This window comes from Molossus molossus, unplaced genomic scaffold, assembly GCF_014108415.1.
Source record: "Molossus molossus isolate mMolMol1 unplaced genomic scaffold, mMolMol1.p scaffold_m16_p_9, whole genome shotgun sequence".
In the NCBI taxonomy this organism is placed as follows: Eukaryota; Metazoa; Chordata; class Mammalia; order Chiroptera; family Molossidae; genus Molossus; species Molossus molossus.
Window position 1 is genome coordinate 88,558,811 of NW_023425403.1, and position 576,716 is coordinate 89,135,526.

At 42.6% G+C, this 576,716-nt stretch overlaps 1 protein-coding gene and 1 pseudogene across 1 annotated transcript; both read right to left on the reverse strand.

The window, feature by feature from the left end:
- Positions 1–9,369: 9,369 nt before the first annotated feature.
- On the reverse strand, positions 9,370–327,658 carry ENOX1 (ecto-NOX disulfide-thiol exchanger 1). The gene is made up of 16 exons (XM_036250067.1): positions 327,538–327,658; positions 297,993–298,143; positions 254,362–254,505; positions 253,392–253,529; positions 189,307–189,480; positions 187,867–188,073; positions 184,140–184,373; positions 173,792–174,004; positions 155,866–155,972; positions 151,876–151,993; positions 124,840–125,024; positions 87,275–87,382; positions 83,615–83,671; positions 57,916–58,018; positions 20,193–20,278; positions 9,370–9,517 (listed from the first exon to the last, which is right to left on the reverse strand). The coding sequence occupies exons 2-16, from the start codon at positions 298,078–298,080 to the stop codon at positions 9,386–9,388; spliced, it is 2,094 nt and encodes a 697-aa protein (XP_036105960.1). The 5' UTR covers positions 298,081–298,143; positions 327,538–327,658; the 3' UTR covers positions 9,370–9,385.
- A 73,985-nt stretch (positions 327,659–401,643) lies between these two features.
- Positions 401,644–402,184, reverse strand: LOC118622645 (annotated as a pseudogene).
- Positions 402,185–576,716: the final 174,532 nt, after the last annotated feature.

A 576,716-nucleotide genomic window follows, 5' to 3' on the forward strand; every position in this document is an offset into this window, starting at 1 on the left:
TTAGTGTAGAACCTTATCAATATGCAGATAGTAAGAGCCACTGAAACATTCAGCAGTCTGCTTAGAAATGTAAGCAGTACTTCTCAAATCTCAAAATTCGTTAGGCATATTTTCTGTCTTCTGAATTACTACATGTAGTAGCTTTACCTTTTTTTCTTTTTCTTTTTTTTTTCTTTTCTTTTGCTGCTAGATAACCCATCCTCTATAGCAGTTTTCCATACTCTGCCCACTGCTTGATCTCAAAGCCAATGCCACTTTTTTTTTAGTTTTTGCTTATACAGCACCCTAATTCTAAATCACTATTTCTGTGTCAGTTATCTGTTGCCACAATAATGCTGCATAACAAATCACTGCAAAATTTAGTGGCTGTAAAACAACTATTTATTTAGCTCTTAAGTCTGCCAATCAACAATTAGGGCTGAATTGTACTTCTTTCTCTGACATATTGTTTTGAGAAATCAACTGGCTGTCAGCTAATCTAGAATGACCTTGGCTGAGGACACTTGCCTCAACTACATATATTGTTTATCCTCTCATGGGCTAATCCAGTAGGTGTTCATAACCATGTCAGAGTGCACAAACCCAGCCACGCAAGGGGGCAAGCAGTAACTTACAGTTGCTTGTCAAGCTGCTGCTAACTTCTCATGGGCCAAAACAGAGCACATGACCAAGTCCAGAGTTGAAGTAGGACGAGATTACAAAATGACAGAGAGAGAGAGTTTTCGATATAGATCAGCCATTGAAATGGACTATTTACAACCCCTGTATATCATAGGAACGGTTTTTGTGGAAATATAAAATTTACTGAACTAGAACTTTGTTCCGGTGCCTAACTGGACCCCAGCTCACTGATTTACTCATGATTTAGCTATCTTAGTTTCTTTGCCTTTTTGGCTGCTTTGTAAATTTGTTTTTAATTGTCAGATCCACCTCTATTTCTTGCCAGTTTTATCTTTTCAAAGTAAGTTCCATATGTTTACTACCTACAGGGATGAGTGGCACCTTCTCTTATTTGTCCCGAGTTAATCATCCTGCTGGGAGCAGGAATAGCTGATAGAAACAGAGGGAGGGAAGGGAAGAACTTGAGGGAGCAAAATTGCTGAAAGCAGAGGTATTTGAGGGTCAATGAAGTTATGAATGTGTGTAAATGTGGCCATATGTGTGCACATGTGTTATATGTGCAGGTGTGTACATTACTTTTTATTAGTGTGTATGTATGAATATGTACATATGTGTGTACATGTACATTAATGTGTGTATATATGCATGGTGGTGGGCATTCCTGTTTATTGAAAAATACCACTACATTTGACCTGATAAATCAATGAAACAGGTAAGTATTGATAGGGCAAAGCCATAGGGAAAAAGAAGGAAGTACGAAATAGTCAACTTTGGGGGGCTTCTGTACCCCATTCTACACTTCAAGGTTTGAGAAATTCCAAACAGCATTAGTGAGCATTTACTCAACCCTTCTCCCCATATAATCTTCTTAAACTTGGATGATGAGGAAATATGGGCTAAAATATCCAAGTTACCTTTCCATGAAAGTAATATGAAACAGAAGCACAAGATGGATTTTATCCCTTCGATTCTCCCACCAAAATACCCCATCCTTATTGGAGACAGAGGATCAAGGAGGAGATATCTAGTTCTTTCTCTGTCTCAGAGGGGGTGCTGTTCTATTTCCTCTGAAATACTTAATATTTGAGAAAACGCACCAAATGTGTCTTTACCAAGACTCTCTTCCAAGAGGCCTGGTTTGAGTTAGGAACTTTACTGGTTATTCTTTGATTTAATGAGTCCCTCAAAGCTCCCAGCGAAACCACAGGAATCTGGAGTTCGTTGGAAGTCCTAGTTCTAGTCCCACACAGTCCACCAGGCTCTTGGGACAGCTGGGAGGTTTCCTGTTATGTTTTGTTATTCCAGGGAGGAATCAGGAAGCTGATTCCACTTGTATGTTTGTGGTGACCTCGAAAGGGAAATGCTTTCCGATCGGCCAAGGACTGTGAAGCCGTAAGGCTGAAAGTTTTGCAGGAAGAGTTCTATAACTTCAGACAACTTAGTAAGACCCAGTTAGTGGAAAAAATCATAGCAAGACTCTATGAGATAGTTGCTGCTATTATCTCCATTTCAGAGATTCAGTATCAAATAGATTAAATCATGTGCCTATGATGACTTACTTGGGATGATTCTACAGTAACGCTCTCGAACACCTCACTATCCTGCCTCTACTACCAGGTCATCTGCCCCCTTCCAGGACCAAAAGACCACAAGCTGCATCTACCAGCCCCTCAAAGAAAGCAGCAATACAAAATCTTGACTCTAGGTTGGCATAGTCTAGATTTTGCAGTTTTCTGCTTTCTGTAGTTTGATTGTAGACCAGACTCAGCACCATAAAGACTTTCTTTGGCATGCATGGAACGGAAGTTACCTTTATATGATCAAGGAACAGATGAGGTGCAAAACCCTACTCAGTTGTTGCTCAGCCTTAGCAAGGGATTATTATCCTCAGTAAAAGTGCAGAGCATTTCCTACTCGAAACTTGATTCATTGTGATTGTAAGTCATAAAATGATTCATGATATGTTGATTTCGTGTAATAATCAACATCTGTTTAATAATAAACAATGACCCATAATGGTTTTTATGCATTATCTTCACCTGAAGACAGTTTGACTTCCCAGCTGATTCTTTACATTCTCTCTCAAAAAATACTAGAGAAACAAACCCTTACTTATATGTAAACATATTCAAAGGCAAAAGATTTATTTATTGACGAGAGCCTCAAATTGACCAATTTTTAGCTTTCTCTCCTGAAAAGAAGAATGCTTTCTGAGAGGAGATTGCTACCAGATGCAGGGGATTACATAGCACTTGCTCAGAGATGAAAAGCAGATGAAATGAAATATTCTGGCTTCTGATTCAGTCGTTTTCTTATCTACACATAGTTCTTCTTAAGTGAACTTGACAGTGCTGTGGGCTGATATTAAGATACACTACTTTGGTAAACAAGAGAAAAGGTTTTATTCCCTATAATAGCAAATAAGCATTACAATAGAAATTTCCTTGTGCGGGGGAAGATATTACAATTTTCAACACAATAAATATATTTTTCTAGACAAAAAATGCATTTCATTACATGCAATGCACTTTCGATTGTACATTAACCACTTTTTTGCCATGTATGGAAAAATACCATTTTCTACTGCAAAATGTCTGCAATTTATTTTTATGAGCCCGTTTTTCTCATGAAGTAAGAGCATTGCATTCCATAGCTCTGTACCAATAATGTACATCATATATTAAGTGAAATGTGCAGTACAAATGTCCCAGCCCTATTGTCTGGGTATCTGCACAGTTCTGAGCGCATGAAAACAGAGTTAAAATTTTGGACCAGAATAGCCAATTTTATTAACATGACCAGTCTATAATTACTAGATTTACTGGAGTCCTTTACTTTGATACTCTCAGCAACTATAATGTATGTGTATGCTCTCCAAACACTATTGCATACTCCAGCTACAACTATAATTTTTCTTGACAATGTCTCTACTGGGTTAAAAAAAAAACAAAAAAAACGCAGTTAACACTTTATTTAATCTTCGCATACTCTATACTTAGTTGACCATCACTCAAAATGGCAGTTGCCCAGGGCCCTCGAGTTTCTTCACAGTTGAGTGTTTGACCCTGATTGCTGTTATTGGAAATATACCAAGAGTGGAAAGGAGCTACAACAAAGAACCCCAGCTCTCCACTGTCTCGTGCTGCGGGTTTCTGCCCATCCGCTTTAAAAGAGTTGCAAAAGTATTTGCAGCTTGAGAATGCCAAGTATTTTGCTTATGTCAGTCTTACACTTAAAATGTTTAATGGACTATCTGTGCAGAAGATGCTTGCCTCATATTTATTTTATTCTTATTTTTAGAAACAAACACTGATGCTTGATCCCTAAGAGATAGGCTGACAGGGAAAGGACTTGCTCGTTTTGCTTGGTTGGGATGATGTATCTAAAGCACTATTTTTTTTTTTTTACTGCTTTTGAGGAAACCATTGCCTTCACTCCACCTGGCTCTGTTATGCCCTGCGTATGGATGCCATCTTATTAGTCAGCACAGCGGCCTTATCACTTCCCGAGCCTGGGACTAGAGCCTCTGTGCCTAGGTCACATGCCTTATACCCCAGCTCACATGCATAAGGCCAGTGGATGTTGGGGCTGGGACTGGACCCCGGCACAAACTGAACCCTTTCTTACACAGTATAAGTAATTCCCAAATGTTTCTGATCCACGAATTTAACACACACACACACACACCAAATCACTTCAAAGAAAAGAGGAAAAGAGAGAATTTGGAAATGGTAGAACAAGACAGACTTTTTAGTGATCTAATATAGAAGCACATTCACTGGAACTTGTTTAACTCTGAAGTGTTCATGTTTGGTGTGCTACACAAAAAAGCATTTCTTAATACAAAATAGTTTATTCAGATACTGATGACAGTGATTGAATATATGTGTGAACCTTTTACCATTTTAATATAAAGTGAGCCAAGCTATAGGATTGTAGGAATCTAACATCTTTCTATTTTCTCAGCTTATAAGAAGAAACTATGAGTATTATGGTAACACAGTTCTTATGTTTTGAAAATAAAATATCCTTTATTGAGTCCAACAAGTAAACACAGTAGCCATTTTTAGAAAAGGGATAAAAAAAAAAAACCCTCAAAGTAAAACATCCCCAACCAACTCTAAGAAAAACATTGCATATCACATTTATCACAAGATATTTGTTTAAACAATTTCATTTTCTACAAATTACTACCAACTTTTTCTAATTTTGTCATTTCAGTTTTATCATCCTTAATAAAAATGAAAGGTTTATCCAAATAGAAACAAACTTTTCTACACTTTCGAATGTTGTTTTTGATGTTGAATTTATAAAAGCATTTAACAATTTTCAAGCACACACCACCTTGCTACAACAGGTAAATGATGCCTAAGCAACAAGAAGAGTTCTCCTACAATGGAATGTTGCTCAGTCTTGACATGGGCTACAGCATGGATGAATCCTGAAGACATTAAGCTAAATGAAACGAGCCAGACACAGAAGGACAAATACTGTGAGTTCACTTACATGATATGCTTAGACTAGGTAAATTTAAAGAGACACAAAGTATAATAGGGTTTACCAGGGACTGGACAGAGGAGGGATAGGGTACATTTTTTTGTTGGGGATGATGATGATACGAAAGTTTTAGATATAGAGGTGATTGGTTACATAACATAAAAGCAGTTGATATCACTGAATGGCACAATTGTGAATGGTTAAAATGAAAAATATTATGTACATTTTACTACAATCAAATAGATAAGAATTCTGCTGAGATTTTACAACTGGGGGTAGGTGGTAGGGCAGAAAACTTTAGCCTCTATTACTGGACCTAATACCTGAATATGTTCCATTTCAACAAGTTCAGAAGGTTCGTGTGTGGGCTTTTCTTTCATTCATTTGGTTGATTCAGTCAATAAATATTTACTTAAAAGTCATGGTATATCATGTCAGACTCAGAAGGAGTAGATGGATGGGTAAGGGGGAGTGTTCAGCCTTCAGACTAGGAGAGAACAACATTCACACATGATTAAAATACAGTATAAGGGCTGCAGTAGAAATGTCATTGATAATAGTGGACACACAATGGGGAGGAGGTTCCTGAGGGGATCAGGGCTCATAGAAGAGTCGATAATCAATCTGGGTTTGAAGTTTGAGAAAGAATTGGATTACTCATTGTATTTCAATGATATGCAGAACAGTATCACATTTCTACTATGGAATCTTAGATGTAAAATATTTATGACCTTTTCAAATATTTTTATTTTTTTCCCCCCTTATGTATAAGCAAACTCATCCCTTGAGTCAGAAAAACATCTTGGTTAATTCTCTGTCCTACTTTTTAAAATATTTATAAGCAAAACCACTTTCAGAAATAATTCAGTTAGTGAAACATGCTCAGATCCCTTAGAGTATGTAATTTAATAGGGAGATGAGGCAGGACAGCTGGCCAGCATGCCCTGCAGAAACAGCGTGGGATGGCTGTGCACAGGCAGAAAGACTTCTGGGAGGTGGAGGAAACTTCATGGGTGGGGCTGGTCGGGAGTGCTCTTTGCATTTCCCTCTTCGGGCTGTGTAGAACTGTGCTAACTAGACGTAAGTTCGTTTCATCTGGATAGAGATATATGCGCAAAAGCAGAAAGGCAGAGAGTATCAGTCCTTCTCAGGCAAGCAGTGAAAAGGCCCGCTGGGGCCAGACCACAAGGGCCTCCAAGCCTTTCACGTTCTGCCTATGCCCGGAATCCGAGAACGATGATCTGTGACTGTGTAGACTAGGAGAGAAAGACGGAGCGTCTCCACATCTCTGCCCACTTACAAGGGATGGTGGAGAAGAGAGGAGAATAGAAGCGGCGATCCAAAGGCACCAGTGGGCATTGGGCTCATGGAGGGGTGGGCATACACTGAACCAGAAGCATGACATAGTGAACAAGAGCACATATTGTGGAGTCAGTCAACCCTGGGTTCAAATTCTGCATTCAAAACTAACTATGCAGACTTGGCCAACTTACTTAGAGCTTCTGAGCTTCCTTTCCCTTGTGTGACAAATGAGGACAGTAGTAGTATCTTTATATAGGGTTATTCTGAGGACTGGAGAGGACGGGGTGACAGACTTATGTAGATTCCAGATGGCCCTCTGAGATACTGTTAGCTCCTCCCCCAGGTGTTTCCAATGTCCCAGCTGAACCCAAAGGTTGGTGGAAGAATTTAGAAGGTTTTTTTTTTTTTTTTTTTTTTGCAAAAATAAGTCATTTACATACTTGAAGTTAAAATATTTAATTATTTCTAGATAATTAATATAATTAGTTTCAAGTATAAATAAAAATAAAAATATCATAGCCGAAACAGTTTTCTACTGCAGACACCTACCTCTGGGAATTCCTCAAACATTTTGAAAGCTGTGTTAACCATTTCATCCCTCTTAGTTGCCATGCAGGGCTGTGTAGACACATATTTAGAAAATAGTGTCTTGTCAGATCTAATATAAGGTCCCTCCAATTCCTTCTCCTAATCAGAGCTCTGAGTTAGGGTTTTACCCTGTGCAGTCAATCCTTCTGCTAAAGGGACCACCAGCCGTACTTGAAAGTATGGAATGCGAATTTGAAAACATCTCTCATGCTTTGATTAGAAATAGTGTAGAGCAGCGGTTCTCAATCTTTGGGGGTTTCACAGGGGTTGCCTAAGACATTAACAGTAGCAAAATTACAGTTAAAGTAGCAACAAAAATAATGTTATGGCTGGAGGTCACCACAACATGAGGAACTGTATTAAAGGGTCGCGGCATTAGGAAGGTTGAGAACCACTAGTCTAGATGGTGGTACCTTGTGGTCCTACTAGACTTGAAGTCTTTGTAACTAGCCTTTTCTTCTAATTACATTTCAGGGGACCCTCTTAGGTTTTCTACTTTGTAATAATATCTGTATAGGAGGTCATCTCCTTTCTGACTATTGTATCCTTAATTTGTGTCTCCTGATGTAGAGCAGAATGTGTTAGCGTGATGGTGGTAGTGGGCATCGGCAGATCGTGATCAAAAGGCCTCTGGTGTTTCAACATTTGACAGGATATTGTCACTTAGTTTGAATCTGATAGCACCCTTATCACATCGTTCCGGTCACCTGGCTCACATCACATAGGAGCTTTGAGGAAAATGTCTTTTTCTCATTGAGTTCTAGCTCATTAAGGAGAGCGTCTTTCCTTATTCACCTCCATATACACAGCATTAGCACTGACCCTGAACATAACTATGCGCAGGTATTTATGGGGGGTACCAATAAGTACCTTAATTTGTCAGGGCTCAATAAAAAGATCCTGGGGACAATAATGTCCAATAGGAAATTATAAATATCTTTTTACAATTTCAGAGATCCTGTTCAGCTATCTTCCTAAAAAATGTTTTATTTAAAATTAATATCTTGAATACTTGTCTTTTTGGTGATTTTTATGTAAGAAAACATGAAGGAGATACAATTTAAAGCTCTATTTACTTGTAATTACAAGAAAGACGGGAAGACCAAATTCTGTTTATATTTTTGATCCAAGTATGAATGCTTTAATTCCTTTTCTTATTTGTATGTTTTCCAGCAAACATCAAATAAATCAATCCAGGAATTAATACAATTAACTAATTGATTAGTACCTGCCCATAATATACCAAACAAAGGTAAATTTTATGTTGACTGTATATGGGTGTTATTTCTTGGTATTTTCAAACAATATCTACTCTAATGTATGATTTCCTTTTTTTAGTACTTCCTACTTCACAATTTTTATATATTCCAGTTTTAAATACTGTTTTGTCTCTTAATGTCACTCATGCATTAAATCCTTTTAAATGATAGGATATGAAGTGGGACTGAATACTGTGAACATTTCTCACAGAAGAATTAAAATGTAACAAAGAATAACTTTCAAAACCAATATGGTGGAAGTCATATTTATTGAAAAAAATTAATATCTTTGCTATAAAATTTGTAACAGGAATATTTACTGAATGTTTATTTTGATGCATAAACCTGAATATTACATACCAAGTACAAGACAGTAGCACTAGTTGTTTCGTTACTTACATTTTATGAAAATTGTTATGCAGTCCATGTTAAAAGAACGTATAATGGAGAATTGTTACATTAGAAAAATAATATTCTTGATAAAGCATTCCCAAGGAGTCCAATCACATTTTCTGCCTCTGCAATAAGGCAAAAGTCCCTGGAATAGCATATAACTTAATTTACAAAATACAATAACTGTTCAGACACATTTTCAAGTTTTCTTTTGGTATGATTTTTCCTCACTGTAAGTTACCTTTCCTCTCTCTCTCTTTCTTTCTTTCTTTCTTTCTTTCTTTCTTTCTTTCTTTCTTTCTTTCTTTCTTTTCTTTTCTTTTCTTTTCTTTTCTTTCTTTCTTCTCTCTCTTTTTTTGCTAAAACAGACTTTTAGGAGAATTTCAGCTATATATTACATATACAACTCTGTAGCCTAGCAACAACCATCGCTACACCATCATTAACTTTAAATATTTTGCTGGGTGAGCTATTCTCAATCATGGCAGGTTTGAAGAGGTCGCCATCATCATGACCGTGGAGTGAGGGTGTGGTTTTCGGAGGACACGATCTGGCACAGCGTGAAGCTCGTTCGCGTAGGGAACACACAACCACATGGCCACTCACAGGAGACGCCACGAGGCCACAGGTCAGGCCCGTGTCGCCAGGCCGCTCGACACCCCACCCCTCTGCTCTCGCTCCAGGGTTCGGGCAGTCTCACGTCCAGAGAGCCTTGTGTTTCACAGTTAGGTAGTTTTAATCCCTTCAAAGGCACACAACTTCCACCTTTTCTCCAGCGTCGCCCCCACGCCCGTGAACTCCTGCTTGAACATGCGAGGCAGCCTCATCAGGAGCATCTCGATCTCGCTGGCAGATATCTGTCGGGAAGGAGGAAAGGCAGCGTTAGGAGAGGGCCGTGTGCAGGTGGCCAGGGCCAGGCCGGCCTTCTGGGGACGAGCAGCAGGGGTCTCTGTGCGGTGGGCAGGTGCCGTCCGGGGAGGGAGCTCCAGGAAAGCGCCCGCCCGCCTAGGTTCTGCCTGGATCGCAGGCGGCTGCTGGCGTGGGCACGGGCCGCGGGGCAGAGTTCCAGGCTGCCGCCTGCGATGGCTACCCTGCGCCAGGCCCGCACAGCCCCCCTCCATGTGAAAGGGACGGGATGGGGTGCAGAGAGCTCAGGGAGCAGCACCAACCCCCCGCAGAGCGACTGGTGCCCTCAGCCCGCCCCCCACAGGGCAGCGCCCCTGACCTCAGCGAGGGCCACTCTGACCTGTTTCTCAGCCTTGCTCGGTCACCGGCACCAGAAGACAACCAAGGGTTAGAAATAGAACTGTAACCCCAAACCTACGGTGATAAAAGTTGTGTATCTACTCATAAAATCCAGGTAGGTTTTTTTCAATTCAATTTTTTTCTTCTCCCAATTTTTTTTTTTTTTTTTTTTTTTTACAGATTGAGTGGGAGGGAGAGAGAGGAAGGGAGAGAGAGAGAGAAACATCGACGTGAAGGGACACATCGAGTGGCTGCCACCCGCACGACCAACCAGGGCCGGGGACAAACTGCAACCGAAGTACGTGCCCTTAGTGGGAACCGAACCCGGGTCTCTCCGGACCGCAGGCCGACGCTCTAACCGCTGAGCCAAACTGGCCAGGGCTCTTCTCCCAATTTTTTAAATTTCATAATTTTGATACCAGTAATTCATCTTGTCTTAAATGGAGAGCACGTGAACCCCAATCCTGCTGTAACACAGCTGTTGGCTCCTGTTTTCCTGTGTCCCTTCCTGCTTCGGGCATGTGCATGGGGATCTCACCTGGCAAGGCCAGCCCCTGGGGTCGGGGTGTGATATTTCTGTGTGAATCTGTATCTGCTATGGCTCGGAACTAAGTGGCCCCTACCAAGACATTCAGTCCTTCTAGGCCTCAGCAAGTGGGAGTCACAACATTTCGGAAGGATGTGCAATGACCACTGGTTTAGCACAGATTGGGGCACACAGACATGTTCAGTGAATCAGCCCTATTATTATCTGCTATGGTAGAATTACCATACAGCTGCCATTTTAGAGTCTACACTTTCCATTTAACAATATTAAGACTAATTTTAAAGGGAGACCAAATGGACCAGGAAGTCAAATCAACCGCTCACGTAATATTCCCATGAAAAAGATTTCACGTAATGTATTCAATGTTCCTGGGCCTATAATATAAACCTTGAAGTACAGGCAGTCTGGAAAGTTGAAACCAATTGTATTCTAAAATTTTTGTGTGCGTTATTTTGAATTCTGAATGCATTTTCCCATAACATCATGTTAAATGGATTATTAGATTCTCAGATCGGCCCACAAAAGGCTACTAAGCTGATGATTAAAAGGCTTGCGGGGGATTTGAAAGCCTAACTCAATGACACTATGCAAAGCGCCCTCACCAGTGTCCTTCATTCCCACAGTCCTCCTGCGAGACCAGTCTCCATCCTGCAGCTGGGACATGGGAGTCAACCGTGGGCCTGTTTTATGACGGACAGACTTGGGGACTCACCTACTGTGTGTAGGTTGGGACCAGAGCACTGGTGTACTTTAAGTCTCTGCAGGATTGTCACAGCTGCAGGTGAAGAATCGGGGGTGTAGCTGTTCTTTAAAACATTGAGCACCTGGGGTAATTGTTAAAAAAACAAGTTCTCCGGCCCCTTCTCTGGAGATTCTGATTTAGCTGATCTTGGAGAGTAGCCCAGATAATCTATTTTTAACAATCACCCCAGGTCATGCTTATGTTCAGGCATGTTTGGGGTAAGAATGGGGACTTAAATCAGACAGGCCTCGATTTTAGTCTGGGCTAATCCTCAAGCAAACAGTGGCTCTGGGCCCGTCATTGAATATCAGTAATTTTCGGTTTCTTCATGTGCATAACAGAAATAACAGTATCGCTCCCAGTGTTATTGAGAGAATTATATGTAAAAGGTAGCACAGGGCCTAGCACAAGTACAAATATCTCTGTATACCATATAGATATCAATGCTGATAGATGTAACACTCTTGTATCAGACCTTCTGTGGCAGGTGGGTCAAGGACTGTGCCCACAGGCCAAAGGAAGGACGTCCGTGTCGTCAGACCCATGCTCAGTGGGTCCAGAAGGCAGCTTTCCTTCAGCTCTACGAGGCCCAGTTGTCCTCCAAACAAGCTCCCTTCCTTCTGTAGGAGGGCAGCCCCGGACTGGCAGTCCCTCCTCAGACCAGGCAGACACTCTCGGGCCATCATGAGCTTGCTACCGGCATCACTATCACTCCCTTAGAAAAGCTGGAAAGAAGCCTGTGCTGCTCATTAGGAAGGAAGAAAAAGCTGATCTTGAGGATAAAGTGACGATCCGATCCGAAGATGACATCCACGTGGGAGGCCAGCTGGGCTCGCGGGTCAGGCAGCGCGGCCCTGCAGCTGGTGTAGAAGTGTCAGCGCTGTCACCCAGGACCCTTCCCTTGCCAGACTCTTCTGATGATACTTTCTTTAATCTTACCACACTCTCGCAAGAGAGGGAATCATTTGCAAAGTAGGAAACTGAGATCCAGAGATTAGGTACCGAGTACAGGGTAACTCAGTACGTGTGGACTGGGGCGCAGATCTAGATGCCCTGGCCTGGTTCTTATCCGCTGATGCCAGTCATCACAGGGAGTGGGGGCTTGGAGGGAGAACCAGAAGTAATCCTCGTGGTCACTGCCTCTCTGCTCCTGGATATGGACCACTGGGGAAGGGTCCGTGTGCGGGAAGACAGGATCTCCGTGATGAATGCTTCAGAGTGATTTCAACATCAACAGCAAGAAATGGAAAATGCCCAACTCAACCAGCTTGTACAAATTCATATGCTAGTAAACCCCACAGGAATCACCAAAACAGCAAGCAGATCATGGGACATCTTGTTTTCCATGGTTTCGTGACCTGAGCCTAACTAACTTCAACCTCAAGGGCAGCAGAAGAGAGGTAGCTGCCACCCCCCGAGCCCTCCCTGTGACAAGGCACAGAGCAAGTCCTTCATGTGCACTGTCTCATCAGAACGCTCGTCAGACAAGCGAACCCTCACTTGCTGGAAGAAAGAAATGTAGAGGTAAAAGGTTTGGATCCCACTCACGGCACAACCATTAGCCAGCTTCACCACCTTGTCTAAATCACTTTATCTCTTTGGGTGTTTTCTCGTTTGCAAGACAAGGGAATGGGAAGGAAGTTCACTGAGAGCTCTGAGGACTTGGATGTGAGTGCTGGCCCCACCCTGTGGTAAGCTCCCATCTTTGGACAAGCCATCCAGATTCATCTGCCCCCCCAGGGTTGGGGCAAACATTTTAAACTGAGAGGATGTAATAGGCCTTTTGAGTACTTTAAAGCACAAAACAAATGGCAGCCAGCACTTAGCATTTATTGTGTGCCAGATACTGTTCCGAATGCTGTCTATATATTGTCATTTAGTAGAGAGGGTAAAACTCAGGCACAGAGATGTTGAGTAAGTTGTCCAAGGATACACAGCTAAGACGTAGCAGAACTGGGATTTGAAATGCTTGTGAATACTTAGTTTGAGAAGGTATTTTGACACAGTCAGAAATTAATATAAAGGAAATTCGTTTCCTGAAAAATAGTGAATTCTAAGGTGCTGTTCGTAGTGCAAGGTAATAGCCTGATTCAGCCATAAAGATGTAAATAATGTGGACAGGGACGTGTCACAGTTACAGAACAGGCCACCTCGAATGAAAGCCTAGCTAATATGTGATTTAATAAGGCTTTCAGCTAAATTCGAGAGTAATGCCAGAGGAAAGATCAAGGAGAAACTGCTTTCATAATCGGTTAATGGTTTTTAAACCTCTTCCATATCCTGACGCAATAACCTTTGTGACATATTCCATTTTGGATTTTCAAGACAAATTCAAAAGAAAATCCAATTTGTCCTTTTTTACGTTATGGCCAAATAGTTTTTACTTTATAAATATCTTCACTTATTTTATTTCCATTTTCTTCTCTTCCTTGTAAATAATGTATAATTTTGCCTCCACAGTACCCTTTATCATCCTACCGGTAGTTTCATGGTGTTGAGAACAGAGAGTCATGGTGTGGTCACATAACACAAGGCACCCCGACCTCCCTGGCCACGCCCAGTGTGAATGTACCCAGTTCCTCCCCAGTCATGCAGGATTCCCTTCCCTGGATCCCCTTGGAGATCCGGGGTTCTCTCTGTGCTCCGTTTGTCTCGATGGGACCGGGGTCCGGGCTGCTCGCCCAGCTGGTGAGCGGAGGACTGGGTGCAGGGCCCAGCCTGGCTCTTACACGCTGTGCACCCTCTCGCAAGGATGCCACAAGGAGCACCACATACCGTGTGGCAATATGTTTTGTTTGTTTGTTTGTTTGTTTTTTTTATCCTCACCCGAGGACATTTTTCCATTTTTTGTTCAGATAGAGCGGGAGGGAGAGAGAGGAAGAGAGAGAGAGAGAAACATCGATGTGAAGAGACACATCGAGTGGCTGCCACCCGCACAACCGACCAGGGCCGGGGACAAACTGCAACCGAAGTACGTGCCCTTAGCGGGAACCGAACCCAGGTCTCTCTGGACCACAGGCCGACGCTCTAACCGCTGAGCCAAACCAGCCAGGGCCCGTGTGGCAATATGTACGCATGAGCCACGGGTGCCTGACTATGAGACCGCCTCTCCCCACACGTATGTGTTTGGTGTGGGAGACTGTCCTACAGTGTTTGTCACCCTCTCACCCAGCTGGCTTGTGCTCCAAGAGACTGGTGGTCTGTATGTTGTCAGCCTTTGATGTGGTCAGTGGGTCCCCCCATCCCTATTTTGTTTAAAAATTTCCAAGTCTAACGCTTTTCATTTTAGAAAAGATGATTTGCTCTCATTTTAAAAAAAGATAAGAAGGAATAGAGGCCCCATGTGTCAAAGGGGTTCGCATGGTTGGTGATGCCACAGAAGTAATTTGTAAGATCTGCTTGAATTATTTTCTGATTTGTGGACTCTAGCCTAAGCCCACTGCCTCCCTGGCAGGCTTCCCAGCACACATGTAAATCGACACAAGCAGACATGAGCCCATTTTATTATAAGGATGTGTGGCTCCATGTCCCATGTCAGCCGAGGACGGAGGTTCCGTCTGAGGCACCGGTGACACCGGCATAGGCTCTGTCAGGGCTGGTAGTCAGAGGAGCTGGTTGCAAAACCAGGCTTCCTTCCGCAGGACAGACTGACTGTTAGCCTTGACTGCAGTGTCCCTGTCCCTGGGCAAGCATGGCTCAGCACACGGACACCCCGCTGCAGTCGGCTGCACAGAGAAACGCAGGGAGGGGCCGACAGGGAGGGAGTGTGTGGGAACACGGAAAGAGTGAGGAATGAGGAACAGAGAACAGAGAAGGACAGGACAGGGAGGAGGAAAGGAAAAGGAAAGGAAGATGATAAATAGAAGGAGAAAAGACCTGGGTGGAAAGTGAGAGAAGGAAGAAAGGAAGGGGAGAAGAGGAGACAGGGAAGAAAGGTGGCCAGGAGAGAGCAGGTACCCCAGGGGAAGCCGCAAGAACAAGCATGGATGCAAAGGTATCTCCATAGCAGTCTTAGCCGGGGCACCCTTCTCTCACTCCCCTTTCACTGAACACTCCCCAACGTCGCGCGTCACTGGCTCATGTCTGATTCTCAAGATGGCTTATAGGTGTTATACCATTTCCTCAAAGACCCCAAGCTCTCTGAGAGCAGGGTTCTCTGACCATTCTGCTCTTCTTGGTCCCTAGGACGGTGCTGAGGATGTGCAAAGCAGTGATCAACCTGAGCATTCACTGGGTCCCTGGCAACCTTGTCAATGTATCTTGCTGTAGGTGAGCAACTATCTTTTCATACTTTATGCAGCCAAATAAAAGTATTGTTACCTCCAATACTTCATATGTCATATGCTTTCCAGAGGTGCTGTGATATCTGAAAAAACATTTATTATAGCCTGTCTAAGCAACAGAAAACTCATTCAGTCATTAAATACTGTGACAGGTGGTTATTTAGGAGAACACCAGAATGTACATAATATTAAAGATTATTCAGGTGGGCAATCTTGCAAACACTACTAGGATCATTTTGTCTACCCTTACTGTCTAGCTATCGTCTGGGAAAGAATGCTCTTCAACGAAGGCCCATCTGAATCTCCTTGGAACCGACAAGGTATTTTAATGCTGTGTCTCCAGAGGTGTGCTTTCAGTACAGAAATGCAAACAGTCTGACCCTGCGGCGGGCAATGCGCACGTGCCCATGAGCACCGAGCCATCGCCACACAGTGGTACCAGGCCCAAATGCTGGGCCTGTCTAAATCCTCCAGCATCTGCAGCTACAGTGTATCAAGTCTGGTTTGCAGAATGAAAGCTTCCCCTCCGTGGGCCTTGGGAAGAGGCTGCGGGTATGGGTATGTAGCGAGAGCAGCCAGACACACTGGAGGACTGGGTCTTAGTCTCCGAAAGAACACACACATCGGGGGAAGGGCACGGGGATCTGTCCTACTGACACCAAGATAGGAATATTCACCTGCTAATGCTTGACTTTGTGGTCCTCAGGATTGGGGAATGGGCTTGAAGGGTTCTGGGAGAGTCTATGTATTGATCGACAACCATTTTCAAGATGGAGTTTACCCGCCTGTACCCAGGGCATGATTTTTTCTCAGCACAGCTTCAGGGAGCCATGACCCCCACCGCCCTTGCCCTGTCTTCCTATGAATGAATCTTTTCGACGTGGTCATATATTTTTGATAGGAGAGAGCTGAGTGAATGAGAGGGAGTGGCTTAGAAGAGGCTGAGAAGAGAAAGATACGCAATTATCATGATCAGGAACAGGAATAACATTTAACTAGAAAATGGTCTATTATTGGGCTGTACCGTTCTAGGGGGCCCTGTGTAGTGTACATGCCCAGGAGAATTTAAGTGGATTCCTGCCTGTCCTTCCATTTCTGGTCATTCGTATCCCCACATGTGGCCTCTGGGGACAGCCGAGTGAGAACAGCTTCGCTGCAGGCCGGACTGAGGCGGAATCTAAATGTCCTTTTACAGCATTTGTGGTGATGGTGATGTTGCCTGATGTTAGAAAATTGTGTTGTTCTAAGTGGAATTTTAAAAAAAGGTGTCCTGTTGGAATCAGCACTCCACTGACCCCTGGAAGGAAACCACTGCCTAAATGCAACACTGACCAAACCTTTCGGGGAGGGACCCTGAGACATGCCGTTGGTGCCGATGAACCGGGAGCAGGCGCACCGGCCGCTGCACTGAGCCGGGGCACCCACCGGGAGCAGGCGCACGGGCCCTGCACTGAGCCAGGGCACCCACCGGGAGCAGGCGCACGGGCCCTGCACTGAGCCAGGGCACCCACCGGGAGCAGGCGCACGGGCCCTGCACTGAGCCAGGGCACCCACTGGGAGCAGGGGCACCAGCCGCTGCACTGAGCCTGGGCACCCACCGGGATCAGGCGCACTGGCCGCTGCACTGAGCCTGGGCACCCACCGGGATCAGGCGCACTGGCCGCTGCACTGAGCCTGGGCACCCACCGGGATCAGGCGCACTGGCCGCTGCACTGAGCCAGGGCACCCACCGGGATCAGGCGCACTGGCCGCTGCACTGAGCCTGGGCACCCACCGGGAGCAGGCGCACTGGCCGCTGCACTGAGCCTGGGCACCCACCGGGAGCAGGCGCACTGGCCGCTGCACTGAGCCAGGGCACCCACTGGGAGCAGGCGCACGGGCCCTGCACTGAGCCTGGGCACCCACCGGGATCAGGCGCACGGGCCCTGCACTGAGCCAGGGCACCCACCGGGAGCATGTGCACCGGCCGCTGCACTGAGCCTGGGCACCCACCAGGATCAGGCGCACTGGCCACTGCACTGAGCCTGGGCACCCACCGGGAGCAGGGGCACCAGCCGCTGCACTGAGCCGGGGCACCCACTGCTGGCTGCAGCCGGGATGAGGCGCCCCCTCGCAGCCGATGCAGGGACAAGGTCCTGGTGGCGACTCAGAGGCGCCTTTCATTGCTTTGTTCTCTGCGTAAAGCCCCGAGGATATGGGATTACAGTATTCAGCAATAATTTGCTCTCTGGATTAAGAAGTCAATATCTTCTCAGCTTCACTGGGATAGAAAGAATATTTCGTCCAATCCCTAGCACCCAGGAGTTTTGAAGTCAGAGCCCTTTTTCGATATATTCTTTACCTCGGGCATGAGGGAAAATCTGACAGTCCTCCCGAGCATTTCATTCAGGAGGTGGAGTGCTGTCGGGGCAGAGCCTGTGCATTTCCTCTCTGAGGAAAATATCTGCTTCGTCATCCTCGATAATAAAAGTGGCAGTCTGAGATGAAGTGGAACCCCCTTGGCCGAATCCCTTCTGGAAAGGCCCGCTGTCTAGTGCCCAGAGACCAGGTCCATGAATTCTCAGAGATGTCAGAGGGACACGCACCAGCCTCACCTGAGCGAACAGCTGATGGACACTCTGCACCGAGGGCACGAACAGAACAAGAGCTTCCGCTCCACCAAAATACGTCATCACTTATCACCCCCAGGTGATTTTCCATGCGCTCGCACACGCTCGTGCGACAACTCACACGCACACACGGTTCATAGACGCACAGACCGCCAACCCGCCCTGCGGGGCAGGGGAGACAGCCCTGGAAGTCTCAGATCAACAAGTGGATTCTTTGGCCGTTTCAGCTCATACTGAAACACAGGTTCTCCACACAGGTTCCCAGTTAGGATTTCCACCTGGGGTGGGGGGTGGAGAAACGTCCACAATTCAAGGGAAGATAATGGCAACAATAGGAAGGGAGTCCTGAGGGCTTCTGCCAGGTCAGACAGCTTCCTGCAGGCAGCTCTGGCTCCTCCAGGCGAAGGAGAGCAGACACTAAGGTACTGGTGAGGGAAGGCAACCAACAAGCCAAAAGGAGCCCGGCAAAGCTTTCTTTCAACAAAATGGCATCTATAGCTCTGCCTTCTCATTTCGTGTGAGTTAAAACGAGCATTTTCTATCACCTCCCTATCCACGGAGGGGAGCCCGCAGCGAAGACAATATTGAGACTCTGAACTTCAAGGACCTACAGTCCCCTCATTGCCCTCTCTCTGGTGGGGTCTGGCCTATCACCAGCTGTGAAAGAATCAAAGGGCAAGAATCTCTGTGGCTGAAAAAACTTTTGCTTCCAGATGACTGACTTCTCTCACAGGGGAAGTATAAGCCCTGTTAGAAAGGTCAAGCAGTTGTGGGACGGTGAATTGGTAAAATGACTTGAATCAAAATAAGAACACAGTGTGGTAATTTAATTGATTCTGACCACTGAAAATTTAGAATGACTTCTGTGCGTGTATTTCAGGGTCATGCCCTGCCCGCTGTGCTCTGGCCCTGCAGATCCCATGCACTTTGCTGGGCTCCATGGGAGGAGCTGCTTACGTCCACTTTCCTCCCAGCAGGACAATTTATCAAGGTCCTCAGGGGCAGGCCTGGCTTCTCAGTTCCATTCCATGTCCATGGCCCCCCAGGGCTCCTGCAGGCAGGACCGGTTAGGACATCACTGTCCACTGGAGATCCATACAGAACTTGGGCCCTTCTGCCCCTCGCTTGGCGCCCACAGGCGCTGCAGTGGGCCAGGGGTATGGCTTAATTTGCAAATGGGAAAACAGCCACGGAGAAATGAGGACTGAGATCCTGACTCTGGGAGTGGCCCTTGAGGGGCAAAGCTGACTTAATAGTCTTTTTGTTTTTTTAATAATTTTTTTTTCTCATAGAGTGAAAGGAAGGGGGGTAGAGAGAGAGAGAGAGAGAGAGACCATCGTGAGAGGGACACATCAACTATTTGCCTCCCGCATGACCTCGAGCAGGGCCGGGGACGAACTGCAACCAAGATACATGCCCTTGACTGGAATCGAACCTGCGACTCATCGGTCTGCAGATCAACGACGCTCTAACTGCTGAGCCAAACCAGCAGGGCTTTTTAAATAATTTCTTCAATATGCTTTTTAGAGAGAGAGAGGAAGGAAGAGAGAGAGGGAAACATCAACATGAGAGAGAAACATCGATCAGCTGCCTCCTGCAGCCCACACCCCGGGCATGTGCCTTGACTGGGAATCGAACCGGGACGATTCAATCCACTGAGCCACACCGGCTGGGCTGAAGAGTCATTTTACTCATTTTGAGAATAATGCTGAAAACAACTATTAATAGTTTTTCCCTCTGTTGTGTGGAGTCCTTAACATAGAATTCTGTGAGAATATGGTCTAAGGATAATGCCCCATTAGCTACCCTGACCTGCTTTTTCCCCTTGTTTTGGGGACTTTCAGACAAACCTGTACTTTTAAATCCCACATATGCTTTTTCAAGTAATTTGGCATCTGCTGAAAAAGTCATGGTCATTCCAGATAACTGCTCTTCTCTCTATAAAAGCAAAATTGAAAGGAAGACAACTCTCTGCCCCAAACCAAGTCCTTGCAAAGGAGAAGAGTGATTCACCTCACATACCAGCGTGTCCTACTGCGGCCACAGCCCCGCAACCAGTAATCAACACGTTAGATTTCAGCAATGCAAGTCCCCTCGAGAAGTTACCTTGGAGTCCAGCTGCTGCATGTATGACCAGAGGTACTCTATGTTGGCTCCGAAAGGGTGGACATGAAGAAACGTTGATATGATGCCTGGATTAAAAAGACAAACACTGGACGTTACTGAGAGGCAAAGAAGGGTCTCCTCGGGCAAAGGCATCTCATCATGTCGCCTAAGTCCAGGGATACTTTTGTCAGGCTAAGGCGCACACGGTCGTGCCGTTTCTAGCAGGACCCAACAAGCACTCAGTGACAGCCCATTCCGAGGACATAACAGAAACATGACAGACAGAACTCGAGGTCACAGAACGGTGGCAGTTAGAAAAGCTAGCGTCTGAGATAATATATAGGCAAATAAAGGTTGCTAAACAAAGGCTCCTGGAAGCATTTCAACTGCCAACTTTATGCTTGATTTACCAATATAAAATTATAGCTATTGGAAGGATAAAATTATCTCCGGTCTTTCTCTCAGTGGACTTTGCCACGTGGAAATGGCTCACGTAGCTGTGTCAGAAACCACACGGCCTCAAAGTTCCCCGATAAGTAGAGCTGCTAGTTACAAAAAGTATTTAATCCATGTTTCCCCTAAGTGCCACTGAAGGAAGCATAAATCCTTTCGGAAACCCTTGCTGTTCCCCCCGGCTGCTGCTGCTGTTTGAAGGGAGCCAGTGTGCTTTCTCCTCTCAGCTGTAATTTGCAAGATCATTTACAAGATTCAGGAATAGATGGTTTGGCTGGAGTGTGATTATAAATCAGAAGCTTTACAAAAAAATAACTACACACATGCATACATGCATGCATACATAGTCATGCTTTTCTGTCGTGAAAAGTCAGCTGTCAACACTGTACTGGCAGGTGAAACGCTTCATGTTGGCGTGAGGGCTGAAGTGAAAGTGTTACCTTTCCACCCTCCCTGCTTCTGTGTCCAGAATCAAAGGAGTGGCTATGATGATGCTGACTCACAGACTGCAGGCTTCTATTTTCTAGGGAACTCTGTTCAGACTGCCATTTGTTGGGTTCTCTGTTCATCAGGCTTTGAGATTACTTAAATCTGGGAATAAGCCCTCACACTGTTTAGGGCTCTGACGCTGGAAAGCCAAAGTGAAGGGGAGCCCCCCCTTGTCTGAAGTGCAGTCAGGGACAGCACTAGACAAAAGCTCCTTCTCCTATTAGGTCACCCCATGAATAGCAGGTGACCTTGGATTGATCTGGAACAGGCTCTCGAGGTCCCCTGATCTCCTGTGTGATGCTTGGGGTGCTCTGGGATGCCTGCCAGTTTTTAAAGAAGTTACCAGTTGATTCTTAGGCTGAGGCCGGGAACCAGAGTGTCTAGATAAGCACTCTCAAACTCCTGTCCTCAGAACACTCTCTTAGGTGCGTTTTATTGGTTTGCCAAGAAATGAAGAAGATAGAAATAATTCATTACATTTCTCCATAAAGCTCAAACCTCACTTTCAGAAATTGATCTGTTTTTCTTCAGATATAAAGCACTACCATTTTAGTCTGAGATTATGTTCGTCCTTTTTTGCTAAAATGTCTTTTTATTAAATAATGGTGATAAAAGGAACTAATGGTAATTTTAATATCTTTGTGTGACAAATAACCCTCTTTTTTTTTTTTTTTTAGAGAGAGAGTGGAAGGGAGAGAGGGGTATGGGGAGAGAGAGAAACATTATATGAGAGAGACACATCAATGGGTTGCCTTCCCCATGACCCTAACTGGGGCTGGGGATCAAACCTGCAACCCACGGTCATGCCCGTCACTGGGATCAAACCCGTGACCCTTCAGTTTGCAGGCCGACTCTCTAACCACTGAACCACATTGGCCAGGGTGCAAATAGCCATTTTTAATGTACTTAGGTGGTATTGTTTGGTTCCCCTCCTACCACTTTATTTATTAATTTATATTTTAATTTTCTAGACTTGGAAACTACTTCTCTGTGTCTGAAATTCTCACATCTTGTGAAGTGGCACTGTACATAATTCTGTTACTAGTAAGAATTATGGAAGCTCTTGAATGATTTACCAAAAGAAAAAATGGAACACAAGTATTTTTTAAAATAACACTTTTGTTTGCATTCTTAAGGAGGGGGGCAGAATTCTTCCGGACAGTGAATGGCGTTTTTCCTGCTGTCCCAGGCTGAGGACAAGCGGTACTATGTCCACCACTTTCTTTCTTCTTTTTTTTTTTATCCTCACCCGAGGACATTTTTCCATTTTTTATTCAGATAGAGCGGGAGGGAGAGAGAGGAAGAGAGAGAGAGAGAAACGTCGATGTGAAGGGACACATCGAGTGGCTGCCACCCACATGACCCAACCAGGGCCTGGGACAAACTGCAACCGAGGTGCCTGCCCTTAGCGGGAACCGAACCCGGGTCTCTCTGGACCGCAGGCTGATGCTCTAACTGCTGAGCCAAACCGGCCAGGGCCATGTCCACCACTATCCACTAAGAGTCTCCAACAAATGGTAGGCAGACCCCACTCCATAAGGAGGAGAACAGAGGTGGTCAACTCTGGCTTTGTGACTAAGCCAAGTGTTTCTAGTGAGCAGCTTTTTTCACACACTAGGAGGGAAGAGGGTGCTCCAGGAGAGTGGCTCATAGAGTCTGGAGGGGCGCTGGGGGAGGGCTGGGGTGAGGAGGGCGGGGGAGGGGGGAGGGCGCTGCGGGGGGGTGGGGGGAGGAAGGCACGGGGGTGGGGGAGCAGCATTCCTTTCCTAGGTTGGCCATCTGCTTAGGCAGCAGACTGACAGATCTGGCTTTGCACTGACTAAGCACAGGGGAGATGGTGGGGCTGAAATGGGGTACGATATGGCACTACAGCATTTGGGGTGAGAAGGATGTATGTTTCCCATGGGGCAAAAGGCATTTCAGAAGGTACAGGAGCTTGCTCAGTCTTATTAGTTAAGTATCCCAAGGACCCCAGCAAATAGAGAAAAACATTTTTCATATTAGTATCCCTACTGGACAGGGACTTGCCAACATCTCCCAGAGGACCCACAGTCTTCCCTATAAATGCCCAAAGGAGGGCGAGATGACCTTTAGTGTCTTTAGCAGAATGATCAGAATGAGTCAGGAGAGGATGGGCTGGGGGATACGGGAGAGGATGGGGTGGGGGATACCGGAGAGAGGGTGATAACACTTAGCCTAGCAGATTAAATGCTAAAAGAGGAAATTTCAGGGTACCGGAAATGGGAGGACTTGGAGAGGCTGCTTCTGCTGCCCCTGTGACGTCGGTGCCCCTCTGGGCACACGTACTATACTTGCTCCCTCACTGGTCACATCCTGAGCCCCAGTCTTGGCCTGTACCCCCAAGGAGCCCTGCCCTTAGTATCTGCATGCCCTGGTTCAGTATTGTGAATACAGTATCGGTATGCATTTACAATAAATGTATGTTAAATGAATTTATCCTCTAGCGCTAAGAATAGCCAGTATGCTCGTTTAAAATTTCTGCTGTTCTATTATTGATAAATTGGGATAAATAAGAACCTTAAAAATTGTCTAACAAATGATGTAATAACCTTTCAGAAATCAGGTAACTTGGAGGCACTGTCCACTCCTGATTCCTTTAACGCACCCTGTTATGGATTCAGAAAGACAGAAAATAACTTGGGTGTTTTGGGCATGGACACTTTTCTAAAATTTATTTTTTTAATTGAGGTAGCATTGGTTCATACTACTATATAAGTTTCAGGTGTACAACATTATCATTTGATATCTGAATACACTACAGTGTACTTACCACAAAAGTCTAGTTTCCATTTGCTACCATAGATTTGACCCCCTTTTCCCATTTTTCCCTGCTCCTACCCCCTTGCCTTCTGGTAACCACCAGTCTGTTTTCTGTATCCACGTGTTTGGTTTGGTTTTGTTTGTTCACTTCTTTCTTTTTGATTTATATTCCACATATGAGTGAAATCATAAGGTTTTTGTCTTTTTCCATCTGACACCCTCAAGCTCCATCCATGCTGCCACAAATGGCAGTATTTCATCTTTTTTATGGCTGAGCAGTAGTCTATTTTTTATATCTATCTGTCATCTACCTACCTAATACCTACCACATCTTTATCAATTCATCCATCAATGGACACATGGGTTATTTCCATATTTGGGCTATTGTAATAATGAACAAAGGGTGTGTATATCTTTTAGTTTAATGTTTTCACGTTTTTTGGCTGAATAACCAGAAGAGGAATTTCTGGGTCATATGGTAATTCTATTCTTCATTTTGGAGGCACCGCCATACTGTTTACCATGCGGCTGTGCTAATTCACAAGCCCAGCAACAGGGTACGAGGGTTCCCTTTTCTCCACGTATTCAGCACGTGTTATTTGTTTATTAATGAAAGTCATTCAAACAAGTGTGAGGTGATATCTCTTTGTAGTTTTGAACTGTATTTCCCTAATAATTAGTGGTAAAGAGCACATTTTCATGTGCCTGTTGGCCATCTCTCTGTCTTCCTCGGGAAAATATTTAGATCCTCTGGTCATTTTTAAGTCAAGTTGTTTGTTTTTTGTTGTTGAGTTGTATGAGTTCTTTACATATTTTGGATATTAACCCCTTATTAGAAATATCATTTGCAAATATCTGTTCTCATTTGATTGGTTGCAATTTTATTTGTTTGTTTCAATGGTTTGTTTCAATGGTTTGTTTCCTTTGTTGTGAAGAAGCTTTTTAGTTTGATATAATCTTACTTGTTTTATCTTTGACTTTGTTTCCCTGGGCATGGAAACTTTTTATTGAAACTATGTTGTTCATAAAACTAAGGGGAAAATGCTTATATAATTTCTATGGATCTTTCTAAAATCAGATTAGAAATCCTGATGCAGACATGAGTATTTTCCCTTAGGAGGGTATGCAGACCCACCTCAGTTGTAGCTGATATTACTAAGCCATTAGCCTTTTCTTTATTCAGGTTTAGCGACTTCCTCTACACACATGCGGAGCTGAGGTAGGCAGCTATCAAAAGGTTTCCCAAGCGGTTCCTCTGAATGGCAGCTAAGTGCTTCAGTATTGCTCGAGATAGCACAGAGTGGGAGGCATTGGTCATCATCCTCCCAGTACCGTGCCCTTCTTCCTCCCTAGCCTTCCCCTGCCCTGCCAGGAGCATCCCGGGAGCATCAGTTATGCTATTGGAGAAAATGAAGTTTCCAGGCCCTGGTTTTGAATCAGCGTCATTTCGGGGGAGCTTCCTAAATAACGAACTAAAGCTTCTCTGCAGGTCCTTTAAAGGAACTGGGATATTTTTTGAAAGAAAAATAAAAAAGATAGCTATAATTCAAAATCTAATAAAAAATATTACAAACTAGGAACTGGAGACTATTTTATTGTCCTCTGGGAGGGACCCAAAGGCGTGGTAAAAGGAACACTCGGAACTGAGGGTGGAGAATTTAGCATTACTGAATTGGCGGATCTCCAGAGGAATGGATTTAGCAGTTGGTCTTGGCCATTTTCATGGAGACCCAGAGGTCTCCATAATTAAGCATGGGTTTCCCATCAGTTGAACATTTGAGAAAACAAGAAAGGAGTAGAGGGGCTGTCCATATGCTTCAGCTTTCTGTACACCCTGGGACTTTAAAAACTACTTGAGAAAGCTACACAAACCAGTTCTGTGCAACCTGTGGCGAATCCCTCCTTAAGAAGGCCCATTTAAACAGGCACATAAAGGTATTTGCACTTTTCCCATCAAAATCATCTAGTGTATTCTCATTTTTAGACCTAAGACCAAAGGAGCAGCATTCAAATTAGCCACATAGTGCTAGATTTTTACTGCCTCGTCCATTCTTTTTTTGTTGTTGATATAAACATGTTTTCTTTTAATAAAGATTTGGACGTCATATGTTTAATGGGAAACAATTAAAATGTTATGTAAACAGTCCAAAGAATACATTTTTACTATTGTTTTAGATCATATAATTTTTCTTCAAGGTCTGTACACATTCTTGTCCCTGTGTGACTCTGGTCCACTCAGAGCTGCCGTCCATCCACCCATGCCCAGGGGAGTGCCCATGAACGAGGTTTTGTGTGTAGGTTCTTTAAGAATGAGGTGCCTGGGGGTCTAGCAGACTTCAATCTCACCATGGCTGATGGATCCCTGCGGATTTTCACAGCCAGATGTTATGCAGGCTTCTCCTCCCGGGAGCCCAGCAGTGGGGTGAGAAGGGGATGAAGGTGAAGAAGATGAAGAAGATGATGTGGGGAGGAAGGAGAGAAAGATGGAGAAGTGACTAATGGAACACTGATGGATTCCAACCCGCCTTTTACATTTTCTCCAGTCCCTGGGAGCAAATCGTAGTCCTCTTCCCTCTTGTGCTCAATCACCTTGTTTTTTTAGGTGTCTTTTCTCTCCTTTACACCATGGGTCTCACTTTATTTGGGGGATGGGGGTGGCGGTTCCTTGAGCAGAGTACAGCGGGAAAAGAATCTCTGTCCCTTTCTGTTCCAAACTAATTTTTATCCCTTCTGTCTCAACAAAAACTATGGAATTAATACCATCATGTTCTGTGAGGAAACAGAAAATCTTCTGCTTCCTAACCTCCGCTGAAAGCTGTTTTCTTCCTTCCTTAGTATACTGGGCTCGCATATTACACTGTGTCTCTATGAATATGGACAGTTAGCATTTACCAACATGTACCTGTCTGCTTTCTCTTCTTTAAAAAAAAATTTAATTGGGGTTATAGAAGGTCAGCAAAGGGTGGGTTGAGATGTTTGGGAGGATTAAGTGGGCATTTTGACAACATGCCTTCTCCTTTGGCATACTTAATTGTGATGTGTAACGGACATCCTTGCAGTGTAAGATGACACTTGGAAAATAAAATTCTCTCCTAATGCTGACTGGGGCTCTGCCACTCGATGGGAGAATGAGCAGCACCTGCAGGGTCTCGTTTGGCACTGACGTTCTCTACCGTTCCTGTTTATTTTTAAATTTACCTTTTATTTCACTGGAAAGAAAAGATGATGCTTACTTTAAAGGCTAAAAACATACAAGTTGCTTTGTTACAATAAAGCTAAATGTGTACAAAAAAAATGTTCTTAAGTCCAGTCATCTTTTTCTAATTTACTATTTTTCTTTATTTCTTGATCCAAACTATATTCCAGAGACTATTTTAACTCAATATATTTAATTGTTCCTTTTATCCTCGGACAAACTTGTACCTAACAGGTTTGTATAAAGCTGTTCAATACTGCCCACTTGCTTTTTAAAAATGTTTTTATTGATTAATTTTAGAGAGAAAAGAAGGGAGACAGAGATAGGCCACACCAGCGGGGCCTGCCCACTCGCTTCTTGATTGTAACTTTTAATTTGGCATTTCACTTTCAATCTTTGCGCGCGATCTTGTGTCTCCTTAGTACATACCTGTATTAAGGCCACTGTATATCAATCCTGTGCTTCTTGCAATGGCCTGTGGGTTTGCCATTTATGGCCTTTACGTTGAGGTATGATCAGTCTATTCCCACTTTGCTGAGCGTTATCATAAATGGGTGCTGTATTTTATCAAATGCCTTTGCTGCATCTGTTGATATGATCATGTGGTTTTTATCCTTTAATTTGTTTATGTGATATATCACAGTATTGATTTTTGGATACCGTACCAACCTTGCATCCTTGGGATAAAGCCCACTTGAGCATGGTGTATGATTTTTTAAATGTATTGCTGGATCTGGTTTACTCATGTTTTGTTGAGGATTTTAGCATCTATGTTCTTCAGGGATATTGGCCTATACTTTTCTTTCTCTGTAGTGTCTTTATCTGGTTTTAGAATTAGGATAATACTTGCCTTGCAAAATGTGCTTGGGAGTCTTCCTTCTTCTTGATTCTGTGGAATATTTTGAGAAGGATGGGTCTCATTTCTTCTTTGAATGTTCGGTAAAATTCACCTGTGAAGCCATTTGACTCAGGACCTTTGTTTGTTTTGTTTTGTTTTTATTACTGCTTCATTTTCACTGGTTGTAATCTGTCTATTCAAATTCTCTGATTCTTCCTGATTCAGTTTTGGAAGATTGTATGTTTTTAAGAATTGATCCATTTCTTCCCAATTTTCCAATTAGTTGGCCCACAGCTGTTCATAATATCTTCTTACAATCCTTGTAGTTCTTTGATGTCAGTTGTTAATTTTCTTCTTTCATTTCTGATTTTATTTATTTGGGTTCTCTCTTTGTTTTTTTTTATGAGTCTGGATAAATGATGGTCTATCTTGTTTACCTTTCCAAAGGATCAGCTCTTGGTTTCACTGATCTTTTGTATTTTTTGTAGATTCTATTTTATTTATTTCTGCTCTGATCTTTATTATTTTCTTCCTTCTATTCACTTTGGGCTTTGTTGTTCTTTTTCAAGTTCCTTTAAGTCTAAAGTTAGATTGTTTATTTGTGATTTTTCTTGTTTCATAAAGGTAAGCCTGCAATGTTATGAATTTTCCTTATAGAACTGCTTTTACTGTGTCCCCTACATTTTGGGTTGTTGTGTTCTCGTTTTCATTTGTGTTAAGGTATCTTTTGGTTTCTTCCTTAATCTCACTGTTAACTCATTCATTGTTTAGTAACATGTTATTTAGCCTCTATGACTTTGTGTGTTTTTCAGTTTTTTTATTGTGATTCATTTCTAATTTCATAGCATTATGGTCAGAGAAGATGCTTGATATGATTTCAATCTTCTTAAAATTACTGAGAATTGCTTGGTGTCTTCACGTGTGGTCCATCTCAGAAAATGTTCCATGTGCACTTGAGAAGAATGTATATTCTGTGGCTTAGGGGCAAATGCTTTGAATATATCATTTAAATTCATCTGATATAATGTGTAATTTAGGGACAACATTTCCTTGTTGATTTTGTGTGGTAGAGCTATCCATTGACGTCAATGGGGTGTTAAAAGCCCCTACTATGACTATATTACTGTCAACCTCACCCTTTATATCCATCAAGATTTGCTTTACATATTTAGGTGCTCCTATATTGGGTACATACATGTTTACAAGAGCTATAGCCTCTTGTTGGATCGCGCCCTCTATTTATCATTAGCTAGTGTCTTTTTTTTTTTTTTTTTTTGTCTCTTACTATAGCCTTTGTTTTAAAGTCTATTTTGTCAGACAAAAGTATTGCTACCCCACTTTTTTTTTTCACTTTTATTTGCATAAAATATCTTTCCATCTCTTTATTTTTAGTCTCTGTGTATTTTTTAAATTTTTTTTCCTTTTTCAGTTTAGAGAGAGAGGGTCGACGCTCAACCACTGAGCCACACCTGCCGGACAGTCTCTGTATGTCTTTTTTTCTGAGGTGGGTCTCTTGTAGACAGCATATATATGGGTCTTGTTTTCCTATTCATTCAGCTACCCTATGTCTTTTGATGTGTGTATTTAAGCCATTTGTATTTAACGTGGTTACTGATAGGTATGCATTTATTGCCATTTTATTCTTTTAACTATGTTTCTCCTTCTCCTTCTTCCAGCAGCCCTTTAAATTCTCTTTTAATACTGTGTCTGGGAAACCCTTTATTTATTCTTCAATTTTAAATGATAGTCTTGTCACATAAAGTAGTCTTGGTTGTAGGTCCTTGCTTTATATCACTTTGAATATTTCATGCCAATCCTTTTGGGCCTGAAATGTTTCTTTTGAGAAATCATTTGACAGTCTTATGGAAGCTCCCTTGAAGATAACTAACTGTCTTTCTCTTGCTGCTTTAAGATCGTCAATTTGTTAATTAACCTTTGCCATTTTAATTATGATGTGTCAAGGTGTGGGCCTCTTTAAAAAAATTTTTTTTCTTTATTGATTTTAGAGAGAGAGGAAGGAAGAGGGAGAGAGATGGAAACATCAATGAGATAGAACATCAATCAGCTGCCTCCTGCATGCCCCCCACTGGGGATCAGGCCCACAACCTGGGCATGTGCCCTGACTGGGAATTGAACCAGTGATCTCTTGGTGCATGGGTCAGCGCTCAACCACTGAGCCACACCGGCCAGGCAGTGTGAGTTTCTTTGGGCTCATCTTGTTTGGGACTCTCTGTGCTTCCTGGACTTGCATGTCTTTTTCTTCCACCAGGTTAGGGAAGTTTTCTATCATTATTTCTTCAAATATGTTCTTGATCCTTTGATCTCTCTCTTTTCCTTCTGGTACCCCTAGATGTGCATCTTGTTATGCTTCATATTTTCCCAAAAGTCCTTTAAACTATACTCATTTCTTTTCATTATTTCTGTTGCTCTGCTTGGGTGTTTCTGCTACGTTGTCTTCCAAATCGCTGATTTGATTTGCTGCTTCATCCAAATACTGTTTATTCTTTCTAGTGTATTCTTTGTTGCAGACATTGTATTGTTCATTTCTGACTGGTCCTTTACTTATGGTTTCTGTGTCATTTTTCATGCTGTTGAGGATCCTTATTACCATTACTATGAACAATATATATCTGGTAAATTGCTTACCTTTGTTTCATGTACCTTTTTTTCTGGATACGTCTCCTGTTCTTTCATTTGGAGCCTGTTTTTTTGTTTCCCCATTTTGGTTGGTTTGGTGTTTGTTTCTACATATTAGAAAGATCTGCTATGACTCCTAGCCATCGTGGGGTGGCTTTATGCAGCAGGTGTCCTACGGGATCCAGTGGTTCAGTCTCATTGATCACTTGAGCTGGATGTTCCAGGAATGTCCCTTATGTGGGTTATTTGGGCCCTCTTGTTGAAATTGAGTTTTGAATGCTATTGGCCCATTCATGCTGAAATCTCCCTTTGACTAGTCCACTTGTGAATTTTATCTGATACTGCTCTGATGTTGTGTATTGGTTCTGGGCCTTTTAAGAGGGACTCTGGTGTAGGCCAATGTAAGACACTGCCTATGACTGGCACTGGACAACCTATTTGGAGCTACAAGCGATCCACAGTCTGCTACTGCCTCCGCCGGGCCTGAGTACATGTGGGAAGGACCAAGCTGTGCATAAATGCTGGCTTTTACCAGCCCCAGGCCTGGGGACAGGTCAGAAGCCCCAAGGCACCCAGAGATGTGCCAGTGCCTGCCGCCACCTGCCAGCTGCCTGTTAGGCTCAGTCACTGAAAGAGCTTCTGGCTGTACTCAAGTTGATGAGGTAGGTTCACAGTGAGTTACCAGGTTGGGGAGAGTAGTGTTCACCAGACTGACACAGGTTCAAACTCAGTGCCAGTGCTGGGTCTGAGGCCGTTCAGCAAATGTCCCCAGTCATACCAAGTCTGGCTGCCACCCACTGGGTGCTTGCACACCTTTGTGTTAGTGTGGGGTGTCAGGGAGTCATCAGGGCTAGGCCAGCAGAGTTTATCAGTCTCTAACAGACCGAGCTGTGTGAAGGGAGAGCTCTGCCTTGGTCAGGGGTGCAAGGGAAAAAATGGCTCCTATTCTAGAGCCACACTGCACAGTCTGTCCCAGAGTCGCCAGGTAACGAGGGGGGCTCTGCAGGGAGGGGCTGCCAGGAAGGTCTCCTTTGAGGGGGAGGTGCTGATCAGGCTTCAGGAAAGGTGGGGAGTGTGGTCCCCACTCCAAAGCCACACAACTCAGTCACTGACTCCTCCTGAGTCTACCCAGAACTCTCTGCCCTGGCCTAGACAGCTGACTCCTCGGCAGGGCCTACGCTCCACAGGGCGGGGCTAGAGGGAGTCCAGGGGCAGGGCTGTTGCTTTCCCCCAGGCTGACGCCACGCAGAGGGGACTGCTCCAGGAAAGATGGTGTTTGTGGTGTGGGGGGAAGACAGCATATTGACATGGCCACTGCCCCTTCAGCTATCCCCACAGAGCCAGAAACCCGAGACTCTCCTCTGTAGTCTGCTTTGCCCTCCCTCGGTTGGAGCCCAGGATGAGTGGGTGCAATTGAAGTTTTGTGTGTTAGCTCCTTAAGAGGGTGTCTTTACTGTATTCTTGTCTCTCCCTGGCAGACAGAAACCCCGCTGCTTTTTACAGTCAGATGTTACGTGGGTGCCTCTTCCCGGCTCTTGTGCTCTGGGCTGGGGAGCCTGGCTTGGGTTTAGACCCCAGACGTCTCAGGGGAACCCCCTGAAGCTGAGATATCATCAGTCGCTGCCCGTGGGAGAGGGGCCAGCCCTTTCTGTGTCCACCCTTCCTTCCGGTCTCGCTGTGGCCTCTGCGAATCCTTGGTTACAGGACTTCTCTCCCGCCGGTCTCCAGCTGTCATTCAGGACGACCGTCCGGTAAGTTAGCTGTAATTCAATTAGTTCTGGGAGGAGGTGAGAGCAGCTTCCGCGCGCCGCTGCCGTCTCGCCCCGCCCCATCCCACTTTTTGATGTTCTGCGACTTCATTTGTTCACGCTAGCTCCTTTTGTAGTCCACTCACCTTACTTTGCAAGTTTTTAAATTTTCCTGTAATTCACAGTGATTTTTTCCTAAGTTCTATTAATCTTTCATAGGAAATAACCGCCTTGTGGTTGCTTCATCCACTCTTATTTCAACATTTCCTTAGCACCGTTTGGTGCCAGGACATTAAGGGCACAGCACTATACAAGGCAGAGAAGGTCCTGCTCCCAGGGAGCTGATATTCTAGGTGAGCAGCGCCGATGATAAACATCGAGAGTAAAATAAGCATAAACATGTTCAGATCGGGGTAAGCATAGTGAAGGAAACAAAACGGGCACTAGGATAGAATGAAGCAACCTCAAGCTCTGTGGAATGATACTTTACATTGGAAGGCTGGGGAAGGAACACTTTCCTGAGTGTCAGATGAGAGGAATCAGCCACGCAGAGACTGGGGGAAGATTCCTCCAGGTACAGGCAAAAGAAAATGCAGAGGACCCGAGGCGGAAGGAGCTGGCAGGAACAAACTTGGTCGGAGAGGATCACAGCATTAACTGCGAGGCAAGTGTGGAGAGCCTTGCGTGCCAGAGAAAGGGGCTTGGATTAAATTCTATGTATAACAGGAAGCCAGCAGAAGTGTTCTAAGTAGGGGCTTGATAGGACCCGAATTAGGTTTTACATGTTTCCTTCAGGTGCTGTGTGGGGACAAGATGAAAGGGCCACCGGGTGACCCATGAGAAGTGTTTCCACCAGGCCGAAAAGGCCGTGATCTGGACCAGGTAGTGGTGGACATTGAGGACAGGGCGGACAGCCTGCATGTGAGCGGTACAGGTTCGAGACCATAGTCCTCAGTATTTGGCTTGAGCAACTGGGTGGGCCTGTTTTCTCAGATGGCAATGCCAGGGCAGGGGCATATTAGGGCCGAGAAAAGGGTGGAATCAAGAGCTGTGTTTTACTTCTGCAATGTGGGGGGGCCTATTAGTATCTAAATGGAGACACCAAATGATAGTTGGAGGCGATACAAATGTGTGCGTCAGTGGCAACAAAGAGATTTCAAGCCAGTACTCACTGAGTTTGCCTGGGTAGACAGGAGGCCTCAAGAATAAATCTTGAAGGGGCCCCACATTTAAAATGGAAGCTAAGGAAATCTCATCACAGGAATCTTACAAGGAGTGATCAGCAAGAAAGAGTGTGTCATGAAGCCAAGAGAAGAGAGTATTTCCGTGAGGTGGGAGCAGCCAGCTGTGTGAAGTGTGGCTGCCGGGTGATGGGAGTGGAGACCGGCCATACGGAGCTCTCTGGTCGCAGGGACCAGAACAACTTCAGTGCCAGGACGCGAGCCGGCGCCTGCGCTGCTGAGCAGGGAGCAAAGGAAGCGGAGACTGAGCGGAGGCGATGCTTGGATGCTTGGGGCAGTTTTGCTTAGGATGGGGACCAGGGAACCGGGCTGTGAGTGGAAAAGGGTCACGAGGTCAAGATAAGTTTTCCTCTTGTTTTAAACAAACTCGTTTTGTAATTGAGGTGTAATTAGCATATAACACCACATTAGTTTTACTTGTACAACATAATGATTCGATATTTACATATAGCGCAGAATGATCACCATAGTAAGTCTAGTTGATATCCATCACCACACATAGTTACAAATATTTCTTTCTTGTAATGAGAACTTTTAAGATCTACTGTCTAATCAACTTTCATGTATGCAATAGTATTATTTAACTAGCCAGCATGGTGTATGTTTTTTCATCTTATTTTTTATATTATTTAAATTTTTTAATTTAAATTTCTTAACTATAGTTGCCATACCATATTGTATTAGTTTCAGATGTACAACATAGTGATCAGACATTTATGTAACTTATGAAGTGATTACCTCAACCTTCTCTTTTGTTTCAATGGTAAAGGACAGTAGAGTTCGCGTTTATACATCGACAGTATGATTCTCTCCTACATATGAGAGCACTGCCCAAGGGCCACGCAGCTTCCATTGTATCTCACAGATTACAGAGTACTGAGCTGAGAAAGACCATCCAATCAAACTCCGAACCTTACTCAGCATGGGGAGCGAGAGCCATATGGATAAAGGATTTGCCCCGTGTAACAATGCCCCCCACACACATCCTCAGAGCGGGCCTGCCCGGCTGCCGCTGTTTGAAGCTCAGCGGGTACTGTGGTTTGTCACAGGACTGCTCCACCCTCTCCCATCTTTTTCTCTTGCAGACGTTTAACATTTCATGTCGTTGACCTTATCAGAACAAAATACCAAACTGCACATTCAGCTTAGTCAGCGCAGTGTTCCCTTCGGGTTGAAGGAGAATTGGGATCCTACCAGAATGTACTCCCCTTGCCAGGCTGCTTGGCCTTTCATTCCCACTGTGCCACCTGGCAAGGTCCTGGCTGAGACTAGCCTTCCCTGCGTCACACTGGTGGCAGTCTTCCGGAAGCCTCAGAGAACTGCAGGCCTGTCAGCTCGCTGGGCAGGGGGCAGCCCAGGACGTGCAGGACCCTCGGTTCCGCAGAGGAGCAGCTGTCCCTCTAGAATAACCATTTCTGGCTGGAGAGCAGTGGGGCCTGACCATCAGCCAACCGGAAACAGCCTCGCCTCCTGCTGCAGCCCATACCAGGGCTCCAGGGACAGTGGACTGGAGCGCAGCCAGGAGCAGGCATGTGAAATCGGGGTTTCCATGAAGCCACGCAGGGACAGTGGTCTGTCGGAGCTGCGGAGGGCTAGAGCGAGTATGGGAAGTGGAGAGGGGAAGGCTGATGAAACACTTGTGGTGTGAGTGATGCTCTCAGCACCTTGGGATGCTAGAAGCTTTAAGTCCAAATATCAGTTTGTTCCACTTATTTGGTGAGTACAATACCTGCTCTTGTATGGTTATTTTTTTTTTAAATATGTGTCTGTTTGCCTTATTTTAACTTACCTGCTGAGACTACATTTGGGCCTTTCAGTAAATTGTTGTGTGTATATGAAATAGCCTTGGATGCCCTTATTTATCCAGAGAAACCCCATGTATGTTTTCTTCTGACAACTACAGCCTAAGTAGCCCCTCTCTGTGTTTCTGATTTCAGTGGGAATCTCATTTCATTGCTATTAACTACTTTCTTTCTCCCGAGTCTACGAACTTCCTGAGGGCCCACCATTTTTTGCTGCCACAGTTCTTGTCACTTGGCAGCCGGCAGGTCCTATGCCATGGTCCCAGAAGCACCTGCTTCGGCATCACCTCAGATTTTAGTTTCACTGTAAACAGAATCTGTGTGTGAGGCTAAAGATTCTGCCTTTTAAGCAGGCTGCCCGAGTGAAGGCTGCTCTTACAGTAGCCTCTTATAGTAGGCTCTTGACAGGTGTCTGTCGCTTTATTGATGTGGACATTCGTGTCTTGGAGACAGGTCTAGGTCACCCTTCACGTGTGGTTACAGGAGGAAGACGCCGTCTATGAGGAAGTGGGCCCTCATCGACGCAGAATCTGCCACACCTTGACTTAGACTTCCCAGCCCCAGAACTGTGAGAAATAAACGTGTTGTTTATCAGCAACCCCCCCCCCCAATAAATATTTAACTCAATGACTCATTCTTTATGGTCAGCAGTTTTCAGAAAGGAACATATGCCCTCAATTACTTTTCTCAGGTGCAGCCTAAATACAGTCTCAACTCTTCACTGAAAACACCGAAAAGTCACAACTCAACGTTTGTTAACTGTGTCTGTCTGCATTCCACTCTGCTTCCTGATACCCACGTATTGGGGGAACATTCCAATTCGATGTGAACTGGTCTGCGCAGATGTGCGGGATCTGACTGTGACAGAAACGGAGGTGCTGGTGGGGGGAGGGCCTGACGTAAAGAAGCAGCGGTTACCCATGACGTAAGCCCTGATCTGCAGGAGAGTCAGCGCATGTGCAGAGAAGGGCCCTGATCAGAAGGAAAGTCAGGATGCATCTCAGGGGCCTGGGGAAATGTTGAAGAACAGCTACTTTATAAAAAGAGTCATTGAGAAGGTTTTGACTGTATCTAGATGGGATTTACAATGATGACAAGCATTGACAGGGTACCCAGGGCTGCGGGGATTACAAATCTGTTGTATCAGAACAAATTAAAAAGCAAGAGAAGTTGGAGTGGTACAGACCCAGAGTTACTCTGTTACCATCTCTTCAAAGCTATTTGTCTACCAATAAAACAATTTTGATCCATTTTCCTTCAAAACAATAGCCCATGGTTTCCAGCCAAACAGAGCTCCAAAGCTTTGGTACTACATCAAAAGTACTGACTCGTTCTACCCCACACAAGATCAGTGCATGCCGAAGCCAACATGCAGGCCCCACGTGAAATGATCAAGGAGCTCTAGTACAGACAGGAGGCAGCTCTAGTACAGACAGGAGGCAGCTCTAGTACACACAGGAGGCAGCTCTAGTACAGACGGGAGGGAGCTCTAGTACACACGGGAGGGAGCTCTAGTACAGACGGGAGGCGGCTCTAGTACACACAGGAGGCAGCTCTAGTACACACAGGAGGTAGAGGCAGCTCTAGTACAGACAGGAGGGAGCTCTAGCACAGACAGGAGGCAGCTCTAGTACAGACAGGAGGCAGCTCTAGTACAGACAGGAGGGAGCTCTAGTACAGACAGGAGGCAGCTCTAGTACACACAGGAGGCAGCTCTAGTACACACAGGAGGCAGCTCTAGTACACACAGGAGGCAGCTCTAGTACACACAGGAGGTAGAGGCAGCTCTAGTACAGACAGGAGGGAGCTCTAGCACAGACAGGAGGCAGCTCTAGTACAGACAGGAGGCAGCTCTAGTATAGACGGGAGGCAGCTCTAGTACACACGGGAGGCAGCTCTAGTACAGACGGGAGGCAGCTCTAGTACAGACGGGAGGGAGCTCTAGTACACACGGGAGGGAGCTCTAGTACACACAGGAGGCAGCTCTAGTACAGACAGGAGGCAGCTCCGGCTGCTCTGTGTGTGGCCACTGCAGGGTGGTGAGAGGAAATGCTGCCCAGCAATGCCCACATGCAAATGCAGTTCTTCTTTGGTCCAATTATATGTTAACCTGTCTTCACAAGGACTGATTGAAAAATAATCCAGAAATCACAGTAACAGAGTGCTTTCTAAGGGCCTCTCTTCTTTAGCTGAATTGGAACATAGCACTCTGTCCCCATTAACTGCCAAGCAGAAAATTTGACAGAAAGGTGAAACTCCCAAGGGACTCGGGATCCACATCTATAAAGCTCCAGATAATGTTATCGATGACATCCCACTGATCTGTGATACATTCCTAACTAACATGCCTTAAAGACTAATTTTATAAAGTGGTCATGAGAATATCTGAAAATAATGCATACTTTTGCCCAGATAAATTAGTGTCACAGATCATCACTAATAACTAGAATTGCTTGTTGTTTAGGAAGTTTTAGCCTCAGTAGTCTTCTTTTAATTAATTAATTTATTTTTGTTACAGATGTTTCTCCTTTGCCCCCCACTGATTCTTCCCTCCCCTCCCCGCCCTGTCCCCAGCTTTGTTGTCCATGTCGATTATTCATACATATAAGTACTGTGGTTTATGTCTCCCCCCACCCCCTCTTCTGAGGCTTGTCAGTCTGTACCCTACTTCCACGTCTCTGGGTCTATTTTGTTCATCAGTTTGTTTAGTTCATTATATTCCACAAATAAGTGAGATCATATGATACTCTGTTTGGCTTGTTTCGCTTAGGATAATACTTTCTAGGTCCATCCATGTAGTCTCAAAGGATAAGAGATCTTTCTTTCTTACAGCTGCATAGCACTCCATTGTGCACATGTACCACAGCTTTTTTATCCATTCGTCTACTGATGGACACTTGAGCTGTTTCCAGATCTTAGCGATTGTAAATAGTGCTGCTATGAACATGGGGGTACATATATTCTTTCTGATTGGTGTTTCAGGCTTCTTAGGGTATATTCCTAGAAGTGGGATCACTGGGTCAAATGGCAGTTCAATTTTTAACTTTTTGAACTAACACCATATTGTTTTCCATAGCGGCTGCACCAGTCTGCATTCCCACCAGCAGGGTACTAGAGTCCCCTTTTCTCCACACCCTTGCCAACACTCATTGGATGATTTGTTGATGGCGGCCATTCTGACAGGTGTGAGGTGATACCTCATAGTTGTTTTAATTTGTATCTCTCTGATGATTAGTTTTGTTGAGCATTTCTTCATATGTCCCTTAGCCATTTGTAATAGCCTCAGCTTTTTTTGTTTTTGTTTTGTTTTTCTTAAATCCTCAGCAGAGAATATGTTTCTTTTTATTGATTTTTAGAGAGTGAGGAACGGTGGGTGGGTGAGAGAGAGAGAGAGAGAGAGAGAGGCATCGTTTGGCTAGCTGCCCCAAACAGAGATTAAACCCGCAACCTACGTATGTGCCCTGACTGGGAATTGAACCTGCAACCTTTTGTTTTGTTTTTTTGTTTTTGGTGTACGGATGACACTTCAACCAAATGAGCCACCTGGCCTGGGCTAGCCTCCACTTTATGATCACTGTGGATGGGATCCATTTGAGTAGCTTATTTCTCTCCCCTTCTCTTACAGAGAATCAAGATCTGTGCCACTGCATTTTTATATAACATTTGTGTGTCTCAAGAGGGCACTGAATTATCTGAATATATTCACATATAGCATATGCTATAGGAGCCCAGATGTGATGAAGGTTATTTCCAAGAAGTATTTCCAACAGGGGGCAGCTTTTTGCTGTGCTCCTGGCCTTCCAGATTGACTGAGAGCAGGCCCAGTGTCTTCCATGTGGGTTTAATTATTCTAAGAGAAGATCCAGGGGAATTGCAGAGAGTATTCCTGACCCCTGTACATGGAGCAGGAATGCAGAAGACTCTTTGAAATTCTATTTTCAAGTATTTGTCAAAAAAAAAAGGTGCAGCTCCAGCCCTTGAAACTCCATTCTCTAGCTAGGTCCACAGTAGTTTGGGACCCACATTCTTCATTCTGTCCCTGTCACAGTTCTTATCTAGATTCCAGAACCTACAGGAGAGGTCTTTATTGTCCCCACATTCAGAAATCTACGAAGAACGAATGGCCAAACTCAATTAGCAGCGGGGCCATTTGGAAGATGGTGTCAATAAACTGTGCTCTCCAAGTAGCACATAAAAGGAGAAGCAATCTAAAGTGAGAGGCAGGAAATGAAATAAAGAAAATAGAAACCCACTCCCATGTCCTTTCACCTTAAAGTGTCTGTACCATTCAGACGTAGAGGGAACATGCTCATTACCTGCTTTGTTCAGACCTGAAAGCATCGTGGAGAAGAGACCACAACTTGGTCACACTGAGCAAAAGAGAAACAGTTGTCAGTCGTTGACACATTTTCCAATACAAGAAAAATCCGAGATCCACGAGGGTTCATTCTGGGTTCCTGGAACGGAGGGCACAGCAGCGAGCCTCACAGAACGTGTGCGGGCCCGTTATTACAGCCGTGTACATCACCGGAGAGAGATAAGATCATTGGTTTTCCTTGGAGTATCTCTAAGTTGGTGTCATATTCAATAACTCTGTAGTTGAAAAATCCATACATGATGGATGAAGTCCGGGCTAACTTTTGAATTGATTCCTCCTGTGCCAGCTTCTGCGGGTCCTGGTGTACCCGTCATTTTGAAGGGAGTGCGTGTGGCACTTAGAAAACGCAGCCAGGTGCTCCCCCTGCCGGGTACCGACCCAGAGAACAGGTGTCCCGTGTACCGCAGCCCCGGGCTGCACTCGTGACCGGCCGAGGCGGAGCCCACACCGGGGCCAGTGCCGAGGGCGCCTGGGACCAGTGCCGGGTCTCAGGAGTGAGAACGGCGGCTGCTCCTCTGGATTTGAGGCCCGGGAGAGTCTTAAACATTGGTTTCTAAGACGGGCTTCCAGGCACTTCACCAACACGTCCTCATCCAGAACTGTCCCTTGTGAGAATAAGTAGTATTTCTGGATTTGCTGAGGAGGACTATCAACAGCGGACATTTAGGGCTTTGCCATGCATGGGTCCAAAGAAAAAAACAATTTAGTTGTATGTTGTGGGGCAATGGAATGTTTTTAATTTTAATTTTAATTTTATTTACTTTTTCAAGAGAATCTTTATAAGAGTTTATTTGAGTCAAACTGACGACGTACACTGGGGAGCAAGATCTGAAATGCCCTCCAACCGAAGGTTTTTCGGTGGCGAGCAGCTTCCTTCTCCCTTAATGGTTTACTTTCCTTGTCCCGGATTAATGGATCCACTCTGGGCCGGCCGGAAGCCTGAGTTAGACTGCACTGGATTAGCCTGGCATTGGTAGTCTTGATGTCCCTATATGGTCAGTGGGGGGGTCCAGAACAAATCACCCCAAGACATGCTTCTGTGGTATGCAGATTGTTTTAGGCTAAAGGCAATGTTAGCCGCAGGCTCAGGAGAAACTTCTGCCCCTTAGCTGCCTAGAAGAATTTGAATTCCAGTGTTTGCTCATAAGAGGTTATCAGCCATTATGTTTTCAACCCACCTACATGGCAGGGCAAACTTTTATATACTAAACATCTGCTCATCTTTTCAGCCTGCAACGACCCTTCGAAGCCCCAAGGCACATTACCATGTCCCTAGCGCAAAATGTCTTATATCCCTCAATCCCTTCCACCTCCGAACCTCTGCTGCACGTGGGGTCTCCGATTCTCTCAAGTATGTGAGGTTCCCATACACATGTATGTATTAAATTTGGTTATTTTCTCTTCCATAAGTGGGCTGAGGTGACCTCTGAGAATAGATTTCTATTCACTTGACCCCCCAAAATCCCCACACAATCATGCAAATCAAGAGGTTCAAAACTCTGCATTCACTCTAAGAACACTCGTGGAACTGTGCAGGCCATCACGGGTGTCTGAAGGCTGTCACTTCACAGAAGTCATGTGTGCCGTTCTGTTGTTATAATGGTGGAGCTGGTTGGTGAGGCCAGGCCGAACAGTGGGCTGGACCCAGGGTCGGTGGTCCAAAAAGAGGGCTGAGTTTTTGCTGCACATGCTTCAAGATGCAGAGAGCAATGCTGAACTTCAGGGTTCAGATGTAGAATCTTTGGTCACGGAGCACATCCAGGTAAACAAAGCTCCCAGGATGCGACAGAATTCAGAGTGCTCATGGGCAGAGTGACCCATCCGTGGCTCCCCTGCCACACTGGGATGATCCTCCCGAAAAGCAGCAGATTGTTCCTAAACCAGAAGAGAGGCTTGCACAGAAGGAAAAGATATCCCAGAAGAAACTGAAGAAACAAAACTTACGTCCTGAGTGAGTCAGCATAAAATGAATGGTAGTAAAAGTAAAAGCAAAATATATATATATATATATATATATATATATATATATATATATAGTTATTTTCTCTTGCTAATCTGTCTCGTGTCTATTTGACTATCTATTTGACTATCAGACCAGCCAGAAGATCTAACAGTTGGCGCTGTGCCTGGAGCCTCCCACTTACCCATGAGGCTGCTGCAGCTGAGATCCTGGGGTGTCTGACACAGGCTGCAGATGGTAAGGGTTCAGCATCCCCCCCCCCAGGATCCACTGGAAGCAAGGAGTGGTGAGAATATTTTTCTCTCTTTTAAAGTTGGATGGGCAGAGAGAAACAGTTGTGAAACTCGTTTCTTGGGCCAGTGACTTTTGGTTACTTGGTATGAATACTCATTGGTTTTGTTTTCCTTTGCTTCTGTCTGGTTTCTTTCCGTTCATTTTGTTATACGTCCTGAGCGCTTGGCCTTATGACCCGTGAGAACAGGCACACCTTGCTCTCTCTCCAGCCATGACGAGCTCTCAACAAGTTTCCCGTGTCTAGCCTGTTCCTCCCAGAGATGGTCCATTATCTCCACCAGCTGGATGACACGTGTGCATCTGGAGGGCAGTGGAATGGGCTGCGGGTTCAAGCTTAGGGAACCTAAGACCTATACTGTTTAAGGAGGGTGAAGCGTGTGATTCCCGGTTTGGGAACAGCTGTTTAAAGACAGGTCTCCCCATCTTTCTTAGGCAAACTCTGGGAGTAAACTTTCTTGTGAGGGTTGTATCTTTTTCCACTCTCCTTTGGCGGTGCCTCTTGCATCCATTGTATCGGTTTGAGTTATAGATCTTACCGTCAAGGCTAGAGGATGGATCCTTTTAATTGGAAGAACTAAATTAAAAAGGAAGAAAGAAATTTTTTTTCCTAGCGAGTGCTCATTGTTATAATAGCTAGTCATTAAGATGATCTTAATTAGCTCCAGCCAGGAGTCCAGCTGGTTAGAGCATTGTTCTGATATGCCAAGGTTGCGAGTTTGATCTCCAATCAAGGCACATATAAGAATGAACAAATGAATGCATAAACAAGTGAAAGAACAAATCGATGTTTCTCTCTCTCTCTTTTTAAAAATCAATAAAAAATAAGAGGAAAAATGGCGGCGGAGTGAACGGAGCTACACAGACCATCTCCCAGAACCAAACTGGAATTACAACTATAACACAGACAAATCGACGGGAAAAAACAACAGAAAAGCAGCTTGCGAGGACCATACAACGAGGGACACTGACTCCATCCCTGTAGGCTTGCGAAGGCGCGAGACGGGGGCCGGGGGCCCACTGTGGGCAGCTCGGCAGCGGCCTTAGCTGGGAGCGGCGCCCTCGGGTCACACTCCCAGGCGGCTCCACAGCTCAGAGCCGGGACAGAGGATGAAACAGCCACAGCCACTCACCTTGGGCTCCGGCAGAGGGAGGGCAGACTGGACTGGAACTGTGTGGGGACACTTGGGATTTGTAGGGCACCCAGAGCGTTTGCGGAGTACCAGCCACTCAGGACGGTGGCCACATTGCTCCTTCCCAGGGCTCTGAGGAGAGGCAGCAGCCCCTCCCTTGGAGATCCAACCCCACCCTGTGGGCCATTGAAATGCTAATTGAGGCTCACTAACGACCGGCATCTGCCCCACCCTTGGGAAATTCCCTTGTGCTAAGCACCTGAGGGAGCTTTTCAATCAAATGACAACCCAAAACTCATCAAGTAACCTGGACTGCTAGCCTCCAGGCAAAAAGCTAGAGGATAACAGTACCTTTCCTGGGCAGGCAACTTTAACCAGGAAAGTAAGACTTGACAGTGGTGTTCAACGTGGGTCCTCCCTCGCTCATCTAAACACAGGAGAGGGAGCCACAAACAGCAGAACACCAACACCCACAGGGAAAACTTGACAGGCTCCAAAGCCCACAGTGATAGCCAAAATGGTGAAACACAGAAACAGTAGCCAAATGAAAGAGCAAGAGACCTCCACCGAAGATGAAATCAATGTGGAGCAATTAGGCATGTTAACAGAGCTAGAATTCAGAGCCCTGATCTTGAGGAAGCTGAAGAGCATGAGTAAGGACATAGAGACACTGAAAATAAGCCAATTGGAAATTAAAAACCAACAAGAAGAGATAAAAAATGATATATCAGAAATGAAAAACACATTGGAAGGTTTAAAAAGCAGTGTAGAGGAAGCTGAGGACCGGATCAGTGAATTAGAAGACAGGGTAGAAAAAATCAACCAATCAGAAAAACAAAAGGAAAAAAATATTAAAAAACAGGAAGACAGCTTAAGAGAACTATGGGACAACTGGAAACGTAATAATATTTGCATCATAGGAGTCCCCGAAGAAGAAGAAAATTAGCAAGGGATAGAGAATATATTAAAAAAAATAGTGACAGAAAACTTCCCTAATTTGGTGAAGGAAGAAGGCATTCAAGTTCAAGAAGCACAGAGAGTCCCAAGCAAGAAGAACCCAAACAGGCCCACACCAAGACACATAGTAATTAAAATGCCACAAATTAAAGACAAAGAGAGAATCCTAAAAGCAGCAAGAGATAAGCAACAGGTTACCTACAAAGGGAACCCCATAAGGCTCTCAGCTGACTTCTCACAAGAAACACTACAGTCCAGAAGAGAATGGCATGAAGTAATCAAAGTCATGAAAAACAAGAATCTGAATCCAAGACTACTCTACCCAGCAAGGCTATCATTCAAAATAGAAGATCAAATAAAGAGCTTCCCAGACAGAAAAAGTCTAAGGGAATACATTAGCACCAAACCAGCACTGCAAGAAATGTTAAAAGGACTGCTGTAATTAGCAGTAGAAATGGGAAGAAAAATAGAACCACACTAAACAAAAATGGCAATAAATAAGTACATATCAATAATCACCTTAAACGTAAATGGACTGAATGCGTCCATAAAAAGACACAGAGTAGCTGATTGGATAAGAAAGCATGACTCATCTATATGTTGTTTACAAGAGACCTACCTCTCAACAAAAGACTCACATAGGTTGAAAGTGAAGGGATGGAAAAAAATTTTCCAAGCAAATGGAAAGCAAAAAAAAGCTGGGGTAGCAATTCTCATATCTGATAAAATAGATTTCAAAATGAAGACCATAACTAGAGACAAAGACGGCCACTACATAATATTGAAAGGATCTATCCAACAGGAAGATATAACCTTGATACACATATATGCACCCAATATAGGAGCACCAAAATATATTAAAAATCTTCTGGAGGACTTCCAAGGAGAAATCGACAACAATACAATCATAGCAGGGGACTTCAACACCCCGTTGACAGCACTGGATAGATCCTCTAGGCAAAAAATTAGCAAGGAAACAGAGACTCTAAATGAAGCACTAGACCAAATGGATTTAATAAATATCTACAGAGAATTACACCCCAAAACTACAGAATACACATTCTTCTCAAGTGCACATGTGACATTCTCAAAGATAGACCACATGATAGGACACAAACTAAATCTCTACAAGTTCAAGAAGATTGAAATCATATCAAGCATCTTCTCAGATCATAATGGCATGAAACTAGAAATCAACTGCAACAAGAACATGCAAAGACATTTCAACACATAGAGGCTAAATAGCATGTTATTAAACAATGAATGGGTCACCGAAGAGATCAAGGAAGAAATTAAAAATATTCCTGGAAACCAATACAAATGAACACACAACAACACAAAATCTATGGGATGCAGCGAAAGCAGTTCTGAGAGGGAAGTTCCTAGCACTACAGGTCTACCTCAAAAAACAAGAAAAATTTCTAATTGACTGTCTAACCTCACATCTTAAAGAATTAGAAAGCAAACAAAAAGAAAACCCCAGAGAAAGTAGAAGGAAGGAAATAGTAAAGATCAGAGCAGAAATAAATGACATAGAGACCAAAAAAACAATTCAAAGGATCAATGAAACAAAGAGCTGGTTGTTCGAAAAGATAAACAAGATTGATGGACCCTTAGCTAGACTCGCCAAGAAACAAAGAGAGAGAACCCAAATACACAAAATCAGAAATGAAAGAGGAGAAGTAACAACCAACACCACGGAAATACAAAAGATCATTAACAACTACTATGAACAACTATATGGCAACAAATTCGACAATCTAAGTGAAATGGACAAATTTCTAGAAACACACAGTCTCCCAAAACTATTCCCGGAAGAGATAGAAAACTTGAACAGACCAATAACAACTAAGGAAAGTGAAGAGGTAATCAAGACTCTCCCAGCAAACAAAAGCCCAGGCCCAGATGGCTTCACGGGGGAGTTTTACCGAACATTCAAAAAAGAACTAACACCCATTCTCCTCAAACTATTTCAAAAAATTCAAGAAGAAGGAAGACTTCCAAACACGTTCTATGAGGCCAGCATAATTCTAATTCCAAAACCAGAAAAAGACACTACGAAGGAAGAAAACTACAGGCCAATATCCCTGATGAACATAGATGCCAAAATCCTGAACAAAATATTAGCAAATCTGCCCTGGCTGGTTTGGCTCAGCGGTTAGAGCGTCAGCCTGTGTTCCACAGAGACCTGGGTTCGGTTCCCGCTAAGGGCATGTACCTTGGCTGCAGTTTGTCCCCGGCCCTGGTTGGGTTGTGTGGGTGGCGGCCACTCGATATGTCCCTTTCACATAGATGTTTCTCTCTCTTCCTCTCTCTCCTTCCCACTCTGAGTAAAAAATGGAAAAATGTCCTCGGGTAAGGATAAAAATAATAATAATAACAAAATATTAGCAAATCGGATCCAGAAATATATCAAAAAAATTATTCACCATGACCAAGTGGGATTCATTCCAGGGATGCAAGGCTGGTACAATATTCGCAAATCAATAAACGTGATACACCACATAAAGAAAATGAAGAATAAAAACCCCATGATCATATCAATAGATGCTGAAAAAGCATTCGACAAAATCCAGCATCCATTTCTGATAAAAACGCTCAGCAATGTGGGAATAGAGGGATCATATCTCAACATAATAAAGGCCATATATGAAAGACCTACAGCCAACATCATACTCAATGGACAGAAACTAAAAACATTTCCATTAAGAACAGGAAGAAGACAGGGATGTCCACTTTCACCACTCTTATTTAACATTGTACTGGAAGTCTTAGCCACAGCAATCAGACATGAAGAAAAAATAAAAGGGATCCAAATTGGAAAGGAGGAAGTGAAACTGTCATTATATGCAGATGACATGATATTATACATAGAAAACCCTAAAGACTCCATCAAAAATCTACTAGACTTAATAAATGAATTTGGCAAAGTAGCAGGATACAAAATTAATGTCAAGAAATCGACGGTATTCTTGTACACCAATGATGAACTCACCGAAAGAGAAACTGAAAAAACAATCCCATTTACCATCGGCCAAAAAAATTATGATACCTAGGAATAAACTTAACCAAAGAAGTAAAGGACCTATTTGCACAAAACTACAGGTCATTTAAAAAAGAAATAGAGGAAGATATAAAAAAGTGGAAGCACATATCCTGTTCATGGATTGGAAGAATTAACATCATTAAAATGTCCATACTACCCAAAGCAATCTATAGATTCAATGCAATCCCCATCAAAATACCAACGACATATTTCATAGAACAAGAACAAATACTTCAAATGTTCATATGGAACCAATAAGACCCCGAATAGCCACAGCAATCTTGAAAAAAAAAGAACAAAGTAGGTGGGATCACAATACCAGATATCAGGTTATACTACAAAGCGACTGAAACCAAAACAACCTAGTACTGGCACAAGAACAGGCATATAGACCAGTGGAACAGAACTGAAAACCCAGAAATGGACCCAAGGCAATATGCTCAATTATTATTTGACAAAGGTGGCAAGAGCATACAGTGGAGTAAAGACAACCTCTTTAATAAATGGTGTTGGGAAAATTGGACAGCTACATGCAAAAAAATGAAACTAGACCATCAACTTACACCATACACAAAAATAAACTCAAAATGGATAAAAGACTTAAATGTGACCCGTGAATCCATAAAAATTCTAGAAGAAAATGTAGGCAACAAAATTTCGGGCATCATACGCAATAGAATTTTCACTGATACATCACCTAAGGCAACAGAAATAAAGGAGAAAATGAACACATGCGACTACATTAAACTAAAAAGCTTCTGCACAGCAAAAGAAACAATCATCAAAATGGAAAGGCAACCCAGTGTATGGGAGAACATCATTGCCAATGATGTATCAGATAAGGGGTTAATTTCCAATATATATAGAGTGCTCCTACAACTCAACAAAAGGAAGACAAAGAACCCAATTAAAAAATGGGCAGAGGAGCTGAATAGACACCTCTCCAAACAGGACATACAAATGGCCAAAAGACATATGAAGAAATGCTCAACATCACTATTCATCAGAGAGATGCAAATTAAAACAACAATGAGGTATCACCTCACACCTGTCAGAATGGCCGCCATCAACAAATCATCAAACAACAAGTGTTGGCGAGGGTGTGGAGAAACGGGGACTCTAATACACTGCTGGTGGGAATGCAGACTGGTGCAGCCACTATGGAAAACAATATGGTGCTACCTCAAAAAATTAAAAATTGAACTTCCATTTGACTCAGTGATCCCACTGCTGGGAATATACCCTAAGAAGCCTGAAACACCAATCAGGAAGAATATATGTACCCCCATGTTCATAGCAGCACTATTTACAATAGCTAAGATCTGGAAACAGCCCAAGTGTCCACCAGTAGATGAATGGATAAAAAAGCAGTGGTACATGTGCACAATGGAGTACTATGCAGCCGTAAGAAAGAAAGATCTCTTATCCTTTGAGATGACATGGAGGGACCTGGAAAGTATTATCCTAAGTGAAAGAAGCCAAGCAGAAAAAGACAAATACCACATGATCTCACTTATATACGGAATATAATGAACATAACAGTCTGAGGAATACAGTAGACCCAGAAACATGGAAGTAGGGCACAGACTGACATCCCTCAGAAGAGGGGGTGGGGGTGGGTGGGGGGGTGGGAAGAGATAAACCACAGAACTTATATGCATGTATGCATGACCAATGGGCATGGACAACTAAGTCGGGGACGGGGCAGAGGTGGGGTGGGGTGGTGGGTGCCAATGGGGTAAAAAGGTAAAATATCTGTAACAAAAAAATAAATAAAAATTCTTAAAAAAAAAAAATCAATAAAAAATAAATTAAAAAAAAGATTCTCTTAATTAGATGGAAGAACAGAAATTAGAACAAAAAAATCAAAGTCCACTCAGACCCCATCCTATTTGCCTTCAATACTGTAAAAATTAGGACTATGAAAATGTCATTGTCCTGCACGTAACAAAAAATTAAAGAAAAAGAACAGCGAAATCTTACTAAAGACAACCTAAGCATTTTATGTCCTAAGAACTTGGCTTGGTATCTGTTAGATTGGCAGTGATAACATTGTAACTAACCTAGTTATGATAACAGGAAAGGAGCCCAGGGAAGATAAACGATGCCCAGCAGAGTTGGGTGGACTAGTGAAGCTTCTTGCTGTCAGTCACACCTGGGGCAGAGATGGTTGACCACAATGGGTTTGGCCACTGCAAGAGCGAGAAAATTTGGGAAATTCCCTGAACATGGGAACTCACTCTCTTATCACCCTTGAGTGCTCTCGGTTCCTCTTATGCTCTTGGGATCCTTATTGCTCAGGGCATGCCCCCTGGATTCGCCCCCACACACTGGACTACTGGACTTCTCGTAGCATGATGCTGCATTGGATCTAGTTCCAACCTGGAAAGACAACCCTGGACACTGGCTTTGCTTCTAGCTCTACTGAAACCGTAGCTACACTTTTTCTATAACTAAACCAAGGGAAATGGGACTTTGGAAATCCAGGAATGTAATTCCACAGAAACAAAGCTTTCTACCATATCTCATCCTCCCATGGGGACCTCCAGAAATGCTTATCGCAGTGGTACCCCAAGAACCCCACTCCCACTAACAATGGAGAAAGACCACCCACACTTTTCTCCGATAACAGAAGCTCAAATATATGACCAGACAGAAACATGGGCTAAACTCCAGTTATGGCCTTCAAGGAAATTATAAGCTAAAATTACAATACCTATTATGAGGATTATGCCAATTAGGAAAAAATGAGCTAAATAAAGTGAACCTTGATGAGGTTAAAACAAATGTTTTAGTACAGCACTACCAAAGGCTGATGGGCCAAGCTGACCCTCTGTTGGTCCCCTAAGATTAAAGAGCTCTAAACAAATCTGCTCTGTTTATCTTAGTGTGGAGAAATTTACAAGACTGTAAGGAAGAGAATGCAAGAGAAACCTGATCATCAGTCTCTTCGGGCAATAGTCAGGCTGGTTAAATCAAGTTATAAATTGATACCAGGGCAGGGGTGACTTGGTTTGACCCCTTGCTAGGGACTCAAAGCCTTTTTTACTCAAGAGTAGGTAAAACGAATAGGAGACAGAAAAGAGAAATTTGCAGAAAGCCTTGATAAGGGAATTCCTGAACTGTGGTACCAAAACCCATTGGTGAAGCCCTGATTCAGGCTATAAGTAGATTAAAAGAATATGGAAATGTAAGGATAAGATGATGAAAACTGGCACTGTAACAGAGTGAAATGCATCCTCTCTGGCCTTCAAGCTTGCTAATAGCCCCTGCTATAGACATGCTATTAACTAGAGGAATTCTGCTTGAGGCTTGAGCAGCCCCTTTGTCAGAAGAGGTGGGGAAATAGGCACCAAGTAACGACTCCTGAACCAACTCAGATCAGCAGGTGGCAACGGACTGACCAGGGACAAAGGGATTTAGAAATATGGTGCTTTTCCCTGGATCCCTTTTCAGCCTCTGGCTCTCTACAGTCCCACCCATCTCTTCCTCTCCCACCCTTCCTTCCCCTGGTATATAAGATGCCTGGATTTTTAGCTCGCTTAGGATGAATTTGAGAAGTAGTTCTCCATCTTCTTGAGATGGGCTTTCTCATTCCATAAACCTTTCCTTGCTCCCAAACTCTGATGTATTGAATATTGGCCTTTCTTTTTAAGCATTGGGCACACAAACCTTATACCTATAATAAAGTATTTAAACAGGCTTTATGCTAGAAAAAAAATGTATGTCAACTTTGGTTGATTGCATTTCTTTCACCGGATTGTACTGTGGCAACAGACACTGTGTCTCACTGGGGAGTTGGGACATGATGCTGCCACTTCCTTCTTTGGCTACCAGAGGGAAAGACTCTAGAAGGTAGTAACTTTTGCAGCCTCTTGGGCCCATGGAATTGTTTAATTATGCCAGAAATATTTACTATTTGTCCCAGCTGAAATCTGACAAGATTATTTCAAAGAATTCACTAACTCTTTGATTAAAAATTTGGCCAAATTTGAAACTAATGTCAGGGCCTGACAAGAAATCTACCTAGGGAGAAAGAAACTTTCCAAAAAATGGGTGGATGAATTTGTCAGTCCTTTGCCAACATTTAGGTGGCAACCAATGTCTTCAGGTATGAAAAAAATAACTGTACTTTTTCTTTTCTACAAACGAAGTATGTACAGGGCCAGAGGTGTGCTCCAGATACAACTCAAAGCCCATTAATTCTTTTTACGTCCCCAAACCTCCCCTATGCATCTCAAAAGCCTTATTAATAACAGTGGAACCTCGTTTCTCTAACTTAATTAATTCCTTCTGGAAGGCTGTTCGAGAAGCAATTTGTTTGAAAACCAAATCATTTTTTTTCCCATTAAAAATAATGTAAATTGAATGAACTCATTCCAGACCCCCAAATGATTCCCTATTTTAAGCTTTCTTATATACAGTACATGTCTAAGGTACTGTCTAATCTATAAGCAAATACTTCTTTTCTTGAACTTATTGAACCACCCCCACTAGCCCTGAACAAACCCCTTTCATCCCAGGGGTGTCTTTCAGGAGGTCAGCATGCAGCACCTTCACTTTGTCACTCATCACTGCCTCCGAGAGGCTGTCACCTGCTAGCTGCTCTTTATTTACCCAAATCAGCAACAGTTTTCTACCTCTTCAGTTGCTGTGATCATTGTTTCTTTCATACCCTTAGCAACATTAGCATTCTTGATAGCCTCTTTATGTTTTAAAATTGTATTAATTGCCCATCTCCCCAGCAACAAAAGCAAAAACAAACAAACAAAAAAAAACAAAAACAAAAATTCACAGCACAATTTCCTGAGATGTTAACAAGGCTGGGTTTAGCAGTAAACTGACTCATACTGGCACATTCTCTCCTTTGCTTTTGGCCTGAGAGATGCTTTTTGTCATGCTCCTGTATCAGCATGAAAGACTTGTCAGGTTGAGAACTGAAGCTTTCTTCCACAACTGAGACACTGCTTTCTCTGAACAACTTGGTTGAGAACTGAATTGTTGAGATGGGACAAGTTCAAGAATCGAGGTTCGATGGTATTGGCTTTATGAACCAAAGTCCTTCTAGGAGGTGCTTGCATTCCTTTCTTTGTACCTTTGAGATGTAAACACTTGGTCTCCTCCAAGAACTCTTATTTGAACCATCTTTTAAAATGTACATTTCAGGGAGGTAATTCTTTCCTTTTGCTTTTTTATTGTATCCCTGGTACTTATTCATCTTGTATCTGGAAGTTTGCACCTTATATATCCCCTCCCATCCTTTGCCACAAATTGACCCTTCCTTCCTTCCTTCCTTCCTTCCTTCCTTCCTTCCTTCCTTCCTTCCTTCCTTCCTTCCTTCCTTCCTTCCTCCCCCCCTCCCTCTCTCCCTTCCGCCGTCCCTCCCTCCCTCCCTCCCTTCCTTCCTCTTTCTTCTTTTATCTTTATTGTTGAAAGTATTACAGATGCCACCCCACTCATTTCCCCCACTGACCCCCTCAGGAGGTAATTCTTAATAAAAGAAAGAAAAAAAAAAGCCATAGCCATCTGAGCAAATCAATTTAACTTATTCCAACTGTTTTTTAATTAGTGATTTCTGCTTCATTTTGTAATACATAATAATTATTTTATGATTATTATTATTTATTATTTCTTTTTAGAGAGAACATATGTATTTTCTTTTCCCCTCACCAGTTATTCCTTTATGCTCTTCTCCACCTTTGCCACCTCCACCCCACCCTGCAGTCTGACTTTTGCTTTATAAAACCTGTCTCAAGGCTAAAATATCTGTGTGTCTGTCTGAGTGTTCCTGTATATTATGGTATTTTCTACCTCTGCATGGTATTGTTGATTGATTTTTAAAAGAGCTCTATTATATTGGCTTAAATAAGCCCTTATATGAGAATTCTCAAAAATATAGCAGAAACTAACCTGAGTGCTTTTAAAATTCACATAATCTGGAACAATATTTGATATTAAATTTTGTTTTTTGAGTTTGGTTTGTATAAATATAAATAACTGGACAGGAGCACAGGGAAGGCCAAACAGTGGTGCAACAGATCCTTCACAGTTGTTCACTTCTCAGTTTTCACTAGAAATTAAGCTTTTTTTAGGTTACAAATTCTGATATATGCAATTCAAGGCACTGAAAGTAAAAATAATAGGGAAAAGTACTGTATACAAGAGAAACAGGATATGTTTTGGCTTTTAGAAGACAGTATGAGATATGAAGATGTGTTTTTGTTAAGGGAAGTGAAGTAATTTTGTCCTGATTATTTCTGAATGGGTGTGTGTACTAAAAGGAACACAGAACGTTTTAGTAAGTTTGTGAAAAAGAATCATAAGAGAGGAAATTTTATGTGTGATCAAGCTGAATAAGACAGAAATTTAATCTAGTAAATGAATTTAAATATCAAAAGTTAGTACAGACGAAGTGTCCATCAGATAAGTGGATAAAAAAGCTGTGGTACACATACACAATGGAATACTATGCAGCTGCAAAAAAGAAGGATTGCCCTCTCAGGTAATCCTTGGAGGGACCTGGAGAGCATTATGCTAAGTTAAATAAGCCAAGTAAAGGCAAGTATCACATGATCTCAGTTATATGTGGAATCTAATGAACAAAATAAAATGATGAATAAAACAGAACCAGAGGCATGGAAACATGGAACAGACTGACGAACCTCAGAGAGAAGGGGGATGGAGGAGGGAAGAGATAAACATTGCCCATGAACACAGACAATAGGGTGGTGAAGGCCTGGGGTGAGGTGGAGACCAGGCAGAGGGGGGCAATAGGGAAAATAAAAGGGGGGGTGACTCTGTAATACTCCCAACAATAAAGATTTTTTTTAAAGTAAGGTGAAACAAAATTAGAGTGTGGTTTTCTCTCTGTGATGAAAGGACTGTTGGTCGCTGCTGAGCCTGAGAGGGTTTTGTGTCTAGAGAGCAAAGTTCTGTTTTATCAAAATAGTTTCCATTTTATATTGTCTTAATCATGTTCTTGATTACTTAAGAAACTTGAATCTCCTCAATAGTAAGAACTAAGTTTTGCTAACAATTATGTAAACTTCTGTATTTTCTTCGAAAATGTGCATTGCCACTTTGGTCAGATGGATAATTAAGTATTGCTTCTTAATGACTTAGATCCTATTTAGTCAAATGTCCAAACCTCTTTATATATTTTGACAAACTTCCCAAAATTTTAATTATAAATCTGAGTCTTGACCTGGGAATGACTTTGAGGTATTCCAGAAGGGCCCCTGGAACACCTAAAAATTTTGTTTCCTCTCCTTACGAAAGAGAAATATTAAACAAATTAGGCTTATTTTGGTGTGTTGAAATTACACAGGAAGCACTGTCAAACAGAAAAATAACACTGAGCCTTCTTTTTTTTGAGTGAGAGAGATAGAAACATCAACTGGCTGCCTCCTGCATGCCTCCCACCGGGGATCGAGCCTGAAACCTAGGCATGTGCCCCAACTGGGAATCGAACCAGGACCTCTCAGTCTATGGGATGCTGAGCAGTCCACTGAGCCACACCGGCCAGGCGACACAAGCCGTCTTCATGTTGTATTTGTATATAATTATAAATGTTCCATAAACATATGTAAAATTGCTGGACATCTGAAATGGCCTGAAATAAAATGTCTGTCATCAAAACAGAGGAACACACTAAAACAGCTGAACCTCAGTACCAGCCTGTGGCACATGTGTAGAAAGTCCAATCTAGTTTTTGCAAAAATGACCCCTTATTGCCAGACTTTTTCCATCCGTGGCGACAGTCTGCTCCCGGATCAGAGAAGTTAGGATGGGTAGACAGTGACTGTGAATTAGGAGGATCACTGGGGCTCTGCTCTGGGAAACCCAGCACAGCGATTTGGTTTTTCCCTGCTCCCCGGCATTTTTTTGTATTTAGATTCCTCCATCCACCCTAGTACATTTGCGCTGGACTTCATTCAACTGCCACTTCGTCTGGGTCAACAGCACGTTCTTGTTGTGTGTACGTTTCCGTAGATGACTTTAGCTTTCCTCTGCTACAAGGCGGATGACCTCGCAGTGGCAACGAAACTAGAGGAAGAAATGTTTTCCCACGTGGGGTATACCTTCCAGAATCTCTGAGGATCGAGGCCCCCACTTCACATGAGCCCTGATGGACAACCTTGCAGACTTCTTGGAACTATCACTGGCCACATCACCCTCAATTATCAGACAGCGTTGAACTAAAGGGAAAACCGGATTCCAGCAAACAAGTTTAATTACATAGGACTGAATGAACTGATAAGAAGGGTTACAATTTTGTAACTTTTTATTTGAAATAGTGCTAATTTTGAAAATCTTGTTTTTCTGACACAAGGAATTTTTCTTCTTTACACCTTTGTAAGCAGTACTGAAACATTTCTTTCTTTTTTCTCTCTACTTGATCCCTCCAGACTTTGGAAACTCTCAATAATTGAGTAATTTTATTTTCACAGTAGTATGTTTGCATAAGTTCAATAGGAATCTGTTCTCTTTACAACAGCACACAATTGGAAACTAGACGTGTACAAGGCCTTGACTAGAATGTCATATTTGAGAGAGGAATGCGGCTTAGATACGACCAGAAAGCTTTAAGGAATTAAGACTGACTCTGAACAGCAATAAAGCCCCCTTGGGCAAACAGTCTGGTACCTTGCTCACCCTGGTTCACAGCGGTCTTTCCATATCAGGAGCAAAGGTTTCTTACGGAGAGACACCAAGAAAGACACTCAGGATATTTTGGGGACCTCAGAAGAAAGGAATTAACCCCAAAGCTATAGGCATTGTAGGCGAAGTCTGATGGCAAGTATGCAGCCTGGCTTCTTAACCTCAGGGACTGAAATTCAATCTGAAGATTCCTTGTGAGAAACTCCAGCAAAGCAGATTTCAAAGAGCCTGTGAGGCTGCTTACTATTCTTGCTGGGCTTATATCAGGCCAAGTTTTTAAAACTAGACTTATTTTGCAAATAAATTTGTTTTAATTTGTCTACCTTTGACGAAAATGAGGGTCATTTTAGGAGAAAATGGTTTCAATAGAAACTATAATACGCCGTTGTGGGTATTAGGTTCTAGTGCTGTTCACGGTCTTTTCAGTTTTAAAAAAATTGTTTCTGCCTATAAACTAAACTGGATCCTGGATTTTTCTAGTTCTCTTAAATATCTGGCTGCAGCCCTCCAAATTAACATTTTTATTTTCCCATCCATTGACTTGGACTCACTGGGTCCCAAGGCCACGCACGCCGACGGAGGCCTCAGAGACCACCACAGCAGCCCCTGTGCGACAGTCTCTGTCCCTGCTGCGGAAGGATCGCAGCGACCTTCACTGCAGACCAGGAGACCACCACAGCAGCCCCTCTGCGACAGTCTCTGTCCCTGCTGCAGAAGGATCGCAGCGACGTGCACTGCAGACCAAGAGACCACCACAGCAGCCCCTGTGCGACAGTCTCTGTCCCTGCTGCGGAAGGATCGCAGCGACCTTCACTGCAGACCAGGAGACCACCACAGCAGCCCCTCTGCGACAGTCTCTGTCCCTGCTGCGGAAGGATCGCAGCGACGTGCACTGCAGACCAGGAGACCACCAGACGGTCACTGCCTGCCTTCACTCCAGCTAAGGATGATTCGGGACAGACATCTAGAAATCTTGACAGCCTGCCTTCAGAACTCAGAAACTGAGATTCTAGTCTGCTCTAAACATTAAACTTTGGTTTTCTTTTGTTTCCACAGACACGCCTCTTATCAAATCCGATTGCTTGTACCATAGGCTTAACTTTGGGAGCCCACCTGCGTCACTGCCTCCTGAAATGAGAAGTAACTGTTTACCTCAGCTGAGCTTTCCTCGGGTCTGAGGCTGGTTTAATGACAAATAGAACAATCTAGCAACCCAACTTCTGCCGGGTGAAACTTCAGAGGAGGGAACTGGGGGGGTCCAGGAAGAGTCACCCCAAGATGTGCTTCTGTGGTATCCACATTGTTTTGAGCTAAAGGCAACTTTAGCCACAGGCTCAGGAGACACTCTGCCCCTAACACTTAACTGCCTAGAAGAATCTGAATTAGAGAACTTGCTCTAAGAGATTATCAGTGATAATCCACCTTCATGGCAGGGCAAACTTTTATTAACTGAACATCTGCTCTTCTTATCATCCTGCAATGACCCTTTGAGGCCCCCAAGGTTCATCACCTCACCCCTGGCTCAGGATGCTTCATATCCCTCAACCCCCTTTCCGTCTCTGAACCTCTCCTGCATATGGGTCTCTGACTCTCTCATGTACGTGGGGTTCCCATACATATGTATGTATTAAATTTGGTTATTTTCTCTTGCTAATCTGTCTCATGTCTATTTGATTATTAGACCAGCCAGTAGAACCTTGAGGGTTGAGGAAAGTTTGTTCTTCCCCACATCAGCAGTGCAGGTCTGGCCTCAGGACACGGCCTCTCTTGAGCCTGGGAATCTAGCTTGGTTTGGTACTTTTGGATTGGACCCAATCTGGCCTCTGGTTGGAAGTGATGTGTCCAAATTTTGAAATTCAGATTCGTAATACATGGGATGCAAATTCATCTGTCTTTTTGTACTCAGTTTTATGTTGGACAAACAACTAATATACATGGTTACAGAAGAGTAAAACCCCCTTTGAGTTGTATATTCCCAATTTGAATGTATGTCATATAATCTTGATGAAGTTAATCTCACCTCAAGTTGGAGGTGCATCACTTAAATACTATGTAAGTGAATTACCTAAGAATTGTTTAAGAGAACAGATGAGGAAAATAGAATTTGCTTACCAATTAGTAGAGCTTCTTTCTCTGACTTTAAGCCTTGACTTCTTTTCTCAATGTTGTTTTCTCTGTCTTGGTTGACCAATGCAACTGTCAACACATTGACTTCCTATAAAATTAAAAAACAAAAAATATAGATATTTATGTGGATTCTGTGCATTTCAGTAAAAGCCACCAGGTCCCTTAAACTCTAAAAAACAAGTCATCTCTTACACTTATAACTGAAGATCAAGGTTTATAAGTAATTGCTCTATTTTCCCAACAGTAGAAAATCATTCTAAAATTTCGGCTCCTGGCTACAGCTCCCAGAAAACTAAGTAATTCTCTGTAAAAGTGGCAAATTTGGTGCAAATTATCTTAGGTTTTGGTCCATGTTCTGATTAAGCTGTTAGCAAAAACTATATTTGACTGTAGCTACTTTAACAAGTTTTATTCCAAATATAAAAAAGTCTTCTAAAAAGATACACACCTGATTTATAATTCTATGCTAGTAATCTGTGTGTGTGTGTGTGTGTGTGTGTGTGTTTGTGCACGCACGCGTGCCAGCGCAGGGGAAACAAGGCCTATTGGGAAGGTGAGATAGAGTTGTTAGGAGTGTTTAAGTTGAGTAGGTATGTGTCCTTATACACAACTGCAAACAGCAGATAAAGCCAATGGTGGAAAATTCTTTTCTTTGAAAAATAAAAATTAAGAATTGTACAACAAACCAATAACACATGAAACACTGAGGCTGGGCTATTTTTAGTTCTTTCTATAGTCTTTTGTTTTGTTTTGTTTTTTAATTTAAAACCAGAGAAAGATATTTAACTCATATCCTTCCAGACCTGATATTAGGACTCAAATGGAGAGTGATTTAACAGAAAGTCAAATTTAATGATCAGAAACCTGCATATATGGGGCAGTAGAATCATTAGGGTAGTTGAATCTTGTTGGGGGAAATTGCTTACTGAGAAATAGGTCTCAATAAAGAGTCAGAATATTGAGCAAAGAGTTAAGGATAATGTTTTAATAGACGGTGGGTAATCTGCCAGAGGACAGAGGGCAGGTAGGAAGAGATGAAGGAGAAGTTAGAAAGTCTGGGCAAATGGTGGGCAGGTGTTATGAGGACTGGAACTGGCTATAAGATATTTAGCTAGTTCCTGCAAGTTAACAAAATTGTCCAGGTAACAGAATACAGGAGAGTGTTGAGGTAATGTTCAGCATATAAAGAACACAAGTCTCATCAGAAGGCATTCAAACAAAAAAGAGAAGGAAAAAATAAACCCTCAGTGCATGCCAATAAAAATAGATCTATGAGTTGACTTTAACTTATGGTGGGTCTACTACTCTGTAAATCATAGAAAATGGAAATTGCCAGGAAAGAAGTTTCTCTTGAAAAACTGCAGTTGGTAAAGCAACATTGGATGAGCATTGTGAAGGCATCTCTAACGGTGACGCTTACCTGCTGAAGAGTGAGTGATCAAGTCTGAGTGAGAGCTGAAGATAGGCAAGGAGAAGAACTGGGGATCACAGTGCTGTGAGAACAGAAGGGAGGTTTTGGGTGACTAGGGGGTGTACCAACTGAGACCTAAGGCTGGTGTGTGCCCATGAGGACAGGGGTCAGAAAAGGTTTGGCGACTAGTCAAAGGAAAGTCTAGAGCCAGCTGAACATAAAAGGTCATTAGAGAAGAAAAATGCTTCTATATTTCCAAAAAGGAGTCTTGCAAACCAGCCCCAGCAGAACTGTACTCAAGACCTTTCAAACCGAACAAATTCAAAAGTTTATGTAGATGGAAGTAGAATATTTTCTAAAGAAGATTTAGACGGACGGGAATAGGAATTCTTCTGTGGTAAAATTCTTATGGAGTTTTTGACTAGACTGCATCAATCAGAGCAGGCAAGGCCATGTGGACACTTCATCTCCCTGGGCTAGTGGGATCAACGAGCTTGCTGAGTGTTGTGCCCTAAGGAAAACCAGGTCTCATAGGGACATGGCGCTGTGCTCCCATGCTTGGGAGGCTAAGACTACTGAGCAGAGTACGGGCTCTGTAAAGATCTCCCAACAGAGGTTTGGGAGGAAAGAGTATGGAAAAATATTAACTAGGGTGATTACTGTATCACTTAGGAAAAATACAAATAGTGAACCTTAGGAATGTGTGGAAACAGTATCTCCAAGAAAGGGTGATCTGTTCACAGCCTGGACGATAATTGGGGACAATGAAATTACTGAGAAGAGTTTAGCATACAACATGCCCCACTAATTGCCAAAATTGAGTGGTGTCCTGGGGCCATCGCACAGTTGAGGATGCAGGCGTAGGGAGGGCAATGGACCAGAGAGCTGGCAGTGCCCTGGGAGCTAGCCAGAAAGTGCAAGGGCAGAATGGGTTGAGGCCACTCGGGGGCTGTTAGGCACCTATCCCCACATTCAAATCTGGAGTCGTAAAGAAAGGGGGACTCAGAGCAGGCCCCAACAGAGGCTACTGAATAATGATGTCTACAAGAAGCTGATATGGCCTACCAAGATTGTTGCTTTGACGATGTTTTAGGGTCGGGCAAAAGAGGATGGAAAGGTAAGAGTCTTAGGATTACCTTTCTGTGGAAATAGTTCTTAAGATTGAATATTGTAGCCTGTACTCTGCTGACAACAAGTGGTGAGCTCCCGTGTGGTCATCATCAGTGACTGTGGAGGAGACACACCTCTTTGCGAGACTCCCCTAGTGGTTCAGGGCCTGGGCCTGACAGAGACCCGAGGCTTGACAGAGGTTTCAGCCTTTGGGTGCCACTGTGAGTTGTTTTCGAGGTGGAGAGGGAGGAACTATGCTGGGAGGTGGTACTGTACCTAATGAAGCCGATCAGGCAGGCTCCAAGTAGTTCTTGCATATTGTAAGTTGGCCTGAAGAATCTCCAAAAGGGGAACTCTCATTTCCATTAGAGTCAAAGGTGTCTCCAAGCATATTATCTCGAGACATGGTCTATAACATCATTTAGGGAAGTGGACCAACATGTGACTACTCAGGAGTGACTGCTAAGTGTCCTGGTGCCCAAGCCTGCCTCAGGCACAATATACAAGCTCACACTTGCAGACGAGTATTATGGATGAATATATGGATGAATGCTTATGCTATCGGTTTTGCCAGAGATAAAATTTAAGGTTAAGCCAGTGTGTTTTAAGGGCTGGAAGACACAACCGTGATTTTAGAGCTGTGCTTTTGTATTTTTCCACTATTAAAAAGGGGGAGAGGTGTTTTAATGACTCATTCATTATGGGTTCCTTTAACAAATAAAGTTCATTTGATGGGTCTGTATAGTTGGGTTGAACAAGAAAGTGATAATTATTGATAGGTTGCTAGTTCTGGGTGGTCTACAGAGTACAAAGTAGGCAACGCCTGTCCTTTCTTTTCATGTTTGTACTCAGTGCCTATGACTCTACATGACCATCCAGTATTTGTCAAAAGAGCTCCATCATCATGACTCGTAAGGTGGAGAAAATACATAGAGAAAATGTGGAACTAATAACTCCCCAACCAGACCCCTTTGCATTTAAGCTAAGTCGGTGTTTACTTGCAGCCACCCGAGCAATATTTATTTGTCACATGCCTACTCTATGCCAAGGAATGCTAAAGTTTTAAGGACACTGAGTCCCAAGTGGCAAGAAGCACATGCTTCCTTGGGAGCTAGCAGCAATTCTGAGAAAAGGTCAGTAAGGAAGCCTATAGGAAATGTCACTAGATAGAGCTGGAGCAGGAGGTAGATCATGATTCAAGGTTTGGATTTTATTTGGAAGGCTTAATTAATAAAGAGTGCTCAGCAGAAGAGTTGCATTCATACTTCTGAATTTTAGGTTATGGGCTAGGAGGCAGGAAGGCCAGGTTGGAGCCCACTCCAACAGTCTGTTTCTTACCTTTTCATGATGAGGGTCCAAACCAAGTCAGTGGTGTGCAAAACACAAGAGCTATTTAAGAGGTAGAACTACAAAGTATCTGGTGACCTGGTGAGTGAGGAAAATGTTGAGAATGAGTAGGTGCCTTGGTGAGTAGGAAGCAGAGAAAGAAGCAAATATGAAAATGATGTGTTCAATTTTAGAAATGTTGAACTTAAGGTTTCTATGACATTTTATCAATATATTTGGGAGAACTCTAAGGATATACCCAAAGAAGCCTGAAACACCAATCAGAAAGAATATATGTACCCCTATGTTATAGCAGCACTATTTATAATTCCTAACATCTGGAAACAGTCCAAGTGTCCATCAGTAGATGAGTGGATAAAAAAGCAGTGGTACATGTACACAATGGAGTACTATGCAGCTTTAAGAAAGAAAGATCTCTTATCCTTTGAGATGACATGGAGGGACCTAGACAGTATTATGTTAAGTGAAATAAGCCAATCAGAGAAAGATAAATACCACATGATCTCACTTATTTATGAAATATAATGAACAAAAGAAGCTGATGAACAAAATAGACCCAGAGACATAGAAAGAAGTACAGTTCAGACTGACAAACCTCAGAGGAGGGGAGAAGTGGGAGAGAGGAATGAGATAAACCTAAGAAATGTCAAGAAATCGATGGCATTCTTATACACGAATGATGAAATCACAGAAAGAGAAACAAAAAAGACAATCCCATTTACCATCACAGCAAAAAAATTAAGATACCTAGGAATAAACTTAACCAAAGAAGTAAAGGACCTCTTCACAGAAAACTACAGGTCATTGAAAAAAGAAATAGAGGAAGATAGAAAAAAGTGGAAGCACATACCTTGTTCATGGATTGGAAGAAATAACATCATTAAGATGTCCATACTACCCAAAGCAATCTATAGATTCAATGCAATCCCCATGAAAATACCAACAACATATTTCACAGAACTAGAACAAACACTCCAAAAGTTTATATGAAACCAAAAAAGACCCCGATTAGCCACAGCAATCTTAAAAAAGAAGAACAAAGTAGGAAGGATCACATTACCAGATTTCAGGTTATACTACAAAGCCACTGTAATCAAAACAGCCTGGTACTGGCACAAGAACAGGCAGATAGATCAATGGAACAGAATAGAGAACCCAGAAATGGACCCAAGACACTATGCTCAATTAATATTTGATAAAGGTGGCAAGAGCATACAGTGGAGTCAAGACAGTCTCTTCAATAAATGGTGTTGGGAAAATTGGACAGCTACCTGCAAAAAAAAAAATGAAGCTAGAACACCAACTTACACCATACACAATAATAAACTCAAAATGGATAAAAGACTTAAATGTGACCCATCAATCCATAAAAATTCTAGAAGAAAATGTACGCAACAAAATCTCAGACATCATACGTAGCAGAATTTTCACTGATACATCACCTAAGGCAACAGAAACAAAGGAAAAATGAACACATGGGACTACATCAAACTCAAAAGCTTCTGCAGCCCTGGCTGGTTTGACTCAGCGGTTAGTGCATCGGCCTGTGGTCCAGAGAGACCAGGGTTCGGTTCCTGCTAAGGGCACGCACTTGGTTGCAGTTTGTCCCTGGCCCTGGTTGGGTCATGCGGGTGGCAGCCACTCGATGTGTCCCTTTCACATCAATGTTTCTCTCTCTCTCTCTCTCTCTCTCTCCCTTCCGCTCTATCTGACCAAAAAATGAATAAATGTCCTCGGGTGAGGATTAAAAAAAATAAATAAAAAATAATAATTTAAAAAGCTTCTGCACAGCAGAAAAAAACAACCATCAAAATGGAAAGGGATCCTACTATATGGGAGACCATAACTGCCAATGATGCATCAGATAAGGGGCTAATTTCCAAAATATATAGAGTGCTCATACAACTTAAGAAAAGGAAGACAAAGAACCCAATTAAAAAATGGGCAGAGGAACTAAATAGACACCTCTCCAAAAAGGACATACAAATGGCCAAGAGACATATGAAGAAATGCTCAACATCACTAATCATCAGAGAGATGCAAATTAAAACAACTATGAGGTATCACTCACACCTGTCAGAATGGCCGCCATCAACAAATCATCAAACAACAAGTGTTGGCGAAGGTGTGGAGAAAAGGGGACTCTAGTACACTGCTGGTGGGAATACAGACTGGTGCAGCCACTGTGGAAAACACTATGGTGTTACCTCAAAAAGTTAAAAATTGAACTTCCATTTGACCCAGTGATCCCACTTCTAAGAATATACCCAAAGAAACCTGAAACACCAATCAGAAATAATATATGTACCCTTATATTCATAGCAGCACTATTTACAATAGTTAAGATCTGGAAACAACCCAAGTGTCCATCAGTAGACGAGTGGATTAAAAAGCTGTGGTACATGTACACAATGATACTATGCAGCTGTAAGAAATATCTCTTATTCTTTGAGATGGCATGGAAGGACCTGGAGAATATTATGCTAAGTGAAACAAGCGAAGCAGAGAAAGACAAATATCACATAATCTCACTTATTTGTGGAATGTAATGAACTAAACAAGCTGAACAAAAATAACTCAAAGACAGGGAGGTGGGGTACAGACTGACAAGCCTCAGAGGAGGGGGGTTGTGGGGGAAGAGATAAACCATAGAACTTACATGCATGTATGCATGACCAATGAACACAGACAACAAACCTGGGGATGGGGTGAGGGTGAAGGGGAGGAGGGTGTCAATGGGGGAAAAATGAGAAACATCTGTAACAAAAACAAATTAGTAAATAAAAAATTTTTAAAAAATGATACACCAAAGAACCTATATGCATGTATGTGTAGCAAATGGACAACAGTCCTGTGAGGGGGGCGGGATCGGGAGGAGGGTGTCTAGGGGGAGAAAAGGAGAAACATCTGTAACAAAAATAATTTAATTAAACAAAAAAGATATTGGAGGAAGTAAGATGTGTAGGTTTTTTAACTTAACAAAGCCCTGGCAACTCTTTATGGGTGTTTAGTAGGGTTGTGTTTGCAATAAGCAACCTTGATATCTTCTTTTGGGACAGAAAAGACTTGCTTACTGCTTGTTATAAAAGAGGTGCATTTCCCAAGCTCAGTGTCCCCCTTCTGCAGTGTAACCACCCACAAGGGCAGACTTCCATCTGGGCCCCTCTTGGGCATGAGCAGGCTGTGAGACCCATAAGGATAAACCCAGTGCAGCTGGGACAGCTGTCTGGCAGCACATGACGAAACCTCAAATGGACGGTTGCCAAAACCTACTCTGAGAACAACCCCTTGGAGTAGGGACAAATTAACCATAACATTAAACACTAATGTGGCATATTTTCAAGGATATCAGAGGACACGATCAGTTTATGCTTTATTTTTAACTCTGGAAAAGACATGGTCCAAGCCTTAAGTCCTATCTTAAGAGTTTCATATTCTCTACTGAGGATGTTCCAACGTATCTGCTTAGTAATTGGGCAAACCTTTCACTGGGACATTGGATCATGAGAAGGCTTTCCCCCTTCTTAAAAGCCTTGCTGTCCTTAAGACGTCCTCCCACCCAAATCTCTAGACAGTAGAAAGTACCTGAGAATGGGAAAGATGCATTATTCAAAACACAAAATTATGAAGATTCTTTTTTATTTATCACATTAAATTTTTTTTTTTTTTTTTATCCTCACCCGAGGACATTTTTGCATTTTTTGTTCAGACAGAGCGAGAGGGAGAGAGAGGAAGAGAGAGAGAGAAACATCTATGTGAAAGGGACACATCGAGTGGTTGCCACCCGCACGACCAACCAGGGCCGGGGACAAACTGCAACCGAGGTACATGCCCTTAGCGGGAACCGAACCCGGGTCTCTCTGTACCGCAGGCCGACGCTCCAACCGCTGAGCCAAACTGGCCAGGGCTATCACATTAAATTTTTTACCAACAGATCTAACATGTCCTGAAGAATGGTGTGTCTACTATACGTTCTGGAAAAGGTGTTCCAGAGGCCTCACGGCTGCAAACTGGGCGTGGATAAGAGTGACAGGGAGGGGACGTAAGGGAGGTTACTAAGAACAAATTCTCACAGCGTTCGAAGTATACAGAGGGGAAGAACTTGGGGATGGGGATCAAGAGTTTCCTCACAGCGAGGTCAACAGGATAATGAAATTGTTCTAGGGAAGTGGCAAGAACACCAGCATTCACAGAGTACAAAGCACTGCAGACTAGAAAATGCACAATAGGTAACAACTCTGCACTTGGCAGCAGACGGACAAATGATCTAATACATCTTCCCTCTTACCTCGAACTGTAATTTCTGTGACACTTAGAAGAAATCATTCAAGGGCTGGAATTGGTTGCCTCCCACACGACCCTGACCGGGGCTGGGAATCAAACCTGCAAGCCACGCACATGTCCTTACCAGGAAATCGAACCCGCCACCCTTCGGTCTGGGAGTTGACGCTCTAACCACTGAGCAAAACCGTCAAAGGCAAAGCTATCTTTTGAAAGATTTACAGTGACTTCTGCATTTTCTCATCCATCTTACCATGTGATCTTTGACATTGACATCAGCACCTCTTAAACCATCTGTCACTTGCTTCTGTTACATAAGAGGTCCTGGTCTTTTTCCTGAGTTTTTGTTTCGTCTTCACTGGCTTTCTCGTTACCTCTGCTGGCCCGGCCCACGTGGAGGAGGAGGAAACTGCTTCTTATCCTCTAATTCCGGTCACCACTCCGCTCCATTCCCTTTTACCAGAGTTCTTTCATTTTCATGGCTTCAGTATCAGCACACTTCACTCTTCAGTTTCTTATCGTCATCTGACTGCTGGGCTTGTCTGCTTGAACTGACCACGGCCCAGGCCCAGTGCAGAGGAGAGGTGCAGGAGGCAGACTCGAGCCCGGGCCTTCCACTCGGAGCTGGTGGGCCCTGGGCAAGCCCCCTCCTCGCTCGCAGCACTTTTACACCGTGCGAGTGCCCGAGCTTCCGGAGGCACTTATTCCAAACTAATTGCAAGTTTTCCTTCTCTCAGCACATTCCCCATGTCACTTGTGTGGCCGTCGGTCACTCACACAGTTAGCACGGACTTTCACCGAGGTTTGTTTCTTCGGCAGAGCAGCGGTCCCTCAGGGCAGTCACACCAGCTGGCAAGGTGAGGCAGGGGCCACGTGGAGCTGTGTCCTGGTTCTGTCGCCGTTCTCTATGTCCCGGATAACTTCAGGCAGGGCATCTCCTAACTTCCTCTGTGTAAGACACACACAACAACCTTTGCCTGTCGCCCAGGGTTGCCGTGAGGACCAAATGTCAAATGTGAGATGGTGCTTTGGAAAATTTTAGGCATCTGTGAATATATTGTGGCATCGCTGTTACCATCAGTATTCACAGGACTGACTGGACACAGAACAGGGGCATAATACAGGGGCATAATGCCTGCGTACAGAATCCATGTACGAATTCTGTATAACACTTTGCAATCATATAAAAATGAGTATGCAAAAAGATCTAACTGTGGCAGAGTTAGAACAGTGCCTATTTTCTACATTTTCTGAACGGCTGTTGTACTGCTATCCTTACCAGTTAAAAAGAAAGCAGCAGCCGGTGACATACAGATGACATTTTGAAGAGCCGTATGTAAGCACAGAAAGCAGCTGACCCCTGAACAACACACTGAATGATGCCCCCCCCGCACTAAATACAGAGACCACCACAGTGTGACTCCCCGGGACCCTCCAAGGGCTGGCCGTCTCTACAGCTACCAGAGCGGGTGAGGGGACAGCTGTCAGGATCTGCGTGGTAGAGATTCACCATGTTGCCTCCCTCTGCGCCAACTCCACAGCTCAAGGCTCTTCTCATTCCTTCTCGTTCCTTGTTCCGTGGCCTTGCTTTGCCATTTGCTTCTAACCCTACTCTTAGATATGACACCCATGACACCAGGGGCACTGCAGCCGCAGTCACGATGCCACTCTGCTATTTCAATATCTTTTACTCAACTTGTTTTGTCAAAGTACCAAGAGCAATCCACCAAACAATATGCCAGTCTCCCATGACCGTAGGCTAGTCCTCCTGAGAGATCTGGGGTTGGGAGGAAGGAAGGGGCCATGTCGCCCACACGCCAGTGGCTGGCAGGTCGCAGCTGCCCAGTGGCTGATAAATGGAGTGACCCACGAAAAAACATGGCCTGAAATAGTGAAAAAATGATGGGTTAGGACACAACAGACTGGTTTTCATTACCACTGATTTGCTGTAATTCCGTGTCCTTGTTTTTATTTGTGGAAACAGATGACCTACAGCGTCTTTTTGCTCCAAAATTCCATGCCTGCTCGGCGCCCTGTCCAGGGGGTGCAGCTTCCTCTCGGAACAGAGCAGCCACACGACACAGACAATATGTACTTATCCTGGATTTCAGTGGCATTAAAAATTAGAAAGGGAAGAGGAGGCAGAGGGAGAAAAACAAAAATGTAACTGGATGAGAAAAAGATTGATGAGAATGAGTGATGAGTAAGCTTCAAACTTTCATGATTCAAGGGAAAGTGAGATTCTGTCAATGCTCAAGAGCAAAGGGATCTCGGGAATTCTCTGTGGGCTAGAAGTCCCGAGGGCCCACTGATGCCCGATGCTGAAGCTGGGCACAGCCAGTTCAGAGGGTTGTGCATCTCACCCCCTGGAGCCCTTTCCCCGAGCCTTTGATGTTTAGGGCCTGCAGGAGGGAGGCAAGAGGCCCAACAGGCTTCAGCCTCAGAAAGATAGTTTGAAAGCAGACATGCGGGATCCTGCCTTCGGCCAGATTCAGCAACTCATCACAGTACCACCACATTCTACACACTGAGACGTTCCACCTCATCGGGGTTCAACTGCTGGCCACGGAGCGCGTCATGTTCTTAGGCAACTCCAAGAGCTGTGTTTCTAAGATTTCCAATTGCAAAAATTAAAACAGGTGAGAACTAGCTACGGGTCATAAAGAGGAGCCTTTCAAGCAAGGCAGGGGTGGTTGGGGGCTAGAGGCACTGCTCCTGCGGGCCTTCCTCAGGTCAGCCTTGGTTCCACCCATTCCGTAAGCGCTTGCTTTCTGTGTGTCCTAGTATTGTAAGAACTTTACAAATACGAACTCATTCAACCCTCATTACAGCCCTGTGAGGTCAGTACTATTGCTTTCCCATTTTATAGGTGAGGAAATCGAGGCACAGTGAGGCCAATGAATTGCCGAAGGACACAACCCAGTAAGCAGCAGACCCCAGACTTAACCGATGCTTTCTTGCTCCAGATTCTTCACTCCTGTGGTGGTCTCCTCTGCTGATGGCTCTGCTGGCGTCTGTTATAATCCCTGCCGACTGAAAGTGCCTATCGAGCCCGGGAGCAAACCCTGTTCTGTGCTGGCCACTCGGGAGCCAGCAGGGACTCAGGCAGGACAGTGAGCAGTAAGGGGAGAAAGGCGGGAAGCCAGGAGGGGCCTGGCTGAGGAGCAGTAGGGATGGGGGCTGCTGCCTGCTGCCGTGAGGTGGTGACAGGTGAGCCTTGTGAGCACGGTCTCTGCAGCAGGGAGGGGTGGCAAAGGCAGAGCCGGGACACTGGAGAAGACGTAGCACCACGCGGTGCTCCCCTGGCTCGGAAGACGTCGGGCGGCAGGAACGCGAGATGGGTGTGGCCCTCCAAGGCCATGTGTGGGCCAGCGCAGGGCTGGCTGGGCAGGGTCACAGGAGCTCCCGCCACCGCCCAGTGTATGGTAATACGGGTGGACCACTGAGGTGAAGGAACAAGAGAAAGTGTGGGCACAGAAGCCCCTCTAAAGGGGAATGGGCCAACTCTGTGTGTGAAGCAGACAGAGAAAAGGGGAGGGAGTTAAAAAGAATGTGAAGAAGTGAAGTCTGTATGACTAGCGAACTAAGGATACCAGGATCAAAGATCATAAAGAACGAGAAGTGCTGGTCCCATCGTTCAGAAACACTGGGTGCGAGGTCTTGGAAAGGCAGCTGGAAACGAGGGGCAGAGTCAGGAGAACGTCTGGGCTTCTGTCTCTCCCTGTCCTGCATGGTCCAGGGCACTGCTGCTGTCCCTGTCCCATTCAGTGTCCCGGCCGGACTTTATGTGACGGCTCTGTCTGTAATCATTTCTCTACCCAGGAACAATGTCCTCAGGACCTAGCATAGTCCCTTCCACATGCTAAATCTGCAACCGATATTTTTTTAAAGAACTAACTGTAGACCTTTGGTAATATTTGTTGAATTACATGAAATGGCTGTTACTACACAGAGAGGATGAACTTCATAGGTGACACTGACGGGCCTCAGCGATTTGGTCCGTATCCTCGGCCTGCAGTGATTTACTGAAAGTCTACGAGGGATATGTGCAGTGTGCAGTGAAAAAACAATGTGATCACTTTGGGTACTTTACATCCTTTTGACCCTTAAAATGCATTTATGGTTATATCATATTACAGTAAAACAACTTCTTTACTATTTTAGATTAAAAAAGGTAAAAAGTTAATTTTGAATTTGTATCTATTATTAATGCTTTCAATATGTTTTTAATTCAATATCAAGTTTTTTGGAGGCCATAATAAAAGCTTATAAACTTTTCCCTTTCCTCTCTTTTCCAAAATTTAAGACAATTCTCTAGTTAACCTTAATTCTTAGTAATAACCCTTCTTGGTTTTCTCATTACAAATATTATATACATGTTCAATGTAGAAAATTAAAAATAAAAACGAACTGAAATTCTACTGCCCAGATATAAGCACTGTTAACATTTAAATACTTGCCTTTTATACAGTTAACAGTTGTTCATATGAAAAACAATATACTAATACAAGAATAAACTGTTTTGTATACTTACAACTGTAAATCTACTTTTGCCCACCCTGTAATTAATATATAACCCTCCTCCCACACACATATATAGCAATATATATACGCGTGTAAATGTGTCCTGTGTTCACATAGATGTATATGCACATATTATTGTTGTTTTATTCTTATTTGGAAAATAAGATTATTCCCACATATAATTTTTTTTTGGTACGTGCCCCTGGCAGGAACCGAACCCGGGACTCTCTGGTCCGCAGGCCGATGCTTCAACCGCTGAGCCAAACCGGCCAGGGCCCCACATATACTTTTAATCAGAGAACAAACTTGGATTAAAAAGAGTAATTTTAATTTTGTAGTGTTTCCCATTAAGTACTAAGAGCATCCCTCTGGTCTGGATCCTCACTTAATTCTGGTAGCACAGTGCACACCACAGTGAAACTGTGGTCTCAAGCTGGTCACTTTCTTTTGGCATAGTTTTGTGATAGCCACGTTAAATAAAAACGATCTGAAAACAAGACAAACATTTCTTTGTATTCCAGTAACTCCATTCATGATTTAAAGTGTGGGTTGTAGTATTTTATTTTTAGTTGTACTATATGCCACTGTAGATGTTACCAAGTGAAAAAAATCCACTTGAACTCCAAAACATCTGTGTGTTTCTCATCACTGTGTACAAATGTCACCACATTCCATATCTATGCAAGTCCATCCCCTTCACAGCCTGGGAAAGTACTGACATGAAAAATCTCCTCTACCAATAAAAATGGAGCAGCAAACAGAAGGAAATAAAGCGGAATACTTTTAAATGTATTTATGTGCATCTAGAATTAGTCGGCTTGATTTATCTTGTACGATACTGACTCTATTGCTGGTAAAGATTAATTGTATCACGGTGCTCTTGGCATGTTATTTTCCCAGTCCATTTCTCAGCGTGATGTTTCTTATTTTTCTCTGCTGCAAAGCACCCACTATCATAATTTTCACCTGCTGAGTTTACATTACTAATGATAATGTTAAAATTTAGAGTCTTTTTGACCTTTGCAGTGGTAAATCGGGTCATGAGAATAGATGGATACAATCTGATAAATGAGAAAGAGAGGCATTTAGGTATTATTAAAGTAAAATCAAATTTCACAAGGTTTTCTGGGCATACTGTGAGATCTTAGTAAATATCACACACACACACACACGCACGCACGCACGCGCACACACACGCACGCGCACACACACACGCCGCCCTTCCAACACAGAGAAATCCAGTTTCCTCTCCTCACTCTCTCCTTGTGGCTGCCATGCATGCTGAGTGTCCCCGCACTGTGTGGACTGGAGTGTGGACACATGTGCCTGACGGATGTGGAATCTGAGGTACTGTGAAGAGAAAATACTGTGACCAATGATAATGGTGATGATACTAATAGTCAGCCCTTACTAAGGGGTTGGCAGATACCAGGTTCTGGTCCTTTCATCCCTATTTATAAATGAAAGGCACTGAGGCACCAAGAGGCTTCCTAAGCGGACATACCTAAAAAGTCGTTCCGAGACTGGGCCCCGGGGGGTCCCACCTGGAGCTGTTAGTCCACACTGCCTTCTGACTGAGGCACCACCCAGGGAATCGCAACTTTTCTACTGGTTCAAGCCCCGAATCCCGCCCAAGTCTTTCTTACTGAGAGGGCTGAAGCCAATCTTTGTGGCGTTTCCTTTCCAGTCATGTGCTGTCTCCCCAATGGGTCATGTGCCCCTTGAGGACAGTGACTGAGCTGTGATCAGATGTGCTCCCAACACGCTGCGCTGCCCATCACGTGGACTTGGATGGACACAGTGAGGAGTGGCTGGTTGGCAGTCATGCATAGTCTCCGAATTAATATGATTTCTTATGAACCAGAGCCTCAAAATTAGTAATTGCATATTTTTCTCTTTGGGTTGAAGAGCAGCAAAGTTCAACATTTAGATAAGTAAGGTCTCTGGATACCTCGGTTCAGTATAATTTGATTAGAATCTATTCAGCCACCATCACTCTTCATTCATCAAATATTTATTGAGCACCTGCTATTGTACTAGGCTTTGTGCTAGACGACAAAATTCAAAAGTTATAAAGAGTGGTTGCCACTCTCAAAGAACATAAGAGTCTAGAGAATGGATAGGCATGTAAAATATATTAAAATATAGTGTGATAAAAGGTATGGCGAGGGTTGGCCTCGGGTGCTATAGAAGCCCAGACAACACCTACCCTGGACTGGATGGAGTAGGCAGCAGTTACTCAAGGTGTGGTCCAAAGACTGGCAGCGCTGATATCATCTGGAAGCTTACGAGAGATGCACATTCTCAGGCCCTAGCCCAGACCTATTCAACCTTAAACTCCAGGCTGGAGCCCGGCAATCTGAGTTCCTAAGAAGCTCTCAGTTTGATTCTGTTGCTTACTAAAGTTTGAGAAGAATTGTCTTTAAAAATGTAAGACTCACAGGCACACAACAATTAGGCAAGAAAACACACACCAAATTAAAATCTGTAGAACAGGAAAGTTGGATGACGTGATCCCTATCACCTTTGTTCTAACTTTCATACGAACTGAAATGAAATGTGTTCATCTTCAAGATCTCCTGCAAATAATAGACAGAAGGGACTGTGTGCATCTCTTAAGTAACTAGGCCAAACAGACTGGCAGACCTGTCTGAAGCTGCTGGAGACTGTCAACTCAACCATCAATCAATAGATAAGTGTTCTAATGTATCACAAATGTACCCAGGCTCATAGGCTCTTCACTGTGTTAGGTCCTGTAAGGCACACATACACATTACCTCCCATAAGGCACTTAGACTGAGTTGAGGAGATAGGCCTATCTATCATAACTGGGTTGTTCGGGATGTGTGCAATGACGACAAATACTGTGGGAATATGAAAAAGAAAGATAGGAATTGATTTGGGCTGATCTTAGGATAAGGCCCCAAGAAACAGGAATTGAGCTGGGCTTAAAAACAGGTGGAATTTGCATTGCTGGCAAAAAAGGATGACATGACAAATGGGAAGTGGAATTATCAATAAAAAATCTAATTATTTAGAATTTTTAATGAATGGTGCAGTTAGCTGAATTCGACCTGTTGACTGAAGCCATTTATTCCACACAACCAGGCCAACAGTCACTCTGTTCTTACCAAGGGAGCAATTTGAATGTTGTCATGTAAAGTAGCCAGGAACAATATGCAAGCTTACAGCCGGGAACATATTGTGCCTGCATCGTGGCTGTGTGTGTCAGGGTCGTGGGGAGCGGGGATTACACAGTTCAGGGGCTTCACACACATCACACTCGTGGTGGCCCTTTCTCATAGCTTCAAGTCATCATTCTCAAAGTTGGCATGGAAAGAAATTGCCTGTGAAAATTAGATTCTGAAAGACTCATAAACATAAGTGCTCATCAGCACACACTGAACAGTCTGGAAATTGCCCAAAGAAAGCCACTTTGTCATCTCACGGGGACGCTGACGTGACAAACACGACGGCGACGCTGAGCATCCCGGCCTCAAATCTCCATGAGGCCGACTCAGGGTCGCGAGACCTGAGGCATACAGGGTCTTCTTGAAAAAAGCAATCAAATGAACAGAAATCTGAAAAAAAAACAACACCCAACTATTAATCCTTCCGACGCTGGAGAACCTACAAAGTTTCTGCAGCGTGGCCCCCACAGGCCTGGCGAGGGGTCGCCGTGTGGCTTGGGGTGGCTCGGGGTAGCTCGGCGTGGCTCTGCATAGCTCAGCGTGGCTCCGCGTGGCTCTGCGAGGCTGGGCGTGGCTCAGCATAGCTCAGCATAGCACGGCGAGACTCCACGAGGCTCCGCATGGCTCTGCGAGGCTCCGCGTGGCTCCGCATAGCTCGGCGTGGCTCCGTGTGGCTCCGCGTGGCTCCGTGTGGCTCCGCGTGGCTCGGCGTGGCTCCGCGTGGCTCCGTGTGGCTCGGCGTGGCTCCGCGTGGCTCCGTGTGGCTCCGCGTGGCTCGGCGTGGCTCCGTGTGGCTCCGCGTGGCTCGGCGTGGCTCCGTGTGGCTCCGCGTGGCTCCGCGAGGCTCCGCGTGCTCTCAGAGGGCCGCCCTGGCCCTGCCGCGGGGCAGCTGAGAACTGCGGGCCGCTCCTTCAGGAAGGCCCGAGTCTGGCGAGAAGGCACAGCGGAGGCCGTCCCGGAGGGCAGCTCCCTCCGCAGCTCACCTTCTCCGTGTGAGGCACGACCCCGGGAGGAGTCACACCAGGAGTGGTTTGCGAAGCTCTGGACGCTCGTGACAGCCTGGGTTAGATTCACAGGCACCAGGGTGAGGGCTGCAGCCTTCCTGGAGGTTTGATCACGATGCCGGTTCCAGGCGGCCACCAAGGAACAGGGTGTCTGGTGCGGGGTGAGCAGCCGGGCTGTTTCCTGTCTTTGATCCCGGTCTCCCTGAGCATGGGGGGCAGGCCAGGACGCAGGCAGCGAGGCCGCGGGGGAGGCAGGAGCTCAGCTGGGGCGGCGCCCACCGGGTGACCCCGCAGCGGGGACCGGGTCGTGGAATGAGGTGTCTCCAGCAGAGCTGGGAAGACTTTGGAGCGTGGCTGATTAGAGCACACTTCACCTTATTGTGGGTGTTTGGATACATTCATTTTCAAGCCGCACCTGTGTCGTACCGAAAGGGGAAAGCCAGGGCTCTCGTGCCTGCTGGGCTGCTCTGGGGGTCGTGGTGGGCAGCGGAGGGCGAGCGAACAGGAACACTGTCCCTGCTGCCCTCCCTCCTGCCTTCCGCCCCCTTTTCCTTCCTTCCTGCCTTTCCCCCTACTTTCCTTCTGTCGCCTTCCTGCACACTTCCTCAAAGGAGCGCCAAGTCCAGCGAGCCGTGCGGCAGTGACGGACGAGCTCTGGCGAGGAGCAGTGTGGGAGACTGGGGTGTCTGTCCTGGGGGCACTGCGGGGCTGTCCGCGGCAGGACAGCCGCCAGGGCGAGCAGGGTCCTTGAGGAAGGCAGCGGCACAGATGGGGAGCTGACCAGGTGCCAACCTGGCTGCTACCCTTCGTCCCTCGTCTCCTGGCTCACATGCGGTCAGCAGAAACCAGCAGTGTGCAAGTCACTGGAGAACGTTTACTCTTCCCTACAACAGCCACCCAGGATGCCCTGGGCCCTGAGGACACCTACAGAACAAGAGAGGACGGCCACCGGCTGGCGAATCTTTAACCCTGGTGACACATCAGGACCAGCTGAAGTTGCCCCAGTAAAGGAGGCTCCCTGCGCTCCCCCACTGTCTCCTGCGGGCACTAGGAGAAGATTCTGCTTCTGCCTGCCTTTTGGGTTCCTGGCTTCTTTCGTCAGTGCTCCTGAACTTTTTCCTGTTCATTTTGATCAACATACCAGGCAGTGCCAAGCTGCCTCTCAGGGGAGGCAGGCTCCTATGACTGGGCCCCTGAGGTTTACGGCTTTGAAATTGTTCCTCCGCTCAAGCCGTGTCCATGGGTTAATGCGTGCCTCTCTCGTTGATGCCTGTGAGCGGCGTGTGTTTTCTTGGCCATATTAGAAATAAAACCTTAATGTTCAGTTTGGGGCTAGAACTCGTTTTGTTCTTTTAATTGATAATTCTTCTCAATTTCACAAATTCTCTTGGGAGGATAGACGAGCCCCATTTGGGTAGTGGCAGCCTGGGCCCTGAGCCTTGGTCTGGGATCCCCACAGAAGACAGGCTCCCCAATCCCCAGACCAAGATGACCAACCTACAGTTTACAGCACAAAACCCTAAATGACACGTCTCAGCACTGTTCTAAGTTACTTATCAAGTATAAACAATTTGCCTTTATCTTCAGAATTAAAGTATTCTTGGGAGTGTTATTAAAATATTATTTTCCTGTCCTGTGAGGAACTCAGAATCCTCTCTGTGTGCTCACACCCCAGAGGTTACTATTGGCTGTTTATTTCATCCCTTACCATGTAGGGGTTGAACTTGAATCTTTTAAAAGAAGTGGGTCTCCCTCTATCTCGAAATCCCAACCAAGTGAAAAAGCTTCTCCAGTGAAAAGTGCTTAAATGGTGTATGAATTCGCTAAAACACTGTTAAAGAATATCCATTGCGTGCTCTCTGTGACGGCAAAAACAAACAATATTTTAAAGTCCCCTGGAAGGGACTGATCAGATAAACCAGTGCACATCTGTGGCATGAAGTGTTAGGCACTATTAAAAGTCATACTAAGAAAACATTTAATAACACGGGGAAATGCTCATGATTTGTTAGAAAAAAATGTAGGCTGTAAAGCTGCCCATGTGATATGCTGTGGATTTGGTAAAAATGTGTATATTGCACAAAGACAAAGATGGAGAAAATGCAAAGAAGTGCAAACACTAACTTGAGTGGTGGGGTTGCAGATGGTGTTCACTTGTATTTACTTTATATTTTTCTGCATTTTCCAAAGTTTCCACACACAAAAGTGGCACTCTTAAGATAAAAGCATTTGTATGTATATATTGGATCTATAACAGTTACAGTCTTCCGTCCTAAATGGTCACTTTTGTTTCTACAGCAGGCAGGCTTGTCATTAACCTCCCGGCTCGAGCCCCGTGGGTGCCCCGGTGCACCTCACACCAGCTCAGAGAGCCCGCATGTGGTCTCTTTTTCCCACTTTTCTTGACCCTGACCTGGGGGAAGGAGGTATTTTCACTTCTCTAAACCCAACCTGTCAGCTGCATTAAACATGTGCTCATCCTGTGCATGCTGTGAATTCACTAGTGGCCTTGCAGGCCGACTGCAGCCCGAGCTCTGACCCCGCTGATCCCTGTCCTGACAGCACAGACTGCAGCCCGAGCTCCGACCCCCCGATCCCTGTCCTGACAGCACAGACTGCAGCCCGAGCTCCGACCCCCCGATCCCTGTCCTGACAGCACAGACTGCAGCCCGAGCTCCGAACCCCCGATCCCTCTCCTGACAGCACAGACTGCAGCCCGAGCTCTGACCCCCCGATCCCTGTCCTGACAGCACAGACTGCAGCCCGAGCTCCGAACACCCGATTCCTGTCCTGACAGCACAGACTGCAGCCCGAGCTCTGACCCCGCCGATCCCTGTCCTGACAGCACAGACTGCAGCCCAAGCTCTGACCCCGCCGATCCCTGTCCTGACAGCACAGACTACAGCCCGAGCTCCGAACCCCCGATCCCTGTCCTGACAGCACAGACTGCAGCCCGAGCTCCGACCCCACGGATCCCTGGATCCCTGTCCTGACAGCACAGACTGCAGCCCGAGCTCCGACCCCACCGATCCCTGTCCTGACAGCACAGACTGCAGCCCGAGCTCCGACCCCACGGATCCCTGGATCCCTGTCCTGACAGCACAGACTGCAGCCCGAGCTCTGACCCCACCGATCCCTGTCCTGACAGCACAGACTGCAGCCCGAGCTCCGACCCCCCGATCCCTGTCCTGACAGCACAGACTGCAGCCCGAGCTCCGACCCCCCGATCCCTGTCCTGACAGCACAGACTGCAGCCCAAGCTCTGACCCCGCCGATCCCTGTCCTGACAGCACAGACTGCAGCCCGAGCTCCGGCCCCACCGATCCCTGTCCTGACAGCACAGACTGCAGCCCAAGCTCTGACCCCGCCGATCCCTGTCCTGACAGCACAGACTGCAGCCCAAGCTCTGACCCCACCGATCCCTGTCCTGACAGCACAGACTGCAGACCAAGCTCTGACCCCACCGATCCCTGTCCTGACAACACAGACTGCAGCACAAGCTCTAGCAGGGAAGGAAGCACAGCCGGCGGGCGGAAGGCGCGGTGAGGAAGCTTTTCCTGGCTGTTTGGCGGAAACAGGAGCACTAAGGTGACGCCAGCCTTGGCCTGTCTTTGACAGCAGCTCCCTCTCTACCCCTTCCTGGGAGCTCCGGAAAGTGGGTGTACTAGCAGGGCCTCCCCTCGTCATGAATCCTTTTCAAGAGCGCTGGGTGGGAGGTCAGGGGCTTTTTCAGGTGGGACTGTGGACTTCATAGTGGAGAACGTGGTGAACCAGCTGGAAGGACACAGCTGTTGGGCAGCTGTCGAGAGCAGAGGGTGGGCGGAGGTGAGGAGGAAGCATCGGCGGCAAAAAGCAATAATTTACAGGAGCTGTAACTCAAGGAAAAGGCTGAGTTCAAGGTGTGTGCATTTAATATGCGAACTGGGTTGTGTACTGCAGGGTGAAGGAAATATCAGTCCATCGGACATCTAGCTTGTTGATTTCAGACATCGACAGAGCAAGGGCAACTTCCTGAATCCACCCTTCCCTTAAGGAAGACGAAGTGGCTGCTGACTTTCCAGTTGAGCTTTTCAGGGGGTCTAACACTCTATGTACCCCCACAGGGCCCCCTGCTCCCACCAGACCCTCCTCTCCACGGAGCCAATCTTTTCAATAAAGGTCTTGTCTCCAGAGAGTTTTTGGAAACATGCGAATAAGTCACCTCAAGCCCGCAGTTCCCACTGCGATATGACCGAGGATGGGACAGTGGGTCCTGCTGGAACAGAACAGCGGACACGTTCTGGCAGGGACGGGTCAGCCTCCTCTGGGGCAGGGACCACTGCACTCCAGAACCTCGCACGGCACAGGCAGGGGACGGCCACGGCGACAAGACGCACATGTACCGATTCCATCAGCCCGGCAAGCAGTGCTCGGGTTAACCCTGTGAGGTAACGACCTTTAGTTCAGACGTGAAAAAAATGGCGGTTCAGGGGCTCAGGGTCGCCCAGGCAGTAACGGGCAGAGCCGGATGGAAACCAGGCCACTGGGCCCCCCGATCTGTTCTGAACCCTTACACTGTGCTCTCTCCTTCAGCGAATACTTGTCAAAGACAGCTCTGAGGATTACTTCTTACCACAGCCACGTGAAAACTGAAGCCTTTTGTCCTGTGTGTTTTTATTGTGGGTGGAAAGGGTGTTTTGACAGTGGTAGCCTTCAGCATCATGGACTGAACCTCTTTACAGATTGCAAATAATTTCTCTCACCCTAGCGTGTGAGTCTGAACTGTGCAAATCGAGGGCTGGGGTGGTAGCTTTCCTGTAGCAGAAACAAGACAGAAGGAGAGAGAATTCATGGAAATCTTAAACCAAACTGCACTGCACAGTGCAAGCTGACGCTGCCTCTCGATCTGATGCTTCCTACCTGTTCCTACGTCCCCCAGGTCCTCTCCCTCCCCTTCACTTTCTCGCCGAGTATACACACGTGAGGATCACAGGGAGAGGTGCCCTGAAAGGAAGGCCATCACAGAAAGAGGCTAGATGCGGCCAGATTATCTTCTCCTAATTTAAGGTTTTGGTATCGTCATGCATCATCACCGGGGCCCGGCGAGTTACTCAGCACCTCGAGGGACTGGAAGACCACTCAGAGACGGAGACGGTAAGAAAAGTCACGGCGTTGCTCTTTAGGAGGGAAAATCGGATCTGGAATAACCGAACTCTAAAGGAACTGTGATGAGGGCTAGTTCTAAACCTGGGTACGCTTAAAAGGCTGAACTGCCCACGGTCATTAACATGTCCAGTTTCACAGACAGAGAAACCTGTTTAAAATCAGCGAGCACAGTCCTCTTGGTGGGCAAGGCCTTTGAGGCTGGTCTCAGTGTCTGGCCCTCAGAGTTTCAGATTCACTTTCAGAAAACTTTTCTTAGGGGCACGGGCTCCCAGAAGACAAAGGTGAGCCTTGTCAGGGTGCCTCTGTTTGGGGACCTCAAGAACACCAAACAAGGTGCTGGTTGTTGCTCAGTAAAATGTGAAAACAGTAGAAAAGCAACAGTAAGCAATGAAATCTAAGTTAGCTGGCATCCCGTACGCTCCCAACTCCTGAGACTAAGGCCAAGGTTGCTTGTAAATTGCAGGACTCAACGCATCTCTTGGTGGCTCCCTCCAGGATGACGGAAGGGTTCCACGTGAGCACCTGCCACGCTGACGTTCTGAATGCCGCGACTCTGCGTCTGAAGCTTCCCGCCAGACTTCGTGACACCGCGATTAATATCCAGGATGCCCCGGAAACAAATGTGAAAGATGCAGATAGAGATTTATCGGCCTGTTAATTGCAGCATTATTTATAGTAGCTAAAAAATGGGAAGTTAAATGCCTAACACATAGGCGCGTGGTTCTATTGTTTCATATCTACATTATACAGCCATTAAGAATCATGTCTTTGAGGAACATTTGGTGATAAGAAAAATACTTATGATATAATGAGAAATCAAAAAGGTACAGAATTGAAGACGATAAAATTTATTTATTCGTTTATTTATGGGTTTTTCCCTCTGGTCATATATATGCATATGGCAGAACTGAACTAAAATAAAATATTCATAGTGGTTATCTTTAAGTAATGAGAAACTAAGTTATTTTTCTGGATCTCTGTATTCTTTCCTGTAATTTTTTAGTTTCAGACAAAATTTTCCTTTCTACTTTTATAATAGTATAGTTTTAAAAAACCAATTGTCAGCTCTCACAAGAATACCCAGCTATGCCAGGCCCAATCTACTGTATAATTATTATTAATAAATGAGAATATAGTGAATTCCTGTCCTCATGTGTGAATAATTACACACAACAAAAACTTATGTCTCAGTTAATAACCTCTGGGCAGGAGGCTTTAAATCTCATAATTTGCATTAAAATTTATCCTATCAAAGGACTGCCCACTATATGAAATAGTGTTAGCGTTGATGCCGTAAGAGGTCACTGATGCCTGTTGAGTACATACCCTGGGCCAGGTGATTACGTGTGAGCTTGAGAAAGGTCACGCTCGAGAAAGGTCAAATAACTTGCCAGGGTCATATATTCACCGATGAAAACAGATTCCAACCCTCGCCTCTGGTTCGAAAGCCTTTTCTCCCTTGACCACCACAGGGCTGGTGGAAACTTCAGATGACACCAGACTTCATTTCAGACACTTAAGAATATCCTAAAATATTTTGCTAGCATTCCCAATGTGTGGCCAGAGAAGAAGTGATTTTGCTTCTTTACTTTCACATAACCCAAAGGAGGTGTCACGGACCAGGAGGACAAGTGCACAGCTCACCCGCTGGGAGCCCAGAGGAGACAGGCAGTGGCGGTGAAGTGTTGCCAGGTCTCTGCGCCGTGACGGCGGTGGCCGGCGGTGGCCGGCGGTGGCGGCTGACAAGTGCTGCAGGTTCCACAACGGCACCAACATCCTGCCTGCCCGGGCCAGCGGCTGCTCCTCCCTCCTCCCTGACCCGAACCCATCTCTCAACAGCTGGTCCTTTGGGTTGGTTACAAAGCCCACCTCATGGGCTCTGGACAGGTATTTTTTAAATCTAAAGACCTCCCTTTGGAAAGGCCGGAGATCTCGAACACGCTCCCCTTTCACTCTTCCCACGAACTAGTAACAGTGCTCAGCACGGAGCCTCCGGGCTACATGTTGTATTGGGCCGCGTTTGACACGTACCATCTAATTTCATTCAATCAGCAGATGAGTTTGTAACAGTAGCAACACCCTTCTCAGGTAGAGCCTCACAGTTCCCCAGCGCATCCCACCCGTTATTCCCGGCTTCTCACACCAGGCACACCCCCGCTTTCCCTGGCTCCTGGACCCCCGCAGCTTCCTCGGGGCACGGACAGACCCGCTCAGGGGATGTCCCGGAAGCCAGGGGCCTGGAGAGGAGGTCCAGGGTGAGGATGGGGGGAAGGAGACCCTGAAGAGGGAAGACCACCTCTACTCAGGAGCAGCATCCCCTCCGGGAGCCCTAAACGGACGGCTTCCTCCTCTAGCTTTCCATTTCCTCGATTCCATTCGTTTTTGCCATCCGGGAAGCTGTTCTTGATTATCCAGCACAAAGAAACCTCAGCGATAATGCCTTAAGGATTTCCCGCTCTCGGCTCGTTACGACATCATGCTAGTTTTTGACGGAGGCTTCGTCATCCATTTTACAAGTGAGGAAAAGGGGTTAAGTAACTCACCAAGCTGCGAAGTCCAAATTTCAGACTACATCACGTCACAGCGGCCTCCCCTTCCTGCACACTCACTCATCTTGTATGGGGCCCCCGTGTTCCTTACGTCCTCAGCTGTCTGAGGGCAGACGCAAGCCTTACAATCCCGTGTAAACCACCCCTCCCCAGCCCTCAGCAGGGCTCCGTGTACATAGCAGGTTCTCAATGAGCATCACGTGGTACATATCTGTTTGGTAGGAACAGTGATCAGTAAGAGGGAATTTTTGGTACTCTAAATGTCAGGCTCTTTGCTGTATATAATTAAAACAAGAGTAAACATGAAATGTATGATTTCTCCTAGCTCTAGTTAATCAAGCATTTATCACCATGTCTGATTCCGTGTTATGTAAAAAGAACTGCTTAGTAAGCATTTTCTGTGACGAGGGTAATCAGATACACACGGATTATCAGAGATGTTTTTGAAAAGACAAAAACAAGACCATCAAACATATGGAGAGATAATGATCTATGTGGCATAATAGTCCACCTGAGACTAAAGAACTTCCGAGGCAAAGACAGTACTTGACTAATTTGGGGCAAAGCAAGGAACACAAAGAGAGGAAGTCAGGATGCTGACTGGGGCCTGGTACCATTATATCTGTATCAAGAAAACAGACACATCACGCTACAGTTCTGGGTCTGAAACAGAAGAGAGGTACACTTTCCAGGGCTTTTCTGGGAGACGGAGTTTGCTCGGACACCTCTTCAACATAGCAGTCACATCATTACCACCTTCACTGACGGGCAAACGGAATAAATGCACATGCCATGTCCAACTTCTCACCCTGCTGGGTCTCTTTCCATTCGGCCTCCCAACACATCATTAGTTTATAGCACTGGAAATGTGAAGGCTCAAGCAAGTTCATCGAGTGAGAATTTGTATGGTACAGATTAGCTCAAGCACCTGTAAGCTGACATTCTGTAACCTGAGCCAACAATAGCAGAGCCAAGCTACTGCCTCCGACTGTCACAGCAAACACAGCCATCCTGGTAAGAGGCAGGACTTCTCATGTTCTCTGTGTTATAAATAAAGCGCCACCTCCCAGGAGCATTCACCCAACATCGAGCAAGAGCAAACACCAAGTTCACGGCACCTACATTTGCGTCCTCATGGCTGTGGCCGTTGGTCTCGACCAATTCCTTGGTACCTTTGAACTGCAAATTCAAAAAAACAACAACGAATGAATAAACAAGCATATCCATCAAGTGTACATCATCCTATTAACCCTGATTCGTCTGGGGTTGCACTTTATAAAACTTCCGATGAGAAAAACAACAACAACAACAAAAGATGGAGCACATCATTCTCACGAGTCTCACTGAAACCAGTGTGAGACCAATATGTTGTGAAACTTGATGGCTGGCAAAAAAATAAATGGGTCTTGGTCATTATTTCTTAAATAATAAGATTAGAAAGCAATTCCATAGGCACAAAATGTACAAAAAATTTGGTTATTAAGAATAAAAAATGATTTTATTTCCTAGTTGCATTGCTGTAGATTGAACCCCTGCAGTGCTTGTGAGATGCCACCACCCAGCTGATGTCACAGGGACCACTGTTCATGAAGGGAACATCTGGGATGGCGTGAATTTGCCACAGACCACTGTCCGTGTCCCCCCGAACACGTCTGGATGACTGACACTGTTTCTGGGGCCTAAAAGAAGACGATTTGCTTCTTCCCATCAAGGAGAATGGAAAAGACATCTTGGTCCCTGAGGCTTGAGGAGAAAAGCTATGTCTCAAACAAGATCTCTAACAGGGAGCATTTGAAAACGCTCCTCTCTGGGTTCTCGCAGAAGGATCAGCAGTAACCAGCTGTGAGGAGATTTCTGGAAACTCTGAACTGGCATTTCATCCTCGCCTGGCTCAGAGTGGACACGTGCGGGCCGAGAGCAGGGCAGAGGGGAGCGGGCCTTGCAGCCTCAAACTCCCAGCAAGAAAGCCGTATGCTTTTCATGGCAAGATGGGGGCTTTGCCAAGGAAATGGGGACATGAAGACATTGAGTGGGGCAGCTGACGACGGCTCATGCCCACATCACGCCCACTCATGAAAACAATTCTGCCCACTGTTCTTCAGGGCTATGTCGTTGATGTTTCCACACATAGCAGGCGTCCGGGAGCAGGGGCCACGTGGGACGTGTGTGGGAAGAAAAGGCACACAGGGATCCAAGCACGCTCTATGATCGGGAGGACTTAACCCCTCTCAGGTTTCCTGTGTTAAGGCTTTATAGTGCAGGTGCTCCTCACCTTCATCCTCTCCATCAACCCTCCTGCTCCTCCCACCTCAGGTCCTGAAACTCATGCTCCTCCGGGTGAGGGTGGGGTTGGCTCAGAAGGTTGTTATTTTCGGCCAAAGCACAGGACGAGGGCTCACTGTGCACGCGGACTGCCATGAACGTGCCCCTTTGCGTCGATTCCAGCTTCGTCCTCCACCTTCTCCTCTAACTCTGCCCTCGCTCTGTCCGCCTCCCACTTGCTCTCCTCTCTCCCTGCCCCCAAATCACCGCAGCCCTGCTCTCTTCCGCCAGGACGCCCGCGGGTCCCCTTTCCGGACAGCGGAGCCCCTCACTGGCCTGCTGCGCCCCCTGCTGGCCCCACACCGCCTCTTGGAGGGCGGAATATCCTCTCACGGCGCCTGGGTTTGTGAACAAGCTCCAGGCTGGAAGGTGCCCTGTGCAAAGGAGATGAAAGGCAGAAGCGGAGGGACTGGAGGGACCTAGAGAAGCAGCATCTTAGCAAACAGAACCCGGGAACGAGCCTGCCTTCCCGGGATGGGTGGGCTGCTGGGGGTCAGGGTCTGCTCACAACCTAGTCTTTCTTCTCAGGATCCCCATCAGGTGGCAGTCACTGTGAACAGTGAAATTCCAAGTCTTCAGAGAAGGGTAGATCTTTTCATGTGTGTGTGTGTAAAAGCAGGACTCCAGACCCAAATAATCAGAATCTCTATGAGTGAGGCCATTTATTTAAGCCCTATCTATGCAGGCGCTCGAAAAGGTGTTTCCACATGGAGTTAGTTACTTGACACAAGTCAAAGTCTCGTAAGGCGATGCTCACGGAAGTAGACGAGTGTTTGTAAGTGTCTGTCTCTGGGTGGGTGGCTGCCGGGCAAAAGGAACATGTCCAGTGCATGCTCCCATCGGCCCGGGTGACGGCTGCAGGGCAGGGGCTGTCGGGAAGCAGCCTGGGGGTGGCAGACGCGCCCGAATGCATTCTGCGGCTGTGGGCCGGCTTAGGCAAATGTGCTCCGTGCCTTTGCTCACAAAGAGCCACCCATGTAATGGTGCAGCCGACTTAAAGACTCTTTCTTTCCAGGCACGTTTCCCAGGTTTTCAATGACGTTAGTTGTTCTGAATCTTCCTCACATTCCTGTTTAGTTTTGTTAGGCAACGGAGAGTGAAGTGTGATGCTGCCCCAGGACATGTGTGCGCTTTGCTCTTCCAAGGTGCACGCCATGAGAAGAACTTAAGAATACAGCAATGCTTTCTGCAAAACTTTGAACCAACTTTTTCACTGGGATTTGGACTTCAAATCGAAAAGAAAGATTTGAGTCCCTCAGAGAGAGGTCGCACATGCACAGGACTGTGAGCACCAGAGGTCAGGGTGAGTCTGTCTGCTCAGGAGCAAATCTGAACGCAATCGGCTCCACTTCGCTAGGCGTCGTCGTCGTAACAGAGCAGAGGGGAGCGGTGACTCCAGGTGTCTAAGGCAGTGGTCGTGTGAGGGTGGTAAACAAGGTTTCAGCTCAGTCTAACTCACCCAAAACCATACTAATTCAGCCTCAGTCTGAGCTGCTGAATATGCAGTAATTGTATGGAGATAATAATTTGTTTTATAAAGCATCTTCCTCAAAAGCTGTAAAAGTTTATAAAGTGCCCATCACCTTCACTTTTCTCTCACAAATCACTTACACTTTTAGGGAAAAGTAAAATATATATATTTTGTCCCAAATCATTAAAAAACAAACACTTGTAATGTGACTGCATCACAGCTGACTCGGGTCACACTCTCCCAACTTCAAATGTTTAAAAAGGTCACTCTGGCAGTTATCTATATCACACAAATTATGTTTTCATGAACTACTGTAAGTTAAAAATGTAAAACAACTTGAATTCGGTCGGGGCTGGAGTTGCTGCGTGTGCGCTCCCTCCCGGTCCCCACGCATCACGCTGGGGCAGCAAGGACAGGCCCTGGCAGGACAGCTGCCGAGAGCTGTCCCGGCTTCTCCCGCGCAGACCCGGGCTCAGACGCACGGTGCGGCCAAGCCGGCGCCTCACCCCGCTGCACAGCACCCTCAAAGCCACTCATCAATGTCAGGCCCCACTTGAGAATCCGAGAGAGCCAAAGAAGATGATCAGATTTACGAACTTCATGTAGAAGGTTTGCTGCTGGCTGTGGTGGGATCAGAGACCTGACGCACAGGGAAGGATCCGTCCTTCTCCTGCGCGTGTCGGCAGGGGTGCCACGGGTTATGCTAACCACGTTGCCTCACTATTAGACTTCAGAGGACACTAGCCGCTTGCTTGGAAATAGACCTGCACTGCCAAGATTTTAAAACTTGACCAAAATTCATCTGTCTTAGGGAAGAAACTTTCACACATCGCTGGTGGGGTGGGTGGTCTAAAGAGGTACCTCCGTGTGAGAGGAGGTGCTGGGAATGCCATCATAAGTCCCCCAGGGCGAAGCGCTAGGAGGCTGGGCAGGTTGACCTGGGTCGCATGAGAGCTGGTTGGCCCTGTGCAGCTACTGGGTTCACGTACCTGCTCCTGGAGGACTTTAAGCAATGCCTGTGTGTGGGACTGCTCTTCCTTCGCTTGTTCCAGCTCCGACTTCTTGTTGTTCAGCTCCTCCTGGATGGTCAGCAATTGCTGTAAGTCAGAGGATATTTAGGGTAAGTAGGACCGAAGGCCCGGTGATGGGAAGACACTCAAAATATCCATTCAAGACCATGAGAAGATCTTTACATCTTAAAGCTTAGTCCGCAGGTCAGTTGACCTGTGTGTGTTGCTCTCCTCTCAGCTGACACTCACAAGGACTGTAGTTTATGACACATTATCAGGCGGTTTGTGATACCACTGCACAATAAAACATGTCTGTTGTAGTATTTGCGAAGGTACCATTATAGCCCTTTGAACAAATGCATATTTGTGAAAATACGTAGAACGGCGTTCTTAAACAACTTACTAACAGAAGAAAATAAAAAATATATAATTGGTCATCTTGTCCAAGATTACTTCATATTACATAGGACAGTAAAGCTACTCCACCAAGTGGCCGGGACCACAGAGGATCCCTTTACTTTCTCTGTTATGACAGTGATGTTTTATTAGATCAGTGGGACTGAAGCCCAAACTGCAATCAACATATCAGTCGAGAAAACTGCTGATATGAGCTGTCAAAACTCCACAGCTGCGGGCTGCACTGCTGTTTCTCAGCCGGGCCGCTGAGGGGCTCTTGGTAGACCCTGAGCTGTCCTGCCCTCTCAGCTGTAACCCACACGGCGGCCACCTGCTCTGCCAAAGCCCAGCCCTGCCCAGCACTGACTCTTTGGAACACAGTTAAACGTTAATACACACACAGGCTGGAGAATGCTCCCGAGCTCCAGAACAGCTGAGGCTCCGGAAACAGCTATGTCTATTTAAAGCTTCTTGACCACAATGGGCTGGTTTAAGCCCAGCCGTTGTGGCTCAGTGGTTGAGCATCGACCCATGCACCAAGAGGTCACTGGTTCGATTCCTGGTCAGGGCACATGCCCAGGTTGTGGGCCTGATCCCCAGTCGGGGCATGCAGGAGGCGGCTGATTGATGTTCTCTTCTCGTCGATGTTTCCATCTCTCTCTCCCTCTCCCTTCCTCTCTCTAAAATCAATAAAAAATAAAAAATAAAAATAAGGATAAATAAATAAAAGAACTGGTTTAAAAATTTCTTCTGCTATTGTAGGTAACAGATGCTCTCCTGATGCTATGAATAGATTAGGGCTCTCCTGCTTCTTTGGGACCTTGACAAACTGGCTGCAGAGCTGCCTGGCCAGTTCTTAACTAAAAGGCCGGAATAAACACTGGCACTGGGCTTCTGAGGCTTGAAGCCACCAACTGGAAGGATTAAATTAAATCTTCAAAACCACTAGTTTGGAGGCATGTTGGGGAGTAGTAAGTACTTGGAAAAACACTCTGTATATTCCCTTGGGCTTGCTTGCTCTGGTCCCCACTCTGGCACTGGATACAAACTAAAGAAAGTACTTTGGCCCCTTAGCATAAACAGTAATTTCCTTACAATTTTCCAGAAAGTCAGTGCCTCCTATTTCACCGGCGGCTCACATGTAAAGTAGTACATACCTCCCACACTGGCTCCCTCAACACTTCATGTGATTTATTCGTGACAACAGAAACCAGGGAGCCCACCCTGTACTCGAGCACCATGCCAAGGACCTAAAAGGACAGTTTGCAAACAGTGGGAACAACCCTGTTCCTCCCTTCTCATCCCTGACCGGCCCAACCAGTTCTGAGGGGATCTGGTGCTCTGACTTTGACGATGCCAAGTAAATTTTTCTTTTTTAATCCTCACCTGAGGACTTGCTTAGAGAGAGGAAGGAAGAGAGTGAGAGAGAAACACTGATGTGAAAGAGAAACCGATGGTTGTCTTCCATTATACTCCCCAACTAGGGATCAAACCCTCAACCCAGGCAAGTGCCTTGACCAGGAATTGAACCAGCAACCCTTTGGTGCAGGGACGATGCTCAACTAACTGAGCCACTCTGGCTGGGCAATGCCAAGTAAATGTTTACATCATTAGACAATTTCAAATCCAATCCTTAAACCTCCTTTAAAAATAAGCCAAGTTGAAGGGCAGAAAATTATCTTCAAAGGTAGGTAGATTATGTTTGTTCCCAGAGCACTTGGAATAACAAAATTTAGAACAACCACTGTCCAGCAGAAGGGGCTTGGCCGCATGAATGATCGCACATCTGTGCAATGGAAAACTATGTAGCCATTAAAAATGAAGCTGCACAGATGTCTCGGGACATACAGAAAGCACACAATACGCTGTTCCCTGCTCTAAAAGGCCAGGTTACAAAAAGATTTCACTGAACTGCAACATATTCATAGAACAGGATCTGGATACTATTTCTGGGTTAGAGGGTTTATGGATCTTCCTGTTAGTTTTGCTTGTAATGTTTGGCTATGTGTCTAAGAAGCATATCCTGCTTTGGTAATGAGAAAAAAAATCAAAAGAACTTGATTAAGGTGAGGAAAGGGTAAGGAAGAGCATACTACTTGGATATGACCAGTGAATAAAGCAGAGGAAATGTGAGGACTCGGTTTGAGTCTACTATTTCATCTACACATTTATAACACTTCTTCATTCTACCAAAACACAAGCACAGCCCGGCTGGTGTGGCTTGGCGGTTGAGCGTTGACACATGCACTAAGAGGCTGCCGGTTCAACTCCCAGTCAGGGCACATGCCCTAGTTGTAGGCCAAATCCCCAACGCGGGGCATGCAGGAGGCAGCCAATCGATGTTTTTTCTCATTGATGTATCTATCTCTCTCTCCCTCTCCCTTCCTCTTTCTAAAATAAATAAAGAAAAAGACATCAACAAAAAAAACCCCATAAGCACAATACCACGGGGCTGTAATGTATAGAATAGGGAATATAGTCAACAGCATTGTTTAAAAAAACCAGTGTGGATGCACTTAACACTACTAGACTACACTTAAAATGGCTAAGATGGTCAATTTTGTGTTGTACAAACAAATTGTACCACAGTTAAAAATTAGAAATTAAAAAAAAATGACACACACACACACACACACATAGCACTTTCCCTTGACATCACTTCCCATTTTAAGCCCCCATCCTGTCTCATTTCTCCCTGGTATCACACTGTTTAAATAAAATGTCTTCTCCCTCATTCACTTCCTTTTCTTCTCATGTGTAGGCAATCACTTTCAATCATGTCTACTTTTCTATTCGAATGTGTTTTTCCAAAATATATATTTGCGTATGCATTGTTTTTTTTATCCTCACCCAAGGGCATTTTTCCATTTTTTGTTCTGATAAAGCAGGAGGGAGAGGAAGAGAGAGAGAGAGCGAAACATTGATGTGAAAGGGACACATCGAGTGGCTGCCACCCGCATGACCAACCAGGGCCGGGGACAAACTGCAACCGAGGTACGTGCCCTTAGTGGAAACTGAACCCGGGTCTCTCTGGACTGCAGGCCAATGCTCTAACTGCTGAGCCAAACCGGTCAGGGCTGAATATGCATTTTTTATGTAAGTGATATTATCATATTTATTATTTAGTAAGCATTATGTTTTTAAAAATTTTTTTATTGATTTTTTTAGAGAGAGAGGATGGGAGAGAGAGAGAGAAACATCCATTGGCTGCCTCCTGCATGCCCCCTACTGGGGATCGAGCCCAAAACCCGGGCATGTGCCCTGACCGGGAATTGAACTGGGACCTCTCAGTCCATGGGATGACGCTCAATCCACTGAGCCACACCAGCCAGGCAATCATTATGTTTTTAAGGTCCAATCATGTTAATATGTATAGAGGGTGGGGCAAAAGTAGGTTACATTTGTTTTTATGGAAAATAATACAGTAATTGATAAACAGTAATACAAGAATAAACTCTGTGTTTTGCATATTCACAGCTATAAACTGACTTTTGCCCCATCCTGTGTAAATAATCAATCGCTGCTGATGCTGCATAATATTCTATGAAGTGCATCCACCCAGTGATACCTAATGGACTCGCTCAGACCATCTTCAGCTCTCCCTTCCCTAGCGAGGCTACGAAGGGTCATGCCGGTGCATGCTCTCTATGGACCTGTGGGAGCATCTCCCCGGCACAGTTCCAAGGGGCTGCCTCAGGAGTCCCTTGGCCGAAGCTCCCTGCAGGATGGTGTACCAGTCCACACTCCCGCCAGTATTACATCAGAGTGGCCGTGCGCCACACCCACACAAACACAGCACCGTCCAGCTTTCTAATAGTTGTCCGTCTAATCACATAAAGATTCTGCATCCTTTAAAAGTTTTGTACCTCTCTGATTCCCTGTGATTTTAAGCATCTCATTATATGCTCTCTAGCTGCTGGAGTTTATGGATACTTCTTTTAAATCTTTTTTCTTCATCCGAGGATATTCTTTATTAAAAACTGATTTTAGAGAGAGGAAGGGGGAGAGGGAGAAGGAGAGAGAGGGAGGGAGAGAAATATCAACAGGTTGCCTCCCTGACTGGCACATACCACAGCCCGGGTATGTGCCCCGACTGGGAATCAAACCCACCACCCTTCAGTGCACAGGATGACACTCCAACCAACTGAGCCACACTGGCCAGGGCTGTTTAGGCTTCTTAAAAGAACAGTCAAAGGTGATGGTTTTTAAAGTTGGAGGACGTTGAAAAATGCTGGTTCTTGGGCCCCATAGCACTACTTAACTCGGAATATCTAGAGGTGTGACCCAGGCAACTATGCTTTTTAAAAAAAAACTTCACATATGATTCCACTTATTTGTGGAATCCAAAACCCAAAATAAACAAACAAACAAAACAGAAACAAACTCATAGATACAAAAAAACAAATTGATGATTGCCAGATGGGAAGGGGATTGGGAGCCAGTTGAAAAGGTGAACGGATGAGGAAGTACAAATTGTTAGTGCCAGAAGAGTCGGGATGTGCAGTACAGCATGGGGAACAGTCAATAACACTGCAATACTATGCATGGCGCCAGGTGGGCAGAGTTAGGGCGATTGCTTCATAAGTCATATGTATGTCTCATCACTATGCTGTACACCTGAAACTCATATAATATTGTATGTCATCTGTAATTGAAAAATAAGTTAATTAAAAAAATATTTTTTAAATGTTAACAAAGCAAATAACAAGAACCCTCACAGACAATTCAAAGGTGCAAAAGGGATGAACTGTTTACTTTAATGCTTATTTAATCCTCATTCTACCACAACATGACTTCATTCATAGTACCCTACTCACTGAAGTCATGCTTTTCTAATTGTCACCTAAATGCCAGGTTCCTCGTGTTTCTCCATGCATGCTCTCTTCAGGTGATCCCATTCACACCCATGGCTCAGTACACACCTCGTCTCGCACGCCTTACAAAGCTGACATCACAGTCTCCACCTCATTCCTACCCCCTCTGGGCACTGACTGTTTCAAGCCACGCCTGTTAGCACCATCCCCCGACCCCGGCCTAAATCTATTACTGTGGGATCTAGAAGTCAAACCGTGATGTCAAACCCTGGTCCTTCAACCCTCACAGCCTCTCTGCCTCTCTCCAGCCATCTGGGCGGTCATAGGTAAGGCGACCACGGATCTGCTTGTCCCCGTCATCCACTCACCCTGAGAGAAGTGACCATCTAAGAATTAACGTGCCCCTGTGCTTAAAAAGTACTGTTGGTTCCCCAAAGTAGGTAAAATTCAAACCACCGACCTCCTTGTCCTCACGAATACCAGGTCCTCTCTGACAAGCTCACCACCCAGAATTATGCCTGGAAGTTTCCTACTCATTTTCTTTTTTCAAATAGGTTTTTAGCCGTGGCCGGTTTGGCTCAGTGGTTAGAGTGTGGGCTCTCGGACCAAAGTGCCTCAGGTTCTATTCCCAGGCATGTACCTGGGTTGCGGTGTTGATCCCCGACTGGTGCTGGCCGGGGTCATGCGGGAGGCAATCCATCGATGTGTCTCTCTCACATCAATGTTTCACTCTCTCTAAAAATCAATGGAAAAATATCCTTGGGTGAAGATTAACAAAGAAAAAATTAAAAAGGTTTTTATTGGTTTTAGAGAGAGAGGGAGGGAGGGGGGGGAGAGAGAGAGAGAGAGAGAGAGAGAGAGAGAGAGAGATTATAGAGAAACAATGATCCCAAACGCACCCTGACCGGGGACCAACCTAGTGATGTGCCCTCAACAGGAACCAAACTGGCAACCCTTCGGTCCATAGGACGACACTCAACCAACTGTACCACACTGGCCAGAGCCCTACTCATGTTTTAAGCCAACTGAAAGAATGTATTTGAGTTGATACCAACCATATGATGACTTTATACAACAGAAAAGAGGCCCATGCTCTGGCCCATCCTCCAGAGCACACGCTCAGCAGGGAAGCTGGGCTTGATGCTGTCCCCTCGTCCTCTGGCTGGGTGCCCCTCTCTGGGACCACCCGCAGTGCACTGGGGTCTTCCTCAGTACAGGGCTCTTCCCGACACGACACCCAAGCAAAGTTCATCACCTAACTTCTATCCTCCCAAAGCCCTTGATATGGCAAATTACATTGCATAGACGTTCCCCGACTAGACGACGGCCGCCAAGCGTAGGGTCAGCGGTACGGGTATCTCTAACACACCTAGGTGACGAGTAGTGAGTGAAGAGGTGAATGGATACTTGCTCTGGTTGTTCCCACTCCTATAGGATTAAGCCATGATCTAGTTAAAATAAAACAAAACAGAAAACCACACACAGGGAGAGACAAAAAACAAAACAACCACAATAACAAAATACCTGAGGATCTATTACTGGGCAATTTATTGTTCTAGACATATGGGCATATGAACCTTTTAGAAGAAAACAGCATTTAAGACATTTTGATTCATTACTTTGGCAGTTCCAGATGTCTTTCTTAATCTGAAGGGGAATATTTCTCAAAAAGCAAAGGTAATTCAGTCAATGAATTTATAATTATGTAATGTCTTCCCCATGTTCCAACATTAAAAAATATAATAAAAATAACAAAACCACCACTGGAGGAAAAATAAAATCTATACCCCTAGACTGTTTTCTGCTTTCTTCAAAAGTAATGCTTTCTTTTGTGTATGAAGCATAAACCCGGGAATCTAATATTTATGTATTCAAACAGTGGCGATTCAAAAGCACATTTCCTTACTAAATGTCCTATAAAAACAATGTGATGTCCACAACTACATGACTGAAGTCAGTCTTCCTGGTCCCTTTTCACTTGAAATTTATGAGCCTGGACAATATTCTTCCTAGCTTGAATTTTTAAGTACCAAAGTGCCTCAATTATAGAAGTGCACAGGCAGCTGGAACTCAATCAGAAGAGTCTCTCGGCTGGATTGGCTGACTGCAGCAGAATTTTAATTTAACATTGGAGAGTATGGCATTAAACAGATGCACTATTACATTTTTTTGGTGGTTACCATCGAGTGTGCTCCAATTAGACAATTATCCATATGCCAATCAAGTGCAAACACTCTGGTGGACAATAACAGGTAAACAGATGCTGCACCTGGTACATCGTGATATTTTCAGGCCACTGACTTAATAGGATCATTTGTAATGCTCTTTGGGGATGTAGACTTCAGTGTGTAATGGGTCTTTCTCTCTGACAAATTCAAAGAGCATTGCAAATGTTATTTGGAGCCCCAGAATAAGTGAGGGCACATTTCCATTTTTACACATGAGTGGATCAGAGGCTCACAGTGGTTCAGCCACGTACCCAAGGCCACGCTGTCTGGGAGAGACCTACCGTGTGCACAGCTCAATTTCCCTGCTTCAAACCACGATTCCTACGCTGGCAACCACACCGCACCGGCAGTCTGAAATGACAATCAGGACATGCCAAACTTCAAATCCTCCTAGCAACGACTCCTGCCTCAGTGCTCACTGTCTCCGTGACGGGCTGGGCTGCTGGCGACACCCCTCGCGAGCGCCTCTGTGAGTGGTGTGGACAGGAAACCGTACCACGCCTCCCCTTGCCGTTTCCTTAAACTTTACAATTTCATTTCCTAGGTGAAGTTTTTATATAGCTGACAGATTATATAAGGTTAGCGCTCATAAAAATCACAGACTAGAGCATAAATACTCTATGTGAAATAAGATACCAGCAGCATCTCATTATAAGCTTGACATTCACGGAATTGTGATAACTCGGGAATCTTTGGCAGGACTGGTGGGTGGCTGGGGCATGGAGGGTGTGGTTGGCATAAAATAAAGAGGACCCCTAAATAGAACACTGACTTTTGTGTTATGCATGGCGGTGGTGAAGTATTTTTCTAAATTTGGTTGGTGGCAGGTAAGGTGGACTGCCACCAGCTAGATATATACTGACAGTGACTGACACTGTCACACACACTCTTTAGGATTTTCCCTGTGCTTGGCTCTATGTTCAGTTCTTTTAAAATAATCTGTTGAGCCCTGGCTGGTTTTCTCAATGGTTAGAGCGTCAGCCCGTAGACCAAGGAGTCACAGGTTCAATTCCGGTCAAGGGCACGTGCCTCAGTTGCAGTTTGGTCCCCAGCCCTGGTTGAGGTCATGCGGGAGGCAATCAATCAATGTGTCTCTCTCACATCAATATCCCTCTCTCCCTCCCACTCTATCTGAAGATAAATGGAAAAATATTCTCGGGTCAAGATTAAAAAAAAGAAACAAAAGGAAGACAAAGAACCCAATTAAAAAATGGGCAGAGGAACTAAATAGACACCTCTCCTAACAGGACATACAAATGGCTAAGAGACATATGAAGAAATGCTCAACATCACTAATCATCAGAGAGATGCAAATTAAAACAACAATGAGGTATCACCTCACACCTGTCAGAATGGCCGCCATCAACAAATCATCAAACAACAAGTGTTGGCGAGGGTGTGGAGAAAAGGGGACTCTAGTACACTGCTGGTGGGAATGCAGACTGGTGCAGCCACTATGGAAAACAATATGGTGTTACCTCAAAAAATTAAACATAAAACTGCCATTTGACCCAGTGATCCCACTTCTAGGAATATACCCTAAGAAGCCTGAAACACCAATCAGAAAGAATATATGTACCCCCATGTTCATAGCAGCACTATTTACAATAGCTAAGATCTGGAAACAGCCCAAGTGTCCATCAGTAGATGAATGGATAAAAAAGCCATGGTACATATACACAATGGAGTACTATGCGGCTGTAAAAAAGGTCTCTTATCCTTTGAGACTACATGGAGGGACCTGGAAAATATTATCCTAAGCAAAACAAGCCAAACAGAGAAAGACAAGTATCATATGATCTCACTTATTTGTGGAATATAATGAGCATAACAGTCTGAGGAATGGGGTAGTCCCAGAGACGTGGAAGGGGGGTACAGACTGACAATCCCTAGAAGGGGCCGGGGGAGATAAACCACAGAACTCATATGCATGTGTGCATGAACAGTGGACATGGACAACAAAGCTGGGGATAGGGTAGGGAGGGAGGGGGGTATAAGTGGGGGAAAAAGGAGAAACATCTGTTAACAAAAATAAATTAATTAAATAAAAAAAAGTATCTTTTGATATTCATTCATTTATCAACTTATTTGATCAATAGATCATTCATTCATTCCTTCAATCAGCACTGATGTACTATGTGCACAGAGCTGGGCTGGCTGATAGGGAAGACACCAAGAACACAGGCACGAAGCAGTCTGCCTTCTAGACTCTGGTTCCTGACGATGCTGATATTCATTACAGCTCATTCAAGGAGGCGCAGAATGCTCCGAGAATGACTACAACCTGGGAGATTTTAGGGGATCAGTGTAGGCATTAGGAAAATGGGCTCAGGAGAACCATTTTGAATCCTAACTTGTTCTACTTGTTAAAAATGAGCCATTGAATATTCATGCATTAAAGTCTGGAAACCTGTGAACCCACAGAGTGTCATCAAGTGAATGTGTTTTTGGTTGATTCAGTTTGAATAAATTTTTATTCCATCTCCATAACCTTGCTATAAATCAGATGCCTTACTCAGTGGGCTATGCATTCAAGGGCAATAGAATATCACTTAAGAAAATGAGGTCCAGGGGCATCCAAAGAGAATCGCCCACCCAAGGCCAAAGTGGAGGTGACTGTCTCTGGATGGGCTGTTTCAATATCAGGCCTGTGTGGCAATGCTTGTCTGTGCACCATGTCTCCAACCTGAATTCTCCGTGTGTTGCAGTCCGCGAGCTGAACCCCCACGGTGGCCAGCTCTGCCTGACTCTTGTCACTGTGTCTTGCTTTATGGGGAGAGGACACGTCCATTATTCCTGCCTCCCCTGGTGAGATCCTGCTACCCAAACACACAGCTTACTGCTTCTTCTTCCCCCCCAGAACTCTCGAGGGCCTCCACCCCTCAGTCCTGTTCTGGCTCTCACTGACCTCAGAACCTCTTGGGCCAGTCAGCCCTTGGTCCTGCAGACCAGGTCTGCGAGGTCTGCCTGTGCTCGTTTGACATTTGTCCATCCTGAGCCCAGATCCGACTGTTAGGGAAAGTTTGAGGTGTAAAAAAATTAAGTGCTTATTATTATAACTTAAGAGTAAGGCTTTGCCTAAAGGCAAACACATCTAACAGTCGGGGGTGAAGGACAGTCATTTACCACCTGGAACCTGTACGGTTCACTTTTCTCCTTGGGGAAAAAAGATGGAATTGAACTAGCTTAATTTTTCTTGTCACAGGAGGTGGTAAGACTACTCGAGATCTATTCTAGTTTAAAATGTCACCGGCTTCCACCTGGAGATGAAACCGCACTTCAATTTAGGGTGAGCTAGGCGGGTGACCAAGCCTGGGGCCTGGTTTACCATGCCTGGCGCCTGCCTCCCTGCCTCCAGCCCCGTGATCCCCGGGGGAGAGACATCTCTGGGAGAGAACTCCACCATTCAGATGACTGATAACGGGAACACTGGATCATAGAAATGAAATTGTGCTCACAGCCTAATATCCTATTACACCAGGCTATACATATTTAATTCCTTGGGTCTTTCCTCATAAATCAATTCCTTCGGGGCCCTTAATCTCGTCAATATCTTTCCTGATATTGAATTTTAAATGCCATTCTCATTGTTAGGCAGAAAGGCAATCTCTTGCTCCTGATGGGATCAGGCTTCATTTACAGCCTAGAGACGCCTGGTGCTTGGCCCTGTTCCCTGACCCTGCTGTCAAGTTCCTAATGTCAGCCAGAGCCCACAGCCCAAGTGCAGGCCGGCTGGCTCGCCCCTGGGTTCATGCCTGTCACTACCCTGGGAGCCGGGAGCAGCTCTAGGAGACGGGGGAAACGCAGAAGGAAGTGTTTTCCAGGGCCTGGGGCCTCAAGGTGGGCACGGGCTCCCATGCCCAACCCCTCTCCACACACACGGCTTTTTGGATTTAGAATCATTTGAGCTTGCTTGAGGGATAGTGTCTCCAACCGTTACATACATTCCTATATGTCCACAGTAGATCTGAAGCAAACGATGACAGCACAGTTATTACAAAGACTAAGCATTAGAACGTGAGCTACTTTACTTCATTCCACAGGACCTCTTACAGAATTTTTACATTTACAACTTCAAACAGTGAAGCCCTGTGAGAACCACGAGTTGTGTTATTGGTGGCTGGTAAGTGCACATTTTATATGTAAAATATTTATTCTGCATTTTAATATTTAAAAAATGGAAATGTATTCTTTTGAAATTGTTAATAGTTTGCTTTGAAATGAAAGAACAAATCAAGAAAATGTTTGTATCCGTGGTTCAATTAGTAGTTGCCTAAATTGTACCTTTTGTATTGGTTTTATTAAAATTCACTATTTATTGGATAATTCTTTACATACAGTGTTGCATTAACTATAATCAAAGGATCAGAGTTTAAACTGTTAGGTGGATTTAAAAAACTGTTGAATAGATAGTAGTGATTTCTTTCTTTTCACTGACTATTTTATTTATTTTCACATGCATAATTATATGTGAAATTCAACATAAGAAAAATCTCACTGCCTGAATGTCTTTCTTGGCAATTATTATTATTATTATTATTATTATTATTATTATTTTCATTTCATGATTATTACTGCAAGCAATTTTGTTATTTAGAGAAGGAGGACATTTACAAAAGGATCCCCTCCCGCTGTTCAGTTACACCAGGCACGCCACTGGCCGGCAGCCTCGTGTCCGAGTGAGACAGAGATCAGGACCTTGGCCTTCTGAGTTGGGCAGAGGGGGAACTCTTTCAACAGACATGGCTTTAGAGACCATAACTTTCACTTGAATATCCTACTGAGAAGGACTGGTAAAAGTCAGATACTTTTAGCATTTCCTTAATGCAATGAAGTTACTAGTCATGATACACTATATCCTAATAAGGCAACATTATTACAAAAAGCAATATTATTACAAAAAGCAATATAGCCAAGGATTGGTCAAAAGGCAAAAACAAACAAACAAAAAAACCACAAGTCATCATTTCAAAGGTTAGTATGACTTGAATGAGACCCCTTGATAGGGGGAAGGATACATAATAGGAATAGGACCACAGTTGTTGAATGATTATTCACTTTACTAACTACAGATAAGAGGTTATCTTCCAGACCCTGGGAAACTGGAGGCTGTGTTACAAGAAGAAAAACAGGGCTGTAAAAAGGTAAGATGCCTCAGAGCCCCAATGGGCCCATTACTCAGAAAGAAAATACATTTTGAGAACAGACCAAAGACAGGAGACACTTTGTCTTGGTTGCGTGCCTGGACCCTGACCCCTCTGGGAATTTGCCTCACAGATGCTGACCATTCTGCAGTCCCAGGACTGTGCTGAGCTGTTTCTAACATCACAGAAAATGAACAACCTTGTTATCTGACTTCAAGATCCTAGACACACAGACCACAGACCCTGCAGCTTTTATCCTGCCCCACTTTCCCCTTATATGAACCCTTCTTCTTTATCCCTACATAATCAGCCAGCTAGCAGGAGATGTTGGAGCAGAATTTTCAGGATGACCTGCTGCTCTCTCTATTCTGCCGGCATTATTGGAACAAATGCTCATATATGATTCAACCCTGTCTCTGCTTAATTTGGCTCAAGTAGTGACAGGCAGCCTCAGACCCATTTTTTGTCCAGTTTCAACCTTATTGCTCTGGTCTCCTCTTTTCCCTCTCAACTATCTCTGGAGAATAATTTATCATTTGCAAAGCAATACATCAACTTCTTGAATGCTGAACACAGGAAAAGAAGATGCAAAAGTGGTTTGGAAGGCTCTAAAACCCATTTTATCTTCTTCAGATGAGTTTTGTTTTGTTTTTTTAATTGTGTAATTTGCAGGGTCATTTCAGCTTCTTGTTTTTACATTTTCTTCACATGTTAAATAAAGGTAACAGTACTCATCATCAGTGGGTTATAGTGAGACTAAAGAACATCAATTAAGTATGCGAGGTTCCTTGGATGGCAAAAGGTACCAAGTGAAAGGAAAACACTGTCATTACCCTCTTTGCAAAAAAGAAGAGATTAAGACCCAGCAAGGTCAAGTGACTTTTAACTGGCATGAGCAGGCACTACTGGGGATTAACATTCAGAGAGAAAAAGGCCTGTTGTTGAGCCCCTTCCTAGCCATGCTGGTTGCCCTCCTTCTGCCAATTTTCAAAACACAGGGCCAGCCAGCTTGAATTAACACCATTCATGCAATTCACAAGAGAAGGTGTCAAATGCTTAGCTGAAGTAGGTATATATATCAGTGACATTCTCTCCTTTGCCTTTGCTGCCAAGTCCAGTGCAAACAATAATCCAATTTATTTATTCTCATCACTTTCTTTTTTGCAACTACATGAGGTAGTCATCACCCCAACCTCTGGGCACATGTACAGCTGGTAATGTAGAAATTTAAAATATTAACATGCTTCCCAGCCAGGTTGGCCCATTTAGTTCAAACAAGACCCTGATTGAACAGCTGGGTCTTGTACTGTGGCCCAAAGGCCAACAGAGACGTGTTCTTTTTTGCAGGGTGTATAACTCAGCCATGATCAGAGCTGATAGCTAGAAAACCCTTTCTGGATGACCTTTGACCAAAATCCTGCGGCAATCTTTGGAGGTGGCTCATCCTAAGTGACCTGAGCCTTGCTCAGGCGGGCCCCCGAGAGCGAGCATGCTCTCTGGCATCCGGAACAGCAGATCCTGCCCCCATCACGGAGTTCCTTCACTGCAGTTGTACGAAGGCAGCTTTAGACTTGATGGTCATAGAATAAGGATATGTTAAGGTCTTGAGAGCTTTTAGTGGAATCCTAAAGGTGAGAAAGTTCTCATGATCAAACGCGTTCTGCATATACACAAAGAGAGAAAACAGAGCTGAAAGTTTTGCCCCTACAGCACCCACAGGGGTCTCAGGATGGAAAACCTCTGTACTGCTGGTCCAGAAGGCCTCCATCGCCTATGCTACTTAACTCCGGATTAACTGCAGAACTTTAGTGAAGCTAATTCAATGATTACAATATTCCCAGTTTTCCTTTGTTAATACGAGTTCACAGTTTTATGACTACGAGACTCCATCTCGGGGCAGGGTGAGGAGAGGGGGGCCCCTGAACTGATGAGCACTCTGAATCTTTGGGTGCCTGTGGAACAAGGCCTGCAGACAATAGCCAGACACATCTACCATGGGAGAAGCGCGAGGCAGACCACACATGCCCGTTCCCCCAAAGTTTCCCAGTTATTTTGATATACTTGGGTCAGTCTGGAACCCCACACCTGAGGAGCTTCAGAGTAATCAGAACCTCCTGGAGATTCCAAATGTCACCTGTTTCCTACTCACAGCCCTGGAGAGACAGGTGAGGGCCACAGCAGAGAAAACCAGCGTCCCTCACCTGCAAGGTGCTCCCTGTGCCAACTGCACAGCCTCTGAACTCGCTCAGGTTTGCCCTGTCTTGGAACTGCAGGTTGTCTTCAAGAAAAAACAATAGCCACAGAAGGAACAACAGAAAACCTCAACAAATAGTGCCATTGCAAATATTCTTTACATCTGGGGCTGAGATCTATTTGGTAAAATAAAATACAGCACCAGCCAGCTTGCAGAGATCTCAAAAGTGCAGACAGAAAATTACCATTTTAAACCAATCTTCTCTGCTTCAGAAACATAATATAGAAGGTATTAAAAGACTGAGATAAATTTCTCAGGCCCTGTACAATAAATGGTGTCAGGATGGCCATGAATAATAACAGAAAGGGAAAAAAAAAAGCTCCCAAAATATAAAAATTAGAATTCCTGCTTTACACTTAATGTCCATATCAATTTACCCTGTGATGGCGTGTTCCTCCAACCTCAGCGATGCCCACACTCATGATCAGCAATGGCATGCATTTTAAATGTATATGTGGAAGTCTACCCATGTCCTTTTAATGACAATTTCAATCACGGGTTTTGCTGAAGTCAGCTGAAAGGCCAGCTCCTAACAATGATGGCTCAGATAAGATCAATAGCTAGTTCAATAGGGAATAATGCCGTGTTAGTGTTGACTTTTCACTAATTTTTCAAAAGGAAAGAATAGAAAAACCACCATTTTAGGGTCTGCTAGGTTTTGTGCAGCAATCGTTTTAATTTTTGTTTTCAGAAGGCAATTTGAAAATGTAAATCACGATACAAAGCAAGTGATATAACGCAGTTACTTTCTAGTCTAAGTAACTGTATCAGGATTAAACAGATTATATTAGTATTACTCTGGGAGGGTTAAAAAAAAGCAGTTGTTTTGCCACTGAGTTCACTATAGATAATCTCAAACAGGGTAAATTCTCTTTTATTCCAAGTTGTTTAAAGACTCATTTTCCTTTGGTTGTTTGTTTTAAATCATGAACGGATATCCTGTAGCCAATTAAAATGACTGTATTAATCTGGTTTAACATGTTAATGGGCTACATTATATAAAATGGACTTTTGTAATGTTGAACCAACCTTGCATTCTTGCAATAAATCCAATTTGGCAGTTTACACGATACCAGAATAAATTAGTTTTTTAAAAAAAAGAATTTAAAATCTATTTTCATAAGTGAGAGTGACCTATAATTCCCCCACCCACCTTTTTCCTACCCTTGTCCTGTTTTAGTGTCAAGTATACTAGCCTTATGAATGAGTTGGGACATGTTTCCTTCTTTTCTATTCTCTGAATGACTGAGTAAAAATTGGCATAATCTTCCTTGAATATTTGGTTGAACTTCCCTGTAAAGCCATTTTGAGTCTGTTACTTTGATGCAAGATTTTAAGGTACTAATTCAGTGTTTTAAATGCGGTCATTTAGGCTTTCAATTTCTTCCTGATTTCATTTTGTTAAGGTATTTATTTTCTTATTGGATATTATGTGTCTCTATCACCTAAGTTTAAAAGTTTGTCAGAGAGCTATTCCTGATACCCTCATATCTCTATAATGTGTCACAACTGAAATTATACCTCATTTTCATTTTTAATTACATCCTTCTCTTTTTTGGTGATCAATGTTGACAAAGATTTTCAATTTTATTAGTCTTTTCAAATAAATAACATTTGGTTTTGTTGATCTTCTCTATTGTATGGCTGTTTGCTATTTTAGTAATTTCTATCCTTATTCTTATTTGTCCTTCCTTCTCTGTATTTATTATTTTTTAAATAAGAGCTGGATGCTTAGTCCAATGTTCTCTTCTCCTAAAGGAGGCATTTAAATTTTTAATTTTTTCCTCTAGGTTCTGTTTTAGTTGAATCCCACAAGTTTTAACATGTTATATTTTTATTATCAATCACTTCTAAATATTTCAAAATTACAATTTGCATTTCTTTTTGGACCTGTGGGCTCAGATATGTATTTTTAAATTTCCAAATATACAGGATTATTTTAGTTATCATTTGTCACACTGTTTTCTAAAAATTTTGTTGTGATCAGGAAATATGAAAACACTCCTTTGACATTTGTTGAGACTTGCTTTAAGGTCTAGCACTGGGTTAGTCTTTGTAAATATTCTAGGTATGTTTGATAAGTAAGTTTTCTATATATGTCCTGCTGTTCTAGCTTATAGGGCCTGAGCTGTATAGAAATGCTTTATCGCCCTGGCTGGTTTGGCTCAGCGGTTAGAGCGTCCGCCTGCGGTCCGGAGAGACCAGGGTTCGGTTCCCGCTAAGGGCATGTACCTTGGTTGCAGTTTGTCCCCGGCCCTGGTTGGTCGTGTGGGTGGCAGCCACTCGATGTGTCCCTTTCACATCGATGTTTTCCTCTCTCTCTCTCTCTTCCTCTCTCTCCCTCCCACACTTCTGTACAAAAAATGGAGAAAAAATAAATAAATAAAGTTTAATTATTTAAAAAAAAAAAAAAAAAAAGAAATGCTTTATCAACCACACATCAGCAGGAGCAGCAAGAGGAAGGGAAGAGCAGGGCAGCGAACAATGGACATGGACAACAAAGCTGGGGACAGGGCGGAGGGGGGAGAGGGGGGAATCGGGGGGGGGGCATCTGTAACAAAAATAAATAAATTAATTAATAATAATAAAATAAAGTCCTTATTCCCTGACATTTTCTAGGGTCTTTCAGAAAAAGAGTGTGGTTGGCATGTTCCCCATTGTCCTTTATGTCTCAATTTGTGACATATTCTCCCTTTCCACTTTAGGAGAAACAGTCGGGAAGAGATTTAAGCACTGAACTGGTTCGGAGACTCCTCACCTACCCTTTCCATGGCCTGGCTCCTTGATAAGCACGGTGAAATGAAAATGTCACCGAGGCTCTTACAGCACCTGGGAGCAGAGCAGTGTTCTGGACAGGAACGCTCGCTGCTGGCTGCACACATGCACGGTCCGCAAGTGAAGACACCGGCTTATTTCCCGAGGGCACAGTCGTTCTTCCAGTCCTGGGGCCACACCGCTGCTCTGAATGAGATCAGTGACTAATAAGCTCTCTAGAGTCTGTGACACCAGCAGAGAGCATCTGTGACCTTAAAGAGAGAATGACCTGACCCACCCATAAACGTCAACAGAGTCACGCCAGAAAGCCGGTTATACTCATCCAGTGAGATGAGATTATTCTTTTTTTTTTTTGCATCCTCACCCAAGGACATTTTTCCATTTTTTGTTCAGATAGAGTGGGAGGGGGGGAGAGAGAGAGAGAGAGAAAGACATCGACGTGAAAGGGACACATCGAGTGGCTGACACCCGCACGACCCAACCAGTGCCGGGGACAAACTGCAACGGAGGTGCCTGCCCTTAGCGGGAACTGAACCGGGTCTCTCTGGACCACAGGCCAACGCTCTAACTGCTGAGCCAAACCGTCCAGGGCTGAGATTATTCTTTATTTGGGCCCAAGTAGGGAAAGCATCTACAATGAAATAATCCAGGAAGTTGGTTTAGACTTTTCACTGAGAATAAAATAAATGTGTGTAGTGACTCAACGATTGGTTCTTTTCTTCATTCACTTATTCACAGTTGTTGGATAGGAAGGTACAAAATTGGCCATAAAAGACTAGTCTGAGGAGTCAGAAATGGTTTCAAGTCAGATATCAGAAGAAAAAAGAAACGAACACTTATTGAACATGTCAGGAAAAAAATCACAGCCTCTGTGCCTCAACACATGTTTTCAGGGAGACAGACAGAGAGAAATGAATGTAAAAGGAAAAGGTTCTCAGAATGCCAGCAGCCACGAGGAGGCAGAGCATGAACTCGGGGGCCAGGCAGCGAGGCGAGACTGGGAGGGTAGGGGCTTAGCTCAGCCACTTAGCCTGTTTGATTTAAAGTAGGAAATCAGAGGGCGGAATGAGGGCCCACTAATGGGCCGGGCTTTAACAGTCCGTTCTATCTAAAGCAGAACCCCGCTACCACTGCATTCAATCCTGCTTCTTACTGGGAGAGGACCGTGTAGCCAAAGCAAAGCATGGGTTTCACATGAGAAATGGCCAGCAAATTGTGGGCTTCAAGTCAAGTAAGTCAACCACCAGCTGGGCGGAAAAGCTGGCTGGAAAGACCAGTCTAATCAGCTAAGTCCCAAGGACCCATGACGGAACGACCAGAGCTGGGAGCGCTCCTTGGATGATCCGAAATCCGTCTGGGCTCATGCTATCGGATGTAGAGCGGAAAAACCACCTCATGAACCCCCATGTCTTCCCCTTTCCCCAGTGATAAATAGAAGGATTACTGAGGGGAAATTATATTTGTAAAGAGAAACTCAGCACAACAGCTTTTTTACGGACTTTACAGTTAGGTCATTACCAAAACCTCCCTGAAATAAATTGAGCAGCACTGAAGATAAGAAATACAAACCACAAGGGAAGAAATATAAACCCAGGAGAGAACGCAGTGAACAGAGAATGAGAGACGGATAGAGTAGCCGAGTACCACTCTGCTCAAACGACTGCCATGGTTTACTCAGGACTGAATGTGACTCAGGGTGAGAGCCTGCATCTCTAAAAACCTGAATGAGAGTCTCCATCTTGCCACTGAAACAGAAGAAGAAAGGGGGGGGGAGGGGAAGGGGAGGAGAAGAAGAAGAAATAGAAAAAAAAGCTTTGAAACGTCACTCTGCTTGTGCTGCACTTACAGCATTACTTGTAACACCCCTTCCTTGGAAACTTACAACCAGAGTTTGAGTATACTGTCTCCTTTTCAATCATTTCCAACACTTCCAGCAAATAAAGTTGTTGTGGCTATTTACTAAGTGGGGTGTGTGTGTGTGTGTAGCAGGGGAGGGGGAGAAGGAAAGGGAAGCACAGAGACACACAGAGATGCAACAGAAACCACAAAAGCGTGGAGAGGTGATTACCAAACGGAGAGAGATGCTTCAGCAGAGGAGCAGCACCAGGCAGGGCTTTTCCCATGATCACCCGAGTGAAACGGGTGGTCTGTACAGTGAGGAGCAGATTGGGCAGCCCTCTGTTTAAGCGTCCCTTGATGCCTATTCAGGGTGCTTTGTTAAACAGGGGAGAAAACATAGTCGTTAACTAACCATCTACCAACACCTCGGCACCCCATCCCACCCTTTGGGTACAGGTCCAGGAACCGAACTGACTGAACCCGCTCTTCCGTCGGCCGACATTTAAAAAGGATGCCCTTGTATGTTTATGTGACCATGGAGAAAAACACTGAAGGATGCATGTAGATGTTAACAATGGTTTTGTCTGGGTGGTGACACTGGGAGTGATTGTTCCCTTTTATAAGCGTCTTTTATGCTTCCAAGTTTTCTGCACTGAGTATGTATTCTTTTATAAGAAGGAAAATAAAACAGAAATTAAAATGACAAACCTAGATCCAGAAAAACTTCAACTCCCACCTACACTTTCTTCTTCCTCTCTGATTTTTCTCTTGCTCAGATAAGAGGATTTCTTCCCTGACTCATTCTCCTTTCAGATTGTTTCCACGTTGTCTCCGTTTGCCTCCCCCCACCCCCCCACCCCCCGCAACCCCCACTTTTCTCCTGCTTTCTCTCTGAAGCCTTCATTTCTGATGAGGTGAAAATTGGTCGGTCTTTCTAATCCTCATGATTCCTCCTCTAACCAGCTGCACGGAGAAAGCCCTGGAGCATGATTCCCTCCCACCGCAGCCCAATTGGAGAGACGGATAATTACATCAGTCTGGCTGGGAGCGTGACACCTGCTGTATACAGGCGGCAGCGTGTGCGCCCGGGGCAGGCTGCCGCGTGGATGAGCTGCTGCTTTGCGTTGGCTGACTGTACAGAAACGAAGTCAAGGCCAGGCCACAAGGATTCATTTCAGCGTCCGTGGCTGGAGGGAGAGACAATGGTCAAACAGAGTAAAAGGCCAATGTGTGTCTGCAGCAAAAGCTTGTTTTGATTTATGGCATCTAAGGAAAGATCCATTTCACTATAAATCTGGCAGTCTTGGGGTGGTATGGCCTACAAGTGAGGAGGCAATTTCCAAAGAGGTGGTGGAGAGGAGGGTCATGCAAAGGTCATCAGCCAGCCAGCCGATGGTGCCAGAAAAATCAGAGCTCCTCTGTCCTGGGCGTGGCTGGGTCTGCGGAGATGCCGCTTCTCACTGCAGACCTCGGGGCAGACAGCAAAAGGCAGAAGCCACAGACTTCAGTGGTGTGCAGGGCACTGCCATTATTTCTACCCCTGGCTCCTACATCGATTTGTCTGCTCGCCTCATTATTTTCAGAAGGGGCAATTACTGATGAGGATGTATTTGATGACCAAATTAATCAATGGCAGAGTAGGATAACAAATGATGAGATGAAGACTCCCACGCTTCAGTTTGATTAGGGCTTCTCTTTTCCTTCCTAGAAGTAGAGTTTTATTTCCCCAGTCCAGACTGAATAAATAAAAGCCACATGTACATTATTTTTCTTTTGCTAGCTCTCACTCGGCGAACGCCAAGACCAGATTGGGGGCTATGACGCAGAACAGAAAGCAGGCAACGGGCTTTCGCAGTGAGTCCTAGCAGTCGCCAAGCACAGGGAGGGTACAGCCTCCTGTCTTCTGCTCTCGTGGTGACGGCATTGTGAAGCCACCTCCACAGTACACTGCAGAAAGTTATGGGGGCTGCAATTCTGACTGCCAGGTACTTGCTGTGCCCTGGGCAAGTCACATGTCCTCTCTAGGTCTCAATTTCCTACTTGAGAGACCAGGATGAGCACAAAGTCCTGAGTTGTGAGCACCGAGTGGGATAACGTGAATATGCTCTTGGGAGTTAACTGCCAGACACAGGCCCATCTGCTGTCAGGAGCATAGAGTCAACAGCGCCGGCCACCCCAGCATCAGGGAACTCAGACATGGATTTGTCCAGACTTACTCTGCAAATCCTGAGGCTTCTCTTACACCTCTACATCTCTTCAAATTTCCACCTGGAAAGTGGCAATCACAATTTGCATTTGTACACAGCTTTCCAAAACATGTTCACATACATAGCCTCATTTTACTGCATCAAGTTTTGTCTGAAGTTGGCAGGACCCATCCTCCAGATGAAGAGCCTGAGGTCCAGACAGCTGACTCTTGCAAAGGGATACAGAAAACAGGCTGGAGCACCTCTTCCTCCCCCTGGCTCACCATTTTCCTTTTCCTGTGCGAAAGCTTGGCGCCCCTTGGCGGTGTGAAGGTAGCTTATCTCCTTCCTTATCTTGTGATCTCTGTTCGATGAAAACAGCAAGATGCCCAGTAGCCCATTCTTGTTTGAAACTGCTAAAAAACTTACAAGGGTTTCTTTTCCAATATCTTCACTTTTAGTCTTTGTATCTTGGCCAGGGTCAAATGGGAATGTGCTTTAAACTCCCAAACCCCTTAGCAGATGTCAGGTGTGATCATTTCAAACAGGTAGGGTTTTGTAATGTAACGCCCGGGGCCCAGAACTGAAGAATTAGATTCTATTTCTGGTTCCAAATGTACCAAGCACGCCTTCAATAGTCTCACACTGAAGGGGGAGACATGCTTTCTTCGAATGTGCCCGAGAACGCAACCCGCAGATGTTAGGAAGTGCTGCCAACAGGAACTCTACGAAGGTCTTTTATTTTTTATTTATTTATTTTTCTGTTTGACTGGCAGAGGTTGCACTTTTTTCTTTGTTCTTATTTTAACTTTATTGTTCACAGTATTACAGATGTCCCTGCCCCCCCCCATTACCCCCCTCCACCCGGTTCTCACCCCACTCAAGGCCTTCACCACCCTACTGTCTGTGTCCGTGGGCAACGGATATGTGCACACAAGTTCTTTCGTTAATCTCTTCCCGCTCCTCTTGCCCTTCCTCCTTCCCTCTGAGATTCGTCAGTCTGTTCCATGCTTCCATGACCTGGATCTACTTTTTCATCAGTTTACTTTGTTCATTAGATTCCACATATAACTGAGATCATGTGATATTTGTCTTTTTTCGACCGACTTATTTCATTTAGCATAGTACTCTCCAAGTCCCTCTATGCTGTCTCAAAGGGTAATAGATTCTTCTTCTTTTTCTTTCTTTTATCCTCACCCAAGAACATTTTTCGATATTTTGTTCAGATAGAGTGGGAGGGAGAGGGAGAGAGAGAGAAACATCGACGTGAAAGGGACACATCGAGTGGTTGCCACCGGCGCAACCCAACCAGGGCCGGGGACAAACTGCAACTGAGGTACGTGCCTTTAGCGGGAACCGAACCCGGGTCTCTCTGGACCGCAGGTCGATGCTCTAACTGCTGAGCCAAACTGGCCAGGGTGATCCTTCTTTTTTATAGCTGCATAGTATTCAATTGTGTAAATGTACCACAGCTTTTTTATCCACTCATCTACTGATGTGCACTTTCAAGATTTCTGTGACTATTCAGGGTCTTTTGTGGATCCATATAAATTTTTGGAGTATTTGTGAAATATGCCATTTGTATTTTAATAGGGATTGCATTGAATGTATATATTGGTTAGTACCAATATTTTAATGATGTTAATTCTTCCAGTCCACGAACTCAGTATATTCTTCCACTTGTTCATATCCTCCTTTATCTCTTTTTTCAGCATACTGTGGTTTTCTGAGTACAGGTCTTTTATCTCTTTAAGTCTATGCCTAAGTATCTTAATTTTTTTATTGCAATGATAAATGGTATATATTTTTTTAGTTTCTCTTTCTGAGAGTTCATTATTGGTGTATAAAAATGTCATCAATTTCTGGATGTTAATTTTGTGTCCCACTACTACATCGCCAAATTCCTTTATTAAATCTAGTAGGTTTTTGGTGGAGTCTTTAGGGTTTTCTATGTACAATATCATGTCATCAATGTATAATGACAGTTTCACTTCTTCCTTTCCAATTTGAATGCCTTTTATTTTTTCTTCTTCTCTGATGGCTAGGACTTCCAATACTTTGTTAAATAAGAGTATTTAGGCCCTGGCCGGTTTGGCTCAGCTGTTAGAGCATCGGCCTGCGGTCCTGAGAGACCTAGGTTCGGTTCCCGCTAAGGGCGCGTACCTCGGTTGCAGTTTGTCCCTGGCCCTGGTCGGTTGTGCGGGTGGCAGCCACTCAATGTGTTCCTTTCACATCGATGTTTCTCTCTCTCTCTGTTCCTCTCTCTCCCTCCCACTCTACCTGAACAAAAAATGGAAAAATGTCCTCGGGTGAGGATTAAAAAAAAAAAAGAGTGTTTAGGAAAAGTGCTTTTATTTTTGCCCACTGAGTATGCTGTTGGCTATAGGTTTGTCACATATGTCCTTTATTATGTTGAGGTATGATCTTTCTATTCCAACTTTGCTGAGAGTCTTTATCAAAAATGGGTCCTGGATTTCGTTGAATGCTTTTTTGTATCTACTGATAAACATGTAATTTTTATCTTTCAATTTGTTTATGTGATGTATCACATTTATTGATTTGTGAATACTGTACCAGCCTTGCATCCCTGGAATAAATTACACTGTTGATGGTATATGATCTTCTTAATATATTGCTAGATCTGATTTGCTAATATTTTGTTGAGAATTTTAGTATCTATATTCATCAGAAATACTGACCTGTAATTTTCTTTCTTTGTAGTATCTTTATCTGGTTTTGCAATTAGAACAATTCTGGCCTCATAAAAAGAGCTTGGAAGTCTTCCTTCATCTTGAACTTTTGGAATAGTTTGAGAAGGATAGTGTTAGTTCTTCTTTGACTGTTTGGTAAAATTCCCCTGTGAAACCATTTGCCCACAGCTTTTGTTTGCAGGTGGTTTTTTGTTTTGTTTTTTTTCTTTTTCTTTTATTACTGCTTCAATTTCATTAGTTGTCATTGGTCTGTCCAGGTTTTCTGAATCTTCCTGGTTGAGTTTTGGAAGATTGTATGTTTCTAGGAATTTGTTCTTTCTCCTAGGTTATCCAATTTAATGGCATATAGTGGTTCATAGTATTTTCTTACAATTCTTTGTATTTCTGTGGTGTCAGTTTTACTTCACCTCTTTCATTTCTGATTTTATTTAATTGGGTCGTATCTCTTTGTTTCCTGATGAGTCTGGCTAAAGGTTTATCAATCTTGTTTATATTTTGAGAGAACCAGCTCTTTTTTTCATTGAGATTTTGGATTGTTTTTAAAGTCTCTATGTCATTTATTTCTACTCTGTTCTTTATTATTTCCTTCCTTCTACTTACTCTGGGCTTTTCTTGTTGTTCTCTTTCTAATTCTTTATGTTGTAGGGTTAGGTAGTTTATTAGAGGTTTTTCTTGTTTCTTGAAGTAGGCCTGTAAGTGCTATGAACTTCCCTTTCAGGACTGCTTTCACTGTGTCCCAAAGATTTTGGGGTTCTTGTGTGTTCATTTTCATTGTTTCCAGGAATTTTTTTATTTCTTCCTTGATCTCACTGGTAACACATTCTTTGTTTAATAACATACTATTTAGCCTCCATGTGTTTGAATGTTTTGAGTGTTTTCATTGTAGTTTATTTCTAGTAGAATGCCATTGTGATCTGAGAAGATGCTTGATATGATTTCAATCTTCTTGAACTTGTAGAGACTTAGTTTGTGTCCTAGCACATGACCTACCTTTGAGAATGTCCCATGTGCAAATTGAGAAGAATGTATATTCTGTAGCTTTGGGGTGACATTTCATTCTGTAAATGTTAATTAAATCCATCTGATCTAGTGTGTCATTTAGGGTTGCTGTTTCCTTGTTGATTTTTGTCTAGAAGATCTATCCAGTGATGACAGAGGGGTGTTAAAGTCCCTTACTATGATGGTATTGCTGTCAATCTCATCCTTAAATTCCTCCAGAAGTTATTTTTTTAATATATATTTGGGTGCTCCTATATTGGGTGTATATATGTTTACCAGGGTTATACCTTCTTGTTGTATTAATCCTTTTAGTATTATTTAGTGACCTCCCTTGTCTGTTGTTATGGCCTTCATTTTGAAGTTTATTTGGTCAGATATGAGTATTGCTACCCTAGCTTTTTTTCATTTCTATTTGCATAGAAAAAATTTTCCATCCCTTCATTTTCATCCTGTGTGAGTCATTTGTTCTGAGGTGGGTCTCTTGTAGACAGCATATATTTGGATCATGTTTTCTTTTCTATTTAGCTACCTTATGTCTTTTTATTGAAGTATTTAAACCATTTATATTTAAGGTTATTATTAATAGGTACTTATTTATTGCCATTTTTATTCTTTTTTTTTACTCACAACCTCGACAGTATAATTTTGTGTGTGTGTGTGTGTGTGCCATTTTTACTCTTCATACCTGTTTCTATTTCTTCCTATTATTATACCAGTCTCTTTGACATTTCTTGCAATGCTGGTTTGGTGGTAATAACATCCTTTAGCCATTTTTGTCTGGGAAGCTCTTTATTTCACCTTCAATTTTGAACGATGGCCTTGCTGGATAGCGTAGTCTTGGATTCAATCCCTTGCTTTTCATTACTTCTTTACATTTCATGCCATTCCCTTCTGGTCTGTATTGTTTTTGTTGAGAAATCAGCTGACAGTCTTATTAGAGCTCCTTTGTGGGTAACAACTTGCTTTTCTCTTACTGCCTTTAAGATGATGTCTGTCTTTAATTTTTAGCATTTAATTATGATGTGCCTTGGCATGGTTCTCCTTGGGTTCTTCTTGCTTGGGACTCTCTGTGATTCCTATACTTTTATCACTTTTTTTTCCATCAGTTATGGAAATTTTCTGCCATTACTTCTTCAAACAGGTTTTCTACCCCTTGATCACTTTCTTTTCCTTCTGGTCCTCCTATGATGCAGATGTTATGTTTCATATTGTCCCAAAGCTCCCTTAAACTGTCCTCCTGCTTTTTAATTTTTTTTTTTTTTTTTTTGGTTCTCTGATAGAATTTTTTCTACCCTGTCTTCTAATTTGAAGATTCAATTCTTGGCTTCCTCTTATTCCTTCTGGTATATTCTTTAGTTCTGCTATGTCACTCTTCATTTTTGACTGGTTGGTTTTCATACTTTCTATGTATGTTTTCTAGCTCCTAAGCATCCTTATAATCATTACTCTGAACTCTATATCTGATCAATTGTTTATCTCCATTTCATTTAGCTCTTCTTCTAGAGAAGTCTCTTGTTCTTTAATTTGGGGGTTATTTATTTGTCTCCCCTTTTGGGCTGCCTCTTCATGCTTGAGTCTATTTATTAGGTAGATCTGCTATGCCTTCCTGTCCTGGTGGGATGGCCTTCTATAGTGGGTATCTTGTGGAACCCAATAATGTAGTCTCCTTGATCTTCAAAGCTGATGCTCTAGTAATTTCCCTTGTGTGGGTTATATGAGTCCTACTATTGTAATTGGCTCTTGATTGCTGTTATCCCTTTTGTGGTGGGCTTGGTTACCCAGCTGGCTGTCTATGAGGCTCAACTCCAATTATACCGTGACAGCTGTTTTACAGGGGCTGACAGAACAAGACATGACAAAACAGGAACAAACCAAACATAACACACACAATAAAAACTAATCACAAGAACCAAACAACCATTAAGAAAGCATAAGAAAAGAGAAGATGGAGAGAGGGGGGAAAAAAGGGGACACTATAATTCAAGAGACCAAGAGAATTAGAGCAGAAAGAAGGAAATGAATGAGGAGAGTGTGGCAGAAGAGAGGGTGGAGAAAAGAAATAAAAATAAGAAGAGAAGAAGAGAAATATATATATAATATGTATATATATACACACACACATATATATATTAAATAATAATTTTAAAAGGAGATAATACTGAATAAAATAGTATATGGAATAAGGAAGAGAGAAACAGAAAGGAAAATAAAAGTGGTTAAATAGCAAAGAGAAAGACAAAAATAGATGTAAAGAAAGTAAGAGATAGGTAATGATATGTTAGAAAAAAGAGAAGCAGAAACAAAGTGAAATCTAAGAAAAAAATGAAGAAAAAATTATATACAAAATAATATTCAAGAAAGAGAAAGAAAAACAAGTGGTGTTCAGCCCACAGAGTTCAGTTACTACTGTGTCCACCCTTTGGATCTGCTTTTTGTGGCACTTGCTGGATTTTGCTTAGACGTTATCCATGACTGGCCCCTGGGTGTGCCAATCACAGGCCCCCTGGTAGGTTCTTTGGTGCAACCAATGTCAGTCACTGTCCCTGCCCTTTTCTGCTACCGGTCTGACACTTTGTGGTACAGAGTCCCCAGCAGTCCCGTGGGTGGGTCTTCTGAAGCCCAGAGACTGAGTCTGCCTAGAGAGTTGCCCCTTGAATGTCTTCTGTGAGATGCTTTCCATTCCCCCATGGATCTTTGCTCTGTGGGGGTATCTGGGACCTGGTTGGGTGATTTAAGCAGACTGGTGTTGGGGGTAGTGCATGTAATCTGTAGGGGTGGGGGCGGGGCAGTCCCTCGTTTTCTCAGAGCTGACCTGGATGGCTGCACTCCCTGAGAAGCTCAGATCTGCTTCCCTGCGATGCCACTGAAGGGCCCAATACACACCCATCTGTCCCGAGGACAGAAACACATCCAAACTGAAACCCACCTGGGAGACACCGATGAAACACCTCAGCTCCGCCTGGCTCCCTGACACTCCCCTGCCACCTCTCAGAGTAGGAGGGGATCGAAAAAATAAAACAAAAACCATTTTCAAAAAACACAAAAATCAGCCCCTTTGCACAGCCAGCGGCCCTGTGCACGGTTTCTATCCAGGCTCCAACTGGCCAAGTGTCCTTGCTCCCCGCACTGTCAGACTAAGCCATATGGGCACAGATTTCCAGCCCCAGGCCATTTTCCCTTGGCTGGGATCACAGCAGAATAGGGCCGACCAGCAGATTCACAGTTTGGGGGCAGGGCACTTTCAGTGCACTTGAAGTGGAGGTGAAGAAGTCTGATCTCTTTTTCTTTTCTTTCCCGAGGCACAAGTGGGCCCTCTGGCCACTGTTCTCCCAGGGGATGGAGGCCCTCTTAGAGCCACTGCGGGGTGTATCATCAGCTTGCTCTGTGGTGTGGAACTTTGCCGCTTGGCCCCTCCCCCAGTCCAGGATCAGAGCAATGGCCGCTGGTGCTGCAACAAAGAGATCACTCTTTGCCTGGGATGCTGTGGTTTGAGCTTCCAAGGTAGACCAAATCTCCACTGCTTTCCAACCCCTGGTGCTACACAGGTTCCCCTTTCCTTCTGTTTTTCTGAACTGGGGATCCCTGTGTGGGGCTTAGACCTCACATTCCCAGGGTAGCAGGGCTCCACTACCACAGCATCTCCAACTCCCCAGCTACACACCTGCATGCACTGGCTCACCCTCTCTGTGTCTCCTTTTCTCTGCATTCTCTCTATAAGTGACTTAAACCACCTAATGACAGTGCCACTGAATTATAAATGAGATGAACATCACCATCATGTGTGCTGCTATTATAAGGCAACTTTTCAAGGTACTTGGCTGAAGAATGGGTAGAAAATGAAACAAGAAACTCTAGGGCAGTTCAGTAAAAGGAAAAGAAGATCACAGTGGACCCCAAGTTTGGCAGCTACAGTAAACCCTGAGGTCCAGTCCTTAACCTTCTTAAAGCCACGTCATCTGAGAGATGTGCATGTTTTATGACTTTTCTGATTCTACTAAAATGTCAAAAACTTCTAATATGAATGTGGGAAATGTCTTGTGACTTGTTTTCTATTTAAAAAGAAAGAAACTTCATCTGGGTCACTGAAATATAATCAAATAAACATGAGATATGTCTCTGCAGTCATAGCTTGTAAATATTCCAGATTTTTTTTTTTGTATATGTGTGGGCATATATTTATATCCACACATATCTTTTGAACTTTTAAAAACTAATTGTTGATAAATGCACTGCTCAGTTCTGATAATGAGGATTCTCTTACTTGTATTTCCTTTTCTATAGGTTTAAACATTGAGACCAATGACATTATATTCCAATTTACGGAGACTATTCTGGGTGCCAGGGGCTCTTGGCTGAGCATAGCTTCAGCACTTTGTTCTGAGTATTGCTCACCAAAATAAATGAATAAATAATAATAAGAAAAAAAACCTAATTGTTGCCCTGGCTGTTTTGGCTCAGTGGTTGGAGCACTGACCTGCAGACCAGAGAGTCCTGGGTTTGCCCCCCGCTAGGGGCATGTACCAAAAAAAAAATAAAAATAAAAAAAACTAATGGTTTTTCTACTTGCACATGAAAGTCTAATAGAAAGCCCCTTTCCCTATATCGCAATCATGTGACTTTCTTACCCTGTCCCTTGATGCTGAGTGATTTTCTGCACTGATGTATAATGTCTTTGTATGTTAACGGTATTATAATAATGTTGTTACATGCTTCTTCCTGAATGAGTCAACAACCACATCACATCGTGCATGTGCTATTCTCTTCCAACTGAGCAGTTCCCAGGTTCCTGAGGGAAGACTCCTACTTACAAGGAAAATCCTCCTAATATATTCCACTTAGATTCCAAACTAATCAATCCTTAGTTTTTCACATTCTACATCTACTTCACTTATTTAAATATTTTGCAAAAGCTCTTAAAATATGACTTATCATTACAAGAATGTTGAATTTTTTCTTTTTAGAGAAATTTTTTCCTGTTCTTCTACATTTGTGTCATTTTCCTTTTTTGAAAACACACACACACACACACACACACACACACACAGAACCCTAGAGAAAGAACTGTTGTCCCCTGCCCTTCCCTGAGCTCTGCATGTCCTTCTCTTCCCTCTGCCCCTCCTTCCACGCTTCCCTGTGCACACCAGCTGAGCCCAGGCTGGCCCACCTCTGTACTATCAGATTATTATTATTATGATTATATTTATTAGTAGTATTAGTATTATTCCTTGCCCTCTTTTCTTCTATTTGGGTCAAAACACCCAAATAGAATGAAAAACAGTTAACCACGTCACTCTCGTTCTTAGATTTCAGTCTCTTCCTGTCACCTTTTCTGGACTGCCTTCCTTTCCTCCTCCCTATCTGTGTGTCTAATCTGTGTGTCTGCCTGCTCGTCCGGAAGCAGCTATCATTAATCCAAAATATGCTGCCTGAAGTCCCCACGCTCCTTGCACTTGGACATTTGGGAAGTGTGCTTGCTGTTCCTCCACCCCGTCTGCTTCTGGGCGGAGGGTAGCCTGTGACACGTACCCTGCCCCTCCCTGGCCCACATGCCAACCAAGAGTTCAGTCCAGGGCTGCACTAAAGTTGAAAGCCCCTGAGAGGGGTTTTTTGTTCAAGATGTAAGACACAGTCCATGGGTGTTTGCCTTTAGGTTTTTCTTTCTCCAGAGACGCAATTAAAATGTCTGTCAGTGGATAAGTTTAAGAAGTGAAGGGATAGGAAGGGAGTTCTAGGGAGTTCCTAGTGGAGGACGGATTCTGGCATTTGCGGGGTCTCCAGGTGGAGACTTGGACTCAGCAGGGAGCGAACCCACGCAGCCTCCTCGTAAGTAAACCAACCCGTTCACTCCCAAATACAGACAGACTGCCAGGCACCCCCTCACATGAGAAGAAACCTGTAGCATGAGTGGCAAACTGAGATACAAAAACCAAACCACCAATCCTGGAACACATAGAAATGATTCAGCAACAAACAGAATTTTAAAAAATTCTAATTGGTATTCTCAAAAAGATCTGAGAAGAAAATCAAATGAAAAATAAGGATAATATTGTAATGATGAGATAATAATCACAGAACAAAAATAACATTTGCAAATAAATTAATGTGATTATCAAATAGAAACTTCAGTAGAAAGGATAGAAGATAATAATTTAAATAGATAATATGAGAAAAAGAATGATGGGCACAGAGCATCAGCCTAATAGTCCATTATCTGACCGGTGAACATTTCAGGAAGAAAATAAAAGCAGGAAACTAAAGAGAAAAATTGTGGAGAAAACAGAGAGACTCCTATTGCAAACTCGTACTTTGGAAAGAGCTCTTTGCCTGCTGACCTCGCCCAGCTTCTCTGCAGCACAACCTTCTGATGTGCACGGGAGCAATGGGCCTGCGGGCTTTGGAGAATTTTCACTATTTTTAAGGGACAAGCTTTTTAAAAGACATATAAAGAATTCTTTAAAATTTTCTTAGATAGGCTCATTTTACTGGTCTGTCCCAAAATTTCTGAATGATAAAAAAATACTACCATGTCCACCACAGCCACCTCCACCACCAGCAACCCTCACCGCTATAGTTGTCATTGCCACCTGTCACTGCTATCGGTCACCTTCATCACCCTCGTACCACTTCCTGCTGCCATAGTAATTATTCTGATTTTGACATGTACACATCAGACTTCATCACATACGAATCGCAGAGAGCAACCGAGTGCAAACCATGCACTCTCTCTAAACACTTATTAAGCAATTGAATGGCGGAATGGAGATTTTAGAAGAGATGCTTAACATAAGTGGTGATGTACTCACTGATGGTCTAATTTCAACACACTTTCTTTTATTTATTATTGTATTTTGAAGACCAATTCTTGACCGATTTGGCAAAACCAGCCAGGGTAACTTTCTATTTTCATTTCTAAAATGGCAATCATCAAAATTTTCTTTTTCCCAATTTTTCCCATCTTTCCTTGCTGAAAGTCGTCTAGACAGCTGACCTGCCCTGGTCTTTACTAGTGTCAAGCCGCTGCTCTACGTGGTTCACTCAGTGGTTTACTGGCTTAACACAGCTGGTCTTCAGACAACATTTGTTAATACTATGTAAAAGCATCAGCTTCAAGTATTCATGAGAAAGTCTTCTGACATAATCATCATTAATCACACACAGTTTTATGGTCAGCAGCTTATAACGGTATCCTGTTACCAATATATTTATCAGTCCTTCCAATATGATTTACACAAGGCTTCAAAAAGAATTCTGATTTTTAAGTTGGTTATTTAAAAATATGACATATTGACCTAGCCTCAAGAATGTAAATAAAAATATTGTTTAAATTTAGGTGTGGTTAAAACCATAATGAGACACTACTGTATATTTACTGTAGTGGCTAAAAAAGACAAAAGGAAACAAAACAAACTGACCATCCCAAGTGCTGACTGATGGGGACACAGAACAACTGGAATTCTCCTGTAGTCCCATGAGAATGCGCAATGGTCCAGCGTTTTGGAAAACTGAATCAGTTTCTTAAAAAGTTAAACACATTTACCATGTGATGCAGCAATCTTCCTCCTAGGTATCTAGTGAAATGAAAAATTATGTCCAAACAAAAAGCTTGTAAGTCAATGTTTACAGCAGATTTATTCATATTTGCCCCAAACAGGAACTCACCCAAATGTCCATTAACTGATGACTATAACAAATGATGGCTTTTCCTTACAATGAAATGCTATTCAGCATAAAAAGGAATGAACTGATACAGCAACATGGATGGATCTCAAATTCATTATGCTAAGTGAAAGAAGCCAGACTCAGAACGTTTCATACTGTATGATTCCACTTACATGACATTCTGGAAAAAGCAAAGCTACAAGGGTAGAAAACAAATTAGTGGTTGCTGGGAGTGAAGGTAACTAAAAGGGGGCATAAGGGATATTTTTTGGTGATGATGGAACTGTATTATATACTAACTGTGGTGGTGGTTACATAAGTCTATAAGTGTATGAATTTGTCACATTATACCCCTAAAAAGAGTATTTTTATTGTATGTGTCTTTTACCTCAGTAAACCTAAGGAAACAATTCAGTGTGGAATCTGAAGATAAATAAGAATTTAAAATATGCATTTTTTTTTCATTGCATTTCATATTTTCATTGAAAATATGAATGAAGACCAACAACCTCACTATCCCTGGGGCAAAGGCAGGTTAACTTTGTTGTGAGCTTAAGATCAGGGAAAAGCTGCTGTGTTACCATGGCTGAGAGCTGCTATTGAAACCTCTAATATTAAATTATGACTCACATATAATACAGGGGTAGACTGAGAAAAAACAGACCAAGTCACCCAAGGGCTTTTCATTTCTGGAACCTTGCCCATAATGTTTTCTTTATGACCATATGAGAAACCCTGGGATGTCAGGGAACATATCCTTAAGGGATTAAAAGAAGAAAGGTTAGAAACTTTTTGGCTAAACTTGGAGGCAATTCTAAAATTTGTATGCTAATTCTAAGGTTGCTAAGACTCATTCATTTCTTTTGTTTATAACAGAAATAATTTCCCAATACATGGATTGCTACAACAATGACATGTGGGAGACTAACCCCTCCTCTACCTGTTGACTTTCCCATGAGATCATGATTTTATAATTTAAAAAGTAGATAGCAGACAGATTGAGAGTAGGTTTCAAAGTAAGAATTCTTTGCAGTGGGTCTGTCTCAAATTAGCAAGTTGTGATAATTTATTCCAAATGGTGTTAAGGTAGAAGTATAAATCTTAACAAGCACATATATTTTAAAACTATATTAAAGATGGGTTGCCACAGAGATTGCAGTGAATCCACCCAACAACCAGCAAAGTCTGACAAACCCCAGAGGGAAGGGGGCAGGGGAGGGGCAGGAAGAGATAAACCAAAGAACTTATATGCATATATGCATAACCAATGGACAAAGACAACAGTGTGGTGAAGGCAGGGGTGGGCAGGAGCAGAGAGAAGGGGGTTGATGAGGGGGGATGGGGGACATCTATAATACCTTCAACAATAAAAATAGTTTTAAAAAAATCACATAGGCTGCCACTGAGTTAGTGCTTCCCATGCACTAAGGTGCTAAGGAGGTGCTACACATTCATACTGCCAGGGCGTCAGCTCTCACCACTCCCTCCCTTGCTGTTTATGACCCAAGAATCCCAATAACCCAGAGCTCCCGACAGGCATCATACTAGTTCTTGCTTCTGCATCTTTGTCCATTCATTCCTCCATTCAGCAAATATATTCTATCTATAACCCACCCTACCATTCTTTTGACTTGTTACTGTAAATGATGACTCTGACAAATATGTAGTTTGTAGATAAACAGAATTTTTGTATAAAAGTCCTAGAAATTAACTTTAGAAGATACAGACTCCAACATTCAGTCATCCCAGCTCTAGGACAATTGCTGACCTTCAACCATAGAACCAGGATGACGTACACCAGACCATCGCTTGGCCATTTCAAGGTCCTTATTAGAACAGATTGTGCTGATCTGCATGTAGAGAACTTTTCAACTCTCTCTCCTTAATCTCTCTGTTCCACTTTCCTTCTCCCTCCTTATAAAAACCACTGCCTGCATTGAGATAGGGAGATGGGTTTTGGGACAGGAATCCCCCATCTTCCAGGTAGCTAGCACCTGAATAAATCTCTTTCCTTTTTCACCAGCACCTGTTTCACAAGTTTGGTTTTCATGGCAAAAGACAGTCAAACCTTGGATTCAGTTACCTATCTACTATGTGTCTATTACTGATTGAATTGTATTTCCCCCAACAAAATTTATATGGTGAAATTCTAACCCCCTGTAGCTCAGAATGTAACCTTACTTGAAAAGAGTCATTACAGAGGTCATTCATTACACTGAGGCCATACTGAAATGCATGGGCCTTAATCCTATACAAATTGTATACTAATGACAAGTGAAAATTTAGACATGGACACACACACAGGGAGAACGCCATGTGAAGAAAAAGGCAAAAAGCAAGGTGATGTGTCTACAAGCCAAGGAAGAACAAAGATTACCAGAAAACCACCAGAAGCTAGGGGAGAGCCATGGAACAGATTATTCCTCGCAGTCCTCAGAGGAATCAACTCTGTCAACATCTTATCTTGCACTTCTAGCTTTCAGAACTGTGAGACAGTAAATTTCTCTTGTTTAGACCAAACCAAACAAAACCCAAAACAAACCAAAAAAACTATACAAAAAAAAAATTCCCTACTGAGAAGGAGATTCTGCAAATGTATGAGAAGCTGCAGCAACGGAATACTTACTGAGCGGGCCTCTAGGTAGGTGGTGGTTCATAAGTGTTCCTGTCCAAACCGGGCCCTCGGCTGCCAGCGCCTGGCACTGCCACCCCCAACGTACTTTTCCCTGACTGATAAGCTTACCCTCATCTTCTCCGACTTTTCTCAGATTTGAATCTTCAACCATCTTAAGGGTTTTATCAACTTTTAAAGCAACTAAGATCATCTTTCCTGGAAGGTGTGATGGAGCAGTTTGTAGTCTTTGGGGAAATCGGCAGACTCTCCTCCTGGCAGGGGCACCGACACTCCCCCAATGGTGGGGCATCTGGACAACCCTGGGAGCCTCGCACAGCAGCTGTTACACCGATTTCCAAGTGCAGGGACCTGAGCAACAACCATAATGACATTTTTCTGGCGAGCTCTTACCTCTGAATCTCACTGATGTGTTTAACACACACTGTGAACATCAACCAGTCAGGACTCAAAGCCAAGACTTAAAAATTGCTTTAACATGGTGGGAGAAGTTTAAAACATAATTTCTGCGACTTGGTTATTAACCTGTTTATATCCCATTCCTCCTTTTTTTTTTTTTTTTTTTATCCTCACCTGAGGACACTTCTCCACTTTTTGTAAAGATAGAGCGGGAGGGAGAGAGAGGAACAGAGAGAGAAACATCGAAGTGAAAGGGACACATCGAGTGGTTGCCACCCGCATGACCAACAAGGGCCGGGGACAAACTGCAACCGAGGCACGTGCCCTTAGCGGGAACCGAACCCGGGTCTTTCCGGACCACAGGCTGACGCTCTAACGGCTGAGTCAAACCGGCCAGGGCCCTCCTTTTTTTTCCATACCTATTTTCCTCAATTATTTTTTTCCTCACTCGGTGAATGTTTCTGCAGCAGCTACCGCTAATCATCAGGACAGCTTTGTAGGCAAGTCATGCTCCTGATCTTAGACAGCAGTCAATATGGATGGGGGGAATTTTAAAAAATATATCATTCATTATACATATATTTAACTTACCATTATCCTATTTATATTTCCCTTGTTTAAATAAAAACATTTTTTTTTTTTTTTTTTGGCCAGGAGTGGTTAGATTTACAAATTCAGAGGGAAAAAAAAATACCCATGCATGATGATAATATATGCTGTATTATTCTATGATAACTCAAAGGCCCAAACATCCTAAGTGTATCAGATATCAATTGATGTTTTCAGATATAAATCGTTGCTTTGGTTCCCCAACTGCCAGGGCTCAGGCTTCCCCTTCCTTCACCCCCTCATTTCCCACAGTCCGTTCCATCTCCTTCTGGAGAAGCCCGCGGCGTCTGCCTCCCCTGGAGTTGCTGGAAGTACACATCTCCAATTGGAGTGTGCCAGGCTGACGTCTGGAATTCTTTAACAAAAGCACCGATACTGGCTTATTTCTAAAGTTGCTGTTCCCCCAAATTCCCATGCTTCATCCATCCCATCAGCAAACATTTCTTAAATAGGTGGTGTGTTCATGGAACCTGACTAGATGCTAGGTATAATCCAGAAGTGAAAACAATACAGCTTATGTTTTCACTGGTCTTGGGAATAAACAAACTCGCCATGCTTCTGTAAAATTGGGAGCATGCTTTTAATTTAAAAGTTCTAAGATCACAAAGCACTTGTATCACGACCAGGATTTTCTGACCATTTGCTGTGAGGTTCCATTTCATTCGCAAACCTTTCCATCCTGTCTTTCCTACCTCAAGGGTGCCCTTCTTCAACGTATTTCTTCAGCTTGGGCTTCCCCAAGTCATTAGCACTTCCCAGTCCTAGCAACTTAGCTTTTCAGTTGTCATTTCTTCTCTTTCACCTGTCCAGCAAATGGCTGTCATTTCACTTCCATTTAAAACACAGACCCCTTTCAAAGAAACAGAAACCAAGAGCCGACAGAGCCCCTGGGCCGGTACCTGCTGCATGCCCTGCATGGTCTGCTGCAGGAACCGCAGCTGCTGGTCCTTGGTGAGGTTGTCTTCTGTTCGGAAGAGCTGCTCCTTTTCCTGTTTCAGCAGCTCCACCTCGTTCCTGTAGGCATCCAGCTGCCAGCGGAGGCTGTCGTTCTCCTCCTTGAGAGCGTAGGCCTGAGCAGCCAGGGCTGGGGACAAACAGAGTGGTTCAGGTGAGTTACCTTCCTGCCTAGGCTGCCGGGCCCTCCTGCAGGGAAGGGGTCTCACCCAGACTCTCAGCGTTTCACACCGGCTCGGAAGTAAAACCGAAACGCCTTATTCCAGGGGTCTCTGCAGTGGGGGAGCGGCATCTCTCACAATTTTCATCTATTCTGTCTTGTCTTACATATGAATGTTTTCTGTGGGCATAGGATGGATTTTTTCCGAAGTTTTGTCTCATGACGTCTCCCTGCTCCTAGGCACCCTCTGGGATGGCAGCATCCCAGCAACACTGCTGCCCTCCCCTCTCTGCGGGCTGCTCAGCCCCTTGGGGTGCGCTTTCTTTCGCACAGTTCCAAGTGGGGGGGGGGGGGAGGCGGCAGCGGAGAGAGGGTGGAACTTCCATGCACCCCCCGCCCCCGCCGCCTCTGGGAAACCTGCAGCGTTTCTCTACTATCAGAAAGGCAACCTACTTCCACCTGCGCTACCAACAGATGAACCACCTTTTCTCTAAAGGCTGAGCGGTTCCTCTAGTACTCCTTCCTGAAATCTCACGTTTTCTACATGCAGACCTCAGTCACACCTCCACCTGATTGAGAATCTGAGCGTCCACTCAGGTCTTACACATCGCAAGGTTTCAGAAACAACTCAAACAGGATAAAACAGGATAAAATCAGAGAAAGGTAAGGAAGGGGAACCCCTGCCCCACATTCCAGCTAACTGTGTCACAGTGTCTCCAACATGAATAGCTGGCTGAGCACTCACCCTACGAGGGACACTGGGCCAGGGCTTCGCATGAACCCACTCCCTTTTATAACGAACCCCCACCAAACTGACGACGTGGGTGCTGCTCTTATACCCCCTTTACAGATGAGAAAAGTGAGGCACAGAAAAGTCAGGGAAGTGTCCAGTCCCACGAAGTAAGCAGCACAGTGCTGACGCCCAGGTTCACTCTCAGCACTGGGTGTTCAGTTCCTATCCGGCTGCTCAAAACCAGTCCTTGCCTCCCCCCTCTGCTCCCCCACCCCTTTTCCACACTTTTTTCTCCATCCCACAGAAAATTCATTCTCTACTTTTGGAAGCAAGAGAAAAGTGAAAGAAAAAATTTAAAGCTTGCCATCAGTAACTTCTTCATAGGAGTAAGTTCTGGTTTGTGGGGCACGGTGAGGACCTACCGCACAGCAGGGTCTCAGGCGGTGCCCATCCCCACCAGCACCCCAAGCCCAATCAGACAGCCAGGCCAAGGGCAGCCTGCTACATTACAGTACAAGGATGACAAGCCTGTACCGAGGTGCTGGGCCATCCCGGTGAATTCTCTCTTCAAATGTCAAACATCAATTTATGTTAATAATAGTTTTATACTTGAGTGTTTTACAGTATGCTGCTTTTCAAAATGATAATCTATGTATAGTCAACATTAAAACACTAATCAAAGAGAACATGCAATTAACCAGAAAATTCCCTACCACAAACCATTAGGGATCAATTAGTCAACAAGCATTTACTGCATATTTGCTCTGTGCCCAGACTTATCTGGGCATCTTAGATCAGAAAAGGAGACAAAATATGTCTCTTCTCTCAAGGAGCTTAAAATATAATAGAAACAGCCCAGCCAGTATGGCTCAGTGGATTGAGCAGTGCCCCATGGACTGAGAGGTCCCCGTTCAGTTCCCGGTGGGGGCACATGCCAGGCTTGTGAGCTCGATCCCCAATAGGGGGCGTGCAGGAGGCAGCCATTCAATGTTTCTCTCTCTCCCTTCCTCTCTCTCTTAAAAAAATCAATACAAACATATTAAAATATTTTTAAAAAATATAATAGAAACAGACTCATTTGGATGAAACTAACATATTCAAAGGAAGAGCGGACTGCTTGCCACCTGGCATAGTATAGGCTCTCAATAAATGTTGTTTGAATGACTAAATAAACAAGCAACTTAGTGTCACGGTATATGACAAGGGGATCGCCCTACGGGAGTTCAGAGAAGAGACAGAAATGCACACTGGAATTATCCAAGTGGCTTCAGGGGACAAACTCCAAGAATTGGGAGGACAGCGTGTCAGGACCACAAGCAGAAGTCCAGAGACGAGAACTGAAGAGAGAATATTTGAGACAGGAAGCAAGGGAAGCTGGACTAAGAAGGCAAGAGTCCGTCTGGAAGCAGAGATAGGTGAGCACGTCAGGTGACGAGAGGGGACAGAGGCTCAGAAGTCAGAACGCTGAGTTGGGCTCAACGAAGCGACCAACTGAGAACCACTGAAGGTGCTTGGGTAGTGGGAGCACAAGAGGAAACTGGTGATTCAGGAAGATGAGTCTGGCATTGAACTGGAGGCTGAAGGGAATGAATGAGGGAAATTTTATTTGGTGTATATGTGGGTGTGAAAGCAAGAATCAGCCAATATTACAGTTTTTAGGGACTTGTAAAATCTGAGCTGAGGCAGGCATGCCCAGGAACTCAAGCTGGTGTGTTCGACACTGTGTAGCCCAGCTTCAGATCGTGTCCACACCCTGGGACGCCGACTCTTGACAATTCAGTTTGCCAATCCATAAGGAAATGGTTATGAGACATCATTTGAGCAAGGGATGTTGTAATAGGGCAAAATTACAGAAAATGCAAATGATGAAGAAAGTGTTGGCACTACATAAGCACATTACTACATTTAGTAGCATTCAAAGACACTTAAGTCATTTCCTTAGGAAGCTCTATTTGGCCCTTTCTCAATTCAGACCGGCACTTTTATTATCATAACTGATAGCAGGTGTTTGTGAAGAAATCGATTAGTATGCAGGGATGAAAATGACATTTTCGAAATGAATTGCATAGTCTGCAAGATATGCAGAAATCTATGCAGCAAGATGAGAGCAGCTATAAAGCATGTGCCAGCAACATTATTTAAATAAATCATCTGAACATAAATACATATGGAAAGTGCACCACCCATTATTCTAGGGATTCTCTTTTCAGCCTGTGCAATGGCACTGCTCACAGTTCTTATTCTTGGCTAAGCCAGCTGACCACTGTTCCTGCCAGGGAGGATGCAACGTTGTTTGCATTTCTGGAGTAGGAATGTAATATCATCATATATATATATATAAAACCAGCAGCTGTAACTCGATCCAAGCCCCCCCCCCCCCAATCAATACCATGGTCAATCCCATCAATGTTTTTATAATTGGGGCATGTAACTGATTTGCATTTCTGATTACATGATTTCAAGCAAGATGTTTGGGGAAAAAAAAAAAGTGGTTCCTCATGTGGCACCTTCTGAAGGTGAGACATTGCACACGGACTCCGCTTAGCTTGGGCCACCTGTTTGCAAACACTGCCGTGTCCTGTTCGGCCAGCACGAGTCCACCCCGACGAGCTGGAGCACGCTTCTCACACTGGCGCTCTAAGACAAACAAAATCCTAATCATTTCTCACTTAACACAGTTTCTTAGTGTGTTAAAAAGTCAGAAACTTAAAAGGTCCACTCTTTCATTTTTTTTTTTTTTCTTTAGTTCTTTCTGGGACACTGAATTAAATAGTTTTGAAAAATGTGTAATGAAGCTTCCACGATAAAATTTACCCTTGAGAGACTGCACAATAAATTCACTGTTCAAACAAGTGTAAGGATAAGAAATAAGCGGCAGTGTGTTCCTTCCCGTAAGGACCCCAGGGAAGGCGCTGAACTCCAATAAATGGGACATTCAGCTAGGAGCTGCCACATGTGGGTCACTGATTTTCAATTAAAAAAACAAAACAACACAACAAGACACTTAAATGTAAACTCTTCTGAACATAATTAAATCTTCCTCTGGTGATCTTAAAGGCACCGCTGACTCCAGTGATGCCTCTGGTTTCTCCTGAATCCGTGCCCCGGTAGCCGCTGACGGAAAAGCCGTGTGCTAGGAGCTGGGTGTACCCAGGGTGAAGCCAGGGCACTCACTGATTTATACTCGTTCAGGACCTTAGAAAAACTGTCACTGGAGTTTCTTAATTGGATCATAAATGAAGTAACAACATTAAAAAAGCTCCGCTAAACAAGATTAAATTGCACTTTAAAAATTAGCACTAGATTACTAAAATTACCAAACTGATGCTAGTATGAAAATAGATCCAAAGATTAAATTGCACTGCTGAAAAGGGGCTTTGAGGGTATTACATCACCCCACTCTTTCCTAGCTTCTGTATAAACCATTATCCTTTATATTAATTATGGTCAAAGTGACCTCCTCCTCCATCTCTCCTATTGCTTACTTGTGTTTCCATGGAAACAGATAATGGCATGCTTAACTTCTTTAAGTAAATAATCTGGGGAAAGCCTTGAAATCTCTCTCTTCCCAGCCTGAGCCAGCCTCAGAAAAATAATTAGCACTATATGAAAAACGCAAGTTATTTTGGGTTATGTCCCAGTAAACTAATAGTATGTTAATATCTTTTTCATGCTCGGGCAAGAGGTAACTAAATAATAAAACACTTGAATATATTGTTTTTAACAATATTGGGATTTCTCAAGAACCGTGTGTCTTTGTGTCTTTGGGGAACTCCATGTCTAACCGTCTCCTTCGCCAGATTCCCTCTGGCTGCCAGGGGTCACTGCTGGGCTGTGCTTCTCCCCCAGGGAGGGAGGCCCTCGTCGGGATTTCATCGGTTACTGCCCACATAGAGGGCTGCAGCGACGGGTCCAGGACTCTGGACGACTGGATGGCGCTGAGGCCTTGAAGTTATCCACACAGTATCTGTTCACCTTCCAGTCCGGGTGGCCTGGTGGCTGGGAGGCTCCCCAGGCTGCAGGCCTCCCTGCACCCTAACTCTCCTTGCAAGGTTGCCTGGGGTCTCCAGGTGACCTTCTGTGGCAGAGACAGCACACCGTGTCCCCAACCTCGTGCTTTTCTTTGCTTAGTGCAGTGCTGGTCCTGAGAGGTGAGAGCCTCAGGCGCTGCCATGTGACCAGCTGTCGCCAGTGGAGCCGGAGGGGAGTGGTCTGCCTGCAGCCCCGTCACCTCGCTCTCCTCCTGCTGCTGGAATGGGCCTGGGTGTCCGACTCACCACACGGAGGACAGGTGCCCTTTTTTGTTTTGGTTATGTCACTGAAGAGTTGAAACTTATAAAACAGCGGGTGTGCCCAGCTGGCGTGGCTCAGTGGATTGAGCACTGTCCCGTGGACTGAGAGGTCCCAGTTCGATTCCTGGTCAGGGCACATGCCTGGGTTGTGGCTTGATCCCTACCTAGTAAGGGGTGTGCAAGAGGCAGCCGATCAATATTTCTCTCTCACCTGTTCCTATCTCATTCCCTTTCTCTCTCTCTAAAAAATAAATAAAAGCATTACCAAAACACAGCTAGTGTTATACCAACCTAATGTTCCTAGATATTGGCCCACATCAGAATCTCCTGGTAGGCATGCAGAGACGCCTATCTCTGGACTGCACAATATGTCATGTGCGGGATGAAGCCTGGGAATTTGCAGTCCTCCAAGTTCCCGGGTGGTGCTGATGCTGCTGGTGCCGAGACCACACTTTGGGAACCGCAGCTCAGGCCGGCTCGTTCTATCACCTGGCTCCCAAACTGCAGTGCTGGGGGCTTGTTTGGGAGAATACTTCGGAACTGCATGCTTGGCCTGTCATTCTAGTTTCATTCCTTGATCTTCTTTGGATGAACCCCAACTCCAAGCTCTGCCTGAAGGGGCTCCTATCTCAGCCCTGTCTCAATGCCCTGAGCACCTCCTTAGGGAATGAGGAGATGGGGGCAAAAAGTCACTACTCTGTTTTCCCCAAATAACAGCACCAGCAGCAGCAAAAGCAATAGTGGTGGTAAGAGCTAATGTTCCTATGTGCCAGGCAATGTGATATATTTGCATGTTGGCCTTTCACACTCACAGAGACACAATACAGGAAATACTGAACTGGTATTTCTACTTTCCAGGTGATGGCACTGAGTTTGAGACACATAGGGTTGCACAGGTTGTCGCCGGTCGGAGGTGCAGGCGTTACACTCAACAGGTGCGACTCCTGAACCTACACTGTGGCATGCACCACGTCGGGTGGTCTAGGAGCAGGCGCTGCAGCACCAGGAAGAAGGAAGCGAGACCTTCCTGCAGTGCCTCTCGTGTTCTTGCCTGTCTGGGGACTGTTGTGTTGGACAGAGGTTCTGCTAGGAAAGCAGAGAGGATGGCCCCTTTAAAAATAAACACACAGCTTGGCGGTGTGGTTCAGTGTTTGAGCGTCGACCCATGCACGAAGAGGACACCGGTTCGATTCCCGGTCAGGGCACATGCCCAGGATGTGAGCCTGATCCCCAGGTAGGGACAAGCAGGAGGCGGCCAGTCGATGTTCTCTCTCATCAATGTTTCCATCTCTCTCTCCCTCTCCCTTCCTCTCTCTAAAATCAATCAAGAAAAAAAATTAAAAATCAAATAAACACACGCTTACTGCAGAAGTTTGGAAATGATCCATATGGAGGTTAAACGCACCCACCTGGCTGTCTTGCTGGAACCACTCAGGGATCCCTTCTGTCCCATGTCTCCCCTCTGACGTGGCCACCCAGACAGCCACGTCATAAGGGTCCACTGAGAAGCTGTGTCCGGGGCTCACGCGGCTCTCGGGGCTCTGACGCGCCGCCATGAGGGTGCCGCCCCGCCCATCTGAGCCCACCATGTACTGCGCCTGCAGTCAGAGGAAGGTGGTGGGAGCCCCCTTCCCACCGAGGTCTGACCCCGGGGCCTGAGCGGGCTGAGGAAGCCACAGTCCCACCCTCAGGGGATGAGAGGACGGCACTGGCTCCTGGGCCGTGGTCGCTCCGGTGCCCCCCGGGGCCCAGGCTCAGAGCTGGAAAGCATCTGAGAAGCCTGCCCGCGGCCAGGCTCCTGCGAGGTAGCCTCTCATGCTGCTCAGGAACCATCATCGATCTGTTTCAGTAACACCTGTATCACCCCTGAAACAGCAATCTTCCTCAAATTGCCCCCGGAAACTCCTCCTGCTACATTTTTGCAGGATTATTACTATTACAACTTCGCATTGACATAACATTTTATATTTGCAGTGTGTATTACAGCTGCGCATTAGTTATTATTGGGGAGCGCTAAACAGAAGCACAACGCGGTGTCTATTTCCATGCTTGTGTGAGACCGGCGGAATGAGGGTAATTTGCAGAGTGCAGGGAAGCTGGATCCTGTTATTATAATGGCTTACACGTGAGTCTGGAGGCACACCCGGCAGCAGGTGACTCGGGGGAAATGCTCCGTCCCTCCCTCCACACAGCTCTTCCTAATGAAGTGGCGGCGACTGTGACCTGTTTCTGGGCTACTGACACCATTAAGAATTCACGTCACGCTTTGTCACGTTCCCGCTGACATTATCCTCCGCTAGCTCCCACATGCGCCCCGCTGTCCTCAGAGGGACGCGGGGAGAGACAAAGGCACACCCGCTCCTTCCGGGAGCCGGAGAGCCACCGGTTAGTGCTGCTGAGAAAGCCGTGCCCTGAGGGTGCCCCAGAGCCTGAGGGAGCACATGTGCAGTGAACCTGCCCCCCAGCCCAGTGCCTGCTCCAGGCTCTGGCCCGGCCTCAGGAGCCCCCGCCTGGCAACGACGCAGGTCTGGACCTGGTGGCAGCCTCTGCCACCCGCCCCAGGAGGGGCTGTCCCCACAGGGTGTCCTGGAGGTAGGATGAAGGCACAGGAGGCTTCTGATGGGAAAGGAGAGATGAAGAGGTCTTTCATGAAGGAGGTGGGCTGGGCGGGCTGGAAGGGGGGGTGGCAGGGAGCAAGAGGGGGCTGGCATTAGCCACAGAGAAGACCCTTTTGGCAGGGACCCAGCCCTCTCCAGGAGGAGGTGCTCAGGCTGATGGGGCAAGGTCAGTGGGGTTGCAAGGAGGCACCCCGGTTGGTAAGAGCCCCAAGTCCAGGCAGCAGGTACCGTACCTTTTCTTTTCATTCGACTTCTATTTTCTTTTGCATTTTCTTTATTGATTTTTTTTAGAGAGAGAGAGGAAGGGAGAAGGATAGAAACATCAATGAGAGAGAATATCAACTGGCTGCCTCCTGCATGCCCCCCACTGGGGACTGGGCCCGCAAGCTGGGCGTGTGTCCTGACCTGACCAGGAATCGACCCGGCAAGCTCTTGGTGCAGGGTCGATGCTCAGCCACTGAGCCACACCGGCCGGACCCTTTTTCACTTTCAATTCCTCTGTCCACTTCCAAGATACAGGCAGGACTACTGTTTTTTCTACCCTCTGAGGTTTAAAAGACTCTTTTAAGAAGTCAGACTTAGACCAAGAGAAATCACACAGTTACAGGGGTTTGCAGGAGCAGCACCCCCCTCGGCCGCAGCACCAGCAGCACCCTCCCTCTCGGGGCACAGCCGCCTCGGGGACAGCGCCCCACCAGTGAGTCTGCTCTGTGTGGCTTCACCCTTAGTCGTCGCTAATCTTGTCCACAGCAACCCTCCCGAAGGGACGACTGCTCGGGTGACCTGCCCGCAATGTGGTCCTCACCCCTTTCTCCTCCGACATGCAGCTTTCTTTCCCTCTCAACAAGGATCACCCCTCATTTTCTTCAAGAAACCGTCCCCTGGAGAAGCGATGTTTCCCTTCTCCTCTGAGCCTGGTCCATTGCCCCTGCCACACACACTCCCTTGGGCTGGACACCAGTGTCCTACCTTGGCTGTATATTCAGAGAGGATCGGGCTCCAGCACAGGCAACACCCGCATTCTGAAGCGCGAAATGAAGGTCAGCCCCAAAGTAAGGCATGTTCCCAGAAACAGTGACTTTCCCCACACAGCTTTTATTTTACAACACCCCCAACTCGGAGGACAAGGACGAGGTGAAGAGGGGGGCTTTTCTCAGCTTTCACCTTATTAACTCTGTCTAGTGTGCGAAGGGGAAACCAAGACTTTGCTTGGAAGCTCGGTGGGAAGTGATGGGCAGTGACTCCGCTTGCGCAGCCCCTGAAGTCTCCTCCGGCCCGTATCCTGGGCACCACTGTTGAGACTGATCTATGCACACGTACGTGTGCCTGGCACCAGGACAGAAAGAGCCCGATCCTCTCTGAATATACAGCCAAGGTAGGACACTGGTGTGGACACGCACTGGCATCCCGGGCCCGCGCTCCCGAGTCTGTTCCACACACCGCCTCCATCCGGCTCTCCCTGGGGTTCTTCAGTGAGACTCCTTGGCCCCACCCCAGACCTGTGACCCGGTTTCCAGAAAGGGGTCTGGGGAGGTGCCTCTCAACAAGTTCCTAGGATGATTCTGTGCATGCCCAATCTCAGAACCACTTCCCTAGCCTTTTATTTATTCCTCACCCGAGGACATTTTTTATTGATTTTAGAGAGTGAGAGAAACATAGATGTGTGAGAGAAATACTGATTGGTTGCCCACCACACACGCCCCGAACAGGGATCAAACCCATAACCTAGGTATGTGCCCTGACCGGGAATCAAACCCATAACCTTCTGGTGCATCGGACGATGCTCCAACCAACTAAGCCACCCAGCCAGGGCTTTAGACTTTTAAAACCAGATCCCTAATTCCTCATACTTCCTTTATAACCTTCTTCCACCCTTCTGTTTCTTTCATTATTTTTTTTTCCACCTGCTTTCTCTCAGCCTTTTCTAACAGCTTCTCTGTTATTGAGGGAACCTTCTCCTCTCCAGCTTTTACCCTCCAACCTGGCCTTTAAGGGTTCTCTGCCACTTGCCTTGTCCTCTTACCTTTCACTCATCTACCCACCGTTCCTCTCTGAGCTCCACTTTCTGCCTTTCCTTGATGATATTGTGACTGAATGCTTTCATAACCCCCCAGGCAGCCCCTGCAAAACGCACTGCTGTATCCACAGGCGCTGTGAGCTGCCTTCCGGTCCGTGTAGCCGTGTTTCTGGAGAAGGTTCCAGCTGCAGCCGGCTGTGGCCGCACCCCGGACAGGCGGGCTGCGTGCGCTCTGGGAACCAACCGCCTTGACCGGTCGCAGCCGGGAGGAGACAAGGCCCGTCCTGTGTGCCCGCTCTCCCCAGACCAGTCGCAGATCCCCGGAGGCTCCTCGGTGCTGCACGTCCAGACATCCGTCTTCCCTCTCCCACCGCCGACAGCGAGGACAGTCCCCGGCCATTCTTCTCGAGTCAGAGGGACACAGGGCTCCGTCCTCGGTTCCTCGGTTTTCATGGCATTATTCCGCAGCAGGCCACCTTCATGTTCCTCACCTCCCAGCTCGCCGCTCTTCCAGCTAAGCAAGCGCACCTGGCACAGACATGCTGCGGGGCCTCTGCACCTTGTCGCACTTACACTGTGAAACTACCCCCTCCGTTTCTCCTCCCTTTGGTCTGCTATTACTGCCTGTGTCAGGCACTACCTTTCCACTGCACCATTTTATCTTTCACTCCATTTTTATTTTCCTCTCATTCCCGTATTTTATGACCTTGTCTCAACCTGTTTTCCCCCTGCTTCCCCACCAGCCAGCCAGCGATCCTCCTGTTACCTGACAGTGTTCTCAACCTTCTGTGCATTAGAATCACCTGAGGGGCATTTTAGTAACACAGCTGCCTGGGCACGGACTCCCGGGCACTGGTATTTCTAGGAAGCTCCCCAGGTCTGTCTCCTGGGACCCAGGGCTGTGAACAAGTCATTTATACCTTCTGTTATTGCTCAGTATCAATTCTTAACACGGTCAGAGTACCTGCTATTTGCAAAATGCCACAGAATCCCTTACTGGTTATTTCTTACAACCTTGAGGAAACTCTTAGGATGAGCCTTATGTTACCGCTGAGAAAGTGGAGGCTTGGAGAAGAACCTCATCTGCCAAGCCACCCAGAGACAAAACTAAGGTACTTCAAAGGGCTGCTGACCGCATCCGGTTTCGAGTTATGTCTTTGCTCCTTTTGGTGACTCTAAACTCTCTCTTCCAGGGATAGCGATTCTCACTCATGTCGGCCACGTTCTCAGAGCCTTTCTAACGATCTGACCAGCCAAGTGACGCTCTCTTCTAAAGAGCTTCCAAAAGAGCTTGGCATTCCTCGGGCCCAGAAAATGGTAAGGAAACACGAAAGGAAGCCTCCCCCAAACTTATTTTCAGAACTCGGCTTCTCGTCATTCAGAGGCCCCAGTTCACATTCTTCCACAGCTTCTCTCACGACTGCTCACCCCCAAGCCTGCGTGCTACAAATCCTGCTTCGATAAACTCAGCATCCGTCTTCTCCCGGGCCTCGGGCAGGGAAAAGGGCACATATTTTAAAAACTGTCTGGATGGCTAAATTATAGCAGTGTTTCCCTGGGAGAGGGTTGTTCAGATATGAAAACCCTCTATATATTGATCATGATCATCTTTCTCAATTCGCCACAAAAAGCCGTTTTGGCCTTGCTCATTAAAATGATTTGTTTTTGGTTTCTGATGGGTGTCTTTTTCAGGTAGCAACACCTCATTTCTACTAGCAAGTCCGAAAAACCCTCTGGAAATGCTGAAGCCCCAGGTAAGCACGAATAATCAACACTAATGCTTAGAAACACCTCTACCTCCTTCTTCCAGTTGAGAACTAGAGCTGTTTGGGCACGTTTATGAGGTGACCTTGATGGCATTAAAGAGATCAGGGATGGAACAGGTTTCAAACTCACATTCAGTGATTTTAAAGAAACGACTTCCCTTCAATTAAGCAGGAACTAGCATGAAATACTTTATTTTGGAAAGGTTAAGGATTCCTCTGGGAAAGCAGCTGCCTGGTTGCTAGATTTCTGAGTGAACCCGAGAGACAAGGTGCTCTGGGTGGTTTTACACAAAGTGCTTTGTGAAGACAGTGCGGATGATCTGGCCTCAAAGACAGCATTTCTCAGGGGCCTGAATGTCCTCTAGGAGGGGCAGGAAGTCCAATTAAGTTTTGATTTCTATTTCAAAAGCTCAAGGATCTAACTTTCAATTACTTAAAAAAAAAATCAAGATATATTTTCCGTCTGCGATAGTTTCAACCTAGTTCCAGAGGAAAAAGTTTCAAATGTTACTTTACTTGGCCACAGTCCCCCATCCTTTTCTTTTTTTTCCTAATTCTCACCCAAGGATATTTTTGCACTTATCTTCAGATAGAGTGGGAGGAAGAGAGGGGAGAAGAGAGAGAAAAACAACATGTGAGAGAGACACATTGAGTGGTTGCCACCCACATGACCCCAACCAGGCCGGGGACAAACTGGAATCAAGGTACGTGCCCTTAGCGGGAATCAAACCCAGGGCCCTCTGGTCTGCAGGCCGGCACTCTAACCACTGAGCCAAACTGGCCCAGGTGGTCCCCCATCTTTTAATGACCCAAAAGAACAGGTCCTTCTTCCTGCTCTTAAGTGTAACATCCAGAGCCTCTGCTACATAGTTACGGCAGCAGGATCCACAAGGCAGTGAGGAGGGACTGGACTCAGGCAGTGGTTTGGGGACTACCTGGTGTTTCTGAGGAGCCCTGGACCTGAGAGGAGCTCCAGCCATGCGGCTCTGCAGCTCACGTCTCTGCGTCTCACAGCTCACGTCTCTGCAGCTCACATCTCTGCAGCTCACAGCTCACACCTCTGCAGCTCACGTCTCTGCAGCTCACGTCTCTGCAGCTCACGTCTCTGCTTCTCACAGCTCACACCTCTGCAGCTCACGTCTCTGCAGCTCACAGCTCATGTCTCTGCAGCTCACAGCTCACATCTCTGCAGCTCACAGCTCACACCTCTGCAGCTCACGTCTCTACAACTCACAGCTCACACCTCTGCAGCTTACGTCTCTGCATCTCACAGCTCATGTCTCTGCAGCTCACGTCTCTACGTCTCACAGCTTACATCTCTGCGTCTCACAGCTCACGTCTCTGCAGCTCACGTCTCTGTGTCTCACAGCTCATGTCTCTGCAGCTCACGTCTCTGCAGCTCACAGCTCACACCTCTGCAGCTCACGTCTCTGCGTCTCATAGCTCACGTCTCTACAGCTCACGTCTCTGTCTCACAGCTCACTTCTCTGCAGCTCATGTCTCTGTCTCACAGCTCACGTCTCTGCAGCTCACGTCTCTGCAGCTCACAGCTCACGTCTCTGCAGCTCACGTCTCTGCTCTGTCAACCGCAGTCAGGCAGACAAGGGTTATATATCGGAAGGAGGTCAGAAGGTATTAGAAAAAGAGAGATGGGGTTTTAATCACTTAGGGGTCCTCATCTGGAAAACACCATCAGCACTGTGACCATTAAATGGATGATAGTGTTTTGTGGTTTTTTTTTTATCTAAACTGAAAAAAATATCCTTCAACAGATTAGAAATTTGTTCTTCGTAATTGTTGTTTTTTAACTCTCACCCAAGGATATGTTTTTATTAATTTTAGAGAGAGAGAAAGAGGGAAGGGGAGAGGGAGGGGGAGAGACAGAGATGGAGAGAGAGGGAGAGAGGGGGAAAGAGGGAGAGAGGGAGAGCATGCGTGCGAGAGAGAGCACGCAATGTGGGAAAAATATCGATTGGTTGCCTCTTGAAAGAACCCTGACTAGGGATCAAATCTGCAACCTTTTGGTGTGTGGGATGATGCTCCCACCAACTGAGCCACCTCGCCAGGGCTCTTTCTAGTTTTAATTTCCTATCTATTCATTTAACAAATTCTTGCCCACCCACCGTGTAAAATGCAACGCACTGGCCTTTCAGAGAGCAAAGGATCCCAACTAGTCCTTGAGGAGCACGTGGGGTAGAAGGTCCTCTGACCGCAGCATGTCTTCACCCTTATTTGCTTAAAACAGAACCTTCTCCAGGTGTAAGAGTGCAGATGCACAGATCTACACAACTTCTCGGACCCTCTCAGCTGTCCCGGTTCTTTGTGGCAGCCTTTCTGTCCCAGTGCTGCGGAGACCTCTGGGACAGCAGACAGCAGGCACTGGGCGGGACCTGGCCCAGGCTGTCCCAGGACAGGGACAACTCGGACGATACGCCTCTGGGATTCTTCAGAGTAGGTAAGCAACACTCTCAAATCTAAGACTGGGTCTCGATTAGTCTTAGAAGACTTCGCTTGCTAATTTTTTTCTTAATTTGGCACTGCAAGTAAAATGATATTTAATTTCCTATTTATTCATGGTCTCACACACATTGTGAGAATTCACTGAATATGTTGTGTTGGTTTTATCACTGTGATGTATAATGACATTGCTTAAGACAACTCATGAGGGCAAAGGGCTAAGGACAGAGCAACGAATGACTTCAGGATGCTCAGATTGTGTAGACCACTCTAGGAGAGCCTAAGACAGCAGGCAGAGGTACTTCCTACACTACTGACCGGTAGATAACTAAAGGAAGAACAAAACCTCTTATCTCCAGAATATTTGCCAAATAACAAGTTGTCACTTAAGATGTGCCTAAAAACTTCTAATTACAAAAAATGCCCAATATAAACTTGCAGAATTTATTCAGCATCCAACTCATAATTATTGGAGGTAATAAAAAAGAAAAAAAAACAAGCCCTGCATTTCCCTCATGAATTTAGTACATGGAGTGGGGAGGGAGAGCCTGTATTACTTCTGAGATCTCTTCCAGATCAAACCTTCCCTGAGTCAGTGCATCTTGGCAAGATTGATATTATTGTAGATCCTCTCCCACAGACTGTTATTTGAAAGATTTACTGGGTGGTACGTCTCATAAAGAAAAGCCTGAGGAACAGGAAGCGGGACCAGCACTTCAATTAAGTCTTGAAGTTAGATGGAGTCAATAAAATGGTGATGGGCAGGTGGGCGCTCCCGGGCCCGGGGGATGGGAGGAAACAGGGGATGAGACGGGAAGTCAAAGGGCTAATACTGTAGCTCAGATGATTTCAGATCAACCATCAAATCTATGCTTGTATTCTGGGACATGTCCTTATTTTTATTTTTTATTTTATTTTTACCTTTTTACAGAGTTAGGCCATGGAAAACATGAGCTGTGACAAGGTGCGGGTTACCAAAGAAAAGGATTTCTTCTTCTCGCCCAAAGCCACACGGCAGATTGTTTTTGAGGAAATACATATCACTCAACTAGAAAGGGGATGGTGCCAATTTCCTGAGTATTTTTAAAAGCTGGCATTTCTGTTGGAATGAACTTTAAAACAGTTTCTGGATACACTGTCTGTGTTGAAGCCGAACTCTAGTTAGGGAAATTACGGAAAATAATGGGAAGACCAAGCACGAGCCCCAGCCAGCTGTGTGGGGTTAACATTCTAAGGCAGGAAGCACCTGCAGCTGGCCTTGGCCTCCAGATGGCATCACGGTGCCACGCACATAGTAGGCACTCAAAATCCTCGGTTGATGGTATTTGTCTGCTGACTCTTGTGATGCCACTGAAAGCATTTCAGGAATATTCTGGAGCTTTTTTTTTTTTTTTTCCATAAAATTAGGATTTTGTGCCATAGAAAAGCCACTAGCTTGGAAAGAAGGAAACTGGTACTGAGTTCTAGACTTTGCATTCACTGTCTTGGACAAATAACACACTTTCTCAACATGGGACTGCTATTCCTATTTGTGAATTTGTGAAAAAGGAGGCGGCTCTCCAAGATGGCTTCTAAGGGGCTCTTCCACACCCGGAACAGACTCATCACTGCCAGTCTCTCGGTGGGTAAGAACGCAATATTTGTCTGCCTAGTTTAGAACATGAATTATTTATTGGATCCTTAATTAAACAGTTACACAAATATGATCAGCCCTTGAAATAGGAAATGGTGAGATGCTGTGGTCTGGGAGGGTAAGCACGTTAAGGCAAATTAAATGTGGAAATTCCCTAGTTTAGAGCAAAAGAAGGTAATTCAGTAAATGTCCATCTGATACTAGTTACTGTTTATGACTACGTTCGACTTTCTGGAATGATTGAAAATGGCCAGGTGCTACTCCCCTATCAATGCGAATTTTACCAGGTTCTCTTATTCAATTTTAAAATTAATATTTATGGTAGCTCAAATATTAAAATACAGTAATACAGTAAATTTTTTTAGATGCACAAAAACAAATATCATCTTTTATCACACTGTCTAGAGATAATCACTCAGAATGTGTTGACCTATATCCTTACAGATTATTCCCTAAAGTACAAATTGTGAGTCCAGCACATACACAAATATACAATTTGAATGACCTATATGTTGATTTGTAACTGCTTTTACTACACGAAGAGAAATATCTGAAATGGAGTCACTAATGTCAAGGGGTCCATACCTGGATGGCACCAACCACGAACGGCCACATCTACTGCTGTACTCAGACTGGGCTTATTTCTATGAACTCCAACCTAGCCAACAGCACAGTAACCTCTCCTGTATAGGCTAATGTTAGTTATTTTTGTCTACGCCAATCGTAATTCTTTCTAATCAACTGCGTAGGCCTGTGGGTTGTGCCTTTACAAACACTGCCTTTTTCCTGCCTCCTCAGAGCACATTTCAGGTCCCTCTTGATTCTGTGTTTCCCAGATTTGAGTCCCTGAAGTCCCCAAATAAGCCTTCGGATTGCTTTGCAGCCTCGGTTGTTCTTGTTTAACAACCACTTAGCAATATATTGAGAACCTTCTCTTACGCCATTATGCAGTCTTCTAAAAGTGTGATTTATTTCAAGGCTGCGCATAGATACATGATTAAGCAATCAGTACCCTGGTGTTAGATATCTACATGTTTCTAGACTAATCCCATGACTGGATTCTGACAGGTTAGGTAGCTTCAGGGACTCAAATCTGGGAAACACAGAATCAAGAGGGACCTGAAATGTGCTCTGAGGAGGCAGGAAAAAGGCAGTGTTTGTAAAGGCACAACAGGTCAGTGGCAAGCGGGGCCTCTGGGGCCCGCAGCTCCGGACGCTGCGGTGGGCTCCCCGGAGAGCAGCTGCCTGAAGCTGTCATGTGGACTGCCTCACAACTTCTGCCCCGGAGTGTGCTCCCTCCTCTGCTCGAGGGGGTCAGATGAATTCCCTTCTCGAGCCGCCTCCCAGGAGGCTTCCGCACTGCGCCAGCTCTGGGGCAGGGAGGAGCTGTGTACTTGGTCCCTCTCTGGTATCAAGGACACCCACCCAAGTGGAAGGGACATGCTCTAAACCATTCAGACATGGGCAGGTGGGGGGCTCACTATAATAATAATGTTTTTAAATATGTTTTTATTGATTTTTTTGTTTTTAGGGGGAGATACAAACATGGATGTGGGAGAGACACATCGATCAGCTGCCTCCTACACGCCCCCTTCTGGGGATCGAGCCTGCAACCCGGGCATGTGCCCTGACCGGGAATCGAACTGGGACCTCTCAGTCCACAGGACGACGCTCAGTCCACTGAGCCACACCAGTCTGGCTATAATTTTTAATTGCTATAAACTTCAATGTCCAGGGCTTCTAAGTACCATACGTCCTCATTTAACACAGTCAATATGTTCTTGAAAACTGTGACTTTAGGTGGAACAACATACAAAAACCAATTTTGCCACAGGCTAATTGATATAAAACGAGTTAAATTCCTATGGCACGTTCCTGGTCACAAAAACATCGCCAAACTTCTAAATAAAGAACCAAACACTGATGATAATAAACACTGAAATAAATGTGAACTATATATACATACATTTAAGAAAGATCAATTACCCACACTCACCCAGACCGGGACAGTTTAGACCCTTAACCAATTCACCTCTCGTGAACATCTCTGGGATGTGGGAGGAAACGAGATTACCCAGGGAAACCCTACCCGTGTGGGAAAGCGTGCAAACTCCACACAGTGACCCCAGCCAGGAACCCATTTTCCTTTTCTCACCAACATCATAACGAAATGACATTGAGCAAAGTGATGTTACAAGAGGACCTGCTGTACGAGGATCACGTAGCAGCTGGTGTGATTTCCAAGGAAGGGAAGACAGTAATTACTTCTTTCAATTACCTTTCCCATAGTTCCGTGGCACTGACGGTGTCTGACTAACTGGAATTCTGTAAGATGTTCCCCTGTCCTCACTTTGTGTCTTCACACAGTCGATCTAGCATCTTCAGGTCTTTGATTAATGAAGCTTATGAGCAACAGTGTTAAGAGTCAAGATGTAATAGCTTTATGTCACCAACTGTGTGTGGTGAACAATGCAGCGTGGAAGCAGAGAATTAGGAAATGCTGTTCGTAAACAGCTAGTACACCACTGTGCTGAGACGTTGGTCACAGCGTATGCTTTAATATGGTCCCGTATTGATTCTTTTGGCCAGTGTCCCACTTTAACAGTGTAATAGTCACACTTTAAGTTTTAGATGGAGAGGTATAGAGGAAAATCAATACATACTCTCTTTCCACTACCAACCAGCTATGTATCTGTCACTTCTCAGCCACACCCCATGTATAAGGGACCCAAACAATGCTTTGGAAAGGGCTGGTGCACTTCGTTATCAGCTTTTAATAATCTCAGTATCTTCTCTGACCACCTCAAAGATTATCGCGTCAATTCGCGAAGGTTCCTGTGAAAGAGCCCATGATCCAGAAAGAAGGCATGCGATTGGCTCTGATTTTCTGTTTCCGTAACGTATAAAATGGGAGCTTTAGGAAAAAACACATTCGATTGTTACACAATTGACTGAAAACAAAATAATGTGGAATTATTGTGTCTGAACTTCAAAAATTACATAGAAAAATGCTTATATAGTTAAGCTGTGCAGAAGAAAAAAATTAGAAACAGCACAGTCTTTTGTAGTGTTGTAACTCACACAGTTTTATTTTCTCCTTTCTTTTTTTTTTTTTTTTAAATCCTCACCCTAGGATATGTTGTTGTTGTTGTTGAATTGATTTGAGAGAGAAAGAGAGAAACATCGATGTGAGAGACAAACATTGATCAGTTGCTGCCTGTACTCACCTCGACTGGGGAGTAGAACCTGCAACCTTTTGGGTGTACGGTGTGACGCTCCAACCAACTGAGCCACCAGACAGGGCTATTTTCTTCTTTCATTATTAGACCTTCCAAAATGACAAAGTATTATTTTTATATGAAAAATAGGTTTTTCCTGGCCAGTGTGGCTCAGTTGGTTGGGTGTCATCCTGTGCCCTGAGGGGCTGCTGATTCGATTCCCGGTCAGGGCACATGCCTGGGTTCTGGGTTCTGAGTTCTATCCGAGGTTCAGGAGGCAGCCGAAGGATGCTTCACACCTCGCATCAATGTCTCTCTCTCTCTCTCTTTCTCCCTTCTTCCCTCTCTAAAGATCAATTTTTTTAAAAGTCTGAAACAAAAAGGAAAACAGGTTTAATGTTTAAACCTCCATGCTGCTGGAGGACAATGAGCTGGGTTTTTTTCAGTTATGAATTTATTCTTAAAGGCAAATATCTTGCTGTTATACATTCAGTAGATTGTTTGAGCTAAATCAATACTACTGTGGTGATGACTGGTGGAGGGGCCAGGGAGAGGGAAAGGGCACCAATGATCTCAGGTGGAACACCTGACAATTATGTCAGTGTTGGGAAGGACAGTCCCTATTTCACAGTCAGAAATTCATTTACTTACAAACTAAAAGAAAAATTAGGAATATATACTACTAAGGAATTCTTTCCTACATTTGGGAAAGAAAAAGGAAACTTACAAACTTACCCGGATGAAGTCCTCTAAATTCTCAAAAATACCCTGCGGTTTTTTCAGAAGTTGTGTAAACCACACTTAAAAATCTAACAGCGCTGTGTTAATTTTGCTCAAATACAAGCTGAAAACATATTTTAACATCCTGTCAGAATGAGATACTAAGAGAGTCGATAAAATGACACTAAAAGAAATGTAAATTTAGATTGCTGTTACAAGTGGCTGGCTGGCTTTGGGAAGATGTTGGGTTGCTACAGTATTTTCCATAGCAACTTAGCATCTTATTACATAAATATTCCCTCAGTGTCCTCAAAGCCTGCTAAGAAAACAGGATTACATCTACTCTCCTGTGTAATGATCCTGCATCAACCCTTATCAGAATGAAATGCCCAGAAAACATAATAAACTGTAATCTAGATAAAGGTATTCCCGGGGACTCCGAGCACCGGAGGCTGTGCACGGGCAGCTGGGGAGGACCTTGTGCTCCTCACTGGCCATCCCGGTATACTCCTCTCAGGTTAGGGTCCGCAGAGTTCCTTCTGAAAGTTGGCTGTGAATGTCCTTACTCTTCTCTTCCTGCCAATGGCCCATCAGCCCAAGCCCTTCACCGGGCTCCAGGGGCTCATGTCACTAGGCAGGAAGCCAGGGCTTAGCAGAGCCAGAGTCTGTGCTGCAAAAGCAGCTGGGAGGGCTGCCGGCCTGCGGCTCAGGAGACCATTCAGAGAGCCGCCCAGCTCCAAGCGAGCGTCAGCCGGCTGCGGACTGTCTGGGACCGCTCACCTGGAGGGCTGACCTCAGGACGGCTCACCTGGGATTTGTGGCGGGGCTACGCAGTTGAATGGTTCGAGTATCAGGGAAAATCCATGCTTTCTAGACACAGTGCAATTTTACCAGCGCAAATCAAGTTTACATAAAACACATGATTATGGAAAATCTGTGCATATATGAGAGAGATGTCAGGAATAAGGCATTGTCAGTGCTATGTAAAAATGCAATTGTAGGGGGACTATGCTTAAAGAGAGTTTAGGCTGCAAATGTGACTTTAGGAAACAGATCAGCACAGGCTGCTGGGCAGAAGGAGCGCTTCCATCACAAAGGAGCCCTGCACCCCAGGATCTGTTTAGTAGCATCTGTCTCTTGCATTTAGAAGGTAAAGCAATTTACGAAAAGATGATTTTATACTTTTCAGAAACATGTCCATTATGAAAAGGGAATTGTAACTGTATATAAAATCAGGGTGCTGAAAAAAACTACCCATAATAAACGTACTGGAATTCTTTGGCAAGAACAGCAAGACAAGAAAGAAACCGAAAAAGCCTTGGCTCGTTGGAAATAACACTGTTTGAAGAATTTAGAACGAAGCAGGCTACTCAGCCCACCTCAGAAGATTTACTTCGTCATCTTTAAACCATGTTAGTTTTAATTAATCACGTTTTTTTTTTTGTTTGGTTTTTTTTTGTGAAGCATTCGGGTTCCCAGAAGTTATTCTTTTGTGGTTAAAAATAAAATGCATGTCTTTAACTTGGTGGTCGCTGATAGACACACACCACCGCTGTCTCCCTCCTCCAGGCTCATTACCTGTGAAAACAGAAGTCTACAAACAGCGTCCCCTCCCAAGCTTCCCCTGGCCACTGACAGGCCTGCGCTGGGGTCTGCTGGTGTGGGGAGCTCCCTGCAGGGACAAGTGGCCGCACACAGACCATCTCACCCTCCACGTCTGAGCTCTGGTCCCTCGCCGAGTTCTAAACAACTCCAGAGTCCGCCTGCTTAGATCACATTCGATTCAATGGGAAGCTTCTACCAAATGCAAGTGACGGGGCGGCCTTCAGCTGGCCCAGTGGTGGGCTGGCGGACTCTGGGCTCCCTCCAGTGGCCCTCCCTTCCGTGCCCAGCCTGGTGCTGGAGGTGGCGGTGAGCCTGGCGGTAACCTCCCCAGGGGGCACCCTCCATGTCTTCCCAAAGCACTCCCATGCAGGAAGCACACGAAATCCGAAGAACAGGCAGTCCTGGTGTTCAAAGAGATCAAGGGGATAGCCAGCGACAGCCTTATTATTAATTTTTTAAGCTAAGACTTCTAGCTGCACATAAAACTATTCAGATGGATTGGATACTACCAATTCCAACTGAAGTTAATTATGAGTCCCAAATTTGATTCAGTTGGCTGAAAGATTTAGCACATCTTTCCAAATGACTTCTTACTGAAATTTTTTTTTAAAAAGTCTGTGCCTATGTTGTGGTTCATTTCCATGGAAAATGACAAGCCAGAAAACATCCTTCATAATTAAAAGAGTATTTGCTCCCCTAAAGAACTCAGAGTTTAAATGAGGTGTAATTAAAATCCAAGAACATTCGTGCATTATGGAATGGTTTAAGGGTTATCTTTTAAGCAAAGGGTATATTAATTTTACTCTTCTAAAATTTGTGTTCAAGGTACAATGTATACTCACTAAATATTGGATGAGGTACATACACTGGGTAGTGAGTGATGTTCATTTTGGTTTATGCTGAATTTAAATTAAAATGACTCTAGAACATATTTGGCATTAGGCATGGTATTTTTGTTAGCTTAAAATATTTATTTCTTCTCTTCTAAAAGCGTCTCACGCCCTTGAGGGCAGGGCAGACTGTGTCTAACCCTCTCCATATCCCCTGGGCCGCAGTGCCTCGAACACAAGGAGGCGCTAGACAAATGCTTGGTAGTAACTAGAATGACCCCGACTTTCAACTCTCTGGGATGTAGCCTATCAAGCATGTGGCACTGAATTTTGTTTGTATAAAAGTTCAGCCCATTTGGGGGAAATGAATTATCTTTGTTTAAACATGCTTATCAATGCTTGCCACTTAATATTCTTTTTATTATTATTTTTTTTAGTCCTTGCCTGAGTATATGTTTTACTGATTCGATGAGGGGGAGAGGGGGCGGGGGAGAAACAGCAGTGTAAGAGAGAACCTGGTTGCCACCTGCAGGACAGGATCCAGTTGGTGATCTGGGAATGTGCCGACCTCTGACTGGGAAGGAAACTCGCAAACTTCCAGTGCGTGGACGATGCTCCAACCAACTGAGCCGTACCAGGCTAGGAATACTGCTTGCCATTTAAATTTAATTAGAACAAACGTCCTCAGGGTTACCATCTTCCTATGAACTTATGGAACAAAGGCATGAAAACAGACCGGAAGAAGAGAAATAGGCAGTCGAGATCAACAAGCCTTTCTGGAACACTGACTTGGTGAGGCCCAGGGCCAGGTGCTGAGGTAATGAGAAAGTCAACAGTTATGGACACTTCCTCTGGGCTCAACACCAAGGAAGGGCTTTACATGCGCCTGCTCACTGGACTCTCCCAGCACTAAAACCAACCAGGTTCTGCCATTTGCGGCCTTACAGTCTAGGACACACCTCCTCTTTTTTCACCTCTCTTTCTTGTGCTTTCCTGCCCCACCCCTGCTGCCAACGTGGGGGTGAGGGGTAAAAGAGAAAAAGAGAAAGAGAAGGAGAGAGGGAGGGAGGAGGAGGAATAGATCTGGCTTTTAAAGTCTGGCTTAGTTCCAGCAGGAGGCAGACTATGCAACAATAAATTTGAATTTCTATAAAAAATTATCTTCGCAGGCTTCGGAACAGGATGCCAATCTTCTTGAATGAACGCTTCGATAAACCTGTCTTGCTTTTCAAATTTATTGACAAAGTTCACGTTCACCTTTCTCCGCATCTCAGATTTGCTCCAGCAAATGCCTCTCCCCTTCCAGACGCAGCTGGTGCAGAGCCCTGAGCAGCCTGCCCGGCATCCGCCTCCTTCGAGTGTCCGGGGAACTCGGGCCAAAGACGCGTGGCGGATCACTGCGTGTTGCAAAAAGCAAACGCGCAGTGAAATATTCTTCATAACCAGAAGATCAGAGATATAACTGACCAACTCTGATTTTCTGAAGGATTAAACCCAAGGCATCACGCAAGTCCTTACACGATGCACCGTGCCCTCTCTAGTCCTCACACGATGCACCGTGCCCTCTCTAGTCCTTACACGATGCATCGTGCCCTCTCTAGTCCTCACACGATGCATCGTGCCCTCTCTAGTCCTCACACGATGCACCGTGCCCTCTCTAGTCCTTACACGATGCACCGTGCCCTCTCTAGTCCTCACACGATGCACCGTGCCCTCTCTAGTCCTCACACGATGCACCGTGCCCTCTCTAGTCCTCACACGGTGCATCGTGCCCTCTCTAGTCCTCACACGGTGCATCGTGCCCTCTCTAGTCCTCACACGATGCACCGTGCCCTCTCTAGTCCTCACACGATGCACCGTGCCCTCTCTAGTCCTCACACGATGCACCGTGCCCTCTCTAGTCCTCACACGATGCATCGTGCCCTCTCTAGTCCTTACACGATGCATCGTGCCCTCTCTAGTCCTCACACGATGCACCGTGCCCTCTCTAGTCCTCACACGATGCACCGTGCCCTCTCTAGTCCTCACACGATGCATCGTGCCCTCTCTAGTCCTCACACGATGCACCGTGCCCTCTCTAGTCCTCACACGATGCACCGTGCCCTCTCTAGTCCTCACACGATGCACCGTGCCCTCTCTAGTCCTCACACGATGCACCGTGCCCTCTCTAGTCCTCACACGATGCACCGTGCCCTCTCTAGTCCTCACACGATGCATCGTGCCCTCTCTAGAAACCCGTTCCCCCAGTTCCCCTCGGGCTGGCGTCTGTACCGGGAGACGGTGAAGGAGAAAGCGCGCGGGTGAACCAAGCATCCTGCGGGGCGGCTGCGCCCCGGTCCTCCCACAGGCAGGGCTCCCAGGAGGACATTTCTCCAGGGATTCCCAAGAATGCCTGGGGCAGGCACTGCTCAGGGCTCCAAGGCCAACTCTCCCTGTTTCAGCAGAAAGGAAAAGGGCAAGGGATTATTTGAAAGATGGAGAACGTGACTTCTTTCCAGCATTAGACAATTCCCGTCAGTGAACTAGAGTGACATTCTGTGAGGCCATTGGCAGGTCCTGAGAGATGTAAATCTGCGCCTAGAATCCGTGCTGTCACCTAAGGAGATCGCCTGAAGGACACCCTCAGGTTGGGGGCCTCGCCCTCCATCCCTGATCCAGCAGCAGTTCAGAGGGATCTCTCTTGGGCTCGGTCAGAAGACCAGAGGGGAGTTCTTGCCCTCGGGCTGTGTCCCCAACATGCAGGCACACAGGGGAACAGCTCCCCCCTTTGGCAGGAGCTTCAGGGCCCAGTGGAATCCATAAGATGAGGCCCTTCTCTCTCCCTCGAGTCAGTCCCGAGCTCTCCTCATAAACCCCACGCCACGTCCTCTGGGCCATCTCACTTTGAAATCACGAAAACGACCTTGAACTGCTGGAGGCCCGGCATCTGCACTCCATTCTTTCGTCTCTCCCTCCGCATCAGCACAGGACGCCCCTGTGTTGTGCTCGTTAATCCTACTGACCAAGCAGCAAGCCTGGCGAAAGCTCTGAAGTCCAGGTCCTGCTTCAGGCTCTTACCAGATGCCTGGGGGGGCTGGGAAGGCTGTGGCCAGACCTCCACACAGGATGCTATGGCCCCGGAGCGGGAGGCCCGAGCACCGCGCATTCTCCTGCCGCACAGCTCAGGGGCCGAGCCCTGGTCTAAGCAGGCTATGAAATGATACACATCTTACTTGGGAAATTAATAGGTTGTTTAAAAAAAAAAAGTCACCGCTTCCCTTGTCAACATAAAAGCCACAGGTTCAAATAAAAAGCTCTCATTAACTCAATTCATTTCTCCTACACCTACCTTATTAAGGATGCTAAGGATACAAGTTTCATGTAAAACTGCCTCTCATCTAGAAACTTCAAAACTGATGAAAGCTTTTTTGAAAAAAAAAAAAAAAGTATATTTTTATGGGAAGATTTCATATCGAATTTAAGAAAATCACACCAAAACTTGCTCTCTGCTCTTGACAGATGAAGGCGTGCAGAACAGAGATGCTGTGCGGAGGGTGGTTCCCTCCAGTGAGCAAAATCAGGCAGTGCTGAGAGATCGGTGTCACGTTAGCAGGAGACACAGCGACCCATTAATGCCGGGTTCGTTGTTCAGACGAGGACACACGGCTTCAGACAAGAGGGGCGTGGTCCCTCCGTGATGCCACGCTTCTGAAAGATGTGAATGAGTGGGATTTGAGGAGGAAAGGGGCATGTTCCAGGCAGAGGTTCTAAACCTGAGCACGCGCCACAACTCCCTGCGGCTCGGAGCACAGACTGCTGGCGCCCCCTCGGCCTCCCCGCGAGAGGGTTTCTGACTCGAGGTCGTGAGCCAGGCCTGAGAATGTACGTTTCTCGTATGTTCCTAGGTGATGCTGATGTTGCCGGACTGAGGACCACGCTATGCTCCAAGGAGCCTGAACTCCCTCTGACATGCCCGGACACGGCGGCTTTTCCTTGCGACCATCACTCACGTGTCTGCTCTCCTAAAGCCCTGGAAACAGAGCGTTCTGTCCACTCTGCAACCTTGATGACCTGGCCGTTTTGAATCTTGATTTTGGCTTCTATCAACCTATCAACAAATGAGCCAAAGCCCTCTGTTTCTGGTCACCTGAATCTTTCTGTTAAAAAGCCTGGAACAGGTGAGTTTTATTCACTGGTACCTATGAGGAGGCAGATCAAATCTATGTCATGCCTCGTGTTTTGAGCAATGGTGGCAACTGTGGTTCTTCCCAGGCCCTTTACACCACACTGTTCCCCTGGACAAGCAGTCCCCTTGGTGCCGCCTGTGTCTGAGTGAGCATGTCCCTGGCTCCCACAGGCCAAGGGACTTACAGGTACCTCATTCAACACCAGAGTTTTATATCAGCATCTCAGATGAGACAGAGTACATGAACCAGGGTTCATTCTGAGCATCTCTCTTTTTTGAAACTCAAGAGTGATGCCCCTTTCTTGGTACAAAATGGGCCAACCCTCCGATGGCAGGCTCAGTGAACTCAAGTTTATCAGTAAAAGTCTAACTCTCCCGCACGCTGGCTCAGAGGCTAGAAAGCGTCCTCAGGGATTAAACAATTTGTGCGTTAGAAGCACACTGACTGAAACTAGATTGCAGCTATATCTCAGCGTCAGTGTTGGCTACCATGCTCAGAAAAGGATTTTTATGGGAACAGGCAAATATCCCTGAAAAAAGTATAATGGCCCCAGAACTATTTATAAAGAAACAACTGGAACAATTTAAATGACTATGTTCCTAAGAAGTAAAGTTCTAGTAATAAAAGGCAGAGTCACTCAGAGATGAAAGTTTAGTATAACTCAAATAAACGTGAGTTATGCGGTCATTTCCCAATCTATATGCCCTACCCGGGATTAGGAAGGCCCTTGGACACCTCCCGGGTATGTGGCAGTCATCAGCATTACCTGATTCGTCCACTCTCATTTTTTTGGTAGGGCTGTCGCAGTTCTCATCATCAGACATTTCCATTTCTTCTTCGCGGCGGATGCCCATGAGTTGCTCACTCTGAGCGTTCCGGAGCTCCTGAAAGGTAAGAACACAGGAACGTCAGTCACTGTTCCCAACGGTCTCTTAGTGTATTATGGCTGACACATGAGCACTCAGAATCGGAAGTTTTCCCCTCCCAAACATTGCCCACCTAGTCTAGGAAAAAGTTCTGAGGGGTATAGAAGACCAGGGGAGGGGGTGTGGGAAGGCCAGGGATCTGGTATCAGACTTGGGATCAAGTCATGCTTGCCAATGACTACTCAAGGGCCCTTCAGCAAATTATTCAATCTCTCGAGTCTCCATTCCCACACTTGTAGAAAAGGAGGTAATAACATCCACCTAGCAGGGCTGTTGTGAGGATGCCACAGAAATACCATCAGCGAGCCTGGCACCTACGAGGAGCTCAGAGCTCAGAGCTCAGAGCTCAGGACCAGGAACACAAGCAAGGGAACGCTGGAAGACCCAGTCTGCCACCGACCCGCTGGGGAGCCTTCGGAGTGTTTCTTCATCTCTCTCAGCCTCAATTTACTCACTGAAATATGGTGATGATCATAATTGTGAGAATAAAATAAGTTAATGCATGTAAGATACTTAGCCTCATGCTAGGCACTTGGTTCTCCAAGTTGACAACGTAGACCACTATTATTCTTCCTGCAAATAGTGCCCTGCACGTGAGCACTTGTCCACGTGTGATCTCACACACACACACACACACACACACGCCATTCAGATACCCAAATGGTAAACATTTTTTAAATGTTGGAGGACAAAATAAAATCAGATGCCTTCTTTTTCTGGTGTTTCACATTATTGTGCAGAGTTTATTGTTTTTGTTGTGATGGTTGTTTTAGCATCACTTTTAAGATCGTAGGCTCGTGTCTTACGTTCTCCAGGAGTGGCTGTAGTCAAGGCATCTAACGTCTTTGAGCCTCTTTCAACTCCCACACACGGGGGGAATAGCAGTAAAAGGGCTGTCTGAACCACGCGTGCACGTGAGAACTCATCAAGAGCAAAGAATCACAGCATAAGTCCTTTACAACTGTGTCTGAAAATCAGGGCACTGTAATAATTTATGTGAAATAATTATATTACTATTTGTGTCAATCTCTATATTATGTATTGGGGAATCCTTATTATGTATTTCTCTTATATGTATTATCCTCAAAAAAAAAAAAAAACAGAAAAAGGGCTGCATTTCTTTTATTTTTTTTACCTCATTTAAATTGAAGTCACTAAATAAAAGTCAAATAGTTAAAATAACTTCATCTCATAATGAGTAAACTTTTGAGTAACAATAAAGCTAAATTATGACAACATATTAATGGCATGACTTTGAGCATAGTTCTAGGGCCCGTGCAATCCATGTGCACACATGACTCTGTTCCAGCTTCTCTCTGCTGCCTCCCCTGCTCCGCTCACGGATTTCCACTGTAGCGTGACGGGATGGAAAGCATGTACTGCTGACAGCATGTGCATGGTCAGGTCTGGACCACTGCAGAGGATGGGAGAGGGGTCGGCAGAGAGGCAAGGTCCCTGGGACAGGGACACCCACTGCAGGGCAGTCCTGAACGGCCAGCAGGCTGACGACCCAGGACCACGCCACTCCGTAGGAAGAGGTACCAATCCTGCCTTAAACAACACCGTGGGTATCGGGGGCAGATGTCGCACGTGATTAGTGGTGAGGTTTATAGATTGTGGACAGCTAATTTTTCTGACAAAGAGCCCAATTCCCAAAGAAGTGGCTTGAAAATACTTAAAACAAGGAAAAGTCAGGTGGAGAGAATAAATGAGGCTGAAAGAGCCTGTTGTTGAGTCCCTACAATTAATGACAAACTGTCATACAGTAGCTGTTGTTGTGGGGAAGGGCGGCAGAAAGGGAAAAAAATGGGAGGGAAAAAAAATAAGCGGAGGGTGTTTCCACAGGGTGCCTCTGGTTCAGCAGTAAATCACTAGTACACTCTAATACATCTGTAAAGGTGTTGCAGGTAATTAACAGATGCTGTACATGGGAACGCGGAAAAAATCAAGCCAATTATCAAGCTTATATGCAACTGAGAAATCATCCACAATGTTAAATTACCAACTGGTACTTAATCAATTAAGCGACATGTAGGAGAGAAAATCAAGGGTAATTTCGAATTCTATTTCCTAGTTTATCAAAAGAGGTGGCGGGAGTGGCAGGGAGTCAGAAAGACCTTCCAGGAGCCCTGTCAGGACTGTGTCTGTCCCCACCCCCCGGAGGGAGCACAGCAAGCAGGCTTCCTTGGGACAGGCTGGAACCTCGTGCCCTGCTCAGCGATGGGAGGACAGCCTAGGAGGAGGGGACCAGACATGGCCGGAAGTGTGACCTAAATCAGTAACTGGTATTTGCTGACACTCACCTACGAATGACACAGCCTTTTAATCACAGGTCTATTCAGCATCATGCCACTTGTCTTTCTCTTAATACTTCTTTTAATCACGTTTGGTTTTTACGTGAAGGAAAAAAAGAAGCAATTCGTAGATTATTCCTAAAATGGAGTCCTAGTTCAGGGATTCTGATTTGTGTTTCATAACCCTCAATTTGTACATTTCACCATAAAGTAGGCTTCTTTCCTTCTGAAAATAATCAACTTTGACTCCGGTCTCGATTCAGTGTCTGGGGAAGCATCCTTTGCTTCTCTGGCCCCTGAAAATTTCAAGAGAAATCCCACCTCCTCCTCATTCATAATCCTGAGCAGAGGAACCGAACTGCACCACTCACCAACCACCTTCTTAGGCATTTGTGAACAAAGTAAAAAATGTCCTTCTTAACAATAAATTGCACTAGCATTTTAAGTGTCCCATTATTGTGAAGTCAGTCGGCATTCACCGTAATAACAGTGATAATAAAGGATTCATCTGCTATTCATGTGGATATTATATCTAGTGCCATTGGTATTCAATTGTAAGTTAGCATTAGTTAATGGGCACTTAAAATGCTACCCAAATGATTGATATCACAGTACTGTGTCATTCTTCAAACTCTACATAAAACACTTATTTTACAAGTGTGAGCCAAAATCATTAAATAAATAAACCTTACCTTCTCTAGGTTTGGGATTTTGAAAGAGGGGAATGTCATTTAGAGAACTTGGATATCAACATGCTAGCGATGGAAAGGCATCCACATGAAAAACATTCTCTCATTTAAAAAAAAAAAAGAAGCAAACAAAGACAGTATACTTACTTTTAAATTACAGGTTCAAAGCGTACACTACACTGTGGGGTTAAAAACAACAGCCGGACGACCAATGACTAATGATACATTCTGGCCCTTCTAGGTGGCAAAGAAGGTCAAGTTCTGGACTCTTTCCCTGGGGTGAGTACTCACCCTTCACACACGCACTGATGCAGAGGGCAGGCTGCTGGCCCGGCCATCGCTCCCCTGAGGGAGTTTGCTCAGGGACAGGTGTGATCGGACCTACTGGCCAGCACAGGGGGCTCAGGGATTGCTCATGATGATAAAACACAGACAAGAGGCATACCTGCCTTTTCTAGCCCAAACGACAAACTGTCCTCATCACATTGCAGAACAGTGAAAAAAACTCCATATTTATTAAAAACTGGTTTTCTATTTTATGTTGCACTTTACTTCATAATCATTAGGCAAAGCGTCTCGGTTTATTTCTGAGCTCTTTGCTTATGAATGGAAGACATCCTTCTTCTCTCCCTTTGCCGGGGAGGGAAGTACTCTGTCCTCAGAGTGTGAGGTCAGCTGCTTTGCTGGGCAAGGAACACATCTGAGCTGGATTTGGAGGTGACAATGAGACAGGACAATGGCAAGATGACTGCCCACTGCAACAGAAACTGTAACGGCTGCAGCCACACTATTCTCTGCCAATCCAGCTGTGTGATGGTGTTTAAAAAGTAATAATAAAATCACCAACCTCAGAATGTTTTCGCCAAATGTCTATGTTCTTGCGCTGGGCTTTCGAGAAATGGTCCCAAGCTTTTTGTCTGGTAGAAGCGTTGAAAACGGCCACAATCTGCTCAACTTTGGTGAACAAGGAAGTCAAACAAGACAAGTAATTTATGTTGTGATCACTATAGGGAAGCAAAGCAAAGACACTAGGAGTCTATGGATGATGTCACAGCAGAAATAACATCATCAATATCCATCCAATTTGTGCCTTTTTTGTACTTACATTTGAGCAAGGTTGGGGATGTCTCCCTTCAAGTCTGTCTCCATAACTTTAGGTTAAAAAAAATTCTAAATTTGGGAAAAGTTCATGGGCACTTGTTTCCAAGATTCTTTGCCTCATTTAAAAACGTGACTCGGTGTGTCTATATACCTGTATCTCTAGATTACATGGCTGCTGGTGCAGATACGCAGATAATGTAATAACGCCTTCACTGGGGGTTAAAGTGAAGTTAGAGCGGAGTGGCTGAATGAGGAAAGGCCAAACATGTATCTTTTTCTCTTCTGATGATCTCTATCTCAAGGAGTCAAAGGTAGCCTGCTGAAGACATTACCGTGTCCAAGTCTAAGTTGGGGCAATGAGTAGCTGTGTCCCCTCAATCTCAGGACCATTTTTACTCCTTGGCTCCTTTTCCTTCCCCTGTTGCACCCAATGCAGCCAGCCCTCCAGCCCTCCAGCCTCCGGCAGGGAGAGAAGTGAATCGCTGCCTCCCCGTCACGAGGGACCGAGGCTCACCGGCCACCAGCTCTGGCATGCAGACCTCATTTCCACAGTGCCTTGTGACCACACACCACTCACTGTCACAGGGCTCCTTCCCTCGGCTCCCAAACCCCTTGAAGTTCCAACTCTATCACTCTGACTTCATTTAGAACTTCTGTGGCTTGTGGGCATGGTGCTGTTGGAATGATCAATGTTGAGGGCTTTGAACAAAGCTATATAAAGGGATGGGCTCTTAGCAGTGGATGTTATGGGTGGGGCCAACCAACTGCAGATTCAGTCTTGTTTGAACAGTTATTGATCTAGTAAGCATGAAATTAAGGACATTATAGCACTGAATTAACCATATGATTAAACATAAACTTCTAAATATTTAGTTAGAAAGGCATAGTTAAAATTAGCTTCTCATAGCTTCTCAAACATAAATTTTTCCTAAGTGACTTCCAAGGCTCTATTATAAAAAAGGACCTCAAAGCTCTCCCAAATCTCCCAGGTATCCCAAGAATGGCAGAGTAATAGGATGATCTGCACTGAAGAGCCACACCTGGTGCCACAATTTTATTTATTCAACTTATTTTTTCTCTTGATTGATTTTTAGAGAGAGAGGAAGTGAGAGGGGGAGACAGACAGAAACATTGATGAGAGAGAACATCGACTGGCCGCCCCCTGCACGCCCCCACTGGGGATCAGGCCCACAACCTGGGCATGTGTCCTGACTGGGAATCGAACCAGCAACCTCCTGGTGCCTGGGTTGATGCTCAACTGCTGAGCCACACCGGCTGGGCTGGTGCCACAGTTTTAAAAATTAGCACACAAAATAAACAAGTATATGATGGAGCATAGAAGAAAGCAGATTCTAAGAAGCACCTACTCCCCAGCCTAGGGGGAGTTTTCACAGGGGCTTTGTGTTTACCGCTCTCCACCTCAAGAGAATTCCAACTCCAAACCTCCTTATCTATCAGACTCGATCATCGTGTCACACAATGACTCCACTGCCCTCATTGTGCAGGAGGATTTGCCATCAGGTTATCACATGTTTTTCCTGAGTGCCAGGGGTTCCTGCTCCTCACCTCACCTGGAGGAAGTAGCACTGTCAGAGGAAGGGAGCTGCTCTGAGGGCACTCCCACCTGACCCCGCGGCCCAGGGTCGGCCCACCTGACCCCGCGGCCCAGGGTCGGCCCACCTGACCCCAAGGCCCAGAGCTGGGCCCACCTGACCCCAAGGCCGAAGGCCCAGGGCTCGGCTGCACTGCAGCCTGGCTGGAGGAAGCCAGCGGTGCAGCCCCTGCCTGGGCTCTTGTCGTTTCGTCTGCACGTGGGCTGGCTTCCCGGGGTCTTCTGCACGGGCAGCACAGAGCGGTCAGCCCAGACTGCCTCGGCAAAATCCACTGCAGACGAGATTATCTGGCAGGGATAGGGGTGGTAGTGATTGTGAGATTTTTAAAGAGAGTGGGTCCCGTTGCTTTAATAGTAGAGCTCTTTGGCATCATTTAGAAGAATAAGAACTGGGGTGTCCTGACACCAGCCCTGGGGGAAGGCACAATAAGGGTTGAGGCTGAGAATTTGGGTTGCGATGACCAAAATTCTGCCAGCCATCAGGGAAAGCTGTTAATAAAGGAGATACGCTAAAGAGAAAATCATGTGTTCATCTATGTGTGTGTGGAGTGGGGGAAGGTGTGTGGAGTGGAAGGAAGGTGAGAGACCAGTGATGCACATGGAGGAGTACAGACAGGACAGAGCTTCGAAGAAAGACCGAATGGCCCAAAACTGCACACGTTCAAGGGCAAACGTAGACCCCCTAATATTTACCCAAGTCACGTGCTGATGCAGACATCCCATCTGCGGCTAAGTGCCTCAGTCATTTAGAACACGCGGCCACCACATTCCAGGGCGTAAGTTCAATTCATTCATTCAGCAAACCTCTGCGACCCTACTGGTCACCAGGCACGTGACTGATTGATGGCTGGAAATATGTGATTAAGACACAGCTGTGCCCTGGGTGAGATCACAGTCTCCAGGGAGAAAGACCAGCAGATAACAACCCTGGGTCAGAGAGGGTTGGATGGCACCTGTGGGCGCTAACTCAGGAGGTGGAGTCAGGGAACACACCCAAAGGAGGCAACATTTTTGTCTTAAACAGTGAACCAGTACCTGCTCGGCTGGGAAGGCAGGGCGGCCCACGCGAAGGCTGGCGTGGAAGGTGAAGGACCGTGTGAGCAGAGGTGGGGATGGGCGAGTGTCGGAGAACGAATGAGGAAAGACCACGAATGCCACGCCAGACTGTGAACTTCCTGTGGGCCAGAGGAGGCAGCCGGATAGGATTCACTTGGGAGAAATGATGAAGGCTTGAACCGAGGAGGGTCCCTGGCATGGAGGGAGCAAGTCGATGGGACACAGTGTGGCTGACTGGCTACGAGGGGCGGGGAGGGAGACCTGGACGACCAAGCTGGGGACATACAGCAGAGACCAAGAGGACGAGTGCAGGTGGGGGTCTGAGAACGAAGACAAGGAATCTGCTCTGGGATGTGCCGAATATGAGACGCCTGAAGGTCATCCAGATGGAGCCGAAATCCATACTGGGGGTTCAGAAAGAAGTCAGAATTCAGAGAGATATGAGGTCTTCAATTTTCTGGGCCTATCTTGATTTCATGTAATTGTATTCTTTGCAATAGGAGAATTGATTAAAAGCAAAACTAAATGTGATTGATTTTATACTTCTTATTTTTATACCCCCCCACCCCCGCCCCACACACTCACACATAGTAACATATAAAAAATAAAAATAAAAGCCTGTGTAACTAAGCTTAGGTTTTTAGGTCTGAAAGATACTCTCATGGTATTTCTAAGGCTCAGTTGACTTTGGGGCACACAACAGCGTGAATTCAACATCATTAGAGAGCCACGTCAGAGCCTATGCCCTAAGGAATGGGATCCGAAGACAGCACACTTTAAGCATCACGGATGGGATGACCACTGCCACTGATGTCACAGGTAAAGACCATGCACTCGTCACTGTCTCCAGCAGGGACACCACAAACATGCCCATGACTTCGACCACCACTCCCTGCTTCTCCAGGAGGTCATGCTACTCATTCCACACACCCCGAAGCTACAAGCAATCACCAATGGGATATTTAAACTCTACTTAACAGCTCAGAGAAGAGATAAACAGTAGACAGGTTGGCACTGACTTGTGTTAGAAATGCAGCTTATAGGAAGTGGTGCTGCAGGCAGAACAAACCCAGATCCACCCACCAGCGCCCTCGCCCCCCTCGTGGTCCACGGCGTGGCAGCCGAAGACCCGCTCGAATTGGCTTCAGTTAGGACGCGTGAGCCTTCTGGGAGTATCATCAACAGAAAGAGTTCTCAGGCAGAACATTTTAATTTACCCTTCGCAGCTTGCAAATCTTTCTCCCACAATTCTATGTTTTAAGTGTTGTGCCTAGATTAGGTTGAGGATCATAGAACAATTAAGCAACTGACATTTAAGAAATAAGCTTGAATGTCAGTCTTAGATGTCATCACGGAGTCCCTCATACATATCCAGCAGGTGTCAGTGGACATAAGGGAAGGATATAAGAGCTGTGATGAAATTACTCTTGGCAGCTGCAAAGGTCTTGTTAAAAGATAAACTGAGGCATATTAAAAATTTAAAGAGTTTATTTGAGCAAAAATCTATTGGAATCAGGCAGCACCAACTGGAAGTGGTTAGAGACACTCTGCCGACAGGAGCTGGGGACAGACCCGGAGAGAGAAAGGCAGAAGGAAAGGAAGGACACTACTGAGTGGCCACAGCTCGAAGCTAGCTGGCTGCTTGTGACTGGTTGTCCTTGGGCTTCAACTGTGTAACCTGAGGCACTGACAGGCTTAGATTTTGTTTGCTTACACTGGTCACCACAGTCTTAGCGCTGCCCCGGTCACACGGCCTCCTTGTTTGATAAATTTAACGGGCTACTGCTGGTTGATTTTTCACTCTTATCTGTGTGTGAGTGAGGAGACAAATACACCTACATAAACACATATACACATATATGTATATATCCTTCAAAATTTCGGGAAAAAAAATCCATAAAACCAAAACAACTTTTTTCAGGACTCTCCCCCATCCCCAAATGCCTGGAGTCTGGAGTGCAGAGCATGCTCCTTACTTGGGAGAGCACTTCATAAAGGATCTTGAGAAGAACTTATCTTCTCAGGAAGGACAGCTCAGAGCAGGACACCCACTTACCCAGAAACAGAACAATTTAAACAAGCTTCCTGGGCCGGCTCAGGGCGCCCCGCACCCCACCTGGGGCTCCTGGCTGCACAGCGCCCCTGAACTGGGAGCTCGGGGCAGAAAAGCACCGGAAGCAACGACGAGAAAGGTTAGGTCCCTCCAAGGAACACACACAGAACCCTTTCTCCTTCATGGCCTCCTGTCTGCATTCTGTCTCCTAGGTCCCGTACCTCCTGCCTCTTTTGTTCCAACCAAACAGCCGTGAACGAGCCTTAAATCCATTGAGTGTCCCAAATACCTGAGAAACGGATTACACCCTTACTGGCGGTAGGCCCGCCCAAATAGAGCACCTGCAACACATCTTCCAGGCATAATTTCTGCTTTAATGCTCTCTGGGCTCATGATAGAGCCTTAACTCTGCAGGGCTCGAAGGAAATTTCATTTTCCTTTAAGGGATGACATTCTTTCCAAATCCTCCATGAACAGCTCATAAGAGATTTCCAAAAGTATGTAACGAACGAAATAACAGACCTCCTCCACCCTGGCTTGTTACTGTTTTTAAATACTAAAAGCTGGGTGGAACTGATGAGCCCTGGCCCTGATTCGAAGAATTCTAATGGAGGGAACCTAGTAAGTGATTTGGGCTCTCAGGACAGCCAGAGGAGCAAGACAAAGCCGGCCGGAGGAGCAGTTAGTGTCAAACAGGACAGGGACATGGCCGGGGGAGGCTGCTCGGAGAGATTCCCAGGGAGATTTCTGCTCACTCACTCAGGAAGGCTCTGAGTCAGGGGCTCCGAGGAGCCTGCAAGTCTGTCTGGCGGGAAGCCCAGGAAACAGAACTAATATGGTCAAACCCATACATTAAGGAGGCATGGACTGGAATTTCAAGTTGCGGAGGAAAAGGGCATTCTGGGTGTTGTGTTGAGATGAGTAACGAGTACAGTGGCACTGTGACTCCATGACAGCCACACCACCCGGGGCCCACCAGCGGGCTGTCCGACCCTCCCGCCGAGATGAGGACAGAGAGCTGGTTCTTCCGGGGAGTGGGATGTGGACAGAGGGAGGAACATGCTGATCAAATTATAACAAAAGAAATAGGATGCTCTTAGTCTCAGGCAAGCAGGAAATGGTGATGTTGTTCAAATAAATGGAAAACTATTCCATAGACAGTGACTTTTTAAGCTTTGTATAAGTCCCAGTACACTCCAGGGAACTGTAGATCCCTTAGTAATGCATGCATTCCAATATTCAGGAAAGTAACAAAGCAGAAATCTATGAGAATATTATTTTAATAGTTTCTTACAATATATTGCATTAGGTTTTTTAAATTCAATAAATCTTCCTACTTAGATTATCCTTATTGACTAAAGTAACACACATATGTAACAAAAAGAGGAATAAAACGAAAAGCAGAGTCTACTTTCCCATCCTGACTGCCCCCCACCCCGCCCAGTTTCTCTCTCTAAGGGTAACTTACAGATTCCAGCATATCCATCCAGAGAACACGTCATGCAGATGGCGCACATTGTGCGTATTTTCCTATGCGTGGCCTGTTTTTCATTTACACAAAAGTGCTAATATTATATACACTGCACTGCACCTCGCTTTTTTCACTTAAACTATCGTGGAAATCTATTCACACGGATATTAATAAGGCTGCAGTGAGCAGCCTCAGACGCATCTCTCAACATTCTTACACAAATATCTTTGTAAGAAATTCTTAGAGGAAAGGATAGATAGGAGACTGTCTGAATTTTTAACTTCTGAGAGCTGAACTGCACTCCAATTTTACGCCCACTCAATGTTTTCCAAATTGTTTTCCTGTCCCCTTGTCAATAGTTGGTAATCGTTTCTTTTTCCCATTCCCGAGAGACAGAACAGGCATCAGCTACAGGACAGCCAGTCCCCTGCTCCGGGGCTGCCGACATCTGCAGTTCCTCCATGAGTCACAGAGAGGAGGCCACAGACCCACCAACCCCTCTCAGAAGGAGCTGACTCCTGGCTGGGAGGGACCTCCCGCAGGACCAGCAGACACCAGAGTCCAGGCATCTCTTCTCCTTTTTGACCCTCAAAACGGTGACCCTGCCTTCCTCTGAGTCGCCGCCACGTTCATTTGTGGCGTTCCAAAAGTCATATATATCGCAGTGACTGGCTACTTCCAATACTAGATTTACTGGACCAGGCACTATGCTTGGTGACTTGAAACAGTAGTTTTCGAAATGTGGTTCCTGGACCAGCATCATTGTCATCTTTTGGGAACTTACTGAAATGCAAATGCTCAGTCCCCAGACCTTCGGAATGGAAACTCTGGGGGTAGGTTCCAGCAGATTACTTTTCTAATATATGTTCTTTCCCCCAATTTTATTGATACATAATTGACATATAACATTCTGTAAGTTTAAGGTGTACAACATGATTTATGTGTATATTGCAAAATGATCACCATAAAAAGTCTAGTTAACATCCATCACTGTTCACTGTTACAATTTTTTTCTCATGATGAGAACTTCTAAGATCTACTTTCTTAGCAACTTTCACATATACAAGATGATACTGTTAACACCGTCAGCATGCTGTCTATTCCGTCCCAGAAATCACGTATCTTATAACGGAGTTTATAGCTTTTGGCCCCCATTGCCCATTTCCCCCATCCCCACCCTCTGCCTCTGGCAACCACAAGTCCAGCAAGCGTGTACCATTTGTACATGTATTTATACTATAGGCCAAGTCTTACAAGCACTGACACATAAGGAGTCGGAAGCTGTAAAAGATCCTAAAACACTGCTGGTCCCTACGGTCCTGCGGGTGGGGGACATACAGCCATATACAGCTATTCCCTGTTATTTAAAAGTTTGCTTTATGACATCTTGCTTTTATGAAAGACCTAACGTTAGTAACCGAAAGAAATCTGAATAGGATTTTGCTTTTATGAAGAGCGAACACAGGGTTGAGAGTGCTTTGCCACGGCCCCTGTCGGGCAGCACACAGCACACAGCACACAGCACACAGCACCAGCACACAGCACCAGCACACAGCACCAGCACACAGCACACAGCACACAGCACCAGCACACAGCACACAGCACCAGCACACAGCACCAGCACACAGCACACAGCACCAGCACACAGCACCAGCACACAGCACACAGCACACAGCACCAGCACACAGCACCAGCACACAGCACCCAGCACCCAGCACCCAGCACACAGCACACAGCACCAGCACACAGCACCAGCACACAGCACCCAGCACCCAGCACACAGCACACAGCACCAGCACACAGCGCACAGCGCACAGCACCAGCACACAGCACCAGCACCGCACCGACAGCGGCTCCTTCTGCGGGGACTGCGCTCGGCCCCCAGCGTCAAACCCCAGAGCGCCGAACAGTGTCTGTGAGCATCTGCACGTTATTTCGATTTTTTTGTACATCCATTAGCAAGATGCATCCTAAGATATGATCAGAAAAACCTAAGAGAGCTTGTAAGAGTGTTATGCTTAGTGTAAAACGGGGTGTAATTAAGTGTATTTAGTATGATTTGGTGGGTTATTTTCCATAAAAATTAATGATAATTGTGCCCTCACTTTATGCTCACACAAGGCTTCATAGGAATGCTCCGTTTGTGGGTGTGGGGGAACCTGTGCATGCAAGAAGGCGAGGGAGCTGGGGCAGCATCAGGGAGGCGGCAAAGGCCGAACCTTGGAGGTCAGTGGATGTTGTACCGCAAAGAAGCCGAACATCTGATGTGACCCTAGGGCGAGGACCTGCATGCACCTCTCTCCTGAAGCATATTGAGGAATCTTAGCACACACTTTACTCTAAGATCCATTCTGCCCTATTTTTGTTTATCACTGTTATTAAATAATAAGCTGCAACAGGGAACTAAGGCGGGGGGCCAGGACATCCTGCGGGATCGCACCCCTTTGCCTGGGAGAGGGGAGGCAGCCAGGAGCCTCTGGTCTGGCCGGAGCTCCACCTCCAGGCAGCTGTGCGGCCTGAAGAAAGCCCCTCCCCCTTCAGACCCCAAGGCAGGGGGCGGGCTGGGCCATCTCGAATATCCTCTCCAGCTCAGTGACCCCACGGAACAGGGTCGGCAAGCTTCCTGCAGAGGAAGATGGTAAATATTTTTGGCTTTCGGGGTCCCACAACTACCCTGTTGGAGGTGGCATCTCCCCACTTCGGCAGTTTGCCTCCTTTAACAGACGTGCTCACTGGTCTGTGGCTGTTCGTCCTCTCCGGGCACAGACTTCTCTTGTTTGAGCAGGAATAGTGAGTGGTGCTCTTTTTCAGCTGCGTAGAGTCAAGGACACATCATCTCCATCTTAAGGTAACTTGACTGACATCTCACTTTTCTTCAGATCTAGTTTGAAGGCGTCCTGGCTTTTAAAAAACATCCCGTGTAATGTTTCTGAGTGTGGATTCTTTCCACAGTAGTGGTGAGGCTGCCTCCTCGGGGCCTCCCAGGGCTCCCCAGCCACCAGTGCGAGCACACGCACGGGCACACGCACACACACGCCTCCCCCTTACAGGGACTCCTTTCCTGGCCCCCACACCTCGGCCCATGCCAAGGTATCAGGGTTTTCCTCGTTAGCTCTCCAAGTTCTGTCTTTCCCGAGTGGCCATGCTTCACTCAACACATACGGCGTCAGTTCTTGAAACCCAGTCTTCCACAACTCTCTTTCCAGAGCATAAGGCTTCATTTCTCTCTCATATTGTGTTACCAGTGAAGACATTTTTTTCACATGTTAATATCATAGCGGCATCACTTGGCTCAGTTCATATATTTTCCGTGAGCGTGAAAGGAAGGATCAGCTTCCACACAGGCTCAACTCAGACCTGGCCGGCTCCCAGCATCCTCCACTGTCCACTCTGGTGCCTGTGCAGAAGGAAAATTCCGTGCTCGCCTTGATGTGGAGGTTTTTATAAAAAATACTTTCTCTTGACATTTATTCTATGAGAGCAAAGAGGTATTTTTTTTTTTTTTTGTACGTGCCCCTAGTGGGAACCGAACTCGGGACTCTCTGATCCGCAGGTCGATGCTTCAACTGCTGAGCCAAATTGGCCAGGGCCAAAGAGGTATTTTTAATAAATATTACGCTTCTCGCACTTAAGGCACCAGCAAATCCAGCTATCAGTACGATTTTGAGGAGAAACAGAAACCTGCGGAGTTGCTGACGCAGCCAAGGGCTCTTTCCCCATGAATGAATGAATGAATGATGGTGTGATGACCACAGGCTGGGAAAACATGTTAACACTTCGTAAAGTTCTATTTCCACAGCACGGACAGAGGAGCCAAAGTTCCCCTGGCGGGAACACAGGCTTAGCTGAGATGTTCCTAAGAAGTAAGGGATTTCAGAAAGAGCTGTTTAGGCAGAAGAAATGTGGACAAGGACACCGTCCGCCTGACTGCGGGGTCATGGTGCACATGGAGATCTCAAAACCCCCACACTCCACTGCGCACTCAGCACACTGCCTCACACTTAACCGGAACCCAACAAATACCTGTGGATGAATTTCATCATTCACGCAAACGCCTGAGGCTTTCACAATTTTACTCAAGGAAAGAGAAGAGGATGTGACAGAGGAGATGGTCAGTGCGGGATGCAGCCTCCCCGACAAGTCTCCTGGCCAGTTTGCAGCACCAGCAGGTGTCCCACACCCTCTCCGGATTGAAATGTGGCTTAAACTTCACAGTGCTGCCCGGCAGACAGAAACTCCACAGCAAGGCGGAAGCAGGACAGTGCGTGGAGCAGCAGCTGAGCCTCCGTTCAGTGATCAGCCAGGAGCGTCCGGCATCATGCTGCGTCCCAGCCCATATTTGTGTTTAGATATTCAGAGATAGTAAAGGATCGAAGTCATTGACATGATGAGGATTGTAGAATTTTCAGAGTAGGAAGGATACTTAGGGCACTGTATGGTCAAACCCTTTTACTACAGGGATGAGAAAACTGAGAACTAAGAAGCTTAAAAGATTTCTCTAAAGTCACCTCACTCATTAGTGATGGAGCAGGGATTAGAACCAGGATCTCTTGGTGCCAAATCGAAAGTCTCCCGCTATTTACTATTTTCAAGATCTAAGATGAGGTTGATGCCAATTCCTATGATAAATGTATAAAGCACATTTGCATGATAGTTCTAACCTTCCCAATGTCCAGGTTAAAATAACATTAATAACAGTACTGTAATACTACTACTGTGAAATTCTCAACTAAAGTATACTCTATGCATTCCACTTTAGGGGGAATGATATATTAGCTAGAAGCCAGCTGAGGTCATGGCTTACTCAAAAAAACAACGTTTAGAATATGTTTTGTAGTTATGATGCTCCAGCTCAATTTCAAATACCATACCACCATCATTTCCATCCATATTTGATTAACAACCAATATTTATACTCAGGTACCAAACAAGAAGTATGCCACACCTGGGAGAAATGCAGTGAGGTGGAACATTAGAACAGTAAACTGTCTCTGTCTCTATTAGGCCTAAAATCTTGCTAGAGGGGAAGAGAACAATAAACAAAAACCCGATGCTCAGAAAATAATTAAATGCTCAAGTAGACAGTATTAACAGGTGCTGCAGAAGACAGGAGAGTGGGGGTGGTCGTGGGCTGTAAGAGACAGAAAGGGTCTTGTGGAGGAAGCCTGGTGGCAGCAGGCTTGGATTCTGGCATGAGGGAGGGGGTAGTGCCAGAGGCAAATACTCGTTTTCTAGCCGGATAGCAGCACTAATGCCCAGTGATGCCAGCACCCTTCAACTCCAGCGTCACACTGTACATTTACAGTGAGAATATCCTCCTCTGATCATTTTTCATAAAAAACAACAACAACAACAACAACAACAACAACAAAACACATGGTGCCCCGCCAGCATGGCTCAGTGGATTCAGCGTTGTTCCCTGCACTGAGAGGTCCCAGTCTGATTCCCAGTCATGCACATGCCCGGTGGGTGGGCTCGATCCCCAGTGGGGTGTGTGCAGGAGGCAGCAGATTGGCAGCAGATTGATGTATCTCTCTCACATCAATGTTTCTATCTCTCTCCTTTCCTCTCTCTAAAAAAAAAAAAATCAATAAAAAACATATTGAACAAAAACCACATGGTAGTAGAAAGTGTACAAGGAGCCAACAGTCTTGGGTTCTAATCTGCCCATAAACTGCTCAGTGACCAAGGCCTATCACGTCTGCTCTGAGCCTCAGCTTCCGCCTCTGAGAAGTGAGGGGTTGGAGCCAGCAGGTGCCTCGGGTCCTCTCCGGCTCGGACATTCGACAGCTTCTACTTCTCATTCCTGTTCATTATATTCATGGCATGTACCCTTAAATCAGTATTAACAAATCCTTTTCCACTGTCATCAGCTTTCCCATTTGCCCTTTTCCCAGTCTGTTTCCTTCTCTCCTCTCCCACCAGAAAGCATGTTGGCAAAGTGCCCAAGTGGGACTATCACGGAGTGTTAACGTTCATTCGACGTGCGCGTGCTGTACGAGGCTTGTGCCATTGATCATCTCGGCATGCATATTAACAACGGAACGCAGTGGTACATGCCTCCTGAACCTCATGAACAACTTCTCTCTGAGGTTTGAAAACTGAAAGTGGGCCGGCCTATGAGGAATTCCCATGAAGCATACGTTTTTTTAAAAACAAAGAAAATCATGCCCGGCTGGTGTGGCTCAGTGGTTGAGCATCGACCCATGCACCAAGAGGTCGCCGGTTTGATTTCCGGTCAGGGCACATGCCCAGGTTGTGGGCAAAATCCCCAGTGGGGGGCTTGCAGGAGGTGGCCAATCAATGTTCTCTCTCATCGATGTTTCTATCTCTTCCTCCCCTCTCCCTTCCTCTCTAAAATCAATAAAGGAAAAAAATTTTTTTTTTTTTTTAAAAAAGCAAAGAATATTAAAACCCCAAAGTCTCTCAGTTGGGAAACCTGGGGAAGTTTCTGCCAGTGGACAGTTTAAGAGATGACATAAACACGGGACAAGGATGATCTAAGGACACGATAGCATATGAACGAGATGATTCATATGTGCTGGAATTTTTCCCTCTTGCATATCTAGCAAACGAGATCTACCCAGCTGGCCCAGAAAGGAGACAGCTCCAGGTGCCACACCAGGAGGGATGATGTCCTCATCTAACGTTGTTGATAAGTGCACATCCATGGTCGGAAGGCAAACAGTGACCCCAAACAGAACTGAACGCATGTTATACTCCCCCAAATGCCTGGCTGGGTTCAGTTGCTGCCCCTGGATGGAAACTATGCTTATGTGATTATACTTACTAGCTGATCCCGGGGTGAGCCAGACATATGAAGAGAGGTTAGAACGTAAACAAATGTTGACAGAACACAGCACCAACACAGCTAGAAGGTAGCTGCTAAGCTTTGATGTAGACCTTGAAATAAATAATGTTTTGCTTTATGTTATTATTAATGGCTCTTAATGTTTTCTCTTCTAGCAAATGTGACTTGCTTAAATATGAAAGCAAGGACAGAAATGAAAGCAAGGTAAGGGGTTATCCAGCTTAATGGGCTATCGCTTAATGAAATTCCCTTTCCTGCTCAACCCCGGGCTATTTCACCACATTGACTGTGCTGGGAACTCTGCAATGTTCCAGAGGCTTCCTGAAGTGTCTACAGAGCCCTCCCTCAGGACAGCAGGACAGCCACCCTTGCTGTCATAGCTCGGTCATCAACATACCTGCTTCCAAACGGCCTCAGAGGATTTCCCCACACCACCGGCTCCCCGACAGAGAGGCCGCATGGAGGCCGTGGAGAAGGGTGCTGACCCATGGGGTCTGGTCTGTGGAGGGAGCACTCGCGGCGACTTGGGAATAACTGAAAGAGCGCCAGCCACTGGGAGAAAGAGAGCTGAGATGCATTCCTGAATTTCGGTGCTTACCAACCCTAACCTAATTCTAAGTGAGAAAAGCAAAATGTGATTTCTACGCTATTTGCCAGGAAAATAATGCAGATGAAGGGGGGAGGGTGACCAGTTGTTTGGGGAAACACGGCGAGTACGTTGATCGCTGTGGACTTTAACAGTTACTCCTTTAGGAGCAACTCTACGCACTGATGCCAAAGTCACCCCACCACACAGAACCACGCTGGAGAAAGCAAAAATATGGCTAGACAAATAAACCTAGCTCCACCAGCCACGAAAGGAGAAATATTTAAAATTCAAAGGATGATGAAATGAGCACCGACCTCCAGTTTAGCCAGGTTACTGCTAATATTTTTAGGATGAATGTTAGGGTTTGGTTCCCCTGTGCATCTGGGGAGCAGTCGGCTTCATAGGGGCACATGGCAGAGAATGACACACCCCGAGGCTTCTCAGAGAGCTCTGCAATCTCCCTCTTCTACCTCATGGGCTTCAATCCGGTTCAGGCTCACGGGTAAGGCATCTCCCGTCCTCTTCCAGTGGTCCTGAAGGGCGTGACCCTCGAGGACTCCGGGGGGCTTCTCAGGCACTCTGTGGCTGGGATGTGTACCCCTTAGCCAGTACTGAAGGCTGTCAAGATCAGCTCGATTTTCGTAATCTCTTTGGATACCTGCTGGCTGCTAAAATATTTCCCCGAATCAAATTACAGGGCCAAGTGGCATCTCCCAAAGAGCAATAGGAATCCAGGAAATGCGAAGGTTGTTGGACAGTTGGTTACCATTGGGAATTTGTAGAAATGAATGTTTCTGTTGACTCTTCCACTCCAACTCTGCTCATCCTCCCTAGACTACGGCCACATGTCTGGGAAAGTGTAGCAATTTCCACCAAATGCAAGTTCTTTCTATGATTTGCTTGATTACATATGCAAGTTGAAGCTCGTTATCGGCAGGCAGTTCTACCACCAAAGCCAAACTGCTGCAGGCGGTCCCTGGAAACTCCTGACCTCGCCGCGTCGGGCTTCCTTCCTGCCCTCTCCAACGTGCTCATTCCCCACTCACTCAGCCCCAAGTACGTGTGGCGTTTCTATGTTCCAGGCACTTCATATGTATTGATTCCTTTGTGACACTTGCAATAATCAAAAGCAGACGTATCACTGAATCATTACACATTCTGATAAGTGCTCCAAGGGACCTGTAAGATGCAGTGACGGTGACGCTCTTAGAAGAGGGTGGACCGAAAGGCCTCTCTAAAGGAGTAGCGTTTCAGCCAAGGCCTAAAGGAGAAGGGTTTGAGCCGGCCCGGGGGGGGGGGAGGGGGGGCTCATCAGACAGGGGAGCAGATGTGCCAAGGCCCGAGGCTCTGAAGGGCCCAGCAGGAAGGGACACAGAATGAATCGGGAAAACGACCCTGAGAGGCAGGCGTGGAGAGCCTTCTCAGCCAGGGCAGGGTTGGAGTGAAATGGGAAGACGCTCGGGATTTCAGTGGGGAAGATAGGATCTGAATTACGTCAGAGCATGTGTGAAACGTGGCCTGGACCTCGGGAAAGCGGAGAGGGGGAAACTACAGGGGTGGGCAAGAGTAGGCTCACAGTTGTTCGTGTGGAAAAATACCGAACACAAGCATAAACTCTGTGTTTCATGGACTCACAGCTGTAAGCCCACGTTTGCCCACCCCTGTGTGCTTGGCAGAAACTGCAAACGTGCCTCCCACCGGCCACCCTGCCCTTCCTCCTCACAAGGAGAACTCCTCGTTTTGTTCCGCAGAGCACAGGGCCCAGTCACACAGCACGTGCCCGTCTTCTTCGCAGGTGTCAAGGCCGCGCGACAGTTCTGCAGCTCGAGGTGAACGGAAGTCTGCTGGGCCCTTGGGGCACGTTTGGCTTTCTTGCTAGTTTTGCTTTTTTCCTCTTCTTTTCCTTATGTGATTCCAGAATCTGTCTCTTTGTCTCTGTGTCTGTCTCTCTCTCTCTCACTATATTTTTTTGAAGATTAAAAGCAAGAAGTCAATTTTTGATATTTTGCAGTTGAGGTACCTAGGAGGGTCTAGGAGAGTGCGCGCCCCTCCCGTGGGTTCCACGAGACGGGATTTCCCTCCAGAATTCCCGGCCCTGCGCCCGCGCTTCGTTCTCTCCTTCTCAGCTGCGCCAGGCCGCCTGCCTGGCGAGACGCTCATGCTCACTGGTCCTCCACGCGCACCTGCCGGTTCAGACTCCAGGGGACAGGTCTGTGCGGGTCAGGGCTGCCTGCGGCCAGACGCTCAACCCGCTGGGAAGCCCGTACCGTTCCCGGCACAGAGCTCGACCTCCTCTCCCAATCCGACTGTTCTAGTACCGAAACGCCGAGATTTGGACCTTCACACACTAGCCTTCTCTGTCTGGCTTTCAGTGGTTTCAAACCGAGGCAGCTTATACTGTGTCCTGTTAGGCAGGCACCTCGAATTCTTTCAGCCACATGATTGGAGCCTTGTTTTAATAGGTGCTTCTTTCAATAGATGTTGCCAAAGAAAACGAAATTCCTTCCCTTTTTCAATATGTGGCTGCCTCGGCCTTCATTGTTAGAGTCAAGGGTCCAGGCCTCCCTGCCGGGTGGGGCTGTACGTTTTGCCTATAGCTGCATAGGAACGGGGACTTATTTAGAATGGGTGCCAGTGATCATTTTATTGTGCAGGCATTTGGCTTCTTGCCATAACCTTACAGGAATTGCATTACTAGAATTGCGTGGCTTTTCCCTCTCTCCCTTCTCTCCATTACTAATTCATCATTCCCGCCCTCCCTCCGCCCACAAATCCATTCTTCGCCCCCCTCCTTTGCAAGGTGGTGCTGATATTAGTGTTCTTTACCCTCTCCCCAGTGACCCTAACCTCAGAGCTGCTGGACAGTCCCAGTTGGGTAAAGCGTCATTCCTCACGATGGGAATCTAGGTGAGGTCTCTGATAGTGGCCTGGATGAGACAGAGCAGTTCTGTTTTTCCTGTTCCTTTTGTATAAAGACAGGTGTCCGGGTGGGTCTCATACTGGATATTTGGTCACTTATCAGAGTTTATGTTTGAGATTCTTAGATAATATTTTATGCTGCTACAAAAATGGTCTTTTGACAACAAAGCTACATAAAACACTTACATAAAAGGTCCTGGTTTTGCATGCTCCTTTCTCTTCTCATCCTAACAGATACATTAACCCTTGGGTTCACACTGATCCTAGAGGGGCTGAGCATTTTGGCACATCAGGTCACTGACAGCAGTAACACTTATTCTCAGAATGAATATGTAAATCATGTGTCACCCTCCCCGGTGAGGCCCTGCACGGGGTGGAATGGAGCACGGCATTGTTCCAGTGTCATTCAATGGCTTTTACCAAGCGAGGGGACATCAGCCACTGTGATGCATTATGCCACTGTGACCTTAAGTACAGACACAGACAGAGTGCCCATAAAAAATATACGCCCTTTTTTTGAATAGAGCCTTGGGTAATTACCCTGACTATTGTTCTATGAGAAAGCCCCATTTACACTCCTTCATCAATTTAGGACATGGACATGAAAAATCGCCAGCATTAAGTAGTTAAGGCAATTTGCTTTCCAAATGAAGAAAGGACAAAATACAATACTGCAGAAAAAAATCTCTGCTCCTGAGTAGTCCATGTTGACAGTCAAATGCTCACCTCAAATAAAGGATCCTGAGCAGGAGTTTTTCTGACGGTATCGTCTTCCTACACAGAGCCCAAGGACAATGTGTTGCGGGTCTCTTCCTACTGTCAGCACTAGGAGGACATGCGGGGTGTGGACAGCCACAGGCGTGGTGGGACTGCGGCGGTCCAGCACGCACAGGTGCACTGGGCTGCCCTGGCCTGGGGGCCGGGCTGGTGGTCTGAGGAAAAGCTACAGAAACGTTGCTCACCTTGAGAAGTAAGCTCTCAGGGCAGGTCCGTGTTCCTCCAAGTTGCCACAGAACATGAAATAGGTCATGAGGCTTGCCATTCAATATGGAGCAAAATGGGAAATTATTGAACTACTTACCCCCAAATGAAAAAAATAAAATGAACAAAAAGAAAAGGCAAAATCACAACAAGACAGATGGCCCCCAAAGTCTTACTTACATTGGGTGAGAATTCCAGTTAAGGCATTTTTAAAGTTCTCCTTGGCTTCCTCCATCTCTTGCTCATGGGTGGCCTTCTCGTTCATCAGCCGGCGGACGTGGCTGTTGGCCGACTGCACCATGGAATAGAACTGGTTGGCGGAGCGGCGGTTCACTTCGCCCCGCTCGATCCAGGAAAGCAGCACTGTGATAGCCTCTGAAAACTTGCTATCGTCTGGAAATGGAAAACCGCCAAGTACAGATCATGTCAAGGCCAGAAAATGTACCTTACATTGGTTCCTCGCAAAAGACAGCGCAGCCCATCCTAACGGACTCATTTTCAGAATTTGACAAATTAGTTTTCCTGAGACTAATCATTCTATCATCACTTAGCTTGTCTTTTCCCATCTAACTCCCTGGCATCAGAGACATACAAGAAACAAAGGAAGATTCCCCCTTTCATCTACCGACTCGCTGAGCTCAAGTTCAGATCTGTCCCGGGCATTCTTTGTAATTTGTACAATTTCACTCTTCCCCCAACCCTGGTTCCCTTTCTCAAGTCTAGCTCAAAACCTGTTAGTAACCTATGTAGCCTCCACTTCACTTCTTTATTCTTTCCATCAGAAGTAATTATTCGGTGATACCGGTTTTTTGACTTACAGAATCAGCTGAGTTAGTGTCAAACTGTGAACGACAGATTAAATTACTTTAAAACTGGTTGTAATGTAAGGTATTGTTCCCGAGGTGGTAGTAGGAATAAGTCAATTCTTGTTCTACTACAGTTCAAAACTAATTTCATTTGAGGTTCAGTATAACGTATTTTATGAGGCTGAAAATAGAATATTTCCTTGTTTTCAACAAAGGAGGACCCGGGGTAGTCAGCGTTTGCTTGGGAAGGCTACTGAAAACCTATCCGTACCTGGTTTAAGGTGTGCGTGTGGCGGGGGACGGGACAGAAGTGGGGGACGAGGTTCCACTGGTAAATATGTGATCACGTGTATTTCAAAGGAAGTGGATAGACCTGCCTGCATGGGAATATGGTTACCATGGTTACTGGGCAGGCCTGTGCTGTATGGTTTGGAGGCGGAGAAAAAGCAAGTTTGCAGGTGACCAAGTTAATGAGAACCGGAAGTTATATGTTAGTTATTACAACATTAATCAATCCTACTGCTGAAGGCTCATTGCATATTTTCCAGGCAAACTTAAAGGCAGGAGTCTTTCACTGGTATTTTTGTACCCCTGGAAAATATGATTTAAGAAAAATAGTCTATATTTTTCTAGTAAACGGGGTAGAGTCTGAATTCTAAAAATAAGGAGCAAAGTTAGAATTTGAAGATTCAGATTCTTACTCATTTGACAAATACTGAGTGTGTATGATGTTCCCTCCAATGGAGGAACATCAGAAATATCCTCATGCACTGTGTGCGTGTAGGCATGCAGTGTATATTATAATGTTTACATGTTACTATGTATTCTATATATAAACACTCATCCATATGTATACATATACATACATATACACATATACACTCCAGATGACTGGACAGAGGTGATTCATATTTGGTAAAGGAGTTTTATTTTACTGTAGTCACCAGATGCTTTGGAGTCAACCATTGTTGTTAGGAGGCAACATTCATCATACAAAACCTGCATTTGTGGAGTGCTTTGTGACCTCTGTAGAGCACCGTGGAAATGCTCTGCATACCTCTCTTCCCAGAGGCCCCTCCCAGACAGGGCACAACTTCACTGCGGTGGCTGCTGCCTGCCCAGGAGGTACCCACACTGCAGGTACACACACTGCACGAAGGCGGGATCAGCCTACCCAGTGCGTGTGCAGCGTGCTCTGCCTTCTCCAGGACGAAAGCACTGTGGTCAGCCACCATCCAGGCCTCCCGGCTGCCATGGCTGTGGGGGCTGGGGCGTTTTCTGTGCACAGCTGCCCCCTCTGCCTTTGCACCTTTGCCAGAGGAGATAACTGGCCCGGGGAAATGCCTCCGGGGTCACCCTGCAAGTGACAGACTCACATTTTTTTGAACATCTCAACCCATAGGCACAGAACACACTTGTTCAGTATCATAGCTGCTCATACAATGTTGTTAAGTCTGGAGTTTCAGTCTAAGTTCAACCCTCAGTGAACTTCAGCTGCAGTGGTTTCTTATCTCATTTTGTGGACCTGAACGGCTTGTATAAGATAAAATCCATCATACAACTTAACATCACGTTCGGGCCACGAAGAGGCCCATAAGTTAGCCTTATGTGCAGAGAGCCACTGCAGTTACAGCCGGGAGGAATGTTGCCTCCCGCACACGCTGTCACGCTCTCCCTGCCAGGGTGTGGAGGAGAGCCGACCTACAGAAAGACAGTAGAAATAAACCTAATGTGTATAAGAAATCTTTTTTTGTCTCAAAAAATAACAACAAAAAAAGAGAACACTGACTTCATGTACGTTTCCCCCTGCTGTGACTTTCATCTCTACGTAACACAAAGAGGAAAAACCTTCGTTTTTGTGACCCGGCTCACGGGGACAGAGGAGCAGCCTTCCACCTTTCTTTCCCTCACAAACTGGTGGCTGTTTCTCCCTTGCTTGTGGTCGCACAGTTCATAAATATCCTAATTTACTGTCAGGAAGAAAATATGTGCTTGCTTGAATTGTCTAAAAACCAAATGTTATTGTTCTTCACCCCAAGACCTAGAACATGAATTCACGAGCAGATTATAGTTTGCTGATAGTTTTCAGAAAGAGAAAGAGTGTTCTTAGGATTAGGCAAAAAAACACACACATATATATATATATACACACACACACACACACAACACACACACACACACACACACACACAATAGATCTAGAGACACGGAAGCAGGGAACAGACGGAAGAATCTCAGAGGGAAGGGGGAGGGGAGCAGGAAGGGATGAACCAGAGAAGGTCTATGCATACACCCACTGCCCATGGACACAGACAACAATGTGGTGAAGGTGGGGGCAGGGCAGGAGAGGGGTGGAGGGGGTCAACGGGGGATAAAGGAGGGACATCTGTAATACTTTCAACAATAAAGATACATTTAAAATAAAAATAAATCAATATATAAATAAATAAGAAAATATGCAATTTAAAAAGTAAGTAGGAAAGAGACTTTCTAACATTTTAACAAATAATAGTAGACAGAGTTCCATTAGCTTGAAAGAAGTACATAGTTTTGGAAACTCATTTCATCCTCATTTCTGAACTTTCTGAAACTGGCAGGCCCATGTATGACTGACATACTCACACTCAAATTAAATGTAAAAACACTCGTTACGGCACGATTGGTGAGTCCAGTCAGCATCTGTTGCCAGGCAAGAAATGACTTTATAAGAAGCAAGACAGTAGCTCTCTTTGAACGGCTGCAGAGGTGTACTGGGAGTGGTCATTTTCAATACTGAACTGTTCTCAATATCTAATTGTTTCCAATCTCTATCTATTTTCAGTATCTAAATTCAATTTTGCATGCAGTTGAAAGATCACTGAAAAACAGAAAACAATATAAACTAAAGAGGATTTACATTGCGGCATTATTAAAGCTATTCATGTGGAAAGAAATTAGCAGTGCTCATAAAAATCACATCAGGCGCACTTAGAAGAATTCCAAGTACTTTCTGTGAACATGTTTCCGTGTAACTCTGAATACGGTGCAGTTTAGAAACTACAGTGTACAGACGTGCTTTTTCCACAGTGAGAATTCAGAAAAATTGGGCCAGTATTAGGAAGTGGACACCGAGTATTTTCTCATTAAAAATTGCCCAGTGTTTTCTAATCAGGGTCCTTACAATGTCACACCTAGGCTTACCTCAAGTGTTTTTTCCTTGATTTGTATTCCCCCATTAGCCCATCCCCCGCCTCAGTGTCCCACTCCTGTTAAGACACCTGGCGGGCCCCGCGTCTGCACACGCTGGGCACACACCCTGGGCCTGCACATTCCTCGTCCACCTGGCTATTGCCAGCTGCTCCAGATTCAGCCTCAGTGCCTTTCATAAAAGAAGCTTTTCTGCAGCCCTAAGGTGAGTTCGGTGCCCCTTTGCTACGTCTCCACAATTCCCTACATATCCTGCTACTAAAGCATCAGTCACTCTGTACAATAGTTGTTGGTTTATGACTCTGTCTCCAGTTTTGAAAGGCTAACATGAGAATAAAACTTTCAAAAAAAACTCTGTCTTCTGGTTACTCTGAGTTTTTCCCTTTGAAGTCCATCTTCAAGGTGGGGCAAAAGTAGATTTAGAGTTGTTCGTATGGAAAATAATACAGTAACTAATGAATAATAAAAGAATAAACTCTGTGTTTCACTTACTCACAGCTGTAATCCTACTTTTGCCGCGCCCTGTATATTTCATTACACCCTATTTCTAATGGATTTGCCGTGATGAACTCCAGAAAGCTCCAAATTCAAAGCTGGGGAACATCAGTTGTTAATAAACATTTTAATTTCACGATAAATAGTATTTTCACATTGTCTGTTGGAGATAAGTGTTCTTATGGCACTTAAGCTGGCCAAGTCTTCTGCCCTGCAGACCCTGAGGCCATTAGTATTGGCCATGGAAGTTCAGGGTGATGTCAGATAGTCACACAGAGGCACCGCCTCGACAGCAAGGCGTTAACCAGCTTGTCAAATGGCTCACACATCCTTTTGAAAGCATTTGTAATTCTGAGAAGGCAATGACCATTTTGAGTTTTGTGAGGACTAAATAATATGATATCATACGTCACGTCAGTACCTGAATCCATACCCATCTCCCTTCCTTCCTGGTTACTCCAGACTTTGTCCACCTCCCTCCCTTGCCCTGTCTTCCATGTTTACTGAGCACCTGGCACATGGTAGACATTCTAAAAACTGCATGTGTGTACATCTGTGCAGAGACCACAGCCTGGCCTCCTTTGGGGACCTGCTGAAAGCGCAGACTCCCTGGTGGGTCTTCGGATTCAGAATCTGCAGACTTTTCCAGGTAATGCTGTTCCAGGTGATGCACACGCACCAGAAGAAACTGCTCAGTGAAAGCCGGGAACTGGCTGGGAGCTCATCCAAGTTAAGAGATAATGAAAACCTGAAATGGGAAGTTGCAGCTGGTATATTGGAGAATATTGAAAAGATCTGACATGATTCTTAGGAGCGCTGAGAACCCGTCCCCAAACTCCTCAACCCATTTAAAGAATAGCTGCTTAAACATCTGTCGATCCCTATCCCAAAAGAAAAAATGAGAAAAAAAAAATGTTAAAGACTTGGAACCGGGCTCAGACACTGCTGCAGATCCTCTCAATGGTGAGAGCTGGGCACCCGGAGGCCCCCTCCAGGGCCTTTGGACATCTGATCCCACAGGGGCGTGAACCTCCATTGTCTTTGACTAGGCCCTTTGACAATGTGGGAGGGGCAGAACATAAATTGAGGAAAATGGATAGCAATGCCAGTCATTCTTCTCTATAACAATGCAAATGAATTTCTGTCCAGTGGGAAATTAAATATTTATAAAGCAAACTCTTCTTTTGAGCTAGTTTTCACTTCTTACTGATCCCTCATTAATTAAAGAGTTAAATAAAATCACTGGCACGTGTTCATTCTCTCTTTGTGAGGCTGTCAGGACTTCACTGCCCTGTGTGCGCTCGCTCCGCAAGGGCCTGGCCCAGGCTGTGGTCACAGCTGAAACCCCAGGTGCAGCAGACAGCCCAGGACTCAGCAGGTGGGTACTTGATGAACTTAAATCAAAGTGATGTCCAGCTAATAAAGGGGGAAAGGAATCAAATTGGCGAGTAGTTGTTTTTTCCCCTTTTGTGTTCAGAGGGCGATCTGGCGCTGAATTTCAGAACAGCACATGGGACAGAAGTCAGGCCGTGAGCAATGAGTGCATACTGGCTGGCGGCCCTGTACCCTTATCTATGGATGGGTCTGTAATGGAGCAACAGGAGAGGAGAGTCCAGGTTTGAACACAGTGACTGGAGAATGAGAGACAAAGGAAGACATTCTACAATGATTTTTCTTAAAGACATACACACGTGTACACACACACACACGGACAATGGTGCATCTATACAGTTGTCATTGGTTTTGGCTCTGTGATAGCTGGAAGTACTTCAGAGAGTACAGCCACACATTGACAAGGAATCCCAGGATGGGCAAAACAGTCACTGTCACCTTCAGGAAATGTCACTGTTACCCCCGACATGGGACATCCCTAAACAAGTCTCCATTTTCTGGCTGCTCAACTAACCATCAAAAGAGGTGGTACCTAACCTGTCCTCCAAATCACGGATAGCGTAAGAGGCTATACACACAGTTTTCCCCACTGCCCGCCCCCCCACGCACAATCTCCTTGACTAATTAGTACCCATAAAAATACAAAAGCTAAGAGGGGCGAGATGAAAATGCACAGACCACTCCTGCTCTGGGGGTCAAGCACAGGTTTCTAAATGAAAGGCCTACCGTCCTCTGTGAAGGTCAAGCCGGCCTGAAGGGATTCCCGACAAGCTCCTGCGCCCTCAGAAGGAAGCCTGGCTTTTAGCTAATGGAACCTCCACTTGGCTAAGAGGGTTATCGATTCTGCATTCTCAGACTCATAAATACTGACAAGCATCTCAGGACCGCGCTGGCAGCACCCACCCCGCCCCCCAGCGGCAGACACTGGGCGTGCCTACGCAAGCAGAGTCCTGTCCTCTGGACGTACGTGTTGACCCGGAAGGACTGGATTCCTGATGACACATCAGGAAATCCCGAGGGCACTGCTTGCCAAGCTTCATCGAAACTTCCCCTGAGCCACAGAAAAACTCTTCATTTCATCACATACAGATGATGTGACACTTTCAAGGTGGGGAAATACGCTTTCAAATGCTCTTGCTGGAGAGATCCTCAGTGACTTAGGATATAATCTCTCCACACTGTCTGATCAATGTCTTCCTTCCACAGTCCAAACACAGGGTTCCTCCAGGGGTGGATGGTCTGTGTTAGACACACTGAAATTCATTATCTCATCTGCCTGGTGCTCCTGTTTCCAATAAAGCGTAATTATGGTGTTATTGAGCTCCTCCTCACTTTCTCAAAGCTGTGCTATAAACTTTGGTCTGTGGGCACTTCCCAGTCAGTCTTCATTAAGTTGAACTGTCTCAGAACAATGTCTATTTAATCAGCAGGGTGCCCGCTAATTTTCTTTTTTAGAATTTGTATTGACGTAACAGACACTGGAGCTTCATGCCTTAGACACTACACAGTTACAACTCAATGGTTCTTCTGACTTCAGAAGGCCCCATGGCCCCTGAATGCAGGGTTCCCTGGTCCCAGAAGATTCCCGTCTCACCCCTCCTCTGGCCAGGTGGGGTGCCTCTGTCCCCTGGGATAGCACCCTGCACCTCCCACTTGCAAGAGGAGAAGTACAGAGTGCTTTGCAAATTGCTCTGTCACTCAAGGCGCACAAACTGTGAGACAGAGGCTTGGCTCCTGTTTCTTTCCCCACCGTGCTCAGCCCAGTGCCAGGCATGTGGTGAAGAGCTCGACAAACACTCGTGGAGTGACTGGAATGAGGGCTGAGTGCACACAACTTCCCTAACTTGCCTGGCAGCACCGTTGGCCGGAAATACAACATGCTCACAGATCCAAGGAGCTGAGAAATAGAACGGAATTCCTTTACTGAGCATCTACTATGTGCATGGTCTTAGCACCGAGCAGGATATGAAAGGCCATGTGGGTTGTAATGAAGACTTAGATGATGATGTAACATAGAGCATAGGGAATACAGTCAATAATATTGTAATAACTTTGGTGCCAGGTGTGTACTGCAAATATCAAGGGCAACCCTTTGTAAAGTAGATGATTGTCCAACCACTATGCTGTACACCTGAAACTAATACAAAATAATACTGAATGTAAACTATAATTGAAAAAAATAGGAAAAAGAGAGAATCACACACACAAAATTTTATCATTGAAAACTGAGTAAGAACAGGTTTAGACTATGCAGATTTTATTGCAAAAAGCTGATTTTCAGAAAGAAAATTGTAAGAATAAACAAATACGATGTAAAAATGGGGGGAAATGTTTGTAATAAACATAAGATAGCAAGATTTCTCCAGGGAGAAAAGAAATCCAATAAGGCCTTTCAGATTGCATTTCCACCTCCTTTTTGATCTAGGCTTCTTTACCTTAGTTCTTGACTGCATTTTATATCCCCACATCAATAAAATCATCTTCAGGGAAAGTTTCCTTGGCTCCTCCTGTTTGGCTTTGCAGCATTATAAGGAGCATGAGTGGATTTCCTCTCTGAGGCAGACAATTTCCTAAGCAATTAAACGCTGTTTATATTCCAAACTCTGTGCTTGGGTTGAAATTGTCAAGCTTGATATTACCTGACTATTGCCTAAGACGTATCCCCAGCTAGTTCATTCTACTGTAACTGCCATCTATTAAAATTTCCAATCTGTTCTCTCTCAAGGGATCACACAGTACTTGGCAAAGGTGCAGCTTCCAAATTCTGCAAATTATACTCATATATATATAAATATATATTTTTGAAATGGCAAGGCTTGCAAATTACTTTACCAAACTGACATCCCAATCTGCTGTCCTCTAACAGGGAAAGCAATGCCGTGGTCCTCCTACGTGCACAGATATTCTGTGTTGGTTCCTTAAAAAGAACATGATGTATGTGCCAAACCTTCGTGAAATTCCTTCACAGGTCACAGAATCAAGGTGCTAGTTTTTGTCACTTCTAGGAGTGGACATGGCAGAAGCTGATAACTGGATATGAAAGAAAAAATTAATTTGTCCCCAATTCAACATTCCTGATTGAGGATGTTGCTCTTACTCCTTCTGGCCACTTGGTATGGCTTCGAGTCTGAATGAAAAAGTGAGAACTATTTACATTTTACAGGCTTTTTATTGGAAGGACCGTCGCCACCTCTCTGTGTTACAGTGGGGCATTTCAGTGGCAGCTGATGCTTACTGGGGGTTCCCAAGCCCTGGACAGGGGACGAGGGCGAGAAGCACACGTCTTTTTGTTTAAAAATTATTATTTTTTCAAGCATAGAATGTCAACCTCCTATCTTTTTAAAATAGGATCTGGGCAGGTTTTCATACATTTCCTTCGGTGAAAACATCCAATCCACTTTACACACTGCCAAGCAATACACGAGCTTTGTTCTAAAATACTCGAAGGACCAATCGCATCTTTCCTCTCAGAGGAAACCTGCAATGGCTTTCGCGCTGCTTATGAACAAGCCCCAAAGCCAGTGGCGGCCCTCAACCTGGCCCCGCCTGCTTCCCCAGCTCCCCTGCCCGTGAGAGCCAGGCCTTTCTCCTCCTCTGCCAGTGCCTCTCTGCTCCCCTGTATGTTTCTTCCTAGGACTCCAGCCCTGGACTAGAATGTGTATGCCCATTCTTTCTGTGAGAAAAAAAAAAATCTTGTTTATCTTGCAAAGGTCAAATCCTGCCTCCTCTCTGAAGACTTCCTTGTGACATTCAACGTTATTTGCACTCATTCTTGAGTTCTCCAAGTATGTTGCTCACACCTTGGATAGCCATGTCCTTGGCTCTGTATTGCTGTTAATCATTCACTTGAAGACACCTGTGTGGCCAGCAACTGTAACCTATGTACTCTCATTAAAAACTGACACACCCAGTGACCCGAGGACAGACTAAAATGCTCAGATGTTGCTCATGTCACACAACTTCGATTAGCAATGGCAAAAAATTCACATACACACATAATCCTAATTTGAATACCCGGCCCCTCCCCAATCCTCTGTAGTTCACCAGAGCAGGTAATCAAGCCTCCATATCTTCATCTCTCATAGCACCAAACACGGGAGAAGAGCACAGAAAACATCTGAAGAAAAGAAATGTACACGCTTCTAGTCCTAATCAATCTGTAGGCATTAGGAGTGTCCCCTCAACTCCATCTCTGAAGACAGGGATCCTATTCTCCTTTCCTCTTCTGTCCGCCAAGGCCCCCGGGGCGAGCGGCATGGGTAAGGCGGGGCTTGTGAAGAGTCTGGGGCAGGTGCAAACTCTGCAGAGCAGGAGGAACACAGGACCCGCCGGCCCACCGAGCCGACGCCAGCTTGGCTCACCTGACACAAGTCAGAAGGCAGGAGCCTGCTCTGGGGCCAGTGCTGGTGACTCTTCTGCCCCTCTTTCCAGGAGGTGACAGTGCACACACATCCACAGACAACAGTGACGGGAGCCCTGGGAAAGGGCAGGGCTCTGTCCTAAACAGCCGGACCGCTCAGTGGTGTCCTGCGACCCCCCTGCGCCCATGAAATCAGCTCTTGTAGGAATAGGAGACACACGGGGCTTCAGTGTTCAGGGGCCACGGCTAACGCGGAGGAAGAAGGGCAACGCGGGCACCGGGCGCCTACCTTTCAGCTTCTCGGCCAGCAGGGTGGCCTCGTGCTCCGAGTAGTGCATGATGGCCGGCGGCGAGGGCGGCCGCAGCCGGTCCTCCTCCAGCTTGCGCCGGTGCCGCTCCTCGCGCGCGCGCATCCTCTGCTTGCATTCCCACTCGTAGAAGTCGTCCCTGGCCTGGGCGAAGTCCACGTGCAGGCGGCCCGAATCTTTTTTGTCGGTGCTAGACCCTAGTCGCATGCGGTAACCTGAAACCAATGGGAAGTCTGGTCACAGCAAAGTCCAGCGGCACAGTTTGGTCAGGGCCCTGACCAAGGCCCACGAAGTGAGCTCTTTGTTATTTCTTTGCTCTTACAAAAGACACCCTTCTCATCAGAAGTGGGAGGCAGTTATCCTTCTCCCTGGTAATTTGGAAACACTGCCAAGTCAAGCTATTACAGATTTGGGGTAAAACACTTGGCTGAGAGGTGTGTTAGAGGGTCTCCTTCACATTTGTAAGCCAGTGTTACCAAGATGATGATTTCAAGAACCTGGGTGTCTGTGCTAACTCCTTCTTCCCTCTGGCTTCCAGGAAGCTCAGAAACAAGTTTGACACATAGCTTTATTTCCTCCCCTCTACCTTTTTTATGTCTTTGATGTTATACTTTCAATTTACTGTAACTCCATTGCATGAGCTCTCTTAAATTCTTTTTAGAAAGAGATGGAATAGCAGTAAATAAAAAGTATCTATGATATTTAAAGAGATCTACAAAGTAAATTCCACACAGGCTATCACTTCATTCTCCCAGAAATTGCTGCTGCTCAATTCTCTCTCCGGCAGCTGCAAAAGCCACAATTACCATGGCAATTTTGCAACACTGTTTTATTTCCACTTATCCTCTGGGGCAGACTAATATTTTACCTGCAATCGACAGGCCTTGCCACTGTCTCCGGTCCAGCCCTGCACCATCTCATTGGGCATGCAGCACTGCACCAACAGCCCACACAACCTCTGAAGGCCACAGAAGCCAACCAAAGTGCCCTGGGCTAGACCACAAAATGGGTTCACAGATCTCTGCAAGATTTACTGAAGCTACCCAACTTACAAAGACTGTGAGCAGAAACCTGATCTGAGAAATCAACAGAAACAGAAATGAAACCAGACAGCCAGCCAAACTTCAACTGAAGAAGACTTGGCTTTGAGGTTGCTCTTCAGTTTGGGGTACTCAGAATTTAAACACATATATTCGGGTCCCCTCAGGATCCCAGCTCTGAGGGGCTACCAGAGGAGAGAACACAAATAAGCACTTTTGCTGTGTTGGGGCTTTGCAAATGACACCACTGTGAAATGCAAGGCTACACTGCTGATGTCTGAGATCTTGGGGTAGATTTCAAAGGATTATCATAGCATTTTGGGTTGAAATTCAGCTGAAAATCCCTGTCGAAGCTGACTTCTCCCCAGTAGGGCACTTCACACATTTGAAAAGTTACAAATATGAAACAGATTTCACATCTGATTCCCATTATACCCTTCTTGTGCCTAGGTTTCAATGGAGTTAATCTAAAGATGGAAAGACATTAACAATACCTGTCAAAAACACAAACATCTGATCACAGATGAGCAGAATTAATTCCAAAGCAGAGTGTATCTTGGTTGTGGGCCATGGAAACAGAACAAATCTGCAGGCCACAGTGATATATATATATACATAATAGCTGAGTGTGCAGGGCAGCTTGGGACTGGCCAGTGTCCCAACTGGCTAAGCAACTTTCCCTTGCTCACGTCCAGAACATTGCTTTTCTGACATTTCTGGTTCCAAAAAGCACCCTCTCTTTCACCAAAACATCTTCATTAAGGCCTTAAAAGACAATCTGATGAGGCTGAGTCTAAAATTAGCTTGGCCTTCAGATGTGAACCCGGTCCTAAAATTAGACAAGCCTTCCATCTGGGCTCCGGCTTGCAGCTCACATGCAGGAGGAGCAGCCTTCCCTCCTTCCTGTCCCTCACATCAATCAGCCTTGCAGCTCTCCAGGGGAGGAGGGGTGCTGCAGCCTCCACAGGGCAGCGGAGGCACAGCTGGGAGATGCCCACGCACCCAGGCAAGGAGGCTGAGGTAAGGCCTTTGCTGTGGGTTCCTCCTGTCTCAAAAGGGCAGACCAAAGAGGCACTCAGGGCCCTGCTGAGCAGGACCAGGGTCCAAGCTGGCAAAATCATAACGTAAAGCATAAATAAAGGAGAATCTCTCACATGCCTACCTTCGGGCCTGTTCACACTGGCAGTGTTTTATGGGGTTTCTGGTTGGGTCTTAACATTGTGCTTTGTTGGTGTTAAAGCACCTTTGACCTGCTCTAACCCTCTCATCTAATCGGGTGGGATAAAGTGATAGTTTTATTGGTAGAGCTGTGATTAGAACCATTTTCCCAGGGCAGGGTTCCTGGGAAACAAGTAAATTCTTTATCATCATCAGGATGTTTGTATTAAAAACATTTACGTACTGAATGGTCCTATGTTGCAGGGGCTCTGCCAAGCCTTCATATCCATTATTTTGATTTATTCCCATAACAATCCTGGGAGGTAGCACTGTCACCATCTCGACTTTGCAGATGAGGGAAAGGAGGGGGGGGTATCCTGCGCACGGCACACGCAGCCCGGGGCCGGCACACGCAGCCCGGGGCCGGCGCTCGCCTCTCAGGCCTGCTCTGAGGCCACAGCTCGAGAACACGAGAAACGTGACACACAGCTGTCCGCGTGGCATAAAATAGTTAAGTCTCTGTTTTTTCTTCCATCTCCCTTTTGGAAAGCTGTCAGATACTTTCCCCCCCACTTTGTAAGGCTTTATTGGAATAAGCGTTTTTAACTTCTCCACATCACTAATCTTGCTCAGGAAAGTTTCTGCCTTGTTGGATCAACCCCAAGGCTTCTGGGGTTTGCAAGAGAATTTCATGGTGACAGGGGCTGATCGCAGAAATCAAGTAAACCTGCCCGTCATGTTCAGGTGTGCTTTATTTCTTTTCCTATTCTTTTCTCACCTTCCCCCTTGGCTTTGCCTCAGGAGTGGGGAGGTGGTGCCCAGACTGACCGACTGGAACATGCGGATTGAGAGCGAGCGTGAGGAAAGGGCAATGAGTTGAATCTAAAAATACACCCTTCTAAAGCCACGTATCAATACCAGCCCCATCATTCTGGCCAGCCACAGAGCAAAAGGCAACATTGGGTCTGATTTCAACATCTGTAAAAATCTCCCATGTAAATCTGCACCAAAGAAGAAGGGGCCATGGGGTAGGCTGAACCGAGACAAATGTCTTAGCAGTTGGGCGATGCTCCTGGGTCTTCTGCCGGCTCCCACAGACTCGTGTCTTCAAAGAACTGATCTCGATTTAGTCCCCTAGTGTCTAGAAAGTGAATCACTTCTGAAAGACTGAAATTATGCTGAGAGAGTACTTTATTCCCCCAGAGAATTTCATCCAATAATCATAATGGTCCTCAGGATTCATAATATTGCTTTTCATCTAATAAGTACTTGAGATCATTAATTAGAAACTTGATGGAATTCCTAACGGCTGGATGTGGGAAACCGCTCCTGCAGAGGGGCACAGCCACACTCGCCACGTGGCAGCCGAGGGAAAACCTCAATTCTTCCTCTTCGCGGCCCAAACTCGGAGGATGTTTATTGTGCATTAAGGCAAGAGGGAAGAAACTCATATGAACATCATAAAACATAACAAATTGCCTAGAAAACCCCTTACGTAAATGCAAAGTACCAGAAAGGTAAATGGCTTTATCAACCATGAACTCCTCTGCAAAGCGAATGTGGCAGAAATTCTTCTTGCTTTTCCGAATCGCTGTGATGTCACCGCACTGCTCAAAGACTTCTTGAATGATCTCCTCAGTAGCGTTTTCTGGTAATCCTCCGACGAACACAGTCTTACACCCGGGAGGCCGTTCTCTCGTGGAAGGCGGTGGGAGATCTAGTAATTAAGCACAACAGGACAGAGGGTTTTGCCTTTGATTTCTTTGCGCTCTTTTTTCTGGTTCACTTGGCAAAAGTAAGACTTGCCGAGTAACTGCCTCCACTCTGGGGAATGACGCATTTTTACCCCGACTTACACTGATTGTGGGCTGTCTTGTTTTTCAGTCCCGTTCCCCTCCTCCTCCCAACTTTCTTTACTTTCTGTGTTCATTTCCACACCGAGTAGCTGGGCTTGTCCATGGACAAAGATAAAGCAAATGTTAGCATAATTTCATTTCTCCTTCACAATACAGAAGCCCAGAAAACAGGGGAAAACCTGCACGAGGTACAAAGCGTGATGAAATGACAACATGATGAAAAGCCTCGGCTGTTATCTGCTTTGTCTTGTTGCGGGATAATGGAGCCACAGGGCAGAACGCAGGGAACCCGACCGGAACGTGTGCGTACACGCTGGGCTGGGAAACCCACAGCCTGAAGAAAGCATTTTTTATTTTTTTTTTATTATTCACATTGAAATGAGCAAACTATTAAACTTGGGAAAGGCTGTATAAAAAGATAAAATGTACACTGTCACAACATTTTACCTAGTTTATATGTAGATTACTAAAGCAATCTTCCAAGAAGTCCACTTAAAAAGGCAAGACTGATTAATATGAATAAAAAAAAAAAAATCCTAGCTATTTAAGCCCATAAACTTAGTATCTGAGGCTAAATTAAAGAAAAAAAAAAGAAAAAGAAAACACCAACATTCTGGCCCATTTATTTCATCAAATGTATGTTTCCTTCAAGCAAATGCAATTTGGCCCAGGAAGTCTGAGATGCAGGCTCCCCCCCAAAATTGCTAACTGCCAAATTAATTCAATTTTCCATCTAGCAAAAAGCATTTCAGAGTTTTCCTCCCACATCTGTGAAGATGGATGGAAGTATTCGCACATTTCACACTATGTTCTACAGCAAAATCCAGACTTCCCTGCATGCAAAAGGGTCCTTAATGCCCGGTAAATATTCCCAAATCACATGCACTGCCTTCACGGTGTTGACTCCGCTCATGGACAGACACATGGACATAGCCCCACACCTGTGTTCTAGACACAAAAGACTTCCGTGAAATGGATCCCCACCCACTCTGTGTATGTGGAAAAATTCTGAGTCATATCTGAAAATGAATGCAACGCTATATTTAAAAATTTTTTAAATTGATAAGCAAACATTTCTCACAGGCATCACTTACTTGGGTTTTGCGGGAAAAGAGTACAACTTTTGCAGTGGATGATCTCTTTGATGACAGCCACTTCTGTGGGCGGTGGGGGTGGCACCAGCCCCAGGCCTGGCATCATTGGGTTGATGGGGGTGATCCCAGTCATCATGTTGAGGCCTGGATCAAAGCCTGGCACACAGATTGAGTCTGTAAAGTATACAATATAACATTTTGGCTGGAGGGTCTGAAATCTTTTGTATTTTCCTGAAAAGAGTATTTGACTTTATGCTTTCTATTTTTTAAGAATTTCTCCTAGCACTATAGAACGCTATTCCAGAAAAAGATAAAGAGAAAAGATGAACTTAAAATTACATGAAAAGGAAGTTATATTATTTAAAACACTAACACGGCAGACTGGAACACAGTGTATCAAAGTATAAAACCATGCACTATACAGCTTTGCTGTTATTGTGAATGTGATTTTCTGTTGCATCACATTGCTGTATTATTTACACTGCTTTATGACCCAGGATGTGGGAAGAAATATCATTCAACATTGAAGTGGCCTGTGAATCTAATCCTCAACCTGTTTTTATCAGAAGAGCCTTCTTACCCAATTGACCTAGATTTAGAAAAGTTCAATTTATATGTGCTCACTTTATAATGATGCATGCAGGTCCAACCTAACCTATTTCCCCTAGGAAATAAAAAAAAAAAGAGAGAGAGAGAGACAGTAATTACAATTGCTATGTCTGGGTTAGATACATGCAGTCATAAAATTAACTATATACATTTCTAAATTCTATGGGATAATCACACTTTCTTCCTATAATTCAATCAGCAAATAATTGACCACCCTTTTGAAATCTTTATTCCCTGTTTTTTTAAAAAAATTATGCCCTTTATAAAAAATTGGAGGCACAAATAATAAGTTTTCCAATATAAACACTGAATTGTTCTTTTACTGTGATAATGAAGCAAGTAATTTCAAAGGTAATATAAAGGGACTTTAAAAAAAAAATAAGTAAGGCTTTTCCAAGAGAAGGGACTGTTCAAATGCAAGAGTTTCCAGAGTAGCTGCGAGGAGACCCCTCTCCTGAGAGTCCTTCTGTTTGCGAGAAACAGCCTCTCACTGGTGGTGCACTTTGATCCCAGGTAGACAGACAGTAGCACAGGTGCCACCAGGCAGATGGGTCACGGTGACCCTCTGCAACAGTCCTCAGGGATGAAATTCCCTTCTGATTTTCCTCCCTTTTCCTCCCTCCTTCTCCTGGATCATTCCTGTTTTCCTTCCCTTGCTCTGTGGTTCCCGTGTACAGCCTGTGGCTGAGCCCCTGCGCGGACGGCCTTGCTCTTTGCATACCTGTGCTGACACGCCACACAAGCCCAGAGGCAGGCGAAATGTCAGCTGCGTTTACTGAGCCATTCCGGAGCACCTCGAGGACCAGCATGTGCTTTCCTTTCTGGGAAAGGCTCAGGATCGCTTCGCCCCGGCCACCCTGGATATTTCCACTCCTCTCCGGGTTGAACGGAATAAGCAGGGTGACCCGATCTATTATCCCAGGAGGGCTGCTATCCCATTTATTAAATCCATTTAATTTGGTAGAGTACCACCGGGGCTTCACCAAAATGAAGGCGGTTTTACAATTTTTATTTATTTTTAACCCTAAATATAAATGAGAAATAATTATTCTCTTTGAAAGTGGCCACCTGGACATTCTGGGCACTTCCTCTATGATGATGGTTCTCCGTTGACAGATATTCTCCTGGAGCACTAGCATCCCGGGACCCCAGCACACTGCGGATATTGCTCAGAACAAGGGGTATACAAAAGACATAAACATTTGGAAGTAACAGAGATGAGATTCAAACTTGGGCTATTCCTTGGAAATCCTCATCAGGTTTCACAGATCTTATTCCCACTTCACTGGTCAAGAAACGGAAGCTTAAAGCAGCCAGGTGACATCTCTACCATCACAAAGCAAACACATGGCAGAGTCAGAAATAGGGCCCGGGTCGTTCCATGATGAAACGCGTCTCTTTTGAACTACTTCAAAGTTTCCACCTAGAATGAGCCAACCTGACCAATCACCTGATACACACCACTACTAGACATTTACTCTACCCTTTAAAAAAAATCAAGATGTAGTCTTCTGATCCCAATGCCAATTCTAAAGGAAAAGTCCTAGAACCAAAGGTTCTCAATGTCATCATCATTGAAAATATCATACTAGCTTCCAAGATGAGTATATTAGAAATACAAAGGGAAATATCAACATGTTTATGCCTTTGTTTAATCTCATTCCGAACATTAAGCGCTGCCTGTTTCTTTCCTGGCCCTCACTATTGTTTGCTAACTCAGGGTGACTGAAGGCTGGAACCACTGCCCCTGAAATGAGAGCCCTGTGAATGGCCATAACCAGATGTCGTCCACAGAACAGAGGAGAAGTCCAGTGCCTGCACTCTGATTTAGTTGTATCAGACTTCTCTTTGCTTTTGTAGGTCAAATCAATAAATGCACTCTCGGAAAGGGGGAAAAACACCCTACTCTTAAGCAAAATAGTTTAATATAGGGCAAGAGTCACTTTGCTCTTTCTGAGACACACACAGAACAGACCACAAGGTTTAATGGAATCTACAAGGTGAGTGCGATAGCTTGAAAAGAGCTTAGATAGGAATTAACACTTAAATTATGTTGGACCTCGAAGGATCTGAAATTCAGTCTTGGAGGGAGGGAGGGAGGGAGGGAGGGAGGGAGGAAGGAAGGGATTAAAAGAATTAAAAAAAAATTTTTAAAGAACCCATTGCACCCTGGCCGGTTTGGCTCAGCGGTTAGAGCATCAGCCCGCGGACCAGAGAGTCTGGGGTTCAGTTCCTGCTAAGGGCACGTACCTCGGTTACAGTTTGTCCTGAGCCCTGGTTGGGGTCGTGTGGGTGGCAACCACTCAATGTGTCTCTCTCACATCGATGTTGCTCTCTCTCTCTTCCACCCTCTCTCCCTCCTGCTCTGTCTGAAGATAAATGCAAAAATGTCCTTTAGTGAGGATTAAAAAAAAAAATTAAAAAGAAAAACCCATAGCTTTTTAACAACATATGAACAGACGGAAATTGTTTCCTCAACAGCACCGGAACCTGTTGTGTACTGACTCAGTAAGCAAATGCACACATTGGAAAGTCTGAGAGAGACATCCGCAGGAGGCAGAGGTGCGGAGACAGGCCCGCAGAGAGGCAGCTCCCGTCTTCCTTAGAAAAGGTGCCCCCGTGAGCTTCAGAGACAATGAGCTGTAATTCCACTCAGAGAAAAGAGGAGAAGGCTTACATTGCAGCAAGAAAGAATCCAATTAAGTAGAGAGCAGAACTTTCTTTGGAAACTGTCCTTGAACAAGAGGAAGGCTATTTGTTTCCGAGACTGCGGCCCGCCCGCCCGTTTGCTGACTGCAGGCCGAAGCTCGGCGAAGGCTTCTTCTCGGTTGTCTTTTCCCAACTGAGCAAGACAAGAACAGAACCAAATATCCATCTAGCGATTCCTACGTGGTCCGGTGTTCTATCAAGTAGATGGGCATTTTTCAGAGGGCCGCGGAGGTTTTGCATCCAGGGCTGTAGAGGCATGGCGGTTTCATTAATTACTGAGGCTAGGGTTCTGACTCAGTCCAGGGGGACTGAGATTTGGCAATAACATCTTGGTATACAGGTCAAGAAATACCAGGTAATGGTGCAGGTTAACTGAGTTGTGCCTCAGGCTGGAGAAGCAACACCAGATCAGACCCCAGAAGGAGGCCTGGGGTTTGGGGCTGGAGGCAGACGCCCAGTTAGTTGTCAGTCCTGGGACACAGGGCAAGCCCAGCTGGATGCCGAGTCTCAAAAGGCAGGGCTCCGGGCCCCCTTCCTCCTTCCTGAGACCCAGATGGGACCTCAAGTCCAGGGAGATGCTGAGTACGTGGGAGCAGCACCCAGGACTTGTCCGGGCAGAGCCGGGCTGGGGGCTGACACAACCGCAGTGGTTCCTCCCCTCCTCCAGAACTGTTGACCCAAAATAAGCCCTATCCTCCTCCACACGGAACCACATGGCACGCGTGACACTGTTTCCTAGGCCTCGAGGTTGGAGAACCTGTTTCTCACAGCCGTTTCCCACTGCAATTTGTAAGTCCTGTGCTACGTCAGTTAGGTCATGAACTAGTAAGGAAAGGCTCTTTTCATTCCATGTCCTCTTGTTCTCAAACAGTCATAAAAATCATTTTATGATCAACAAAGAAAAGCCATTTTTAAAGAGGTGATCTTGAAGCAGAAGGCCTTGGGCACTGTGGGTGACCATGAGGCCGGCCGGTGCCCTGACCTCTCTGGGCTCCAGTGTGTTCATCAGGAGACTGTGAATGTGAACCCCAGACAAACCACCTCCACAAAAAGGGAGCATCAGAGAGGACAGTCTGTGTGCGAGCAGGACACCAAAGCATTAGGGTTTGGGTTGCAATCCAATGTACTTATGATCAAGTCCATAAATTATGACTTCAGGAAATTTAACTACTCTCTCTAAGCCTGATTTATAATATCTGTGAAATGGGGAAAACCATATTTAAATTTTAATATTCTAGGGTGTCAATGGAGAAAAAAAAGGAGAAACATCTGTAACAAAACTAAAATTAAAAAATTTTTTTAATATTCTTGTGAGGAGTCAAAGGGATTAAAAAAACCCCAGTGTTTACCATAATTGTCTAGCACATGGTAAATACTCAATAAATGGTAGCAATTACATACATTAATACGTATATATGTCATGTGAAATAAATATTTATGTAAACTTATATAAATATGCTGTTAATTTAAGACATACATAGGATCACGGTGATGCTGACACAGTGGTGCACATGACAAACGTTTCAGTGCCCACCAGGTGGTGGAGGTTTTGCTGGGTACTTGGTCTGCTAAGACATTATGAATGAGTCCTTCCTTCATGGAAGTGAGAGTCTAGTGGCAGAAACAACTACCAAGAAAAATGACAATACAGTATGGCAACTGTATGGGACATGTGAGTGAAGGTGCTACAGAGACACAGAGAAGGGGCATTAAAACCAGCTGGTTTGGAGGTGTGGGGGTTGAATTTTGTCCTGAAAAGATCTGTTGACGCCCTAATCCCCTGGTACCTGTGCATGTGACTTTATTTGGAAATGAGTCGTAGCAAAGATAATCAAGTTAAGATAAGGTCATACATCAGATAAGATCATATCTGATATGACTGGTGCCCTTATAATAAAGGGAGAAGTGACATCGACAGACAGACAGACTGCTGTGTAATGATGGCGCGGTGACGGAAGATAAGGATCTACAAACAAAGGAACACCAAGGGCAGCAATAAAAATACAGAAACAAGCCCGTTTGGTGTGGCTCAGTGGACTGCACATCGTCCCATGGACTGAGAGGTCCCGGTTCTATTCCTGGTCAGGGCACATGCCCAGCTGTGAGCTCGATCCCCAGTAGGGGGCGTGCAGGAGGCAGCTGACGGATGTTTCTCTCTCACATCGATGTTTCTCTCTCTAAAAAATCAATAAAAACCTATTTTTTAAAAATCTTTAAAAAAAACCCAGAAACTAAGAAAAAGGCATAAAACAGGTTCTTCCCTAGATCTTTCAGAAAGAGGATGGCTCTGGCCAACACCTTGATTTCAGACTGCTGGCCTCCAGACTGTGAGTGGAAGATTCTCTGGTGAGCCATCCCAGTTTGTCGTTCTTTGCTATGGCAGCCCTAGAAACAATACGACGGATGGTGTCACAGAAGAACCCTTGATAGGGTGACAGCTGACTGGAGTCTTAAAAAATACGACTTCTATATATGCAGATGACATGTAAAATGGTATTCCCCAAATACACCCAGAGGAATCGTAAATGCACAGATACTCCCAACGGTTCTCTTTGAAAAAATGCTGAAAACCAGTCCCCTGGAGGCAGAACTGCTCTTAGGTTTTCCCTTTGTGAAAAGACAAACCTTGACAATTGCTACATTTTTACTGAGAACAAGTCAACCACACAGATTATAAATTAAGATAATAGAGTACTTTATAAGTAAATGCCTACCAGCAGAATCCTAAGAAAGTAAAATTGAAAACGATTCGGTGATCTTTCCCAAGCGATCCGGAGAAGGAGAGACGTGTCTTCCATTTACCCCCAGAGTGAGCTCCTGAGCCCTGCTGTGCTCACGAGCGGACAAAGCCTCATTCTGTCCGTGAGCCCTCTGTCTCCTCTGAGTGGGTGCAATGCTGGCAGAATGCAGGAGTGCAACCATCCACGGATACTGAGGAACTGTTGACTTGAGTGAGGAGATAGGTGTCTGTATTTGAAAATATGATATGACACAAAGTGAAGGGAATTTCAAAGCTTCTGACCAAAACTGGTGCAGAGAAGGTCTGATTGCTAAAAAAGACTGACAGATTGCCCAGCAGCCTGCACATAGCGCATGCACGCAAAACCCAAATACGTTTGGAGTGAGCAGGAGGTGGAAGCCTATCAGCGGTTCTGTGAAATCCACTCACGCTGGGGCCAATGATTTGAATTTGATGCCGGAGCAGTTTCTGTGCAGAGACCTGAGCTGTCACACTCAGAGTAGGTCACTCAGTGTCTCCTGGACCCTGCTGCAATACACTCTCCAGACACGGGGCCTCACGGCCGAGGCATAAAAACCGTGCTGGCTCGTGTCAGTCAGGTGCACAGGGGTTCCCTTTGCTGAGGATGCAGAGGGCACTGGGCGCTGCCAAAGATCCTGACGTTTCAAAGCTGAGACTTGGGACATTTCCTGGTCCAAGCCTTTTGATTTAGAGATGAGAAAAGGAAGGTCCAGAGAGGTAAGTGACTTACCCAAAGTCCAGTTAAGAGTAGAACTGGGCCCGGCCAGTGCAGCTCAGTGGTTGAGCATCAATCCATACACCAAGAGGTCGCTGGTTCGATTCCCAGTCAGGACACATGCCCAGGTTGTGGGTCCGATCCCCAGTGGGGGGCATGCAGGAAGCAGCCAATTGATGTTCTCTCTCATCGATGTTTCTCTCTCTCTCTCCCTCTCCCTTCCTCTCTCTAAAATCAATAAAGAAAAAAAAAAAAAGAGAGGACTGGCAGCAGGATCGGGCCCTGCTGCTTCACCAACTGTGCATTTGGATTCTCCACCATCGCTCCGCTCCGTCTTCCTCAACACATGCCTGGTGACAAGACATCCACTGCCTCCCAAGACGGTCCCTTTCATTTTCCATCCGTTTTCACAGTGATAGATCTGTCCCTCAGATGTTGACTCAGAACCTGATATCCTGTTGTGAAATCCATTGTCCTTATTCTGCACTCCTGGGCTATTCTCACAGGTATAATTCTCTTTCCTATCATTAGTGATTAAACCCACAAAAAAAGCTCACAGGACCGGCTGAGTCTTCTCTCAGCCAGCCTCACCACCCTGCTTCCTTTTGAGGACTCCTAGGTTATCCCCAGAAATGGTGCAGGCAGGAGTTGCCCTATTGTATTAGCAGTGCTCTCTACCTTTCTGAATCCTAAACTTTACGTTTTTTACTGACGTGGAACATTATGACTAAACACAATGGCTTCATTTGAAGGCTTGCTTTGTGCCAGGCCTGTGCTGAAAACTCCACTCCACTTTATCTCATACGTGAACCTTTTCCACAGTGTCATCACAACTGACACACGGCAAAGGACCTCATTCAACCAACCCACAGGTCTTATCCCTGCAGGGTGCCCTCATGCAACTTTAAGGTTGACATCTTTTTTTTTTTTTCACATTGAAGGTAAAAAATTTATTTTATTTATTTTTATTTATTAATTTGTTTTTTTTTACAGATGTTTCTCATTTTTCCCCCATTGACACCCTCCTCCCCTCCCCCGCTCCCCATCCCCAGCTTTGTTGTCTATGTTCATTGATCATGCATGCATGCATGTAAGTTCTGTGCTTTATCTCTTTTCCCCCCAATTCTCCCTCCTCTGAGGCTTGTCAGTGTGTACCCCACACCTATGTCTCTGGGTTAATTTTGTTCAGCATTTTGTTTAATTCATTATACTGCATAAATAAGTGAGGTCATGTGATATTTGTGTTTCTCTGCTTGGCTTCTTTTGCTTAGCATAATACTCTCCAGGTTCTTCCATGCCATCTCAAAGGATAAAAGATCTTTCTTTCTTATAGATGTATAGTATTCCATTGAGTACATGTACCACGGCTTTTACTGATTTATTTTTTAATAACTAGTTTAATCAGTGTGTATAACTGCTCTATTTCATACATAATATATTTAAATTTCTTGGTACATTTACCAGAAATCTATAAGGATAACATTCTAGAGTTGTAAGTAGTACAGTGTCTCAGTTCTCTTTTTTTTAAATTTATTTATTTATTTTTGTTACAGATGTGTCTCCCCCACCCCAGATTCCCCCCTCCCACCACCTCCCTGCCCTGTCCTCAGCTTTGTTGTCCATGTCCATTGTTCATGCATACATGCATATAAGTTCTGTGGTTTATCTCTCCCCCACCAACCCCTCTTCTGGGGATTATCAGTCTGTACCCCACTTCCACGTCTCTGGAAGTACCCCATTCCTCAGACCGTTATCTTCATTATATTCCACAAATAAGAAAGATCATGTGATATTTGTCTTTCGCTGCTTAGCTTGTTTCACTTAGGATAATACTTTCCAGGTCCCTCCATGTCATCTCAAAGGATAAGAGATCTTTCTTTCTTACAGCTGCATAGTACTCCATTGTGTATATGTACCACTGCTTTTTTACCCATTTGTCTACTGATAGACACTTGGGCTGTTTCCAGATTTTAGCTATTGTAGATAGTGCTGCTACGAACATGGGGGTACATATATTCCTTCTGATTGGTGTTTCAGGCTTCTTAGGGCATATTCCTAGAAGTGGGATCACTGGGTCAAATGGAAGCTCAATTTTTAATTTTTTGAGGTAACACCATATTGTTTTCCATAGTGGCTGCACCAGTCTACATTCCCACCAGCAGTGTACTAGAGTCCCCTTTTCTCCACACCCTCGCCAGCACTTGTTTTTTAATGATTTGTTGATGGTGGCCATTCTGACAGATGTGAGTTGATACCTCATTGTTGTTTTAATTTGCATCTCTCTGATGATTAGTGATATTGTGCATTTCTTCATACGTCTCTTAGCCATTTGTATGACCTGTCTAGAGAGGTGTCTATTTAGTTCCTCTGCCCATTTTTTAATTGGGTTCTTTGTCTTCCTTTTGTTGAGTTGTATGAGCACTCCATATATATTGGAAATTAACCCCTTATCTGATATATCATTGGCAATTATGCTCTCTCATACAGTGGGTTGCGTTTCCATTTTGATGATTGTCTTTTGCTGTGCAGAAGCTTTTGAGTTTGATGTAGTCCAATGTGTTCATTCTCTTCTTTGTTTCTGTTGCCCTAGGTGATGTATCAGTAAAAATTCTGCTGTGTATGATGTCTGAAATTTTGTTGCCTACAGTTTCTTCTAGGATTTTTATGAGTCACATTTAAGTCTTTTATCCATTTTGAGTTTATTCTTGTATATAGTGTAAAATGATGATCTAGTTTCATTTTATTGCATGTAGCTCTCCAATTTTCCCAACACACCATTTATTAAAGAGGCTGTCTTTACTCCACTGTATGCTCTTGCCACCTTTGTCAAATATTAATTGAGCATATTGCCTTGGGTCCATTTCTGGGTTCTCTGTTCTGTTCCACTGGTCTATATGCCTGTTCTTGTGCCAGTACCAGGCTGGTTTCATTACAGTGGCTTTGTGGTATAACCTGAAATCTGGTAATGTGATCCCTCCTACTTTGTTCTTCTTTTTCAAGATTGCTGTGGCTATTCATTTTTTGGTTCCATGTGAACTTTTCAAGTACTTGTTCTAGTTCTGTGAAGTATGTCATTGGTATTTTGATGGGGATTGCGTTGAATCTATAGATTGCTTTGGGCAGTATGGACATTTTAATGATGTTAATTTTTCCAATCCATGAACAGGGTATGTGCTTCCACTTTTTTATATCTTCCTTTATTTTTTTTTCAATGACCTGTAGTTTTCTACAAATAGGTCCTTTATTTCTTTGGTTAAGTGTATTGCTAGGTATTTTAATTATTTTGCCGTGATGGTAAATGGGATTGTTTTTTTTTTTTTAGCTTCTCTTTCTGTGACTTCATCATTTGTATATAAGAATGCCATCGATTTCTTGATGTTAATTTTGTATCCTGCTACTTTGTCAAATTCATTTATTAAGTGTAGTAAATTTTTGATGGAGTCTTAGGGGTTTTCTACGTATAATATCATGTCATCTGAGAATAATGACAGTTTCACTTCCTCCTTTCCAATTTGGATCCCTTTTATTTTTTCTTCCTGTCTGATTGCTGTAGTTAAGACTTCCAGTGCTATGTTAAATAAGAGTGGCGAAAGTGGGCATTCTTGTCTTGTTTCTGTTCTTAAGGGAAATGCTTTTAGTTTTTGCCCATTAAGTATGATGTCGGCCGTAGGTCTTTCATATATGGCCTTTATTATGTCGAGATATAATCCCTCTATTCCCACATTGCTGAGTGTTTTCATCAGATATGGGTGCTGGATTCTGTCGAATGCTTTTTCAGTGTCTATTGATATGATCATATGACTTTTATCTTTTATTTTGTTTATGTGGTGTATCACATTTATTGATTTGCGAATATTGTACCAGCCTTACAACCCTGGGATGAATCCAACTTGGTCATGGTGAATAATTTTTTTTGATGTATTACTGGATTCGATTTGCTGGTATGTTGTTCAGGATTTTGGCATCTATGTTCATCAGGGATATTGGTCTGTAGTTTTCTTTCTTTGTAGTGTCTTTTCCTGGTTTTAGAATTAGAATTATGCTGGCCTCATAAAACAAGTTTGGAAGTTTACCTCCTTGAATTTTTGGAAATAGTTTGAGTAGAATTGGTATTAGTTCTTTTTGAATGTTCGGTAAAATTCCCCCATGAAGGCGTCTGTGCCTGGGCTTTTGTCTGCTGGGAGAGTCTTGATTACTTCTTCAATTTCTTCTGTTGTTATTGGTCTGTTCAAGTTTTCTATCTCTTCTTGGTCCAGTTTTGGGAGACTATGTGCTTCTAGAAATTTGTCCATTTGGCTGAGATTGACAAATTTGTTGCCGTGTAATTGTTCATAATATTTGTTAACAATCCTTTGTATTTCTGTAGTGTCAGTTATTGTTTCTCCTCTTTCATTTCGGATTTTGTGTATTTTGGTTCTCTCTCTTTGTTTCTTGGTGAGTCTAGCTAAGGGTCCATCAATCTTGTTTATCTTTTCAAAAAACCAGCTCTTTGTTTCTTTGATACTTTGAACTGCTTTTTGGTCTCCATATCATTTATTTCGGCTCTGATCTTTACTATTTCCTTCCTTGTATTTGCTCTGGGGTTTTCTTTTTTTTTTGATTTCTAGTTCTTTAAGTTGTGAGGTTAGATAGTCTATTAGAAATTTTTCTTGCTTCTTGAGGTAGGCCTGTAGTGCTATGAACTTCCCTCTCAGAACTGCTTTTGCTGCATCCCATAGATTTTGTGTTGTTGTGTGTTCATTTTCATTGGTTTCCAGGAAGTTTTAAATTTCTTCCTTGATCTCCATGGTAACCCATTCATTGTTCAATAACATGCTATTTAGCCTCCATGTTTTCAAATGTCCTTGCATTTTCTTGTTGCAATTAATTTCTAGTTTCATGCCATTGTGATCTGAGAAGATGTTTGATATGATTTCAATCTTCTTTAACTTGTAGAGATTTAGTTTGTGTCCTAACATGTGGTCTATCTTTGAGAAAGTCCCATGTGCACTAGAGAAGAATGTGAATTCTGCAGTTTTGGTGTATAATTCTCTATAGGTATCTATTAAATCCATTTGATCTAGCACTTCATTTAGAGTCTGTGTTTCCTTGTTAATTTTTTGTCTATAAGATCTATCTAGTGATGTCAGCAGGGTATTGAAGTCCCCTGCTATGATTGTATTGCTGTTGATTTCTCCTTTGAAGTCCTCCAATAGATTTTTAATATATGTTGGTGCTCCTAAATTGGATTCATGTATGTTTATCAAGGTTATATCTTCCTGTTGGATAGATCCTTTCAATATTATGTAGTGGCCTTCTTTGTCTCTAGTTATGGTCTTCCTTTTGAAACCTATTTTATCAGATATGAGTAGAGCTACCCCAGCTTCTTCCTTTCCATTTGCTTGGAAGATTTTTTTCCATCCCTTCACTTTCAACATATGTGAGTCTTTTGATGTGAGGTGGGTCTCTTGTAAACAACATATATGTGAGTCATGCTGTCTTATCTAGTCAGCTACTGTGTCTTTTAATCAAAGCATTCAAACCATTCACATATAAGGTGATAATTGATATGTACTTATTTATTGCCATTTTTGTTTAGTGTGGTTCTATTTTTCTTCTTATTTCTTCTACTAATTACAGCAGACCTTATAGCATATCTTGCAGTGCTGGTTTGGTGTTAATATATTCCCTTAGCCTTTTTTTTTTATTTTTATTTTTTGGTCTGGAAAGCTCTTTATTTGGCCTTCTATTTTGAATGATAGCCTTGTTGGATAGGGTAGTGTTGCATTCAGATCCTTGTTTTTCATGACCTTGATTACTTCATGCCACTCCCTTCTGGCCTGTAGTGTTTCTGTTGAGAAGTCAGCTGAGAGCCTTATGGGGTTTCCTTTGTAGGAAACCTGTTGCTTATCTCTTGCTGCCTTTAGGATCTCTCTTTGTCTTTAATTTTTGGCATTTTAATTACTATGTGTCTTGGTGTGGGCCTGTTTTGGTTCTTCTTACATGGGGCTCTCTGTGCTTCTTGAACTTGAATGCCTTCTTCCTTCACCAAGTTAGGAAAGTTTTCTGTCACTATGTCTTTAAATATATACTCTAACCCTTGCCCATTTTTTTCCTCTTCAGTGACTCCTATGATGCAAATGTTATTATGTTTTCTGTTGTGCCACAGTTCTCTTAAGCTGTCTTCCTGTTTTTTAATTGTTTTTTCCTTTTGGTTTTTTTTGATTGGTTGATTCTTTTCTACCCTGTCTTCTAATTCATTGATCTGGTCCTCAGCTTCCTCTACTCTGCTGGTTAGTCCTTCCAATATGTTCTTAATTTCTGCTATATCATTCTTCATTTCCACTTGGTTGGTTTTCAATGTTTCTGTATCTTTACTGATGGTGCTGATGCCCTTACTCATGCTGTTGAGCTTCCTCAAGATCATGGCTCTGAACTCTACCTCTGATAGTTTGCTTAGCTGCATTTCATTTATCTCATCTTCGATAGCATTCTCTTGTTCTTTCCTTTGGGATTTGTTTCTTTGCTTTACCATTTTGGCTATCTCAGTGGGTTTTGGAGCCTGCCAAATTTTCCCTGTGGGTGTTGGTGTTCTTTTATTTGTGGCTCCCTCTACTGGGTTTGGATGAGCCTGGGTGGGCCCACGTTAAACACCATTGTCAAGTCTTACTCTCCTGGGTAGATTTGTAAGCCTAGGAAAGGTTCAGTTATCCTCTAGCATTTTCCTGGTGGCTAGTAGTCTCAGTTACTCACTGCCTTGGAATGTAGCCCTGGTATTCTGCATAAGAGGATTTCCAGAGGGTGGGATAGATGCTGGTTGTTAATGAGCCTCAATCTGCATTTCTTTGCCTCACCTGGGAAAGGCTGACTCTCCAAGGGGGGAAGCTGCTGCTTTTCTCCACAGCTCTGGGAAGGAGCACACTGGCCACTGTCCTTTGTGGCTGCAACTCAGCAAAAACTCTGAGTGCCCTCCAAATCCTGGGTGTCCCCACAGAGTTCCAGCCCAGTCTGCCCTCCCTCTGCTGTAACCCCCAGGTGAGTGGCTGTGGCTATTTTAGTGCTCTGTCCTGGCTCTCTGTGCTGTGGAGGGGGCTGTGTCTTTATTCCCCAAGGACGTTGGTCACACTAAGACTGCTGCTGTCTGTGGGCTCCCAGCCGGCCACCCTCCCACGCCTCCGCAGATCCTACAAATGTCCCTGGGTATATGGCCCTGTCCTGCTGCTCTTCTGTTGCTTTTTTCTGAGGATTTGTCTTTTTTTTTAGTTGTAAAACCCATTTGGACCTGGGAGATCATCTGCGTAGCTTCTATTCACTCCGCCTCCATTTTTACATCCTCTATTCCTATCTTGTACATAGCTAGGTCACACAGGCCTTTCTCATGCCCCGGCACCCTGCAGGTCCCGCGGGTAACTGGATTGCACAGTCCCTTTGGGGACCCTGCTCTATGCCTATGTTATGGGCTGCTGGGTCGCACAGGCCTCTCTGGTGCTTCAGCACCCCACAGGCCCCGTGGGTAACTAGATTGCACAGTCCCAGCTGGGTCACACAGTCTTCTCTGGTGCTTCAGCACCCCACAGGTCCCATGGGTAACTAGATTGCACAGTTGCTGCTGGGTCACACAGGCCTCTCTGGTGCCCTGGTACCTTGCAGTTCCTGTGGGCGGGCAGCTGGATAGCACGAGTCTCTCGGGCTCTGGCTTCCCACTGCTCTTGTGGGCTACTGGACAGCATAGGCCTCTGTGGAGCCCCAGGTCCCGCTGCTGGAGGCTGGGGAGTGCTGCTGCCCCATGGGGCTCAACATCTGCTCAGCTTTTGCTGTAGTTTTTGAGGATGGGTCTCAGCTGCTGGTCTGTGCTTCTGTTGTCTGGGGACAAATGTCTGCTCTCCAGCCTCTGTTGCTCCGGGTATATCTGGACTCTGATGGGGCTGCTACTATGGGGGATGGTGCTGGGCTCCAGGCTGTCTGAGGCTTCCACAATCAGCACCTTGGCAGCTCCACTACTGTGCACAGGTCTGTGTTGAAACTGAGTGTCCACCTGTCCAATGATGCCAGGTGTGCTGGTGGGCTCAGGTTGCTGGGCCCTAGCAGCTCCCACTGCCTCCTTCCAGGGAAGACCGGGATCTTCCAAAATGGTGGGACCTCCCCGTGGCGCAGGGAGAAGTGCTTTGAAGGGCTGTTTACTGAGGTAACTGGCTGCTCCGTCCACAGCACAGGGACCTTCTGCTCCGAGGCTCTGCACTGCTCGGGTTTGGTCGTCCACCTTCACATCTACTCACACTCTCTCACACACTAGCTCACTCTCTCACACACTCACCCTCCCTCCGGTCCTGCCCGCCACCATCTCATTGTACCACAGCTTTTTTATCCATATCTACTGATGGACACTTGGGTTGTTTCCAGATTTTAGCTATTATAAATAGTGCTGCTATGAACATAGGAAAACACTATGGTGTTACCTCAAAAAGTTAAAAATTGAACTGCCATTTTGACCCAGTGATCCCACTTCTAGGACTATACCCTAAGAAACCTGAAACACCAATCAGAAAGGTTGACATTTTGAAACAGAATAAAAGAGGTTGCATTTTCCATTGACTTTTCCAAAATCTGTCTCATATTTTCCCTCCCTGGCCCTCTATCTCTAAATGATGGCAGGACAACCCTTCCTTAAAGCTCCTGCTCCTTCTCATTTCTCTTGTACGTCAGACTGGGCCACAGAAGTAAAGAAAACTCTCTCAGACAGATCCATTTAGACTCCTTCCCCCTAGCATTGGCTTCTGAACATTTTGTTGTTGATTTCTAGTTCTGAGGGCCATTGCCAGGTCTTATTGCACATGCGGTCATTCTCAATTCCCTGTGTTGGAGGCTCCTGCTAACTTTATCTTACCTGCCCTGAGCCTGCGGGCACCTGCTCCCTTGCTCTGCATCTTGTCTGAGTAGAGTCCAGCGCAGACTGTTTGCAGTAACTGGGGCGCCCGTCCCAGCATGCGTCAGACATGCTTCTGCAGACTGAGTGACTGGAGGGTCTGTCTGGTTCTTTCGCAGGTGCCCTCCTTCCTCTCAGTCCAACCCCATCCCATCGCATACCAAGACCTTACAGACAGGCCTATCTTTGAAAGGTTTTCTACATCTTCTTTTGTCCCCATTGCTATTTAGGTTCCCACTGGCTCTCCTCTGGGGTACTGCAACAGCCTCTCTGCGTGCCCAGAAGCTATAGCTTCCATACCTTCCTCCCTTCCCTTCTGCCTTCCCTCCTTCCAGCCCCTCCCCCTGTGCCCTTCTCCCACCCCTGGACCTGGGATCAGCCATCAGTGCCCACGGAAGACCCATGAGAATAAACTCTAATTGGGGCCGCCAAATTACTTCCTACAAACTTCTTTTCACATCCCTATCTCATTAGCTGATGATTAATTTTCTCTGTGTGCGATGTTATGTGACTTTGTACAGCAGGACTGTTATATAATGGCTTAAAAAAAGAACTGGATGGGCTCTTGGTGTTCTCCGTGGTGTCCTGACAGCCTCATGGCACAGAGCGGAGAGCAGAGGAAAAACACTATCGCATCCAAAGAAATATTTTTGAATATTCAGTCAAGCACAAAAAGCACTCTTTAATTAGATAGTTCTAATTCTCTATTTACCCATTTACCTTTCTTTTTTTCCCAATGATTTTATTGATTTTTTTTTTTTTTTTTTTAGAGAGAGAGGACAGAAGAGAGAGATAGAAACATCCATGTGAGAGAGAAACATCAATAGGCTGCCTCCAGCACGCCCCCTACTGGGGATCGAGCTCGCAACCCTGGCATGTACCCTGACTGGGAATCAAACCAGAACCTCTCAGTCCATGGGATGATGCTTAATCCAGTGAGCCACATCGGCGGGGCTATCTATCTTCCTAAGGAGTAGGAACACTCTAGGTATGGTGAAAGACTAAATGATTTATGTCAACACATTTCTGTCTGGCTTTCAATGCCTCCTTGCTTTGTAGAACTGTCCCCTTTCTTTGAAGTCGGGGTACTCTCCTGGAGTCACGGGGATGTACAGCCCACCCCAGCCCGTGGGGATGACGGTAGAGATTGCATGTCACAGCACATGGACGTCTGCACAGAGCTCTTCCCTTGGAAACCTGCATGTTTCCAAGGCAATATGGAGGGGGTGGCCTTTTGATTTCATTCACCAACCTTGCTTTCAGTTTACAAAGCATCTGGGAGACAGGTTACATCTTATAAACTTAAACAAGAACAAAGGAAGCTTCTTCAGTTCTTAGTTTCAGAGAAAAAAAATTCACTCTTACTGTCTTAAACAGTTTATGTAGGTTTAAAGGCATTGAAATAGCACAGAGTTGGTCTCTCACATAAGGTCAGCATACAGCGGTGGACTCAGGAGAAAAAAACAAGCCAATTTTAAAAGTAAGCACACCACGAGTGCTCCTAAAGGAAACCGCAAATCATGTGTTGTTTTTAAATAACAGGGTCATCTGCCCTGGCCGGTTTGGCTCAGCGGTTAGAGCGGTGGCCCACAGACCAGAGAGGCCCAGGTTCAGTTCCCGCTAAGGGCACGTTGCAGTTTGTCCCCTGCCCCGGTTGGGGTCGTGTGTGTGGCAACCACTCGATGTGTCTCTCTATCATCGATGTTGCTCTCTCTCTCTCTTCCTTCCTCCCACTCTGTCTAAAATACAATGGGTGAGGATTAAAAATAAATAAATAAATAAATAACAGGGTCATCTAATATTAATATAATTTTTCTACTAGACTGTGTGGAAAAGCACAATGGGCGGACTTAACCATCACCTGATCTACCACATTCAGCACAGTCCTTGGCACACAGTATCACCTAAGAGAAATATCTGTCCAATGATTGGAAGAAACTACAGAATTCACAGAATTTACAGAGTTCATACCAAAGGGACAAGACAATGAAATATTTGGTTGTTCAACCCCCAGCATCACATAAATTCGCATAAGGTTCTGCAGCTAATGATGTCTGGCATTCTTTATATTTACTTTATTAACTGAACAATGGGAGCTACGAGGGTCTCTGCTGGTTATGCTTCTTATTACATTAGAAAATGTTGATGATTTTACTTCCATGTTGCAAATAATGAGACTGAGAGGCACGAGGATTGAGGCTAGCTCAGGATCAGGAATACATCGACAGGACTCTTCTCTGAGGACTGCCGACATACCTCTACAAGGACGCACTCAGACTCCCCTCCTGCCAGCTCGCCGCCACAAAACACAGACCCAGTCTCAAAGGACCGCGGTGGGGGGCAGGAGGCTGCGCACAGTGCCATTGTGGTCAGCAAGGTTGGGAGTGCCTGGAGAATTCAGGACAGCAATGGGCATCTTTTTTATTGCAATTTCCTTTCATGACACAGGGGAATGCTGTAGTCTAACAGAGGCATATGTAAAATGCTACTTAATTGAAACAAGCTTATGAAAATCAAATAAAATCTTAACTTGTCTACTATTAAAATTTTAAACAGGAAGCATATACCATACTCAACACATGCTACATTCAATTTTATATTATGGTCAACTAAGGGAGAAATAAATACAGAAAAAAAAATGAAGGCAATGAAGATTATGGGTAGGAGTGAAGAAATGAGGGCAAGAAATAGAGTTGAAGATGGGAAGAAAAGGGACTCTCTTCTCAGAGAAAGACCAATGAAGGACAGTCTGAATCCTAGGCTCAAGAGCAGGTTCCATCTCTTGCCCAACTACCCTCTCTACACCTCGGTTCTTAATCTGAAAGAGGAGGACTAAAAATAATACTTACCTTCTAGGGTGGTTGTGAGGATTAAAGGAGTTAAAATACATAAAGAGCTTAGAAGTGGCGGGTATAGGGAGACACTAGGTTCCTGTTAACTATCGCTTTAATGATGAATAGTATATATATATTTTGATGTGCATAACTATGTATGTGTGCTATATAGTATATATAATACAACGCTGCCTTCCTTTGAAAAAATGGCATATCCCAATTCTCTGTTGCTCTCTAAGTTGATGTTTTATTATGTATCCTACTTTCAAGAAGGGATTCCTCAGGTGGAAATCAGGTGTCTTCTAGGGAAACAAGTCCTGGAGGGGGCAGTGCCGAATGCTTTCCCAGGGGACACACTGCTCCTGGCTTAGTATTAGGGAAAAAGCTCCTCCCTATCCCCCAGGGCCCCAGATATTTTTCTGTCTGGAAATGAGAATCACAGAATTCAGAGCTGTTTCCTCTCTGCTTTCGTGCCAGGAAGATTCGGTGTTAAAACCAAACATGCCAACTGTGTTCATTCACATAGTCAGCACATCTGCTTTCCCCCGAAACTTAGTTTTTCTCTTTGTAATCCTGTATTTTTTAACTTAAATGAATATGTCTACATTATCAGGCTGCTTTACACACACACAGACACACACACACACACACAACATGTGTTTTTAATATATTCACGTGCTGCTTAATGGCAGGGATGGCTCTAAGAAATGCATGGCCAGGCGACTGCGTCCTGTGCAAACACTCTCGAGCGCCCTGCACAAACCTAGGGGGTCTCGCCCGATACGCCTGGCTCCGTGGGTGGCCCGCTGCGCCCAGGCTGCAGGCCGCGCAGCACGACCAGGACACTACACTGCGAGCGCAAGCCTGGGCCTCCACTCCAGCAGACCAGGCTTGAGAAAGACTCCACGACCCGAGGCCCTGGCCAGATGCAGCTATTTACATGTTGATGTGTACTTTTATTGAGAAAGCACCAACGCCGAATCATACTCTCTGACAGCCTTTCATTTCTAGCAACATGCTGAGATACTCCAGTGGCCAACTTTGCAGAGAAACAAGCGAAGGCGAGGTGTTTCCCTAACAAAGCGCCACAGGAGCCTTTTCGAGCTTCGGGGCTGCATGCGGTGGGTGGGGAGCGGTTCCCCACCACCCCCTTGTCGGGGTCCTCCGTGCATGCCCACCTGGCATTAAAACTCAGAGAACTCACCCTGGCCGATTTGGCTCAGCGGTTAGAGCGTCGGCCTGCGGTCCAGAGAGACCCGGGTTCGGTTCCCGCTAAGGGCACGTACCTCGGTTGCAGTTTGTCCCTGGCCCTGGTCGGTTGTGCGGGTGGCAACCACTCGATGTGTCCCTTCACATCGATGTTTCTCTCTCTGTGTTCCTCTCTCTCTCTCTCCCCTCTACCTGAACAAAAAATGGAAAAATGTCCTCGGGTGAGGATAAAAAAAAAACAAAAAAAAACTCAGAGAACTCATTTCCGTCATCAAAAACAACCCCCCACACTTTCTTTTTTTCAAGAGAGTTTAAGGTTAAAAGCAGAGGCTATCACTTAGATTTTCATTTGAAATCAATTATTTTCTGTTCAATTGTACAAAGACTTTTTTCTTCATGGGGATGGGGGTCTACATATCATTCGCATTTCCGGAGGTTCTGAATTGTTACAAAGCCTTGCATAACTCTATATTTTCAAAATCCTTTCCCCATCATTTAATAAGCTGGTCCTCATTACACCTCTCCATGATTTTGTCCCCCTTTTACAGATAAATGACAAGTTGAGGCTTTTGGTCTCAACTTGAGACCTGTGCCCACAGCTTCATGGCAGTTGGAGGCGGGACAGACTGCGGGCCACACCGCCTGGTGCAATAAAGGTCCAGTTTAATGTCCAGGGAGCTGGGGCAGAGGGGAAATCTGGGAGGAACAGCCTCTGGGGTTCAGCCTCACACCCCCTCAGGTTCCTCATCTCCGATGCGTGGCTATCCACACTGCCTGCCTCACATCTATACTAGAGACGTCAAATGACAGGATGGGCATTTGTGTGCCAGCAATTTACAAACACAAAAAAAATCAATATTCAAACATAAGTTACAGTTAGGATTTTTCTATTTCAAAGGCCTCCAGGGCCCCACAATGGTGCTATGTGCTTATCTTGTGTGGAAAGAGAATTCAATATATTATTCCATATATCACTGTGCTTCAAAGTATATACACAAGCATGACTGGAGGGAGGGGCAAGAGAGTGAGAGGGAGGGAGAATGGGTGTGTGTGTGTGTGTTTTCCCATTCTTCTCCTTATAACCCACGGTCTTGGTCTTAGAACTGTATCACTGTCCATGTTAGGGTCATCTACTAAGTTTTATTGCTGGAAAAATTGATGAGCTGAGTGGCATATTGCCCTAGGTCCCTTTGAGATATCTGCTCACTGAACATTTATTCATCATCTACAAGGTTGCTAGGCAAAGTGCTAGATGCTGGGGGCACAGGGGTAAGTCAGTCCCAGCCTAAGGTGCTCTGCACTGAGACCGACGCAGGTGCACACAGCTTCCTTAGAAACAGGCCGGTAGGAGGCAAACAGCACCTGTGCCGGCCTCCTGACAGGAGCCCACCCACACTCTAATCACAAGTGCTTCTCCTCTTTGACAGTATCTATCTAGCTGAGCCACTGTGTCCCCTAACACAAGCACAGAACGTGTTGTAAATATATACCCAAGTCAGACAGTGGCTGCCCCTTCAATTGCAGTTATTTTTACTGCATTTATCAAATGACTTGAGAGAGAAAGAAACAATGAACAGTTGCCTTCTGTATGCACCCTGATCCTGGATCGAACCCACAACTTAGGTATGTGCCCTGACGGGGAATTGACCCACAGCCCTTTGGTGCACAGGATGCACTCCAACCAACTGAGCCACCCAGCCAGGGCTCAAATGACTTTTTGAGGGCAAAGGACTGTTGGGTGTTTCATTTATCTTTCTGTCTATATTATTCCTGTCTTTCTCCTCTGCTTAATGCCAGGGCCATTCTGGGTCAGCAGGCCTCCCTCAGGTTGCGTTTACATCAGAGGTGCCATGGTGTGAGGCTGAGATTACAAAGTGCAGGTCTGAGAGGAACACAGGGGTTCATCTGTCTCTGTGTGTTGCCACTGCGTGGGGGTCTGCACACCCAGACAAGCCAGAGTGGGACAGTGAGCTCGGGCATCCACAGCCTTATTCAATTATGTTTTCTGTTTGTTTGTTTGTTGTTCGTTTTGGCTGTAACAAAAACAGACCATCACATTTCCCCAAATCCGTCTGTTAAGGCAGTCCAAAGAGGTGAGACACGTCCTCCCGTCACAGACGGATGGAAGCCAGGCAGGAGTGGCATGAATAACTGCAGCACAAAGTATTGAACAAATAGAGCTAAGTCCAACTAAAATAAAACAGAATAACCTGGGAGAAGGAACCAGGTATCATGAGGATTTATCCCGGGGCCTTTTCTGCTCAATCTCTTACTCAATGTCTTGAACAAAGAACTTTATAACACACTTATTAAATACCGTCATCAACAAGCGCTTATGATCAAGGTGTGTGTTAAATGCTAGGTGTACAAAAAGTCCGCATGAACACAAGCTGACAAGTGTTGAGGCTTCATGCTTCCAGAGGGACCGAGATTTTCAGAGAAAATAAAAGAAACAAGTACCAAGTATCTTCATGTGCTGAAAAGCATCCCCAGGCGAAATGAGAGGCTACAGTACAGACCGTTACAGACTGACACTTTCACAGTGGATTACGAAGAGTAAGTCCTGTGTGTAAGAGGTAAATCCTATCTGTAGGATGATGTCAGAGAAATCAAGTCCCACAAAGTGTCCCTCACTCTGTTCCCTTTGCCACCATTTGTCAAGGGACCGTGCCAGGACAGCTCTGAATTGTCATCACCTTCAGATGCAGGGAGGTGTGAGTCAGGAGGATGTGGGGCCGGCAGCTTCCGGCCAAGCTCTTCTAGCTGAATCGGGGTGCCTCTCCCGGCCTAGCCCTCCACACCTGCTGGAGCTGGTCTGCATTGCGCTGGCCCCTCCTGTGGCCATGGGCACCAGCTCCCCTTAGACTAACGTCACACCATCCTGCCTGGAAGGTTTCTTAGCTATGGTGACCACTACCCAATTTTCTCCCAGCCCACCACCTCCCAGTTCTGATTCTTTCAGATCCTCTTGCCCATAAACATCTCCTAGGTGCAGTCTCTCTTTTTTCCTTTTTTTATTCTCACCTGAGGACATTTTTACATTTTTTGTTTAGATAGAGTGAGAGGGAGAGAGAGAGAGAGAAAGAGAAATGTAGATGTGAAAGGGACACATCGAGTGGCTGCCTCCCACACAACCCAACCAGGGCCAGGGACAAACCGCAACCGAGGTACGTGCCCTTAGCGGGAACTGAACCCAGGTCTCTCTGGACCGGGCCCACGCTCTAACCGCTGAGCCCAACTGGCCAGGGTGGTGCAGTCTCTTTGTTCTCTTGGGTGAACTGCCCTGAGTAAAAATCTGCTGTTAGCGAAACGTGGTGGTTAGCCTTAAGGAATCAAACGGACGGAGGAGAAAGGTTCAGAAAAAGGACGGGAAATTGTTTTTACTGAGTATTCTAGTTGCCAGGCAAGATGTGAGCACCTTCAGACACCACAGCACCCGTGACCTTCGCTGTACTAGCGCAGGAAGCCTCCGGAATGGAGGGCATTTAAGTCATCCGCTGGAAATAGCGGTCGAATCGCAACCCCAGGGTGGTCTTCGCACAGCTTGTTTCGTCTCTCTGGGATCGTCAATGACAAAACCCTGAACTGGGTGGGTAACAGGATTTTCCCCACTACCCAGAACTGATCTTTCGCTGGTAAACACCGGTGTGGCCATGTCACCATACCAGGTTAGCATCCGTTCTATTTGGTCAGTACCCAGGTCCTACCAGTTGTTAAATATTTGGGTGTCATTGTTGCCCTTATCAAAATGAAATATGTGGCAAAAAACAAATGTTTGACTTCTACTCCTGGCAACGAAGGAGTAACAAAGCCCAGATATACTCCCCCACCTGACACCACGAGAACGCCAGATAAAACACGTGAAACATGCTTTTCCGTACTGGATATCAGGCAGCACAAGACAATGATTCCTGAGAGGAGGGAATGAACAAGATGAGCCGTATAATTGCCCAGTTTCCTGCCAGGAGTTTCCAGGCTGCAGCACAGGAAGAAGGAACCCTGCGGGGGCCCAGCAGGCTTCCTGGGTAACGATATTGTTAACAGTTTAAGGGGTTCTGCAAGGCAGAATACTGGAGAAAAATAACTGCACACACACACACACATATGCACACATGCACACAGTAACATGTGTCTACACATCCACACCGAGCTCAGAGATATAAAGAGGTTACACCTCAAGTCTGCACTTAGGAACTGACCAGCGAATGTGTGTGTGAGTGAGGAAACGACCCAAGGCTGGACAAAGCACTACCCTAAAGGACTGAAAGGAAGAATCTATAGAGATCACAAAGGCTGGGAAGAGTTGTTACTTTATCAGCTAGAGTGGAAAAGCTTGAAAATTCCTGAGGTTCTAGACAGAATATTTAGAGTGACATTGCCTCAGTAGTAGGCACAACTAGCACTAGACTAAGGGGTACTATGATCTCTAACAGCAAAGCTTAAATGCAAGCCTCAAAAGGTTCAAACTGTTTCCAGTGAACTTCAATGTGTCCTAGAATAAACCTCAGGATATTATGGGAATAGAAAAATACAGCTCCTAAAAAGGCGAGATTCACAGTGTCTGGCAACCAATAAAAAATACCAGGTGTGAAAGCCTAATCCCCAAAAGTGAAATTACTTTGCGTGGCACAGAATTAGGCTGCAGATGGCCTTGGGGTTGCTAATCAGTTGACCTTAAAGTAGGGAGATTATCCTTAATTAGTCTAGGGGGGCTCAAAATAAGCACAAGATTCCTACAAAGGGAAGGAGTGAGGCAGAAGGCAAAGTTGGAGATCTGATGTGAGAAGATTTCAAGCCGCACCGCTGTTGACTTTGAAGATGGAAGAGGGCCAGAGCCAAGAAATGCAGACAGTTTCCACGAGCTAGAAAAGGCGAGGAAACAGATTCCACCCTGGAGCCGCCAGGCAGAAATGCAGCCCTGATGACAACCTGATTGTAGCCCAGTGAAACCTTCTAATCTACACAACTATAAGATAATAAAGTCATTTTTAAGATACTAAGTTTGTAGTAGCTAGTTACAGCAACAGTAAAAATAATAATAATATAGCAAGCATACATGGAAGCAGAAAAATGTGACCCATAATAAGGAGAAAAACAAATCAATAGAAAAATACCATAAATGGCAGAATTACTAGACAAAGATATTAAAATGATTACAGCTGTGTTCCACATGTTCAAGAAGATAGAACAAAGATTGAACATGTTAAATAGACACACAGAAGATTAAAAAGACTCAAATTGAACTTTAGAGATGAGAACTAAAATGTATGAGATGAAAGTACACTGCATGAAATTAACATCAAATTAGACATTAAATTTAAAAATTAGTTAACCTGCAGACACAGCAACAGAAACTATTCAAAATGAAACACACAGAGAAAAAGACAAAAATACAAAAAAGTCTCCAATAAATAATCTAACGTTATACTTAAAGGGAACAGAATAAAAAGAACAAGCAAAGCCCTGAGTGAGTAAAAGGAAGGAAATAATAAAGATAAAAGCAGAAATAAATAAAATAATCTAAAAACACAATAAAAAAGATCGATGAAACCAAGAGCTGACTCTATGAAAAGATAAACAAAATCAATAAACCTTCAACCAGACTCATCAAGAAAAAAAGAAAGAGGACCCAAATAAATAAAATCAGAAATGAAAGAGAGGTAAAAATTGACAGCACAGAAATACAAAGGATTGTAAGAAAATACTATGGACAATCATATGCCAACAAACTGAAGAACCTGGAAGAGATGGACAAATTCCTAAAAACATAAAATCTTCCACTACCGAAACAAGAACATAAAGAAAATCTGAACAGACTGATAACTACTAATGAAATCAATTCAATAATTAAAAAAAACTCCCAATAAACAAAAGTTCTGGACCAGATAGATGACTTCACACGTGAATTTTATCAAATATTCAAAGAATAATGAACACCTATCCTCCTCAAACTATTCCAAAACTTTCAAGAGTAGGGAAGGCTCACAAGCTCATTTTACACGGCCTGGAATACCCTGCCCCAAACCAGACAAAGATAATAACAAAACAACAACAACAATAAGAGGACGATATACCTGATGAACATAGATGCCAAAATTCTTAACAAAATATTAGTAAACCAAATTCAGCAATACATTAAAAAGATCATATACCGTGATCAGGTGGAATTAATTTCTGGGATGTATATCAACAAATTAATTGATGTAATATACCATATAAACAAAGTGAGAGATAAAAATCATATAATCATATCAACATGACTTTTCTGCATCAATAAAAACAGAAAAAGAATTTGACAAAATTCAGTATCTATTTATAATAAACACTCTCAGCAAAGTGAGAATGGAGAGAACATACCTCAACCTTATAAAAGCCATATATGAAAAACCCACAGCTATATAATACACAATGATGAAAAGGTAAATTTCTTTTTCTTTGAAATCACGAAAAAGGTAAAGGGTATCCACTTTCACCACTTTTAGTCAACAAAGCATTGGAAGTCCTAGCCATGGCAATTAAACAAGAAAAAGAAATCAAAGGTATCCAAATTGGAAAGGAAGAAGTAAAAGTGTCATAATTTTCAGATGACATGATACTATATTTAGAGAACTCTACAGATTGTACACATACACAAACAAAAGGTTAGAACTGATGAATGAACTCAGTAAAGTAGCATCACATAAAAATTAATATTCAGAATTTTTTTGTATTTTTATACTTTAAGAACAAATGATCAGAAAGAGAAATTAGGAAAACAATTCCATTTGAAATTGCATCAAATAAAATAAAAAACCTGGGAATAAATTTAAGCAAGGAGGTAAAATACCTGTACTCAGAAAACTATAAGACAATGAAGAAAAAAATTGAAGAAGATTTATAAATTTTCTTTTCTTTTTTTATTTTAGAGAGAGGGGAAGGGAGAAGGAGAGATAGAAACATCAATGAGAGAGAACATTGATTGGCCGCCTCCTGCATACCCCACACTGGGGACTGGGCCCACAACCTAGGCATGTGCCCTGACCAGGAATCGAACCAGCAAACTCTTGGTGCATGGGTCGAAGCTCAACCACTGAGCCACACTGGCTAGGCAAAGAAGATTTAAATAAATGAAAGTATACACCATACTAATGGATTAAAAAAATTAACATTATTATAATGTCCATACCACCCAAAGCAATCTATAGATTCAATGCAATCCCTGTCAAAATACCAATGGCTTTCTTTTCACATAAGTAGAATAAATAATCCTAAAATGTATAGGGAATTATGGAAGTCCTCAATCAGCTAAAGCAAGTTTGAGAAAAAATAACAAAGTTGGCAATATCACACTACCTAAAATCAGACTATGCGACAAGGCCATAGTAATCAAAACAGCATGGTACTGGCATAAAACCAAAAAACATAAATCAATGGAACAGAATAGAGAAAACTCTTACCTATATAGTCAAATAATCTAGGACTAAAAAAAGGCAAAAATGTACAGTATGGTAAAGGCAGTCTCTTCTAATAAATGGTGCTAGGAAACTGAACAGATACATGCAAAACCAAAATGAAACTAGACCAGCTTCTTACACCACATACAAGACTAAATTCAAAATGGACTAAGATCTTAAATGTATAACTAGAAACCATAAAACTCCTAGAAAATAACAGGCAATAAAATTTCTGACATTTCTTTTAGCAATATTTTTGTCTAATATATCATCTCAGGTAAGGAAAACAAAAGACAAAATAAACAAATAGGACTACATCAAACTCAAAACATTTTGCACAGCACAGGAAATTATCAACAAAATGAAAAACAACGTACTGAATAGGAGATGATATTCACCAATTATACATCTAACAGGGGTTAACATATAAAATACATGAAGAACTAATACAATTTAACACTCCCTCCCAACATAAAACAATTCGATTAATAGGCAGAGGACTCAGACAGATATTTCTCCCAAAAGGACATATAGGTGGCCAATAAACATATGAAAAGATGGTCAGTATCACTAATCAACAGAGAAATGCAAATTTAAGGCACAATGAGATATTATCTCATATCTGTTATAATGATTATCATCAATAAATAAACAATCGTGTTGAGGAGTATGTGTAGAATAGGGAACTTTCTTGTACTGTTGATAGTAGTGCAAACTGGTGCAGCCACTATGGAAAATATTATGGAGATTCCTCAAAAAATTAACAGTAGAACTAATGTATAACCGAGAAATCTCACTTCTGGGTATTTATCCAAAACACACAAAACACTAATTTGAAAAGATACAGGCATTCCTGTTTTCTCTACAGCATTATTTACAATGGCTAAGATATGGAAGCAACCTAAGTGTTTAACGATAGACAACTGGGTAAAGAAGAAGTGGTACATATATACAGTGGAATATTACTTGGCCATAAACAGAATGAAATCTTTTCATTTGCCACAACATGGATGAACCTAAACGTATTATGCTAAGTGAAATAAGTCATAAACAGACAAATACCACATGATTTCACTTTATGTGGAAACTAAAGAACAAAAACAAACAAACATAATAGAAACAAACTCATAGATAACACAGAACAAACTGGTGATTGCCAGATAATAGGTTGAGTGGTATGGGTGAAAAATGTGAAGGAATTAAGAAGTACAAATTCGCAGTTACAAAATAGTCACAGGATATAAAGTACAACATGTGGAATATAATAAACAATATTTTAATTACTATGTATGGTGCCCAGTGTATACTAGACTTATCAGGGGATCCCTTTTAAATTACATAAATGTCTAACCACTATATACTGTATACCTGTAACCAATTTAGTATTTTATGTCAACTGTAATTATAAAAAAATTTATAAAAACAAAATGCAAAAACTGAAAGGAGCATAAAAGGTAGATGTAATAGCCCTGTCCAGTTTTGCTCAGTGGTTAGAGTGTCAGCCTGTGGACCAATGAGTCATGGCTTCGATTCTGGTCAAGGGCATGTACCTCAGTTGCAGCTTGTCCTAACCCTGGTTGGGGTTGTGTGGAAGGCAACCAGTCAATGTGTCCCTCGCACATCAATGTTTCTCTCTCTTTCCCTCTCTCTCCCTCCCTCCCACTCTATCTGAAGATAAATAGAAAAAATAATGTCCTCGAGTGAGGATTAGGAAAAAAAAAGAAAGAGAAACAAAGGTATGTGCAACAACTATAAGCAGTCTAATATACTTGTAATTAAAATTCCCTGAAGAAAGGAGGTTGAGACAGAAAAATATTTGAGGAAATAATGGCTAAAGATTATCCAAATTTGATAAAAAGTATAAACTCAAGTTCCAATAAGTAAAAAATATGTAAGAAACAAGACACAAAGAAAAGTTTTCTAAGACATACCATAATCAAGTTACTTAAAATCAGCAATAAAAAAAAATTCTTAAAAGTACCCAGAGATAAAAGATATATTATGTACAGAGGAACAAACAGCACAATGGGATCAAATTTCTTGTTGGGAACAATGCAAGACAAAAGACAATGAAGTGACACCTTTAAAAAAAAAAAAAGAGGGGGAGGGAGAAAGAAAAAGAAAAGTCAATCTATAATTATATACCCAGTAAAAACATCATTGAAAAACAAAAGCAACATAAAGACTTTTCGGACATAATAAGCCGAAATAATCCATCACCAGAAAGTCTACACTATAAAAAATAATAAGGAAAGTCCTTTATGTAGAGAAACATGATAAGAAATGTGAATCTTAATCTTTATACAAAGGCATGAAGAACATCAGAAATGATCAATATGTGCTTTATTGTAAAAGACATTTATAAAAATTTTTAAAAAGGATAATTGACTGAAAAGCAAAAATACCAACAATGTATTTTGGATTTATAATACAAGGTAAAGTAAAATGTCTGACAGCAAATAGCACATAGGACAAGGGATGAAATAAAAGTATACTGCTGTGTGGGAATGGGGGGTTGGTAGATGGACAATCTGTAACCTTGTGATATGCATTCTCGAAACCTGGCCAGCCTAGGATCAAAGTATGGGTGTGGATAGATAAGGTTTGCCTGAGGGGTAGGAATGCCACCCTGTCTGAAATGAGTGTGTTGTAAATGTGTGAATAAATAAGGTTTGCATGTCAAGGACTTTAGAAGACCACTCAGTGAGGATAATGGGCTGTAGGCCCAGGTGTGACTGCGTTTGTTATATTTTAGCTTCAAAGTCTCTTTCCACTATAAAAAGCAAGAGACAAGGCTAGGCTGTATGGTTTGGAGAGACACCATCTCAAGGAAATAATTTACATAAATCTATTTGTAACCTGGGGGAACCAATCTGCAAATAAATGGGGCTGCATTCAAAGATCTGGAGCATTTGCTCCCTTTCAAAGCTCCCTCTCACTCCAACCAGTGTGTGCTTGTAGTTCATTGTGTTGCACCGTTCCCAGCAGGCCAAGAGACAGTACTGCTGTATGTTCTTATATTGTATGTAAAGTGATAAGCCAACACAAGAGCTAAAATTGGGATCACACCCTGGCCAGTGTGTCTTCGTTGAGCGTTGATCCATGCACCAAGAGGTCACCAGTTCGATTCCCAATCAGGGCACATGCCCAGGTTGTGGGCTTGATCCCCAGTAGGGGGTGTGTAGAAAGCAACCAATCGATGTTTCTTTCTCATTGATGTTTCTATCTCTCTCTAAAAAAAATCAATAAAAACATATATTTAAAAATTGGAATCCTAAAAGAGAGATACTCCATTTAAAATAAGGCAGAAAAATAGAAAAAATGGACTAAACAACAAAATAGACATATAAAATCAATTACTAAGATTATTAGATGTAAATAGTTTAAATACCCCAATTAAAAGGTAGAGAATGTTCATTTGGATTTAAAAAGCAAGTCTCAACTATAGTATATGCTTCATACCAGAAACCCACTTTAAATGTGAAGTTACGAATAGGTTAAAAGTAAAAGTATTGAAAAAATATACACACTAACCGAAATCAAAAGAAAGCTGAAGAGGGGCTATATTAATATCAGATGAAGTAGATTTTGTTCAGAGTAGATTTCAGAACAAAAAGTCACCAGGAATAAAAAGGGTCATTTCATAATGATAAATATGTCCAATCATCAAGAAAACATAACAATTTCAAACATTTATGCACTGCATAATAAGGTAAAGTAGACAAGTCCATAGTAACCTCAGAGGTATCAACAACCCTCTCTCAATAATTGCTAGAATAGACAGAAAACTTGTAAGAATGTAGAAAAATCTAATTATATGATCAACCAATTTGAACTAATTAATGTTTTAAAATACTTCACCCAACAATAGTGGAAAACACATTTTGTGCATAAAGTTAACTGAATAAAATTACAAAGATACAAATCATACAAAATATATTCTTGAACCAAAATGGAATTAAATTAGAAATTAATGACTGAAAGACATCTAGAAAATCATGAAGTATTTGAAAACTAAGTAACATATTTTTTAATAACCTGTAAGTCAAAGAAGAAATTAAAAGTCATTTTGAACTAAATAAAAATAAGAACAACATGCCAAAATTTATAGAATGTGACTAAAGCAATACTTAAGAGAAAAAACTGTGGCATTAAATGCCTGTATTAGAAAAGAGTATCAAAGCAATGACCCTGACTTTCACTTTAAAAAAACAAAACAGAAAAAAGAAGATCAAATTAAGCCTAAAATAAGCAGAAAAAGAAAGACAAGAGCAGAAATATAAAACAAAAACTTCAGAGAGAATCAATAAAACCAAATTCTAAGTTCTTTGTGAAGATCAACAAAATTCATAAATCTCTCTCTCTCTCTCTCTATATATATGTGTGTGTGTGTGTGTGTGTGTGTGGCTCTATATCTTCTAAAGAAATTGGATTTGTAGTTAAAATCATTCCATAAGGAAACTTCAATCCCAGATGACTTCACCAGGTAATTCCACCCTAGTAGAAATTATATATTAGAGAAAAAATAATGTAATTCTATACAATCTCTTCCAGAAAATTTGAAGAGGAGGGAACGCTTCTCAATTCATTTTATGATGTCAGCATTACCTTGATAACAAAACCAAATACATCAGAAGAAAAAAACTTATACACAATATCTGTTATGAACTTTGATGCAAAATTTTAACAAATTGAATCTAGTGATCTACATAAAAGATAATACATCCTGACTAGGTAGGGTTTTTTTTTCCCCCAGGAATGCAATGTTGGCTTAACACTGAAAAAAAATCAATCCATGTAATTTACCAAAGTAGCAGACAAAGAAAGAAAAATCCCATGATCATATCCATAATTGCAAAAAAACATTTGAAAAATCCCAACATCTATACTTTTAGCAGACTAAAATTTGAAGGAAACTTCCTCAACCTACTAAAGAGGATGTACATAAAACTTACAGCTCTTCTCATATTTAATTGTATTTTCCTTATAATATCAGGAATAAGATGAGGATACCTACTCTTACAACTTCTATCTAACCATCAATACATGTGACGACATAGATGACTTTCAGAATAATTATGCTGGTGAAAGAAGCCAGAAATCGAGTACATTCTGTGTAATGTCATTCATAAGAAATTCTGAAAATGCGAAATAATTTATAGAGACAGACAGAAGATCCATGGTTGCCTGAGAATGGGGGGAAGAGAAATGGTCTAAGTATGTGGGTGAGAGAAATGATAAAGGCACCAAGGACATTTTTGGTGTGACAGATATGTTAATTTGATTGTGATGATGATTTCCTAAGTGTATACATATGTCAAAACTTATCAAATTATATAATTCATATATGTACAATTTGTTTTACAGCAATTATACTCCATTAAACCTATAACAGAAAAGATTCTTTCAGTCACCTTTAAAAATCCAAGCACTGCCACAATGAACCCAGTCGATTCCAGCCCAAGGCATAGGAATGCATTATATGACATCAACATAACAACGTTAGGTGTTCATACATAAAGCTTTTAAGTCTCTCAACAAGAGATACTTAACTGCTCCCATTTTAAACAAACACAGTCCACCATTATGCCAATTGTGCAATCTCAGCAGTCAACAAGAACACTGGGGATTATAGACACACTGAGCAGAATTTGACATAGCATATGGTTCCAGGACCCAAAGGCTTTGAAAATTGTAGGTGAATTTGATAAGGGGAGATTAATTCTCACTCTCAACTCAATCCAAGAAAGAAAAAGGCTCTCGAGTTTCATAAAAACTGGCAGGGCTTTAGATGTCACTGTGTGTCTGAATTTACTCTATAGAAATTCTTCTCCCAACTTGTTAAATTTCAAGACTTCTTCTTAGAGCTATGAGCAGAATAAGAAAAACACAGATGGCTCAACCTCACTACAATAATCATTCAAGGAAAGTAAAGTTTAAGCTGTTTGTATTTCAGATTAAAATGGAATTGAGGAGAGAAATGTCATTATCCCGGGTGCTAAAATGAATATTAAGACAAAGCTAGTTTTAGATCTTGCTAATATTGCAATATTCTTATGTTAGGTCTGCAATCCATGGGAAATCCATACATCCTTCTACTGCTTCCCTTAGAATTAGTATTTTAAATAAATTCTACATGCCTAATAAATAAGGTCTATTTGTTTACATAAAGGCAACAGACCCTACGGTACTATCAACAAAGGCTTCCCTCATAGTCTCCCGCTGCTGGTGTTTATAAGGCCCGCAATTACAGAAAAGGGTTCTTGGCAAAACCAGAAATGACACCATTACTACCAACAGGAATCCTCCTGGCCTTGTGGAGATTCTTTATTGAAAGAAATACAAAGCCAGTTTGTTGTTAGCAGAATGTATGGATTATGTTTGGCAGTAGCTTTGCCCCTTCTGGACACCACCTTGCAGGTAAATGACTCTCGACTCTGAGTATCCTCCTGCTCTCCTTTCAGCAGGTGTTTTCACACCCTTAGGAGTTAAATGTCCTTGAATGTGAAGGCAGGCATTGCAGGGAGGCATCGAGCAGAATGTGCGAGACTGATGGGCGGGCAAGCCCCACTGTGGTGTTCACATCCTGGCCGTACCAATCATCAGCAGTGGGATGCAGAACAGACTCCTTGGCCTCTCCATCGGTTGATGTGCTTATTTGTAAAAATAGGGTAATAATAGTACTTATTTCATTAGATGAACATTAGATGAGATAATAACAATAAAGTGTTTAGGAAAGGTCTGGCACATACATGATGAATGTAAGCAATTATTATTATTAACATGGCTTTGCTGACACAACAGCAGTTGTGGAGAATGGATGATAGCAGCACCTCTAATCTGCCCCTTAATGGCAAGCACAGGAGGAGTAAGAAATAGAGCTACTTCTTCTAATGACACAGCAAACGCTTCTGGGAAAGAGAATGGTGCAAGACCAGTCTATCAAGTAATAATTATACTAATGCCACCAATTACTGAGTACCTTCCAAATGTATTGCAGTGTATACAAAGAGTATCACATACACTACATCATTAATTTCCACAACAACCCATGACGTAGGAGAGAGAACTCCCATTTTTCAGACAAGGAAACTGGAAGTCCAGGGAAGTTAAATATTTTGCCTCAGTCTACGTGGCTGGGAAGAACATTTCTGCACAAAACAGCGTGGCATTAGCCCATGGTTTCCCCACTATGTCACGAGGCTTTTCAATCCACAAAGTGGTGGTGTGCTCTGAGCAAAGGCATCCAGGAAGAAAACAAATCCATCAGGAGGCAGAGTTTCCAACAGTGTAGAGCCTCTTGACATCATTAAAAGAAGGCCAGTCTTAAGTGCTGCTGGGTGAAACACAGTTTCCTTGCCTCACCAGAACATGGGGATAATAATCACTGTGTGTTTGAAGGATATACTTGAAACCATGATCCATTTTTCCTGGTTTTCCCTTGGTTTCTACCTGGCACCACAATTCAAATTAGGCTGTTCAGTGCTACTTCCCTAGGGAAGGGTACTGTGCAGAAAGCACGGAGAAGAGAAATGTGTGGCAATCGAGGCCCCGTGCTACCACTAGGGTTGAAAGACCTGAGGCATCACATCCAGGGTAAGGTCTCCCTGCTTCCTGGACAGAGAGGAAGGTTCTCTGCCTAATGCTTAAATGAAACATTTTTGTGCACATTTAAAATATTTTATGAATAAAAATAAAAAATAATTTTAAGCGGGAGAAATGTTTATCTTATACCGCCAATAAGCTCACAACTATCAAAATAGTCTCAAGATTTATTTAGAAAGAATGATAATGATTAAGTTCTGTATTAAGTAACAATTCTATAAAAACATAATACCATAAATTAAATTCAAACCTACAAATATTTGCAAGATATATAAGATCTTTATAAAAGGGCAAAATCCTTAATACATAAACAACCCTAATAAGTTAAGAAAAATAAAAAAGAACGTTTCAATAGGAAACAAGCAGGAAATTAATGAGAGAAGAAATATAGTCAATTAAAATCTAAAAAGGTTCTAATTCATAGAAGAAAAAAAAAAACAGATTTGTGGTTACCAGAAGTGGGGGTAGGGGTGGGAGAAATTGGATGAAGGTGGTCAAAAGGTACAGCCTAACAATTATAAATAAGTACTAGGGATGTAACATACAACATGATGACTATTGTTTCCACTGCTGTATGATTAATATGAAAGTTGTTAAGAGAGTAGATCCCAAGAGTTTTGTTTTTTTAATCCTCACACGAGGACATTTTTGCATTTATCTTCAGACAGAGCAGGAAGAAGAGAGGGAGGAAGAGAAAGAGAGAAACATCGACATGAGAGAGACACATCAAGTAGTCGCCACCCACACGACCAACCCCACCCATGGCCCGAGACAAACTGCAACCAAGATATGCATCCTTAGTGGGAACCGAACCCAGGTCTTTCTGGTACACCAGCTGATGCTCCAACCACTGAGCCAAAACGGCTAGAGCAATCACAAGAGTTTTTATCAGAAAAATGTTTTTCATTATTAATATCGATATAAGATAATGAATATTAAACTTTTTGTGGTAATCATTTTACAATACGTTGTAAGTCAAATCATTATACCGCATACCTTAAATATATATAGTAGTGTATGTCAATTATATCTCAATAAAACTGGGGGAAAATTTGAAGATGTTCAAATAAAAGCAAGATATTACCCATCTCACTAGAAAATATTTAAAATACAATAATAGTGCCTAACTGGCATGGCTCAATGGTTGAGCATTAACCCATGCACCAAGAAGTTGGCAATTTGATTCCCGGTCAAGGCACGTGTCCGGGTTGTGGGCTGAATCCCAAGTGGGGGGCATGCAGGAGGCAGCCAATCAGTGTTCTCTATCATTGGTGTTTCTATCTCTCTCTGCCTCTCCCTTCCTCTCTCTAAAATCAATAAAGAAAAAAATTTTTTTTTATTTTAAATAATAATAAAATACAATAATAGAGACTTCTGGTCAAGATGGCAGTGCAGATAAATGTGGTATCACCTCCTCCCACAATCACATCAAAATTACAACTAAGCTACAGAACAACCATCATGCAGAACTGCTTGAAATCAAGCTGAATGGAAGTCCTAAAACTACAAAAATAAAGAAGCCACATCAAGACTGCAAACAAGACTCAATTACAACAGAAAAGTGTCTAGTCCACACTAGAATTGCACCTCGAGAGCCCAGCTGGGGTGATCAGGGAGGCTGTGCCACTGGATCCTTCAGGACATCTACAATAATAGACCACCCTAGGAAGCCTAGGAGACATAGCAACTCTACCTAATACATAGAAACAAACACAGGAAAGCAGCCAAAATGAGGAGAGAAAGAAACATGTCCCAATGAAAGAAAAGAACAAAACTCCAGGAAAAGAACTAAACAAAATGGAGATAGGCAATCAATCAGATGCAGAGTTAAAAACACTGGTTATAAGGATGCTCAAGGAATTGAGTGAGAATGTCAATGAACTTAGTGAGAACTTCAAGGAACTTAAAGAGAACTCCCAGGAACTTAGTGAGAACATCAACAACATAGAAAAGGACCGGTCAGGAATAAAGGATGCACTAACTGAAATAAAGAATAATTTAAAGAGAATCAATAGTAGAATAGGTAAAGCCAAAAAGCAAACCATCGATTTGGAATATAAGGAAGGAAAAAACACCCAATCAGAACAGCAAAAAGAAAACAGAATCCAAAAAAATGAGGATAGTGTAAGGAACCTCTGGGACAACTTCAAGTGTATCAACATTCACATCATGGGGGTGCCAGAAGGAGAAGAGAGAGCAAGACATTGAAAACCTATTTGAAAAAATAATGACAGAAAACTTCCCTAACTTGGTGAAGGAAACAGACATTCAAGTTCAGGAAGAACAGACAGTCCCAAACAAGACGAACACAAAGAGGTCCACATGAAGACACATCATCATCAAAATGCCAAAGGTTAAAGACAAAGAGAGAATCTTAAAAGCAGTGAGAGAAAAGCAGTGAGAGAAAAGCAGGTTGTTACCTACAAAGGAGCTCCCATAAGACTGTCCGCTGATTTCTCAAAAGAAGCTCTGCAGGCCAGAAAGGAGTGGCAAGAGATATTCAAGGTGATGAAAAACAACCACCTACAACCAAGATTACTCTATCCTGCAAAGGTATCATTTAGAATCAATGGCCATATAAAGAGTTTCCCAGACAAGAAAAAGCAAAAGGAGCTCATCACCACCAAACCAGCATTGTATGAAATGTTGAAGGGTCTTCTTGAAGGGAAAGAACAGAAATATGAACAATAAAATGGCAATTAACACATATCTATCAACAATTGAATCTACAAACAAAATGAGCAAGCAGAACAGAAACAGACTCATAGATACCGAGAACTTTTTATTGCTTGCCAGATGGGAGGAGGCTGGGGGGATGGGTGAAAAGATGAAGGAATTAAGTAGAAATTGGTTATTAGACTGATGAATGTCAAAGGGAAGGGGGAGGGACAGTGGGATGAGATAAGCCAAAGAACTTTTATGCATATATGCATAACCAATGGACACAGACAATAGTGTGGGGAAGGCAAGAGGGGGGGCGGGATTGGGGAGGCGGGGTTCAATGGGGTAAAAAAAAGAAGAACATCTATAATACATTCAACCAGTAAAGATAAGTTAAAAAATAAAAATAAAATAAAATAATAGCCCTGACTGGTTTGGCTCAGAGCATCGGCCTGCAGACCAAAGAGTTGTGGGTTTGATTATGGTCAAGGGCATGCACCTCGGTTGCAGTTTGGTCCCCAGCCCTGTTTGGGGTCATGTGGGAAGCAACCAATTGATGTTTCTCTCTCATGTTGATGTTCCTCTCTCTCTCTGTCCCTCCCACTCTATCTGAAGAGAAAGAAAGAAAGAAAGAAAGAAAGAAAGAAAGAAAGAAAGAAAGAAAGAAAGAAAGAAAGAAAGAGAGAGAGAGAAAGAAAGAAAGAGAGAGAGAAAGAAAGAAAGAAAATAATATCACTTTTAGCAAGGATTTGAGGAATGGACCAAATAATATGTGGAGCTAAGACAATTATGCATCCAAAAATATTTATTGACATGAGAAAACTGTGTTTTTCCCCACTGGTAAGAAAAATTAATAAATGCTTATATATTTTAAATGACACTGTATTTTAAAAATTAAACACATTTGTTTATACATTTGTAAAAAAAAAGTGACTGGAAGGAAATACAGCTACAAAAATAGTGGTAATTTCTAAGCAGTTATATTACAACAATGTTTTCTTCAAATCTTTATGTATTGAAAATATTTATAATAAAATCATGCTATTAAAACTTTTATCTGTACATTCCGAGTTCATTTCATTCTTTTCACTCTATCTTTGATGGGAAATGGGTGCAACAGGGTTTGCGTCACACATCCCTATGTGTCACCACCATGTCCTGACATAAAAAATGTCTTAGTGACAATGCTGTTTTTCTAAGAGGATTATTGAAGAATGGATGAGTAGGCCAACTGGAAAATTTAACTTTACATACAATTTTTAGAAGTCCAGTTCAGCGAGGGGAAACTCCTCTATGATAAAGGTACAAAGAGAACACAAATTATACTACCCTATTATTATTTTCCCCAAGCAAATGATATGCTTAATAGTTGATTTCCACTCAGTAAATTTATAACTGGGAGAAACCCAATTCAAATTTATGTTAATCAAAGAATAATAGTATACTGTTTTTTAACCACCCATCATTGATTTGGATGTAAAACTTTTAGCTTTTTGTTTGGACAATTAAGGACTTAAATGAAAAGATTCAATATGGCAGCAAAGTAGGTAGAAGTTACAGTCATCTCCTCCCATATCCAAACTGGAATTACAACTATAATATAGAACAATCAACCTGAATGACCAACTGAAGTCTAGCTGAACAGAAGTCTTATAACCAAGGATTTACAGAGGAAGCCACATCCAGACTGGTAGGAAGGGCAGAGAGGTGAAAAAGGCTGGACCCACAGCCACATGCTGTGGCCGAGAATCCAGAGGGATATCTTAGCTTCAAAGGTGCCTCCTGAGGAATAAGGGGTCTCAACCCCACACTGGGTCCCCAAGGCCAGAGCACCAGAGCTAGAAAGAGGCACCCACGTGAAGTCTGGCTGTGAAAATCAGCAGGAATTCTGACAGCCAGGGAGAGACAGGAGTTTGCTTGAAACCCAGGCACCCTTTTCAAGGCCTAAAGCACAAAATCTTGTTTGCAGCTGCTCACCTGGGCTGTGTTAGAGAGAGGGTGGAGCAGATGAGACCTATGTGAAGAGAGAGTAGGTTTTGTGGCTCTGGGGAGAGAGCTTAGAGACACAGCTGCCAGGGTACCTTTGCTGAGTCCCCTCTCCCACACCACAGACACCCTTTTCTTGGGTAGAGCACTCCCCTCCATACAGGAACAGCCTGGGGAAATGTAACAGCCCAACCCTCCTGATTCCCCATCACCCATCCTGTGGGACTCATGCCCTGCAGAGGAGTCAGCTGGAAGGGCCTAGGATATAGAGGTCCAAGCAGAGTCAGATTGTGTCAGTGACTGCTGTGTGGCTCTGGAGTGAGAGCCATTGCCCCCACCTTCCCACAAGCCTGACTGGTGTCAACATGTCCTAGGAGAGCAATGAACGCCACTCTCTGGACTCCCAGCAGCCATGCCCTGCTGAGCTCCAGCTCTCTAGAAGGTATGTGCAGCATCCAGGATGGACTGAGTTTTGTGGCTCTAGGTTGAAGGCCATTTTTCCCTCGCACACCTGAATGCTGCAGAACCCTCCCTTCATATGGCCACATCTTGGTCTGTTTGGGCCTGATAAACTGCTGGTGTCATCCTGATGATTCCCTCAGATCCTGGCACAACACAAAAATCTGCATGCACCCAGCAGGTGGCAGCCAGCCTTGGTATATCTGGGACTTTTTGCTGAGGGGACTTAGACCCTGCAGTGGCACTGAGTTTCAACTGGTATTAATCTGTTGAACACCACTTGTCCCTACCTGGTGACTCACTGTGAACCTTCCTCATGCAATTCATGTATGGCCAGAGGTCCTTTCAGTGACTGAGTTTAACAGGCAGCCAGCAGGTGGAGACAGGCAGAGGCAGATTTAGGGATGCCTTGGGTCTTTTGCTCATCTGCCCCTGGGCTTGCTTGAGCCTTGTTGAGCAGCTTGGCTCTTCCCATGTTTACCCAGAATAGTGTGGATCATTTTGTAGATCCAAGCAGGTTGTCCAAAGCCAGTCACAGGTAGCATCTAACACTGATTGACACTGGAGTCCCTCCCAAGTGGTCTCAGAACCAAGACACCCTCCATAAATGTCACACAGAAAGGGAAATCTTGGCAGGTATCAGACCCTGCTGAGGCAATTCTGCTTCATGTGGTCTACACCTGCACAGAGCTTGTACACTGTGGTGGGGGTCGATCCTCACAGTCATCCAGCTTGAAGTTCAACCCCAAGCATGATGGGCCAACAACAATTAAGAATCAATTATAATGAGGGGACTCATATAACCCACCCAAAGGTCATCTCTGAAGCACCGACATCAGGTGATCAAGGAGACTGCACCATTGCGTGCCACAGGATACCTACTACATAATGCCACCCTACCAAAATTAAGAGACATAACAAATCCACTTAATATACAGAAACAAACATAGAGATGTAGTGAAAATGAGAGATAAAGACACATTCCCCAAATAAAAGAACAGGAGAAATCTTAAGAATAAAATAGTAAATGAAATGGAGGCAGTCATTCTACCAGATATAGAGTTCAAAACAATGGTAATAAGGGTGCTCAAGGAACTTAAGGGAAGAACGTATAAATTCAATGAGAATTTAACAGAGATACTAAGCATGAAAAATAAAACATAGAAACCATAAAAAAGAACCAGGCAGAAATGAAGAGTACAGTATCTGGAAAAAAAAAAATGCACTAGAAAGAATAAACAGTAGGTTAGATGAAGCAGAGGATTGAATCAGTGATTATATCAGACAAAATAGACTTTAAAACAAAAGCTATAATAAGTGACAGAGAAGAATACTGTTTAATGATAAAGGGATCAATCCAATAAGAGGATGTAACCCTTGTAGGCATTTATGCATCCAACACAAAAGCACCTAAATATATAAAGAAAATCTTTTTTTAAAAAACTACACACATACATATGCATGTGCATGCATCTGTTCACACACATTTTAGTACTTATTCATCTATCTATTTACTTATTTTCTCCATCACCATTTATCCCCTCTTTGTCCTAAATCTTTATGTATATAAAGGGAGAGATTAACAGTAATACGGTCCTATTAGGAAATTTTAACACCTGACTAATATAAATGGATTTCAGTCTTTCAGACAGAAAATCAACAAAAAAACAATAAGCATGAAAAAAAAAAAAAAACCACTAAGAAATGACCAGGCAGAAATGCAATATCTGAAATAAAAACAAAAAAGAAACAAATAAACAAAAACACTAAAAGGAATAAACAGTAAGTTAGATGAAGCAGAGGATCAAATCAGTGATTTTGAATACAATGTAGCAGAAGACACCTAACAAAAAAGCAAATAAAAAAATAAGTTAAAAAAAATGAGGATAGCGTAAGTGACCATTGGGACAGTAAGAAGCATAACAACATCCACATCACAGGGGTACCAGAAGGAGAAGAGAGACAACAAAAACATACAAAGATTGTAAAAAATATTACAAACAACCATATGCCAACAAATTGGATAATGTGGACAAAATGGACAAATTCCTAGAAACATGCAATCTCCCAAAACTGAATCAAGAAGAAACAAAAAATTTGAGTAACCAAATTATAACCAATGTAATTGAAACATTTATCAAAAAACTTTCAAAAAGTAAAAGTCCTGGACCAAATGACATCACAGTGAATTTTAGCATATTCAAAGAAAAACTAACACCTATATTTCTCAAACTATTGCAAAAAATTCAAGAGGAGGGAAAACTCCCATGCTCATTTTAGAAAGTCAGCATTATCCTAATTCCAAAACCAGAAAAAGGCACTACAAATAAATAAATAAATAATCATAGGCCAATATTACTGATGAATATAGATGTAAAAATCCTAAACAAAATATTAGTAAATCAAGTCCAACAATACATTAAAAAGATTATGCACCATGATCAACTGGAATTTATTCCTGAAATGCAAGGCTATTACAATATCTGAAAATTAATTAAGGTGATACACCACATAAACAAAATAAAGGATAAAAATGATATTTTCCTATCAATAGATGCAGAAAAATCTTTTGATAACATCCAGCACCCATTTATGATAAAAACTCTCAGCAAAGTGGGAATAAAGAAAAAATATCTTAACTTAATAAAGTCAATATATGATAAACCCACAGCTAACATCATCCTCAATGAGGAAAAACTAAAAGCATTTCCCTTAAGATCAGAAACAAGACAGAGATGTCTGCTTTCATCACTCTTATTCAACATTATACTGGAAGTCCTAGCCACAGTAATCAGATAAGAAGAAGAAATAAAAGGTATCCCAATTGGAAAGGAAGAAGTAAAACTGTCATTATTTGCAGATGACATGATACTATATATAGAGAACTCTAAAAATGTCAACCAAAAAACTACTAGAACTGATGAATAAGTTCAGTAAAGTAGCAGGATACAAAATAAACACAGAAATCAATTGCATTTTTATGCACCAATAATGAAATATCAGAAAGGGAAACTAAGAAAACAATCCCATGTACAAATGAATTTTTAAAGTCTATGAATAAGTTTAACTAAGGAGGTAAAAGACCTGTACTCAGAAAATTATAAGACACTGAAGAAGATATAAATAAATGGAAGCAATATACTATGCTTAAGGATAAGAATTAATATTGTTAAAATGTCTATACTACCCAAACCAATCTATAGATTCAATGCAATCCTTATCAAAATACTAGTGATATATTTCACAGACCTAGAATAATCCCCAAATTTATATGGAACCACAAAAGACCTTGAATAGCCATAGCAATCTTGAGAAAGAAAAACAAAGTTGAAGGAACCATGCTACCTAACATCAAATTATACTACAAGGTCATAGTAATAATAATAAAAAAAATGTATGGTACTATTTAAAAAAAGCAAACATATAGATAAATAGAAGAGAATAGAAAGCCTAGAAAAACAGCCATATCTATATGGTCAATTAATAGTTGACTAAAAAGGCAAGAACATACAATGGGGTAAAGACAGTTTATTCAATAAATGATGTTGGGAAAAATGGAGAAATATATGCCAAAAAATAGAGAGAGAGAGAAACTAGACCACCTTCTTCATATATAAGAATAAACTCAAAATGGATTAAAAACTTAAATGTAAGACTCAAAACCATAAAACTACTAGAAATATAAAAAGGCAGGAAAATGTCAGACATCATATATATAAAATCTCCTTGCACCGGGGTGTGTGTGTGTGTGTGTGTGTGTGTGTGTGTGTGTGTGTTAAGCAAACGGGACTGCATAAACCTAAAAAGAAAAAAAATACTGCACAGAAAAAGAAACCATCAACAAAATGAAAAGACAACCTATTAAATGGGAGAAAATATTCACTAATGATGCATCTAATAAGGAGCTAATATATAACATTTATAGAGAACTCAGACAATCTACCACCAGAAAAAGAAACAACCCAATTGAAATGTGGGCAGAAGACCTGAATAGACACTTTTCCAAGGAAAAAGTTTTTCACATGGCCAACAGATATATGAAAAGCTGCTCAACATCACTAATCATGAGAATCAGAAATGAAAATCACAATGAGATATCACCTCATACCTGTCAGAATGGCTATCATCAATAAATCAACAAACAAGAAGTGTTGACAGGATGTGGAGAAAAGGGAACCCTAATGACCTGTTGGTGGGAGTACAGATTGGTGCAACCACTATGGAAAACAGTGTAGAGATTCCTCAAAATATTAAAATGAAATTGCCTTATGACCCAGAGATTCCACTTCTGGGAATATATCCGAATAAACCCAAAACACTAATTTGAAAGGATATATGAACTCATATGTTCATTGCAGCATTATTTACAATAACCAAGATTTGAAGCAACCCAAGTGCTCATTAGTAGATGAGTGGTACATTTACACAGTAGACTACTACTACTGAGCCATATAAAGGAAGGAAATCTTACCTTCTGTAACAGCAAGAACAGAACTAGAGGGTATTATGCTAAGGGAAATAAGCCAGTCAGAGAAAGACAAATACCATATGATTTCACTTATATATGGAATCTAAAAAACAATATAAACAAACAAACAAAATAGAAACAGACTCATAGATACAAAGAACAGACTGATGATTGCCAGAGAGGAGAGGGTTTTAAGGACTGGATTAAGAAGGTGAAGGTACTGGGAAGTACAGATTGGTAGTTACAAAAAAGTCATGGGGATGTAAAGTACAGCATATAAAATATATTCAATAATCGTAATAACTATGTATGGTGCTAGGTGGGTACTAGAAATATCAGGGGATCACTTTGTAAATTATATGATTGTCTAACCACTATGCCATACACTTGAAATTAATACAAAATAACATTGAATGTAAACTGTAATTAAAATTTAAAATTTTTTTAAGGAATTAGAAGTAAAAATTACTTTTTGGCATTAAATGGTACAAAAAGAGTGTCTTGGTGTCATTCCCTTTTAGGGCATTAATTTTGAAATTTTACTTATTTTAGTAAGTAGAAATTCCCCTTAGCTGTTGTTTTTTTTTTAAACGTTTAGAACTGATTTAACATATTTTAGTTTATTCGTTACAGTAGCCTTGATCACAAGCTTTCAAATTTCTACCAGCAATTAGAGTTCAAATATAAAAACTTGATCTGATAACATTAACTGCAGGAAAAGCTTATGAAATACCTTCTGAAAAAATGGAATGTTAAAAGATAAACCCCAATGAACTTAGGAGTAGGAGAAGAAAATCATATGAGAATTTTAGACTCCTCTAAAGCAATGATGTACTGATAGACGTTTTCCCCAGCAAAGTTGTCTCTCCAGTTCCTCTAAATGCCTTCAATGTGCCAGCATCTTTTAAGAACTGGAGAGACGATGCAGAACAAGACAGGCCTGCACCCCACTCTCCTGAAGCTTACATTGTAGTAGGGGTCGATGAAACATAAAAAAGGGAGTTAATTTCAGATAGTGGTAAGTACCAGTTGTAAGGCTATATCCTGGGGGTAGAAGAGGAGAGAGGAGCCATTTAGCTGGTCAAGAAAGGTCTCTCGAGAAAGCAGACATTTGATTTGAGCTCCTAATAACAAGGAGCCAGGCTGAGGGAAGCCAGAAGATCTGGGAGAGAGGATTCAAGGCAGAGGTAATAGACGGAACAAAGGCCTGAGGGCAGGAACGAGCGTAGCATGTTCCCAAACTACAAGAAAGCCAGTGTGACGGAGCCTGGTGGGAAAGGGGTCAAGTGAAGAGCTATGAGATCATGGTTTGAAGGAGGCTCCCACGGGCCTCCTCACCCCCTAGTTAACTGGTAATCACTGCTTTTTACACCTATCTGTTTAAATGATCATTCAAAAGTGCTCTAAGATTAAAAAGAAAGATTTGAAAACTGTAGAAATACTTTTAACTCTTCTACCTTCTAGAGGATATAGAGATGTACACACATGTACTTTTGTTTATATACATATATGTATATGGGACTATATAAACATGCATGCATGTTTATAAACATATACTATATATACATATGTATAAACATGAACATGCTTATACAGGCACATACATGCAGACATACAAGTACTTTTGAGCATTGGACAAGGTCTCATACCAGAAGTCAGCGTCTTCGAAGTCATGGTAGAGGAGGCAAAACAGAACAGTCATGGTTTGGGAGCACTTTGAGCTGGGGAGGCAAAGTTAACCAAGGTGGGTGGGAGCTTTGCCCCAGCCGGAGGAGCTCAGTACATCAGTGACATCAGAGATCACTCATAAAAGACATATGAATGACATGAACAGGCATATTCTGAAAACGGCAGAGTTGGGCAATTCTGGCATCAGCGTCAGTGGAGGCACTGAAGGCACCAGCATCCACGTGGACTGTGTCACTGAAGGGCGTGACCTAAACAGAGAAGAAACTCAACCGTATTTTGTGAGAGGAGAAACTAATCTTGCTCACTGGAATACGTCAGAACTTAACAAGAAAAGACCATTAGGAGAAGAGGAAATAAGAACGATATGAAAATAACCATGTCTGAAAACAAAGCACGATAATAAATGGTGTCTGCCTGCTCAGAGTTCCGGAAGCGAGGTGGGGTGAGAGCTATGCTTCCTGCATCCTCTGGAGTGGAATCTGTTTGGCAAGGGATTGGGGTCAGTGTGACCGACAATGTGACTTGGGCACTTACGTGTGGCTAGTACTGCCTAAGAAAGTGTCTCTGCTCACAAAGAGCAACACCTACCAAAGAGAAAAGGCTGATTGAACTGAAGTGACCATTTCATTATTGACTTGGAAACTGACCTTCAAGAAATATTTTAAATTGGAAATAAAATGTCAAAGATAAGAACTGCAGGCTTGTTTACACTATTCGAACATCGGAACAGCTCGAAGATGACCAGCCGAGTAGTCAAAGTAATGCAAATACATGTGCAAGATCATTTTTCACTATGGAGATAGTAAAGGTTAAAATAATTTTAAATATCCACTCTTGGTGTGAATGTAAAATGGGTTCAATTTTATATAAAACCTACTAAGGAGCTGTGAGCGTCACCTGGCAGGTGGAGTATATCCATCTTACAAAATCCTATCAGCAGGGAAAATAATGGAGACAAACTGACTATAGCCCAGGGTCAAACCACATGGTAAGAGCAGTAACTGCCTTGGTGTAGGGAGCAGAGGACATCACTGAGGTTGGCCAGAGATGCCAGGGAAGGCTCTTCAGGGGGACTGTGAAGTGAGACTTGAGGTACCCTCAAAGGAGCTGGCATAATTTAGACAGGTAGGGCGGCAGGGGAGGGGGTTCTGAATCATTAACAGCTCAGCAAGACCAGTTCAATCTGATCCAACTGTGAGTCTGGAAATATTGCCTAATTATTAACTAGCAGGTGAAAGAACAGAAAACAAACCCCGGTGTCACTGCCAGGCGTCCATCTGGCTGCAGGACCAGTAGGAGGCCCTTTAAATTATGGCTCCTGGGCAACAGAAAGGGGTCATAACTTTTACTTACTAAATTAGCGGTAATTTCAATACCACTCAGAGTTAGCAAGGATGCTAAAAGAAAACATTCAGACATCTCCGATGAGAGTATAAATTGTAAAATTCTTTCCATAATAATTTTGTGATGTCTCAAGAGTAATTGAAATGACCATATCATCTGTTGTCTTGGAAAGTGACCTTAAAGGAATATTTCAAATTGGAAATAATATGTCAAAGATAAGAACTGCAGACTTGTTTATACTATTTGAAAATTAGAAACAGCTCAAAGATGACCAGCAGAATAGTCAACGTAATGCAAACAGATGTGTAAGATCATTTTTCACTGGGGAGATAGAAAGGTTAAAATATTTTTAAATATCCACTATTGGTGTGAGTGTAAAATGGGTTCAGTTTTGTACAGAACAATTTGGCAATATCAAAATTTTTAATCTATACTCCTCTGATTCAGTTCTAGAAACTTAGAAAAAGGAAATTATCAGATAGTTTAACTATTTAAAGTGTGTAAAGGACTTGACTTATCCCAAGGCATCTCTTAATTTCCTATTTTAAACTGCCTAATACACAATACACTGGATCCTTGAAAAGAGGATAGCACAACAGATCTTAGTGATGTGCCCATTGAGGAGCTGAAGGTCATAGAGATTGGAGGGTCTAACCTGACTAGTCCTAATTTCATATGCCTAGCAAGTCAAGTCAGATATTTCACTAGTGTTCCATGATGCAAATGGTGGGGCTTTCACAAGGCGAATGCCGTAATCTCGTTTATGTGGAAAAGAAAAATCTCTTGGTTTAGGCACAGGACTCCACTCGGGCAGACCACCGGGATCTGGGAAACCATGCCGGCCTGTTCCTTCCTGTGGAACAACGGATAACACTGCTCCACTGCACCTGGAAGTAGGGGAGGGAGAAAGGTGACTTGTTCCTCCGACTCAGCACGAGTGAAAAAACAAACAAAAGCAACGTGTATACAAACAGAAGCTGCCGTGCGGATGCTCACGAGGAGGTGAGGACCGTGAGAGCCCTGTCCCTCACCTGCATGGCGAGTACCTGGACAGCAGGTTCACACGGGGAGGGCGACGTTCTTCTTTCACAGCTGGAAAAGCATCCTCGTCATTTCTAAAAGCCACGTGGACTTCCATGGATTTACAATAATGAACTCATAAGCCAAAGCTAATATTTAGAATGAGTTGCAGCACAAAAAGAAGAAATCCAGGCATATAAATGAGCTTTAGACATATAAAATCACTGTACAGAAGGAGAGATAACCCAAAAGGGAGAAGCGTTGTTGCACCAGACAGCCGTGTCCAACAATAACTTCAGCGGACACATATCGTAATTGTTCTATTATTTATCGAGGAAAATGTCTGCAAAAATTCAGTCGGTTTATATATATATACACATTTATAGATATATAACAATTTTGGCAAATATAAGACTGTGTCAGCCAACAATGTATTTCATTTTGAGTTTTGAAATCCTCCCTCTCAGTGGCTCATTATCTGATCCCAGAAGAAAGATGCACTATTTTTGCCTCAATTTCACTATATGTCATAGGAATTGAAAAGCTTTGCCCAAATCAGGAGCTTTGGGACTTCTTCTTCTCAAGGGCTTTATTTTTTACACTAGCCCCTCTATCCAATCAAATACTTCTTTCTATCTATGGACATTTTCACAAGTTTATCACCGTGCTCTCTACTTTGTCTTAATTTTTTTCTTGATTCGATATCTTACTAAATGTTCTTGCCTCTTTTCTAGACAAACATCTTTAAAGACTTGACTATGAAAGATGTTTCTACTTTTCATTTGTCATTATTCTTTCTATCCCTCCATCCTTCCTCTTTTTCTGAAAGTGATTTAATAGTTGGTCCAAATTTAAATATAAATAAAAAATACTGACTGTATTAATATCACAAAGGTCCAATTACTACCAATAAGCTATTTTCTTTGTCTTTTATGGCTTTTCATGGGGCCTCCTTATGCACCATCTCACTTGATCCTTATGACAGCCTTCTGTTTTAACTCACAAACTGCCTCTACCCTTAACCTCCACCAAAGTGGCTCTTGTTAAAGTCACCAGTGACCTTCCCATGGCAGTCTTGTTTGCTGACCTTTTAGAAGAAAACCCCTGCTGGCTGCCACATGGATGAGAGATATAGCTTGGTTCCCACAACGTCACACATGTGTTTTCCTTCTAATTTGTTTGTCTGGTCCTTCTCCTAAACCCCCTTAACTGGCTTATGTCCTTCTTCCTAAACTTGAAATGCTGGACCTTTTCAAAGTCTACTCCCACACCCTAGTCTGTCTCTGCTATCCTCATGCCATTTCCCTCATGGCACGGGGCCAATTGTGTTCTGCCTGCTGTTGAACACAGATATCTCTATATGTGTACATGTCTGGCCATGTCTGTCATTCCAGACCCATATATCCATTTGCCTTCTTCATATCACCACTTAGATTTCTCATAAAAGCTCAGACTTGCGGTGTACAAACCGGAATTTGTGACTCGACCCTATATTTTGTTCCTCCTGTGTTTCTTATTCCATGCAGTACCACCACCATGTACCCAGTTGCTTAAGATAAAAACTTGGATTCATCTCGAATCTCCCTTCTGTCATCTAATCACAAAGTTCTAAGGCCTCCACCTCAAAACTGTATCACAGATCTGTTCTAACCTCTCCAGCACCACTACCATCTCCCTCGTCAAAGCCGCACCCCTCGCTTATCGGGACTTGCATGGCCTCTTTACTGATTCCTTTGCTTTCATTCCCATGGACCCCCAACATCCATTCTCTTTTAACATTTAAATTCAATCATGGTATCACTCTGTTGGGTTAATGAATGAAAAACAAAACTTCAGTTAATCCTAAAATTAAATCCGAACTCTTTCCCAGGACTGGCAATGCCTCTGACCACCTCTTCAGTCTCCACCGCACCCATAAACTGGCGCTCTGGTCGACCTTCAGGCAAGGCGGGCTCCTTCGCCTTGAGTGCCCTCTGTCCAGTCTTCCTTCCAGCCTCCCAGAGCCGGCTCCCTCTCCTCCCTCAGGGCCTCAGCCTGAATTCTGTCTCCAACGAGCAGCTTGTCCTGATCACACGAAGATCAACGGTAGATCCTCCCCTTTATGCAGCGTCCTCTTATTTCCTTCAGAGTAATTCTTATAATTTCTAATGATATACTTATTAATTTGTTTACTATCTATCTCTACCATCAGAGTATGAGCTCCATGAGGGAGAAAGAACTTTAGTTCTTCCCAGTGAAAGATAGTCAACAAATATGGAGGGAGGGAGGGTAGGAGGACAGGCAGGCAGGATGGATATTGTCTATGACATTAGAAATACTATGGCATTTCTAAAAGTGTGTGTGTGGAAAGTATGATATTTATTCAAAAATCCAATTGTTTTTCTTGAGAATTAATTTTAGTTTCAATATTTTCTGCACATTTTGGCTTTATTTCTATGCGCACATTAAAATCATGTTTTTCCTTAAAGGCTACTAATTTCTTTACAAATTTGTTTTTTCATTCAAAGTGTGAAATGAATGACTCTACTAAGAAGTATTTTAAATAAACCACGTTTCTATGTTTGTTTGTTTTTTCTGTCCTCAGACAAAAAACAACAAAAAATCAGTGTGAGGCTGCTAGGGCGGATGGATTCCCTACCTTGACCACTGTAACTCGATATCGAAGGGTTTGATGCAGGTATTTCTGATATTTTGAATTAGTCTTTATAAATAATTCATATAAAAAGCTGGATCACAAAGATTAAGGGGAAAAAATGAGGGATTTTATGTTTTTGAATTGCTGCTGGAAAAAAAAATTCCTTTCCAGCCAAAACGCAACAGCGGTTCCCTTGCCAAGCGCGCTCCCTGCGCGGGACTTCGCCTGCCACAGCATGGGAACCGTTTAAGACACGTTTGCCACAGGGGAGCGGGTCACCAAGGTTTAAACCAAATGTTGTATCGGAAATGGCTCTGAACAATTAAATGCTAAATACCTGAGATATTACTATCTAATGTACTAACTCTCGAATCTTTTTATTTCTACTAAATTGGTGCTATCATCTTCCCATACAATGGATACCACCTGACAATAAATTCTCCATTATCCATCCTGCAGTTCTTTGTTTGCCCCAAATCTGGAAACAGGTTCTCACGCACAGTACACACGTTTCCTTTCTCCAGGAGCCCAGCGGGAAGCCCTCTGAAACAGCCCTGGGGCTAGGCCCTGAGAGAGGGAGCCCGCAGGCAGACGGTGGTGCAGGGGCCGCGGGGTGCCGGGTGGGGTTTGAGCCTGGGCCCGGAGAACAGCAAGAGCTTTGTGAAAGGAGATAGGTGAGAAACATGTACATTTCTGGTTTCTGCTTACTCACATTTTTACAAAGATCCTCATTTCTTTTAAGGAACGCGAAATTCACAAATCACATATAGCCAATAAGAAAAGCAATTACAAATGAAAACAAGCAAGGCCACTTATTTAGGGCTTTAGATGGCTTGTACCCTATCTTACACTGATAGGAAAAACTGAGATGCAAAATGCCCTACTCACACTCTTCAACTTCTAGCATCTACACTGCTGCTCATTGTATATTTGCCCTCAACTACTGGTTACTGAGCAGCAACCACTGTGTCACAGGCTGTGGCAAAGGCCTTGAAGTGGGCAGGAATGTGGCCCCTCTCAACTGTTTCTTCTAAGCCTAGAAAGATTCAGGTTCCTTACCACGATCCTCCTACATCACTCACGTGGCTACATGTGTGATTAACTCTGCAGGTGCCCTCTGGATCTATTAGAGAACAGACACACAAACAAACAAACCACCATCACCATCTTAATTATAGAGATACCCTTGCTATGGTTCCTGCTAAAAGTTCCCATCTTTCTTTACGTCCTCAAGGCATGCACTGGGTGCTGGTCACTCTATCACTGTGTGAAGTCATGTCTTATGATTTGATTTTTAGGATTTTCCTAAATGATAGGATCTCACTGCTTTCAGGGAACCTGACATCCTCTTTGGCAGTTGGGCATAGCAAAGCCCTTGAAATCTGTGTGACTAGCCTGTGGCCCCTTAGCCACTATGTGACAGAGCTGAAGGGTGACGCTGTGTTTCCTTAATTTCCTTTAAGGAACGGTAAATTCACAAAGCGCATATAGCCAATAACGAAAAGCAATTCCAAATGAAAACAAGCAAGGCCACTTATTTAGGACTTTAGATGGCACAGCCCTGGCACTCCGCTTCCTCAGCTCTGACTGGCTGTTTCTGTGCCTCCTCGCCCTTCCCAGTCTTCCCTGGCCAGTCCAGGCCTGCTGCACACACTGGCTCCTCCCCTTGCTCCAGAGTCTCTGGCCTGCCCCTCTCCTGGCCAAGTCCCAGCAAGAAGACACAGAAATCCAGACAAGGATGAAATCATCATCTTCCCCTATTATTTTTCTAAATTGCTTTTCCCTACCCATGACTAGGCAATATTTTCTCACAGCTGGGGATGAACAAATTCAAAAGATGTTCTCAAATACACAGTTTCCAAGAGAGAGGCCACTAAGTTTTGAAAATACAAAATGAGCATTTTTGAGTGATTGCACAGCTCATAAAAATGTCTCTGGTTAGAACCTCATCAGCAGTGATTCACTCTGTGAGAGGGTCCCCTGCAGAGACTTCAGTCACCTCCCCGTAGGGCGCTGAGGTCTATTTTTCCTGCTGAGATGGAATAAATGACTAGGAAGCATTAACTGATGGAGGTCACCAGAGTCCCATCCAGTGAAGTGAGGAACATTTCTTTAAAGATGCCCTCGTGGTCGGAGAGATTTATGAATTTGAAGACTACAGCATTTCTCCTTCCCCATAAGGATCAAGTGTCCCTTTGCCCCGCAAGCATAAACTCTCAGAAGTAAAGCTGCAAGGTCAAAGCACATCTTCTACGATAGCAAGCTAATGTCCCTGATGAGGAGGGAATATAGTTTATTATAGTTCAAGGTTGTGAGTCTTGATGCCCAACACATCTTTTTTTCAAGATAAAACCTAATCTGAATAAATGAGATTACACAAAGTGCTGGAGCATAGTAGATACTTAATATATGATTTTAAAATATGCAGTTACCACCTTTTGGGCTCAGCTACTTTTACAAAACATTTCCAGTTCTAAATTTGCGTTGCAGTTAAGACCACGGAAATGCAGAATAAGGCAAGCTTCCCTCCCCATTCCCAAGCCAGATGCGCTATTTGTGTGTGTGTGTGTGTGTTTCCCCACGAGCTCAGCCCCGGAGGGAGGTCACTGACATCACTTAAAATAAATCAGGTTTAAGGAGCTGTGGTTTTAAATTTTAGTTGTAGTCTCCAGGAACTCATGTTTTCGGAGGTCTGAAGTAGGCCCTGAAGCCTCCAGTCCAGGGCAAGCTGACACAGGTGACTTGTGGAAAGTACTGTGAATAATGCTGCCGCGGAGCCACACTGACGGCATGCCCTGGGTGCAGCGGACCCTTCTCGGTGGCTTCTGAAGAATTGCAGGCCCTGCTCTTGGAACAGGAAAAAGTCAGGACGAAGGAATTGTTTTCTGTGGAGGCCAAGTCTTCCTTTTTCATTCCCTTCCCTTAAAGTAGGGAGTCATCCAAGGCCCCGCTCCTCCCCTTCCCTACTCCTCCGGAAACTGCTCTAGTGTGAGGGCAAAGAAAAGGAAAGTGCTTGGATCCCTGTACGTCTCACACTTTATATCACCCAGTATGAAAGCTGCAACAGTTCTCTGATATTGATATTATCTTCCTCTTCATAGACAAACTCAGAGAAGTTAGATTTATATTCTACATTCCATGGAAGAAAAAAAAAACTACATTTCAAATGACTATATTCTGTTATGTAAGCATTTGAAAAGGACTTTCATTTTATAACAGCTCTAGCCAACAAGGATACAGGCTGTTGTCACTTATGAAGAGTTATTTGAGGAGCCTTGATATGTTTTAAGCAATGTCAATGACCATAGGTGGTACACAGTCCAGGCCGAAGCAAATATTTTTTGGAAACAATTTTCTCCGAATTCTCTTATCTCCGGAAACACTGCAGACACACACATCATAAACACAGCCCTGGAATGACAGCTCTCCTGGCGGACGTGTGTGCCCCAGCACCCTTGGCAATGCTGACACAGAAGGTGGTCAATATCCCAGCTCCACGTGGAAGCAGCTGGGCCGTCTGCTCCACGCTCTCTTTCCGGACTTCCATCAGCGCTCTGGATGGACGCCCAGACCCCTCTCTGCCATTCTTCAGTCCAGTCCCTATAAAACAACTCAAGCAATTTTTTTTAAAAATGTCAGTCAGAGGTTACTTCTGTGCTTAAAATCCTTCCTTAGCGTGCACATCAAGGTGAACCTGTCCCCCTTACTTTGGCAGGCAGGCGCCGCCCCAAGCCAGTCTACTGAGCCCACCGCTACCATGGCCTCTTGCCCACATACACCCACCTCTCACTTCCTCAAAGAAGCCCAGATCCTATCACTTAAGGCCTTTTTTTAGGGCATTTTCTGCTTTTAGAATCATCTTCCCAAATGCCCCTTTTCTTCCTGCTCTTCCCTCCTGCCACCTGGGGAACTGTAATGTACCCTGCGGGTCCTAGCCTAAATATTGCCCCTTAGAGGAGCCTTTTCTGAGCCCCGCCCAACACCTCCAAGCTAAGTCAGATTTCCCCATCCCTCGCTCATCATACCACACAGGTGTAATTAAATAATCATTTGCACAGTTATTTGGATAACATCTGCCTCTTCAGAAATATGTATTCTCCACAGGAGTATCACCTGTCTGTTGTGTAAATTGCTATTTCTCTAGTGCCTTGTAAAATACACTGTACATTTTGAACCTCCAGTAACATTGTGGTGAATGAATGAATATACCAATGTACTTGTCCTAATGTCCTGGGGAGAAAAGGGTAAATAACTCTGGAAAGTGTAACGGAACTGTCAAAAATACGGGAAATTGGGTACATAAATTGTGAAACATAAGTCAAGAGCCTATTTGTTTTCTGACACTTGACAGTGAGAAAGCTTTCAACAGATAGAAAATAAAAACAAAAAGGACTCTGAGCATTATCTTATAGGGAGCTCAACAACCATAAACCAGGCTATCTGCATCCCCCTAGTCACTCCGGTGTCAGAGTATGTCACCGTTCGTACCTGGGGGAACTGAAGAGAGGGAGTTTGCTGGTTTGAGTACTATTTTCCTTTTATAAACAAGTGTGTGGGATGGTTTATCAACAGACAATCCATCTGAGTGTCTCTGGGAGCTGATGAGATGGTTTCAGGTATAGAATCCTAGATTTAATTCATTTTATCTAGGACTTTTTCTTTTAATTCAGGCCTTGGAGCCCAGCAGTGGACAGGTACCTAGTGGGACAAAAGAAAGGGAGTAGAGGGAAAAAATGTGACACCTGAGGGAGCAGCTAGGGGTCTATTTCTAATTTCCCAGCAAAAGTGAGGCCAGGAGAAGGGTGCACAGACCTTCAGGGACTGCCACGTGCCGAGGCTGTGAAGCTGCACCTCCATCCACCCTTCTTTTGCGCTCTCTGGAACCTGAATGTGACTGCTGACCATGTTTCCTTTCAACTAGTTATTCAAATTCAACACATCCAAAGAAGAACTCACATCTTCCCCTACCCTTTTCTTCCAGCCCTTCCCAGCTCAGTAAAGTCGTTGTTGGTTCTACATTCTCTTCAGTTCTACGTGGACTCAGTCATTAATTCCTGCTGCTCCTATCATTCAGTGTCCCACAGGCCATTCATGTCCCTCCATGTCCATTGCCATGCTCATTACTGCCATCATTATCTCTTATCTGAGTAACTACTACAGCCCCCATCCAGTCTCCTTGCCACCAACCTTTCCCCACCCCCATTAGTTATCTGTCGGACTTACAAAAGTGCTTTGTAAAAATACAACTCTAATCATCCTACTCTCCTGCTTAACACTCTTCAGGGACATCCTATAGCACCCTTTATCTGTTAGCAGCAGATCCACTTATCACGTTGATTTGTATTTGCTTATTTACTCTTCTCTGTGTCTCCCACTTGGCTCTAAAAACATGAAAGTAAGGTGGATGTCTTATAGCCCCAGTATTCAGCACAGCGTCTGGCTCAATAAATCCCAGTTAAAAGAGTGATGCTTCAGGAGATGAAAGAATTTAACAAATGCCTCTTCAAATCTGGGCATATTAAAGAGGATAAAGATGTTCCTGAGAGGATTAAACAACCCAAGAAGGAAAGTAGAAAAAATATTCAAGGAAGCAGAGAGGAATTAAAGTGGGTGGAAGCATCAGTGAATGGGAGAGGGAAGAGGTGGGTGGAGAGGGCACCGTCCCCCGTCCCAGCCGCCAGTGAGTTACAAAGCTAAGCTCTTCTCAGAGTGGCAGGGAACAGAGGCGGTGAGAGCACATTCTGAGCTTCTGAAGAAGAAACAGCAAGGTAGGAGCAGGGAACAATTCAGAGAGTTCACATACACTTGTAAGAGTCAAGACATTCTTTTATTGGCTCCATGTTGGTCCCGGTACGGCATGTGGCACTATCTTGTATATAGTCCTTCACAGCTAATGGGAGGTGTGATGATTTTTCAGAACTTGTACTTGAAATACAACAAATGGTATGTTAAGAAACTTGAGCTAAACGATATATGTCGCCCTGGCCAGTTTGGCTCAGCGGTTAGAGCGTCGGCCTGCAGACCAGAGAGTCCCAAGTTTGGTTCCTGCTAAGGGCATGTAGCTGAGTTGCAGTCTGTCCCTGGCTCCGGTTGGGGTCATGTGGGTCACTGATGTTTCTCTCTCTCTTCCTCCTTCTCTCCCTCCCACTCTCCCTGAAGATAAATGCAAAAAAAAAAAAAAAAAAAAAAATGTCCTCGGGTGAGGATAAAAAAAAAAAAAGATATATGTTAACTGAAGGCAATAACAACCAATGGGCGGAGGGTGGACTGCTGACATTAGGAAGAAAGTTTCCAAGAGACAAGCCGGGTAGAATCTCATGTCCAGGGTATATATCCAGAAAGAATTACCAGTTCCCATGCAGGCCTGAACCAGAAACGCAAAGCCTGCGGACTCAGTTGCTTCTTTCCAGCTCTTCCAGCTGATGATTATGACTTTGGGAAAGAAGCCAGGGTATATGGGAAGGGAGCAGCCGGTCACACCAGTGATATCAAGTCTCAGGATTTAACATCCTGAATTTCAGCTTATGACCCCAGAGGCAGGGGCTCCTGGAAAGCGACGCTGTAGATCACAGAAACCGGGAAAGCTTCAGGCAACACCTGACCACAAGAGAATTATTTGAAGTTTGAGATTATGGAGTGACACTAGTCAGTAAAAAAAAAATGAACACACAAAATTGTAAACTAGACCACAGGGAAGATATCACATATGACAGAGAAAGATGGACAGTAATGGAAAAAGATCTCCACAGCTGGTGGGAAAATTTGGTAGATGGCTATATTAGTCTCCTGAGATACTAACATTTTTTTAAAGGCTACATTAAGTTTGGGGAATCCTACATACTAAATATGACTCTGAAACTACACTTCGCACGTTAGTAAAGGCTCTGAGGAAACACACAAAGAAAGCAAATTGCTTGAGTTAAACACAAAGTTTGCCACAGTTGTTAAACCATGCAGATACTCATGGGACATCTGTCCTACCTAACAACTGTGGGGCACTGATGTTTCAACAGACTTGGATCTACACTCTGCATCCTGAGAAAGAAGATACCTGCTAAAAAGAGCTCCTGGTGGCTCAAATGTACAAAACAGAGCCTAGCAGCCATGTCTACCCCGCGCGGTGAGAAGCCTGCTGCACTGCCTGTCTCTGCACTGAGCCTGCAGCAGTGTTTCTGCCGCCTGAGCCAACCCTCACAGAGTTCCTGGAGTCCTATTCAAACAATAGGACTGAGGTGGTCCTCATCCAATCAGGGCTACACATTTTTATCGCCGGCAACTTCTTCACTGACCAATCACAGCAGTTCCATTATGACCAATCAGGATAGTGCGTTTTGCACCAATCAAACTGTGAGCATTTGGAGTCCTTGTCTGCATGAGGACAAACCAATCGGCGACCAGGGGCACAAACTTTTGTCTACATAAGTCAGCTCCCTTCTGGCACTGGGAGTGCACTCTCCCTTTCCATTCAAGGCTAAAGGCTGCCTTTCCCTGGCTGGAGCTGAAACCCTGAAGATAAAACACCAAGTATGTCTCAGCACTGCAGAGCAGAGCAGAGCAGCCTGGGACAGGGCCAAGCTGCACAGAACAGGGAGGAGCAGAGCTGTCTAGCTGGAGAGGGGCCTGGTCCCAGGGCCTCCTAAGAGCCACGCTGCTCTCACAGCTGTGCTGTGTCCCAGTTGAGCTGCTTACGCTGAATCAAGTTTCCTTCTTCACCAGCAGCTCAAACTGGGGACTCCTGTTGGTGTTGAATTGATACCAACAACCATCACTTGACGATGCCAATGCACAAAGTAATAATAAGAACACATCAACAACAATCAAACTAAATAATTCTACAAAACTAAAAGTATGGGGAATAAAATAAACATGAAATAATAATACAGGTATATATTATACCTATGAGGTAAATATTATCTCATAGAAAAACCAAGACTTTGGAGTATGGAATTCAGGGCTAGAATATAATTATTTATTTGGAATAAAATAAACAAATTCAATGTAATGATCTCAAGTAGCACTTCATGCTGAGAAGGTAAAAGGGAAGTTCCTGAAGTGGGGTGGGACTGTGGAGGGGAATATCCGGATGATGAAGTAGGAGGAAAATGGAAGAGGCATAATTGTGGGAGTTTACAATCACAGCTGAGAAAAGCATGTACTAAGTGATCTGATTTCCTGGAAAATCCCTTCGCTAAAAATCAGAGAATATGGAAACTATACAACTTGCTTTGCTAATAATTTTATTAAGCAGAAGAAGTATTAAGGAATAGGATTTAGTGTCAGTTTAATTTTAACTAATATGGGAAGAGTAGTTGGTCATTTAGACATATCAGCAACTTTGGGAGAAAGCCAAGTGCTCATAAAATCCAGCCTCTCCATAATCCTGTCAGAGATGTTTTAGAGGAGGTTTCTTGGAAGGAAGGTTACACTAAATAATCTTTAAATCCCTTCTGAGACATTAAAGACTGGTTCCAACATTCTATGCCCACAGTGAAGAATTCCAGAGGTGGCGGGCAGGAGACTGGAGGAGAAGCGACATTCTGTGGCTATGCTGGAGAGAAACAAATGGCTGTATTTTATGTAAACTATCTTATTTAAATCTCACAATAGTCCCATGAAAGAGATACAATCATCATTTTACAGAAAAAGGGAAATGGCCCTGGCCTGTTTTACTCAGCAGTTAAGAGACTCGGCCCGTGGACCAAAGAGTCGCGGGTTCGATTCTGGTCAAGGGCACGTACTTTGGTTATGGTTGATCCCTGGCCCTGGTTGGGGTCGTGCTGGAGGCAGCCAGTCGACGTGTCTCTCTCACATGGATGTCGCTCTCTCTCTCTCCCCCTCCCACTCTATCTGAAGATAAATGGAAAAATATCCTCGGGTGAGGATTAAAAAAAAAAAAGAAAGAAAAAGAAAAGGTGAAATGTTTTTTATATGCTTGAAGAGATTATGTTTTCCAAAGAAACTTGGTTTGTAAGAGGGGAAACATGGAAACAGCCTAAATATAAACTAGAATAATGAAATAAACTAGAAAATATTTATTCAATGGAGTTTTATAACTTTTAAATATAAAACTATAAAATGGAAAAACAATTGAGAATAAGGTGTTAAACATGCATATAGAAAATCTTATATCTAATATCACTAAAATATTTGTACAGAAAAAGTACTGTAAGAAAAGACATGAACACTAACGAAATAAAGCAGAGCCCGCCCCTAAGACCAGCACACCCGGCTGCTCAGGACCCTGACAACAACCACAGCGCGGTTCTGCTGGCACAGCTGGGCAATGGAGACGGGATTCCTGGGAAGACCCTGAAAGGCAGTCTGGCTAATGTAGGAGCTGGAGAACGTAATTCAGGACAGATATGGTAAATCTCTACAACGAGCAGGGCTGTAATTCTTTACGTGGTAAGTTGCTGAGAAAAATCATAAATTGGTCATGGTTAAAATGTCAGAAGACTCAAAATAATAAGAAAAAGTAATGAATTACTGAGGTGTGGCACACAACATTTTCTGAGAGAAGGGGGAGGGTAGAGACAAAAGTAAAGTAATTTCTGCTATATGAATATTTCAATTATGTTGATAGAAAATGTGGGCAGAAAATTACAAATCTTTACTCTCAAGTTTTTAGAAGCTAGTATCTGTCTAGATTAGCTTTAGGAAAAAGGGGTCTGAATGAACACATGTTCCAACCATGGAAAATGTCTGTGTGCACACCCATACATCCTGCAGCAGACTGATCTTCAATTGTATGAATTTAAAACATTCCAGAGAATTTTATAAATATCATAAGTACAATCTTTATAACCTAGTCTTTGACTTTCCTTTTTCTGTCTCTCACTCTCATCCCCTGTCCTCTCTCATGTTCCTTCTTGTTATATTTAAAAAGAATGTTATATATGTATATACATATATGTGTATATGTGTATATGTGTGTATACATATGTGTATGCATACAGGTGCACACATGCACACCAATTCTATATCAATTACTATAGCTCTTTTAGACTTTCACTTCTATGGCCAAAATTGACAACAACAAATAAAAGCTAAATGCCTGGTCAATTCAACACCAAGTACACAGGCCTGTGGATATGGAACTTAGTATTACACTTGACTGTCACTTTTCATTGTACAGTCTGGAAGGATGGTGCCTGTTTTGTTTACTGCTGGAGTCCCTGCACTAGGACACTGTCTCAATAAATATGTATTGAATGAATGAACGAACAAACGAACGAATGAGATACAAATCCTGTGTATCTTTCCAGACAGCTCAAGTCCCACCTCCCCGATCTTTCTGGAAATGACTACATGACTAGCCTGAATCACCACTTAATAACTAATTCTACACATTATTTTTATGCTGGTTTTTGTTGTTGTTGCTGTGTTTTTCAACTTAGGGAGATGTGCTCCTCAAGGACACTTATATATGTATGTATTTTATTTCCCAAAACTCTTGTTAGAGGGCACATGACAAATCTCAATAAACATGTATTAAATTCAATGAGAACCTCTATTTTGTAACATTTCTACACATTTTCCCTGTTGAATTCATTGTATTATGATTCCAAAGTGTGGTGCAAAGAAAAGGTGGAGCCGAGTGTTAGCTGAGCTGGAGTTCCAGTCTGCCACTTCAATGTTGGTCCTTTGCTTCCCTGTTTTTAAAATGAGAACACTGACTTCCGGTCAAGATGGCAACGTAGTAAACGTGGTATCACCTCCTCCCTTAACCACATCAAAATTACAACTAAACTACAACACAACCATCATTCAGAGCCACCTGAAATCAAGCTGAATGGAAGTCCTACAACCACAGAATTAAGGAAAAAGCCACGTCAGGACTGGTAGGAGGGGCAGAGGCGTGGATGGGCTGGTCCCACACCCATGTGTGGTGAATAAAAATCAGGAGGACACCTTGGCTGTGAAGGTCCTTCCTGAGGAGTGAGGGGTCCCGGCCTCATACCAGACCCCCAGCTCAGGGTTCCAGCACCAAGAAGAGAAGTCCCCATAACTTCCGGTTGTAAAACCCAGCAGGGATCAAGGTTGAGGGGGAGAGAGAGCTCTAGAGTCCCAGGCAGCTCCTCTTAAAGGGCCCATGCATTGGCCCTGGCCAGTTTGACTCAGCAGTTAGAGTGTCGGCCAGTGGTCCAGAGAGACCTGGGTTCAGTTCCCGCTAAGGGCATGCACCTCAGTTGCAGTTTGTCCCCGGCCCTGGTTGGGTCATGTGGGTGGCAACCACTCGGTGTGTATCTTTCGTGTCGATGTTTCTCTCTCTCTCTCTCTCCTTCCCACTCTATCTGAACAAAAAATTAAAAAAATGTCCTCGGGTGAGGATAAAAAAAAAGGGCCCATGTACTGACTTACTTGGATTCACTTGCTTTGAGCCCCAGTGTTGGGGCAGCTGCTTGAAAGGCCCTAGAGACATACGGGGAGGAACTGAATCACTGCTCGTCCGGGAGAGAGCTGGAGGGGTAGCTTTCTCCCAGACACAAGTGCTGGCAGAAGCCATTGTCCCTTCCCCTAAAGTGCTGGCACGCAGGTGCCATATCTGGGACTCCAGTACCTGGCTCACACTGTTTGCCCTGCCCTGGTGATTCCCTGAGATCCTCCACCATCCAACTTTTGGGTCCACCCAAGCTGTTTCCAGTGACTTTACCATAGAAATGGCTTCCCTTGGCTCATGCTTCAGTTTTTCCTCCAACCTCTCAAACAAGCAACACCTGGCCTCAGCAAGCCCCATAACTCTGGGTAAGTGACTCTAGGCCCAGCACTAGCCGCAGCCAGCCTTGGTTCACAGCTTGGCCTCACCTGGGCACCTCCAAATCCAGCGCAGGAAGCAGCCATCCGCAAATTGCTTTGTAGCTTATGCCTGGTGGCCCCAGGCAGAACACAGGTGGTGGCTGACCTTGGCTTGTACCTCCTGGGAAGCCCAGAGCCAGTGGACAGTTCCAGACCACATTGAAGCACCATCACCCAACCACCTCCACAGGTTTCACACTTAAGGGGTGGACTCAGTGGGCACTAGAACCCTGCTGAAGTTAAGTTCTGCTGTGTGGTGGGCCCCTGCACAGCTGATCCTCCACAGTAGTCCGAGACTACTGTGGGTCAGTGGGCACAGCCAGTCCTTACAGCCGATAAACCTGGATAAATCCCTCCCACTGACATGCCAACAGCAATCAAGACTCAATTACAACAGAAGGGTGCAGAGCCCACATGGGGGTAGGGGTGCCCCTTGAGTGCCCAGCTGGGTTATTAGGGAAGCTGTGCTACAACCTACTACATTAGGCCACACTACCAAACCTAGGAGATGTAGTAGCTCTACCTAACACACAGAAACAAAGACAGGGAGGCGACCAAAATGATGAGACAACAAAACATGTCCCAAATGAAAGAACAGAACAAAACTCCAGGAAAAGAACTACACAAAATGTAGACAAGCAATATATTAGATTCAGAGTTCAAAACATTGGTTATAAGATGCTCAAAGGAACTTAGTAAGGACCTCAACAGCATAAAAAAGGACCGGTCCAAAATGAAGGATACACTAACTGAAATAAAGAATAATTTACAGGGAATCAACAGCAGAGCAGGTGAAGCCGAGAATCAAATCATCTATTTGGAATACAAGGAAGCAAAAAATACCCAATCAGAACAGCAAAAAGAGAAAAGAATCTAAAATGAGCACATTATCAAGAGCACCAACAGCAAGTATCCATCTGTGTCACAGAGGAGACTGGAATCCAACGGCACAGGCGCGTGAGAGTTCTGCCCACTGGAAAGCCAGTATCAGGGCTCTGTTTACCAACTTGGAATGTGAAATGGACACTGCAGGGCTGCAGGTGGCAGATATGGCACACGGCCTTTTTTCTGAGAACAGCTATGAAGCAGAAGAGCAAGGTGACAAGGAAAGGAATCTCAAGTACAACCTGCCAAACATGCCCCAGTCATAACTCACAGACCACGCTCAACACTTGCGTGCAGAGAGATGACTGGGCACCTGGCACCTCCACCCTTTGGCACTGCTGCTGCAAACCCAGGAGAAAGCTTACCAGACACAAGCTGCTGTCCAGGCAACCCCACGGGAACCATGCCCAAATTATTCATGGCGGTGGCCCAGGCTGAGGGATCCGTCACGGACATGTTGAGCTGAGTTGTGTCTATCGCTATGCTCCCCAAACCATCCGCGGCTGCGGGAAAAACAAACAATGACTTAGAGTCGACAGCCAAGGGTGTTTGTTTTAAAGAAAATCACATTTCTAGAGATGTGAGGTTTCATTTAGCATATTCCCAAACCACAGAAAAATAAAGCACAGAATCTACAGCAATGTTTTCTTCAGACATAAATATAAAGAGTTTCCGAATACATTCTGGGAGGAAGCTTAATGACATGTAGTTTATATTATACACAGAATGCCATTAAGGAAGTACTTCTGGAAAACATTGAAGAATCGCTTCCTTCCCCTCGTGAAACAACATTAGTTAAGTTCCAAGGTTGGGAGGCAGAGCAGGAATACTCTCTTGGTAAAACAAGTCGATTGGCTTGGTAGATGGTGAATACAAATTCACCTGTTTCTGAGTACAATGTGGGAGCAGGCACACCTTTTTACACACAGAATCTCTGGAATAGGTGTCAAGTCATGAAACGAGGCCTGCCTGGATTTATTATGTGTTACCTTGTAACAGATCTCCTCCCCACAGCACTGCATTAAGAAAATGCAGGTGTCTGCCTAAAGTGACTTTTCCAAAATACTTCTCATAAGCACAGCTTTTATCAAAACAAAATAAACAAATAAATGATATTAAAAACAAGCAGCACAGAGCTAAAAAAAAAAAAAAGAAACACACACACACATACACACCACAAAATATGTCACATTTGACTTGATGTTCACTTGTCCCACAGCCTGATTTCTTTAAGGATCCCGGGCTCCGGGTTCAATGCATATTTTCATGACTAGGCAAGCTTTTACACTCAAAACTCAGAACGCCTTGTGTCCTGGGCTGGCCACCTCCATTTACCTGCAGCCATCATCTGAGGAAGCTGCTGGGGACACTGGGTGATGCTCTCCAGGCCACCAGCATCTACTGTTGAATTACGAGCATCCTGGGAGGCAGGAGCACTTTGGAGGCTGAGTGCAGGGTCCCCACGGAGATCATCTGAGTCTGCAAAAGGGGAAAGGACTGTGGTGAAGAACCATGAGTCAACTGAGGGAGCCTTCAAGGGAAAAGCTGTTGTCTATTCACAAACAAACAACAAGGACAACAGCCCATCACAGGCACAGAAGCAGAGCTGTGTCAGGGCTGGTGGGTCAACAGCCCCTTGCGAGAGCAGTGAGCGCCTGGCCTCCTGCTAAAGAGGCTTCACAAACGGGGCTTATCAGTCCCTGCACAGCCTCTGCCCACACTGCACATCAATGGAGAGGGCAGACTCAGGGCTAAGTATGATTTTTTTTAAGTTAAAAAATTAATTGATGTTGTTATTTTGGAAGACGGTCATCTGTGAAATGTATTCAGAGAAGGAAGAAAAGTAGGGAATAGGAAGGAAAAAGCAAGAATCCATTCACCATGAAACTGGTGAAGGAGTGTACCAACGTTACAATAGCCAGGAACGGCCAAGGGGGAAGAATGGTAGCTGCCCATGAAAGAGGGTGTTGGGGTGACAACAGAAAAGCATTTGTTTTTTCAGTTCTATGGAAAGTTAACAATTTTCCCTACAACTGCATAGCCTATGTGCCTGTATATAGGTATATACAATATATTTTTTATATACATTTATAATTAGACTTTTCAAAGCACATTTATAACAAAAACAAAAACAAATAACAGAAAAAATTGAATAAAATTGTAAAGGGCCCCCCTATATCACAGTCTTTATAAAATCCTATGCCTTCTCTCTATGCTTAAAAATGCAAAAACATCACATTCGTACATATGTACCTTAAGTGTACTTGCTCCCGTTCAAAATTGGATGATAAAAAATACTGTACTTAAATGAGTGATGTGAGAAGTTTGACTTTTAAGTACATTTACTCTAACAACTAAATTTAAATAATTATTTTTAATTAGGTATAAATTCAGAAAATGTTTTAAGCCATGTTTCTGTTCATGGATAGTTTAGAATTAGATGTGATGGTCTGTTGGCCAGTGTATCTAGTGTGAAGGTTGGTTCTTTTATGGTATTCTCTTTTATTTCTCTGATTCTTATGTACAAGAACCAGTACCTTTGGATACTGTACTGTCTAAGAACAAATTACTGCCAGTTGAGTATAAGTTTAATTCAAATGGAAGCTCGGGTTTCACTATCTCAAGGATATCTGGGTAATGAGCAATTATTCCCATGCTGTCCACAAATCCCTAGCCTTCAACTAGAGGGGCATGTGAAACAGAGGAGAACTTTTTCCAACAGTCTGTCAGAAAGATGGAGCATCTTCATCATACAGTAGTAAATGATTCCAACTTTGGGAGCAAACTGTACTCAAGACAAATATGTTATACCTTGCAATTAAACTGTACTCCCCACATGAATTCAGAACTTGCTTATATATGTGCATCAGTAATCTCAGAGAATGGATGCCTTCAGCCCAGAGACCCTCACCATATAAAATAAATTCAATGACACAAATATGTGGCAAACCGAAATGTCTGCCTTTTCGATCTCCACACATCCGCAATATTTCTGTGATGAAACCTCAAAGCAATTTTTTTTCTGTCTACCTCCAACCATTCCAAAGCAGAATCAGGTTAGAATGTGTTCATTCTTTTGCTCAAATGGCCCTGAAGTAGAGCCCTTTCAGATCATCACAAAGTCACTATTTGTCTTACTTAACTCCCCAAATGAAGTTCAGTTGACTGGCTTCCTTGTAGCGGAGGTTCTGCCCAAATGGGCAATATTCACATATTTTTTCTGTCCAGTGAGTCTGGAATGGTGACTCTAAAGTAAGCTTTATCACATCGTAGGCATTCTGAATAGTCTCAAGGATACCATGCAATTCTTTCAAAAAATTTAAAATTCCGTGGATCACTCGGCTTGGAAGAAAGGTGGTATTTTCAATTAATTACTACCTAGTAATGTATAAATAGTCACAAGAGCTATTTTTATTCGCTACCAACATCTGTTGTTCCTGTTAAATGCCTGCCTCTTTGTCCGGCTAGTGTGGCGCAGCAGATTGAGGCACCTGCCCAGGTTGCCGGCTGGATTCCCAGTAGGGGGTGTGCAGGAGGTGGCCGATGGATGTTTCTTTCTCACATCAATGTTACTATCTCTCTCTCCCTTCCTCTCTCTCAAAACCACTGAAAACATTAATAAATCAATAAATCAATATCTGCCTCTTCAAATGATTCAAGATTATAATGCCTAATTTATCATTCAAATCAATTTCTCTGACTTAGTTTTCTTATTTCTAAATGGTAAAAAGGTGTTGTTTTTGTTTGTTTGTTTTGAGAATCTTTACAAGAGTTTATTTAAATATTTTTAAATTTTTTTTTTCCTTTACTGATTTTAGAGAGAGAGGAAAGGAGAGAGAGAGAAAAAAAGAAAAATCAATGAGAGAGAACATCAACTGGTCGCCTTCTGCATGCCCCCCACTGGGAATCAGGTCCACAACCTGGGCACAAGCCCTGACCGGGAATCAAACCAGTGACCTCCTGGTGCATGGGTCAACACTCAACCACTGAGCAACACCAACTGGGCTACAAGAGTTTATTTAGCCAAACTGATGACATATGTCGGGGAACAAGATCTCAAATGCTGCGGAGATCTTGTAGCTTCTTTTATGCATTTGAAATTAAGGAAGATTGGAGAAAGCAAGGCAGGGTTTCAATTACAGAATAGTTAACAAGGTCATGTGCTCTCTTGAGAGTTAATACCCTCTTTGAGGTGTATTATTTCTGGTATTTCAAAAGTATTACCCTAGATACACAAGGGCATTGGACAGGTAGGCCTGGGACACAACTACGCACCATGACCTGCCCAGTTAGGAATATAATGATCACATTACCCTGTGAGGTTACTTTCCATAGAACCCTTTTTTTCCCATCCATAGTTCCCCCTTTTGGTCATACATAAATCCAAAGGGTGCACTGATGACCAATCTTTTGGTAGGATATCATGGTCTCACAGCACCAGGAAGGCTCTTCATAAGAAGTCTCAGTATCGATATCTTGTTGACCACTGGGGATGGGGCAATACTGTAACTATGGGATCTAAGTAAAGGCCAAATTTTCCCCAAAAAGGAAAGGCAGGTGAATGGAAGGCAGCCAGGTCTTATGGCCTTCACTGCGAAAACACACTCGGAATCATTTCTATCCTATCAACTATCCTGATCTGAGTCCTGCTGCATTTGCTATCTAATGTAACAGAATGACTCATATTCTTAATAATATTTATTTACACACTGAGATGTGGGTAGTTAAAAATTACAGCTAATAAAGCACTTCGAATATAGTAGGTGATAATAATTATTATCTTATTTGTAAGTGTAGTGTTCCCATTAAGGTACCCTGGGATCTTTGTGTTCTGCTGGATAATTATGTAATTAATTCTAAAACAATGAATAACACTTGATATTTCTAAAAGTAAATGTTGCCCTAGTTTTCTGTGCCACACTTAAATTATAGCAGAGTAGTTCTTCATTTTCCACAATTCCTTTATAAAATAATAAGATGTATGAATTTTTCTATCTAAATTCTTTTCTGCCTATGCAATTACAAAAGCTTTAAAGAAACTATGACCAGTTTTGAGACTGGCTTTTATTGAGGTAAGATCTTCACAAATAATCAAATGTACAAATGCCAAAGACAACAGTATAACTTTGTCCAGGGTTCAACTAAAACTTAACTTGTTCTTTGTCAAGGTATATTCAAGTACAAAACCTCATACCCAATTTTATAACTGTCCAATGAGATATATTTGTGCTCAGAATTTCATGGAACTGTATCAAAATGGCAAATAGTTTTTGAAACTCACTAAACCTATAAAAATGTTATTTGCCCTAAAAAAAAAAAAAAAAAAAAAAAAAAAAGCACAGGCTTCTTCCACTCTTGATAACACAACTATTTCTAACTCTGTTCAACTTTTACAGGTCCCAAGGAGAGAGACACACACACACACACACACACACACACGTAAAACCCATCTGTAAAGGAGGTGGAGATGAGTTTAAGTATTAAAAATTCTGTATTTTTTAATTAAATTTTTTCAATTCCAGTTTACAGTCAATATTATTTTGTATTAGTTTCAGGTGTACAGCATAGTGGTTAGACAATCATGCTGAACTTTTTTATTAAAGAATGATTTTGTTTGATGTAAGTCCTAGTTCATGCCTACTTCATTAATAAAAATAAATTATAGTAAAAAAATCAGATGTATTAATGCTTTGTTAAAATTTGATTCCAAAAGAAACTTATTTCATGACACATGAAACTTTATTTTATAAAAAGTATTCATTAGCATGATCATATATGTATAATAAAAGAAACATGTATTCTCATTCTAAGTTCTACTTTCTTCTATCACTAATATCTCACTTTGCTCTTCATGTAATCAGTAGGCTACTCTCTTGAGCTTATGAAAATGTTCCATAGTTTAAAATAATATAGAATATTGTTAAATAGGTTACTTATGTATTAACTCCATAATTTTTAAGCAACAGTCTATGACTAATTATGGGGACATTTTTTCTTCCTGCAAGGGCAAACTAAGTAATTCATACCAATTTTCCCACTAAGGAACAGCTAGAAAAGCTTAATGTCTTTCATCAGTTTTATAAAATTCTCACTATTATCTTTTCCAACTCTAAAAGATCCCAAGGACACGCTCTAATTACTGTGGGGGATTACCAGGCAGACTTCTGAGGGACCAGGTCCTGTGAAGTGCTGAGCCTCGAGTCTCACTGAGCTAGGAGGCTAGTGGAATCGGCGTGTTTCCAGGCAGAGCGGAGCTGCTCTTCAGTGGGGTGAACGAGGCTCTGAGGATAAATGATTTGATGGGAAAGGAAGAAGGGGCCTTTGGTGGCCACCCATAAAAAGCGGACTTCAGATGGCAAATGACTACGGCAGACTTTCAGGTGGTTCCCTGGAAAGTACACTATGTAAATCTTTTCTCAGCACCCACCCCCTGCGAAATGTCAGTGAAGTCTACACTGATCCTTAATTCTTAGACAGGAGCAATTGTTGGGGTGCAGAGGTGTTTTAGGGGAGAGAGCTTGAAGAGGTGGTTGATAATGGAGATGACTGAAGCTGCTACATCACAAAGCATGATCGAGTCTTCGATTCTTCATCGTGTGCCATTATTAACGACGTTTCCGTCAGTGATGGAGCCCACACAGGACAGTGGTGTACCTTAAGGCCAGGTGTGCAGCAGACTCTACCCTCCAGGTTTGTGTAAGTGCATGCTGGGATATTTGCACAACGAAGAAATCACCTAATGGCACATTTCTCAGGGCACAGCCCCATCGTTAAGTAGTGTGTTAATGTATACTAGATGTTGGTTATTAGTGATAAAAATCTCCTAATGAATGGTAAATGAAAGAATTAAGGTTCTGAAGAAGAGATTTAGATTAGATTTCATGAGGAATTACATTTTATAGGAAATTTCTAATGAGAGAATTGTAAACTAGGATTAGATCAAATCATGCTAAAAAAAATCCTTCTCAGTGTTAGAGAGAAAAGTCATCTTTTGGAAACGGTATGAGCAGAGGGTGTAACGTAGGCAGAGATCAATTCGGTCAGGGCTGAACCGCATAGCACTTTATATCAAAGCCATGAAATCAAAAGGTCTTCTTTAATACCTGACCTGTTACTCATACATTTATAAAGTCACTGAGCTCTTTCCAAAAATGTCATGAAGTGACATACATCACAGCACGGCACACCCGAGGAGAGATGCCATTCCTGTTCCATGGAGTGTTCAGTTTGTCCTTTCAGGCGAGAAGACGAAGGAGGCATGTTCCCCCTCTCTGTGCTCTCATGGCACTCTGCACCCTTCCCTAACCAGGGTTTATAACTTCCTATTCGAATTCGGTGTCTATGTCTATGTCCCTCACAAACAACATGCTTAGAATGACTAAGGAAACAAGTCAGCTTTGCACACCCAGCTGCTAGCAAGCACAGTGTCTGGAGTGTCCTCTGTCTGTCTATGCATTTACACAATATATTTAAAATCATATATAAATTACATACATATGCATGCACTATATATGTTTTTCAAATGAATTTAAGCATAGAAGGAAGGAAGAAAAGTAAAAAGGAAACTAAAAGGGAAAGAGCAAGTCCTGAAGGAACAAAGGAGCCAATCCCAAAGGTTTGAAGGTTTGAAAGCCAAAGGACACAAAAGGGAAAATTGCTGTCAGAAAAAACTACAGCATAGATTAATTCAAAGTGTTAAAAAAAAGAGTATTTTTTTTTAAAGTGTTAGATCTTCCCAGATAAACTTTTGGTGAGTTTAACAGGGTCATTCTCCATGATCTAAGATCCCACACCTCCCCAGCAGCCAATGTAGGGTCATAAGCTGGTTAACAGTGATGTTCTCCTTTTGTAAGATTTCTTGCAGCTGCTCTTTGAATGAGCTGAAATCTATAAATAACGGCATCTCCAGACCCATTAAGCAGTTCATTAGTGTAACAAAGGCATATATGTACAGTGCTAACAAAGTGGAATCACCGAAGAAAGGAGAAGTTTCGATCGGCATGCACTGCAGAGGGTCAGAAGCAGACCTGAGCATTTCTCAAACACAAAATGCCATTAAGGGTCTGTGATTACATCCTCCATTTCTCCACCTTGTCTAGCAGCCAATTTTAAACTACAAATCAGTGATCTTCTATCTAAGGAAGAAATGGTTACTGAATGAATGATAAGGTTTTACCCATGTCTTCCAAGAATTCAACGTTGAGAGACAGAATGAGAGAGAACAGAAGCTCTCCCTCTCAAATCATGCAATTGAACAAAATAACCAAATTTGCCAAAGAGATCATTCAACCAGAATAGTAGATCAAGCCAATTATCTTCTGATACAAAGTAAAATACTACTTGGCATTACTTACATAAGTGTAGAGAAATGACAGAGGTAGAAGTACCTTGTTTTCAGAAAACCTGTGCTTTTAAAATTACTCTTTATATTTCTAAAATGATCATCATAATAAAAGAGACCTTAGAGATAAAATACTTCTCTTTCCATTAAAAAGAGAAAAGAAAGTAAGATTGGATGGTACTATGGCAATATGGAATTCCAAAGTCTTTGTCTAAACAAGATTTAAAATATAGGACATTCCACATTTAGACTATGCCAGCTTTTCTGAGGACTATATTGCACTTAAAGGCTGTTTATGAAATATGTAATGAGTCAACTCATTCCTCTCATTAATGGAAAGCTATCAAGTATATATACAATATGTGGTCACATGTTGTTTTCTACCTTCCAAAATACACTTATTATAGGACAAAGTAATCATTGCTAACTCTGCTGTGAATTATTAAAGAAAGCAACCTAATCTGTAAATATAAGCCCGGTTCTTTAAAGCTGGAGGAGTCTCACTTTAAGAAAGCTTTTTGCTAAGTCCCTGCAGATGCAGGACACACACCCAGGTTCTTAGAACATCAAGGTTCAAATCTGAGAGTTCATCAATTCCAGCTTCTCAAAGATACAGAAATCCCACAAGGTGTTTGACCGGCAACTGTCTCAAAATAGCCTCACAGTTCAGAAATTCTCTCTTCCGCTGAGACCTTATCCAGAAAGTGAGAGATTTGCGCTCTGCCCTTGAACCCCTACTTCTGCGGGGACATGTGGCCTTGGCAAAGTGGGTCATCCATCCTCTGAACAGGGCTTTTGAGGTCTGTCAACTAAGTAAGTCGCAGACAAGTAAATAAGGATATATCAGGGAGGTCCCGCTTCTGTGCCATCAAGTCTTTTCTGTTTTTGCTCTCTCTGTTGTCTTCACATTTCCATTGGAAAAGTCCTACAGAAGAGACAAAGTAGCCAGAATGCAGTAACTGCATAAAAGCTTCACTTGAACTGGCAAAGCCATGGCCTGCAGAGGGAGAACAGCCGAGACCAGAGAAAGAAGTCCTTTTTAGCGAGGGGGTAACACCTTGAAAGAGACTACAGGGGGATTTCGGGCTTCAGACACAGCCATCAAGACAGGTGAATTCTCTCAAGCACAAACGCTACCACAAATCAAAGAACAATTTTTTGTGCATGCATAGTCTAGAAAGGCAAATCATCCCTACGGGTCCTGTCGGCCACACTTATACACAGAAAGTAACCTCTGTAAACAATATTATATTTTTATATAAGGGAAACCAGACAATATATAACTCACTAATTTGTGCTGTTTTGTACTTTTTAAAACATTATGTACTCATTTTATACCCTGACCCAACCATGGAACACATATTAAACTACAAAGTATAACATTTTAAATTGCAGTGGGTGAATAAATGATCCTTAAATGGCTGCAAACTCTGGTAAATGAATTATCTACTTTCCACAAAGCCCTGATTAGAGCTCTTTCATCTGTGGAAATTTACCTGCAATAAAACCCAGATCAGACCTGGTCCAGCCCGAGCCAGTTGCGCATCCTGTTTAACATTTCTCCTAGTACGGTCACAAAGAACTGCACTAGTTACTCTTTAAACTAATGTGCTCTTAATGAAGCCATTGTGACATGATGAATAAAGCATTAGCTCTGCAATCATGATTGCCCCAGGATTTACAGACTTCGCAGGACACCCCACCTCCAGTGAGTTGCCCTGGGCTAGACCTTGTTTTCTCTTTCCCTAAATGACTACCCACAGCCCTTGTTTGTGCTCTGTAACCAGTGAGCAGGGCAGGGGGGCCTTGGACTCCCTGAGATGGTCCTTTTCACTCCATGGCACCCACAGGAGTGGTGCGTCCTGCAGTGGCTGTGAAGGGGAGGGGTGCTGCGGCACAGGGCTGGGTGCACAGGCCCGTGTGTGCGACATCCCATTGGAAAGTTCTAGACTGGCAGGAAGCATTCGGAGGAAACGGACACAACTCTGGTGCCACTGGATGTGTTCCACGGGACTCAAGTGGAGGTTCCCAGACAAGAGGAAGGCCTGTGGGCCCCAAAGTTGCCTGAGACTTGGGGCTAAGGGGGTGGGTCACAGCGAGGTGGTTCCAGCGCCCAAGAACATTCATGATCCAGAAGCTAATAGGAAGATTGTCCTGGTTCTTTCTTGGTGAAGGTCTTTATGTCCTAGCTGCTTCTGAAGGTCAGAAACTATCATCAGCAGTAAGGTCTGCCTACATACAGTGATCCCAATAGGTTATAACACAGAAAACCTCCATGGAGGTTCCTGCTCCCCAGAGGGGGGCCGGTAAAGTAGATGCTGATGGGAAGGTTCCCGCCCTGAAAATAAGCTGAAGTCACTGCGAACACTGCGGCTGTAACTCCTCTACTCTTGTCTGTCTTCGTTGTAGATTTCCATAAGCCGGTGAAAATGTGCTGCTCTCCCATGTTAACTCATTCTTCCCCTCAGTAGGAGACAATATTTGCTTCTTAAGAATGTCATACAGCCCTGACCAGTGTGGCTCCGTTGGTGGGGCATCGTCCCATGCACCTCAAGGTTGCTGGTTCGTTTCTGGACCAGGGCACATGCATGGGTTGCAGGCTCAATCCCCTGTAGGGGGCAGGCAGGAGGCAGCCAATTCATGTTCTGTCCCCACAGCAAAGTTTCTCTTTCTCTCCCTCTCCCTTTAAAACCAATAAAAATATTTTTAAAAAAAGAATGTCGTATAGAAATCCTTCCCTACAAGAAACTAGCATTTGGAGGACTGAACTCCTCAAAAAGAATCTTTCTCTACTCCAATCTTCCAGATCAAGGATCCACCTGCCCCTGGGAAAGTAGCCTATTTTTCCAACTATGGTTGTTTCATCAATAAGGCCCATAAGGCACGAGGTCTACAATAATGCTGGAAGCTGAAAATGTTGTGTCAACTTGCAATGAAACATGAGTTATTGAAAACAAATGCTTATTTAATAAAATATCTATAAATTTTGTATTGTGACAACTTTTCTAATTATCAAATTTAATCCTCATGTTGACATCATTACAGTTGAAAACCATTTGTAAGTGGGGTTTTCTCACTTTGTAAAAAATTCCCGAGTCTGCACAATTATGGAGAAACCAGAGATCATTTTAAATAAAAGGAGTGACCTGTAGGCAAATAATTTCAAAAGCAAAATCACAAAAATCTTTTCCAAATGCCCGTTAAACAGAATGAACCGCGTGTCAGATGTGAGTGCATTCCACACGTCTGATTCGACGCGCGCCTGCAGAAGTCAAGCTGCGGCTCCCTGAGTCCATGAGGGTTAAGCAGCTGTTCCGAGGCACTTGCTGTATCCTTCCTGCCTACTAGGCGGGACATAAATCAATCTACATTTCTCCTAAAATTTGCCCAACTCGATCAAGTGCCATTCCGTTATTTATCCACAGATTGCGTACATATTATCAGAGGAAGTGGAGGAGAGAGCAGAAAGTGACCCTAAAGAACACAGATCTGAAAGGGAAACATCTGGCCCATGGTACTGGATATAATTTCATGTTAGCTTAGTGTAATGATATTTATTTATGGTTTTATTATTTATAAAAAAATTATGCTGAATATGCTTTGTGGGAATTACACTGTATTGCTATTGCTAGCATGGTTTATTATTCTCCCAGTTAATAGGCTTCAACTCAACCTAAATAAATATTTTAAAAGAATCCCCACTAGTATTATCACATTTCTTCCTTTCGAGTCTTAATGTAAAAGATCCTCTGCTCTTCAAGACCTGTGATGTTCTCTTGTGCAATTCTAAATTTTATGGTTTATTATGAGATTATGTTTATTATAAAATAATGGCTAAGGAAACAACTAGCAACTGGAGGTTAAGCAGTGTGGAGTCGGGGAGCGCGGCGTCGGGGAGCGCGGCGTCGGGGAGTGCAGCCTCGGGGTTGCGGTGCCTGCGGCTCCCAGCGTTCCCCAGGCCTTGAGCACTGATGCAATTAGCATAGCGGTTTATTACCTGCACAATGAAGTACACATGTGTTCATGTACTTATCCAACATATCAACCTGACACAAACTCTACAACACAAGTTGTTTTATTAATAAGCTGAAAACAAGGGAGACATAACAGGGAGACCATACTACACCTTAAACGAAATGCAGCACTGTCTCCAGACTCCCCACAGCGCAGTCTCTGAACACCAAGCTCTTACCTTCATCCAAACATATTCCCAGACTCCTGCTACCGTTCCTAACTTCCAGCTAATTCAGTCCTTTTTTTTCTAGGCATGAAATTTGCATGAAAATGCAGTGACACAGTTCCTTTCACTCTGAGAATAAACATCAACATACATTAGGTAAATGGGACCTAATATTCTTATCAGGGCATATTAATTTTAAGAGGTACTATTACGAATGCTAATGCTTTTGTAATAAGTTTAAAACTCTAAAGTCTTAAAGTAAAGGAGAATATCATTGCCCCCCCCACCCCACCCCCATTCCCCAAAAGGCACTGACTGGGAAAATAGCTTACTATATAAGTCCCACATGTTTGAGCTTATGAAAACCCACAGCAACCTATGAGATGGATGTTATTAGCAACTTTTTATAAAGGAAGAAAAACTAAGATTCAGGAAGGTAAGACTTTGGGTCATTTAGGCAAGGTCACAAAGCTAAGGAATGGCAGGGCCTAAGGTTCTGTCTGTCTTGCCCTGGACCTCTCTTGTTCTAGATGTGGGTGACAAAGGTTTTCTACAACCAAGAGGCAGACTCCAAAGTCCATCTTGGTTTGACAGGCTCCAAAGACAGAGGAGTCTGGGGTAAAAGGATTAGTTTCTTGGCCTGGGGATGTGTTCATTCAACAGATCTGTATTTAATGCTTACTGAATGCAGATCACTGTGCTTGCGACTGGCTGTATAATGATGAATAAGACACAGACCCCATCTTTAAGGAGTTTGCAAAATAAAAAGCGTTAGCAGACTTGAGCTTGCCATGGTGCGGCATGCTAGATCCTCTCAGGAGCCTGCCTAGTGTAAGAAAACAACAACTAGAGATTCTGGATATAGTTACTTATAATGTAATGCTGGGCTAGCAGGAAAGAAGGAAACTCACTAAGCCTACTCCCTCAGCCCCTCCCACCAGGAAAGAAAGACAAGGAGCCGAAGGAGCCGCTGCGGGCAGTCAGGAGAGATGAAGCCGGAGCTGCTGGGAGGGAAAAGGCCAGCATTAGCACTGCGCCAGCTGGCAGCCTGCGGAGACGAGGCAGCGCATGGTCTCGGGACGCCACCGTGATCAGGGCCCCGAAGCTCGGTTGTCTTTGCATGGCCCTCACCAGGCCCCAGCCAGCCATCCCGACTCCTCCACTTCAGTTACAAAAGTAGGCAAAGGAAAGAACCTGAGCAAATCAGCAGAAAGCAGTGCTGAAAAACACCTGAAGGCCATGCGTTAGTTAGGAGAGGGAGAACAGTGCACAAGGCGTCCACCTAGGGCTGATCTGTGCAGCCTGGAGTTTCCATGGGTTAGAGTTTACCAGAAAACCTTACAGATGCCATCGCCCAGACTGGGCCTACCTTTGTCCCGAATACATACATTGAAGGTAAATCTGTGGTTTGAGCTGAGAGGTTGGTATAAGCACCATCACCATCAAGGGCTGCCTGGAACCTTTCTCCCTGTGTAGACAGCAGCTCCTTCACCAACCCCCACCACACTTCTCCTCCCTAGCGACATACAGTGGTGAGAGAGAGGAGGGCATGATGGAAAGGCTGGTCAGGGCCACATGAACGGGATGCCTGGGAGGTCAAGGGGTTTCTAACTCCTTTCCCACCCCCTCTGTGCCAGGTCCCCTGCCTACCCCAGCCCTCTCACTTCTCCCCAACACGGTGTCTCTAACACAAGCTATCTAATTACAGTCAGCTGGCTACCAGGTAGGCCTGAGCTCAGTTCTCCTTCCTGCCGGCCACCGTGAGCAAGAGCCACAGAAAGCAGGAAGTGGAGGTTGCATGGAACATGGTAGAGCCACGAGCTGAGTAAACCAGAAGTCCCAATTCCTATTCCAAGGGATCACCAACATCCTGCAGGTCCAGGGGTCTGTGTTCTTGGGTGATGCACAATCGGGTCAAAGTCTCACCGTGTGCTTGTCAGGTTCATTACAGTTTTGACACTTACACCGTTTTCATTCCCAGAAAAGGTAGGCTGGAGCCCTGTCTGCTGTACAAAGGCGCACAGCAGTGTGGCGGTACAATTTGCATATCAGAGGAGAGCTCCTTCACAGGGTCCCTGTGTGCCAGCTTCCTGAGCTTTTCCACTTCATGCCTTCAGTCCTCACCTCTCAAGTTATTTGAGGAGTGAAACGCATAATGCCCTTTGAAAGAAGTAACGGAAATGAAACATAACTGGCGACACTGTCAGACATTTTGATGGTTAAAATCCAAGCCCTTTAGATAGATTCCAATAAAGGAATTCTTTCCATTACAAAGTAGCAGCAAAACCTCCACCAACGAGCACATCTTCACACCAACTATTCTCCCCCAAAAGTACAAATTTTGATCTCTCTGTTTTGTTGTTTTTTTCTGTTAGCATTTTGGTTTAATTCATTGTTGGTACAAATGACACCAGAATAATAAATTAGTTGGTTTGAGCCTGTGTGTAGCAGGGGTTTCACTGTAGCATCACTGTGTTGGTCTGTAAACTCCTGTGAGCCAGTAGATTAAACAGAGGGAAAAGCTAGTAATCTTTTAATATTTAAAAAAATGTTTTTCCTTTATTGATTTTAGAGAGAGGAAGGGAGAGGGAGAGAGAGATAGAAACATCGATGAGAAAGAACATCGATTGGCCACTTCCTCCATGCCCCCCTCTGGGGTTCAGGCCCACAACCTGGGCATGTGCCCTGACCAGTATGAACTGCCAACCTCTTGGTGCATGGGTTGACACTCAACCACTAGCCTCGCCAGCCGGGCAAAGCTAGTAATCTTGCTGTCTTAATCCAGCAAACACAATTCAGAACAACAGCCAACAATGGCAGGGACTTTTAGGATAAGCTGTCTGCTGTTACATCACACACTTGGGAACCAAGGAGATGAGCAGACCATTTTAGGAAGGGAGAAAATTAAAGAGAAAATGTGAAATAATACTGAAAATGTGATGTAGAATAAAATAGAGGTTATAGATGTATCCTTCCAATCAGAGTTGTATTGTGCTCAAATTGTTTCTGAATTTGCAAGTGCCTTGCTGAGTTAAATTGCAAAAATTAGTTTATATGAGGAGAAGAGGTGATTTCTGAAATATATTAAATGTAATACAATGGTTACAAATTTAGATATAAAATCCAGGAAAGTGTATTTCCTCCAGGCCATGTGATCACAGTTTGGTTATATGTATAAGCAATAGGGGCTTAACATGGAGGCTACCCAAAGCATCCAGCTGCAAAGCACTGCTGGTCTCCACCACGGCGGCCAACGGCACGCACGGTACTGATAAGTGTGCAGACTTACATCTTGCTAATGTGGGTGGAGAGGTGTTCGAACTAGAACAGAGAAGCAGCTGAGTTAGCAGCCTACTCTACAGTCTCCTCCCTTTACCTGAAGCAGAACAGCTGACCAGCTGCTGGTTCTCAGCACTTCTAAAGTTTGCTAGAGGAAGAAGTGGGTAGCAGTAACGAGATGTTGAGGTTCACAGATGACGGTCCACTTATTTACACACTGAAACTAAATCAGGGAACTGCAGCACGTTTGATCAGAAGGTCTTTCCATTTATAATTTTTCTTTCTTGCTTTGTTTTTCTTTTTGTTCTTCAGAGAACACCTTTGTAGATATGGGTGTTTTAAAATTCTGATCAGAATTGGCAGTGGGGAAAGAGCTGGGGAAATAATGTCGACTCCGGTACCTGATGTGACAGTCACAAACCCTATGCATTTTTAATGAAGGAACAATGTCCACAATTAGATTTAAAATGAGGATTTCTTTGTGGGCGCTCTTATGGTAAGTGAGGTGTGCATGAATTTTACTTCATATTCAGCAACGAACACAAGTGTGAAAAACACCATGATTTAACAGAAAATAAAAGCAAAGTGTTGATTGTTCACAGATTTTTCTTCTAGATTTACAGAAGTGTGGTGGCTTTTAAATTTGTATTTCATTTTATTTAAATGCCACATCTATGCCAAGGAACTCAATGACAAAAGTCATTTGCAAACAGTCATGACCTAAAGCTGTCCTTCTGTATCATATGGAGAGATTTGTATTTATTTGATTGGTTTAAAACAGTAAAAAAAACAAAAACAAAAAAAACACATCAGATTTAGAACTTTGGAGAGAAAGATATTAAGCTTCCCCATCTTCAAACTGAGTCATCATAAATGAATATAAAATATTTAATAGCATAGAAGATGAGGAACTAGAATGGGGTGATGACTACTTAATTTGCATTTTGAGACTAACACTAATCTTGTCTTCAGATGGCTCAGTTTCTAGCATCACAGAAACATGCACAAACAGCTTCCCATCGCTCCTGGCCGGCCTCCAGACGCCTTCAGAATCTGCCTTCTGGTCACCTTGGCAACCTCAGCTCCTACAGCTCCCTGTCCCAGGAGCTCCCAGAACACAGGGCTTATTACTCCTCCGTGAGCCTGACAAGCATTGTCCTCTGGCGGTGACTCTGCACTTGCGATTCCTCCAGATACGTGGACAACCACCCTGCTGGCTCCCCTTGGTCCCTTCTCTCCTGAAATATCACCCTCTGCAGGGAGGCCTTTCTTGACCTACCTAAAATAGCATCTTCTCTTACCTTCTGTCCTTCTAGCAGCCCTGTTTATAGAATTTCTCAGTGTCAGAGATTATATTACACAATTATTTCTTTGGTAAGCTGGCCTGCCATAAGGGCAGGCTGACTTTAAAAATTTCTCGATATCTTTCCTGCTATGTTGCCATCAGCCAAAACAGTGTCTGGCACACAGTAGACACACATCCTCCCCGCTACACGGTCCCGACAAATTCACTGAACAAATATTATGAGTGTGTATGTTGCATGTGTGCACATATTTACACACACACACACACACATATACATACTGTATGAATTGTGTTTTTTATTTTCTATGTTTCTGGATGCTTTGACATCTGGGTCCTTGCTGATTCTACAGGGCTAGCCTCTTCCTAAAGCTAGCAAACAACACACCTGGGAAGCACACACTTCAAAAGAAAACCGACTTTCCAGAGCTCACACCCTCAAATAATCTCTTTGTGGGGTTCACACACCGAGCCACTACCCCTCGGGGGCAGTTACTAGATAAATACAGGCAGCCCCTATACCTCAGAGCCCTGAAGTTATTCAAACGAACCAATCCTAAGCCTGTATAGCCTGCTGCACCTGCTCTTCCCTGGGAAACCACAAGAAAACCTCTGGCCAACATTCCCCCTCACTCCCTCTCCATCCTGACTGACCAGGAACCCTGCCGCCCTGCGGCCTCTTGTGGTGTGTGGCAGGCTCCCTCCTCCGAGACCTAGGCGCTGTGACCAACTCTTTTCCACCCCAGTCTTTTCCCGGTCTCTGGGCTTCACCATACCAGAAGGATAATAAAGTCTAGATGTTAAAATGCACATATGCAAGTGTGTTGAATGACTCTATTAAACAAATGAAATTCACTATATCTTTAGAAAAATGACACATTAATCATCACCAGGAGCCCTGGCTGGTTTGGCTCAGCCGTTAGAATGTCGGTCTGCAGGTTTGCTTTGGGTCAAGGGCACATACCTCAGTTCTGGTTCGTCCCTGGCCCTGGTCGGGTCCTGCGGAAGGCAACCAGTCAATGTGTCCCTCTCACGTCAATGTTTCTCTCTCTCTCCTCCCTCCCACTCTATCTGAAGATAAATAGAAAAATATCCCTGGATGAGAATTGGAAAAAAAAAATCATCACCAGGAGTTATGGTTTCCCTGGACTCACAGGCAAGAAAATGCCTGACACCGTAAGGGTTCTATGTAACTTGGTCTTCATCTGGGCCCTGAGATTCACTTATGGATTGTTTCTGTGGTTATTATTGTTGACTTTTACTTTGAACCTCAACCTTTTGGCTGGAGGCAGGGGGTCTAGACACCATTAACTCAAGGGAGCAGCAACCCTGCCTTATTCTTTTTGCTAGACCCAAAAAATTAACACTAGACCACAAACACCAATAAATTGTCAATAAAACACATGTAAGTTTTTTCTCTTGAAATATAAGAAATAATAAGGCCTACCCACAATTTTCTAAGTTGTAGCAAGCTCTAAGTGTAATGAGGACGCATCCCCCCTTGAAGCACTCAGGGAGTTGTGTTTTCCCCCAGCACATTAGAGCACAGTTGTTCTCCGTTCATTCCAGGAAAATCTAGTGCATGTTGTTCCCGGGCCCGTGGTCACATGCCTCGATGTTCTCCGCTGGCACACACCTCGGGCAGGGTTAAGCCTGGGCCTGAGAGGCATGGCAGCTGTGGAAACTGATCCTGAGAAGCTGACCTTTGATTCCCTCACAGCAGCTCAGAGGAATGTGCTGGGTGGTGACCATTATTTGCACCTGGTAAGGTGGGACGCCTGAGGCTGCAGTTTTCAGCACAGTAAAGAAGGGCCAGAAAGATCTAAGACAGCCAGAGGGATGGCAAAGAGCTCCTCGAAGGAACTGGAGAGATTCCCCATCGCTGTCGCTGGCAGGAGAGCCCGCGCTGGGACTTGACAGGCAGGAAGGCGTGACTCCTGGGGGGCGTGCCCCTCTCTGCAGCCCCCTTCAGGCAGGCAGACTCGTGCCTGGGGACTTACATTACCCAGCTCCTGCCAACCGCGGGCACCTGCTGACAACCACGAACTCCCTCATAGAAATGCCTGCCCCTGCTTATGGTATTAGTAACATTAAAAGAGTAATTTTCAGAAAAGTCTTACAACTTTGCTCATATGGTTTGAAAACATGCTTTTCAAACAAATGCACATATTTCCTCTGCCAAATATTAAGAACTTTAAAGCTGTGTGGTACTGGTGCTGGAGTGAACAGTTCAACAGAACTGGGCAGAAATATCAGAAACAGAGCCAGCTGCATGTGGAACTTAGTGGTTTGTTATGATAACAGGTAGAGGTTGCGCTATGTACTGAACAGCATTGGGACAACTGCCTCACTATTTGGGGGGACAGTTAGATCAATTTTTGTATCTTACCAAACACATTTCAAATTACTAAAGATGAAAACAACTAATTGTGATACAATGTAAACATCTTATCATTTTTATGTTAATTATACCTCAACAGCCCAGCCGGTGTGGCTTCATGGTTGAGCGTTGACCCATGCACCAGGAGGTTGCTGGTTTGATTCCCGGTCAGGGCACATGCCCAGGTTGTGGGCTCGATCCCCAGTGGGGGGCATGCAGGAGGTAGACAATCGATGTTCTCTCTCACATTGATGTTTCTCTCTCTCCCCCCTATCTTCCCCTCTTCAAAAAATAAATAAATAATAAATAAAAATTTAGTCTAGCTGGTGTGGTTCAGTAGTTGAGTGTCGACCCTTGCACCAAGAGGCTGCCAATTCAATTTCCGGACAGGACACATGCCCAGGTTGTGTGCCTGATGCCCGGTGGGAGACATGTAGGAGGCGGCCAATCAATGTTCTCTCTCATCGATGTTTCTATCTCTCCCTCTCCCTTCCTCTCTCTAAAGTCAATAAAGAAAAAAAAATTTTTTTTTTTTAAATAAAAATTTTAAAATAATCAGATATTAGCAGTTTCATTTAGTTCAAACTAACATGTCTCAGGAACAAGAAATGCAAGATTTGGCTGATATTATTGCTTAAGAAAAGACTAAAATAGATACTTTCTTGAGATACATATAAATAAACAAGTAATTCAATGTTGTGATGGTACAGATATGGCAAAAACAATTAAGCTGGTATCCACCATCAAACTGCAGAACAACTGCCTTTTGACAACCAATATTTTATATTTACCATGACCCATTTCTTTGTGGCTGTTTTCTTTGGGGATCCATGTGTGCTTTCTCTCCAGCTAGTTTCCCAGGCACTGAAAGGCAGGGAGCAATATGAATGACCAACTTCTTAGCATACACAGCAGACAGACCTAAAGTGGAGATTTCTGTGGTCACTTATGACGATGGTATCTCTTCAGGAAACATGATTAGTTCTCCTTGTTATTTATTCTAACGCTGGAAACGGACAAGCCATGCTGTTCCGGCCAGGAAGCTGTAGACTGGGAGCACTTTAAAACTCGGGATGCTTGGTAGCATTGACTGTTAGAAACTGCCTAAAAGTATTAAGATGCCATGTGGTCTGTTGGACAAAACATGGGTTGGCCATCTGGACTCACTATATTTAGCAGCACAATAGGCATAAGTCTCCTCCACGTCCCAGGCCTAACAGACAATGTCACAAACAAGTGGAAGAAAAAAGACTGCTGGGAGCCAGATTGTCCTAAAATATCCCTTTGGCGCCTGTCCTCGCTGCACGGCTACTGACCACTGCACCCAGCCCAGGCCCAGTTTAAATGCTGCTCCTGAAAAGATGAAGCCTGGGACGTTTGAAATGTATGGGAATAACTATGACTCATATTCAAAAACATCAGCTAATATGACTCATGCACTTCTCTTTCAAAAAGTATAAAATTTTAAATGCAGTTGATATTCTGAAAGCTCTTATACCTTATGCTGTGTATGTGTGTTTTTTTGTTTTGTTTTGTTTTGTTTTGTTTTTAATACAGTGGTTAAGAAAAAAAAGTATGCCTTCTAACCAGTCTTTATTGCCATTTATAGAATGATATGTCTCCACATTAGGTCAGTCACTAGATGTTGCAATCAATTATGTTTTTTAAATACTGTAGAAATGTATGATGGGGAGAGAGGGAAGACGTGATTTTTATCTGGGTGTCAGGGAAGCACCGCAGCAAAGACAAACATGGGCTGAGTCTTAGAAGATAACAAAGACCTCAATAGGAAGAGAGAGGGAAATGGGCAGGCTACTCAGGAAGGGAATGGCAAACCCAAGGTGTGAAATCAATAGTGTGTGGAGGCTAATGGAAGGAAGAGCTGGCTGTCTCTTCACTCAGGTACATTTAAGTGAGGTTATTCAAATTATACTCTCTCCGTATCTACATAATGACAATGGTAGCTTTACTCTCTAAAATGTTGCTATGAGGAAAATGTCAAGGGATTTAAATTCATGCTTCCTAAGTAAAATGTTTTCCTACCTAAAGATGCGAGCTTATCAACTAGAAACCAAAGTGAGCTTTTTTATAAAACATAGACTGAAAAGATTAGAGAAGTCTTGACAATATAAACATATATTTACTCACCAACTCATAAAATACTAAAACTAGGATTTTACTGCTCAACGCATAAAAGAGATCATTTTAAAAGAAAGAAAATAAAGCACATTTTTGCAGCATGGAAAGTAATCTCAGAATTCATTAGCCAAGAGACCAAAGAAAAAATACACAAGGTATATATTTTAAGACAGTTTAAAATAAAGTCAAGGAGAACAAATTTACAATGGTTTAATTAAACCAGGTTAGGAATGACAGGATTTCTGTTTACAAACTTTGAAGACTGGGAAGAACAACATAATAGCCTTAACTGACCAACTACCAAGAAAAAAAGTCAATAACAATATGTAGTTACAGGAATCATAGAAGAAAGTTACTATACCAGCCTGGCATTCCTGAGAGTGAGCACAAGGAACATTAATTCTAATCAGATCCATGCTATTGACTTATGAAGAACATTGTATTTATTTATTTATTTATTTACTTATTTAATCTTCACCTGAGGACATTTTTCCATTTTCTGTACAGATAGAGTGGGAGGGAGAGAGAGGAAGAGAGAGAGAGAGAATCATCGACGTAAAAGGGACACATCGAGTGGCTGCCACCCGCACGACCAACCAGGGCTGGGGACAAACTGCAACCGAAGTACGTGCCCTTAGCGGGAACCGAACCCGGGTCTCTCCAGACCACAGGCTGATGCTCTAACCACTGAGCAAAACAGCCAGGGCAATGAAGAACATTTTAAAAATTCAGGTAACTTTTACAGTCATAATCTCAGTGAATGAAGGGGGGATATCACTATAGAAATCACTATGTCTTTACAAAAACTTCTCTTACAAATTCTGATTCCAAAAGGAAGGGAAATAAATGGACACAATGACAGAAGAGCAAAGACAGTCACAAAGGGGCAGGAAGAAGTCTTAGAAGAACATTGGAGAGGCCTAAATCCAGAAGGATGGGGATTAAACATTTTGAAAAAATATCCAAGGTAGTACATGGAACATATTTAAAAATATCTGAAGGGTAGGAACAAGGCAAAATAGAAATACTTTTTTTTTTTTAATCCTCACCCGAGGATATTTTTTCCATTTTTTGTACAGATAGAGTGGGAGGGAGAGAGAGGAAGGGAGAGAGAGTGAGAAACATCGACGTGAAGGGACACATCGAGTGGCTGCCACCCGCACGACCAACCAGGGCCGGGGACAAACTGCAACCGAGGTACGTGCCCTTAGCGGGAACCGAACCCGGGTCTCTCCGGACCGCAGGCTGACGCTCTAACCGCTGAGCCAAACTGGCCAGGGCTAGAAATACTTTTTGGGAAGGCCACTCACAATAAGTAACAAAGAGGACAGAATTGCCCATTTTGTGAGTCTCTTCTGCAAGCAAAATAATCCATAAATTAGCAAGGGTAATAAATGCAATCAGGAAGTTTTCGCCCGAGGTGGTGGTGGGAGTGGGGAGAGGGAAGATAGGAGAGCTAGTAGTAGATATTGTCAGAACTAGAAGCAAGTGTAAGATTCAATTCCGGAACCAAGGTGATATGTCACTAGGTTAAATGCTACCCACTTTCCTCTCCTGCAAACCTGAGTTTGCAGCACATTTATCAGGATTAGGTTATTTGACCTTGAGAACTTCATGACACTTTGGGAACTGCCCATAACGAGTACTGGAATTCCAGAGTTGGTGTCAGTCTTAGAATGACAACTTACAAGCTTTGTGACTTGGGTAAAAAAATAAAGGACAATAGCATTATTCACGTAGTAGAAGGAAAGCAGAATTAGAACCAGTGAGTAGGGGATATGGCAAATTGGTTTCTGGTTCATTCTTTTCCCCATTTATTCAGTGAATATTTAGTTAACCCCTTCCATGTGTAGCACCATTTGAAGTTCTAGACAAACATAAAAGCTCATTCCAAAAAAGGGCGGGCCACACAGATAGGTCAGTATATAGGTAGGTATGTAGATAAATGGGTACATTAATTAAAACATGGGTTAAGCCCTGGCCGGTTTGGCTCAACAGTTAGAGCATTGGCCTGCAGACAAGAGAGTCCCAGGTTGGTTCCTGCTAAGGGCATGTACTTTGGTTGCAGTTTGTCCCCAGACACAGTTGGGGTCGTGTGGGTGGCAGCCAGTTGATGTGCCTCTCTCACATTGATGTCTCTCTCTCTCTCTTCTCCCCTTTCTCTCTCCCGCTCTATCTGAAGATAAATACAAAAAATGTCCTCGGGTGAGGATTGATTGAATGAATGAATGAATGAATGAATGAATGAAACAGAGGTTACTATAAAGAACACAATGGAAGAACAAGTCACTCTGCCAGTGAAAGTGATTTTAGATTTTCCTGAAAGATGGGTGGTCAAAATTGGGGGGGGGGGGGTTACTTGTATTAAAAAAAAATAAAAAGTGTTGTAGGCATCAACAACACTATGAGCAAAGACATGTGAAAAGTGTATGGCAGGGCAATGGGAGGGAGCAGGAAGAAAAAAAGGGAGACATCTGTAATACTATCAACAATGAAAGATAAATTTTAAAAGATTAAAAAATTAGAAATAATCCCCAGTGGCATCAGCAAAGGCTGATCAGGAGCGGTGCCCCAACCCAAGTATCAAGGCTAGGGCAGCTGAGACCTGCCCCTGACAACTGAAGCAGCAGAGTGGAGTGAAGCCCCTCCCCCCAATAGCAGAAAAATCCCAGGTGCCGAGCATCCTTAGCCCCCAACAGCAGTAAAGGACTGGGACCTGAAAGCACCCCCTGGCAGCAGCAGCAGCAGTAGCAGTGCTGGCATTCGCCCCCAGTAGCTACTGGTCAGGAGCTGAGCCCCACCAGGCAGCAGGGTTCCCCAACAGCACACCAGCAGGACCCATGCACCCCAGCAAAGTACCAGAGGAAGTCATGCACCCCAGCAGTGTACTAGAGGGACCCACAAACCCCAGCATAATACTAGTGGAACCCACACACTTCAACAGAATACTAGCAGAACCCCATGCACCCCAGGATGTACCAGCAGGACCCACGCACCCCAGCACTGCACCAGCTGGACCCATGCACCACAGGCAGCAGCAGCACATATTGCTAGCTGAGACCCATTCCCAGCGGCATCAGCAGAAGCTGACCAGGAGCGATGCCCAGCCCAAGTAGCAGCAAATCTTGGGGACCTGAGACCTGCATGACAAACCAATACCAGCCACCAGGTTTCAATCTTCCAGGACCCACAGCAGGCAAGAGGTGCCATATACCAAAACAAGCTGGGAGGCACAGCAGCCTTAGTTGATAGACACCAACCTGCCTACACACTCCAACATCCCTCACCAGGCTTAAAACTACCAAATTGCTAGAATGGTGAGACAAAGAAACAACACCCAAATGAAAAAAAAAAAAAAAAAGAGAGGAATCACCAGAAAAGGAACTACAGAAACTAGAAAAAAGCAACTTGTCAGATAAAGAATTCAAAATAATTTTGTGAGAACTACAAGCAACTTAATAAGAATTATGAAGAGCTCACTGGGAACTACTTCAGCTTAAAAAAAAAAGGTAGAAGCTATGCATAAAAATCAAGAGGAAATAAAGAATAACATAGCTGTTATGAAAAATACCTTAGAAGGGTTTAATAGTAGATTAGAAGAAGCTGAAGACCGAATCAGTGACTTAGAAGACAAGGTAGGAAAAAACACCCAAATAGAGCAGCAAATGGGGGGAAAAATTAAAAAGCAGGAGGAGAGTTTAAGGGAGCTGTGGGACAATACAAAACATAACAACATTCGCATTATAGGTGTACCAGAAGAAGAATCACAGAAAGGAACAGAGATCCTGTTTGAAAAAATAATGACAGAAAACTTCCCTAAACTGGTGAAGGAAAAAGTCACACAAGTCCAGGAAACACAGAGAGTTCCAAGCAAGATGAACCCCAGAAGGCCCACAGCTAGACACATCATAATAAAAATGGCAAACATTAAAGACAAAGAAAGAATTTTGAAGGAAGCATGAAAGAGATAGAAAATTACCTACAAGGGAGCTCTCATTAGACTAACAGCTGATTTTTCAATACAAATTCTGCAGGCCAGGAGGGAGTGGCATTAAGTGTACAAAGTAATGCAAGGCAAGGGTCTGAATCTAAGACTACTCTATCCAGCAAGACTATCATTCAAAATTGAAGGAGAAATAAAGAGCTTCACAAATTTAAAAAAAAAAAAAATGCTAAAGGAATTTACCACCACCAAACCAGCACTTCGAGAAATGCTAAAGGGACTGTTGTAAGAAGAAGAAACAGAGAGAGAGAGAGAGGAACACAGGCATAAAATAAAAATGGCAACTAATAACTATCTATCAATAATAACCTTAAATGTAAATGGCTTAAATGCTCCAATCAAAAGACATAGGGTAGCTGACTAGATAAGAAAACATGACCCATATATGTGCTGTCTACAAGAGACCCACCTCATAACAAAAGATTCACACAGGATGAAATAAAGGGATAAAAAAAAATGTTTCCAAGCAAATGGAAATAAAAAAAAAAAAAGCTGGTGTAGCAATACTCACATACTACAAGATAGACTTCAAAACGAGGGCCATTATAAGAGACAAAGAAGGTCACTACATAATATTAAAAGGTTCACTCCAACAAGAGGATATAACTCTGGTAAACATATATGCACCAAAATATATTTAAAAACTCCTGGAGAACTTCAAGGGAGAGATCAGTAGCAATACAATCATAGTGGGTGACTTTAATACCCCACTGATACCACTGGATAGATCTCCCAGACAAAAACTTAACAAGGACATTGAGTCCTTAAATGATGACCTAGATCAGTTGGACTTAATTGATACTTACAGAACATTTCACCCCAAAGCTGCAGAATATACATTCTTCTCAAGTGGATATGAAACATTCTCCTCAAGTGGATATGAGACATTCTCAAAGATAGATCACATGTTAGGACACAAAGTAAGTCTCTACAAATTCAAAAAGATTGAAACCATATCAAGCATTTTCTCAGATCACAATGGCATAAAACTAGAACTCAACTACAACAAAAACATTCAAACACTTGGAGGCTAAATAGCATGTTATTAAACAACAAATGGGTTACCAATGAGATTAAGGAAGAATTTAAACCAATGAAAACGAATGTACAACAATACAAAATCTATGGGACACAGTGAAAGCAGTCCTGAGAAGGAAGTTCATAGCACTACAGACCTACCTCGAGAAACAAGAAAAATTTCTAATTGACTATCTAACCTCACAACTTAAAGAACTAGAAAGAAAACAAAAAGAAAAACACAGAGCAAGTAGAAAAAAAGTATAATAAAGGTCAGAGCAGAAATAAATGACATAGAGACTAAAAAAAAAAACAGTTCAAAAGATCAATGAAACAGCCCTGGCCAATTTGGCTCAGCAGTTGGAGCATCAGCCTGCGGTCCAGAGAGACCCAGGTTCGGTTCCCGCTAAGGGCGCGTATGTCAGTTGCAGTTTGTCCCTGGCCCTGGTTGGTCGTGTGGGTGGCAGCCACTCTATGTGTCCCTTTCATGTCAATGTTTCTCTCTCTCTCTCTCCTTCCCACTCTATCTGAATAAAAAATGTTCTTGGGTGAGGATAAAAAAAAAAAAAAAAAAAAAAAAAAAAAAAAAAAAAAAGATCAATGAAACAGAAAGCTGCTTCTTTGAAAAGATAAACAAGATCGATGGACCTTTAGCCAGACTCAACAAGAAACAAAAAAACAGAACCCAAATAAACAAAATCAGAAACAAAAGAGGAGAATTAACAACTGACACCACAGAAATACAAAGGATCATTGAAACATACTATGAACAATTATACACCAACAAATTGGACAACCTAGGAGAAATGGACAAATTTCTAGGAACACACAGTCTCCCAAAACTGAACCAGGAAGAGATAAAAAACTTGAACAGACCAATAACAGCAAAGAAAATTAAAGATGTAATTAAGAAACTCTCAGCAAACAAAAGCCCGGGCCTGGATGGCTTCACAGGGGAGTTGTACCGACATTCAAAGACAATTTAATACCCATTCTCTTCAAACTATTCCAAAAAATCCAAGAAGACAGGAGACTTCCAAACTCATTTTATGAGGCCAGCATAATCCTAATTCCAAAACTGGATAAAGACACCACAAAGAAAGAAAAATACAGGCCAATATCCCTGAAAAACACAGATGCCAAAATCTTTAAGAAAATATTAGCAAATCACATCTGGCAATATATCAAAAAAAGTATTCACCATTACCAAGTGGGATTCATCCCAGAAATGCAAGGATGATACAATATTCGCAAATCAATAAATAGATACATCACATAAACAAAATGAAAGACAAAAACCATCTGATCATATAAATAAATGCTGAAGAAGCATTTGACAAAATCCAGCACCCATTTCTGATAAAACACTCAGCAATGTGGGAATAGAGAGATCATATCTTGACATAACAAAGGCCATATATGAAAAACCTACAGCCAACATCATACTCAATGGGCAAAAACTAAAAGCATTTCCTTTAAGAACAGGAACAAAACAGGGGTGTCCACTTTTGCCAATCTTATTTAACATAGTACTGGAAGTCTTAGCCACAGCAACTAGACATAAATAAAAAATAAAGGAAACCAAATTGGAAAGGAGGAAGTGAAACTGTCATTATTTGCAGATGACATGATATTGTACATAGAAAACCCTAAAGACTCCATCAAAAATCTAGACTTAATAAATGAATTTGGCAAAGTAGCAGGTTACAAACTTAATGTCAAAATATCAATGGCATTCTTATACACTAACAATGACCTCACAGAAAGAGAAACTAAGAAAACAATCCCATTTACCATTGCAGCAAATAAACTAAGATACCTAGGAATAAACTTAACCAAAGAAGTAAAGGATCTCTTCACACAAAAGTACAGGTCATTAAAAAAAAGAAATAGAGAAAGATATAAAAAAATAGAAGCATATACCATGTTCATTGATTGGAAGAATTAACATCATTAAAATGTCCACACTACCCAAAGTTAGCTATAGATTCAATGCAATTCCCATCAAAATACCAACGATATACTTCACAGAACTAGAAAAAATATTCCAAAAGTTTATATGGAACCAAAAAAAAAAGGCCCCAGATAGCCACAGCAATCTTGAAAAAACAAAAGAACAAAGTAGGAGGGATCACAAAACCAGATATCAGGTTATACTACAAAACCACTGTAATCAAAACAGCCTGGTACTGGCATAAGAACAGGCACATAGATCAATGGGACAGAAAAGAGAACCCAGAAATTGACCCAAGACAATATGCTCAATTAATATTTGACAAAAGTAGAAAGAGCATACAGTGGAGTTAAGACAGCCTCTTCAATAAATGGTGTTGGGAAAATTGGACAGCTACATCCCCAAAAAATGAAGCTAGACCACCAACTTACACCATACACAAGAATAAACTCAAGAAGACTTAAATGTCACTCATGAATCTATAAGAATCTTAGAAGAAAATGCAGGCAACAAAATTTCAGATATCATACGCAGCAGAATTTCACTGACACACACCTAAGGCAAGAGAAACAAAGGAAAAAAATGAACGTATGGGACTATGTATATCCAATTAAAAAGCTTCTGCACAGCAAAAGATACAATCATCAAAATGGAAAGGGAACCCACTATTTGGGAAAGCATAATTGCCAGTGATACATCAGATAAGGGGTTAATTTCCAAATTATGTATAGTACTCCCACAACTCAACAAAAGGAAGACAAAGAACCCAATTTAAAAATGGGCAGAGGACCTAAATAGACACCTCTCCAAACAGGACATACAAATGGCCAAGAGACATATGAAGAAATGCTCAGTCACTAATTGTTTCAGAGAGAAGCAAATTAAAACAACAATGAGGTATCACCTCACACCTGTCAGAATGGCCGCCATCAACAAATCATCAAACAACAAGTGTTGGCGAGGGTGTGGACAAAAGGGGACTCTAGTACACTGTTGGTGGAAGTGCAGACTGGTGCAACCACTATGGAAAACACTATGGTGTTACCTCAAAAAATTAAAAATTGAACTGCCATTTGACCCAGTGATCCCACTTCTAGGAATATATCCTAAGAAGCCTGAAACACCAATCAGAAAAAATATACATACCCCTATGTTCATAGCAGCACTATTTATAATTATTAACATCTGGAAACAGCCCAAGTGTCCATCAGTAGCTGAGTTAATAAAGAAAAGCTGTGGTACATATACACAATGGAATACTATGCAGCTATAAGAAGGAGAGATCTCTTATCCTTTGAGACAACATGGAGGGACCTGGAGAGCAGTATGCTAAGCAAAATAAGCCAATCAGAGAAAGACAAATATCACATGATCTCACTTATTTGTGTAATATAATGAAAAAAGCTGATGAACAAAATAGACCCAGAGACATAGAAAGGAGTACTGACAAACCTCAGAGGAGGGGTGCGCGGGATTAGATAAACCAAAGAACATATATGTATGTATGCAGAACCAACGGACATAGGCAACAATGCTGGGGTGGGTCAGGGATCAGGAGGAGGGAGTCTAGGGGAGAAAAAGAAGAAGCATCTGTAACAAAAATAAATTCATTAATAAAAAATTTTTTAAAAGGCGCAAAAAAAAAATAAAACAACACATACAGTTAGAGACAAGGCATTTTTCTTTTACTTTTTTTGATGTTACGTAAGGCAGCTCCTTATATAAATGAAATCATTAAAAAGAGAGGATAGATATCTAATAGAGCAAAATAGGCGTAGATGTTTAACCTGAGAAATAAAATTTAAACCCTAGTTTTGTTCCTTATCTAGATCTAAGAAGTCTTAGCCTCAAAGTGTCTGATAAATCCGGGACTTTCATACAATTTATAGGTTATTATTAGGTCTAACAATTATGGTACAAAACAAATAAATGAGCTAATGGAAAACCCAAAACAAATAAATGAGCTAATGGAAAACCCAATGGTAGAACAATTAGAGAAGTGAAAACAGGTGGCTAACTTGAACAGCCAGAACTGTTAAAAATCTCTAATTAACTGTGATCAATATGCTCCTTATGTTTGAACCGTTAGACATTTGCTGACAGTGCTTATTACAATATTCAATTAATTCAGGACACTTTTTGACATTTTACTGCCCTGAGACTGAATGGGAGTTTTTTTACACCAAAATGATCAAAATCAGAATTCTACTTTACCTAAAATTTGCCAAATACTACCACTTTCACATATATCTTCTCATCTAATTTCCACAACAAATTCATAGAACAGAACCAAATATCTGAGTAACCTTAGATGCAAGTCTAAAATTGGATTACTGTAAAAAGTGTTATCATTTTTAAAATCCCCAGAGTGGCCCTGGCCCGTTTGGCTCAGCGGTTAGAGCATCGGCCTGTGGACGAGAGAGTCCTGGGTTCAGTTCCTGCTAAGGGCATGTACCTCGATTGCAGTTTGTCCCCGGCCCCAGTTGGGGTTATGTGGGTGGCAGCCACTCAATGTGTCTCTTTCACATCAATGTTTCTCTCTCTCTCTCTTCCTCCCTCTCTCCCTCCTGCTCTATCTGAAGATAAATGCAAAAATGTCTTCAGGTGAGGATAAAAAAACAAAACAAAACAACAACAAATCCCCAAAGTACCATTTAAATCCAGATTAAAATGGATATTATATTTATAAAAACATGTTTTTATTAAAATACTAAATATAAATCACAATCATTAGAATGCTAGAATACTATGTTCTAGTTAATGACATAATTTAGACAACTAAAGAGAAAACATTGTTTCAACTATGTTCTCAAAAAGATGTTAAAACCAATAATACATATATTAACATCATGTGCCCTTTGGTACAATACACTGAGTAGGGTATATTTCCTCTGTGGTATTCTTGTCAAAATTATATAACCTCGATTTAATCATGAGAGAACACTGGACAAACACAACTCAGAAACATCCTACAAATAACTAACCAGTATTCTTGAAAACTGTTACGGCCATGACAGACAAAGAACGACTGAAGAACTGTCCTATTCATTCCAGACTCTTCTGATGGACTCAGATCATCACTATGAAGGTCAGCAGTCAGTACAAAGTACTGGATGTATACATGCAGGTTTAGGAAATCAGAACAATTCCATAGTGCATACAAAATATTAGCTACATTCTATAATGCAAACTTGTTTTTATACTATTTGTAATTGTTCCCAAACAATTAAAAAATCAAAAAAAGATCCCAAGTGAACCAGAGACTTCAGTTAACTGGTTGCAAATTACACTAAGCTAAATTTACACGTCATCTCTTACAAAGGCTGTGTGTTTTTCTATATGAGTATCTCAGCTCAGATTATTAGAATTGTGATGGTTATTTTCATTTGACAAAAAAGCAAACAAAGAGAAACAAAACAAAAGGGCAGCTGGGGGTGAGGGGCAAGAACTGAAACAAGAAGGAAGGAAACATTATTCCCTTAAAATACATTCATTAACCTGGGAACACTACTAGATGCTCCAGGCTAGAAGTGAGCAGCTTGCTTCTAAACAGATTTTAATTTTTAATCCAGTGGAAGAGGTCAGAGGCAGCTCTCCCACCTGGAGGCCCAGAACCCACCTGCCCCAAGGCAGTACTGCGGGTCTGCTGGTAATGGTCACCTTTGGGTAAAGCAATCTCCAGGCAGCCAATGGGCTCTGCGCACTCTGATCTCAAGGACCAGTAATAAAAGTTGGATGAGATCTCACAATGGGGTGGGAGAATTTTCCCCTTAGATATATTTTAGGAGTGAGAAAAGACACAGACAATAAAAAATTGTTTCTTTCAAGTAGCAGTCAGAGGGGGGTCGATATCTATGTTTGACATAACATTCTAATAAATAAAGATCAGCTTTACCACTTAATTAGAATTGGGTGGAGGCATATGTGTCGGTCCAAATGTGATGCTCACGAGACAAAGCTCACGAGACGTGAGGATGATCTCCTGGGAAATTAAAGGGCCTGTATGGGGGGAGCTTGAACAGAGCAGGCCTGGAGCCTGGAGCCTGGAACTAAAACAAGCAGAGACTAACCGAGTCTGACTGATTCCCAAGCAGACCTCAGATTAGCGGGGTATTAACACAGGCAGGTCTCAGCTGTCCATGAAAATGAGAACACATTTTAAAAGCTGCGTTTGAATTTTAAAGGTACTCAACATTTCTGGTATTGTTTACTGAAAAAGGTCAACACTCCACTGTTTGATTTATGCACAGCAGAATCTGAGGCTAAAAGCACTGGGTTTTCCACATGGCATTTGCTGAGAATGTGTTGAACGCACAGTTCCAGAGCCAAGGATGTTATTTTCAGTGCATGCATTATTAAAGGACCTCTGCTGTGTCCACCACCGGGAGACGGGATGAGGCTGGGGTGACCCTGCGGTCTGAATGCAAACGGATGCTGCGGACTGTGTCACTCACGTAAAGTCTAACTGCCATAAGGCAAACCCACACTGCTGTGTGCCTCTCTTCAATTCCCTCTTGAGCAGCATAGAAATAAGGAAGATACAACTGTGTAGGTAAAACTTGGAGGGAACTGTGGTTCCCGGCACAGAGATCGTGCCTGGTGGCCTTTTCTGGGTCCCGGCTCCACCGAAGGGTTCGCATCAGCCCGCAATTCTCCTCGCAGATGGAGAGTGTAACATGCTGACTCCTTAAAATAAGATTCGAGTTAAAATCATTAAATGCCCATGCGAGTCATTTTTTAAAATAATTGAACCAGAAACAATACACAATACATACCGATTTTATGACAGCGAGAGGAGCTATCCACTTTAGTAAGCTAAGAATATCTGTTGTCGAAATTAAAAACCTTCTGAGGAGTAAGCCCAATGTTTTAATAGACTATGGAAAAGCAAGAAATGAATGCCAGGTCAATTCTCATGGAACACAGGAGAGCCTTCCTTGATCATACTAGAAAAGATACTTCTCTACAATAGGCAAATTCCCTGAAAAATTCAGAAATTATGCTTTTTATATAAGTATTTTTCACTTGGAAAAATGTTTTCTTTAAATTTATTTCTTAGTGCATTTTAATACGTAATTTTGATTTACAGACAGTAGATTTATACCCAACTTTCCTAGTATATATCCTTTGCATAAAGCCAAGTGAGTCTGGAATAAAAATGTCTACCCTATTTAGAGATGGGGAGTAAATGAGTGACCAGTATTCTCATATACATGGTAATATATGCCTACTCTTACTTAACAACTTCTTCTTAAAAATCAGAATATAAAAAACTTAAATCTTCAGGAGATTTCAGAAGGCTGTGGTTTTTAAATTACCCTTTAACTTGAAACACTTTCCGAAACCTCAGATCCCTTACATTAGAAGAGAAGGTGCTGACATAATTTGATTCAGCCCCATAAATATGCACAGAGCCTCCCGGGCACCTCTCCCTGCTCTGTGCAGGTGATGAAGATGACTCGGGCGCCTCTGCTCTGCCTGCCTTGGGGGAGCTCGCCCCTGGGCTGGCAGGACAGACACAAACACCACTGGTGTTGATGACCTGGGAGTACACTGTCGTGGTATGAATAAAATGCGCTGGCAGCCCAAAATAAAGAGCGAGGACTCTGGAAGGGGACAAGGGAGTAGGGAGGGTAGAGCCCCAGCAGAGGAGATGACATCTGAGCTGCTCGTAAAGGATAAACGGGCTTAGACTGGGCAGAGGAGACCTTTCTGGATCGGGGGGGGGGGGGGGGGGGGTAAATCAGCCCATGCATGCCAAGTTCTTAAAATTGGGCTTTTTAAAGTGTTTTAGTTTTAAAAGATTTAAGTTTGCAATGTCTAATATAAATAAAAAGCACAGACCAGACTGTTTCTTTCTCCCTCGCCGGGCCTTCCTCCCAGCACCTACACGTACAGGACGCACGAGGACTGAGAAGGTGGAGAGGACCTTAGCCTGCAGGCCTGGAGAGCGAGTGCCACCGCCGCAGCGAGAAAAGGCAACTGCCATCATCACCCGCTTCCCGTGCGACCAACACACAAGTTAAACTCATCTTCTTAAGAAAGAGGTTCTGCTATGAAAAGTCTGAAGTCAACGAGAGGGTGATAAGAATTCTGCTGTGCTGGAACCTGTCAGTCGAAGGGAGGAGAGCAAGGAGAAACTGCTCATTTCTTTCAGTAACTTCATCACGCGGCATCCTGAGTGGAAAGAAGGCCAGCTCCCCTCCTGCCCAGAAGGAAAGGAAGGGGAAGCGAGGTTCCCGGGTAGGCCTGGAGGGAGAGGAGTTCTGGGAAGCCCTCGTCTTCGCTGGGGTTCTGGGCAATGGCTCTGAGCCCCAAAGATTCTAATGCGCAAGTGAAGATGACAGGTATGTGGCCGCGTGACCAGGACGAGGACAAGACTTTGATCAGTTTGCAGAGTGTCTGGAAGCTAACTAGAGTTAAAAACCTATGGGATCCCTGACCAGGTCGCTCAGTTGGTTGGAGCATCGATCCAAAAGGTTGCAGGTTCGATTCCCGGTCAGGACACATACCTGGGTTGTGGGTTTGATCCCCAGTCGGGGTGGCAACTGATCAATGTTCCTCTCTCTCCCTCTCTCTCTCCACCCTTCCTCTCTCTCTAAAAAACAAAACAAAACTAGGGGGAATTTAAGTTAGCTAGAATCCAAATACAATAAATCATATTGTGTTTATTCACATTTTGCAAAATAAAGTGAATTCACTCATATTGCTATTTTTTCAAAGGTGTGTGCATGTATGTGCGAGTGCACCCGTGTGCGAGAGAGAGAGGTTACAAAAACAAACCAAGCATGGGGCTTGTGCTCCCTGCTCACCTTCTTTGCACCGTTGCGCCATGTGGAGGGGCGCTGCGGGAAGACTCGTCAGGAGGCGTGCTTGGAGAACTCACCCTTGGACTCCCCATGTAAAGAAGGCAGTCTGAGGGCCAGCTTCCGCTTCTCGACCCAGGAGCACCCACACCTCCTCCCCCGGCGTGAGGGCTGCCTCAGCCTCCTGGGATGTGGGCTCAGGCTTCAGCTCTGGGTCTGCCTCTGACAATGCGTGAACATGGGCTGGTCAGTTTTCCCAGGTAAAAACAAAAAAGTCAGGGCTTGGATTAGGCACTTGTCATGGCTGTTTCTCCAATGTTCTCTGATTCAGTAACACAATATTACGTTTTAAAGAAGGGTTTCCATCCTTCTGGGTTTTATGCATTCATATTCTAGAGCCACTGTAATAATAACAATGCCCCATCTAGTGTCAAAACAGGGAGTGTGGTCCAGGAGTGCGGAGGGGGGAGGCCTCTCCGCCGTCCTGGCTCCAGGGCTCGGCATGGCAGTTGGCAGACAGGGAGAGCTTTGCCATACCCCACAGACGGTTTTCCACAGACCGTGTTGTACAACTTTGTGTGATGTTCCACACCAGCACAACAGGACTTTTAGTAAAGTTGCATGGAAAACACCTCTCCTATTTTTTTACTGGCAGCTGTCACCACAGACATAGAAGGGTCTCCGTGGGTGGAGCTCGGAGCAGTACCTTCCTGAGGGGAGGTCAGAGGAGACACTGGCTGTACCTCATCGATTCCGGCATCTCACTGAGGTTTTCCCAGACACGAACCTGGGAGTTCAGCAGGGTTTTAATCGCTTCCCCATTCTCTTTTCCTTTTTGCCTTTGCAAACGCTCTCAGAAGGAAAACACCTCGAATGGTGGACACCTACCCACACACTCTTAGAACTTCAGGTTCCAGGCCAGCCTGCCCCTCGCCTTCCTTACCTGGGTTCACAGGAAGGGAACCAAGGGCGGGAGCAAACACAAACACAGTGCATGCGACACTTAGACAAATGACGCCTTTGATGCCCCTGCGCTTATTTTTCTCCATCAAGTGCCAAGGAATTTACTTCAAATGTTTTATCATGTAAAAGTCACTTCATTGTGGGACCTCCCTCCCTCCCAGAACCCAGGTCAGTTCAGGGAATGCTCGTGGAGTGTCCATTGCAGGCCAGAAATGCCTTACTGACATCTGGGCTGAGCACGTCAGGAGCCCAAACCCAGAAATTCTCCCATGCCGCCAGCCCTGCTCACCACCTTGTGACCTAGATCACCAGATGCACATTCTACTTCTCGTGACCAGGTTCTCAGTGGCAGAGATTTTTCTCCTTATTATCCCTGAGCCTGATTCTTTTGATGGCTGAGCCCATCCCAGGTGCCACTGACCTTTCAGAGTGCTCCGGTGCGGACTGGGCTAAGGGCCCGAACTGCTGCCTGCTTGTTAACATTCTCTGACCTCTTCAGACCTATCCCTTCTCTGTGACCATCACCACTAGTCTGCATTCTGTCCTTACCTTCTAGTCAATCCCGGGAATTCCACCATCCACTAGCCCAGTGTAACTTCTGCCCAACCGTCACCCTGGACGTGCCAGTTTAATGTTTCTCCTGTGATCCACATTCCCAATCAGCTCGAGTCCAGTTGTCCCAAATTGTCCTTTCCTCCCTTGTTACAATGGCCCCATGTTCCTGCTCCACATCTCCACGCCCATCCCGAGAGCAATGGCCCCTTTATAATAAGTTCACAGTGATGGTCTGTGCTCAGTTTTACTGATCTCAACCCAAGTCTGGCAGCTGTGGTATTCCTGAGCACAACTACTGCCTGCAGCCAGCAAGTGAGGTAACTCAAACAGAAAATTTGCCCTAAACGGCCACCAGAAACTTGTGGTCTCTAAAAAATATGAAAGAAACAGACAGAATAGTGTCTGGCACATGACGGGGGCTCAAAACTTATGGGCAAATTATGTAAAGATATCTTTTAAACGGCAAATTGCCAATGTTCAGAGTTATGGTTGAATATTGTAACCTTTAGGATAGAGAATCATTTTGGTTTATATCTCTGTCCCCTAGGGCTCTACACAGTGCCTGGTATAAAGTAGGGTTGATCAATATTTACTAAATTAAAATAACTTTGTTTTATCTCTTCTCCCTCATCCCATCCCCCCTCACTCTGAGGTTTGTCAGTCTGTTCCCTGCTTCCATGATTCTGGATCTATTTTGGTCAACAGCTTATTTTGTTCATTATGTTCCACAAATAAGTGAGATTCCAATGGACACAGACATTAGGTTGGGGGAGACAGGAAGGGGATAGGAGCCGGAGAAAGTGGGATCAATAGGGGGGGGAAGGGGGACATCTGTAATACTTTCAACGATAAAATAAAATAATAAAATGACCTTGTTGAGAACGTATATCAAAGGCTCTTTTGGAAGATATCTAATTTCCTAGGAGTTTAGATGAGGCAGGGCACCGTAAGATGCCCAGACAAAACTATCAGATCAGCTGGAGCCCTAAATTTACATGCTATGGCAGTAGCACGTGGCAGTCTCTCCCACAGGCAAGGACAACACAGGACAGGAGTGAGAACTCTGCAGGACAGTCTGTGACCTCCTGTTCACAGCATCCCCTCCTGCTGGGATCTTCTGCACCTTCAGGTTTGGCCCAGGGTGTGGGACATCCTTCTGAGACATCCTTCTGATCAGCTACTGACTCATACACAAAAATAGGAATCTGGGTTTGGCCAAGCATTTCCGATGCTTGTATGTCTGAAACACATACAAATGTGAAGCAGCCTGCTATCGGCACTCTGCCGAAGCCCAACACAGCTGCTGAAACAGCTGCATGGCAATGGGCTAAGAATCTAATGCTCTCAGTGAATGTCTAAGGCTAGCGGTTTAGAGCACCCAATTATTTTTTTCAGTTAAAGCAACCCAGAAATGCAGGGCACACTAAGGTCAATCAAGAGAGCATGATTTTCAAAGTATATCAGCACTCATTTCACATTAAACATAAAGCATTTGTTTTTAAAATGCTCACAGCAATTCATGCTTATCATTGAGCAAAAAAGCATGTACAGATGTAGAAACGTTTAGTCCTAGCTCTGGTTCCTGACAGTCATCTTCAGAGATGAATTTCCACAATGGATGTTGCAATTAAGACAGCAATATTTATTGAAAGGTAAACCATAAATGTATAGCCACTTGAAACATTATTGAACAGAAGTAATTTATACTCCGGCTGGTGCACTGCATTTTAGCCTCGCTTTGATTTTATCAGCATTTGTCAATTAATCAACTTGAACCTTGTAAAACATGTTTCCTTATTAGTGGAAACAAGCAATTGCTTGCAGTCTTTGAAGGAACAGTTGTTTAATAATTTGCTAATTGTACAAAGATAGATTTAAAGTTTTTTGAAAGGTAAACACTCATTACCACTGAGTATACATTGGACTTTGTTTCAGATTAACTTTGCTAACTTAAATATGGTCATTGATTTTACCTTTTTTGTTTTTAACTGAATAGCAGACAAAGTCGACAGAAAGAAATTAATTTAGCTTCAGGTTTTAAAAAATGATTTTAAGGAACTCTTTGTTGTCACCTTTGCCGTTTCAGTATGTTGCTAGCCTTGAGGCTATGGTTATAAACAAACCAACCATATTTTCTTGGCAGAAAAGCAAAGAAAAAAAAGAACAGAAGAAACAGGAAATGGAGAAGCACAAAAGAGCCATGAGTGGCAATGTTGGGTTTCTTTTCTATTTTTTCTTTTTGCCTCAACTCATCCTTCATTCCACTGGATGAGACGCCAGCTCCCTGCGTAGACTGCTGGTTCAGTCCAAGTTCAGCACGTGGGCAAGACGCTGAGTCACGCTCTCCTTCAGCAATCACGCATCAGCACCTCATCGCACCGCCACAGCACCACCACCACCAACCACTGTGCTGTCACCTGAAGGCCTCCGTGGAGTTTAAAATGGGTAACATACCTCGGAGAGCAATTTCTACACTGCGCTCTGCAGGGCTGAACCGAGAAATCCGCACCATCTTAGCAGCACCAGTGAAACGTGCGATGAGCTGGCACGCCTCGAGGCACTGGTAGGGATCGAATTTTGCAGGGAGTTTGCAGACAATGCTCTCTGAATGGAGGTGGGTCGTGCCAGGCCCAGCCTTGGCAAACTGCTTAGCTGCGGAGCTCCTTTTATAAGAGTTATGGGGCCCAGGTCGCTCTCTACCTGCTCAAACTGGCTGATCAACCCATTCCATTCCTTTCTGCTCCGCTCTCTCGCTTCCAAACAAGCCATTATGGCAGGCGCATTTCCCTAAGCAGATGCAAACACTCTCCCTGTGCGAGACTCCCTTGGGCAAATTAGGTTTCTTGGAAAAGGGTCAAGGAGCAAGCGAAATACCTACTGAGAAACAGGCCTGTGGTTCCAGAGGACGCTGTTATTTATACAGGCCACAAGTCACACCTCAGACACTGCCTGAGCGGCATACTGTGTCTGACAGGGAAGTTATGGGGAGCAAAATCCTGACACCTGCAGCTGAAGCTTCTTTTTGTGGTCACAACAATTAGGTTTATTTATTTCTTTTTTCCAGCTTTCATGAGGTATGCTTGACAAATAAAATTGTATCAATGTAACACAGAGAGGTGATGATGTGATATTCGTATATATTGTGAAATGATTACCACCATAAAGGAAGTTAACACATATATTACGTGTGTGTGTGTGTGTGTGTGTGTGTGTGTGTGTGGTGAGGGTTTATTTTATAGCATCAATTCTGATAGTCAATGGAAAATTTCCTTGTCTAACATTTCTAATTAAAAGCTGCTAGTCAAATGATAATTTCTCAGTAAGACTGTAGTAAAACTTTTATAAGGGAAATGTTACAATAACATTGCTATCTTCTGTTCTCGTCATCTTATCTAACAAATGTGGAACACTTCTGAAATAGACACTCCTTATTGCATTCTTTTCTTTTACATCATAAGGAGAAAAGTCCCTTTTATGTTCTTTTAACATTTGCTTTTATTCACCTCGGCTTCTGTCAGCTCACTCCATACATCCAGCATCTTCCAAGCCGGGGGAGCAGAGAGGGGGCAGCTGTGGGGAGCGAGCTGCCTGGCGCCCTGTCCGCCCCGAAAGCCCACACACCAGGTGAAGGAGCCACAGGGAAGAATGGATACATGTGGACGGCAGGTTTTCATTTGTTCCCTTAACATCTCAGAATAATGTAAATAACTGTGTGTGTTTCCCTGCAAATGGTTCCATTATCTTGAAGGTCTTAATCATGTCTAATAGCAGTTTCTGAAGTGTTCAAAGCTGTGCTTAAGGAGCATTATTGGTATTCAAAGTAGTCATACTACATTAAGCAGATTTACAGCCTTGTGCATGGTTATCCTTGATCATCTGTATTTAAAAGTAAGTTCAGGCTGATGAGTGGCTTAAGCATCCTCCTATGTTCCAGCCTGTTAGTCATGCCACGCCAGAACATCTGGCTCTGCTGGGCACCCTCGCACTTCTTCAGATGAAACTGGCATTGGCAAGTTAAAGGGGGAAGAGGAGCAGGTGGCATTGAACTAGGAAAGAAGTTTAAAAGGGTAGCCTTGTTTTAAAATGTGCCTGGGATTTGGTTTAATTCAGGTATGGTGAGGCCAACAAAGTAAGGCATGCTTGCCACTGGACAGACCGTCTGCTGCTTCCAGTTTCCAAGAGGAGGCCTGCGCAGCACGGGAGCCAGCTGGCGCTCGGGCGGAGGTGGGCCGCGCAGAGCCAGTGCGGGAAACACGGGGAAGCCTTCACTGTGCTTCCACAGGCAAGGAAAGCAGGGCGCGGTGAGAAGGTGTAAGATCGGACAGTTTAAATAATTCCAGTGGGTTTGGGGGAAAAGGAGTTGTTCCTAATTGTCCAGTGATGGCCCCCCAGTGATTTAGGATTGTTCCCCACTGCAGGAGCCTGATGAAATGAGGCTGGTAGGGGCACCAACTCAGGATTCCTTGGTTTGCATATCAAAGGGGTGCTTCGGGGCACCCTGGGAAGGACAGTGCCTCCACCTGGGGTCTCCCAGGCCCTAAGATGTCAAAGTATCATAAAATACAGGAAATAAGCACATGATTAATATAAACCTGTCTGAATACTGCTATAAGAAACATCAAAAGAGCTGCTCAGACTTTACTGTGCACAAGAATCGCCTGAGTATTTCATTAAAGTACAGATTCTGATTCACTAGATCAGGTGAGGGTTGAGACTTTGCATTTCTTTTCTTTTTTTTAATCCTCACCCGAGGACATTTTTGCATTTATCTTCAGATAGAGAGGGAGGAAGAGAGAGTGAAACATCGGTGTGAAAGAGAAACATCCAGTGGTTGCCATCCATACAACCCCACCTGGGGCCTGGGACAAACTGCAACCAAGGTACATGCCCTTAGAGGGAACCGAACCCAGGACTCTCGGGTCTGCGGGCCGAAGCTCTAACCACTGAGACAAACCGGCCAGGGCAGAGACTTTGCATTTCTAATAAACTCCAGTGATCCTGGAACCACACTTGGAGTAGTTAGAGCCAAGACTTTGTCACTAAGAGTCTTCTTTCTGGGGCACCTTTGTAGGGAAAAGGAAACCCCACCTTGAATCAGATCCTGCTGGACACTGATACACAGATGTCATCTTGTTTTGCTTGGACCAGACCATCTGTTCATAGAAAAAACGACCCCAATTTTATAGGCAAGGAAAGCGAGAAGCAGAGTGGTTAAGTAACGTGCCCCGGGTCATTTACCTAAGTTAGAAGATATCAATGTATCTGACCTAAACCACCCCACCCCCCACAGCATCACCGCAGACGGTACCACCGTGACAAACAAAAGCCTCCGCTGGTAAAGGCCTCCTAAAGTATCAAGTCCATGGACTTGAAATGTGGCCCACTTACAACTTGACCTCTAGAAGGATCAGAGATTGTGAATGGTGTTTATGATCTCAGAACCAAAAGTAAATGGCGCTAACTTATATTTTGTGATAACCATTTGACAAACACTTTAAATGGGGTGAAGCTTGTGTTTTTATTTTTAAACATGATGCATATATGCGCTGAAAGTTAATCTTCCACCCACATGCTCAAGTTCTACATCTCAGCCATAGCTCTGTGAGGTTGGTGGCCTTCCAGGACTGTCTATGAAAATAACAAACGTGGTTTTTACAAATTCATTCATCCTGTCATTCAGAGGCACGGGAGGCAAAACAGTAAATAAAACACACACCATCCCTCTCGCAGCTTACATTCCAGTAGGAGAGATAGATCACGAACAGAGAAGTAAAATGTATATTATGTCAAATAGGGATAAATGCCAATGGAGAAACAGCCAGAAACAAGAGAGGGCGGTATTTGCCATCATAAATACAGTAGTTAGGAAAAGCCTCGGTGAAAAGATGGTGTTTGAGTAAGGCCATTTGGGAGGTATCCTACTCCACACGAGCTTTTTCCTTGAGTGACGGATGTGGAAGCCCTCACCAGACCACTGCGCAGGTGCTCCCTCCTGCTTAGCGGTTCCCAGCACTCCACTGTGTGCACACACCACACCCGACGGGCAGGTGCTACCTGTACGAATGGAATGTTTGCGATCATACTGTTATCATTTGTGAGGTGAGGAGTTGCGTGTTTACACCGAGATTTGGGGAGTGTGGTATAAAGCCTGATGAAGTAGAAAACAACTTAAATTAGGTTAAGAAGCTGTGGGTGCAAGCCCGAGCTGTACCCCTCTACCAGGTGACTACGCTGTGTCATTCAGTCTTTACTGACTTTTTTTTTTTATGTTACTGGTCTGGCCTCATGAGAGTTTCCCCTTTTCCTACCACATCTTGGGCTGCCTCCCTGTCCACCAGGTGCAAGGGCAGGCTCTACCTGGAGGCCAGGGACGCCCTGCTGGCCACACTGTCCTCAGTGCCCGGCTATTTGTAACCCCTGCAGAGTGAGATGAAAAGGTCAACCCTCCAGGTGACAAGTGTTCCACATTCCTCACAAAGGCAGCGTGCAAAAAACTTCAGGGAGCAGTTTCCCCTCTGGGCTCTGGGCATGATCTTCCCCCTTAGGAGAAAGCACATAAGCTGCCTTAAACAAACACAAACAAAAAATCCTTACCCTCCGCTCCTATTTATTTACGTGGACACAGATGCTTAGCACTGGGCCATCTGACTGAACAGATTTCACATTTAATGAAAGATTAATTTATTCATTCAATTAGTATCTGAAGCAGTACCTGGAATATGTCAGCACTCTTCCAGACTCTGTAGGAGGAACAAATACACTGCAATATGGTTCCTGCCCATGTCAACTTCCAGGCTCTCAACAAAGACAGGACAAGTAGAAGCTCCTATGTGACGCACGGCTGCGTGTGGTGAGTGGTGCCGAGGGCAGCACAACAGGAATTGAAAGAAAGGAGAGAGTCCTGCGGTCCACCTGGGCTGAGGTGTGACCAGGTCGGGGTGGGGGTGGAACACGGGGACCCTGTGAAGGGACGAGAGTGTGAGTGTGTGTGAAGATGGGGACACACGGGGAGCACTGACTGCACTCCAAGCACAGGCGCAGGTGAGGGACAGCTCAGGTGCTGTACAGGGAGCATGCAGTGGCCCGGACACAATGTGGGGAGCGGTGGTAGACAACAGGAGAAAATCACCATAATTTCCTCCTCTGTTTCTGCTTTTGCTTTTTTATTTATTTTTTTTAGGAGGAGTATTTGTGTACTTTGCTTTTATAACCTCAATTTCTAATTTCAGGAATTTTTAAAACCACCTTAATACTTATCCAAGTAATATATGCCTACAGGTTAAAAAGGCAAATAACATCTAAAGCCTATAACCCAAGGCAGGAACCCACCCCTCGTGTTGCTACCCACTTTTTCCTGCTCCCCGGGGAACCCACTTTGCTGCTGTTTGCTTCTAAAGTGAAGGCTAGGTATTTGCCAGTGAGCAACCTCCTAGATGGGTACAATTAGTCTTAGTTTGGTTGACCGAGGGGCTTGCTCAGGACAGGAGGACTAACCAGCATCTCTAGCCTACCCCACCCCAAAGGGAGGTTGAATCCTGCCTTGGGAGAGGAAACCACTTGTAACTTTTCATTGTGATATTTGATTCCATACATTTAAGTAATGTGTGCACAGTGACATTTCTTAAATTATCATTTCAGACATTATCTAATCTCTCACTACTACGAAAAATGAGGGAAACGTAGCACTCGTACCCTCTCACCACCTCCCAATAAGCTTCCCTCCCCAACCCTTCCAGGGGCTTAAATAGCAACTTGGGGTTCAACGGATATGCTGTGTTTATTCATGGGACCATGTAATATGTTTACTATTGAGCAACATAGTTTAATACACTTCCTATCTTGTTCAATATTTTGTTTTTCCTGATGTCTTGTATTTCTTCCTTTTTTGTGTGTTTACCTATTACTCACTGTTCCTGAACTATTTAGAGGAATCACAGAAGCCCTATCAAGACCATTGTTTATGTGATCAACCAGTTGGCCCATCCATCACATCTGTTGCCCCTCTAGGATCCTCCCATCTAGTAGTTTCCCAGGCCAGCTGCCCACCTGTTGTCCTGGGGCTTCTTTTTAACACCATCTTGCGAAATCCCTGTGCCTCTCGCCTGTGTTGGGTCCCCCGTTTCCTGGATCCCATGGTTTCCTCTTTCTTTCTTGGTTTACAGCCTCATTTTTGTGGAGCACATTCTCTAGAAGCTTCCTGAGAAAAGGTACATGGGAGGTAAATTTGTTGAGACCTTCCTTGTGTGTCTGAAAATGTCTTAATTCTGCTCTCACACATGTTTGATAGTTAAGCTTGTCATTCAATTCCAAGTAAAAGTAATTTCCCTCAGAATTCTAAAGTCTGTACTTCACTGGCTTCTAGCTCGCAGTTTTACTTTTGAGAAGTCTGATTCCATGGGTATTCTTAATCATTTAAATGTGACATGTTTATTTCTCTGGAAAGTTTTGAAATCTTCTTTTTAATCCCTGGTGTTCTGAGTTCTCGCAATAAAGAATCTTCATGAGAATCTTTTTTTTTTTTTTTTTTTTTAAATCTATTATTCTGGGTACTTTCGCTTCCCTTTAAACCTATAAATTCCTGTTATTCCATTTTGATTTTTTTTTTTTCTTGTACTATTGCTTGATACTTGTCTCCCCACCATCTTCTTCTGGTTTCTATTTCTGGATCTCCTTTTATAAAATGCTGAACCTCATGGACTGATCTAGTACATTTCTACCTTATTTTCCCTCCATCCCCACTGTGCATCTTGGCCTGTTATTCTACTTTCTAGGAAGTTTACTTGACTTTATCTTCTATCCCTCTCAATACATGTTCTTCTTCTTCTTCTTTTTTTTTTTTTACTATATTTAATTTTGAAGACCTCATTTTTATTTTCTGATTATTCCTTTTTTTATAGACTGGCCCTTTTATATCATGGATATAATACTATCTCTCATCTTTCCAAAGATATCATAGATTTTTTAACAAGACACATCATAATTAAAATGGCAAAGATTAAAGACAAAAAGAGAATCTTATAAGCAGCAACATAAAAACAGTTACCTACAAGGGAGCTCCCATAAGACTGTCAGATGATTTCTCAAGAGAAACTTTTTAGGCCAAAAGAGATTGGCACAAAATGTTCAAAATGAGGAAAAGCAATGACCTACAACCAAAACTATTCTATCCAGTAAGGCTATCATTTAAAATTAAAGAAGCCATGGCTGGGTAGCTGAGTTGGTTGGAGCATCATACAATACACACAAAAATGTTGTGGATAAATAAATTCAGTAAATAGCAGGATACAAAATAAATATTCAGAAATTGGTTGCATCTTTATACACCAAAAATGAACTATCGGAAAGAGAAACTAAGAAAACAATTCCATTTATAGTTAAAGCAAAAAAAACAAAAACAAAAACAAAACCTAGAAATAAATTTAACCACCAAGGTAAATGACCTATACTCAAAAAATTATAAAACTCTGAAGAAAGAAACTGAAGAAGATACACATAAGTGGAAGCATATACTGTGCTCTTGGAAAGGAACAACTAACATAGTTAATACAATACTACCCAAACCAATCTATAGATGCAATGCAATCCCTATCAAAATACCAATGGCATATTTTACAGAACTAGAACAAATAATCCTAAAATTTATATGAAACCATGAAAGACCTTTAATAGCCACAGAAATCTTGAGAAAGAACAAAGATGGAAGTGTCACACTATCTGATATCAAACTATACTACAAACCTATAGTAGTCAAAACAACATGGTACTGGTCTAAAAACAGATACACAGATCAATAAAACAGAAGAGAGAGCCCCAAAATAAACCCATCCCCATTAATTTATGACAAAGGAGGCAATAATATAAAAAGAGTTGTAAAGACAGTCTATTCAATGAATAGTGTTGAAAAAATTAGACAGATATACACACACAAAAATGAAATTAAATGACCATCTTACACCATATACAAAAATAAATTCAGTCCTGGCCAGTGCTGCTCAATGTTTAGAGCATAAGCCTGTATACCAAAGGGTCATGGGATCCATTCCTGGTCAAGGGCATATACCTGGGTTGCAGAATCCCTGACCCTGGTTGGGGTGCATGCAGGAGGCAAGCAATCAATGTCTCTCTGTCTCTCTCTCTCTGTCTCTCTCTCTTTCTCCCTCTCTCCCTCCTTTCCACTCTCTCTAAAAATCAGTGAAAAAATATCCTCAGGTGAGGATTAACAAACAAATAATAAAAAAATAAATTCAAAATGGATTAAAGAGTTAAATATAAGATCTGAAACCATAAAACTCTTAGAAGAAAGCATAGGCTGTACAATTTCTGACATTGTTCTTAATAATATATATTTTTTAAAGTATATCTTCAGGCAAGGAAAACAAAAGAAAAAAGTAAACAAATGGGATTACATCAAACTAAAAAGTATTTTCATGGCAAAAGAAACAATCAAAAAAATGAAAAGACAACCTGCAGAATGTGAGAATATATTTGCCAATGGTACATCTGATAAGGGTATCAATATCCAAAATTGATAAAGACCTCATACAACTCACCACCATAAAACAAAACATTCAATTTAAAAAATGGGCAGAGGACCTAAATGGACATTTCTCCTAAGAAGCCATATAGATGGCCAATAGACATATGAAAAGATGCTAAACATCACTAATCATCAGAGAAATGCAAATTAAAACCATAATGAGATATCACCTCACAACTGTCAAAATGGCTATCATCAACAAACAGGTGTTGGCAAGGATGTCCAGAAAAGTTTCCCTTGTGCACTGTTATGGGGTTGCAATTGGTACAACATCTATGTAAAACAGTATGAAACTTCCTCAAAAAAATTAGAAGTAGACCTACCTAACATCTTAGCAATTCAACTTCTGGATATATATCCAAAGAAATCCAAAGCACTAATTTGAGCAATCTATAGATTCAATGCAATCCCCATCAAAATACCAATGACATATTTCACAGAACTAGAACAAATATTTCAAAAGTTCATATGGAACCAAAAAAGACCCCGAATAGCCACAGCAATCTTGAAGAAGAAAGACAAAATAGGTGGGATCACAATACGAGATATCAGGTTATACTACAAAGTGACTGTAATCAAAACAGCCTGGTACTGGCACAAGAACAGGCATATAGACCAGTGGAACAGAATAGAGAACCCAGGAATGAACCCAAGACACTATGCTCAATTAATATTTGACAAAGGAGGCAAGAGCATACAATGGAATAAAGACAGCCTCTTTAATAAATGGTGTTGGGAAAATTGGACAGCTACATGCAAAAAAAATAAAACTAGATTATCAACTTACATCATACACAAAAATAAACTCAAAATGGATAAAAAACTTAAATGTGAACTGTGAATCCATAAAAATTCTAGAAAAAAATGTAGGCAACAAAATTTCGGACATCATATGCAACAGAATTTTCACTGATACATCACCTAAGGCAACAGAAACAAAGGAAAAAAATGAACACATGGGACTACATCAAACTAAAAAGCTTCTGCACAGCAAAAGAAACAACCATCAAAATGGAAAGGCAACCCACTGTATCGGAGAACATCATTGCCAATGATACCTCAGATAAGGGGTTAATTTCCAAAATATATAGAGTACTCATACAACTCAACAAAAGGAAGACAAAGAACCCAATTTAAAAATGGGCAAAGGAGCTGAACAGACACCTCTCCAAACAGGACATACAAATGGCTAAGAGACATATGAAGAAATGCTCAACATCACTAATCATCAGAGAGATGCAAATTAAAACAACAATGAGGTATCACCTCACACCTGTCAGAATGGCCGCCATCCACAAATCATCAAACAACAAGTGTTGGCGAGGGTGTGGAGAAAAGGGGACTCTAGTACACTGCTGGTGGGAATGCAGACTGGTGCAGCCACTAAGGAACACAATATGGTGTTACCTCAAAAATTAAAAATTGAACTTCCATTTGACCCAGTGATCCCACTTCTAGGAATATACCCTAGGAAGTCTGAAACACCAATCAGAAAGAATATTTGTACCCCCATGTTTGCAGCAGCACTATTTACAATAGCTAAGATCTGGAAACAGCCCAAATGTCCATCAGTAGACGAATGGATAAAAAAGCAGTGGTACATATACACAATAGAGTACTATGCAGCTGTAAGAAAGAAAGATCTCTTATTCTTTGAGACGACATGGAGGGACCTGAAAGTATTATCCTAAGTGAAACAGGCCAAGCAGAAAAAGACAAATATCACATGATCTCACTTATTTGTGGAATATAATGAACATAGTCTGAGGAATAGGGTAGATCCCGAAACATGGAAGTAGGGTACAGACTGACAATCCTCAGAAGAGGGGATGGTGGGGGAAGGGAAGAGATAAACCACAGAACTTATATGCATATACACATAACCAATGGACATGGACAACAAAGCTGGGGACGGGGCGGGGAGGATGGAGAGGAGGGTCAAGGGGGTAAAAAAGGAGAAACAGCTGTAACAAAAATAAAATTAAAAATAAAATAAAAAAACACTGATTTTAAAAGATATATGCACGCTTATGTTCACTGAAGCATTATTTACAATAGCCAAGATATGTAAGCAACATAAGTGCCCATCAATAGATGAATAAAGAAACAGTGACGTATATATACACAACGGAATATTACTCAGCCATAACAAATGAAATCCTACCATTTCTCATAACATAGATGGTCCTGGAGGATATTATGCTAAGTGAAATAACTCAATAGAGAATGACAAATACCATATGATTTCACTTATATGTGGAATCTAAAGAACAAAATTAACAGAGCAGAAACAGACTCATCGATACAGAGAACAAAGTGAGGAATGCCAGATGGGAGGCAGTTGGGGGACTGAGTGAAAAAGGTGAATGCATTGAGAAGTCCACATTGGTAGCCACACAATAGTCAAGGGAATGTCAAGCACAGGAGCGGGAATAACAACACAGTCAGTAATACTGTCATAACTGTATGGTGCCAGGTGGGTGCTAGAACTCTCAGGGGATCTCTTCGCAAAGTATATGTCTCTGACCACTATGCTGTACACCTGAAACTAACATAAAATATTATTAAATGTCAACGGTAACTGATAAAATAAATAACTAAATATTTTTTTTAAAATATAGGTTTTTTTAAAGCTTCTCTTTTGTTTCCTGAATTATCTATGTTTTTTCTGAGCTTCCTATACCCCTTTTCTCTTTCTCTCTCTTTTGATCTATTTTATATTGTGGGCTATACTCAAATATCTGGTGACCCTCTCAGGATTCATTTATATTTAATATGCATATGTATTGGATTATATATTGTATTTCTTTATATATGTGAATATCTTAAATATATGGACATATAAATATATATAAAGAAAATATGAAATTCATTTATATTTAGGAACAGTCAGTCCCAACAAGACTGACTGGAAACCTCGAGTGGGGATAGGGTGTGTTAATCCCTGTGATGTTACTGGGTGAGGCATCCAGCCATTTCCATTGGATTCCAAATGCCAGTCAGGTCATTTCTTTGGGCTCGTCAATTTCTTTAGATAAAAATGCTTCAAACATCTATGTAAAGAGCCTATCTCTAGCTATAGGTGTCCCTGGCTGTAGATGCTCTGGGAGCCATGTTGTGAAACGGTCCCGGAAGGTCTTCCCTCACTCTGTCGTGTCTCACCTCTGTCCCACTGGCCGAGTTCCCCAAGTCCAGAGTATCTCCCATTCAGTGTAGCTTAAGATCGTCCGTCTCACCTCCACCAGGGATGGAGAAGGGGTACAGGCAGAGTAAGGTAATGAGAGGAACAGGATCTAACTACTCCATACACTGTGTTCCACTAACTACTGCTAACGACTCTAACTACTTTTAACCAGTACCCTTTTCCAGTCTCCCCTCGCACCCCTCCCGGCCTTCCCAGCGTCCTGAGAACGAGTCTGCAGCCTCGCTCAGCCCCCACAGCTTCTCCTCCCTCATGCCGTCTTCCAAAACCCTCTGGCATCCCGTCTCTTTACTCTCACCTCTATTTATCTTTTTATAGTTTTTGAGCTGCAATTAATTCCCAGTCTTACAAACTTTACTTTGAAATTATGCGTACTTATGTACTTCACTGTTGTCTAGTTTGTTTATCCAGAGAACGCTAGTTATTACACCAAATCAACTACTAACTACGTTACAACTACTTTCAGGCAGAATATTGAGAAAATCATTTTAATTCTGTTATTTTCTAGGGGGAATCAAGCAAGGTATGTTGAACTCCTCCATAAATGTATCATTAGAGCATCTCAGTCCTATCTCGGCCCCAGAAATTTGGACCAAAAATCGATTTGGGGCATATGCCACATCAATTTCTCAACACACAGGAAGAAAGGCAAAAACAAAACAAAACAGACATCAAGAAAATAATTTAAAAACAGACATCAAGAAAATAATTTAAAAGCAGACATCAAGCCCTGGCCGGTTTGGCTCAGCGGTTGGAGAATCAGCCTGCAGACCAGAGAGTCCTTGGTTCGGTTCCCACTAGGGGCACATACCAAAAAACAAAACAAAACAAAAAAAAACATCAAGAAAATACTTTAAAAACAGAATAACAAGAGAATTGGACAAAATAAATAATTATTTTAAGAAAGCTATGTAAGTTTATTAAATAAAAACACAGAGGATCACCTGACTTTAAGATAATTAAACAATGATCACTCACGTGGAAGGCTGGTGAGTAATTTATATCACTGAATGTTAACTGTGAACTCTACTCAGTCATTTAACATGTATCCAAAATTCATGTGAAAATCACCATTATCCAACAAGAAGCTATCCACATAAGAAATCCTCACATTCATGCCCAGATTACCTTGTAATTATGTATTTACCCTTTTATTGCCCTAAAGGTATACTCAGGGAATGAATAAATGGCTTAAAATGCATGCATATATGTATAAACTAATGTGAATATGTATGTATTCCTTGCCTCTTTCCCCGAATTTTAGTGATCTTGCTGGTTATCCTTTAAAAATATTACTTGATGCCCAGATAGTGTGGCTAAGTGGTTGAGTGTTGACACATGCACCGAGAGGTCACTGGTTTGATTCCCGGTCAGGGTACATGCCCAGGTGGGCCCAATCCCCAGTGGGGGGCATGGAGGAGGCAGCCATTCAGTGTTCTTTCTCATCATTGTTTCTATCCCTCTCTCCCTCTCCCTTTCTCTCTCTCTCAAATCAATAAAGAGCCCTGGCTGGTTTGGCTCAGCAGTCGCAAGTTTGATTTCAGCCAAGCACATATACCTCAGTTGTGGTTCATCCCCGGCCCTGGGCAGGTTCGTGCAGGAGGCAACCAGTCAGTGTGTCTCTCTCACATTGATGTTTCTCTCTCTCTCTCTCTCCCTCCCACTCTGTCTGAACAAAAATGAAAAAATATCCTCGGATGAGTATTGAAAAAAAAAAAAAGAGTTGCGTTGATGATATAATTTTGGAACATGCTGTTTTGTTTCATGCCCTCCTCCCTCCCCCATTCAAGGCACCAGTTTAATTTTGGTTTACCTAGCATGTTACAAACTTATTTGCCTACAAATCCTCCCTACTTTTTTTCCCCTCAGGTACTACTCATCAACATGTTTTAGAAAGGATGTTTAAATTGACCTTCAATTTCTAATTCTACAATATGTTTCTCTGAATTTTACAACTTCAGCAAAATGTTCTGGTTAAGAGAAAACAATGAATCAGAAGTTTTATTCACTAATGCTTTCTCTTACAGTAGCATATAACTTTTAGAGTGGGAGAAAAATCTACCATAATTCCAATAAAACTAGACATTTCTAAGTATAGTTTAACATCTCATCTATGTGGTACCATCAATATCTTGGGCAGCTGATCCCCAAAGCCATTGGCTGAATTGCTGCTAATTCAGAGGATTTGATCTGGTTATGAAGCTAGATGACTGAGACACATCTGACAATTTGGCAATCAATGAATGAAATGAATCTACCATGTGGTGATTGGACTGGCTGCTCAGTGATCAATGTGACTTGAACGGAAAATAACTGTGGAATAAATTAATCTTTAAGCTGCAGGACTATAACATGATATCAAAATAAAACTCAAATTGCCACTCATGATGAACACTTTTTAATGCTATAATTATAAATTGAACTGTTAAAAATTATTTCTGTGATTAGCCCATGGACACAGATGATATGTAATGTGGCAAAGGCCTTGGGGCAGGGCTGGGTGGAGGGGAGCAAAGGGTGGGGAAGGAGGAGGATGGGGGACATTGGTAATAGTGTCAACAATAAAAAAATATAAAAATAAAAATAAAATTTTTAAAGTGACTTTTTTCTAAACACTGAAAAAATTATTTCTGTTATGAAATAGTGAAAATGCTTTCACTTTTTCTTTCACTCTACCAACATTCACTTTATCTAAAAGGAAGGGAATGTACTAAATGTTACTGGGAAGCCCTGGCCAGTTTGGCTTGGCGGTTGGAGTGTCAGCCCGCAGACCGGAGAGTCCCAGGTTCAGTTCCCGCTAAGGGCACATACCTCAGTTGCAGTTTGTCCTGGCCCTGGTTGGGGTCATGTGGGTGGCGACCACTCAATGGGGTTCTCTCACATCGATGTTTCTCTCTCTCTCTCTTCCTCCCTCTCTCTCTCTCCCGCTCTGTCTGAAGATAGGTGCAAAAATTCCTCGGGTGAGGATAAAAAAAATAAAATAGAAAATTATTGGGAATAAAAGGATCTGTAATAGGAAAGAGTTCAAAGAAAGATCTGGGACCAGATGCTTTGTAAGTCATTTTTCTCATAGCCTTGACTATGTCTTTGTCTTCCTACTTATAAAAATAACTATTCTCAAAGACCTTATGGTTTAGACCTTTTTGATTTTATTTATAAGTTTTGAGATTTTTATTTAATGTCTTCTTACACAATAAAAATCTTTTTTTTTTTATCCTCACCCAAGGACATTTTTCCATTTTTTGTTCAGACAGAGTGGGAGGGAGAGAGAAGAAGAGAGAAAGAGAGAGAAACATCAACGTGAAAAGGACACATCGAGTGGCTTCCACCCGCACGATCCAACCAGGGCCAGGGGCAACCAAGGTACGTGCCCTTAACGGGAACTGAACCTAGGTCTCTCTGGACTGCAGGCTGATGCTCTAACCGCTGAGCCAAACTGGCCAGGGCAACAAAAATCATTCTCAATTTGTCTACATAGCAGAGATAAAAGTGAATAAATATTGTGATGTTCTTTAATTAATTACATGCAATAAAGTCCCCTTCATCTTAATTGCAGGAATTCTATGAGAACCTGTCATAATGTTTTCCCTTTTTCTTTTGATATGTCTCTTTACCTTCAAGGCTGCTAAGGTTTGAAAGCATTCTAATTATTTCCATTTTTCCATTAAACATTCTAGCCCCACCCCCAAAAAAATACTTTTCCTCCTTCTCAAAATAAAATTTATCAAAATAAATTCTGTATAGTATCCAAAGAATGAGTGTGTTGGTTGTAGGGTGACCAACTGTCCTGGTTTGTCCAGTACTGAGGGACTTCCCACTGTGATGGACTTTCCATACTAACACCTAATACAGGGAAAGGCCCCAACAAGCCGAGACAGTGGTTCGCTCTGATTGGTAGCTTGAGAGGAGAGCTGGATGGAGCAAGGGATGCCTACATCAGAAGTTGAAGCTCAAGCCTCCTATTAGAAGTACTCTTCTTTCATTGCTGAAGAGCTGTGGAAAGCAATCAAACACCAGATGGGTGAATGAATTAATGACCTTTAAGTGTCCCTTACACCAGTGGTTCTCAATTCTGGCTTCTTACTAGAATCATGTGGATAACTTCTCTGATACAACTGATCTGGAGGTGAGTCCAGACATCAGGTATGTGTTTGAAATTCCTCAACTGATTCTAATGTAAGCCAGTGCCAAGAGACACTACATTCATCCTGAGATTCAAACCAGTGTAGGTCTAGCAAGAGCCATTTATTTATTTATTTTTAAATTTATTGTTACTGTTGAAAGTAGTACAGATGTCTCCTTCTTTTCCCCCATTGACCCCCTCCACCGCACTCCCCCCCTGCCCCCCCCACAAGGCATTCACTGCACTCTTGTGTGTATCCATGCAAGAGCCATTTAGAACAAGGAGAAATCTACTTTATGATCTCTCCCCTTTGAAACATTACATGTGGGTTTCTACTTCACATTTAAAACAAATGAGAATCCACAAACTGACTTTAAATGTATTCACCTAGAGATGAGCTTCTCCCTTGTCATATTTTCATTCTGATTATCAACCACTACCATTGAATGACATAAATTTTGCAGAAGAAACTGTATTAGGCACTGTGGGGACACAAAGATATAAAACTCAAGGACTCTGCCTTTAAGGGAGCTCACTGTAGACTACATGAAAGATGACTCAATGATCAAGCAGACGACCTCACAAGGTGAAATGACTGTGGCCTGAGACAGTTGGGAAATCTGCACGGAGCCGGTAGAATCTTCATGTTTTGAGGACTGGATAACACTTCTATGAGAAGGCCAGAAAAAGGAGAAAGGCAGTATTGAAGCAATCAGATTACCAAATTTAAATATATATACACAAATCATAAAGCCCACATTCTGAGCAATGCAACTATATCTAGGGATGAACCTAGCTCTACATGAGGTCATTGCCGAGCAAGGGGACATAATTAGCACGGTCACTTTTTTGGTTATAACCACTCAGGACACTGAAGAGAATACAGGCAGGTGAAGCAGTTGGTTCGACGTAAGCATGAAGACAAGCTTGGTCTCCAACTTGGAGAAGCCGTGAAAAAGAAGTGCATGAGTCTCTTCCCCGCTCTCCAGCTGGGCCACTGAAGAGACTCGGTCACCTGGGAATCCAGGCAAATGCTACAGCGATCCTTGCCAAATCCTGGAAGTTCCCATTCTAGTTGACCCAATGATTACTTAATGTTAAAGGAATACATTTAGAACAAAGATCACGTAAAGGTTATGTGTGATCACATATGTCATGCTATGTGATTATCAATCATTGATTTTGAATTACTTTTATAATGCAATGGCCTTTTCTCTGCATTTCAGAATTAAAGCACCACTGTTTCATTTGTCTTTGCCTCCTAAAAGAGTTCATTTTCATATTTGTTCCAATATCTGGTCTTCACGCAAGATGTTAACTAAATGCCAATGAATGATCCTGATATGCATCTTCTCAGGAAGTCAGTTGGTAAAATTAACATTTAAAAGGAGGCACCACTGGTTATTTCACACATTATTAACTTATATTACAATTCAAATAAGCTTACAGCTGGCAAAAATATATATATCTCTTCTGAAAAGTGATCTCAAACATAATAGGCTTAATCAGAGATAAATTAAATTAGGCAGCCATGCATACTACAGCATATTAATTCTGAGTAGTTATTAAACACATTTTCTGTTATCAGTGGTGTGAACAACATTATATGCAAACAAATTCTTCAAGAGGGGAGCAAATAAAGTTTGTTTGGGATGCTATGTGCCTGACATTTTCCCAAGCCTTCTTAAAATGTTAAATAATCTTTTCAGCTAACAATGGCCCAGGTTAAGTCCCCAGAAATAAGTTGATTTCACTCTCAGACAACTAAACAAAGAAACAGCAGACAGAACTGCCAGTGTGGTTTTGGATTTTTCCAAAGAGAAACTTTCTCTGACAATTTTTAAAAGAAGGCATTTGTAGCAAAATTGTCCAAAATGTAAGGTGGCATCTCATTCTGGGTTTGGGGTAGCCTGTGTTTCCTGAGAATATTCAGTGAAGGCAATTATTGTGGTTGAATGCTATTTTATAAAAAAGATCCTAAGGCTTTCTCTTTCCTTCCTTAAGTGGTAGTAATCTAACCCATCAACTAGCATTCAGATTCAATAAGTTAGCAAATGTGAAAGAAAATAAAAAGATACATCCAAGATACATTATACATATAAACATAAATACAAACACACATAACATGTATGTATGTGTGCGTGTATATACTCACATTTCCATCTTTGATATACTTTTGCCGTATTACCTTGTTCTTTTATTAATCAATCAGGCCCTTTAATTCCTGTGTCCAGAAGCAATTCAAGTTACGAGGTATGATACCTACATCCCAAGTCTGAGAAAAATGCCTCATATTCTTTGCGCTTTGCACATTTAAAACTCAATGTAAGGTGACAAGAACATTAAGCTGCCCAGTGAGCAAAATGTGAAACTGATCACCATCTGTTCTTAGCCACGGGTACAATAATTGGCGAATTAAAGTGCCTGAGAATAGCTGGGCCACCTGCATCACCTTGGAATGGCTAATGAAGACGAATGCACGCAGCTAGCTCTACTGACAACTCCTCCAAATGCAGGCGGACTGCACAGGCAACATTACAGTACATATTTAATTTACTGCCGAGTACACACCATGTTGACGTTTTGATATTTAAGGGACTGAAACCCAACCACCCTCAAGGTTTTGTATATATACACTAGTTGAATTGAGGCTATTACTCCTGAAAATCCAATGCTTTTCTTTTTAAGCTGGCAAACTGAGATCAACTTGCTTATTAAAAGCTTAAATTTGTAGTTTTAGAACAACTATATTCAAATAAATATAAATGCTACAAAAAGAAAATACCTCAGTTTCAATGAACTTGCTACTATTCATCCATCCATCCATTTATTCAACACTCACTGCATGCCTACTGTGTGCTAGGCACTGTGCTTGCTATCTGGCACAGAGAGATGAAGGTAGCCTGCTTTGGAAGCTTGGCAGCTGCTGGAGGTAAGATCCGTGCACACAGAGATGCACACAGAGATGCCTAGGGGGGACTGCATGCTGCCGTAGAATTGCTTTCAGAGCACCTCCTCTTCCCTTATAGACAGCAAAGAGGACTCTCGAGCTGGACTCTGGGACCGTCCAAAGAGGGCATGAAATGAAGAGTTTCTGAAGCCAAACAAGCTGGAGAAAAGTTTCCCAGACTAAAAGAACAGCGCACGCACAATCAAGGAGGAGATCATGGTCTGCTTGAAGAAAAGGAGGTGCCTTCAGATCAGAGGAAGGAAAGAAGTACAGGAGGCAAGAGGTAAACAAGAAGATGAGAGCTAAGCAAGGGCGAGGGGATCAAGGTCACCAGAACACGTCGTGGAGTTTGGATCTAATTCTACATGGCAGCAGTTTGCGAAACACATGGCAGAGAACACTGGGGTCCCCGGGAGAGGAGCAGACTGGGAGGTGGTGGAAGGAGCGAGGGGGAGGCCAGGTGGACAGGACGCGGGGCCCCGCAACTCCACTTCAATCACAGGAGCTTTGCTAAATCGGCTTTATATTGGGCCTTCTTAATTTCTTAAATAACTTTTTTCTGTGGATAACTTTACACCTACAGGAAAGTTACAAAAATAATACAGAGAGCTCCCATAAACGCCTTGCCCAGGGCAGCATTATATTAGCATCGGACATGCTACGGCGCATCAGTCACAACCAGAAACCAGCACTGGAACACTGCTGTGCACTAAAATCCAGACTCCACTTGCATGTCCCCCGTTTTTCCACTGGGGTCAGATCCCAATCCAAGACACCACACGGCGTTCAGTCATCATGCTCCTTCATTTCCGATGTGTGACAGTCCGTTTTTCCTTGTTAGTCGTGGCCTCGGTCATCTTGAGGCGTACTAGCCACCAGGTGTTTTATGGCTGCCCCTCATCCGGGGATGGTCGGAGTTTTCCTCATCACTAGACTAGGGCTACGGGTTTGAGAGGAAACCACAGAGGTGAGGCACATTTTCTCCACGGCATATCAGGAAACACACACTTAGCACTTGTGATGTGAACCTGGGCCACCTGGTTAATGCAGTGTTTACTGGGCTTCTCCACAGTTAAGTCACTTTTATCCTCTCTTATTTGGACTCAGTCACTAGGTCCAGCCCACGCTGCAAGGTGAGGGTAAGCTTCCCTTCCTGGAGGGGGCAGGAGCTACCTCTCTCATCTGGAATGCTTTGGGAAGAAAGATTTTTCCTTCTACTCCATTTATTTATTTGTTCAGCTATTTATTTCTATTAGAATGAATTCATGTATGTTTATTTTATGCTTTGGGTTGTAATCCAATATCATGTTATCTGTTTTCTGCTCAGATTCTTCCAGCTTTTGCCATTGGGAACTATTTTAGTTTGGCTCTTATATCCCTTAACATGTCCCTTCCTTTATTTTTTGGCATTTTATTGCTTTAGCGTCTTCCAGATGCTCCAGGCTTACACTGTATTTTTGCTGTCCCAGCCCTAGAACTAGCCATTTCTCCAGGGATCCCTAGATCCTTTTACAAGAGGATAATATTTAGAAACCAAGATCCGAGCACTAATGTGCAAGGTGCTACAGGGGAATGACTGCCCTCAGGCTCTCTCAGCAGAAAGCACTGGAAATAAACAGGTATACGCACATAGCTATCATTGTGCCGGTATCTGTCCGCGTGCGCACGCGTGTGTGTGTATTAAACTAGGCATAAATTCATTCTGACATGCCCAAGTTTAATCCAGCATTAGCCTCACCTCCTTCCTTATCTGCAAACAGTCCGACAGGGCGAAACCTGGCTCCCCCACACATTTACTTATTTGTTCAATTCTAGGATCTGAACTTTCTTTGAAAGCGAATTTCTATTACTTTAATATAATAGGGGGAAAAAGCTTGATTTAAAATAAACACTGTAAGAGAAGGCCATTAAATTATTTAATGTAGAAAAGTGACATAACTATATTTATATTTTTTAGAAACATTATTCTGAGACAGAGTAAAGGATGGATCGAAGGGAGCTAAGGCTTCAGGTAAGGATAAATGTCAGAAATAATGCTGTGATTCTCCACACAGAATATTAAGAACCTGAAATAAAATAGCAGCTATGGGAATACAGAAGAAAAAATCAATATAACAGATATTTTAAAAGATTAATGCATAGAACTTAAATGGTTGGATGTGGAAAGCGAGAGAGAGAAGTTGCCTATTCTGGGCATTTCCTATAAGTGAAACCATACAATGTGTGGTCTTTTGTGTGTGGTTTCTTGCACTTTGCATAACGTTTCCAAGGTTCATCCACACTGTAGCATGTATCATTATTTCCTTCCCTTTTTTAGCTGAATAATATTACACTGCATATGTATACCACGTTTTGTTTATCCATTCATCAGTTGGAGGATATTTGGGTTGTTCATACTTTTGAATATTAGGAATAATATTGCTACGAGCATTAGTTTTTGTGTGAACATATGTTTTCAGTTCTCTTGGGTCTGTTCCTAGGTGTGGAGTAGGAGACTAAAATGATAACTCGCATTAGCTTTATGAGGAAAGGCCAAACTGTTTCCCACAGTGGCTGCCGCAATTTTACTTTCCCACCAAAACGTGTGAGGACTCCCAGTTCCCCACCCTCACCAACGCTTACTGCTGCCTGGGGTTTTTGTTATAGTAATCCAAGTGGGTGTGAAGTGATGTCTTGTGATTTTGATTTGCATTTTCCTAATGACTAATGATGTTGAGCATGTAAAATATTAACAATTCATAACATTCTTAGTAATAAATAAAACAAGAGGCATGCTGTAATATTACACTAAAAACTACAAAATACTGTGGAGAGATATTCAAGAAGAGCCAAATACATGTAGAAAGAGTATGTGTTTATGAACTGGAAGGCTCAATATGGATAACATGACAAGTCTTCCCAAACTGAGCCCCAGATTGAACATATTCCCAATCATAACCCCACCAAGCTGATTATTTTCTAGAAAGTGGAAAAGTAGTGCTAAAATCGACATACGAAGTTAGAAGAACTAGGATATCTACACCAATCTCGTAAAAGAAAAACAGGAATGGAGTGCTTGTACCGCCTGACTTGAAGACGTACTATAAGACATCAACAGAGTGTGGAACGAGCATAAAAAACAACAAAATCAATGGAACAGAATGGAGAGCTCAGAAATAGATACACACGTATATATAGTCACCTGATATCTGAGAATAGCACTAAGGCAATCCGATAGGGATAGGAAAGTCTTTTCAACAAATAGTGCTGGAAGAATTATACCTCAATAATAAAGATACAGACAACCTAATAGAATGATGGGCAAAGATTTAGTGGATGCTTTACAAATGAAGGTCTATGAATGGCCAGTAAGCACATGAATAATACTTCAACGCATTAGTCATCAAGGAAAATGTATATTAGAGCACACTGAAATATCACTGCAAACCACCAGAAAGCTAAAATTAAAAGACTGCCTTGGCTAGTTTGGCTCAGCAGTTGGAGCGTTGGCCCGCAGACCAGTGAGTCGAGGGTTTGATTCTGGTCAAGGACACGTACCTCGGTTGTGGCTTGTCCCCAGCCCTGGTCAGGTCATGAGGGGAGGCAGACAGTTGATGTGTCCCTCTCATGTCGATGTTTCTCTCTCTCCCCCTCTCCTTCTCTCTCCCTCCCTCCCTCCCACTCTACCCACTCTATCTGAAAATAAATGGGAAAAGATCCTTGGGTGAGAATTTAAAAAACATTTTTTAAATTAAATTTAAAAAACTGACACCACCAAATATTGTGGAGGATCTGGAACAATTATAATTATCATATATTTTTTATTGGTATGTAAAATAGTACAACTACTTTAGATCAGCAGTTTTCAACCATTTTCATCTCATGGCACATTAATTACTAAAATTCTGTGGCACACAAAAAATATATTATACTTTTTGTCAATGTGACAAAAAAAAATAGGTATAATTATGATTCATTCACACTGGACAGCTATTGTTGTGTTGGCTGTTGTCATTTTTTAAAATTTGACAATGTGAGGGAAAAGAGTTCAGTGCCCCTCACTAAACAGTCAGGTGTTGCATGTTGTAAAAATTCTTGAGCACACCAGTTGAAAATCACTGCTTTAGACAAAGATCTGGCGATTTCCTCTAAAACTGAATGAATATACACCTACCTATTATTAAACTCCTCTCTTAGATATTGACCTACTAGAAATGAAAGCCTATGTTCATGAAAAGACTTGTTCAAGAATGTTCAGAGCAGCTTCATTCACATATTCATAGCCTGGAAAGAGCAGAAAGAGTGAATAACCAAACCGAACATCACTCAGCAAGAAATAGAAAAATACTACTGATAAACTCAAGAATAGATTCATCTCAAGAATATACACAATGTGAGACAAACGTGACACAAAAGAGTATGTAGTGCATGGTTCTATATATGAACTTCTGGAACTCAAGTTAATTACTCTGCAAGGTATTTGCTTGGAAGGGGTATAAGGGATCTTTCTGGAGTAATACATATTTGGTTGGCATAGGAGTATACATTTGCTGGAACTCATGGAAATGTACACTTAAAATGTGTGTGTTTTATGTAAATACATAGATAAATTTTACCTTAAAATTTTTACTTAAAAATCATAAACTTTGAATTCTAGTAATATACATATGCCAAAGTATTTAGAGGAAATTGTAGTGATGTCTCAATTTACTTTGAAATATATCGAAAAATAAGATGGGTTCATGGATGGACAGAGGGGTGGGATGATGTACAGTGGCAGGTATCTGAGAGTTCACCACACATTTCTTTCAACTTTCCTGTGTGAGTAAACATTTTCTAAATAAAATGCTGCAGTAGAAAAAAAAAGTCTTTAAAATGATTTATGATAAATAAATAATTGAAAAGACAAAAAGAAGAAAGTCATCCCAGCTTCATAGTTATTAGCTATGTGAATTTGAAAGGCTGTAAAATAAACAGTCTATATCTTAATTTCCTTATTTATAAAATGCAAATGATAAATAATACCTACTATTGAGGATTGTTAAGGGACTACATTTGCTAATGGATATAAAGAACAGTTCCTAGGATAAATAAGCACTTACTAAATGCTTCGGCGACTGTGTTTAGTGAGCATGGAGGGCCTGTGGCCATAAACCCACAAAACAAAAGGTCTCTGACACAGGAGAGGACAGTGTTTGCACTTTGTCAAAGCAGTTGTTATGTTTGCTGCATAGGTAAAACCAGATTCACTGTGATTTTTTCCCATGGTGTGAATGTCATTTACTGGGACTCCTGAGTAAATTAGCTAGTAGAAAGGAAACATTATGTTTTTTAAAACCCAAACAGCATATTTTTAGAAATGGTATTTCCTTGCCTTTCATTCCAGGAAAACGCTAACACATGGCAAGGAGCACGCTAGGCCCGGAAGCGAGAGCGAGCAGGAGGCCGCAGCCAGGAACAGAGCGGGGCTGTGGCCAGGCAGTGGATCAAGACGGGGCATCCTGGCTCTGACACCCTCCTGCCTGCTACTTAGCCTGCTGAAGTGGTGGGCTTTTGGGGAATCCACCTTTGTAGGTCACCTTCAATTAATCTCCTTGTTTATTTGTTTAGCAAAAATTTAAATCAAAGCCTACTTGGGCTAAGTTCTATGCATGCCCTCTAGGACCAAAGCAAAATAAAGCTGGTAATTTTAGGAAAAAGAAAGAAATTCTGAGTACAGTATAAGGAGAGGTTAATACTGCCACCTTCTTTTTCAATAGTTGTTTTAAAAATACAATTTTAGCATTTTCAATCAATAGATAAAGCAACAGCCTATTTTAACAAATCACAGGAATTATCAGGAAAAAAATAAGGTAAGAGAATTCACGGAGATTGTGTATTACCTTGCTGAGAAGTACATAAGTAAAAATACATTTTTATAAATCATATTTTCTAAAGCACTTATAAGTATCATTTTTATAAGTAGAGATTATTAAATGCAAGTGAAATTTCTTAACGTGCTATTCTTTAGTTTCAATTTAGTAATGTTTCTGATAAGAAAAACTGAGCTCCAGAAAGTTGAAAACTGTTTCATCAAATTATGACTGCTGTCCTTTGGGTTGTCAGATATAAATACCTGTGATAATTTTAGGAAAATGTGGCTAGTGGATTTTTACCCAGGATTTTAAAACAACAAAAAATTCTTTTAAATTAAAGGAAAATTAAATTCCATCCCCTTAACTCATCTTTATTTTCGGAGTATGTATTCTCTACTAAGATTCAGGCTAGGATTTCTGACAGTGGCAGCATTGTTCAGTTAATAGCAGTTCTCTGTGTGTGTGTGAAAAATTTCAGATGAATGGAAATGTTCTCAGACATTTTCTCTGGAAAACTTTCACTCATAGTAGTTATTCAAATGTTGTCCATATTTTCAGGAAAGAATTTAGAAAAACGTACTTCTATAAAAAGATGTTTTGTCCATGTGGACAGGAACGCCTGCCTGGCCAGCGCGGTCCGCTGGTCGGGCGCTGTCCCAGGCACCAGCAGGTACCTGTTCCGTTCCTGGCCAGGGCACATGCCAGGGTTTCGGGCTCCACCCCCAGTAGGAGGCATGAAAGAGGCAGCCAACTGATGTTTTACTCTCACATCAATGTCTCTCTCTCTCTCTCTCAAACTCTGCCTTCCTCTCTCTCTAAAATTCAATAAAAAATTCTTTTAAAAAAAGGAATAGAAGTAGGGTTGGGACTGACAGAGGAGGGGGCGGAGGGGAGGGAAGAGATAAACTAAAGAATTTATGCTTATATGCATAATCAATGACAATAGACAACAATGCTGGGGGGGGCAGGAAGGGGAGGAGGGTGTCAATGAGGGGAAAAAGGAGAAACAGCTGTAACAAAAATAAATTAAATTTTTTGAATAGTATATATTAAAAAAAGGAATTCCTTCCCTTACCTCCAGCACACACATACACACAGACAAACCCTGTGCTATCAATATAAGCTAAAAATAAAATTAAAGAAACACTGGCAGCAAGGCAAATTCTGGGAAAATAGGGAAGAGAAAGCTGATCAGCAATCACCTCTCCTTGCCCTTAGATTTTCCTTCCACTTACTTCTCCCAGGCGAGGGAGACAAGATGTCTGTGCTCTCTGACCTCTTGCTTGAGTGGAGACACAGCAATGAGTCAGGGGCCCTGAACTTCAGTGCCCTACTATTCTTCCCCTTGAGTGGAACCTTACTGTTAGAGGAAATAAAATGTTATATGTGTTCATTTTCTCCTTTGTTTCTGTTGCCTTAGATGATGTATCAGTGAAAATTCTGCTGCATATGTCTGAAATTTTGCTGCCTACATTTTCTTCTAGGATTTTTATGGATTCATAAGTCACATTTAAGTCTTTTATCCATTTTGAGTTTATTTTTGTGTATGGTGTAAGTTGATGGTCTAGTTTTATTTTTTTGCATGTAGCTGTCCAATTTTCCCAACACCATTTATTAAAGAGGCTGTCTTTACTCCACTGTATGCTCTTATCCCCTTTAATTGAGCTCAATATTAATTGAGCACATTGCCTTGGGTCCATTTCTGGGTTCTCTATTCTGTTCCATTGATCTATCTATCTGTTCTTGTGCCAGTACCAGGCTGTTTTGATTACAGTGACTTTGTAGTATAACCTGAAATCTGGTAATGTGATCCCTCCAACTTTGAACACATGGGACTACATTAAACTAAAAAGCTTCTTCACAGTAAAAGATACAATCATTAAAATGGAAAGGCAACCCACTGTATGGGAGAGCATAATTGCCAGTGATATATCAGATAAGGGGTTAATTTCCAAAATATATAGAGTGCTCATACAACTCAACAAAAGGAAGACAAAGAACTCAATTAAAAAATGGGCAGAGAAACTAAATAGACACCTCTCCAAACAGGACATACAAATGGCCAATAGACATATGAAGAAATGCTCAATATCACTAATCATCAGAGAGATGCAAATTAAAACAACAATGAGGTATCACCTCACACCTATCAGAATGGCCACCATTAACAAACCATTAAAAAACAAGTGTTGGCGAGGGTGTGGAGAAAAGGGGACTCTAGTACACTGCTGGTGGGAATGCAGACTGGTGCGGCCACTATGGAAAACAACATGGCATTACCTCAAAAAATTAAAAATTGAACTACCATTTGACCCTGTAATCCCACTTCTAGGAATATACTCTAAGAAGCCTGTAACACCAATCAGAAAGAATATATGTACCTCCATGTTTGTAGCAGCACTATTTACAATAGCTAAGATCTGGAAACAGCCCAAATGTCCATCAGTAGACAAATGGATAAAAAAGCTGTGGTACATAAACACAATGGAGTACTATGCAGCTGTAAGAAAGAAAGATCTCTTATCCTTTGAGATGACATGGAGGGACATGGAAAGTATTATCCTAAGCAAAACAAGCCAAGCAGAGAAAGACAAATATCACATGATCTCACTTATTTGTGGAATATAATGAACATAACAGTCTGAGGAATGGGGTAGTCCTAGAGACATGGAAGTGGGGTACAGACTGACAATCCCCAGAACAGGGGGTGGTGGTGGAGAGATAAACCACAGAACTTATATGCATGTATACATGAACAATGGACATGGACAACAAAGCTGGGGACGGGACCGGGAGGGAGGGGAAGGGGAGAATCAGTGGGGGGAAAAAGGAGAAACATCTGTAACAAAAATAAATTAAGTAAAAAAATGTTATATGTAAATGAAAATAGTCATTTGGAAATTATCTTTCTGGGATTCATCACCAACATACTTATAATCTTAAAGCATCCTTTCAATGTAAAGACCAATGAGTTTGTCAAAGAAGTAAATTAGGAGACCTATATTCAAAGAAGGTTTACACTGACTTTAGGTGAAGCCACTGTTTTCTAAATTAACGCAAATCGTATAGGAGGGTAAAAGGCCAAACTTGTGTAGTTCCTTCCAGGGTGGATAATCACAGAGTAAAATTATTAGGGGAAAACTAGGGATTCATGAAGCAGTTTGGAGGTTTTTGTTATTGTTTGGTTTTGGTTTTTATTAGCCATTGGCTTATACTAGCATATTTACTTGAGAGTATATAACTGTCCTCGAAATTAATCATTACATAATTCCAACAAGTGTGCTCTCTTCAGTTTACCCAAATTAGAGAGGCTTCTCTATATTAATTTTGTCTCTTTCACAAGCATCCTTGAGATTCTTTGTCCTTAATTATTTATGTCTATGCATCAAGTATTTAGAGCACAATGAAATTTTTAATTTTTCTAAGTTCCTAACACATTAGCTTTGTTTTCTGCCCAATCTGTTAATCTCATTTTGTCTTCAACAGTTTCTTAAATAATGCATTACATATCTTTAAATTTTGCATCATTGTATCTGTAGTAAAGAATCCAAATTCAGGTTTCAATGTACTCAAAATGAATTTGTTGACTTTCTAATATGAATTAAAACCACACTTATTTTCTCACTTTTCTTCATTCCATTTGGAATTTTAACATATATTTTCTCAAGTCACATTTGAGAAATTTCTAATCTAACATCATAACAAGTCTCATTTCTGCCAAGCCATCATTAGCCTATCTTTTTTCCCCTTTCTTTTCTTTCTTTTAAAAATCTGTAGACCCTGATATAAAAGAAATGGAACAGCCAGTGTAGAAGGATGACAGCAGGCCTATTATGGAAACATTTCCTCATTTTCCATTGCAGCTCATCTCCTTGGCTAGAGTCAGACCCCAGCTGGTCTACTCCGGCTCCTGAGAGCATGAGCCTGCAGAGGGAGGGAGAGAGAGGCAAGGAAGACTGCCGATCTGGTGATAATCTGAGCAGAGTCCTGATGCAGCAACTTGGAGACAGACAGCTGGATAAAGCAGCGATTTGATTTTATAAAATAAAATCTACCAAAAACGAAGAGTGTGCAATTTGTTGAAATCCCACCACACTTATGAACAAATAAGCCAAGTGAGAAGCCAAGGCTACCTGTGGCACTATCATTACATGGACACTAATAGAAACCATACATGACTGTTAGAAAATATCACTGATAATATCATACTGGGAATATTAGTACTATAGAACAAATTCTACTGAAAACATATGTGACTAAGATTGAAAAGCATTCCCCCACTGATTCCACACATACACAAAGCCTAAATCGTATCCTGATGCCCAGCAGCAGCCATAGGTACTAGGTTCGAACATTTCAGACAGAAACCCTATTTCCTGAAGTCTTATACTCAGTCACAAAAGTCTGCTGAAAACTAACCTTGGCATAAATCTTAGCATAATAGAACTCCATCAAATACAACAAAAATAAAGATTAAAGTGGAAAAAAAAAATCAACCCTATAAACTTGACTTTCAGAAATGACAAGAGCATTGCTTGCGAGGGAGACCAAAGGAAATCTCAATACTTATTAATCATTTCATATAGAAAATTACATTTGGCAAGTGGCAAGATCATTTACAGTGTAATAATTTCCAGTATCTGGAAGAGAATAAATAATTTAAAAGAGTGAGAATTAAACCCAGGAAAGGTTCTATCAGTTCTAGAAATAATTGCTTTTCCTCTTGAATTTTTCAAATTTGCTTTTTTTTTTAGTGGTGTCAAGTGGCTCAGCCCACAATCATATACAAAAATATAATTGACCATAAAAAGTTTTTATCTCTTCTAGTAACGAAACAGACCAGAATTGGATAAGAGTCTAAACTCTAAGATACATTCCTCTAATAATGTTACGGGAGTGTACACCTAGTTTTTAAAGTCCTGAATAATCTGGGAACCTCAACCAGAGACTTTAAATTTAATAACTCTTGGGAACTGATGCTGTCAGTTAACTCTGATCTTTCATTTGATTTTAGACCTCTGTTTTCAATCACAGGAGGTCTAAGTGTGGGAGGTGACAGATGATTGCTGGGAACACTAAAATACCTCCAAGTCAAAAGATATTATTACAGATATTTATTATTGTAATCTCTACAAATTTGTATTATGTTGTTTATGCATTCAACTATTGAACAAAGAGTTATTTAGGAAATGCTAGGCAAAGTACTCACAAAACACCCTAAACTCTACTAGGAAGTACAAATATATATTTACTTGAGGATTTTTGACAGCTTCTACTTTTTGAAGGCACGAGACACTAAACAAACATTTAACTTGAGCTAGATCTTGAAATCAGTAAAACTATACCTGACTCCTGGGCACCAACTGCACTCAGAGGCTAAGGGTTAGAAGACGACCCCTTCTTCCTCTTTTCATTCTCCCTCCTTTGTCTTTGCTCCGTTCCTTGTGTCTTTCCTCACTGTTTACACAATGATACTTGAGACGGAATTGGTGCAGCCACATTAGTAACTGCTCATAGGAAAATCAGTAGGCAAGGGCAGGCACAAGCCTAACAATAACAACAAACCAAAGAGAAAATTGTGTTGACAAGAAGAAAATAAAAGTTTTTTGTGGTTTTAGAAAACAAGTATTTTCCAAGTGCCGGCTTTATAGCAGGCAGGACGCAGCAGGACAGGTGCCACATGCGTGTCCACTGAGAGCCATGAGGAGATGGTGGCCCAGGGAAAACCAAGCAACAAAAAGACTGCAGACTGTTCTGGTATGAGAAGGTAGACACAGTTTATTTGTGGAAGACTGTACAACAGTTAACTACTATGAATGAGCCAGATGTCCCCATATTAACAGATAGTTCTGAAAAAACTAATGTTGAGAAAAACCAAGTTTCAAAGGTATAAATTCAGTATAATCTCATTTATGTAAAGTTAAAAATAAAGTTAAAAAACAAAGATGTATATTAGTTATGGAGATATTAGATAGAAATATAGATCCATAACTGATATTTATCTTTATTTTTAAAAATGTTTTTATTGATTTTTGTTTTGAGAGAGAGAGAGATATCGATATGAGAGAGAAACATCTATCAGCTGCCTCCTGCACGCCCCCTTCTGGGGATCGAGCCTGCAACCTGGGCATGTGCCCTGACTGAGAATCGAACTGGGACCTCTTATGTCCATGGGGACGATGCTCAATCTACTGAGCCACACCGGCCGGGCTCCATAACTGATATTTATATAATACATATTACCTTTAGGGATGGATGAATAGGAAAATAGTGAGGTTTTTAACTTAAAAAAATAGATATCCAAAGCAAATACAGTGGTGTCAACATTTTAATATATGGGGGTGGGTACATAGGTTTATCATTGTAAGTTTAAACTACTTCATAATAAATTAATTGAAACTAATATGATATTGTATGTTAACTGTAACTAAATTTTTTTTTAATTTTAAAAATTAATATATTTAAAATTTTTATGGTTTAAAAGAATAATGCTGTAGAGCCCTGACTGGTTTGGCTCAGCGGTTAGAGCGTCGGCCTGCAGACCAGAGTCCTGGATTTGGTTCTCGCCAAGGGCACGTACCTCGGTTGCAGTTTGTTCCCAGCCCTGGTTGGGGTCCTGTGGGTGGCAACACTCGACGTGTCTCTCTCACAGAGATGTCTCTCTCTCTCCCTGTCCCTCTCCCTCTCTCCCTCCCACTCTGTCTGAAGATAAATATCCTCGGGTGAGGATTAAAAATAAATGAATAATTAAATAACAGAAGAATGCTGTAGAAATTTAGATGATTAGAAGAAGCTGTTCCAATAAGTCCAATTTTCTTACTTTTGAGCCCGGAATATACAAGGCTGATTATTTTCCATCTTTAACAAGAGGAACAATAGAGACTTAATGTGGAAGAAATGACTTTTCCTGGTATAAGTCAGTGGCAATTTTGCAAATGAGTGGTTATTTCCAGGTGGAAGAGAATTATCTGAACATAATTATACTGAATCCTATAGCTTTAAAAGTGTGTTTCCACTCACATACATCTAGGCAGGTTGCTCTTTTTCTTCCTTGCAGGGTGTGGTGTGAGGTTTACAAGGCGCCGCTAATGAATGCCACATTCTGACTGCTGTTAAAAATGTATGATCCGAGCAGAGACTTTGGAATAACAATTTGCACACTTACAGTACTGGGTAGCTGTGCAAGACCTACTTGACTTTTTAAAAACCCCTCATTAAGACTTCCTTTTCTTTCAAAATTGCAGTAAACATTGTCTAATGCAATTCCGAGGAGCTCATTGGACGCTTAGGAAGACGAGCAGGAAGTGAACCCACAAATGTAATTAACTTTGGATCCTATGTAATTCTTAGAATGAACAGCAAGGAGCCAGAGGTTTTTGTTTTTGTCAGAGTGGTAAATAAGTCTGAAACATTTCACTGGAGAGGCAAGAGTCACTTGAGATATATGGTTAAATATGAGGGGTGGAAATATTTCATATAAACAAGTGGTTTTACACAGCACACATTTTTCTGAGAAAGTAGTCTCCATGCATGCGAATTAGATATATACCCACAATAAGAGGGCATACTGACCTATAATTTTCAATATTACATCCTTGTATTTTTTTATTATATGCTATTTTTCAACTAGTAGAGGAACATGGTCTCATAAAGATAATATTTATTCTTGCAGGTTTATGGAGCTAGTAGTGCATTTCAGGAAATGAGAAAGTATGAGAAGTCGAATATAACTTGGTGTCCTGAGCACAAAGGAAGACAGGACAGGAAAATCGCTGTGTTTAAAAAATCTGGCTCAGGAACTGTGTTATAAGCTTCAAATAATTAAATAACACAAGATAAGGAAAACCCTTGGTGTTATTATTCCTCTCTCCATAAATGTAGCCTTTTTATAGATGATAAATCTTATCATGTAGGATTCTTCATTTTACGAGAAAGTCCTTTAATCCCGCGCCATTTTTCAATCCTGTGCTCACTGTGTGTGTTTTCTGGAAGCTAAGACTGATAGTGAGTGTGATCCACTATAACAACAGAGACACTCCTACTTAGAATTGTACCTTTAAGTCATGAATTCTTCTCATTTTGTTATTAAGTAAGTCTATATTAGGGAATTCAATGAGTACTTGTGCTAAATTCAAAGAAAATAGCAGCAAATGAGAATTTGTTTCTGCATGGGCCCACTGCACCTGTGTTACGGTGAATGTCTCGCGATATCAGAGCCTTAGGAAAGCTTCTGTGGGAGAACGTTCCTGCCGCTCAGTAGTTTCCAAGCCTTTGCTTTGCATTTCTAGCTTTTCTTGACACTTTGGAAGGATCCAAAAAAACAAAAGTCAGCAAGTCACTTCCCTATTCTCTGCATGCATAATGGAGGAAGTGGGCCTCCGACAAGGGAGGGAGGGGGGCCGACATGCTGATGAAGGCTAGAAGGTGGGTGAAGCAAGGGGTATCTAGCTGAAGGGAGAGAATTTCAGCTCCAGTCGGGGTCCTGTGTGCTCCCCACAAACACATTCTCAATTTCTGGGACATGGAGTAGAGATTGAAACCAGGAGGGAAGGTGAAAAGGACTTCCTTTCTTACTTCCCTTCTTCAGTTTCCTCTCAGAGTTCGATTTTCTACCGCTTCCTCCCCCCACGCCTGCACTGGCACCTTTACAACATCAGCTCCCCCACTCCCTCTGGGGTCCAGGCCCGGTCTTTTCCCTAAACCTCCAGAGTCGGACTCTGCTGTTTCCCTGCACTGAGTTCTGATATTATCTTTCCTATGTTCACGTTCCCATATCAAACCACAGTGATCTTTACGCACCAAACCAGAAATTCTGGTTCTCCAAAAAAAAAAAGCATTCATATATTCATGTTAGTGTGTTTCTAGAGAGCTACAAAATCCATGTAATCCTAGAGCAGAGGTACAACAGAGTGGGAAGAAAATGGTACCCAGAGCTAACAGCCAGGGCCTAGGCTGAGCTCCAACCTGCACTCAACTCTGCTAATGTCAGTCTTCTCAGCTCTGAGGAGTTCAGAGTCTGGGCAGTCTTGGTCCTCCTCTGCACGGAAGGGCGGGGTTTGAAGCTGGTTGTCAGGATGACGGGCGCTGGGAGCTAACTCTGGTTCCTGGGAACCAGGACTGTTCACTATTTTAAAATCCATGGGACAATCTTGCATCATAAATACCAACAGTGGCTCCATTGAGAAACACCAGATGATTTTTAATGCTCCTTCATCGAGTCTGAACTCTTAAACTTCAGTAAAATGTAGAGAACTTAAGAGACTTGGAAAAGAACTGTGAGAATAAAGACATTTTTGGATTATACAGTTTTATAGGAAAAGTTAAAAAAAAAATTGGTTTACTCTCCTGAAGAGAAAAAGGGTGACCTGAGTCTATGATAATGCAGGAGGACTCTGGCCAATAAATTCTCTTTCCGTGGAAAAAGAAACAAATTGCCACCCTAGGAAGTTAGAATCACTTTAGGCTTTTTTGACAACAAGGTCTAAGAAAGCAGAACTTATATCAGATTTCAAAATAAAAGTGAGTACCTAGGTATAAAGGTTTGGAAACAAGTGGATTCTCATTGGTTTCAGAAAGATCTCGAGCGAGATCTTGCTTGTAGACAAGGGAGGGATACTGAGGTAGCTTCTCAAGTCCTCTCTGGCACGTATGTCTCTGTGGATACACTTACTAGCTTTCTACACGCCACAGTGTTCTACCAACCTGACAGATGGAGAGCTGAAGACGGGGTTCCCCTCTCCCTCGCCCCTAACAGGTGTCCCAAGCCTCGCACTTCAGTATTCTCAGCTCTAAGTGAGGAGTTCAGAGTCTGGGCAGTCTTGGTCCTCCTCTGCACGGAGCCCCTCAACCACGAGGCCCAACAATGAAGGGTGCGGTGGGGAAACTGGAATCTAGCCCAGCTCTGCAGTAAAATCTACTTTGATTTCTCAGTAGAAATAAAAGAGAGAGAAGAAGGAAAAAAAACACACACGCAGTACTACAGTAAAGGGCTTTTAGGGGAGAAAATATTTGTCACCATGGACAGAATAAAAGTTCCAACAAATGAATAAAATGCTTGTGGAAAAAGATGTGTCATTCCAGGGGAAATGCTGTGTTCCTTTTCCCTTGCTCTTCATTTAGTTTTTGTTCACTCAGTGTACCAAGCTGTACCCTCTTTCCTGTTTATTTTTCCATCCATGAAAGATGCATGGATTGAATATATCCTTTGGGTAAGTCTTTTGTCAGAAAGCACTTTCAAAATAAAAGTGTTTTACTTGTACTATCTCAGCAGCAAAACATGTACTTCCCAAATTGGTTTGCTAGCAAGCTTTTTCCCTGAGTAAGCAACAATATTGTTAGTAATCTTTCAACTGTATATTAAAAGAAACAACACATTAAAAGAAACAACAACAACCCCATTCTACCATTATGAATCATAGGGTGAGGGGCCCTTGGTAGAACTCAACGAAAGCATTCTGGCCAGTGAGACTTTATACCTTAAAAATGATGATAATACTAATGATAATGATAATGATAATACTAATTGTTATCAAGAAATGCAGTTTTGATTTTCAGAGCTTCGAAATACAATTCATCCACAAGGTCTTAACTAATTAAAAGTATTGAACAAAATCTCATATATGTGGTTATGCTATATATATTTACTGAATCTGTTCAGTAAAAACCTATGAATGCAGAAATAAAATCTGTTTTAAGCCAATGTGAAGGATATTTTATTTCTAATATCCTTGGAACATCTCACAGAATATACAATAATAACTATGATGAGTTGCAGATCCAATTTCTTTTCATTGAGATCCATCTCCCAGTGAAATCAAAGGACTACAATATGTGCATAATCTACTCCCCGAGTTCTTGTTGCAGTAGAGTAGGACTATTATCCATTTTTAAAATATCACTCAGAGTTAATATCTTCGGTGAGAGAAATGGAAAAATTAACACAAACCTTAAGACTCCAGCAGATCAGAAGACAGTGTTCTTTAGGGACTTGATTGGAACAATGTGCTCATAAAAGTCTTTCAAAGGGAAGCTGTTCACAAAGGAGGTCCCACAGAAGGCAGTGTGGCTTTGACATGCAGGTGCTTCTAGAAGGGAAGAAAAGCACACCATCAGACTATGTCCAGAGGACCTGCCCGCCAGTCTCAGCCTTCGTGGTCGGAAAGCACTGCATTAGCACGTATTGCTGTTATTAAAATAATGGTAGTAATTCTGTTCATTTTGTGCCTCCCACATGGCCTTATGTATAAATGTCAGAGTGGGGAACAGTAACCTTTCAGCACTGCCTTTAGAAATGTCGAAAGGTCAGAAGCACTTTACTAATTAAGCAAAATCTGCTTTTCCCTTTCTCTAAACAGGCCAGTATTGAAGAACTGTGGGTGGGTCCAAAGGCAGCAACACGAGTGATCAGTGGGCACCAGCCTGGGGCGAGGCACCACGAGGGCCGTTGTGGACACTGCCTTCGAACAGCCCTGGCCCCATCTTACAGATGACAAGACCACAGCACAGTCAGGCTTAGAACCCGGGTCTCGCAAAGCCCAAGGGCCTCAGGTGTGGCTCTTTCCCTCATTTCACTCTGTGGCCTATGTGATTTAGAAAAATTCTTTCACAAACAGAATTGACAAGAGAACAGATAATGTTGCAATATACTAAATTAATTCAAATAGTAATAAATTAGTGAAGGAATTTCTTTCTTAATTTGTTTTCATTGTTTGTATCAAATACTGTCTTTTTAAAAAATCCTCACCCAAGGATATGTTTTAACTTATTTTTAGAGAGAGAGGAAGGGAGGGAGAAGGAGAGAAAGAGAGACAGAGGGAAACATCAATGTGAGAGAGAAACATCCATTGGTTGCCTCCCATATGCATCCCGTCCAGGTAACCCAAAACCTAGGTATGTGCTCTGATCAAAAATCGAACCCACAACCTTTAGACATACAGCACGAGGCTCCAATCAGCTGAGCAAGGCGCCCAGGGCTCAACATTGTCTTCTTCAGGCAAAGCTCACAGAAACACAGACACCCCGCCTTGAGCAGCGCACTTCCCCTCCCACTTCCTTCCTTCCGGAGAGAGAACTCTCGGGGACCCAGTGGCTCGCTCGTGTTATGGGGCAGTTGTGTGTGCGGGGTTCCATCAAGGATACATTGCAAACACTGAACCTTCCCAAGGTCCCTTTGCATGACCCGCAGTTCCTTCAGTCTCAGTGAAAGAGAACACCTTCTTTTCCCTTTCCCAAGGGTTTTCCTGATGCAATTGGAAATGGAACCCACACCCCTGTGGCTATCACTGAGTGATACTACCGCATCTCGTCATGGCTAGCTGTCTCCATCTTCACAGCTGCGCGTGACTGGACGAGGCTCGGCAGGCCTCCATCTGGATTTCTATTCTCTTGTTTAGTCAAATACCTGCATGTATGGGTGGTCCCAGTGCCCACACAGACAGCAGCACAGTTCAGCCTCCACCGCCATCCACTCCCCTACAGTGTGTTTAGGGGTCCCACCCACCAATTAATCACTTCAAATTTCTCACGAAGTTCTGGCTTTTAATGCCACAGACTTCTGTCTGGGTCTTGGAACTTTTAGCTGATATCCACACTGCACTGGGAAGGCTAGAGAATGGCAGAAGAGGGAGGTCACACGTCGTTTTTTGTTTTTAATTTTTTCTTTTTGGCACCAAAGCTGAAGTCATGAATAAGAAACAGGGAAAACAACTGACAGCACTTTCAGAGTTTTGCAGGCATGTAGCCTGGGATTATTACATCGGGAATAAAAGAAAAAGGAGCAGAGCCAGAGCCAGCTCCCCTTTGCACAAAAGAAGGGAAAGGGCATGACAAGGAACGGGGAGAAGAAGCATCTGGACTGTAGAGTCGAATCTAAACGATAGAATACAAAATAAACAAAAACTTGTCTTAAAACCTCATCCAGTAGCATTCTGTTTTCTTTAAGCCACTTAAAAGCAAATTTTCATGTGATATACACAAACATGTAGACCCCTTTCCCCATGAAATCCCAATGGCAGTTTTCAAGTATTCACTCAGCCAATCAATAAGTGTGAAAATTCCAGGAATACTAAAATAAGCAAGATAATCTTTCCCTGGAGCAGCTTACTGCCTTGGAGAAGAATACAACAGCTAAGATGTCAAAAATTATAAGAAGGTAGTACTAATACATACTTGAAAGAACACGGCCTGGCCCAGACTGCCTGGCGGTGTTCCTGCTTTATCATCTGCTAACTGCGTGACCTGGGCAGATACTTAGACTTTTTTTTTTAATCATTTTTTTCCCATCCTCACCTGAGGACATTTTTCCATCTCTGTTCAGACAGAGTAGGAGGGAGAGAGAGGAACAGAAAGAGAGAGAGAAACATTGACATGAAAGGGAAACATCGACTGGTTGCCTCCCACAGGACCCCAACCTGGGAAGGGGATGAATCCTAATCGAGGTTATGTGCCCTTGGCCAGAATTGAACCTGTGACTCATCAGTCTGCGGGCCAACGCTCTAACCACCGAACCAAACCGTCCAGGGCTAAACTCTTTAACCTCAGCTTCTTCATCTGAAAAATGCAGAATGATATACTTCAGCACAGGTTGTTGTGAGCATTAAGTAAAATAGCCAATATAAAATGCTTGGTCCAACCAGTGGCACATGGCAAGAACTCGTCACATGTTAGGAAGATATTGCCGTATTGTTATATAACAGAATATGATGATATTGGTGAGGCAGAAAGTGCTCCGACTCCACTGGGTCTACAGTAACCCAGAAGGCCTCCGGGAGGAAGGTAACATGCAAGACCATTTGTAACTAAACAGGCCCAAATGATTAGGCTTCTACAGATTCTCTGATGATCACTGAAAAGCTAGAAAATGAGCTACTTTAGAAAAAATAGATCTATGAAATTAGACATTATTTTCCAGGATTTTGTGTGCAAGTAGATAACCACCATAACAACATAGTCAGAGAATGATTAAAACAAAATCTCTGCATTGCTACAAGATACAATATCCCACTGGATCCTGTTCTATTCAACTGTAATCCAAAAATGACATGGTTTTTGAAGGAACTTAGCAAGAAGGGTGTCAGGTTTGATTGCTCATCAAGGGAATGTACCTGGTTGCAGGTTTGATCCCCAACCCAGGTAGTGGTCGTGTGGGAGGCAACCAATTCACGTCTCTCTCTCACATTGATGTTTCTCTCTCTCCCTCTCCTCCACTCTATCTGAAAATTAGTAGAAAAATATCCTCGAGTGAGAATTAACAAAAACAAAAGTTTGACTCAATAAAAAATATAGAGAAAAATGTGATTCTTATAAGACCTTGTATTTCCACATAAATTTTGGAGCCAAGCTGTCAATTTCTACCAAAAGAGAAAACAAACAAACAAACAAAAACCTCTGGGGCCATATTCAATTTATATATTATTTTGGAAAAAAACTAACATCTTAACAATACTGAGTCTTCCATTTTAGAATATGGCATCTCTCTCCATTTATTTAGGTCTCCTTTAAATTTTATCAGAAATGATTTATAATTTTCAGTGTATAGGTCTTGTACTTCATTTAAATATATTATCTTATGGTTTTGATAATATTGTAAATACTACTGCTTTTCTTTTCATTTCAAATTATTTCTTAGTGTATAGAAATAAAATCGATATTTTCATAATGACCTTGTATCCTGAGGCCCTTCTTGATAAATTCAATAGGTTTTTACTAAGTTTAAATAAATATTTTTAGATTCCTTAGGATTGTCACAATAATGCTATTTATCAATAGAGATCATTTATTTACTTTGTCCTTTCCAATATGTAATCTTTTAAATTTTATTTTTAGTTAATCTTATTGCATTGGCTAAGATCTCTAGTACAATGTTAAACGAATTAGTGAGAGTGCACACCCATGCCTTCTTCCTGATTTTGGAGAAAAGCATTCATTCCTTATATTGTTAGTGGAAGGTTTTTCATAGATGCCCTTTATCAGATTAAGGAATGCTTCTATTCCTTGTTCTGCTGAGAGTTTTGATCATTACTAGGTGCTGAATTTTGTTATATGCTGTTTCTGAGTCTAGTGAGATAATCACATGATTGTTTCCCTTTATTCCATTAATGTTGACTGATTTTTTTTTTTTCCTTTATTGAATTTAGAGAGACAGGAAGGGAAAGGGAGAGAGAGATAGAAACACTGATGAGAGAGAACAATGACTGGTTGCCTCCTGCATGCCCCCCACTGTGGATCGAACCCACATACTGGGCACGTATCCTGACCGGGAATCGAATTGGCGACCTCTTGGTGCGTGTGTCGACACTCAACCACAAGCCACACCGGCTGGACTCCACTGATTTTTTTAATGTTAAAGTATACTTGCATACCTGGAATAAATTCATTTTGGTAAAGATGTATCATTATCTCTATATATCACCATATTCTATGCCTAATTGTGGGTTAAATATTTTCATGTATATGGTCAAGGGAGATATCAATATGTAATTTTTTTATAGTGCCCTTATAATGACCTGGTATTAAAGTTATGCAGATTCCTGCCCTGGCCAGGTAGCTCAGTTGGTTAGAGCATCGTGCCAATATGCCATGGTTGTGGGTTCAAAGAAGCAACCAATGAATGCATAAATAAGTGGAACAACAAATTGATGTTTCTGTTTCTCTCCCCAATGCCCTCCCTTTCTCTCTCTCTCTCTCAAATCAATAAATAAAAATTAAAAAAAAATAAAGTTATGCAGATTTTAGAGAATCACTTGGGAAGTGTCATCTCTAACTCTACTTTCTGTATTTGCTTAAGATTAGTATTATTTCTTCCTGAACACTTTGAAGGAATTTATTAGTACTAATATCATCTACATCTGGAATTTTCTTTGTGGGACAACTTTCAATTATAAATTCAATTAATTTAACAAATACAGTTATTTCTATTTTCTATTTCTTCTTGTATCAGTTTTAGTAGATCTTATCTTACTAAACAAGAAATGTGTCCATTTCATCTAAAATGATTTTGTCTCTTACTGCTTCTCAAGTCCCACACTTAGGTCTTTTCCTTTCTACATCGCCTAACTAAACTATGTCCATCTCTCTGGGTCTCCTTTCTTGACATATTTGCTAAATGATATTTTTTCTTCTTCCGTTAGCTCTTTAGCACTTACTAATTTAATCTTGTACTGCCTTGCATTTTTCATTATGTTTTATTTGTTTATTTTATCTCTGAAAATAGATTATGGGATCTATGAAGGCAGAAATTATATCTTAAACTTCACTGTTCCGTTCCCATAGCATCTAGCATAGTTTTAGCATTAAATAAAAATTTATGAGATTACTGATTTGTCTACTTTTTGAATTAGTTTAGCCATCACTTGCAGATGAGCTTGGAGTACATTATAGTGCCAGAGAGCGTGGAAGTGTTAAAAATAAGAATAAAAATACAAACTAAGAGTGGACATGTCCAAAGGCACAGCAGCCAACCTAAAAGAGCTCCCAATGGCCACAGCTGAAAGGATTTGAGTAATAAAACAAATAATGATAATTTTATACCATATAACCCAAACAATAAATATCCATGAGTCCATAATAATATAAATAAATGATTAAATAAATGGGAAAGAAGACACCTATCTTCTTTATAAAATTCCAAATAAAAAATGAAAAAGGAGATAAATAGAAAATAATGAGAGCCCTGGCCTGGTGACTTAGTTGGGTGGAGCATTGTCCTGTACATGAAAAGGCTGCGGGGTTAATTCCTGGTCATGGCACATACCTAAGTTGCGGGTTTGATCCCCAGTCAGGGTTTGTACTGGAGGAAACCGATCAATGTTTCTCTCTTACATTAATGTGTCTGTCTCTCTCTCTCTCTTCCTCTCTCTAAAATCAATTAAACATATCCTCAGATGAGGATTAAACATAATAATAGTAAGAGTAATAATAATAATAGTAAGACCCAGTAGTAATTGCTACATGCAAGATCCAATAATAAATATTAAAATTAGTAGCCAAAAATTTGAGGAAGAGTTAAATAGCCTCAAAGTAGCCCTCTAAAATATTAAATACTCTGGTAGTTTTAACGTATACAAAATTATTTCACCCTCTTCATTGCAGAAGATGTAACTTAACTCTCCCCTTGACTGTGTACTAGACTTAATGACTTGCTTGAAATAAATGTAACAAAGAAAGAGAAAACAGCACCTGAAGAAATCTGGCAGCTATCACCTTAATCAAGTTATCCAAGTTAACAGCATCCTAAAAGTCATGTTACATCATATACCTTTCATACGAGGAACAGGGGACTTTACCTCTGTGGTATTTTTTCTCTAGAATCCAAACCCTCATCAATCCTTAACAAAACATCAGAAAAAACTGAGTGCTAGTCTATAAAATATCTGACTAGTACTCTTCAAGCTGCCGAGGTCATGAAAGAAGGAAAAACTGTCACAGTATCACAGATTGGAAAAACTAAGGGGACATGATCCCTGTGACAGAACTGAAAAACAGAACTGAAAACTAGTGAAGTCTGGATAAAGTATGGTGTATAGCGAATTGTCCTGTACCACTGTTAATTTCTTAGTTTTGATAAAAGCACCACAGTTACGGGAAGCTGGGTGAAGGATACACAGGAACTCTCTATATTGTCTTGGTAAATCTAAAATTATTTCAAAGGTAGAAGTTTTGAAAATTAAAAACAATCTATTATATCATTTCACACACGTAGGTTTGGATTTAGTGGTAGTCTGTGTTCCTTGTGTTTATATTAATAGTTGAACGTATGTTCGCTTTTGTGATATATGGTCTAGAGTAGTTTGGGTTTATAATTAAACATAAACTAATTTTATAAAATAAGCTAAACAAAAGCAATTTATTAGTAACATTATAATTTATTAGTAATATTACTTACTAATAGCCATGTTAGTAATAGCTATAATAACTATTTCCAAGAAGACAAGGGTACCATAAGGGAAGTAAATAATAAAGGTCAAGACCCATAACCACTCTTGCTTAAAAATTAATGGAAATAACACTGACTCTCTAAGAAAATAAATGAGGAAATGAAACAAAGCTATCCTTTATTGAAGTTGTATCAAATATTTCACATTGTAACTTCTCAAGCAACTGTAAGAAGATATGGATTTATACTGGTTCTAGATGTTTCCAGCTCAAGATGACAAACAGATTTCATCAGTTTATCCCATGCATTCTCAAGTTCCCATTAACATTAAAGTCAAGAAGACAAGTGGTCATAAACCTATAATAACAAAGAAAATGAGAATGGGTGAAATACTTCAGCAAAATTATAGATAATAGAATCAAACAGAAGACTGATAAAGTTATAACTTGGATACATGTAAGAAGGAAGGATGCTCAAAGGAATGCAGAAACTTGGAGAACCCTACTGGGAAACATTGCAAAAAGTAAGATACTGGGCTATCATCTATATGATACTGAGTTCTCACTCATATTTTCATTCTTAAATATATCTGGATAATGACTACTGACAGACATCTGAATAAAGTTGGAAAGATTATTATTATTTTTATTTTTTTATTTTTTATTATTATTATTTTTTGGTACATGCCCCTAGCGGGATCCAAACCTGGATTCTCTGGTCTACAGGCCAACGTTCCAACCGCTGAGCCAAACTGGCCAGGGTTAAAGTTGGAAAGATTAAAGAAAATATCTACAATAAGCAAAATGACCATTGAGGAAACATGAATAATTTGGGGAACCGAGAGGAACTTTAAAAACTCTAAAAACCAAGAACAGAATTATACATAAAAGGAACAATAAGAGAATAAGAAAGAGTATTAGAATATTAAAAGCATAAAGTCAAAAATATTTTAACCAACATAATAGTTTTGAATAAGTCTCCCAAATTAAAGCAAAACATTGAGAGAAAAATGAAAAAAAAAAAAAAAACACGGGGGAAAAGATGTACAGAATCCAATTAGGAGGCCCAACTACTAAAATTCCTAAAGAGGATTCCCAAGGGGAGGGAGGGGGGGTGGTTCAGAGGAGAAAGAATAATCAGAGAAATCATTTAAAAGAAATTCCCACAACTAAAGGTCACAAGTTTTCAGAATGAAAGAGTTTATTAAGAGGCCCATCAAAAGGGCCCATCAAGAAAAGAACCATAATTAGAAATGTTTTAGTAAGAAATCCTAAAAATAAGTTTCTAAAAATTGAGAGGAAAAAGCAACTTTCAAAGGGTCAAGAATCAGTTCAGATTTCTTATCAGCAATATTGGATGCAAAAAATAGGGCAATGTCTCCAAAATTCCTAAAAAAAGTTATTTCTAATCTATAATTCTTGACTTAACCAAAACATTAATCAAGTCATTTTCCAATATTAGAAATTCAGAATGTTTACCTCCGACATGCCCTGTGCTTGACGAGTCCTGAGGATGTGCTTCAGCACATGGGAATAAGGTGAGAAGGAGGAAGACATGGGTCCAAGGAAGATTACTGCCGAGATAACAGTTACTCCAACTTGGAACAAAGGATTGGGGGGTCCAGAAAAAGAAGGAATTTAAAAGATTTCATTCTATCACCTGAGAATTTGAAGGTACGTAAGGTACCATAAAGATAGATGATGCAAAGAAAAATAAAAGCAATTAGGAACTCTAGGAAACATAAAAAACTATACAAAATATGTCAATGTAATCATAGTATATTACTTTGGTCAGCAGTGAGTGATAATACTTTTTATTGATTTTTTTACCTCTGGAACCAACCTTAGACAAAGCACTAAAGTCTTAATATGGTTGAAAAACAACTATAAAGAATATCAACCTTAATAATATAAAATTAAAAGCACAAATGAGAGTACTAGAAGGTATTAAAGGGAGAATAAATTATGGAAATGATAACATTCTCATCTTACAAAGTAGGGAATCATTAAATGCTGTCTATAGTTAATAAGATTGCTATAGAAATAAGTGTGTTGTTTAAAGGCCCATAGGTAACAAGGGAAGAACTAAAAAGTGAGTAGGTATTGGGAGTGGGGAAGCTTAGTACCAAATAAGCTAGATTCTTATCTGTCATAAGAAGTCAACAGATAATATCTAAATTTCACAAATCAAGAAATGGCAATCATATACACACAAACACACACATATACTTGACTCAGCCAATGTCACAAATATATTTAGAGCTATAAAGGCACTAGCAAAGCTTAAACACAGAGACAAAAGAATTATCAGCTTTTCTCCACAATATATCTAGGGGTGAGATCCAGGACTACAATTTTTCATTATAAGCCTAGCGTACTTTTTCAATTTATTGACAAAATAAATGTGAAATATTTATTAACATTTTAAAAATATCTATTTGGAAATCATCCAACTAGACTATGTGCTTCATTGTACAACCCTCAGCATTTAAATAAGGTCTTGTTGGTGTCTCAGAAACTAAAATACTACACTTTAAAGTCTTAAACAGAAATGTCTTCCGCAAATGCTGTCCTGTGGCAGACAATCTCATGGAAACATTTTAGAATACGTGACAAAATAACCCACTTCAGGGATTTAGTTGTTAAAGAATTTTTTTCATGTGGTTAAGATATTTGTGAAAAACGTATGAGGTAGGTAAACGCCTGTCCTTCACGACTCTCCATGCAGGACCTACCGGATCACAGGAAGGGCAGACTGGTCTCCTTTGCCCACTAACACGGCCGTGGGAGCCTGCCTAAACGAGCCATCCGGAAATACCCCGAGTCTGTCACTTCTTTCCTCCGCAATTTCCAATCAGCACGATGACAAATGGCCCATCAGAATCAGGGTCTATGAGCCACATCCTCTATTTTCATTTCCAGGACACAATACCTCGACCATCAAACATGATATAGCTCAGATGACTTTAGGCCTAGAAGGACATCACAGAATTGATGTCACTTGAAATTTGGGATGTGTCTGGCATGGCATGAAGTTGAAGTTTCTGGATATAATAACTATTCTGTGATATAGATTTGGAAAAAGTAAAAATGAAGGAAAGCCTTAAAAAAGAAACAAATGTCAAAATAAGAAAGATTGTAGAGCCTGTGAACGGTATTCTCATTCATCTTCAAATTCCCTTTGCTTTGTGTTTAAACATTTCAAATAAAGAGTTCTCCTAATGTCATTCGATATAGGCCAATATCTGAAATTCAATGGCAGACTTTACATACTTCCCGTCTTGTAGGAGCTTTAAAAATAAATGCTGGCTTGCTTCTCATAAGGAAAAGAAAAGTCAGGCTTTCCCCCCCTTTCCTGAATAAGAATTTTCCAGCTGCTACAAATTTCCAGGCACATGTTTTCAGGGTTGGGTAGTCCTACGTATAAATACTCCTTTTTAACAAAAATTAGGGCTTAGAAAGGTTCACAAGTAATAACAGACTAGATCTCTGTTAGAAGTCATAGGTAAATAACCTATAAATATGACAGGATCATCTTGCTGCGGATACATTCAGTGCTTAAAGAGTCTCCTAAATCATGCCAGTTAAGCTTTCCAACCCTGAGAATCAGAAAGGACAAGATTTTGCTGCCTGGTCAACCCGCACTGTTGTTTCTGATGTATTCACACGTAGCAATGGTTGTCATCAACCTTATAATTATATGCACCCCTTTTAAGTAGATAAGTTCCATGGGAGGAAGGATATTGTCTCATTTACGTCTGTATCCCATCATCTAGAAAAGGGTCTAACATACAGTAAGTACTTGATAAATTATGGTAAATAAGTTTACTGTAAAGAGCAAAGGAGCAAGCACAGGTGAAAATGCTTTGCAAATTCTAACACATTCTAAGAGTTTAGTTATCACTGTTGTTATTCCACAGAATCCAGTCCCCTGTTGGGGGTCTGGCAAAGTCATTGCCAGCATTTTGATGGCTAATCCTGGCCTGTGTGATTAGTCTCACCTACAGGCGAGGCAGGGAGTGGGTTTTCAGAGTATTACCACTGGAACCTGGGTGCCTGAGTTCAGATTCTGCCTCAAGATGGAATGATAGGCAGCATGACCTTGAGCAAGCTATTTAACCTTTTTATGCTGAGTCTGTTTGTCTATAAATTGGGAGATAGTACTGCCTCACTTACGGCGATGTTGTGAGAATCAAGAGGGTCTGTATTTCTTTTTTTATTTTTTACTAATGCCATACAAGTTTAAGGATATGTTTTATGTTCACAAATTCCTTAAGTTTCAACTTGATGCACTATTTGTCCACCTATTTATCTGCGTAAAGAGCCTAGTGGAGTCACATCTCAGTAAGTTATATACTTTGAATGAAATATGGATGCTAGCTGAGGCATTTAATTACAGAGGCAGATGCAGAGTCTTTATCCACTCTGCCTGCTTTTCCAAGCACATTGCTAAATGTGTTTTCTCTGTCATGAAGGCCTTTTAACCTGTTAACTGAGTGGGACATATTTACACGTCCTAGTGAAAGAGTTCGCGCACGTTGTATGCTGCGTAATTAAAAAGGGAATTCCCCAGTTAACAGGTTAAAGTAACCTGGACATGACAAGCTTCTCTAAAAGTAAAAGTCCAGTGGTTCTCAACCTGGGGGTCGAACAACCCTTTCACAGGGGTCGCCTAAGACCATTGGAAAACACATATTTCTGATGGCGATCCATAATAGTAGCAAAATTACAGTTATGAAGTAGCAACAAAAATAATTTTATGGTTGGGGGTCACCACAACATGAGGAACTGTATCAAAGGGTCGTGGGGTTAGGAAGGTTGAGAACCACTGGTCTAGAGACTTCCGGTCAAGATGGCGGCGTAGGTGACGCAGTACCGCCTCCTCCCACAGCCACATCAGTTACAACTGAACTACAGAACAACCATCATTCAAAACCACTCGAAATCAAACTGAATGGAAGTCCTACAACTGCGGAATTAAAGCAGCAGCCACATCCAGACTGGTAGGAGGGGCGGATGCGGACGGGCTGGTCCCTCGTCCATGTGTGGCGGATAAAAATCAGGAGGACACCTCGGCTGGGAAGGTCCTCCCTGAGGACTGAGGGGTCCCCGTCCCACACCAAGTGCCCCGCTCAGGGTTCCAGTGCCAGGAAGAGAAGTCCCCATAATTTCTGGCTGGAAAATCCAGCGGGAACTGAGGCTCAGGGAGGCTGAGGCTGCTGGAGCCCCAGGCAGCTCCTCTTAAAGGGCCCGCGCACGGACTTACTCAGACTCACATTCTCCAGGCTCCAGTGTGGGGAAGGCAGCTTGAAAGGCACCAGAGACATATGGGGAAGAACTGAGTTGTTTGGCATTGGAGGAGGGCTGGAGAGGCAGCTTTCTCCTGGACAGACGTGCTGTCAGAGGCCTTTGTTCCTTTGGTGAGCCCTTCCCTGGGGCGGCAGACAGAAGCCATATCTGGGACTCCAGCAACCTGGCTCACACTGGTAGCCCCACCTTTGTGATTACCTGAGGCCCCGCCCCACCCAACTTTCAGGCCCACCCAAGCTGTTGCCAGTTGTTTTACCTTAGGATTGGCCTGTCTTGGATCCTGCTTCAGGTTTTCCTAAATTCTTTCTAACAAGCAGCACCTGGTCTCAGCTAGCCCCATGCCTCTCGTTAAGTAACACATAGAAACAAACACAGGGAGACAGCAAAATGAGGAGACAAAGAAACAGGTCCCAAATGAAAGAACAGAACAAAACTCCAGGAAAAGAATTAAGTGAAATGGAGATAAACAACCTAACAGATGCAGAGTTCAAAACACTGCTTATAAAGATGCTCAATGAACATAGTGAGAACCTCAATGAACTTAGTGAGGGCCTCAAGAGCATAAAAAAGGACCAATCAGAAATCAAGAAGGCACTAACTGAAATAAAGAATAATTTGTACAGATCCAATAGTAGAGTAGGTAACGCCAAGAAGCAAACCATCGATTTGGAATATAAGGAAGCAAAAAACACCCAATTAGAACAGCAAAAAGAATCCAAAAATGAGGATAGTATAAGGAGCCTGTGGGACAACTTCAAGCCTGCCAACATTTGCATCTTGGGGGGTGCCAGAAGGAGAAGAGAGAGAATAAGAAATCGAAAACCTATTTGAAACAATAATGGCAGAAAACTTCCCTAACTTGGTGAAGGAAACAGACAAGTCCAGGAAGCACAGAGAGTCCCAAACAAGATGAACCCCAAGAGGCCCACACCAAGACACATCATCATCAAAATGCAAAAGGTTCAAGACAAAGAGAGAATCTTAAAAACAGCAAGAGAAAAGCAGTTACCTACAAGTGAGTTACCATAAGACTGTCAGCTGATTTCTCAAAAGAAACTTTGCAGGCCAGAAGGGAGTGGCAAGAAATATTCAGAGTGATGAAAAGCAAGAACCTACAACCAAAATTACTCTATCCTGCAAGGCTGTCATTTAGAATCGATGGCCATATAAAGAGTTTCCCAGACAAGAAAAAGTTAAAGGAGTTCATCACCACCAAACCATTATTATATTAAATGTTGAGGGTCTTTTTGAAGAAAAAGAGAAAATATATGAACAAACAAAATGGCAATGAATACATGTCTATCGACAATAGAATCTACAAACAAAATGAACAGGCAGAACAGAAACATTCTCATAGATACAGAGAAATGTTGTTGGTTACCAGATGGGAGGTGGGATGGGGAATGGGTGAAAAAGGTGAAGGGATTAAGAAGTACAAATTGGTTGCTAGACTTACAAACCTCAAAGGGAGGGGGTTCGGGGGGTGGTAAGAAATAAACCAAAGGACTTATATGTATACAAGCATAACCAATGGACACAGACAACAGTGCAGGGAAAGGCAGGAGGGGGGCGGGAATGGGGAGCAGGGGTCAATGGGGGAAAAATGAGGAACATCTCTAATACATTCAACAATAAAGTTAAGTTAAAAAAATAAGAGTTTAACTGTTAGTAAGAGTTGCTTTAGGAACATTCTTAGTGTTGGCAAGCATATTTTCAGGTAACAATTTCATTCAGAAGAGTTTAGTTTATGATTTTATGAAATAAATGATATAGTTAGTGCAGTTATATTTATATGCTCACTTTGTTCCATTAGTATTGGAATCCAGATGTCAGTTTACTTCCCTATAAACACAGCAGATTGATGTCAAGTTTTCTGGAGACTTTAAAAGGAAAATTCCAAAACAAAACAACACACCACTTCTGAACCATATTTTGAGTGGTGAGTAAGAACTTCTTATTGACATTACTAAATTAGGTCAAGGGGTTCTCCTGGGGGTGTGGGGAGTAGTTTGCCAAATAAATTCTGAAATTCCCCAAATAAAGCATAAAGCAATATGCCGCTGCACTGACTGTTCGCTTACAGTGCTTTGGGAGACGCCAGGCGCTGGTCTGCACCACTGCTGCTCCTTGTAGGGGAGAAACCGGCAGCAGCAGCCACGTCAAAGCGTAATCATCGCGCAGGTTCACACTAAGAGATCCAGATCACCGGAAATTTTCTCTCCACTGGTGACCATGCTAATACCCCAGAGGAAAGCTTAGAAGTATGAGAAGTGTGTGTGTGTGTGTGTGTGTGTGTGTGTGTGTGAGTTCATATTTATGTATGTTATAATACACATACAATATACATATAGAAGGATGGTTGATTGATTTATACTTTTATAAGCTCAGGTTGAGATTTTCTATTACTAGTTGGTCTAAAATGGCTGTTCAGATTGAAACCATTACAAACAGTTCCACAAAAATCTTCCCAGAGTAACAGAGCTAACTCTAACTTGCTTTCCTTCTGACTGTATTATGTATTTCTAATTACACGATAGTCTCATACCATTTTGCATATTTTCATCCAAAAATTCAAACCTGTTCCATCCTGAGAACAAAAGCTGGCAACAGGCACTCCAGTGATGAGTGAACAAAATGCAATAAAAAAGCAACATGCTGACATGAAAATGTCATGTGAGCTGCTGAATGGCACACAACTCCAAAGTTTACCGAAATATTTTGAAACACTTTGCCAACAAGCATATAATTGACTGAAAGACTTGCCAGCACTATTCTAGAGATGTCTAGCATACTACATAATAAAGAAAATCATTTACAATAAAAAATCAAATGTTAGAAATGTATTTTTTGAGGGCTTTCAAAACCTGTGCAGTCCACCCCACCCCATTTTAGCAGGGAAATAACTGTGATATTATCAGCTTTCATATGTTGATGTTCATATTTTAATTGCTGCCTATCACTTGCATTTTTGCAAGTCAAATAAATCAGTCAATCAACCTGTACTTATTATAAGAACCAAAGAAGTATAAATTTCCTGGCTCAAATTGTTACTGGTAAGATTCTGAATCATGGAGCCAGCATCTGCCATTCTTTATGAATATTATATTCTTCCATCCATCCATCCACCCATCCATGTATCCATCTAGTCATCCATACATCTATCCATTTTTCTAGCAAGTATTATTAGTCAAGTACCTAAGATGTGTCAAGCACTGTGCTGATTGCGAGACAATAGTGATGCATAAAATGGAGTTAGTGCTATCATGGAATTTATGGGATAGCTGGGAAGACTCATAGTAAAGGGAATAACAATCATAATTTGTGCGAGGTGCCAGAGTAAAGAAAAAACAGCATGCTAAATGGGGAGTAGAGAGACAGATCATAAAAGATCCCTGAAAGAAATAGCATTAATCCTGAGGCCTTAAGAATAAGTAGTACTGGGTGCCCAAAAAATGAAGGGAGTTAGGGGCCAGAGGGAACAACAAAATTAAATAACCAGAGAAAGGGAGCGTGTGAGACCTCAACAACTCCGAGGAGGAAGGGCTTGTGTGGAGAAATGGCTGAAAATAAGACTAGAGAGATGGGCACAAGTGGGCTATTCCTACTTTTCTGAGATTCATTCTGTGCCCTTGATCCCTCTTCCTGATAATTTATCATTTTAATAAATACTGAAGAGGGTAACTCTAATAATACACTCTGAAGTCCTAATAAACAATATAAGTAGTATTCCATTATTCTTAACACAAATCTCACCTTGCAGCACAATGAACTGTCTGTAACTAAACACGAGTAGCCACCCACTTCCTCCACCAGGAAATTCTGGAGATCTTGCTAAATGGCAGGTCAAGCATTGTGACCACATCTCCATCTCTGATTTACATTTCCCTTATGAAACTTATAGGAGTGAAGAAAAATAACACAACAATAATGACTATATTTGAAATCAGTAAATAAAGAGAAAAATCACAAGTACTCCTTTATCTTCAAGTGAAAGTTCTCCCTTAGCTGTTGATTACATAGTTTGAAAAATGAGTTTTCAAAGAAAAATATGGATGTTAACAATACAATTTTTCATTAATTTAGTATATAAACAATAAAATATTTTCATAGAAAACATCAAAATCTTTAACTATGAAATCCTATATTAACGCAATGCTTGTCTGCACTCAGAAACATTTGTATACACATTTGTATGTGTATCTATTTCTCTCTTAGCAGTAAGAGGAGCCCTAATAATTAGCATTTATCCTTGTGGGCTAAGCAGAGCAATAATATCTACTTTGTATTCATCTCCAGAGACAGAGGCAATTTTGGATTTCAACCCTTTTTCTTGTTGGATTCTATTTAAATTAAAGTAGAATAAAATATACTTCAAACCAGTTTTATATATCCTAAATTTCCAATTGAGGGTTTAAAATTTTTTTTTAATTCTAAATATTTTGTTCCATCACAGCTAGTCCCTATGGGTAGATAGCTGCTAAATTCCTAAACCAGAAGCAACTATAGTTCAGGAAAATGTTTATCTCCAGCACCAAATATATTTTTAATCTTCATAAACTGTAAAATGTCTCTCCAATCCTTAATTATTTTCTACAGCCTCTCTTCACTGTGGCAGGTGAACGTGTAGCTGCAGCTCCACGTGGGAGTGGAGAGAGAAGGTGACCAATCCTCCTCTGAGCTCTCCCACCCAAGGGGGTCCGAGTGCCACTCAGTCCTGTTCTAATGAACACCTCCATACTCAGGTGTCTACAACGATAGGCAGAAATCTACTGGCAGGCACACTTGGCTTAATATGTACAACTTTCTTACAACCAGGGCGGTCTAATAATGAGATTGTTTGCCTTATGAAGTAGTAACTCCCTTTATCTATGTCTGCTGAGCACTGGAATATTGGCTGGGTAATCAATCAAGATGTCATAGGTGGGTTCTATAAAGAAAAGTGGCCAGGAGTCCAGCTTCGATCACCCTCCCCCTCCATCCACAATCCTAAAATAACCTTGTTATCAGGACTGAGGCTTCCTGTTTGGCCAACTGTGGGTTCAGGAACCCTCACTTCTAATAACAAGACCACTTAAAAATGGCTGTTTCACTGATGCCTTTCAGATACACATCGAAGTTCATCTTTATAGCAATGCCGTGATATCATTCCCAAACAAATGGATGTTCATAGCTTTAACTGACTTGTCTGGGGTCACACAGCCAGGGAGTGGCAGGGCTGGGACCAGAATACATGTCTCCCGAGTCCCTGTGAGTCACAGGCTCCAAAAGGCCAAAAGCTCCGGAAAAGCTTCAAAAAGATCCTGGGACCATCTGCTTTATTTTATTTATTTTTTTTATCTTCACCCGAGGATATTTTTCCATTTTTTGTACAGATAGAGTGGGAGGGAGAGAGAGAGAGAGAGACATCGACGTGAAGGCTGCCACCCGCACGACCAACCAGGGCCGGGGACAAACTGCAACCGACGCACGTGCCCTTAGCGGGGACCGAACCCGGGTCTCTCCAGACCGCAGGCTGACGCTCTAACCGCTGAGCCAAACTGGCCAGGGCCCATCTGCTTTAAAAAAAAAAAATCCCTATGTGTAATTTTTAAAATGCATATTCCTGGATCCCAGCCAAGAACTAGAAACTAAATTCTCAAAGGGTGGGGTCAACAATCTGCATTTTAACCAGCTCCCTAGGCAATTTTCATTCACAGTAATTAGAGAATTATTACTCTAAGTCTTGTCTTCTAGCTCTAAACTTCAGAAAATTCGTCAGCTTTCATTACAAACATCTCTGGGATTCTTTAAATTCCTTGTTTGAGTGTCTTTCATGAACAGGCACTGCTCTGACCCTCCTGGCCTCACACTTTTTATTTAACAAATACTGACACGGTATTTACTACATGGAAGGCTCTGTTACTTGATTAACTTCTCACCACGACCTTGTGAGGCAGATCGTATTGTTACAATACCTATGTTGGGGACGAGGGAACATGCACAGAAAGGCCCGAGGGACTGGCCTCCAGTCACAGGCAAGATGTGATCCTCGGCAGTCAGGCTTGAGTTCCTGTGTCAAGTTCCAGTCGCCCACTAGGCTATGCTAGACCTGCGGCTCCAAAGGTTTGCAACCACCATGAGACATGCTGGATGTCCTCCTGCGCCGCCCCACTGTGCCTTTGCCTGTTCTGTTTCCTCTGCAAACATGTCCTGAATGCCCCCGATCCCTTATGTACCTGGTTAATTCCTTCTCCTCTGAGAAAACCTGGACACTGTTGCTGGATGATGAAGATGTGTTCGTGTCTCCTCGTCCGCACGCCCGGGGCACAGTGCACAGGGCCCCATGGCACTCATTACCCTGAGCTCTACCCACAGAGCCCATCCCAGCGTCCACAGGACACTGTGAACACCCTAAGAGCAGACGTCAAGCTTCTTTATGTTCTGCCCAGGTGTCTAGTGGTGAGCAGGAGCTCCACAGACACTTGAGGGACAAATGAATGGTTGGACACAACAAAGTAAGGAATGGTTATCTGCTTTATAATAGAATTTACCACTGACTTCCAAACCCCTGCTTTCATTTGCATATCATTAATTTCGGGACAGAAAAGCCTGGAGGGCAGAAAGTTAAAAACTACTGCCCATTGGAGATCAATTCAAATTTCAGATAAAATAGCTCTCAGATCATAATGTAAGTCAGTGGGAAATTCTCCACCGGTCCATGAAAATGTGAACCAGACACAAGGTTTTCCAGGCCTCTTGCTGCATTGAGGGAGGTGTGAACACTGGAGCACACTGGAGCACGCTGGCGCCAGGACGAGATGCAGTACGCAGATGGGGGCGTGCAGCCTGGCTTGTGAATTCAGGCCCTTCTTCTCCAGCTGGCAGAGCAAAGCAGTGAGCTCTGCTCTCCGGCTCGGAGGGATCGAGTTCCCCTGCTCTGTAATGACCACTGAAGCCATCTGGGGAAAACGAAATTCTTTCAGACAAGAACATAGGGAACAAGGGGGAGGCTGTAGTACGTTGGTTCTTTGGCTCCTGCTTCTAGAAAAGTCTGGTTGGTGTTTCATGTAACTTGTCTCCCAGTGGCCTAGTAAATCAAACAGGATGGTTGCGAAACGTTGTACAGTATCGAGGCAAGAATTTCTTGCATACCTAGAAAGCTACCCCAGTTGTAATTAAATGCTTCACACAAGCAAAGCAGCCCAAACACAGAATACTAGCTTCCCCGCCTTGTGTAGCTTATTAAATTCTTGAGATTGTACACATGCTAAACAGTCTCACCAACATTTTTTTCCTGTTAAAAAGAGATTTCGTCTTTTCCCTCACATCAAGGAAAGTATATCAAAGAAATAAAAAACAGACTTTGTGATGAGCACAAACAGACCATATTCTTGTCTCCTTCTAAACAATACTCTCACAAACTCGGGGAAAAGCCATCATGCTGATTCAGTGAGGGGAGCTCAGATGACCACACAAATAAGCAATGTGTTTCAGATCAAACAGGCTGCCCTGTACCTCACAATTAGGTTTTATGATAGAAATATGTTTATGAAGTTTGTAGCCTTGTGATTTAAGGAAAATGCCCCCATGTTTTAAGTCCCTAGAAGTTTAGGAGTGTGGAACCCATATTTTTTAAAATAAAGCCCAGTCAATGACTTTGACCAAACATTCAGAAAAGAGTGCTGTCTGCCGTGCTTGCAGGCTTGACTGACTCATGTGGGCCAGTTACCTCTGCTCTACCCATGGTCAAAGAACACACTGTTATTTCTCTTCAAGATGGATCTGATGAGATGCAGGGAGCACTGAGATCAAAAAGAGCACCTCCAAAAACAAAACCCATCTAAAGAGTGCATTCCTGACCAAGAAGAACTATCCGCCACATCAATAAGGTCCCCTCTCTTTCCACGCCTTCCCTCCCTGCCTTCACTCAGCCTGTCTCAGGAAGTGTGTTGTGGAACTGATCTGAGCCAACTGATCATTCATCGATACTGGGTTCCTTGGGACAGATGACACCCGAGAGCCTCCTCTCTCACAACCCTGCTACCAAATTCTGCCACAGATGCAAACATCTATTAGCAAGTAGGCATAGAACAGTTAGGTAACCAGCTCCACAAGAAGTCCCTCTCTCTGCTCTTTTCAGTGTTCCAACGGCATTTTTGGACCAAAAGCTCAGTGCATGGTACTCTAACGCAGTACTCAGTTGACTCTGTTAGTTTAGAACAAATCAGCATATACGATGGTCCAGAGGTATAAATCTGAGGTCATATTCAAAAGGTGACTGGATTTCCAATATTTGGTTCACTAGAGTCTTAAGTCTTGTTCACGCAATGGTCTGGAATCCACAAATCTTGAACTCCATTCATTTTAACACTGGGGGGCCGGGTTTCTAAATTCTCCTTGTTGATCAGATACAAAGATTGCTGAAGCATTTATGGTAACCATCTCATAAATCTTTCAAATACTAGCCAAACACCCTGAACTGCACATTCTCTATAGGTGCTTCAGATACTAGTTTGCCATCTTCAAAACGAATGTAGATTAACTCACATATAATACATACACCCCACAGTGTCTACACTGAAGAATTTAAAAGTAAACTGTAGAAAATATAATCAAGTGGAATCTCCATTCATTTTAACATTCTTTCATTAAATTTAAGATTGAAATTAGTGATTCTAAGCAGAACATGACAAAACTCTGCCCTACCCAAGTCAAGAATCCTTGCCAAATGTTATTTCCTTTTCAAAATATCCGAAAGACTGGGGACCTCAAGAGAGCATGGCGGAGAAGACAGAGTCGTCTCTGCACTCCCTGCTGTGCTGCCTCCCTACTGTGCTACGAATTTCCTGCATGGGCCTGGGCTGCATCCTTCTTCTTGTTCCCAGAATCAAGCAGGGAACTTAGCCCATAGCAAATGACGTTTTAAAAGTTCACTAAATAGCTGAATAAATAAATGAACGCTAGTTTAGAAATGTGAGTGCCTGACCACTGTTCCAATGGCTTAGTGATCTGGATTCATCACCACGGCCCTGGGCAATACCCGAGCCTTTACTAACTCTTCCACAGTAGGTCAGACACCAATCCTAGAGTCCCTTCCCCCAGCAACATCGTCCCTAATTGTTCCTTACATTCCCATAAGTTTAAGTCACCATACACACACAAGGTATTTTGATGTTCTAATTATCTTACTAATAACTTCCCTAAAATAAAAGGCAAAGCTTTTTTAGATTTTCCTAACTCTATTTTATTTAAATTCTTAAAAATTCTCTGCTGTGGTTTGAATGTTGTGTTCCCTCCACCCCCAAATTCCTGTGTTGAAACCGAATGCTCAATGTGCCAGTATTGGACGGTGATTAGGTCACGGAGTGAAGCCCTCATACATGGCATTAGCACCCTTATAAAAGAGATCTGAGAGAGGACCACTGCACCTTCTGTCCAGTGAGGTTACAGTGAGAAGACACCAGGAAATGGACCCAACCTAGACACAGAATCTTATGGCACCTTGATCTTAAATTTCCCAGCCTCCAGAACTGCGAGAAATAAAACCCAGCCGTTCACACGCCACCCAGCCCAAATGGTCAAGACAATTACTAACAAATACTGAATTATCTCCTACTATGTGGAAGAAACTAGGCTAGCCGGGTAGGGTCCAAAAACGATATACATCATCTTTCTTTTCACAGGGCTTTTACCCAGAGGGAGAGACCCAGGATTTGTACCCAAAAACAGAACCATCAGCAAATGAGCTACACAGAATGCAAGACGAGGATGGCTTTGTTGTGGTGGCCACTGGCCAGGCAGAGCAGAGGGCGTTAGAAGAGAAGGTAGCACTAAGATAGAAGGCGTGAGGTAAGCACTTAGGGATCAAGGAAGTGACAACCAGCAGGTCTAGGCCTCGGGATGTTTTGCAACAACCCTAGCAGCAAAGACACCAGGGTCGGGATCAACGGGAAGGCAGAGAAGAGGCAGGCACTGTGCCAAGAACCTGCATGTATCAGGAATCATGGCAGCAGGCTCACCTGGGCAATCGCCGTCACCTGCACTGACCATTGCTCTTCAAAATCAATCCTCTCATAAACTCCTTCTCTTTAGATATTATGATAAAAAATATATACTAAACTAAGCTAACTTAAGCTGCTGGAAACTGTTTGGGATGGTATATGTTTACTGGATTAAAAAAGAAAAAGTGATCTGGAAAGAGCAGGGTTGCTAAAACCACTACAGGGGAACCCCAATGGCCAGCTGCTTTGGCAACACCTCAGAAGATGAGCAATTAAAACAGGCCACATATGGAGGTGAAGGACACACTCCTAGCACAGCAGAGCTGCATTCTTCTGCACAGTCTCCAGCCACATTTCACTGCGGAAACCCAAGAGCCCCACTCTTCAGGGATTTGGCTTTAAAGATCTAGCATGAGAATCTTAGAGTCCTGTATTCATTTGCATGGATACTTTATAAGATATCAGCACAGTACCATGAACTTTCATCAGAATGAAGCTCAAATAACTTTCTCCAATGCAGAAACCTACACTTTTCCCTATTAGCATCATCTCTGCAAGTTCAACAGGAGATCTGTACTTTCAATAAAATGGTATTACTCCAGGGAGCTGAAGTATAGAGACTGCACCTACTAATTGCACCACAGAAAGAATGCAGACGTTCTCTCCCCTCACTACACTCAGACAGGTGGGAGAAAGCGAGGGGGCACCAATCGTTACCCGAGTTAACTTCCATAGCCGGGAGGTAGGTTTGATCATCTTCACTGTATAGGTGATGAAAGTGAGGCTAAAGAGTAATTTGTCCAAAGCCATAAAGCCAACAAATGGTAGAGTTGGGGCTCAAACCCTGAATTGAGTTCAAAACCTCTCTTGTCCCTGTACACAAGAGAACAGGGACCAGACACCTCCCGATGTTCTGGGGAGGACAGGAGAGCAGGCAAGAAAGGGGTGCATTGCGTGCGGAGGCTGCCCCCTCCCTAGCCCTGAGCAGAGTGTGCTGGGACGAACACACTCGTGACAACCGGAATGGCCAGGAGAGGCCTAATGAGGCTTAACTGAGTGGAAGGGGAGAGACACCCGGAGTCCAGTGAATCAAAACAGTGTGCTTAGCCATATGGCTACACTTATGGCTATCAGACGCTATGTTTTTAAGAATAAAATCTGATGTCAAATATCTCACTGCGAAGAAACATAACTGTCTGTGGATGATCTGGCTGCTGACATTACCTGGGGCCGGCAACGCATAGAGAAGGGGGGTCTCCTCTGTTCACTCCGTCGCTCCGCTCACGGATCCCCAGTCATACAAACAGCCGCACACTAATTGGCATGGAGATGTACTTATGTCAGATTCCTGTTCTTAAGGAACCACAAATTGTGGGGGAAACTGACAAACAACTAGGATTCTAATGTGCAGTCAAACGCGAAATGTTCACGATCAACGACAAGGACCTGAGGAGTCCAGGGAAGGGGGCGCACGGCCTCCCAGGCTGACAGGGGCCCTCTCACCACCACCCCCAGTCCAGACAAAAGCACAGAGAAACAAACGAGCAGGGCCACACTTGAACCTTGCTCATCCCGCACATCTGGACTACGTGATCCCTTCCAACATGGCTAAGGCGGGTGGGGGGCAAGCTCCTACGTAGTAACTTTAGGTATTTGCCAGAAACTTTGCCAGAAACAGTTTTCCTTAACATGGCAATGCAAAACAGGTCACTATTTTCCAAACAAAAGAATAACATGCTCTGGCCCAACGTTCTCATTTAGAACTGCATGAGAAAGCAAACATACTTTGACTCTTGTCCAGACCCTTTGCATGAGGTACACTAACCCCTTGAGTGTGGAAACGGGCTTTTATGCCTATAATAAGAGAGCAATTAAATTCTATATTGTATAGGTACCCTATGAAAGACATAAATCGATACACTCCAGGGTTTTACTGACATGACCGACTGAGTGACAAACACAGCTCCAGTTTAGAAGGAGCAGCCACACTAGCAGACACGTCCGGGCGCCCGAGGGATGCTGCGTGCTGGGCAGGACACCACAGTCCCCGCGGAGAGAAGCCCTCAGGCTTGCCCCCAGACTGATGCCAGAGGCTCACCCATACGCTCCACAACAACTGAGCCTGGGCCAGTGCTCAGCTCCCACAAGAGGGGCTGTGCCCAAATTCTTTCCCATGAGACCAGTGACTAACCTCACCCCCACAAGGAAGGCCACAAAATCCCCCATACCCTATATGGCTTGCACACAAGTCAAGTTCTTTGGTGCCAAAGTCGTTCTTTGTCCCTAAGCCCTACCAGGCCACCCTCATGCCTTCCTGCTCCCAAGGAAGTACAACAGAGAGCAGAAAGGGCGGAACAGCCTCTGCAGGTGAGGAAGAGGGTTAAGCACACCTGCAGGCCCCTGGCCGGCACCAAAAGATACTGTGCCCCAAAAGGCCACTGCTGGGAGCAAACAGGACTAGAAGTTTCAGTGTCAAGACTGAAAACATAAATTTTCCAACGCTGCATTTATACGGTATTTTAATCATTTGTAAACCTACCCCTCTCCTTGAGAGAGCTCCCCAAGGCCCGGACTGTGCCCTCAAGGCCGAGCTCGGAGCTCCGCAGTGAGGCAGGCTCAGTACATGCTGGCTGGGAACACCAAATGGATGCTGCAAGGCAAGAGAGTTGCCCCAAAGGGAAATTTGAGTTTTAAAGCTGATGTGACATTTAAGTATTTATAAGACACCATGGAGACTGAGTTGTATAGAGTCATGAATAGAATCAAATTCTAAGTATCTGACAATTTATTTGCGGACCACGGTGTTTGAGCAGGATTGTGGACATCAAGGCGGGTCCCCCTTCTGAAGGTCAGAGGCTGATGTTCATTGATGAAGACCTCTCAGTCACATCTAGTGCATGAAGTATGAGGAAAGGCTCCATTTAAAAATTCGGTAATTGAAAAAAAGTGAATTTTGTAATAATGAGATTCAAATAATTCAATGTTTTTACTACAAAACCACAGAGATCTAGATTACTAGGGAATAGCAATTGCTTTGAATTAAATACCACTCTGGGTAAGCCAGTATTGGCTTAATGAGTTTTTGTGTATTGGGCTTAATAAAAAATTGTATTAGTCATTTCACACAAATATGGTAGAGTTGATGAATTACTCATAATGAAGGAAAATAACCCTTAATCCATTTTAATAATTCCCTTATTTCAAAATGTAAAAATTTATCTTTAAGCACACAAAATCCTAGATAATGATACAAGCCCAGAGAAATGCAGAGATTTGCCGAAGTCACGGAGCTAATCAGTGAGGAGGTGACCGAGAGTCTCAGCCTCAGGACGCTTGCCCTCCTACACTCTCCCCACTCAGTGGCTTGCAAGCAGCTCTGCAGAACCCACCCGCACCCGGGGCGGGGCTCGAGGGCACGGCCCACTGCTGGGCTCACGCTTTCTTCGCAAGGACACCCACTGGACGCTGGTGCACTGGGATCCAGATTCATGGATCTTGTGGCGTTAAAAAAACTACGACATACAATTACCACTGTGTCACAAAGAAGGGATATTTTAACACTAAAATCTTTTAGAGGGACAGAATCTCATAATAAATGGAGATTCTGGATAAACTACAACACTGTCCTACATTTTCCTCACTTCACTATGGACCACAGGACAACGCAAACGTGGAAGGCACTGTTCTGCAGACCTCCGTCTGCGAAAACACTGGTTTTGTGGGAAGAACACAGAATTTGGATCTCAGCCACGTCGCAGGAGCAGGGCATCCCTGGGTGAGTCATTCTGATTCTATCTGGGTCTTATCCATGAAGTTCAATAATAATTCCTGACCCACCCCTAACAGGGCTGTTCCTTCACACACACACATACACACACACACACACACACACACACACACACACACCCCAGTTTGGTTATTCTCAAAGCATGGCCTCAGGACTACCTGCATCAGAATCATCTGACATGCCTATTTAAAAACTCCACCCTGGACAAGGCTCTCAAGAAATGAGGTTAAAAGGCAGGAAACCTGGGATCTTATTTTAAATGATGGTTTACAATATCTGCTCTAGTTCCTGGTGGTAAGATTGCAAGGAAAATATTCTTTTGAAAATCTGCAATTACTATAAAAGTGGGAAAGGGGAGAACAGGAAAAGGAGGAAAAGAGCAAGAAGGACTAGAATAAAGAGAACAGCACGTATTTTTCATTTGACAAACAAGGTTTGTGGACAAGATGAGTGACTTGTTAACCCCACTCTCAGCAGTTAAACTGTCATCAAGCAGAGGGGTTCCGCAAATGCAGGGCTGCTCTGGTAAATGTGCCTGGGAGCTGTGTCCCCTCCACCCTCCTCTTAGACACCCCCACCTCCAGGTAGCCTCTGAGGTCTGCTACACTGGAAGAGGAAAACCACATTCCTCATCTCTGAGGTATCATTCTGGCTTCACAGAAGGTAAATCTAACCACGGAACCCCAACCAGTGCCATTGGTTCGACTGCAATTAGCAAAGAAAAGGTAACCACTCAATCACCAGATTCTTCTTTTTTTCCTCCTCATTGGATGACAGTCATTGATTTTGGCGCGGGGGAGGTGAGAAACATTGATGTGAGAGAGAAACATCAATGGGTTTGCCTCCCATATCTGCCTAACCAACCTGGGGATTGACCCACATCCAGCTTCATGCCCTGACAGGAATCGAACCCACGACCTTTTGGTACACGGGATGATGCTCAACCAACTGAGCCACAGCAGCCAGGGCCAGATTCTCCTTCTTAACAAGGGATTCACATGCAGGTGAAGTGGCAGGACCCACCACAAATATGATCAATGAGAAGATACTACCCTTCACTTATTAATTACACACATTGGTATAATTAAAATTAAATATGTATCAAAAGTTCAGTTTCACAGAGAACTCTTATATATGTATTACTGTAATTTTAAATGTATACTGAATAGGTCTATCAAATGCATCCTTCACCAGTCACCTCGAGTAAACAGATGTGCACGGCTGGGGCGTGGCTCAGCCATGCTGGAGCATCTGCCCTCCTATTACACCTGCTGCAGGAAGTCACGATGCACGACAGACCAGTTACCTCGTGTGATGCTGCGTGATCACGTGCTCATCATTTGCTGAACATTGACTTTGGATTTAAGTATGTAGACTATAGTTGTAGATATGTAATGTTTATTGGTGTAGGCCAAATTACTACAGTGTTTTATCCAACATATGGCCTATTCGCTAAAAAATTGTTAAAAATAACAGTGATTTAATAGCAGAAAAATAACCTGTTAATTTAATTATAAGCGAATCTTGGTTAAAAGCGGTTTACAATGAACAAGGTGTTAATTTTCACATATGACACACAGACCAGAAATTCCGTCCATTAAATCTGAAGTGCGTTAAATTGAGGTCTGCAAGGCCAGAAGTCCTCAACCATTTTTTAATCCATTTCTGTTCTTCACTTAAGGCAGAGCTCCTAACGATGTGCTTCGTCCCCTTCTGTCTTCCAAGTACCTAGGGATCCTGTCTTCTCCTTTCCATCCTCTCTGGCTACAGTCACACTATAACTTTCTGGAAACGCTCAGAGCCACTCAACTGCCCTCCTCACATTGTCCCAGCCTTCAAACCCTTTCAGTTTACAGCAGCTGTTCTGACTCATTGCTTTGTTAATGACATCTGAAAATCCAGCTGTGATTGGGGGCAAGTCCTCACCCCGTAGTCTTCACAGAGACACATTAACAGCCCACATTTCCTAACTCCTTTTATTGACAAGCATTTTGTCCGATGCTCTTTTTGAATCATTAGAACACCAACCTCTTGTTCCCTACCCTGGATGTATCTTCCTCTTTAGGTCTGCATCTCGGTGAACAGCAAATTCCACTATTCACCTAGGTGTTGAGGTCAAATTTGGGGGTTCACCCTTGATACATTTGCTTACCTCACATCTTATGTAGCCCAAGTTCTGTCATAGCCATGAAATACATTCACTTTCCCCCTTGCTCCGCTCCCTCTGCTCCAGCTAGGTGGACTCCTTGCTGTCTGCAAACATATCAAGCGCATCCCAGTTTCCGGGCCTTTGCACATGCTGGTTTCTCTACCTGAAATACTCCCCACCCAGATACCGGAACAGATACATCCCTCTTTTCATTCAGGTTTCAAGGTCTCATCTGACTGACCTATTTACAACAGTGCTTCCATTTCTCTCTCCTTACCCTGCTTCACTATTTTTTTCATAACATCACCACCTGAAATTCCATTATACATGCATTAGATGATAGGTTTATTATCTGGTTCTGCTCTCGTAAGTTATTCAGCAATATGAGTTCTGAAAAATTGTTTTTGACCCAGTATCCCAGGTGTGAAGAATCATAAAAAGGCACTTAGATGGTATTCAATAAATATCAGGCAAGAAGGAAGAAAGAGAGGGAGAAAAATGGGGGGCAAGGAGAGAGGGAGAAAAAAAAATTTGACTTTGTTTTTTTTTTCTTTTTTTTTAAAGAGAGAGGGAGGAAGAGAGAGAGAGAAACATCGATGCGAACGAGACACATCAAGTAGACACAACCAGGGCCAGGAACAAACTGCAACTGAGGTACATGCCCTTAGCAGGAACCAAACCCGGGACTAGCTCTGGTCCACGGGCTGATACTCTAACCATTGAGCCAAACTAGCCAGGGTTCAACTTTGTTCTTAAAGCCCTATTTCATCAACTACCCTTTCTCATTTAATTCCAAATAGTGCATATTGATAATTTTTTATCATTATATATAACATAAAATTTACTATCTTCATTATTTTCAACTGTATAATTCAGTGGCATTAAGTACATTCACATTGTTGTGCAACTATCACCACCCTCTATCTCCAGGCAAGAAGGAATTCTTCTCATTTTCCAAAACTAAAAGTCTGTACCCATTAAACAAAAACTCCCTGTTTCTCCAACCTCTAGCCCCTGGAAACCCCCATTCTACTTCTGTTTTGATGACTTTCACTAGTCCAGGTACTTCACGTAAGTGGAATTACACAGTTGTGTTTTGTGACTGGCCTATTTCACTTAGCATAGTGTCCTCAAGGTTTATACATGTTTCAGCATGTCAGAATTTCCTTTCTTTTAAAAGCTAAAGATTTAATTGTGTGTATATATCACGTTTGCCTATTAATCCATTGATGGACACATGGGTTACTTTTGGCTATCGCAAATAATGCTGCTATTAACATGGGTGTACAAAGGTCTCTTTGAGACCCTGCTTTAATTCCCTTGGGTATATACCCCAAAGTGGAATTGCTGGATCATAAGGCGATTCTATTTTTACTGTTTTTGAGGAACCGACATACTATTTTTCCACAGCAGCTGAATCATTTTATCCCCTACCAGCAGTCCACACGTGTTCCAATTTCTCTATATCCTCACCAAAACATTGTTATTATTTTGATACTAGCCACCCTAAGAGGCAGGAGGAGATATCTCACTGTGGCTTAGATCTGCATTTCCCTAATGATCAGTGCTGTTGAGCAACTTTTCATATATCTGTTGACCATCTGAATGCCTTCTTTGGAGAAATGTCTATTCAAGTTCTTTGCCCACTTTTTAAACTGAGTTGTTTGGTTTGTTGTTGTTGTTATTGTTGTTGAGTTATAGAAGTTCTCCATATCTATTGGATATTAATCCCTTATTAGATATATGATTTGCAAATATTTTCTTCCATTCAGTGGGTTGCTAAAAAAAAAATATATATATATATTTTTAATTCCTGCTCATAATTTATTTTGGATGATATACTTTTAGAGAAGAGAGAGTGTGCCTGTTGGTTTGAGCCATGCAATTCGTAGCAAATAATGCTCTATGCAGGCTTGGTGCCTAAAGTTTTTTGAGGATGATGATGAAACAATGTAGGATACTATATGGTATCACTTTTTCAATAGTGGCTGACAAATGGAAGCACAACTGTTAATTAAAAGCACATAAGGTTGCTGATTATGAAGAGAATGCCCCAGCTCACCAGAGCAGTTCCTGTAGCATTAGTAGAGAATTAACCAGCTCTATTAAAGATTCTGAGGACTAGCCACTCTTTATCATCCTTTAATTAAAACTTCTACATCTTATACTTGAAAGCCTTTTTCTCTTACCCATTATTTTCATTCTTTGCTATAGCCTTGAAAATCCAGGATGAAAAATTTTTAAAGCACAAATGTTTCTAAATAAGCTTTTCATACTCTATAAAAAGAAAAAGACATGGTTTTCTAAAATACTAAAAAAAAAAAAAAAAAAAGATTATAATGTTCTTTGAACTAAAAGGCCAAGAAAAAGAAAAGCAGTAGTGAGCAGAACATTTTGGATTTAAAGTTCTTTTATAATCTACAATATAAATTTATATGAATACATTATTTCTCTCTACCACCCTACTCACACTGACAGATGCCATAGTCCAGGGTACCAGTTCAGAGTCCTGAAGTGGAAAATCATCCAGTTATAGACAATTTACTTCACTTTCTTCTTAATTTAGAATAGTTATTTGCTTGGAAGTACCTGGCATAGTAAGACGTGACCTCTTTCAACCTTGGTTACCTTATTCCCCCGAAGACCCACACTTGAGCACCTTACACAGTGACACTCAATAAAAGTTTGCTAAATAGCCCGGCCAGTGTGGCTCAGTGGTTTAGCATCAACCCATGCACCAAGAGGTCACTGGTTCAATTCCTGGTCAGGGCACATGCCCAGGTTGTGGGCCCGATCCCCAGTGGGGGGCATGCAGGAGGCGGCCAATCAATACTCTTTCTCATCAATATTTCTATCTCTCTCTCCTTCTCCCTTCCTCTCTCTCTCAAATCAATAGAGAAAAAAAAATTTAAAGTTTATTAAATAAATTATTAATTTAAATCACATTAGCCAGGATTCATTGGGCATTATGTGCCAGGCTTGTGCTATGTGCTTTGGTCATGACATCACAACCCTAGAGTGGACGGTTGTCCTTCATGACCACTATATTTCACTACACTTACTTCCATACTTCTCCCCATAAACCCCAGTCATGACCTTTCTCTCCTCTAAAGATTCTACTGTCTGCTGCCTTAAGGAAAGAAGAACTTACTTGGTGTTCCTTATATTCATTTTGGGACCCTATATTTCTAAATCCGTTTATGTAAGTAGAGTTTATTATGTAGCTAATTTCAGCCCATATAAGAAGAAATCACGAAATAATATTTTTTTTGTTTTGTTATCCATCACTAAATTTAGCCTGACACATCTAGTAAGAAAAAGCCAGTATTATGATGTGATAAAGAATCTGAATGATAGAAAGCAATAAGAGAGTTAACTTTCTACACCAGAATTATTACTTGTTTGACTAAAATATAGAGACACACCTGTGCCCTGGCCAGTACGGTTCAGTTGGCTGGGTGTCATTCCATGCAGAAAAAGTTGCTGGTTCAATTCCCGGTCAGGGCATGTGCTAGGAATTTGGGCTCAATCCCAGATAGGGGGTGTGCAGGAAGCAGTTGATCAATGTTCTGCTCTCACATCTTTTTTTTTTCTCTCTCTCTCTCCCTCTATTAAAAAAAAAAATTACATATATATATATATATATCTGAATTTTTCTTTTCTGTTTATGCTGTTTTAGTCTCATTAAATCTATTTTTCTGCTTTCTTCTAAATATTGTTTTCCATATTTCAAACATATAATTAAGTAAAAACAATTCTAAGTGAGATGATACACTGTTTGGAAAACAATAATACAATATGATCAAATTTCCACTCTGTTAAAATTTTCCAAAAGGGTTCCCTTTGGGGTAAAACTTTTAAAGCTTGATTTCAGCTCAAAGCTGAAGTTTCTGATTCACTTGTATTTGAAGGAGAGTCAACTCAGCCTTTTCTCTGTTGATCATATGAGTTTGTTTCCCATGAAAATAGATCGAGGCTTAATCTGCTCTTTGTTGACGCAGCCTCCGAGAGACTCCAGGAACGTTCTCCCTTTGAATTCTTGGGCACGTAACATCATTACTGAGGTCGTGTAAATGGTACAAAAGTCTGAGATGATAGTCTTTGCTCACTCTTCCAGTCTTAACCTTTGTACAATGCATCCCTTAGTACACATCCTTTCTATACATAGCACTATTGTCTATTACAGACATCTGGAATTGTTAGATAAATGGAATGTGCATTTTAAATAGTATTGTAGACTGCCAAACTATCTTCCAAATAACTGCATTACATTATTAAAATTTCACCCTAAAGTATATATATGAGAATACCTATTCCTCATGTTCACCAATACAAAATATAATCAATAAGGTAGATAAAAATCTTTATTGTTATTTTAATATAAAATTCGGTAATTGTTATGAGTTTGAGTATTTTATTGCCCTTTTTTTTAATTCTCTTACTCATTTTGCTTTTCATTTTGTGGTTTTGTAAGTTATTCTTTTATAGAGGTTTTGCATCTCTAAAAATATCTGTATTTTATGTTCATGTTTGATATTTCTAGTTTCAAAGTAATTTTCCATGACAACTTTAAAGCTTTATGTTTCACTGCATTGCAGAATCCAGGGTGGCCGAAGGAAGTCTGCTAACATAATTAATATTCTTTCTTTCTTAGGCAGGGTAGCTTTTTACTTTCCATCTTTGGAAAACAAGTGTTTTTTTATCCTAAGAGTTCTGCAGTTTCATGGAGCCGCACCTGGGCGTGGGCTGGCTTCTCCCACTGTGACGGCAGTCGGCCACCCCATCTAATCTCTAGACACAGGTCAATCTTCCGCGTAGAGAAATTGTCTTCGGTTTTTTCTCAGATAATTTCTTTTATTATTTCTTTTCTATTTTCTCTGTTCCCTTCTAGAACTCGCAGTCAATAAATGTGTGACCCCTGGGGTTGATGTCCATGTGCGACTTTCCTTCAGGTTTTCATTCTCCTGCCCCGTGGCTGCTTTGGGAGGGCGCCTCGACGGCCCGTCTCCACGTTGGCCTTCGGCCTTTCGGCCCACTTATTGTTCAGCCAGTCTACTGATCTTTTCTTAAATTTAGTAAATTACATGTTTACCAGTATGTCTTTCTTAATCTCTGACTCTACCATCTTCATTTTCTTATTTTTGTCTAAGCAGTATCATGTTCTCTTACACCTGACATAGACTTTAAAGAGGCCGGCGTATGCAAAACTTGACTCCCAAACGATGTGTACTCTAATACGGCATTTTGGTTGAGGTTTCTTAATGCAGAAATTTGGGTGCATTGCTTAACATTATTGCGTGCTTACCTAAAAACAAATTAGCCCTGGCCTGTTTGGCTCAGCGGTTAGAGCGTCGGCCCGTGGACCAGAGAGGCCGGGGTTCAGTTCCCACTAAGGGCACATATGTCGGTTGCAGTTTGTCCCCAACCCCGGTTGGGGTTGTGTGGGTGGCAACCAGTAAATGTGTCTCTCTCTCATAGATGTTTCTCTCTCTCTCTTCCTCCCTCTCTCCCTCCTGCTCTATCTGAAGATAAATGCAAAAATATCCTCGGGTGAGGATAAAAAAAAAAAATTATAGTACTACTACTAACAACAGCAATTAACATATGCTGAAAGTTTCCTGCTTGCTTTAAGTATTTTAAATGTATTAGTTCATTGAATCCTCACAGAATCACGGTTATTCCCATTTTACAGATGCAGACATTCACAGAACGTCCCTGACTCTCCCAAATGATACCGCGTGAAGGGAAGAACCAGGTTTAACCTCGGGAGAGTAGTTCCAGCGCCCACTCAGTTTAAAAAGCCAGCAGTTAACAATTGTTTGCATAGCTGTTAGGACAGCAAAGAAACCATCAATGCAGCTTCACACCAAACTGTCCAGCCTGGAGCCCTCTGAGACTGTACACCATGAATGCCTCGGACTCAGGGTCTCTGAATGGCTGTTACAGCCAGGATGACTCTCCTGTCAATATGTTATGTTTTAATATTCACTTAATATTTCATGTGACATGTGAGTGAAGGCTATCTCAAAGCAGACAGGAAATTAAACAAAGCATCCTGTGTTCACAGTATTTCAAACAATACCTATCAGCTTCCATAAATCATCTGATTCAACGCAGGTAACAAACCTGACACAGGTACTGCTAAGAACTGAAGAACATAATCAGAGTAGACAAAATGTTTGAGGGATTTACTATGTGATAGACAGAAAGAGCAAAATTTCTCCGGAAGGACCAAAGCTGTATAAAGGGAAGGTACTACAATTCATGTATTTCTTACTTATCACTTCTGATAGAAAGCCACCTCGGCTGAACCTGCAGAGTCTAACTGAGGTAAAATGTTCTCATCAGAGCTCATCACACACATGACACTACAAAATGAAAATACATGACTTAGAAAAGGGCTAAAGCCTAATGCCAACCAGCAGAAATCTCTCCTATGTAGGCATACATCAACACCAGAATTTGGAAATGGTTAGCTTTCTACATTAGCCCTAAGTGTAAAATAAAACAGGTTGAGAATGGTTAAGAGTTAAAAGAGTGTAGTTATAGTGACAATAACATTAAACAAAACTGCCTAGGAACTAAACTACCTCTGGTTATTTTTAAATCTTTAAGAACAAACAGGAATTTGCTAAATCATTACAATCAAATTAGTATAATTTAGAATCTAAAATTATTCATTATTAATGTAATGATTACATTTCTTTAAACTCAGTTAATAAAAAAATCACTCTTACTTTTATAATATTTTTTATTTTTATTGATTTTTAGAGAGAGAGGAAGGGAGAGGGAAAGAGAGATAGAAACATAGATGAGAGAGAACATCGATTGGCTGCCTCCTACATGCGCCCCCCCACGGGGATCAGGCCCACAACCTGGGTATGAGCCCTGACTGGGAATCGAACCAGCGACCTCTTGGTGCATGGGTCGACACTCAACCAGTGAGCCATACCAGCCGGGCTCACTGATACTTTTAGGAAGGCATTGTATTAACTAATATCATTGGATACCATTTATATTAGCCTGTTCACCTCTATATGAGCCAAAATTTATACCAGTAATAATAAGATTAATATTTTTTGTACAGAGAAAGGCAAAAGTAGGTTTACTATTGTCTGTGTGGAAAATAATATAATAATGAATAAATAATAATACAAGAATAAACTGTGTTTCCCATACTCAAAAGTGTAAGCCTGCTTTTGCCTACCCCTGTAGTCAGAATGAAGCTTCTTGGCTATATACAATAATAAGTGGAAAAATTAATTTTCTGCCACTCTATGAAAAACACTATTCAAATACAAATATAAATATATAAATACAAATGAATAAAAACTAAATTGAACAAAAAGTAAAAAAAAAAAAAATAAGTTCTAGAGATCTGTTGTACAACATTGTGCCTCTAGTCAGCATTACCCTATTGTGCACTTAAAAAATTAAGAACAGATCTTACAGGAAGTGTTCTTACACCATAACAAACTTTTTTTTTAAAGGGGTAAAAATAGTATTAGGGTAATGGAACTATTGGAAGTTTTATAATTTGCTTAACTTTCAAAACAGTTAATTTCTGACATGTTAATGACAATAACTGTTCTCTTACAAGTATACAGGTATTCTCTGTAGAAAATTTTATATAATATAAAAATTTTAAAAAAAGAAAATGACCCATAATTCTTCCATCCTGAGATGTTTTCATTGTTTAACAATTTGATATACACTTTCCAGTTTTTCTCTTATTATATTTTTATTTAATATATGGCATAATTCTGGGCCTTTTCACCAAAAAATATGTTACGTTTCCCACATTTAAACATCTTCCGTTACAGCAGTTCTCAAACTACAAACTGCAGACTCCGAGGTATCCCTGTGATCCTTCGCGGGGGGCTGGGGGGCTGAGAAGTCAAATCTGCAGTCATCGCACTACCACACTGACATTTGCCCTTTTTACAATGTTGATATGTGCATCGACGGAACAGAAGCAACGGCGGGTGAAACTGCTGTAGCCTTAGAAAGAAGGAAGGCAGTTTCTGCGTTTCAGTGCAGTAGCAAAGAACAACATCCATTATTAGCCAAAAAGGTTATTAAGATACTCCTTCCTTCACTGTGCCAGATATGTGTGGGGCTACATTTTCTTTACATTCTTCCACTGAAATGTATCATTGCCGACTGAATAGTGAAGCAGTTAGGAGGACCCAGATGTCTCCTCGTGAACCAGTCAAGTGAGATATTGAAGAGATTTGCAAAAATGTAAAAGAAAAACACTAACCTTCTCATTAATATTTGCATTTTGAAAAATATATTCTTCAAAAAGGGGCTTACCTGTGTTAACAGGTAATGTGTTTATTACTGTTTTTAAATGTATAACTATATGAATATATGTTTCATTTAATTTCCAATAGAGTAAATATCAGTAGATGACAAGCCAGCCCCATGGATGACAGCTCTTTGGAGTCCTCAGTAAGTTTTAAGAGTGTAATGAAGTCTTGAGACCAAGAAGTTTGGGAAATGCTGTTTATAACAAAACCTTTATCAAAAGCATAATGGTCTTTTTAATGGACATACTGTGACTGAACTCCAGAATACGCCGTGTTTGAAAGCAAGGACCCCTAGGAAATCCTAAAGGGCCCAGAAGAATGTTTCTCCCAGTGAGCAGTGGCCTGACTAAGGACACAGGACAGCTCGTGGTCAGATCCTTCCCCGGGACAGGAAAGACTGAAGACAAGCACGAACAACTGTGCTCCTGCCGCTACGTGCAGTTGCGTGCTTTCTCCAGCTTAGTTTTTCTCTCTTCTCAGTTTTTTTTTTTTTTTTAATTATTCTAGGATTTCCACAGAAACATATTGAAAGAATTTCAAATACAAATTTATTTTAGAAACTCAAATGATATTTCCTTTTAACTCACATTAAGTTTTTTGATTTATCTTTTGTTTCTAACAGAGAGTCAGGTTGAGTCCTTAGCACCTTAGTTTTGCTCCTTCCTTCCCATTATCACCACTTCCCAGACAAATAACTGGAGACCCACATGGCCCTTAATAAATTAGAAATATTATTTAAGCCAGCCTTTATTTGTAAAAAGTTAAGAATATATTTATAATACAAAGGACTCAGGGCTCAGTTTATCTAGTTTGTTAATCTGGATTATCTTTCTTTTTTAAAAATATGTTTTTATCAATGTTTCAGAGAGAGAGAAATATCCATCAGTTGTCTCCCACACACTGCGACTTGGGATTGAACCCACAACTTGGAAATGTGTCCTGACCGGAAATCGAACCAGCAACATTTTGGTGAGTGGGAAGACACTCAACCCACTGAGCCACACCAGCCAGGGCAATCTGGGTTTTCTTAAATCAGGAATACCTACGCTAATTATTGCTTTTCATTAATCTAGATTTATTTTTTTGGTATACCAATACTTCATTTATTTTTATTTTTTAATTGAATATCTTGGGGTGACATTAGTTAATACAAGTATATAGGTTTCAGGTGTACAATTCTATAGTACATCATCTGTGTATTCTATTGTGTATCCACCACCCCAAATCAAATCTCCTTCCATCACAATTCATTCCCCCTTTGACCTCCTCTATTTCCCCCCAACACCCACTACCCTCTGGCAGTCACCATACTGTTGTCTGTGTCCAAGAGTTCTTTTATTTTTATTTTGCTTAATCCTTTGATGCTTCTCACCCAGCCCCCCAACCCCTCCCCTCTGATAGCTGTCAGTCTGTTCTCTGTATCCATGAGTCTGTCTCCACTTTGTTTGTTAGTTTATTTTGTTCATTAGATTCCACATATGAGTGAGATCATATGGTACTTGTCTTTCTCTGACTGGCTTATTTCACTTAGCATAACACTCTCCAGGCCCCGCCATCTGTCACATTTTTTTAAGCCTGCCCAGAGTCCTAGAGCATACAATTCCATAAAATGCCATTTTTCTCATGCATTAATATTACTTTTTAACAAATTAAATATATACAGAGTTAGTATAATTAAACTCAAACGGTCTCTGGAGAGGTTACTCTAAGCAACTTTAAATCAGACCATACTCCCCAAAAAAGGAATCATTCAGAGCTTCGGCATCTTCACTGTCACAGAGGCTGCTGAGCACCCATGTAAGCAATCCAGGGTGTCCGGGCCAGAAGGCGAAAGGGAACAGACCTGAAGGACAGTGCGGCCGCTCATGGTTATAAACGGAAACACCGGAGCTGCAGATTCGGTACTTTAGCATAAAGTGAGCATGGGGATCTTTGTCAGTGATTTTGAAATGCAGAACTAGAATTTTCTCTCCAAAAACCTAAACTGGCTCTTCCTGTTTTGCATCAAACCACAGCCTTCACATCACACATACTTCCCTGTGTTATGAGCCAATCACAGCAGACTCGAGGTACTCAATCACAGAGATTCTAAGGAATCGAAGAGTAGGGCATGTAACAGTCCACCTGGGTTCTCCTCCCAACTTTCTCTGGGCCCAGAAAGCTTGTATCTGGCCACAGGCCTGTACTGTGTAGACCAGGCTCAGGGTTGCTGCCATCAGTGAGTTATAACCCTTCCCTGGACTACACCATCCTTCACCCATGGTCCTACTCCGCAAGTCTACTCTGTCCCTCTTCCAGGATAAGACAGTGATACTTTAGGACTGTGTGCAGATTCTCATAATTTCCCAACAATAACGTTTTTGCCTTCTCACTTTTCTATAAGAGAAAGAGAAAAATATTTTAAAAAAAGCTTTTCCCTGACATATCCTAACCTAACCTCTAGAACGTGAAGACAGTAATGCCATCACAGAGGAAGGTGAACGCCTCGGCTGGATCTTCTAGAGCTTGTTGGAAGAGATGCTGTTAGTCTGTAGTTATAATACTTCTAGACGATAACAGCAGGAATTGGTTCTGCAGGCAAGGCCTCGGGGGCACTGTCGGTCCAGCACTTCCCAACTGAGAACAGCTTTGCCTTCTAGAGACATTTTTGGTTGCCACAACTGGGGAAGGCATGTGTGCGCATGTGTGTGGGGGGGGGGCGGGGGGGTCACTGGCATCTAGTGAGTAGAAATTAGGGATTCTGTTAAACATCCTACAATGCACACAACAGCCCCAACAACAACGTATTATCTGGCCTATAAATTCAGTAGGTTAATAAACCCTGTCCAAGTCTAATGCAAAACACACAGGTTGTGGGTTCATGGATATAATGGAAACACTGCTTGCATTACTCAGTAGGTCATTCAACTACTTGCATTTTTGTACTGTCTCCATCAACAGAGAGTTCTGATCCCTAGCTCTATCACTTTCTAGTTGCGTGACCCAGGGCAAGGGACTTAATCTCTGTGCTTCATCTATGAATGGAAAAAAATGCTTCCATACAATTGTTCTGAAGATTACATTAGATAATATATATAAAATGCTCAGTGAACAAGTGTTAGCTGCTGCTATCACCGCCAGCAGCAGCAGCAGCAACCGCACCACCATCACCACCAAACACTTAATAACCGTGAGGTGCCTAGCACTGAGTTTGGATCTGAATAAAGCCTTGAAACTGATCACTGAGGAGCTCACAGACACCCAGCTAAACACACATGCAATCAGAAGACATCCCAAAGTTCTAAAATCCTACAGATTGTCCCAAAGCAAGAGACAGTCTACGTGCCCCTGACGACTCGGACGTTCTCCCCTAGCACCACAGAAAGCTGTGCTTGTCCTTCCTCGCTGGGTCGGGGTCTTCTCATCATTGCTTCCCTGCTCCCCTCCCTTTCATCACAGCCCCGGGTTCTCTGGTTCGGGACCTCAGGCATTTTGTGGTAACAAGTTATTCCCACCGCAGAGATAATATCTGGCAAGGGGAATGGCCCCCCATGGGACTCAGAAAGTAGAGGCTGAAGTGTCACCACGTTCAAAATTCAGGGCTCAAAGTCTCAGCCCAGGAATAGCATGTGGTCAGCGCATACCATCGGTCCACCTGCTCTCCACGGCATTTTTAGCATGTGTCAACTAGAAAGTCTTAATTTAGCAGCAATAAGTATCTTGTGATGGGAAAATTTCCCCCAGTTGAAAAAAAAAACCTTCATAATTTACTTCCCTTATTGTATCAGGTGACTTTTACTTACCCTCTTACATCACCTGGTAAAGCCCTGCTGCTTGCTCTGGGCAAGAATGGTGTAACCTGCACACACACACACACTTTGTAACTGGAGAAGTGAGGACAGCGGAGCAGCCGCTAGAATGACAGCCTGCAGCATAAACAAACAGGGCTGGACGGAGGTCATGTGCCTGTGACAACACGCCAAGCTCTGCAGTTCAGCAATGGAGCTCTGTCTTGCACCCTTTTATACATTTAGCAACAGGAAAAATTACTTGGAAGGTAAAAGCTCCATTTAGATGCTGTATATTTTTCGTTGGTTTGGATTAAACCCAAATGATTATTTTTAAGTGAATGTAGAAACACAGTGGAAAAATAAATCATGTTTTAATTGCCATAATGCTGTATCATTTACTTATACCAGGAATGATGGGTGAATCTGGTTTGGTGGTATGTCCTAAACAAGCCAATTAGTACACAGGTTAACCTCTGTAATCACTCTCTAGCCACTTGCTTTCCATAGTTTTTCATAAAATTTGTTTGCACTCGTGTTTCTTAATGAAGTAGGTAACTAGCCTTGTATTTCAGGTATTTGGTCCCCAACATAGAAAAGTTTCTAGTATTTGCTCTGGAGAAATTTATTCCTGATTACTGGTATGTAATTTTAAAAAAAAATCCCCTCTTTTACTGAAAGCCTTAAAACCATAAGAGGACACAAGATAATTAGTTTGGGGAATATTAGAAAACAGAGAGTTTCACTGAAAAACAAGCTCCATAATTCCTCAATTCCATAAACCCTTCTTCTAGAAAAATACACATTCCAAACGAGAACGATGAAGGAGACGGAGAAGTACATGCATGTCAGCCTCCTTCCTTCAGAACATACCGTCACCTTCCGCAACATCTATCATTCTGGTCACTCACAATCTTATATGATCGGGAAGGAGTGTTTGGAAGATCTAGTTGTAAAAAGCACTCAGCTGTTCCCTCTTCTGTGGCGGCAGACCTAGGAGGATGCTCATTGTGTCCTGAGTCTGAGCCCAAGCCATGTCTCCTCAGAGGTGTATCTGGTATGTCTAGAGAACTAAGAGGTGGATTCTCTTTGGACCAACCTACATGACGGAACACGGAGCCTCCTCAGACAGAACTGAAAAGGAAAAGGAGAAACAAGGCAACAATTTTCTTCTAGGACAATGAACAACAATACAAGAAAAAAAAATGAGATTGATAACAGTATGTCTGCTCTTTGTTTCTTGGGGTTTTTTTTATCCTCACCCGAGGACATTTTTTTTTCTTCAATATTTTGTTCAGACAGAGTGGGAGGGAGAGAGAGAGAGAGAAACATCGACGTGAAAGGGACACACCGAGTGGTTGCCACCCGCACGACCAACCAGGGCCGGGGACAAACTGCAACCGAGGTACATGCCCTTAGCGGGAACTGAACCCAGGTCTCTCTGCACCGCAGGCCGACGCTCTAACCGCTGAGCCAAACCGGCCAGGGCATGTCTGCTCTTTGAATATGAGGAGGCTGTTCCAGTAGGCACACAGGGATCCCAGGCAGAGAAATTCCAGTAAATGTAGTGCCAAAAGATATGAGCAGTTTATCTGAAATCTCAGTGGGGCACTAGAAATGCAAGATATTGGTTGTATTTGTCAATTTACGGGAAATGGCCCTCAGTCCTGGGCTGTAGTTCAGTGCCCTGGGTGTGAGGCTCTGTCACCCTTGGATGGGCATCAGTAGAAGTCACAGAAACGCTGTTACCAACACCACCAGGACCACAGCAAAGGGAAACCTCCCCCAGGTGGAAGGGGAATCGATGTGCTGGTGATTAGTGGTAATCCAGTGGGCTCGCTCACACAACGCACACGAGATGCCCACTGGGGACGCCAGAGCTGTTTGGCGGGATCTGAGAAAGTTAGCTGCAGCCCGAGAAATGCTGCTTATAACTGTTATTGTGATTTGTTTTTATTCTCAGAATGAAGTGGTTGGGGAAATACAGCAAACATGCAGAAGTAATAATGATGACTGCGATAATAGCTACTTTATTTTCTGTGTAGCTCTCAGAATTGTTTCTGTGAAGGAGGACAACTGTATCCAAATATTTCACTGGGAACTAATAAGCTCTCAAGTTAAATTATAAAAGTCCCGGTGATGTAAGACACAATATCCAAAAATATTGAACCAGGTGGAGGAAACTGCTAAAAATCAATGTTTCTTCTATCTTCTCATGATCATAAACCACAGACATAAAAATTATCCTGGCTTATTCCTGACTGGAACCACGGGGTCGAGCTACTGTGTCACTTCCTTGGAGTCTGCGGGCTGTCTGGGGCACCCTCGCCGCTGGGCAGTGTCTTGCCCAGGGCAGAGTCTGTCGGGCCACAGGTAACACCGAAGGCAGAGCCTCACCCACAGCTGGAAGCAGAAGCCATGCTCTGGGGCACGAGCCTCTGTCCTCCAATCAGCAACAGCCCTGCCCCTCGAAGAACTTGCTTTCCTGGTCTCTGGACCCAGCTCCCTGGCCCGACGACGGCGGCCTGTCCTCTCAGCACGCGTTCAGTTCCCTGCCTGGCCCTCCCTGCCCACGCTGCTGACCTGGCCACACCGCCTCCTCTCGGGCAACGCCTAACTTCCAGTCACGACGATCTATTTGATCTGACCGTTACAGGAATCCTATATGGCATCAACCAAATTGTTTCTTCATTTTCCTTTCATTTCACCTGTTTTTCTTTTTGATGCAACCACAGAAAAGATGAGCAACTACATGTTGAACGAGCAGCATAGGTCTGCGCAAGGAAGGACCCAACAGGGCGCAGGCTTCAGTTGTCGATGTGGGGTGGACATATATAAAATATACTGTGGATTTGGGGGTGGATACCCTTTTCAGATTAAGAAAACTTCCTTTTTTCTTGGTATACTGAGAATTATTATCATGAACTAATGTTGACTCTTAATATTTTATAGGCATATAGAGAGGTAACCATATCATTTTTTTCCTTTATAAAATTAGCGTGGAAACGTACATTAAGCCAATCTTGTATCCCTGGTTTAAACACAATTTTCTCATGTATTAACTATTTTATGTTAATTGATTTAACTTGTTAATATTTTCTTAATAAAATTTGTACTTAACAAAGTTTTTGATAATATCCTCTTATATTTTCAATGTCTGCAAGAAATATTCCTAATGTCTGACTATTTTAATCACCTTTTCCTTGTTTGTGCTTGCCAATTTTAACAGACTTTTCAAAGAATAAACTTTTGGCTTTCAAAATAGTCTCTGTTACATATTTGATTTTTGTTTTAAAATTATCATTGTTTTATGTTATCTTTTTTTCTTCCTCATATTTTCTTTCAGTTCATTAATTTTTAGTTTAACATATACATTTAAAGCTATAAATTTCCCTCAAAGATGGCTTTAATTGTATTTTGTACATTCTTATATGTCAAAATTTCATTATCATTCATGTCAAAATATTTCTGTCATTGAGATTTTGATCTATTATTTATTTAGCAGTATGTCTTAATTTTACATATAGGAATACTCCAGATTTTACTGTTGTTACTAACGTAGCTTAAATGAACAGTAATCAATTCCATCTCTTCCAACCTTTTTACATCCTTACATTTTAGATATATTCTTGAAAGTAGCATTACATTGTGCCTTGTCCAATCTGACCATCTTCGTACTTTAATTGAAGCACTATTTACAGTTAATACAATGGCTAATATATTTAGATTTAAGTCTCTCATCTCATGATCTACTTAGCTTTTCTGAACATTAGTATCACCTTCAAAAAATATCTGGCGGCAGAGGTACGCAGGAAGACTGCGAAGGAAAGGCGCTCGGTGAGTTCAGGGAACGGAAGGAGGCCAGTGTGGCACGGAGTGGGGACCTCGGTGCGATGGGCGCGAGCTCCACCCTGCAGAGCCATCTGGGGCTGTGCACTGCGCAGGGCAATGGCATGGTCTGACTTGTGTTACCAGTAGTTCGCTTGGACAGCTATGGTGAGAACTGATTAGGGAAGGCAGAGTAGAAGTGGGGTGGATGACAAGGTAGCCATTTCAGTCTCCTAAAGACCCCCCCCCCCAAAAAAAGAGGTGGTGTCTTTGATTTAAGAAACAGACGCAGGTGGATTCGAGGTATATTTGAGGATAGAATTAACAGGACATAAAAATGGCTCATAATGTGGAAAAGGGTGGTCTCTGGGGTGATGTCATGATTCTGGCTCAAGAACCTGCTGACAGAAAGTGTTCATAGTGAGTTTATATCCTCAGTGAAGTCTCGGGCTTATAGTCCATTTATCAAATCGACTACTTATTATCTTCCATCTTTTATCTTATTTCCATTATTTAATAAACTTTTAAAAATATAACTTTTGGAAACCTCTCTTAGTTCCATAAACTCCAATTACTCTTCAATATTTTTCCTCTGCAGTTTTTGTGCTAAAAATGATATCAAACAAAACTGAACAGGGTGTCACATAGTCAACTGCAATATTCCTCTCACAAGAGACACTATAAAAGTTTGGTCACAAACCCTCCATGGTTCAGACCAGTGTCACACTGACTGTAAAAATATTAAAACACAAACATTTTTGTTCTGCTGCATTTTTCGTGAGAAAACAAAATCGAAATATATAATTCTGGTTGAAAGACAATTTATTTTTCCCTAACTTAAAACTTCAGTACCACTGTTTTCAATAGAAGATTTCGATTATAAAAACCATCATGTTTGTAATTGAAATGATAACCCTCAAGTCACTGACTGGGCCTGCGTTTTATTTAGGTTTTCAAGTTTTGACCTCTTTTTCTTAAAAAAAAAGATAAAGTTCCGAATGGCATTATAAGACTGTTAAGTAACAAAGTTTTTCTTCTTTTTTCAGTTACAAAAGTTATGTCAAAAAGCATCCAAACAAAACCAGAGAGTGTTTTCTGACCATTAGAGAAGCTTCATTTACTAGGGGAGAAGTATCCCCACCAGCAGTCAATCTGCAGAGCATCACTGACAAATGAGACGGTCCGTCCGCTCCTGTGCAAAAATGAAATGGTGAGGACTCCAGAGCTCCTGGTATTTAAAGCACAGAGAGTGTGGGGGACTGGGGAGGGGGCACCTGTGTTGTACGTGAGGATGTGAAACAAGGAAGGGTGTTAGTGCTCCTGCTTTTGCTAGTGACGTTTCTCCTGGGGCTGAGGGGTGAAAATAGGGTGTGGGGGTGATGAAGAATTAGGTAGAGCTTCATTTTTCAAGCACATGTTGTGAGCCATTAGCAAATGGATCATGGCCAGAATCTACTGTATTAATTAGAATAGAAGATATCACAGGATTTCATATATATCAGAGGTGAGATGTCATGAAACGCTTGTTTCACACATGTCAGTGTATTTTGTGAGAATACATAAATGTGTGTGTATTGATTTGTCCTATAACACGGTCCTGACTCGAAGGTGTGTAGTAAAAAGTGAGTTGCTGAGCTACAGTATTTAAGCCCCACCCCCTTCCTTCTAACAGGAAAGGGTCACTACATTAAAGGCCTGGTGTTCATTTTTCACTTGGACTTTATACCTTCAAACGAAAACACTGAGTTTTTACTTTATTTCTGTTTGCAATAATGGACTGGAGAAGAAAACCTCCCTTTCAACCTTTCAGAAGTTATCTATTTGTCTCAGTCTGTGCCAGATGCTGATTCTCTGTTAAATGGCTCTCACATCCCTTTGCCACTCTAGATCATTGACCTTTCAAAGATTATAATCTCTCTCTTTTGTTCATCTCTTTTACAATGATCTTTAAAACCTGGCGTATGAAGTGGCTTTATTTAAAAATGTGTTCTTATCTAAATTACTGTCCAACTGAAAAAAGGTACACAATGGATCAGAATCCCTTCCCCGCAATATAAACTTGCAAAGGTATTCGTGCATCCTCTCTGAGCCCTAGATTCCTGGGCTGCACATAAAATTAACAGCAGCTAGACTGCTGCATGGCGTGGAGGGGATGTGTGCAAAGCGCCCGACAGGAGGATAGTGAAATGAGAACCCAGGCACACGGTTTCCGGGCACCTGGTCTCCCCTGCCGAGATGAGCACGCTCCTCCTCCTCCACCCCGAGCGCAGCATACGGCCGGGCCCACAGCAGACACGTGATGAAATTCGACAGCTTTGAATTAAGGACAGATGCTGTTTATTTCTTAATAAGAGAGTATACCTATTGCCAAAATAATTACAAAAGCCCATCCTTTTGCTCATATCAGCTCATCAATTTTTTCCTGGACTGGACTATAACCTCAACAGAAAACACCGCCTCTCAAAGGCCCAGCCACAGGGGAACACAGGTCCAGCTCCATCGGTAAGTGCGTCCTCCCTGCAAGGAGCTCAACGCTTCTGTGCTCCGGGAAGATGCAGTAACTGACGGCACCTGCTGCTCAAGACAAGCAGAAAACAGACTGAGGAGAGAGTGATATTTCTGCTTATCTTTGAAAGGAAAGAAAGAATGAGTCAATAGTTATTTTGCTCTGAAAGATGTCTAGGACAAACCATACTGACCAGACACCAGTCCTTTTTTCTAGACTTCCTTTCTTCTGCTCCCATCTATACAGAACACCTCACCCCCAAATCTGCACCCACTGTCTGTCCTCTAAATCTTCAGCCCCCGGGGTCCCAGGGCATCTCTGAGAGCCGGCCAGTTGACCTCACTGGTGGCCCCACTGTCTTGTGACCACAAAGCTGTGACTAAGGGAGGACAGGAGCACTGTCTGACGACGGGGCTTGGCCATTTCGAAGGAATCCCAGGTATCTGAACCCAGTGACTGTGCCTCCCAGGGAAACAGGCCATACGTGTCTCAGTCAGCTGGCAGGCATCTCTACAGGACCTACAGGTGTAGGAAGCTCCCAAGGGTTGTCATCCTACTATCTTTGAGGTAACAATGAAAATACAATTCTTTTATATCCAGCCTTTCCAGCTGATGCCAAGGTGGCATTTGCTGTCTATTAAATTGGCTCAAAAAACAATCTTTTTGTCAAGCTTCCTTCTGTTGTTCTATCACACAGCAGGGGAGGAGGACATGTGAGGACCGGAGGGAGGACACGGAGCCCTGTGCCGGCCTCAGTGAGAGGCTGGTCTGCGGGCCCCAGTCCCGGAAGGTCGCCGGAAGACCACGCTTTCCCTGAGCGTGCCTCTGCTCCCGCTTCTCTGCCGGGTGGCAGGGTGACACTGCATGAAGCACACTCAAAGGTCCCACGTGGAGAAACCTTCAGAAACTTGATGATTTCTGACGCCCCTGCTGGGTCACAGTGGGCCTGTTCCCGGGGCGAGGAAAGGGCAGCTGCTGTTTGTGTCTGAAAGGTGTTTCAGAGGAGGAGTCTCCTCCGAGCAAGAGACACATGGCAACTGTTGGCATCTACTGTCCTCTCTCCTCTTTCACCCAATAAAACCGGCCAATTTGTCTGGACCACAGGGACCTCTGGCAGGTGACGGTGGGAGGGAGGCGGGATGGGGTGCTATTTCAATTGGTTGAAGTTTTCCCCATAACGACAAGGGGCAATAGAACTGTCTGTGTGCATTTGATAAATATATAACAATGGATCGGCATGCCAACAGGTCTAGAAATTCCTAAGGTTGTGCCAGTTGATATTTCAGTGCTGGGAATACAGTGGAAAATAAGGTCCTGCCTTCATGGAACATACATTGCAGTAAAAAGAGACACTAAATAGACAAACTAAAACATCACTGCAAATACTGATGCGCACCAGGAAGAGAGTAAAACGTGGTCACTGAACGAGGGACTGGACGGAGAAGAGGTCATCGTAGTCAGGTTTAGAGAAGGCACTGAATGCCATTGAAGCTGTAAACCGAGGGTGAGAAGGAGCTGTCAGGCTCTGGTTCTGGTCAAGAGCACTCAGGTAGCAGATGCCCTGCGGTGACTGCTGAGGACAAGCTGGGCCTGTACCTGGAGCCCGGTAAACAATGGGCAAGTGGTATGAGCAGAGGTCACAGTGCAGCGGGGCCAGATCCCACAGGGGCTTGTGGACGGTGCCAGGAGCTCCTGTGTCACTCTCTTAGCAAAGGGAAATCACTGGAGGGGACCTAAATCAACATAAATAACCTTCGCCTCCTCACTGTATGTCTCCAACTCACCACCGTCTACGGCTCCATGTTCCAGGGCTCTGCATACGCCACAGATGCATTACCCGTACCCCTAACATCTGCTCAACTGTGATTTCAATTCAATCAAGACTAAACTCTGAGAATAAATTATTTAAATCTCAATTAACTTATCATTAAAAAAAAATAAGCTCTTTCACCTACCACCGCACTTCACTTACCATTCTTGTCCTTTAAAATGGCGTGAACTGCGATAATCAGGAACCAGAAACAGTCAAAACTGTACACATGAACCTAGAGCATCCTTCTCACGACGATTCTGAGACTGGCCAAGTCCCGTTGTCAAGCAGGAGTCCCCGGAAGAGCGTGCCTTCCGCAAGTGTCTCAGCACAGATAACGCAGGCGTTGTCCCCCATTACGAGCTGTAAACATCTCCCTTTGGACCAATTGAGGATCATTGTCAATGAGCAAGCAAGCTCACTGTTTGGTAAGCTGGCGCAGACAGCCATTAAATCACGCAGGAAGCAGGCCTGGCCCACCGTCCTGTCTCTGAGCCATGTCACAGTGACCGTCTCCACGGACCCCACCCCAGGTCCGCAGACCAACTGGGAACCGCGCATCTGTGTGAAGTCTGCGTTGTTTCCACGAGGAAAGATTTTCCTGACACAATCAACTGCTTCTGACAAGTTAATGCTCTTAAGTCTGTGTCTGCTTTGATTTCCTTAAATGAAAACAATCCAGAGACAAAGGTACAGAAGTGAACACAGTTTCAAACAGCTAAGAAGCCCGTAGAAAACACATGAACTTAATCTGCACTGCCAGATAAATGACAAGATCTGTGTATAAGGGAAGCACACTTTGAAAACCCCAACAGTGATGTGTGAAGATGAAGTTTCTCTTTGGCCGAGAGAGGTGACTGATAAAGGGACAGGAGAAGATCTGAGAGGGCCCGTGCGGCCATCGCCAGATGCGACAGATGTTTCGCGACTCCGGTTTGTTTCAGTTCCGAGGTCCGAAGGGAAGACCTTCCTTCTGAAAAGGCGAGCAAACAGCTCAGGAAAGTTTACCTTTTGAAAGGACCAGTCTGAGTTGACAATAATGATCAGATATCACAAACCCACGTTCTGCCTGAAGACGTTCGCCTATCTTCATGTGGTTCCCGAAACCTACAGTGAGACTGAACGAGACAGTCTCCTCAGAGACACTGCAGAGTGAGACCCTCCGGTGCTGAGATAGCATCCTGACCCGGAGGAGACAGGGCAGGCAAGGCAGGTGGGGACCCTAAGTGCGTGAGCGCCTGACTTCCCCTCACCGCGGCCCGGTCAGGAGCCCGGGGCCTCCTCCAAGGGGTGGCTAGAGTCTACAAAAACAAAATAAAACTTTTACATACAATTAATGACACAAGTAATGACTTTCTATACCTAAAATTTGGTTAAAGATTTCGTTTGAGTATAATTGATATACAATTCTGTTCTGAGATGGGAGAAACATTTTAAAACTGAGTTTACATTTCTGATTATTAGAACGTATCAGAAAGAGAAAACAAGTTTCCCTTTCAGAGGTAACATACTTATTTGGAAACTGCCACTGTTTCTTTTTTAAGAGTCAAAACTACTAAAAGTACTTGAAAGCAACACAATTCTTAGAAAAAACAAAACACTTTGTTAGAACTATTCTGGTTTCCAGTGACAGAAACAGAATTCAAAGTAGCTGAAGTAAACGGGGGGTCACGGGCACACTGAACTGGAAAGTCCCCGGGACTCTGAGCTCTGTATGCAATCACGGTGCTATCAGAAACCCCCTCCACCTCTGCATCTCTGCTCCCCTCGCCCCCACTGCATTCTTCAGCAGGTTCTCCTCGGCAGCGGCAAAATGACAACCAGAAGCTCCAGATTTTGTTGTTATCATATGGCAACGGAGGTTTACAACACAACAAAAACTAAACGTCTTTTTCCGTGAATTCAACACCTATTTTAGGATTGGGTCTCATGAAGAGGGCTTGGTTCACACGCCACCTCTAGGGTCTGCAGGAGGAGGAAGTAACACTCTGAATGGTGGGCTGACTGGGTCGGGGCCTACCCTCCACCTGCAGCTGGAGATGATGTTAACACCACTTGAATTCTACAGGCTAAGAAGACACCTGGTTCGCAAGGGAAAACTTGAGGTGCTGCTACTGAGAAAGGTGCACACACAGCCATGTAAGACCAACAGATACTTACCAAATACTCCCCATGCTGTTCCCCCCCATTTAACTGTTCCCTCCCTTTGCATCATAAGCTGGAAAAACTGAGCTCAGGTTTGGTCCAGGTGGTGAAGTAGGTGAACACTGAACATCTCCTCCCACGACCACTTCAAAATTAAAATTAAATCAGCCTGGGGACCTCCTGAAGACTAGCTGAGCAGAGGTCCTGTAACCAAGACATGAAGCAGCCACACGGAGAATGGTAAAGGGATGGAGACACACCCATGCCTGGGGGGAGAACTGGGAGGGATCTCTCAGCTGCAGAGCTCCCCATGGGGAGGAGGTGTCCGAGCCTCACACAGGCTCCCCAGCCCAGGGCTCCAGGGCCAGGAACAGGAGACCTCACGACATCTGGCTGTGAAATCAGCAAGGACTCCCTCCATTCGGGGAGATGGAAAGGTGCTGGGAAACCAGGCATCCTCTTAAAGGGCCTGGACTCAGACTGACTCGCTAACAGGCTCTTACCCTTGGGTCTGTGGAGGGACAGTGGCTTCAGGGGTGCCAGAGACAAAGGCGGGAACTGAGCTGTGTGGCTTCAGGGAGAGGGCTGGAGGGGCACCCACAGTGTTCCTGTGCTGCGCCCTCCCCACACAGGCTCACATCAGAATCTGTATTAGCTTGGTGAGCCCAACCCACTGCACCCTGATGACTCCCAAAACCCTGCCCCACCAGCCTGTGCACTTCCAGAGGCTAATTAGGAGGCAGGCAACTGGCCTTGGCCTGAGCTATAGTCTTTCTTTAAAAGTCTGAAAGGGGCACAGGCCCCAGGAGGGGGGTTCTGGCCTCTATGCGCCCTGTGCCTGTCGCCAACTGGATACAGGGTCAGCACTGGTGCCAGATCTGAATGGGCATTAACAGGGTGACCACCACCGGCCCCACCCTGATGATGCCCTGAGACACAGCCTCACCCCACTCCCATACTGCCCCAGGATCTGTCAGGCAGTTGGCCAGCAGTGGGAGGCCTTGGGGTGCCCTCCGTATTTTGCTGAGCTACCCCAGGCCAGGTACTGGTGGCAGCCCCCCTCAGTTTGCAGCATGGCCTCTCCCATGAGGCCCCAGGTAGATCATAGGCATCCACCAACTACAGATCACTTGGTAGCTCCTACCAGTTAGCCCTGGGCCAGTGGCTGAACTTGGCCTACACTGGAGCCCATCCGTGGAGGCCTCAGAAACAACACACCTGGAAGCCAGCTTCAGACTACAAAAATACACCGCCTAATTAGCTCCGCAAGTGGCATACCCAAAGGGTGGCCTCAGCAGCTACCAGATCCCGCTGGGGCAAATCCCACTCCATGGGGTCAGCCTCCGCAAAGCAGCTGGTGCACTATGGTCCTGCCAATACACCGAGCCAAGGAGCCTGACGCCGTCAATCCCACCCTCAGTATGGCGGTTCCTCAAAAAATTAAAAACGGAACTGCCTTATGACCCAGCAATTCCACTTCTGGGTACATAGCCTAAGAAACCCAAATTACTAATTTGAAAGAGGATATATACACCCCTATGTTGATTGCAGCATTATTTATAGTAGCCAAGATTTGGAAGCAACCCCAGTGCCCATCAGTAAACAAGTGGATGAAACAGTGGAGGTATATGTATACAATAGAATACTACTCAGCCATGAAAAAAACAACAAAATGTTATCATTTGCAACAGTGTGGATGGACCTAGAGGGTATTATGCTAAGTGGAATAAGTCAGACATAGAAAGACAAATACAATATGATTTCACTTACAGGTGAAATCTAAAGAACAAACAAAACAGAAACAGACTCAAAGATACAGAAAACATGCCCTGGCCTGTTTGGCTAAGCAGTTAGAGCGTCGGCCTGCAGACCAGAGAGACCCGGGTTTGTTTCTCACTAAGGGCATGTACCTCGATTACAGTTTGTCCCCCGCCCCTGTTGGGGACATGTGGGTGGCAGCCACTCGATGTGTCTCTCTCACATCGATGTTTCTCTCTCTCTCTTCCTCCCTCTCTCCTTCCCGCTCTACCTGAAGATAAACACAAAAGGGTCCTCTGGTGAGGATAAAAAAATAAATAAATATATAAGATACAGAAAACAGACTGATAATTGCCAGAGGGGGGTTGGTTAGGGGGCCGGGTGAAAAAGGTGAAGGGATTAAGAAGTACAAATTGGTAGTCAGAAAATGGTCATGGGGATGTACAGTACAGCATAGAGAATATGGTCAATAATACTGAAATAACCATGTATGTTGTCAGATAGGTACCAGACTTATTGAGGGGATCACTTTGTAAATTATATAATTGTCTAACCACTATGCTGTACACCTGAAACTAATATAAAAAAATACTGAATGTCAGCTACAATTGAAAGATAAAAAAAATATTATGACATATTTCTGCTCCAGGAAGTTACTGACCTTTTAAAGCTACAAAGCATTTTTATATAACAAACATTTTTTTAATCTTTTTTTTTATTACTTTATTTATTTTTGTTACAGATGTTTCTCCTTTTTCCGCCACTAATTCCCCCCTCCCCCTCCCTCGCTTCCCTGTCCCCAGCTTTGTGGTCCATGTCCACTGTTCATGCATACATGCATATAAGATCTGTGGATCATCTCTCCCCACCACCCCCTCTTCTGGGGATTGTCAGTCTGTACCCCACTTCCACGTCTCTGGGACTACCCCATTCCTCAGACTGTTATGTTCATTATATTCCACAAATAAGTGAGATCATATGATACTTGTCTTTCTCTGTTTGGCTTGTTTCGCTTAGGATAATACTTTCCAGGTCCCTCCATGTCATCTCAAAGGATAAAAGATCTTTCTTTCTTACAGCTGCATAGTACTCCATTGTGTATATGGACCACTGCTTTTTAATCCATTTGTCTACTGATGGACATTTGGGCTGTTTCCAGATCTTAGCTATTGTAAATAGTGCTGCTACAAACAGGGGGGTACATATATTCTTTCTGATTGGTGTTTCAGACTTCTTAGTGTATATTCCTAAAAGTGGGATCACTGGGTCAAATGGAAGTTCAATTTTTAATTTTTTGAGGTAACACCATATTGTTTTCCATAGTGGCTGCACCAGTCTACATTCCCACCAGCAGTGTACTAGAGTCCCCTTTTCTCCACACCCTCGTCAACACTTGTTGTTTGATGATTTGTTGATTGTGGCCATTCTGACAGGTGTGAGGTGATACCTCATTGTTGTTTTAATTTGCATCTCTCTGATGATTGGTGATGTTGAGCATTTCTTCATATGTCTCTTAGCCATTTGTATGTCCTGTTTGAAGAGGTGTCTATTTAGTTCCTCTGCCCATTTTTTAATTGGGTTCTTTGTCTTCCTTTTGTGGAGCTGTATGAGCACTCTATATGTATTGGAAATTAACCCATTATCTGATATATCATTGGCAATTATGCTCTCCCATACAGTGGGTACCCTTGCCATTTTGATGATTGTATCTTTCGCTATGCAGAAGCTTTTGAGTTTGATGTAGTCCCATGTGTTCATTTTCTCCTTTGTTTCTATTGTCTTAGGTGATGTATCAGTGAAAATTCTGCTGCGTAAGATGTCTGAAATTTTGTTGCCTACAGTTTCTTCTAGGATTTTTATGGATTCATGAGTCACATTTAAGTCTTTTATCCATTTTGAGTTTATTCTTGTGTAGGGTGTAAGTTGATGGTCTAGTTTCATTTTTCTTGGATGTAGCTGTCCAATTTTCCCAACACCATTTATTAAAGAGGCTGTCCTTACTCCCTTGTATGCTCTTGCCACCTTTGTCAAATATTAATTGAGCATATTGCCTTGGGTCCATTTCTGGGTTCTCTGTTCTGTTCCACTGGTCTATATGCCTGTTCTTGTGCCAGTACCAGGCTGTTTTGATTACAGTGGCTTTGTAGTATAACCTGAAATCTGGTAATGTGATCACTCCAACTTTGTTCTTCTTTTTCAAGATTCATTTTTTAATCTTAAATGGCATATTACAATTTAGTCCAATTTGATATGCATAATCTGCAGTTGATGACTGCATTAGATAATAGGATGAGCAAAGCAAAAGAACAGCATCTTAACATCATTTGAATGGCACATGGCACCAGGTGGAACAGTTGCCCACAGAACTGCTCTGGCCTCGGGGCTTCCTGAACGTTCTCTCCTTCCAAGGCTATACTTGGTCAGGGCGGGGAGGGTGAGCCCAACAACTGCATGGACACTGACTCACACAGATGAGACTGTTTTGACTTAATGTGTATGCAGTGAGCTTAGTGTGTTTAAATTCTCTTCGAAAACACTTAAATCCCCCCACCCCACCCCAGCCTCCAGCCCCGCCACTTGCTTCTTCCATTTAGAAAACATTAATTTTGTAGGGATCTAGGGTTTTTTCTTATCCTCTGTATTTTAATGTCCCGCTGGCCAGCCCCCATCTCTGTTTGATGCATTAATCCATCTCTAACCTCTGTCAGAAGGGGGGGGGGCTTTAGTCCTGCCACCCTGAGAGGTTTTTGATCTTATCAAACCTCCTTGCAGGTTGTGGCTTAGGAAGAAAAATGCTTTAAAAGACAATGCTAAAGTATTCATTGACAGCCTCAACCTCACAGTGGGAGATGCTTTCTGATGTCAGGAAAGGGCCATGCCAGGAGGCTGCCCACCAATGGGTTTTTACATTCCTAGAAGTCACAGACACGCTCACCTTTGCTGCAGGTGGCAAACAGCACATCATCATAGGTTTATTAACCTGGGAGCATTCAGCTAAAAAATGTACCCTTTCACTGTATTCCCAGAACTCTCCTTCTTCTCCTTCCATTCCAAACACTATATTTCCTCCCCTTTTCTTTCTCGTATACACAGAATGTTAGGTTAAACAACTCGACTCCTCCGGCTCTCCTTTCTCCTCCCGGTCTCCCTGCTTGTCCACGCCCCAGCTTGCCTGCTCCCATCTCCACACCTGCTCTTCCTCCCCCACTGGCTCTGAAACCACTGCTACCTCCAGGGAGGTGGGGTCCCGCCACGCCTCTGCATCAACAGTAGAACCAAGACAAGCCTGACGTGTGGGTTCAGGCAGCATCAACCCACTGAGAAGGATCTGTCTGACCTCCCTGTCCTTGATCTGTCCTAATGCATGAAGGCAAGACTAGTTCTACTGAACTAGTGAATGAATGAATTATTGCTTATCCAATAAATAGCATATTTGAAGACACAACCATAGGAGCATTAGGGACAACTCCATTCCACAATTATTTTAGTTTTCTGAAACGAACAAGAAAAACAGATGCTACCCCGTAAGACAGACTGGGCTGGACACTTGGCTGCCTGATGGAAGATCTGAAAAGAAAGTCCATACTTCGCTGGCTTACTTAAATGTATCTGCCTCCTTCCTTTTTGACGTCATTTGTACCATTCCCTTTTGCTTTGGTTTCTGGTTTTGCAAATAGTTAGTTCCCACAGATAATGAAGGAAGTGCAGGATAAGGAACAAACAAAAAGCTTGGCACGAATCAGGCGACGGCGATGTGCACCATGGCAGAGACACTGAAGAAGTGTGTCACTCCCATTCCAGGCCTGGAATACTGTGCAAAAGCATCCTTCCAAGGTCACCAATGCCACTCGGGGGAAAATACAAACAAGTACCAGTGGGTCTTGGGTAATAGGAATTCTTTGTTATTTCTAAAGCAATTTCATAATCTTCTTTGGAGATTCCAAAGACATTTTCCATCCCTTTCCAAAATGTACATGGAATGACAAAGGCAGGTGTACATGATGACCCAGCCACACAACTAATAAGAAGGTACAACACAGGCCAAAATAGAAAGGAACATTGCTAATTAACAGCAATCTGGGCTGCAATACTATTTCTGTCCACATTTATTTCCAAAGGAAGACTTCATTGACCATTATGTAATTGTATATGATGTTGCTGCTGATGATAATGATGATTTTTGTTACAGATGTTTCTTCTATATATGATTTTTTTTAAAAAGTTACACCACAGCCCTGGCTGGGTAGCTCAGTTGGTTAGAGTATCATCCTGATATATCAAAGTTGCAGGTCGATCCCCAGACAGGGCACAAATGAAGCAACCAGCACCAGCCAGTGTGGCTCAGTTGGTTGGGTGTCGTCCCATACACAAAAGGTTGCTGGTTTGATTCCCAGTCAGGGCACATGCCTGGGTTGCTGGCCCAGTCTCTAGTAGGTAGGATATAGGAGGCAGCCAATCAGTGTTTCGCTCTCACATTCATGTTTCTTTCTCTCTCTCTCTCTCCCTCTCCCTTCTTCTCTAAAATTAAAAAAAAAATCTTGTATTGCTGCCCTTGCTGGTTTGCCTCACCAGTTAGAGTATCGGCCCATGGACGGAAGAGTCACAGGTTCAGTTCTGGCCAATGGTACATACCTCAGTTGCAGTTCGTCCTTGGCCCTGGTTGGGTCATGCAGGAGGCAATCAGTCTATGTGTACCTCTCATGTCGATGTTTCTCTCTCTCGCTCCTGCCCTCACACTCCATCTGAAGATAAATAGAAAAATGTCCTTGGGTGAGGACTGAAAAAAAAATGTTGTTTTGCTGAGCATAGTGCCTTCTAGTTGCATCCGTGCTGTTGCAAATGGTGGGATTTCATTCTTTCTTATGGCCATTTATTATTCATACTTTTTATCTTTTTTTTTTCTTCTTCTTCTTGTTAAAAAAGACTCATTGGAATTTCTTGTAATGCTGGTTTGGTGGTGATGAACTCTCATATGATTTCACTTATATATGCAACATAAAGAACAATATAAATGAACAAACACCAGCAACAGACTCATAGATACAGGAAACAGATTGATGATTGGCAGAGGACAGAGGGCTACAGGACTGGGTGAAAAAGGTGAAGAGACTGAGAAGTACTGATTGATAGTTATAAAATAGTCACGGGGATGTAAAGTAAAGCATAGAAAATATAGTCAATAATAGTATAATAACTATGTATGGTGCCAACTTGGTACTGGAAATGTCAGGAGAAACACTTTGTAAATGATTGTCTAACCACCATGTCGTACACCTGAAAGTAACACAAAATAATATTGAATGTAAACTGTAATTGAAAAAAAATTTTTAAGTAAACTTTTCTGCTAAAAAAAAAAAAGAAAAGAAAGTGGTAACCAATGAATGCATAAATAAGTGGAACAACAAATTAAAGGTTCTCTCTCTCAAAATCAATAGAAAATTTAAAAAAAAAAGAGTTATACCAAAAATTGTTAGAACTAATCAGGGAATTCAGTAAAGTTACAGATGATAAAAATCACCATACAAAAATCAGTCGGATTTCTATAAATTAACAACAAACTATCTGAAAAGAAATAAAGAAAACAATCCCATTAGCAATAGCATCAAAAATAATAAAATACTTATGAATAAATTTAACCCAGGAGGTGGAAGATCTATACCTTGAAAAGTATAAGACATGGATGAAAGAAATTGAAAAAGACACAAATAATTGAAAAGAAACCCCATATAAAATCCCAAGAATTGAAAGATTTAATATTGTAATGATGTCGTTACTACCAAAATTGATCTATAGATTTAATGCAATCCCTATCAAAATCGCAATGGTATTTTTGCAAAAAATAAAAAAAACCCATCTTAAGATTCACAGGAAATCTTAGGGATTCTAAATAGTTAAAGCAATTTTTAAAAAGAACATAATTAAAGGTCTCACACTCTCTGATTTCAAATTTTGTTATAAAGCTACAGTAATTAAAATAGTATGGTACTGGCATAAAGACAGACATATAGACCAAGATAGAATAGAAAGCCAGAAATAAACCCAGGCATACATGGTCAAATGATTGTCGACATGGGTACCTAGACTACACAATGGGGAAAAAACAGTCTCTTCAAAAAATGGTGCTAGGAAAACTGGATATTCACATGTAAAAAAAAAAAATGAAACTGAACACCTATTTTACACTGCTCACAAAAATTAACTCAAAAATAAAGATTTAAATGTTAAGATCAAAACTGCAAAACTACTAGATGAAAACAGCTGGAAAAAACTTGACATTGGTCTTGGCAACATTTTTTTGGATGTAACTCCAAAAGCACACACAGCAAAAGCAGGAATCAACATAAAACTATGCACAGCAAAAGAAACAATCAGAAAAATGAAAAAGCCACCGGTGGAATGTGAAATAATATTTGTAAACCATTTATCTGAAAATGGGTTAATATCCATAATATTTATGAAACTCATAAACTCAATAGAAAAAAATTCATAAAAAATATTCTGATGTAAAAAATGGGCAGAGTCCTTGAACAGACATTTTTCCAAAAAAAGACATACAAATGACCAAAAGGTACATGAAAAGTGCTCACCATCACTCACCATTAGGGAAATACAAATCAAAACTATAATGAGCTATCTCCTGACACCTGTTAGAATTACTATCATCAAAAAAGACAAGAAACAAGTGTTGGCTGGTGAGGATGAGGAGGAAAGGAACTGTGGTTGGGAATATAAACTGACACAACCACTAAGAAACACAGTATGTAGGCTCCCGAAGAAATTCAAAATAAGCCCTGGCCAGTTTGGCTCAGCGGTTGAGCATCGGCCTGCAGACCAGAGACTCCAGGGTTCAGTTCCCACTAGGGGCATGTGACACCAAACAAACAAAGAAATTCAAAATAAAATCAGCAGATGATCCAGCAATCCCACTTCTGGTTATATAATGGAAGGAAATGGAATAACTATTTTGAAGAGATATCTGCACCCCCATGTGCACTGCAGCATTATGTACAATAGCCAAGACATGGAACATAAAAGCAATGAAAGTGTCCACCAACAAACAAATGAATAAAGAAAATGTGATATATAATATATATTATATTATATAAACTTTATTCAGCCATAAAACAGAAGAAAAGTCTGCTTTGTGCGACACCATGGATACTCCTAGAGGGCATTATGCTAAGTGAAATAAGTCAGACAGAGAAAGACAAATACTGGATGCTCTCACTCACATGTGGAATCTAAATATGCTAAACTCACAGAAACCGAGAGTAGAATGGTGGTTGCCAGAGGCTGGAGTATGGGAGAAATGGGGAGAGACTGGTCAAAGGGTACAAACTTCCAGCTATAAAATGCTTACGTTCTGAGGATCTAATGTACGGCATAGTGATGACTCTAATTAACAATACTTGAAAATTGTTAAGAGAGTAGATCTCAACTGTTATTATCTCTCACACACACACACACACACACACACACACACAGTAATTATGTGAGAGGATGGAGGTTACTAACCTTAGGGTGGTAATCAATTGACAATATATATGTGTATCAGAGCACCATGATGTATAGTTTAAAGTTACATGTTTACATCAATAAAATCTCAATAAAGCTGGGGCAGAAAGGGAAGAAAACTAGTTACATCTCTACAGTGCTGTACAATTTACCAAGTATTTAGACATTCATTATGTCCATTGGTTTTTATAATCTTTTTGTATCTTAGTTCCAAAATGATTAAATTGGCACCTAAGGGACTTAATGTGACCACTACAAGGACACTTAGTGCCTGCAGAGCCAGGAACCAAATCTAGTCTTCTGAATCCTAGCCCATTATACTTCTGTTACATCAGCAACATTTTTCTTATTTTCACCATTGGGTTCATTACACCTCAGACAATCATTGAGACTTAAAAATACAAAGTAGCTTTATATATGACAAAAATTTTATCATGTCTTTCTAACTAAGAGATCAAGTGTTAAATGATATATTCCTGTCCACAGATATCTTGAGTTACTAAACTTAAAAAAAAAATGACTCTAAAATAAACTTAGAACCCACTAATATCAAAAGCTTTCATAAGTAAAAAGAAGTTAGGATCAAGGAGAGAAGCTACAGGGAAAAAGTGCTATTGTTACAACATCACCTTAGCTGTGTCCTAAGAATCACACAGAAGACACCTGCCATCAGGAGCATGTCCTCAGCCACAGGTGTTCTCAACACTTGCTTCTTTGCCTTGTACCTGACTTCGCTAATTTTGCAGTACTGTACAATACTTATTTGTGTTATATAAAAAGTACTCTATTTGGATGTGTTGACTTCACAAATTAGTCTATAAATACTTGACTTTTACCCACTGCTTTGGTAAGTAAGATAATTGCAAAGGAAAGGCCAAAGCATTTATAGTCAATCAGATGACATGAAAGAGAATATGGTCTTTCCAGCTGAGTAAAATGTAAAACACCATGTGGCAAGACAGGAGCTATTAGCAGGATCAATATTTCCCCTAGTACTTCAATAAATCATTATATCAAAGCCATGGCACAGGGTGGAGAAAACCTCAGTCTACCTACGAGGAAGAGTCCACATTGGAAAACATTTTACAAAGACTTAATTGGTGCACAAAGGCAATGACAGTCACAAAACCGGTCTCCAGTTTTGGATGTGCTAAGAGTTTTTGAGTCACTAGTGCAGGAAGAAGAGCAGAACACAAAGAACACAGCTGCTCCCTGGGCTGCACATTTATAATTTGCAACTGGTGAATATGGATGAATCTGCCCCACTGCAGCTGGGAATGACACAGTGCTTCATAGAGACAGCACACAGCAGGGAGACCACAGGAGACGCCGGCCCCACTTATAACCTACCTGTGCCCACAGGTAATAGATTGCAATCTGGTCACATCTGCCATGGACAGTCAAAGCATAGCAAAAAGTGTCTCATAGAGTTCTAACTGTAGATAATTGTGTGTGTGTAATTTTTTTTTTTTTTTTTTGTAAACCTGTAACCTCTCCCATTCTCTTTGTTGCTTCCAGGAAAACAAGCAAGCAATTTTTTTAAAAGTTGCCAGTCTTAGTTGTCCAATCATTTTAAAGATGGAACAAATCAATTTTCTTTTCTAATACATAGCAAAAGACAAAAACAAAACAGACATTTTTTAGTGATTAATACAGATAACATTAGGCTTTCCTGTAAGGACACTATGTATCCTTATTTACAGAGATGACAGTGAATATAGATACTTTTTTTGACTCTACTGCAAGTTTTACTTTGTACTTATATTGTTTAATTTAAAATATGTTGTGTGTGTTTTTCTTACAAGCTCAAATTACTTTACTGCTGCTCTCTCAACTCTCACAGCAAGTTAAAGCTGGGAACTCAGAGGTCACATCAGGACATTTGTTTAAAAAGACCACAGCTAGCAAATCAGCAACCAAAGAAGACTCGCTCCCTAACATCTTTATTTTTTTCTTTATTGATTATGAGTGAGAAGAAGGGAGAGGGAGAGAGAGATAGAAACATCGATGAGAGAGAACACCGATTGGCCACCTCCTGCATGCCCCCCACTGGGGATCAGGCCCACAACCTGGGCATGTGCCCTGACCGGGAATCAAGCCAGCGATCTCTTGGTGCAGGGGTCGACACTCAACCACTGAGCCACACTGGCCGGGTCCTAAAAATCTTAAAATAGTCATCTAAGATTGATGAATTCTTTCTTTCATTCAACAAACATCTTTGCACACTTCAATAGGAGAGATACGTTTGATGCTAATTATATCAAAGAAAGTTCCCATAAAATTCTTATCCCAAAGAGCGTGACAACCTAAGGTCAGTAGGGAACAAAACACTTAGGAAGTTAGTGGAATTACAACGTTTAAATTATAATACAAAATAAAAGTTGATTGTCTCAAGCACTGTATATAATTATGTGCCAAAAAGAGGCTACAGTAAGATTGAAGAGAGACATTTTTATTGGTTGGGGTTTTTAAGGAAAGGGTGAAAACCTGAGCTAAACAGGATCTGAGTAGGGAAGAGAGAAGGATAGACATTCGATCAGTAGGGAAAGCAAAGACAAACAGGTTAGAGCACACAGAACAAGGAGAAGCCGGAGAAGGGTCAGGGTGCAGATCAGAGGGGCCTCAGGGCAGAAAAGCCCATCCCAGCCACCAGGAGGGCTGGCTGCAGGACTGCGTGAGCCTCGAGGTGGAAGAGTGTTGTGTAAGGCGAGAGAAGAAAGGGAGGCCAGGAGGATTCTCATTCCATCTCCAAGTCCAGGAGCATGTGGGTGTCAGAATTACAGAGGAAGGCTATCCTCCAGATGAGCGATGTTTCCTCTGTGCCGAGGAGGGGGCAGGGTGTGCGCTTCTATGAAGAAGGACCTAGGAGCGAGCCACAAGTTCAGGGAAGGGCGCTGGAAGGATGGTTCTGGTAGATGAGACTCCAGGAGGGGACAGACATGAGTGTCTGAGAGAGGACCTCCGTCTGGGAGGGTTCTCATGGGAGAGGGGCAGGGATGAGCAGCACTCTGACTGCCTGGTGCTGGGTGGAACCCGGCGGCCCACAGCATCCAGGCGTCACTCGGTGCTGAAACGGAATGCTGCTCCAACCCCCATCCCCATCACCGACAAATTCATTTGCGGTTGAAAGTAGGGGAAAAAACAGAAAAGGTGAGAAAAATAAGAGACAGGAGTTGTCCTGGTTAGGAGGCCACAGCCGGCGTGGCCTGTACCGCTAGAGCTGATACTCTTCCGTACTCACACCTATCTCCTGCCTGATGTCGGCAAAACTCGGCCCGGATCCCACTGGGGGAAATCACTACAAGGGGTTGGAGGGGATGCCATCCACGAGAGTGCACAGGGAGCCAGCGCCTCCGGGAAGGCCCTTCTGTGGCACCTTGTGGGGGGGGACCAGCAGGTGCTGCACTGTGGAGAAGCCAGCACCTGCGGAAAGGGCACCTCCAGGGACAGGAGGAGTAAAGCGAGGCGCTGGGCTTCCGGTGGGCAGTGCTGCCCTCTGCACGCTCCAGAGCCCACCAGTGCTTGTGCGGACGAGGGGCCTGACTGTTAAAAGAATTGAGCAGTCTCCAGTGTGAACCATTCCCCTGGGGTCCTTGTTCACGCGGCAGTTAACTTGGAAACAATGAGCTGGCTGCTCACTTCCTGGGCACAGGCAGGGCTGGAGGGGCTACTGGACTGGAGGAAGGCGCCGCAGGGCGTCCGCCCCTTTGCACAGGGTCGGGGCGCGCGTCAGCGGCAGGGCAAGTTCGGTGCTTCTGTCACCGGTCACAGTGAACTAGTCACTGGGTTGCCTTGCTCTGGCAAGCTTTTGCTTATTTATTTTTGCCTCTGTAACAAGGAGACACTTCCACCTTCCATCACTAAATAGATTCTTTTTCTTTTTCTTTTTCTTTCCCCCCTCTTCCAAGCAAAGGGCAAAATGGATCATTATGGCAAACTGTACGTGGGACATCACCAAACGATTCAAAGAGTAAAGAAAGGTAGGTTTTTATAAGAAAGCTATTGAATTTTTTTTTTTTTTTTTTTTTATGTAGCAGATTTCCTTTCATCAGCTGGCCAACACAGTCTTTGGATCTGAGATATATTTCTGGTAAAAGAGTATTCCTTTTCTGCCACTTAATCAATTGTCTACTTCTAGCCTCTAACCACACTCTGTCCCCTTAAAAAGGACAAAAGCAAGATGAGAACACACTTCTCGTGTTTCAGCCTTCCTATCCCTTGACCTTCTTTTCTACAAACCATTTGGCTTCTACAGCAAAAAAGGGGCTAAGTAACTTAGTGAGGGCCTCAAGAGCATAAAAAAGGACCAGTCAGAAATGAAGGATGCAGTCAGATGAAGGAGGCATTAACTGAAATAAAGAATAATTTACACAGATTCAATAGTAGAGTAGGTAAAGCCAAGAAGCAAACCATCGATTTGGAATATAAGGAAGCAAAAAACACCCAATTAGAATAGCAATAAGAAAAAAAAATCCAAAAAAATGAGGATAGTGTAAGGAGCCTCTGGGACAACTTCAAGCGTGCCAACATTCACATCTTGTGGGAGCCAGAAGGAGAAGAGAGAAAAAAAGAAATCGAAAACCTATTTGCAATAATAATGGCAGAAAAATTCCCTATCTTGGTGAAGGAAACAGACACACATGTCCAGGAAACACAGAGAGTCCCAAACAAGATGAACCCCAAGAGACCCACACCAAGACACATCATCATCAAAATGCAAAATGTTCAAGACAAAGAGAGAATCTTAAAAGCAGCAAGAGAAAAGCAGTTAGTTACCTACAAGGGAGCCCCCATAAGACTGTCAGCTGATTTCTCAAAAGAAACTTTGCAGGCCAGAAGGGAGTGGCAAGAAATACTCAGTGATGAAAAGCAAGAATCTACAGTCAAGATTACTCTATCCTGCAAAGCTGTCATTTAGAATCGATGGCCATATGAAGAGTTCCCCAGATAAGGAAAAGCTAAAGGAGATCATCATCACCAAGTCATTATTATGTGAAATGTTGAAGGGTCTTCTTGAAGAAAAAGATAAAAAATATGAACAAACAAAATGGCAATGAATACATATCTATCGACAATGGAATCTACAAACAAAATGAACAAGCAGAATAGAAACATTTTCATAGATACAGAGAACATTTTGTTGGTTGCCAGATAGAAAGGGGGTGTGGGGAACGAGTGAAAAAGGTGAAGGGATTAAGAAGCACAAATTCATTGCTAGACTGACAAACCTCAAAGGGAAGGGGGCTTGGAGAGTGGGAAGAGATAAACCAAAGAACTTATATGCATATATGCATAACCAATGGGCACAGACAACAGTGTGGGGAAAGGCAGGAGGGGGGCGGGAGTGGGGAGGAGGGGGTAAATGGGGGAAAATGAGAAACATCTGTAATACATTCAACAATAAAGATAAGTTTAAAAATAAAAAAATTAAAATTAAAAAAAAATCACATCATATGTAAAAAAAAGAGGGGCTATGAACAGAGTGAAAATATGTTACTAGGGACTTTCGCAGCTCACTGCACTCCTCACTCGGCTCGATCTGGCCGACATACACACGCACATCTGGCCAGCTGGCAAGATTCACCAGAGTTCAGCTGTGTCTGCCCAAGGAAGCAGGGGATAGCATTGGGAGTTAACAAGCTCTCCAGCTTGCTGATTCCTCAAATGTGCAGGGGCCACAGGCCACAGAAACTGTCCCTTCAATCACATGTACGCTTACTGGGTGTTGTTACAGCTTTTTCTCATTTTCAGTGCTCAATTCTTTTTTTAATTTAAAACCATTCATGTGTGTGTGCTTTGGCCTGACGTAAAGCCCTAGAATCCAGTGCCCTGCGCCCAGCTGCACTCTCTGCACAGCGCTGGACGTCAGACTAATCTATGGACCCCAAACCCACAGCGGGCTCTGCAGATTCAGACCTCACTGTCTGGTCATACAGACCACTTCTGAAAAGGAGTACTCATGTAAATATGCCCCCTTTATTGTTCTTGAGGTGTATATATAAATTGTCCCAAACCATAATACCCAAAGCTATGAGCAGGAGAACAAGGACCATGATGGTGGAGAACGTGGAGTTTCCTCCGTTAAGTCAGTTGCCAAAGGTAATACAGCAGGAACCTTCCAGAACAGTGATGAGAGTGAGACTCAGGGAAAAGGTTAGCAAAACACATGGTGTTTATAGAACTATAACAATGAAAACCTTCCTTCCTAACAGGAATTACAACATGACTGAGAAGCATGGGTCGCTAGGGAAAATATCTAATTCTTTGGGTTAAGTTACTTTTTTAAAATGCTGAAACACTGTCCATTAGTAACATGCTTTATGTAGTCTCTAACTAAGGCTTTTCTTTAAAACTAATGTATGATTAAAGTAAACGTTTCAACTGGTTCAAAAGACTAAGTAAGAAATGTAGGCTTCTGCCCTGGCTGGTTTGGCTCAGCGGTTGGAGCGTCGGCCTGCAGATCAAAGTGTCTCAGGTTCAATTCCAACCAAGGGCACATACCTGGGTTGTGGTTCAGTCCCTGGCCCTGGTCACGGTTGTGCAGGGGACAACCAGTCAAAGTGTCTCTCTCACATGAATCAATCTTTTCTTTCTTTCTTTCTTTCTTTCTTTCTTTCTTTCTTTCTTTCTTTCTTTCTTTCTTTCCTTTCTCTCTCTCTCTCTCTCTCTCTCTCTCTCTCTCTCTCTCTCCCCCCCTCCCTCTCTCTCTCTCTTTATTTCTCCCCCCTTCAATCCCTCACACTCTATCTGAAGATAAACAGAAAAACATCCTCAGGTAAGGATTAAAAAAAAAAAAAAAAAAGAAATGTAGGCTTCCTTTCCAACACTGTCTCACTTTCTAGAGATAATAACCATAAAGTGTTTTATGTATAGTCTCTGCATCTATAAGCATATATATCTTCCTATTGACACACATGCATATTTGCTGGTATATGCTTAAACTATATGAAGATATTTGCTATTTTATTCAAATGTGTTCAACTACACATAAAATTACCTAATTACCTGCAGCACTGGTCTATATCATTGGCAGATAATGACTTGCTCTTTTTAATGGCTACATTGCATGCTATCAAATAAGTTGGTATAATACCTATATCCCTACTGATGTACTTTCAGGTTACTTACAAGTTTTGGCTGTTATAAAAGAAGATGAACTATACTTTCCTATAGTTATAGCTGCTTATCTTGTATAGATAAAACTAAAACTCCTCCAAAAAATATTTTGCCAACCTACACTCCTTGCAACCATGTGACAACTTCTCACCATCACTGGATGTATCAATTGTTTTCCATTGGCAATTAAAAAATATGACCTTATTTTCATTTTTTTCTTTAATTAATGAGGCCATATTTCTTGGCCATCATATTTTTCTTTGAACTGACCATTCATATCTTTACTTATTTTCTTCTATTAGGTTGTTACTTTTTATTGGTTGATACATATGAGCCATTATTTAGCAAGCAAATTAGCCCATCATCTGTTGTATGTATTGCAAATACTTTTCCGATTTTTTTCGTTTGTCTGTTAACTTTGGTTTTTGTTTGTTTGTTTTGGTGGGAGGGCGGGGCAGTCTTCTAGAAGAGAAGACAGTTTTAAAAATACATCAGTGACTACAATGCATAGATTCCATGGTGCCAACCATGATCCTGTTGAATGCTGTGCCTATTTTACGTCAAGAGGTCACAAGGACTCCTTGATGGAAAACCCCTCACACTTCCACAGTCGAAGGCCCTCTACCCAGTGTCCACTCTTTCTTGGCAACTTCCTGTCCCACTCTCAGTGGGGACCCCAACCCAGATGTGCCCTCTCCTTGTACCTAGAAGTCATTCAAAGGGCAGTAAACAAAATCTTTTCTCTTTCATTGGTTCCCCCTCCATTCCTACCAACAATTCTGGGAAAACTGGAGAGACAGCAAAGTGTATAACCAAAAGGCAGGTCTAAAAAAATGCTTCCACTGATGTCGGAACTCAGCAGATTCCTTTGTTTCCTTTAGCATCTTCAGAGCGACTGCCTGAGATCTTCTGTTTTGGGGATTTGAATCCTATCCCTTATCATTATCACTGATGTACAATACTGAGAGTGTACTCTGTGTAAGTGGACTTGCGACTGGTGCGCAGAGAGGACGGTGTGAGCCTCGCCAACAGTGGAGAGGTGAGCCTGGGCGCGGGAGCCAGCTGCCAGGTGCAGACCCTGACCCAGGGGGTCACTGCACTACCAGAGCCAGCTGACTTCTTGGGGCTCAGATTCCTCACCCCCAGGTTACAGATAGCTACAGTGTGTCCGAATTAATAAGAGCAGCCACATCAAAGGACTGCAGCAGTAAGATGGGTGGTTACTCAGAGCAGTGCCTGGCTCGTGAAAAGTTTTAAGTAAACGTGGCCCGTTAATAATTAACATAAAGAGCAGCATAAGTCCGAGCGTGACAGGGTCCGATGAGCCTTACTGATGCTTTGTGACCACAGAAATGGAGCCTGGAAGGAGCAGACAGGAAATGCAGGAAGAAGCGGGCAGGACTTGAGCAGGAGGTGGAGGATAAGCAAAGGCGAATGCTGCGTGCGTCCCAAGGTGGCGAAGAGCCCGGAAAGCCACCACACCACCTCAGGGACAGGAGTGTGAGTGCGACAAAAGCTGTGTTTGGATAGAGGAGGAAATAACTTTAAAAATATACATTGTCGCCCTGGCCAGTTTGGCTCCGCGGTTAGAGCGTCGGCCTGCGGTCCTGAGAGACCCGGGTTCGGTTCCCGCTAAGGGCACGTACTTCGGTTGCAGTTTGTCCCCGGCCCTGGTCGGTTGTGTGGGTGGCAGCCACTCGATGTGTTCCTTTCACATCGATGTTTCTCTCTCTCTCTCTCTCTTCCTCTCTCTCCCTCCCACTCTACCTGAACAAAAAATGGAAAAATGTCCTCGGGTGAGGATTAAAAAAATATATATATATATACATTGTCTTCCCACCAACAGTGCACAAGGGTTCCCTTTTCTCCACACCCTCCCCAGTACTTGTGGTTTGTTGATTTGTTGATGGTAGTCATTCTGATAGGTGCTAGGGGATCACTCATTATGGTTTTAACTTGCAAATCTTTGATGATTAGTGACTTTAAGCATTTTTTTCATATGTCTATTGGCCATCTCTATGTCCTCTTTGGAGAAGTGTCTATTCAGGTCCTCTGTCCATGTTTTAATTGTATTGTCTGTCTTCCTGGTGTTGCAGCCACTGTGGAAAACACTATAAAGTTTCCTCAAAAAATAAAAATGAAACTGCCTTTAGACCCAGAAATCCTACTTCTGAAATATATCCTAAGAATCCCAAAATACTAATTCAAAAGAATATATGCACCCCTATGTTCACAGCAGCACTATTTACAATAGCTAAGATCTGGAAACAGCCCAAGTGTCCATCAGGAGATGAGTGGATTAAAAAGCTGTGGCACATGTACACAATGGAACACTACACGGCTGCCAGAAAGGAGGAAGTCTTACCCTTTACAACAGCATCGATGGACCTGGAGAGTATTATGCTAAGTGAAATAAGCCAGACAGAGATAAATACCATATGATCTCACTTATATGTGGAATCTAATGAACAAAATAAACTGATGAACAAATCAGAGACAGAGACACAGAAACATGGAACAGGCTGACAGCTGTCAGAGCAGAGGAGTGAGAGGGACTAGATGAAAGAAGGTGAAGGGGTCAGTCAAAAACATATATATATGACTTCCGGTCAGGATGGCGGGTAGGTAAACGCGGTATCGCGTCCTCCCACAACAACATCAAAGTTACAACTAAACTACAGAACAACCATCATTCAAAACCACCTGAAATCAAGCTGAATGGAAGTCGTACAACTACGGAATTAAAAAAAAAAAAAGCAGCTACATCCAGACTGGTAGGAGGGGTGGCAGCGGCACGCGGCGGCGAGACGGGCTGGTCCCACACCCAAGCGTGGCGGATAAAAATCAGGAGGCTCCCGCGGCTGGGAAGGTCCTTCCTGAGGACTGAGGGGTCCCCATCGCACACCAGGTGCCCCGTTCAGGGTTCCAGTGCCAGGAAGAGAAGTCCCCATAACTTCTGGCTGGAAAAACCAGTGGGAACTGAGGCTCAGGGAGGCTGAAGCGGCTGGAGCCCCAGGCAGCTCCTTAAAGGGCCCGCGCACGGACTCATCGGACTCTCTCCCTCTGAGCTTGGAGGGGAGGCAGCTCGAGGGGCGCCAGAGACATACAGGGAAGAACTGAGCTGTTTGGCACTGGAGCGAGGGCTGGAGAGGGGGCTTCCTCGGGGACAAACGTGCTGTAAGAGGCCTTTGTTCCTTTGGTGAGCCCTTCCTGGGGGCGGCAGACAGAAGCCATATCTGGGACTCCGGCAACCTGGCTCACACTGGTAGCCCCGCCCTGCTGACTCCCTGAGGCCCCGCCCCGCCCCGTCCAACTTTCAAGCCCACCCAAGCTGTTGCCACTTGCTTAACCATAGGATTGGCCGGTCTTGGATCCTGCTTCAGATTTTTCCTAAATTCTTTCAAACGAGCAGCATCGGGTCTCAGCGAGCCCCATACCTCTCATTAAGTAATACACAGAAACAAACACAGGGAGGCAGCCAAAATGAGGAGACAAAGAAACAGGTCCCAAATGAAAGAACAGAACAAAACCCCAATAAAAGAACTAAGCGAAAGGGAGATAAGCAACCTAACAGATACTGAGTTCAAAATACTGCTTATAAGGATGCTCAATGAACTTAGTGAGAACCTCAGTGAACTTAGGGAGGGCCTCAAGAGCATTAAAAAGGACCAGTTAGAAATCATGGATACACAGTTAGAATTGAAGGAGGCATTAACTGAAATAAAGAATAATTTGTACAGCTTCAATAATAGAGTATGTAAATCCAAGGAGCAAACCATCGATTTGGAATATAAGGAAGCAAAAAATCCCCAATCAGAACAGCAAAAAGAAAAAAGAATCCAAAAAAATGAGGATAGTGTAAGGAGCCTCTGGGACAACTTCAAGCGTGCCAACATTCGCATCTTGGGGGTGCCCGAAGGAGAAGAGAGAGAACAAGAAATCGAAAACCTGTTTGAAACAATAATGGCAGAAAACTTCCCTAACTTGGTGAAGGAAACAGACATACAAGTCCAGGAAGCACAGAGAGTCCCAAACAAGATGAACCCCAAGAGGCCCACACCAAGACACATCATCATCAAAATGCAAAAGGTTCAAGACAAAGAGAGAATCTTAAAAGCAGCAAGAGAAAGGCAGCTAGTTACCTACAAGGGAGTACCCATTAGGCTGTCAGCTGATTTCTCAAAAGAAACTTTGCAGGCCAGAAGGGAGTGGCAAGAAATATTCAGAGTGATGAAAACCAAGAACCTACAACCAAAATTACTCTATCCTGCAAAGCTGTCATTTAGAACTGATGGACATATAAAAACTTTCCCAGACAAGAAAAAGTTAAAGGAGTTCATCACTACCAAACCGTTATTATATGAAATGATGAAGGGTCTTTTTGAAGAAAAAGATAAAATGTATGAACAAACAAAATGGCAATGAATACATATCTATCAACAATGGAATCTACAAACAAAATCAACAGGAAGAACAGAAACATTCTCATAGATACAGAGAACATTTTGTTGGTTGCCAGTTGGGAAGGGGGTTGGGGGAATGGGTGAAAAAGGTGAAGGGATTAAGAAGCACAAATTCATTGCTAGACTGACAAACCTCAAAGGGAAAGGGGTTGGGGGGGTGGGAAGAAATAAACCAAAGAACTTATATGCATAACCAATGGACACAGACAATAGTGTGGGAAAAGGTGGGAGGGGGGCGGGAGTGGGGAGGAGGGGGTCAATGGGGGAAAAATGCGGAACATCTGTAATACACTTTACATCCAACAATAAAGATTTGAAAAAAAAAAAAAAAAATATATATATATATATATATATATATATATATATATATATATATCTGTAAACACTTAGACACAGACAGCAGTGTGGTGATAGCCGGGGGACGGGGGGAGGCTAGCTGGAGGTAGTCAAAGGAGGGGAAAATGGGGATAGAAAGAGACTTTTCTTGGGGTGACATGTACATGATGCAGTAGGCAGATGATGTTTCATTGATTGTACACTTTAAACCTGTATGGTTTTGTGAACCAATGTCATCCCAATAAATTCAATAAAAAAGTGGATATTGCCAAGGAGTTAACCTCTCAAACATCTCAGCTCTGTTTATTTAAACAAGAAAATGCTCACTTATTCTTTGCTCTCAATTAATAAACTGAATCGGTTGTTATCACAGAAGTAGAGCTAATCCCTAACTTAAGAAAGGAAAGCTGTGTTCCAAAAGTTTGTCTCTAAGGCAAATATTTGAAAAGAGAAACACCTGCCCTGCTGTGAAGGACGGAGACTCCCCCAGGCTGGTCTCCGCAGCCCTACAGATCCTGCCACGCAGACTCATAACACATAATCCATCTCCCCCATTCATTCGTTCATCATTTGGTGAACGCCGACCACCAGCCAGGGCATTGCTCTCCTAAGGGAGGTTGATAGCAGTGAACAAAGAGAAGCAAGGCCTGTACTCTCAGGAGGCTTACATTTCTCTGCAGGGAAGTGGAGAAACAGGGACACAGAACATAAAAATAAACAAACAGATGAATGGCGTTATTCAGACATTAAAAAGTGCCATGAAGAAAGTAAAAGTGAGTGCCACCATGTGGTAGAAGGCCACTCCAGGAAGTGACACCTGGGCGGTATCTGAATGAGACAGGAGACGACTGGCAGGAAGTTCCCAGCAGAGGACAGGGTGAACAAGGATGCTGAGGCTGGGACGGCTGGTTGCCCACAGAAGGCAGGCAGGCAGCCAGGGAGGCTGGAGCCGGTGCGAGAGCAAGTGCCAGGGGCAACGCTTCCTAAACAAAAGGTAATTTTGAATTCCAGCTTTGGACCTCAAACACACATCTCTCGTTTCCTTCTGCGGGCTGCAGTTTTTGTTGCCAGAGCCTGCCAAGGGTTTAGTAACTGCTCAGGCTGTTAACACAAATACTGAGGTTGGGGACCTCAGACGCTCCAGTGGCCTGAGGCTCTCACCCATGGGTCCATGATGGGGCCTTGGGATCCAAGAGTCTGACAGAAGAAAAGAGAAAGGCTTGGATGAGGGAAGGGTAGGCAGGGGTCAGGACTCCTGTATCCATAAAGACTCTCTAGGGCAGTGGTTCTCAACCTCCTAATGCCGCGACCCTTTAATACAGTTCCTCATGTTGTGGTGACCCCCCAGCCATAAAATTATTTTTGTTGCTACTTCATAACTGTAATTTTGCTACTGTTATGTCTTAGGCGACCCCTGTGAAAGAGTAGTTCGACCCCTAAAGGGGTCGCAACCCACAGGTTGAGTTGAGAACCGCTGCTCTAGGGCGTGAGAGTGGGAGATTTCAATCTATCTTCAGCAGAATTTTAGTATAGTTTGCTTAGTTAAGGAAAAGATTCCTACGTTCTGTTTCCTTATTTTGTCTGCGAACTCCCAAATTAGCAATTTGGACAAAATCAGAAAATCCAAGAGTGAATGATGTATAAAACCAAGACCAGGGAATAAAGACAGTTGTTGGTGCATCGCTAACCTTTTAAAATTTATGTAAAAACAAACAACGACAAAATATGCATTCCTAATAAATGTCCCATAGGATCACTCTGGAAAAAAACAAAAACACTCATGGATGGAAAATGAATCTCAGCTACTACGAGAATTTTTTAAAAGATTTTTCTATTTGATTTGTTGGCTCATTTTTAAATGCTTAACCTTTATAATCACCATGTGTATTACAGTATCAAAACAACTTGTGACTGATGGTAATTAAGAATAGAAAATTTGCCTGGCTGTAGCTCAGTGGTTTGAGCATTGTCCCACGGACTGAGAGGTCCCCGTTGATTCCTGGTCAGGGCACATGCCCAGGTTGCAGGCCTAATCCCCAGGAAGGGGTGTGCAGGAGGCGGCTGACAGATGTTTCTTTCTCACATCGATGTTTCTATCTCTCTCTCCCTTCCTTTCTCTCTAAAAAACATCAATAAAAACATATTTTTTAAAAATAGGACATTTAAGAAATTCCTGTTTTTATAAGCCAAGTTTCAACAAAATGTTTCTGCTACTAAAATTTTGCCCTCTTATACAAATGTTGAATTTAAGTAACTTGTTCTGGAGATATCAAGGTTCACATTTTTCTTTTTTTCCCCCCAAATCAATATGAGGCTTTTATTTTATCTTTAAAATATCTCATATAATTGTGAAAATCATTCAGCATCGTGGTGTTTCTACAGCTGGACAACTTAGATCTTATTCATCAGCCTGCTCAACTGTTCCTTTCGCGGACACATAGATGCCATCCGAAATGCTCTGACCCCCTTGTCTCTATCTGCACCGGGAAACCGGTGGTGGCTAAGTCAAAGCCGCTGAATCGGTACAAGTTCAATGTCCTTTCCTTCCAGAATCTTTCTGGGCTTGAGATGCTGAACAAGCAACACCTGACCTCATCCGAACTCTGTGGATGTATTTTCTGCCCAAGAAATTTCTGATTTCAACAAGAGACCCATCTCCTGAATAACGACGCTGATGGGGAAGTGAGCGTACACAGACCTCATCTTGCAACTGAAGCCCCGTGTAACGCCCTTGACCATGTTCTGCACATGACCGCAGGTGGTACTGCGGCCAGTTCCTTTCCATTTCCCCGCCCGGAGCCTCTTCTTTTTCTTTCCAGGGAGACTAAGTTCCACACTGATGTGGTTGAAATTCCTCCGCGAGGCGCCCCAGGGCCTTCTCAATACCTGCGCGTCCTGCAGAGTGAGTCGGCAGTCTGATTGCTGAGAACGGTCTTCATCCTCGCAGACCATGTGGCAAAGAGCTACATTTTCCCCGTGTATTATTTATTAGCTTGGACTAATGAGCCCATTTATACTTGACATTCAATTTCTTTTATTCTTAAAATTATAAGACCAAATTTCTCTATGATGCCATACTGCTTTCTTCAAAAACGATGATTATTCCACAAGTAATAAGGGGTAAACTTGACTACAAATTCTAGGTATTTTGAATATTTCAGATATAGTCATTTTAGGGCAAATCATCAATGTATGGTTAAATAACTTTATACTTATGTCACATAAATTCTATTTTACCAGTATTTCTAAGGAAGGTGAACATGCATAGTGAATAAATATATTTCATTTCTGGGTTTGGGACATAAAAATTGTTATTCTCAATGGCAACAGCATATCTATCTACTGTTAGAATGTGATTTTTGTGTGTGTCAAAGTCCTTCTATCTGCAGCAATACAGAAGAAACAATGGTTATTTGGGGAATAAAGTATTATTTCTGAAAGACAAACAGCTAAGACTATAAGCTAAGCACTCTAAGAACTTAGTATTATCTGGACTGGTATCCTTTGAGAGGAAAATAATTATAAGACATCGTTTCCACTCTCAGAAGAGAAGATAAAGATCTTTGAAAAGTTTAATAACTTACTGAACTATCCTTATATATTTTTTTTCTTTGTATTAATTTTTTTACAGATGTCCCTCCTTTCTCCCCCATGGACACCCTCCACCCTGCTCCCATCCCCTCCACCACCTTCACCGTACCGTGTGTCTACTGATTATGCGTGTGAGCTCTTTGGTTTATCTTTTCCTGCCCTTCGGCCACCCTTCCCTCTGAGGTTTATCAGTCTGTTCTCTACTTCCATGTCTCTGGATCTGTTTTGTTTATCAACTCATTTTGTTCATTATATTCCACAAATAAGTGAGATCATGTGATATTTCCCTTTCTTTGACTGGCTTATTTCGCTTAGCATAATACTCTCCAGGTCCCTCCATGTGGTCTCAAAGGGTAAGAGATCTTCCTTTCTCATGCTGCATAGTATTCAGTTGTGTATTCCACTTCTAGGAATATGTCCTAAGAATCCTGGAGCACCAATCAGGAATAATATATGCACCCTTATGTTCACAGCAGTGCTATTTACAATAGCAAAGATCTGGAAACAGCCCAAGTGTCCATCAGAGATGAGTGGATAAAAAGCTGTGGTACATATATATCCTTATATTTTAAATTAAATGAGATTAAATATTCAGGTGTGTGAAAATGCTTTGCAAAGTATATAAAGCATTGTACAATTTAATGGTCTTTATTAAATGCCATCATTATTGGAGCAGTTTTATGGTTCCAATTATAATGACTAAAATCCTGTTTATTATTTTTTTCAGTGACCAGGCCCAGACCATCTAAAATGAGACTAAGCAGAACAATCTTCCCTCTTAAAAGCAGAGACAACCAATGGCTAATGTATGCCATTCAAGAAATCAATTTGTTAATTTATAATCTGAATAAAATAGTTCCATGTCAACTCCTGATTGGTCTCTCCAGGAACTTTCTCACACTCACCAGGACAGATGGAGGAAAAAAAATAGAACTAAAACCTGATAAAGTAATTAGTGGTTTTGAAGCTTGGGGTAAAAACCATGTAATAAACAAATCCTAAATAAGAAGGTCAATATCAGTGCTTATTCCTTATGCTTAACTTTGAAGAGTTAAAAAAGTAACACTTTTTAAAAATTATTATTGATTTCAGAGATAGGAAGGGAGAGAGAGAGACAGAAACTGTTGCCTCCCGTATTCGCCTCAAATCCGCAACCCCCAGTATGTGCCCTGACTGAGACTCGAACCCACCACCTTTTGATACACTGCAACCAAACAAGTCACACGGCCCAGTAACACATTTTAATACCAATATTAGTATTAATATTATCTAATTATTAGTATTATTTATTATCTCTACCTCAGCACTCATTTGTAATCTTTTTACCTCTATTAGTTTTGAAAATCATGTGATCTTCAGTCAAATGATCTCTCACTTTTATATAATCTTTCTATAGTATACAGTTTTTTAAACATTTACTTTAAAATGGACAAAATTATATTCAAAAGTCAAACTGCTTGCCAAGAGGCACTTAGTTTTTTAAAAAAAAGATTATAATCACCTGAATGATCAACATAATACCCCAACCCGTCTAGATGCTGTCCGATAATTAATTAATCTTTACATATTTATGCAAAATAGGACAATGAGAATGATCGTCCCCCACTCAGATGGGAGGGACCAAGGCACTGAGTGGTGAGGGCCTAGTGGAGTCGGACCGGCTACGTATCTGCAAATCGACTCTGCTCCCTCCCCGCAATCAGAGCAGCAAGAAGAAAAGCGAATTTATAGGGTAGATTTGTAAATCATGATAACATGCATCAGGGTATGATTATGTAACTTCAAACATCTTTGAGTTTTACAAGCAAAAAATCCAGAGCTTGATATGTATGAAGTGCCTACATGCCTTTTCCTGGTTTCTTGTTTACAATAAATTTTATGGCAGAATTTTTCAATTTGTGAATTCTAGCCAGTCTGCTGTCTAATGAGACTCCAGCCTGTTTGGGTTTAAAGCTTTCTGACATTTAAAAATGTTTACTTTGGGTTTCTAAAAATCACAGGAAATATTCTCCTACTATAAAAATGCTGATCTGTTGTACTTTCAAAACATAATATATTTTAAAAAGTCCCTAGGTGATGAGTATTTCCTGTGATAGAATACAGGGTTCAGTTCCAGACCCCCACGATAAATCCAGCATCCCAATAAAGCAAGTCACATGAAAGTTTCGGTTTCCCGGTGCATATAAAAGTTATGTTTATACCAAACTGTAGTCTACAAAGGGTGCGATAGCATCATGTCTAAAAAAAAAGTACGTACCTTAATTCATACTGTATTGCTGAAACATGCTAACCATCATCCGAGTCTTCAGCAAGTCTTAGTCTTTTTGCTGGCAGAGGTCTCGCCGGGACGGTGAGGGCTGCCGCCTGGCCAGGGCGGTGGACGGCGAATGCTGGGTGGCGGGGGCAGTTCCCTAGAATAAGACAATGAACTCTGCTACATCGATTGACTCTTCCTTTCACAAATGGGTTCTCAAAGATCACTGGGCAGAGGTCACCAGAACACAGAGAATAATAAAGAAGAAGGTAGAAACAATGTGAGAATCACCAAAATGTGACGCAGAAACACAACATGAGCAAGTGCTGTTGGAGAAATGGCACTGACGGACTTGTTTGACAAGCAGGGTTGCCACAACCCTTCTATCTGGGAAAAAAAAAATCTACAAAGCACGGATAAAGTGAAGTGCAATAAAAAGAAATGCTGTATCACTTTTCTCAATTCTTTGACAACCAGCACTATTTATAAGCTTGATTTAAAGCTGATACTATATAACTACAGCCATGGTATTTTGATTCAAGGTGTGAGATAAATGCTTTACCTCAAGAGGCTAATCCAGAAATCACTTCCCCCCTTCCCTGACCCTTCTAGAACAGCTGGCACGTGGCGCACAGTCCATGGAGAATGACATACGTTAAGAACACCCAAACTCTGCGATAAAATTTCAGCTTCTGACAATGAAGAGTTATCCTCAGCAAACATGTCAGGGTGCCCCTGGAAGAAAGTCAGAGAGCCCTGGCTGGAGCGGCTTCGTTGGTTGGGCACCATCCATGCACAGAAAGGTTGCCAATTCAATTCCCGATCAGGGCACATGCTTGGGTTGTGGCCTTCATCCCCAGTAGGGGGCGTGCAGGAGGCAGCGATCAATGTTTCCTCCTCACATCCATGTTTCCCTCTTGCAGCCTTCCTCTCCCTGCCTCTCTCTAAAAATCAATTTTTAAAAAATAAAGAAAGAAAGTCAGAGACTCCTCTGGCCCTTTCTGTCACTAAGAAAGAGGAAAAATCACACTTCAACCAAACCAACATCAGCGTGACAACCTCCTCCCAGAAAGATTTTGTTAGATCTTCCCAGCCCACTGGAGGCTCTGAAGGCGAAGTGAGACCACAAGGCGGAAGAAGAAAGAGCAGCACAAGGAAGGAAGAAGCAAGCTCCTGAGGTGCTGCACCCCTCACGTCAGCTCTGGCTGCAGCCACACTGCCCCCCCCCGCCCGGGGGGGCAGACCCGGAAGCCCCCGGGCTGTGGTGTTCTGGGTCTGCCAAAACGCAAGCTCCTTCATTCATGGCTGATCTGGGTCCATTAGTATAATTCTTATTTTCATCACCCAAATCATGAAGTTTAGAAAACTCATTCTATTAATGAGACTAGACAGAGAAAGGCAAACAAGTCTTCATTTCAAAAGCCAATTTTGATCTTTTAGCAGTGGCTGCTAAGCGTCTGAGCTGAGAAGAATTCTGAGGCAGGGTAAAGTGGTGTATGCCCTTAGATATAAGTGTATGCCTTCATTTATACATCTACTCACTTAACTTTTCATCTGGAACACTTCAATAGTTTCTTAAGGCATCTTCCTGCCTACAGCCTCCTCACCCCTTTCCAAGCCACACTGCTATGAAAATGAACTTTTCCTTAATAGTGTTGTTACGTTTGCCCATCTCACCCCTGGTTATTCATTCTGACCGGGCCCTCCGGTGAACCATGCCACATACGCAGACAAACCAGCCACGGTAAACATGGGTGGACGGAGGAACAGATGATAGATAGTCAGATAGATGATAGATAGATAGATAGATAGATAGATAGATAGATAGATAGATAGACAGACCGACCTCAGATAATTCATCAAGGACATTTTGTTAGTCAATTTATCAGTTATTTTCTGTTTTCTGTTCCCCTGAGTCTCCTTTGACTTTCATGTTCACAGACTTTCTTGAAAGCTTTATTTTCCCATAGGCTTGGGTAAAAATATCCCTGGCATGACTTTCAGCAGAGGAACAATATTCTGGCATTACTGCATGGCGAGTCATATTGAAACAATGCATCTTCCTTTATTAAAGTCTTTCACTTGAGGTGTAAAGAACAGGCTCCTTAGCAGGGCACCGGCCCCTGCTGCGCTCACTCAGCGTCGTCTCACTGATCTTCATTCCCCAGGAGCGAGCCCACACTGCCATGCTTCTAACTCCACGTCTTTCTCTGCCTGACAAACTCCAACTTGGTTTTGAAAACCCAGTTCATAACCTACACCACACCCTGATAAAAGCTAGCCATTCCTTTCTTTGGGTTATCTCTGTACCTCTTCCATAAGTATATCTATAGTTGTACCAATCATATTCTTTGTTAATTAATTTCAATTAATATCTGAGAACTAGTTGAGAGCAAGAACTTTGTCTTTTTTTTTTTTTCTTTATTGATTTTAGAGAGAGAGGAAGGGAGAGGGAGAGATAGAAACATCGGTGAGAGAGAACATCGACTGGCCACCTCCTGCATGCCCTCCACTGGGGATTGGGCCCACAACCCAAGCATGTGCCCTGACCAGGAATCAAGCCAGTGGAACTCTTGGTGCATGGGTTGATGCTCAACCACTAAGCCACACCCGCCGGGCAGGAACTTTGTTTTAATTTGTCTGTTTTCTTAGCACCCAGGACAGTTTAAGACACACTGAATATACCTGAGGATACCTGCGAGGTTTTCAGTTTAGGAGAAAAAGGGAATAGTGATACGTTGACCAAGAGACGGAATGAAGAAGAAAAGTAGATTGTTCTGTAAGATGCAATTTGTTTCATTTGAAGATGTTCAAATCTCAAAGTCCCAGTACGACGTGTCCCAGAAGAAACCAGAAAGCTGGGAAACCTGGGCCTCGAGCTCGAGAAAGTGGTTGGCGCTGAAGGCGGTCATTTGGGATCCTTAGCAGGTAGGTGGCAGTGGGGTCCATGGATCAAAGGGACTTAATAAAAGACAAGAAGAGGAGGTAAGAAAAGAACCACTTTGGGAAGAAAGACTTTGGGAAAGAGTAAGATATCAGAGAACTTAGAGGACTTAAGAGACCAAAGGCATTGCAAGTTTAAAATAAGAAGGGGTATCAACCATGTTAGTGTCTCATCACGGTCAAGTAGTATGAAAACTAACCCGAAATGATAAATTTTACAACTTTGGGGGACAGGATGCAAGAAGAAGTATGACATTATTGAGAACAATTTCAGTGGGAAAAAAGACCAGACAAACACAGACTGCAGTTGGTTAGACTGAATGAGTGTCTTTCATGCAGATTCATTATGAAGACCCGTGGTCTGGATAGAGGTGACTTGACTATGAAGCCGGCTGTGGCCACCCTGCAGGGGAGAGCGGAAAAGAAGGGTCGAGAGCATATTGAAAAGAAATTAGCAAATGAGGAAGCAGAAAGGATTCTATTCTTCCCATTGCAACATGTTATATATTTTATATTTTGGGCAAATGTCTTTAAGAAAAGTGGTTCCACAACTTCTATTGGTGATGAATGTTTATCCCATCATCCCTCATGTTCCCACAGAGGGGAGGGAATGTCAACTTTACAAGATAATACAGTCTCTGCCTTCCCTTCTGCTTGGGAAGAAGTAACTTAGCTGAGTTTTGTGTTTGGGCAAAAGAATTGAGCTTATCCAGCTCGTCATCTTCCTCCCTTAAATTCACTGGAGGCCTAGGACCTCGTATTGAGTTATGCTTTCAATAGTCTTCCACAGCTAGGGAGGACGGGGTGGTCTAACGCTACCTATAACTGAGGGGTCAGTTTCTATCAATGGGGCTGTATTAAGAAGCTGATGTAGTCACAGATGTAAGCCATATTCTCCAATTCAGCCATACTGATAATCAAGTTTACAGTGCATGCTCCATCCGACTCCTGCGTGTGCTTCTCAACTAGATGTGAACTCAAGGAAACAGTCTGTGCTTTTGATGAACAGCCTTAAAACTACCTTTCAAAGAGATTGTTTAAAAAGAGATAGAGAAATATAAGGTCTCCAGTCCCTCATTTAAGATTTGAAGGGGTGGAAGTGGGTAACCTCTAAAATCCCTTTCAACCATCTTCAAACATTTGTTTGTTATTTTATACAGGCATACCTCAGAGATAGTATGGGTTTAGTTCCAGACACCACAATAAAGCAAATATTGCAATAAAGTGAGTCACACATTTTTTTTTGGTTTCCCAGTGCACATAAAAGTTATGTTTACACTACACTGTAGTCTATTTAAAGTGTGCAATGCTATTTAAAATGGCTAAAAAACAATGCACATACCTTAATTTAAAAATACTTTATTGCTTAAAAATGCTAACCATCATATGAGCCTTCAGCAAGTTACAATGTCTTTGCTGGCGGAGGGTCTTGCCTCAGTGTTGATGGCTGCTGACTGGCCGGGGTGATGGCTGCTGACTGACTGGGGTGATGGTTGCTGAAGGCTGGGGTGATGGCTGCTGAAGGCTGGGGTAGCTGTGGCAATCTCTTAAAATGAGGCAACAATAAAGTTCGCCACATCGATTGAACCTTCCTTTCATGAACAATTTCTCTGTAGCATGTGATACTATTTGATAGCATTTTACCACAGAAGAATTTCTTTTTAAATTGGGAGTCAATTCTTTCAAACCTTGCTGCTGATTTTTCAACTAAACGTAGGTAATATTCTAAATCTTCTGTTGTCATTTCAATAATCGTCGCAGCATCTTCACCAGGAGCAGATTCCATCGTAAGAAACCATTTTCTTGGCTTATCCGTAAGAAGCAGCTCCTCATCCGTTCAAGTTGGATCACGAGGCTGCAGCAATTCGGCCACACCTGCTGGCTCCACTCTAAGTCTCGTTCTCTCACTGTCTCCACCATGTCTGCAGTTACTTCCTCCACTGACGTGTTGAACCCTTCAAAGTCATCCATGAGAGTAGGAAGCAACTTCTTCCAAACTCCTGTTCATGTTAGTATTTTGACCTCTTACCATGAATCACAATTGTTCTTAATGGCATCTTGAAGGATGAATCCTTTCCGGGAGGTTTTTAGTGAACTCTGACCATATCAATCACTATCTATGGCAGCTACAGCCTTACAAAATGTATTTCTTAAATAATAAGACTTGAGGGTCAAGAATTAGTCCTTTATCCATGGGCTTCAGAAGAATGTTGTGTTAGCAGGCAGAAAAACAACATTAATCTCAGTGTACATCTCCATCAGAGTTCGTGGGTGACCGTGCATTGTCAATAAGCAATATTTTTAATCCTTTACCCGAGGATATTTTTTATAGATTGTAGAGAGAGGAAGAGAGAGAGAGAGAGAGAGAAACATCGATGTGCGAGAGAAATATCAATCAGCTGCTTCCTGTATGTGCCCCAACTGGGGATCCAACAGGCAACCCATGTATGTGCCCTGACCGGCCTCAAACCCACAACCTTTTTGATGTAAGGGACACTGCTCAACCAACTGAGCCACCTGGCAGGGCAAGCAATAATATTTTAAAAGGAGTTGTTTTTTCCTACGCAGTCGGTCTCAACAGTGAGCCTACACCATTCAGTAAACCACGCTGTGAGTGGCCGGGCCGCCGCCAGGCTTTGCGGCTGCTTCACGGAGCACCGGCGGTGTGCTCAGCTACTTCTCAAGGCCCCGGGGTTCAGGTGGTAAATGAGCACCGGCTTCAACTCAGTCACCAGCAGCCGCGTTAGCCCCTAATAAGAGGGTCAGCCTGTCCTTTGAAGCTTTGAAGCCAGGCACTGACTTCTCCTTTCTAGCGATGTGAGTCCTACATGGCATCTTCTTCCAAAAGACAGCTGTTTCATCCAAACTGAAGATCCGTTGTTTAGTTCGGCCACCTTCATGGATTGTCTTCGCCAGACCTTCTGGATAACGTGCTGCAGCTTCTATCGTCAGCTCTCACTAACGTCTTCTCTCCTTAGACCTCATGATCCAACCTCTGCTGGTTCTGAACTTTCGTTTCACAGCTCTCTCATCTCTCAGCCTCCGCGCACGTGGAGAGGCGGGGCCTCGCTCTGGATGAGGCACTGGCTCATCAATCGTGCATTCACTGGAGTAGCACTTTTAATTTCCTTTAAGAACTTCTCTCTCATTCACAACTCGCTATCAGCCTTCTATGGGCCTTCCTCACTGAGCTTGATCATTTCAAGCTTTTGATCCAACTCTTCCTTTCACTTGAACACTTGGAGGTCGCTGCAGGGTTGCTAACTGGCCTAGTGTCAATATTGTTACGTCTCAGGAAACAGGGCGGCCCACGGGGAGGAGAGAGACAGGAAGGCTGTCGGTGGAGCGCTCGGCACACACAACATTGAGCGATAAGTTCGCACCTTGTCTGGGCAGATGTTGTGATGCCCAAAACAATTACCATCACCATAACAAATACAGCAATGATGAAAAAGTTCGCAACGTTGCGAGAATTACTAAAATGTGACACCGACACACAAAGTGAACAGATGTTGCTGGAAAATGGTGCCGACAGACTTGCCATAAACCTTCAATTTGTAAAAAGCACAGTATCTGCAAAGTGTCATAAAGTGAAGTTTAGTGACATGAAATATGCCTGTGCGTGTGCACCGCAGGCCAGCAGGACGGACCAGGAGTTACAGACAGCTCAGCAGCAAGAAGAAGTGAGAATTTCAAGTAGATGCGGGTGGTCAACTGTGTAATGTGGGAGAAAAGTCTTTTAGGATAAAGGCAAATTAAGAGATCATAGGATACCTTATTAGAGCATTCTCTGAAAAAGGAAGGGATTCATAAAATGAAGATTGCTATATATAAATAAAAATGTGTGGGGTGTGTGTGTGTGTGTGTGTGTGTGTACCTAGAGACATATAAGACAAAGACATAAACAAAAACAAAAACAAAATAGAGAATCAACCTGGAAAAAAATTCCTCCCAATTCCATCAGCTGGAATTCTATGCTTATAGAAGCCTGTTACCCCACTAGATTATAAGATTTTGTACCTTTGCATCAAATTTTCCCAGAGAAAAAACAAGTAGCCACAAAATGCTTAAGAGCAAATACTAAGAACTGCTTGGCTGAAAGAACAAAACAGAGCCTGTTAACCAAGCTGAAGACAGTAGCATATTATTTTGCTCTCTTGTCCTTTGGAAGCTCTGAGACTTTTCTACTTCCAACAATCCATATATGCGGGCTTTGGGCGAGGAGGGCTTCCAGGCTGTGAGATCAATGAAAACAATGAGGATCCATGGGGGTCATCACTTTCATGGCTTAAGGACTAATGGATTTCATCTGATTCATCAGTCAGCACCTCCGGGACCAGAGTGGAGAAAGCAATTTTTTTGCTGCTGCTGTAAACAGAAATCTCATTCAGACTTGTCCTGAATTCTTGCACAGAGAAGCTCTGCTCACCTGCCTTTGGAGACACAGGTCTCCAGCGGGCACTCTCCAGAGGCAGAGAAAGTAAGATGTGTTCCGTGCAGTGAAATCAGTTGCTATGTGTCTCACTGTGGCAACCACAAGTCACAGGGGCAAAGCTGATCCTGCACAGCTCCCAGCTACAATCCCCCTGGAATCTAGCCTGCTGTTAGAGGGGTCATTATCTGGTTATCCCCAGGGCCAGTTCTCGGAGTTTACACGTAAAAATCACCTCTTGGGTAAGACATGAAATTTAAAATCATCCCTTTATGGATATCATTGAGTCACTCCATTACCCCTGGGACAAATATAAATTACACCTTCTTTGATTCTCTTAAAATTTTAGAGGCACATAGGGAAAGAGAAGGATCTCACTGGGACAAAAGATAAGGCATTCCAGGAAGAAACAGAAACTTGTGTGATATTACCTGCCACAGCTTCAAAGGTTCTCTGCTTGCTCAAGGGAATTGTGTAAAGTAGGGAAAACTAAAGCAGGAATGGACGCTAATCACCGTTGGTGGCCAGGAGTCACTACATGTCACTGCTTCATGTCCTCACACTCACCGTTATCTTAGTGATGTTTCCTTTCACAAGACTGGCGCACCCCGATGGACTGCATCCTTCTGGGTGTCTGCAACAAGGGGGCGCTCAGAATGTCTACACACACTCCCATGCCTCTCCCTTCTCCCAATGGCACCTATTAACACTGAGAGAGTCATCTGGGCCGTGGCGATGGTGTTGTATGGATCCTCTGGAGCCAGTTTGATTTTTACCTCTAGAAGCCACCAAGGCTTGCTATCACACACATTGTGTATTGGTATTTCAGAGAGGGTGTGACATTTTCATAATTAGCACGAACAAAATGCAACGGCTGTCGCCACACAAGTACAGAAATGTGTGTGTTCTCATGCTCTGCTGCTACAATGACCTATTTCACACCAGCATCTGTTCAGCACTGATGAACTAGTCCAGATGTAAGCTGGCAACACACCCCACAAGGAGGCTACCGACATCCACGCACGGTCACAGATGGTTCATTCCACAGTCCACTTCAATATGAACCTGACTACTTTTTTTTAATAAAGGAACATTCCTTAAAATCCACACCCAAAGTATATGCTATCCTCAGATGCCTGATAACTTTAGGACAAATAGAAGAACAGCATCCAAAGAGAAATCAGTCTCGCCACAAAAGTTAATTCGATTGCTTGATCTTCTCAGCTGCTGGCAAGAGTCTGAGTTGTTCTCGGACTTGTGGGAAAAGAGAGACAAAAGCCAGTATTCTGCCTTAAAGGCCTTCCAGAAGCAAAATGCACTGTGCAATACTAATTTTTCAAGTTAACAAAGAGAGGTATTTGAAACCTATTGTTCCCAACAGAAAAAAAACAACCCCACCATTTTGATGCTAACACACGTACCACTGTCACCAAAACAGATGCCAATTTTGTACAAAACGCCTCTAAGCCCTTGACCTAATGAAGTTAGTGACAGGGATATGAATGATTGGAACAGAAAACAAAAATCAGAAAAAATTTTGTTCATGCACTGCCATATTTCCCCTGTCATTTAACCAATTTCCCCCACAAAATGACAACACCGACCGCAAATCTTCGAGGGTAATGCTGCCCGTGACAGGCTAAGTGCTTTTTAAAATGTAATATTACATGTCAATCTGAGAGGGGAAAAACAAGAGCCCATGTGAAGGACTTTGCAGATAAGTAGGGGTCTTGCAAGGTTATCAAGACGCCAGTCAGGAGAGCGAACCACAAAGTAGCGTTTGCCATCCAACCAGGGAAAGGGCACATTGTCACATGGTCCCCGGCTCTGCACAGGGAAGACCCTCTCAGCCTGACCCTACACCGCACTGCCCTGGCCCCGCATGCTCCAACACCGACTGGTACTGAACTCATGTTGGGTTAAAATCGGTCCTCAGAAGACAGTAATGAAATGATTTAATGTGTGCATCGGGCTTGTTTCCCAAGTTTTTAATCTTTGTAATTTGCTATAAGCCCAAATCACGAGAGGTGGAAGAACACTCAGGATTCCGAAACTTCTAACACTGCTAACAATACACACTTTTGTTTTCAACATTCACCCCAGTCAGGGCATCTGTGCCATGTATGTATGGATTTACATACTTATTTATATCTGGTGGGCCGACGAGGTTATTGTATTGTATTTTATTCTTTATTTTATTTTTTCCATCACCATCTACCCCCCATCCCCTCTTCCACCTCCACACAACCCCCTCCCCACCACAATCACTACTGCACTGTTGTTCGTATCCATGAGTTCTTTCTCTCTTTTCGTTTTTCTTTTTGGCTCAAACCCTCCCCCTTCCCCACACCCCCGTACCCCCCAGAGCAGTCTGCCTGCTCTTTATCTACGGGCAAGTGCGTTATTTAAGCCCCTGTCATGCTTGAATTCTCAGTAAAGAGAAGCCACTGGTTTTCTGTGAACATAGTTCATCAAAATAGGGCACTTTCTCCCTCCAGAACCACTGCATAGATATTGACAGGGGTTCACTACAGAGACACGGGGTGTGGAAAGTCCAGGTTATTGAAGATTCCTGCACAATGACTGGCATCCATGTGGAGAGAGAGCCAGCTGCATTACCTGCACTTACTCATGCTCTAGGAATGATATACCACATTGAAATGTGATGGAATGGGAAATGGACTAGTTAAAGCTGTAGAGTCTCTTTCCTTCCCTTATAAAAGTTTCTGAAAAGTGGGGTCTGCAAACAAAGGCAAGAGTGAGAAAATAAGTTGGGTCATGAGATGCAGAAGACAAATAGGATTATGAAGATGCAGGAGAAGCCTCTTAGCTGGCTGGGGTGGGGGAGGGGCAGCAGCAAGAGGCACAGCTTTCCTAGGGAGGGGCTCAGGACAGACTGATGTCCTGCAGGAGCTCCTTGCTTTTAAAGGTCTGGGCTAAAGTTCATCTAAAACTGAATTGAAAGTTTGTTTTAAGCACCTATAATTAAAAAGCATTTTGGTCTGGCTGGTGTGGCTCGGTGGTTGAGCATCAACCCATGCACCAAGAGGTCACAGGTTCGATTCCCAGTCAGGACACATGCCCAGGTTGTGGCCAATCGATGATCTCTCTCATCGTTGTTTCTATCTCTCTCTCCTTCTCACTTCCTCTCTGTCTAAAAAAAAAACAAAAACAAAAAAAACATTTTGACTTTTGAAAGGAAAGGTGCAAGAGTCAAGTGTGAAGTGAATCACCTGGCCATTTAAGTTTACTTTACTGAAAGCAAATCACCGTCGAGGCCTCCTAAAAGGAGGCAGAGGCCTGCATAGACTTTGTCTACTGATAGTTTAATAAGAACTAACAGGAAACTCAACTCCATCTGATGCCTAACATCTCTGAGTTCTCCTTGGAAAGAGCAGTGAGCACTACCTGCTTCTCAGGTGAGAGTCGAAAGAAATGTCTGCCAAACACAAACCAGGTAAATCTCAGGAAACTACACATTCTGCTGACTTCATTACCATCTATCGGCTACTCTGACAGAGGTGAGAACATAAAAGATCTCAGTAGGCAGCATGCTGCCCCACTATCTTTCAACCATCTAAAATTCATTTTCTTAAACTGTTCCTAGGAAGAGCCTCAGACTTCCTGCTGACCAGTGAATCCTTAAATTCTCCTTGAGAGGCTCGTGTTACAGTATGTTTTCATACCTTGGCCATTAACAACTTACCATTATTCCCAGCAGCTCAAAGCTAGGACTCTCACCAGAAGGATAAGACAAAAATTTCTCAGTAATTTAGCAAAGTGCCAGCTATGGTCTTCTTCACCCAATAAAATGCCTGCCCAGCCATTTGGAATTTTATGCCAGGTTCCACTGCTGTAAAACCAACCAACACAGGTGGCATGATAGTCTACTAGAGTTACAAGAGACGAGAATATACACCTTGATTGTATCTAGGGGCGAAATGCCTGGGCAGGAAAGAATTTAAGAAAGCACATCCTAGAAATACATCGTAATATGTAGTTCCTGAAGGCTAAAAAGAGAAAAATATAATAATTTATATTTTGTTGAAATGTGTTGACCTTGTGGTCTAATGGGAAACTTGTAAGAAAAGACAGTGAAACAAAAAACACTTTTATTCCATTAAAAAAACCACTCAGGGAAAAGTGTTAAGAATGAAGAAAATGGGGTCTTAAAAGCAATCAGGGTAATTGTATAAGAAATGCACATCTAATTCCATCATTTCTTTATGTAGATTGGTCCAAAATCTTTAATATAAACTTTTGCCATAAGACAACAGAAGCTAAGGATTTTAAACTAGGAAGAGGGACAATATAACCTCTCTTTATGCTCTTAAGACCCAATCCCCAAAACACTAATCTGAAAAAATATATGCACCTCTATATTCATAGCAGTGTTACTTACAATAGCTGAGATCTGGAAACAGCCCATGTATCTGTCAGTAGATGAGTGGATAAAAAAGCTGTGGTACATTTACACAATGGAATACTACTCAGCCATAAAAAGGAAGAAAATTTTACCCTTGTGACAGCATGGATTGACCTGGAGAGCTTTATGCTAAGTAAAATAAGTCAGAGAAAGACAAGTACAATATGATTTCACTCATACGTGGAATTTCATAAACAAGCTGAACTACCAAGCAAAATGGAGATGGACTCATAGATAGAGGGCAGGCAGTCAGCTTGTTGGGGGGGGGTGGAGGTGGGGCAAACAGAAAAAAAAAAAGAAAGAGAACTCATGGACATGGACACCAGTGTGGTGATTATGGGAGGGGATGAAGAGGGCATAGAGAGGATAAATCGTGATGGGAAAAAAGAAAAGAAAAGAAAAAAGGCCGATCCCTTTGTCATTCAGGTTTTCGCTTTCTCCAGGAAAACTTTCCACAATTCACCATGAGGATGAGCTCCCTACAGTACAACTGTGTTGGACCCTGGAATTTTTCTTGATAAATATGACTCGCACTTGTCATTATTTTTCAGTGTCTCTCTACCGCCCCAGATCTGCACTGTTCAACATGGTAGGCGCTAGTTGAAAACTTGAAGTAAGGTTGTTCAAACTGAGAGGTGCTTTTTCGTGAAACACAGACTAGATTTGGATGACTTTACATGGATTTCTCCAGAAGGGAAGCTGCTCTGCTGACACGTTTATTTTAGTCCAGTAAGAACCACACTGATCTCTGACCGTCAATGCTATAAGAACAAGTTTAGGTTGTGTTAAGCCGCTAAGTTTGTGTTAATTGTTACAACAGCAATAGAAAACATGAGGCTACTGGAAGGTTACATATGTGGGTCACATATTTCATTGGACAGCACTGGGTTCAATGATAAGCCATGAGGGCAGGGACACAACCGGTTTTATTCCTGCTCATGCCCTTCTCCTAGCACAGCGACTTGCTCATGATGGTCAGCCCAAAATAGGGAATGAATAAAGCAATTTAAATAAAGACATGCCCTGGCTGGTTTGGCTCAGCAGTTAAAGCGTTGGCCTGCGGACCAAGGAGTTGAGGGTTCAATTATGGTCAAGGGTACATACCTCGGTTGTGGTTCAGTCCCTGGCCCTGGTTGGGGTTGTGCAGGAGGCAACCAGTCAATGTGTCTCTCTCATATCGATGTTTCTTTCTCTCTCTCTCTCTCTCTCTCTCTCTCTCTCTCTCTCTCTTTCTCTCTCTCCCTCCCTCCCTCCCTCCCTCCCTCTACTCTATCTGAAGATAGATAGAAAAATATCCTTGGGTAAGGATTTTAAAAAAAGAAAAATAAGACAGTTCCTCTCTTTTCAGAAGTCCATAATCCATTCATTATTTGAATAAATATTTATTAAGCCCTTACTCTGAGCCAGGTACTGTGCAAAGCCCTGAGAATACAAAAACAAGGAATGGTTGCCAGGGGCTGGGGGGAGGGAGGGACAGGGAGAAACTGCTTGGTGGGGATAGGGTTTCCTTTGGGGATGATGAAACGTTTTGGAACGAGGTAGCAGTGGCGGTTGTACAACATCGTAAATGTCTTAAATGCTATTGAATTGTTCACTTTAAAATGGTTAATTTTTGTTATGCAAAATTTCACCTTAAATAATCATAAAATAAACAAGAAAAGTGGCATGATTCATCATCCCTGACTCAAGGATCTTAGTGTGGCCCACAGTTGTAAGGACGTAAGTATGTACGTGTCCTAAAGCACTAGAGGCCTCATGCCAGCTCACTGTACCCAGGGCACAGCTGCCTAGGAGCGAGGACAAGGGCAAGGTGTAGGATGTGCAAATACTAAAAACAAAAAAAAGGGTGTCAGGGAAAGCTTGAGAAGAGGAAATTGTGGCTGTTTTAATTAAATCTTCCAAGATAAGTGGGATCATTTTTTAAAAGCATGCAAACTATTTAAGGAGGGGTATTCCAGACAGAAAGCTAAAACATTTATAGCGTTCCTTGATGACTTTTCAAACTCTCTATTAATTGACAACTCAGCTTCCATGTCCCTATCCTAACTGGTAGTCCTTACGGAGTAAAATCTTAATCCTTAAAGTAACAGCCACTGTGTTTACCTGAGCAAAGAGCTGTTTGAAAATGAAAACGGTGGTAGAGAAAGGAAAATAGGAACCAGAAACTTGATTGATTCTGTGAGCAATCCAATCAAATATGTACGTAATTTATAATAGAGAGAAGGAGGAGGAAAAACCCACAACAAAACCAGTTTTGCTTAGAGTGTATCTGACTACACATGACAGCCATTTGAAACCACCTGGCTTCTGATACAAGAAAGATATACTGACCTAAACACAATTTGGGAAGAATTCTAAGGAGTCATCAGAATCACAGGAGAGGCATCACGGTAGATAAGACCAGGTGGTTTTTCTTCTGGTTTGGAAAGATTTAAGTGCAACCTAGAAATATCAATAAAATGATCTCAACTAATAACTCAAATTCAACTGTATTTTGGATAAAGGAGAAGAAAAAAAATGTATTCTAGTTATGTTCCAGGAGGATTTTATTTTGTTTCTAAAATTTTTGACATATTTGAAAACTTTATTTTCTAATCCTTAATAATGATCAATAAAATACCAAATATTTGTTCTTAGTGCAAATGTTACCTCCTCAAAAGGTCTTCCTATCAAAGTATTATCACATAGCAGTTATATCAAATCACCTTGCTTTATTTCCTTCTGACCATTATCTGATACTTGTTCACTATCTGTGTACATATGCCTCCCTGCTCTAGAGTGTAAGCTGCATTGGAGCATGGCTAGTATGTCTCGTTCACTGCTTCATCTGCAGCATCTATAAGACTTCTATAGTCGCCTGGCCAGTGTGGATCAGTGGATTGAGCGTTGTCCCATGGACTGAGAGGTCCCGGTTCGATTCTCAGTCAGGGCCCTGGGTTGCAGGCTCGATCCCCAGTAGGGGGCATGCAGGAAGCAGCCAGTTGATGTTTCTCTCTCACATCAATGTTTCTATCTCTCTCTAAAAAAATCAATAAAAACATAGTTTTTTTAAAAAAACTGCTATAGCCCTGACCAGTTTATCTCAGTGGTTAGAGCATCAGCCCGTGGACCAGAGAGACCCTGGTTCAGTTTCCGCTAAGGGCACGTACCTCAGTTGCAGTTTGTCCCCAGCACCAGTTGGGGTTGTGTGGGTGGCAACCACTCGATGTGTCTCTCTCACATTGATATTTCTCTCTCTCTCTTCCTCCCTCTCTCCCTCCCACTCTATCTCAAGATAAATGCAAAGGTGTCCTCGAGTGCGGATAAAAAAAAATTTTAAAAAGACTGCTATAGTAGATACCTTTGTTGAATGAATGAATGAATGAATGAATGGGAAATCCAAATTTAATCAATTATCTGACCTGATTCCACATCCCATATCCTCCCCACAATAACTTATAAAACTTTATAACTGGAAGATTTATTAATTTTGCACCTATTCCAGAGCTCATACTAGATTTATTGCAGGGTAATTAACAACATGGGACCAGAAATCCTACGGCCTAGACAGAAATTCTAGTTCCTTCATTTTTTCTTCTTCTAGTTTTTCAGACTTGGATAAGCTACTTAACCTTTCTATTACTTGGTTTCCTCATCCATAAAATCATGTTATTAATATTAGCTATGTTATAGGGTTTTTAAAAAACTAAAGTGTATCTAATAGTGTTCGGGACCTCACCCGGCCTGTGTGGCTCAGTGGTTGAGCATCATCCCATGCACCAAGAGGTCGCTGGTTTGATGCCCAGTCAGGGCACATGCCCGGGTTGTGGGTTCAATCCCTAATAGGGAGCATGCAGGAGGCCGCCGATTGATGTTTCTCTCTCATCAATGTCTCTATCTCTCTTTCTCTCCCTTCTTCGCTCTCTAAAAAAAAAAAAAGAAAAAAAATCAATAAAAACATATTTAAAAAAATAGTGGCTGGAACCTATTAAGCACTCACTAAATATAAACTCCATAATGGGTTGAAGTCACAAAGAAAATAATGATGGTTTAATAAAATATAGGATTGTCTATCCTCAGGTGGTGTTAAGAGTGAGTTATCTGTACCTAGAGGTGTTAAAACAGAAACTTAATTATTAACTTGATGGAGATATTGAATCACAAAACCATTGTATTAGATAAGTTTTAATATCCCCCTTCCTATTCTTCCAACCCTAAGATTCTGTGGAGATAACTAACACTGTGAACTAAAGCTAAGTATATAGAACAATTTCCAAATGCAAAAAACAAAGAGAATTTCAGCCTCTAATATCCAACAGGTGCATTTAGACTATTTTCACAAGAGAGTTGATGTTTTTTTCTATACATGGGGAACCTCATGCTGACCTCTGACCACTGGTGTCTATGTTCCTGATCTCTTCATAAACTATGGGGAATTAGGGGTGAATGAACATGGGGACTGGAGCCCAGGTGGTCTTGGAGACACAAGGAGTTAGGCTTACTTAACGGGATCATGAGAAAGAAAACTAAGAGTAAGCCTAAAGGGGAGAAGTTGTAAAGACCTTGAGATCTGCAAATGAGCCAAAAAACAAAAGACCCAAAACATTATAGCTCTTAATGGGAAAGGAAGAATTTAAATGTATTCAAATTCAAAGAAGCCCATATCTTACTGCAGATAGAGGGATAGGATGCTGGGAAGTAGCCTGCCTCATCTAAAGAAGCCCCAGAGTAGGGATGAGTAGCTTCAAGGGCTTCTTTGAGATGGCCATCAATTCAACTAGCACAGAGGGCAAGGGTGGGTGATGAGGGCTATGCATGTAGGGCGGACACCCACATGCAAGTCACTGGTAGTTGGGTCTTTTAAAGGGTGGGGGATGACCTGAAAAATCTAAATCCAGGTTCAGAGTAAAAAAATGAGTCAGTGGGCTGCTTCTAAATCTGTGGCATCAGGACATAAACTGGGGTACACATGTCCTAGAGATACACAAAACTCTAAATCTCCTGCTACACCAGAAAAAAACAATTAAAGGGCATTCGGCATTAATTTTTGTTAAGTGGATTTTTACCATATTCTACTTCTCTCTACAAATTAGCAATGTTGTGTGCTCGTTTAGCTGACCTTCAGCTCTTTGGTTCTTGTAAACAATAACAAACCCCTTTAGCACAACAAACATTGTTATGAGCATTTGCAGGCATGGTATAACTCAATTCTCACCAGTGGTAGATCTGGAACAGCTTCTCTGTGAGGTATTTTCAAGTGCTGACCAGAATAGCTGCAGCACTTAGAACAGTTCCTGTATGCTCAGGTGAATATCTAAAAATACACACTTATTCTCCTTTCTATAGCAGTGAAAGTCATTTTCAACCACCCTACAAAGACTTTGATGTCAATGTGTGTTAGACTCAGCTAAGCTGTTTCCTATACACATGTTTGGGGGAGGGTTCTTTCAAATTCTGATAAGCTAGCCAAACGTTGCTTTGAAATTGTTATACTCCTTCCACAGTTTGCATACAAATTTTAGTAAGCTCATCTTTAGTTCAAAGAACTTCCGAATTTATTTTTATAGGTAAGGTTCCACCCTCTCTCAGAGAAACTCTGGTGTTTGTGTGCTATATAGACACAAATTTGCTGGAGCCTTTAGGAATTTATTTCAGAATCTTGAGAAGTTTTAAATTAGATGTACATATGTTACTTAGTGTGCAATATTTACATTCTTGAACTTGTCAGTTTAATATAGCTTGCCCTTTAGAAGATTAATTGCAGCAGATGGTAATAAAAGTTACGACTCTATTGAAATATGATATATAGATTTATTTTAAGTCTATTGGAAGAGTTGGTTTATTTGGTAGACCTTGCAGTCTCTTGTACACAAACACAGAGCAAAATATTGGAAAGGGGTGTGTCTGAGCCAAGCAATTTTAGATTCCTAATGGCTCCTTTTGGCATCACTGTTTCATTGCTTTCATCCAATTCCCAGAGAGGAAAAAATATATTTCTTTTACACACAATCAAAAACATTTAAAAAAAAAAAAAAACTTAAATTTTCTCCTAAGACATAGAACTGTCACATAAAGAAGGAAAAAAGTTTAAGATAGGAGTCCCAAGATGGCTGTGGAGTAGGTAGAAGCTACACTCACCTCCCTGCACCAAGCCCTATTTACAACTAAACAATACATCAATCAACCTGAATAGCTAATTGAAGGCTAGCTGAATAGAAGTATTATAAACAGGGATCTATGGAAGAAGCCACACTAGGATTGGTAGGAAGGGCAGAGACATGAAAAAGGCTGGCCCTGAACCCACATGTGGCAGTTGAGAATCTGGAGGGCTATCTCTGCTGCAAAGGTCCCCCCTGAGGAGTGACTGATCTCAACCCCACACCAGGTTCCAAAACCCAGAGCACCAGAGCCAGGAAGAGGAGCCTGCATAGCATCTGGTGGTAAACATGTCTGCCTGGGTGAAACAGGGAGTTTTCTAGAAACCCACGTGTTCTCTTTAAGGGCCAGCACACAAGATTTTGTTCTTAGATACTCACCCTGTAGAGAAAAGGTAATTCAGGACATACTAGAGTCATACAGAGAAAATCTGGGTGCCTTGGCACCTAGGAGAGATCTGGATGACCAGCCACTGAGGTCCCTGTACTGAATCTCTAACCCATATTGCCCACAGATGCCATCTTCCCAGGGTCAAGCACTCCTGTTCTTACAGCATCAGTCTGGGGAGTGCACTAGCCTGCTCCTCCAACTACTGGCATTACCACCTTACTAAGCTTGAATCCTGCAAAAAAGGTCTGCTGGCTGCACCCAACCAGGCCCTTTGGTGTATTTTTTTTCTTGAGAAGCCCTTGGTGGAGACTCAAACAGACACTGAGCTGTGCAGCTCTGGAGCAGGGGCCATTTTCCCTACCCACTGTGCCACCAGCACTCCTCCCTGAACAGGAGACATATTTGTCCTGTCCTTCTGACTCCTGGTAGCCCAGCCCTGCTAAGCTCGTGGCCTACAGAGGGGTGGGCTAGCTGTGCACAGCCAGGACCTTCAGTGCACATTTTCTTGGGAAGCTCTTGTCAGAGATTTGGACAGGAGATGAGCTGTGTGGCTATTGAATAGGGGCCATTTCTCCCTCTCTGTGTTCTGCCAGCTTCCATCCCCATATGAGAGACCCACTCATCCTGTTCTGACTCCCGGTGGCCCCCACTCTGCTGAGCTCATCCTGCAGCGAGATCAACAGGTTGCACTCAGCCTGAACCTGCAACGCAGACTTTCTGGGGGAGCTGGGGTCTGAGACTCGGACAGAACCTGAGTGGCATGGCTCTGGTGTAGAGGCCACTTTCCCACCACTGAGTGCCTTACTACACTGACTCCAAGTAGGAGATCCAATAGCCCCGTCCTCCCAACCCTGGTCACCGCATCCTATTAAGCTTGCACCTTGTGGCAGAGACAGTGGGTTGTGTACAGCCAGGGCTCATGCCACAAACATTCTTCGGAAAGCTCTCAAGAAAAATCAGGCTGCCTCAGGATATGGCAGAGCAGCCAACAGGTGGAGGCAGATCTCTGGGTACCTTTGCAATTTATTGATCTGTACCCAGATATGTATCTGGAGAAAACCATCCTTTGTACACAGCTTGGCCCTTCACATGCAAACCCAGGACATACAGGTACCCCAAAACAGTGGATTGCTTGGTAGCTTCAGACAGTAGCTCAAGGCCAGTTAAAGGTAGCATCTAATATTGACCAGCACAGGAACCCTTCCCAAGTTGACCCAGAACCAACAAAACAAGTGGTGGGCTTTAGACCACACCAGAGCATAACCCAACTAGCCAAACAAGCAACACACCCAAAGGGAGATTCCCAGCAGGCCCCAGACCCTACTGGGGCAACTCTGCTTTAAGGGGTAGCCCCTGCACAGGGTCTCATACTCTGTAATCAGGGTAAATCTTCATTGTCAGCCACCCTAAGGCTTACCCTCACTCACAAATAAGCCAACAGCATTCAAGATTTAACTATGGGAGTGTTCACAAACCCACAAAAGAGACATTCCTAGAACATATTGCTCAGGTGATGTGAAAGACTGTGCCACTGAGCCTCACAAGACACCTAAAACATAAAACCCCAAAATATATGTGAAATTAATAGTAGATCTACCTAATACACAGAGGCAAACACACACACAAAAGCAGACAAAATGGACAAAGAAACAGGCCCCAAATTAAATTACAAGAAAAAGCCCCAAAGAAAAAATGAACAGAGGTAATAAGCATTAAGAAGAACATACAAACCATAAAAAAGAACCAGTAGAAATGTAAAATACAATGTGTGAAATGAAAAATACACTAGAAGGAATCAACAGCAGGTTAAATGAAACAAAGGACTGAATCAGTAATTTAAAGGACAAGATAATAGAATATACCAAAACAAAGCAACAACAACAACAAAAAAAGAATTTAAAAATGTGAGGGAAAACTAAGGGACCTCTGAGACAACATCAAGCATAACAATATCCACATCATAGTAATACCAGAAGGAGAAAAGAGAGAGCAAGGGATTGAGAACATATTTAAAGAAATAATGCCTGAAAACTTCCCTAACCTGTTAAAAGAAAGAGACACACTTGTTCAATAAGAACAGACGGTTCCAAACAAGATTAAACCAAAGCAGTCCACAACAAGACATATCATAAGTAAAATAGCAATGGTTAAAGGCAAAGAGAGAAACTTAACATCAGTTGACAAAAGGGAGTTCTCATAAGGCTATCAGCTGATTTCTCAACAGAAACACTTCAAGCCAGAAGAGATTGACATAAAATTTTGAAAGGATTAAAACAAGGACCTACAACCAAGACTACTCTACCAAGCAGGGTTATCATTTAAAATTAAACAAGAAATAAGGAGCTTCCCAGACACACACATACACACACACAAAAAAAAAGTGGAGTTCATAACAACCAAACAAATATTACAAGAAATATTAAAGGGTCTTCTTTGAGAAGAAGAAAAGATCAGGAATATAGTTATAAAGAATAAAATGTCAATAAATAAGTACATATCAATAATCACTTTAAATGTAAACACATTAAATGCTCCAATCAAGAGACATAGGAAAGCTGAATGGATAATAAAACAAGACCCATATATAGGCTATCTACCAGAAACCCACCTCAAAACAAAAGATGCACACAGACTGAAAGCAAAGAGATAGAAAAAAAATTCATACAAATGGAAATGCAAAGGAAGGTGAGGTAGCAACATTTATGTCAAATAAAATAGACTTCAGAACAAAGGCTGTAACAAGAGACAAAGAAGGACATTATACAATACTAAAGAGATCAATCCAACAAGAGAATATGTCCCTTGTAAACACATATGCACCCAATACTGGAGCAACTAAAAACATAAAAAAAAATCTTGACAGTAATATAGTTGTAGTAGGGGATTTTAACAGCCATTAACATCAATGGATCAATCAATCTTCCAAGCAAAAACATCAAGGAAACAGTGGCCTTAAATGACACATTAGAACAGATAGATTTAATTGATATTTCAGATCATTTAACCCCAAAGCGGCAGAATATACATTCTTTTCAAGTATACATGGAACATTTTCTAGAATAGACCACATGTTAGGAAACAAAATAAGCATTAATAAATTCAAGAAGACTGAAATTATATTGAACCTCTTCCCTGACAACAATGTTAAGAAACCAGAAATCAATTACACAAAAACACACAAACACATGGAGGATAAATAACAAATTACTAAACAACAAATGGGTTAATAAGGAGATCAAGGAGAAATCAAAAGATACCTTGAAACAAAAATGAAAACACAAAATCTATGAGGCACAGTGAAAGCAGATCTAAGAGGGAAATTTATATTAACATTGGACTACCTCAATAAGGAAAAAAATCTCAAATACAACCTATTCACCCAAAGTAATTAGAAAAAGAACAATGAAGTGAATAGAAGAAAAATAAATAAATAAAAATCAGAGCAGAAATAAATGAAATCAAGTTTTAAGAAACAATATAAAAGATCTATAAAACCAAGACCTGATTCTTTGAGAAGATAAACAAGACTGATAAAGCTTTCACTAGACTTATCAATAATCAGAGACAGGACTTAAATAAAAAAAATCAGAAATAAAAGAAGAAAAGTAACAATGGACACCACAGAAATATAAAGGATTTTATGAAAGTATTATGAACAACTATATGCCAGCAAGTTGGACAATATCAAAGAAATGGATAACTTCCTAGAAAAATAAATCCCCCAAAACTGAATCAAGAAAAACCAGAAAATTTGAACAGACCAATTACAACTGAATAAAAGCAGCAATCAAAAGACTCCCAGCATAGCCCATGGTCACAGACAGCAAATATTGTGGTGAAGATCAGGGGAAAAGGGCAGGTACTGAGTGGATGTGGGTAAAGGTGGGGGAATAGGAGACATCAGTAACAGTGTAAACAATATAAATAAATAAATAGAATTTTTAAAAGATTCCCAGTAAACAAAAGTCCTGAATCGGATGGCTTCACAGGTGAATTTTACCAAACATGCAAAAAAAAAAATTAAGACCTAGTCATCTCAAACTCTTCTAAAAAATTTAAGAGAAGGGAAAACTCCCAAGCTCATTTCTTCAAGTCAGCATTATCCTAATACTGAAACAGATAAAGACACTACAAAGAAAAAAAATTATAGGCCAATTTCCCTGATGAATATAGATATAAAAATCTTTAACCAAATATTAGCAAAGCTGATCTAGCAATACATTAAAAAGATTCTATACCACGATCAAGTGGGATTTATTTCTGGTATACAAGGTTGGTATAATATCTGTACATCAAAAAACATGATACACCACATAAACAAAATGAGGGGTAAAAATCATATAATCATATCACTAGGTACATGAAAAGCATTTGAAAAAAATCCATCATCCATTTATGATGAAAACTGGGCAAAGTGGGAAGAGAGGGACCTTAACATAATAAAGGTCATATATGACAAACTCGCAGTAAACATCTTACTTAATGGGCAAAAACTAAATGTGTTTCCAGTAAGATCAGGAACAAGACAGGGATGGCAGTTTTCACCACTCTTATTCAACACAGTACTGGAAGTCCTAGCCACAGTGATCAAACAGGCAGAAAAAATAAATGACATCCAAATTGGAAAGGAAGAAGTAAAACTGTCATTATTTGCAGATGACATGATACTGTATGTAGAGAACCCTAAAGATTCCACTAAAAACCTACAAGAAGAGATCAATGAATTCAGTAAAGTAGTAGGATACAGAATAAATGTTCAGAAATCAGTTATATTTTTATACACCAATAATGAACTATCAGAAAAGAAAACTACGAGAACAATTCATTTACAATTGCTTCAAAATACAATAAAATACCTAGGAATAAATTTAACCAAGGATGTAAAAGACCTGTACTCCAAATATAAGATACTGAAGAAAGAAACTGAAGAAGATACAAATAAGTGGAAGCATATACCATATTCATGGATACGAAGAATTAACATAATTAAAATGCCCATACTACAAAGCAATCTATAGATTCAATGCAATTCCAGTCAAAATGCCAATGGCGTATTTCACGGAACTAGAACAAATAATCCAAAAATTTATATGGAACCACAAAAGCTCCAAAATAGCCTCAGTAATATTGAGAAAGGAGAACAAAGTTGGAAGCAGTATGGTACCTGATATCAAATTATACTACAAGGCTATGTAACCAAAACAGTATGGTACTGGCACAAAGGCAGACATATAGATCAGTGGAACAGAATAGAGAGCCCAGAAATAAACCTATGCTTTACAGTCAATTCATATCGACAAAAAAGGCAGAACATACAATGGGGTAAAGACAGTCTACTCAATAAATACTGTTGGAAAAATCAAACAGACAAGATGCAAAAAAAAAAAAAAGAAAAAAAAGAAAGAAACTGGACAACCTTCTTACACCATACATGCGAATAAACTCAAAATGGATTAACGACGTAAGTGTAAGACTTAAAACCCTCACACCCCTAGAAGAAAACAGGCAGTAAAATCTCAAACGTTTCTCTTAGCAATATTTTTTTCTGATATATCTCCTCGAAAAGGGAAACAAAAAGTAAATAAATAAACAAACAAGATTACATCAAACTAAAAAGTTTTACACAGCAAAAAAACCCATGGAATGGGAGAAGATATTAGCCAGTCATACATCTGATAAGAGGTTAACATCCAACATTTATAAAGAACCCATACAACTCAACACCAGAAAAACAACCCAATAAAAAAGACATACAGATAGCCAACAGACATATGAAAAATTGTTTAATGTCACTATCATTAGAGAAATGAAAATCAAAACCACAATGAGATACCACCTCACACCTGTCAGAACGGCTATCATCAATAAATCAATAAACAACAAGTGGTGGTGAACATGTGGAGAAAAAGGAACCATAGTGCACTGTTGGTGGGAACGCAAATTAGACTGATGCAACCAACGTGGAAAACAGTGTGGAGTTTCCTCAAAAAGTTAAAAACAAAACTGGCTTTGACCCAGTGATTCCACTTCTGAGAATATACTCGAAGAAACCCAAAACACTAATTTGAAAGAATATGTGCACCCCAATGTTTACAGCAGCATTATTTATAATAGCCCAGATTTGGAAGCAGCCCAAGAGGCCAGTGGATAAAGGCTGTGGTACATTTACAAAATGGAATAGTACTTGGCTGTAAGAAGGGAGGAATTGTTATGTTTTGTAACAGCATGGATGTACCTGGAGACTAGTATTATAAGTGAAATAAACCAGTCAGAAAAAGTCAAATATCATATGATTTCACTTATATATGGAATCTAATGATTAAGCAAACAAACAAAATAGAAACAGACTCACAGATACAGAGAACCAACAGCTGTCACAGGGGAGGGAGGTTGGGGGTGCTGGGTGAAAAAGGTGAAGGGATTAAGCAGTACAAAGTGGTACTTGCAGAATAGCCTCAGAAATGTAAATTATAGCTCAGGGAATACAGTTAATAATATCAAGATAAATAGGGATGTGGCCAGCTAGGTACCTGAAGCAGCAGAGCGAGTGTTCTACAAGTACATGATTTTCTAACCACTTCGTTGTACCTCTGAAATTAATACAGAATAATGCTGAATGTAAACCATAATTGAAAAATAAATTTAAAAACTTGAAAAAAACATATTTTCTGAACATAAATGGTTCTAAATTACACATAGCACTGTCTCTGGTACCCTAGTAGGTGTTTTTGGTTGTGAAAATAAACTGGAGGACTCTACTGGCCTTTACTATGTAGAAGTCTGGGGTGGTAAACATCCTGCAATGCACATGACAACCATTCTTTTTTTTGTAAATCCTCACCCGAGGACATTTTTCCATTGATTTTCAGATAGTGTGGGAGGGAGGGGGGGGGAGGAGGAAGAGAGAAAGAGAAACATTGATGTGAGAGAGACACATCAATTGGTTCCCTCCCACATGATCCCAACCAGGGCTGGGCATTGAACCACAACCAAGGTATATGCCCTTGACTGGAATCAAACCTGTGACTCTCTGGTCCAAGGGTTGATGCTCAAACTAATGAGCCAAACCAGCCAGGGCATGACAGCCATTCTTCATGAACAAATGGTCCTTCCTAATTGTCAATTGGAGACACAAGGAGAAAACAAAGAAACTGATTAAGAGCAGAAAGTTATCTCTTTCTATTTGTGATAAATCAAGTCAACAAAAAATACATAATGATACAGAATATTTCAATACCATAATTAAAATGGCATATCTACTTAGTACGTATCATATCTGCACCCTGTAAACAGAGAAAATATCAACTTTTCCAGTATCTAACAAACAGGTACAAAATTTGACCATGTGTTATTCCACAAGTAAAACATCAATACATTCCCCTAAATAGGATAGTACAGAAAACATTCTCTTATCACAATGTAATAAAACTATCAGTTATTAACAAAACTAGAAAATATATGCCTTATCTTCTGAAAATATTAAAACTCTCATAATTTTGGGCCCTGGCCAGTTCGGCTCAGCAGTTAGAACATCGGCCCGTGGACCAAAGAGTCCTGAGTTCAGTTCCCGCTAAGGGCACGTACCTCGGTTGCAGTTCATCCTCCACCCCTGTTGGGGTCGTGTGGGTGGCAACCAATCAATGTGCTTCTCTCATGTCGATGTTTCTCTCTCTCTCTTCCTCCTGCTCTATCTGAAGATAAATGCAAAAATGTCCTCGCGTGAGGACAAAAAAAATAAAATAAACTAAAACTCATAATTTTGGGAAATAAAAAAAAAAAATCTATAAAACCACTGTTTAAAAAAACCCATAGGATAGCTAAAGTAGTACTCAAAGGAAAATTCATAGACTTAAATAGTGTATTAATAAACAAGAAAAAATAAAAAATAAATTAAGCATTCAAGTTTGGAAATTAAAGGAAACAAAAACAAAAACTATAGACAGCAGAAAAATAACATACATAAGTAAAAAATTAACTGGAAGAAAGAATGGTAGATAATGAAAAATCAAAATGCTAATATTTAAACTTTTAGCTAACCAAATCAAAGGGATGAAGGAGGCAGCTGATACAATTTCACAAAGTGAGAAACAATAAAAGACGAATAACATAAATATATAAAACTTTAATCATAACTAATTTTGTTGTTCAACTCTGTGCAAATATATTTCAAAGTCTGGATAAAAGAGATAGTTTTATAGAATATATTACTGGTATACCAAAGTGTCTCCAGAAGACAGAAATGATCTAGTCAGACCAACTACCAATTATTAAGCTGTTAAATAATTACCACCAAAACTGGACACACACACACACACACACACAAACGGCCCAGATGGTTTTGCAATACAGACTGCCAAACCTTTAAAATAACATAACTCCAATATACCACTGAAACTCTTCCAGAGCACAAGGTGAAAAAGAGTAGTCTCCAGGGTCTTTTTACAAAGCAATAGTAACATCGATATCAAAACCTGACAGACTGCACCAAAAAGAAAAACAGAGCAAACTCACTAAGGAATGGCAATGCAAAAATTTTTAAGTATTAACAAATACAATGCAATTTGAATAATAATATGCATAGCCAAACATAATTTATTTCAGGATTGTAAAAAGTAAGAAAGATAAAACACTAAAGAAGAATCTTTCAACACCAAATTCCTCACGACAGCAGCCTTGAGAGTAGGACAGGTTTCCCTCCCCCACGAGTCCCACCACTCCAGTGCTAGCCATTTAGTCTTCATGTACTTGTGCAATTTCAATCCTCCTGACCTCTGCTAATTTCGTCTATGTTTTGAATGTTATGGGCCCATACTTCCTCCCATTTCTAAATACCCTATCCACTCATCAAAACCAAATTTAACTATTAACTCATATGAGAACAGCTTCTTTGATTGTCCCCACAATCAGAAACCTCACTCCTGCAGCGCGACCAGGAAGCTTTCCCTCCCGCAGCCCTCCATGCTCAACCCTCTCACAGGTATTCGAGCAACGGCACCGCCTCTCCTTTTAGAGTAGGAACGTCTTTTCAGGGTAAGGATCATGTCTTACATACCTTTGAATTCCAAGCTCAAGTCCTTACACACTTGCATGTTTTGGTGTACAAACACACACAAAAGAATAAACATAAGCAAGCTGAAGACTGATGGTAGTGGTTTTCCTTACAGTGTTACTGCGTGTGCACAGAATGAAAAGTTAACATCTGAAATCAGCAGGGCAGTAACCACGCCAGCCCCACTATCATCCCGAAGCCGGAATCAGGCAGCATGAAATGTGCTCGAGCTCCAGACTGAGAAACTCTAATTGCCTTCAGCCAGCTAGTAAGCTGACAGTAACAGATATTGCAGAAACCAAAAAGCAGCTAAAACCATCAATTTAAGGCATAGAGGTGGAATGAGTAAAGAAGTCAGGGTGGAATTGTTGGTTTCTTTAGATTGTTGGTTTGGAAGCAAGTACTTCACACACACACACACACACACACACACATACAGTACACATACTCATCCTCTTCATATTTTCATTTTCTTAAAGCTCGCATGTTAACCTGTATTCAAAAATTTCACTGAAAACATATAAGCTCGTGAGACAGTCATAATACAGTGTTTCAAACTTACGTGTAATTTGTTTAACGTAGCAGGGTCAACAGTTCTATCAGAATTGCACAGAGGTTTACTAAGAAGAGAGTATTAAACAGAGCAGAGACTATGGGATTGGATGTGAGAAACTGACATTAGGTTAGAACGGTACAAAAGGCCATATTCTAACCATTGTTGATATACTTTTTAAGAACTGGACTTTCAAAATAAACCCATTATTCTGAGTACTATTTCAAAAGCAATGAAATAACAAGTTTCTGGTTCATTCTGAATACAAGAGTTACAGTTTATTTTAAAACTGTAAAATAAAGACGTTGATATACCGAGGACTGTCCCAGTATGGAAATCTAACAACTACTTTTTCTCCGGCTCCTCGTGTTGCCCATCCCTCCTTTAGCACACACCTTTCTTAGATCTGACGCATCCAGCGGTTTTCCTCCCCCACCTTCACTGACCCCTTCTCTCCTCTGCCCTTATATGTCAATGTTCAGCAGGCCTCCACATTCAGCCCTCATCTTGTTTCGTGCCATTTCAGATCTCACTACTATTCACGGCTTCAACACTGAACTAAAATCAACGTTCTATGTCACCAAGATCTCTGTCTCCACGTAAGAACCACATGCCCCCATCCCGTTTGTTATCAATCTTGTGTGTATAAAATGAACTCACTTTTCTCCATCCCAACCGAGAGAGGCTGAATGATGGTTCCGCCAAAGATGTCTACATCCTAAGTCCCAGATCTTTGATCATGTCCTTATCTGGCTAAGGGACTATGCAAATGGGATCTAATTACGGATTCTGAGATTACCCAGGTGGGCCCAATGTAGTCACCAAGGTGCTTCTGAGAAGGCGGCTGAAGAAACAGTGTGAGTGATTCGATATGGTACGGACTCGACTGGCCACTGCAGGTTTTGAAGACAATGGGGGCCATGAAGCAAAGCAGGAAAACAGCCTCTAGAAGCTGTGAGCGGTAAGGAAGCCTTCTCCCCTAGAGTGTCTGGAAGGAGTCTAGCCTTGTTGATGCCTTGATTTCAGACTTCTGACTTCCAACCTCTAATTGTAAGATACTTTTGTGTTGTTTTAAGCCACTAAAATGGTGGTAATTTGTTACAGCAGCAATAGGATGCGAATACCACCGATTCTCTTTTCAGTCTATGCTACCACTTTGAAGCACCCTGAGATTCACTGATCACATTTTGTTGCTGTTAATCCTCATGTGAGGGTATTTTTTCCACTGATTTTTAGAGAGAGTGGAAGAGAGAAAAGGAGGAGAGAGAGAGAGAGAGAGAGAGAGAGAGAGAGAGAGAGAGAGAGAGATGTGAGAGAGATACTTTGATTAGTTGCCTTCCACACACACCCCAACCAGGGTTGGGGATCAAACCTGAGACCCAGGTACATGTCCTTGACCGGGAATCGAATCCAAGACCCTTTGATGAGTGAGCGGATGCTCCAACCACTAAGACACACCAGCCAGGGCTCACCGATCATTCTCGATACCACTCTGCCACGTGACTGGCCGAGACCTATTGATTCTGCCTCCTAAATTCTGTATGCTGCCTCCCGTCCATCTGTGCTCTGGGACAAATCTGCCTCCTGCAGTCCTTACCAGTTTCCCTGAATCCACCCAGGTCACTCTCTCCCCCAGTCCCACCCTGGGCAAGTTCAATCTTCAAATTGTCCTCAGAAGATATGTACAAGACACAAATCTGGCCCGGCCAGTGTGGCTCAGTGTTGGAGCGTCGACCCATGCACCAAGAAGTCGCCAGTTCAATTCCTGGTCAGGGCACATGCCTAGGTTGTGGGTCTGATCCCCAGTGGGGGGCATGGAGGAAGTGGCCAAGTGATGTTCTCTCTCATCGATGTTTCTATCTTCTCTCCCTCTCCCTTCCTCTCTCTCTAAAAATCAATAAAAAGAAGAAAAAAAAAAGTTTAAAAAAGACACAAATCTGATAAAAAGCCACAAGCCAGATAACTCATTACAGACAAGAAAATGACAATTCAGTTTCTTACTTGATAAATAGACCTTTGTAATTCGATACCCACCTGATAATCCAATTTTAATATTTGCCTTTTGTCCAAATTTGGGTTTCACCCAGCACTCCGTTCACACTTGGTACTTGACCTTCACTTTGTCTGTCTGCCCTCCCACTCCTTGTCTACCTGGCAAACTCCTACATAGCTTCCATTACTGAGCCAACTCTACTGGCAGGCTCTCGGCCATGAGCTCCTCTGTCTCCTTCCCCATGGTACCGAGCCCAGACCTCACTGTGAACAAATAAGAGACCAGCCTTTCCTTCTCCTGCCCTCTGGCTGATGCTTGCCCTATCTTTCTCCTGGTTTGGGCTCACATTTGGTTTTGGAATTACCTTGAGAATTAGATAGACATCATGCCCTCATGTGCCTGTATTTTCTGCGAGCAGGTGCTAGGTTTGAGAAATAGTACAAGAGCAACCAGCTCTGGCATCACGGATAAGAACTCCACCTTAAAAGCTAGTCTCAATTCTGCTACAGACAGAGACCCACTCAAAACTGCTCTGTACCACCCCTTTGCTTTCCTTTCTCGGTTTCCATGAGTTCCACTTCCAGTTTTCAGCATGGTTGAGATTTTGTACTTTCAAATCCTTTTCCTTCCTGTTCTCTGGCCCATCTCCAACTTCCTAATAATTGTGTTTAAAATGTGGAGATGAACATTAGACTCTCACATGGGCTTTATCAACGTTGAGCCCAGGGCATGGATTATCTCACGGTTCTTGAGTGTTACCTTCTGGTTCATGCAATCCCAGATCACGTTTGCCTTTCTGATAACAGCCCCATGCTGCTGACTCATACCCCGAGGGACAGGGTGAGAGAGCTCTCTACCTGCAGAACACCTCCACGCCAACTCCGTTCCTTATGACGGCTAGGATCATCTATCAGTATTTTTTTCCAGACTAATGAAAAACTCACACTTTTGCAAAGAACTGTCTGATGCAGACGGTACAGCTCATCTTGACTCGCTGTCCACTCTATAATTGGAACCATTTGAGTCGAATCAAAGCCTCAGAAAGTTCTCTAGCAGTTTTCTTCATTTTTAAACCTATATTATATATTAATGTGCATAACAGTTTGATTCAAAGTGAAAATAAATACACTTAATTGTTCAACTATCGGTGATACAACTTCATTATAGAAGCTATAAACACCAGAGATAATGAGTTAGACCAACCATGTGCAAACATTTTGGGGGTTATCCTCTGATCCCACTAACCCCTGTTTTGTTTTTTTTCTTTTCTTTTAAGTCTACAACGAGAAAGACACAGCCGAGTGCAGAGAATGCTTTTTAAGTTAATCTGCTTTTCTGATAAAGCAGTGGAAACAAAGGCCCAAATTATGTTCTGAAGTGAAGTGGGGCAAGATAAACAAAAAGCTCATCTTTAATTGACTCCTGGGGAAAAAAATCTCAATCCAGATGAAGTATATTTCTACTATTGTAGTAAATGAGTTCATTTCACTTTCTCATCTTGACCTTGTAAAACTGAAGCACAGACATTTAAAAACTTTTGGCACACTTTACAGACATAATATTATCTCCTTAAAACAATATCTAAAACGAGTGGATTTGGAGTGCAAAAATCTAGATCCCAGTCGTAGCTCATTCTCTATTAAATCAAAAATCACATGGCCCCTCTAGATTTTCATTTCTTCTATTCAGTACTGTCAATTAGTAACCATACTAATACTTAATGTCTTCTTTCCTCTGCTGAGTGTGGCTGAGCAATCAATGCTACACTCAACAGAGTAAAACTAAGAATAAGATCCAAATCCAAACCTGGGATGTAGACAGCACAATCAGAACTGAGCCTGGCACTCCGATGGAGGAAAAGTGGGGGTGAAACATGGATCTGAAATTCACCTGAGTACCATCCTCCCCCCCCCCTCGGAGATATGACTCCTTAGCTGTAGCTCCTCATCGGTGCATGAGGCCGACTGCACCAGTTTCAAAACTGGGTTGTGCAGTAGGAATTCTGCTCAGAATGTCAATACACAAACAACAAAGCAGCAGCATTTTGTTGATGCAGAAATGTGGGTGCAGGGTCCTGCCCACTCTAACCCTCCATTTCCATTTCCATCCCAGCCCCACAGAAAAAATTGAAAATCAATGAATGAGACAAACAAACAAAACAAATAAACGAAAAACAATGAATGAGATTTAAATATGGTTGTTTCCAATACTAACGTTTCCGTGTCTCCTAACTATAGTGCACTTTTATTGGATTTAAAGGCGCATCTTATCGGATCCATCCACATGTCCTGATAAAGGATTATGTGATAATCATGGTTTTGGCTAATAAAAGTTTAAGATAACTCTTCCCAAGGTACCTCTGAAGGCCTTGCAGCCTTCCCCATAACCCGTACATCTGCCAGGTATCACCTCCCGCAGCTCCCTTGCCCCCACAGACCTCTACCTGGAGGTCACAGGCCTGCAGTCCACTTCAAAAGGCTTCTCGGAGCCTCATCCAGTCAGCTAATTACTCCCAATGATCCCAGCTCTTTCTGTTTTTCCTGGTGTTTGGCTGACAAGTTTTTTTTGTTTTGTTTTGTTTTTTTAAACATCATCAGAAGTGATTCTGGTAATTTTTTAATCATTCATCTGAGTAGGGGAAAAAATCATTTCAACATCTTTTTGACTAGATAGGAAATGTGAAAGGAACCCAAGGAAGTGTGCCAGTACAACTTCTTGTAATTAGACATCCATTTAAATATAAGTAACTTCTGAATTGAAGACTTGCTACTGTGTGTCAGCTGATCAATGTGTCCTGAAACATTCTGTCCTATAAACATAACTTAGTACATATGTAATAATTTAGAATCTTGAGCATCTGGGGCAGGTGAAAATGTGTCATTAAGTAACTTATGGGAACATTCATGTGGCTTTATTCATAGATGATTTAAAATTCTAGCACAGTTGTGCCCTGGCTGGGAAGTTCAGTTGGTTAGGGTCATCCCCATAAACCAAGTTGCGGGTTCAATCCCTGGTCAGGACACATAGAAGAATCAACCAATGAATACATAAATAAGTGGGACAACAAATTGATGTTTCTCTCTCTTCTCTCTCTCTCAAATCAATCAATAAAAACAAATTTAAATACTATCACTGTTTTAATAAAACACACACATAGAATGGAATACAAAATTCTAGGAAATAAGCATTAAGAATTAGGCCATTTGATTTACTCCTGTTATAACAGAACATCAATATCTATTAGTATGTGATTTAAATTAATTATTCAAAATTAGTTTGGTTGAGTTTTTGTTTTTAAATCAGTATGAGAAATTTATTGGCATAGATTTTTCTACACTAAAAAAGGCAATCTTAGAATATATTACAGCAGGAAGGAAGAAGGGGAGGGGAGGAGAGGGGAGTGGAGAGGAGGAGGAGGAGGGAGGGATAAATTAGACTTTTGCTAAAGATGGTCCATATAATTCAACTAAGCCAAATCTAGGCGCATGAATATTTGCCAGATTGCTATCCTTCCCTGCAGAGGAAAGGTTCTGAAAACATTATGTTTATCACAAATTCCCCTAAAGTCAAATTGGATCTGATAAAGTCAATAATTCTTCAGCAGTCTGAAAATCAATTTCAAGTATAAGTTGCTAATAATTATTTCTTTGCCAGGTACCCATACAAAAAACAACTTTAGCCCTGGCTGGTACGGCTCAGTGATTAAAGCATCAGCCTGTGTGGACACCCAAGGGCCGAAGGTTCAATTGCCAGTCTAGAGCATGTACGTGGGTTGCAGGTCTGATCCCCAGATCCCTGACGCTCACAAGAGGCAACCAATTGGTGTGTTTTTCTCACACTGATGATTCTCCCTCTCTGTCTGTCTCTGTCTCTCTGTCTCTCTCTCTCCACCTCTCCCTCCCTCCCTCTTTTCTGCCCTCTAAAAATCAATGGAAAAAATATCCTCGAATGAGAATTAACAAACAAACAAACCCCCACAATTTAAAGTTCCACTAAGTATTCTATATCACTGAATTTCTCAAAAATATCAGTAACTATTATATAAAAGGCATTCAATAACAACATTTGGCTAGTGCTTCATATATTAACAGAATAAATGCCAACTACTTTCAAGAACTGCTCGTGTAACTGGATCAACAGTTTGGCTGAAATCATTTCAGGACGGATAACACCCCGGGTCTCAGAAAGAGTGCTCTCTGGAGCGGCGTCCTCGTCTGCCGCCGCCGGTGGCGTTCTCAACTGACCGCTTTGCTGGCAACAGAGGGATTCCACTGTTCTACCCGAAACGATCTTCAGGTCTATTTCCAGAAAGAAGGACCAAAATGAGGAAACAACTCTATAATCTCACCTACTGATGGGATCAGAACTTGTTTGGAGATGGGGTGAGCCTGAGAGACCGCTGTGGGAAGGCCCTTCCAGGTCTCTGGGGAAGCTAACGCCCCAACTTTGTAGCTTCTCCTCAATTCCCAAGTGAAGGGAATGAAGGAGAAACTACAGAGATCAGAGAGGCCAGGAGGCTGCCTCACCCTTGAGGACCCATCTGGATTAGAGGTTCTATTGTCGACGCTACCCCTCCCCCACCCTGGCACATACAGGCACCCCTTTTGAAACAATTCATTAGCCTTTTTTCAGAAAAACGTTTGGACTATTTAAAACTAAATTCAGCCCGGCCAGTATGGCTCAGTGGTTGAGCATCGACCCATGCACCAAGAGGTCACTGGTTCAATTCCCTGTCAGGGCACATGCCCAGGTTGTGGGCCTGATCCCCAGTGGGGGCATGCAGGAGGCGGCCAATTGATGTTCTCTCTCATTGATGTTTCTGTTTCTCTCTTCCTCTCCTTTCCTCTCTCTCTGTAGTATCAATAACAAAAAAAAAAAAAAATTATTTAAAACTCATTCATAGGAGGATGCTTGATAAATATTGGTCTTCTGAACAACTCTCTTTGCACTGTCAAATATATGACCTGTTCTGCACACAAGTTGTTGGGCGATGGAGCTGAGTGGCAGAGGGAAATGAAAGTTCCGCCAGCGGAATCCCTTCGGCTGTTTGGAAGTGTCCACCCTCTATCCTCTGGGTCCAGTGTGTCTCTACAAGGGCAGCCAGCAGGTGTGAGCCCATATGAGCGATTCTCTCCTTCGGGGCCCCATGAACACCTGTACTTGGGTGGGTGAAAGAGTGTGACCTGCAAGAAAAGAGGGCAGAAGAAGTTCTTCCAAGATGCAGTTAATCTGTTCCTCTAGGTACGTCTCCACTCTGCACCCTGGAGTGCAGTACCTAGAAATGTGGTACAGACTTGGCATAGGGATGTCAATGGTCAACAACTAACCGCAACTGGCTCGGGTTTACAAACAGAGGTCAAGGACTTCTTTTCACATGCACTGTTAGCTAGACTGTGTGTGGTATGACAGTGTGAATGCACGCACGTGTGCAAACGCGCGCACACACACACACACTCCTCAAAACATTGAAATAAGAATAGCTATATTTGTATAAAACAATATGATTGAAAATAGAGGCAATGTAGCAACAATTCCTAAATTACCCTTCTGTTTATTTAGTACTTCAGTACAAAAGACTGACTAGTATTTTGCTGAAGTTGTAAGAAGGAGCTGAGGCTGACATAGGACTCCTAGTGTCTAATCTTTGGCATATAAAGTAGGCGGTTAGGATATGCCAGGCACTGTAATGCCTTCCATTTATTTATTTTGTTTATCCTCACCTGAGGACATTTTTGCATTTATCTTCAGATAGAGCAGAAAGGAGAGAGAAAGAGAGAGAGAGAAACACTGATGTGGAAGAGTCACATCGACTGGTTGCCACCCACACGACCTCAACCAGGGCTGGAGACAAACTGCAACCGGGGTACGTGCCCTTAGTAGGAACCGAACCCAGAACTCTGGTCTGCGGGCTGACGCTCTAACCACTGAGCAAACCAGTCAGGGCATGACTTCCATTTATTATCTCACTGAATTTCACAACAACACTGGGAAGTAGGTGTTATCGTCTCCATTTTACAAATAAAAAAAAAAAAGTTGAGAGAATTTACATTACTACCCATGATCCCATAGCTAACTATTACAGAGCCGATATTCAAACTCAGGCCTAACTCTGAGTCTTGGGCTTGAGCCCACTACACTAGGATGGAGAGAGAGGGCACGGTGGCCCTGGAGGTGTCCTGCTCCAGTCTCCCTCAGGAGCGCCGGCTGCAGGGAGCACGCGGACGAGCAGCTGCGGCAGCCTTGCACACACTGGATTTCCTGAGACCACAGTTCCCTGGGGCTTCTCTCAGCCCAGGTCCGAGCACGGTGGGCGCCAGAAGGGGCCCATTCGCCCCAGAACTGGGATTCCTCTAAAGCTGTCCAATTCAGTAGCCACTAGCCACATGCAACTACTGGCCACCTGACATGTGGGCAGTGTGACTAAGAAACGGACTGTTTAATTTCATGTCATTTTAATTATTTTACATGTAAGTAGCCCCAAATGGCTACTGGCTAGCAGGCTGGATAGCACAGACTGAACACATCCACCACTGCAGAAACGACCCTGCCCTAAAAGGGCAGCCTTTGCTTACACAGATCACCAGGCTGAACTCTGAACAGATCCGAAAGGGAGGTAAACAGGACTTACCTTACACGCACTTCCTTTCGAGACTGTTGTCTCAGAAGAACCGATAGGCACTAGGAACGTTGTCAGAGGTGAAGGGCTCATGTGTTTTATCAGAAAGGTAGGTGGCAAACAGGAAGGCAGCATGCATGGGCCTCGGACTGTTACTGTTGTAATTGGCTAGTTATTAATATTAATAATAGGAAGGAAGAAAAAGGGAGGGCAGACATTATAAGCATGGCCATCTGGGCAGCTGCGCCCGAAGCTGGAACTTTACACTCCCCAGGAAACCACCAGTCCATTTCAGGCACATCACTGAAAGAAGGGGTCCAACAAAGGGGAGATGGATGCATGCACAACAAAACTGGGGTGACGTAGGGAAGATGCTTGCCTGTCAGTCAAACCTGGGAATAGGGTTAATTGGCCAAAGGCATGGAGCCACTGCAAGCACTCGAAATCTTAGAAGGTGAACATCCCCAGACAAGAAATTCTGTCTTGTTCCTCTGGTTTTGCTCCTGCCTCCTTGCACCTGCCAGTGTTCCTGCCATAGCCGTGTGGCCCTCGACGCCACGTGGCCCATCCACACGGCCCCCACGTGCAGTCAACCGCGGCTGGAAACACGAGCGAGGCCAGCCAGATGCTGGACTGTGCAATACGGGGCGGAAACTCTGGGCAACGGCTTCAATCCCAGCGCTGCTGGAGACAGAATGGAATGTTCTCCTAGTGGGACGGAGGGAGATGGGGCCTGGGAAACTCGGGGGTTCAATTCCACACAAGTCTATCTCACTCGTTCTCCTATTTGAGTCCCAGACAATTCCTTTCCTAGTGACATGGCAAGAAGCCTACTTCCACTGGCAATTGGTCAGGACACAGAGGACACCCCGCCTGTAACAAGGTGACTCAGAGGCACGCTGCCTCTCTGGGGCTAGACCCATAGCTCGAGAAAGAAATGGTACCCCAGAAAGTGAAGACTAGCACCTAGGTCAGAATGGGGTTTAATGGATTTTGTGGGGCTTATGGAGTGAGAAGGGAAATCAGAACCCAAATGAGGTAAAGGTCTAGAAAAAATAGAGTTTTATGGAGTAATGCTGTGTACAGGAAATTATTTACATTTTTTCTTTCATCAGTTTCTCTATGCTCTTCTTTCTCTTTAATTATCTGTCTCTAACTTTATTAAAAAACAACAACAACAAAAAAAACCTTATTCTTCCTCATTTTCTTTCACCCTCTAGTCACCAGAAAAAAAATATAATTTGATATTTTATTTATTTTATGCATTAGACTGTTATTTTCATTTTTCTTCATACAGATTAATGGAACATTACACTTTTCCTTTCTCAAAAGAGTTAACTGCTCTTTTAACATTTACTATGGCCCTCAGTTATCACCTTCATAGGTCATGAAGCCAATGGGAAGGGGAGGTTACACCTTTTACCTTCATCAGAGGTATTTCACAAGAAAACATTGGTTAACCATAGCTTTCTTGTATGAAATAGAAATAAAACACTTGCTGCTTAGCTGGTGTGGCTCAGTGGATTGAGCATTCTACCATGGACTGAGAGGTCCCGGTTCGATTCCCAGTCAGGGCACATGCTGGGGTTGTGGGCTCCCCAGTCGGGGGCGTGCAGGAGGCAGCTGACCAATGTATCTCTCTCACATGGATGTTTCTCCCTTCCTCTCTCTCTAAAAAAAAAAAATTAATAAAAACATATTTAAAAAAATAAAACACTTGTGAACGTCAAATGTGCTTATAAAATATGTAGATTGAATTTCACCTACTGAAGAGCTATAATCAAGACGAAGGTCTTTTCTTAAAACAATCATCCTTAGGAGCTACTTGCAAATTAAGTGTCTGTTCTTTACTAGTCATTAGCCCAAACTGGTGCTCAAGCCATACTACAAGGAAAGAAGAGATTCAGAGTGACACTTTTAGATGCTGCGGTCCTGGTAAGCAGACATACTGTTATTAACTGGCTCTGTGCATTCATTCAGAGTGTGTGGAGTTAATACAATTATTTGGAAAGACAAGTGCGTATTCACATACAGCTTGAAAATATGAGCTTCAGAAACACAGATGCTCTACCAAATTCTCACTTGTTCACTCCAAGCTAAATTCAACCTCTGAGCTTTAAAAAGATTTTCTAAACTGTTAAAGACAAAAAATAAATGACATTATACAGTCACATCTGCCTCTGTCACCATTTAGGGCATGTTATTACAGACATTAGACATCTGGGTGGGGGTTTGGGGGAAAGAGGTATTTGGCAGCCTCTGGCTACCATGACGATTCAAGCGTACTGTCTCTCAAAAAGTTCAGTCCCTGCTCATCTGCTTTTAACACCCCCACAGTCCTTTCATTTGTATTCCAAAAGCTCAGGAGGTGCGATTTGAAAACACCAATCATCATAGTAAGTAATATTTACGTAGAAAGGGAGTTTCTAGGGGGTGTTTCTCTTGCTCCTGTTCTATGTTAGTACTATGGATACTACAAATCCTTTCAATTGGCAGTGATGCACTTCAAGTTGGTTGCATTTTACGGCTTTAAGACATGGAAGTCCTCTATTTTTCAGTTACTCAAGAGATGGCTCTTCATGAGCATCTTAATGAAAACTGTCAAAATTAGCCACCATTGTTTTTCCTGTGAAGAAGCTTCCATTCTGGATGTTCAGAAGGTGGTCCCTCTCACTTCAACATTCTAAGGGACATAAAATATGAACAATAATAATTAGAGTTTCCATATATTACTGTTTTCTGTTTACTGAATATGAAATAATGCACTTTGGACACATCATTTTTCATTTAGTCTTCAAAACCATCTGTAAAATTGTGGAAACTAAACTATGGAGAAAGGTCCAATAACATTTACTCAACAGAGATTTACTAGATGACTACCACGTGCGGCCACCAGGAATATAGAGATATATAGCATCAAAGCATGGTCCTACCTTCGTGCACCTTATTGTCCATAAGCAAGACTACAGGTCAGCCCAAAGGGAAACGCACAGCTAGTGAGAGACAGAAGCAGGAACAGAATCTAAGTCTGACCTCAAAACAAAAACAAAATCACAGGTCTGACTTCTATACTGAAAGTCGAGGTGTCATCTTTGACTCCCTCTCCTGCTACACACTACACATCCAACCTGTCAGCAAACTGTGTTGCCTCTCACACAAAATAAATCCAGAGTACGAGCACATCTAACCGCCGTGGCCCACAGCACAACCACGCCTCCCCTGGACTAACACCTCAGCTCCTCACTAATCCCCGAGTTCCCAGCCCTTTCTCCACTCAGCCTGCTCTCATTAGAGAAGCCAAGCAGGTCTGTTCACGTGTTCAGACAGACAATATGGCTCTCTTCTCAAGCCCTCTGAAAGTCTCCCATCTCAGAGAAAAAGCAAAGTCCTCCCATGGCCCACAGGGATCCACAGAGCATGGACCCTCCCAGCTCCCCGACGGCTCATCTCGCTCCCTCTTCCCTGGCCACGTGGACTTCACTGTCTCCCTCAGACAGGCCTGGCACCTTCTCGGCTCACCAGCTTGTACTTGCTGTCCCCTTCGCCGCATGCTCGCCCCCTCGCTCCCTCTGGTTTCCACCCCGATGTCACCATCCAGCAAGGCCCTCTCTAGGATGGCGACCTTCCTCTGGCATCCCCGTCCCTGCTCCATTATCTTCCGCAGCTCCCAGCGCCACCCGACAGGTTACCTACTCTACGTGTTTATGTTGCCTATTGGGCTGCCTCTCCAGCTCTCCTCAACTCTGGATCGTTGGTTCTGCTCCTCTTTTTCCAACTCCCATTCGCTGCCATCGTCTTGGGAGCCTGAAGTCAGCCACAGTGAGAAACGCTGAAAGTCAGGCCTTTTCCCGCCCAGAGGCAATGACCAGCATAGCGTGCTCCTCCTCCAAACAGGTCGCCCTCCTGCACTGAGAAAACATGCTTTGTGAAGGCAGAGCTATTGTTTATGTTGCTCACTGCTCTCTCTACGACACCTCTAACGCTTGAAACATTGTAGAAACCAAATACAGAGTGGGGCAAATATAGGTTTACAGTGTTTGTATGAAAAATAATACAATAATTAATAATAATACAGTTATAAACGCAGTGTTTTGTGAAACCACAACTGTAAACCTACGTTTGCCCCACCCTGTATTTATTGAATGAAACAATATTTTACTGTATCTCCTATACTCAGTTTGAAAAAGCACCAAAACTCCAAACTTCTATTTTCAAAGCTTCTAGAAACAAATTCTGTGGTTGAGAAAGCCTGGCCATTTCCTGAGACTCCATCATCTGTTCATAAAGGGGGCTCCTCTCCACTCATGGGGGACATGGACAGAAGATACAGAGATTTCCAGCAAACCTCCGTCTCGTCTCTGGAAACACCTCTAATGGAGCAAAAGGCAACTAGTAAACTGCAGAAAGCATGGCCAGCTGGGTTTCATTGTTATTGTAATTTGTTAAGACAAATATTGAACTCCAGGTGATGAGGCGTGCCATGTATAAAAATGTAGAAGTTTTGAGCTCCTCTAAAATATACTATGTAGTATGTGAAACCACTTTTTTAGGGTTCAAGGAGCAGTTTCACAGAAGCATCAAAGGAAACACTAGTCGACAGGACCCGCAGAAGTGAAATGCTGCTCTTACACCAGGGATAGCTCCGTGGACAGCAAAGCCTTTCTATCAGACAGAGAATGCTGCTGATCCACTTAAAGGTGTTAACAGGATCTTAACTAGATTTGAGTGAAAAATACTAGAGTTTTTAGGAGCTTGTTGAGCCCTGGGGAGGCAGCCATAATTCTGCTGAAAATATGACAGAATGTTTGACGAAGACACTAGAGTACTAGAGTCAAAGTTTCGGATTAATTGTGCCAAGAATATATAGTTTGTATTTACTGTGCAAAGAGGTTCATTGTTCATAAACAACACTGTCTACTTTTCCTTGCACTGAAGTGGCCAATATACCTTAAATAATTCACTTATAACTGCATAGCTTATTAGTAAAAAATTCCTTACAATTTTTCTTATTTTCAACCATCATCAGTGGCAGGAAGATAACACATTCTTGGCAGTGAAGCTACCAAAATTTGGTCTGGCCACACAGAGAATGTCAGCTCAGTGTGCGTATAGTGTTTTCAAACCCACAACACATCAGACAAATTATTTCATATGATCTGGCCAATAAGTCTATAGGGCAACTATGATAATAATTATATTATGAAAACCAAAGCTCAAGGAAGTTACAAGTCACCAGTTAGGACAAATATGGTCACTGAAATCACAGACCACAGACGCAGAACCTGTTTTTCTTTGTAGAACAGGATGCTAGTTCTCTTGGAAGAAAACTTGCTCTCTCAGGGATGTGTCAGGCCTGGGTGAATACCAGGATGCCCTGGCCTCAGGTAAGATACTTATGGAATGGCTACAGTCCTCATCCCGGAGTCTCATCTGGCAAACCCCACCCTGAGGTTAGGGTCTTTCACGAGGCCGAGGGCGAGCAGAACCCAGAGCACAGGAGTGGAGTCCGCGGAGGGCACAGGTGACGCAGCATGGCAGGGGACCACTCCTCCAGTGCCTGCACCTTCACAGAACCTGCCTCTGTCAAATGTCCCCAGACAATGTCTTAGAAATATATCCTCTGTGTTACTAAAGACACTGTAGTAACTGAATCCTTAATTCAAGACGCTAAAACATCACTTTATCTGGTGGGTGGAAAATGGGTAGGAATATTAGTAGGTCAATGGAGGTCTTCCGGTTCAGTCTCCGGATAACAGGAATACTGGATTCTAAATGGCACGATTCCCCCCCACACACTTAAGTGATTTCTATTCTGCTCACTGTCAGAAATACTTTACCTACTATGTAGAAAACATTGTGCCAGACATCAAAGGATATAAAGATGAATAAGAGATGATTTCTTCCCTCAAGGAGTCATCAATCTAATGGAGAGCTGGAAATCTTTCTCAGATATATTTTACCTCAGTCTATATTCTTAAAAAGAATACACTGAAGGGGGCGGGAGTGGGGAGGAGGGTGTCAAAGGGGGAAAAAAGAGAAACATCTGTAACAAAAATAATCTTTAAAAAAAGAATGCACTGAATATTATACAACTGTTCCTGGTGACTCCAGGGTCACCCCGCGAACATGAGCTGCTGTCCTGGACACAACAGCAGGCACAGCTATAGTTAGAAATGAGCGTGACAGAGGAGCTGAGAGCCACCGATCACAGGAGTTAACCGAGAACTTTCCTTCTGCCTTCTTGAACTGGACAGACAGATCCACGGATAGACAGACGGATGGATGGAGAGACAGAGATAAGTGCCTTTGACGTCAGTCTGCTTTCTGGTCTTTTCCTGTTCTTCCCATCCCACATGCGACCACAGACCTCCTGTGTGACAAACGTGCTTGGAATGAGCACGGAGCCGCCTTCAGTTCCCACTGCGCACGGCCCACGCCTTCGCCAGCGGGCACCCTGCGGGGCTCCAGAACTGCCTCCTCGGACATCAGGGTCAGGGACCCCCTCCTTTCAGCACCCGAATCTACACAGACCTCACCGCCCTCCGAACCTCTGCCAATTACTCTGCTGCTCAGCACTTTCTCCCTTCCTGTCAGGGCACAGGTGCGCGGAATGCCTGGCAGAGTGCTGTCACAGAGCCCCGCTCCGCCGCCCCAGGCCTGGCTCGGACCCGACACCGCCCCGTGCCCTTCGCCAGCCAGGCTGACACCCGCCCCGTGCCCTTCACTGGCCAGGCTGACACCCCACCTGTGCCCTTCACCGGCCAGGCTGACACCCCACCTGTGCCCTTCACCGGCCAGGCTGACACCCCACCTGTGCCCTTCACCGGCCAGGCTGACACCCCACCTGTGCCCTTCGCCGGCCAGGCTGACACCCCACCTGTGCCCTTCGCCGGCCAGGCTGACACCCCACCTGTGCCCTTCGCTGGCCAGGCTGACACCCCACCTGTGCCCTTCACCGGCCAGGCTGACACCCCACCTGTGCCCCTCACCGGCCAGGCTGACACCCGCCCCGTGCCCTTCACCGCCCCGGCGGACACCCCACCTGTGCCCTTCACCCGCCAGGCTGACACCCCACGTGTGCCCTTCACCGGCCAGGCTGACACCCCACCTGTGCCCTTCACCGCCCCGGCTGACACCCCACCTGTGCCCCTCACCGGCCAGGCTGACACCCGCCCCGTGCCCTTCACCGGCCAGGCTGACACCCCACCTGTGCCCTTCACCCGCCAGGCTGACACCCCACCTGTGCCCTTCACCCGCCAGGCTGACACCCCACCTGTGCCCTTCACCCGCCAGGCTGACACCCGCCCCGTGCCCCTCACCGGCCAGGCTGACACCCCACCTGTGCCCTTCACCCGCCAGGCTGACACCCCACCTGTGCCCCTCACCGGCCAGGCTGACACCCGCCCCGTGCCCCTCACCGGCCAGGCTGACACCCCACCTGTGCCCCTCACCGGCCAGGCTGACACCCGCCCCGTGCCCCTCACCGGCCAGGCTGACACCCCACCTGTGCCCTTCACCGGCCAGGCTGACACCCCACCTGTGCCCTTCACCCGCCAGGCTGACACCCCACCTGTGCCCTTCACCCGCCAGGCTGACACCCGCCCCGTGCCCCTCACTGGCCAGGCTGACACCCCACCTGTGCCCCTCACCGGCCCGGCTGACACCCGCCCCGTGCCCCTCACCGGCCAGGCTGACACCCCACCTGTGCCCTTCACCCGCCAGGCTGACACCCCACCTGTGCCCTTCACCGGCCAGGCTGACACCCGCCCCGTGCCCCTCACTGGCCAGGCTGACACCCCACCTGTGCCCTTCACCCGCCAGGCTGACACCCGCCCCGTGCCCCTCACCGGCCAGGCTAACACCCCACCTGTGCCCCTCACCGGCCAGGCTGACACCCCACCTGTGCCCCTCACCGGCCAGGCTGACACCCGCCCCGTGCCCCTCACCGGCCAGGCTGACACCCCACCTGTGCCCCTCACCCGCCAGGCTGACACCCCACCTGTGCCCTTCACCCGCCAGGCTGACACCCGCCCCGTGCCCCTCACCGGCCAGGCTGACACCCCACCTGTGCCCCTCACCGGCCAGGCTGACACCCGCCCCGTGCCCCTCACCGGCCAGGCTGACACCCCACCTGTGCCCTTCACCCGCCAGGCTGACACCCCACCTGTGCCCTTCACCCGCCAGGCTGACACCCGCCCCGTGCCCCTCACTGGCCAGGCTGACACCCCACCTGTGCCCCTCACCGGCCAGGCTGACACCCGCCCCGTGCCCCTCACCGGCCAGGCTGACACCCCACCTGTGCCCTTCACCCGCCAGGCTGACACCCCACCTGTGCCCTTCACCGGCCAGGCTGACACCCCACCTGTGCCCTTCACCGGCCAGGCTGACATCCGCCCGGCTGACATCCGCCCCGTGCCCTTCACCAAGTCATACACCCTCACCGAGTGTTCGCATGTGTGGGTGAAGTGCTCTCTTCCTCTTGCACCCCGTGGAAGATGCTCTTTGTGATTGTAACAGCTCACGTGGGCAGGATAGTTTGGGAGTTTAAAAGTTCCTTATTATTTTCATAAATTTTCTCAACTCAGTGGTTCAGATTTAATAAAATGGCCACTTTCACTTTATATTTTTATAAATAGTTTATATTTCGGTCATAATGAATAACTGGGGGCTGAGTTGTTATCATGGATATGCAAATCGAGCTTTCCAGAAGCCTCTCCACGCATCCTCATGCTGCTTCCTCTCACTTGGGGTGGCACATCTACGGAAGGGCGCAAGTCTGTCACAATGACAAAGGATGACACATGCGGGATCGGATTATTTCTCCCCATATAACTTCACGCTTGTGATTGAAGGAAGTTCTTATTTATAACATAAAACATGATGTGGGGTCCTTTTATTTCATTTGATTTTATCTTTCTCACTGAAAGTATTACAGATGTCCCTTCCATTTTTACCCATTGACAACCGCCCCCCACCGCCTTCCCCACACTGTTGTCTGTGCCCATTGGTTATGCATATATGCATGTAAGTTCTTTGGTTTATCTCTTCCCGCCCTCCTACCCCCTTCCCTCTGACAGCTGTCAGTCTGTTTCATGTGTACATGCCTCTGTTTCTATTCTGTTCCTCAGTTCATTTTATTCATTAGATTTCACATATGATTGAGATCATGTGATACTTTTCTTTCCATGACTGGCTTATTTCGCTTAGCATAATACTCTCCAGGTCCATCCTTGCTATCGCCAAAGGTAAGAGTTTCCTATTTTTTCTTTTTCTTTTTCATCCTCACCCAAGAATATTTTTCCATTTTTGTTCAGGTAAGAGTAGGAGGAAGAGAGAGGAAGAGAGAAAGAAACATTGACGTGAGAGGGACACATTGAGTGGTTGCCTCCTGCACGACCCCAATCAGGGCCAGGGATGAATAGAAACCAAGGTACATGCCCTTGACCAGAATCGAACCCATGATTCATTGGTCCACAGGCGATGCTCTAACTACTGAGCGAAACCAGCCAGGGTGAGTTATTTATTTTTTATGGCTAAGTAGCATACCACTGTATAAATGTACCACAGCTTTTTTATCCACTTATCTACTGATGGACACTTGGGCTGTTTCCAGATCTTAGCTATTGTAAATGGTGCTGCTATGAACATAGGGGTGCATATATTCTGTCTGATTGGTGTTTCAGGCTTCTTAGGATATATTCCTAGTAGTGGGATCACTGGGGCAAATGGCAGTTTCATTTTAAATTTTTTGAGGAAACTATGTACTGTTTTCCATAGAGGCTGCACTCATCTGCGTTCGCACCGGCAGTGCACTAGGGTGCCCTTTCTCCACCCAAGCAAGGGATCCTTTTATTTTAATCTCCTTGTAGACTCTCACAAAAGTTAGCACACATACTGTAACTGAATTATAACTAGTAGCATAACTATTACATTATTATGGCATAAAAATTAATGTAAGGTGGACATGTTAAAAATGGCCATTGCAAGAAAAACACTACTCCATTCTCCTCTCAGGGACTTCACGTCTGTAAAAATCCCTGTTCATCCAGGCCACAGGCAGATGCACTAGTGTCTGGTTTCAAATATGCTTTACCAACAGGACTGTTCTCTCAGGAAATAACTTCCCATGATCCCCAGTCCTGAAATTCTGCTCTCTCATAAGCATATGAAAATCCCAGACTTTCACTTCGACCTATTTCAGATTTATGTGGCAGAGTGCCAGACACAGGGAACTGCACACTGCCGGCACTTAGCACATGGCATCAGCCATCTGCCCTGGCCATCAGGACAATTCCAGATATTTCTCCAATGTGAGATTATAAAGTCAAAGTGCTCTTGGCATTTCTGTAATGTTTGTGCAAAATTTTGCAGGTGATAAATGGAGGCTAGCGTTCCCAAACTGGGATCCATCTAATCACATGTTCCTAAGTACTTTCACTGTGCTGTGTGTCCAACTGGACATCTTTGTCCTTACTCACTCATGCTTGTTTAAAATACTACTCAGTATAAAAATGTCGACTGAAAGTAAATTACCAAATTCAGGTGATTCTAAGCTAGGATAGTGGTACCCTGGCTGGTTTGGCTCAGCGGTTAGAGCCTCGGCCCATGTACCAATGAGTCATGGGTTTGATTCCGCCCAAGGGCACATACCTCAGTTTCGGTTCATCCCCAACCCTGGTTGGGGTTGTGCAGGAGGCAACCAGGGGATCACATCCATGTTTCTCTCCCTCCCTCTCTCTCCCTCCCATTCTATCTGAAGATAAATAGAAAAATATCCTCAGGTGAGGATTAAAAATAATAATAATAATAAAAATAAACTAGGATGGTGGTGAGGCTTGTAGTAACATGGTGCAAAATATTCAACAGAGAGAGAGTTCAGCAATGCCAATAATTTTTTGTTTTTATTTTTTTAATGAAATTATTCAGTGGAGGTAGTTCAATGATGGCAACAATTCTTATTGTTACCTTGCTTCCACCCCATGACAGGGGTGGGATAAATTTTGTCTTGCCAATTGCCTAAATGTTACATGTTGAAACCCGAGTTAACAGGTGCCATGTTTCCCATTTATACCAACAATATTCCACCGGCATGCCAACGGTGCCCTGGGAAACTGCCATTCCCTAATCTAGCTCTGTTCACCCAGACAGGCACATAAATCCATGGATCCATCTGATAGGCTTCGAGAATTACAACACTTAGACAAATAATCCTGCAGTCTAAATGTTTAAATGTTAAATGCTAAATATACACTGAAGGATTTGAATCAAGGAACTTGCAAACATGACCCAGTCACACATCTGGTTGTCAGAATCCATTAGTCATTTTGAATTTATTTATAGTGAGACAAATCAAGTCACAATGCACGTGGTCTCAAAGGTCTACTTAGATGATGAAGACCTATGATACTCTCTAAAGTATGGCTGACTCGCCAACCTTACCAAGAATACAGTAGCACCTCCTTATCCACATGGGTATGTTTCAGTACCCCCGGTGGATGCCTAACACACAAATCCTATGTATACTATATATTTTTCTAAACATACATACACTTTACAGCTTCTCTTTGGCACATCCAAACTGCCAGCATCACTACTCTTGCAATTTGGGGCCACTGGTAAGCAAATTAAGGGTTACTGCAAAACAAGCACTGTGATACAAAATATCATCTGCACACTGCATGGGGGGGGGGGCTCACCCCAAGCAAAGTCTCTTTTTGTCCCTATTTCCCCCCATTTTGACATAGCAGATCTGATAACCAGGACAGCTATTTAAGTAACTAAGGGCAGGGAGCATATACAGCTTGGATGGTCTGCACAGAGGCATGGTTCATGTCCTAGGAGAGATGGAGATGGACAGCATGAAATTTCGTAACGATATTCAGAACAGAGTGCAATTTGAAACATCAATTGTTTTTTTATTGAATTTCATATGGTGACACTGGTTCACAAAACTCTATAGGTTCCAAGTGAACAACTTAACAAAACATCATCTGCACACTGCATCGGGGTGCATCCCCCAAGCAAATATATTTCTGCCCCTATTTCCTCCCATTTTGCCCACCTCCACCTCCACGCCAACCCCCGTTCCCTCTGGCTGACATCACACTGTTGTCTGTGTCTATGTGTGTGTTACATATATATATTTTTTTGCTTAATCCCTTCACCTCCTCTCATGTAGCCCTCCAACCTCCTCCCCTCTGACAGCTGTCAGTCTGTTCCAAGTATCCACGCCTCTGTTTCTATTCTGTTGCTCAGTTCATTTTGTTCATTAGATTCCACCTTTAATTGAGATTACATGGTATTTGTCTTTCTCTGACTGGCTTATTTCATTTAGCATAATACTCTCCATGTCCATCCATGCTATTGCATAATGTAAGAGTTCCTTCTTTTTTATAGCTGAGTAAGTATTTCATTGTATATATGTACCATAGCTTTTTTATCCATTTATCTATTGATGGACACTTGGGCTGCTTCCAAATCTTGGTTATTGTAAATAACACGGCAATGAACATAGGGGTGCATATATTCTTCCAAATCCGTGTTTAAGGATTCTGCAGGTAAATTCCCAGCAGTGGGATCACTGCGTCATAAGGTAGTTCCAGTTTTAATTTTTTGAGGAAACTCCACTGCTTTCCACAGTGGCTGCGCCAGTCTGCATTCCCAAGAGTGCACAAGGGTTCCCTTTTCTCCACACCCTCGCCAGCACTTGTTTCTTGATTGGTTGATGGCGGCCATTCTGACAGGTGTGATGTGATACCTCATAGTTGTTGTTATTTGCATCTCTCTGATGATTAGTGATGCCGAGCATTTTTTCATGTGTCTATTGGCCATTTGTATATTTCTTTGGAGAAGTGTCTATTCAGGTCCTTTGGACATTTTTAATTTATCTTCTTGGTTAAGTAGTACAAATTCTGTACATATTTTAGAAATGAACCCCTTATTAGATGTATCATTGACAAATATGTTCTCCCACTCAGTGGGTTCCCTTTTCATTTAGTTGATAGTGAAATATAAATTGCTTATATCTGGAATTTTCCATTCAGTATTTTTGAACTGAGATTGTCCAGAGGTAACTGAAACCCCCGAAAGCGAAACTGCAGATGAAGGGGGGCTGGTGCATAAGTTTCTAACATTTAAAATATCTTATATCAGTAATTTTAGCCACTTGGAAAAAATATGTTTCAGCATGTAATTTAGATTATTTCAACAGAGCCAGTTCAGTCCTAAATCATCATTTCCAACGCAGTCTAGCAATGCTTTTGTAAAGCCACTTTGCACAATAGTGCTAGAAACCACAGAATGTGACTTAACAATAATTACTTGTACAGTTTTCAAAACAAGTGAACCTCTCAGCAGCTGGGAGCTTTGCCCGGAGGCCTGAGCTTGCCCCTGGCATGGCCACTCGCTCTTCTTCATGCGTTCCAGCAAAGTCACATCGCTCTCCAGCCTGCTAATGCACTGGCCTCATAGACAAATTCTAAATGCTCTCCAAGATTCTGACATTATTACACCCAGAGTAGACACTTTCTATTCCTGTTTGTGAATTCTGCAGGGTTGTTGTTGTTGTTGTTTTCAGTAATCCATGTCCAATCAATCACTGTCAGTAGCCATCTTCATACATGAATGTTACCACTGCATTATTAAAGAATTCTTGGGCCTTGGCTCAGTGGCTCCTTTGGTTGGAGCATCGTCCCATACACCAAGAGGCTGAGGTTCGATGCCCAGTCAGAGGTCAGGGCACATACCTAGGTTGGGGTTCCATCCCCAATCAGGGCCCAAACAAGAGGTAACTAATTGATGTTTCTCTCTTTCTCTCACATCCCTGGATGAGGATTAAAAAGAAAAGAATTCTTGGTGATTCGTTTTATGGGGAGAGTTAAGGAGGGGTGAGTATAGGAAGGCAGCCAAAGAAAAACAATTTCAACTACTCTGGAAGCTGCCTCTGAGAAGCAGCCTGTGTGTGTTACACCAGGAAGAACAAACAGAGTAGACCTCACAGTGCCAGCACAGTTCACAGAAGCGGAAAATGAGACATGTGAAAACACAGGTGTGTCATACCTGTAGGTCACAGTCTGAGAGCACCACGTTTGAGAAACAGAGCTCTGGAGGACCGGCAGAGACCTGGAAGGAAGCTAGATTACCCCTGACAAACAGTTCTAATAGTTGCTAAATGGATAGAAAGAACATATTGTTGGTGCCCCACTTGTCATCAGCTATAAAAGACAACTTTTATTTTATTTTTCTAAAGGCTTAGAAATAGAACTATGGGTATTTTCCAAAAGAATAATAAGAAAACAGACTTTATGACTTTTGAAAAGTTTTTACCCAGGAATCCCCTGTAAAGTAGATTTAAAAATTATTGCTTTTAGAGGAACTTATGCTCACAAGATGATCTGGCCAATTAATTGTCATAAATTGTCCTTGGTGTTTTTCTCTTCAAGACTTTCCTGATATGTTTCCAAAATAAATCAGTAGCATTTTGATCTGTGCCTTCCACTATAGCCCAGCATTTTGCCCCATAAATATATTACAATAAATTTCTTTTCCCATCATCTATCACTCCCTTTTACTCACTTTATAAATATTCTCAACAAAGGTTACTCAATTGGTAACTGCAAAGAAACATTAAGCCTTACATTTTGTAATCAAATGTGGAATGATAAAACTATTCTTTTTTATTATTATTATTTTTTATACTCAACCAATTTTTTTTCTATTCTTTATTCAGACAGAGCAGGAGGGAGAGAGAGGAAGAGAGAGAGAGAGAGAAACATCGACGTGAAAGGGACACATCGAGTTTGCTGCCACCCGCACAACACAACCAGGGCCGGGGACAAACTGCAACCAAGGTACATGCCCTTAGCAGGAACCAAACCTGGGTCTCTCTGGACCACAGGCCAACGCTCTAACCGCTGAGCCAAACTGGCCAGGGTGATAAAACTATTCTTAAAAATATTTCTAACTGATAATAAAAATGTATACTGGTTAATAACAATAACATACTATCTTAATGAATTTTATTATCAAGTAGTGTTGATAAATAGTTGATAACAATAAAGTACTTATCATAATACATTTTATTATTGGCCAAACCACATATAAAAATTCATCATATTAACTACAGTCAAAAATTGGTTCTCAAAGTTCATCATACTCATTCCAGTCAAAAATAGATTCTGTAAAAGCCACAATACTTGTGTAGTGAAATGTGGCGCAGCCTGCTAATGGGCACATGGTTTCTTTTGTGGACGATGAAAATGTTCTAAAATTAGATTGTGATAATGGTCCCACAACTTGTGTATGTTAAAGACCACTGAATTATATACTTTAAATGAGCAAACTTTATGGTATGCAAATTACACTTCATTAAAGCCATTTTTAAATGGGTAAATCAGAAACTAAGAGTTGATTTTTTGAAAAAGTAAAACTGACAAACCTTTAGATAGACTAAGATAAAAAGCAAACAATAGTAAGTGAACAATATTAGAAGTGGAAGAGATGTTAAAACTGGTGCCATAGAAATAAAAAGGAATATAAGAAATTTCTATGGATAATTATGTGCCAACAATTTGGATAACCTAGAAGAAATAAACTCCTAGAAACATACAACCAATAATACTGACTCATGAAAAAATAGTAAATCTGAACAGACCTATAATGAATAAGGAGATTGAATCAGTAGCAAAAAAGAAAAAGAAAAAGAAAAAAATCCCAACAAAGGAAAGCGCAGCATCAGATGGCTTCAATGGCATACTCTGTCAATCATCTGAATAAGAATTATGCCAATCCTTCTTAAAATATTCCAGAAAATTGATGAGGAAGGAACATTTCCAGATTCATTTGATGAGGCCAGCATTACCCTGATAACAAAGCCAGGCAAAAATAACACAAGAAAACTATCAGCCAATATCTCTGATAAATAAAGGTGTAAAAATCCTCAACAAAATACTAAAAAACTAAATTCAACAGCACATTAAAAGGGTCCTATCCCATAACCAAGTGGGATTTATCCCTGGGATATAAGGATAATTCAACACATGAAAATCCATCAATGTAATACACACATTAATAAAATGAGGAATAAAAATCACATGAAAATTTTGATACCAAAAAAGCATTTGACAGAATTTAACACCCTTTCATGACTAAATCAAACAAACAAATCACTCAACAAGCTAGGAATAGAAGAAAAATTACAACATAATAAAGGCCATATATGAAAAGCCCACAGCTAAATTTCAATTGTGAAAAACTGAAAACTTTTCTTCTAAGAAGAGGAACAAGATTAAGATGCCACGTCTATCAACATAGTACTGAAAGTACTGGCCCAAGCAGTTGGGGAGAAATAAAATGCATCTAAACCAGAAAAGAAGAAATAAAGTATCTCCGTTTACATATGACATGATCTTACATGTAGAAAACCCTAAAACAAACTATTAGAACTCAGAAAAGTTCTGAGATACCAAATCAACATACAAAAATATGTTGTATTTCTATATACTAACAGCACCCAACCCCAAAAATAAATTAAGAAAACAATCCAATTACAATCACATGAAAAAGAATAAAATACTTAGAAATAAACTTAACCAAAGAAGTGAAAGACATACATTTAAAAGTACAAAACATTGATATAAAAAAATTAAAGAAAACAGAAATAAATGGAAAGACTTCATCGGTAGAAAGACTCAGTATTGTTAAAATGTCCATACTCCTCAAAGCAATTTACAGATTCAATACAATCCCTATCAAAACCCCAAAGATATTTTTACAGAAATTAAAAAAAAATTCTTAAATTTATGTGTAACCACAAGATACTCAAAAAAATCTTGTGGGGTAAAAACAAAATCAAAGGCCTCATAGTTCCTGACTTCAAAACACATTACAAAACTACAGTAATCAAAACAGTACAATACTGGTGTGAAGACAGACATACAGATCAACGGAACAGGATAGAGAGCAGAAATATACCCACGCATACATAGTCAAATGATGTTTCTCTAGGATGCTAAGACTATAAAATGAGGAAAGACTATTCCTTCTCTTCAACAAATGGTGCTAGGAAAACTGGAGGTCCATATACAAAACAATGAAACTGGACCCCTATCTTATCCCATTTACAAAAAACTAACTCAAAATGGAATATAGACTTAACCATAAAACTTAAAACTCTAAAACTCATAAAAGAAAACATAGGGGGAAACTTCATAACATTGGTCTGGACAATGCTTTTCTTTTTTGGATATAACAAAAGCATAAGCAAAAATTGACAAGAACTACATCAAACTAAAAAGTTTCTGCACAGCAAATGACACAGTCAACAGAGCGATGAGGCAACCTACAAAATGAGACAAAATATCTGCAAACCATACACTTAATAAAGAGTTAATATCCAAAATCTATAAGAAATGCCTACAACTAAACAGCAAAAAAGAGACAAGAAAACTAAAACAAAAACAACACACAAAAAAAACAACAAATAATTTGATTAAGAAATAGGCAAAGGACATAAATAGACATTTCTCCGAAGAGGACATACAAATGGTGAATAGGTATAAGAAAAGATACTCAAAATCAGTAGTCATCAGAAAATGTAAATCAAAACCATAACGAAGTATATAATGTCACATCTATTATAGGATGGCCATTATTAAAATAAATAAATAAATAAAATAACAAGGGCTGGTGAAGGTGTGGAGAAACTGGAACCCTTGTGCCCTGTTGGTGGGAATGTAAAGTGGGTGCAACTCCTGAGGAAAACAATAAAAATGCTCCTCGAAAATAGAACTACCACATGGTCAAGCAAATCTACTTCTGGAGATCTATCCAAAAGAATTAAGATCAGGATCTCAAAGGGATCTCTGCACTCCCATGTTCACTGCAGCATTACTCATAATAGTCAAAAAGCAGAAGCAATTCAAAAGTTCATCAGGGGAAGAAAAAGAAAATGTAACACACACACACAGTGTTATTATGTTATTTAGCTATAAAATTGGAGAGCCTATCATCTGCTACAGCATGGATGAACCTTGAGGACATAATGCTACGTGAAATAAGCCAGTCACAGAGGATAGTATCACTCTTACATGAGGTATCTAAAGTAATCAACCCCAAAGAAACAGTAGAATGGTGTTTGTCAGGGACTGGAGGGAAGGGGAAATAAGGAGTTTCCACTGATGTAGAGTTTGTTTTGTAAGATGAATGTACATTCTACAGATCTGCTGTACAACATGTGTTTATAGTTAAAAATACTGAATACTTAAATGCTTGTTAAGGAGGTAAATATTACAGTGTGTGTGTGTGTGTGTGTGTGTGTGTGTGTGTGTGTGTGTGTATGTATGTATGTATGTATGTTTTAACCATCATTTAGAAAACACGGATCAGCTCTCCTAGGGATGCAAAATATCAAAAGGGGGAGCAAGAGGGCATCTAGTGCTTTTCTTAGTTTACCCAGAACACAGAAAGTCCTATCTCTGTTCTTGGTGGAATAGTGTTTATTGCAAAAGCAGCCTCTTCGGAGCCCTCCATACTGTACTCCACCAGGAATCTGCTGTTAGCTTCACAGCATGACAAGTGCAATGTCAGAGACTCCTTACCTTGGCACTAAGGACGTGAGAAACACTGGCTGCTGTCCGCTCCTGATGATAATCCCAGAAGAGGTCACAGGTGGGACAGGCTGCCAGCTGGAAGAGCTGTCACTGCACACAGCATGCCCTAAACCCTGAAATGGAAGCACCCACATCTGTGTCAGAGTTGAACAATTCAGAGTCTCTTTTTCTAAACTTGTAAATTTGTAAATTCCCCAAAGAACTTCACACTCACTGCCTCACCTGCGCTTCTGATGACAGGTCAGAGTTGAAAACAGCCTGCCTGTCAGTGTACTCATAAACATTTCCCCAAAGGGGTGGGTGAAGAAGCCGTGTCTTCCTCAGCACTGGCTCGCTTGTGCGCACCCTCCTGCCCTGTTCTCCAGCACTCATCTGCTGTCCTTGGCTGCCTTACTGGTTTCACGTAATCGAGGTCCTACACTGACATTCCTGGTTACATAACCACCAGCTGCCCCTAAGGGCCACTAGACGGAAACAAATAGTCCCCTACATGTGCAGGGCATGGAGGCACCTCCCCACTTCTGACGGGGGGATGCTGGGGACAGGTTAGAATGCTATGGAGTCTGCTGCACACAGTGTGGTCTGCAAACCAGCTACAGAGGAATCTTGTGGGAGTTCGCTAAACATGCAAAATCCTAGACCCCGCTCTGCAACTAAGGAACAAGAGCCTGCCTTTTAACAAGATCCCTAGATTATTTGGATGTACATTAAAGTTTTGGAAGCCCTGGTATGAAATCTAAATATATTTCAATGCTAGATTGAAGAATTGGGAGAGGGGGTAGGGAGAGGGAAAGGTTCTTGAATACAAGGCTATTTACAGGAGTAAATAGAAAACATTAATCAAATGCATATTTGTTGAATGAATGGTTTACTTTCTTTAAAATAAGAGAGATAAATAAATCCAATTACTCTATGCATAGGGCCTTAAAACATCAGTAAGCTTAACAGTCTTCCACAGCAAGGCTTGAACACATATTCTTTCCTTGTATTTTAATGAATCTATTCCCATAAGATACCTTTAAATTCTATTAGTATCAAGTAGGTGTGTTACATTACTTAGTAACATTAAACAATAACTCCTCTCCAAAAAAGAGGAAATAGGGCTTAAATAAACGAAGCTTATGTCTTAAATGAGCTGTGCATGAATTGAAGGAAACTTAAGTGCTAGGGCCCCTCACTGCCACAAGCCCCTTCCCAGGACCAGTAACTGACATTATACTCAAAACGGTGTTCTTTTTGTCTTTGAAAACTCCCTCAAAAATTATATCACTTTAAAACTTCACAATACCTGAGACCATCCCTGATCCAGTAAATTATGAAAACGATTTTTATGTTTGGAGTATACAAGACTTTTGAGTTTCTTTCAATGTACTAGGAAATACTTAGAATTACATCACTACCATTCAGTCTATAAACAAATATAACTTAAATTAAAAATGCCCTAAAAATAATTCTCATTTGTAAGAAAGAAAAATTATTTGCAATAAGATTCATATTTTTCAATATTATCATTTAACACCATTAAACTTAACAAACATATGGTGTATTCACATTTTTCTCTCTTCCCTTTCTCTTTTCCTCCCAAGTTAACTTAAAAACCTGATTAATGCCAGGGGAGGGGGAAAATTAACTGGAAGAAATATACAAAATAGTTTTCACGTGTTTCTGTTTACTCATTTTATTATTTTCTCTAGGTGTTCAAGTGTGACATGTCTACTTGTATTTTTTTTCTTAGAAATTACAAAAGGGAAAATGGGAAAAAAAATCACACAAAAACCTCAATAAATTCTGTTGACATTTTAGGGCTAGTATTTCAACTATTTAGATATATATGTTTTTAAAGACGTGATTTTGAATTATAAGTGAGTGTACGTGTGTTAAATATGAGAGAAACAGATCTGGAAATTTCCACCTTTTGTCACCGAAACTACTCATATAATTTTCTTCACAAACAAAAGTAGCCCTGCCTCAGTATATCTGGCTACAATATTCCATATGTACCATTATTAGTTAAACAAACTCCCAATGTGGGGCATTTAGTTTGCATCTGATTTTTCATTTTTACAAATAAAGCTACTATGTATATCATTACAGAGGCTTCCTTGTATACTTTTCTCATTCTGTTCTTAGGATAAATTCCTTTCACGGAAACTGTTAAATAAAATTTAGCAACACAATTATCAGTCTGCTTTTTGAAGACAACTTTTATCATATATAGTGTGACCCAAATAAAATTTCATTTAAAAAAAGTATTTGCCAATATGACAGTCAAAAAAATCTTGTTTTTATGTTTGTTTTTAAAACCACTTTATTAAAGTAAAATATGCATACAGAAGAGTATAGGGCTTTATGCAGCATCACAAAGCAAACACACACCTGTACCACCCATGCTAACGCCCAGGATTCAGAACATCAGCAGCATGGTGGAAGCGCCCTCATGTCCCTGCCAGTCATTACTCCATCCTTCCTCTTCAAAACTAATCACTATGCTGACATTTAACACCATAGACTGGTTTTGTAAATAGTTTTCTTGGCTCAATACTATACCCATGAGATTTATCTATGCTTCTCCTTGTATTGCTGGTTTAGTCATTTTTGTTTCTGTGTCATAATCAATTATATGATTATCCTGCAATTTATTTTGTCACTCTCTTGTTCACAGGCATTGTATCACTTAATATAGTTTATATATTTGGGTACTGCTGTTTGGTCATACAGAAGGGAAAACTTTTATATGGTTAAAACTATCATTCTTTTCCTTTGTGATTATATTCTTAGTGCTATGCTTGCAAAAGACTTTCCCTATCCCAAGGCAACAAAATGTTTACCTATGTTTTCTTCTGTTTTTGTTTTTTCATTTTTACATTTATATCTTCACTTCATTTAAAATTTATTGAGATATAAAAATTAAGTAGTTGTATGACTGTGTTTGCCCTCCTTCAATGCCTAGGCAGTTTTCCCAAGATCTTTTATGATATAAAATACACACACACACATATAATATATATACACATATATATGTATGTGTATGTATATATTATACATATATATATATATTTGAGTCTATTTATGGACATTCTCTTTTTTTTAAATATTTTTTTCTTTATTGATTTTAGAGAGATGAAGTGACAGGGAGTGGGAGATACAAACATCAATGAGAGAGAACATCGACTGGCCGCCTCCTGCATGTCCCCCACTGGGGATCAGGCCCACAACCTGGGCATGTGCCCTGACCGGGAATTGAACCGGCGACCTCTTGGTGCATGGGTCAATGCTCAACCAATGAGCCACACCAGCCAGGCCATTCTCTTATTTTTTAAAAGAAGCAAATAAGTTTTTCAATTGGTAATACAAGCACAAAGCACAAAATTCAAGAGGAACAACAGAGTGTGTGAAGATACTGAGTAAGGCTTCTCCTACACTTGCCCATCAGACACACAGCTCCTCTCCTCAGATTCAACCATGGTGTCTAATCACTTGTCTACCATCCCCAAAGTACTCTGTGCATATAAAAATGTACATATACATAACAGTGTGTGTTAACATGCCTTTAACGTAACATACTGTAACACAATTCTAGAGTTTGCATTTTCATATAAATCAATATACCTGTGTTACCTCATTCATTGTAATGTCTGCACTGTGACGCTGTATAATTTTGAGTGGCGGCTCTAGGTATCACATACATAAATGATGCAGCACAGTCTATCAGTGGCATTGTTTTACCAGATCAAGTGAAGTATAGAAAACTTAGATTTTACCCTTTTTCTTCCCTAGTTAAAATATAATTGTACTAAATATTTCCTCTACATTTATTAGCTACCTCAGATAGTGTTATAATTTACACTGTAACCACCAAATATAATTTAGAAAACTCAAGAGAAAGAAAGCCTAATGTATTTACCCATGATTGTTCCTTGTTCATAATTTCCAAAAGACGCCTCTTTTTATTGTTTCTTTTCTCAAATCACTTTTATATGGCAGACATGTTTAGTGTCTGATTCTCTTAGTTTTTCCTTATCTTGATTTCCCCTGTATTCCTGAAGAATATTTTCACTATGTTTAGGATTATGAGTTGACAGTTCTTTCTGCATTTGAAAAATATTGTGCCAGTTCCTTCTGGCTTTGTTTTTAATGAGAAATTCACTGTCCTAATTGTTTTTCTCCTGTAAGTAAGGCTTTGTTTTCTCTTGTTACTTTCAAGAAACTTCCTCAAAAATAGTTTTCAGAAGTTTAATTGGTGTGGATTTCATTGTATTTATTCTATTTGGGATTTACCTTGATTCTATAGGTTTATGTCTTGATAAATTTAGGATGTTTTCAGCCATATAGATATAGAGATAGAGATATATAGATATAGATAGATATGTATATGTATGTATGTATGTATGTATATTTTTTCTATTACAATTTCAAGTACTTTTTTAGCACACCCCCCTCCCCGTTTTCTCCTTTCCTTTTGGAACTTCAATATCATGTGTATCAGATCTGCTATAAACCCACAAATTCCTGAGGCTCTCCTCATTGGTTTTTTGTTTTTCCATCTTACTTTCCCCCTGCTGTTCACATTGGGTAAACTACTATCATTCTGTCTTCCAGTTCACTATTCTTTCCTCTGTTTCCTACATTCTGCTATTGAGCTTATCCACAGAGCTTTGCCTTTTTTTTTTCATCCTCACTTAGGGAGAGTTTTCCATTTATCTTTAGATAGAGTGGGAGGGAGGGAGGAAGAAACATCAGCGTGAGAGAGACACATCAATTGGTTGCCTCCTGCACAACCCCAATGAGGGCCAGGGACAAACCACAACCGAGGTACATGCCCTTGGTTGGAATTGAACCCACAACTCTTTGGTTTGTGGGCTGACACTCTAACCACTGAGCCAAACTGGCCAGGGCCCACAGCACTTTTTATTTTGATTTTTATATTTTCAATTCTAGTATTTCCATATGAATCTTCTTTATCATTTATATTTCCTTGCTGAGACTTTATATTTTTTTGCTGGGGCTTTTATATTTTCATTTATTTCAAGAGGGCTTGTAGTTGCTTGGTGAAGCATTTTTATCATGGCTGCTTTAAAATCCTTAGGATAATTCTGACTGTCATTTCAATGTTGGCATCTATTGAATAGTTTTTTCATACAATTAAAGGTCTTCCTGGCTCTTGGTATGAAGAATGGTTTTCAATTGAAACCTGAGACTCTGTTATACTTTAAATCTTATTTTTTTAATTGGCTTTTCTTGACACCAAGCTGACATTATTTCCAAGTGAACATAGAAGTCTAGATTCCTCATTTGGGCTCCACCAACACCCAAGTGGGAGTTTCCCATTATTGCTGGTGGGTTAGGAATTTGGGTTCCCCATGTGGTTTCCTAAGATGTTGAGTTGAGAGTGGTTTCATTATCACTGAGTCTCCACAGTCTCTTTTTTCACAAACTCAGTAGAAAGGGGGAGGGGTACCTATTTTTTGTCAGATGGATGTAGAAGTCAAGATGCTCGGAGTGATCTCCATTGGCATTGTAGCAAGGAACAGGAGAGGAGTAATTCATTACTGGCCAGTGGAGATGGAAGTCCTAGTGCTCTACTTTGTCTCTGACACCACCTCAGCAGAAATGTTGATACTATCACTGGAGGGTAATAGTCTAGACTCCCTACTCAGCTTTTCCTGGCATGGATAGGGTGAGGCCAGTTGGTTCTTGGAGTTTGGTGGAGTGGAGAGGTTATTCTCTAAAACTGTTATATCTTGCTATACTATCGCTTACCTTTCTGGATAGAAAAAGTAGACTTTATTGCAGCTTTTATCCTCTGTAGCCACTGGAATTGCCAGGTTGCTGGCTCTTTCAGTATCAAATCTTGGGTAAATGAGGCAAAAAGCAAATATAGGGAACACACCACTGGGTCACTCTACCGGTCCTGATGTCCCTTAACCAGTCTGCCTCCTTCTCTTCTTCACCTTTCAGAATCTTGCATTTGTTCTATATATAATGTCTATGGCTTTTATTTGTACTTAGTGAAAGGAATAGAAAAACGTGTATCTACTCCAATTACCCAGAAGTGAAAGTCTGCGTTTTTAATTTAGAACATTATTAGCTATTACTTAATTGCCTTCCACAGATGTTATACCATTTTACACTTCCAGAGAGTTGTTCTTGCTTTATGCTATTGGTTTTCATTGCAGAAACTGACATCTATTTTTGCCCTCACGTCTAATTTTCCAAGTTACAGGGATTCCATGCCTGCCATTTTAGAGTCGACTAAAGATGTCTTATAGGAAATTCTGTCTTATTGGTTAGAAAAGACTAATGACTGCCATTCCGGAGTAAGCTTTCAATAGATGCTCTCCCTCTTCCCTTCGCCTGCCTTTCGCCCAGGCCTGCTTATCTAACTTGAACGCTAGTAGTGGAGCTTTTCTGAAGCTCCTCCACTTACAGAAATAAATGCCGCCCAGAGGCCTGAGAAGGGAAATTTTGTTCCTGGAGTCCTCCCACCTTTTTTTGTTGTTGTTGTTAATCCTCACCCAAGGATAGGGAGAGAAACATCAATGAAGACACATAGATTGGTTGCCTCCCAAATGACCCCAACTGAGGCCGGGGATCAAACCTGCAACCCAGGGACATGCCCTTGCCCGGAATAGAACCTGTGACTCTCTGGTCTGTGGGCCAATGCTCTAACCACTGAGCCAAACAAGCCAGGACTGGAGTCCCTTTTAATTAATTTTAAATCAGACTATATTTGACAAAATTTTCTTGACATTGACAGTATCCTCCAGACTCACCATCCCCCACCACGCAAGGTTCTCACCGCCTGTTCGAGTCAGCACTGTGGGCAGTACGTGCATGTGAACATCCAGCTCTCAGAGAAGCCTCAAGTGAAACCTTTTATAAGTAGCTTCTTTCAGAGGCAGATATTCCCAACACACGTGAGACAATTAAGAATCAGCAACAGCAATTTTGTTAGATGAGTATCCATGTTCACTTAGCCTCACTTGGTAATACCACATATTTATTTCCCATTTTTGCCTCATTGTTCTTAAATGATACTTTGAACACTTGTATGAAACAGAATATTGTGAGAACAAGACAGAAATACAATGTGGAAGCCTGATCATTTAAAACAGGAAGACAATTAAAACGACCTCCTTCTAGCATGCGTCCTGCCATTAATATAACCACCAAAATGAGTGGGGTTTTGTCTTTTTTTTTTTTTAATTCGAAAACTGAAGCTCCTGCTTTTCTCTACAAAGAATCACACATACATGAAATAAAAGAATTAACTTCTGTGGATCTCAATGTAGTGTATGAGGATGTGTGTGTATATATACACACTTTTTACAAAATATTTGTTCACAGAATATTCTTTGGGGGGAAATGAAATGCATAAAAATATAAACCCACATATATGATCTAGCTGGAAACTATTTCTTTGAAATAGTCCACTCTGGTTTATTCCTATGTACTTAATGTTCTTTTTCTTTTTCAAAAATGGGCTCATACAGTAAATGCCATTTTGAACCCTGCTTGATTTACTTAATATAATAATGTTTTCCCATTTGGTAAATGGTCTTTAAAAATACAAGTCTTATCCCTGGCTGGTTTTGTTCAGCTGTGAAAGCATTGGCCCACAGACCAAAGAGTCTAGGGTTCAATTCCAGTCAAGGGCACATACCTTGGTTGCTGTTCAGTTCTGACTCTGGTCAAGGTCATGCGGGAGGCAGACAGTCCATGTGTCTCTCTCACACAGATGTCTCTCTCTTTTTCTCCCCCTCTCTCTTTCCCTCCCCCTCTATCTGAAGATGAATGAAAAAAACATCAAGTGAGGATTAAAAATATATATTTAAATAAATAAAAATACAAGTCTTAAATGGCTACAATAATATTCTACCTTATGAAGGTGCCATAATTTATTTAAACATTCTTTTAATAAAAGATAAGGTTCTATATTTTTGCCTTTTATAATAAGCTGCAACGAGTATATCTTTTTACATAAATCTTTTTGTGCACTGTTAGAATTCGGGTTGGTGAATCGCAGCTGATGGCAGCACCAGGCTCGCTCCCAGACCAGGAAGCACTGCCGTGGGTCAGACCCCAGTTAACTCCTGGCCACAGCACTGAATAGAGATTGCAAATTCCGCATCCTCCTGACAACACACGGTCAGGGTTCTCTTCACATACTTTCCTGTGCATTCGTGTGGGCAGGCAAACCCAAGGCTCCTCCAGCTTGCACAGAGACATATTTGTCTACTCTCCTTAGAAGAGCGGCTGGGAACTAGGGAAACTGGGCTGTGTGTGTTTCCTTGGTTTGCACGTGGCCTCTTCTCACTGCTGTAGTGGTAAGGACCAGGCTGAGAGTGTGAGTCAGCAGAAAGGTGTGAAAGAGTTTTTGCAGTAAGCCCTACTTACTAATATATTTCAGGACAAATACAAAAAGTTTTAATGCTATAAGGAAAAAGTAGCTTTAAAACAAAATCAGGGACACAAAGTCTATACATAAGTAACCTTTTCTTACGTTTTGATTTTATTTGGCTAAAACTTAGAAACTGCATGTTTTCATCACACCATGGGACTGTAATGCTGTACCTCTGATTATACCTCGCTGTCAAAGGGCACTTTTGAATCTGCTTTCTCTTCCTTAATATGTCTTGCAAGTTACTTAATTGTAAAAATGTGGCTTGTCAGATACTACCTTTCAATATTATATTCTTTAAAACAAGAAGGTTTTCCATTACTGTCAAAACAAACAACAGTATTTTTACACAAAAGAAGTACTCATCTGTCAGCTTACGTTGAAACACCCAATTTCCACCTGCTGTTTGCTCTCCTTGAGCAGCCTTGGCAGCGAAGGACTTATATTTTATTTATTCATGCTCTTTGTTCCTTTCTCTAGTGAGGTGCTAGTTTTTATTCTTACGGACTTGAGAAATTCCTGTAAGCACAGATGAAATTAACCCCATGTCTGTCATATTTGGGTTTTTCCCCATTTTCTGTGCCATTTGAATTTTACATTGTGCATTTCCTTTTACCATTAAGAAATGTTTGTTGTTTTTAAGCTTTATTGTTGAAAGAATTACCGATGTCTCCCTTTTTCCCCCATTGACCCCCTCGTCCCCACTCTCATCACTCCCTCCTGCCTCTCCCACTTTGTCTGCATCCATTGGGTGTTAAGTTTTATAAGTTCCGTATAAATTTTGAATATTAAGCCCTTATCAGATGTATCAATGAATATGTTCTCCCATTCAGTGGGCTGTCTTTTTATTTTGTTGATGGCTTCCTTTGCTGTGCAAAAACACTGAAGTTTGATGTAGTCCCATTTGTTTATTTTTTCTTTTGTTTCCCTTGCCCAAGAAAATACAGCAGAAGAAATATTGCTAGAGAAATGTCTGAGATTTTACTGCCTATATTATATTCTAGAATTTTTATGGTTTTGAGTCTAATATTTAAGTCTTTAATCAATTTTAGTTTATTCTCATGTATGGCATCAAAAGGTGGTCTGCATTCATTTTTTTTATGTGTCTGTCCAATTTTCCCAATGTAATTTATTAACTAGACTATCATTATTTTACCCCATTGTATGTTGTTGTCACCTTTGTCAAATATTAATTGACTATAAAGACCAAATAATAATAATAATAAGCAATTCTATTAAGAAATGGGAAAAGGACCTGAACAGACACTTCCAAAGAGGACATACAGATGGCCAATAGAGATATGAAAGAATGCTTAAATCATCAGAAAAATGCAAATCAAAACCACACTGAAATATCACCTCACACCTGCCAGAATGGCTATCATCAATAAATCAACAAACAATAAGTGTTGGTGAGGATGCAGAGAAAAGGAAATCCTTATGCACTATTGCTGCACAAGCAATGCAGATTGGTGGAGCCACTATGGAAAGTAGTATGGAGTTCATTCAAAAATATTTAAAATGAAACTGCTCTATGACCCAGGAATTCCAGTTCTGGGAATATATACAAAAAAATCCCAAAACACTGAGTTGAAAAATATATGCACCACCCCCCCCCCCCATATTCACTGCAGCATTATTTACAATAACCAAGATTTGGAAGCAGCCCAAGTGCCCATCAGTAGATGAGTGGATAAAAAAACGGTGGTAAATATACACAATGGAATACTACGCATCCCTAAAAAAGAAGAAACTTTTACCTTTTGCAACAGCATGGATGAAATAAGCCAGTCAGAGAAAAACAAGTACAATATGGTTTCACTTATATGTGGAATCTAATGAACAAAATAAACTAACAAAGTGGAGACAGACTCATGGATACTGAGAACAGACTGACGGCTGTCAGAAGGGAGGGTGTTGAAGGGTGAAGGGATTAAGCAAAGATAAAAAGACTCATGGACACCGGCAAAAGTATGATGACTGCCAGAGGGAAGTGGAGTTGGGGGAAGGTAGAAGGAAGGAATGGTGATGGAAGGAGATGTGACATGGGGTGGTAAACACACAATACAATATACAGATGATGTACTGTAGAATTGGATACATGAAACCTGTATAATTGTATTAACCAATGTCACCCCAATAAATTCAATATAAAGAAATGTTGAAATTTAATGCTAAAATAGGTATTTTACCTTAGTGCCTGTTTTATTTAGTATACCTTCCCAAGTTCATAACCATATATATATACATATACATGCTACATTTACTTCTGGTTTCATTATAATTTTGCTGTTTCATTATCATTTCAATTTAGTTTTATTGTGATTTTAAACAATAAAATATCATTTTTGAGAAATTATTTGACTCTTCATTGATTTTTATGTCATTCTATCATATTCTAGACAATTTCGAACACTAGGTTTTTTATAGTCCTTGTATTGTACCATTGTTTGTTGATTCATATTGTTTACTGAGAGGTGTATCAGATATGTAATACCTTAAAAGACATCATATAAGACAAGTATTACTTCCTTCACTACCATTTACTTTTTCTTTTCCTCAAAATTTTAACTAGTTCACCCATTTATTCTTCTAAATAAATTTTAGAATCAATAATTCAAATTTCAAAATAAAAACTATCTTAGATTTTAAAGATAACATTTAAATTTTGATTATTAAACATGTTTACAACAGTAAAACACAAAAAAGGGCATTCAAATTCACCACTAATCATAGCATTGAGGATTATGTGTCATCTAACAAGTAAAAAAAAATGTTGAAGTTTGATAATCGCCATTGGTGGTCTGAATATGGGAATATGGGCATTTTCATAGTCCACTGAAGAGAAAAGAAGTTGGTAGCTATTTTAAAGGGAATTTGTATATATCAAAATGCAAAATGTATGTACCATTTGATACAATTCTCCTTCTAGGAATTTGTCCCATAGACATTCTTACACATGTACACAAAAACAAGGCAGTTAACTGTACCACTGTTTACAATAATCCCATGTTGGAATCCACATAAAAGTCTACCTGTAGGGGAATAGTAAAGTAAACTATGGAGTTACTATACAGTAGGTAGGTAATAGCTATACGTGTAAAAATTATTTAGAAACACCAACACTAAAAAGGTCATTGTATTGGCTTCTGGGGAGGTAAGAGAGAGTATTAAGAAAGATTATAATTTTTTTAATAAAAGTATTTTTTATTATTTTACTTATCCACTACAAGTTTGTGTTCATATATAACTTGTATGTTTTAAATACAAAATTTTTAAAACAATACCTACTCCCTATTAACATTACCTTTTCCTGGACTGCCATTTGGATATCTTTGTGTTTATTTGCTCTAGAATTGGGGGTAAGTTACCCTACCTGGTATTGGCCAACAGACAACGTGTGTGACTGCTGGCTGGCAGTGGTCGTGGCTGGTAGCTCCTGAATCCACTACTCAGCTCTAACTCTGTGGTGCAAGTTGGTCTGGATACTTTTGGTGTTTAATTAGATAGTCCTGGACTATCTTCAGTGACTGAGTAAGATTTATTTCCCCTGTCACTACCTATATCTCAACTCCAAAACCCCATCCAATGAAGAGTACAAGAAAAGCCATAATCCTTGCACTCAATGCCAGGTAGACAAGCTCTCCCTGACTCTGCTCACAGAGCCTGATGGTGTGTTTCAATTGCAGGCAGTGGGGACTGGAGGCACTTACCACCAGGGATGGATTTTCTTCTTCACCTCCAGCACTACCCACTGTATTAGGAGAGTCAATTTCTGGGAGTGCAGCCTGTGAATATTATAACAAGTTGGTACAGGAGGGAAGATCGGCTGCAGGACTGTGAACATATCAGAAAGCCGCAGCCCACAGGAGACAGCTGCTCAGGCCTTCTCGCTGGTACATAAATCCAGTGTTAGCCAATGATTTTTATTCTCAATTCAGCTCCTTCAGCCTTGTAATCAGGAGAAATTCCTGCAGGAATCCTAAAGAAGGCTATCAGTCTTCTTTTCCACCAGTGTTACAGTTTTTTGTTTGTTTTTTCCTGGGTCACCACTAGTATGTAGATAGAAAGTTGGGAAAGGCTGCCTATCAGCCACATGACACCATAAACATACTCATTTGTAAATACAAATAAAGTCCAAACATAATACGGCAATTCTAATGAACCAAAGAGTTCATAAACGGAAAAGGTATACATGGGCAAACACAACCCTTAGGACACTTTTCTACACCATGGTGGGTATGTCTGCCACTTACTAGTCAAGCATGGTGACTCTCCAGGGTACAAGTGCTCCCAAGGCCCAAATAACCACGTGTTGTGTAGGTGTGCAGAGAACAGGGAACCATTTCTGTGGCAGGAGCAAAGGGAGAGAGAGGAATGAAGAAACGCATTAAGGACATCAAGAGGCTGAAATCTGAGTGGGAATAAAGGCAGACAGTGGGGGATGAACAGGGGATTAATACCTGTGATGTGATGAAAGAGGATAAAATCCATGAAGGGGTGCAGGAGACAAACTCTAAATTACCAGTGGGAAACGGAAAAGGCACTCAGCTTAATTTCTTTTGGACTTAAACATGAGATTCTGTGCCACCAGAAAATAGTAGGTAAGCATGAACGCTGAGGCCATTTATCACAGTTATCATTTCTCCTGATAAGCATTTCCTAGTTCGAACAAATGACTAATATAAAAAAAAAGTCACAATTGAATTAACAACTTGGCTTCTAGTGATGTTCCCTGTAAAGAAACTTAGGAAAAAACATAATGTGGAAAGAATGAATATGTGATTTTTTTGCCTTTTGACAGAGATAAATGTGCTAGAGGATATCTTCCGCTCCTTACTTTAAATGTAAAAATATATGTTCAGTTCATGTACTTCCTCTAATTTCCACACGTGAGAAGTCAGAAACAGTACTTAAAATGATCCAATATCAATAAAACATGACGCATATCCAGATTTTGTTGGGTCTTGTCACTATTCACAGCAAGATAAGACAGCAAAGGAGCCTGAACTTGCACCAGACTTCCAGACTTGTAGTTGGAGCATGTGTGTGTGTGTGTGTGTGTGTGTGTGTGCACGCGCACGCCTGCGCACAAGCACTGGGCAAACCATAATGCCTATGCTGACTTCAGTTCAGAGTAGAAGAAAACTAGAGAGTTCCCGGGCCCAGGACAATATGCAGGAATTGGGCCAGTAGTCCTTGGAAGCTCTCCAGCAATAGTCACAGGCATTTATCTCTCTATGGGGAAGCAGCAGGCCCTATCACTGGGCAGGACATCTGGGTAGCACAGTCCAGGTACAGCGGCAAGTTCAGCTGGGGGAATTAGGTAGGGCCTCATTCCTAGAATGGAAACCAAGTGACTGAATAAGAAAAGAATTCTGACATGAATCACCTTCAAGCTGCCTAAGATTTGGGCAGTCAGACACAGAAGTTTTTCATCACTAAGAGACATCAGGAAGCGTTAACGTCAAACAGGCAATGCTGACAATGGGTCACGAGCACTGGGTACCATGCCCAGGGTCATGCAAGCAATAGTAACACACAGCAAACACTATAAGGGGCTCTCTCCTATTATCAGTTGTAGCAAAACATCACATCCAAATTCAAAAGATAGAATCTTCTCAAAGGTGAAAATTTGCATTTAGTCTGTGGTAAATGTAAAATTTCATAGAATTACAGGAAGATGACTCTGGAAAAGCAGGCAGATCATCTAGTATCTACCCAGGCTCCAGCATAACTTGTTATTTAACTTGAGCATCATCACTTAACCTTCCAGGGCCTCAGTTTTCTCATCCCGATCCAATCTACTGCCACCTCTGGAAAATCTTCAAGCACATGATATATTGTTACAAGGCTTTTAATACAAATATTCTCTTAGTAAAAATTATACTGTATTATGACATTGCTACTTATCCAATAAATCTAGGGGGATAGTCACACTCAAAATTGGATGTTCAGAACACTGCAGCTTCCTTCACCAAAGCTCTTTGTAGCGTGCACACAGCAACAAGCATACCAAAGCCTTGGGTGGCAGAGATCCAAGGAGACAAGTCAAGAAGGAACCGCTAAGGGAAGAAGGGAGATCAGTCACTGAAGAAATACTAGGATGCAGTAATCAATTACTAGGAAGGAAGCTAAAGCTTAGAAAATATACCAAGCGAAGCAAATAAATCAAGCAAGCAAGTGGATATCCTGTGTTACATGGTGCAATGGGGAGGACAGAACCATGAACGAAAGGCTTGGACCCTGAATCATGTCACAGTTCAATGTGAGACCTTGACCAGTTACAACTTTTCAAGACTTGGGTTTCTATACATAAGATAAGAAATCAGGATCACTGAGGTGACAGTTAAGAATAAATGGGTTTCTTATGTTATGAGACAAATGGAACAGAGCCACACACTGTGTGGGTCCCATTTTAGGGAGAACAGCATCGCCTTTTCCTAATGGTGCCAGCTGGGAGCACTGTTACATCAAGTCCAATGACTCAGCTCACAGAGTTTCAACACTGGCAAAACACCCATGCCTTAAATTCATTCAGAATCAACTTCACAAGAGTTTAAAACCTTGCACACAACCTCGGTTGCAGTTTGTCCCCGGCCCTGGTTGGTCGTGCGGGTGGCAGCCACTCGATGTGTCCCTTCACATCGATGTTTCTCTCTCTCTCTCTCCCTTCCTCTCTCTCCCTCCCATTCTATCTGTACAAAAAAATGGAAAAATACCCTCAGGTGAGGATTAAAAAAAAAAAAACCTTGCACACAAGGAGTTGTTTTTAGTAATCTACTATATCTTGTTTAGAAATGAACAAAGCAGCGTTAAATGGTTTATAGACAATGTACCATAGATGATGCAGAAAATTAAGGAGTCTACTCAGAAACACTGATCCCTAAAGGAGGGGGAGAAAATCAATGGCATATCCACAAGCCTTTGTCCCCTGAAGCTCCGCAGCCCACGACATCCCATCCCACAGAGGCCAGGCCTCCCCAAAGCCCATCCAATGCTCAGATACTGATACAGCAGGAGGCAAATTCAGAGCATGTATGGTAGGTTTTCCTGAACTCAGTAGGCAATCACATTTGAATTCAAGTCCTTTAAGGACTACACTAAGAAATGTTCACTGAGTGTCTCTGCTTTACCTAGAGAGATTTTCAAAACTCTCTTTCGCCCCCTATTTCTGCCCACCCCTCGTAACAGCCTCCCCACCATTTACAGTGTGCTGAGTCTCCAGATCCTCAACAAGCAAACCTAAAAATGGCAGGCGCACTCACCTCTGTGAAATCAGAATTTCACAAAGTTGAGAACACAGGTTTGTTTTGAAATCCATCATTACAAAACCATCCTCATGTGGCAAAGAGAAAAACACGCATCATAACTCTCTGCTGAGAGTCATTAGTGAAAGCCAAGGAAAAGGCAGGGAGAGGGGGAAAGCAACTCTTAAACGTACAGAAGCCTTGGCCACTATGCTCCATGCATACAATCAGAGTCTGCTTTATGCTACAAGGATATATATAGACTAGGAGGTTTTTATCATTGCTATTTCATTCTACAAAATAGAACTACATTGTCTTATCTTTCTAGATGGTCATGAAATAATAGCACATCTTGTAAATATAGGTTGGTGACTTCAGGAAGGGGGGTAGGAATTAATTCTAAACCTATCACAGAGTTTCAAGTTATTTCCCATGAGATTTCACACCAGGCCACAGCACTGGAAGCCATAATTTCCATATTTATTGGAAATAGCATCTCAGCCAAAGTGGCATACTGTGTCCTCTGAGAGAGACCTCACCCAAGAAAACAGAATTAACTCACACTATCATTATAAGTAGCTAGAGTCTTTTTCAGAAAACTGCAATATTTGACCCCCTAATTTGGAGAAAGTGTCTTTAAATTCACTGTACTTTACTAAAGACTGTAATTTAAGGAATTGATTTCTAACCTAATAAACTTCCTTGCCAACTAAACCAAGAAGTTTAAATCTGCGCAGCACATAGTAAGTGATAATAGAACCAAATGGTTATTTTTTTTTAATCTATGTCTTCCAGCAGCATTGCTTACCCAGGGCTTTGTTAATTTATGGTTATGTATTTTATTATCCAAGAATGTTTCACAACCTGTTATAAGATATTTTATATATATGACAGGTATATGTTTATGTATGTGTTTACATGTGTACAGTATATATTTATATGTGTTTATATATGTGTGTATGTGTGTATAGGCTCATGTAAATTTAGACAGCAATGAAACAACAATAAATAAAGGATGCTATGTATTTCATGTGTAATATATGTGAATATTGAATTTTAAAACCACTGCCAATGGTTGACATTATGTAATTAATTAATTGAGGCCTCCAGCTCAGAATACAACTCTGTACAAATTTGGATTTTCAGTTTTAGTTTTCCTTTGTTCCAAGAATATTAATACCACTCTAGGAATTATAAATAGCACAGAGTTGGCATGAACATTAACACAACTACAACAAAATGTGACATATACAAACTCTTGTAGACAAAAAATTGAGAAATTAGGTAAAATTAGTTAATGAGAACTGGCTAGTGTATCAAGTTGTTAACAACCCAACAGCGCCTGGTTTGATTCCTGCTTATAAACTGAATAGAACTGAAAATAAACAACACTGACTGGGACAGTCCCAGTTGGCAGCAAGCATTTAACCTTCGGGGTGACTACAGAACTCTCCCATTATACATCCTGTTAGGTAGATCAGGAGTCTGACTCAAAATGGTTTTTCTTTTTATGTTTTCAAAAATGCCCTTCACATCTATAAGTGATTACCTGGAGGTTTTTCAAAGCTGTTTTAAATAAATGAAAATCTTTATTGTTATTCTTGATATGCATATATAAAAATACATATTTTGGCAGTCTTGCAAAATTAATCTTAAAATAGTTCCCCAAAATTATTACATTCAAAGCAAATTTATATCTCTATAAAAAGCATCTATTTTTATCTCCGAGAATTTAATACCATGCAGTATGCTATTCTCTATTTAAAATGTCATATTTATAAGGGAAAAATTAAATTTTCAGGTTCATCATAATCATATCTACTTCTATAGCTCAATTCCAGCATACATGCTTTTTCCACATTTTAATGTTTCTGAAAATGAGATACATCTCACAATAATATCTACATTAAGTGTGGGTACACTCTTTTTTAAATTCTAAAACACTATTTTTGCATCTAGCAATCTGCAGCATCTTAGAAATGAGAAAATACACAATTCTCAAACAGCTTTTCTGTTTAGCAGGTTCTGCTCAATACTTAATATAGTAGTACCTCTAACGCAGAGAAATCCCTAGAAGTAGGTCAATGTCCCTGTGGCCTACCACCCACAGTCAACCCCCTTTTTGTTTAAAAGATAAGACAGGGGTGGTACCAATAGCCACTAAAAATAAATAGAAAAGTGAAATACTTGCTTCTGGAGTTCCCTCTTCAAGCCATCAGTGGTCATGTGACTCAGCTGGCCAATGGGAAGAAAGCAGGGAATTAGCAGTCCTAAGAAGGGTTGCATTGAACTGATAAAGAGAAGACACTTGGCTGGTGTGACCCCTGTTCCTCCCTTCTCTCTGTCTTGCCCTTTAAGGATGATGGTACCAAGGCTCAGAGAGGTCAAAATAAATGACTTCCAAACAGTGCAGTGGGTAAAGTGGCAGAGCTAGAGGCAAATCACCCCCAGGGCAACTGGCCAGTTCATTAGAAGCCAATTTCTTTACTGCTAAAACGTTACTTGAGTAATATGTCCCAAACAACTCAAATTTCATCAATGCAAACCTTTATACAACTAGCACAACATAAAAATGGCACTCTAAAGTAGGGCGAAGCCTGTCCCATTCCCCAGCCACGCAAAGAAAATCTGCCCGAATCACCTGCGACCTTGGAGTGATCACAGTAACTGCCTGCTACAATTCTGAAATCAAATGAGCATCGCTGTGTTCTTTGACTGACGTAAGATCTTTTATTATCTAAGATACACATATTTTAATATGCCTCCCAATTACTTGTTTCGTTTAGAAAACACATGCATATAGTAAAACCAAGAAAAAAGAAAAAAGAAAAACTGTCACAATTTTTACCCTCAGAACACTGATCTTGCCTTGGTCAGAATAAGTATATAAATTAATGAATCTATTAATATAGGGTATTTTTATTACTGCCAATCATTTCCTCAATGCCTCTACTAAATAAACGTTAAAGAAACATGGAAAGAACATAGATTAGGTGGGATTAGGATCCCTCACATACCTTGGACATGCAGCAGAACCAGAACTCAAATCTCAGGTATTTCTCCAAATCTGGCTTTAGGACCTCAGGAACCCTTAGTCTGGAAAGGTGAACCAAATAACCCCACAGCTGGTAAGAAACAAGAACGAAATTCAGCCCGCAGAGCTTTGTCCGCAGGCGCTGACCACCTGCCCCGAATACAGGACCGTCCTAGAAGCGATGCCAGGACACCTACTCTTGCCACAGGCCCCTGAGGCCCTGGGGCCAACTGCATGATTTAAGTCAATTCACCTGAAATCGGAGACATGATCAGTAATAAAACACTTTTATTTTATTTATTTTTTTGTTAATCCTCACCTAAGGATATTTTTTTTTCCCATTTTTTTATTTATATATATATTTTTTATCCTCACCAGAGAACCTTTTTTTTTTTTTTTTTTTGCATTTATCTTCAGACAGAGCAGGAGGAAGAGAGAGAAAGAAACATCAAAATGAGAAAGACATATTGAGTGGCTGCCACCCACATGATCCCAACTGGGGCCGGGGACAAACTGAAAGCGAGGTACATACCCTTAGCAGGAACCAAACCTGGGACTCTCTGGTCCGCGGGCCTATGCTCTAACTGCTGAGCAAAACCAGCCAGGGCTATTTATGTAATTTTTTAGAGAGTGGAAGGGGGTGGGGGGGAGGAGAAGGAGAATATGGAGGAAGAGAGAGACAGAGAGAGGAGAGAAACATCAATGTAAGAGAGACACATCGATTGGTTGCCTCCTGCTTGAACCTGCAACCCAGGTACGTGTCCTTGACTGGGAATCCAAACCGCAACCCTTAGGTGCATGGGTTGATACTCTATCTACTGAGCAACACTAGCCAGGGCAGTAATAAAAAAAACTTTAAAAAAGAAGTCTCACATGTCTCTTAAGATGTCTCAAATTACAAAGAAGCTTTTGATTTGACAAAATCCAAAAATACAAATAATCACAATAAACATGACCAGAATGGTAACATTTATTATTGAGCTCTTACTATGTACTATTTTAAATGTTTTCCAAATTTTAATACATAAGAGGAGCATTAGAGGCTATTATATCCTAATTTTACAGATGAGTAAACAGAAAAGCTTTAAAAATTACTTAACAACTTGCCCAAATTTACACATGCTAACAATCACTTTAATTTCAAAAGATCCTGCCACTATCTTATAAATAGTTCTTTAAAAGGGATACAACTCCCCTACAGAGAGAGAGAGAGAGAGAGAGAGAGAGAGAGAGAGAGAGAGAGAGAGAGAGAGTTTTATCTGTCTCTATAGGTTTGTTTGCTTTAAATATCTTAAAATTTAATCAATATCAGGAAAGAAAGCTAAGGGCTAGTAGCTGAGAGAAATGCTCTATTCCATTTGTGGTAAATAAATAAATAAAATGAAGAATAGGATGAATTTAAACAAAAGAGTCTAATACTTTATGCTTTAATTAATTGTTAATTGAAGAAATTACTGGGGGGAAAGACAGTATTTTTCAAAAGGTCATTAAATTTAGCCTATGGATGTCACTGACACTAAGGTCATTTAAAAATAAAAAAGGATTTTCAAAGTAATAGAAGCAAAACTTAGGGCAGAAAGACCCAAGAGATAGATACAATAGAATCAAAGGCCAACTTGCCCCAATGTTCACAGAGAAGAAGTCATAGACTTCATTTTCTTGAGATTCCGCTGGGATTGGATGCCTTTACTTAATTAACTACTCATCCATGATACTATCTAAAAGATGCCACCTCTGAAGCTCTGTGTAGACATCCTGCTGTAGCCTCAACAACTCTATGTATTGGAATATCCATTTTCCTGTCTAACAGAGCCCGGAGTTTACATTTCTTCCACCTGAGTTGATATTCTACTTCCTCATTTATGCTATCGCTGTGTTTGTGGGGTATTTGTGTCCAAGCAGATATAGTTCTAGGCAAAGAAAAACACAAGTAGGAAAGGAAAAGGAAGAAAGACTTATTTCATTGTCTTTTAAAGTAATAAAAAGGAAAAAAAACTCAAATCATGTTTTTCTTATAAAGAAAAATGTTGTCATAAGGAACTGATTTAAATATATACATGTATCCTGTCTCATCAGTGTGCAAGTTTCTCCACCATATTATCAGGTTCTTGTAGGCAAAGTTTAGACTCAGAAGCCTAGTCTCGTACACGGATGCCAAGGCCTGAGGTGGGTACACAGTGCCCGTGGTCTCCACTGCCTGCTCTCTGGTTGGGAATGAGCTGACTCGTATGCTAATGGATAATCAGTTTCGTCACCACAGATCCAGGACAGCACCCTGCCCATGGTAGGTGCTGATTAAATGAGTTGGACTAAATAGAAATAATGTCAGCATTTTCCAATTACTGCCATGAACACCAATTTAGACTAGTTTTGACATGGTTTGCAAATTGTTCATTTGTTTTCTCCCTTTAGAATACTACCATTTTTTAAAGTTTTGCATATGGTAATATTTAGCCAGAAGCAAACATTTAACCCAATCATTACTAAGTAAAGCTCTTAACATTTTATATACAATCTGAAGATATACTGCATACTGCATAATACACACACACACACACACACACACACACACACACACCACACCATTTGGTATAAAAGCTTTTCTCCTCATATAGTGCTGTTTTCTACATGATAGCAAGGAATAGAGATTTACACATCAGAAGGAGGCAGGCACCTTACCATTTATCTTCCATCATCCCATCTGCTGAAATACATCAATTTTTCTTTCCCTTTCTCCCTCCCTCTTCAGTCATGGCTGCCTTCATAGACTGTAGTAGCTGCTTGTTTTTAACAGCACAGAACTTAATAATTCATTGTGCTTCCTCATTCTATTCCTATTGCAAAGTTCTTACATTATTTGTCAAATCTAAAATCTCTTTCCTACTTTTCATTGGAGAAATTGATTAAATTGCCAAAAATAGACTCCCAACCTGTCATAGCTCTTTTAGTCACCTTAATTAATTGTAATTAGTTTTTAAATGTTCAGTTACTGATTTTCCATAAAACTGAGGGCATCACACACATGGGAGCTGTCACTGTTTCCTAACCCCAGCGGTGGTAATAGAAAGGTAGCCGCCCAGTATTCCCTGTGGTCTTCCCTATTTTCAACCTTGATTAGTATGTGTGTGGCTGGTAAATAATTGAATTAATTTTACAGTGAGTGGCATATTTTGAAATCAGCAAAGCATCTTATTCTGGGACTTTAAGCCAACCCTTGCTTCTCCCTAGATAGCTCTGTGTATGCCTGCAATAATAAGTTAGAGCAGATTTTTTACGTTCCCATTAGCACCTAGCAATTTATGAGCTTTTTATATCCAAGGGATCATTTTTAAAGAATGATTTTAATTCCCCAACGCATCTAGATAACTAGAAAAATAATAGACAATAAATGAGTACCTTAGAGAAGGAATTTAACTAAGAATTTAGAACTTCACACAAGCTGAAAGTAATAAAAAAAAACTTTATAATGGTCCTGAACTGACTTCAACAGTCCCTTTACATTACTGAAGGAATGTATCAACTTTGAATAACTTGTTTCATGTAGGTCACACAACTATCCTGTGATGCACTAGGCAATGTCTATGACTTTTAGATGAGAACATTGAAGCTCAGACATTTTAGGTAAATTACGGAATTAGGACTAAGCAGGGCTGGAATTCAGTCCACATCCAGTCATATCCAAGGCTGTATTCATAGCACTGCACCAACTCCCATGCACAAGGTGGGGCCTTGAACTGTCTGACATTTACAACACCAGGTGGGTCCTTGTATCCAGTTTAAACATTAAAAAAAAAGTCAAAGTTCAAATTCGAAGTTCTTATCAATTATCCAATTCATCTGGGTTCAATTTGTCACTGAATGCATACTGAGTAGGCAATTATAGGCCTTCAATGTTTAACCATGACCATAAATAAAGACTTACCATGTATAGAAAATTAAATGAAAAATCAAATATAAAGAAACTTGTACATCAAACAGTAATTTTCCCAATAAGAACTTCCCTAGAAGTTTATCGTGCAGATCAAAGAAAAATGTGTATGTGTAAGTTCCTATCAGTATCACCATTATCAAAGCATAAAATTCTTACTTTTGTTACTCCTGTAACTAAACGTGATCAGAGAAACAATTGACCTATGCCTTCTGAACACCTTATGTAAATAATTTTCAGAGAAAATATAATTTAATTACCAATTCAATAGAAGTTCTAAACTCCATAGTAATTGAGGATTTAAGCAACAAGTCTGGCTGAATCACTATTCTAAAAGTATTGAATAGAAGTCACTAAGTGAAGAGAACTAGAAATGGATATTTATTCTCAAACAGAATTCAGATCACATCAACTCACTAGTACAATTATGCATATTTAAGACAAATGCCTTTTATAGGTCATTAATAAGAATTTAGCGAATTATGCATTTGTTTCTACTGGGTGGCTTTATTGCATGCCTGGTGACAGCTTTTGTCTCACATTGTCTTTTCAATGAAGTTCATAAAGCACACAGCCTGGAAGGATAAAGATGGGCTCTGTGCTCTGACCAAGATAATAAAGGGTAGGAAAGTTTGCCTGCAGCCCTTTATAAGACTGGTGAGCTCCTGCCTGGCCAGTGTGGCTCAGTGGTTGAGCACAAACCCACACAACAAGAGGTCACTGGTTCGATTCCAGGTCAGGCACATGCCCAGGTTGTGGGCTGAATCCCCCCTGGGGGGCATGCAGGAGGCGGCCAATCCGTATTCTCTCTCATCGATGTTTCTAACTCTCTCTCCCTCTCCCTTCTTCTCTCTCTAAAATCAAAGAAGAAAAACAATATTTTTAAAGACTGGTGAGCTCCTATACTCTGGGCTCCTCAGCTGTGACACAGACACACTGTGTGTGAAGCACCCCCCTGTGGCCCTGTGGGAGCTGGGGGACAAGAGAGACGGACATAGGTATGAAGCCCATGCTGCCTGCTGGGCTTCTGTCTGACCCAGGAGATTTGTGTCTTCTGCTGGCATGTATGAAACCATGGTAGCTCACTTGTTAGCTTGCAGGCAGGGTATCATCTCAGAGCCTTCACTGCTCTTGAGAATTATGTATAATTAATTATTTGCTAAGTATTTGCAGAGGATCAGTAACTCCAGAAAAGTTTCTGTACCTCCCTATGAATCCTGGAACTCATAACTGTCTCTTGTGCTCATACAATTATGGCAAAAACCACATTCACACAAGAAATTCTTGGGATTGCCTGGCCGCCCTAGAGCAACCAACTTGAAGGGGGTGGCCAGGACCAACAAACATTTATAGAGCTCTCCCCAGTAATCATTTGATCCCACTCTGAAGGTGTAGAGAAACAGAATTTGTATTCTCTCTGCACAGAGGTTCAGTGACTGGAAGTGGCTTGACCCAAACCTACCTCTGGTAACCTCGGAAGCAGACACATAAACTAAGGGCTCTGAACCTTTTCTTTGCACATTCTGCTCTTTGTACAACACGAAACAGAAGACAGAGAGATGGTGCGGCAAGTTGTGCGGGACAGAACATCTCCCTCATCAGCCCCTCAGAGGAAATGCTGGGGGCTGCGTGGTGGTGCCCCCTCCTGGGCACAGAGGCATCTTCAAGTCTCCCATGCAGTCAGGCGGCCGTGCCTGGCACACAGTGAGGTCTGCCCTATGTTCCTGTGGCAGGAACCATGAGGTCCAAATAACAACCCAGCAGGCACATCTGCGCAGAAACTGAGGCTCTGCTCCCTAGCACCCACCCTGGTCCTCCCACTGGCTCCTCCGGCCACTCTATAACTGGCCCCATGCGACGCAGGGGGGTACATGCTGAGTGAGCAGGGTCTAGAGCCAGATGGCCTGGGATTTTGAATCCTAGCTCAATCATTTATTTATGTGATACTAGGCCACTTATTTAACCTCTCTATGCCTTCGTTTCATCATCTGTAAAATGGGAATAAATAATAGTACCTCTATTTCAGGATAATTGTAAAGATCACATAAATTAAATCCATTTTTCCAAAGAAGCCTGTATTTAAGCAATGTTATCTGTCACCACTATCACCACTACTATAGCTGCTCCAAGTTTCCGTTGGACACAGTGACCCATTTTGGTTAGTCACCCAATCTCTGATTGTCAGGCCTGGTTCTCAGTTCAGGTAAACTTTTCCAGAGTCCCCAAACACAACCCTACAAAACAGCAATCTGGACTGGCATAACCTGCCACCCACCAGAAACAATACGTCAAGGAGAATGTGACAAGCCACGCACATATTTCTTATTGAATGAATAAATGAATTGGGAACTCAGTCTTTCACAATATATGTTCTGGAAGAGAAATGATGCTCTGAGCTGGACTGTCCCTCCACTTCCTTTGTAAGTAAGTCCATCTGTTTGGCAGAACAATGACATCTCCACACACCCTCTCCCCGAAGATGTTACCTTACATGGCAAAAAGGACTTTACGGACATGATTACCGTTAAGGACAATGAGATGCGAGATTGCCCTAAATTATCCAAGTTAATCCATCTAAACACATGAATCCTTAAGAGCCGAGGACATTCTCTAGCTGTCTATAATCGAAGAGATGGCAGCATAAAAAAGACTGTACGGCCCTGGCTGGTTTGGCTCAGCAGTTAGCACATTGGCACACAGGCGGGAGAGTCCTGGGTTCGGTTCCCACTAAGAGCACGTGTCTCGGTTGCAGTTGTCCCCGACCCCGGTTGGGGTGGTGTGGCTGGCAATCACTTGCTGTTTCTCTCTTACATAGATGTTTCTCTCTCTCTCTTCCTCCCTGTCTCCCTCCCTCCTGCTCTATCTGAAGATAAATGCAAACATGTCCTCGGGTGAGGATAAAAAAAAGTAAACAAAAGAAACAACGTTAGAGCTGAGAGCAGAAAGGCACAAGGAGTCAGGAAGGCAGAGCCACGTCGGCTGACCTGCCGTTGCAAGGGTTCGACAGCAGATGAAACACCCGCTTTGAGAAAGTGACGTGTCGCTCTGAGAAGTGCACCGTGCGAACCGCTAGGCTCACTTCCCGTCCTCCCTCTGCACGAGCGTTACCTTTAAGGCTTTCTTGCAACATGTTTTATAGCAGTGTAAAGGCAGCATCATCCCGAGTCCCCCGATGTGATTCTCAGTGACAGCACAGGTGCTCTCCTCGTCGGAATGTGCCAGTGCTCAGGTGCCCCAGAGACGGCCAGATCACTGTGCTGGCACCAACTTCCCTGTGGCTGCTGCACGGTCAGCAACACTGACTCCAGGACCACATCCACTGCTCAGGGTCAGACCGAGCCGGAGAGCTGGAGTCCACGCAGACTACAGCTGGCTGCCCTGAATATTTAATCATGGTTGAAAAAAAACGGTATCGAAGTCTGTACATGTGAGTAAGTGTGTAAAATTATCCTGCCATGTCACGTAGAAAGGATGGTTTCTATATCCACGGCATACGGACACAGAACAGGACACTTGATGTATCTATCCCAGTGTCTTCCTCTGACATCTGTGGAAGACAGTGAAAACCTCTCTCATTTTGATTAAGGTTGTCACACTGTCATTAGCTATTTCTCACAAGTGTTCCTTTCAGGGGTTCACTATGAGAAAGAAGACTGTCCACGTGACCGTGTTAGCCCGGAGTCCCCGGAGCTGCACGCTACCCACCTGTCTGGGGAGAGCCCCTCCTCCACCCACTTCCCAAGGTGGCCAACCTGAGACACACAACACAGTTCCAGTTCAGACCATTTCTACTGTTTCTTAAGTCAACAGAATGAACTTACAATACACTGACCACGGGTGGGGAAGCCTGTGGGGGTGTGGAGCTCACACTCCGCAGTGATAATTCAGTGGCTCTGAGGATGCTGCGTGGGTTTTAGAGCCAGAACATCTGAGTTCGATTTCCAGCTCCACCAGATAATAACTATCTGACCTTGAATAGGACACATCTCTGATGAAGCATCAATCCTTTTTTCCTCCATAAATTGAGGTCACCCGTTCTGTCTGCTTTGGGGGGTTCTCACAATGAACAAAGTGAGACACACTCTGAGAGCCAAGTGCAAACCCAAAACCCCTGGTCTCCTCCCTCATGTGCTACAAATACACTGTGTTTAAGGCAACAGCCCGAGTCCCAGCTCTCTGCGCTCCACCAGTATCCCTCTGGGTGGCCTGGCGGAGGGACAGTGGGTGTCTTCCCCAGGACCGACCCAAGGCCTTTTGCTCAACAGCCCTCCTTTCCTCTCTTAAGCTCTTCCTCTGCTCCACTGACCTTTGTCACTTGCCATCTACAAGTCACAATGAACAAGTAACTCCCTGTAGAACACCAACCCCAAGGCCCAGGCCTCAGAGAGCACCGACATTCTCAGGCCTTCCTCTTCGCACCCGGCTCCAGGGCACCTCCAACCAGCTCGCTGCAGGGCGGGTGAACTTGACCTGTTAAGGGCAAGGTCAAATATTTTAGGCTTCATCAGCCTGAATATTATGTCTCTGTAGCACATTCTTCTTTGCTTATTTTTTTTTACGTTTTAAAAATGTGCAGATAATTCTTAGCCTTTGTTTCTTCCAAAAACAGGCCACAGGCTGGATTTGTTCCAAAAGTCGGAGTTTGCTGACCCCCTGCTTTACGCCCTGCCCCTAGTTCACGGCACCGCGTACTTGTTCTGCATGTGAGGAGGAGTGTGCGGCGGTGAGGGGGTTGAGGCGAAGCAGGTGAGGTCAGGGGGGTACCTGGAACACCGCTCCCTCCGCCTGCTCTCCCCTCCGGCAGGTTTCGTCACTCATGGGGACGTTCCTCGGGGACCTCACCACTTCCCTCGATCCGGACTCCTTGGGGAAACCCCACGCCATGGGAGAGAGCAGCACTGTCTGAACTCTGACGGGGAGCCAGGCTCGCGGTCCTCCACGCCCGGCTCCTGGGCGCTGTGGGCCTCAGGCACCAGGCACCGAGTTCCCAAACATTCTATGACAGTTAGAAGCCACTGCCCACAGCACCTGCGGCCTTGTGGTTAGAGTCACTCGTGACACGATCCAGCCCAGAAACATGTAGTCACCCAGGATATTTTATCCATTTATTAGCTGCTAGGCTTATTCTAAAAAAAACAAGAGGAGGAGGAGGGAAAGAGGAGGAAAAGGAAGAGGGGATGAGGAGGGGAGAGGAAGGAAAGGGAAGACAAGCTACAGCAAAATATTTTGCCTGGATGCTGTTATTGCAAAACTGTTTTCGCCTGGTACTTGTATCATATTCATCAAACACTGTCACATAACTCAAAAGCCAAAGCAAGACTCTCCACCATTCGTGGCTTCTAAAGGACAGGGAACAGATTGGTTCTTTCTTTGGGTGTTTTCCCCTTAGTAGAAAACTCCACTTTGTTTCTCTTGATTTTCCCATGGATGCCATGAGTCAAGGCCTCTCCAAGTTTACAGGGTGTTCAGCTGCATATTAACCAATGATGTCCCCTCCGCCGGCAAATGAATCAGAAAACGACGCCCTTCCAGCTCTGTGTCTCACAGTTTGGCTGAAGGTGCCTCTGCTGGGGGAGGGGAGCGGTGGGAGGGGAGTCACCTCTCACCAGGCAGATGCGGCCTTGCCCAAGGACACGTATGTGGGTGAGCAGAGCCAAGGTGGCTTCTCATCCCCAGGTGTGCCCTTGGCCAGGCCGCACACCGCACGGAAGCCCTGGCGCAGGGTCTGAGTCCACGGCCATGGGCTAGGTGGACCAGTCCCTCTTTGCAGCGGCTAACGCTATGCTGCCACGGAAGCTGGTGGTGCTATTCATGAAGATGACGATGGTGGCGCCAACACTACTTACCAGCTGGAGTCTTTACTCACTGTCACTCAAAAGGGCTACGTGTGGGAGGGGCAGAGATACCTCAGGAGCAGCCCTCTGGCCATGTGGGCCACAGTATCGCAGGCGTGGGCAGGGGCGACCACCAGGCACAGAGGCGTGCAGCTCAGAGAGAAGAAGGTAAAAAGTTAGTAACAACAGGACGCCTGCGTACTATTCAGTTTTGCTGAAGTTGAAGATGGGTGTCAGCTCCCTGCGGAGAATGCTGAACCCCCACAGGTCTCAGCCGAAGGTGACTTTCTGCCTCGCAGGAAGGCAGGCTTCGGAAGCCTCGTTTGGGACTGAGAGAAGAGGAGAGAAGCTGAGAAGCCAGGAGGACGGTAATGAGGTTTCAACTGTCCAAAGAGCAAAGAACAGAAGCTGGAGTGGTCTAGAGATATGTGAGGAAGACAGACTCAGAGCTGCCAGCAGAACCCAGCAACAGAGCGGCAGAGGCTAGGAGGAAGGTCACGGTGGTGTTAAGGATGACTGGAGTGCCTGTATTTCTGTTGCCAAGACAACAAGCCTAACTGGCAGCCAGAGAGGCTACAGAGTCTCTCTCTCTGGGGTGCTCCCGCTGTCCATTCTTCAGGGCAGGACTGATCTCCCACTAAAAGTACAATATGCTATCCTGTTACGTGAGATGTGCTGATCAGCTAAAATGACCCCAATTGTACCAGGTTGCAATCATGCTTCAGAAACACATATTTTTTTAGCATTGTTAGTGGAGACAAACACCTGCAACACCTAATCCACACCCATTCATAGGAGGGAAAAATTAAAACGTTCCAGCCTTCAGCATTATGCATAACTACTTTAAATACAGGGATCTACCTGCCCAGTAGAGAATGCACTACCTATTTTTCTTTAGAAACTAAAGATACTACATATAAATATGATAATGTATATTTTTTCAAAGTATTAATTTTTAAAGCAGCCAGAATTACTAACAACCAGGGAAAGTACTGATTTATAAATTATGTTCTCGGCATATCGTATACATTGTGAAATTTACATGCATATTAAATGCAAATAACCAGAAGAGCATAACATTAAGGCTTCAATTTTATATGTGCAAAAGACAGTAAATTCTAACATTAAAATTCTTCCCAGGAAACATTAACTCCCCACGTCCCGCGTGATTGTCTCACAGTCGGGTGACGAGGCTTACTGCGCAGCTTGAGACCTCGATAACCTGCACCCTAGCCCGCGCCCCCCCACTCACCAGCAAGAGCAGTCAAGACCATGTGGTATCATGTGAGACAGAACTAAGGTGCTGATGTCACCCAGATTTTCAAACACATTTTTTATTTAATAATCTGACAGGGAAAAAAGTACTGCTGCAACTGCCACCGTTGAGACACTCCCAGAATCTTTCTCCTTGTAGATTTCAACGTTGAGCAAACGGGACAAAATACATCCAATTCTGGTCTTTCGCTGTAGTAAAAATAAGAGATTTGTGAGGATAAAACTGCATGTGTCTACTTGGTGGGCTATGGTGTCCAGTTATTTGGCCCGACAGTAGTCCAGATATCGCTATAATGGTATTTTATAGATGTGATTTAACATAGCAATCTTCAGGTAAAGATTACCCTGCATAATCTGAGTGGGCTTCATGCAATCAGTTGAAGCCTGTAAGAGAAAAAAAACGAATTTGCAGGAGAAGAACTTCTGCCTCAAGACTGTATCACAGCCATCCTCCCTAAGTTCAGAGCCTGCGGGCCTGCCTTGTGAGGTAGACTTGCAGCTCCCACAGTTGTATGAGCCAATCCCTTAAAGTAATCTCTTAATACATATGTACTGTGCATACATATGCACATATATACCCACACAGATGTGCCTACCTATGAATTCTGTTTCTATGGACAACCCTGAAGGAGGCAAGACTCAAAGGAATTTTCAGGTTAGAACTAACCAAGTACACAGTACTATAATGGATCCCGGTGTGCGGTGAGTGCTGCTTGATTTTTATTACAATGTAAAAATTAATGTATTCTCTTGTTTTAAATATTTTTGATATAATTGATAGCTTATATTCGTTTCAGGTGTATAACTTAATGATTCAATGTATGTATATACTGTGAAATGATCACCATAATAAATCTAGTTAACATCCATCACTGCTCATAGTTGCAAAATGTTTTTTTCTTATGGCAAGATTTTTAAGGTCTACTCCCTTAGCACCTTTGAAATATACAAGACAGTATTATTAACTATAGTCACCATACTGTACATTATATCCCCAGGACTTATTTATTTTATAACTGGAAGTTTGTCTCTTCATCCATTTTTGTTAGTTTGTGTAAATAGTCCCACTGCTGCGGAGTGCAAGATTTTCTCTAAACGTTCCTTTCTGGTGCCCACCTAAAGAGGTGTGCGGTCTACTCTGAGAAGAATCAGGGTGAACAGCATTTGTGAAAGAAGAGAGGCTTGTCCAAATCCTCCTGGTGCCTGAACATCCACTCGACCACGCAGGTTTGGGGCTCACTGTGCTGTACCTAGATGGTGAATTCTCTGTCCTGGAAGATAAATCTGTCCCCTCATTTATGGTCTAAAATTGCAAATCATACGGTTAGGCCTAATGAAGCAAATATCCATTCCAAGTGTAGATCAAACAATTTCACAGGGTTAATGCCACTCTGACGGCTCTTTCTCTGGTTCTGTTCTCCCTTGGCCCTCTCACAGAGCTGCTCACAGTACCTGCTTCCCAGCTTCTTCCCCCCTCACAGAGCTGCTCACAGTACCTGCTTCCCGGCCTCTTCCCCCCTCACAGAGCTGCTCACAGTACCTGCTTCCCGGCCTCTTCCCCCCTCACAGAGCTGCTCACAGTACCTGCTTCCCGGCCTCTTCCCCCCCCCCCCAGAGCTGCTCACAGTACCTGCTTCCCGGCTTCTTCCCCCCTCACAGAGCTGCTCACAGTACCTGCTTCCCGGCTTCTTCCCCCCTCACAGAGCTGCTCACAGTACCTGCTTCCCGGCTCTTCCCCCCTCACAGAGCTGCTCACAGTACCTGCTTCCCGGCTCTTCCCCCCTCACAGAGCTGCTCACAGTACCTGCTTCCCGGCTTCTTCCCCCCTCACAGAGCTGCTCACAGTACCTGCTTCCCGGCTTCTTCCCCCCTCACAGAGCTGCTCACAGTACCTGCTTCCCGGCTTCTTCCCCCCTCACAGAGCTGCTCACAGTACCTGCTTCCCGGCTTCTTCCCCCTCACAGAGCTGCTCACAGTACCTGCTTCCCGGCTCTTCCCCCCTCACAGAGCTGCTCACAGTACCTGCTTCCCGGCTCTTCCCCCCTCACAGAGCTGCTCACAGTACCTGCTTCCCGGCTCTTCCCCCTCACAGAGCTGCTCACAGTACCTGCTTCCCGGCTCTTCCCCCTCACAGAGCTGCTCACAGTACCTGCTTCCCGGCTCTTCCCCCCTCACAGAGCTGCTCACAGTACCCCCCCCTCACAGAGCTGCTCACAGTACCGCTTCCCAGCTTCTTCCCCTCACAGAGCTGCTCACAGTACCTGCTTCCCGGCTTCTTCCCCTCTCACAGAGCTGCTCACAGTACCTGCTTCCCGGCTTCTTCTCCCCTCACAGAGCTGCTCACAGTACCTACTTCCCGGCCTCTTCCCCCCTCACAGAGCTGCTCACAGTACCTACTTCCCGGCTTCTTCCCCCCTCACAGAGCTGCTCACAGTACCCGCTTCCCAGCTTCTTCCCCCTCACAGAGCTGCTCACAGTACCTGCTTCCCGGCTCTTCCCCCCTCACAGAGCTGCTCACAGTACCTGCTTCCCGGCCTCTTCCCCCCTCACAGAGCTGCTCACAGTACCTACTTCCCGGCTTCTTCCCCCCTCACAGAGCTGCTCACAGTACCTGCTTCCCGGCTCTTCCCCCCTCACAGAGCTGCTCACAGTACCTGCTTCCCGGCTCTTCCCCCCTCACAGAGCTGCTCACAGTACCTGCTTCCCGGCTCTTCCCCCCTCACAGAGCTGCTCACAGTACCTGCTTCCCGGCTCTTCCCCCCCTCACAGAGCTGCTCACAGTACCTGCTTCCCGGCTCTTCCCCCCTCACAGAGCTGCTCACAGTAACCTGCTTCCCGGCTCTTCCCCCCTCACAGAGCTGCTCACAGTACCTGCTTCCCGGCTCTTCCCCCCTCACAGAGCTGCTCACAGTACCTGCTTCCCGGCTTCTTCCCCCCTCACAGAGCTGCTCACAGTACCCGCTTCCCAGCTCTTCCCCCCTCACAGAGCTGCTCACAGTACCTGCTTCCCGGCTCTTCCCCCCTCACAGAGCTGCTCACAGTACCTGCTTCCCGGCTTCTTCCCCCTCACAGAGCTGCTCACAGTACCTGCTTCCCGGCTCTTCCCCCCTCACAGAGCTGCTCACAGTACCTGCTTCCCGGCTTCTTCCCCCCACACAGAGCTGCTCACAGTACCTGCTTCCCGGCTTCTTCCCCCCTCACAGAGCTGCTCACAGTACCTGCTTCCCGGCTCTTCCCCCCTCACAGAGCTGCTCACAGTACCTGCTTCCCGGCTCTTCCCCCCTCACAGCACTGCTCACAGTACCTGCTTCCCGGCCTCTTCCCCCCTCACAGAGCTGCTCACAGTACCTGCTTCCCGGCTCTTCCCCCCTCACAGAGCTGCTCACAGTACCTGCTTCCCGGCTCTTCCCCCCTCACAGAGCTGCTCACAGTACCTGCTTCCCGGCTTCTTCTCCCCTCACAGAGCTGCTCACAGTACCTGCTTCCCAGCTTCTTCCCCCCTCACAGAGCTGCTCACAGTACCTGCTTCCCGGCTCTTCCCCCCTCACAGAGCTGCTCACAGTACCTGCTTCCCGGCTCTTCCCCCCTCACAGAGCTGCTCACAGTACCTGCTTCCCAGCTTCTTCCCCCTCACAGAGCTGCTCACAGTACCTGCTTCCCGGCTCTTCCCCTCTCTCTGTGACACGGACTGCCTGGCCACACACCGGGATCCAGTGACTGTGTGTCCACAGAGGATCCCCGGGCCCATGCCGCCTCCCCTGACCACTAACTCCCATCACAGTCCTTCATTACTGCCTTCCTAGGCGCTCCTGGGAGCTAGTGGAATGGGAGGAAGGGCTGTAGCTCGTGCAACCAAGGAATGATCAACGGAAATTTCTGTTTTGTAAACTGTTCTATTTCTACTATTTCACAACTTGCAAGCTGGGAAGAGAACTAACCTATTCCAGAAGGCATTTGGTCATCTTCTATATAATATTTTGGATGCCCTGCTCTGTTTTCGTTCTTTCTTTTTTTTTTTTTTTTAATCCTCACCCGAGGACATTTTTCCATTTTTTGTTCAGATAGAGCGGGAGGGAGAGAGAGGAAGAGAGAGAGAGAGAAGCATCGATGTGAAGGGACACATTGAGTGGCTGCCACCCGCACGACCAACCAGGGCCGGGGACAAACTGCAACCGAGGTACGTGCCCTTAGCGGGAACCGAACCCCGGTCTCTCTGTACCGCAGGCCGACGCTCCAACCGCTGAGCCAAACCGGCCAGGGCTTTCGTTCTTTCTTTTTGAGGACTGTTAGGAATAGGAGGAATTCCCCAAGGCAGCAATCCAGCCTTGACTGAAAATATCTGTAAATACTTTTACTTTCTCTCTTTTCAGTCCTGTTGCCAAGTCCAATCCCTCTCCCTCGCCCTTTCCCCACTGCAGTCCTTACCATGTGCCAGCCTTCCTCCTCCTGAGTTACTTTATATATAAGTCACAGCAAGATTCATCTCCTCCAAATGTCATTTTGATCATGTCCTTTGTTGTCAAATGTTCCAAATGTTTCTTCTTAAATTTCTACCCCAGATCTGAAAGTGCACCAGCTGACTCCCTTCTTCTCCCTAACCCACCTTGCCAGCTGCATGCCCACCCCCTGGCCTCCCCACCCACTGCACCCTCTGCTCCCCAGACTGTTTAACAAACCCCCGTTCCCACTGCTCCTCCCCCACAGAGTCCTGCTGTCTTTCGAATGTCCACTCAGCAGAGATATCCCTTAGTAGAGAAAATGATACCTGTTCACTTTTCACTGGAAAATTCAACAACTGATGGGGCTCCTTGATCCCAGATAACTAATTGGCTGGGATTTGCCACCATTCATGAATCAGATTATAAAGCTGGGTTCACCTCCAGCTCACATCCAGGAAATCCTGGGGCAAAAAGTTGGTGAGTGAGTAATCACTACCTAGATTTCACCTGAAAGCACCCTATTTTTTACCATTCCCATAGTAATGTCTCAAATGAGGACGCTCCTCCATAGTAACCTTTCCCCTTGGCAAGTTCTCTGAGACTTGTGAACCTAACCACACAAGTGTCAGGCATGCATTTCACAATACAGGTCCCACTGTGGTGTGTGCACGCGTTACATATAGTTATGGATATACCTTTGAAAAATTGTTTTTTAATATTAAATAGCCATTAAATGGATAAAGTCATACTGTACTCCTTACAGAGCAGTAAGAAGTCACTCTAGCCCTTTTTGCAAGTATTTGCAATTGCAATCAGTAATGTGGGCAAAAAGAATGCCAATGTTTTCTATCACCACTGGTGAAAATGTAAATTTTACAAATTAAGACTCTAGAGTTCTGCGTTAATGTACTGCTAATGCAAACTGGGACTGTTTTCTAGGATTTGAGTGGCTTACCATCATCAAGACACGCCACCAGCTTCGCCCAAACTGCCCAGTGTGTTCCTGTGGTACTCTGAACCTCGCAGATGAGACAGGAAGGCGCGATGAGAGCGAAGGAAAGGCAGAACAAAGCACAGAGAACTCAGGCTAAAAGGATGAAACCTTTGGGAGGGTGTCAAGGACATATTAGAGGCCTGATAAATGAGAAGAAATCAGCAGGCCCATGAAGTGAGCTGAGAATTAAAGCACCAGTTTCCAATTTCAGCCTTGAATACGAGGGCATCAAATGGACCACACTTGGTCCCTCTGTGGAAGGAGGGTGTTCTCCACTAATATTCTCAAGTGCCTTTCCTGTTTTCCAGCTAATTTAGTGAAAGAATGACTATCTATTTCCTATCTCTTCTCCCAAAACATTACCAACTTCCCTAGGAGCGTCTTAAAGGGACAGCAGGAAAATACTCAATTAAAGGTTCAAAACACAAGCTATATTCCCTATACATTTCAACCTCTCCTGTTCCTTTTATTAAAAAATAAAGTTTGCTGTCTTCAGATGTATTGTTCTTTTCTATGTCTTAATTCTTGAGACACAATGGTAAAATACAACATGTAGATAATCCACAAACAGCATCTGAATGGAAGATACAGACCATATTCTACAACTGTATACATTTTATTATCTCATCCCATAAAAAGAGTTGAAAGCATCTCTCTCCAACACCCGGATAAGTCAAAAGGTCTAGAAAATCTAATATGACCATATGGGAGACTTTTTTAAAGTTAGTTTGTATTTATACCAATTTATTCATAACACAGTTACAACTGTTAAATAATACTAGGCCCAGAGGTTAACTGCTTTCAACTCTTTAATTATTTTGGACTCTGGCTCTACATGTGGAAATCAGGGCTCCCCAGCTGGTAGGTCTTGGGGCCCTGCTGTGCTGTGGACTGGTTCCAGGTTTGCGATGAGGCATCGACACCCATAGGCCTCAGGGAACCTGGCGGGGCCTGGGCAGCGCAACTCTGGACAAGTCACAACTGGCCACTGTCTTCCCAGAGTCCGCAGACACAGTCCCTACTGCTCTGCTGAGAGGCATCAAACATGGCCACAAACACCCCCTGTAACAGGCTGCTGCCAGGGTACCACTGCCCAGCGAAGAGGCAGCGGGTGCTGCGGGAGGAGCGTGCGCCCCAGGGGGACAGGATAAGCTGGCTGAAGGGGGCGCCTGGAGAGCTGGGGCAGGGTGAAGTTACAGGTAGCAACTTCCTAAGTTCTCTTTCTATGGGTTTCAGATGCTTCTTGCCTTAAAGCTAATGGGATCGTGATTGGCATCCATGGTTGACTGTAAGGTCAAATGTACTTTTCACAAATTAGGGTCTCATTATTGTTTTTAGTTATGTCACAGGAAAAAATTCAATGGGAAGTATCAGAGTATTGCATTTATATAGCAAAAGAAAGGATTAAATCTATTGGAGATTTAAAATATAATTTTAACTGCTGCCCAATTTGGAACAGTGGTGAAATGGCTTGAATTTTCTATTATTACTTGTGTAGTACATGGCAGTTATCTAACAAGAATTTTAAGAGGTGAGTCACTGAATCGTGATCAATAATTATATCTAATTACTTCAGGCATAAAAGAAATATAAAAAGAAGTTATGTTCATGAAAGCAAGTTCAGGTTTTTCATTAGAAAATCTGAAAAGATTTGATTTGGAAGTCTCATATCTACACAGTATTCCCCAAATGTATGTCCCAGTTCACTACATTAACTACAGTTTCTAAGTGTGCACCAGTGAAGTCAAACTGACTTCATTAATGCTATTAATTTAAATAGCATTATTACTTCTTTTTTTGTTTTTATCCTCACTCGAGGACATTTTTGCATTTATCTTCAAATACAGTGGGGGATGGGGAGAGAAACATCGACATGAGAGAGACACATCGACTGGTTGCCACCCACACAACCCAACCAGGGCCAGGACAAACTGCAACTGAGGTACGTGCTGTTAGTGGGAACCAAACCCAGGACTCTCCGCCCCGCAGGCCGACGCTCTCACTGCTGAGCCAAACCGGCCAGGGCTGCATTACTACTTTTTGATTTTTCAATTTTAGGTATTATTCATTGGCCTCCCAATGAGAAAGACAAGGGTTGTTTACATTGTTTACACACACACACACACACACACACACACACACCCCATGCTCTCATCCCCTCAGAATTCTACCACAATTTTGGTTACGTTAACTATCCATTTTTATATCATTATAGCTACAGAGACACCCTTAGTAGCTGAGTCATGTGATAATCTATGACTATATATTTTCTTTTGTGCATTACTTTTTGTCTTACTGGGAGTTAATCATTGTTACATTTCATTTAGGTGAGTTTCCACAGATGTTAAGGCTCCACTCAGCACAAACACATTGGGTGTTTATCATTGCCATCACGTTGAGAAGTCGCTCCTGAACCTCTCTTCCTCCTCCAACCTGCTGAGCCCAAGTCCTGCTGCACAGCTGACCCTCATGCTGATCCTGCTGCTGGGATCCTGCACCTTTCTTTCTACTGATTTCCTCTGTCATTGACTGGGGCACACTGTAGTGTTGTCAAGTTTCATGATGATGTATTGGTATCACCTTTTAATATGGAAATGCCTATCACTGCCTCTGGGAAATTTTGTTGAATAATTCCTTTGATGGTTTTCTGTCCTCTGTTTTCTATATTCTCTGACTCAGGTGTTACATTTTTGGATATTGGACCAATCCGATATGTGTATTATATTTTTCTTTATTATTTTGTATTCTTTCTCTTTTTACTCCCTATTCTGGGAAATGTCCTTAACTTCATCTCCTTATACATTCTATTCTGTTTCATGGTTGCAATATCACTCTTTATCTCTCAAGATACGGATTTCTTTTTCCTGAAAAAGTTTTTCCTCCAAGTTGTTCTTATGTTTTAATTACTTTCTCTCATGATGGAGACTTTCCTTAAATTGTCTGATGATCCTTGGCTGTCCTCTGATACATACAGGGAGCTGGGAAGTCACCAGGAAGGATGGGGGATTGTGCTGGTTGGGCGTCTTCTTGGAGAGAATACCTGCTATTAGTATCCTCTCGTTATATTTTTTAGGTTAGAACCCCAGGGAAGCCTTTGGCATCTCCTGCAGGTGGGGCATCTCTGGCTGCCCTCAGGCAATGGGGCAAGAAAAAGAAGGTGGCTGTGATTCTCAGTTGTGGTAAATCAATACAACCTCCCTGATCTCAAGACTGTATAGCACCACTTTTAACTTTTCCTTCTAATCTAGAAACTTTCCATTTTATCATCTCTACAGAAAAAAAAAAAAATCTCCAATCGCCTGTGGAAGTAGAAGAGAGGTAGTTACCTGCTTCTTTACCATTGGAAAGCAGATCCGAACTTTCAAACAATACTCCTCATTTCAACCCTGTCTTCACTCGCAGGGGTCTCGTTGCTGACAATGCCTGAGCTTTGCAGAGTTCATCAGTGTGCACGGCTACGTCTCCCCTTCCCCTCGGCCAGATTCAGATTCCACTTCCTCAGGCCCGCTCCGTGGGCTACCTCTCATCCATCTATATCCCAGAATCCAAAGTGCTGCTTCATTTCTTTGTTCTAGGTGTGTGCCTTTAAAAAAATCCCTTAGCCCTGACAGTTTGGCTCAGCGGTTGAAGCATCAGCCCACAGACCAACAAATCACAGGTTCGATTCCAGTCAAGGGCACATACCTCAGTGGTGGTTCATCTCTGGCCCTGGTCAGGTCGTGTGGGAGGCAGTCAATGTGTCTCTCTCACATCCATGCCTCTCTCTCTCTCTCTCTCTCTCTCTCTCTCTCTCTCTCTCTCACACACACACACACACACACTCCATCTGATGATAAATAGAAAAAGATCCTCAGGTAAGGATTAAAATAAATAAATAAAAATTTTACAAAGTTCCTTAAACATAATTTTAATGGATATTTGGAAATGGCCAGGAACTAAAACATGTATTCATCGTTAACCTGAAACCAATAGTCAAACTTTATCCTTTCAAACTGACTTTGAAATGAGAATTACTCAAATTGTTTTCAAGAGTAAAACAAGGCCAATGTTCAGGAGGAACAGGATGTGAGGAAAATATCAATTGGAGGATTTAGGTGAAACTGAATTTAATACTCACATGTCCTTATGAACTAACATTGTCCTCACAATGTGCTGGGCATTATGGGAAGTAAAAGTATGTCCTTATTTTAGAACAGCCTCTAAGAATTCTCAAATTGATAATTAACCTAAAAAAGAGTATTCACAGGGAAAATCTACCAGGCAAAAGAGTGAAATGGTCAAAGGCACACTCAAGGGAGAAAAAAGAGCTAAAACTCAGTTTTCAGAACTAAACATTAGAGACATTTGTTCTGCAGAGTTTGCATAATGTGTATTAGATATAAAGTGATCAATGGATTGAGGAATAAAATTTGTTTTATGCAGAGTAAGGCTCCTGACATAAGAAAAAAAAGCTCTCCTGTTTACAATACAGGTACTTTCAGTCTTTAGTCTATTTTTTTTTTCCCATAGTAGGTCATTAAGATTTTGAAATAATTTTTTTAAATACCAATTTAATACAAACTTGTGAAAATAGACATAGTAAAATGTTGCATTTTTTTCAGTGATGCTCAGGTTTTTATGTTATACTCTTAGAGAGATTGAAAGCACCATCATTATTGAGATAACTGCAGGTAAAACAACTTGGTTATTGTGCAGCTGAAACTCTCTTGTCCCTAACACCATTTATACCACTGAAATAATTATCTTCACAACACGGTTTTTGGTAATGCACAGTTTTAAGAAATGCAACTACTGCCTCAGGCAGAAGTTACTCATAATTGGATGATATTAATATGACAGGAAGGATTCCAAGGAGAATATTCTGCACATTCGAAAAAGGCGATGCCACAATGAAGAGACAGATCTGTGTGCCTCCCCTCCCCGGCGCATCTGGGTGGGAGGCTGATGGGAGTTCTGTGTGGATGGGCAGCGGGAGGTGTCTGAATGCAGAAACCCCTGAACTCCAAAGAACAACAGAACGATGAGCCTATAATTTTTTAGACAAAGAGGAGACATTAAAGTTTTCTGAACAGGGAATAACTTCATCAAAACGATGCTTCGAAAATGTAATCTGCCAGTATAGGGCAGCAAGTTGAGTGACAAAAATCAGTTCAGACCCTAAATAATGCAAAGACCCAAGGTCACACGAAGCTGGCCTGGATTGCCTGGCAGCTGAATGTGAGAGAATTCCCTTCAGAGACCATGAAACGGCATCATCTCCACTCACGATACCGTTAGGTAGTCAGGTCAAAGGAATGGACTGAATTTGCATGGACAAAGTTGTTCTTAAACAAAATCCACGGTATCCTTCCATTTTTTAATTTTTAAAAAATTTACTGAATATCCACCATGTGCACAACATACAGTCTTTTCTCATCATTCATTATTTTATATGCCAAATATAAAAAAATTCCAGTTAACTGATTTTGCAGACTGATTGATGTTCTTCTGTAGGAACAACAGATTGATTTTTCATAGACAGCAATACTAATTCTTCCATTACATCCTTCTCTTTCTGTGCACATGGTCCAATCGACTTCAGGGCCAACTCAATACAAACAGCAGAAGGAAAGAATTAAGAGAACAAGGTCTATTAGGCCCAATATTGCCTCAATTACTTTAATTCCATTATTCCTGTTCATATTACTTCTTTAATCAATATCTCCTTTCAGTTATTCATGTTTACCCTTTTCAAAATCACAACTAATAGGATTATGGTCTTTTAAGCTCAGTGGCAACAGACTTTCATAAATCTATTTCTGAATTTGTGATTGTCTCCAGATCTGCAACTGGGAAGTCTTCCACTGAGTCAGGTGTTCCAGAGGTCATCTCAGGTAAAGACACAGAGTACTGTCATGCAATATAGTGAGTCCACCTGTGGTGTCACTTGTCACTCACAGTCAAGACTGGTCACATATGGCGTAATGGCATTCCTAGTTTCTTCCTTCCATGTCTAAACCTAAGAGCAATTTAACTAGTTTTCAAAGTGGACCTCCCTTCTGTACACAGCCCTGCTTTTGGTTAATATAATCATTCTACCTTCACCAATAGTTACTCTGTCCTGCCAGAGTTTCATCTGGACGTTACATTAACCACTGCCTCTTGCATGAGATAATTCATCAACCCCTCTATTCCACCTCTGGAACAGCCTTACAAATGAAAGGACCTCTTTCAAACAATGGAACTCTCCATTGTTCTATCCGCCATCAGTGTGGCGTCTACTATATGCAAGAAACTGCACTTTCAGCAGAAACAGGGTCCATACATAGTAGGTAGATATCTCTTCCCTTCTTCAAAACGTGGCAGTCTTTCCAAGAGTGTTAAAAATAATTTGTGATATAAAGAAGCATGAAAATTGTGATGTAAAGGGTCCACAGAAAGTTCTCCTGGAGTTCAGATAGGGTAAACTTATTTAGGAGTGGAGAAAAGTTTTATAAAGGGTATAAATTTGAGTGAGATCTTGAAGAATGGAAGGATTGTGAATTGGAAGCTAGTAGGGAAAGAAACTGAGTGTGAGAAGCAAAGCAGGCAACTCTAGCTTGAGTAATCCATTTACAGAGTAAATAAGGACAAGAAAAGGCTGAAATCTTCAAGCGCTAGGATGGGAAGGTCTGACTTCCATTTAGGAGCAGTAAGACCTGGGAGGAACTTGGCAGAAGAGAAGCAGCAGTGAACACTGTCAGGCTGGGTGTAGCATGCAAGATGAACTGATTGTGAGTCTTGCAACTGCAATTTGTAGACATGAGACAGAGAGGAAGGTTCAGCAATATGTAAAGGAACCTCCAAGATTTAATTCACTGCCCCCCATACACACACCAGAGCCTCATCCAGCCCAAAATCCTCCTCCCACTTCATGCTCCAGTATCACCCAATCAGGAAGGTATACACAAACATACCCAGCTCCCTCCCTGCAAAGCCTCCCACCCTCAATCTCCTTTGGAATGTTCTCTGTCCACCACACTGGTCCACCTGGCAATGTTCCACTTCTTCCAATCTCCACTCAAGTGCCATCTTCTCTACAAAGCATTTCCTGACTCCCCCAAGCCAACTTAGTTGTTATTCTTTGTATGTGTAAAGTATACTTAGAATATAGCTCCCTCATAGCAACAATTTTTGCATGGTCATCTCCCACCTAAATTAAAACGTCCTTCATGTTATCCCCAGAGAAATTTTTGGCAAATGTGAGAAGGATAATACATGAATGAATGAACAAATGAACTGTATGGCAGAAAAAAAAAAGAAAAAGGAAAGAAAAGTCTGGTCATAGATGAAAAGGAAAAGGAAAGTAAACATATGAAATAATTATAGAAAATTGACAGGGTTTAGTGATTACTGAATGTAGGTGAAGTGAGAGATGGAGAAGGCCGAGCTTCTGAGCTCCGCCAGAAGCCCACTCTTCTTCTTCATTACCTCTATATTACTGGTTTAAGAGAACTGAACATAAGCCCTGTCTGGGTAGCTCAGTTGGCTGGAGCATCATCCCGATACCAGGGTTATGAGTTCAATCTCTGGTCAGGGCACATACAAGAGTCAACCAATGAATGCATAAATAAGTGGAACAACAAATCGATGTGCGTGTGTGTCTCTCTCTCCTTTCCTCTCTCTCTAAAATCAATCAATAAATAAAAATTGTAGAAGTACTGAACACAAACTCATGGATTTAAAAGAAACAAAGAAGAAAACACCAAGAGATAATACTTACAACAATAAAGATTTTAAAAAAGAGAGAGAGAGAAGCAAAAGAAGAACCCAGAGAGTACAAACACTAAGATTCTTAGAGAATGAAACATGAAAGTGGGGAAGGACTGAGCAACAATAAATTTGTTTTTAAGGCACCAGAGGTTTTATTTCTGGTTTAATTTTTCCTTAATAGTAGAGGATTATTAGTTACATATAAAATAACCTACTTATTAATATAAGATCTGTTAGACTGTTATGACTGTAGTAGTGCACACTTTACAGTACTCAGCAGGATATTTAAGGACCAGTTAATGACCAGAATACAACTGCTCACTGAACTCTACATGTAATTGCCAAAGGGCTATTCCACACTCTGATTTGGTCACTGCATTACAAATAAAAATTGTTTTAATTTTAATAAAGCCCTAGACATTCTCACAAACCAAAGTAGGAGATTCGCATGGAAAATTATAGACGACCTCTAAAAGAGGGGAGTAAGCTCTTGAACAAAGGGGAAAGAAAAATAAGCAGTGGAGGCACCAGGATGAAGTTATACAGTACATCCATATACGGCATCTGGAAGACTCGTACCTTCATGCCTCACACACTCCCTAAATGTGTGTCATTTCATTTACCAATTTTATTAGGATCGATGTTGGTATAAAAAATGAATTTTTATTTTCATATTAATTTTCTACTACCTGTCATCATCTTATAAATCCGGTGCTGTGGAGGCTAATGCTATCAGTTGGCAATGAGAGAGTCTGCAGTCCCACCTGCAGAGATAAGAAAGCTTTATAGGGTTGGGCAGCATGTAAGTCAATTATTCCAACCCATCTGCTGTCAGCCTCGGGCGGCCAGGGCGGGAGCCACATAGCTAATATCTGGACATTAGTCTGCCTCCACTAATGCAGGGACTGAAGTGAATTTGCAGGGCTCCTAAGATGTTAGTTTCACTCCCAGAAGGAAATCTGCCACTGGCCTTTGGCTTCTCTCTGCAGAAGGCTTCCTTTTGGAATAAAAAGGTAATTCTTTCCTTGGAAGTCAGAGTAGACATGTCCAGAAAGCTCTCCTCTTACAGAAAATAAGAGCTTTCTAAATAATCATCTCTAAAGAATGGATCATTTAAGTGCTACCTTGAGACCAGTATCCTCATATTTTATCAACAATCATATCGAAACCTTCCAAAGACAGAACTTCTGATAGTGTTGCACTGAAGTGGCACGGAGCAGAGAGAAGACAGCTCCCACAGGTCTGATTCAGGGCAGCATTTACAGATCAGTGCTAGGGAACAACCCAAAATTTAGTAAGTGCAAAGTGATGCAGCTGGAAAGAAAGAACAGCCTGCCTAAGTATTATTTAAATGGTATTGAATTAGCAGGAAAGATATCTTGATGTACTGATAGAACAACCTGTAAATTGGTAGTTCAGCCTGCAACACCAACAGAAAAAGCATCACTTGCTCTCACAGAGGACTATATTTTATAAAAAAAAAAAAAATGCTACTCATCATTGCTTTAAAAAAAGCTTATCACATTTTTAATGTTGTTTAACTTGGCCTTTCCTGAAAGTAAGAGTTCACAGAGGACAAGCATCAACATTATACCTGGGCTCACCTCTAGTCACTGCACTTTGTTTTTTTTAAAAAAATTTTTTTTCTTCATTGATATTAGAGAGAGAGAGAAGGAAGGAGAGAGAGAGAGAGAGAGATAGAAACATCAATGAGAAAGAACATCGATTGGTCGCCTCCTGCATGCCCCCCACTGGGGATCTGGCCCACAACCTGGGCATGTGCCCTGACCAGGAATCCAACCGGCGACCTCTTGATGCATGGGTTGATGCTCAACCACTGAGCCACAGCAGCCGGGCTGCACCTTGCTTTTTAAAATCAAATTTACCACATGGCCATTATAGTCTCTGCCATTCACTCAGTCAACCAATTATTAAGCAACAGGTCCTGTGTCAGTTTCCTTAGGGGATACCAAAAGGAATGAAGTCCCCTTCCCTTAGCCAGTGTTATGATTTGAGAACTGTGTACTCCAAAAAGATGTCAAAGTCCTCGTTTTTCACATATGTAAGTAAACGTAACTTTATTTAAAAGTTGAGTCTTTGTAGATGGTCAAGTTATGGTGAGGTCATTAAAATGGGCCCTAATCCAATACAACAGGTGTCCCTAGAAAAAAGAGAAATTTGAACACAGAGAAAGACATACACACAAGAAAGACAATGTGAAGACACAGGGAAAAGACAGTCCTCTGAGGCCAGGAAGCCCTGTGGCCTCCAAGTGAGCAAAAGGCATGGAGAAGACTCCCTCTCACAACACCCAGAGGGAACCAAGCCTGCTAAACCTTGGTCCAGCCTCAGAACCATGAGATAAGTGTCTGGTGTTTAAGCTGCCCAGTTTGTGCTACTTTGTTATAGCCACCAGACTGGGTCACAAAAGCAGTGAGACCAATGACAGAACTGCACGGTCGACAGAACTCCTTGTGTGGATCTATCCACAGATGCTGAGTCCGTTCACAGAGCCAGGTTCAGTCACTGGACCACAGATCACCACCCTCTGCATCAGTTCCATCAAGGAAAATAATGGTTTATAGTCTATACAGAGGCTGACGCAATGGGGACTGTTTAATCCTCTAAAAAATTATTAGAAAGACACAGAAGCAATAAAGGTTAATGGACGGTTAGCCTTGGCAACCTACTTGGGCACATGACAGTTGTGAGACACGGGCTTGTTTAAAAAGAAGATGCAAAGAAGATGTAGAACAGCAACTTCAGATAAGGAGACAGATAAGACTTTAATTAGGAGCGGCTCCACTGTCCACCCATTTACATAAATGTTGAAAAGACAAAAGAAGGTATTACCTTGCCTTCTGATAAGGTAATAAAGATGGACAATAGTAATAATGCTATGCTAACTCTGAAGAAGATAGTAAGAGATTTCAGGTGACCATCCCGTTTCTTTACTGGATGTTTACAGAGGGCCCCGTTGTAGGTACTTGGCCGATGCTCCCCAACTGCGCATTAGTTCACTGAGATCACCTATGACGGGCCCTCTGCACCCCAGGAATAAGTGAGTGAAACACACATAAGAGAATGATGACAATGACATAATTAAGCTGAATCACCTCTCATCAGTGACAAACATTCTGCCATTAGTCCTGCTTGTCACTTACTGTGCACACCATCCATTTATCTGAGCACAGTGAGTTGTCTCCTCCACGTTATAAACATGATACCTTGCTGGCAGCAAAGGGCAGACAAAATGAAAGCCATCTTGTTAGAAAAGAAAAACATCCACCATCAAATTCAGAGAGTGTTGGAAGGCATGGAAGCAGACGCAATGTTCTGCTTGCCAAGTGAGAGCCGAACACCGCCCCTGCCTACTTCCAGCCATTCCAGCTCCCTGCCCTTGGAGAAGGTCTCTGCGGTGCTAACCTGGTAACAATCAATAAATGCGAAGGTCTCATCATATACACAGCCCTGGAGCTGTCAATCTTCCGAGAATATTTCTGCTTTAAAAGTAGTGCTTGTTGCTGAAGTAACTACCCCAGGGTCAGTGCAAGGGTCAGGGCCTCCCAAATCTGAGAAAGCCTAAATAAACAGAGCTGTATGTTAATTAAGGCCAGTATAACCTAATCAATCATTCAAATGCAGTTTGAAGAGCTGGCCAGTATAGGGTTATTCTTTTCAAGTGAGGGAAAGACTTCTTGTAAATTTCCAAATTGAAGTAAGATTTAGATACTTCTAAGTTTTCCCTCAGAAAATCTGTTGTTTGCAAACTATAAAAATACATCTAGGTATTTTCACAGACCTAATCCCATCTTTATTTTCTGGGAAGTGTTGGAAGCCAGTTACTCAAGCCAGATGCCTGGAACACTATCATCAGGAGTCACCTGAGCGCTGAAATGCCAACGCGGGGACCCTCCTGCGACCAAGACAGGACCTGCATTTTATGCACATTAGAGTCTGAGAAGTGTAATGTTTTTGTTAAATCCCCACCCGAGGACATGTTTTTCATTGATTTTTAGAGAAAGAGGAAGGAAGAGAGAGAGAAAGATCAACTGGTTGCCTATCATACATGCCCTGAGTGGGGATGGAACCCACAACCTAAGTATGTGCCCTGACCAGGAACTGAACCCACAACCTTTTGGCGAACAGCATGACACTCCAATCAACTGAGCCACCGGCCAGGGCTGAGAAGCATAGTTTTGAGTTGCGTTATACATCTGGCCCACGATTACTAGAATCACAAGTAATAGGTAGCCTGAAGCTGTAAGACTGTCCTCCGGTGTCCAGGAGTTTATGAAATCACAACCCCTTTATTGTCGTTGCATGAATCTGGGGACGTGCTAAACTTCCCCAAAGCCCCTTAATGCCGGCTAAATCAACTTTTCTTTTCTAGAACATGTACGCTGATTGTAAACTGCTATCTCAAAGCATAGCCGATTCTAGAAGAATTCTGTTTTATACTCAAAGGGTCGGCATCATAGGCTATTCATTCATTCCATACAGTTAGTAAACATCTACGGAGATATTCCATAATAACTAACATTGTACAAACAGCTCCGAGTCTGGTGTGGGACAGAAATTACAACATGGAGTCGTAGCCCTCACAGGGAAAGGTCACAAAGGGGGCCAGGTGCAGAGGGGCAGTGATGCACACTCAGACAGCATGGGACCCAGGCCTGGCATGTGGGGAAGGCTTCCTGAGCTGAGCTTGACTGAAAGAGGAGGAAAGATTTTTCGAGGAGGAGCCCCACTATAGTCACAGAGAGTATGGCGTTGGGTTAGGCCAAACACCCAGCAATGAAAGAGTCAACTACCTTATTTAGAAAAAAATGTTGGATCACGATTTTACAGGTATTTTTCAACTACTTTGAATATTTGCATGCATGAGCTATAAATGCAGCAACGCTGAGGAACATTTCTTTCCCTTTCAACTCGCCTACCTGTAGACAAGGGGGAATGGCAGACATCAAATGCAAGAAGCCCTGACTCAGAAGTCGGCTGAACACTGCAAGGGGGCAGGCATAACAGAACTGTGTCCCCACATTTGCTATTTGATCACACAGAGTGTCAATGAAACTGCAACCAGCAATACGGGGACCATAAAGAGAATCGCATTAAAGTTAATACAAAAGTCAGGAAAATGTCTTCGGGCAGGGACAGTGGCTATTTGGCAGGTGCACCGCTGAGAGCAATTGAAGGCTCTTTGTGTGACCACTGGGTGCACTCCCCTTTTATGCCTCTCTCTTCTCCCTGCATTTAAAGAGTTCTTATCCTGTCTCCTTCCCCCTCACCTCTGTAATTTCTCTGGCTCATTTTGCGTCTCCCTTACTACCTCCAAGTGCCCACCCATTTCTAATTCAACTCTCTTCTTTCCCCTTTCAATCTGCCTGCTATTTCACACCCTCCTTTTGTGAGAAGGAGGAGATAAGAGAGAGAAGCAAGAACAATCATACATGTTCTGCTTCCCCCCATTTGATCCCTTTTCCCTTTTCTTCCCTCTGTCTTGCCCTCTCCTTCCCTCGAGCCGCATCTCTGTTATAAGTACACCACGGCCAGTCCTCCCAGACAGAGCTCAGCAATGACAGGACCTGCTGGACTCCTACTCCTCCATTGCTCTACTTGGAGTCCCTAGACTCTCCCAACCTGGTGCCAAGTCAACGGAGGGGGAAAGTACACCTTTTAAAAATGCAGTAAGCTAGCACTTTCTTAGCATGTTTTAAAACGCAGGACAATTCTCGAGTATTCAGCCACTGTGCTCAAAGGGTACAAAGATGTAAAGTATACGAGGCGACATGATTTCATCTCCTCCCATTTTCCCAGGCGCATTCCCTCCAGCTCACCACGAATCCTACCCTGTTTCTAGTCTTACAACCTCTCTGTGCAGACTTCCCAAACCTCCTGAAGCGACTGCAATGTGCCTCTTTACCAGCCCAGGGCAGATGAATGGCATGGGCTGGCGGTAACAGAGTGCTTTTTGACAAAGTCACAGGCAGCACACAGAAAGCCTCACTTAATGCCCCATGAGGAAGCCTTACAATAAGAGCTTAATAAATATATAAAAATTATTGTAATAGAGAAAATATCGGGTACCACTTCCCACATGAAATGCTCCTATGGAGAACTCTAAGTGATGCAGGATAGTAACAAACTAAGAAAATTCCTTGGCAGGAATAGGGGAACCGAGACAGATCACTGATTCACTCAGCCTCATCCAGCATCCTGATTCACCTGCCTCCTTCTCCCTTGCACATCTACTCCCTTAAGCATTAAGCCCTCAGGACAATGAGGTTCTGATCAGCATTACATAACCTTAGGAACAAAGCCTCAGGTCTGTTGACCACAGAAACAGAGTTTTGGTCAAGCTAGAGATGACATCTAGGCCTCAGTTGTGTTTCAGGCCCAGAAAAGCAGCAAAGCCAGACAAGTGACGCCTGGCTGACATCAGGACCAGCTGCTATGACTAATAACCCCCTACCCTAACTCTGACCAATCAGTGGAGACCTGACCCTGAAAGAACACACCTGGAAAGCTGATGACTATTCTACTGAGATCCTCCTAAGACCTCCCCTAAAATTCTTGCCTTTAGAAAACAGATAAAAACCCTTAAGGCAAAGGACCCAGCGTGTGTGCGTGCTCTCTCTCTGGAGCACACCCATGCCTCACCCAACTTCTTTCCTTAGGCCCACACCCTTTGCTTTCTTTCTCCTAAGCTCCAAGGGCCCTTCTTTTGCCTCTGTAACTTGTTTCCTGAGTCCATGCAGCCCAGCTGGCTCACTTCTTCTACCTACTTTCTTTCTAAATGGCTAAATAAGCTTCTTGAGCTAAAGTTCTTGGCTCTGAATTCTTTCTTTGCCAAACTCAAGAACCGAGGTCTAATACCATCACTAACATAAAAGGAGTAGGCTGTTATATGGCAATCTCACACGTATGCTTTGAATTAAAGAAAGCAATGTGGTTTCCTTTAGGTATTTCACTCTTTAATTTTCAACCACTATGTACTGTCACATTTGTGGACAAATCTGGTTGCCTACTCTTTATCCCTGTACCTAGATGTAGTATATGCCATGGGCATATAGAATATGTTCCCAAAATACTTGATGAAGAAATAAATTATTTAATCAAACAATTAACTGGCCAATTAATATAAGCCTAAAACACAGCAGATTTAAGTAGCTGCAAAAAAATACTTCACACACTAAACACTTTGAAGAGTTACCCCGGATTTTTATTAGTATCACTTAATCGTAAAATCAACATAGGCTCTTGAAGGTAACTCGCCTCCAAGAACAGGGAAGGGAAGAGGGGTGCTTTGGGGCAAGGAAACTGAGCCATCAGAGCAACAACTAACATTCCAATGGCTAATGAGAAAATTAAAAGACACTAAAAAGGAGACAAAAGTTCTCAAAGAAATCCAGTGGCCTGGGATACATTATCCAAGCCTTCCATTTGTTCCCATGATGCTTTGTGCATACCCTGTCACTGCCGTTGGTTTCATTGCACCATTACACTTCTTCAGTGGTTTCTGAGTTGTGTAGGGGTTGAGGATCTGATCACACGACACCAAGATTTTCTAAGCAAGCCAAGAAAGTTCCAGAATGGATTCACTCCAGGAAAGGGATTGTAATCCTATCTTTGAGAAAGTGAAGAGATAACAAGTTCAGCTGTGGCTAGATAGAACCCTAAGAGTCTCCATCTCTCTGGATTCACCTCCAAATTCAGAAACCAGATTAGTAGCTCCCCAAAACAGGGACTGCAAGTCATTCTATGTCAATAAACCAAGAGTTGAGAGGCAGAACTAGTCCAGCCAGCAGTGGTAACTTGTTATATCTTGCTCCAAAGCTCTTATTTTTTTCTTTTTATTGATTTTAGAGACAGAGGAAGGAAGAGGGAGAGAGAGATAGAAACATCGATGAGAGAGCACATCGACTGGCCACCTCCTGCATGCCCCCCACTGGGGATTTGGCCCACAGACTGGGCATGTGCTCTGACTGGGAATCCAACCAGCAACCTCTGAGCCACACCAGCTGGGCTAAAGCTCTTAATTTTTAAAATGTATTTCATTTTGTATAGTCAACAGGTCCAGAAATTGTAACTCACTTTTCTTCATGTTCAAAACCCATGAGAAGTTTTCTGACATTGCCACTGATACTGGATTGAGACAGTCATGACTCCTTTCCTGCAGAGAAAGGAGCTCTTTGGAAACCTACCCAATCTATCAGCAAAGAACTTCCCGTGTTGACTTCAACTCTACTGCCCACTCGAACTTGAACCACTTTCAGCAAATGCCCTGCACTTGAAAAGAAAGACTTGACCCCTTGAAGAAAAACCTTCGACAGATCTAGAACACATGCATTGTAATCTGCAAAGTATCTGAGTATCCATCCATGAAAATGAAAAACAAATAACTATTTTAAAACCACCTCTGAAAACTACTCATATAACACACTGCATATTATGAGACCTCGCTTGTTACCATTCAACAAACAGGGTTTTCTAATAACCAGAACCTGGAGGACAGAAAGCATGGTGGGATCTTTCCCCTTACATTTCCTGCTGAGGTTTCCAGCAGTGTCGTTTCCTAGCTATGTAAGAACCACATGCTATGATTCATCCTTTTCTATGTTTCATTATAAGTATTTCCGGGAAGAAAAGCATCGCTGTCATTGCCTTCCACATTCACTGCCCGAATTCCAGAGCTACGCTGTGGACTGGGGTTTTCAGGAGGGCACAGAGAAGCGCCGGAAAGGTGTCCCTTCCAAAGCTAGTCCTGCGTACCTTCTCCCTGTGAGCTCATGATAGTTTTTCCAGATGACTTCCCAGTTCAGTCTCACCAGAACATCAGCATTTTTATACTTCTTGTCATCTCATCTCAATAAGCTACTGCTTATGGGAGAATTAAAAAAAAAAATACTTTCTTCCATAATATTTGTGTGTGTGTGTGTGTTAATCTCCCATATCATTTCCAAGTTAGACCTCAAGATCAAGTAATCAAAGAGTGCACTCAAAACAATATCTACAGAATGAAAATAGATTGCCCTGGCTGGTTTGGCTCAGCGGTTAGAGTGTCGGCCTGCGGTCCAGAGAGACCCGGCTTCGGTTCCCGCTAAGGGCATGTACCTTGGTTGCAGTTTATCCCCGGCCCTGGTTGGGTTGTGCGGGTGGCAGCCACTCCCTTTCACTTCGTGTTTCACGATGTGTCCCTTTCACGTCGATGTTTCTCTCTCTCTCTCTCAACAAAAAATGAAAAAAAATCAGAATGAAAATAGATTGATGAAGGGGTACCCCTGGCACAAACTTCCTCTACATCCCTGAAAAATACACTCCAGATAATCCCCTTCTCAGACCCTGGATCCAGGCGAGTTCTCCATTAAACAGACCTTTCTGCCCTGGCCGCAAGCTTAGCTGGTTGGGCGTCACCGGGTGGACTGAAAGGTTGTTCCTTCCATTCCTGGTCAGGGCACACGCCCGGGTTGCAGGCTCGATCCCAAGTAGGCGGAGTGCAAGAGGCAGCTGATTGACGTTTCGCTCTTACATCCTTGTTTCTCGCACTCTCTCTCTCAATCTCTCAACTCCCCCACTTCCTCTCTAAAAAAAATCAATTAAAAAAAAAAAAAAAACAAACAGATATTCCTGACAGAGGGAATTGGGAATTGGGTGACTGTCTCCATAAGAGATCTCCACTATTTTCATAGTTTACAAGGATAAAGCAATTACAGCTTCAACCATTCATGAATAAAGCCTCTTTAACATTTTAATGAGAACATTAAACTCAGCTTCAGTTGGTTTGGCCTCCCTAGAAAGTCGTATCCTTAGAGGAAGTTTCTGTAAAAAGCAGGAATGAGATGCAGGCCTGTCTGCCCACGGGGCAGCCTGGCCACACGCTCTCCTGAACCAGCCTGTACATGCCGACAAGACTGCATGTGGTAACGGGAGGAGCCTCTGAGAAACACCTTCCTCCGCAGTGTCTGCGTGCTTGCGTGCGCTCACTCATTTACATCTGACTTGTCTCCTAATTTGCTTTTTATGTTATACACAGCTTTGAGTACAATGTGTGACTCAATCAATGTTGAATCATACTTTTCTGCTATTTTCCCTTAATCATTCCCTACTACCTCTGTGCCCCCTTACAATGTGACTGATTCCCGCCAAGGCTACCAACTGTTGTTCGCCTGGAGACCCATTAAATTCAGCAGACAACGAAGAAAGCTTCCAAAGCCAAAGGTGAACAAGAAATAATTCTCAGACTCAGTGACTTAACATGAATGTCTGCCTCTTTCTCTGAACAAAACCTGGATCCCTGTGATAAAAGAGTTTGTCAGTTAAAAAGCAAGTAGGAGAGAAGAGTAAAACTAAAGGGGACTGATCGTCAGCTCTCTCATGCATTCGCCTCTTCACACATTTGCTGAGCACCTACTATGGACCAGCGGCTGTTCTGCATAATGGGGGTGCAGCCGGGAATAAGGCAACAAGACCTCCACTCCCACCCAGCCTGGGAGCTAGTGCAGAAACAGCAGTAAACCAAAAGGAAATGTCAGAGGGTAGTAAGGACTATGACAAACATACAACAGGGCGGGGTGATGGCAGAAGGTAGTTAAGTAGCATGGACGAGAAAAGCCAAGCAGAGCAAAAAGCTGCAGCAAAATACTTAACATCCTGAAGAGAACGAACCTGAAGTCCATATCACCTTGTGAAAGAAGCCAGTCTGCTCAGGCTGCATCCTGCATGGGTCCCAGGAAATGGCATTCTGGGAAAGATAACACTATGGAGACAGTGAGAAGATCAGTGGGTGCTGGTGGCGAGGGAGACGAGCAGAGAAGTCCAGAGGACGGTCAGGGCAGCGAAGCGCCTCCGTATCATACTGCAATGGATACGTGTCATCATACATTTGTCCAGACCCTTCGGATGTACAACCCCAGAGAGAGCCCTAAGGTAAGCGATGGACTCCGGTGATCATGGGGAGTCAATGTAGGCTCATCAGTTGCGACAAATGCACCGCCAAGTGTGGGACGTCCACAGTGGGAGAGGGTCTGGGTCCATGGGGGCAGCAGATACATGACAAATCTCTGTGCTCACTGCTCTATTTTGCAATAAACCTAAAACTAATATAAAAACTAAAGTGTTTTTAAAAATCCTGAAGAAGAGAAGAGAGAGTATATTGAAATACGGACAGGAGGCCAGCTTGGCCAGAGTCCAGGGAACCAGCAAAGAGGGGACGACATCAGGGTAAGCCAGAGGTCATGGTCAGAAGTTTGATTTTCATTTTAAAAGCACCGTGAGCCACTGACGAGGGTGGATCAGGACTCATCATGATGTGTGTTCCATTTCTGAAAGGTCACTCTGGCTACAGTGTGGAAAATGTGGGACTTCCAGTCAAGATGGTGGCGTAGGTAAACGCGGTATCGCGTCCTCCCACAACCACATCAAAGTTACAACTAAACTACAGAACAACCATCATTTAAAACCGCCTGAAATCAAGCTGAATGGAAGTCCTACAACTACGGAATTAAAGCAGCAGCCACATCAAGTTTGGTAGGAGGGGCGGTGGCACCAGGGCTGGTGGCTAGACGGGCTGGTCCCACACCCACGTGTGGCAGATAAAAATCAGGAGGCTACTTCGGTTGGGAAGGTCCTTACTGAGGACTGAGGGGTCCCCGTCCCACACCAGATGCCCCGCTCAGGGTTCCAGTGCCAGGAAGAGAATCCCCATTACTTCTGGCTGGAAAAACCAGCGGGAATTGAGACTGAGGGAAGCTGACGCGGCTGGAGCCCCAGGCAGCTCCTTAAAGGACCTGCGCACGGACTTATCGGACTCTCTCCCTCTGAGCTTGGAGGGGAGGCAGCTCGAGGGGCGCCAGAGACATACAGGGAAGAACTGAGCTGTTTGGCACTGGAGAGGGGGTTTTCTCCAGGACAAACGTGTTGTCAGAGGCCTTTGTTCCTTTGGTGAGCCCTTCCCAGGGGTGGCAGACAGAAGTCATATCTGGGACTCCAGCAACCTGGCTCACACTGGTAGCCCCGCCCTGGTGATTCTCTGAGGCCCTGCCCCACCCAACTTCCAGGCCCACCCAAGCTGCTGCCACTTGCTTAACCATAGGATTGTCCTGTCTTGGATCCTGCTTCAGGTATTTCCTAAATTCTTTCAAAGGAGCAGCATCTGGTCTCAGCTAGCCCCATACCCATTGTTAAGTAATACAGGGAGGCAACCAAAATGAGGAGACAAAGAAACAGGTCCCAAATGAAAGAACAGGACAAAACCCCAAGAAAAGAACTAAGCGAAATGGAGATAAGCAACCTAACAGATGCTGAGTTCAAAATACTGCTTATAAGGATGCTCAATGAACTCAGTGAGAACCTCAGTGAACTTAGTGAGGGCCTCAAGAGCATAAAAAAGGACCAATCAGAATTGAAGGAGGCATTAACTGAAATAAAGAATAATTTACACAGCTTCAATACTAGTTTACATAAATCCAAGAAGCAAACCATCGATTTGGAATATAAGGAAGCAAAACACGCCCAATCAGAACAGCAAAAAGAAAAAAGAATCCCAAAAAATGAGGATAGTGTAAGGAGCCTCTGGGACAACTTCAAGCGTGCCAACATTCACATCTTGGGGGTGCCAGAAGGAGAAGAGAGAGAACAAGAAATCGAAAACCTGTTTGAAACAATAATGGCAGAAAACTTCCCTAACTTGGTGAAGGAAACAGACATACAAGTCCAGGAAGCACAGAGAGTCCCAAACAAGATGAACCCCAAGAGGCCCACACCAAGACACATCATCATCAAAATGCAAAAGGTTCAAGACAAAGACAGAATCTTAAAAGCACAAGAGAAAAACAGTTAGTTACCTACAAGGGAGCCCCCATAAGACTGTCAGCTGATTTCTCAAAAGAAACTTTGCAGGCCAGAAGGGAGTAGCAAGAAATATTCAGAGTGATGAAAAGCAAGAACCTACAACCAAGATTACTCTATCCTGCAAAGCTGTCATTTAGAATCGATGGCCATATAAAGACTTTCCTAGACAAGAAAAAGTTAAAGGAGTTCATTACCACCAAACCGTTATTATATGAAATGATGAAGGGTCTTTTTGAAGAAAAAGATAAAATATGTGAACAAACAAAATGGCAATGAATACATATCTATCAACAATGGAATCTACAAACAAAATGAACAGGTAGATCAGAAACATTCTCATAGATACAGAGAACATTTTGTTGGTTGCCAGATGGGAGGTGGTTGGGAGAATGGGTGAAAAAGGTGAAGGGATTAAGAAATACAAATTCATTGCTAGACTGACAAACCTCAAAGGGAAGGGGGCTTGGAGAGTGGGAAGAAATAAACCAAAGAACTTATATGCATAACCAATGGACCCAGACAATAGTGTGGGAAAAGGCGGGAGGGGGACGGGAGTGGGAAGGATGGGGTCAATGGGGGATAAATGTGGAACATCTGTAATACATTCTACATTCAACAATAAAGATTTTTAAAAAAAGAAAGAAAGAAAGAAAATGTGTGGGAAACCAAGAGGCGACCAGCAGGCACTGACGACGGTGTTCTGGCCTGGGTGGCATGGTAGTGGATGTGGGAGGGTTTGCAATGTATTTTGAAAGAAAAGCTGACAGGATTGGCGATGAATAGATCTGACATGGGGCAGGGGAGTAAAAGAAGTAAAAGGGTTATGAATGGGAGGAGACAGCATTTACTGGGATAGAAAGATCCTTCTGGAAGACTACATGTAAAGACACACCGGGTGCCACGTGCCAACCTTTGGAAGCGGTGGGAGGGTTCTGGTCTACCAAGAGAACTCAAGTTCCGCTTGCTTAATCTCTCCCTTAATGTACATAGTAAATGTGTGTGTGTGTGTGTGTGTGTGTGTGTGTGTGAGATCCACACCCACAGGTATACCCATATGTATCTCTATGTATGCATATCTGGGTACATGTAAATATATAGATGGTTTTTGCAATTCAAAGCATACTGATATTATTTCAACAATCTCTCAAAGACCAAAGAGAAGAAATTGTTATTGTTCTAGTTCCCATTAACTTGCAAAGAAGCTGAGGGCAAAGGAGGTGGAGAATCTTGCTGAAGGTCACACAGCCGGTTGTCAGCAGAGCTGCACCAGGGGCCAGGTTCCTGCAGGAAACACGCCACAGAGGGTCCCGAACGCAGCGAGCCCTGCGAGCACCTTCTCCCTGGGAGAACACATGCTGTGGGTGCAGCAGGTTGGGGTGCGGCCTTCCCTGTACCCTTCTGTCTAGATGCTACTTAAATAATCCAGAAAAATGCAGTCGACAAAATTATAAAATCAATAACACAAAAGCAGACCTTATAGAGAACAAAATATTAAAGTGCATGGTGACAGATTTTTAAAAAGCCATTTTAATTAGGAACTGCAAGGCCTCCCCTGCACAAGCCCCTCGAACCCTCCTCAGGGAGACACAGACGGAGCTTCTCACAAAGGGAAGACACACAGGTGCCAGGGCCCGCGGGCACCCTGCACCATCAGCCGCTTCCTCTGGAACTCCGCACCTGCCTTCATGTTTCTCAGAGAACATCAAGAGCACTACACGAATTTTAGAAAAAAATCAAAATAAAAACACTAGAACTAAGAGGTGACAGGTCTGGCCTTTGCAACGTTATTTAAAGGAGTAGAATTCAACTGGATGGCATTACCACTAAAAGAATTCAGACCATATTTAGAGCAGGCAAACGCTGGGTGGGACCGGGAGGCCTGAGCATGCTGTTCATCTGCAGGCTACCTGCATCAGCTTCACAACGGGCCCGTTTTCATCGGCGAGGCTCCCTCGGAAGCAGCGGGGCTCCCACCTCATCACATTCTGAAGTCTGAAAGGGAAACAGTGAGGGGTGCCTGCCTCTGGGTCTGCCCCTGTGAGTCATACATTCTCTGTTCTTACCGAGTGCGGGCTGTTTGTCTTCTTGTTGATTTGTGGACTTCCCCTTGGCTGCTTTTCCCTAATAATGTTTCCCCAAGGCCCCTACCTTGTGAGCACAGCCCCACCCTGGACAACACACTCACAGTCACAGGCCCCACAATAACTGGACTAAGCACAGCCAGAGAAGGGGGTTCAGAAAAAAGGAGTCTGAGGTGCTTGGTCAGCTGCACCTTGTCCTCCAAATGCTTTCATAAAGGGACACGAGACTGCTGTGCTGTCTGCACACGCCAAGGATAGCTGACACCTGCCCTGTTGTTAGACGGAGGCTCAGGTGGCCCCTCTGAAACTGACGTCTCTCCCACAGTCCCACTCACATCCGGATCATCTGCCTGGGCCTCGTCTCCCTCCCCATTCTGCCTACAGAACCCTTTTCACTGCATGGACGCGTCATTTTCCTGACTACATTTTCTCAAATCATTGAAATGCTCTTTCTTTTGGATAGTATGGTGATTGAGATCTGCAGAGAATCCAGGAGAGACAGAGGGCCAGAGTGGAGGCAAACGGAGGGCAGTTCACAGGGGCCAGGTTTGGAGTCTGCTCCTAAGAAGACTCTGTCAGTCCTGTGGCAGGAAGATGGACCTGTGGCAGGAGGCCTGGACAGCAGACAGACACACAAGGAGGGACTGAAGGGAACAGCGGACTAGAAACCATGGAAGCATTTGAGGTGGGGGGCCTCTGACAGCCCGAGGAGCAACTCCACGGGCCTGAGACGTTGCCGTGGGGCGCGGGGCGTCTGTCCCCAGAGACCTGAGGAGCTAGAGGGCACAAATCAAGCACGCACTGCTCACACACCGCTCCCTTTACTGCCAGACAACCTCTCTCTGCATTTCTACTTCTCTGTATTCTTCCCTTCACAGCTTGAGCCCCTGTCAAATGCCCGGCATCCTCACCTGACCTCTGCAACCCTGGCCTGCCAAGGTCACAGTGACGACCCCAAAGACGCAGTACAGGCACATACTGGAACTGACTGTCCATGTCTATGACGTCATTTCATTCTCCTAACAGTGTGTGACATAAGCGCTATTAAATAAATAAGTGCAGGCTCAGAGAGACACCGGGCACAAGGCCACACAGTGAAGGAACCTGCATTCACACCGACACCTTCTGGCTTGAGATCCTGTGCTTTCTAGAACACACTATGAGTCTACTTCTTGTTTTCTAACTGAAAACTTCATTAATTTAGACCTCACTGATCCAGAACTGGTGAGGCAGGAAAGCATCATCATTTCATACCCCTTGCTTGGGAAACTGGAAGGTGCTACGGGCAAGGCTGTAGACGAAATACAGGTTCAGCCCGCCGGACGGGGAAGCTGGCACCCCGAAGGTGGAGACGGAGAAAGTGTGCCTTTGTTTCGTCACCAGAGCGAACACCACCAACTGAGCATGTATATGCAATTTTTAAAAAACAGATTTGCTAACTACAGAGCACTTAATTCTGTTTTCATAGATAATGTTTTTTTAATTAAAAATTCCCCCCAAATAAGAGGTCTGATCTCAAAGTACTGAGTCTATAGGTTAAAATTTTAAAAAATAAAACACTCATGGTTTTGTCAAGTACCTTTATTATCCTGTAGTTCAAATTTTCTATTAATTCATATCTGTCTTTCCGTAAAGAATCCAGCATAAAGCTGATTGAAAATACTGTCGAGTGGGTGGATGAATACACTCCTTGTGACTTGAAGGATAAAACGTCACTGCTTCAGACCCTGTGCACCAAGCCTTGGCTTTGGAATAACGTGGAGGCAGGTTCCAATCCTACTCTCTGGCAACAACTATCTCTTAGGCAAATTACCTCACCTCTCGATTCTAACCTGCCTCATCTGCACAGTGGGAATAACACTGAGTACCACACAGAACTGGTATGAGGATCAAATGAAGTCACAGACTTGGCACATGTCTTAATTTAGTTCAAGTGGCAGAAGTCGCTGTAGCTTATTTACTCCCCACCCGTTCCACATTTAGTGTGACCCCTTACACACCAACCTCTATAATGGTCCTTCACTATATAGCACCCTATTATAAAGTTAAAGCTAAACATCAACTCTTTTACAAGGATGATCAATTTCCCCTCCACTAACATCAAACTTACCTATTCAGTCTAGAGATAAGTTATCATGCACAGCAGGTGTTCAACAAATTTTGATGACTTTTTTGAGTAAATGTCTCAGAGAAATAAAGCTCACCCTTTTATGCACAAATATTTTATCTGAAAGTTTTCTAAAATGTACTACACACTTACCCACTTTGCAAAAAGAGCAGGTTGAAAGAAGTTTAACATTTCTTGACTCAGGACTATCAACGTAAACTTATTAAGACTTAGCACTGGAGCCCTGGCCGGTGTGGCTCAGCAGTTAGAGCACGGGCCTGCAGACCAAAGAGTCTCAGGCTCAATTCTGGTCAAGGGGCCTGCAGACCAAAGAGTCTCAGGCTCAATTCTGGTCAAGGGCCTGAACCTCAGTTCTGGTTTTGTCCCTGGCCCTGGTTGGGGTCGTGCAGGAGGCAACCAATCAGTGTGTCTCTCTCACACTGATGTTTCTCTCTCTCCCTCCCTTCCTTTTCTATCTGAAGATAAATGGAAAAATATCCTTGGGTGAGGATTTAAAATAAGAGACTTTGCACTGGGATGAAAAGTTATAATTCCTTGGAGGCTTTTCAAGTCACTAGCTTTGCTTACACCAAATGTTTCCAGATTTATATGCTGTAATAATTCCTTTCATTTCTTCCTATGGTCAGCAGCTTCATCTCCTGAAGGCACGAGACACTCGGGAAGTAACAAGACACAAAGTCCTTGTCATCTTCATGGAGTCAACTACGAATCATTGTCAAATATTTCTCCTCTGTGGCCCCCAACACACATTTGATAAGAGCTTCAAGGAGGACCCATATCTTTGTGAGTCCAAAGAGGACTAATCCATCCCTAATGCCTTACTCAAAATAGGTACTCAACAAGCATTTATAAAGTGAATTAATAGAGTAAACAGTATGCAACCTTTGTAATTACTATTTTCTATTTGGAGACTTGGAGACTTTGTTCCAATTCATGACTAACTAGGCCCCTTAACTCATTTGGGGGCTGTACTTTTTCATCTGCAAAATATGACAAGTGAACTAAATTATCCCTAAGATCCTTTCCAACATGAAATTCCCATAATCCTATACTCTAAGAGCATATATATATATACATACATACATACATATTCCAGATGACCGAGTTACTGGAAACTTGGCCCACAGATAATTGACACATTAGAGACCATAATAAACAAACAATGCACCCTTCCCCTCTAACACAACACCCAAGCAAATAGGTATTATCTGTGTACCATCGCGATAAATATTAAAAGGATTAACTCTACCATTTCTTTCTCTTACCCCTAATATCATACATAAGAGTAGAAATATTGACCTTGGAGTATAAACATATTGATCTCTTTTTTTCTGTGTCAAATGTTTATAATAAGTAAAAAAAACCTCGTATATATTAAAAGAAGTCATTGAGTTCAGGCACTTAGAGGAATTTTTTCTGAGAACTAAGGCTGGTACTTTCATTTACCCTGTGTTCCCAGCTATTCCTTCAAATACCACTTGGTCGACCTATTAACTTATCAGCTACATTTGTTTAAACAATACTACTGTTATCACTCTTTGCACAGAAATCTAACGTCTTTAAACTATGGTCTAACTCTCTCTATGAAAACTAAAACTGCTACCTGAAAGGAGTCCATGAGTTTCACACAAAGGGAAACAAGTGCTTTTAGATAACAAGTCAAGCATCTGTCCGGGAGCTCACTCAGGCGGCGTCTGAGCCCTGGGGCCTGAGACCCGGGACGCCTGGGCAGCTTCCCCTTCTGGGTGGGATGGTGTTCCTTCAGCTCAATTCCACACAAGTTCAAAGCATGCTTTTCTCAAACACTGCACCAAATTCTCAAGGGAATACAACAAAATAAACAAAGAATACTCCCTCTGCCTTGGAGGAGCTGCAACAAGGCCACGTGGGGAAGAGCACTGACCCTGGGAAGGACAGCCTAGGAGCGAGTCCCAACTTTGCATAATTATCTGTCAAACTTAGGCAAGTTACTCAGCCTTCAGAGCCAGAGTCTTTATCTGCATAAGAGGGATGATAACAGAACTCTCTCAGCGCCATTAGGAGATTAAATCAGTTATTACTCCCAAAACAGGAAGAGGGTTCTTGGCATACAGTAGGCACTCAAGGTCAGTGTCATGATCATCACCATTATGAATTTACAATCCATGGTAAGCATTTCACTGTTTTATTCAGTAAAACTGATGTGACAACAGAGCCTAGGAAATTAAAAGGGAAAAGAACAACTAGAAAACAATCTTTCCAACAAGTTTCATCATTTTTCTCCTATCTTTCTGACAAATTCTTACTGTAACCAGTTCTCACAGACACAAAGATAACAATGAGTGAGGGTGTGGAGACACATGTAAACAAACAAAGAAAGTGAGGCAGAGGAGAGAAGAGAGGAAAGAGAGAGCAGAGGACGTCAGAGAGGCGGGCGCTAACCTGCAGCCGGAGAGAGAACTCGCTGGGGCCCTGCCCTGACTCCTTTGCTCTCCACCCAGAACCTCACCCTCGCGCACTGAGCTCCCACGCAGCTTGTCCTCACCTCACGGTGCCTTACCCCCTTGTTTTACGGAATACTAGACATAGAAAGGACGGAACTGTCACCTACCCAATCCTCCTATTCTATACCTGAGAAGGTCCCGGCCCAGGGAGACAAAGCCCTCTGCCCCAGGCGATGGAGCTCTGTCCCGCACAGACGAAATTCAAGCCTGGACCGCTGTGCCCCAGGGCCCTGCCAGCTCCATTAAGACAACAAAATGGAGTCTGGCTGGCTCTCATCCCACTGGGCAGATCCGTAAATTTTTATCTTTGGAAGAAAATCTTGAGAAATATTTTTAAATAAATTAACAAGAAATGTACTGGTTTTAATCCAATCAATGTGTTTTATTAACTTCATTGCCAGCTAAGCCTAAAATTAGGTTTCTCCATGCATGGGTAGGTCCCACCTAACCAATAATAGGACAATCAGATTTCAATTAAACAGACACTCACCTGGGACACACACACACATACACACACACGTAAATTCAGAGGCCATTCTTGGTGTTCTTCTGGCCTGTGTTTGGAAGAGGATGTGTTGAATATCACCAGATAAGGCTCTCCTACCATAGAGACATCAAATAATGTATCTTCCAAAAGAGAGGCAATTTCTTGCAGTCCCTCCACACACTGTCTAATTCAACAATGAAAGGAGCCTATTCACTGTGTTCAACAAACTTTCACAGCTGGCTCCTGGGTGTCCTCAGCAGGGTTTGCCCAAATCAGGCCCGTGGTCTCCTGAACGCTTCCTGATCCCCAGCATTCAACTCCACGATGGAAGCCTGAGGCTCTGACCAGAATCCTTTAATACTTTTTAATCATATATTTAATAGAGACATTTCAAGTATGCTTTTCTGTTGTTGTATCTCAGATCCTTGTGTCTAATTATCTGGCTAAACAAACATTCTGAAACAATAAGAGGCCGCTGGTTTGCTTACACTCTCCCGCTTCCCTTCCCCTGGTGTTAGGGTAGCACCTCCCGCATTTCCTTCACCATGCGGGGTTTCAAAGGTATCGTCTCACTGTGATTAAGGGAAAGAGTTTGGCAGTCTTTTCACAGTTGTTTGGACTACAGAAACATCTCAAATCTGGGCCACTAAAAACAAAAACAAAACAAAAAACTCAGCTCTGTAGTCTAAAGAGGTGCGTACTTTTAGAAGACTAGACACGCTTAAAGCTGATCTATTAGAACTGTGTTTGGTAAGTATGATTTACATGGATCTACCCTCTACTACCAACGATGTGTTTTATTTTTACTTTTCTCTCCATTTTCCTTTCACAGTGAAGACAGGCTGGCCACCATGGCTGGTGGGAGCTGAGGTTGCCATTCTCACGCACAAGAAATTCACTTATAGGAAAGGCAGAACCCAACATTATAAGAACACTTGCGAAACCAACCCCTGGAGCTCGGCGTTGAGCCAAGCCTGCAAAGTTCCAAAGGAAGGAGAGAAAATGTCGATGCGCCCTCCTACCCTGCGTGCGCCCAGGAGTGGCAGCTCCGTCTCTCCAGATGCTGCTCGAGAAAAGAAACACCACCGATGCAACAGGAGCGGAGATCCCAGAGGAGCCAATTAGATTTAAGCCGCTTTCAAAATTCTGTAAAAAAAAAAAAGGAAATTAGAGGGGAAAAATTGGCACTTGGAATGACATTTTACATGTTCTGCTTAGGGCTCGTGGAATAGCACTTATATAATGACCAGTTGTCACACTTACAAAGGAAGCTTGGGATTGTAATGTAACAGAATTGTTAGCTAGCAGAACAACCAGCTTCAGAGGAAGAATGTGGCACACTACGGCAAGCAGGTGCCGCATCCTTCACCTTTGGAATTATCAGCCAAAACATGACAAATTAGGCCAAGGTTAATGGCAGATAACTGCAGAGAAACTCCCCTCCGGGTGGCTGGACATGCACACCTTTGAGGTTCCTGCAACAGTCTAGCAAAGCGAGGGTGGGGACAGTCCTGCAAGACAGAACAAACTCTCAACTCCCACGCCACCCAGTGCTAGCTTCTCCATGGCCTTCTAATAACCTATGGCAGGAGAGGCTAGGGCTGCAGGGCAGAGGAGTAGCTCCCAGAAAAGATTTCAAGTGTCTCCTCTGTTGCAGAAAACATCTGGAGAGACTGAACTGGATGTGGCAATGTTTTTGTTTTTTTCCTTCCTTAAAAACTTTGAAATATTGGCTCAATTCTCTCAGAACTTAAGTGTTTGATTTCCACAATTGTTTTTGTAATTTTGGGTTCCACTCGGTTGGGTTCCAGCTGGTGGTGAGAACAGAGGACCTGGTGTCCCCCGACTCCTGGATCTCTCCAGAGCTCCTACACAGATGGATGGCTATTTGTGAGTCGGGTCTAACCTTTCTCAATTAGATGTAAAGCAGATTGTCAAATACAACACAGCCAGGCAAAAAGACAGTGAAACTTAAAAATGCACCAATTCAGTTGAGTTTCTGTGGTGGTTTCTCTCTGTTCCAGGATGAAGTAGCCACAGATCCATCTCCAAAGACTATTTTGTGAAAGCAACCAGGCTCTACCCCTAGACCCTCTTTCACTCCTCCACCTTCTTTTTCTTTCTTTTTTTAAAAAATATATTTTCATTGATTTTTTTTTTTTTTAGAGAGAGAGGAAGGGAAGAGAAAGAGTTAGAAACATCGATGAGAGAAAATCATTGATGGATCGGCTGCCTCCTGCAGCCCCCTACTGGGGATCGAACCCACAACCCAGGCATGTTCTCTGCGTGGGAACTGAACCCATGAACTCTTGGTGCATGGATGACGCTCAATCCACTAAGCCACACTGGCCGGGACCTCCACCTTCTCTTTAATGTGACATCAAAGTGAATGTGTCAAAGAAACCAACAGAGTCCAAAGGAAACATGGCCTCTTGAAAAACATCCCAGGGCTACTGGGTAAGGACTGTGCTTTTGTGCTACTGTGTAGCTGAATGTTTCAATCACACTGCTTCAATCCTTCTCTTATGAGAAATGGCTATTTTATTGCCTCCGGTGACAAACATGTATCAGGCACCTCCTCTGTGTTAAGCAGTGAGCATATGTCAGGAAGAAACTAAGGAAAGAGAACGCTTATGCGGCCTCCACAGATTCTGCCCTGGGCTAAGAAAGATATACATGCCTGCACGCGAGAACTCACCTGTCAAAACCTAATCTCTCTCAAGGTCTACCTTTAACAGAACCTGTTCCATGAGGCTCTGTTGTCCTCATAGAGGATGTTGTCCTGTTGTTCTGATGTCCTAACCAGAAGTAACATGTTCCTCACTTGAGTTCCTATGTCCTTTTCAATTCTGTTTTACTCATCTACGTAACTGTCTTATTGCACCTTGAAACTCTGAACAATCGTAGTCAGTAAATGTCAAGTTCTTGGCTGTGTGGTAGAGACAAGTACCTCAGTTACTCAGGAGCCAAAGTGGTCAGGAAGGACTTTCCCCAGCTATACTTCATGGAACACCAGCATGAAATTACCAAGGGAAAGTACAAGTAACTAGTCTAAATTAAGGGCAAAAAGAAGCAAAAGTCTGGTGTCTAAGGAAGTCTCCTAATAGATATTTAAAATGTGGTAGGTTCTGATGACCCTCTGAGTGGCCATCAAGGGCAATCAAAAGGCCTTTTAAATCTTATCAAACCCATGATAGAATTCCTTATGCACACCAGTGATAGTAATGACCAGGGGATAATAATGCCTTTGTTTTTGAAGCCCTGGAACTCCTCTGAGGACCATCACCCTACACAGGGCAGGTAACCTTCAGAAACAGTTGAATTCCCATGTCTGCATTTAGCTCAATGGATAACATGGCCTCTTTGGAGAGAAGGTTTATGCACAGTGGCCACAACCAATCACAGTGATGAGCTATGTTGCTTTCTGGGCATTTTAGAACAATATTTTCCCTGGATAATTACAAAATGGGAATACTTATATTGTATAAGCCAAACCAAAAAATTCCATTGTCATAGCTAAACAGTATCACTATAAATATTTGAGTTTTGGAATGATTTTCAAACAACTAATGTTTAGAATGTCTCTTTAGAATTGATAGTTTTTAGAAATTACTGCTTTAAGCATTTACTTTCTTTTTGGCCTTATTGTGTAAATCATACTGCTCTTCCTCAATTTCCCAGGATCCCCAAGGTCATTCTCTAGGGTATTCGCTTTAAACAAAACTTGGTGCCAAAGACTCTGCCTCAGCCTTCAAGTTCAAGTTCACTCAGATGACACTTTCCTACACCAGGTCTCTTCACATTTCCCTACATCTAGATCTAGTCAATCTGCATTTTCTGCAAAAATTTCAGTTCCAGTAACTGCAATCTACCTTTTACACAGTTTCCTTCCTTTCCCCTGGGTAGGTCAGGGCCAGGAAGGCCACAGAGGGGAGGCGCTTTGGATGCTAATGAGGCCTCCATGCAGGACTCAGAGCAAAGTGAGGAGCCGAGTCTGGTCTTTCTCTTGGGAGCTCAGGTAAGTGTAAGTGTAAGAGCACAGGCAGCTGAGAGTCCTTTGGGCACCTTGCTGTGAGCCTAAAGCAGAGACTCCAGCATCTGAGCAGTGACCTGTTACGGGCTTACATAATGAAGAAATGAGTCAGTGTACTTGGCTGTTCAGACCTGAACTATGGAAGGCCTTAATTCAAAAAGAAATTCTGGAAGAGAAATACTGAATGATGACAGATTGTTTTTTTCCGTTAAGCTGCTGCTGGTGGGACAAAGGCTAATAAGCTAATAAATTATGGACATCTGTATTCTTCTGCTCTTTCCCAGTTTCTGCACTTTCAGACGACCGTGAGCCCCACTTTGAGCCCAGCAAGGGTCACTTCGCGGGCATCCTGGCAGTGCAGCCCTGGCCTGCTGAGAGGCACACACGCCCGTACTTACCACATCAGCTCATCTCAGGAGCAGAAGAAACTTGCCAACACCTATTAGAGGAATGGGCGGGGGATCACCACATGCTTTTAAACACTGAGACACCTCCTGAAACTAATGAAGTCTCAGCCAACATATACCAACCAAGGAGTCAAAAGTCATGTATCTCTCATACAAGAGCTTAGGTGCATCTTTCAGCAGGCTCTTGCCAGTCACGGTTGGGACGACAAAGAGAAAGTGTCTGACATTCTAAAGAGAGAAGAAACAAGAGGCAAGCCTTAGACTTTTAGACCCAATAACAAAAGGTAACCTTAAGGAGGTCTTAGGGTGTACAAAAACTTTGTTTATATAATCTGATTTAATCTTCAGCACAATCTTTTAAGGTAGCTGGTTGTATTAATGTTCTCCTATTTAAGATGAGGAAACTGTGGCTTCGTGGGCTTCATTAAGTAAATTATCCAAGTATCCCCAGTTAATAAGGGTCAGAGATGGGATTTGAATACATGCTGTCAATTATTTATACTAGCAGTGGCCAATGAGATTGTTTTTAATCAAGACTGGTCTATTTCCAAAAAAAAAAAAAAAAAATGGGGGAATAATGAAAAGGGGTGAACAGGAAAAATAAGAATTTCTTAAGAAAATAAAATTCAAAAACAGACTAAGAAGACTAAAAAGAAAAAAACCTGAGGAAAAACATAGTATTTCTCCAACCATACTGTCAGTTCACTTCTGTGTTATCTGGCTTAAGAAGGCAGAAGAGATTCTAATGGCAAACCTTGTGTATGTTTACCCACAAGACTGTGGTTTGTTCTCAGCCAAGTAAGTCAACTGCTGGAAAGTTTCCCATGCAGACTCAAAGCTCACTCCCATAATATCATTATTAATTCAGTATGATTTGTCCCCATTTGTCAATACAAGTGGTCAATGCCCAGGAACTGAGGTTTCCTTCTGTGTCTCTCCATGGGAGGCCAGGGGTGGCTGGTGACATCATGGGAACAGTACCTGTCTTCTCCCTTCTGACTCAGTCCACATGTCAAAGAGATGCTGCTTTTACTAGCAATGCATTAATTATTCAATCTGCCAGCAAATTTATGGGGAAAGCAGCAGACCGTGTCTACCCCGATCCCCAAAGAAAAGTAGGAAAGGCAGCAAAGAGAAGCTACTCAGGCACAACCATATCACAAGAGAGATGAACTTGACCCACTTCCTTCACTCATACCAAAACTGTGTATGTACATTCCCATTTTCATCTTGCCAGAATCAGGTACAAACAGCATGTTCTTCCTCTGCGCTCTCATGATACGTCATGTAAATTGCTAAATTACAGTGCTGACCACATTGTCCTGTGATTAGATTTTAGGTGTCTGTCTTCCCATTTATGTACTAGCTCCTTTTTTCCCCTTAATATGTGTACCCATGTACCTGGTATGATGCTTAACAAATATTTGTTAAACTTGCAAATGAGATTAAATGTAACAATAAAGGAATGACAACTTGCTCAAGGGCTCTCTCTCACCAGGGCACAAAGAATTGTTCTTTTCCCTCAGTTCTTCATGACTGAAGGTGGTTGACACAGTCACACTTCGACTGGGGGTAGATCATGTCTGTTTGTATGTAGTATTTGGTGTCTGGAATGTTTTGACACTTAATGAACAAGTGTTCTGCGTGTGGTTGTATGTGCACGAATCTTGCAAGTTCCTCTGCCCCTGTATTCTACACAGTTCATGTCACACCCATCTTGCAGCCACTAAGCCTGTCTATCTCATAACTTGCTCCCTTAATTGCTTATTATCTTTGGACTTAATTCAGTTAGAATCCTTATTCAAAAACGGCATTCCCCTTTTTACTGGAAGTTCCTGGAGGGAGGGCAGGGCAGGAAACGTGACTTGGTATTGCCCACAGTGCTGCCCACAACCTGCCAGCCACATTCCAAGTATGACAGATACTGGATATTCAGTAAGGCTTAATTCAGACACAGCTCCCCTCTGGCAGAATTTACAGTCCATGGAAGGGAGAGAGATAAATAGTAAGGTGAGTCAAGTATAATAACTGTAAAGACAGAGGAAACAGGGCGCTAGGAGAGCACGCAGAAGAGACCAAACAATCCGGAGACCAGGAAGGACTTCCTAGATAAAGCACCTTCTGTGTTTGACCTGAGAGAAGAAGTCAGACTATCCAGGTGAAAGGGGGAGGTGGGAAAGAGGAGAAGATCTAGAGACAAAGAGAACCAATGTAAGCAAAACCCTTGAAAAGGTTAAGAATACAGCTGGGGTTTAAGTGAAGAGGCAAACCTGGGCCTCTGCTGTTTTATCCAAAGGGCAATGAGAAGCCACAGAAGGGTTTTAACCAGGGTGATGATACTTAGGTCTGAGTGTCAGGAGACACTTGGGTGGGAGTAAAGACATGCAGACTTGGGAGTTGTACTATTAGAGCAGGCTACGTGAAATACACAGATCTTCAACAGTTGCCTTTAGCAAGATCACCTGGCAGCCATGTGGAGAAGGGGTCATAAGACTGTGAGACTAGATCAGAGAAACCATTCAGGATGTCACTTCAGTCGTCCAGATGAGGTCGGTGATGGTAAATGTAGAAATGGAAAGAAGTGGATGGGTTCAAGAGAATAGTAAGAAGACAGAATAGTCAGTTTGACAATTGACTATTTCAGAAAGTGGCAAAATGTTCTATAAAGAGCCAGCTAGGAAAAGTTTAGGCTTTACCAGCCATACAGTTCCTGTCACACCTACCTAACCCTGCAGTTGTAATGGGAAAGTCGACATAGACCGTATGAAAGGCAATGAGTGTGCCTGTATTCCAATAAAAATTACGTACAGCCCAGCTGGTGTGGCTCAGTGGTTGAGCGTCAACCCATGCACCAAGAGGTCACCGGTTCCATTCCTGGTCAGGGCACATGCCCAGGTTGTGGGTCCGATCCCCAGTGAGGGGCATGCAGGAGGTGGCCAATCCATGTTCTCTCTCGTCAATGTTTCCATCTCTCTCTCCCTCTCCCTTCCTCTTTCTCTAAACAATGAAAAAGGAAAAAAATTTAAATCATGTACAAACAGCAGGTCCACAAGACAAATTTAGCCTGGACCTGAGGTTTTCTGAAATAATGAGGGATGTGGCCATGAGGGCACTTGAAGATGGCTCCCAAGAATGTGTCCTGAGCACCTGGCTGGCCAGGGCTACTATTTACAGAGGAAGGGGCACTGGACCAGAAGCAGGGAGAGAGAAGGACTAGCCAGTTTTCAGACATGCTCACTTTAAGATACCTGAGAGACATTACCCAAAACATGTCCAACAAGCACTTAGATATTTGGATCTCGGTTTCAGGGAGAAGACTTGGCTCCAGGGAAGGGTACATAGACTTGTGAATTGTCTTACTTAGATCAGACTGGACTGCACTAACAGAACAGCAGAATTCAGGGCTTTGTAATGAGCAGCTCTTTCCTACATGGTGATGCAAGGAACTCAGATAGAGGGAATGACAGCCATTCCTGGAGCCCGACCAGTACCAGCACCCATTCAGCCAAAAGGAGACAAGCTCAGAAAGGAGCACTTGCAGGTTTTCACGGGCCAGGTTAGAAAAGGCACACTGTCTCCTCACACTCCCCAGGACAGCCCTCACGCACACGGCCACCTATGCCCGAGCGGCTGGGCACGCAGCCGAGCTGTGCGGCCGGGATGTGGGTAGAGTGGACTTCAGAGAACAGCTGCCAGGATCCACCCCCACAGTCCAAACACGTGCCCAGCCCGAGGAGGCGTGAGGATGAGTGGCCTGGCTCAGCACACTGAGGGGGAAGCCAGGTCCAGGGCTGTGAAGAACAGCAACGTTAGGAGATGAAAGGAGGAGGGAAGAGCCGGCAAAGAAGAAGAAGGACAAGATGAAGAGAAACTGGGGGATTGGGTTAGATATTCCAATGAACATATGTAGAAATGAAAATAAATTTAGTCATTAAGAATTGAGCCCATCTCTGACAAGCTGACCTCTAATATTTAGATGAAAAATGAGCCAAATTGCCTTTTAAGAGAAAATGATAAAAATGAGCTCCTGAAAAAAGCCAGATTTTCATTACCATTCAGATGGACTGCTTTAGGACTATGTATTACAATATTCATTTTTTCCACTCACTTTTGTGTCCCTAAATCAACCTGTATAGGTAAAATGTGTATTCTGCATCAAAAACTTTTATGTGATCTTATCTTATATACATATAAACATATGACGAGAAGTATGAATATACACCTGTCTGCATATACACACACACTCGCAGGTTTCATTTCATTACTGCAATGCATTTCTTTTTCTATTCCATTTGTTTGCAATTCTCCATGTTCTCTGCTTTGCTTTAGGCTTCTCCTCCCAATGAGAAGACCAAGGAAAATAAGTTGGATTTCACCCTGATAACATTTTAAGCATTGCTTCATCATTACAAAATACAACACAGCCTGTAGCTTAAACCAAAAAAAAAAAAAAATGCAGGACACACAGACACACACCCATGCCCCCTTCCTCAGCAATATGAACTAAGGAGCCTCCAGGAAGGAAAAGAAGAACCTAATGTCTTCCCGAGCTGTGACCACCAATCTACCCTCTTCACTCTGTCAAGTCGTTGGGACAAGAAAGGGGGCTACAAAGTTCTGCATCTGAAACTTTTTTTTTCATAGAACAACAACCAACCTTGCTTATAAATAAGTTAAAAAAATAGACAGACTTTTAAAAAATAATCTTCCCAGCAAGTACACAGATAATAAAGAAAATAAAATCAGCCCTGGCTGGTTTGGCTCAGCAATTAGAGCATTGGCCCTCGGACCAGAGAGACCCGGGTTCAGTTCCTACTAAGGGCATGTACCTCGGTTGCAGATTGTCCCCGGCCCCAGGTGGGGTCATGTGAGTGGCAGCTACTCGATGTGTCTCTCTCACATTGATGTTTCTCTCTCTCTCTTCCTCCCTCTCTCCCTCCTGCTCTATCTGAAGATAAATGCAAAAATGTCCTCAGGTGAGAATAAAAAAAAAAAGAAAAAGAAATTATTAAATTATTAGAATGCTCAACCTGAACAAGTGGCTATTTATAAGCCTACCCTCAAACACGGTGGTGTTCAATAAATATGAATTGAGAATTGAGGATGGTGACAATGCTACCAACGCTATTTCCTTACTCAATGACACAGGGTTGGTGGTTCAATGGCACAAATCACATGCATTTTATTCCTACACTGACGTTCACATTGTAACGCATATCAGATGTGAATCTATTAGAAACAGCCTTTCAATTAGCAAAATTAATTTTGCCTTGATTTGCGAGAGATGAGCCTGTGTGTATAAGCAAAGAAAAACTTTGCAAGCAGCATTTCTCTCCTGCATTCTGTGATGAGATGTCTGTCAGCGGCAACAAGTCTTTCTTATTGCTTCTTTTATAGGGTTGTCATTATTCAAAGTCTCCTAGCTTCAAATATCATCTGCAAAGCATATCTAGAAATTTAGTTGCTGATGCAGATAATGTATGAAACTGAGAAACAGCAACTTGTTTCCCACTGGCTATGTTAAATAAGCAGTTAAAAAAACTCCAGGCTGTCAGCTCATCCGATGGGGAGTGTGACCGCAGGGCAGGAGTCCGCAGGGCGGGAGCTGTTTGCAGGCGGGTATGCAGCCTCTTCCGAGTCACAGCTTGTTCGACAAGACTGCGTGGATGTGAGCTTCAGATCTGAACCCTCTCGAATGTCTTCAAACAGTGACCGGGCTGGACGCCCATCAGCTTTGTGGGTCAGATCCTTCCCTCAACCCTGTCACTCTCCTAAGCCCCCAAGTTCACTCTGCCATCTCCTCCACAAGACGGCCTTGCCCCCAGGCCCCAGACCCTTCACCAATGCTGGGCAACGTGGAGCCACCCTGCGCTCTCCACTTGCATCACCCACCATTTCTCAAGAGCAGCTACCAGAACAGGCCTCTCCTTTGCCCCCTCCTCTCCCTCTACCACCCCCACCTCGGTTCAGGTCCCTGTCACCCTTACTAGGACTGCTAAAGAAACGTCCAGTGACCTCCTTGCCTACGAGCTGCTTCCTCTAGAATGGGTCATATACATGAAAATGTTTAAAAATCTATCTAAAACACAAATTACACAGTGTGAGGCCTCCACTTAGAACACTTTGACAACGTACACTATCTGAAAATGAATCCCAATTTTCTTCGTGGCCAAGAGAACCCTAAACGGTAGGTCCTGACCATGTCTATGACCTCATTTCTTATGACATCTGCCTCATACTTCACCACACAAACACACACCCCGCCAGTTCTCACCTGAGACCACGCACCCCAAAGTCCCTGCCCAGAATGCACCTCTGCAATACCCACCGGACACCCCTTGGCTCACTTCCACTGCACCTGCAGGGTTCGTCCAGGTGTCGCCTCCTCTAGCCTCAGGAGTCGCTCTCAGTGCTCTGCAGAGACTACCTACCCTGGCCGGTGGCTCGGCTGGCGGGAGCATCGGCCTGTACCCCAGAGGGTTGCAGGTTCAATGTCGATCAGGGCACACACCGAGGTTGTTGGGGAGTGCAGGGAAAGCAACCTGTCGGTGTTTCTCATATCAATATTTGTTTTTTCTCTCTCTCTCCCCTCCTCTCTTCAAAATAAAAAATTAAATTAAAAAACATGTCCTGGGGTAAGGATTTAAAAAAAAAAAAAAACTCTACCTAACTCTGTGAGGAAAAGCTAACCCTGCTGCACGACAATACATTCGTGTATCGCTGACTGAGAAGCAGGGTATTAGATCTGTGGAACAGAACAGCAGAAACAGGGTTAGACCTGAAGACGCAAGGGAACTTTGTATATGATGAAAGTGAAAAATCAATGAACTCTGAAATCATGGTGCTGGGATAATAAATTAAACATGTAGTAGTAATAATTTTGGATCCTTAGCAAGTATCCTTGCCCCAAATTAATTCTACATAAATTAAATATTTTAAAAATCACAGAACTATAAAATTTAAAGGACAGCCCTGGCCATTTGGCTCAGCGGTTGGATCGTCCACCTGCGGACCAGAGAGTCCTGGGTTTGGTTCCCGCTAGGGGCACATACCAAAAAAAAAAAAATTTAAAAAAAGAAAATTTAAAGGACAATTTCCATAATACAAAGTGAAGGTTTTGCCAAGCATGATTTTAAAAGCTGAGAAACTACAAAGATCAATACATTTGACTAAATACATAAGTCACTTTTTAATTGGGGGAAATACTATAAATTCAAGTGAAAAGACAATCAACAAGTTGAGAAAAATGCATATTTGGCATATTGACTGGCACCTAATTTATTTTGATTAAATTGATTTATATGGCAGAGGGTTAATCTCCCTAATAGATAAAGAACTCTGTGAACCAATACAGAAAGGAAACCTCGATTCAGAAAAAGCAAAGCATATGACATGAACAGGTACACGAAGTGCCTCCAAATGTAGGTACAGTTTTTCAAACTCCAAAATCAAAGAAATTTGATTGTTCAATGATATTTTCATACCAGAATGAAAAGATTCAAAATATATTCTGTTATTCAAGGTGTGAGAAAATGGGCACCAGTAAATACATTTAATAAGAGAGTTCTGGAAAGTAGTTTAACAGTGGGTATCAAACATTATGACCCAGAATTTTCAGCAGAATTTACCTAGAGAATGTCCATCAAGAAGGAGTTGCTTTTTTCATTAGATTCCACCACATTTAGGTGAGATCATGTGATACTTGTCTTTCTCTGACTGGCTTACTTCACTTATGAGCAAAACAGGTCCAGAGGCACGAGTGCAGGGACAGACTGACAGACTGCAGAGAGAGCGGGGCGGGGAAGGAAGAGACTAACCGAAGAATTTATATGCATATAGGCACCTGGCCCAAGGATACGGACAGCTGTGTGGTGAAGGTCTGAGTGGGGCAGGAACTGAGGGGGTGGAGGTGGGATAGGGGACATCTGAAATAATATCAACTTAGAAAAATAAAATATAAAAAGAGGGAGTTGCTTATTATAGTAGCTCTTTATATTGTAACATCAGATAGCCATCAAAATCAATGCTATGCATTATTACTTACATAGAAAGCTATGCATAATCTATTACAAAAGTTTTTGAAATTGGGTTAAAAACAATATATAACCTTGTCCTATATTAAAATGTTCATTTATATGCACAGAAAAAAAAAATCAAGCATACACTTGGAAGAATATTCACCAAAATTTAAATAATCATTATCTCCTAGAGATGAGAATATGAATTCCCTCTTCATATCTTTTGCTTTTCATACCCTTTTATATTATCTAATTTTTTTAACCAGGAGCATGTATGCTTTTATAATTAAAACATTACCAACATCATAACTATTCCCATTGTTTATAAAGAATTAGTAAAATGGACAAAGGAGACAAAAACGTGTTCATATGAATGGATTGAGAGAGGAGGGTCACATGTCTAAAAGAGCTGACATTTTAGCTACATTGTACCAACCAGAAACAAGAAACACTCATAGAGTTCATTCTCTACAACTTTTCCAAATCCAGTTAACAAAATACCATAGGATCACTTACACTACTGCCCAAAAAGTTAACACCACAAATTTACTTTTCCTAATCTTTCTCATACCCAAGACGGTAATGTAGGTATTCGGATTCCTGTAAGTATGAAATATGCATGAACTGTTCATTTTTATAATAGAGGAGGTAGGGCTAATTTCCTCCCTCCCTCTCTCTGTTTGCCTATCCTTAGTCAGGAAAAAAAAAAAAAAAGTTGGAGACCTTTCAGCTCTAAGGATGAAGCCATGAATAGGTTACCAGGCATGCTGCAAGTCTATACTTATATCGCACATATTCCTTGTTTTCCTTTTTGCCTATGACTAGCTAATTGTAATTCTCCCAAAAACAGATGGGCATCAGAATAAGGTTAGAAAAATGCAATAAACAAAATGTCAACTAAGTTTAAATGCAACAGATTTTATTACTCAATATCAGTTTAAGTCCATCATTTTAAAATTGGACTTTTCACCCTTGGGGACTAGGGGCAAGCTAGGACTTAGTGACTGGTCTTTCTGTAAACAAGAGAAGTAAAAGTTGTTTATAGTGACCTTTTAATGTTTACCTTAGGGCTGGCTAATCAGATGTAAATTGTCACCCCATGGATATACTTAATCAACTTTATTCCCTTTGCTAATTGAGAAATAGAGCTGTTAATGTCAAGAAACATTTGAAAAATGCACCAAGCTTGCTAGATGGAGCAAGTTCTTTATAAAAGTCAGAGTTTCCATATGGTAAAATTAAAGTCAGAGTTTCCATATGGTAAAATCATGGAAATTAGGCTTCAGGGGGGAAAAAAAAACCACTAAGAAAGACTAATTTGTTATTGAGCTAGTCTGTGCTGGAACAAAACCAGTCTTAACAACACCAAACCTGAGATTTCTTTCTTTCTTTCTTTTTTTTTTTTTTTTTTTACCACTTCTTACATTAAAAAATAACTCCATCAGCTCTCATGAGAAATCACTCTATCCCCTACTCCACAGCTCCTCTTGCTGGGCTCATGCGTGTCTAGCTCGCAGCAGTTCTGTCTGGCTTAACAGTCACTTTGCCAAGACACTCACTTTTACCTACTGAACTACCCACGAGTCAGTCCTTCCCTTTCTGTAGCTTCTTTTTCCAGAGGTCTTCTTTTAACTTCCTTTAAAAGTGACCACAGTCAAGTAAATGAGTTTCACTTCAACTCTGTAAAAAGGGGACAATAGATTTCCTTGGGCGACATGCCAGAATGGCCTCCACCTTGGTAACACCAGGAGAAGTATGCATAATTTCAGTGTACTGTTGGTGTTGGAACAGATACGGTAAAAGCAGTAGCTAACCACAGAGGACCACCCTGCCTTCTCCTATTCCAAGACAGACAAACCTCCACCCTTGTTCATCAGCTCCCTTGTTGTATGAAACACAAATGTTCTCTCTTCTCTTTGAGACAGTCCTCATTAGTGAACATTGTCTCTCCTGCAATAGCTTGAGTGAAGTCCTCTCCTGAATTGTACATGAATGTACTATTTCACGAGGTGCATTCAAGAAATTAAAGTCACCCTGAAGCATCAGCTCCAACCACTCTCTTCTCACGGAGATTAGCAACCACTACTCTGTTTGCAGTGAGGATAGAAACAGGAACAAAGTGAGAAGAGCCCAAGACTAATAGCACGCACACCTGTAGCACCCTCCAAGGAACCAGAAGGCAGACAATAGGTGGGGCATCCACAAAACACATCTGACATGAGGTGCATGCCCCCCGAGAAGGAAACAAAAAGAGTGGAATAAGTATGTACTCAAAAGACCGGATCCTTACTCCATCCCCACCACACACGGCAGGATCCAAAGTAGTGTTAAGTAACTTCTCTGAGCCTGATTTCCTCATGGATACAAGTCCTTTAATCAGTCTAATCACAGACAACGAGCCCCCCACCTTGGTTCAAGGAAACATTCAAACCCTTTCTCCTTTTTCCTTTAAAATCTTTAATCTTTTCAGTAACAACTTTATTGACATATAATTCACATACCACAACACTTCACCCTTTTAAAGTGCATAATTCAGTGAATTTTATATATTCAGAGAGTTGTGCAACTATCACTATCTAATTCCAGAACATTTTCATCATCCCAAAAAGAAACCCCATACTCATTAGAAGTCACTCTCCACCCCTCCCATCACAATGCCTGGCAGCCACTAATTTACTTTTTGGTCCTATGCACTTGCCTACTGTAGACATTTCATGTAAATTGAACCAATAAGTGGACTTTGTGACTTGCTTCTTTCCCTTAGCATAAGGTCAAGGTTCCTGCAGCATGTATAAGAACTTCATTCCTTTTTATAGCCAAATACAATTCTATTGCATGAATATACCACTTTTTGTTAATCCACTCCTAAGTTGATAGACATTTGGGAATTTTCCACTTTTTAACTAAAATGATTAATGCTATTATGAACATTTGTGTACAGGTATTTCCCTGAACATGTATTTTCAGACTCTTGGTTACATACCTAAGAGAATTTTTGGTTCATATGGTACCTCCATATTTAATCTTTTGAGAAGCTCCCAAACTATTTTCCAAGGTGGTTGTACCATTTCTTTGCTTTTTTACTTATTTTGGTTCCTTCTGTCACTGCTTTCTGGTTGTTTGAGCTCAGCTGGGAAAATAAATAATTGGGATGACTATAAAGACATTTTCCATAGAATGGAAATTTTTATCCATTATAGGCGGACACAAGCACATGGCAATTGAGGCGATTTGGGGGCCACGTAACGAGGTGCTACATAGCACTCCGAAAAGTAGCCTGCCGCTCCCAACTCCTGGTATTGGGGAGCAAGGCTGGGCCCATCAGCTACTGCAAAGGAAGCTGCTTTGGTACTTTCCGCCCTGCTCAGGAAAGGCTGGGAAACCACATGCAACCAAGCCTGCAGAAGCTCAGCTTCTCCAGAGTCAGGATGGAGGAAGGAAAGACAGAGCCATTAAGAACATCCACACTTGGCAGGGAAAGGAAGAGAGAGAAAAAGGATACAGTGGAGAAACATCCGAACAACACTCTGGACATCAGGAGAGAATGAGGACAAAGCAGGAAAGAAGCAGATCAAGGAAGTTAAAGGAGGGGAGAACTCAGAAGAATGGGTGGGCCACCTGGGAACCTTCTGATCTCACTGGTTTTCACTCAAATTTTCACTTCACTGTATCCAACTGTGAGACCCCATCACAAATAATGTTTCGTCAGCCCATTCATAAAGCTCCTCTTCCTCTGTGGCACCCAACACAGCAGAGTGGCAACGCCTGGGTAAGTACCACTTGGTAAATTTGGTAAACTGTCTAATCTGGACCTAGAAGCTACCTTCAAAGCAAAGCAAAGATCGATAATACAAAACTGGAATGTAGACCTCCAAAAGCCATCCTAGAGTAGCCAGCAAAATATCAGAAATTCTGCAGAATGCCAAGTCACAACATAAACAACAAAATATAAAATCCAGTGGTTATAAAACTAGATTATTAACTAAAATTTAAATAGTTACACTATATTATAATAAGGCATCTTTTGAAAATGTAAAATATTACAATTTTAATACAAATAAAAACTCACAAAAATGAATAATTGGTTTTTTTCCCTTCACATTTTATGGAGGTTAAATATAAAACAGAAACCATCTTAACACCAAGATCAAAAATAGAAAATTTCAATCAACACTGTACTTTCCACAAAATTATAACAGGCTGCAAGTGGCAAGTAGCACATGTCAAGTTTTTGCACACTTCACTAAAGATCTATTTATTCCAAACAAAATGTCTCCAGCGATCCTGCTCCAGAAGGAACACGAGGCGCACATGCGGGGACACTCTTCTCGCAGCCTTAACCTCCTAGGTAAAAATGCGGCGCTTCCAGCCCTCCTCAGTAAAGGGACCTGTGAAAAACAACTTCGCGGTTTTAAAAAGCAAGCAGTGCTTGGCACTCCGAGGCCTGACACCCAACATTTTAGATACAGAAGCGAAGAACTCATCCCAGTTGACTACTGCTGTACTGCTGTATGACTTACGAAGCAGTAGCAGAATGACTCATTCTAGAACCTGTGCAGAGACTGGGACAAATACCATAAACGTTGTAAAAAAGAAAAAAAGAAAAAAAACCCAGGGGATACTTAATCAGACCCTCTATGCAGTATCTCATGGAAAAGTTTGGTGGCCCCTAAAATCACACTGGGCAGCAGTTTAGAGATGAAGTGCTGAAAGAACACCACCTACGGAATGATCAGCGAGCCAAACGAATCACTTCATGTTTGTACGCTGGCTTCTGGTTCCCAGTTCTGATCTGGGGTTCTGCAAAGGAACGCACACACTCCCCTGCTGAGGAAAAGCAACGGAGAGGTCTGTTCTCTCCTCCTCAGATGGGGCAAGTGCCCAGGAAAGTAGCAACTGCTAGAGGAGGAACACGCTCCAGAGCTTCCTCGCAGTGACTCCTTTCCTGGACGCTAAGGCATGCTTCGGCTTTCTGAATGGGCTCAAAACCAGTTTGGAAGGATAAGATATTAAACCATTTCTATAGGTAAAATGAATACTAGAGATTATTTACTTTTCTATAATTGCTCTGGTACATATGGGGCTTGGCTTTCAAATGCTACTAGTTTTGCATACAAAGATTTCAATAGTAAAGAAAAAGTAATTCATACTTTGAATATTTAGGGGTTTGTAGTATATATTTCTGCTAAAGAGAAAACCCTGGTCAATGCCTGTGCAGTGAATAATAATTACCCAAACCTTTAACTGTTCCTAACTCTGTACTCCTTCCCCCAAAGCAATCATGTGTTTTTTAAAAAGCATCTTGATTTTATTAGAACCAATGGTAAATGAAAATAGATTTTTATAATCACCAATGAGTTTGTGTTTCCTAAGGCTTGGGTTTTAGACCAGGAACCAAGGCAGCCGATGATCTCATCCCGTATGGGCAGAAACAAAATCTGTTTTTGAGTTTTCAAAAATCCTCAGGAAGAGATAAATGGACTTTAAAAATTCACCATTTCCTGGATATTTTCTTGGTTTTCAAGATTATTTGTGTGACGACTTTAGCTGGAACAAAATATATTACTGCAAAGGCTCTCATAGCATGCTGGCTTTTAAATTTTAGCTCATCCCTCCACTTATTGTCTTTTAGAGGAAGAGGAGCTTAGATTAAGGACAGCATTTGCACACTTTATAAAACTTTTTATTTTGAAATAATTTTAATGCACAGAAAATTACAAACATAGTACTGGAGCTCTATGTACCATTAGCCCAGCTACCTGCACACGGGAACATCTTACGTATTTATGGTACAGTATCAAATCTCAAAAACTACACTGGTGCAATACTCCTAGATTACAGACCTTATTCAGACTTTACCACCCTTAATATGTGCGTGTGTGTGTGTGTGTGTGTGTGTGTGTGTGTGGTTCCATGCAATTTTCTTTCCTGTATAGATTCATGTAAACACCCCTGTATAGATTCATATAACCACCATCACATTTAAGAAACAGAATTCTTTCCCCACCAAAAACTGTCTTATGCTTCTCCCCTCACCCCACCCCAACCCTGTCCCCTAGCCACCACTAATGCATTCTCCATCTCTGATTCTGTCATTTAAAGAATGTTATATAAATGGATTCATACACCATGTAACCTGTTGTGATTGGCTTTTCTTTTCCACTCAGCATAACTCCCTTTACATCCATTCACAATGTTACATGTATTAATTGTTTGTTTGAACCCTTTTAAGTGCTCTACAAAATTGCCATCATTTTCATCATCACACAAACTGCCTTTGGTACAAAAATATAATGTTGGAATTTAAAGGACTGGCAACACTCAAGTTCCAAGCAAAATAAAAAGGCTAATGAGCCCTGGCCAGTTTGGCTCAGCAGTTAGAGCTTGGCCCGTAGACCAAAGAGTCTCGGGTTCGACTCCAGTCAAGGGCACATACCTCGGTGTGGTTCAGTCCCTGGGAGTCATGCAGGAGGCACCAGTCCATGTGTCTCCCTCACTTCTCTTTCTCTCATTCTCTCTATTTGTTTCCCTCCCTCCTTCCCTTCCTCCCTCTCTCTCCTACTCTATTTGAAACTAAATGAAAAAGTATTCTCGGGTGAGGATTAAAAAAAAAAGGCTAATGAAGTAGGGAGATAGGGGATAAAGATATACCAGTATTTTACTGTTCAATCTGATTGGAGAACATGGCTTTATATCTGCTGCCAAAACGTTGGCTAACATTCTCCTGAAGGCTTCGCCGTATCTACTGGCATAGCTAGAAAACCACCAATGGGCAGATCTCCAAGTCCAGGGCAGGCCACGTTTCTATTCCCTAACTCCTCCCTCAGGTAGCCTCAACCCCAGCAGAGGGATGACTGAGGAGACACAGTGAGATGGGAGGTGTTCTTTCCATCACCTTTCTTCCTCAAATGTATAAATTTTCTCTCCTCTAATAGAAATACCAAGAGTATGGAATGATAGGTCCACCCAACAATTTAGCTTTTTTCTCTCATCCCATTCACTTTCTTTATGCTTATCTCCTTCATTTATGGGTGACCAGAAATGTGTGCGCCCCTCTGAGGAGAGGCACTATCAGGACCGCAAACCCAGGCAGCTGTACGTGGTACTCTCAGTTACCTCTCTAAGCCTTCTCTGGGAATGTTACATATCAGCTCTTCTTATTGTCAAGGCCCAGTGATGAGCCTATTCTTAACTTAGTCCTATAGAATACCCCAACATTATTTCTGGATTTGTGGATTTTTACTCAGTAACTGAGGCATTCAAAGCAAACTATGTAAAAGACAGGTGATATGTTAGGACTTAAGGGAACTTACCTTAAATTCCAAATGAAGAATGCTTTATTTCCCCATAATATGTCTTCATAAAGAAATCACTATGAAAAATAAACCATGTCTACCAAATTCTATATCAGTCTTCCTTTATAAACTGTTTCTTTATTAGCCTCTCAGTTTTACATTTTAAAAAATAACCCTGCATCTAATCGAATTATATTTTATTTAAAAATAACTACATTGAGTTGATGGCAAAACAGTAAACCAGAACAGGCCATTTTATCTCCTCCCCAGTCCCAAACCTGAAGACAATACCCTTGATGACAAAGAACTGAAATTCTAAAATACCAAAAAGACACCAAAGATAGGTACACGGATATACTTTCTTGATAGGGAGGACTATGGATAAGAATTAAATTGAGCCCTGGCCAGTTTGGCTCAGCGGTTAGAGCGTCGGCCTGCAGCACAGAGAGACCCGGGTTCGGTTCGCGCTAAGGGCGCGTACCTCGGTTGCAGTTTGTCCCCGGCCCTGGTTGGTCGTGCGGGTGGCATCCACTCGATGTGTCCCTTCACATCAATGTTTCTCTCTCTCTCTCTTCCTCTCCCTCCCTCCCGCTCTGTCTGAACAAAAAATGCAAAAATGTCCTCGGGTGAGGATAAAAAAAAAAAAAAAAGAATTAAATTGAGATACTAATAGAGAAAAATTAAAAAGAAGAGTACATCTTACTTAATACGTTAGGGAGAATCGCCTAAAGAATATAAATTGAATACATATCTTTTTTTTAAATTTATATATTCAAAAGAAATTTTAAAAGAAGGGAAAAAAACAGTAAATATAAAATATAAGACAGCAGAAACAAGACCTGATATAATAGTATTTAACATCATTATAAATAGTTTAAACCCATTGATTAATACCTTCAAAGGAGTTCTGACTTCTAATAATGCCATGGAGGCTTTTATCAGATTCACCCTCCTGCTGAAAATAAGCACAAACTCAACACAAAATATAAAAACCACTCTTTGAAGGCACTGAAGAGAAAGTAGACAGAGAGCAGAGCTGACCTTTGGAAGAAAGAAGCCACACTGGATAAAATCTAGTGTTATACATCTTTCCCCTAGGGCAGTGGAGGCAGAATCCAAGCAGAAAGCCATAGTCTCGTTGGTCTGAGGAGTCACTGGACAGTCCGAGGCTGCCAGAGCACTGTGAAAAGCGGCCAGGCTTGGGGTCCAACAAAGAATAAATCCACAAAAGAGAAACACAAAACCTACAATCTGCAAATAAATCCTTGGCCGGTTACTTAATTGTGCATGCATGGGGCAGACTCCAAAGAGCACAGGGGAAAACCAACCAATGGAAGCCCGAATGAACCAAATATAGATTTCAGCAGCTGCTCATCTCATGGAGACAAAATTTGCAATTCAAGTCATACCTCAGTGGGGCTTGGAAAACAATTTGAGCTTTCTAGTGACACCACTGAAGACCTACAATGCAGAAGAAAATACTATGGTGAAGGACTATTTCTCATAGGCCTAAAGGTAAAACTAAAACAGGTTTAACCTAACAAAGCCTAATACCAAACCTCCACAAGTTCCATATGATCATTAAGTAACACACCTGGCTGCTGTAACACAACACAGAAGTATTCAAAGTAAATTAATAATCCACAATACCTACCACATAGCATCCACAATACTAGCATGCAATAAAAATTCACTAGATGTGAAAATCAACAAAAAAAGTGACACGTAGTCAAGAAAATTCAGTCAATAGAAACAATTTTTAATGTTGGAGTTAGCAAACAAAAACTTTAAAATACCATGACAAACAACAAAAACTTTAAAATACCGTAACAAACATTTTATGAAAGCTCTAAGAGAATTTGGGTCTGAAGCGGTGATTTTCAACCTTTTTCATCTCATGGCACACATAAACGAAATACTAAAATTCTGCAGCACACCAAAAAATATATTATATTTTGCCTATCTGACAAAAATAGATATAATTTTGATTGATTCATCCCCAGATGGCCATTGTCGGGTTAGCTGTTTTCATTTTTTTATTTCACAACCTAAGGGTAACGTGTGTTAAGTAGCCACGGCACACAGGTTGAAAATCAATGGTCTAAAAGGATGACTGTAGGGGAATTCAGGAAAGACAGAACAGTGAAAAGAGGACACATGGAAATCCTAAAATAAAAAACATAGTATCTGAATTGAAAGTTTAAATGGATTGGATTAACAACAGATTGGCCACAAGAAAGAATCAATAAGCTTCAAGTGAGGCCAACAGAAAGCAACCAAACTAAAGCACAGAAATCGGAAATAAATACATAAATACATTTATTATTACACAGGCTCAATAAACTGAGGGATATTAAAAAGTAGTCTGACATACTTGCGATTAGAAACCTCAGAGGAGAGAAGAAACAAATTGGAAAAGGAAAACAATTTCAGAAAAAATATTGGCTGAAAATTGTACAAATCCAGAACAACCATGACAAATCCAGTATAAATAAAAAGAAAACCAAAGCTTGGAAAATCATAGTAACACCCCAAACAGCAAATATAAAGAAATTAAAATCAGTCTGCACACACACACACACACACACACACACACGAGTGTGGGGGGCTAGCAGGGGAGAAAATAAGAATGATAACAGATCTACTGTTAGAAATAATGGAGGCCAGGAGACAAATGACATATTTAGATTACTGAAAGAAAAATATAACTAAAATTCTATATTTGGCAAAAAAAAATAGCCTTCAATATTTTTCATTTAAAAAGTAAGGACAAAATAAAAATTTTAGATAAGCAAAAGCCATTTACAGCAGGCCTTCACAACAAAGAAAGATTAAGGAAGTATTTTTGGCTGAAGTAAAATGGTACTGAGGTCATTTCAGATGCTGGATATTGGACACGGAGATCTACAGGAAAAGGTGAAAAGAAGGTTAAAATAATTAATATATAGATAAATACAAAATACTACTTCTTTATTTCCATTTTAAGTCAGCTCACTAATACCAAAGCAACAATAATGTGTTCTGAGTTGACAGCATCCGGAGGAAATTATACACATCAACAGCACCATGGCAAAGAGACATGAAAACAGGAGACTCTCAGCTTCCTCCACTTCACATGCAGCTTTATAACACTGACGGAAGGTGGTCTGCAAGGAGGTAAAGACGGCTACCATTATCTCTAGAGCAACTATTTAAAATAATACAAAAATATAAATAAAAGAACATAGAGGATATAAAATTGGGATATTAAAATATTCAATTAACTTAAAAAGAACAAGAAATGAGAAACAACAAAATAAAAATAGAGGGGACGATAGAAACCAAATATCAAGATTGTATAATTAAACACAAACATCAATATCAATAATTACAGTAGATATACAATATAGGCACAGATAACCTAGATAAGAAAGCAAACGATTACATGCTCTACAAAAAAAATGCACTTTAGATATAATGACACAGGTTAAAAAAGAATAGAAAAATATATTATGTAATATGACATATAAAAAAGCTTGAGTTGACAATAAATATTAAATATATAGTCTGATATATATCAAACAATATAAATATTAAATAAACTGAGTTAGTTCACAATAGGGTGTTATTTAGAAGGTCATTTCATTAATAAAGAATAACAATCTAAATACATAAGTACTTAAGAATTTTAATATACATGAAGCAAAAAATTGACAGAAATTAGGAGAGAATCAAAATATTCATACATATAGAAATTTTTAACATCTCTCAGGAAGTGATAAAAAGATAAAAAATATAAGATAGATAAATAAGATTTGAACAATAATATTAACTTGAAATTTATGTGGAATACTAGATTCAACAATGTACAATGTACATAATATACATTCTTGCCAGTACATTAAAAAAGTCAATAGGATAGATCACATATTAGAACATAAAATGATTCTCAATAAATTTTAAAATATCACACAGTATATGTTATCTGTATGACATATTCCACAAATAATTTAAATTAGAAATCAGTAATAAAAGGTCTATCCACTCATGTACCAAGAGGTCGCTGGTTCGATTCCCAGTCAGGGTACATGCCCAGGTTGTGGGGGACATGCAGGAGGCAGCCAGTTGATGTTCTCTCTCATCTATGTTTTTATCTCTCTCCTTCTCCCTTCCCCTCTCTTTCTCTAATACCAATAAAGAAAAAAAAATAAGGTCTAGAAATTCTAACCCAATCACTTGGAAATTAAGCTAGTCACTTCTAAATAATCTATGAACCCAAAGAAGAAATCATAAGAAAAATTAGAAAATATTTAGAACACATACACATAAAATTTGTGAAATTAACTAGAGTGCTTAGAGAGAAAACTGGTGGCTTTCAAAGCATCATGTATTAAAAAAATAAGAACTGCTTAAAACCAAAGATCTATGCCGCCAAGTTATAAAGCTGGAAAAGGAATACAATTTTAAGAGTAACTAACAGACTGCCAACCCTCCCTGGAAACTAGGAAAGCTGGCAGATACCTTCCTTACCGTCTCCCTCCAGCCAGTTCCTCGATGCTTATATCTCCCTAGAACGAGCTTGTACACAAGTCTAGTACAACAACTTTTGCAGATGATGCACAAGGGAAAGAATCCAAATCACCTGGCTCTGATAGTCAATGGAACTGGCATTCGTAAGTCCCAAAGCACTATTTCAAACAAGGCAGTAGTTTGTAACAGGCATGGAAGCACCCCCATCATCTAGCACTATACATACATTTGGTTACAGTGCAGAGGAAGCAGGCAAAAACACCCCATCTCCTAGTTACTCTCTGTAAGGAGCTTAACTGCATACTTTTCCAGCTGCTACCTGAGGATCCAGCTTCCAATCAGCCTGCTGCATTGTTCCTCCCCTTTGGGAAACTGACAGGTCTTGGACACCCTCAACTGCTGAGAGCAACTAAGATAAAAAAGGCAGCTTGCACAACCACAAGGGTATAATAGACAACCAGAAGCTCAGTCCAGGCTGATCAATGAGGTTCACCTCCTACGTGAGACCACTCTGTCAAGACTAGGAGAGGTGACTGCTTCATTGAATGCACAGAAACTACATAAGGAGACAATAAAATAAAGATACATAGGAATATATTTCAAATAAAAGAATAAGATAAATTTTCAGAAACAGATCTTAATGAAATAAGTGATTTACCTGATAGAATTTCCAAAATAATGGTCACAAAGATTCTCACCAATGTCAAGAGAGTAATGCATAAAAAAAAGTGAGAATTTCAACAGAGGTAGGAAATATTTAAAAGTACCAAACAGAAATCACAGAGGTAAAAAAACAATGACTGAACTGAAAAATTCAACTGAGGTGTTCAACAGAGTAGATCAGGTGGAAGAATCCTTGAACTCAAAGACAGAGCAGTGAAATCATTCAAATAGAGAAGCAAAAACAACAAAAAAGAAAATGACTAAAGGTAATGTAAAGGACTTATGGGATACTATCATACAGATCAATATGCCAACCAAGACCACTCTACCTGGCAAATCACCATTTAGAACTGAAGGAGAAATAGAGAGTTTCTCACACAAGCAAAAGCTGAGGGAATTCACCACCACTAGACAAGATTTATTACAAATGTTAAATGGAATTCTTGAGCCTGAAGAGAAAAAATGCTAGTTAGTAACAGGAAAACATATGAAAATATAAGATTCACTGGTAAAAGTAAATATATAATTCAATTCAGAATACTCTATAATTCAATTCACAATACTAGTATGGTAATGGTAGTGGGTAAATCATTGATAACTTTAGTATAAAGATTAGAATAAAAATGTATTGAAAATAACTATAATTATAATTTGTTCATGGATACCCAAGGTAAAAAGATATAAATTGTAATATCAAAAACAAAATATGACACGAGTGAGAAAATGTAGAGCATTTATATGAATTTAAAGTTAAGTTCTTACCAACTTAACATAGACTAGTATAAATAAAAGATGTTTTTTGGAAGCCTCATGGTAACCACAAAGCAAAACGTACAGTAAACATAAAAGTGGAGAGAGAGAAAGGAATCAGAGCATACCAATGTGGAAAATCATCAAATCACAAAGGAAGAGAAAAGAAGAGAAACAAAGGAACCAAGAACATATAAAACGACCAGAAAACAACAAAATGGCAACTGAAATTTCATATCTATCAATAATTACTTTAAAGATAAATAAACTAAATTCTCCAATTAGGAGACACAGAGTGACTGAATGGGTTAAAAAACAAAACTATATGCTACCTATAAGAGTCTCACTTCAGTCCTGGCCGATTTGGCTCAGCGGTTACAGTGGCGGCCTGTGGTCCAGAGAGACCTGGGTTCAGTTCCCGCTAAGGGCACGAACCTCAGCCCTGGGCAGTTTGTCCCCGGCCCTGGTTGGGTCATGTGGGTGGCAACCACTCTATGTGTCCCTTTCACATTGATGTTTCTCTCTCTCTCTCTCTCTCTTCCTCTCTCCCTCCCACTCTATCTGAACAAAAAATGGAAATATGTCCTCTGGTGAGGTTAAAAAAAAGTCTCACTTCAGTTTTAAGGACACACACAGACTAAAAGTGAAGAAATAGAAAAGCTGCCCTGGCCAATTTGGCTCAGCGGTTAGAGCGTCGGCCTGCGGTCCTGAGAGACCCGGGTTCGGTTCCCGCTAAGGGCATGTACTTCGGTTGCAGTTTGTCCCCGGCCCTGGTTGGTCGTGCGGGTGGCAGCCACTCGATGTGTTCCTTCACGTCGATGTTTCTCTCTCTCTCGCCCTTCCTCTCTCTCCCTCCCACTCTATCTGTACAAAAAATGGAAAAATGTCCTCGGGTGAGGATAAAAAAAAAAAAAAAAAAGAAATAGAAAAGCTATTCCAGCTCTTGGAAGATGGTGGTGGGCAGAACTGGAGGGAGGGTCAGTGTGTGAGAGAGTGAGCCAGTGTGTGAGAGAGTGTGAGTAGACGCGAAGGTAGATGACCACACCCGAGCAGTGCAGAGCCTCGGAGCAGAGGTTCCTGTGCTGTGGACGGAGCAGCCGGCTACCGCGGTGAGCGGTCCTTCAGGGCACTTCTCCCTGAGCCTGGGGAGGTCCCACCATTTTGGAAGATCCCAGGTCTTCCCTGGGAGGAGGCAGTGGGAGCAGCTAGGGCCCAGCAACCTGAGCCCACCAGCACACCTGGCACCATAGGACCAGTGGACACTCTGTGTCAACACAGACCAGTGCACAGTAGTGGAGCTCCCAAGGTGCCGGTCTCTGAAGCCATGGAAAGCCAGGAGCCCAGCACCATCTCCCACAGTAGCAGCCTGATTGGAGTCGAGATACACCCCCAGCAACAGAGGCTGGAGAACAGACATCCATCCCCAGGCAACAGAAGCACAGACCAGCAGCTGAGACCCATCCCCAAAAACTACAGCAAAAGCTGAGCAGGAATTGAGCTCCACGGGGCAGCAGCAGCCCCCAGCCCCCAGCGGCAGGACCTGGGGCTCCACAGAGGCCTGTGCAATCCAATAGCTCACAAGAGCAGTGGGAAGCCTGAGCCTGAGAGGGACTGGTGTGATCCAGCTGCCCGCCCACGGGAACTGCAGGATGCAGGGGCACCAGAGAGGCCTGTGCGACCCAGCAGGGACTGTGCAATCTAGTTACCCACAGAGTCTGTGGGGCGCTGAAGCAGCAGAGAGGCCTGTGCAACCCCACAGGGACTGTGCCATCCAGTTACCCTCAGGACCTGAGGGGTGCTGAAGCAGCAGAGAGGCCTGTGCAATCCAGCAGCCCATAATATAGCCATAGAGCCTGGTTCCCAAAGGGACTGTGTGATACAGTTACCCGCGGGACCTGCATGGTGCGAGGGCACCAGAAAGGCCTGTGCGACCCAGCTGCACACAAGATAGGCACAGAGGATGTGAAAATCGAGGGGGAGTGAATAGAAGCTACGCAGAAGATCTCCCAGGACCAAACGGGATTATGACTAAAATAAAGACAAATCCTTGGAAAAAAGCAACAGAAAAGCAGCAGGACAGGACCATATAACCAGGGACCCTAGTAGGATCTGCAGAGGTGAGAGAGGGTGGCGGGCTGGGAGCCCACAGACAGCAGCAGTCTTAGCTGTGAGCAGCGTTCTTGGGGAATAAAGACCAAGCCCGCTCCACAGCAGAGAGAGCTGGGACAGAGCACTAAAATGGCCACAGCCACTCACTTGAGGGCTACAGCAGAGGGAAGGCAGACTGGGCTGGAACTCTGTGAGGACACCCAGGATTTGGAGGGCACTCAGTTTTGGCTGAGTTGCAGCCACAAAGGACTGTGGCCAGTGTGCTCCTTCCCAGAGCTGTGGGAAAAAGCAGCAGCCCCAACCACCTCGGAGATTCAGCCTTTGCCAGGTGAGGCAAAGAAATGTAAATTAAGGCTCATTAATAACCAGCACCCATCCCAAACTCTGGAAATCCTCTTATGCAGAACAACAGGGCTACATTCCAAGGCACTGAGTAACTGAGACTACTAGCCTCCAGGAAAAAGCTAGAGGATAACTGAACCTTTCCTGGAGTTGCAAATCTACCCAGGAAAGTAAGATGTGACAGTGGTGTTTAACGCGGGCCTGTTTAGGCCCATTCAAACCCAGTAGAGGGAGCTACAAACAGCAGAACACCAACAACCACAGGGAAAATTTGGCAGGTTCCAAAATCCACTGAGATAGCCCAAATGGTGAAACAAAGAAACAAATCCCAAATGAAAGAACAAGAGAACTCTACCGAAGATGAGATAAATAAAATGCAGCTAAGCAAATTATCAGAGGTAGAGTTCAGAGCCATGATCTTGAAAAAGCTCAACAGCATGAGTAAGGACATCAGCATCATGAGTAAAGATATAGAAACACTGAAAAATAACCAAGTGGAAATGAAGACTGACATAGCAGAAATTAAGAACACATTGGAAGGACTAACCAGCAGATTAGAGGAAGCTGAGGACCAGAAAAGTAAATTAGAAGACAGGGTAGAAATAATCAACCAATCAGAAAACCAAAAGAAAAAAACAATTAAAAAACAGGAAGACAGCTAAAGAGAACTGTGGGAAAACTGAAAACATAATAACATTTGCATCATAGGAGTCCCTGAAGAGAAAGAAAATGGACAAGGGTTAGAGAATATATTCGAAGAAATAGTGACAAAACTGTCCTAACTTGGTGAAGAAAAAGGCATTCAAGTTGAAGAAGTACACAGAGTCCCAAGTAAAAACACAAAAGGCCCACACCAAGACAAATAGTAATTAAAATGCCAAAAATTAAAGACAAAGAGAGAATCCTAAAGGCAGCAAGAGATAAGCAACAGGTTACCTACAAAGGAAATCCCATAAGGCTCTCAGCTGACTTCTCAACAGAAACACTACAGACCAGAAGGGAGTGGCATGAAGTAATAAAAGTCATGAAAAACAAGAATCTGAATCTAAGACTACTCTATCCAGCAAGGCTATCATTCAAAATAGAAGGTCAAATAAAGAGCTTTCCAGACAAAAAAAATAAGGCTAAGGGAATATATTAACACCAAACCAGCACTGCAGATATGCTAAAAGGACTGCTGTAATTAGTAGAAGAAATAGGAAGAAAAATAGAACCCCACTAAACAAATATGGCAATAAATAAGTACATATCAATAATCACCTTAAATGTAAATGGACTGAATGCTCCGATACAAAGTCACAGAGTAGCTGACTGAATAAGAAAGCATGACTCACATATATATTGTTTACAAGAGACCCACCTCACAACAAAAGACTCACATAGGTTGAAAGTGAAGAGATGGAAAAAAATCTTTCAAGCAAATGGAAAGGGAAAAAAATCTGGATAGCAATACTCATATCTGATAAAATAGATTTCAAAATGAAGGCCATAACTAGAGACAAAGAAGGCCAATACATAATATTGAAAGGATTTATCCAACAGGAAGATATAACCTTGGTAAACATATATGCACCCAATATAGGAGCACCAACGTATATTAAAAATCTTCTGGAGGACTTAAAAGGAGAGATCAACAGCAATACAATCATAGCAGGGGACTTCAACACCCTGCTGACAACACTGGATAGATCATCTAGACAAAAAATTAACAAGGAAACACAGACTCTAAATGAAGCTCTAGGTCAAATGGATTTAATAGATTTCTACAGAGAATTACACCCCAAAACTGCAGAATTCATATTCTTCTCAAGTGTACATGTGACATTGTCAAAGGTAGACCACATGTTAGGGCACAAACTAAGTCTCTACAAGTACAAGAAGACTAAAATCATATCAAGCATCTTCTCAGATCAGATCACAATGGCATGAAACTAGAAATCAGCTGCAATAAAAACATGTAAAGACATTTGAAAACATGGAGGCTAAACAGCATAATAAAAATGCTCAGCAATCTGGGAATAGAGGGATCATATCTTGACATAATAAAGGCCATATATAAAAGACCTACAGCCAACATCGTACTCAATGGGCAAAAATTAAAATCATTTCCCTTAAGAACAGGAACAAGCCAAGGGTGCCCACTTTTGCCACTCTTATTTAACATAATACTGGAAGTCTTAGCCACAGCAATTAGACAGGAAGAAAAACGAAAAGGGATCCAAATTACAAAGGAGGAAGGAAATTGTTCGCAGATGACATGATACTATACGTAGAAAACCCCAAAGACTCCATCAAAAATTTACTAGACTTAATAAATGAATTTGGCAAAGTAGCAGGAAACAAAATTAACATCAAGAAATCGATGGAATTCTTATACACCAATGATGAACTCACAGAAAGAGAAACTAAAAAAAAATCCCATTTACCATTGTGGCAAAAAAATTAAGATACCTAGGAATAAACTTAACCAAAGAAATAAAGGACCTATTCACAGAACACTATAGGTCATTGAAAAAAGAAATAGAAGATATAAAAAAGTGGAAGCACATAACTTGTTCATGGCTTGGAAGAATTAACATCATTAAAATGTCCATACTACTCAAAGCAATCTATAGATTCAGTGCAATCCCCATCAAAATACCAATGACATATTTCACAGAACTAGAACAAATACTTCAAAAGTTCATATGGAACCAAAAAAGACCTCAAATAACCACAGCAATCTTGAAAAAGAAGAACAAAGTAGGAGGGATCACATTACCAAATTTCAAGTTATACTACAAAGCCACTGTAATCAAAACAGCCTGGTACTGGCACAAGAATAGGCATATAGACCAGTGGTACAGAACAGAGAACCCAGAAATGGACCCAAGGCAATATGCTCAATTAATATTTGACAAGGGTGGCAAGAGCAAACAATGGAGTAAAGACAGCCTCTTTAATAAATGGTTCTGGGAAAATTGGAGAGCTACATGCAAATGAAACTAGACTATCAACTTACACCATACACAAAAATAAACTCAAAATAGATAAAAGACTTAAATGTCACTCATGAATCCATACAAATCTTAGAAGAAAATGTAGGCAACAAAATTTCACACATCATACACAGCAGAATTTTCACTGATACATCACCTAAGGCAACTGAAACAAAGGAGAAAATGAATACATGGGACTACATCAAACTCAAAAACTTCTGCATAGCAAAATATATAATCATCAAAATGAAAAGGCAACCCACTGTATGGGAGAGCATAATTGCCAATGATATATCAGATAAGTGGTTAATTTCCAATATATAGAGTGCTCATATAACTCAACAAAACAAAGACAAAGAACCCAATTAAAAAAATGGGCAGAGGAACTAAATAGACACCTCTCCAAACAGGACATACAAATGGCTAAGAGACATATGAAGAAATGCTCAACATCACTAATCATCAGAGAGATACAAATTAAAACAACAATGAGGTATCACCTCACACCTGTCAGAATGGCCGCAATCAACAAATCATCAAACTACAAGTGTTGGCGAGGGTGTGGAGAAAAGGGGACTCTAGTTCACTGCTGGTGGGAATGCAGACTGGTGCAGCCACTATGAAAAACGATATAATGTTACCTCAAAAAATTAAAAATTGAATTGCCATTTGACTCAGTGATCCCACTTCTAGGAATATACCCTAAGAAGCCTGAAACACCAATCAGAAAGAATATATGTACCCCCATGTTCACTGCAGCACTATTTACAATAGCTAAGATCTAGAAACAGCCCAAATGTCCATCAGTGAACGAATAGATAAAAAAAGCTGTGGTACATATACACAATGGAGTACTATGCAGCTGTAAGAAAGAAAGATCTCTTATCCTTTGAGATGACATGGGGGGATCTGGAAAGTATTATCCTAAACGAAACAAGCCAAACAGAGAAAGACAAGTATCATATGATCTCACTCCTCTGTTGAATATAATGAACAAACATAACAGTCTGAGGAATGGGGCAGTCCCAGAGACATGGAAGTGGGGTATAGACTGACAATCCCTAGAAGAGAGGGTGGTGGGACAGAGATAAACCACAGAACTTATATGCATGTGTGCATGAACAATGGACATTGACTACAAAGCTGGAAACAGAGCAGGGAGTGGGGGGTGGAAATCAGTGGGGGAGAAAGGAAAAACATCTGTAACAAAAATAAATTAATTAATTTAAAATAATAAAAATTTTACACCAACTTTCATGGCTTTATAGCAGAGAGATAGCAGTTGATTCAGTGTGTTTCCTCTATTTCATGTCTCATATTCCAAAGTCTTTATATAAATAAATATATTATAGCAAAAGAAACAAAAAAAGAAAAAGATATTCCATGCAAATGAAAACGTAAAGAAAGCTGGGCTAGTTATCTTTACATCCCACAAAACACACTTTAAGCCAAAGACTATCTAATAAGAGACAAATCATGTCATTATATAAACATAAAGGTTTAAATTCATCAACAGGATATGACATCTGAAATATTTATTCAACCAGTATAGAGGGCACCAATTATATAACGCAAATATTAACAGATCTTTAGGTAGAAATAGACAGCGTTACAATAATATTAGGAGACTTTAATACCCTTCTTTAAACAATATTTAAATCATCTAGACAAAAATCAACAGGGTAATACTGGACTCGAACTTCACATTAGATCAGACGAACCCAAAAGAGATTTATAGATTCCATCCAACAGCAATACAATACATTCAAGCACACATGGAACATAATCTCCAGGACAGATCATAGATCAGGCCACAAAGCAAGTCTTAATCAATTTAAGAAGGTTAAAATCATATTAAGCATCTTTTCCAATCCTAACAGTATGAAACTGATCAGTTACAAGAAGAGAACTGGAAAATCTGCAAATATGTAGAGGTTAAACAACATATTATTGAACAACCCACAAGTCAAATAAGAATTCAAAAGACAAAATTTTTAAAAGTACCTTCAGACAAATGAAAATAGAAACATAACATACCAAAAATTATGCGATACAGCAAAACAGTTCTAGAAAGAAAATTTATAGCAATAAACACCTTCATCAGAAAAAAATATATATATATCAAATAAGCAACCCAACTTTGCACCTCAAGAAACTAGAAAAAAAAAGCAAACTGAGCCTGAAGTTAGTAAAGGAAAGAATATAACAAAGAATGAAGCAGAAATAAATTAAAGACAAAAAAGTCATTGAAATTAAGAGCTGTTTTTTTGAAAAGATATTATAGACAAAATTTTAGCAAGACTCTCCAAGAAAAAAGAGAAAGGACTCGAGTAAATGAAATTTAAAAATTAAGAGAGGCGAAATTACAACTGATACCACACAAGTATGAAAAATAAGAGACTACTATGTACAATTATATGGCAACAAATGGGACAACCTAGAAGAAATGGACAAATTCCTGGAAACATACAATCTAACAAGATTGAATCATGAAGAAACAGAAAATCTACTACTAAGGAGACTGAGTCAAGTAATTAAAAAACTACCAAGAAACAAAAATCCAGGACCAGATGGCTTCATGGGTGAATTCTACCAAACATTTAAAGAAAGTAATACTTCTTAAACCCTTATAATGAAACACTTCCAAACTAATTTAATGAGGCCAGCATTACCCTGATACCAAAGCTAGACCAGGACACTACAAGTAAAGAAAATACAGGGCAATATCCCTCATGAACATAGATGCAGAAATCCTCAAAAAATATTAGCTAATTAAATTCAACAGTACATTTAAATGATCACATTCTATGATCAGGTGGTATTTATTCCAGGAATGCAAGGATGATTCAATATCCACAAAACAATCAATGTGATTCACCACATTAACAAAATTAAGAATAAAAACATGATCATCTCAATAGATGCAAAAAAAATTTGACAAAATGCAGTATCCCTCCATGATAAAAACTATCAACAAACTGGATATAGAGGGAATATATCTCAACATAATGAAGTCCATATATGATGAGCCCACAACTAACATTATACTCAATGGTAAAAAGCTGAAAGCTTTTCCTTTAAGATCAGAAACAAGACAGATATCTACTCTGGCCACTGATATTCAACATTGTAACGGAAATCCTGGCCCAAGCAATAGGGCAAGAGAAAGAAGTCAAAGGCACCCAAATCCCTAGAAAGAAAGAAGTAAAATTGTCTCTATTTGCAGATGATATATTATATCCAGAAAATCCTAAAGACTCCACCAAAAAGCAGATGGAACTAATAAATAAATTCAGGGAAGTTGCAGGATACAAAAATCAATGTATAAAAATCAGGTGTATTTCTATACACTATCAACAAACTATCAGAATGATATTAAGGAAACAATCCCATATACAATAGTATCAAAAATAAAAGAAAGTACTTAGGAATACATTTAACCATGGAGGTGAAAGATCTGTACACTGAAAACTGTAAAACACTGATGAAAGAAATTGAAGACACCCCCCAAAAAAGGGAAAATATTCTGCACTCATAGATTGGAAGAATTAATATGGTTAAAATGTCCATACTACCCAAAGCATTCTACAATGTAATCAATGTAATCCCTATCAAAATTCCAATAGCAGTTTTCACAGAAATAAAAAATAAATGCTAAAATGTGAATAATACATGAAAAGGTACTTACCATCGCTAATCATTAGAAAATACAAATCAAAACCACAATAAGATATCACCTCGCATGTATTAAAATGGCTATTATCAAGAAGACAGAAGATAATAAAAACTGGAAAAAATGTGGAAAAGAGAGCTCCCTTGTACACTGTTTCTTAAGATTTCCTCTGCAAGCAACCATGTTGTCTGGAAAACAAGAAACAGTTTTACTTCACACACACACACACACAAACTACTGGATCTCAAAAATGTTATACCAACAATGAAAAACTAGAAATGAAATCTGAAACACTATTAATGATAGCATTATAAAATATTAAGTATTCAGGAATAAATATAATAAAAAATATGCAAGACCTCTCTATTAAAACCGACGAAATATTAGAATAAAATAAAGACTTCTATATATGAAAAGATATATTTCATGTTGCATGTGCATAAAACTAGAAGTCCCAATAACATTTAACTGTCATCTGCACCAAAGTTCACCTATAGATTCAATGTATCCCAATCAAAATTGCAGCAGGATTTTTGTGGCAATTGGGAGCTGATTCTAAAATCTACATGAAAATGAAAATATAAAGAACTTATAGTCATCAAAACAATCTTTAAACAGAAGAACAAAGTTGAAGGATTCATCAAAACTGACATTAAAAATTACAAAAATGCTACAATGATAAGGAAAATGAGGTGCTGATATAAGGAGTAATAAATCAATCATAAATGGAATAAAGAATAGAGAAATAAGTATGGACATATATAACAATTAATAACCACAGTAGAATCTTTTTAACAAATGATGTTGAAACAACTATAAATCTGTAATAATTAATGAGCCTCAAAACATACTAAAAAAGTAATCCAAGGTGTTACATTGTCTTAAATATAAAAACTAAATGCTGTTAAGTGAAAATACTTTTATGTCCCTAGGATGGCAAAGATCTTTCCGCACACTAAAGAGTAATTTGATAGTTTGTACTCATTAAAATTAAAACTTCTGCTCTTCAAATGCCATCACTGAAAAACTACAAGCAAGCCATAGACAGTATGAAAATAAACATACCTGACAAAGGACTTATATCCAAAACATATTTTTAAATTCAATAATTCAGTAAAAATGAATAAACAACACTAGAAAAATAGACAAAAGAATTAAATAGAACCTTCACACAAGATGATACAAATGGTCAAGTAACACATGTAAAGATGTTCAATTAGACATTATTAATTATCTAGGAAATGCAAATTAAAACCACAAGACCTACCAGAGGAATGCTAATTAAAAAAGCCTGAGAACATGCAGCAACAAGAATGCCCAAGCATCACTGATAGAAACAAAATAGTATGACTAGTTTATAAAACAATGTGACAGTTTCTTATATACCCATCACCAGCAATTCCATTCCTAAATATTTACAAACACCTCCCACTCACCCCCCAAAGAAGGCATTGTACACAAAATTTTACAGCAGTTGTATTTACAATAGACAATCGAAACTAAAAATTCCACCAACAGGCTGATATAGATTGGTATATCCACACCACAAAATACTGCACAGCAATGAAAGAAACGAATTGTTGATACTAACAAGAATTTGGAGAAATCTCAAAAATACCACACAGTGCAAAAAAAGCTAGACATAAGAGTATATAATACAGTTTCATTTATATAAAATTCTAGAACAGGTCAAACACAGACGCACTGATAGACACTGGAACAGTGACTGTATCTGTACTTCAGAGAAGGGGCTGCGGTGTGCAAAGTGACCGGAAAAAGGCATGACGACTCATTCTGGAATCAAAATTTGCTATGCTTTGATTGATGTGATAGTTACATAAGTACACATATTTAGCAGTTAATGTCAGTGTGATTTATCTGTGTCAATTTTTACCCCCACCACCAAAAAAAAAAAAAAAAAAAATTCCCCACTAGATTTTTAAAAAGCAAGTAATATCTTGTTTGTGAAAATCACAATTTTTAAAAAGTGATATAAAATTATAGAAACAAAAGGATAAAAATATATATCAAGTATAAATAAACCAAAAGAAAGAAATTACACATTAGCAAAAGGAACATTGGTTGAGAATATAAGCCCATCATGTACATAAACGCACCTAACAACTTTCTCTCAGAATAAAAAAAACAGTAGTTGGAAAAATGCAGAAAGTGAACAAATCTAAAATCATGAAAATAACATTTACACACACTTTCAGAAACTGGTGGATCAAGCAGACAATAAATTAGCAAAGCAATAGAACAGAATAATGCAATGAATAAACTGAAACTAACAGATTTAGATATGTATCTACATGAAAATAGAAAAATGTTCATTAGAACAAATAAAGTACTCATACAATTCAACAAAAGGAACACAAACAATACAATTAAAAATGAACAGAGACCTGGCCTGTTTGGCTCAGCAGTTAGAGCATCAGCCCACAGACCAGAGAGTCGTGGGTTCGGTTCCCGCTAAGGGCACGTACCTCGGTTGCAGTTTGTCCCCAGCCCCGGTTGGGGTCATGTGGATGGCAACCACTTGATGTGTCTCTCCCTCACATGGATGTTTCTCCCTCTCTCTTCTTCCCTTTCTCCCTCCCGCTCTATCTGAACATAACTGCAAAAAAGTCCTCAGGTGAGGATAAAAAAAATAAAAATAAAAATAAATAATAATAATAATAAATGGGCAGAGAACCTAAACAGACACCTCTCCAAATAAGACACACAAATGGCCAAGAGACATGAAAAAATGCTCAATATCACTAATCATCAGAGAGATGCAAATTAAAACAACTATGAGGTATCACCTCACACCTGTCAGAATGGCCGCCATCAACAAATCATCAAACAAGTGTTGGAGAGGGTGTGCAGAAAAGGGGCTCTAGTACACTGCTGGTGGAAATACATCAAAAGAAAAGAACCTACAGAACGTTCACCTAATCCTTTCTTCAAGCAGACATATTTGGAAAAAATTCAAGATTTGTATATCTAACTGTAATCATTCTAAAAGCAAAACAGAGAATTAATAATTGTGTTTCATTTGGGGGAAACTGTCTAAAGTCTATATAAATTACTTACATTATTATTGAAAAATCACATACATAAATCTGATGATTCTCACAGGACTATGTTTGCAGATTTATAGATTCTATGCAACATAAATTGGAATAAGTAAGCAAGGATCTTATCCATTATTTTCGTGTGAGAGCGTAAATGTTCCATAGACTGTCATGTTCTCTTTCCTCGGGCCACCTGGGCTACAGCTTCCCTGAGCCGAGCGAGTCTGCACTTCTAACCCTCCGTGCCTCAGCACACGTCTCCCTCCTGCGGACACCTTCTCAATGACTACCTTTTTAAACTGAGATATAGCTGACATAACATTACACAGTTGATCCTTGAACAGTGTTCTAAGTGTTAGCCAACAATTTATGCTGAAATGACAGAAAGAAAAGGGAAGAGAAGGTAAACCCATGGTTTGCTTTCCATTCAGTTCTTCCCTGTTTATCAGTAAGCCAAAGGCAGAGAGCACTGGAGAGAATATGAACGTATCAAGAAGTGAAATAAAAATGCCTGAGGTACTTTTGTGTAGTGTTTCCACTGTTCTGGTAAGAACAAAATACATATGAATTGTGTAATTTCCACATCCAAATTTAATGATGGTGGTAGATATTGTTTCTTGCTGTTTCCTAAATGCCAATCATTATGAGAGGCACTTTACATACCTTATTAAGTCATAAAAACCAATCCATGAAGTAGGTAATATTCCTCTTATTGCTCTTATTCTTACTCTACGGGTGAAGAAGAAAAGTTAAGTAATTTACTTGAGATTACAAAGCTGCTACACTGTGAAGCCAGTCACCTGCCCCTGAATTCTCTTTAAACCCTGAGATTCTAAAATATTGGGCAACATTTATCCAAATGCTAAATGCAATAAGAATGACTGCAAATCCCATATCTGAATGTGAAATACTTTCAACATGGTACCCTCAGTTTCACACAAGGATAACACTATCCATCTGAATCTCCATGAGGAAACGTAAAAGATACACCAAACCTATGAGACTTATATCATTATCAAGCAGGGCTTTAAAACGTCAAGAAGCCAAACGAGATTTTCTTTCCGGGAACATCAGCATGGTTGCTGAGTCGCCAGCCTTGTCAGCACTGTCCCGCCATCGGAATCAGTACCCGCGGTCTGCACTCTGCAGAAGACCCTAAACGGAGCCCTTGACTCAACCCTGCCACACCACAGCTTTGTTCCATTTTAAGATATATTTTGTAGATTTTTATACTTCAACATCTTTGTTCTTTATTAATTTTTAGAGAGAGAGGAAGGGAGAGGGAGAAAGAGATAAAAACATCAATGAGAGAGAACATGGACTGGCCGCCTCCTGCATGTCCCCCACTGGGGATTTGGCCCACAACCTGTGCATGTGCCCTGACCGGGGAAGTGAACCGGCGACTTCTTGGTGCATGGGTCAATGCTCAACCACCAAGCCACACCAGCTGGGCTACTTTAACATCTTAAAAATCACTCTAGGGAAGCCGTATTTGGCACTTAGAAGTCTAGCATGTGCAAAATTACTTCTTGGTGGGACACTTTACTTTCTCTAACTTAGCTCCTACTATGTATGTAAGCCCAGAACACGACTGAAAAAGTATCTATAAAGGCAAAGCTGGGATTCTCATTTAAGTGTTTCCACTTTCTAAAAACTACTCAGGAGCCAGGTAAGTGCTCTGTACTCAAACTATTGGAATTGTTTTGAAATGACATCACCAGAAACTTCAACTAAAAATAAAAAATTGTAAGATTGCTGACTCCATCTGTCATTCCTAAAACCACGTTGGACTCTTAATCTTCGTATATGCATTTCAACCAGATAAAAAGCACTCTATGAGTACAAATGTATTTTTTTTTTATCCTCACTTAAGGACATTTTTCCATTTTTTTTGTTCAGATAGAGTGGGAGGGAGAGAGAGGAAGAGAGAGAGAGAAACATCGACGTGAAAGGGACACATCGAGTGCCTGCCACCCGCACGACCCAACCAGGGCCGGGGACAAACTAAGTTACATGCCCCTGGCGGGAACCGAACCCAGGTCTCTCCGGACCGCAGGCCAATGCTCCAACCGCTGAGCCAAACTGGCCAAGGCTACAAATGCATTTTTAACACAGTTTTGCAAAAGGCAAAAGCCCAAGACAAAGTGGGAGTCACTGAAGACACTCAAAACTAGAAGTGAGTTGATATCATAGCTGTAAATGGGATCCAAGACTCTTTCTGTCAAATTGATGGTGGCACTTTTCACATCTATAGGAATGCCTGAGGGAAAGGAAGGAAGGAAGGGAGGGAGAGAGGGAGGGAGGGAGGGAGGGAGGGAGGGAGGGAGGGAGGGAGATATATATTATATATAGATATAGATGAGATAAAGATAGAGATAGAGATAGAGACAGAGATATAGAGATGTAGAAGAAAGAAGAATTGGACCAAACCTTCCAGCTACAAGTAGGAAAAAAAGGAAATGAGACTCCTGAACGTTTCATTAGGCTAAAAATGTCCAAATATAAGCTTTTCCACTGAAAACAGTTATTCTGGGCTATCTGATCAGCGGTACAACCCTTATCTCTTCACATCACTAAGCAGTTTTTATATTTGAAACTACATAATATATTACACTCTAATACCTATCTGCTTCGAACACAGTAGAAAAATACCTACACGGCATAAATCATACGTGACATCACATTAGGTCTTTTAAATAATGCTGTGAACACCGGGAAAAGATTTCAGGGATTCATTTTTCATGTTCGTTTGCTATTGCCCAAATGGAAGTGCCTAGTTTGCCTCTCTACCAATTCCTTTCAGTTAAATAAATCAAACGTATACAAAGGACTTCTCACGCATGAAAGGTAACACATGCTTCTGCAAAAACAGGAAAGGCCTATCTGTCCACCCCAGAACCCCAAATGCTGCGTCCAAACGGGGCTGGTCTCTACTCTGCGGACCCTCCCTTGTCTGCTGAGACCTTGATTCTCCTCCGTGCGCCTGTCCACGGGTTTCTCAATGCACTTCCCCCGGCGGACAGCGAGGACAGCGGGGGAACTCCCAGAGCACCCATGCCTGCCTCTCCGAAGTGCGATAATCCCACATTGATGAAATACCCAATTCTGTGTACCTGAGCACTAGAAATATTTTATTCATTTGCATATCTCCCCTGACCAGCACAATAATAGAAACTCAATAAACACCAAATACGTAAGAGTAAAAAAAAAACAGTCAAGTTTGCCTTGCATTAGAACCCCAGTAATAAATTTTGGGAGAAATCCAAATGAAAACTAAAATGAACTTACTGATTCTGCATGGTTTTTTCATTCATTTACCTAATTCTTCCTTCCTGAAAAGAAAATTCTTTCTCTTTCTCTCCACCTGCCTTTTTTTGTTTGTTTTTGTTTTTAAACTTTTATTGAATTTATTGGGGTGACCCTGCGTAAAAAAAAATTATATAGGTTTCAAGTGTGGAGTCCTATAATACATCATCTGTATAAAGTATTGTGTGTTTACCACCCAAATCAAGTCTCCATTTATCCCCCTCTAGCCCCTTCTCCCTCCCCCAACCCCTCCCCTCTGGTAATGGCCATACCGTTCTCTGTATCTATGAGTCTGTTTCAATTTTGTTGTTAGATTAATTTGTTCATTATATTCATTCAATACGACTTGGCCATTAAAAAAAGGGAGGGGTGGAAATCTTACCTTTGAGACAGCATGGAGAGACCTGGAAAGCATTATGCTAAGGGAAGTAAGCCAGTCAGAGAAAGACAAGTACCTTAGGACTCCACCTCCCTTTCCATGTCCCTCCTCCTCCCGGTCTCTTTCACACACACAACTTCTATCTAAATCTTTGCAAGAAATACCCTCTTACATTAGTGACCCTGCTTCATCTTGCTATGAATGCAGCATATATAAGATCTCTACAAAATAAAAAGTATCTGACTCTGTTATTCTCACCATGAGAACACAGAACCACCGGGAGAAGGGGAGAGAGGGCCACCCCCAACACTCTGGGGTTTGACACCACAAAGCTAACATTCTCTTGCATATCAAGAACTCGGATGTTATTTCATGGAATGTATGTCCCACCTTCCTTGATTATTAAGATATAATTCTAAAGCACTTGACCTTGGCAGGAAAGGATAAACTAATGTTTTTCTGACTGATATTTAGAAGGAGTGATGGAAGCATTTTATTTTTTAATTATGAGAACACCAAAAAGTGTCTCTATTCCCCTGAGTAAGCACCAAATATCATCACTCTGAGCTGGATAAGATGACTGCAGAGAATCCTGCTTCCCCGAAATGACTGAAGGTTAAGGAATCAGGACATGGCTAACTGGGCCTCCATAATCACCAACCTGGAGGATGCGGACCTCAGGAGTCACCAAGCAGTGATGCTTTATTCTCGTGTGGCGAGGTGTCCCAAACAGAGGGCTCGGAAGGGCTCACAGTGTCAGCCAGAGGCGTGCTCCTTTCCCTGGGACCTGGGCAGGAATTGGGCGGCAAGACGTTTACAGATAAGAGCCTATCTTTTGTCTCCCGAGTCACATTTATCTTCCACGAGTAAGAAATTTCTGCATGAAAAGTGACTGCTGCTCTCTGCCGTTGTCACTTCTACAGCCACTTTCTGTTTCTGACCAGCTGTGAGCCACTTAAAGAGATTTTGATGCCCCTAACTTTTTGGGAACCAAATATGGTCCAAGGAGCACACGGTGACAATATTACTTCTCAAAGCAAACCACATATTTAGAAAACAAAGGAATAAAACCAAGTAGGGTCATGCAATTTAGAAAACAAATCCACCAAAAAGCACACAGCAAAGGACAAAGATCTTGAGGTTTTAAACTCTGACTTTTGCTAAGCAATGTTTCATGTTTCAATTTTTAAGTATTCAGTGACCATTCTATCACCTGCGTGATTTTTAAAAAAAAAAGAACTATTGGGAAACCCCTGAATCACCCAACAAATATTACACATACTTTAATAAACAATAAGGACAAGAAGAATTGGCTTGATGGGGGAAGTAGAAATTCTCCTCTAATCTGAATTCAGTCCTAAAAGACTAAAGAAACATGTTTCTTTAGGCAGAAGTGTTTGAACCTTGACCTCAAGGCCAAGTTTGCACCAGGGAAGACTTTAAACTTCGCGATTTTTCCCTGTGTGATATCAGCGCTGACCTTCCGGCTCTTTCCCGGTACACTTCTCACCACCTCAAACTCCTGAGCAAAGGCAGAGGTCCCCCAAATCATTTTAATGGGATCAAGTTACATCCTTTTTCAATGACTGTTCTGTGGCTATTTCCTCATCACACTTGTTAAACCAGATGGGAACAAAGAGCAACACTTTCCTGCAAACCCAACAACAATGGGCTGTTCTCCTCCCCTCTGGTCCCGGTCCGGAAGCTCTGCTCTGCAAGGACCCTGGAACTGCGCCATCCCTCACTCTCTGTGCACAATACAACGCAGGAAAATGGATCCAGTCCATGTGCTTCTCTACTTGACTGGCAGACAACGGCTGTTCTAGAACGTTTGTTTGAGGCATGAGGCTCCCTGAGGTCAGAGCAGGGATGGCAAAAGTTGGTGCTGAGGTGCATGTGCTGCTGTGGGAAGGCAAAGCACAGGCAGAGTGTGTGTGTGTGGGGGGGGGGGGGCTGGATAAACCCTACATTGGGGGACAGCTGTAGAGAGCCTCCCTCTAATCTCCTTCCCAGCCCACCCTCGCTACTGCCCTCGCCATTAATTCAATGTATGAAATCGTTTGAAAAATATAATCAATTCTGAGGAGCCTTTTTTTTAAGACGTTGCTAGAATTGTTATCATTATTTTACAGGGATGTGATTGATTCTTTTATTCTAAAGAAATCAAATATTAAGGTTATTGTAGATCCAAAAGAATTGTATTAGCACATCTCGTATAAATACTATTACCACTAATCCACCACAACAAATCACTCCACATTTAAAACAAAAGTTCCCCCTCACACTATTTTCTACCATAAAAATTGTAGAATAGGATGATGTACTAAGGCCACGGTGGCAGCTGCCAGAATTCAATACCTCTCGGGCTTTTATAAACACAATTACCCCTCTTCCTGTTTTCCTTTCCTCTCTTCTTTTCATCTTCCTTCCCTTCTTCCCTGGAGAAAGGAGAAGGGGCAGGAATGAGGCAGGGACAGGGCAAGAGACCTAGGAGTCAACCAGGTGGGATTTTCACAGGTCAGAGCACGTTCTGTTCCTAGGACTGTCCTCACAATGAAAGAGTGGGAATCTCAAATTCATAAGTTTTAGTTTGATTATCTTGCTTTAATGTGAAATTAAAGACTATCTGAATATAAATAGCAGTACTTGTCAGTTTAAAGCGTTTGAGGGGGAAAGAGCATTTGGTTTACTTTTTTCCATATGCATTTTCCAGCCTCTTTAGACTGAGAATTCACAGGGGGATGCTATGCATCTGAGTCTAGTGCTCCCTCCTCTCTGGCATTTAGTACCCTCCGCCTTCAGTGAAACTCTAGTGGGTTCCCCGGCACATGAGCCTCTCTCGGCTTTCATCACTCAATCAAGATTAAAAATCATAATAACCACCAAAGCTTCTGACTTAGTCCAGTCCTTCTATATACACACGAGACAACTGAGGTCAGAGAAATTACCTACTTTGCCTGACCTCATTCAGTGAGAAAGTGGCAAAACGAACCAACAAAAAATCCAATATTTCACAATATCCAATATTCCCTAAATTTGTATTCCTCAACATGTTCTCCAAATACAATTATATATGCCAAGAAAAAGCAGAAAATTTAAATAAGTATCTAACTCAGATTAAAACACTACTCTTGATTAAATTATAGTAAAACCTCTTAACTCATACTCTGCAAATTTGGTATTTGGGATAATTCAGGTAGGCGTAGGTAAACATTTTTCCTTGCATTATTTATGAAGAAGGCACAAGTATAATGTAAACATGATCAGCACTGGAAATATTTAATTCATATATGATAGAAAAAAAGTGACTTTCAAACATCTTAACAGTAACACACCCAAAACTCACGTTTTTCTATCTATTAACACAGTTTTGTAAAACTTTGTTCATATCATCTTGAAAAATAAATTGTCACATAAAGTATTCTTGTTTTTAGTATGCTTTCTTTTTATTGATATTGAGAGAGAAAGAGAAGACGGGAGAGGGAGAGAGAGGAAATCATCAACGAAACGGAGAAACTCTGATCATCTACCTCCTGCACGCCCCGTCCTGGGGATGGAGCCCGCAACCTGGGCATGTGCCCTGACTGGAAATTGAACCAGTGACCTCTGGGTGCATGGGGTGACACTCAACCAACTGAGCCACACCAGCCAGGGCGAAATATTCTTAATATGGGTAGTCTTGGGTAAACATGAGTAGAATACTCTCTGTTCTCTCCCCATCACCCCACAGAAGTCAATGTCTTGATCAAAGTGGAATCAATCTGTAAAAGTTAATATCTTGAAGGTAACTATGCAACAAAGCAAACGGCAAGTGGACTGAAAATGTTCATGTCTATCTGAGGGAAGATGTGAGTACACCTTTGTCATAGTGACAGGAAAACAGCGAACTTTGTAAATCAAACAGGTCCCCTTTCTTGCACTGGGTCCCTTCTTGAGTTACCACTTGCTCTTTAGGGGGGGACCCCCTCTGCTCCTGCTTGGGAGCACCACCCCTCACTTCTGGATGATCTCTTCCACCCTGTGTGTGGGATCCCCTCCACCCATGGGGGTGGAATCTCTTCCACTCTTACAATTTTATCTACCACCCACATGCTAATGCCTCCCAAATCCATTGCTGTGGTTGGCCGCACTAAACACTTCTGCAGTGAAGCAGCAAAGAGAAGAAAAGAAGGGAAGGAGAGGAAGGTGGCAGGCGGCACCCCAGGGCACGCCCTGTACGGGCGGCCTGTTTCTGTCCCACAGCGTATCGAGTTAGGTAAGTCTTCACCTTCACCCAGAGCCCCGGTCCTCCATTTCTGTCTCAGTTTCAGTTGTTAACACCAGCAATCCCTTAGACATCTAAATAAGAAATCTGAGACTGATTCTATATTCTCCCATTGCCCTCGGAATCTACATCCAGTTAGTCTCCGAGGTCTGCCGTGTTCACTAATGAGATTCTAATGCCTTTCTTTTCTTGCCTGGACAACTCAGAAAGTCTCCTAACTGGTCTGCATGCCTCTGGCCTTATTTCACCCTCAAATCTGTCCTCTATTCAAGAAACCATCCCCCAGAGATCTTTATAAAACACAAAACTGACTCCATCACACCCTTGCTTAAAAGCCCTCAGGAGCGCTGTACCACCTATGGGACAGAGCCCATACTCCTTAGCACAAGTTCCAATCTAGCCTCTGTCCACCGCCTAGCTCACCATCACTGCCCCTCACTCCGTGGGGTCCAGAAACCACATGTGGCTTCCTTTATGCCTGTGCTATTTCTGACCCCAGTGCTTTGCTCATGCTGTGTCCTCACCCTCACCTTCATTCTGCAGGATTCAGCTCAGGCACCACCCCCTCCAGGCAGCTTTCTCTGGCTCCTGGGCTAGTCTAGCTATCCATCCTCAATTTCTATGATACCCTGTAACCTACCGCTGGCCTTTTATGAAGCTTCCTAACTCTATCTTTATGGTGCGGCTCATCCTTGAGAGCAGAAAGCAATATCTTACTCATCTCTGTATGCCCAGTACCTAGACAGTGCCAATTACATAACAGGCACCCAATAAATGTCTACAGGATGAATAAAACATATAACCAGGTATGACAACGAGCACAGACCCACTAAGCTAGCCCAGCTCTTCTCTGAGTTCCTCCCACTATCCAGAACTCCTGCCGAGTTCTAGGTAATCACATCGATTTGGCAGACACCAGAGATTACTTTAATTTAAACTTCACTAATTTGGCTGGCCTTTCCAAGTCAGTTTTAATTAATGGTGTTTTCTCTGTTGAGATAGTTGACATGGAATGTTTTTTTGAACTGAGTTATTCTGATATATGCCTCCATTCTCTGTTGCTTTCCATGGATGGAGCCTTCTAGAGTAAATGAAAGAATGTGCAATTTTTAAAAGTTCCTGTTGAAGATATTTCTAAGCAGAATATTATAGCCACCTGTTTTCACTTAATCATAACGCCCTTCCTCAGCCAAACCTTTTTAAGCTTGGTCCCAGTCCTATTTTTCCTTCTTTCTTTGGGAATAATTTGAGAGAGAAAATCCACTTTGCCATTCTGCAGAGAGAGGAGATTGAAAATGATTAAAACATACCTTACATTGAAGGTGCAACTGCTTTTGGCTCAACATAACCAACATAATTCAGAAATGCATTTAAGCTACATTTCAATTTAGTACCTAGCTTAGTCTTCCTTATGAAATCACTGTCTAACCTGCTTAGAGCAAAATAAAAATTTTTCTAGTTGAAAGGACTAAAGCTATCACCTGTGAGTAAATGCAATCAGCATAATACTTCAGAACATCATGATTATTATAATACATAATAATAATAAACATTTCTGCCATTGGGGTCCTTCACACTACAGAGGGGAAAAAAGGAGCCCGCCCCATGGGCTTGTAATCTAAATTAAACAAGCAATATGAATGAGTCGCACAAGTTTCACAGGTGAGAGTTAATTAACATTTTATCCCAAGCAAAGAAAGAAAAGGGAAAGAAAATTAAAATCAATACTAACGGCATCAGAATTCATTTCAAACCTTATCGTAGTCACATGTAACGTGAATGCAACTGAAGAGGTTGACAATGCCTGCTCCTTGCTCCTGCACCTACCCAGCTAACCCTTTAAAACAGCACATTTGCAGGGCTGAATCTTGCACAATTTTACACAGCCAATGAAAGACCTGCCTGGAGATGCAAGACAGACAGAGCAGATCAGGGACCCACTCTTGTTTTATGACTCAGTGATTTTCTTAGTACGTTGTTCTCCCCCACTCCTTATGACTAAGCATCCAACAAAGGAAAACACATTAAACCTATACCTCACCATGTCTGTTCACAGTATGCACCCTCAGGTCCTTATTACCAAGGCTATCTGAAGCTGACACATGACAATTTAAGCCTCTAGAACACACAGCTGGCCCTTGAATAACACAGGTTTGAACAGCGCAGATCTGCTTGTATGTGGATGTTTTTTCAATAAATACATACAGTGCTGTGAATGTATTTTCTCTTTCTTGATTTTCATATTTTCTCTAACTTTATTGTAAGAACAGAATATATAATACATATAATATACAAACTATGTTAATCAACTATTTATATTATTAGTGAGGCTTCTTCCAGTCAACAGTAGGCTATCAGTAATTAAGTTCTGGGGGGGAGTCAAACTTACATACAGATTTTTTACTGCACCGGGGGTCGTGCCCCCAACCCTCACATTGTTCAAGGGTCAACTGCACCTCCACTCTCATAGCATCAGTTTCATCTCTTACACTCAGTCATTGAAACACATGCACCCAATAAGGATGAATGCCCAGTCAGCCCCCTACCACTTACCAAAAACAATGTAAATCAACTGGCTTCCAACTGCTAAGCACTGAAGAATCAATACCAAAAACAGTACCCTTACAAAAATACAGCATGCTATTACATGAAAAACATTAAGACGTATTCTCCTTAAATCTTGCTCTAAGATGTTCATAACTGAGAATCCCAAGAATTAAATTGGTATTTTCAAAAAGTTCAGAGCATGAAGCATGGGCTCAGGCAACTGTCTGGACTCTCTCTGGCCTTCCACTCCAACCCAGGAAGGCCAAACAAAGCAAGTTCCCCACCTGCCCATCAGACTGCTCTGACTGTGGGAAAGTCAGTGGCCAAGCTGTGCACAGTGACAGCACACATCGCTGACACAGATTACATCTAATACACAGAAGCACACACCCAGAGTAAAAGACAGCCCACACCTAACAGGCAGGGCCAGTTGCAAGGTTCCCATCACTGTTAACTAGCCCCTTCTTAGAACCCTCTTTCCAGACTTGGTAAACCTCTCTCCAGGGAACACCTGCTAACCTGGATGACCAGACCCCATTCTGTACAAAAAATGTCTGTATTGTGCAGGATGGGAAACAAAAATGTAAGTATTTCATCCACCCTAGATAGCCTTATACCATCCACATAAGAGAACTAGAACAATAGCAAAATACAACAAATGGTATGTAAAACACCTTCTGTAGCAAAATAAGAGCAAAAAGCAGACAGAAACTGCTAAGCAGAAGGTCCAGTAACTGTGTTATTGAAAAACACCACCAGCTCCATTATTTTCTACACAAAGAACTGAAAGATAATAACCTCTATGCACAAACGAATCTTGGGCTTTCCAAACATGTCAGAGGCATCAAAAGGCATTAGAGTAAGACACATCCAATGTGGTGATTTATCCTTGACTTTGTCTGAATGTTCCAAAGGAAAACAGAGACCCGGATTTTCAATGCACCAAAAACACTGTCCTTTAAAAAGCTTTGTCATCTTTCCTTGTACCAGAGACTTGTTTTTCAAACCAGCTGTTCAGATTGCTGTTCTTCAGGTTTAACCTTACACCAAGAGACTCTCTGTGGCTTAGACACAGGAAAAAGCTTCAGAATTATTATGGTTGAATTGTGTTCCCCAAAATACTATGTTGAAGTCTTGATGAACGTGACCTTATTTGGAAACTGGGTCTTTTAAGTTGTAATCAAATTAAGATGAGGTCATTAGGGTGGGCCCTACTCCAATATGAGTTTATAAGAAGAGAGAACAGATGCGGACACACAAGGGCAGAACACCATGTGACCACCAGGGCGGAGATTAAAGTGCCGCAGAGCCCAAGCCAAGGAAGTCTAAGGATTGCCAACAAACCACCGGAAACTAGGAAGAGGAAAGGAAAGCTTCTCCCCACAGGTGTCAGAGGAAGCATGGCTAGATGCCAGTTTAATCTCAGACTCCTGGCCTCTAGAACTAAGAGGCAATACATGTTTGTTGTTTCAAGCTACCATGTTCACAGGCACTTGGTTAGCAGCCCTAGGAAACTAATACAAAGGTGGCCTCCTCCATTCCACCCTCCAGCAGGACTTCATGAAAATCAATCTCGATGGGGAGACTAAATTGAGGCCACTGAACTCCTCTGTAACCTATCCCAATGGACAAGATCCCCTCAAATCAGAAATTCTTCTCTGTAACCAAATGAGAAACAAAAAATCGTTACTGCAATTCACCACCTTCAAACCTGAAAGTATCTTTGGACCCTGCTGGGGTCACCTTGCGTTCCTTTTCTATGGGAATCATCCTGGATACGGCAATTAGCAAACCCAGAAGTGCCAGCAATCAACTCCTGACCCTTGTCATTTGCTTTTCAGAACACCCAGACCTAAAGACCCTTGAGCAACATGTTTCCACATCTGCAGGTATAAGCACATAGATAATGACAACTCCATGTCATCTAATGAAGTCACAGCATGCACCTCTAGCAACTGGGCGAATGGAGCATTCCCGTTGGAGAGGCTATAATAATGTCTGATGTAGGAGATTCCCGTTTCCTCTGTTTGGAACAAAGCTATATGGGATATATTCACAAAGACAGACAGCTCTGCAAGACACAGAATCAAAGAACTTGTTAGAAGAAGAGAGGACAGATACGGACATACAAGAGCAGAACACCATGTGACAACCAAAGCTAATTATATTTTAAGGCATCTCATACCATAATTTTATAGATAATAAAAATGATGCTCAAGATACACCTTTAAGACACCATTGCCAACCGTGACAGGCAGGCTTTCTACCAGACTGCTGCGACCTGTCGTCTTCTCTACGTCCACAGAGGATCGGGAGGCGGTGACTGTATGTGTGATATGCTTTCAGGCCTCTCAGCCAAAGTCAATTTGTGTCAGAATACAGAAAAAAAGACCTACCATTTTAAACTGGAAAGTGAGTTCAGGAGAATAGAGAATGCATTCCTTTGCTATAAAATATTAATCAAAATGCTCAATGTTTAGATATATCAGAAAGCATGACATTTAAGGGAACAATCCAGTAACTGGGCCTTTAAAGACTACAATTACAACTTGGCTTTTCTGAACAGACACAAAAAATTCCTCTTTGCTATATGTAACAAAACAATAATGCAATCAATAAAACACATTACGGTATTTATCAAACTGAAACAAATAATAAAATGTATTACCAGTCATTTTAAATAATGTAAGTACTTGTGGAATCAGACCGTATGACAGGAAAAAGTCAAATGTGGAGAAAAAATAAAATGTGAAAGATGAAAGACCATGGGGAAAAATGACTCAAAGCCTCCAGGATGGATGACCCACCAGTAGGTCATTCAAGGTTAAGGCTTAAAACAACACAGGCCTTCCACTTAGTATTGACCACAGCACAGACAATGTTGTGAAGAATCCCGCCTTCTCGGACTTCCCGTAAAAGTGCACCATTATAGGAGGTACAGTGAGCAACAGAGAAGGGTGATCAAAACCCATGTTCAGGAATAACTCCTTCTATTTCCCTTCTTTTATTGATTTTTTTTTTTTTTTTTGCACTCTCCCAATCAGCTCCATTGTAGAGAACATCGTTTAATGTACCATATTGATTCAATCATACACATTTATACTTGTGTAGAAACATTTGCTACAGTGCATTTATTGATCTTTTAATTATTAATGGAGGCCAGAAAACCTGAAGAGCTTTACTGTAAATATTTTTTATTTTCCCAAATTATGGCAAGAAAATTAGCAAAAATTTTCAGCCACTGAAGCATGACAGTTTGCTTATTCCCCTTAAAAAAGCTAGTTGAGCCCAGACAGTGTGGCTCAGTGGCTGAGCATCGACCCATGCACCAAGAGGTCGCCGGTTCGATTCCCGGGCATATTGATGTTCTCTTTCATTAATGTTTCTCTCTCTTTCTCCCTCTCCCTTCCTCTCTCTAAATCAATAAAGAAAAAAACAAAACAAAAAAAAAATGCTAGTCAACGGGTTATGTTTCAGAGGTGCTATCAATAAGAATTTTTTTTCTAAAGTCAGAATTATACAACACTGAACAACTCATTGGATGAAAATGTTTTTCCAGATTTCTAGGAATATTACTGACATGTCCTTAATTTGGCCCTGGGAATGGCAAGCAAGTGTTCTATTTCCGTGTGACCATATTCAGATTACAAAGAGCTCATCAGGTAAGCAAGCTTTCTGGAAAAACTGCCACAAAATTCAGATCTTGTGCTCACAGTTGTGGACCAACTGTGAAGTGGCAGGTTGTCTGGTGAATTACTTTACTGCACCAAAATACTTCTCAATATTTTGTCTCTAATCTGCAACACGGCCCTCTAGTTCTATAGAAAGACTCCTTCTCATCCAGGTACTCTGCAATGTATTAACAATAGATGCTAAGGAGACCATCTAGGTAGGAAATTCTACAGAACCAGCCTAAAGGCTGTAATGAAAGGTGGGTTCTGGGGCCTTTAGTAGAAGTGGAAGGGGTGGTACTGAGCCCTACTGAAGACACTAAATTCAAGGTGGAAAAGAGATGAAACACTGGCTGGCCATTCTTCCTTCCTTCCTTTCTTTTTTTAATCCTCACCCGAGGATATTTTTCTATTTATCTTCAGATAGAGTGGGAGGGAGGGAGAGAGAGACAAACATTGATATGAGAGAGACACATCGACTGGCTGCCTCCCACACGACCCCAACCAGGGCCAGGGATGAACCACAACCGAGGTATGTACCCTTGACCAGAATCAAACCCGGGACTCGTTGGTCCTCAGGCTGACGTTCTAACCGCTAAGCCAAACTGGCCAGGGCTGGTCATCCTTTCTTATCTAAAATCCTCCCTCATCTCTCCTTCCAAATCCCACTTTAGGGAGCCTTAAACTTAGATAAATCAAGTGAACCAGAAAATAGAGTCCTAATGCAGGTCAGGTCTAATCTTACTCCGCCACAGAAGACTTCTACTGGAAGGCCACTTTAGACTTAGATTTTCTTTTTGTTAATACTGACCAGCATATAGATTTTCCAGTATCAAGACAACACTGTATGTGATAAAATCAAGCACAGCCCCAGAAAGACACCCCCACAATCATGGGTTAAATTGAGAAAAACAATTTAAGTTTGCATTGCTACATACCATGTTCTTCAGGTTTTCCCAATCCCAGGCAATAGTAGGAAGAACTGCTGCTTCTGGCCTGAAAGGTCCCGAATACTGATAGAGTGGCTACATATCGTGGAGTATTTATAGTAAATACCAGACAGCCTGGGACTGGACCAACGACTCACAGATTTTCTCAAGCAGGTGTCGTCTGGATCTCTGGGAAATCCCTGCATTGCTCAGCAGTAGCAAGAACGCTTGAGTAGTCTGACAGATTCAACTCCCCTCCAAGCTTCACTGTTGTCGAGCGTGGATGCTCCTTCATTTGGGTCACATCCTCACTACACTGTCCCAGGGAAATGGGAGCCCTTCCTCAGAAGTGATCTCACAGGCCAAGGACACCACCCATTTGCACAAGGTGCATCCATTACCCAGAATGCATATTTAACATATTTACATACCATGAGTGAAAAGCAGGATAATATAGTCAATAAAAAAGACCAGGCTTGACCTTCTAGAAAAGACCACCTGTTTAAAAGTCTGCTTTCCACAAATATAAATGTTGTCAAACAAGTTATAATTGTGAGTATCAGAAGGAACTTGACTTTTATTATTTAAAATCCATGAATAGCTAATTTGCAATCACAGTAAACACATAATGG

Coding starts and splice junctions, on each gene's coding strand:
- ENOX1 (XM_036250067.1), bottom strand. CDS start 298,080: ATGGGATCCAGGAAACGGGGGACCCAACACAGGCGAGAGGCACAGGGA. Junction 188,074..189,306: donor TCTTTTCCCGCAAAACCCAA/GTAAGTGATGCC, acceptor CTTAATTACTAG/ATCTCCCACCGCCTTCCACG. Junction 87,383..124,839: donor CCATGCAGGGCATGCAGCAG/GTACCGGCCCAG, acceptor TCTGACTTACAG/CAATTGCTGACCATCCAGGA.